Raw genomic sequence first — 551,021 nt, forward strand, 5'->3', positions numbered from 1 at the left:
AATAATATTTAGTTTATCGACTCCAGAAGTTTAAATGTTTATTTCTGCTTCATATAACCTGGTTCCCTGAGCTTGACTGATTAATTCGTTGCAATTCTATAGTTTATTTGTTTCTTACTGTTTTCTTTGAATAATTCTATTTTTTGATTTATTCTCATAAATAATTCTTCTTTTTCTTCTATTTTTTGTTTTTTTCTTTTTGTTTTGAGCAATTCTCTCTTCTTTTCTCCTATACTCTTCTAATTAGTTTCTGTTCTTATTGTATTTTTTTGCTGAGTTAACGTTTTTTCAACATGGTGTTTTGAGTTCTCCTTCAGTTCTTTGGAATAATATTTAGTCTATCAACTCCAGAAGTTTAAATGTTTATTTCTGCTTCATATAATCTTGTTCCTGCAGTTTGACTGAGTAATTCATTGCTTTTGCGTAGTTTATTTGTTTTTTACTTTTTCTTTGAATAATTCCTTCTTTCGATATATTTTCATAAATATTTCTTCTTTTTCTTCTCTTTTTATTTTTTCTGTTTAAGAAATTAACAGACTTAACTTCAGTAAGTTCTCTTTGTAATTATTTTTTGCAAATACGTGTTGATATTTTTTAGTTCTTTTGAGGGTTAGTTAGTCTAGGTTTGAATTCATTCTGTACTAATTTTTTCTTCTCTTGCAGCTTTGCCAGTGGGATGCTGGGGAGGGATTTACCAGTAGATTAGCTTTCGCCCTCGCTTGGATGATTTTTTTCCTTGGGAGGTAGGTGGATGGGAATGGGCTGTTTTTTAAAAATCTTTTTCCCTTTTACCAGCTGTTTGGTAATCCCTGCCTCATCTATTGCTTGGTCAAGTATTTTGAATTTTAAGGCTTGGAGGTTTGGTACATTCCAGTTGTTTATATGTTTACCCTCTGTTTTAAACTTAATCAAATGGTTTACAATATTAATTTTTTTAGTTTAAATGTGAAAGATTTAAACCACCCTGTGAAATGCAATAAGATCTTTACTTATATTAAGAAATTGAATGCCTCAATTATTTCTTTTTACAAGAGACACATGTTCGCAGATCTGACTGCGGGCGTTTGTTCAAATGTTGGAATGGTCTAGCTTTTCACTCTTCTTTTCAAGCCAAGGCCAGAGGTACTTCAATTTTGATTGACAATTCAGTTGCTTTTGTTGAACATGATGTAGTGTCCGACCCCAATGGGCGGTTTGTTATAGTTTCAGGGAAACTAGATAACAAAATAATGGTTTTTGCTAATCCCTATGCTCCGAATATAGACGGTCCTGGCTTTTCTGAATTTTTTTTTTCCCCTTTTTACCAGACTTACATTTGTACTCTTTAATTTTGGGAGGGGATTTTAACTGTTGTCTTGACCCTGTTTTTGACCATTCATCTTCGAAACCATTGAATATTAGTAGAGCTGCCTCCTATAACCAATCATTTCTAATGAAATGTGGCATTATTGATGTATGGCATTTTTTACACCCATCAAGTAGAGAATATTCCTTTTTTCTCATGTTCCTCATACCTAAGATCGATTACTTTTTCGTCGATAGTCACTTGATACCCTCTGTTCGATCCTGTGATTACAAAGAAATTGCTGTTTCAGATCATGCCCCCTTCTTTTTATCCTTAAATCTTCCGAGTGTTTCTCGATCAAACAGATTTTGGTGTTTTAATTCAATTTTACTATAGGATAAGGCTTTTTTTTTTACAATTTTTAGAGAATCAAATTACTTTTTTCTTTGAAAAGTTTACGCTAGATGGCACTTCTAACCTTATTACTTTGGGATGCTTTCAAGGCTTATATTAAAGGCCAAGTTATTTCCAATACAGCAAGTATTAAGAAAAAAAAACGAACAAGGAGAGAACTGATTTAGCCAATCAGCTGAATCATTTAGATCAAAAATATGCTTCTGATCCGGATCCCGTTTTGTATAAAAGACATGTGGAAGTTAAAACTAAATATGATCTGTTTTTAACTTGCCCTGTTGAAACTCAACTTTTAAAATATAAAAGTCAATTTTATATTCATGGTTATAAAGCAGGCAAACTTAATCAACTTTAACAATTAAATGTCAAATTAAGGAAATCTCCAAAGCGAATGGTGATAAAACTTCTGATCAATTAGAAATAGACGATACTTTTAGAGAATTTTACTCTAAACTGTATAGTTCAGATTCCCCTAAAAGCCAATTTTGCTATGAATAATTTTCTAGATCGTTTTAAACATTCCCTCACCTTCTGAGATTAATCAAAGATGGTTAGATCAATCTTTTTCTTCTGAGGAAATTACCCGGGTTGTCCACTCTCTGAGTTCGGGGAAGGCACCCGGCACTGAGGGATTATCTGGAGAGTTCTACAGGGCTTTTGCCCCTTTGCTTATTCCTCACTTACTTTCTGTTCTTTCTGACTCTTTTAAATTAGGTAGATTGCCACAATCTTTTTATGATGCCTCTATTTCACTTATTTGCAAAAAGAATTAAGATCCAACTGATTGTTCTTCATACTGACCTATTTCTTTACTTAACATTGAGGCTAATATTTTATCTAAATTTTTGGCTCATAGGATGGAAAACATCCTGCCTTTTATTATCTCTGATGACCAGACCGGATTTATAAAAATTGTTATTCTCATTTTAACATTTGTCGTTTACTGGATGTTATTTATTCTCCCTCTAAATAAAATTTTGAATGTGTGATTTCTTTGGATGCTGAGAAAGCCTTTGATCGGGTTGAATGGAATTCATTATTTAAAATATTAGAAAAATATAAATTTGGCTCCGATTTTATTCAATGGATTATATTACTTTATTCATCTCCCACTGCACAGGTTCTAACCAACTCTCAAAGTTCTAAACCATTTAATCTTCAACATGGAACCAGACAAGGATGTCCTTTGAGTCCTTTGCTTTTTGATCTGGCTTTAGAGCCATTAGCCATTGCGTTTCGTGAACCTGTTGACATCTCGGGTATTTTAAGGAAGGGTATCACTCATCAGGTGTCGCTTCATGCTGATGAGCTTTTGCTCTACATTTCTAATCTGGAGTGCGCTCTACCCTCAATACTCACTTTACTTTCTGAATTTAGTCAGTTCTCAAGATATAAACTTAATCTTCATAAGAGTGAACTTTATCAGTCAACTCTGACCTTCCTTTTAAAATTGTAAGAAATCAATTTACGTATTTGGGTATAACAATTACTAAGAATTATAAATTTCTTTTTAAAGAAAACTTTATCACTCTTTTGGAATATGTTAAGAAGGTACTATCAAATTGGTCTCCCCTTTCTTTATTGCTGATTGGATGTATTAATTCTATTAAAATGAACATTTTGCCTAAATGTTATATCTATTTCAAGCCCTACCTGTTTTTATTCCTAAATCCTTTCTCGACTCTTTAGACTCGGTTATATCTTCTTACTTATGGAAGAATAAAACCTCCTGATTAAACAAAGTTCAGCTTCAGAAAGCTAAAAAATGGGGGATTAGCCCTACCCAATTTTAGGTTTTACTACTGGGCAGTCAATATACGTTACCTTACGTTTTGTATATACTACATTAATCGTGAAAACTGTCCGGTTTGGGTTTCTTCAGAAGATAATTCTGTTAATAAATCTTCTATTATTTCTCTTTTTGGTTGTTCAATTCCTCTATCCTTAAGTAACTTAACTGATAATTTTGTAGTTAAACATTCTTTGAGGATTTGGTTACAATTTAGGAAATTCTTTGGGTTATTTGGTTTTTCACTCTCTAGTCCCATTTTTTCTAATTATTTTTTTAAACCTTCTTTGACTGATGTAGTTTTTAAAGAGTGGAATAGACTAGGTATTAAATGGTTTCAGGATATGTTTGTTGGAGAAAGTCTTTCTTCATTTGATCAACTATCTATTCATATAATCTTTATAAAGCTCACTTTTTTAGATATTTACAAACTAGAGACTTCTTGCATTCTCAACTTTATACATTTCCTAAATGCCCAGATAAGAATTTAATTGATAAAATTTTTACTTTGAAACCTTTTCATGATGGAACTATTTCTAATATCTATAATATGTTGTTGGCATTGAGAAATATTCTGTTAGCTAAAATTAAAACCCTCTGGGAACATGACTTGCAGATTTCAATTGATGAGGATACTTGGAATGAAATTTTTAAACTGGTTCACACCTCTTCGTTATGTGCGTGTCACTCTCTTTTACAATTTAAAGTCGTTCATAGAGCCTATATGACTAAAGATAAGCTGTCTCGTTTTTACTCAGATATTTCTCCATACTGTAATAGGTGTAATGTCGAAGAGGCCTCTCTAATTCATATGTTTTCGTCCTGCCCACGGCTTGATAAATTTTGGAAAGAAATATTTCAAACACTGTCGGAGCTTTTTAAAGTAAACCCAACCCTCTGACTGCCTTGTTTGGCATTGTTGGAGGAAATGATTTTACTCTTAAGCCGAATGATTGACATACTTTGGCTTTTATTTCTCTTTTAGCCGGAAGAGTTTTGTTGCTTAAATGGAATGATGCCACTCCACCTACTCATGCCCTTTGGTTAATTGATGTTATCTCATGTTTAAATCTAAAGAAGATTAGGTGTTCTATTTCTATACCTGGACAAGATTTTTTCACACTATGGGGACCTTTTTGGAATTTCTTTCACAATTTTCGATTTGGTCAGCAATGATGATGGCTATTATATGTTCAAATTTACGACTTCATGTCAGAGATGTTTTTTTCTTTTAACCAAACAGCTGTTTCTTTTTTCTCTTTTTTTCTGTTTGTTATGGAGTTTTGATTTTGATTTAGATTACAATAAAATATACTTTTTCAATATTATGGTTAATCTACTATATATCAATTTGGGGCAATTCAATCTTGTTTCTTGTTCCATAATATTATAATATATTTTGTATTAGTCTATGCAAATAATCAATAAAAAAACTGAAAAGAAAGAGAGATGAGCATTTGGAAACCCATGGCCATCCTAGGGAGAGCCAGCATGACTTTGTGCATGGCAGGTCATGCCTTACCAACTTGATTCAGTTTTTTGAAAAGGTGATGAGACAGATTGATGAGTGTAGGGAAGTGTATGTTGTCCACATGGATTTTAGTAAGACATTTGACAAAGTCCCTCATGGGAGGCTAATCCAGAAGATTAGGATGCATGGGGTCCACGGTGAATTGTGTGTTTCGTTTCAGAACTAGGTTGCACTGAGGAGGCTGAGGGTAGTGATCGAGGGGACTTATTTGATCTGGAGGTCTGTAACTTGTGGTGTTTCACAGGGATCTGTGCTGGTACTTCTGCTGTTTGTGATGTATATAACTGACCTGGATGAAACGTAGATGGGTGGGTTAGTAAATTTGCAGATGATACCAAGATTGGCGGAGTTGCGAATAGCGCAGAAGCCTGGCAAAGAATACAGCACGATGGACATCAGTTGCAGATATAGGCAGAGAAATTGCAGATGGAGTTTTACCCAGATAAATGTGAGCTGTTGCACCTGGTAGGACTAATGCAAGGCCCTTTACAATGTTGCTGAGCAGAGAGATCTTGGGGTCCACTTTCATAGTTCCTTGAAAGCAGTGACACAGGTCGACAGCGCAGTTAGGAAGGCTTATGGAATGCTTGCTTTTATTAGTTCAGGCATTGAGTTCAAAAGTCAAAGGGCTATGTTGCAATTTTATGAAAGTCTGGTTCGGCCAGATCTGGAGGATCAGATTCAGTTCTGGTAACCCCACTATAGGAAGGATGTTGAGGCTTTGAAGAGGGTCAGAAGAGGTTTAACAGGTTGCTGTCTGTTTTTGAGGGAATGTGCTATTATGAGAGGCTAAACAAACTTGGGTGGTTTTCTTTGGAGTGGCAGAGGCTGAGGGGAGGTCTGAAAGTGGTTTAAAAGATTATGAGAGGAATAGGTAGAGTCGATGGGGTATCTTTTACCCAGAGTGGAAATTTCAAATACCAGAGGGCATGTATTGAAGGTGAGGGGAGATAGGTTCAAAGGGGATGTGAGGGGTAAGGTTTTTCACTCAGAGAGTAGTGGATGCCTGGAATGTGCTGCCTGATATGGTGGTAGAGACAAATACATTAGGAACTTTTAATAGACATGTGGATAGGCACATGAATATGAGGAAAATGTTGCAAAGAATGGGGCGAACCCAAACGCAGGACACTGGCACGGAAATTGAGTTAGGATGCAGACGAAGGCGTGAGCGTGGCTGGAGTTGAACGGCAAACAGGAGGGTGAACAGGAAGGCAGGAGGCAGGTGGAACTTCTCTTGGCTCAGGGCATTGCAGGGGCTGAACGGCAAACAGGAGACAGGCAGCAGGCAAAATTCATCTTGACACGGAGCGTAGGAAGGCAAGCGGCAGACAATACTTTTCTTAACACGGACAGACGGAGTTACTGAAGTAAAACGTAGAATACTTATATTGACACGGAGGGACAGAGTTACACAGGTAAACCTCAGTACTGAAATAAAACTTCTAATGCCTATCTTAACATGGAGAGACAGAGTTTCACAGGTAAACCTTGATACTGAAGAAAACTTTAAATACTTATCTTGTTCAATATTTTTGTCAATTTCTACATAGAAGAATACAGAGTCCAAGAAAATACATATTATAAAACAAAAGTAAAAATATAATAGTACCAGATACATTATATTGAATCACATTAACGAACTCCTTACTCTATATTCATATAGATTAGATTAATTCGTATGTTAGAACATGAACAATTTTATATAAAAAATCTATACCCTCGACCAAAGTCGAAACTGTTTGGTAAAAGAAAAAAAGAAAAAAATAACTTTATCAGATAATGAAATATGCTATTAACCAGCTTCTGTACTTTAACGGGAAATCAAAGATTTTGAAAATAATTTAAAAACGGCCCCCACAGATTTTGAAAACCTTGGTTTAGATTCAGAAATTGAACAACGAATCATTTCTAAATTTAAGCATGTGTTATTGGGCTGTTAATCTGTGATATATGTCTTTTTGGTTATACTGGGTTGATAAGAGTGATTGGCCAATTTGAGTAGACCTGGAACTGAAAGTTGTAAATCAGTTTTATTTAACCTCGTTATTGGGAGCTCCTTTACCTATGCAATTAGGTAAAGTTGTTAATTTAAACCTATATCCTGTGATTAAGTATCCTTTGCAAATTTGGCTCCAGTTCCGCAATTTTTTTAATCTTAAAAAATTCAAACTTTGAAGTTTAATTTACCGAAATTACTTTTTTAAGCCTTCCTTGAATGATCCAATTTTTTTTTACTTTGGAAAAATAAAGGTATTAATTTTGTTTGGATTTATTTAAAGAAGATAGATTGATGTCTTTTGAACAATTAATTGATAAATATTCTCTTTCATACTCACACTTTCTGCAATACCTTCAAGTTAGATATTTTTTACAAAAATATTTATGTAATTTCCTTTGCATATTGGAGGCTGACCTCTTAGATACTATTATGAGTATGAATCCTTTGATTAAGGGTTCTATTGGAAGAATTTATAATTTATTATTACAATGGGATAAGCGTCCTTTATCTAAGAATAGGCAGGATTGGGAAAAGGAACTTAATTTGACTTTTATGACGGAGGATTGGATGCAGATATTGAAGTTGGTTAACTCTTCTTCAATTTGTGCTGCCATTCATCGATTCAATTTAAAATTGTACATCGTTATCATTTGACAAAGGAGAGACTTTCTAAAATCTTTCCTAATGTTGATAGTCATTGTGATAGATGTAAAACTGAGATAGCTATATTGACACATATGTTTCGGTCTTGTTCTATATTGGAACAGTTCTGGGAGTCGGTTTTCTCAACAATTTCTAAAGCACTTAAGATTAATTTACAACCTAATAAATTAACTATGCTCTTTGAAATAGTTCCTCAAACTATTCATGGTATTTCTGTTTCTGACCAACATGTTATTGCATTTGTTACATTGATAGTTAGGAGGGCCATTTTGTTGAAGTGGAAGGATACATCAGCTCCCACTTTGTCACAATGGTTCTCTCAAGTGATGCTATGTCTTAGTTTGGAGAAAATTAGAAGTCGAACCTTTGAACCTTTATTTGATTTTGAGAAAAGATGGGGCTCATTTGCTCGTTATTATCATTTGAGTTAATTGATATATTTTTTCCAAGATCTAATTGTAAATTTTTTAGTATATTTTCTTTTCTTGCTGGCGGTTTGATGTTTATTTTTAGAAGCTTTTTGTATGACGCATGACTCCGGGGTTGTACACCTAATGGGTTCATTTTTTTCTCACTTTTCTGCTAAGTAGGTTTTTTTGTTATCACAATTTTTTTTCAATCTTTAAGATAATGGTTTTTTTGTGGCATTGTAAATGTTGTTACTTCAATGTACTCATGTTATTTTTGCTGTGTATACAATAAAAAGATTTGAAAAGAAAGAAACTGTTTGGTAAAGAAAAAAAGAAAAAAAAACCTTATCAGAAAATGAAATATGCTATTAACCAGCTTCTGTACTTTAACGGGAAATCAAAGATTTTGAAAATAATTTAAAAACGGCCCCCACAGATTTTGAAAATCTTGATTTAGATGCAGAAATTGAACAACGAATCATTTCTAAGTTTAAACATGCCATAACATCTCGTAACCACCGAGTGTGGTTAGGCGGAACAGCATCCTTCCACTTAAACAAAAGCGCCCTTCTAGCCATAAGAGAGATAAAAGCCAGAATGTGCAAATCAGATGTCTTCAGAATGACATCTTTCCCTCCAACAATACCAAATAGGGTGGTCAAAGGATTATACTTTATACTTTATTGTCGCCAAACAATTGATACTAGAATGTACAATCAGCACAGTGATATTTGATTCTGCACTTCCCGCTCCCTGGATTACAAATCAACAGTAAATATTAAAAATTTAAATTATAAATCATAAATAGAAAATAGAATAATAGAAAGTAAGGTAGTGCAAAAATAGCCGAGAGGCAGGTCCGGATATTTGGAGGGAACGGCTCAGATCGGGGTCAGGATCCATTCAGCAGTCTTATCGCAGATGGAAAGAAGCTGTTCCAAAATCTGGCCGTATGAGTCTTCAAGTTCCTGAGCCTTCTCCCAAGAGAGATGAAAAGTGTGTTGGCTGGGTGGGTCGTGTCCTTGATTATCCTGGCAGCACTGCTTCGACAGCGTGCAGTGTAAAGTGAGTCCAAGGACGGAAGATTGGTTTGTGTGATGTGCTGCGCTGTGTTCACGATCTGCTGCAGCTTCTTTCGGTCTTGGACAGGACAACTTCCATACCAGGTTGTGATGCACCCTGGAAGAATGCTTTCGACGGTGCATCTATGAAAATAAGTGAGGGTTTTAGGGGACAGGCCAAATTTCTTTAGCTTTCTCAGGAAGTAAAGGCGCCGGTGGGCCTTCTTGGCAGTGGACCCTGCTTGGTTGGACCAAGTCAGGTCATTTGTGATATTGACCCCGAGGAACTTAAAGCTTTTGACCTGTCCCACTTGCACACCATCGATGTAAATGGGATTGTGTGGTCCACTACTCCTTCTGAAGTCAACACCCAATTCCTTTGTCTTGCTGATGTTGAGGGATAGGTTACTTTCTTCGCACCGTACCACCAGGTTCTTAATTTCCTCTCTGTACTCAAACTCATCATTACTCGAGATACGACCTACAATTGTTTTGTCATCAGCAAACTTGCATATTGAGTTCGATGGAAACTGGGCTGCACAATCATGGGTGTACAGTGAGTACAGCAGGGGGCTGAGTACACAGCCTTGTGGGGCACCGGTGCTCAGAGTGATTGTAAAGGAGAGCTTGTCCCCTATTTTTACAGCCTGGGTTCTGTCTGTGAGGAAGTTGAAGATCCATCTGCAGATCTGAGTGCTAAGGCCCAGGTTCCGGAGCTTAGGAAACAGTTAATTTGGAATGATGGTATTAAAGGCAGAGCTGTAGGCTTAAAATTTACTTTAAAGAGTGCAGAAAAAGCTTGAAATACTTCCTTCCAATATTTTTCAAGACTTGGGCATGTCCAAAACAGATGAATAAATGAGGCTTCTCCATTGTTACACCTATCACAGTAGGGAGATACATCCATATAAAAACGAGATAACTTATCCTTGGTTATATAAACCCTATGGACCACTTTAAATTGTAGGAGGGAATGACAGACACAGAATGATGAAGTACGAACCAATTTAAAAATTTCATTTCAAGTTTCTTCAGAAATTGAAGTCGTAAATCTTGTTCCCAAAGATTTTTGATTTTGTCTAAAGAATCATTTCTCATTCCCATCAACGCATCATAAATATTGGATATTGAACCATTATAAAAAGGTTTCATATTAAGAATTTCATCTAACAAGTTCTTATCTGGACTATTAGGAAATGTATATAATTGAGATCGCAGAAAGTCTCTAATTTGTAAGTAGCAAAAAAAGTGGGTTTTTGGTAAACTATATTTAGTTGACAGTTGTTCGAATGAAGAAAGACCTTCCCCACAAACAGATCCTGGAAACATGTAATATTGAAAAAGAATACTTATCCTGACACAGAGAGACAGAGTTTCACAGGTAAACCTCTGTACTGAAGGAAAAACTGAGAATACGCAATCCTAGACGGCTGGGAATGTTCATTTCTTTTCATTTTTAAACTTTTTATTAATATATAATCTTCTACAGCTATAAAATACAGAAATTCAACAAATTAGTATGTATATAATTAATAAAGCTGAAGAAAAAACTTGTATGCTAATAAAAAATATTATAAAAGGAATAGGCAAAAAGAGAACCCCAGCTAACTAAAAAAAAAGCCCACTAGCTACAAAACAAAAAAAGAGAAAAAAAACCATTAGGAACTAACTCCCAGAGAAATACGTATAAGAAGAAAAAGCAACAACCGCCAAATCATATTTATATAAAATAAAATTGAAAGGAAACCATGTAATTTGATTCAAATTAAATGATAATATTTAGCAAAAGAGCTCCACCTTCTCTCAAAATCAAATCGGGGATCAAAAGTTCTACTTCTGATTTTTCCAAACCAAGACATAACATTACTTGGGAAAACCATTGAGTTAGTGTAGGAGCAGAGATATCTTTCCACTTCAATAAGATAGCTCTTCTTGCCAACAATGTAACAAATGAAATTACATGTTGTTTTTGAGTTGCAAAACTGAAACCAAATCCGTAAGGACTGTTTAATAACAGGATAGAAATTCAAATTGGAAATTTTAGCAAGTTGTAAAGGTAATGGAGCTCCTAATAGTGAAGTTAAATAAAATTGATTAATAGCTTTAAATTCCAAATCAATCCAGGCTAGTTTTTGGTTCTATCAAGCCAATGTAACCAAAAACATAATTGTCAAATATTAACAGCCCAATAATATAATCTTAAATTAGGTAACGTGAGTCCACCATCTTTTTTAGATTTTTGTAAATGAAACTTGTTAACTCTTGTTTTTTTATTATTCCAAATAAAGGACGAAATAGCAGAATCAATTTGATCAAAAAAATTTTTGGTTAGAAAGATAGGTATATTTTGAAAAATATAAAAATCTAGGTAAAATCATCATTTTCACAGCATGAATACGACCTATTAAAGAAAGTGTAAGAGGATTCCATCTAGAAAATAATTGTTTCATAGAATCCAATAAAGGAACTACATTAATTTTTTTAAGATCCTTATATTTTTTGTAATAATACCCAAATATTTAAAAGAATTTACAATTCTACATGGAATATCCTTGTATATCAAAACAGGAAAATTTAAAGGGAACAATTCACTTTTATTTAAATTAAGTTTATATCCTGAAAATTTTCCAAAATCATTTAATAATTCCAAAAGATTAGGAATAGAATCTTCAGGATTCGAGATATAAACCAAAAGATCATCTGCATAAAGAGAAATCTTATGTGCAGTCCCATTTATAGAGATACTATGAATATTTTTAGATTTGCGGATTGTTATAGCCAAAGGCTCCAGTGCGAGATTAAATATTAAAGGACTTAATGGACACCCTTGTCGAGTACCACGTGAAAGTAAAAAAAGGGAGACTCAGGATTATTAGTAATAACGGTAATGGTAGGGTTCTTACAGAAATTTGAATCCACTTATTAAAATTATTACCAAAGCCAAATCGCTCCAATACTTTAAACAAATAAGTCCATTCAACACTATCAAATGCCTTTTCTGCATCCAGAGAAATAAAACGTTGAGGTGTTTTGGATAACGGCAAATATAAATATTCATTAATCTCCAAACATTAGAGAAAGAGCAACGGCCTTTAATTAAGCCTATTTGATCCATAGAGATAATTTTAGATAAAATGTTTTCCAAACGATGAGTCATTATCTTGGAAGGAATTTTAGCACCCACATTTAATAGCGAAATAGGTCTATAAGATGAGCATTCAGTAGGATCTTTATCTTTCTTAAGGATTAAAGAAACAGAAGCTTCATTAAAAAAAGGGTAAATTACCTTTCTCAAAAGATTCATGAAATATTTCCAAAAGGTATGGAGAAAGTAATTTTTCAAAAATATTAAATCCTTCCGAATAACCATCGAGTCCAGGAGCTTTACCTGATTGCATTGACCATATAGCTTTCTGAATTCCATGCTGAACAATTGGAGTATCGAGGATCTGTTGATCTTCAGCAGTAATTTGAGGAAATTTAATCTTATATAAAAAAGCTTTCATTTTAGAGAAATCTAACAAGGGATGTAAGCAAATATTAAAATCTCCACCATTAATAACATTCATTTAAATCAAGTAATAGAGCAAAAATATCTTTAAAAAAAGGAAGTATCATCAGCATTTGGTCCATATATATTAACCAAAACCATTTTCTTATTGTAAATTGTTCCTTTAACAATCAAAAATCTACCATTAGTATCAGATATAATATCCTCCTGATTAAAGGGAATATTGGAATCAATAAAAATGGAAACACCGCTAATTTTACTTTGAGAGTTTGCGTGAATCTGAGGGTCCTTCCAAAATTTAAAAAATCGATTGTTATCACATAACCTGACGTGTCTCTTGTACAAAGATTATATCAGATTGGAATTGATTATTAATTTTAAATGTTTTCATACACTTAATAGGATGATTCCAACCACGGACATTCCAACTTAAAGCATTTAACTGTTTAACTAACATCATGAAACTTTATATCTAAAGAAAACAATTAAACACATGTCAGGATAAAGAAATTTTAAATGGTGGTGATAAACAACAATGATAACAATTTGCGTAAGCTCCGGGATTCCATAATGGGAATAAAAAATAGAAATAAAAACGAAGAAACCTACCCAACCTACAAAGCCCAGAAATAAGTCGATATTAATCGACGCAAGCCCCAAGAAATGCATAGAAGCAATTCTGAACTCCACCTGCCTACGTAAAAGGTGCAAATAAAAAAAAGTAATCTGTCTCCCTCTCCCGGGTATACTACTCATTACAGTCGACATACAACCCATTACAATTAAATTAGAAAAAACAGTTAACAGAAACGGCCTTCAATTTAGAAAGTAACCTTCAGAACATTAGATAAGAAAAAAAAAATTCCAAAACAAGTTCTTGAAATATCTTCACAGAAAACATCGCCATCTTTAGAAATTTACCTCTATCTATAAAGCGTAAAAAAAACACCGAATAGTAGTTAAAAGTTCTTAACAAAACCATACAAAGCAAAAAGAAACAATTAATTCATTCAGAAAGAAATTCTAAATAGTTTAAAATTTCTACAGTCTTCCAAAGATCCCATAAAATATCTTCTAAAGTTAAAACCGTCCAAACCAGTCTATTTCAAAGATAAAGCTACTTTTTAACTGCAAGACTTTCTATACTTCTCAATTCTTCTGATCTCATCATTCCTTATATCGTAAAACGATCGAATAATTGTAAGTCTTTTAAACTGCAGGCTTCGGACTCATCCGAGAGAGAATTAATAAAACGCAGCGCATCGGCTGCATCCTCAAAAATACGAACCCCAGAGTCTTTAGTGAAAAGCCTTAATTTAGCTGGATAAAGAAGGGAGGGATAGATCTGTTTTTGAAAGGCCATTCGCATTGCAGTCGCGAATCCAGAACGTTGCTGAACAACTTCACATGGAAAATCTTGAAAGAAAGAGCCTTGAAATTTAAACAGTCTTTGCTTCCTTACCAGTTTAATATTACCGTCTTTGTCTCAAATACGGAGGAAACGCACAATAACATGTCTGTTTTTATCTTCTTTCGGAGTTCCAATCCTGTGGGCTGTTTTGATATCGGGCAATTGTGAAAATGCCTCAGGAAATAGAGATTGAAACATTTTAGCGAAATAGTCCAGTATATCGGCAGATTCTGATTGCTCTTGCAATCCAACAATTCTAATATTATAACGACGAGAACGAGTCTCCAAATCAACAATCCGACGTTGTGCTTTTTCCAAACGAGCGGGAATATCAACCGCATTACGAGTTACTTCTTTAAGATCCAAGCTCAAAGAATCAATTTTTCCCTCCAGGGGAAAAAGACTTTCTTTTAGTTGAGTTAATTCAGTGACGATAGAGGTCATTCGAGTCTCTAATCTATTAACCCAGGCTGGCTCTTCAGAAGTTTTGTCAATTTTTTTAGCTTTACCATTACCTGTATTGGCAATATTTTTAGTGCTTCTCAAGGTAGCCATGTTTATAATTATCACTTTAACAGATCCGACTGAATAAAGTTAAAATTTCAAAGTTTAAGTAGGGAAAGGGAGAAATTAAAGGTGGACAGAAAGACACCGTGTCTTACATGTCCAAAGGCGGAGTCGCTGGGAATGTTAATTACCACACTAGCTAAAACAACGATCTGGCAAGGAGTGGGTGCAAAGCTGGGGTTTTTATGTGTCGCCATCAAAGGGAATTAGTAGAAAATGGGGAATTAACTGTGGGGACTGTGACACAATCAAAGGGAAATAGGAGAAAATGGGGAATTAAGGGTCGGGACCGTGACAGAAAATGGATGGATATGGACATTGTGTAGGTATGAGGGATTCATTTTAAGGGATTTTTAATTTACTTTTAACCTGGTTCAGCACAATATTGTAAGCTGAAGGGTCTGTGCTTGTGCTGTACTGTTCTAAGTTTTTGATAAATCTGACTTTAGCTTCTCATTTTCAAATTGCGGGGTGAATTCTATCATAATTTGATAAATGGCTCCTAATGGTCCCTTTACCTTAAGGTTCCAAATCAAATCTGGTTCATTACACAACACCCGATCCAAAATAGTTTATCCCCCAGTAGACTCAAGCACAAACTGCTCTAAAAATCCAACTCACAAGCATTCCACAAATTCTCTCTCTTGGAATCCAAATCAGCAACAAATATGATTTTCCCAAACTACCTGCATTTTGAAATTTTCCATGACTATCATAACTTTGCTCTTTAGACTTGTGTTTTCTATCTTCCATTGTAATTTGTAGCCCACATCCTGGATGTTGTTTGGAGACCTGTATATAACTCCATTCAGGGTCTTTTTACCCTTGCAGTTCCTTAACTGTACCCACAAAGATTTTACATCTTGCAATCCTATGTCACCTATTTTTTTAAATAATTTTTTATTGAGTTTTCAAACTTGGTTACATGGAATAATAATATCTACCCTCCCCGCTCCCCTTAACCCTTCCCCCTGATACATACACCTGCCTAAAAGAAAAGAAAGAAAAATGAAAAAAGAAAGACTGCCTGGATATTGGAAGGTCTCCACATGCTCCATGAGATTCGAAATAAATTAAATATATTTATTTGTTTCTTACCCCAAAGGACCAACATCTTTATCATCGGAGCACCTATATATACCATCCTATCTTTTGTAAATAAGGGCACCAAATATTCAAAAATGTATCATATTTATCTCTTAAATTATAAGTATTTTTTTCAAGTGGAATACAGCTAAAAATTTCATTATTCCAATGATCCGTACTTAAATACGAATCCGATTTCCAAGTAACTGCAATAGCCTTCTTGGCTACTGCCAATGCAATCGTTATAAATTCTTTCTGGTATTTATTCAATTTAAGTTTCAGTTTTATCCCTTCAATGTCACCTAATAAAAATAATATAGAGTTATGTGGAAGTTGAGTTCCAGTAATTTGTTCCAATAAAACTCTTAAATTTATCCAAAAAGGTTGAATTTTGGAACAGGACCAAGTAGAATGTAAAAAAAGTACCAATTTCTTGATTACATCGACAACATTGATCAGATAAGTTTGAATTTAATCTATTTATTTTTTGCAGTGTAATATATCATTGGTGTAAAAATTATATTGTACTAATCTGAGTCAAACATTTATTGCATTTGTCATACTGTCAAGACATAGTCTTGATCAATTTGTTTCATCAATATTAATACTCAAATCCGTTTCCCATTTTTGTCTTGACTTGAGGATTCCTTGTTTGTGTCTGTTTTTGAATCAGATTATACATAAAAGAAATAATTTTTTTAATTTTTCCTTTTTGAATTAAAGTTTCAATTTAATTAGGTTTCAGCAAAAACATTGTTTGACCCAGTTTATCCCTTAAATAAGCCCTTAATTGAAGGTAACAAAAGAAAGTGTTATTTGATATTTTATATTTATTCTTTAATTGTTCAAATGACATCAATATACCTCCTTCATAACAGTCTCCTATACATCTAATCCCTTTTTGGTACCAATTATATAAAAGTTGATTATCCATTGTAAAAGGAATAAGTCTGTTTTGAATCAAAAGTCTCCCTGCTAATGAAGATTTCTTTACTTCATCATCAACGTTTATCTTATTCCATAGAACAATCAAAGGTTTTAATAGAGGAGATTCGTTCTTTTCCCATAGCCATTTAGATTCCCAATTATATATAAAATCTTCGGGTGTATTTTCTCCTATCTTATCTAATTCTATTCTAATCCATGCCGGTTTTCATTCGTCAAAAAAAGGTGCAATAAATCTAAGTTGATTTGCTTTATAATAATTCTTAAAATTTGGAAGTTATAACCCTCCTAACTCAAATTTCCATGTCAATATTTCCAACGATGTTCTTGACATCTTAGCTTTCCAAAGAAATTTCCTCACACATTTATTTAACTCTTGAAAAAATTTCTGTGGCAGTTGTATTGGTAGTGTTTGAAATAAATACTGTAATCTAGGAAATATATTCATTTTTACAGCATTGACTCTACTGACTAATGTTATTGGTAATATCATCCATTTGTCAAGATCTTCTTGAATTTTTTTCAATAGTGGTAATTAATTAAATTTACATAAATTCTTTATATCATTAACAAGTCTTATACCTAAATACTTTATACCATTTACCAGCCATCTAAATTGGGTTGCTAAACGACATTGACTATGGTCTCCTTTAGTAAGAGGTAAGATTTCACTTTTATCCCGATTTATTTTATACCCTGATACTTTCCCATATTCTTCCAATCTAGAAGATAGTTTACGTAACGATGCAGTGGGTTTGTTAAATAAATCAAAACATCATAACTCCAGGTCACTTTCACTTTCAGTGGCAGTCGGTTCCTGTAGTTTGACTTGTATCAACTTGCACATGCCTTCTTCTTTACGCATGCGTGGTTCCCGCTTCTTCTTCCCAGGGACCGCTGCCGCTGCCATTGCCCCGTTCCTCAACGCCAGAGATAAAATGTGTCTCCTCCGAAGGAGATCCAACATGAGCCCGAGGTTCCATCGTTGTAGTAGGCCTTTTTTTTTTCTTCCCATCTCGCGGTGTCATCAAAACGTCAGTCTTCTTCTGTTTCTGTTTACGAGGCGTATCGTAAAATAGTCTTGACTAGTTTATAAGTAGTTTTCAAAAAACTATTAACTTTTCTTTGTTTAAACGGTACTTTGCTGATTTTGTAAGGAGGAGCTGGATTTCCACGACTCAATCCTACGTCATCACGTGACGTCCCCCATGTCACCTATTTTTAAGGATTTAATTTCATTTTTATACCAACAGAGCCATGCCTCCCCCTCTGCCTACCTGCCTATCCTTTTGATACAATGTGTATCCTTGGATGTTAAGCTCCCAACTATGATCTTCTTTCATCCAGGTATCTGAAATCCTGCCCCCTGCACCAGTTTCTCACCCATATTTCATCTGCCAACTCATCCTATTTTTATCCTCACAGGCATGTGGCACAGGCATCAATCCAAAGATTGCTGCACTGGAGGTCCTGTTTTCAGCTTTCTACTTGAACTCCAAGGCCCCCCTGTTTCACATCACATTCGAGGACCCTATCATTCACTGTGGAAGCCCTATCTTGGTTTAACTTCAACCTTGATATTACACCTTGAACTTTCCTGAATAGAACTCCATTTGCCACTCTTCAGTCCACTTATTCAGCTGAACAAGATCTTACTGTAATTTTGATAACCTTCACTCTTGACTTTACCGCTTATTTTTCAGAGGGCTGCAATCAATATGAAAGATCGTTCATTGGTGATACAGTGCAAAAAGAACTTGGGTGTTTTCAGGACTTTTCAACGGTCCATAATCAGTAGAAGACGTTGTTCATTGGCGACACAGTACACAGTTTAAAAGGAGCTTGGATGGTTTTGGAACTTTTTGGTGGGCTGCAATCAGTGTGAAAGGTGATTTGAAGGTGACAGTGCAAGGTTTAAAAAGTGCTCAGGTTTTTTGGGACTGCAATCATAACAATCTATTAGGCACTTGGCAGAGATGAATGAAAGGAAGCAATGTGAAAGTGGAGTGGCCATTGTGTGAGTGAACAGTGTTAGAGTGGTCAGGCTTTGACTAAACAGGCTTCCTTGAAAACTGGCTTGGACAAACACAGTCAGATGTTGTGAGTAATTTTGTAGTAAGTTTATATTTCCTGTTAGTACATAGCTGTTGCTCTGACAATGGGTCCAGAGTTAGTGATATGTTTCTTCTGTGAGATGTGGGAACTTTGGGAGATATCCTGTCTTCCTGAGAACTACATCAGCACAAAGTGCACTGAGCTGCAGCTCGATGACCTTTGGTTCATATGGGAAAATGAGGAAGTGATAGTTAAGAGCCACTGGGACGAAGTCACCCCTAAGTTGCAGGAGGCAGGTACCTGGGTGACTGTCAGGAGAGGGAAAGGGAATAGGCAGCCATTTCAGAGTTCTTCTGTGGCCATTCACCTCAGTAATAAGTATATTGCTTTGGATATAGTTGGAGGGGATGACCTACCAAGGGGCAGCCACAATGACCTGTTCTCTGGCACTGAGTCTGTCCCAGTGTCTCAGAAGGGAAGGTGTGTTGTGGAAGAGGAGTGAAGCAGTGATAGGAGATTCCATAATCAGAGGAGTGGACAGCAGATTCTATGGATGTGAAAGAGATGCCCAGATGATGTGTTGCTTCACAGGTGCTAGGGTCAAGGATGTCTCAGATCATGTCGAGAGCATTCTAAAGAGGGAGGGTGAACAGCTGGAAGACGTGATACATAGTGGTACCAATGACATACGTAGGAAAAGGGAGGAGGTCCTGAAGAGAGACTAAAGGGAGTTAGATGGAAAGCTGAAGAACTGGACCTCTAGGGTAGCAATCACTAGATTTCTGCTTATGCCATGCACTGGTGAGGGTAAAAATTAGATGACCTGGCAGTTGATTGTGTGGCAGAAGAATTGGTGCAGGGGCAGTCTCAGATTTCTGGACCATTGTGATCTCTTCTGCAGAATGTATGACCTGTACAAAAGGGCAGTTTACACCTGAACCCGAGGGGGACCAATATGTTTGCAGGCAGATTTGTTAGAGCTGTTTCAGAGGGTTAAACTAATTTCTCAGGGGGATGGGAACCAGAGTGTTAGAGCTGAGAATGGGGCAGTTGGTATACAACAAGATGTGTTGTGTAGTGAGGCTGAGAGGAAAGGACAGGCAGCTGATAGGCAAAATTGAGGTCATGTGAATTAGTTAAAGTGTAACAGGGGGCCAAAATCAAAAAGAGTGATGAATACAGGACTGAAGGTTTTATATTGGAATGCACACAGTATATGGAATAAGGTCTTGTAGCACAGTTAGAGATTGGCAGGTATGACGTTGTGAGCATCACTGAGTCGTGGCTGAAAGAAGATCATAGCTGGGAGCTTAATATCCAAAGATGCACATAGTATTGAAAAGATAGGCAGGTAGGCAGAGGGGATGAGGTGGCTGTTTTGGTGAAAAATGAAATCAAGTCCTTAGAAAGAGGTGACATAGCATCGGAAGATGTAGTATCATTGTAGGCAGAGTTAAGAAACTGCAAGGGTCAAAACATCTTGGAAAAATATTGGAAAAGAAAACATCTTGATGGGAGTTATATACAAGACTCTGAACAATAGCCAGGATGAGGGCTAGAAATTACAATGGGAGACAGGAAGGGCATGTAAAAAGGGGAAAGTAACAATACTCATGGGGATTTCAATATGTAGATAGATTGGGAAGATAAAGTTGGTGCTGGATCCCAATAGAAGAAATTCCTAGAGTGCCTATGAGATTGTTGTTAGAGCAGCTTTTGGTTGAGTCCAAAAGTGGAACAGTAGTTCTGGATTGAGTGTAAGGTAAGGAACAAATTTGATTTAGGAGCTTAAGGTAAAGGAACCCTTATGAGAAGTGATCATAATATAACAAAATTCACCCTGCATTTTGAGAAGGAGAAGCTAAAATCAGATGTATCAGTACTACAGTGGAGTGACAGAATTACAGAACATGAGAGAGGAGCTAACTTCAGTTGATTAGAAGGGGGTCAGTAACAGGAATGATGGCAGAACTGAATGCTGGAGTTTCTGGGAGAAATTTGGAAGGCATGGGAAAGCTGCATCCCAAAGTTGAAGATGTATTCTAAAGGGAGGATGAAACAAGCATATCTATCAAAGGAATTCAAAGTAACACTTTCAATACGCTGGATGAGCTCAGCAGGTTGGGCAGCATCAGTCAGAAACGATGAGTCGACATTTCTGACTGATGCTGCCCGACCTGCTGAGTTCATCCAGCGTACTGAAAGTGTTGCTCTGATCTTTTACAGCATCTGCAGATTATTTTGCGTTTACAAAAGGAATTCAAAGACAGCACAAAGGACATAAAAGGGCATATAATATAGCAAAAACCAACAGAAGGCTTGCTATCTAGTATGTGCTATATGTAGCTTGTGCTCTGTGTGACTGTTGGTACAACGTTTTTCACCTTGGCCCTGGAGAAAAGCTGCTTTGTTTGTCTGTATTCATGGGCATTCATACCTGGTTGAACTTAAATTTGAAGACAACTAAAAAAGACATAAAGAGAGAAGAGATGAAATATGAAGGTAAGCTAGCCAATAAGATAAAAGAGGATACCCAAAGTTTTTTCAGATATATATCAAATAAATGAGAGACCAGAGTGGATATCAGACCACTGGAAAATTATGCTGGAGAGGTAGCAATGTGGGACAAAGAAATGGCAGGTGAATTTGGTAAATATTTTGTGTGTCAGTCTTCACTATGGAACACACCAGCAGAATGCCAGAAAAGTAAGAGTGTGTGGGAGGCAGAATTCAGTGTCATTTCTATTACTAAGGAACCTTCTGAAAAGTCTGAAGGCACTAAGGTCACCTGGACTCAATGGACGAAACTTCAGGGCTCTGAAAGAGGAAGCTGAAGAGACCATGGAGGCGTTAGTAATGAGTAATGATCTTTCAACAATCACTAGATTCTGAAATGGTTCCAGAGGACTGGAAAATTGCAAATGTCACTCCACATTTACAGAAGGGACAAAGGCGGAAGAAAAGAAATTATAGGCCAGGTGGTTAACAGTTAATGCAGACTCAGTGGTAAATAATGGTTAGTGCAGACTAACTGGTTAATGGTTTGTGCAGACTCAGTGGTTAATGGTTAGTGTAGACTCAGTGGTTAATGGTTAGTACAGGCTCAGTGGTTAATGGTTAGTGTAGACTCAGTGGTTAATGGTTAGTACAGGCTCAGTGGTTAATGGTTAGTGCAGACTCAGTGGGATGATGGGCCTGTTTCTGTGCTGTATCTCTCTGTCTGTACAGGAAACAGTGCAGACCGAGTACAGAAGCCCTTGTAAGTGTTCCCAGGACTAACCATCAAAAGAGGTAAGTGTGACCCCACTGCAGCCTGAAGGGGAATGCAGATCTGAATCATCAGTGATTAATGTTCTTTCCCAGACACTGCCAACCCCGCTGTTTTCCTATTTTTTATGCAGATGCACATTCTAATAGAAAATGTGACTTCCTTGGTTCTCAGCCCCCGTTCATCATCAAGAACTTTTGTGGCTCATTTGTGGACATGGTTGGTCTGCAATGCAAAATAATTGGACAATTTTACTCAAAAGAAAGCACTTGCATTTACAGCGTGGCTTTAATATAGGAAATCATCAGAAGGTGTTTCACAGGAGCATAAATCAGACATCAGGTCATAGAAGGAGAGGGAATGGCAGGTGAGGAAGTGACTGGTCGGAGGAGGAATCTGGAAACAATGCCTCAGTCCAACGGGATGATGTGCTGAAATGGTCTGCACCGCAATTTACTGACTCACTGAGACGTCAGACACAGAGTGATGGAAGAATGAAGGGAATGGGAATGACATCCATAAGATAGATTTAAATTAAAGAGGAAGAGAAAGACACAGTACTGCAGGTTTAAATTCATTAGAATGAATCTGTGGACTTTGTTGAGGAAGCTCCTCAGACAGAGTAATTGACAGTAGGACTGGACCCCCATATGGAGGAGGGTGAGAGGAAACTCAGGAATCATTTTAGAATGGATTCATACTAAAAAAAAATCAGTAAAGTACATGTAAATTATTTCATTCATTTATTTATTGGCATACAGCATGGAATAGGCCCTTCGAGCCACACTGCCCAGGAATCCCCCAATTTAATCCTAGTCTAATCACAGGACAATTTACAATGACCAGTTAAAGTACCAACCGGTATGTCTTTGGACTGTGAGAGGCAACCAGAGTACCGATGGAAACCCACACATTCTCGGGGAGAAATTACAAATTCCTTACAGGCAGCGACAGGAATTGAACTCTAGGTCGCCTGCACTGCAAAACATTCTGCTAACCACGACACTACCATGCCGCCCCAAATGCTGGGTTTGTTGATCAAAACTTAAACTTTTATTGGATCCTGATGGTTTTGCAACCTAAAGTTCTTCAGAAGTCAAGAAGGGGCATTAAAACCCATTGCTTATGACCACAGAATACTGGTAGCAGACATTCCATTCAAATTCCAGTGCTGAAATTAAACAATAAGATATTGACTTATTCCAGCAATGTGATACCCACCAGTGAAACTGGGAGTTTCCAGGAGATACATAGGCAATGGCAACCCACTGAACAGTTACATGTATACAGGTAATTAATTAAAAACACAAACACAAGAAAGTTAAACTACAATGAAAATAACAATTATATAGTCAATCCAACACCTGAAAGGGCAAAATTCCCAAAGTAATAAGGTAGTATCATCCCAGAAACTTCCTCAGGGCAGTTAATTTTCAGGTATTGTGAAATCTATCAATCTGTTCTTACCAGAATAGATTCAGAGCTTAATGACACAAATCCAGTTTAGGTGATGTTATTTTATTCAAGGTGAAAACAAAAATCAAACAGCAAGCTACTGGCCCAGGGCTCTTACAGGAGTAGAACTACACAATTTGCTGTCCGGATGCCAGAAAGAAAGGTTTAGTAGATATCTAAACTTGCAGACCACATCAGCTGACAACCTTTCAATGGCAGATTATTGATTCTCTCTGAATACACAAGTTTGTTATCCTTGATTTTCAGGGCCTGACAGCTTCCAGGCCAATGATAACCCCCAACACCCACAGTGATCCATAGTGATTGTTGTCTGTGTTGCTGTTTCAGTCTAAAGTTGATTCACCGGGCAGCCTTCATTCTCATCAACAAACGTGAGCTCCAGCATGTCACACCGGGACTCTGCCCATCGATGGAACATTGACAAGGCAGTCCGTGGCATCTTTTAGATTCTCCTTATTTTCCACTTTATTGCTGCCAATTCACAATCATCTGATCACCTGAACTACAGTCATCAGGATGGACTTCTGTGCTCAGTCTGAGCAAACACACTTTCAGTTGTTGTGGGGAGTCTCCCAACTGCTTCAGAACATAAAATGCAGGTGTACATACATTTGAACTGCTCATTCCTATAACATAATCAATAAATCAATCAGTAACAGTCAATCATCATTACAGTGAGTCCATTTCTGACATGTGGCAAATGCTCTGTAACAAAAAGAGGGTCTTGCTGTCTCTGTGTCTTTTGACCTTTGGTTTTGATTCATTTTGTCTCCTTCTTGTGGTAAAAGTGAACCTGTTGGTTGGTGCAAAACACAACATTAGAATTGTATTTCCATATGTAAAGTAGTGTGTTTATTCTTTTTAGTAACACAGCTCCACTGGGAGGGCCCCCTGCTCGAATTAAACCTGCCTGTGAAACCTGAGAGGAAGTGTAAGGACTGAGTGTTAATGTTATCGCAGAGTTTCAGACATCTGTCAGCTATTAATAACAAATAGTTACTGAGCTTCAAGTAAACCTACAACACAGAACAGTACAGCACAGGAACAGGCCCTTCAGCCCATGATGACTGTGACAACTACAACACCAAATTAATCTGAACCAAACTATCTGCACAGAATCCATATCCCTCCATATCCTGAATGGTCATGTGCTTTTTCAAATGTGTCTCAACTGTACTATCATGCTGATTCACCACCACTCCTGCCAGTGCATTCCAGGCAGCTGTCACTCTGTGTAAAAATACAACCCACAAATCTCCTTTGAATGTTATACACCTCATCTTAAATCTCTGTCCTTTTGGATATGATGTTTTACCCTGGGAAAATGACTCTTGACTGTCAACCTTATCGATGACTCTTACACTTTTATAAGCCTTGCTCAGGTTGCCTCTCAGCCTACGCTCCAGAGTAAACAGTCAACGATTGTTCAACCTCTCCTTACAGCTAATATTATCTAATCCAGGCAATGTGCTTGTGGACGTCTTTTTCACCCTCTCCAAAGCCTCCACATCCTTACAATAGAGCAACCAGAACTGAGGGGTTCAAGAAGTTTCACCCAGGTTAATGTAGGCATGAAAACCTATGCTTTAACTTGGACAAAAAGCAATCTGCACACTGCTCTTACCTGGTCCCATGAAATTCTCCCAGTAGAGACACTCACTGTCTCCTTGATGCTGGAATGTACTGGATTCAACTTTTGGGCTCTTTCCTGTGAAAACAGGGGGACATTTTGACCTCATTAGTAAGATGTGAAAGGTTTAGATGCTCAAATACACCCTGGAAAGGAGGGTCATGAGAAGGTTGAAGGGTAAAGTATATTTCCACCTTACAGATGATTAAAATACCTGATAGGGTGGAGGAGAAAGGTGGTTCATTCTTCAGGGGGATTAAAACTATTGTAAATAATCACTAATCATCCCACTCTCTTTATCTCTTCCTCTCTTTATCTCTCTTTCACTCTCCTGTTCTCCCCACACTCACTGCATATCCATATCATTTTTCTATCTCATTCCTCTTTCCCCTTTCTGTCATCCCTCTCATCACTTCCTCCCCATTTCATTCTTTCCCACTTCTTGTCTCTTATCCTCTTCCTCCTTCACTCTCTGTATGTTCCCCTTTCTTTATTTTCCCTTCACTTTTCTGTTCATCACCCAATCCCAAACTCTTTCTCAGGAATTGTTGTTTTCCAGCGGTAGCAGTTGGGCCCAGACCGGTCACCTGCTGTCAAGTATATCAGATCGTCACACTCAACTAGTTTCTGCCTTCACTCTCATCAGTATCAGAAGCACATTTAATATCACTGATGTATGTAGTGAAATTTGTTGTATTGTGGCAGCAGTACAGTGCAACACATAAAATCATCAATTACAATAAGATACATGTATATATAACTCATGCAAATCAAGAGCAAAAATATGAGTTAGTGTTCATAAGTTGATTCATTGCCTGTTCAGAAATCTGATGGCAGAGGGGAAGAAGCTGTTCCTGAAATTTTGAGTGTGTGTCTCCAGGCTCCTGTACCTCCTCTCTGATGGTAGTAATAAGAAGGCAGTATGTCTGGTATATTGTCGGTCTTTAATGATGGATGCCAGCTCTTTGAGGCATTGCCTTTTGAAGATGTCCTCAGTGCTGGGGAAGATGGTGCCCATGATGGAGCTGGCTGAGTTTGCAACTCTCTGCAGCTTTTTCTGATCCTGTGCAGTGGCCTGTCTGTACCAGATAGTGATGCAACCACACTGAATGCTCTCCATAGTACAACTGTAAAAATTTGCAAGAGTATTTGGTGACATACCAAGTCAACTCAAACTCCTAATGAATTTTAACCTCTAATGTTCTTTCTTTGTCACTTCATCAATAAGTTGGACCCAGGATAGATCTTTAGCGATGTTGACAGTCAGGAATTTGAAACTTCTCACCCTTTCCACTGCTGATCCCTCAATGATACCTGGTGTGTCTTCCCCCCATGTTCCCTTCACGAAGGCCACAATCGATTCATTATTCTTACTGACATTGAGTGAAGGTCACTGTTGTGACACCACTCAGCCAGCCGACCTATCTCACTTCTGTACCCCTCCTCGTCACCATCTGAGATTCTGCCAACAACAGACAAATGTGAAGATGGCATTTGAGCTGCGCTGAGCCACACAGTCATGGGTGTAGAGAGAGTAGAGTGGAGCATGTCCCATATCTCACTTCAGAATGGGACAGAGGCAGTGGGAGCTGGAATGGCATAGCCAGCTGTGAGATTTTTAACTTACAGCTGTAAGCCAGGAAAATTTTAAACAACCTGTAATAAATACAAGCCAATGGTAGGTCGAGGCAGGAACATATGAAAATACTCAGGGGTGGTGAGAAACATAAGGAGGTAAACTGCCCACTGTCACAGAGGTTATTTGGAGAGGTCTTGTTTCTGCTGTTCCAGCTGACTGACACAGATTCCATAAGGGAATAATCAATCCCAATGGACAGAGAGGGAATGTAGAAGGTTTACTTTGGATGAGAGACCACTGGCAGGTTTGGTTTCTAATTAATCCTGAGGCTAAAGGTCTAAATGTGCTGCAGTTAATGGGGAAAACAGGGATACAAGGGATGGATATTACGCTGCTATAGAGTGGAGATCTAATTAGACCACATCTGGAGCAGTGGCTGTGATTTTTGGCATCCCCCCTCAGGACAGATGTGTCTTCCTTGGAGAGGGGTTTGTGTGTATGAGGGCCAGTGAAGTGCTACTGGGACTGGGATAGAATATTCGGTGTGGTCTCTTGTTCCCTGAAGTGTGGAAAAATTGAAGGCCAGTGTAATTGGGGAGTTTAAATATATTCAAGAATGACACAGAAGAATAACACAAAGAATCTGTTACTTCAGGATATACAGGGCACTGGAAATCTAGAACTCTCCCTGGGAAGTGGTCAAGACCGGGGAGGTAGGGGTGGGAGGTGTCAGCTGAAACTTCAAAATTACTAGAATTTTATTTGAGTTCAATTATTAAAATATGTGGAGCCAAGGAGGATAAATGGAGCTCGGACACAGGTCAGCTTAAGAGGGAATAGACTGGAGGGCTGAACAACCTCCTTCTGACACTCTGTGCACAAGATAAGTTTGAACCGAATCTCTGTGTGCAGCTGTTGATTTACCAGAAACACATTTCATATTTTCATTCTTGACAGGCGGATGAAACTGGACAGTGATGTAGGGCATATTTGGAGATGTGACTTGACTTAATCTGAACAGGGGGCATTCCAGAGGAAATAGGCTTACTACAAACATTTGTAGAAAGAATAAGCTCGCTGCTCAAGGCATGGAAATACTTTTTTGATTCAGGGACCAATACAAATAAACAATTCTTGTATTACTGAAAAGAGGATTGACTAATGGGACTGAAAGTCTGAAGGGAGAAGGCATCCATGTAAGTATGGAGACATCTGTCCTCTGAGAAGTAACAATATAAAGCTGATTTGAACCAAATTTAAATATTGGGTCCGATGGAAAGAAAACAGAGATTGGCTCAGATTATTTAATCTGCAAGCAGGAAATTTGTGCTCTGGCCCAATGCCATTATAATGATGCTTTCAACTAAACTGCTTCAGTACAGATATAACACCGACATCTGCATAAGAATGGGAAAAATTGCCCAGTATGTCCATTCTCGAAATACAGGACAAACTTAATTAGACAGTAATGGCCCAATTCGTCTACACAATCTTCAGTAAAGTGATGGGAGCCATATTTGACAGTGTTGGAAAGTGGCACTTACTCACCGAATAACCTAATCACCAATGACTAGTTTAGGTGTTGCTGGTACCACTTGGTTCTTCAGTGATCAAACCTGTTGTCTTATCTGTTGCTATCAATTCCTCTGGCAACACATTCCAGGTATCAACTACAATTTTGCCTCATAAATCTCATTTATACATTCCCCCACCCCTCACCTGAAACCTCTGCCCTCTGGGCATTTAATGTTTCTACTCTAGAAAAAAGTCTGTGACCATCAATGCTCCTCATAAATTTACATGCTTCTATCAGTCCATCCCACTGTTTCCAAAGCTCCAGCAAAAACAGTCCAAGTTTATCTAACCTCTCCTGACAGCTGATATGTTCCGATCCAAACAACACTCAACTGAATCTACTCTTCACCCTTTCCAAAGAATCCACATCATTCCTGTAATGCAATGGCTAGAATGTTACCTGCTGTAAACGTGAAATTAGCAAACAAGCTCAAGATAAGCTGGACAATTTTGGAAGGGATCCTGTATGATCTGAGAATTCAGCAGAGGCTCTCCCCGTGGATGCTTTCAGAAGCCTTTTCAAAGTCCATGAAATGTATGTACAGTTGTCTCTGCCACTCTGTGCACTGCTCTGTGATGTTATGCAGCATGAAGATCCGGTTGACAGAGCCTCTATTTTTCCTGAAGCCAACTTCAATCACACATTGGATGTAATCCATTGGACAGTGACTTTGGTCGGACAAAAGTGTGATGCCACACCGGTTGTTGCAATCACTTAGTGCTCCTTTCTTGGGGATCCTAACTCCCTTTGTCCAGTCCATGGGCACTTGTCCCCGTTCCCAGATTATAGTGAACAGTGGTTGCAGGATGACTGCTGCAACTTTTGGTTCAGCTTTGAACAGTTCGGATTTCAAATTGTCATATTCTGGAGCTTTGCTGTTTCTTAATGATTTAATCACAGTAACAATCCCTTCTTTCTTGGGTGGATCTGCATTGATGTCAAGGTCCTCTGCATCTACTCAGTTATTCTCTGAAATATCCTGTCCATCGTGCTTCATGCTCTTGTCTAAAGCAGACCATTCTTACCTCTCACGGGGCTACTGGATCTGGCTTGGAACTTCTTGCATACAAATTTTGAAACCTTGTATATATTTTCCTGATCACGTTGACTGGCTGCTGCTGTGGCTGCCATGCAAGGCCTTCCATGTAGACTCTCTTATCCATTCTTCAAAACTCTTCGCTTTCTTGTTAGCTTCAGTGAATGCCAATTGAAGTTTCATCTTAATTCATGTTGACTTTGCATTGAAACATAGAAACATGGGAAACCTACAGCACAATACAGATCCTTCGGCCCACAAAGTTGTGCCGAACATGTCTCTACCTTAGAAATTACTAGGCTTACCCATAGCACTCTATTTTTCCAATCTCCATGTACGTATCTAAAAGTCTCTTAAAAGACCCTATCGTATCCACCTCCACCACCGTTGCTGGCAGCCCATTCCACGCAATCACCACTCCCTGCATAAAAAACTTACCCCTGACATCTCCTCTGTACCTACTCCCCAGCACTTTAAACCTGTGTCCTCTTGTGGCAACCATTTCAGCCCTGGGAAAAAGCCTCTGACTATCCACATGATCAATGACTCTCATCATCTTATACACATCTATCAGGTCACCTCTCATCCTCTGTCATTCCAAGGAGAAAAGATGGAGTTCACTCAACTTGTTTTCATAAGGCATGCTCCCCAATCCAGGCAACATCCTTGTAAATCTCCTCTGCACCCTTTCTATGGCTTCCACATCTGTCCTGTAGTGAGGCGAATAGAACTGAGCACAGTACTCCAAGTGGGGTCTGACCAAGGTCCTATACAGCTGCAACATTACCTCTTGGTTTCAAAATTTAATTCCCCGATTAATGAAGGCCAATGCACCGTATGCCTTCCTAACCACAGAGTCAACCTGCACAGCTGCTTTGAGCATCCTATGGACTCAGACCCCAAGAGCCCTCTGATCCTCCACACTGCCAAGAGTCTTACCATTAATACTATATTCTGCCATCATATTTGACCTCTCAAAATTAACCACTTCACACTTATCTGAGTTGAACTCCATCTGCCACTTCTCAGCCCAGTTTTGCATCCTATCAATGTCCCGCTGTAACCTCTGACAGCCCTCCATACTATCCACAACACACCCAACCTTTGTGTCATCAGCAAACTTACCCATCCCTCCACTTCCTCATTCAGGTCATTTATAAAAAGCACGAAGAGTAAGGGTCCCAGAACAAATCTCTGAGGCACACCACTGGTCACCGAACCCCAAGCAGAATATGACTCATCTACAACCACTCTCTGCCATCTGTGGGCAAGCCATTTCTGGATCCACAAAGCAATGTCTCCTTGCATACCCTGCCTCCTTACATTCTCAATAAGCCTGGCATGGGGTACCTTATCAAATGCCTTGCTGAAATCCATATACACTACATCTACTGCTCTTCCTTCATCAATGTGTTTACTCATATCCTCAAAAAAATCAATCAGTCTCGTAAGGCACGACCTACCCTTGACAAAGCCATACTGACTATTCCTAATCGTATTATACCTCTCCAAATGTTCATAAATCCTGCCATTCCAATACCTTTGAGTTAGTCAAGTTAAGATTCACACAAGTAGAGAGTTTGTTTTTACAATTTTGAACACTTTCTTCCTAATTTTCCATCTTTCCTCTAAGGCTGTCTGTGTTTCCAACTGTATCCATTCTTTGTTTTTCTTTCCAGCTCTGCAATATAGACAAGCCTCACTGATCTCCTTGAACATTGACGCCATCTGCTTCCACATTGTGTTGATCTTGTCGACTGACAGATATTCCCCTTAGAGACATGGACTCAGAAACACCAGTCTGTGGTCAGATGTCCCCTTTATAGAGAGGAACCTGGCACTAAAATTCATGTTGTCAAGTCCAAAAGAGAAAATTTCTGATCAGTCAGTGCATATTCCAACCATTTCCACCAGGGATTCCTGTTTAACATTGATTCTTGTGGATTGGGTGCAGTCAGAAGATTGTGTGGTAACTCTTTTTTGTTGCTTATTACGTTTTCTTGCACAGACCAGTCTCTCTAGACCGTCACTAAGGAGGATATTTGTCCGTTAACTGAGGGATATCTGTCCACTGACGGGTATCTCTCAGCCCCTGTCTCTCAGGGAGTTATCTCTCGTGTCTTTCTGCCCGCCTCTCTGGTGAATATCTGGATATATGTTGAAAGACTGGTATCTTTCAGTCCATCTCTCAGGGGGATATCTGTCCACTGACTGGTTTCTCTCAGTGAGATACCTTTCCACTAACTAATGTCTTGCCGTCTCTGTCTGTAAAGGGTATATCTGTCCACTGACCGGTGTCTCTCGATCGCTATCTACAGAGGGATACCTGTGAACTGGCTAGTGTTTCTCATTGTCCCTCGCTGGGATTCTGTGTGTTTCAGTTTACACAAACTGTTCATCGCTGAAATTGTTGAATCGAGCAGAGTGTGACAGATCTTTAATCCGGATCTGGTCACTGCCACTGACCTGCCACCTGTTTCAGAGACAAACATCTTTTGGGGAATTGAAAGCGCTGCTGTGGGTGGGGACAGGAAGCTGCGCCTCTGGTTTCAGTGTGTGAGAGCCTGTTCAAACCGCGGCTCCCTCTCTCACTCACAGCCCACGTCCCTATTTAAACAGAGCTCACTGCGGCTCCGGACAAAGCCGGCCTGAGCTGAAGTCGCCGATCTCAAAATTGTCCAAGTCTGGCTCAGTGTTCAGGGCGATGGGGGTCGTTCCTTATCTCTGTCTCCTCCTGTCTTGTCTGGCAGGTGGGTGTCCCGCGGCTTGTCGCCCTCCCGGGACCGGCTGTTTCTCGGAGGCTTTGTGAACCTCTGCCCGTGGAACATTTTATTAATTTCTGCTCTTTTTTATTGACAGGCGTGCGGTCCGACATCGTGCTGACACAGCCCGGGTCAGCGGTGGTAAAGCCCGGGCAGTCCCACAGACTGACCTGTGCGGTCAGTGGGTTCGACATCAGCAGCCGCTACATGTACTGGGTGAAACAGGTCCCCGGGAAAAAGATGGAGCGGTTGGTAACGTATTATAGTGAAAGTTACAAGGATTACGCGCCTGGAGTCCAGAGCCGCTTCACCGCTTCCAAGGGCGGCAGCAACTTTTATCTGCAAATGAACAACCTGAGACTGGACGACACGGCCACCTACTACTGTGTGAAAGGCTGCTATTACGACGAGTGGGGTACTATACAGAGTTACTATAGGTGGCACAGTGTGAGAGATGGCGGCTCCCTCCATATACAAACCTACCGCACAAAACTCTTTAAATTGGGCTCTTCGGGCCGCTCCACCGGCCTTTATCCGAAAGTCAGCCTGACGAAGGGTCTCGGCCTGAAACATCGACTGTACCTCTTCCTAGAGATGCTGCCTGGCCTGCTGCGTTCACCAGCCACTTTGATGTGTGTTGCTTGAATTTCCAGCATCTGCAGAATTCCTGTTGTTTGAGCTACTACATGAGCTGGGTGAAACAGGTCCCGGGAAAGGGCTGGAGTGGCTGGCGGCTATATCGGGTGGTGGTAGCAAGTATTACGCGCCTGGAGTCCAGAGCCGGTTCACCGCTCCTAAGGAGAGCAGCAACTTTTATCTGCAAGTGAACAACCTGCGAGTGTCTGAGAGGGGCGGAGGTTATCGTACGGCGGTGTATCACTGTGACTGTGCTATGGGATGGCACAGTGTGAAAGATGGCAGCTCCCTCCATACAAAAACCTACCGCACAAAACTCTTGGAATTGGGCTTTTCGGACGCTTCCACCGGCCTTTACTCCGAAAGCCGGCCTGAGCTGAAGCCGCTAATCTCAACAGCGTCCGAGTCCGGCTCAGTGCTCAGGGCGATGGGGGTCATTACTCACCTGTCTCCTCCTGTCTTGTCTGGCAGGTGGGTGTCCCGCGGCTTGTCGCCCTCCCGAGACCGGCTGTTTCTCGGAGGCTTTGTGAATCTCTGCCCGTGGAACATTTTATTAATTTCTGCTATTTTTTTTATTGATAGGCGTGCGGTCCGACATCGTGCTGACACAGCCCGAGTCAGCGGTAGCAAAGCCCGGAGACTCGCACAGACCGTCCTGTGCAGTCAGTGGGTTCGATATCAACAACTACTACATGAGCTGGGTGAAACAGGTCCCGGGAAAGGGCTGGGGTGGTTGGTTGCGTATAGAATAGAAACGTACATGTACTTCGCGCCTGGAGTCCAGAGCCGATTCACCGCTTCCAAGGAGAGCAGCAGCTTTTATCTGCAAATGAGCAACCTGAGAGGGTTGTGAGAGGGGCAGAGGTTATCGTACGGCGGTGTATCACTGTGACTATACTGGGTGGCACAGTGTGAGAGATGGCGGCTCCCTCCATACACAAACCTACCGCAACAAAACACCTTAAATCGGGCTCTTCGGTCGTTTCCACCGGCCTTTACCCCGGGATCCGTGGATATAAATCAGACCCCGAGTGGATAATCTGGGAGTGGGTACAAGTTCCACTGGAGATGTGTCCGGAAGGGAACGGGACCACCGAGGAGGAGCTGTCAGTGGAAGCCCAGTGAAAGGTCCCGCTGGGTTATATCACCTCCACTTCAGGACTGGGATGGCAGAGATTGAGACCCGCTGTGTGGGACACCCGGACACAGGGGGAGGTTTTAATAAATCCGCTGGCCGGTTCTGGGATCCACTGGATTTCAGGCTGGATTTGATGAAGACGGTTTGTGACGTGTGGTGAAGCACTGTGTCTGGCCTATCGAACTGTGACAATTATATGTACTGCGGCGGAGGAACCTCGCTGACAGTGACTTCAGGTAAGACCAATTTCTCAATTGTATCTTCACGCACTAGTATTTTATTTATTTACCGTTTGGGCGAATTCGGTGATTCGCCTGAAATCAGTGAGATATTTAGAGCAAGTACATGAATCTCCCCGAACCGGCGGGTTTCTCTAGAGCCCAGTAACAGTACAAGGGTACATACCCCACCCACCAGTGACCTGTCCACAGACCGGGAACAGGCTCAGGGGAATGGGGTCGGATCTGGTCACCAGACTGTGCCTTGACACCGGCCGATTGTGCTGAGTTCAAGTCTGGCTTGTGATCCTCAGCACCAACTGAAGCCACGTTCAGGGGCTGAGCTTTCAGTGCAGTTGAACTTGTTCCCTGTCAGTGACAACAATGGATTTGTTCAGTGTCAAATTATTGGGATCGGGTTTTACTGTCGGCTGCTTTCATGTTGAAGGTGATGGGATTAAGACATAATCTGAGGGAATGGTGTACACATGTATGATCTGGTTGATGGCTCAATATCCCCAGGGTACAGGTGGGTGTCAGTCCCATCATGTAATGTCCGGCGTGAGGTCCGTCCCGGGATACAGCAAAAGTATCGGCGATAACCCAGGATTAATTGATGGGATTAAAGTTTTAGTTTTATTCCCTGATGGGTGAGGAGGTGGGGTGCGGTGGGAAGAATTTTGGAGTTGGGAAGGCAGTGGGGAAGTGGTGTAGGAAAGGTAAGGCAGGGAATTGAAATCACAATTCCTTCACACATTCCGGGCAGCCTTGCATTTGTGGGTGGGGGAGTGGGGAGTGGTGCAGGTGGGGTGGGGAGGGAAGAGTTCAAGTCAATAATGTGTAATAGGGGAACATTTAAGAGAAGGTTTGTTGATGAACGTTTGTGATCTGGAACACACTGCCTGAATGATGGTGGTGGCCAATAGTGAGTGTAGAGAGGGAACAGGAGGAGATCCGCCTTTTGTCAGGATACAGGGAAGAGCAGAGAGACCAATGGGTTTATTGGGTTTGCTCAGCCAAGGGGAAGCACAGACACTATCGGATGAATGGCCTCAGTCTCTACTCTGTCATTCAATGGAATCAGTATTTATCTTGTAAATCTGAGAAATTCTTCCTCAAAGGGATTCCACCAAGTACCCCAGAGTACACAGAGCATGAGTTAAATGCAGATTACAGCTCCCATGTCCTGTCCTGGCTGCCACGGATTAGATACAAAGATCCTTCTGCACTGTCCCATCCCTCCCAGGGCAGGGGCAGCAGAGTTCAGACACAGAGTGAAGCTTCCCCCAACCTATCCCATCACACACTCACGGGACACGAGTTGAACTTTACTGTTCAAATGAACTGCTTATTCTCAGTTCACAGACGGAACAACTGCTCTAATTTCTTGCCCTCCATCCCCCGACTGGGTTTGTTTAACAAGTGCTTTACTACGTTAACCAGTGTTGCTGGTGATTCAGTAAAAGTGGTTGTGAGATAAAGTGCTGACATTTACAGAGCACCTTTCATGGTGCCCCCGAGCTCTTCACAGGCAATGAAGTAGTTTCAAAGTACAGCCCTGTTGTAGAGTCGGGAATGTGGAGTCACTCTGCACACAGCAGAATCCACAAACTGCAAGGTGAGAACGATCAGACAGTCTGTTCTGGTGATGTTATTGAAGGAGAAATATTGTCCAGGACACCGTGGACACAGTGATCCAATGGACAGGCACAAGGTTGGATTCGGAGTGATGGGAAACAGGGCAGTACATCAAAGCAGATGAGTAGTGCAGATGGATGGATGAACAGTCCACGGATACCACCACAACAAAACTGACAAATTTAAACTCAGTTCATAATAATCTGCAACAGATTTGGATCTGTGGTCAGATTTCCAACATCTTAATAATTGGTATTGTTTTTAAATCTAGTCATTAGTAATGATAACCCTTCAATTTTACTGATGTCCCTCAGGGAAGGAGATCTCTCATCCTTACCCTTCGAGCCTATTTATAACTCCTGACTCATCAATGTGTTTGTCTCCCAATGCCCTCTGAATGGCAGCTCAGATGTGTAATTCATTCAGACTTTCCTGGAAAAGCTCAGATCCCAAAGGATGAATAAACAAAATTGCCCACCTTTTGTTCATACTACCTGATGTTCCATCCACTTACTACAATACAGACTAAAATCCGACCGAGTCTCTCCCAATCTACTGATTCACCATCGATCATTTCGTGCAAATTCCCAAGTGTTATTTCATTGCAAATTTCTTCTGAGCTGATCCACCCAGATCCAGTTCCCCTCTTCACCCCAGCACCCTGTGACCCACCCAGATCCAGTTCCCCTCTTCACCCCAGCACCCTGTGACCCACCCAGATCCAGTTCCCCTCTTCACCCCAGCCCCCTGTGACCCACCCAGATCCAGTTCCCCTCTTCACCCCAGCCCCCTGTGACACACCCAGCTCCAGTTCCCATCTTCACCTCAGCACCCTGTGACCCACCCAGATCCAGTTCCTCTCTTCACCCCGGCACCCTGTGACCCACCCAGATCCAGTTCCCCTCTTCACCCCAGCACCCTGTGACCCACCCAGATCCAGTTCCCCTCTTCACCCCAGCACCCTGTGACCCACCCAGATCCAGTTCCCCTCTTCACTCCAGCACCCTGTGACCCACCCAGATCCAGTTCCCCTCTTCACCTCAGCACCCTGTGTCCCACCCAGATCCAGTTCCCCTCTTCACCCCAGCACCCTGTGACCCACCCAGATCCAGTTCCCCTCTTCACCCCAGCACCCTGTGACCCACCCAGATCCAGTTCCTCTCTTCACCCCAGCACCCTGCAGTCAGTTTGTTGGGTGCTTTTACAAAGACCCAGAGGAACACTGATCCAGACAGAACTGTACTGACCTCCTGCTGGTCTCGGGATGTAAAAGATCCTCAGCTGCAAATCTCACCGACTGAAATTATTGTGCCTCCTGCACTGCCAACACTGAGCAGCTCAGGGAACATCTGTGGGTGAGAAACAGAGTTAATGTTTCACATCAGTGACCTTTCACTAAACTCTGTCAGTCTGATTTCTGGCAACTACGCTGTTTCCAGTTTTATTTTACTGAATTTATTTTGATGAAAACAATTTGTTTTTCATTGACTTCTGCAACCTCAGAACATCCCAGAGCCTTTCCCAACTCAGCAAGTACTTCTGCAGTGTGTCACTTCATATGGGGGACTAAACCTCCAACTTGCCTGCATCTTGCTCCCACAAACTGAACTACAAAGTGACAATCTAGTCAGTCTGGGTGATGTTGGAAGGGAATGGTCATTTTCAGCCTACAATTCCTAAAGCTCCCCACCACTGGGAACTCCTCATCTGAATTCTGACTGTGCAGTAGATGAATAGACAGACACAAGTTGGTTGTAGGCAATCTAGATGGTCCCAGGTCTTTGGTCCAGCAACTTCTCTGTTGTCAGGGGTTGATATTGATAAGGAGCAGTGAGATTCCTCAGACATCAGCTGACCAGCCCATTCCTGAGCTGCTGTGTACCTGGGAAGCTGAGGTTACTGCGGGTGAAATAGTGCTGGTTGTGGCTGGCAGTCTGAAGGAGACAACTAGTGTTCAGCCACTTACACTGGAGTCAATCTCACAGTTCCACAGACCACTGTAACCCAGGATTTACTGAGTGACATATGCCTCCAGAGCTGTTACCACACTCTAACACATGACACCGGGTCCCACTGGAATTCCCAGGGTAACACTAGGAAATCCACCTCCACATTTTCCTCATTGGCCGGACCTGACAAAGGATCACATTTCCCATTCATCTGACTGGGGGTTCTGGGCCTTGGGTAGGGATTTATTCAGGAATGATTTCTATCTGATTATTATGTTTTAATGCATTTCAGATTTATTATTTTAAACAAAATATGCAAAGTTAATTGTTGCCACAGGAATTTACATTAACTTTAATGTTTCCAAGTCATTTTGAACCTGTTAAATTACATGACAGCATTAACACAAGACAAACCCCTCCCCACAACTTCCAAGCATCAGGGTGTTCTGGACCCAGAGTCCCAGCAGGGTGTTGCCTGAGGCTATTTAATGCTGAGGCCCTGATACACCTCAACACAAGCCGCCAGCATCTAGAAACCCAGTGAGGTCCCACCTTTCCCAGTGTAGGAGTGTGGGGAGAGTCCTAGCAGGTTTGAACCAGCACCATTCAGCCCGGTCTGTGTGGACGTGGTCCAGTTGGCACCATGCCCTGTGCTTTCTCTCCTGTGACACTTCACCCACAGCATAGGTCAGCTTGTCCCGCTGTTTCACAGAAGTTGTGTCCCCGATGGGGAGTCTGACATCAGCATTTTACTGGTTGTTTCAGGCTCAGTGTTGAAAGGTATGAGAAAGGGACCAGTTTACTGCTCTGCCTGTCCTGTTAACCTGAATCACCTGTATTTGCTCAGGAAGGCAAATGTTCTGAGCTCACAGTCCCCAGTGTCACTTGGAAATGGTTCCAAACAATGCAGATGTTGTTATTGACCAGTTAAATAACATTCATTCCTATTTACTTGTTATATTTATTTATTTACACCTATTCTATTTGAAGCCCAGATTTCAATATTTTTTGCCCTTTGTCCCAGAGTGATTACTGTGAAGTGAATATTTCATTATTTTGCCCCCAAATGAAATTGAGACCTTCCCACCACTCCACTTCCACTCCAAATGTTGAGTTTGCTGCACTTCCAATAGCAGAATCGATCTGAAGCCTGTGTGTGTGTCTGTTGACCATCTTACTGTTGGACAACAAAGCCCTCATCTACTGCAATTCACACTGTCTGACACATACTCTCCCACTAATCTCCTACTCCCAGAGTTCCTGCATGTTCTGCTGTGTCCACACAATCTTTTTGGCTGATTTAAACCTCATCCACCAGCAACAATCTGTCATCCACAGAGTCAATCATGAGGTAAATGATGTCACATAGGTAGGTCAAAGTAAACCCTGTCCACAACACTGCTCAAGGTACTTCTGACAACTGGTCAAACCACATTTCCTTAACATATACACTTGTCAAAGCTGTCAATTGGTCAATTAGCAAATTGATCTTCGCACCTTTAACTACCTTAGTAAGTCAACACTTCTCTTTTTTCTGTGAAATGAATTGAGAACCAGTGCTTTCAAGTGTATGTTGCACCTTAAGTGGTTGGGATTTGCTACAACCTGCATTTCCTCTCTGGGCTGGTCGTTCACTGAGAATATCAACTACATCTAACGGCAGTTTGAGATTTCTCCATCTGCCCAGGAGCCTCATCGTCACTGTCGGTTGTATTGGCCGACACTTCTCCACAGAGTCTGGGCTAATGTATTTCCACAGTTCCTCTGTCCTTTCTGATGCACGTTACCATTCCCTCCCGGTTAGCCAGTAGTTTCCACAGACTCAGTGGGGTTGGAATTCTTGCTCAGTCACACACGGTAAATATGTGAGGCAGTGTCAGCTGCATCATGTAGTCTGTTGAGTTGAATTTCAGAAGCAGAGTCCATTTCCCAACCTCCACTATACTGCACACATGGTGCTGGAGACTGGGTACCACTATATCCACACCAATCACTCCTCTCATCAACAGCAACACTGAACACATCAGAATTATTCCAATAAGTTACTTCTAAATCTGAATTTTTTTGTAAACTCTGCTGATTAGGTGCTACCAGACTTCTCAGAATCAGGAATTGTATTTGGAGGAGAGACAGATTGTCACTTTGGTATTTTGACTGAAATCTGACCCATTGGACATTGGGTCACTGCCTCAGTCCTGCACTGAAGTGTTGGCCTGGATTGTGAGTCCAAGTTGCCACTGTGGGATTGATCCACACCCTCCTACCTCAGCGACACAGACTCACAGCTGAGTGTTAAAGTGATATCGGCCTTAATGGGGTGAAACATTTTGAAAATTACTGCTTTACAAAACGTCTCCTTTCTCTGCCAGTAATGCATGTACTCGGAGAACCATTTGTGAATTTCTTTCCATTTCAGAGGTCAAGTCCTAGCCTTCAGTCTTCATCACTCCTTCCTGCAACATAGAATGTGACTAAGGCATCAGGCTCCTCTGTCTGGTCAAGGATGATCAGCCTGGGAGCATCAGTCAGACCTGGTCACTAACAGTAGGGACATCACCGCTGGACTTAGGAAATTCCAGGCCGGCTGGTGGCGCAGTGAGATTAGCACCGGACTCTGGAGCGAAGGTTCCCGAGTTCGAATCCTGGTTAGGCCACTCCCGAGCATGCTCTTCATCATTCCGGCTTGAGTGTTGAGATAGCCACTTGGCCTCGTAAGAAATATATAAGAGTCAAGTCAGGAACGTTCATAACGTGACCTGGTTAATTCTGACACCACGTGCCAGACAAGAATGGCTAAATGTCTGGTACGACATGCTGAAAAACTAAGAAATACCCGGCGGTGTTGGGGCAAAATTCAAAGTACACGATGAGCAGCTTGCTCGAAGTCTCTGCGGCCGACTGGAAGAATAAAGTCTGCTCCTGCAAGGCAGGGTACAAGCCAAACAAGATTGTGACAGTGGAGTGGCAGAAACATCAACCTCAACGTTAGTATCAGAAATAATTTATTTTGAAAGCTGCACTGATGTCAGAGCATAAATCTGGAGTAGGAAGCTTTGTCAGATAATGTAGCAGCATGGCAATGAATTCCTTTATTCTACTCTTACAACAACAGTGAGAAAATGTATAAAAGTCAATATGGGCAGTGAAACTCAGTATCAGGATCTGCCTCCATTGTATCCACTCCATTGTCTAACTTCAGGAGCCTCTCCACCACCGCCTCCCACTAAACCCTCCCTACAGATCAGCTCCTGTACACATACAGAGACCGCTGGCCCATCGTGCCCCTGCACACAGAACAACAATTTAAACTTTATCCCACTCCTCCTGCACTTTCCCTCCCACCCTGCAGCTGCCCCTCTTCTGGTAAAAGCGATCCCTTGTGAACGTGATGGAGGAATCCACTCCACTGCCCTTCTTTAACCATCTTCTCACAGATCTGAACAAGCCTTTGCAGTTACAACAAAATAATTTCCTTCTGTCCATCTGTTCTCCTTTCTCATTAAAAGTAAAATTGTGTTTCCCAAACTTGCCAATGGAAACAGTCCCACACCATGTACTCCTGCTCACAGGAGCTGGTATCAGTCATTCTCCAGTAAACAATTAGATCATGGCAGGTCTGCACCTCAACCCCATGACCCACTTCTCTGCATTATCATAGCACAGTGGGACACACTGCTGGGAGGCCCAAGTTATACACCCAGCCCTCCCACTCACTGGTGTGAGCCATCAGATGATCAGATCAGCTGTAAATTAACAACATTCTTGAGAGGGCTGGAATTGGGGAACTTGCCTGGGATGAGGGAGAATGAAGTCAAAAACATAGGCAAAGCAATCATGTACTGACAGATATTTATTGTGTTACAGCTCCGAAGCTCAGCTCCCCTGTTACAGCTCCAAAGCGCAACTCCCCTGTTACAGTTCCGAAGCTCAGCTCCCCTGTTACAGTTCCGAAGCTCAGCTCCTCTGTTACAGTTACGAAGCGCAACTCCCCTGTTACAGATCCGAAGCTCAGCTCCCTTGTTCCATCCTGGGAGGCAATCCACAGTCAAGGAAAGGCTGTCCTGGGCTGTGTGATATCTGGATTCTCTCCTGACAACATTAAAGTATCCTGGAAAAAAGCTGGATCTGCCCAAGAAGGCATCGTTCTCCCTTCCACTCAGAGATCTGATGGTACATTTGAAACAATCGCTTACCTGACAGTGCCTGTGCAGGAATGGACCAAGAAACAGAAATATACTTGTGAGGTGAATCACGCAGCTTCCGGTTTCAGTGGTCAGGTCAACATGACGTATCAAGGGGGTAAGTGATATCAGAAGAAAAATTAAGTGACTTAGAGTACTAAAATACTGAACTAATACTCCCACCTAATTCCTGTCCCTACTGTCGATCTAGTTGAGTGATGTACAGATGATCTTTGCACTTTGAATCAACTCATATCACCAGCAGCTTTAACCCCATCTACTGGGCAGGAAAGGGGTAAGATCAGGTCACCTGTCCATTCTGCCTCAATAATTTTAGTTGTCTCTGTAGTTATAATGAAAATAAGTTAGTGAGCAAAGCTCACGTCCATTGTTTTACCTTCTAGAGAAAATCTCCCTGTTCCCTTTTCACTGTCTTCTCAGTGTTAGTTCCTCAAAAAAAATCTCTGCAATTTTGTATTTGCTTCAGTCTCCAGAGTCTGTTTCCAGTGTTTCCTGAGAGACTCTTCTGTCGATTGTCCACTCACTGAAATGTAGGTGCCTGGATTATTTTTGAATTGATGCCCAATCCTCGAGTGAATGTTGTGACCTTGTGTCCTCAGCTTCTCAACCAGGTTCAGACAGCACATTCATTTATCATGGCTGACAAAACCTCATCCCGATAGGATGTGATATACAGAGGATAGAAAGTGGGAATAGATGGGGATCCCTTTTTTCCAAGCATGGGAAAAGAGGTGAAAATATCTAACACTTAAATCTTTGAATCTTCCGTTTCCAGGTGGAAAATGTCCCAGCTGTTTTTCGGAGCCTGTGGCAAAGTTCTTTTACCAGACTAATCTCAATGCAACATTCTCCGATGGTTCTACCCAACAGTATCATTGTTCAGCAGGAAAGTGTGAAATAAAGTGATTGGCTGTCTACAATTCATCATTGAATTTTATTACACTCCATTTACTGGATTCCAGACCTGCCTCTGGTATCCACTGGGACTGAAGTTAAAGGAGAGAGAAGAAAACACGATTCAAACAGACTACCTCTCCAATCACATTTCTATTATCCTTGTGGCCACCTATTTCAATCTGACTTTCCATTCCCATTCTGTCATGTCTGTCCATGGCCTCCTCTACTGCCATGGTGCAGCCAAAGTCAGGTTGGAGTAGCAACACCTCATATTCCATCCAGATACCTGCCAACCTGATTCCATGTATACTTATTCTTTAACTTCCAGTAATCATCCCCCACTCCTTTATTCTCCCTTTTGTTCTATTCCTCATACTAGATACACCCTCATCCCTCCATTTCTCCTCACCTGCCCATCATCTCCATTTGTTTCCCCTCCTGCTGCACTTTCCTCCATGGTCCACTGTCCTGTCAGATTCCTTCTGTTTCAGCCATTTATCTCTTCCACTTCTCGCCTACCCCATCCACACACATTCCCCCTCACTTGGTATCACCTCTCATCTGACAGAATGTATTCCTCTCTATTCCACCCACATTCTTATTCTGGCTTCTGCCCACTTCCTTTCCTGTACCAGTGAAATCTCTCGGCCCAAAATATCGGCTGTTTATTTCCATCCACAGATGCTGCCTGACTTGCCGAGTTCCTCCAGCACTTTGTGTGTGTTGTTCAAGATTTCCAGCATCTGTAGAATCTCTTGTGTTTCTGGTTGTCCATACACTCATTCATTTGTGTACATTGCTGCTTCACTGTGACTCAGATCCCAATTCCAGTTTCCTTGGCCAGATTCCCTCCTGTCTGAGTCAACAGCTGGAACCTGTTTTTCACCCAGTGGCTGTGAGGCACGAGGTGATGAAGGTGAATGGGGCTGAAATTCCAAATTGACTCAGTCAAAGGATGGATGACCCTTTGATAATCCAGCTCTTGGCTCCATCCCTCCCCCTCCTATCTTCTCCTATCATTTTGGATCTCCCCCTTCCCCTCCCACTTTCAAATCTCTTACTCACTCTTCCTTCAGTTAGTCCTGACGAAGGGTCTCGGCCTGAAACATCGACTGCACCTCTTCCTAGAGATGCTAACTGGCCTGCTGCATTCACCAGCAACTTTGATGTGTGTTGCTTGAATTTCCAGCATCTGCAGAATTCCTGTTGTTTGACCCTTTGATAATGTTGGGCACAAACAAATTGGTGAGACAAGACACAGGGGTCTAACCAGTCTCCTGTCCAATCTGTCATGCTTTGTGTGTAAATCCTGGTTCAGACAAATTGCTAAAGTTACATTGATCCACGTGTTGGACACTGAATTCAGTCCACGAGGGCAACTCAGTGATCCCAAGGAATGTTAGAAAGGAGGATGTTTTGTTAGAATTACCCAAGCATTGACAGAATTATATGCTTCTTGTAGAATAACACCAGCATTCACCAATAAGGGGAGCATTTCCGCGGGATGGCTGAACATCCAGACCAGACTGATATGGGACATAACTGAGAAACCTGCAGAAGACATGTTTAACAACATCACAGTGCTGATGCAGCTAAGATTCACAATTCAGTGACTCTTCAGTGCACACCTAGGTTTGCATATTTGTGATATTACATGACCAGAATGATCATCCAGACCATACAAACGGACTAGCTGCTTTAATAGAAAATTGCTCATAATCTCACTGACATGAGAAAGGTGAAGAAATACACATCACACCTTGTCGGATGATTCGACCCAGTCAGACTGGAACTGTGTGTGTTACGTCTGCTCTTTCTTCAGACAAAGACACTGACTCACAGTCTCATTGAAGGTCTCAGCCATGACACAAACACAATCCGCCTCCACACTAAATATCAAAGAGCAGAAACACCCCACGTGCCTGAAGGTGACCGAGTGTGTAAATGGTGAACACAAAGTGCAGAGAGCTGCAATGTAAGTGAACTGACGATCGTGCATTGGGAGACGACCTCAACAACTTCACTTGACCGCAATCACACAAAACTGACTCTAACCCAGAGGACAGGTGACCCAACACTTGATCAAAGAGCTGTTTTATTCATTTATCATTTCCCGTCAATCACTGATCTCTCTGGAACTGAGGGACTTGCTGCCTCATTCCTGATGGTGATTCAGCTCCAGCCGTGTTGCTGCAGGTCTGGAGTCACAAACCAGCCAGACCAGACAAGACTTCCCTCTGGAAGTTACCACAGAGAATAACACTACAAATACCTCCATAGTCTTCTTTTTATTCCAAAAAGCATTTCTAAATTGAATTTAAACTCCTTTCCACCGGGTTGGGATTTGAATCCACTTTGCCAGTTCATCAGTCCCTAACTTATGGATACACTCTGACCATGGCTGCTCATTTCAAGTGAGACAGAGGCTTCAGTGTTTGTCAGCAAGAATGCTAAAACCACAGGCACCAGCAGAAGTAGTGCAGGTGTATGAGTGAGCAGAGTTGAAAGGATACGATGTTGTCTGAAGTTTGTGTGGGTGGTGAAGGTTGCAGAGATGAGGAGAGGCACAGTCACTGAGAGATTGGAATGTCGGGATGTGAAGTTATTAAACTGAGTGAATCCCAGGCTCAGCTCAGATGGAGAAAGGGATTCTCATTGATTCAAAGTGCTCATTGTTACTAATCAATGGCACTGAGTCTCCAAGCAAAGAATATATAGATTCTCCAGGCCTGCGCAAGCAAGCTAGCTGGAGTGTTTGCTGACATCTTCAACTGCTCCTTGCTTCAGTCTAATATCCCCTCATGTTTTAAGAAGGTAACGATAATCCCAGTGCCGAAGAAGAGCAAGGTGGCATGCCTGAATGAATATCAACCTGTGGCTCTGATATCAATTGCTATGAAGTGCTTCGAGAGATTGATTATGGCACACATCAACCACAGCCTACTGGTCAACCTCGACGTTTTGCAATTCGCCTACCGGAGCAACAGGTCAATGGCAGATGCCATTTTTCTGGCCCTACATCCCTCCTTAGAACACCTGGAGAACAAAGACGCATACATAAGGCGCCTTTTCATTGACTACAGCTCTGCCTTTAATACCATCATTCCAAATAAACAGATTCCTAAACTCCGGAACCTGGGGCTTAGCACTCAGATCTGCAGGTGGATCTTCAACTTCTTCACAGACAGGACCCAGGCTGTAAAAATACAGGACACGCTCTCCTCTGCAATCACTCTGAGCACCGGTGCCCCACAAGGCAGTGTACTCAGCCCCCTGCTGTACTCACTGTACACCAATGATTGTGTAGCAAAGCTTCCATCAAACTCAATATATAAGTTTGCTGATGACACAACAATTGTAGGCCATATCTTGGGTAATGATGAGTTTGAGTACAGAGAGGAAATTAAGAACCTGGTGGCATGGTGCGAAGACAATAACCTATCCTTCAACGTCAGCAAGACGAAGGAATTGGTTGTTGACTTCAGAAGGAGTAGCGGACCGCACGATCCAATTTACATCGGTGGTGCGCAAATGGAACAGGTCAAAAGCTTTAAGTTCCTCGGGGTCAATATCACAAATGACCTGACTTGGTCTAGCCAAGCAGAGTTCACTGCCAAGAAGGCCCACCAGCACCTTTACTTCCTAAGAAAACTAAAGAAATTTGGCCTGTCCCTGAAAACCCTCACTAATTTTTATAGATGCACTGTAGAAAGCATTCCTCTAGGGTGCATCCCAAACTGGTATGGAAGTTGTCCTGTCCAAGACCGAAAGAAGCTGCAGAAGATCGTGAACACAGCGCAGCACATCACACAAACCAATCTTCTGTCCGTGGACTCACTTTACACCGCATGCTGTTGGAGCAGTACTGCCAGGATAATCAAGGACACAACCCACCCACCCAACATACTTTTCATCCCTCTTCCCTCCAGGAGAAGGCTCAGGAGCTTGAAGACTCGTATGGCCAGATTTGGGAACAGCTTCTTTCCAACTGTGATAGGACTGCTGAACGGATCCTGACCCGGATCTGGGCCGTACCATCCAAATATCCGGACCTGCCTCTCATTTCTTTTGCACTACCTTACTTTCCATTTTTCTATTTTCTATTTATGATTTATAATTTAAATTTTAATATTTACTGATTTTAACTATTTTTAATGTTTAATATTTGTAATCCAGGGAGTGGGAAGCACAGAATCAAATATCGCTGTGATGACTGTACATTCTAGTACCAACTGTTTGGTGACAATAAAGTATACAGTATAAGTATAAGGAAGGGTCTCAGTATTGAGCTGTGTCACTGCTGAGAAATCTGCATGCTTCTCTGTCTCACAGAGCTCCATCTCACGGTGAACCAATTGGTACAGTTATTAGAAAGGGATTCGAAACTTAGTTAGCACATCTTTTGTTCTGATTTTCTTTTCTTAATCAAAGCTAACAGGAATATGAGGCACATGACTCAGCCCTGGGTGTTTATGTTATTCTGTTTGCATTAAATGCAGCTGTCATGTACTGATGATCTGCCTGGACCTAACACAACCAATGGAAATATCTCCAGTAAGATTCTGAGCATTTCCATTTCTAACCCACAGAATTGTCTGTCTTTATTCAAAATCCCGACATTGAAGAGCTGTGGATCGACAAGTCTGCTACCGTGAAGTGCACAGTTATCTGTACAGATCCAGAAGATATCCACATCTCTTGGCACGTGGGCGGGAAGGAGAAAACTAAAGGAATTCACACCCACCAAGCAGAGAGGGACGGGTCCCAATACAGAGTGCTCAGCGAACTCCAGATCAGTGTGGAGGAGTGGTTCAGTGGGGTGGAGTACGAGTGCTCTGCTCAGGAATCTCCTTCATCTTCCCGAGTGTCAGCACGCACCAATAGTACCAAAGGTGGGCAAGAGACCAGTGATTAAATGGCCAGCATTAGTTACCTGAGTCAAAATGTTTGACACTTCCTTTGTTTTCTTTTCTATTCCAGTTGAGATAAGAAGTCCCAAGGTCAGACTGTTGCCTCCACCTCAGGAAGAGACCAAGAATTGGAAAACAGTCACAGTGGAGTGTCTGGTCTCTGGATTCTACCCAGATCAAATATATGTCATTTGGAAGAAAGGCAGCACCGTGATCACCTCCAACACCAGCGCGACACTGACCGCTCTGGAGCAGGGGTGGACTTTCAGTGCCAGACACTTCCTGACCGTGAGTTTACAGGAGTGGAAGTCAGAATCAGTCTTCAGCTGTACAGTCATTCATCCCCCCTCCAACAGCAGTATCAAGAAGCAAGTGAAGAACGTCCCAGGTAGGGTCCTGGGATGCAGCCCATTATTGAAATTGTTTACATTGTGCTATGAATTCAAGGTAAACACCTAATCATGGTGCAGACCCTGTTTAGTTATGTGAGTGAACTGATAAAGTTCAAAGTACAAAGTACATTGATTATCAAAGTATGTGCACCATATACAACCTTGAGATTCTCTTCTTGCAGACAGTCACAAAACAAAGAAACACAATAGAATTCAGAGTCAAACATCCAATGTGTGAAAAAAACAAATTGTGCAAACAATAAAAAAATTCAAACAATCCACAGAACCTGAACCGCAGAGCCCCCTGAAGTAAATCCACAGCCACGTTGCCAGTTCAGCACTGCAACCAGTCCAGGAGACCGATGGCTGCAGGCCACGGCCGTGGAGCCAGGCTCAGTGCTGAGGTGAGTGCCGATGGCTGCAGGCCGCAGCTGCAGAGTCAGTTCAGTGCTGAGGCGAGTGAAGCCTCATCGAGAAGTGAGCTGAATACCGGTTTGTCCATTGACTCAGCCTCAATGCCTTCATCTTTTTAATCTCTTTTAGCACTTAAATTGGCCAATCATCAATTTGTTTTCCACTCTCAACCAACATAATCCACAACTTTCACCATAGAAATAAGAGTATCCCAGAAAATACTTTCATAACTGGAGGAGAATCCAGACCATTTCACTCGACAGACTCTCTGGAACTCGCTGCTGCTCGTCTTCAAAATGCTCCCTCCCTCTACCTTTGAACCTAATCCCAGCCTCCGATCAGTGCCTCAGATGTGACTGAATTTCCAGCTGAGCAGCTCTCCCTCTGCTCCTGTGTGGGAATTGTCAGCCTGGACAATGTGTAGAAGCCTCTGGAGGGCGACTTGAACACACATTCTGACAAAGTAGCAGCAAATGTTAGTTACACCTCATAGAGAAAAACAGTGTATTTCAATATTTGTGACAAAAACTAAATATTTCTCATAAATTTTGAAATATGAAGTGTATTTTCTGGAATATTTTCACGTGAAACTTTGCTTTGTTTCCTGTTCGCCAACACACTCTGAAATACTGGGGATTTTCTGTATCTGTTTTAATAAGTTGCTGGTAACAGTTTAAGTGACCATGCAACTGCAAAAACAATGTAAGGGCCAATCTTGTTCATTTACATTCCCTCAGGGTGTTTACCCTGTCTGCTCAATAGGGGAGATTCCTTTCTTCACCAATGTAGATTGGTCTCATCTTATCTTGATGGGACTGGCAAATCGTTGACCGGAGATGAACAGAAATGCTGGTCTTGTCAGTGAGAAACTTGGGGAATGGTGAAATAATAATTGTGACGTTTCTCCCAGATGACTGTCCAGACACCCGCCCCTATGTCACTTTAAGCAAACCTTCCTTCGAAGAGATCTGGACAAAGAGGACAGCGACCATTCTGTGTGAGGTGGTTCACAGTGATTTACAGGGTTTCAGTGTACTCTGGCAGGTGGACAGAAGGAAGAGGGAAGATGGGGTGAGGACTCTGGGTCCAGACAGCAACGGAGGGGAAGACATGATCACCAGCAGACTGACAGTCCCTGCTGCAGAGTGGAACAGTGGGGCTGAGTACTCGTGTGTGATAGAGGACAAGAGTTTGCCAACACCAGTGAAGAAATCCATCAGGAAGGACAGAGGTACGTGTGGACAGAATTCATGTGAGTCTGATCTCAGCAATTTGACAGATTAATCACCTCACCATCCAGCACTGCTCAACCATTCAATCTGATCTCAGCTGATTATCCAAATTCAATCCGTTCCTGTTTTCTCCAGATATCCTTTGACCCATTCACCTGCAGTATATTCAACCCATTCTTGAATATATTAGATGGTAATTCTTCAAGAGCTTTCTGTGGGAGAGAGTTCCACAGGTTCTCACTCCTTCTCACACGTACACAGCTTAGACTGCCACCCCTGCTCCAGGGGAGATGGAACAAACAGCACAGGATGATGCAAGTCCAGGGGCTGAGTTCCACTTTCTGTCGAGTTGCTGTGTTCAGCGACTCCCATTGATTAAACTGAATAGACTAACCTCACTGGAAGCTGTAAAATGCAGCAGGTCCAAGATTTCCACTCCACAAATCCCAACGATGAGCAGAAAGGGAAAAGCCTTCAGTTTCAGATCAAGTGAAGCCCCTCAGATTTAGAAATTGTTCATGTTGGTGCAAGACCAGAATGTGTCGAGTAAGTAGGGAATTATTGGAAGATTCATTCTAACTGAGATTCTCTCTGTTCCAGGTGGTGCTGTGACTCGTCCCCATGTCTACCTCCTCCCTCCTTCATCGGATGAGGTAGACACCGATCAGACTGTGACCTTGATGTGTCTGATAACCAAGTTCTCTCCCGCAGACATCTATGTGGCCTGGATGGCCAATGACACCCTTCTGAAGACAGGGTTTGTGAACCAGCCAGTGACCAAGGACCCCAGAAAAGGCTGGAACACAATGACCAGTCAGCTGAAGGTTTCTCCTGAGGAGTGGAATAGCGGCACCACTTTCTCCTGTGTGGTGGGTCATGAGTCGCTCCCAACCAACCTGTTCCGAAGCATCAATAAATCTCACAGCAAACCCACCCTGGTCAATGTCTCACTCGTTCTGACTGATAGTTTTAAATCTTGTGTGTAATACTGTGTGATTCAATCCATGAAACCCTAGTTTTGTTAGTTTTATGATTATTAATTATCACAGAGGATTATTTAGCTGATTAAAACATGATCAAGATCAAGAACCAAATTAAACTACAAACATGATTCACCACAAATCTCTGAGTTTGTGTGTACATTCTTAGACCTTCTTCTGCCACATTTGAATGGATTTCAGCCCTGTGTGGGACAGCACAATGTATTAAATCCTTGTACGTGTCAATGTACCGATCCAAGTTCAATAAATATGACAAGAAAATGTCTTAATTGTGATTTTTGGTGATGAGAAAAAAGGAACTTTCAACATGAGGCGTGGCACGTGACACACAGTCAAGGAGAAATAGTAATCTTTGTTTCTCTGGTGTCTGAACCCTTCCTGCATCGGGTCTCCCACTGATCAGCTGTCAACTGATGGTCAGAGAGATTAGAATGTACGGCAATCTGAGAAAGAGTTGAGAGTTGAAACCAGTGACTAAACATCATAACGATGTCAAAGATGTTAGATCACTGTTTGAGGGCTCTTTGTCCCCACTAACATTGCTGCTCCTCATCTGGTGTCTGTGTGTCGCTAACTAAATGAAACATATCATTGTTGGGAACAGTTCTGTTGCAATGGTGCAGTTAAACATCTGTCTGTCAGGGCAGACCGTTTGCATCTGGACTGAAGGAGAACTAATATTCCAGTGAGAAGGTTTGCTTGTGCTGCCTGGTGGGGGTGGCGGGGGATGCCGGTTAAACTAGAGTTGCAGGGGATGGGAACCAGAGTGTCAGAACAGATTGTGGAGACGTTGTGGAGACAGATGTTGTTTAGACATTAGGCAAAGTCAGGAATCAAGAAGTTGAGCATGGTGTGAGTAATGTTCTGAGCTGTGTATATCTCTAAGCAAATATTATTGTAGGAAAGGCAGATGAACTCAGGGCAGAGATCAACACATGGAATTATGATATGGTGACCATTAGTGAGACTTGGTTGCAGGAGAGGCAGGACTGGTAGCTCAATATTCTGGGGTTGGAGAAATTGGAGAAAGGCCATTTTTGGTGGTATCAGAAAGGATCTGGTAAGCATGAATTGGGACAGGCTGTTTTCTGGCAAAGGTGTACTTGGTAAGTGAGAAGCCTTCAAAAGCAAAATTTTGAGAGCACATTGCTTGTATGTGCCTGTCAGAAGAAAAGGCAAGGATGACATTTGATACTGAGGCCCTGGTTAAGAAGTACAAGGAAGTGCACAGCAGGTATAGGCAGGTAGGGACAAATGAGGTACTTATGGAGTGTAAGAAATACAAGAAAACACCTAAGAAAGAAATAAGAAGGGCTAAAAGAATGGACAAGGTGCCCAAGCAGACAAAGTGAAGGGAAGTCCCAGGGGATTCTACAGATCTGTTAAGAGCACATCAATGCAAGGGACAAAATTGGTTCACTGGAAGATCACTTTGGAAATCTATTTGTGGTGCCAAAAGGGAAGGGGAGACTATCAATGGATTTTTTGTATCGGTATTTATTTGGGAGGTGGACAGATTGTCTGTAGAAATGAGGTAAAGCAGAAACGATGACATGGACCCTTCAGAGATTACAGAGGAGGAGGTGTTTACTGTCTTTAAGCAAATTAAAGATTGCAGGGGTAAGGGTTGCTGTCGGAGATATTTAAAACATCCTTAGCACCAGGCGAGATACTGGAGAACAGCAGGATAGCTGACGGTCCATAGTTTAAAAAAGGCTGTAAAATTAAATCAGGAAATTATAGGCCAGTGAGCCTGACATCTGTAGTGGGAAGGCTATTGGAAGTTATTCTAAGGGACCGGATATATGTGTATTTGGATAGACATGGACTGATGAAGGATAGTCAGCATAGCTTTGTATGTGTAGGGCACGTCTAACCAATCTGATGGAGGTTATTGAGGAGGTTACTAGGAAAGTTGATGAAGGCAAGGCAGTGGATATTATCTACATGGACCTTAGCGAGGCATTTGACAAGGCCCCAAATGGGAGGGTGGTCAGGAAGTTTCAGTCGCATGGCAGCAAATTGGATTGGACATTGGCTTTGTGGGAGAAGCCAGAGGGTGGTAGTAGATGGTTGCCTGTCTGACTCAAGGCCTGTGACAGGTGGAGTTTCACAGGGATCGGTGCTGGGTCCATTGTTGTATCAATGATCTGGATGATAACATGGTTAACTGGATCAGCAAATTTGCAATTGACACCAAAATTGTGGGTGTTGCGGACAGCAAGAAAGATAATCAGAGCTTGTAGTGGGATCTGGACCAATTGGTAAAATAGTCAGAAAAATGGCTGATGGAATTTAATGCAGACAATTGTGAGGTGCTGCACTTAGGTAGGACCAGCTAAGGTGAGTCTTACACAGTGAACGATAGGACACTGAGGAGTGCAGTAGAACAAAGAGATGTGGGAACACAGGTCCATAATTAATTGAAAATGGCGGCACAGGTAGATAGGATCATAATGAAATCTTTAGGCACACTGGCCTTCATAAATCAAAATACTGAGTACAGGAGATGGGGTATTATGTTAAAGTTGTATAAGACATTCCTCAGGCCTAACTTGAATTGAATTGAATTGACTTTATTACCTACATCCTTCATATACATGAGGAGGAAAAATCTTTACCTGTTCAGCTTTGGTCACTTATCTGCAGGAAAGGTGTAAATAAGCTTGAAAGAGTACAGAGAAAGTTTAAAAGGATGCAACCAGGACTGAGAAACTGAGGAAAAAGGAAAGATTACACAGGTTAGGACTTTATTCCTTGCAACGTAGAAGATTGAGGGGAGATTTGATGGAAGTATAGAAAATTATCAGGGGTATAGATAGGGTAAATGCAAGCAGGCTTTTTCCACAGAGGTTGGCTGGAACTACAACTAGAAATCATGGGTTAAGGGTGAAAGGTGAAATGTTTAAGGGAAACCTGAGGGGAAACTTCTTCACTCAGAGTTTTGTGAGAGTGTGGAATGAACTGCCAGAGCAAGTGGTGCTTGCAAGCTCGATTTCAATGTTTAAGACAAGTTTGGATGTTACATGGATGGGAGGGGTATGGAGGGTAATGGTCTGGGTGCAAGTCAATGGAACATAGCAGTTTAAATGGCTCGGCACAGACCGGATGGGCCAAAGGGCCTGTTTCTGTGTTGTACTTCTCTGTGACTCTGTGACTTTCAGACAATGACCAAGACCAGACAGTCTGTGTCTGCATTGCTTGCAGTTGAGAAGAATCCAGATTTCTGGACAAACATATCAGATGTAAAAGGGGCACGAGAGGGTAGATGTTGAGAGAATTTCACCTGTCATAGAGCAACGAACAAGGGGACAGAGTTACAAAGTAAGGAGCAGGACATTTGAAACTGTGGTGCAGAGAAATTTCTTCCCTCAGATGGAATGAATTCCCAGAAATCTCAGGCCAGAGGATGGAATCTGGTGGTCTACACTTCCTCCTGTTTTCCTCTTGTGAGTTCAGTGGAGACAGAGACAGAGAGGATTAGAAGAAGAGACAAAGGATGAGATCAGAACTATGCAAATAAAGAAATATGTGTGTTGGACCCAGGATTGATCTTCAAAGATTTTGACACCCAGGAACTTGAAACTGCTCAACCTTTCCAGTGCTGATCCTTCAATGAAGACTGATGTGTGTTCCCATGACTTCCCCTTCCTGAAGTCTGCAATCAATTGCTTCGACTTACCGACGTTGAAAGTAGGGTTGTTGTTGAAGCACCATGAACCCAACTGATCTATCCTGCTCTTGTACGCCTCCTCATCACCCTGAAACTCAGCCTACAATTGCTCAACAGTAAATTTATAAATGCCACTTGAGTTCTACCTAGCCACACAGTCGTGGGTGCAGAGAGAGTAGAGCAGTGGGTTATGCACACATCCTTGAGGTGCTCCAGTGTTGATTGTCAGTGAGGAGGAGATGCTCATTCAGATCCACACTGACTGTGGTCTCCCAGAGTGAGGATGTCAAGGATCCAGTTGTGGAGAGAGGTCTGGAGGCCCAGGTTTTGGAGTTCGTTGATTTGAACTGAGGTTATGATTGTGTTGAACACTGAGCTGTAATCAGTAAACAACATCCGGCCGTTCAGCAGGTATTGTTACTGTCCAGGTGATCCAAGGCCGAGTGGAGAGCCAGTCAGATTCTATCTGCTGTAGACCTATTGTGGCAACAGGTAAATTGCAGGGGTCCAGGTCCTTGCTTAAGCAGGAGTTGATTCTGGCCGTGACCAACCTCTCAAAGCATTTCCTCACAGTAGATGTGGGTGCAACTGAGCGATGGTCATTGAGACAGCTCACCCTGCTCTTCTTGGGCACTGGTATGATTCTCACTCTTTTGAAACAGATGGGAACCTCTGACTGCAGCAGTGAGATATTGAAGATGTTCCTGAACACTCCCACCAGTTGGTCGCACAAGTTTTCAATTCCGTACCACGCACAGCATCAGGGCCTGATTCAGTGTGAGGATTCACCCTCCTGAAAGCTGCTCTGACGTTGGCATCCGAGACAGAGATGACAGGGTCAACAGACACTGCAGGGATTCACCCACATGTAGTTTCATTCTCCCTTTCAAAGTGTGCTTAAATGGCGTTGAGCTCATCTGGGAATGAAGCATCACTGCCATTCGTGATGTTAGGTTTCACCTTGTAGGAAGTAATGGCCTGAAAAGTCTGCCAGAGCTGAAGGGGATCTGATTCCTTCTCTAAGTTCAATTGGAATTGTTCAAAGGTTCATTTATTATCAAAGCCTGTATCCACATACAACTTAAAATTTGTGTTCTTCAGATAGCCACAAAAACAAGAAAGAATATGAAAGTCGTTCAGAGAGAAACATCAAATCCACCCCTCACCACCACCCCCACCGACAAAAATGGCATCCCGATCATCAATCCCCCCCCAGTAACCCCCTCTCCCTTCAGAAAACGGAACAGGAACATCAACCCCCAAAAAACAAACCCTCCCTAACACAAAAAACTAACAGAACATCAAACCCCGAACACCCTCCCCTTGCACAACAAAACTGAAAAGGAACGGGCGATAAAAAACACAGAATATAAAAACGATAGGTCTGAAAATGTCCACAATCCATAAACACAACTGTCCAATCCATAAACACAGAAACACAATACCATCTCCAATATCACCAACATTCATTGAAAGAGAGGAGAGGAACACCACACGAGGCAGAGAGGCCGACCCGCCTGTCACAGCAAGACACACAGCAATAGGCCGCTCACAGAATCCATCTCCAGCAGTGATCAAAAGACAGGCATCGGTGCCAATACTCTCACTCACTTAATGGATGCTTGAAATGGCGAAATGGAGTCAATCATCGGCTCACACACTATCTTGAAGTTTCATTGCATCAAAGCCGTCTGAGTACATACTCGGAATCGTTTTGGAGATAGCAAAGCGCTGGATCACTGAAACAATCTCCAATCTAAGTCGCAGTCTTGAACTCTAACAGTCTGAGAAACATACTTAAGGAGAAAAACAGACACAAAGGACCAAAAAAGGATATTTTCGTGAGCCATCTGGAAGACGTTGACTGAGGGAGCATTGCACTCTGGCACCATCTTAACCAATAGCTTTCCACAGTTCATACCTGGGCTTCTTGTCTAATGTTGGGTCACCAGCCTAGACTGCCATAAATCGAGGCCTCAGCAGAGTACAAATCTCCAGGTCCATCCACAGCTTTTGGTTTGGGATATCTGGGATGTTCTCGAAGGGACACACTCATCCACACAGGTCTTGATGAAGTCGGTGACAACTGTGGCATATTCATTCAGATTTGAAGAAAGGTCTCTGAATATTGTCCAGTTCACCAGCTCAAACTCCTGTAAGCGCAGTTCTGACTTCCTTGTCCATATCTTCTTGGTCTTCACTACCAGCACTGTGGTCTTTAGTCTCTGCCTATATGCCGGGAGTTGAAGTACAGCCAGGTGATCGGCCCTACTAAAGTGTGGCCATGTGCTGGCACGGTAACCGTTGTTGATGGTGGTATCACAGTGGTCAAGTGTTGGCTCCTCTGGTTCCACAGGAGATATGTTAGTGGTCATTGTTCAGAGAGTTCTTCAAGACGTCGTGGTTCAAATCCAGGTGTGCTATTTCGTGTCTACTGATCACAGTGCTCAGCTCTTCCAGTGACTGTCCGATGCTGGCCTGAGGTGGCTGCCCCCACACCATGCCTGGATCTGCTGCAGACTAATGGACTGAAATTGATTGCAATCATTCATCAACAACTCCATTATCACTGTGTCATGTGACAGGGGACTGAACCCAGCAGGATTTAATCGTGAGCAGTGTTCTGCAATGATCTTTGTCGGCCCTGCAACTATTCACTGATATTACTAATGATGTGGATGATGGGACACAAAGCCATGTCTATGAGTGTCCAGCAAATGAAAAGCAGACTCCACAGGAAATAGAACGGCAGGGAGGTTTAAAGTGTAGAGATGGAAATAGATGAAGTGAACAGGACAACTGGAACAAAGCGAAATCATTGACTGGGGCAGGCAAGTTGCAGAGATGAAAAGAGAGATTTTTCATAGGAGATTCGAAAGTCAGTGTCAGAATTTTCAATCTAGAGGAATCCCAGGCTCAGTCTGAACAGATATGAGGCAGCTCATTGATTCAGTTCAATGTCACAAATGGATCTACAGACTCTCACGTGCACCGAGACAAGAAGATTGCAGGAAATGCTGTCTTTGATCAGAAACTGCACCTCTCATTGCAATTCACAGCTCTGATAGTGCATTTTATTGGCATTAGAGCAGCTAAATGTCATGTGGCTGGGCAACTGTCCTGCAGTCCCTGCTGTGAGCCAAATGGGTCCTGAGGAAATAAGCTCCTTGATGTTTGATTTTGTTTTCTCAGTCAGAGGTTGTAAGCAGAGATGAGCAACCCACTCTGTAAACAAACCTGATTTCATTCCGTTGTACAATTCTGTACAGGATAAGTCTGAGCTGAAGTTGTCAAGCCAGCTGACAGCAGATATTGTCCAGTTTGTAAATTTTCTATTTCTAATCTACAGAGTTGTCTGTCTTTATCCAAAATCCCTCCATTGAAGAGATGTGGATGAACCAGACCGCTACTCTGGTGTGTATGATTGTGGGTGCTGATCTGAGCCAGGTCCAAATCCACTGGCAGGTGAATGAGAGGGAGAAAATCAAAGCAAATGTGACCAAAAAACCGAGAGAGGGAGGAACCCAAGACACAGTGATCAGTCAACTCCAGACCAGTGTGGAGGAGTGGACCAGTGGGGTGGAGTACACTTGCTCTGCCCAACAACCTTCTGCAACCTCACCAGTATTAGCACGGACAAAAAGTACCAAAGGTGGGCAAGAGGTCAGCGATTAAAATGGACAACGTTGGTTACCTCAGTAAAAATGTTTGACATTTCCATTGTTTGCCCATCAGTTCCACTGGAGACAAAAAGTCCCAAAGTCAGACTGCTGCCACCGCCAGAGGGAGAGACCAAGAGTGGGAACACGGTCACCCTCGAGTGTGTTGCTTCTGGATTCTACCCGGACCAAATAACCATCACCTGGGAGAAAGGGGACTCTCTGATCTCTTCCAACACCAGTGTGAGACCAACTGCTCTGGAACAGGCAGGGACTTTCATTGCCAGCTACGACCTGACCGTGAGCACAGAGGAGTGGAAGGAAGGCTCAGTTTTCAGATGCACAGTGTCTCATCCCCCCTCCAACACCAGTGTCAGGCAGGATGTGAAAAACATTCAAGGTATGATTCTGAGATTCACTGTACTGTTGACATCCTCTGCCACAGTCACAACCCAGGGACAAGCAAGGTCAATAGGTAACGGCAAGTCTGGCATTGTTGTAGTTGTGTGAGTGGATTAATAATGCAGAGGCAGAGAGTGGGAAAGAAGCAGAGTTCATCCGATGCTTTCAAAACTTAACTCTCTTCTAAACTACCAACACAAGGTCTGTCTGTCCATCAGTAAATACCCATCTGGGCCCCTCTGTCGCATCTCAGACAGATATGTGAGAGTGCAGCAGTCCCTCAGTACTAGCACCAGGATCATTGACCTACAGTCTGTTCCCAAGCCTCAGGACAATGGCATGAACACATAACCAGAGGTGACTGTGAAAGATTGTAGCTTTAGATTACAAACTATTTCACTGATGTTCTTTGGTGAAGGACCCTGGCCTTCCTACCCTGTTTACCCGTATCCATCAGTCCCACATCAAATTCTTCATTGCTCTCTGACGGACCTGCTGGAGCAGAGTAAGGAATGCCGGCCTTGTCAGTGAGGGAATGATGAAATAATGACTGCAGGGTCAATGTTTGTACACCAACATCTCAGAGACATGAAGCAAGTCTATCTGTCAGCAGAACTGGAGGAACTGAGTTCCACTGGAGCAGGCATTGTGGAATGTAACTGGACATCAGACAGTTGTTGAGTTCCAGTAAACCAGAGAGATGCACAGTACTCAGCCAGGCACAGAACTAGTGCTGAAGCAATGGTACAGAGTACACGTGTGATGCTCTCTCAATGTTATCCCTTTCTCTGTTCACAAGTGTTCTCTAACCCACTGAACACTTTCCACAATTTCTCTTTCATTTCCAAAAGTAAAAAGCCTCCATATTTTAGATGCGGAGAGATCATTGGTGGTGTAAACATTGGCCTGGATGGTGTAAAAGCAGAATATTCCAGGTGAACATCATATGAAAAAAGAAATCCATTCCCAATAGGAACCCTCTAACGTTACCCTTCCCCACCAGATGAGATGGAAAGAAGTTGGGTCACTGGGTTCTCTGCAGCAGAGATTCCCATGGACATACTGGCCTACAACTCCAATTGTCAACCTTCAATTGATGGTTGATCCGACAACAGTGTGGTTTACATCACAGAAACATGCAAGGTTACCTGAAGTCCTTTCTCATTGGCTCAAAATGGACATATATATTTCATGACTAAGTACATCAAAATAAATTACCAACATTTCTGAGATCCTGTGGTTCTTGTTAAAACTTCCTTGTGTCAGGTCTGATCCTGTTGGAAACTTCTGTAGACTACTTGACAGGTTGAAAGTCAGCCTGTGTTTGTGTAATTAAAGTTCAATAACGAAGGTATGGAAAGCATTCGGCTGCCAGCGTTCCGTGCCGGTATGTTTTGGGATACAATTGTGTGACTTAAACCTGAGGGGCTGGAAGTGTTGCCTGGTTGGTTCTGTCCTTCATTGTATAGACAGACAGACATTCAAGTAGATTTTGGTAAATGTGTACTATAGTTTCCACTGCGCAAATGATAGAACATTCCAGATTGGTCCACAGTTTCTAAGGTTAATTGACAGGGAAAGGTATTTCATCAACTTTCTGAACATTTGGTGAACTCAATCAGAAAGTGGAGAGTTACAGAAAGAAGGGACAATATGTAGACAGTGATGCCCTGTGACCTGCAGCAATGTGTTCAGTGCTAACACTATTCACTAGATTTATTCATGGTTTAGATATTGGGCAGAAATATACATGACCAATTTTTGCCACTCACACAAGGCTGGCAGATCTGTCAGCATCTGGAAGGTTTTAACTACAGAGACAGTAATTGATGAAATGAATAGGCAGGAACCAACTCCAGGTCTTTGGACAAACTGTCTTGGAGGGACTGCTGAACATACCTGCACTCCCCAGAGTAAATTACAAGTTGGGATGATGTTTAATGAACACTAAGTGAAGATCTGGTCAATATTTTTAGCGGAGCGAACATAGCTGATTCAAAGAAACTAGTTCATTTAGTTCTGTCCAGGGGCTCCCAAGTTACAAATGACATGCTGTGAGGAAACATGACTCAAGTCATCAAATTTACTCAAGTTTATTGCCATGTTGATCTTCAAGAAATATGGACAAGTAACTAACCGTCTCACTTTCTCAATTGTTTCAGAAACCTGCACAGACTTGACAGGAGAGGAGGGGAAGGAAGAACAGGGACACGTGGATGGAGATGACAATGTGCTTACAGTTGCTGCCTTTGCCGTTCTGTTTATCATCAGTTTCCTCTACAGCACCTTCGTCACCATTGTCAAGGTAACTAATTGACTAACAGAGACATCCCATGAAACACAAACTTTCACCTTCCTTATCTCACATTGCATTCTCTGACACTGCAATGAAGGCCTTTCACAACCCCTGGGACTTTACACCTTTCCTCTTTACTCCGAGCCTCTGGGCCTTGATAAGTAGAAGTTATGACCTGTACAAAAGGGACAGGTTACACCTGAATCCACAGGGGACAAATATCCTTGCAGACAGGTTTGCTGGAGCTGTTCAGAAGAGATTAAACAAATCTGGCAGTGATAAGGTTGAGGATCAAATCGTTGGTTTAAAAACAGAGGCAGTGTGTAGTGAGACTGCTAGCAAGAAGAAGCTGATGACCAGGTAAAATTGCAGTTAATGGGATGAGTTGCAATGTAAAAGGGGACAAAATTTTAAAATGTGATGGATACAGGACTGAAGGTGTTATCGCAGGATATGGAATAATCTCGATGAACTTGAAGCACACTTACATACTGGCATTATGACTTTCTGGGCATCACCGAATTGTGGCTGAAAGATTATAGCTGTGAGCTTAATTTCAAAGGATACACATTGTATCGAAAGGACAGGGAGGTAGGCAGAAGGCGTGGTGTGGCTGTGTTGGTAAAAAATTAAATTAAATCATTAGAAAGAGGTGACATGGGATCGGAAGGTGTAGAATCGTTTTGGGTAGAGCTAAGAATCTGCAAGAATGAAAGACCCTGATGGGAGTTATATACAGACCTGCAAACAGTATAGCAAAGATGTGGTCTACAAATTACAACCGTGGACAGAAAATGCATGTCAAAAGTGTGATGTTAAGATAGTCATCGTGAATTTCAATATGCAGGTTGATTGAGACTGATTGCACCTGAACTGGAGGAGAACCAATATCTTGGTTTTGCTGATGCTGCTTGGGAGAGTTTAAGCTCGTTTTGCAGTGGCTGAGAACCAGAGCCCAGGTCAGTAGGGGAAGGACCGGACCAGATGTTAGGTGTCAGGGAAGGTATTGAAAGACAAATTTGAAGTAACAAGTATGATAGATCAGATAGTTTGGAGTGCGTATATTTTAATGCAGGGAGTATCTTGATAAGACCATAAGACCAGAAGATATAGGAGCAGAAGCAGGCTATTTGGCCCATCAAGTCTGCTCCGCCATTCAATCATGGCCAGATGCAATTCTTCCAGTCATCCCCACTCCCCTGCCTTCTCCCCATACCCTTTGATGTCCCAGCTAACCAAGAACCTATCTCTCTATATCTTAAATGCACCCAATGACTTGGCATCCACAGACACTCATGGCAACAAATTCCACAGATTTACCACCCTCTGATTAAAGTAATTTCTTCGTATTTCTGTTATAAATGGATATCCTTCAATCCTGAAGTCCTAGTCCGCCCCCTACCATGGGAAATGACTTTGCCATGTCTAATCTGTTCAAGCCTTTTAACATTCGGAATGTTTCTATGAGATCCCCTTCATTCTCCTGAACTCCAGGGAATACAGCCCAAGAGCTGCCAGGCGTTCCTTGTACGGTAACCCTTTCATTCCTGGAAACATTCTCGTGAATCTTCTCTGAGCCTTCTCCAATGTCAGTTTACCATTTCTAAAATAAGGAGCCCAAAACTGCACGCAATACTCCCAAGTGTGGTTTACGAGTGCCTTTTAGAGCTTCACATTCCTGCTCTTATATTCTATACCTCCAGAAATGAATGCCAACTTTGCATTCGCCTTCTTCACCACAGACTCAACCTGGAGGTTAACCTTTTGGGTATCCCGCACAAGGACTCTCAAGTCCCTTTGCATCTCTGCATTTTCAATTCTCTCCCTATCTAAATAATAGTTTGCCCATTTATTTCTTCCACCAAAGTGCATGACCATACACTTTCCAACATTATATTTCATTTGCCACTTCTTTGCCTATTCCCCTAAACTATCTAACTCTCTGCAGACTCTCCGTTTCCTCAACACTACACGCTCCTCCACCTATCTTTATATCTTTGGCAAATTTAGTCACAAATCCATTAATCCCATCGTCCAAATCACTGGCATACATCGTAAAAAGCAGTGGTCCCAATACCGACCCCTGTGGAACTCCACTGGTAACCGGCAGTCAGCCAGAATAGGATCCCTTTATTACCACTCTGTGTTCTCTGCCGATCAGCCAATGCTCCACCCATGCTGGTAACTTCCCTGTAATTCCATGGGCTCTTATCTTGCCAAGCAGCCTCATGTGTGGCACCTTGTCAAAGGCCTTCTGAAAATCCAAGTACACCACACCTACTGCACCTCATTTGTCTACCCTGCTTGTAATTTCCACAAAAAATTGCAGTAAAAATCAGGCAGGATTTTCCTTTCAGGAAACCATGTTGGCTTTGGCCTATCTTGACACGTGCCTCTAGGTACTCCGTAATCTCATCCCTAACAATCGATTACAACAACTTCCCAACCACTGATGTCAGGCTAACAGGTCTATAGTTTCCTTTCTGCTGCCTCCCACCCTTCTTAAATAGCGGAGTAACATTTGCAATTTTCCAGTCATCTGCTACAATGCCAGAATCTATTGATTCTTGAAAGGTCATTGTTAATGCCTCCGCAGTCTCTCCAGCTACTTCCTACAGAACCCAAGGGTGAATTCCATCAGGTCCAGGAGATTTAACCACCCTCAGACCATTCAGCTTCCTGAGCACCTTCTCAGTTGTAATTTTCACTGCACCTACTTCACTTCCCTGACACCCTTGAATTTCCAATATACAGGAACTGCAGATGTCCTCCACTGATAACTGATGCAAACTACACATTCAGTTCCTTTGCCATCTCTGCATCTCTCATTACAATATGTCCAACGTCATTTTCTATTGGGCCTATATCTACACTCAACTATCCTATACCGCTAATATACTTTAAAAAGCTTTTAGTATCTTGTTTGATATTAGTCGCCAGCTTCCTTTCATAATTCATCTTTTCCTTCCTAATGACCTTCTCAGTTTCCTTCTGCAAATGTTTAAAAACTTCCCAATCCTCTATCTTCCCGCTGGCTTTGGGCTTGTATGACTTCCCTTCTGCTGTTACTTTGGCTCTGACTTCACATGTCAGCCGTGACAGTGTCCTTCCATTCAAAATTTTTTTCTTATTTGGAACATGTCTGTCTTGCTCTTTGCTCATCTCTCACAGAAAATCCGGCCATTGCTGTGCTGTGTCCTTCCTGTTACTGTCCCATTCCAGTCAACTTTGGCCAGTTCCCCTATCATGCCATTGTAATTTCCTTTTTCCCATTGAAATACCAACTCATTATAATTTAGTTTCTCCTTCTCAAATTTCAAAGTGAACTCGATCATATTGTGATCACTGTTCTCTAAGGGTTCCTTAACCTTCAGCTCTCTAATCACCTCCAGATCATTGCACAACATCCAATCCAGCACAGCCGATCCCCTGGAGGGCTCAACAACAAGCTGTTCTAAAAAGCCATCCATTACACATTCTACAAACTCTCTCTTAAAGTCCAGTAATGGCCTGGTTTTCCCAGACGACTTTCATGTTAAAATCCCCAATGATTATCATGACTTTGCCCTTTTAAAAATGCCTTTTCTTTCTCTTGCTGTTATTTTTAATCCACATCCTGGCTGCTGCTTGGAGGCCTGTATACAACTTCCATTGGGGTCCTTTTACTCTTGCCATTCCTTAACTCAACCCATGGAGACTCTACACTTTCCGATTCTATGTCATCCCTTTCTAGTGATTTAATATTACCTCTCATAATCAGGGCCACACCATCCCCTCTGCCTGTTAACCTATCTTTCCAATACACCGTATATCCTTGACTGTTCAGTTCCCAATGGCAGCCATCCTTTAGCCAAGATGAAATTAGAGCATGGATCAGTTTGTGGAACTATAATCTTGCAGCCATTACAGAAAATTGGTGAGGGGCAGGAATGGGTGATTAATGTGCCAGGTTCTTGAAGGAGGGTGCAATCACACTAATAGGATTATACTGCAGACCCCCTAAAAGCCACCGGGACATTGAGGAATGGATATGCAATTAGGTGGAGGAAAAGTGTAAAAATAATATTGTTGTTGTCATGGGGGATTTCAACTTCCCTGATATAAACTGGGACTATCTTAGTGTAAGGGATTCCGATAGGGCTGAATTTGTTAAGTACATCCAGGAAGGTTTCTTCAATCAATAATCAGTGGGTGAACAGTAAGGGAACAGTGACAACTCATTAACTTTCAGGATAACTATCCACATTTTAAATTGGCATAGGGCAATTTACAAGGGCATTCGGCAGGAACTAAGAAGTGTTAATTGGTAATGCCTTTTCTCTGGCAGGTCCACATCAGACATGTGGAGGGTGTTTAAAGAGCAATTGCACATAGTGCAGGAAAGGTATGTTCCTGTCAGAAGGAAGGAAGGGGATGGAAATACAAGAGAACCTTGGATGTCCAGAGAGGTGATGAATTTCGTCAAAAAAAAAAGATCAAGTATGTAAATCTTCGGAAGGTTGAATCAAACAAAGCACAGGAGGGGTATAAAGAAGCCAGAAAGGAACTAAAGGGAATTAGGAAAGCCAGAAGAGGCCATGAAAAGTCCTTGATAAGTTGGATGAAGGTGAATCTCAAGGCATTTTATACATACAGGAAGACCAAGAGGATATCTTGGGAGAGGGTGGAACCACTCAATGATAAAGAGGGGAACATTTGCATGGATGCAGGGAATGTGAGTGAGGTACTAAATGAGTACATTGCTTCAGTATTTACAAAGGGAAAAGATGTGGAGGACCAGGAGATCAGTGCTGAGTGTATAAATAAACTAGGGCATTTAGAGGTGAAGGCGGAGGAAGTGTTGGGCCTCCAAAAAGGAATTAAGATGCATAAGTCTTCAGGAGTAATGTTACATAGAAACTTAGAAATCATACAGCACAATACAGGCCCTGTGGCTCACAATACTATGCCAAACATGTACTTACTTTAGAAATTACCCAGGGTTACCCATAGCCCTCTATTTTTCTAAGCTCCATGTACCCTGCAGGACACCGGTGTCTGGGTGACTGTCAGGAGATGGAGGGCAAATATACAAGAAGTGCAGAGAACACCTGTGGCTGTTCCCCTCAATAATAAATCTATAACTTTAGATACTATTGAAAGGGAGCCAGAGTGACCGGGTCTCTGGCACTGAGTCTGGTGATGTGGCTCAGAAGTGGAGAGAGGCGAAGAGGAATGCAGTGATGATAGGAGATTCCTTAGACAGAGGAACAGGACGAGGTTCTGTGGGTGCGATAGAGACACACAGATGGTATGCTGCATCCTTGATGTCAAGATCACGATGTCACAGAACGTGTCCACGGCATTCTCAATGGTGAGCATAAACAGCCAGAAGTCTTTGTTACCAGACACTCCCAACTGCACCAGCTTCCGGGAGCTCCTTTAAGGGATCATGATGGTCCTGTTAATTGATAATCATGTTTGGGTGCCAAGAACTGAGTATTTAAGGAACAGCTGAACAGAGGTTCGGTGTTCAATGGTAAGCTGACTTGTGCTATCATCCAACATTTGTTTTGTGCTCAGCTCTAATTTGATACCATGACTAGAACCTTGCTTCATTTACCTCGGTTCCTCTCAGAGTGAGGAAAAGTGGTCTTCATTATCTCTCCTGAACTGGAAAAGTCCTGGCCTCGGCCACTGCGCATTGGGAACATCGGTCTGAGATCTGCTCGGATTCAGAGGAATTCATGGCTGCCATGAGGAAGGTGTTTAATCACCTCACTGGAGCCAGCTGAGACTCAGACCCGCTGATGAAGATTCAACAGAGGGGATGGTCCACGGCCGACAACGCAATCGAATCTTGGACCTTGGCCCAGAAGAGTGGTTGGAATGGGGAGGCCGTGGCCATGTTCCAAAACCATGGATGAACTGAAGGATGGCTCGCCTTGGGAGAGCCAACTGAGATCTGAGAGGCTTTGAGTGACCAATCCATCTATCTCGATAATCGTCCGGCAGAGCAAAAGTGGGACCACTTCAAGAAATCAAAGTGAGCCAGTCTGAGCCCAGACCCTACACATCACAGTTCCACCCCACAACCTCGGACCATAACCAGCCCTTTGCCTGCTCAAGATCCAGTCGAACCCCTGCAGGTCGGTTGTGCTGGACTCTCTGCCGATGAAAGGTCCCGGCATCAGAGTCATTGTTGTGGTTTTACTGTGGGGAAGTATGTCACTGATGGGCCGAAAGTCCCAGGCTGCAACCGTCGAGACTGCTAAGACCGTCCAGATTCAGGAGGACTGTGACGGTTGCAGTCACTACTCCCAATACAACTGACTCTGGGTTCATGCTGAAGGCGGAGTTCACCCGGGGTAAAAACTTAAGGCAGGTGAGAGCTGCCTGGACTCTGGGGCAGTGGGTTATTTTCTGGATTTAAGAACCACCCATCGGTTCAACATACCTCTGTAAGAGTTGAGCCAACACATACCCGCAACTGTCTTGGATATTCACCCACTAGGTTCCGGGAAGATCCAGCAACAGACTGTGGATTTGCAGATGAGGATAGGGGATCATGCAGACATTAGTTTCTACATTATTGACTCTCCACTCATATCGCTGATCCTCCGGTACCCTGGGCTGTCCCAGTGTAACCCATCCATGGACTGCAGGAAGGGCAGAATCATTGCTTGGTCCAGTCCTGATAAGAGGGTTTGTTTGCACTATGGTATTCCGAGACCCAGACTCTCCTGTGACCAAGAACTAATAAGAGGGCAGCCTTCAGTGTTGAGGTAACCTGAGACCGTCTGGAGACCAAGTCCTGCCCTTAAGGACAAACAAAACCATTTTCAGTCAATAGGACTCTGCGAGTCCAAACACTTATCAAGTCGTGTCCTCTAGTTCAGGCGAGGACCAAGCAAATACCTGAACAGTCTGGGGAACTCGCAGCCAAGCTTATGGAATCCAGCTGCTAGGTCGAAAGGAAGGGTTAAGACTCCTTTACGCTGACCCTCGAAGTCTATTTTCAAGAGGGAAATAACCCTCTGTAATGCCTCGCCGCTGTTGCCTGAGGATTCAGATGGGGGTTTGAAGAGGAAGAAGTGTTCAAAAGGCAAGATGACACAACCATGGCGAACAAGGGAAGTCAAAGGCAACATAACAGCTAAAGAGAGGGCATATCATTGAGCTGGCATTTGTGGGAAGTTAGAGGATTGGGAAGCATTTAAAACCAACAGAAGGCAACCACAAAAGTCAGTAAGAAGAATAAGATGGAATGGTAAAGTAAGCTACTCAATAATATTAAAGAGAACACCAAAAGTTGCTTCAGATACATAAAGTGTAAAAGAGAGGCGAGAGTGGATATCAGACCACTGGAAATCAATGCTGGAAAGGTAGTAATGGGGACAAGGAAATGGTGGATGAACTGAATAAGTATTTCGCTTCAGTCTTCACTAAGGAAGGCACTAGCAGTCAGGTAGAAGATCCAGGCATCAGGGTCATGAAGTGTGTGAGGCTAACATTACTACCAAGAAGATTTTTGAGAAATTGAAAGGTCTGAGGGTAGATAAGTCACCTGGACCTGATGGTGTACACACAAGGGTTCAGAAAGAGGTAGCTCAAGAGATTGTAGAGGCATTAGTCATGATTTTTCAAGAATCACTAGATTCTGGAATGGTTCTAGAATTCTGGAAAATTACAAATGTCATTCCACTCTTCAAGAAGGGAGAGAGACAGAAGAATTAAAATTATAGGCCAGTTAGCCTGACCTACGTGCTTGGAGGGAACATGCAGACCGCCAACCAATAGAGACAGGCGGTCTGCATGTTTCTCGAAACAGATGAAAAATGGGTGGGAGGACCAGCAGATCTCTTAACCAATGGCGGCAGGGATAGAAACACGTAGGTGGGAGGTCTGGTTTACTGTGCCTACCTGACTTTTTCCCTGGTGTTTCCCTTCTCTGTCTTCCCTCGGCAAACAGCCTGTGGTGGGAATGGCCTGTGTATGATTACATCCCAACACTCCCGCAAACATCCTCTCCACATCAACCCCTTCGGGGCCTTTCAATTGTCCATCGGTTTCTGAGGTTTTTATGGCACTTGGCAAAAAGCCTTCAGGTGAATTACCAACACCTTCTGAAGTAGTGTGGGTCAGCAAATCATGACCCACATTTTTATATTTGACCCCATAATTTATTTGTATTAAATTTTATCAGACGTATGTTCTTAAGGAACTGCATTATATATTTAAAGCAATAATCCTGCGACCCTTTCTGCAAAATGCTATTAATGTTAAATTTAATTTTATTTTGTGATAACTCTAAAATCAACCATCCCCGCTCTTGATTATATCCTGTTGATTACAATATCCACACCTCCCATTATTGTGTTCCTTCTTTAAAAACAGTCCTTTAACCCTGTGCCCAAACCTCAATCTTGATGTTATCACCTCCTCCCCCTGCTCTCTCCTGCATTTCTCAACCATCTCACTGCTTTTTGGATATTATTTCAAGTCAAAATAAGGATTGTATTAGCTCACATACAACATCTGGTCTTTCTGCTGAATGTAAATATTTTAGACTCCTGATTCCTGTGCTTGAATCAGACAATATTACAACTCTCATCGGTCTCACTACCAATCCTATCCCTCATCTACTATTGCCATTTTGAAGCATGTGTGGACATTTGTAAATATCCACAATAATTATTATTTACATAAGATTCCACTACACCATTTAAGATCACTTCTCTATTTTTCTATCTCTTTCTGAATAATTCAGGATCCACTTCTGGTGCTTCACACAGTCATGGAGACAGCCCAGGAAAAGGCACTGTATCACTCACTGCCTTTTTACTAACTCCTATTCTTTCTGCTTTTCCCTCAATAATCCATGCAAAACTTCTGATTTCCTTCTTTCCATTTCCCAGCATGGATCTGGAAGCTGTTTACTTGGATGATTTTCTCCAGGCCCTTGTAGGTTCACCCAATATGTTACCACAAGCTGTGATCTTCTCAGTTCCAGAGTTGTCTCTCCCAACTCCACCTGCATTGCCACCACTGGTGTTGTCCTTTTGCCCCACTGATTAACCTTAATGCTTGACTTTGAATTATATCCAGTTTATTGATCACACAGTGTGATGCTGATCCATATACCATACTTCCATAGTCCAGAATTGATCTTATTAATCCTATATATATTGCTTTCAAGGATTTCCTATCAGCTTCCCTTTCCATTCCTGTTAAACACCTCATAACATTTAGCACTTTCTTACTTTTAATACGTGTTGACCATGTGAGGCTTTTATCTCACCAACTTCCCACACGTTCTAATTCTATACCAAAGGTTTAGTTTCAAGTGTTGTTCTGTCCTCCTCCTTTTGAAAAGCATTGTGTTGGATTTCTCTGCTGAAAATCTGAATTCCCATTTTCATGCCCAATCTTCCACCTTAGCGGCTTAGGCGGAAACCGGTGAGGCGAAGAGGGTTTGGTATTCATTTTTTGTTGTTATTTGAGGAGAGGGGCAGTATGAGTGTGAGGGCAGCTTGTTGTTCTCGGTGCCAGATGTGGGAGGCCCTGGAATCTCCAAGCCTCCCGGACGTCCACATCTGTGCCAGGTGCGCCGAGATGCAGCTCCTAAGGGACCGCATTAGGGAACTGGAGCTGCAGCTCGATGACCTTCGTCTGTTCAGGGAGAGTGAGGAGGTGATAGAGAGGAGTTACAGGCAGGTGGTCACACCAGGGCCACAGGAGGCAGACAAGTGGGTCACGGTTAGGAGGGGGAAGGGGAAGAGTCAGGTAATAGAGAGTACCCCGGTGGCTGTGCCCCTGACAATAGGTACTCCTGTTTGAGTACTGTTGGGGAGGACAGCTTACCCGGGGGAAGCGACAGTGGCCGTGCCTCCGGCACAGAGTCCGGCCCTGTAGCTCAGAAGGGTAGGGAAAGGAAGAGGAGGGCAGTTGTAATAGGGGACTCGATAGTAAGGGGATCAGATGGGCGATTCTGTGGACGCAGTCCAGAGACCCTGATGGTAGTTTGCCTCCCTGGTGCCAGGGTCCAGAATATTTCTGATCGCATCCAACATATCCTGAAGTGAGAGGGTGAGGAGCCAGGGGTTGTGGTACATATAGGTACCAATGACATAGGTAGGAAAAGGGAAGAGGTTCTGAAAGGAGAATAGGGAGTTAGGAAGGGAGTTGAGAAAAAGGACCGCAGAGGTAGTAATCTCGGGATTACTGCCTGTGCCACGCGACACTGAGAGTAGGAATGCAATGTGGTGGAGGATAAATGCGTGGCTGAGGGATTGGAGCAGGGGGCAGGGATTCAAGTTTTTGGATCATTGGGACCTCTTTTGGCGCAGGTGTGACCTGTACAAAAAGGACGGGTTACACTTGAATGCAAGGGGGACCAATATCCTGGCGGGGAGATTTGCGAGGGCTACTGAGGTGACGTTAAACTAGAATGGTTGGGGGGTGGGAATCAAATTAAAGAGACTAGGAGAGAGGAGGATAGTTCACAACAGGGGGATGAGAACAAGTGCAGAGAGTCAGAGGATTGTAAAATGAGGGTAGAAGTAAAAAGTAGTAAGGTGAAAAGTAAAAGTGGCAGGCCGGCAAATCCAGGGCAAAAATCAAAAAGGGCCACTTTTCAACATAATTGTATAAGGGCTAAGAGTGTTGTAAAAGCGAGCCTGAAGGCTTTGTGTATCAATGCAAGGAGCATTCGTAACAAGGTGGATGAATTGAATGTGCAGATAGTTATTAATGAATATGATATAGTTGGGATCACAGAGACATGGCTCCAGGGTGACCAAGGATGGGAGCTCAACATTCAGGGATATTCAATATTCAGGAGGGATAGACATGGAAGAAAAAGAGGTGGGGTGGCATTGCTGGTTAGAGAGGAGATTGATACAACAGAAAGGAAGGACATTAGCTGGGAGGATGTGGAATCAATATGGGTAGAGCTACATAACACTAAGGGGCAGAAAAGGCTAGTGGGAGTTGTGTACAGGCCACCTAACAGTCGTAGTGAGGTTTGGGATGGTATTAAACAGGAAATTAGAAATGCGTACAATAAAGGAACAGCAGTTATAATGGGTGACTTCAATCTACATATAGATTGGGTGAACCAAATTGGTAAGGATGATGAGGAAGAGGATTTCTTGGAATGTATGCGGGATGGTTTTTTGGACCAACATGTCGAGTAACCAACCAGAGAGCAGGCTATTCTAGACTGGGTATTGAGCAATGAGGAAGGGTTAATTAGCAATCTTGTGGTGAGAGACCCCTTGGGTAAGAGTGACCATAATATCGTGGAATTCTTTATTTAGATGGAGAGTGACATAGTTAATACAGAAACAAAGGTTCTGAACTTAAGTAGAGTAACTTTGAAGGTATGAGACGTGAATTAGCTAAGATAGACTGGCAAATGACACTTAAAGGGTTGACGGTGGATATGCAATGGCAAGCATTTAAAGATCGCATGGATGAACTACAACAATTGTTCATCCCAGTTTGGCAAAAGAATAAATCAGGGAAGGTAGTGCACCCGTGGCTGACAAGGAAAATTAGGGATAGTATCAATTCCAAAGAAGAAACACACAAATTAGCCAGAAAAAGTGGCTCACCTGAGGACTGGGAGAAATTCAGAGTCCAGCAGAGGTGGACAAAGGGTTTAATTAGGAAAGGGAAAAAAGATTATGAGAGAAAACTGGCAGGGAACATAAGAACTGATTGTAAAAGCTTTTATAGATATGTGAAAAGAAAAAGATTGGTTAAGACAAATGTAGGTCCCCTACAGCCAGAAACAGGTGAATTGATTATGGAGAACAAGGAAATGGCAGACCAACTGAATAAGGAGGACATAAATAATCTTCCGGAAATAGTAGGGGACAGAGGGTCCAGTGAGATGGAGGAACAAAGGGAAATACATGTTAGTAGGGAAGAGGTGTTAGGTAAATTGAAGGGATTAAAGGCAGATAAATTCCCTGGGCCAGATGGTATGCATCCCAGAGTGCTTAAGGAAGTAGCCCAAGAAATAGTGGATGCATTAGTGATAATTTTTCAAAACTCTTTAGATTCTGGACTAGTTCCTGAGGATTGGAGGGTGGCTAATGTAACCCCACTTTTTAAAAAAAGGAGGGAGAGAGAAACCAGGGAATTATAGACCGGTTAGCCTAACATCAGTGGTGGGGAAAATGCTGGAGTCAGTTATCAAAGATGTGATAACAGCACATTTGGAAAGCGGTGAAATCATCGGACAAAGTCAGCATGGATTTGTGAAAGGAAAATCATGTCTGAGTAATCTGATGGAATTTTTTGAGGATGTAACTTGTTGAGTGGATAGGGGAGAACCAGTGGATGTGGTATATTTGGACTTCCAAAAGGCTTTTGACAAGGTCCCACACAGGAGATTAGTGTGCAAACTTAAAGCACAGGATATTGGGGGTAGGGTATTGATGTGGATAGAGAATTGGATGGCAGACAGGAAGCAATGAGTGGGAATAAACAGGACCTTTTCAGAATGGCAGGCCGTGACTAGTGGGGTACCCCAAGGCTCAGTGCTGGGACCCCAGTTGTTTACAATATATATTAATAACTTGGATGAGGGAATGAAATGCAGCATCTCCAAGTTTGCAGATGACACGAAGCTGGGCGGCAGTGTTAGCTGTGAGGAGGATTCTAAGAGGATGCAGGGTGACTTGGATAGGTTAGGTGAGTGGGCAAATTCATGGCAGATGCAATTTAATGTGGATAAATGTGAGGTTATCCACTTTGGTGGCAAAAACAGGAAAACAGATTATTATTTGAATTTTGGCCGATTAGGAAAAGGGGAGGTGCAACGAGACCTGGGTGTCATTATACACCAGTTATTGAAAGTGGGCATGCAGGTACAGCAGGCGGTGAAAAAGGCGAATGGTAAGCTGGCATTCATAGCAAGAGGATTCGAGTACAGGAGCAGGGAGGTACTACTGCAGTTGTACAAGGCCTTGGTGAGACCACACCTGGAGTATTGTGTGCAGTTCTGGTCCCCTAATCTGAGGAAAGACATCCTTGCCATAGAGGGAGTACAAAGAAGGTTCACCAGATTGATTCCTGGGATGGCAGGACTTTCATATGATGAAAGACTGGATCGACTAGGCTTATATTTTTTGGAATTTAGAAGATTGAGGGGGGATCTTATTGAAACGTATAAAATCCTAAAGGGATTGGACAGGCTAGATGCAGGAAGATTGTTCCCCATGTTGGGGAAGTCCAGAACGAGGGGTCACAGTTTGAGGATAAAGGGGAAGCCTTTTAGGACAGAGATTAGGAAAAACTTCCTCACACAGAGAGTGGTGAATCTGTGGAATTCTCTGCCACAGGAAACAGTTGAGGCCAGTTCATTGGCTATATTTAAGAGGGAGTTAGATATGGCCCTTGTGACTAAAGGGATCAGGGGGTATGGAGGGAAGGCTGGTACAGGGTTCTGAGTTGGATGATCAGCCATGATCATACTGAATGGTGGTGCAGGTTCTTAGGGCCGAATGGTCTACTCCTGACCCTATTTTCTATGTTTCTATGTTAACCTTTGTCTCTTAAAGTTTCCGTGTTATAAATTTCACATTCCCACCCCTTTTCCACATAGCTCCATCGTCCACACAATGAAATTCCAATACAACTATTTATATTAGAAAATATACCATTAATTATGATAGTAAATAGTAATGGACTAACAACACTCCTCTGAGGAGTTCTCTTTTCCATAACTGGTTTACTTGACTGATTTCCCTGGTCGCACCATGACAGGTCTACCAATTTAAAAATCCTTTATCCGATTCAGCATTCAACCTCAAATTCCTAATTCATATAACTTAAAATTAAACCTTCCCCATAGATAATTCTGGGTATCCAATGTCCCTGGTGACACCATTCATTCTTTTTATCATCTTCCAATCACTGTCAATGGGTGTTTGTATTCCTCCGGAGTCACAAATCGTACTCCAATATTCCTCTTTCACCTTTCAAATTGTTTTTCTTTCTCTTGCTGCATATGTTTATTCTCAATTACTTTTGGAAAATTGTGTGTCCTCTTTTCCATTCTAAAGGCTCTATTACGATGCCTAATTGTTTCCCCACAATCTTTTCTCCACCACGGCACCATTTTCTTTTCAGCTCTATTCCATTTCCTTGGGATACTTATTGTTGTCACTGTCATTATCCCTTCTACAATCTTGCCACATAAAAGATCCACATCCTGATTGATTTCTATATTTGTTATTCCTGATCACTCATTTCTTCAGACATTCTGCAATCAGCCTTTTCAAACAGCTGACATTCCAGTATATTTTCAGATATATCAGAATCAGGTTTAATATCACCGACATATGCCATGAAATTTGTTGTCTTTGTGGCTACAGTACAATGCAATGCATAATAAGAGAGTAAAAACCTGTGAATTATTGTGCGTGTGTGTATATATATGTAGGTATGTAATTAAATGAGCAGTACAAAAGTAGAAATAAAACAGTAGTGAGGTAGTGATCATGGGTTCAATTTCCAATCAAAAATCAGATGGCAGAGGGAAAGAAGTCCCTGAATCGTTGAGTGTGAACTTTCTGGCTGCTGAACCTCCTTCCTGATGGTGGCAATGAGAACAAGGCATTACCTGAGTGATAGGGGTCCCGAATGATAGATGCTGCCTTTTTGAGGCATGACTCCTTGAAGATGTCCTGGGTACTACGGAGGCCAGTGCCCATGATGGAGCTGACTGAGTTTACAACTCTCTGCAGTTTATTTCTATCCCATGCAGTAGCCCCTCCCTCCTGCACCCCCATACCAGACCATGATGCAGCCAGTTAGAATGCTCTCCATGGTACATCTATCGAAATTTGTGATTGTTTCAGGTGACATACCAAATCTCCTCAAGCTCCTAATGGAATATAGCAGCTGTTGTGCCTTCTTTGAAGTTGCATCGATATGTTAGATCTTCTGGCTCTTCATAAGCAAAAGGTGGAAGAATATGAATGTGAATTTGGGGCAAAAATTGTGAACTTAAACAAGGAAATCAAGCAAGAGTTGTATTGAGAGAACAACAGGCTATTGGAAAAATAGGATGATTTGACAGATGAATGCATAGCTGAGGAACTGATGCAGGGGCAGGGGTTTAGATTTCTGCAACACTGGGATCCCTTCTGGGGAAGTTACAACTGATACAAAAGGGATGGGTTGCGTGTGAATCCAAAGGGGATAAATATCTTTGTGGGCAGGTTTGCTTGTGCTGTTCAGAAGGATTTGAACCAATTTGACAGGAGATGGGAAATTGACTGATAGGGCTGAGGATCTAGTTGTTAGTTTACAAACAGAGGCAGTGTGTAGTGAGACTGCTAGCAAGCAGAGGCTGATGGTAGGCCAAAATTGCAGTCAATGGGATGAGTTGAAATTTAAAAGGAGGACAAAATCAAAAAAGGGTGATGAACACAGGACTGAAGGTGTTATAATTGCATGCACACAGTATACAGAATAAGCTAGATGAACTTGAAACACAGCAACAGATTGACACGTATGACATTGTGGGCATCAGTGAATCATGGCTGACAGAAGATTATAGATGTGAGCTTAATGTCCAAGGATACACATTGTTTTGAAAGGACAGGCAGGTAGGCAGTGAGCATGGTGTGGCTCTCAGAAAGTGTCCAATCATTCTGGGTAGAGCTAATAATCTGCAAAGGTGAATGACCCTGCTGGGAGTTATATACAGACCTGTGAACAGAATAGCAAAGATTTGGTCTACAAATTACAATGGGAGATAGAAAATGCATGTCAAAAGTGCAATGTTAAAACTGTCTTCAGGAATTTCAATATGCAGGAAGATTGGGATGGGTTGCACCTGAACTGGCGGGGGGGCAATATCCTGGCTTCAGGGTTTGTTGATGCTACTTGGGAGAGTTTAAAGTGGTTTTTCAGGGGGCTGAGAACCAGAGCCCCAGGTCAGTAGGGGATGGATCTGACCAAAAGTTAGATGTCAGGCATAGTATTGAAAGGCAAAATTTAAATAACAGGTAGAATGGGTCAGATAGCTTGAAGTGTATATATTTTAATGCTGGGATTATTATGGGTAAGGATGATGAAATTCGAGCATGGATCAGTACATGGAACTACGATGTCGTAGACATTACTGAAACTTGGTTGAGAGAGCGGCAGGAATGAGTGATTAATGTGCCAGGTTTCTGGAGTTTTAGAAAAGATAGAGGAGTAGGTAAGGGGGTGGGCAGTTGCAGTCCTGATCAGGGACAATATCACAGCTGCATTCAGAGGAGACATAATGGAGGGGTCAGAAACTGAGTCGATTTGGGTGAAACTCAGGGTTAGACAGGGTGCAATCACACTGATGGGATTGTACTATAGACCCCCTAATAGCCACTGGGACATTGAGGAACAGATACGTAATCAGATTAAAGAAAAGTGTTAAAATAATAGGGTTGGTGTCTTGGGGGATTTCAACTTTCCGAATATAAACTGGGAAGGCTTCTTAATGTAAGGGGTTCAGATGGGTTTGAATTTGTTAAGTAGGTTTCTTAAATCAATATGTGCACGGTCCAATGAAAGGAGGGGCCATACTGTACGTGGTTTTGGGGAATGAGCCCGGCCAGGTGACTGACCTTTCAGTGGGTGAACAGTTCGGGAATCGTGACCACAACTCGTTAACTTTCAGGATAGCTATCGACAAGGATAGATATGGTCCTTGTGGAAGAGATTTAAATTGACATAGGGAAATTTACAAGGGCATTAGGTAGGAACTAAGAAGCGTTAATTGTGAACAAACATCAAAGTTGCTGGTGAACGCAGCAGGCCAGGCAGCATCTCTAGGAAGAGGTACAGTCGACGTTTCGGGCCAAGACCCTTCGTCAGGACTAACTGACAGAGGAGCTAATTGGCATTAATTGGGAACACCTTTTCTCTGGCAAGTCCACATTAGACAAAAGACCGTGAGACAGGAGCAGTATTAGGCCATTCAGCCCATCAAGGCTGCCCTGCCATTCCATCATGGCTCATCCTGGATTCCACTCAACCCCATACAGCTGCCTTCTCACCATATCCTCAGATGCCCTGACTGATCAGGAAAATATCAACTTCTGCTTTAAAAATACCTACAGAATTGGCCTCCACTGCAGTCTGTGGCAGAGCATTCCACAGATTCACTATTCTCAGGCTAAAAAAAATCCTCCTTACCTCTGTTCTAAAAGATCACCCATCAATTTTGAAACTGTGCCCTCTTGTTCTGCTTACTCCCTCCATAGGAAACATCCTCTCCACATCCACCCTATCTCATCCCATCAACCTTCGGTAGGTTTCAATGGGATCTGTCCGCATTCTTCTAAGTTCCAGCGAGTACAGGCCCAAAGCTGCCAAACGCTCCTCATATGTTAACCCTTTCATTTCTAGAATCATCCTTGTGACTCTCTCCAATGAAAACACACCAGGACTGTTGACAATACTCCAAGTGTGGCCAGATTAGTGCCTTATAAAGCCTCAGCATTATCTCCTTGCTTTTATATTCTATTCCGCTTGAAATAAATGCTAATATTGCATTTGCCTTCTCTACCACAGACTCAACCAGTGAATTAACCTTCTGGGAGCCTTACACGAGGACTCCTAAGTCCCTTTGCACCTCTGTTGTTTGAACTTTTTCCCCATTTAGATAATAGTTCGCACTATTGTTCCATTGTTCCATATCCGTTAAAGATGGTGCCTGTAACCGGCGACTTTGCGCGAGCTCTCCCGAGCAAACTGCCCTCGCCACTGTCCTGTAACTGAGAAACCCTTCTAAAACTCCAATTTAGAAAGATAAAATTCAACAACACTCTGGCGAAGCTACTGACCCAGCTGGAGACCACCGCGCCAGAACTGCTTCTTAAACTCCGGACCGCACCTGGACCCGACCACGTTCCCAGAGACCCGCGGTCTGCTACCGTGCCGGAGTGCTTGGAGACACGGCCCATTCCGACCAGCACCTCTCCAGAGCAGACGACCACACAGAAGTGACGGCGGGGACCTCAAGGCGCCCCAGACGCTTCTCCGGAGCGACCACCGTAAAGCCCCGTTGGTGGCCATCCACAGCTGCTGGAAGTGAGGCCTCCGCCGCCGACCTCGGAAATCGAGCCCGATGCTCGGTCGGAGTGGAGGCTCCGCAACCGTGACTCAGTTTACGGACTTGTTTCAGCCAGGAGCCCGGCCCTCTGGGATTAAGTGTTGGCTTCGGGGTCCGACCCAATCGACAGCCCGGGCCCCCGGCAGCTGGAAGTGGCGGCGAAGACTCCCCCACTCGGCCCGACCTGGAGTGTCCAACGACGCGACCAGCTGATCGATCCCCGCGGGATGCGTCCACCTATCTCAAAGAGCTGACAACAACACACTGCATCGACGGAAACCTGGAAAGATGCACTATTTACTGAGGAAGCGTGGGAAAAGAGCTGGGCTGCTGGTCAGATTGAAGCTGAGGGGCTTCACAGTCCCTGTGCCCACCATCCAGCTAGCTAATGTGCAAGCCAGAGAGAACAAGGTGGATGATCTTAAAGAGAGACTCACCTACTGCAGGGAGATGCAGAACTGCTGTGTATTCTGTTTCACTGAGACCTGGCTCTCCCCTGCCACCCCCGACTGTGCCATCTGACCGGAGGGATTTTCGGTCCATCGGATGGACCGCACGATGTCTTCGGGCAAGACGAGGGGAGATGGTGTCTGCCTACTGATCAACACTGGGTGGTGATCGGACACAGTGGCACTGACAAGCTCCTGCAGCCCGGACCTGGAACACCTGTCGGTGAAGTGTCGTCCCAACTATCTGCCACGGGAATTCACCTCGGTCATACTGACAGCGGTCTACATTGCCTCCCAGGTGTACGTGGAGTGTGCTCTGAACATACTGTATGCCAACATCAGTGAACTTGAGACCAGGTATCCGGAGGCTTTACTATTACGGCTGGGGACTTTAACCAGGCCAACCTCAGAAATGCGATGCCAAAGTTATACCAACATGTCTCCTGCCCCACTGGAGGCCCGAATATACTTGACCACTGTTACACAGTGAATTCCCGTGGCAGATAGTAGGGACGACACTTCACCGACAGGTGTTCCAGGTCCGGGCTGCAGGAGCTTGTCAGTGCCACAGTGTCCGATCACCACGACCTCACTTTGGAAAATCGGACCATCAGGCCGTACTCCTCCCGGCTTACAAACAGAAACTGAAGCGGGAGGTCACGGTGTCAAAAGTAGTGTCGCGTTGGACGGAGGAAACAGGTGAGGTCCTCCGTGACTGCTTTGAATCGGTGGACTGGTTAGTATTCATGGACTCGGCAGCTAACCTCGATGAGTATGCCTCAGCTGTCACGGACTTTATATGGAAATGCACGGAGGACTATGTGTCTCGTAAGACGATTCGGGTATTCCCTAACCAGAAACCTTGGATGAATTATGAGGTCAAGTCCGTTTTAAAGCCTAGAGCTGCGGCTTTTAGGTCTGGAGATACCAGTCGCTACACGGAGTCCAGGCGTGAACTCTGGAAAGCCATTAAGGGCGCCAAGAGGCAATATCGAGCCAAGTTGGAATTCCAGGCTAACCAAAGGGATGCCAGTAGACTATGGCAGGGTCTAAATGAGATCACTGGGCGCAAAGAAAAGGCTGGGAATATCAATAACTGTAGCGCTTCTCTTCCTGATGAACTTAATGTATTCTACGCAAGATTCGAACAGAAGAGGAGCGTCCCGCTCCCTCCGGATGAACCGGACCTGATGGCATCGATATTCATCATCACCGAGGAGGACGTTAGAAGGGCCTTCCTGAAGATAAATCCAAGGAAGGCGACGGGCCCAGATGGCGTCCCAGGATGGGTTCTCCGGGCCTGCGCAAGCGAGCGAGCTGGAATGTTTGCTGACATCTTCAACTGCTCCTTGCTTCAGTCTAAGATCCCTGCGTGTTTTCAGAAGACAACGATAATCCCAGTGCTGAAGAAGAGCAAGGTGGCATGCCTGAATGACTATCGACCCGTGGCTCTGACATCAATTGCTATGAAGTGCTTCGAGAGATTGGTTATGGCACACATCAACCACAGCCTACCGGTCAACCTCGACGCTTTCCAATTCACCTACCGGAGCAACAGGTCAACGGCAGATTCCATCTCTCTGGCCCTATGTTCCTCCTTAGAAAACCTGGAGAATAAAGACGCATATGTAAGGCTCCTTTTCAGTGACTACAGCTCTGCCTTTAATACCATCATTCCAAATAAACTGATTCCTAAACTCCGGAACCCGGGCCTTAGCACTCAGATCTGCAGCTGGATCTTCAACTTCCTCACAGGCAGGACCCAGGCTGTAAAAATACGGGACAAGCTCTCCTCTACAATCACTCTGAGCAACGGTGCCCAACAAGACTGTGTACTCAGCCCCCTGCTGTACTCACTGTACACCCCCATGATTGTGTAGCCAAGTTTCCATCAAGCTCAACATATAAGTTTGCTGATGACACAACAATCGTAGGCCGTATCTCAGGTAATGATGAGTTTGAGTACAGAGAGGAAATTAAGAATCTGGTGGCATGGTGCGAAGACAATAACTTATCCCTCAGCGTCAGCAAGACAAAGGAATTGGTTGTTGACTTCAGAAGGAGTAGCGGACCGCACGACCCAATTTACATCGGTGGTGCACAAGTGGAACAGGTCAAAAGCTTTAAGTTCCTCGAGGTCAATATCACAAATGACCTGACTTGGTCCAGCCAAGCAGAGTTCACTGCCAAGAAGGCCCAACAGCGCCTTTACTTCCTGAGAAAACAAAAGAAATTTGGCCTGTCCTCTAAAACCCTCACTAATTTTTATAGATGCACCGTAGAAAGCATTCTTCTCGGGTGCAGCACAACCTGGTATGGAAGTTGTCCTGTTCAAGACCGGAAGAAGCTGCAGAAGATCATGAACATGGCGCAGCACATCACAGAAACCAATCTTCCGTCCGTGGACTCACTTTACACCGCACGTTGTCGGAGCAGTGCTGCCAGGATAATCAAGGACACGATCCACCCAGCCAACATACTTTTCGTCCCTCTTCCCTCCGGGAGAAGGCTCAAGAGCTTAAAGACTCCTATGGCCAGATTTGGGAACAGCTTCTTTCCAACTGTGAAAAGACTGCTGAACGGATCCTGACCCGGATCTGGGCCGTACCCTCCAAATATCTGGACCTGCCTCTCAGTTTTTTTGCACTACCTTACTTTCCAATTTTCTATTTTCTATTTATGATTTATAATCTAAATTTTTAATATTTACTAATTTTTACTATTTGTAATATTTAATATTTGTAATCCAGGGAGTGGGAAGCGCAGAATCAAGTATCGCTGTGATGATTGTATGTTCTAGTACCAACTGTTTGGCGACAATAAAGTGTAAAGTACCATAAAGTATAAAGAATAAAGTATTTACCTAAATGCATTATCGTGTATTTCCCAAGATTGTAATCCATTTGCCACTTTTTGCCCATTCTTCCAATTTATCTAAGTTGTACTGCAATTGCATTGCTCCCTCAGCACCACCTACCCCTCCACCTATCTTTGTATCATCCACAAACTTTGCCACAAAGCCATTAATTCCATTATCTGAATCATAACCAAACAATGTGAAAAGTAGCGCTCAATACTGACCCCTGAGGAACACCACCAGTCAATGACAGCCAACCAGAGAAGGCCCTTTTTATTTCCACTTTCTGCCTCCTGTCAGCCATTCTTCTCTCCATGCCAATATCTCTGCTGTAACGCCATTCAAATTTATCTTGTAAAGCAGCCTCATGTGTTGCTCCTTATCAAATGACTTTTCAAAATCCAAGTAAATAACATTCACTGCCTCTCCTTTGTCCAGCCTGCTTGTTATTTCCTCAAAGAACTCTAACAGATTTGTCAGGCAAGATTTTCCATTGCAGAAACTATGCTGACTTTGACATATGTTATCATTCGTCTCCAAATACACCAAAACCTCATCCTAAAGAAAGAGACTTCAACACTTCCCAACCACTGAGTTTTGGCTAACTCACCTATAATTTCCTTTATTTTGCCTTCCTCCCTTCTTAAAGAATGGAGGGTGTTTAAAGAGCAATTGCACACAGTTCAGGAAAGGTATGTACCTGTTCGAAGGCAGGATGGGGATGGAAATATAAGAGAACCTTGGATATCCAGAGAGGTGATGAATTTAGTGAAAAAGGAAAAGAAGAAGTATGTAAAGTTTCAGATGTTCGGATCAAAGGAAGCACATGAGGAGTGTAAAGAAACGAGAAAGGAACTAATGGGAATGAGGAAAGCCAGGAAGGGCCATGAAAAGTCCTTGGCAAGTGGGATTAAGGTGAATCTCAGGGCATTTTAGACAGACACCAAGAGTAAGATGATAACTCAGGAGAGGGTGGGACCACTCAAGGATAAGTGGGGGGGGGGGGAGCAGTTGCTTGAATGCAGAGAATGTGAATGAGGTGCCAAGTGAGTACTTTGGTTCAGTATTTACCAAGGAAAAGGATATGGAGGACCAAGAGATCAGTGCTGAGTATATAATTACAATAGGGTATTTAGAGGTCAAGGAGAAGGAAGTGTTGGGCCTCCTAATCAGGATTAAGATGGATAAATCCTCAGGGCCAGATGGGATTTACTCCAGGTTTTTGAAGGATGCAAAAGGTGAGTTTGCTGGGCCTTTGACCAGAATCTTTGTGTCCTCTCTCATTAATTTAAGAAGGGAACATGGGAAAATTCTGGGAACTATGGACCAGAAAGTCTCACTTCAATTGAAGGGAAATTGCCCAATAAAAATCACAAGGATAGGATATCTGAGCATTTGGAAAACCATAACCTAATTTAGGGAGAGACAGCATGGCATTATGCGTGGCAGGTCAGCACTTACAACTTGATAGAGTTTTTTGACAAGGTGACAAGACAGATTGATGAGGGTAGGGCAGTAGTTGTTGTCTACATGGATTTTAGGAGGGCATTTGACAAAGTCCCCCGTGGGAGGCTAATCCAGAAGATTAAGATGCATGGGATCCGTGGCAAACTAGCTGTTTGGATTCAAAATGGTCGCGCATAGAAGACAGATGGTAATGATTTTGGGGACTTGTTCAAGCTGGAGGTCTGTAATTAGTGGAGTTCCGTAGGTATCTGTGCTGGGACTTCTGCTGTTTGTAATCGATATAGATGATCTGGATGAAACTGCGGATGGGTGAGTTAGAAAATTTGTGAATGATGCCAAGAATGGTGGAGTTGTTGGCAGTGTAGAAGACTGGCAAAGAATACAGCACAACATTGATCAGCTGCAGATGTGGACTGAGAAATGGCAGATGAAGTTTAATCCAGATAAATGCAAGGTGTCACATCCCGGGTGGGGCAAATGAAAAGAGACAGTACATTTTTAAGAGTAAGGTCTTTTATGATGTTGTTGAGCAGAGAAATCTTGGGGTCCAAGTTCATACTCCTTGAAAGTGGCTACACAGGTCAATAAGATGGTTAACAAGGTTTAAAGAATGCTTTTTTTTAATATTCGAGGCACTGAGTTCAAAGGTCAGGTTATGTTGCAGCTTTTATTAAACTCAGGTTAGATCAGACTGAAGTTCTGGTTGCCCCACTATTGGAAGGATGTTGAGGCTTTGGAGAGGGTGTAGAAGAGGTTTGCCAGGATGCTGCCTGGTTTTGAGGGAACATGCAATCAGGAGAGTCCACATAAAATTGGGTTGTTTTCTCTGGAGCGTTGGAGGCTGAAGTGGGGCGGTGCGTTCTGATAGAGGTTTGCAAGATTATGAGAGACAAAGATATGCTGGACAAAGAGTATCTCTGTTCCAGGGTTGAAATATGTATTACCAGAGGGAATGAATTTTAGGTGAGGCGGGTAGGTTCAAGGGGATATGAGGGGTGAGTTTTATAATCAGAGAGTGGAGGATGGCTGGAATGTGTTGCCTGGTGTGGTGGTAGAGGCAAATACATGATAGGTGTTTGGATAGGCAAGTGGATGTAGTGAAGAACGGGGGGATATTGACATGGAGTAGGTGGGAGGGATTGATGTTGGGTGTTTTTGATTTCCTTTATCGCTGTTTTGGCACAACAGTGTGGGCCAAATGGCCCGTGCTGTAGTAAATTATTTTGGTGCCGCATCCCAAAGGAAAGAATTTGTAGAATGCCTACGAGTTTTTTTTTAAAGAGTAGGTGGTGAATGAGCCCACTCGGCAATTAGATATTCTGAATTGGGTGTGGTGCAATGAACCAGAATAGAGTGGAGAGTTTAAGGTAAGGGAACGCTTGGGAGCCAGTGATCATGATATGATGTAATTCACCGTGCTATTAATTTGAAAAGGAGAATCTAAAGTCAGTATTACAGTGGAGTAAAGGGAATGACGGAGGCATGAGAGAGGAGCTAGCTGAAATTGATTGGAATGGGACACGAGCAGGGATGATGGCAGAGCAGAAATGGCTGGAGATCCTGGGAGCAATTTGAAAGACACAATGTAGATGCATCCCAAAGAAGAAATATTCAAAAGGCAGGATAACACCAGGCAGCATCTATGGAAAAGAGTAAACAAACGAAGATTCAGGCCAAGACCTTTCATCAGTCTGAAACTTTGACGGTTTACTCTTTTTCATAGTTGCTACCAGACCTCCTGAACTCCTCCAGCATTCTGTGTGTATTGCCAAACACCCCATGGTACTACAGGAGAGATACTAGCATGGATAGAACATTCTCTGATTGGTAGGAGGCACAGAGTAGGAATAAAGGGAGCATTTTCTGGTTAGCTGCTGTGTTGAAACCACATCTTTTCATGTAAAATGTCAATAACCATATAACAATTACAGCACGGAAGCAGGCCATCTCGGCCCTTCTAGTTCATGACGAACTCTTACTCTCAACTAATCCCTCCGACCTGCACTCAGCCCATGACCCTCCATTCCTTTCCTGTCCATATAGCTACCCAATTTAACTTTAAATGACAACGCCAAACCTGCCTCAACCACTTGTGTTGGAAGCTCGTTCTACACAGCTACAACACTCAGAGTAAAGAAGTTCCCCCTCATGTTACCCCGAAACTTTTGCCCTTTAACTCTCAACTCATGTCCTCTTGTTTGAATCTCCCCCACTCTCAATGGAAAAAGCCTATCCACGTCAACTTTATCTATCCCCCTCATAATTTTAAATACCTCTATCAAGTCCCCCCTCAATCTTCTATGCTTCAAAGAATAAAGACCCAACTTGTTCAACCTTTCTTTGTAACTTAGGAGAAGAAACCCAGGTAACATTCTACTAAATCTTCTCAGTACTCTCAATTTTGTTGACATCTTTCCTATAATTCGGTGACCAGAACTGTACACAATACTCCACATTTAGCCTTACCAATGCCTTGTACAATTTCAACATTACATCCCAACTCCTATACTCAGTGCTCTGATTTATAAAGGCCAGCATACCAAAAGCTTTCTTCACCACCCTATCCACATGAGATTTCACCTTCAGGGAACTATGCACCATTATTCCCAGATCCCTCTGTTCTACTACTTTCTTCAATGCCCTACCATTTACCATGTATGCCCTATTTTGATTAGTCCTTCCAAAATGCAGCACCTCACATTTATCAGCATTAAACTTCATCTGCCACCTTTCAGCCCACTCTTAAGTGGTCTAAATCTCTCTGCAAGCTTTGAAAACCTACTTCATTATCCACAACTCCACCGATCTGAGTATCATCTGCATACTTACCAATCCAATTTACCACCTCATCATCCGGATCATTAATATCTATGAGAAACAACATTGGACCCAGTACAGATCCCTGAGGCACACCACCAGTCACCAGCCTCCAATCTGACAAACAGTTATCCACCAGTACTCTCTGGCGTCTCCCATCCAAATCCATTTTACCACTTCAATACTAATACTGAACAATTGAACCTTCCTTACTAACTTTCCGTGTGGAACCTTGTCAAAGGCCTTACTGAAGTCCATACAGACAACATTCACCGCCTGACCCTCGTCAACTTTGATTTGGATTACAAAATTGATGGCTTTTAGGGCCAAGTTTGTGGATGATACTGAGAGAGGTGGAAGGGCAGACAGAGTTCAGAAAGCAGAGTGGCTACAGAAATACTTAGACAGATTTGGAGAATGGGCAAAGGAGTGGCAGATATGATAAAGTGTTGGGAAGTGAATGATCCTACACTTTGGGAGAAGAAATAAAAGCATAGACTACTTTCTAAATGGGGATAAAATTCAGAAATCTGAGGTGCAAAGGGCCTTGTGCAGGATTCCATTCAGGTTAATTTGCAAGTTGAGTCTGTGGAATTCATTTCTAAAGGACTGAAATATGAAAGCAAGGATGTAATGTTCAGTTTTTAGAAGGCACTGGTGAGGTCTCAATTGTAGTACGGTGAACAGTTCTGGGCACCTTATCTAAGAAAGGATATGCTGACATTGATGAGGGTTCAAAGGAGTTTAACAAAATGGTTCTGGGATTGAAAGGCTTATCACATGAGAAATGTTTGATGGCTCAGGTCTGTATTCACTGGAATTCACAAGAATGAGGGGGGTATCTCATTGAAATCCATCGAATGTTGAAATTCCTCGACAGAGTGGATGTGAAGAGAATGTTTCCTCAGGTGGGGGAGTCTAGGACCAGAGGACACAGCCTCAGACTAGAGGGTCGTCCATTTAGAACAGAGATGAGGAGGTAATTCTTTTGCCAGAGAGGGGTGAATCTGTGTAATTTGTTGCCACGGGCAACCGTGGTGCCCAAGTCACTGGGTATATTTAAGGAAGAGGATGGTAGATTCTTGATTAGTCAGGACATGAAGGGATACTGGGAAAAGGCAGGTGACTGGGGCTGAGAGGGAAATTGGATCAGTCATGATGAAATACTGGAGCCGACTCGAAGGTACAAATGGCTGAATTCTGCTCCTGTCTCTTATGGTTTTACTCAGGAACTAAAACATTCGCCCAACTGTGGATCACTCTAAAGTTCCCAACTGGTATTCAGATTCTTGTTTCCGGTTGATTTTGGAGAATACTGACAGACACCTCTTCATGGGGTTTCATCTCCTGGAATGAGATGTTATTTAGTTCACCTGTCCTCACAGGTTAATGTCTGTGCTGCACCTTGTCACACACAATATCATACTCTCCTGTCTATATTTCAGGTTCAGCAGTGACCAGCAGACACTCGCCCCACATTCAGTCAAGAGATCCCCGTGTGGCTGTGATGTTTGGAAATGGAGTCTCCATCTCACTCACTCGGCAATCCGAGGCTACTGCACGGCAACTGCTCATTTCAGAAAATAAACCTCTAAATGTACCGGGGATGCCAGATGAGAAATGGGGGCACAGAGCCGGTTCGGTGGGCGGAGGGACAGCGGTGGATGATACATTGGGAAAATGGCAGGATATGTGACACTGGAGGGGGTTTACAGGAGGGGAGAGGAAGGCAGGGTTAAGGCTTGGGAATGGAGAGCAGGGGAATGTGGGTGTGTTTAGTGATGGAGAAGAGGGAGTTGAGGAAGTGGTTATTATTGTTATGGAGCAAGAAGTTGACATGGGGAGGGGGAGTGTGGTGGAGGATGTTCTGTCAAATTTTGTAAATCAGATGTTGTACAAATCATTGCCTATAGCTTTTCTTCCAGTTTTCCACTGGAGTTTATGTCATGTCATGATTTGAAATTGTATTCATTAAAAACAAAGAAAAGGAGAACATGAAGTGACTGGAGTTGATAAAACTGAGGGAAGCCATTCAGCCCATCTTAGTTCCCTCATCACTGCAGAGATTCCATCTGCCTCCACGTATGAGTGGGTAATGTATCCCGGGACAAATATCGGAGAGATTCCCAGCCTGTAATATATGAGTGTAGCCCCACACGTACTGCTCATGTTCATAAGGGATTTCTCACAGTGGGAACACTGGGGTGCTGCACCTGAGAAAGATATTCAGGAAAGCACAGAGGCTCATTGGAAGAGTTTATCAGAACCTTGTTATACATCCCAGAGCCAGATATTGATGGAATGTTTCATAATGTGTCTCAATCCATATTTCAACACATTATCCTAATCTCCACACTCCATGTCCTATAAAACCGTAGGTACAGGAGCTTCTCCATTGCACACACAATCTCCCTTCAGTGTCTCAGCTGACAGGCAGCAGCTCTGTCCCTCTGTACGACAGTGAACAGCCAAGTCAGCCTGAATTTCTGTTCTCACATCACTGAAAAGTGACTCAACAGCATCAGTGCCCTGGAACAGAACTCACTGTGGGGACCAAAGGCTTTGGCCTGCTCGGTGTTTAGCTGAAGGAAACTTTGTGCATCCTGCAGCATCCCCCATCAGAGAGTGTGGAGCTGTTGGTACAAGTACAGGTGACTCAGAACTGGAGATCGACTATGTACATGTTTTAATGTGATGTCAGCAGGAGAGAGCATTCTGAAAAAATATGTCAATGCAGGAAAATACAACAGATACTGGGGTAAACACATTAGGAGTAGAAAACATTAAACAGTTACTAATCAATGCAAACCAAGAATAGAACAGAACAGCTATTTAGATGATGGGCACCAGCACCTGACTTGAGCAGAGTAAGTCCAAGAAACAGACATTGCAGGAAGGCACACAGGACCAGATATTGAAGGAATATACTCCAGGAATAGACATTGGGGAAAACTATGAAGGACCAGCCAACGGGAAAAATACCCCTCCACAGAACCAGAAATTGTGGTTAATTCTCAACTTTGTTCATGAGGGAATACGACAGAGATTGGGAATACACGATTGATCTTCAGGAAGGTTGTGATTCCCATGTATAAGAAACAATTTTAAAATCAGTGATTTGGAAGAATCTGGGAATCAGATTCCAAACCCCAGATCTCAGGGATGCACCATGTCAGTCATATGGGAAAATATATGCGGAGCAGATTTTAGAAACTGCACCCAAAGTCACAGGTTGTAGGAGTTTCCCTGTGCCCATAACCTGGAGTGCAGAGCAGGTCATGAGGGTGCATGGCACTGAATCAGATACTGAGGACGTTATTGCAGGAAAAGGAGATGACTTGGGACCACCTCCAAATTTAATTAAAATTAATTAAGAATTAAGTCACAGTTACATGTTTAATCAACTGACTTTAAACATCCCCGCGGCCGTGATGTGATCTGAACTCAGCTATCTACGTCACAAACGCAGCTTCTTGATTCCATATGTTTCGCTCAGCAACCAGTCTCCCTCCCAGTCTCATGCTCCAGCCAACTAGAAAGCCAGGATGTGCAACAACTGAGGACCTTACCTTGTCACTGGCTTCTGCTCCCCTCTGGGAATGTCGGCTCCCGACACTGACCTGCCCGCTCCTTCTTTCCCTCCCTGATTTCGTGCTGCCAGTCCTCCAGCATATCTTATACCCTTCACTGCTCATAGTAACAGCATTGCCTTCTGCTTCCTGTTTGTGTCTCTGCCTCTCTCTCTCTCAGCTAATGGCTCTGACAGTCTGTTTGTACAAAGTGCAGGCAGCTTGTCAGAGCCAGCATCTGACCCTGTGCTCTGTGGTGTGGGAGGGAGAAATGAGGCAGCAGATTGGAGGTTTGAGAAGTTTGAAATGAGCTGAGGGAAGGTGGAAGGAGAGAGAGAGAAGTAGGAAGGGCAAGGAGAGAGAGGTCACAGGGTTAGAGGGAGAGACTCTCCAAGGCCTGGATACCAGACTAATATCCAAATCTGTGCCATCTTCCTCACTTCCTGCTCTGCACCCTGTGTTCCAGACACTGGGAATCTCCCCGACTTTGTGAATGTGCGGCTCTCCAAAATCTGATCCAAGTATATTTTTGTACAATACTGCATTTGGGGGCATTCCCACAGAGATGGACTGAGAATTATTCCTTTCAATCTCATCCAAATGACTGCTGTTACCTGGATGAAGGAAGCCTCTCACTGATGGGAATCGATCCCATATTCCTGAGTATTAGATGACAGCTGACACTAAAACATATGGTATTGTAGGGAGTGAAGAAGGTTAGCAACAATTACAGTGGGATCTTGATCAGCTGGGTAGGTAAGATGAGGAATTACAAATAGAGTAGAATTCAGATGAGGATGTCTCAGAGCAATTGCAGAACATTCTCGGTGAGGAGGGTGAGCAAACAGAAGTGGTTGCACACATTGGCTCAAATGAGAATAGGAGGAAAAAATGGATGTACTGCTGTGCAGTGAATATAGAGAGAAAGAAAAGATGTTTAAATGTAAGACCCCAACAGTGATAATATCTGGATTACTCCCAGTACCATGTGCAGGTGAAGTTGAAAATTGAACATATAGATTAGTACATTGCTGAAACCTTGCACAGGGAGCAGGAATTCAGTTCAGTTCAGCAATTCAAAGGTTACAATTAAAAATAAAATGTTGGGAATTATAGATGAGTAAATCCAATATCTATGGTAGGAAGCTAATATAACAGAGCAAAAGTTGGTGAGAAATTAGAATGGGAAGATTTTAAAAACATCAGAAGGCAATTTACAAAAACAAAGAGGCAAAACATCGAATACAGAAGTAAGTTAGCCAATAATATTGAAGAGGATACCAAAAGATTCTACAGATACATAAAGTGTAAAAGAGAGGCGAGAATGGATATTAGACCACTGGAAAACATTGCTGGAGACATAGTAATCAGGGACAAAGAAATGATGGACAAACTGAACAAGTATTTTCCATCAGTCTTCACTGTGGAAGGCACGAGCAGTATGGTGGAACTTCGAGAGTGTTGGGGGCAGGAGTGGGTGATGCTCCTGCTACTTGGCTGAAGAGACTGTGGAGGCATTAGTAATGATCTTTCACGAATCAATAGATTCTGGAATAATTCTGGAAGAATGGAAATTTCCAAATGTCACTCCACTTTTCAAGAAGGAAAGAGGCAGAAGAAAGGAAATTGTAGGCCAGCTATTCTGACCTCAGAGGTTGGGAAGAAGTTGGAGTCGATTGCTAAGGTTGTGGTTTCCAGCTACTTGGAGGCACTTGATAAAATAGGCTGTAGTCAGCATGGTTTTCTCAAGGAACACCTTGCCATAGAAATTAGTTGGAATTCTTTGAAGAAATATCAAGTAGAATAGACAAAGAAGAATTGGTGGATATTGTGTACTTGGATTTTCAGAAGGCCTTTGACAAGTTGCTACACATGAGGCTGCTTAACAAGTTACGCAATCAAGATATTACAGCAAAGACACTGGCATGGATAAAGTGGCTGATTGACATGAGGTAAAGAATGGGAATAAAGGGAGCCTTTTCTGTTTGGCTGCCGATGACTGGTGGTGGGATTGCTCCCTTTAACATGAAATGTCAGAGTCTTGGACGACAGGATTGATGGCTTTGTTGCAATGTTTGCACATGATACAAGATGGGTGGAGGGGCAGGTAGTTTTGAGGAAGTAGAGAGGCTACAGAAGGACGAAGCCAGATTGGCAGAATGGGCAATGAACTGGCAGATGGAATACAATGTTCGGAATTGTACGCTCATGCACTTTGGTAGAAGAAATAAAAGGACAGACAAGTTTCTAAATGGACAGAAAATTCAAAAATCTGAGGTGCAAATGAACTTGGGAGTCATTGTGTGGGCTTCCCTAAAGGTTAATTTGCAGGTTGAGTGGGTGATGAGGAAGGCAAAAGTGATGTCAGCATTCATTTGAAGAGGACTACAAGATAAAAGCAAGGATGTAATGTTGAAGCTTTACAAAGCACTGGCGAGGCCTAACGGAGTACTGTGAGCAATTTTGGGCCCCTTATCTGAGAAAAAATGTGCTGACATAGTGGAGAGTTCAAAGGAGATTCTCAAAAATGATTCTGGGATTGAAAGGCTCGTCACATGATGAGCATTTCACGTGCTCACTGGAATTCAGAAGAATGAGGGGTGACCTTATTGAAACCGATCAAATGTTGAAAAGCCATGTTAAGAGTGGATGTGGAGAGGATGTTTCCCATGACCGGAGAGTCTAACACCAGATGACACAGCCTCAGAAAATAGGGGTTTATTTTAGAAGATGAATTCACTGCCACAGGCGGCTGCGGAGGCCAAGTCTCGGCATATTCAAGGTAGAGGTTGATAGATTCTTGATTAATCAGGGTATGAAGAGATATGGGTAGCAGACAGACAATTGGGGCTGAGAGAGAAAATGGATCAGCCATGATAAAATGGCAAAACAGACTCGATGGGCCAAATGGCCTTGGGGTAGATTAGGATTAGTGAGCAAGGCTCTGTGTGTGAGAGATTATGTCTCATGGATTTCCTCTGTTTAGTCCTGCTCCACCTTCCATAAGACCAAAAGGTTTCTCTCTTTCTGTTCCCATTAGTTCATTCCTCATCTATTAGGGCATAGTAGTTTAGTAGGAATGGCCCCAGGGGCACTCTGTGAGGGATGTGGGAAGTCTAGGAGACTCCAGCCTCCCAGGTGAACACATCTGCTCCAGGTGCACCGAGTTGCAGCAACTGAGAGAATGTATTGAGGAATTAGAGCTGCAGCTCGATGACCTTCAACTCATACAGGAGAATGAGGAGGTAATCGACAGGAGGTACAAGGAGGTAGTTACCCTTAGGTTGGGGAAGACAAATAACTGGGTGAATGGCAGGCAAAGAAGGGGAAATGGACAGCTTCTGCAGAGAACACCTGTGGCTGTTCCCCTCAATAATAAGTATTTAACTTCAGATAATATTGGGGGGCTGATCTGCCAGTGGGGAGCCAGAGGGACCGGGTCTCTGGCACTGATCTGGTGATGAGGCGCAGAAAAGCAGGGAGGTGAAGAGGAATGCAGTGATGATAGGAGATTCCTCAGACAGCGGGACAGAGACAAGGTTCTGTGGGCACGATTGAACGCCCCAGGCTGCAACTATCAGGACTGCTATCATCCAGTACCATCCAGTATCGGGAGGACTGTGATGGTAGCAGTCACTACTTCCGATCCCATTGATTCATCGGTCAGTTCAATATCCGGAATCAGAATTAGAATCAGGTTTATTATCACCGGCATGTGTCGTGAAATTTATTGACTTAGCAGCAGCAGCAATTCAATGCAATACATAATATAAAAGAAAAAATAAATACTTTATACTTTATTGTCACCAAACAATTGATACTAGAACACACAATCATCACAGTGATATTTGATTCTGCATTTTCCACTCCCTGGAGTACAAATTGATAGTAAATATTAAAAATTTAAATTATAAATCATAAATAGAAAATAGAAAATGGAAAGTAAGGTAGTGCAAAAAATCCGAGAGGCAGGACCGGATATTTGGAGGGTACGGCCCAGATCCGGGCCGTAATAAATAAATAAATTTCAGGGTATGTATATTGAATAGATTAAAAATTATGCAAAAACAGAAATAATATATATCAAACAAGTGAGGGAGTGTTCGAGGGTTCAATGTCCATTTAGGAATTGGATGGTAGAGGAGAAGAAGCTGTTCCTGAATCGCTGAGTGTGAGCCTTCAGGCTTCTGTACCTCCCACTGATGGTAAAAGTGAGAAAAGGGAATGCCCTGGGTGCTGGGTGTCCTTAATAATGGACGCCGTCTTTCTGAGACACCACACCTTGAAGATGTTCTGGGTACATTGTAGGCTCATACCCAAGTTGGAGGCAACTAAATTGACGACCCTTCTTTCAGTCCTGTGCAGTTTGTCGAAGATGGCGCCGGTAACTGGCAACTTTGCGTCAGCTCTCCCGAGCAAACTGCCCTCTCCACTGTCCTGTAACCGAGAAACTAAAACTCCAATTTATAAAGATAAAGCTCAACAGCACTCTGGCGAAGCTACTGACCCAGCTGGAGACCACCGCGCCATAACTGCTTCTTAAACTCCGGACTGCACCTGGACCCGACCAACGTTCCCGGAGACCCGCGGTCTGCTACCGTGCCGGAGCGCTTGGAGACACGGCCCATTCCGACCAGCACCTCTCCGGAGCAGACGACCACACAGAAGTGACGGCGGGGACCTCAAGGTGCTGCAGACGCTTCCCCAGAGCGACCACCGTAAAGCTCCATTGGTGGTCACCCACAGCTGCTGGAAGATGAGACCTCCACCGCCAACTTCAGAAGTTGAGCCCGAGGCTCGGCTGGAGTGGAGGCCTCCGCAACCGTGACTCAGTTTACAGACTTGCTTGAGCCAGGAGCCCGGCCATCCAGGATTAAGTGTCGGCTTCGGGGTCCGACCCAATCGACAGCCCTGGCCCCCGGCAGCTGGAAGTGGCAGCGAAGCCTCCCCAACTCAGCTCGACCCAGACTGTCCAACGACGCGACCAGCCAATCGATCCCCGCGGGATGCCTCCACCTAATCTCGGGATTACTGCCTGTGCCACGCGACAGTGAGAGTAGGAATGCGATGAGGTGGAGGATAAATGCGTGGCTGAGGGATTGGAGCAGGGGGCAGGGATTCAAGTTTTTGGATCATTGGGACCTCTTTTGGCGCAGGCGTGACCTGTACAAAAAGGACGGGTTGCACTTGAATCCTAGGGGGACCAATATCCTGGCAGGGAGATTAGCGGGGTCTACTGAGGTGACTTTAAACTAGAATGGTTGGGGGGTGGGAATCAAATTAAAGAGGCTAGGCGTGAGGAGGTTAGTTCAGTACAAGGGGATGGGAACCAGTGCAGAGAGGCAGAGGGGTGTAAAGTGAGGGTAGAAACAAAAAGTACTATGGAGAAAAGTAAAAGTGGCAGGCCGACAAATCCAGGGCAAGCATTAAAAAGGGCCACTTTTCAGCATAATTGTATAAGGGCTAAGAGAGTTGTAAAAGAGCGCCTGAAGGCTTTGTGTGTCAATGCAAGGAGCATTCGTAATAAGGTGGATGAATTGAAAGTGCAGATTGTTATTAATGATTATGATATAGTTGGGATCACAGAGACATGGTTCCAGGGTGACCAGGGATGGGAGCTCAACGTTCAGAGATATTCAATATTCAGGAGGGATAGAAATGAAGGAAGGGGAGGTGGGGTGGTGTTGCTAGTCAAAGAAGAGATTAACACAATAGAAAGGAAGGACATAAGCCGGGAAGATGTGGACTCGATATGGGTAGAGCTGCGTAACACTAAGGGGCGGAAGACGCTGGTGGGAGTTGTGTACAGGCCACCTAACAGTAGTAGTGAGGTCGGAGATGGTATTAAACAGGAAATTAGAAATGTGTGCAATAAAGGAACAGCAGTTATAATGGGTGACTTCAATCTACATGTAGATTGGGTGAACCAAATTGGTAAAGGTGCTGAGGAAGAGGATTTCTTGGAATGTATGCGGGATGGTTTTTTGAACCAACATGTCGAGGAACCGACTAGACAGCAGGCTATTCTGGACTGGGTTTTGAGCAATGAGGAAGGGTTAATTAGCAATCTTGTCGTGAGAGGCCCCTTGGGTAAGAGTGACCATAATATGGTGGAATTCTTCATTAAGATGGAGAGTGACATAGTTAATTCAGAAACAAAGGTTCTGAACTTAAAGAGGGGTAACTTTGAAGGTATGAGACGTGAATAAGATAGACTGGCAAATGACACTTCAAGGATTGATGGTGGATATGCAATGGCAAGCATTTAAAGGTTGCATGGATGAACTGCAACAAATGTTCATCCCAGTTTGGCAAAAGAATAAATCAAGGAAGGCAGTGCACCCGTGGCTGACAAGAGAAATTAGGGATAGTATCAATTCCAAAGAAGAAGCATACAAATTAGCCAGAGAAAGTGGCTCACCTGAGGACTGGGAGAAATTCAGATTTCAGCAGAGGAGGACAAAGGGCTTAATTAGGAAGGGGAAAAAAGATTATGAGAGAAAACTGGCAGGCAACATAAAAACGGACTGTAAAAGCTTTTATAGATATGTAAAAAGGAAAAGACTGGTAAAAACAAATGTAGGTCCCCTGCAGACAGAAACAGGTGAATTGATTATGGGAAGCAAGGACATGGCAGACCAATTGAATAATTACTTTGGTTCTGTCTTCACTAAGGAGGACATAAATAATCTTCCAGAAATAGTAGGGGACAGAGGGTCCAGTGAGATGGAGGAACTGAGCGAAATACATGTTAGTAGGGAAGCGGTGTTAGGTAAATTGAAGGGATTGAAGGCAGATAAATCCCCAGGGCCAGATGGTCTGCATCCCAGGGTGCTTAAGGAAGTAGCCCAAGAAATAGTGGATGCATTAGTGATAATTTTTCAAAACTCGTTAGATTCTGGACTAGTTCCTGAGGATTGGAGGGTGGCTAATGTAACTCCACTTTTTAAAAAAGGAGGGAGAGAGAAACCGGGGAATCATAGACCGGTTAGCCTAACGTCGGTGGTGGGGAAACTGCTGGAGTCAGTTATCAAGGATGTGATAACAGCACATTTGGAAAGCGGTGAAATGATCGGACAAAGTCAGCATGGATTTGTGAAAGGAAAATCATGTCTGACGAATCTCATAGAATTTTTTGAGGATGTAACTAGTAGAGTGGATATGGGAGAACCAGTGGATGTGGTATATTTGGATTTTCAGAAGGCTTTTGACAAGGTCCCCCACAGGAGATTAGTGTGCAAACTTAAAGCACACGGTATTGGGGGTAAGGTATTGGTGTGGGTGGAGAGTTGGTTAGCAGACAGGAAGCAAAGAGTGGGAATAAACGGGACCTTTTCAGAATGGCAGGCGGTGACTAGTGGGGTACCGCAAGGCTCAGTGCTGGGACCCCAGTTGTTTACAATATATATTAATGACTTAGATGAGGGAATTAAATGCAGCATCTCCAAGTTTGCGGATGACACAAAGCTGGGTGGCAGTGTTAGCTGTGAGGAGGATGCTAAGAGGATGCAGGGTGACTTGGATAGGTTGGGTGAGTGGACAAATTCATGGCAGATGCAATTTAATGTGGATAAATGTGAAGTTATCCACTTTGGTGGCAAAAATAGGAAAACAGATTATTATCTGAATGGTAGGCGATTAGGAAAAGGGGAGGTGCAACGAGACCTGGGTGTCATTATACACCAGTCATTGAAAGTGGGCATGCAGGTACAGCAGGCGGTGAAAAAGGCGAATGGTATGCTGGCACTTATAGCGAGAGGATTTGAGTACAGGAGCAGGGAGGTACTACTGCAGTTGTACAAGGCCTTGGTGAGACCACACCTGGAGTATTGCGTGCAGTTTTGGTCCCCTAATCTGAGGAAAGACATCCTTGCCATAGAGGGAGTACAAAGAAGGATCACCAGATTGATTCCTGGGATGGCAGGACTTTCATATGAGGAAAGACTGGATGAACTGGGCTTGTACTCGTTGGAATTTAGAAGATTGAGGGGGGATCTGATTGAAACGTATAAGATCCTAAAGGGATTGGACAGGCTAGATGCAGGAAGATTGTTCCCGATGTTGGGGAAGTCCAGAACGAGGGGTCACAGTTTGAGGATAGAGGGGAAGCCTTTTAGGACCGAGATTAGGAAAAACTTCTTCACACAGAGAGTGGTGAATCTGTGGAATTCTCTGCCACAGGAAACAGTTGAGGCCAGTTCATTGGCTATATTTAAGAGGGAGTTAGATATGGCCCTTGTGGCTACGGGGATCAGGGGGTATGGAGGGAAGGCTGGGGTGGGGTTCTGAGTTGGATGATCAGCCATGATCATAATAAATGGCGGTGCAGGCTCGAAGGACCGAATGGCCAACTCCTGCACCTATTTTCTATCTTTCGATATTTCTATCTCAAGCAGCTGACAACAACACACTGCATCGATGGAAACCTGGAAAGATGCACTATTTACCGAGGAAGTGTGGGAAAAGAGCTGGGCTGCTGGTCAGATTGAAGCTGAGGGGCTTCAGGGTCCCGATGCCCACCATCCTACTCGCTAATGTGCAAGCCATAGAGAACAAGATGGATGATCTTAAAGGGAGATTCACCTACTGCAGAGAGATGAGGAACTGCTGTGTATTCTGTTTCACTGAGACCTGCCTCTCCCCTGCCACTCCCGACTGTGCCATCTGACTGGAGGGATTTTCGGTCCATCGGATGGACTGCACGACGTCTTCGGGCAAGACAAGGGGAGGTGGTGTCTGCCTACTGATCAACACTGGGTGGTGATCGGACACAGTGGCACTGACAAGCTCCTGCAGCCCAGACCTGGAACACCTGTCGGTGAACTGTCGTCCCTACTATCTGCCACGGGAATTCACCTCGGTCATACTGACAGCAGTCTACATTCCCCACCAGGCGGGCGTGGAGTGTGCTCCGAACATACTGTATGCCAACATCAGTGAATTTGAGACCGGGTATCCGGAGGCTTTGCTCATTACAGCCGGACACTTTAACCAGGCCAACCTCAGAAAGGCGCTGCCAAAGTTATCCCAGCGTGTCTCCTGCCCCACTGGAGGCCCGAATATACTTGACTACTGCTACACAGCAGTGAAGGATGCCTACCGTTCCGTCCCAGGAACTCACTTCAGAAAATCGGACCATCAGGCCGTACTCCTCCCGGCTTACAAACAGAAACTGAAGCGGGAGGTCACGGTGTCAAAAGTAGTGTCGCGTTGGACGGAGGAAACGGATGAGGTCCTCTGTGACTGCTTTGAATCGGTGGACTCGTTAGTATTCAAGGACTCGGCAGCTAACCTCGATGAGTATGCCTCAGCTGTCACGGACTTTATTTGGAAATGCGCGGAGGACTGTGTGTCTCGCAAGACGATCCGGATATTCCTTAACCGGAAACCTTGGATGAATGAGGAGGGCAAGTCCCTTTTAAAGGCTAGAGCTGCGGCTTTTAGGTCCGGGGATACCAGTCGCTACACGGAATCCAGGCGTGAACTCCGGAAGGCCAATAAGGGTGCCAAGAGGCAATATCGAGCCAAGTTGGAAGCCCAGGCTAACCAATGGGATGCCAGTAGACTATGGCAGGGTCTAAATGAGATCACTGGGCGCAAAGAAAAGGCTGGGAATATTAATAACTGTGGCGCTTCTCTTCCTGACGAACTTAACGTATTCTACGCAAGATTCGAACAGAAGAGGAGCATCCCGCTCCCTCTGGATGAACCAGACCTGGTGGCATCGAGATTCATCGTCACCGAGGACGACGTTAGAAGGGCCTTCCTGAAGATAAATCCAAGGAAGGCGACGGGCCCAGATGGCGTCCCAGGACGGGTTCTCCGGGTCGGTGCAAGCTAGCTAGCTGGTGTGTTTGCTGACATCTTCAACTGCTCCTTGCTTCAGTCGAACATCCCTTCGTGTTTTAAGAAGGCAACGATAATCCCAGTGCCGAAGAAGAGCAAGGTGTCATGCCTGAATGACTATCGACCTGTGGCTCTGACATCAATTGCTATGAAGTGCTTCGAGAGATTGATCATGGCACACGTCAACCACAGCCTACCGGTCAACCTCGACGCTTTGCAATTCGCCTACCGGAGCAACAGGTCAACAGCAGATGCCATCTTTCTGGCCCTACATTCCTCCTTTGAACACCTGGAGAATAAAGATGCATACGTAAGGCTCCTTTTCATTGACTACAGCTCAGCCTTTAATACCATCATTCCAAATAAACTGATTCCTAAGCTCCGGAACCTGGGCCTTAGCACTCAGATCTGCAGCTGGATCTTCAACTTCTTCACAGACAGGACCCAGGCTGTAAAAATAGAGAACAAGCTCTCCTCTACAACCACTCTGAGCAACGGTGCCCCACAAGACTGTGTACTCAGCCCCCTGCTATACTCACTGTACATACATGATTGTATAGCCAACTTTCCATCAAACTCAATATATAAGTTTGCTGATGACACAACAATCGTAGGCCGTATCTCGGGTAATGATGAGTTTGAGTACAGAGAGGAAATTAAGAACCTGGTGGCATGGTGCGAAGACAATAACTTATCCCTCAATGTTAGCAAGACGAAGGAATTGGTTGTTGACTTCAGAAGGAGTAGCGGACCGCACGACCCAATTTACATCGGTGGTGTGCAAGTGGAACAGGTCAAAAGCTTTAAGTTCCTCGGGGTCAATATCACAAATGACCTGACTTGGTCCAACCAAGCAGAGTTCACTGCCAAGAAGGCCCACCAGTGCCTTTACTTCCTGAGAAAACTAAAGAAATTTGGCCTGTCCCCTAAAACCCTCACTAATTTTTATAGATGCACCGTAGAAAGCATTCTTCTAGGGTGCATCACAACCTGGTATGGAAGTTGTCCTGTCCAAGACCGGATGAAGCTGCAGAAGATCGTGAACACGGCGCAGCACATCACACAAACCAATTTTCTGTCCGTGGACTCACTTTACACCGCATGCTGTTGGAGCAGTGCTCCCAGGAGAATCAAGGAAACGACCCACCCACCCAACATACTTTTCATCCCTCTTCCCTCTGGGAGAAGGCTCAGGAGCTTGAAGACTCGTACGGCCAGATTTGGGAACAGCTTCTTTCCAACTGTGATAAGACTGCTGAACGGATCCGGACCCAGATCTGGGCCGTACCCTCCAAATAGCCGGACCTGCCTCTGGGTTTTCTTGCACTACCTTACTTCCCATTTTTCTATTTTCTATTTATGATTTATAATTTAAATTTTTAATATTTACTAATTTTAACTATTTTTAATATTTTTATATTTAATATTTGTAATCCAGGGAATGTGAAGTGCAGAATCAAATATCGCTGTGATGATTGTACGTTCTAGTACCAATTGTTTGGCGACAATGAAGTATAAAGTAAAGTACTCCCCCCAATACCAGACAGTGATGCAGTCTGTCAGACTGCTCTCCACAGTACAGCAATAGAAGTTTCTGAGCATTTTTCTTGACAGACCAAATCTCTTCAAACTCTTCAGCTAAATCTCTTCAAGTATATTCACTACCTTGCCTTCATTGTAACTGAATCGATATGTTGAGACCAGGTTAGATCCTCAGAGATCTTGACACCCAGGAACTTGAAACCGCTCACTCTCTCCACTTCTGCTCCCTCTATGCGGATTGGTATGTGTTCCTACGTCTTACCCTTCCTGAAGTCCACAATCAGCTTTTTAATCTTACTGATGTTGAGTGCAAGGTTGTTGCTGTGACACCACTCCCCTGGTTGGTGTATCTCGCTCCTGTATGCCCCCTCACCTCCATCTGAGATTCTACCTACAATGGTTGTATCATCAGAAAATTTATGGATGGTATTTGAGCAATGCTGAGCCACAGTCATGGGTATAGAGAGGGTAGAGCAGTGAGCTAAGCACACACCCCTGAGGTGCCCCAGTGTTGATCATCAGCGAGGAGGAGACATTATTGCCAATCCACACAGATTGGTTTTCCAGTTAAGAAGTTGAGCATCTAATTGCAGAGGGAGGTACAGAGGCCCAGGTTCTGTAACTTATCTCCCACTGCGAAAGTTGAGCCAACCCATGCCTGCGACTGTCTTGGACGGTTGCCCACTCAGTTCCGGGTGGAGCCAGCAACAGACTGTGGATTTGCAGATGAGGATATGGGATTATGTGGAAGAGAGGACCAAAGAGATTCCCGAACATTCTGGGGAACTTGCAGCTAAGCTTAAGAACACAGCCACCAGGTCTCAAGTAATGGAACAGACTCCATTATGCTGAGCCTTGAAGCCTATTTGCTGGAGGGAACGTACCCTCAGTAAAGTCTTGCTGCCGTTGCCTGAGGATTCCGATTGGGATTTGGACTCTGATTTGGCCTGTTTCCACAAATGAGCTTCGTGAGCCTAGGGAGCAGACTCTGAGGTTGGTTGAATCACCCTGCCACCTGAAAAACCAAAGGGGTCATCCTCAAAAGAAGATCCTGAGGGGTTAGCACACCCAAACCCGTTGAAAGTGCTTCCATCTACAAGCACCTGGAGGAGGTCTTCAGCAAGGGAAAGGCCTCAACTCTTCCACCACACCAACCCCACAACTGTGCGATAGACCTGCTGCCCGGAACCTGTCCCCCAAGGGGTTGATTGTATGTGCTCTTGGGCCCAGAGAGAAGTGTAATGGAAGATTATATCAAGGGGGCTCTTGCCACAGGCTTCATTCAGCCCTCCACCACACCTGCTGGCACAGGCTTCTTCTTTGCACAAAAGAACGATGGGAGCCTGCAACGATGCATTAATTATAGGGAATTCAACTGCAAGATGGCCAAAAATCACTATCCCCTACCACTCATGAAAATAGACTTCGAGATGCTCCAAGGAGCAAGAGTATTCAGAAATCTGGAACGGCAATCGGGTCCATATAAGTGAAGGTGATGAGTGGAAGACGGCATTCAATACAACGATGGGACACGACGAGTACCTGAGCAACCAATCCCCATTTTGCCACATAATCAGGGTGCTCGTGGCAATTTGTTGGGGAATCGACACTCTTGTTCACAAAGGCCCAAGTGCAGGGGGGATTTCTAAGAACTACACTCCGGGTCAGCTCTTTGTCCCAAGTTCAATCTGGTCACAGGTCCTCCAATGGGGTCATTCGTCAAGAATGACCACACTGCCAGGGATTGCCTCAGGTTTATCAAGAGGAGATACTGGTGGCCCGGAATGATGAAAGAGGTTCGGCACTACATGCAGGCATGTGAGGAGTGCGGCCAGAACAAGGAGCCTGGTACCCAACCTCAAGGGCTTCTCCACTCCAACCTGTTCCAGAAAGATGTTGGACACAGACCTCCATGGGCTTTATCACGGGTAATTGCCGAATGGTTTTCGAAAGTCTGTAAGATCATTGCCTTGGAGAAGCAACTATCTGCAGTTGAGACAGCCGAAATTGTCCTGGTCCTGGTCTTCAGGATCCACAGATTCCCGGTGGACGTTGTCTCACATTGTGGTCCACAATAAATATCACATTTTTGGAGAGCGTTCTGTAAACTGACAGGGGCAACAGTAAACGATTCCTCTGGGTTTCACCCGCAATCCAAAGTTCAGACGGAGTGAACCAAACAAGATTTAGATGCCTGGCCTCGAAAAGACCTGATAAGTGGTGTGACCATTTGATGTGGGTCACCCACAACACCATACAGCATTCAGCGCATGGGTTGTCACAGTTCAAGTGACAGTTTGGTTATCCTCTGCCTCTCTTTCCATACAAGGAGGCAGAGGTTGGGGTCCCTGAGGCCAAAGGTTTCATCCAACGCTGCAAGCAGAAATGAATTAGGACAAGAGAAACTTTGCAGCTCCCCAAAACTCCAAAGATCAATCCCACCTTCCAAATCTCTAAACTAAAACTTGTCTGCATCAACCCCTTAGCCCCACCACCATCAGCCCCGCTGCCCCGGTGAGAAGACTTTTGTACTTGCGTACTGCTCTGGGTATTTGACAATACCTCATGGACTGGGAAGTATTCGGACTCCAGGAGAGGTGCTGGGTGCCTGATAGAGATATCTGAGATCCTGCTCTCTTCCACAACTCTCATCACTGCCTCTCCAAGCAGCCAGGGTCGTCAGAAATCAGCGTACATGATGGGTCCTGTTACGAGACGCACCCAACAGCCCCAGCTTCCGGAAAATCGACTCTGACTCTTCGCAGTGCAGATAGCTGGTGCGGCCCCTTTCAGGATTCTGGATGGTCCTGCTAATTAGTAATGACATTTTGGGCACAAAGGTACCCCAGCAATTGGGTCCAGACCATCATCATCAAGGACTTTCATCACAGTCTTTGTACATATTGGCACAAATGACATAGGTAGATATGGTGAGGTGGTCCCAAAGAGAGATATTAGGAAGCAAGGTAGAAAGCTGAGGAACAGAACCTCCAGGGTAGTAATCATTGGATTGTTGCCTGAGCCACATGTCAATGAGGGTAAGAATAGGCTGATTTGCAGGTGAATGTCTGGCTCAGGAACTGGTGCAGGAGGCATGGGTTCAGATTTATGGATTATCAGGACCTCTTCTGGGGAAGATATAACATGTACAAAAGGGATAGGTTACACCTGAGCCCGAGAGGTCCCATATCCTTGCAGGCAGATTGACTATTCTGTATTGGGGATTGTACAATGAACTGGAATTGATTAGAGAGTTTAAGGTAAAAGAACCCTGAAGGGCTAATGATCATAAAATGACGACATTCACTGTGATATTTGAGAAGAAGCTAAAGTTAGATGTATCATTATTACAGTGGAGTAAAGGAAGTTATAGAGGCATGAGAGAGGAGTTGATTGCTATAATGGATTGGAAAAGAACACTGGCAGGGATGATGGTCGAACAACAATAGCTGGAATTTCTGGAAGCAATTCAGAGGGCAAAAGATCTATACATTCCAAAAAGGAAAAGATATTCTAAAGGCAAGATGACTCAGCCATGCCGAACAAGGAAAGTCAAGGCCAACATAAAGTCAAAGAGAGGGCACATAACTGAGCAGAAATTACTGAGAAGTTAGTGTTATAAGCTGGGCATGGATGGCGGACCCAAAAGCAAGACAGAGACTAGGTTTATCGAGATAGGAAGGTGAGTAAGGAAGAAACAACGCTAGACATTGCCACAGGCCCTGGATGAGACTAGGATTCAGGGCCTGGGCTAGGACTTGGACTAGAAACAGAGGACCTGGACGGGGAACTAGAAACGAGGAGCCTGGACTAGGAACACAGAACTCCGGAAACAGAAACTGAACAAGGACCCGGAACCTGGGTCTTGACTCGGAACTGGAACCCGGGTCTAGGCTGGAACTCGGGACTAGCATCTTGGCAAGGACATGACGTGGCTGCAGGACAGGATGGGATACCCCAGCACTGGGCAAGGAACCCCTGGGCTGGGCGAGGAACCGGAACTAGATGAGGACATGAAGCTCAGATTTGGACCAGGCTGGAACACAGAGCCTGGACTTGGTCTTGGAACACAGAGCCTTGGAATTGAACTGTACACTCAGAGCCTTGGACTTGAATTGGACGAGGTACTCCAGGACAGGATGTGTCTCTTCAACTCGGCTTGGTTAAGCTCTGGGACACAGGGCCAGGACCCTCTCTGCCGAGGACACTTGCCGAGGGAACTGCTGAAGTAAACTGCCAAGGGACTCCTGGACTGGACAAGAACAGGAAGCTGAGACTTGGACAGGACTGGAACACAGCACCTGGAACTTGGAACACAGAACACAGAGCCGGGACACCTCCTTGGGGACAGGACCTAGGGTAAGGACTCGTCTTTGACACAGTCACTAAACACGGGGACACAAAGAGATAGTTCCACACTCAACAATAAATAGTTCCTTATCTTGGCATGGCAAGACTCCGGTCTCACTCTGGCAGTTGAACTTGACGGGGATGCAGGCAGGGCTTCAGAAGGAAGGGGGAGGGAACAGTCCAGCAGGGAATCCTTGGTTTGAGAGGTATTTATGTGCCAGCCCAAAACAAGAATCAGGCGCGTCAGTTAAGGCACCCAATGGAACTGGGGAAAACAGGGAAAACCCAGAATACGGATTGATGGACCGGTCCGTAAACCGGAATGCTGACTTCACGGACAAGACCATGACAGTTGGAGGACTGGGAAGCTTTTGAGAACCAGCATAAGGTAACTAAAAAAGTCTATAAGAAGGTAAAGGTGGAATACGAAAGTAAGCTAGCCAATAATATTAATGAGGATCCCAACAGTCTCTTCAGATATATGAAGTGTAAAAGAGAGGTGAGAGGTCATATCAGACCACTGGAAAACGATGCTGGGAAGGTAGTAATGTGGGACAAGGAAATAGCTGAAGAACTGAATAAATACATTCCATCAGTCTTCACTGTGGAAGACACAAGCAGTGTGGTAGAAGTTCCAGGTGTCAGGGGTCATGAAGTGTGCTACCATTACCATGGAGAAGATTCTTGAGAAACTGAGGTAGGTGAGACACCTGGAGCAAATGGTGTACACCACAACATTCAGAAAGAGGTGGCTGAAGACAATATAGAGGCATTAGTAATGATCTTTCAAGAAGCACTGGATTTTGGAATGGAGGACTGGAAAATTGCAAATGTCACTCCACTCTTCAAGAAGGGAGGGAGACAGAAGAAAGGAAATTATTGGCGAGTTTGTCAAAGGGGGAGGGGCAGGTAGTTTTTAGGGAGGCTACAGAAAGACTTAAGCAGATTAACAGACTGGGCAAAGAAGTGACAGATGGAATACAGTGTCAGCAATTGTATGGTCATGCTCTTTTGTAGAAGAAATTAAAGCTTTAACTTTTGACCAGGTGGACAGAAAATACAAAATTCTGAGGCACAAAGGAATTGAGTGCCCTTGAGCGGGATTCTCTGAAGGTTAATTTGCAGGTTGAGTCTGTGGTGAGGAAGGCAAATAAGATGTTAGCATTTATTTCCAGAGGACTGGAATATAAAAACAAGGATGTAATGTTGAGACTTTATAAAGCACTGTCCAGGCCTCACTTCATCTTCCATCAGATTCCATTATCTTCAGCCTTTTGTCACTCCTACCCATCACCTACCAGGGGGCACAGTTTTCAGGACAGAGTTAAAAGATTTGATGGGAACAGAAGAAACAAGTCTTTCAACCAGAGGATGGTCTGCATATGGAATCAGCTGCCTGATGATGTGGGTGAGGCAGCTACAAGAACAACACTAAAAAAACACTTGGACAAGTACATGAATTGATAGGATTCAGAGCAGGGGTTCCTAACCTTCGGTACCTGGACCCCTTCCTTAACGGTATTATCAGAGTACATAGATGCCGCCATACACTACCCTGAGATTTATTTCAGACCATGAGACATAGGAGCAGAATTAGGCCATTTGGCCCATCTAGTCTGCTCCACTGTTCAATCATGGCTGATCCTTTTTTTATCTCCTCCTCAACCTCAGTTCCCAGCCTTCTCCCCACAACCTTTGATATCATGTCCAGTCAAGAACCTATCAATCTCTGCCTTAAATACACACAAAGTTCTGGCCTCCACAGCTGCATGTAGCAACAAATTCCACAGATTCATCACCCTCTGGCTGAAGAAATTTTTCCGCATCTCTATTTTGAATGGACGTTCTTCTATCCTGAAGCTGTGCCCTCTTGTCCTGGACTCTCCCATAATGGGAAACAGCCCTTCCACATCTACTCTGTCTAGGCCTTTCAATTTTCAAAAGGTTTAAATGAGATTCCCCCTCATCCTTCTGAATTCCAGCGAGTACAGACACAGAAGCATCAAATGCTCCTCATATTATGACACTTTCAGTCCTGGAATTATCTTTGTGAACCTCCTCTGGACCCTCTCCAATGCCAGCACATCTCTTCTAAGATGAGGAGCACTAAACTGTACACAATATTCAAGGTGAGGCCTCACCAGTGCCTTATAATGCCTCAGCATCACATTCCTGCTCTTGTATTCTGGACCTCTTGAAATGAATGTTAACATTGCATTTGCCTTCCTCACCACCGAATCATCTTGGCGGAGAAACTCACCTGGTCCCTCAACACCAGCTCCAGAGCAAAGAAAGCCCAGCAGCATCTCTACTTTCTGCGAAGGCTGAGAAAAGTCCATCTCCTGACCCCCATCCTCACCACATTCTACAGAGGTTGTATTGAGAGCATCCTGAGCAGCTGCATCACTACCTGGTTCGGAAGTTGCATCATCTCGAATCGCAAGACCCTGCAGCGGATAGTGAGGTCAGCTGAGAAGATCATCAGGGTCTCCCTTCCCACCATTACAGACATATACACAACGCGCTGCATCCGTAAAGCAAACACCATTATGAAGGACCACACGCACCCATCATACAAACTCTTCTCCCTTCTGCAATCTGGCAAAAGGCACCGAAGCGTTCAGGCTCTCACGACCAGACTATGTAACAGTTTCTTCCCACAAGCCATCAGACTCCTCAATACCCAGAGCCTGGACTGGCACCAACCTATTGCCCCCTACTGTGCCTATTGTCTTGTTTATTATTTATTGTAATGTCTGTACTGTTTTGTGCACTTTATGCTATCCTGGGTAGGTCTGTAGTCTAATGTAGTTTTTGTATTGTTTCATCTAGAACCATGGTCCAGAAAAACGTTGTCTTGTTTTAACTGTGTACTGTACCAGCAGTTATGGTCGAAATGACAATAAAAAGTGACTTGACTTGACTTGAAAGTTTACCTTTATATTTTGGAAGGACTAATCAAAATACGACATACATGGTAAATGGTACAGTACTGAAGAATCCAGTAGAACAGAGGGATCCAGGAATAATGGTGCATAGTTCCCTGAAGGTAGAATCTCATGTGGATAGGGTGGTGAAGAAAGCTTTTGGTATGCTGGCCTTTATAAATCAGAGCATTGAGTATAAGAGATGGGATGAAATGTTAAATTGTACAAGGCATTGGTAAGGTCAAATTTGGAGTCTTGTGTACAGTTCTGGTCCTCGAATCACAGAAAAGATGTCAACAAAATGGAGAGGGTCCAGAGAAGAGTTAGTAGAATGTTACCTGGGTTTCAGCACCTGAGTTACAGAGAAAGGTTGGACAAGTTAGGTCTTTATTCTTCGGAGCGTAGAAGGTTGAGGGGGGACTTGATAGAGGTATTTAAAATTATGAGTGGGACAGATAGATTTGACATGGATAAGCTTTTTCCATTGAGAGTAGGGGAGATTCAAACAAGGGGACATGAGTTGAGAGTTGGGGGCAAAAGTTTAGGGGTAACACGAAGGGGAACTTCTTTACTCAGAGAGTGGTGGCCGTGTGGAATGAGCTTCCAGTAGAAGTGGTAGGGGCAGGTTCGATATTGTCATTTAAAGAAAAATTGGATAGGTATATGGACAGGAAAGGAAAGGTTTATGGGCTGAGTGCAGGTCGGTGGGACTAGGTGAGAGTAAGCGTTCAGCACGGACTAGAAGGGCCGAGATGGCCTGTTTCCGTGCTGTAATTGTTATATGGTTATAGGGTCTTCTGCAAAAGGCCTCACAAGTCCCTTTCATCTCAGATTTTTGGATTTTGTCCCTGTTTAGAAAATACTCCACTCATTTATTTCTACTACCAAAGTGCATGATCATTCATTTTCCAACGTTATATTTCATTTGCCACTCTCTCGCCCATTCTCCAACTCCATCTGTCCTTCTGCATCATACCCATTCCCTCAACACTACCTGTTCTTCCACCAGTCTTTGTATCATCTGCAAACTTGGCAACAAAGCCATCTATTTCATCATCTAAATCATTTAGATACAGCATAAAAAATGTGGGTCCAACACTGACCCCTGCGGAACACCACTAGTCACTGGCAGCCAACCAGCCAAGGATCCTTTTGTTCCCACTTGCTGACTTCTTCCAATCAGCCAATGCTCTACCCATCCTAGTAACATTCCTGAAATACCATGGGCTCTTAACTTGTGAAGCAGCCTCACGCGTGGCACCTTGTCAAAGGCCTTCTGAAAGTCCAAATATACAACATCCACTACATCCCCTTTATCGATCCTACTTGTAATCTCCTCAAAGAATTCCAACAGGTTTGTCAGGCAGGATTTTCCCTGATGGAAACAGCGCTGACTTTGTCCTATCTTGTCCTGGGTCACCGAGTACTCCATCACCTCGTCCTTAACAATTGACTCGAACATCTTCCCAACCATTGAGGTCAGGCTAACGTGTCTATAATTTCCTTTCTGCTGCCTTACTCCTTTCTTAAGGAGTGGAGTGACATTTGCAATTTTCCAGTCCTCTGGCACCATGCCAGAGTCCAATGATTTTCGAAGGATCATTTCCACTGCTACCACAATCTCTAATGCTCCCTCTTTCAGAACGCTAGGGTGCAGTTTCTCTGGTCTGGGTGACTTATGATCTTTTAGGTCTTCAGCCTTCTCCCTTGTAATAGTAACAGCACCCACTTCTCTTCCTTCCCACACTACAACATCGGGCATACTGCTGGTGTCTTCCACAGTGAAGACTGATGCAAAATTTTCATTTAATTCATCTGCCATCTCCTTGTTCCCCATTATTATTTCTCCTGCCTCATTTTGTAGCGGTCCTATATCCACTCTCATTTCTCTTTTAATTTCTACATACTACAAAAAGCTTTTGCTATCCACTTTGATATTATTTTTAGCTTGCTTTTATATTTTATCTTTTCCCTTCTAATGATTCTTTTCGTTGTTCTCTGTAGGTTTTTAAAAACTTCTCAATCCTCTGTCTTCCCAATCATTTCGCTTTGTTGTATGCCCTCTCTTTTGTTTTTACATCAGCTTTGAATTCCCTCGTCAGCCACAGTTGTACTATTTTACCATTTGAGTATTTCTTCATATTTGGAATACACATGTCCTGCACCTTCCTCATTTTTCCCAGAGACACATGACATTGCTGCTCTGCTGACATCCCTGCTCGCAGATCCTTCCAATTTACTTTGGTGAACTCCTCATACCACTGTAATTTCCCTTACTCCACTGAAATATTGCTACGTCAGACTTTACTTTCTCCCTATCCAATTTCAAGTTGATCTCAATCACATTGTTATCACTAGTTCCTAAGGGTTCTTTACCTTAAACTCCCTGATCACCTCCGGTTCAGAATCAGAATCAGAATCGGGTTTGTTATCACCAGTATGTGACGTGAGACTTGTTATCTTCACAGCAGCAGTTCAATGCAATACATAATCTGGCAGAGAGAGAAAAAAATATAACAATAAATAAAATAAAACATAATAAACAAGTAAATCAATTACGTATATTGAATATAATATTTAAAAATGTGAAAAAACAAAAATACTGTACATGAAAAATGTGAGGTAGTGTCCAAAGCTTCAATGTCCATTTAGGAATCGGATGGCAGAGTGGAAGAAGCTGTTCCTGATCGCTGAGTGTGTGCCTTCAGGCTTCTGTATCTCCTACCTGATGATAGCTGCTCCGGCCGATGGTCATACCACACTTAGATCCCCTCCAGTTCGCCTACCAGCCCCGACTAGGAGTTGAGGATGCCATCGTCTACCTGCTGAGCCGTGTCTACACCCACCTGGACAAGCCAGCGAGCACTGTGAGGGTCATGTTTTTTGACTTTTCCAGTGCGTTCAACACCATCTGCCCTGCTCTGCAGGGGGAGAAGCCGACAGTGATGCAGGTGGATGCTCCCCTGGTATCATGGATTCTTGATTACCTGACTGGCAGACCACAGTACGTGTGCTTGCAACAACGTGTGTCCGACAGAGTGATCAGCAGCACTGGGGCTCCACAGGGGACTGTCTTGTCTCCCTTTCTCTTCACCATTTACACCTCGGACTTCAACTACTGCACAGAGTCTTGTCATCCTCAGAAGTTTTCGAATGACTCTGCCATAGTTGGATGCATCAGCAAGGGAGATGAGGTTGAGTACAGGTCTACAGTAGGAAACTTCGTCACATGGTGTGAGCAGAATTATCTGCAGCTTAATGTGAAAAAGACTAAGGAGCTGGTGGTAGAGCTAAGGTACCGGTGACCCCTGTTTCCATCCAGGGAGTCAGTGTGGACATGGTGGAGGATTACAAATACCTGGGGATACGAATTGACAATAAACTGGACCGGTCTAAGAACACTGAGGCTGTCTACAAGAAGGGTCAGAGCCGTCTCTATTTCCTGAGGAGATTGAGGTCCTTTAACATCTGCCGGACGATGCTGAGGATGTTCTACGAGTCTGTGGTGGCCAGTGCTGTCATGTTTGCTGTTGTGTGCTGGGGCAGCAGGCAGAGGGTAGCAGACACCAACAGAATCAACAAACTCATTCGTAAGGCCAGTGATGTTGTAGGGATGGAACTGGACTCTCTGACGATGGTGTCTGAAAAGAGGATGCTGTCTAAGTTGCGTGCCATCTTGGTCAATGTCTCCAATCCACTACATAATGTAGAGTACATTCAGCCAGAGACTCATTCCTCCGAGATGCAGCACAGAGCATCATAGGAAGTCATTCCTGCCTGTGGCCATCAAACTTTACAACTCCTCCCTTGGAGGGTTAGACACCCTGAGCCGATAGGCTGGTCCTGGATTTATTTCATAACTTACTGGCATAATTTACATATTACTATTTAACTATTTATGGTTCTATTACTATTTATTATTTATGGTGCATCTGTAACGAAAACCAATTTCCCCCGGGATCAGTAAAGTATGACTATGACTATGACTATGACTCTGATAACAGTGAGAAAAGTGCAAGCCCTGGGTGCTGCAGGTCTTTAATAATGGACGCTGCCTTCCTGAGACACCACGGAACAACTATAGAAACTTTTGCAAACACGAGGAAATCTGCAGATGCTGGAAATTCAAGCAACACACACAAAAAATGCTGGTGAACGCAGCAGACCAGGCAGCATCAATAGGAAGAGGTACAGTCGACGTTTCAGGCTGAGACCCTTCGTCAGGGCTAACTGAAAGAAGAGATAGTGAGAAATTTGAAAGTGGGAGGGGGAGGGGGAGATCCGAAATGTTAGGAGAAGACAGGAGGGGGAGGGATTGAGCTAAGAGCTGGAAAGTTGATTGACAAAAGGGATATGAGGCTGGAGAAGGGACAGGATCAGGATTAAGGAGAAAGAAAGGGGGAGGGGAGCCCAGAGGATGGGAAGGCTGTCCGCCAGAGAAAGCAGGATCTCCCAGTGGCCATACATTTTAATTCCACATCCCATTCTCATTCCGCTATGTCTATCCACGGCCTCTTCTACTGTCAAAATGAAGCCACACTCAGGTTGGAGGAACAACACCTTATATTCCAGCTGGGTAGCCTCCAACCTGATGGCATGAACATTGACTTCTCTAACTTCCGTTAATGCCCCACCTCCCATCCCTTATTTATTTATCTATCTATCTATCTATCTATCTATCTATTTATTTATTATTGTTATTGTTTTTTTTCTCTCTCTTTTTTGTCCCTCTCACTATAACTCCTCGCCCATCCTCTGGGCTCCCCTCCCCATTTGTTTCTCCATCGGCCTCTCATCCCATGATCCTCTCCCTTCTCCAGCCTCGTATCCCGTTTGCCAATCAACTTTCCAGCTCTTAGCTCCATCCCTCCCCCTCCTGTCTTCTTCTATCATTTCGAATCTCCACCTCCCCCTCTCACTTTCAAATCTCTTACTATCTCTTCTTTCAGTTAGTCCTGACGAAGGGTCTCAGCCCGACACGTCGACTGTACCACTTCCTATAGATGCTGCCTGGTCTGCTGTGTTCACCAGCATTTTTTGTGTGTGTTGTATAGAAGCTTTTGAGCGTATTTGTTGAAATGCCAAATCACTTCAAACTCCTAATAAAGTATAATCTGTCATGATCCGGTCCATGAAGTCTGCATTCCGGTTCACGGTCCGGTCCGTGGGCTCCAGACTCCGGGTCTTCTGGCTGTCCCTTGTTTCAGTTGGGCTTAATCAAAGGCACCTGATGCTTGTCTTGGGGGCTGGGAATATAAGTGGCCCTGGGATCGAGTGTGGGTGCTGGTTTTTCTTGTTAGTATCCCCTTAGAGCAACTTGCTGGTGGAAGGCTAGAGCAGCCATTCATGATCTCTGGGCCTTTTTGGAAGACCACTGCTTCATGGAACCTTGTCTGTAGTTGGAGCAGTCATCGTGGTATGGATTTGGCCATTTCCGGGGCCAGCTGAGTGGCCCTGCCACTCTAGCTAGAAATGCATTTGGCTGTTTCCGTAGCCAGCCAAGGTTGCTGGGCACCCTGAGATCATCGATTTTATCAATTTTATCGGTTTATTACAGAACACCCAATCCAGTATCGCTAATCTCCTGGTAGGCTCAATGACAAACTGTTCTAAAAGCCATCTCCCAGGCATTCAACAAACTCACTCTCTTGAGATCCATTACCAACCTGATTTTACCAATTGACCAGCCTGTTAAAATCTCTCATGACTATCATAACATTGCCCTTTTGACACACCTTTTCTATTTCCTGTTGTAATCTGTGGTCCACCTCCTAACCACTTTTGAGAGGCCTGTATATAACTGCCATCAGGGTCCTCTTACCCTTGCAATTTCTTAACTCAACCCACAAGGATTCAACATCTTCTGATCCTATGTCACATCTTTCTACTGATTTGATGCCATTCTTTACCAGTAGAGCCACACCACCCCCTCTGCCTACCTTCCTATCCCTCCGATACAATGTGTAACCTTGGACATTCAGCTCCCAACCACAACCATTCTTCAGCCATGATTCAGTGATGGCCACAACATCATACCTGGCAATCAGTAGCAGTGCAACAAGATCATCCACCTTATCTCTTATACTCTGCAGATTGAGATACAACACCCTGAATGCTATATTTGCTACCCTTTTTGATTTTGCATCCCTAACGTTTTGATACTCAGCCTGTTAGCTGTGACAATATCCCATCACCTGCCTGCCCTTCCTGACGGTGACTGCACACTATCTTCACTTTTTCACCATCCGTCCTATCCTGAGTCCTATCACAAGTCCTATCACTCCGGTTCCCACCCCGCAGCCAAATTAGTTTAAATCCTGCACAATAGCTCTAACAAACCTGCCCATGAGAACACTGGTCCCCTTCGCGTTCAGATGCAACCCGTCGCTTTTGAACAGGTCACACCTCCTCCAGAAGAGATCCCAACGATCCAAGAACCTGAAGCCCTGCCCCCTGCACCAGCTTCTCAGCCACGCATTTATCTGCCAAATGATCCTGTTTATACCCTCACTGACACGTGGCACAGGCAGTAATCCAGAAATTAATACCCTGGAGATCCTGTTTCTCAGCTTTCTGCCTAGCTCTCCAAAATCTCTTTTCTGGACCTCTTTGCTTTTCCTTCCAATGTCATTGGTCCCAAAATGTATCAAGACATCTGGCTCCTCTCCCTTCCCCTGCAAAATATTGTGGACACAATCTGAGACGTCCCTGACCCTGGCATCTGGGAGGCAACATACCATCCGGGTGTCCCATTCACGTCCACAGAATCTCCTGTTGGTTCCCCTCACTATTGAGTCCCCGATCACTACCACTCCCTTCTTCTCTCTCTTTCCCTTCTGCACCACAGACCCATGCTCAGTGCCTGTAACCCGCTTGCCGTGGCATCCCCCGGGAGGTCATCCCCACAAAAGTATCCAAAGTGGTATACGGATTTTCTGCAGGTAGTCACAGTAAATATTTAAAAATCAGAATAGATTCAACAAAAATCTGCAAACAACGAAGATGGATAATGCACCAATGTTCAAATGACAAGAAAATATGCAAATATGAAAAATAAATCAAAATAATAAATAAGTAATATTGTGAACATCAGTTGTAGAGTCCTTGACAGTGAGTCCACAGGTTGTGGAGCAGACTCGATGGGCCGAAAGGCCTTACTCTGCTCCAATATCTTAATGGTCTCATGGAATCAGTTTGGTGTTGGGGTGAGTGAAGTTACCCACTCTGGTTCAAGAGCATGATGGTTGAGTGGTAATAACTGTTCCTGAACCTGGTGGTCTGGGACACAAGGCTTCTGAACCATCTTCCTGATGGCAGCAGTGAGAAGAGAGCATGTCCTGGATGGTGGATGTGCTCGATGATGGATGCTGCTTTCCTGCAACAGCACCCCTTGGAGATGTGCTTAACCGTGTGGATGGCTGTGAGGACGTATTCTGGAGTGATGGTATGTAGTAAGTACTAATTTCAACAGTAACCAGTCTTCAAATTGAACATGGATTGTAGATTCAGTTTAAATTGCACCCAGAACAATGGTGTTCTTGGAGCTGCAGAATGGGGTTGATTGCAAACAAGGAAACTCCAAATTCGACCCCAGATACCTGCATGAGCATGAATGTGGCCCAGAGTCAGGGGAATTAACATTCATTTTGGGTGTCTGGAGTGTGGATGTGAAGAAGGAGGTATTTGAAAATTATATATGATTCAAAGGGAGCATTCTGGATGCATTGTAAATACAGAATTGTCCTGCTGTTACATTTCATATTTAGCATATAAAAATGTCATGTAATATTGGGTCAGGCAGGCCTCTTTTTCCAAGAGTGTCTGGAGTATGATGCCTGCTGCTTGTTTTGCTGAATAAAGACTTCTATCACCACCAGCTTCAGTGTCTCCCTGGTGACTTCGTTCACAGTCACAACAAGGGCTTTACCTGTAATGGAGTGGACTGTATCCATGCATTTTTGTGGGCTTTTCTATTTAAGGGTGTTTCCATACCAGTCCATGACACAACCCACACACTCATCCCACTGGTTCCCGTCCCCACTACTCCCCTCTGCCCTCCGCACCTCCCTCCCTTTAGTTCATGCTCCACCTTCCTCTCCCATCAGATTCCATTATCTTCAGCCTTTTGCCACAATTCCATTCCCCATCTGCCCGTCCACCCGCTCACCTGGCGGCCCCTATCACCTGACAGCACCTGCTCTACCCCTTCCCTCGCCTCTTTACCTCGGTCACCTCCCCTCTGTCTTTCAGTCCACATGAAAGATCTCAACCCTACTTCGTCTCCAGTTCCACTCGAGATAGAGCTTATTCTACGCGCAGAGGCGCTTGGGTACGTAGTGTCTCCATTTCATTATTTGGAAGAGAATCGCAACTGCCATTAAACATCGTTTTCTTTTTTAAAAACAACACAACATGTGACCAGCAAATGGCAAATTCGCTCCCAATGTTCCTCGAGGCTTCAGAAATACTGTGCGGAAATAATAATTCAACCTCCGCATGACTTAAAATAATTTGACCCGTGGCAGAGCAAGTCGTATGACGGCTCTGCGCGCAAAACAATGGGTGGGAAGGTGCCGCCTCCAAGCAACCAACAGCGGCAGGCGGTCTGCATGTGTCTCTCATTCTGTGTAAAACAGGTGGGAGGGCCGCAGCAACGCACATCAAAGTTGCTGGTGAACGCAGCAGGCTAGGCAGCATCTCAAGGAAGAGGTACAGTCGACGTTTCGGGCCGAGACCCTCTGTCAGGACCCGTAGGTCCTTTTAAACAATGGCGGTAAGGAACGGAACAGGAAGCTGGACGTCTGGTTCACCGTATCTGCCTGACGTTTACTCTGTTGATGCCTTATTCGCTCTTCTTTGGGCAAACGGCGAAAGGCGGGAATGGTCTGGGTATGTTTACATCCCGACACTCTCGCAAACATCCTCTGCACATCAACTCCATCGAGGCCTTTCAATAGTCGATAGGTTTCTGAGGCGTTTATGGCGGTTGGTAAAAAGCTTTAAGGTCCATTGCTGCCCCTTCTGAACTGGAGTGTGGGTCAACGAATTTTAACCCACATATTTATATTTGTATCAATTTTTACAAAAAAAAGACCTGTGCTCTGAAGTAACTGCACTACTATTTAAAGCAATAATCCTGTGATTCTTTCAGGAAAATGCTGTTAATTTTAAATCGTATTTTATTCTGTGATAACTTTTAATTGGTCTATTCGCTTTTCTGATTATGTCTTGTTGATTACAATATTCACACCTCCCATTTTTTGTATTATGAAAAACAATGTACTTTAACCCTCTGTGCCCAAACCTCAGTCTCGATATTATCACTTCCTCCCTCCTGCTCTTCCCTGCGTTCCTCAACCATCCCACTTCTCTCTGGATACTATTTCAAGTCGAAATAAGGTTTGTATTATCCCACATACAATGTCTGGTTTTGCCACTGAATGTAAATCTTTTAGACTCCTGATTGTTGTGCTTGAATCAGACAATATTACAAATCTCGTCAGACTCGCTTCCTCCACCCACTGCAAAGGGAATACTGTAGTCCAGCTGTCATTTCACCTGTATACACTGAGAAATCATCATTTATCCTCACCTGCTTTTTCATGTTAAAATCAGGCACTACCAGTCCTACCCCTAATCTACTATTACTGTTTTTGAAACATCTGTGTAATTTTGTAAATATCCATAATTATTATTGTTTACGTAACATTCAACTATATCTTGATTTAAGTTGACTTCTCTATTTTTCCATCTCTTTCTGAATAATTTAGGATCCACCTCTGATGCTTCACACAGTCATGGAGTCAGCTCAGGAAAAGGTACTGTATCACTCGCTGCCTTGTTACTAATTCCTGTCCTTTCTGCTTTCCCTTCAATAGTCCGTGCAAAATTTCTGAATTTCCTTCTTTCCTTTTCCCAGCATCGGTCTAAAAGCTGTTTACTTGTATGACGTTCTCCAGGCCCTTGTAGGTTTACCCAATATGTTAACACAAGCTGTGACCTTCTCAGTTCCAGAGGTGTCTCTCCCAACTCCACCTGCATTGCCACCACTGCTGTTGTCCTCATTGCCCCACTGATTAACCTTAATGCTTGAATTTGAATTATATCCAGTTTATTGAGCACACAGTGTGATGCTGGTCCATATACCATACTTCCTTAGTCCAGTATTGATCTTATTAATCCTATATATTGCTTTCAAGGGTTTCCTATCAGCTCCCCGTTCCTTTCCTGTTAAACACCTCATAACATTTTGCACTTTCTGACTTTTGGTTATTATTTCTTTAATATGTGTTGACCATTTGAGTATTTTATCAAACTAAATTCCTAAAAATTTAACGGTATCCGCAGTTTCTAATTCTAATAGATAATTAAATGGAGAGATAAGGCTGAGGGTCGAGTTGTTGGCTTACAAGCAAAGGCAGTGTTTGTGAGACTGCTAGCAAGCAGAGGCTGATGACAGGGCAAAACTGCAGTCAATGGGATGAGTTGCAATGCAAAAGGGGTACAAAAATCAAAAAAATGTGATGAATACAGGATTGAAAGAGTTATCTTTGAATTCAGACAGTATACAGAATGAGATAGATTAACTTGTAGCACAGCTACAGATTGGCACGTATGACATTGTGGGCATCACTGAATCATGGCTGAAAGAAGATTATAGCTGGGAGCTTGATATACAAGGATACACATTGTATCGAAAGGACAGGCAGGTAGGCCGAAGGCGTGGTGTGGCTATGTTGGCAAAAAATTAAATCGAATCATTAGAAAGAGGTGACATATGGGAAGGTGTAGAATCATTCTGGGTACAGCTCGGAGTATTATGGGGAAGGGTGATGAAATTAAAGCATCGATTAGAACATGAAACTACGATGTTATAGCCATTACTGAAATTTGGTTGAGAGAGGGGCAGGAATGGGTGATTAATGTACCAGGTTTTTGAAGTTTTAGAAAAGATAGAAGAGGAGATAAAGAGGGGGTGTGTTGCATTACCAGTCAGGGACAATATCACAGCTGCACTCAGAGGAGACATAATGGAGAGGTCAAAAACTGAGTCCATTTCAGTGAAACTCAGGAATAGGCAGGGTGCAATCACACTGATGGGATTGAAGGGATTGAATGAGGGGACATAGCCTCAAGATTTGGGGGAGTAGATTTAGGACGGAAATGAGGAGGAACTGCTTTTCCCTGGAGAGTGGTGAATCTGTGTGAATTCTCTGCCCAATGAGCAGTGGAGGCTACCTCTAGATATATTTAAGACAAGGTTGGATAGGCTTTTGCATAGTCGTGGAATTGAGGGTTATGGGGAAAAGGCAGGTAGGTGGAGATGAGTCCATGGCCAGATCAGCCATGATCTTATTGAATGGCAGAGCAGGCTCGACGGGCCAGATGGCCGACTCCTGCTCCTATGTGTTGTGCACTACAGACCCCCTAATAGCCACCAGGACATTGAGGAACAGATATGCAATCTGATTAAGGAAATGTGTAAAAATAATGGGGTTGTTGACATGGGAAATTTAAAATTCCTGAATATAAACTGAGACCTTCTTAGTGTTCTTCCCACCCGCTTACTTGTAAAAATGCAATCCCCTTCTCTCAATTCCTCTGTCTCCGCCGTATCTGCTCTCAGAATGAGGCTTTTCATTCCAGGATGAAGGAGATGTCTTCCTTTTTTAAAGAAAGGGGCTTCCCTTCCTCCACCATCAACTCTGCCCTCAAACGCATCTCTCCCATTTCATGCACATCTGCTCTCACCCCATCCTCCCGCCACCCCACTAGGAATAGAGTTCCCCTTGTCCTCACCTACCACCCCACCAGCCTCTGTGTCCAACACATAATTCTCTGTAACTTCTGCCATCTCCAACGGAATCCCACCACCAAGCACATCTTTCCCTCCCCCTCCCCACTTTCTACTTTCCGCAGGGATCGCTCCCTACGCAACTGCCTTGTCCATTCAACCCCCCCCCCCTCCCCGGGTCCCTTCCTGTCCCTTCCCGCCAATCTCCCTCCTGGCACTTATCCTTGTAAGCGGAACAAGTGCTACACCTGCCCTTACACTTCCTCCCTCACCACCATTCAGGGCCCCAGACAGTCCTTCCAGGTGAGGTGACACTGCTGGTGTGATATACTGTGTCTGGTGCTCCGAGTGTGGCCTTCCAGATATTGGTGAGACCCAACGCAGATTGGGAGACCATTTTGCTGAACACCTACGCTTTGTCCGCCAGAGAAAGCAGGTTCTCCCAGTGGCCACACAGTTTAATTCCACTTCCCATTTCCGTTCTGATATGTCTACCCACGGCCTCCTCTACTGTCAGGATGAAGCCACACTCAGGTTGGAGGAACAACACCTTATATTCGGTCTGGGTCGCCTCCAATTTGATGGCATGAACATTGACTCTCTAACTTCCGTTAATGCCCCACCTCCCCTTTGTACCCCATCCGATATTTGTTTGTTTATTATTATTAATTTTTTTTCTCTCTCTCCATTTTCTTCTTGTGTCCCTCTCACTGTACTCCTTGCCCATCCTCTGGGCTTCCCCCTCCCCCTTTCTTTCTCCCTAGGCCTCCCGTCCCATGATCCTCTGGTATCCCTTTTGCTAATCAACTTTCCGCAATGGCAGACCACATTGAGCAGCTGGAGCTGCGACTGGATTCATACGGGAGCATCCGCGATGCTGAGAAAGTCGTGAATATCGCGTTCAGTGAGTTGGCCACACCGCAGGTAAAGGCTACACAGGCAGAAAGGGAATGGGTGGCCACTGAACAGCACAGCAGTAGGCAGGTAGTGCAGGAGTCCCCTGAGGTCATCTCCCTCCTAAACAGATATACTGTTTTGGATACTGTTGGGGGAGATGTCTCATCAGGGGAAGGCAGCAGCAGCCGAGCTCATGGCACCATGGATGGCTCTGCGGCACAGGAGAGAAGGAAAAGGAGTGGGAGAGCTGTAGTGATAGGAGATTCGATTGTCAGGGGAATAGATAGGCGTTTCTGCGGCCGCAAATGAGGCTCCAGGAGGGTATGTTGCCTCCCTGGTGTAAAGGTCAAGGATGTCTCTGAGTGGCTGCAGGACATTCTGGAGTGGGAGGGTGCACATAGGTACCAACGATACAGGGAAAAAAATGGGATGAGGCCCGACAAGGTGAATTTAAGGAGTTAGGAGGTGAACTAAACAGTAGAACTACAATGGTAATAATCTCTGGATTACTACCAGTGCCACGTGCTAGTCAGAGTAGAAATAGGAGGATATTTCAGATGAATATGTGGCTTGAAATTTCAAATTTCTGGGGCAATGGGACCAGTTCTGGAGGAGGTGGGACCGTTACAAACAGGACGGTCTGCACCTGGGCTGGACTGGAACCAATGTCCGAGGGGGAGCGTTTGCTACTGTTGTGCAGGAGGATTTAAACTAATGTGGCAGGGGGATGGGAACAAGTGCAGAGAGACAGAGGGGTGTAAAATGAGGGTAGAAGCAAAAAGTAGTAAGGTGAAAAGTAAAGTGGCAGGCCGGCAAATCCAGGGCAAAAATCAAGAAGGGCCACTTTTCAACATAATTATATAAGGGCTAAGAGTGTTGTAAAAGCAAGCCTGAAGGCTTTGTGTGTCAATGCAAGGAGCATTCGTAACAAGGTGGATGAATTGAATGTGCAGATTTAATGAATATGATATAGTTGGGATCACAGAGACATGGCTCCAGGGTGACCAAGGATGGGAGCTCAACATTCAGGGATATTCAGTATTCAGGAGGGATAGACATGAAAGAAAAGGAGGTGGGGTGGCATTGCTGGTTAGAGAGGAGATTGACGCAATAGAAAGGAAGGACATTAGCCAGGAGGATGTGGAATCGATATGGGTAGAGCTGCATAACACTAAGGGGCAGAAAACGCAAGTGGGAGTTGTGTACAGGCCACCTAACAATAGTAGTGAGGTTGGGGATGGCATTAAACAGGAAATTAGAAATGCGTGCAATAAAAGAACAGCAGTTATAATGGGTGACTTCAATCTAAATATAGATTGGGTGAACCAAATTGGTGAGGGTGCTGAGGAAGAGGATTTCTTGGAATGTATGCGGGATAGTTTTCTGAACCAACATGTTGAGGAACCAACTAGAGAGCAGGCCATTCTAGACTGGGTACTGAGCAATGAGGAAGGGTTAGTTAGCAATCTTGGCGTGCGAGGCCCCTTGGGTAAGAGTGACCATGATATGGTGGAATTCTTCATTAAGATGGAGAGTGATATTGTTAATTCAGCAGCAAAGGTTCTAAACTTAAAGAAGGGTAACTTTGAAGGTACGAGATGTGAATTAGCTAAGATAGACTGGCAAATGATACCTAAAAGGTTGACGGTGGATATGCAATGGCAAGCATTTAAAGATCGCATGGATGAACTACAACAATTGTTCATCCCAGTTTGGCAAAAGAATAAACCAGGGAAGGTAGTGCACCCGTGACTGACAAGGGAAATTAGGGATAGTATCAATTCCAAAGAAGAAACATACAAATTAGCCAGAAAAAGTGGCATACCTGGGGACTGGGAGAAATTCAGAGTCCAGCAGAGGAGGACAAAGGGCTTAATTAGGAAAGGGATAAAAGATTGTGAGAGAAAGCTGGCAAGGAACATAAAAACTGACTGTAAAAGCTTTTATAGATATGTGAAGAGAAAAAGATTGGTTAAGGCATATGTAGGTCCCTTACAGACAGAAACAGGTGAATTGATCATGGAGAACAAGGACATGGCAGACCAATTGAACAAGTACTTTGGTTCTGTCTGCAGTAAGGAGGACATAAATAATCTTCTGGAAATAGTAGGGGACTGAGGGTCTAGTGAGATGGAGGAACAGAGGGTAATACATGTTGGTAGGGAAGTGGTGTTAGGTAAATTGAAGGGATTAAAGGCAGATAAATCCCCAGGGCCAGATGGTCTGCATCCCAGAGTGCTTAAGGAAGTAGCCCAAGAAATAGTGGATGCATTAGTGATAATTTTTCAAAACTTTTTAGATTCTGGTTTAGTTCCTGAGGATTGGAAGGTGGCTAATGTAACCTCGCTTTTTAAAAAAGTGGGGAGAGAGAAACCGGGGAATTATAGACCCGTAAGCCTGATGTTGGTGGTGGGGAAAATGCTAGAATCAGTTATCAAAGATGTGATAACAGCATATTTGGAAAGCGGTGAAATCATCGGACAAAGTCAGCATGGATTTGTGAAAGGAAAATCATGTCTGACAAATCTCATAGAATTTTTTGAGGATGTAACTAGTAGAGTGGAGAGGGGAGAACCAGTGGATGTGGTATATTTGGATTTTCAAAAGGCTTTTGACAAGGTCCCACACAGGAGATTAGTGTGCAAACTTAAAGCACACGGTATTGGGGGTATGGTATTGATGTGGATAGAGAATTGGTTGGCAGACAGAAAGCAATGAGTGGGAATAAACGGGACCTTTTCAGAATGGCAGGCAGTGACTAGTGGGGTACCGCAAGGCTCAGTGCTGGGACCCCAGTTGTTTCCAATATATAGAAATGACTTAGGCAAGGGAATTAAATGCAGCATATCCAAATTTGCGGATGACATGAAGCTGAGCGGCAGTGTTAGCTGTGAGGAGGATGCTACGAGGATGCAGGGTGACTTGGATAGGTTAGGTGAGTGGGCAAATTCATGGAAGATGCACTTTAATGTGGATAAATGTGAGGTTATCCACTTTGGTGGCAAGAACAGGAAAACAGATTATTATCTGAATGGTGGCTGATTAGGAAGAGGGGCGGTGCAACGAGACCTGGGTGTCATTGTACACCAGTCATTGAAAGTGTGCATGCAGGTACAGCAGGCGGTGAAAAAGGCGAATGGTATGCTGGCATTAATAGCGAGAGGATTCAAGTACAGGAGCAGGGAGGTACTACTGCAGTTGTAAAAGGCCTTGGTGAGACCGCACCTGGAGTATTGTGTGCAGTTTTGGTCCCCTAATCTGAGGAAAGACATCCTTGCCTTAGAGGGAGTACAGAGAAGGTTCACCAGATTGATTCCTGGGATGGCAGGACTTTCATATGAAGAAAGAATGGATGAACTGGGCTTGTACTCATTGGAATTTAGAGGATTGAGGGGGAATCTGATTGAAACGTATAAGATCCCAAAGGGATTGGACAGGCTAGATGCAGGAAGATTGTTCCCAATGTTGGGGAAGTCCAGAACGAGGGGTGGGAGCCCGTACCAGCTGTGCCAAGTCTACATGGGCCAGTTTGAGTCGGTCCACTGTGAAAACCTCCTCTCTCCCCCCAATGTCCAGCACGAACGTGGACCCGTTGTTCCTGATCATCTTAAACGGCCCCTCGTCGGGCCGCTGTAGCGGTGCCGTTGTCCGCTCCGTCATACAAAAAGAAACTTACAGTTCTGCAGATCTTTGGGTACGCAGGTCGGGCTCTGTCCGTGCTGTGAATTGGGTATGGGGTCCAGGTTACTGAGCCTGTCACGTAGTCTGGCCATGACTGTTGCGGGTTCTTCCTCTTTCTCCCTTGGGGCTGGTGTGAACTCTCCTGGGACTACCAGGGATGTGCCGTACACCAACTCGGCCGACGAGGTGTGTAGATCCTCCTTGGGTGCCGTGCGGATTCCGAGCAGGACCCAGGGAAGTTCGTCCACCCAGTTAGGCCCTCCCAAGTGGGCCATGAGAGCCGACTTCAGGTGACGGTGGAAACACTCCACTAGTCTGTTCGACTGTGGGTGGTAGGCAGTTGTGTGGTGTAGCTGTGTTCCTAAAAGTCTGGCCATAGCTGACCACAGGCTGGAGGTGAACTGGGCGCCTCTGTCGGAGGTAATGTGGGCTGGTACCCCGAAGTGTGCTACCCAGGTTGCGATCAGTGCTCGGGCGCAGGATTCAGAGGTGGTGTCGGTGAGCGGGACCGCCTCTGGCCATCTGGTGAACCGGTCTATCATAGTTAGGAGGTACCGCGCTCCTCGCGACACTGGCAAGGGCCCCACGTTATCCACATGAATGTGGTCGAACCTCCGGCGGGTGGGTTCGAACTGCTGTGTTGGGTCGGGGGAAGTGGCGGACTGCGTCTACCTTGGCGGGCAGAGAGGTTGCCCCGTCTTTAGCAATCCTGTGGCCCAGGAAGTCGATGGTGTCGAGTACGAATTGGCATTTGGCCGGGTTGATTGTAAGGCCGAATTCGCTCAGTCGGGCGTAGAGTTGACGGAGGTGGGACAGATGCTTCTGACGACTACTGCTGGCTATGAGGATGTCGTCCAAATAGATGAATGCAAAGTCCAGGTCGCGTCCCACTGCGTCCATTAGCCGCTGGAACGTCTTTGCGGCATTCTTTAGGCCGAGTGGCATTCGGGGGAATTTGAAAAGGCCGAACGGGGTGATGAGTGCTGTTTTGGGGATGTCGTCCGGATGTCCCGGGATTTGATGGTAGTCCCCGGATGAGGTCTACCTTGGAAAAGATTCTTGCGCCGTGTAGGTTTGCTGCAAAGTCTTGAATGTGTGGCACAGGGTAGCGGTCTGGAGTTGTAGCCTCGTTCAGCCTGCGGTAGTCGCCGCATGGTCTCCAGCCCCCGCAGCCTTTTTTTTTACAAAATTCTTTATTACAAATGTCGGTGCTATACAATATTTACAAACCCAGTGACTAACACATTTACTACACTACAAACAGACAATACATGTTAAACCAATATATTGCCATCCTCATCAATGGTGGCATTTACACCTCGCGGAGCCCAACGGTCCTGGAACATCTCGACGGTCGCCGTGGACTGTGCGTATTCCTTTTCAATATTCACCCGGGCACGAACATACCCCCTAAACATAGCCAGGCAGTCTGCCCGGGGAGAACCTCCTGCCACCCTTTTCCAGGAGCCACGGATGGCAATTTTCGCCAGCCCCAGGAGCAAGTTGACAAGGACATCCTCACCCCTCTGTACCCCCCTCCTTACTGGATGACCATATATGAATAGGGTGGGACTGAAATGCAACCAGAAGGCGAGAAGCAGCCCACGCAAAAACGCGAAAAGGGGCTGCAGCCTCACACACTCCACGTACATATGGTACACGGTCTCCTCCAGCCCGCAGAAGTGACACGCGGCTGGGAGATCTGTGTACAGACTAAAGAACTTCTTGCAGGGCACCGCTTTATGCAGCACCCTGCAGCCGAGATCCCCAAGGTGCATGGGAAGGACTCCCTTGTAAAGGGACTTCCACTGGGGACCCCCCTCACCTCCAGGTGGAAAGACCGACCGCCATGGCGTGTCGGGATGGTGGACAAATGCTAGGAAGTGGAGGGTGTGGAGCAGCAGCCCATAAAGGTACCTCCTGCCTGCATCCCTGAATGGGATTGTGGGTGTCGATGAAAGACGGCTCAAGTTGTGTGGATTCGTCTCTCGGGCAAGGCTGCGGGGCCTGGGCCCGACGAGCAGCTCAGCCCGAGTCGTTCCACACACCTGAGCCGCACTGACATCCGTTGAGACAGGACAAGGGTCGGCCAGGACCCCGCCCTCTGCCAGAGGAGGGGATTCCCGGCCTGAGGCAACCATGTTCCAGACTCTCAGTAGGTCCTGATAGAAGCCGGGCAGCCTCTGCAAAGCAGCACGGCTGACGCCCGCCGGTGGTAGCTGCATATCTTCGGCAAGACAGCAGCCCCTCCGGAGGAAGAAAGTCGCCAACACGTGCCACCTGGGAGGGTGCTCGGCGTACAGGAATCTCTGCAGAGTCCTGAGGCGGAGAGCCGCCAGTCGTGTGCGTACACACACCAGCGACTGTCCGCCCTCTCCTTCTGGGAGACTCCGAACCGCTGCAGAGACCCAGTGCTACCTGTTTCCCCAGAAAGAAGTCCACTAGCTTCCTCTGCATTCTTGCGACAAAAGGGTCGGGGGGGGGGGTCAAGGTGACCATCCGGTACCACAACATGGAGGCCACCAGCTGGTTTATGACCACCACCCTGCCTCGATAGGAAAGCACCCTGAGAAGGCCTGACCAGCGCCCTAGCCGGGCCATGACCTTTGTCTCCAGGTCCTGCCAGTTCGCCAGCCAGGTCTCCCCAGAAGGACTCAGGTAGACTCCCAGATAGAGAAGACGTCTGGTGCTCCACTCAAAAGCTCTCATCTCCTCCAGCAGGGAGTCCACCTGCCACTGGCCTACTAAGAGTCCGGAACATTTCGCCCAGTTGATCCTGGCGGAGGATGCCGCCGAGAAAACATCTTGGCACTCGCGCATCCTCCGCAGGTCACAGGGGTCTGTCATCTTGAGGAGTACGTCATCGGCGTAGGCCGAGAGGACGACCCCCATGTCCGGTTCGCGCAGAACCAGACCTGTCAGCCTTCGCCGAAGAAGGCTGAGGAATGGCTCGACACAGATCGCATACAGTTGACCGGACATGAGGCACCCTTGACGCACTCCTCTTCGGAAGTGGATAGGTCCTGTCAATGATCCGTTAATCTTAACTGGGCACTCTGCGGCAGAGTACAGGAGCTGAACTCGGGCCACAAAGTGTGGTCCGAGCCCAAAAGCCTGCAGGGTGCCCACCAGGAAACTGTGGTCCACCCGGTCAAAAGCCTTCTCCTGGTCAAGAGAAAGAAACGCTGCCGGGGTCCCAGTCTCCTGGAGTAGGTGGATCAGGTCCCGTACTAGGTGGACATTGTCCTGGATGGAGCGGCCCGGGACTGTGTAAGATTGGTCAGGATGGACCACCTGTCCAATTACCGAACCCAGACGGTTGGCCATTGCCCGGGCGAAGATCTTGTAGTCCGCGCACAAGAGGGAGACCGGCCGCCAGTTCTTTAGCAGGCGGAGGTCTCCCTTCTTGGGCAGTAGGACCACAACAGCTCTTCGCCATGAGAGGGGCATTTCTCCGGTGGCTAGGCTCTCCCCTAGGACAAGGCTGTAATCATCCCCCAGGACATCCCAAAAAGCCTGATAAAACTCAACACTCAGTCCATCCAAACCAGGGGACTTGCCCCTCCGGAGTTGCCGAAGGGCAGTGGACAGCTCCTCCCGAGTCAGGGGGGCATCCAGACGCACTGCGTCCTCTGGGCTGACCTTAGGCAAATCCTTCCAGACCTCATTACACGCCTCCGCATTTGACGGATCAGGCGAGAATAAGGACCGATAGAATGAACGGACCTCGTTGTTAATTCCATCAGGGTCCGTGATGGAGGAGCCATCGGCAGCCAGCAGCTCCACTAGCTGCTTTTGAACTCCCCGCCACCTTTCCAACGAGTAGAAGAAGGGTGAGCCACGGTCCAAATCCTGCAGCATTTGGATCCGTGACCTCACGTACGCACCTCGGGACTGCTGAAGCTGCAGGTTCCTTAGTGCGTCCTTCTTCTCCTGGTATTCTTGCCACAGCTGCTGGTCTCCAGCGGTCGGACCGAGGCGGGACTCCAGGTCGAGCAACGCTCTCTCAAGCCGCTCAACCTCAGAGCTCCGCCTCTTTGTCGACCCCCTAGTGTACTCCCGACATAAAAACCGGATGTGGGCTTTGCCCACATCCCACCATAGCCGTAGGGAGCAGAAGTCTCTCCGCCTCTCCTTCCAGGAGACCCAGAAAGCTCGGAACGAATCCCGGAATCGGCTGTCCTCCAGCAGCCGGTTGTTAAAATGCCAATACCCGGATCCCACCCGAGGGTGTAGTGGAATAAATTCCATCCACACAAGGTGATGATCCGAGCACGACACCGGCCGCATGGAGGACGCCGACACGCGGGAGACGTAGGCCCGAGAGATGTAAATGCGGTCTATCCTGGAACCACCTCCTCTAGACCTTCTCGAGAAGGCGCTAGAGTTGGGGTGAAGATTCCGCCAGCTGTCCACCAAGTCAAAGGAGCCGACTAGCTCCTTTAACTTTTTTGCCGATGCTGGGTTGCGTTGGAGGCCCGAACGGTCCTCCGTCTCGAGGGTACAATTGAAATCTCCCCCGAGGATGACGCAATCCCCACGATCGATGGAGCTCAGCAAGGTGGACAGCTGGCAGAATAGGCGCGTCTGCATCACACCGCGCCTGGGAGCATACACATTGATAAAATGCAATGGTACGCCATCCAGGCGCACAACCAGGTGGAGCAGACGGCCGGGTACAACGTCCTGGACTCTTTTAATTACTGGCTGGAAGGTCGGGGCCAACAGGATCGCCACCCCGCTAGAAATGGAGCTGAGGTGGCTCATGTGGACCCCGCCCCGCCACTCCAGGAGCCAAGCAGACTCGTCCCCAGGGATGGTATAGGTTTCCTGCAGGAAACTCACCGTATACCGCCCAGCCCTGAGGACTGAGAGATTGTTATGCCTGCGAAGAGGACCCTTGCTGCCGTTTACATTGAGACTAGCTATGGTAAGCTTCATGGCGGGAGCACACTAGGTCTCAGCAGCTGTGCCCATTTCGGTGAGAGCGGAGGCGTCCTCCACCACACTGTCCGGAAAGAAAACAAGGTTACTTTTTGCCTTCCGGGCTCGAGCGGTACCAGCGACACCCTGGAGCGAGGCTGCTTCTCCCTCTGATGTCCCTTACTAGGTCATCTAGGAAAGATTTTAGTTGCCGTCTGTCGTTCCCCGCCACCGCATTCCTCTTTCCCTTTCCCTTTCGTCCGAGGATGACTCGCAGGGACCTCACCAGCCTCGGCATGCTGGGCCAGCGAAGCGAGGCTAGTTGAGGCCGGTGCTTGGCACCCTCAGAGGTGAGAATAAAATGCTTAATTTTCTCTACAGGTATCAATGGGGACTTCTCAGGAGGGGTGAGGATGTCCATTATTTCACTATCGAAAGAGTCCCCCTCCAACCCGTCACTGCAGACAGAATCCCCATCGGCCTCCCCGCATGTTCCAAAAGATGGCTGCGCTTGTGACCCATACCGCGCAGCGGGCACCTCGCTCTTACCTGCCCGCTCTACCGTCGCATCAGCCTCATCCACATTTGCGACAGTGGAGGGACAATCCCCAGGGACTCCCTGCAAGTTATTAATTGCTGGGGTCGATGTGCACAGAATATCGGCCTCCCCAGGGGGCAGGCATAGAGGGAAACCCGGCACCTTTGGTCCAAGGGATTCACAAGCAGCCTGGTGCTGAGAATGAGAGAGCTTTGTCTCGTCTCCTCTTACATTATTCGGTACACTGGCCTCCAGAGAGGCGCTGACTTGTAGGTCCTGGGTGGAGGCCTCCAGGGCTGCCTCATTTGTGCAAACAGGGCTATCACAAGCTTTTTGCACAACCACACCATCTACCCCAGGACTGATGGCTACATCTGGGGACTCAGGTTTAGAACCAACCCCTACCCGGATTCCCACCCTTTCCTGGGACTCCCCCGCATCTACATCCCCTGCCCTCTTGCGGGAACGTTCCCTTCTCCTCTTCACGCCGGAGGAGCACACAGGTGCAGGCTTCACCGATGGGGCGGCGCTTTCTGTTTCCATCGCCCCGTCTGCTTGCGCACCTCCCCGAGTCCCACGCTCCACTTCAGGCGAAATGGGCGTGAGCTCTGCGGCCTCAAAGGCCCGCTTCTTACTGTGTTTGGATTTCCCCTTTGCCTTCTTACTCCGCACAGACTCCACCCCGTCCCCCACCTGAACCACAGGGAGAGGAGCAGGGACCGACCCAACCGTAGGAGTAGGGGTAGGGGCAGGGTGAGGGGCTGGGGCAGGATTACGGGCGGGGGCAGGGTCAGATGCAGGCGCAGACGCACGCGCAGGAGTAGGATCAGGAGCAGAGGTAGCTGGGGCACTGGTGCCCGAAAAGAGCTCCCTCGGGTTCCGGGCGGCAGGACAGTCCCTCCGAAAGTGCCCCACCTCCCTGCACGCATGGCACCGCGGGCGCTCGGAGCTCCAGTACACCTGATAATCCACTCCCTCGTGCCGAACAGTAAACCGGACCTCAACATCGTCCTCCCTTTCCAGCTGCATGAATACCTGACGCCGGAAAGAGATTACGGTGCGGAGGGTGCGTCTCTTAAATTTGTGTCGGATGGCAGTGATCTCCGACCTTACTTGCCCTAAACGGGCCAGTGGGGGAAGCAAGTCCTCATTTGGAATGAAAGGCTTAACACGCCCAAGCACGATACGTTGCGTGGGGGCCGTCACCAGCTCCATAGGTAAAAAGATGTTGTCTACCGTGACTCCCCTGCTTAGGGCCCGGTGCACTAGCTCTTCATTCGCCAGATAAAACACCGCCTTTCCGAACTCCTTCTCGGTGGCCAGAATACCACCTTTCCCAGCAAGGTCCTCCATTGCCTCCGTACACTTTTCTCGTGTCATTCCAGGGCGCAAAATACATTGCACCCCACGTTCCACCTTCACCGACCGAAACAGGGCGTTGTCCGAGGCCGGGGAGGCAGCCGCCCTTGCGTAACTCCCCGAAGGCCCGCGACTCCCTGGAGACCGGTCCGGCATGCTGGCGCTCTTTCCAGTCCGAGAATCCTACAGCGGTGCCGGTTAGAAGTCCTGGAACGAGTCGAATAACTGGCCGGGAAAGTTTGCAGTCGACAGTTCCTCGCTGGCTCGGCGCCAGGAAAGGCTCCGTCGGACTTGCAGAGACCCAGGCCGGGAGAGGCCGAAACGTCCTTCCAGATGCTGCGGCACCAACACCGGACGAAAATCAGGAAAACAATGGAGGAGGAACGTTGCCCCGTTGTCAATGGGGGGGGAACGACGGCGTTTGCCTCCGGTTTTGGAGCGAACCGGCTTCCTGGCGAGTTGCCAGCGGCCGCAGCTGGGAGCTACGCAGTTAGCAGCCGCCAACAAACCCAGCCCAAACCGGCAGTAAAACTCCACACCGAGTTGCCACACCAGCGCCGTCACTCACTCAGTTGTCCAAGAGACTTTTAGAGCCACCTCCAAAGTATTCCACGAACTTTATCCAGTTGTTTTGCCTCGATTTCTCCCAGCTCAGTCAGCACAGCTCCCCAAGAAGATGGGAGGGAGGCCCATCGGCTGTTGGAGCATTGTATGATCCCCAATTCCTCCATCTTCTTGAACTCCTCCTTCGCCAGTCGGAGCTTGTCCGGTGGGAGCCTTCGAGTACGGGCGTGGAGGGGTAGTCCCTGGGTCGGGATGTGGTGCTGTACTCTGTGTCTGGGCATGGCTGCCGTGAACTGCGGTGTCAGAACTGATGGGAAATCCACCAAGACCCTGGTGAATTCGTCGTTGGACAGCGTGATGAAGTCCAGGCGTGGGCCTGGCAACTTGGCTTCACTCAGGGAGAATGTTTGAAAAGTCTTGGCGTGGACTAGTTGCTTCCGTTGCAGGTCGACCAGCAGGCTGTGAGCTCGCAGAAAATCTGCCCCCAGGAGTGGTTGGGCCACGGCTGCCAGTGTGACGTCCCACGTGAACCGGCTGGAGCTGAACTGTAGCCGCACCGTGCGGGTGCCGTCGGTCCGTATTGTGCTGCCATTTGAGGCCGTCAGGGTGGGTCCCAGTTCTCTGTTGCGGGTGTCGTAACTGGGAGGTAAAACGCTGATCTTCGCTCTGGTGTCGACCAAAAGGCGGCGTCCTGACTGCTTGTCCCAGACATACAGGAGGCTGTCCTGATGGCCAGCCGCCGTGGCGATCAGCGGCGGCTGCCCTGCGTTTCCCGGGAATTTGCAGGGTGGTCTACAGCGGCGGGCCTCTGTGTCCCACCACTGGTGGTAGAAGCAGCATTGGTCGTTGGGCTCCTCACTCCCATCGCCGGGATTTGTAGGCTCTGCTGCCGGGCCTGGTCTGGTCAGCCGTTGGACACGCGGCTTGGTGATCTGTGCAGACGCCCCTCTCTCCTTCCTGGCATTCCACAGCACATCTGCCCAGGCCGCCACCTCCCGGGGGTCACTGAAATCTGCGTCGGACAGCAGCAGGCAAATGTCCTCGGACAGTTGCTCTAGGAACACCTGCTCAAACATGGGGCAGGGTTTGTGTCCTTCAGCCAGGGCCAGCATTTCGTTCATTAATGCCGACGGCAGCCTGTCGCCCAGACCATCCAGGTGCAGTAAGCGGGCAGCTCGCTCGCGCCGTGAGAGTCCAAAAGTCCTTATGAGCAGGGCTTTGAATGCTGTGTATTTGCCGTCCTCCGGGGACAACTGTATAAACTCCTCAACTTGTGCAGCTGTCTCCTGGTCGAGCGAGCTCACCACGTAGTAGTAATGAGCGGAATCGGAGGTTATCGGCCGAATGTGGAATTGGGCTTCTGCTTGTTTGAAGCATAAGCGGGGTCGCAGCGTCCAGAAGCTTGGCAGTTTTAACGAAACTGCATGAACAGATGCGGCGTTGGTCATCTCTGGTCCAAATATCGTTTGGGCCGTCAGGGTCACCAATTGTAGCGGTGTGCTACACACAGCGCTAGAATAACGACACGAAGTCGGTGAGTTGGAGTTGCGATAAAAAAGATTTATTCAAACTTCGCGGCCTCCTTTAAAGCCTTCCCCTTCCCGCCCTCCCCGGGCCGGACTGCTGTGGGGAATGCATATTCCCAGACCGTTTTGCGCACGGGATTTTCCCGCACTGGTGAAGATGACCTGGCGCTGTTTTTGGGGGCCGGCCTCTCTGCCGGCGCGCGTCGTTTTGTGAGCCGATTCGTGTGTGCTGGAAAGTGGGTCCCCACAATATTGTGGGGAGTGAAAAAGGTTAGCAACAATTACAGTGGGATGTTGATCAGCTGAGTAGGTGGGCTGAGGAATTACAAATAGAGTATAATTCAGATGAGGATGTCTCTGAGCGATGGCAGAACATTCTCAGTGAGGAAGGTGAGCAGATAGAAATGGTTGAACACATTGGCTGAAATGACAATAGGCAGAAAAGTGGATGTGCTGCTGTGGGGTGAATATGGGGAGTTGGAAAACAGGTTAAGATGTAAGACTCCAGTGATAATCTCTGGATAATTCCCAGTGCCGTGTGCTGGTGAGGTTAAAAATTTGACATATCGTAGATGAGTACATTGCAGAGACCTTGCACAGGGAGCAGGAATTCAGTTCTCCGGACCTTTTAGATGTATTCTGGGACAGACGTAATGTGTACGGATAATTTTGCACCTTAACTTAATAAGGGCTGCAAATAAAAATAAAATGCTGGGAACTATGGACGAGTGAACCCAATATCTGTGGAATGAAGTTAATGTAATAGAGCAAAAATCAGTGGGAAGTTAGTTTGGGAAGATTTAAAAACCACCAGAAGTCAACAATAAAAGTCTTAAAGAAGCTAAAGATGGAATATGAAAATAAGCTAGCCAATAATATTAAAGAGGATACCAAAAGTGTCTTCAGATACATAAAGTGTAAAGAGAGGTGAGAGTGGGTATCAGACCACTGGAAAATAATGCTGGAGAGGTAGTAATGGGGATAAGGAAATGGTGGACAAACTGTACAAGTATTTTGCATCAGTCATCACTGTGGAAGACACCAGCAGTATTGTGTAAGTTCGAGAGGGTCGGGGGCAGAAGGGAGTGAAGCTGCCATTACTAGGGAGAAAGTTCTTGACAAACCGAAATGTCTGAAGTTAAATAATTCACCTGGACCGATGGTGCACACCCCAGGGATCTGAAAGAAGTGGCTGAAGGGATTGTGGAGATATTAGTGATGATCTTTCAGGAATCACTAGATTCTGAAATGGTTCCAAAAGCATAGAAGATTGCAAATGTCACTCCACTCTTCAAGAAGGGAGAGAGGCAGAAGAAAGGAAATTATAGGCCAGTTGGTCTGACCTCAGTGGTTGGGAAGATGTTGGAGTTGATTCGTTTTGGAGTACTTGGAGGCACAAATAGGCACAGTCATCAAGGTTTCCTCAATTGAAAATCCTGACTGATGAAACTTGGAATTCTTCAAAGAAATACAAAGCAGAAAAAACACAGGAGAATTAATGGATGCTGTGCATTTGAAATTTCAGAAGGCCTTTGACAAGGTGCCACACATGAGGCCGCTTAACAAGTTACGAGCCCATGGTATTTCAAAAAAGATATTAGAATGGATAAAGTGGCTGATTGGCAGGAGGCACAGAGTGAGAAGAGGAGCCTTTCTGGTTGGCTGTGGGTGACTGGTGGTGTTCCACAGGGTTTTGTGTTGGGACTGTTTCATTGAACATGTAATGTGTAACGTAACCGGCAACAATGAATATCAATCGAGACAGGTTATATAAAAACAACCAAACATTTATTAAACACGGATAAACGATAAGGGAAAAAATAAACAAAATCTTTAACTGGAAGTTAACAGATATGCAGCCATTCACCAGCTCGCCACTCGGCTCTGGTTCTTAAAGCGTTAAATGCGAAAACAGTTCTTAAAGTGATACAGTCAGATGCAGTTCTTAAAGCGATAACTTCGAAAGTCCAACAGTTTTACACGTTCAATTGGGAGAGACTTCTCTGGAGAAGGATTTCTTCACACACGCAACTTTCCTGCTGGTTCTGTCCACAGGATTCACGATGTCGAAAATGAATAGTTTATATCAACTGACCTTAAGTTCCTTTAGAGAGAGAGAGCACCTTTTTGCATGAACTCCTTTCTCTTTTTGGCAAGAGTTATCTCGATGCAGGTCGTACTTCTCCAACGGAGACTCAGTAAGGTCGATCCTTAAACTGCCAAACGATGCCGACTTCTCTCGATCCTTCGATTCTGTACTTTGATAAATTCTTCACCCTCCCTTCTACTGTTGGAATTGGGTAAATCAACACATCTAGCAAAAATTTCCAGTCCAACAATATGGTATTTTTCTAGAGAACGCAGTACTCCGTTTTAAACATGAAACTGTGTCACAAAAACAAACGCGCAACAAACGGAGACACAACACGTTCTACGTGGAAATCTACAAACTAAAAAACCCTACTGCATCACCTGGGTCGACCCTTATATAGTCATGGGTCACATCATCACGTGACCTCACATCGGTGGGAAAATCACATCAGGTGACCTCCAAAAGACCATTACATCATTCTCACAGAAAAGAAACACATCTCCTTGAGTATGTAACAAATGTCGATGACTGGGACGATGGAATTGATGGCTTTGTTGTGAAGTTTGCAGATGATACGAAGATAACTGAAGGGGCAGGTAGTTTTGAGGAATTACAGAGGCTACAGAAGGATTTAGCCAGATTAGGAGAATGGGCAATGAAATTGCAGATGGAATATAGTGGAATTCAGTGTCTGGAAGGGTTTGGTTATGCACTCTGGCAGATGAAATAAGAGGATAGACTATTTTCTAAATGGAGAGAAAATTCAAAAATCTGATGTGCAAATGGACTTGGGAGTCCTTGTGCAGGATTCCTTAAAGGTTAACTTGTATGTGGCATCATTGGTGAGGAAGGCAAATGTGATGTCAGCATTCATTTCAGGAGGTCTAGAAGGTAAAAGCAATGATGTAATGTTGAGACTTCAGAAAGCACTGGTGAGGCCAACTTGGAGTATTGTGAGCAATTTTGGGCCCCTTATCAAAGAAAGGATTCAAAGCAAATTCATGAAAATGATTCCGGGATTGAAAGGCTTGTCATATGAAGACCGTTTGATGGCTTTGGGCCTGTGCTGAGTGGATTTCAGAAGAATCAGGGGTGATCTCATTGAAACAGATCGAATGTTGAAAAGCCTCAATGGAGCGGCTGTGGAGAGGATGTTTCCAATGGTGGAAGAGTCTTAAGACCAGAGGACACAGCCTCAGAATAGAGGGGTGTCCTGCCAGAACAGAGGTGAGGACAAAATTCTTTCAGAGAAGTGGTGAATCTGTGGAGTTCTCTGCCACAGACGGCTGTAGGGGCAAAGTGTTTTGAGGCAGATGTTGATAGATTCTTGACTAGTTAGGGCAAGAAGGGATACGGGAAGAAGACAGGAGATTAGGGATGAGGGAAAATCGATCAGCCATGATGAAGTGGCAAAGCAGATTCGATGGGCCAAATGGTCTAATTCTACTGTTATATCTTAAGCTTTTAACGTAGGAGTTCTGAGAGTTAAGAGCTATTTCAGAAAACTGGGGTAGATTAGGATTAGTGAGTAAGGCTCTTCGTGTGGGAGATTATGTTTCATGAGTTTCCTCTGTTTAGTCCCTGCTTCACCTTCCGTAAGACCATAAGGTTTCTCTCTTTCTGCTCTCATTTCTTCATTACTGATCTATTTGGACTAGTAGTCTAGTGGGGATGGCTCCAGGGGCAGTGTTTTGCATTCTGTGTGGCATGTGGGGTGTCTGGGAGACTCCAGTCTCCCAGGTGAACACATCTGTACCAGGTGCGCCCAGTTGCAGCAACTGAGAGAATGTATTAAGGAACTGGAGCTGCAACTCGATGACCTTCGACTCGTACGGAAGAATGAGGAGGTGAAAGACAGGAGCTACAGGGAGGTAATAACCCCAAGGTTGCAGGAGACTGTCAGGAGGTTGGGGCTGAGAGAGAAAATGGATCAACCATGATGAAATGTCGAAGCAGACGCGATGGGTCAAAATGGCCTAATTCTGCTATATCTTATGATTTTAATGGAGGAGTTCTGAAGCTTGAGAGCTATTTCAAAAAACTGGGGTAGATTAGGATTAGTAAACAAGGTTGTGTGTGTGGGAGATGATGTCTCATGAATATGAACATTTGATCTGTTTCAATGAGGTCATTTTTCTGAAATCCACTGAACACAGGCCCAAAGCCATCAAACGGTCTTCATATGACAAGCCTTTCAATCCAGGAATCATTTTTGTGAATCTCATTTGAACCTTTTCCAATGTCACCACATCCTTTCTTTGATATGGGGCCAAAATTCTCACAATAATCCAAGTTGGCCTCACCAGTGCTTTCTGAAGTCTCAACAACTGGGTGACTGTCAGGAGAAGGAGGGGAAATGCACAACCAGTGCAGAGAGCACCTGTGGCTGTTCCCCTCAATAATAAGTGTTTAACTTTTCGTACTACTGAGGGGTCGACCTTCCAGTGGGGAGCCAGAATGACCGGGTCTCTGGCACTGAGTCTGGTGATGTGGCTCAGAAGAGCAGAGATATCAAGAGGTCTGCAGTGTTGATAGGAGATTCCTCGGTCAGAGAAACAGAGATGAGGTTCTGTGGGCGCAGTAGAGACATGCAGATGGTAGGTTGTATCACTACTGCCAGGCTTAGGGATGTCTCAAATTGTGCCCATGGTAATCTCAAGGGTGAGGGTGAGCAGCCAGAAGTCTTTGCTATGAGACACTCCCAACTGCACCAACTTCCGGGATTTAGGTACACGAACACTCGGGAGTACGGATAGCTGGCACGGCCCCTTTTAGGATTCAGGATGATCCCGCTAATTGGTAGTCCTGGTTTTGGTGCTAAGAATTGACTATATAATGAATGACTGAACAGATATTTGATGCCACGTGGAATATCATCAAGCAACGCACAGAAAATCCTGGAGGAACTCAGCAGGCCAAGCAGCATCTATGGAAAAGAGTATAGTTGACGTTTCAGGCTGGGACCCTTCATCACGATGAGGGGTCCGCTGAGTTCCTCCAGAATTTTGTGTGTGTTTCTTGGATTTCCAGCATCTGCAGATTTTCTCTTGTTTGTAAGGAACAGCTGATTAGTTTTGGTGCTCAATTGTAAGGTGACTAGTGATATCATCTCGTGTTTGCTTTGTGTCCAAATCTAGTTTGATACAGCGTATAAAATCTTGCTTCGCATACCCCAGCAATTGGTCCAAACCATCCTCATCAAGGACTCTCATCTCAGTACGATTGAGCCACATGGACCCAGTGGGATATCAAAATCTTTCCTGCACTGTGGCCAGCTGCAGTGAAATGATTTCCAGACAAGGTCTGGAGATCCAGAACCTCCAGGTAACCGTACATCAACTTGCATAAAGAGGAAGCCAAGTTCACTCAGGAGAGCCAGTCAGTTCTTCTGTGGAGCCAGCACTTCTTCCATCCTTGGAAAGATTCGATGGTACCCAGGTTCTTGCCACAGCTTCCTCACACAATACTCATTAGTGTTTAAACTACAGCCATCCCAGTTCCTTTCAGAGCACGGAAAAGTGGCCTTCATTACCTCTCTCGTGTCTGGAAGACCCTGACCTGGGCTACTATGCACTGGGGACTCAGTCAGAGATCTGCTCGGATTCAGAGGAATTCATGGCCGCCATGAGGAAGGTATTTCATCACCCCAGAGGAGCCTGCGAGCCTCGGGCCGCCTGATGAAGATTCAGCACGGGGTATAGTCCACGGCCGACTACACAGTCGAATTTTGGATCTTGGCCCAGGAGAGTGGTTGGAACAGGGAGATCTTGGCCGTCACACCGCCATGAATTCCAAGATGAACTGAAGTATTCCCTCGCCTCAACAGAGCCAGCAGAGAACTCAAAAGTTCTGATTGACCAGTCCATCCATCTCAATAATTATCTGTCAGAGCGAAAGTGGGACCACTTCAGGAAATCAAAGGGAGCCACTCCAAGGCCGGTTCCTACACATCGTAGTTCCACTCCCCAGCCTTAGACCATAACCAGCCTGTCACCTGCTCAAGGTCCAGTCAAACCCATGCAGCTCAGTTGCATGAGACTCTCTGCCGATGAGAGATCCCGGGATCGGAATCGAGATCGCTGGTTTACCTGCAGGGAAGTATGTCACCAGCGGGCCGTATGTCCCAGGCTGCAACTGTTGGGACGGCTAAGACGTCCAGTATCGGGAGGACAGTGATGCTGGTAGTCACTACTCCCTTCCCACTGATTCTGGGTTCGTGCTGAAGGCAGAGTTTTCCAGGGTAACAACTTAAGGCAGGTGGGGACTTCAGTGTACTAGGGCAGCGGGTAATTTTTTGGATTTAAGAACAGCCCATTGGTTCAACATACTGCAGCGAGAGTTGAGTCAACCCATGTCTGCAAATGTCTTGGACGGTCGTCCTCCAGGTTCTGGACAGATCCAGCTGTGGACAGACTGTGGATTTGCAGATGAGGACAGATAGAGAGATGGATACTTTATTGATCCCAAAGGAAATTACAGTGTCACAGTAGCATTACAAGTGCACAGATATAAATATTAAAAGCAGAAAGAATAAAAAATAAGTTACCTCAAACTGTCTATCAGGAGGGAGCCATCACTTCCCTGGCTATAGGTTGACTCATTATAGAGCCCAATGGCCGAGGGTATGAATGACCTCATGTAGCTCTGTTTGCAGCAGCACACTAGTCTTAGTCTACCACTAAAAGTGCTCCTCTGTTCAGCCAAGGTGGCATGCGGAGGGTGAGAAACATTGTCCAGAATTGCCAGGGTTCTCCGATGGGTCCTTTGTTCCACCACAGCCTCCAGTATATCCAGTTGGACTCCGATAACACAGCCAGCCTTTCTCATCAGTGTACTGAGCCTGTTAGTATCACCCGTGTTGATGTCATTGCCCCAGGACACCACCCCATAGAAGACTGTACTAGCAACAACAGACTGGTAGAACATGTGAAGGAAAGGCCTGCATACTCCAAAGGATCTCACTCTCCTCAGGAAGTAGAAGTAACTCTGGCCCTCTTTGTGGAAGACATTAGTTTCTACATTATTGACTCTCCACTCATACCCCTGATCCTTGGGTCCCCTTGGCTGTCCCAGAATAACCCATCCAATAAATGGAGGGAGGGGAGAATCATTGCTTGGTCCAGTCATTGTAAGACAGTTTGTTTGTGGCATGGTGTTCCAAGTCCCGGACTCTCCTGTGACCAACAACCAGTAATGGGGCAGCCTTAGAGCTTCTGGACACCTAGTCCTGCCCTCAAGGATGGACAAGCCGGTTCCAGCAAATGGGACTGTGTGGGTCCTGACACTCTCGAGTCGGGATCCCACAGGAACCGGAGAGAGGGAAACTCTAGTTCAGGAGAGGACCAAAGAGATGCCCAAACAAAGAGTCCACCTTGAGATTGCCACTGGAGATGACGAACCTCGAGAATGAAACAGTCATCACGTGAAACTCGGAGTTCTCCAACTTGACATAAAGTTCATGCTCTGGAAATCTCTTTAAAATGTCCCTTCATAAACAACGTTCTCCTTCATGAGTTTTGGGAAGATAAAGATGTTGTCCAAGTCAACTAAGGCATACTTATGGAGAGGATCCTGGAGCATGTCATTTGTAAATGGCTGCAGCATTCACAAGGCTGAAGGGCATAACCAGGTACTCGTCGTGCCCCATCAGTGTACTGAATGCAGTTTTACACTTATCGCCTTCCCTTATATGGACCAGATTGTATTCACTCCGTAGGTCTCGTTTTGTGAACACGCTCGCTCCTTGGAGCATCTCGAATGCCGTTTTCATGAATGGTAGTGGGTTGTGATTTTTGGCTGTCATGCGGTTTAATCCCTTATAAGCAATGCACGGCCGCTGGGTCCCACCCTTGTTTTGTACGAAGAAGAAGCCTGCGCAGGCAGGTGAGGTGGAGGGCTGAATGAAGCCCATGGCAAGACCCTCCTTCATATGGTCTTCCATTACACTTCTCTCTGGGCCCAAGAGCAGGTACAATCAATTCTGCGGGGTAAAGAAATGAGCAGCAGGTCAATCGCACAGTCGTAGGGTCAGTGCGGGGGAAGACGTGAGGCCTGTCTCTTGTCAAAGACCTCCTGAAACTCCTTGTGGAATGAAAGGATTTCGACCCTTTTGGGTGTTGCTCCCTCCTTCAGACCTTCCTGTGAGAATGACTCCTGAGCCTTGGGCTGCATGAGTGATTCAATCGACCTCAGAGACCCCTCCCTATGCTCAAAGATCATTCATGGAAACGGGCCAAATCGGAGTCCAAATCCCCGTCTAAATCCTCAGGCAATGGCAGCGAGGCATTACAGAGGGTTCCTTCCCTCCTGGAAATTGGTTTCATGGTTCAGTGTAAAGCAGTCTTTTCCCTTCCTTGAGACCTGGCACCTGGATTCCTTAAACTTGTCTGCAAGTTCCCCAGACTGTTTGGGCATCTCTTTGGTCCTCTCCTGAACTAGAGATTCCCTCTCTCTAGTTCCTGTGGGATCCCGACTCAAGAGTGTTCAGGACTCTCACAGTCCCATTGGCTGGAATCAGCTTGTCCATCCTTGAGGGCAGGACTAGGTGTCCAGAAGGTCTGAGGCTGCCCCATTACTGGTCGTTGGTCACAGGAGAGTCTGGGACTTGGAATACCATGCCACAAACAAACTGTCTTACAATGACTGGACCAAGCAATGATTCTCCTCTCCCTCCAGTTCATGGATGGGTTATGCTGGGACAGTCAAGGGTAACCGAGGATCAGGGGTATGAGTGGAGAGTCAATAATGTAGAAACGAATGTCTTCCACAGGAAGGGCCAGAGTTACTTCTACTTCCTGAGGAGAGTGAGATCCTTTGGAGGATGCAGGCCTTTCCTTCACATGTTCTACCAGTCTGTTGTTGCTAGTACAGTCTTCTATGGGGTGGTGTCCTGGGGCAATGAGATCAATATGGGTGATGCTAACAGGCTCAATAAACTGATTAGAAAGGCTGGCTCTGTTATAGGAGGGAGTCAAAGTGGATATACTGGAGGCTGTGGTAGAGCAAAGGGCCCATCGGAGAATCCTGGCAATTCTGGACAATGTTTCTCACTCTCCACATGCCACCTTGGCGAAACAGAGGAGCACTTTTAATAATAGACTAAGACAAGTGTGCTGCTGCAAACAGAGCTACATGAGGTCATTCATACCCTTGGCCATTGGGCTCTATAATGAGTCAATCGATAGCCAGGGAAGTGATGCCCCCTCCTGGTAGACAGTTTGAGGTAACTTATTTTCTATTCGTTCATTCTTTTTCCAATATTTTTATTAAATTTCATATACATAAATACAGAATTCATAAGGATACTTATTATAAATCAGTATAAGGTAGCACATAATGCACTATATATAAATCACACTGATACCATCCTGGTTTCCCATATTCATGATCAATCAAATTAAATAAATTGAATTATGAAATACAATAATATAGTTAATTATGTTATAAAAAGATCTACAACCCCTACCAAGACAAAGCTGGGTGGTTAAAAAAAAACAAACAAATAGAGTACGATATAGTGTTTCATAATAGTAGACCAGATCTATATTTTAATAACAATAACAATTCAAAGATTTTCAAAATAGTTCAGAAAGGGTCCCCATAACGTTTGAAAATCTTGATTAGAATCAGAAATCAAACAACGAATCTTCTGTAAATTTAAACATGACATAATATCGCATAACCATTGAGCATGTGTGGGGGGGAGCAACCTCCTTCCATTTAAGCAAGATCGCCCTCCTAACCATATGAGAAATAAAAGCCAGTACCTTCAAATGAGAAGGCTCCAAAATTATAGTCTTTCTTCAACGATACCAAATAAGGCAGTCAAAGGATTGGGTTTAAAATTAACTTTAAAAAGTACAGAAAAAGTTTGGAATACATCTTTCCAACATTTTTCAAGGCTTGAATATGACAAAAACATCTGAATTAATAAAGCCTCTCCATTATTACATCTGTCACGTAAAGGAGATATATCTGCAAAAAAATGAGAGAGCTTGTCTTTAGACATATGAGCCCTCAGTACCACTTTAAATTGTGGGAGGGAATGATGAGCACGTAATGATGAAGAGTTAACTATTTTGAAAACAGCCCTCCAGATCTCATCAGATAATGAAGTCTGTAAATCCTTTTTCCAATCTTTCTTTAATTTTGTCTAAAGGAGCCATTCTCAGTCCCAACAACAGACCATAAATATAAGATATTGAGCCAGTATCAAAAGGTTTCAAGTTAAAAATTACGTCTATTATGTTCTTTTCCGGGCTGGTGGGAAATGTATGTAGTTTAGATCTTAAAAAATCTCTAATCTGTAGATATTGAAAAAAGTGGGTATTTGATGTTATATTTCACTGAGAGCTGCTCAAAAGAAGAAAAATACTCTCCAACAAACAGATCCTGAAATCGTTTAATGCCTAATCTATCCCATTCTCTAAAATACAGATCGGTTGTAGATGGTTAAAAAAAATTAGAAAAAAATAGGACTAGAAAGATAAAATCTCAATAAACTTAAATGTTTTTTAAACTGTAGCCAGATCCTCAAAGTGTGTTTAACCACCAAACTGTTAGTTAATTTATTTAAAGATAAAGGAAGAGAGTATCGAAGAAGAGAGATAATAGAAAATTTTGCAACAGAGCTGGCTTCCAAAAAAGACCCATATTGGACAATCCTCACAATCAATATAATATAACCAGAACGTGAGCTTTCGTATGTTAATTGCCCAATAATATAACCTAAAATTGGGCAGAGCAAGGCCTCCTTTCTTTTTAATTTTTTGAAGGTGCGCTTTATTTAATGGAGGTTTTCTGTTCTTCCATATATAAGAAGAAAGAATCGAATCTAAAGAATCAAAAAAAGATTTAGGAATAAAAACAGGTGCAACTAGAAAAAGGTATATAAATTTAGGTAAAATATTCATTTTAATAGAATTAATTTGACCAATCAATGATAAAGAGAGAGGCAACCAATTAGAAAGTGTCTTTTTCACATAAATCATTGAGGTTAGAAAATTTTCTTTGAACAGATCTTTATAATTCTTTGGAATTGTTACACCCAAATATGTAAATTGTTTTCTTACAATTTTAAAAGGAAGGTTAATATTGAATGTTCATTCTCCTAATCTGACTAAATCCTTATGTAGCCTCTCTACTTCCTCAAAAATACCTGCCCCTTCACCTATCTTCATATCATCTGCTAACTTTGCAACAAAGCCATCAATTCCGTCATCCAAGTCATCAACATTATATGTTCAATGAAACAGTCCCAACACAGAACCCTGCAGAACACCACTAGTCACCGACAGCCAACCAGAAAAGGCTCCTCTTCCCACTCTTTGCCTCCTGCCAATCAGCCACTTTATCCATGCTAATATCTTTCCTGAAATACCATGGGCTCGTAACGTTTTAAGCAGCCTCACATGTGGAACCTTGTCAAAGGCCTTCTGAAAATCCAAGTGCACTTCATCCACTAATTCTCCTCTGTCTTTTCCGCTTTGTATTTCTTTGAAATTCTAGCAGATTTGTTAGGCAAGATTTTCACTTGAGGAAACCATGCTGACTGTGCCTATTTTATCATGTGCCTCCATGTACTCCAAAACGAATCAACTCCAACATCTTCCCAACCACTGAGGTCAGACCAACTGGCCTATAATTTCCTTTCTTCTGCCTCTCTCCCTTCTTGAAGAGTGGAGTGACATTTACCATTTTCCATGCTTTCGGAATCATTTCAGAATCTAGTGATTCCTGAAAGATCATCACTGATATCTCCACAATCCCTTCAGCCACCTCTTTCAGAACCCGGGGGTGTACACCATCGGTCCAGTTGAATTATTTACATTCAGACCTTTCAGATTCTCAAGAACCTTCTCCCTAGTAATGGCAGCTTCACTCACTTCTGCTCCCGACACTCTCGAACTTCCACAATACTGCTTGTCTCTTCCATAGTGACGACTGATGCAAAATACTTGTCCAGTTTGTCCACCATTTCCTTGTCCCCATTACTACCTCTCCAGCATTGTTTTCCAGTGGTCTGATATCCACTCTCACCTCTCTTTTACACTCTATGTATCTGAAGACACTTTTGGTATCCTCTTTAATATTATTGGCTAGCTTATTTTCATATTCCATCTTTTGCTTCATTAAGATCTTTTTCGTTTACTTCTCCTGGTTTTTAAAATCTTCCCAATCTAACTTTCCACTGAATTTTGCTTAATTATATTAACTTCCTACCATTGATATTGGGTTCACGGTCCATAGTTCCTCGCATTTTTTTTTGCAACCCTTCTTAAATTAAGGCCCAAAATTATCCGAACAGACCCCAGAAAACATCTGAAAGGGCGGAGAACTGAATTCCTGCTCCCTGTGCAAGGTCTCAGCAATGTATTAATGTACAATGTGTTAAATTTTTAACCTCCCCAGCACACGGCATTGGGAATTATCCAGAGATTATCACTGATGGAGTCTTACATCTTAACCTGTTCTCCAACTCCCTATTTTCACTCCACAGCAGCACATCCATTTTTCTGCCTATTGTCATTTGAACCAATGTGTGCAACCACTTCTATCAGCTCACCCTCCCCACTGCGAATGTTCTGCCATCACTCAGAGACATCCTCATCTGAATTGTACTCTATTTGTAATTCCTCAGTCCACCTACTCAGCTGATCAAGATCCCGCTGTAATTGTTGCTAACCTTTTTCACTGCCCACAATACCGTCTATTTCAGTGTCACCTGTCATCTAATATTCAGGAATATGGGATCAATTCCTATCAGTGAGATGACTTCTTCATCCAGGTATCAGCAGTCATTTGGACCAGGATAAGATTCAAAGGAACAATTCTCAGTCCATCTCCAGGGAAATGCCCCCTAATTCAGTGTTGTGTGAAAATATAATTGGATACGGTTTTGGACACACACACACACATTCAGATAGTGGGGGAGATTCCCAGTGCTAAAACACAGGTTGCAGAGCAGGAAGTAAGGAACGTGGCTTGGATTTGTATATTAGTCCAGTACATTGGCCGTGGAGGGTCTCTCCCTTTTACTCTGTGATCTCTCCCTTCATTCCCTTCCTTGCATTTTTCTCTCAAACTGACCTTTCTCTCTCTCTTTCCACCTTCTCAAAGCTCATTTAAGACTTTTCAAACCTCCTATTTTTTGCTGCATTCCTCCCTCCCGCCCCATAGCACACGGGGACAGAAGCTGGCTCTGACAAGCAGCCTGTACTTTGTACAAACAGACTGTCAGAGCCATTAGCTGGGAGAGAGAGAGAAGCAGAGACACAAACAGGAAGCAGAAGACTAAGCTGTTGCTGTGAGCAGTGAAGAGTGTAAAATATACTGGAGGACTGGCAGCACGTATTCACAGAGGGAAAGAAGGAGAGGCAGGCCAGGGTCGGGAGCCGACATTCCCAGAGGGGAGCAGAGGCCAGTGGCAAGGTAAGGTCCTCAGTTGTTGCACTTCCTGGCTTTGCAGATGGCTGAAACGTGAGAGTGGGAGAGAGTCTGGCTGCAGAGCAACAGATATGGTACCATGCGAGTGAGAGTTACTGAGAATTTAATCAATAGGCCGAGTTGGTGATGAAAATACGTAAAGTCAGATCGCATCATGGCAGCTGGAATGTTAAAGTCAGTTTTTTAAACATGTAACTTTGGCTTTGAGAAATGAATTGGTGTCTAAATGCATGACTGATGTGTTTCAGGGAATGGAATCTGCTGACTTACCTGGTCTGGCCTGTATATGTCTCCAGGCTCTCAGTAATGTAATTCACCTTTAACTGCACTGTGAAATGGCCCAGTGATCCACCCAGTTCAAGAGCAGTTGGGATGGGAAAGAAATGTTGTTCTACTCACATCCCATGAATGAATAACGAAAAGTCATCCACGGTTATGTTGTATCATGATGGATCCATCACTGTATTGTTTTCAGATAGATCCCACAAGATTGGGATTGATTTTTAAATTTAGTGTTAATAATATTTCATGACTTTATTACTGTTTATTATTTTATGTAGTTACATCGCAATATTGAATTGTTTCTATGGAAATTCCATTGTTAAGTTGTTTCTGTTCTGACATCAGATTAAAACATGTACATGGTCGATATCCAGTTCTGAGTCACCTGTATTTGTACCAACAGCTCCACACTCTCTGATGGGGGATGCTGCAGGATGCACAGAGTTTCCTTCAGATAAACACTGCGAAGGCCAGAAGCTTTGGTTCCCACAGTGAGTTCTGTTCCAGGGCACTGATGCTGTTGTCCCTTTTCACTGACCTGAGATCAAAAAACACAGGCTGACTTGGCTGTTCACTGTAGTACAGAGGGACAGAGGTACTGCTTTCAGCTGAGACATTAAAGGGAGATTGTGCATGGAATGGAGAAGCTCCTGTACCCACAGTTTGATTGGACATGGGGTGCGGAGAATTAGGATAATGAAGCACCTTCAATAACTCCAAAAGACTTAAGTAGGGTAAATACTGAAAGGCTTTTATTCGCAGTAAAATACAACTTCCATGCTGAGTGTCTGCCCCTGGACTGAGGGGGAGGAGCAAGGTGAAATCACCTTTATTCAGGGGTCTGCGGGAGGAGCCACAGGGGCAGTCAGCAGAGGGGCGTGTCGAGACTGTTAACCCAGTTACAACATATATATGTTTTACCACATTCACCCCTCCTTTTTATTTTAAAAAAGAGTCCTGTGGGGTGAAGTGACTGACAATATTTTAAAAAAGCATATTTACAGGTCAAGTCTGTCAGGCGGTCGAGTCCGTCGCTGTGATCTACGTAGCACCGGTGGTGATTGCACTGGCGACGGCGGTTGTGCTGGCTCCGGCCTGACTTGAGGTGTCAGCACGTTAGGTGTTGGTAATCCCTCGTGCGTGTGCGTTGCGCCCGGTATGGGAGTGTCGTGTGGTATCTGTGTGGGGCTTGGAGTGCGCGGTGTCCGGTGGGTACAGATATCGGTTGATACGGGGTTAATAGTCACCACGGAGTGTTCAGGGTCGGGGCCCGGTGCTCCTGCGGGCACCAGGTCGCAGATGGAGACCGTGTCCTCCCGCCCATCAGGTAAAACCACATCGCATACTGGGGGTTCGCATGAAGTAAGTGAGCCCTCTCGACCATCGGGGAGTATTTATTGCTCCTCGCATGTATCCGGAGCAGCACTGGCCCCGGGGCCATCAGCCAAGTTGGTATGGTGGTCCCAGTGGTCGACTTTCTGTGAAGAGAAAAGAGCCGCTCATGAGGGGTGGCGTTGGTGGACGTGCATAACAGGGAGCGGATGGAGTGGAGTGCCTCGGGAAGGACCTCCTGCCAGTGAGAGACCGGCGGTCCCTTTGACCTGAGGGCTAAGAATGTGGCTTTCCACACCATGGCATTCATCTTCTCCACCCGTCCATTCCCCCGGGGTTACAGCTCGTGGTCCTACTGGTTGCAATTCCCCTAGCCAGCAGGTATTGGCGCAGCTTGTCACTCATAAACGAAGACCCCCTGTCACTGTGGATACAGCACGGGTATCCGAACAGAGTGAAGAGCTCTGGGCTTTTACAGCTGACGTGATAGTGGTGTCGGGGCAGGGGATGGTGAAGGGGAACCGCGAGTGCTCGTTGATAACGTTAAGAAAGTACACATTGCGGTCGGTGGAGGGAAGGGGGCCCTTGAAGTCAATATTCAGTCACTCAAAGGGCGGGTGGCCTTGATTAGATGTGCCTTTTCGGGTCGGTAGAAGTGCGGTTTGCACTCTGTGCAGACTTGGCAGTCCCTGGTCATCGTCCTGATCTCCTCAAGGGAGTAAGGTAGGTTCCGGGCTTTCACGAAGTGGAAAAGCCGGGTGACCCCCGGATGGCAAAGATCTAATTGCAGGGCGTATAGCCAATCGATCTGCGCGCTGGCGCACGCTCTCTGGGATAGGGCATTGGAGGGCTCATTGAGCTTCCCAGGCCTGTACATGATGTCATAGTTGAAGGTGGAGAGTTCGATTCTCCACCTCAGAATTTTATCATTTTTGATTTTGCCCCGCTGTTGGTTATTAAACATGAATGCGATTGAGTTCTGGTCAGTCAGCAGGGTGAACTTCTTGCCGGCGAGATAGTGCCTCCAGTGCCTAATAGCTTCCACTATGGCCTGGGCCTCTTTCTCCACCATGGAGTGCCAAATTTCAGGGCCTTGAAGGGTACGGGAGAAGAATGCCACCAGTTTTCCCGCCTGGTTGAGGGTAGCAGCCAGTGCGAAGTCGGAGGCGTCACTCTCTACTTGGAAGGGAATGGCCTCATCCACCGCATGCATTGCTGCTTTGACAATGTCCCCTTTTATGCGGCTGAAGGCTGCACGGGCCTCGGCTGAGAGGGGGAATGTGGTGGACTTGACCGGGGGCAGGCCTTGTCTGCGTAGTTAGACACCCATTGGGCATAATATGAAAAGAAGCCCAGGCACCTTTTGAGGTGGGAAGAGGGAGCTCCAACAGGGGGCGCATACGGTCGGGGTCGGGGCCAATGACTCCATTCTCCACGACACACTCAAGGATAGCAAGTCGGGTGGTCCCGAACACACACTTGTCCTTGTTGTAGGTGAGATTGAAAGCTTTGGCTGCTTGGAGAAATTTTTGGAGGTTGTTGTCGTGATCCTGCCGGTCGTGACCGCAGATGGTGATGTTATCCAGATATGGGAATGTGGCCTTCAGCTGGCACTGGTCGATCATCCGGTCCATTTCCCTCTGGAAGGCAGATACACCATTCATGACACCGAAAGGGATGCGCAGGAAGTGATAAAGCCTGCCGTCCGCCTCGAAGGCGGTGTAAGGGCGGTCCTCCCGGTGGATGGGGAGCTGGTGGTAAGCGGATTTTAGGTCTATGGTCGAGTACACCTTGTACTGTGCTATCTGATTGACCATATCCGCGATGCGGGGTAGAGGGTACGCGTCGAGCTGCGTGAACCTATTGATGGTCTGGCTATAGTCCTCGACCATCCTATTTTTCTCCCTGTTCTGAACAACGACCACCTGCACCCTCCAAGGACTTGTGCTTGCATCAATGACCCCCTCCCTGAGCAGCCGCTGCACCTCCGACTTAATGAAGGCTCTGTCCCCCGCGCTGTACCTCCTGCTTTTAGTTGCCACAGGTTTACAGTCGGGGGTCAGGTTGGCGAACAGCGGTGGGGGAGGGATGTTGAGGGTGGAGAGGCCGCAAGTGGTGTCGGTAGTGCGGCAGTTGGCATGGTGTTGGGTGGGATGTGCGGGTCGGTGTGTCGGGGTGGTCAGTAGCGGGGGATGTGACGTATCCCTACAAAACTGAGGATTTACCACAGTGATTGGTGAGAGGGGCCCATCATACTCCATTGTCACGCTTTTCAGGTGGCTCTGGAAGTCGAGCCCCAATAGCACAGGGGCACACAGTTGAGGCATAACCAGTAACATAAAGTCTTGATATTCTGTGCCCTGCACCACTAGCGTCGCTACACAACCCGCCCCCCCCCGGATGTCTGTTTTTGCGACCTGGAAGCCATGGCGACTCTTTGACTAACCGGCCGTATCATGAGTCCACAATGCTGCACCGTGTCCGGGTGGATAAAACTCTCCGTGCTGCCCGTGTCAAACAGGACTGCGCCCCTCCACCAGGATGTCCATTATTGACCTTGCGAGCTGGTGGGGAGCGCTTTGGTCGAGGGTCACGGAGGCCAGGGTTGAGTCACTGTCTTGGTCCGGCGTGGTGGGGTACCCCGTGAGCACCCGTTGGTCATAGGTGGTGGGGGGTTGCGCTGACCAAGATGGCCGCCCCCATGTCTCACACATGGCGGCGGCGTGCAGGGAAGATGGCAGCAGGAAAGATGGCGACCCCCACGTCTCGCACGCGGCGCTGCTCGATCCCGCCTGCGGTTTGGACTTACAGACCTTGACTAAGTGGCCCTTCTTTCCACAGCTGGAACAGGTAGCTTGTCGGGCTGGGCAGCGTTTCCGGGGGTGCTTCTCGAGTCTGCAGAAGTAGCACTTCACGGACTCGCGACTGGCAGCAGCCGATGTCGATTCACCGGTGGGTTGTGGGGTCTGCGGCGCCCACGAGGCCATCAGGGGATCGCGTGCCTGGAGAGTCTCAGAGTTGTGCAGAGTGGCCTCCAGCGTATCGGCCAGCTTGATCGCCAAATGTAAGGTAAGATCAGCTTTTTCCAATAGCCGCTGGCGCACATACACTGACCTGGTCCCCGTGATGAAGGCGTCTCTGACTAGGAGCTCTGCATGCTGTCCTGCTGTCAGTCCCTGGCAATCGCAGGCCTGCACGGGCGTCTGTAGTGCCTGGACAAACTCAGCACTTGATTTCTCGGGCTGCTGGTGCCAAGTCGCTAAGTGATGCTGCGTGCAAACGGTGTTTACCAGCCGCAGGTATTGTCCTTTGAGTGCGCTCATCGCGCCGTCGTAGCTCGGCTGGTCTCTGGTCATCGTATAGACCTGTGGACTGACCCTGGAGAGTGGAACTCTGCGATTTGCTGTGGAGTCGGTTGCTTTAATCGCCTCCAGATGTGATTCAAAGCAAGCCAGCCAGAGTTCGAAAGCGTTTCCAGCTTCAGGTGTTTGTGGGTTGAGGTCTAACTTGTCAGGTCTCAGGTATGGTTCATGCTTTAAAATTACTGCGAGTAAAGTTGATGCACCTTCAATTACTCCAAAAGACTGGAAGTAGGGTAAATACTAAAAGGCTTTCATTCGCAGTAAAATGTGTCCTCCATGCTGAGTGTCTGCCCCTGGACTGAGGAGGAGGAGCAATGGTGAAATCACCTTTATTCAGGGTCTGTGGGAGGAGCCACAGGGACAGTCAGCAGAGGGGCGTGTCCAGACAGGTAACCCTGTTACAACATATATGTATGGTTTACTACAAGAATGCCTTGGGACTCACCTTAATCCTACTTGACAAGGACATTTTGTGGCCTCTGCTGGCTTTCTTCATTCTCTTTAGTTCCTTTCTGTCTTCTTTATACTCCTCATGTGCTGACTTCTGAAGCTCTACATACATTTTCTTTCTCTTCATGACTAAATTCATCACTTCCCGAGACATCCAATGTTTTCTTGTATTTCCATCCTCATCCTTCCTTCTGACAGGAACGTACCTTTCCTGCACTCTGTGCAATTGCTCTTTAAACACCCTCCACATGTCTGATGTGGTCAGCCAGAGAAAAGATGTTCCCAATTAACACTTATTAGTTCCTGCCAAATGCCCTTGTAAATAGGCTGACCTCAATTTAAAACTCTTCCACAAGGACCATACCTATCTTTGTCTGCAAATAGAAGCACAATCAGAATCAGAATCGGGTTTATTATCACCAACATGTGTCGTGAAGTTTGTTAACTTAGCAGCAACAGTTCAAAGCAATACATAATATAAAAGAAGAAGAAAAAAATCAATCAATTACAGTATATGTGTGTTGAAGAGATTAAAAATCGTGCAAAAACAGAAATAATATATATTAAAAGAGTGATGTAGTGTTCATGGGTTCAATGTCCATTTAGGAATCGGATGGCAGAGGGGAAGAAGCTGTTCCTGAATCGCTGAGTGTGTACCTTCAGGCTTCTGATGGTAACAGTGAGAAAAGGGCATGCCCTGGGTGCTCGGGGTCCTTAGTAATGGACACTGTCTTTCTGAGACACCGCTCCTTGAAGAAGTCCTGGGTACTTTGTAGGCTAGTATGCAAGCTGGAGTTGACTAGATTAACGACCCATTGCAGCTTCTTTCAGTCCAGTGCAGTAGCTCCCCATACCAGACAGTGACGCAGTCTGTCAGAATGCTCTCCACCGTACACCTGTCCAGGTTTTTGAATGTTTTTGTTGACAAACCAAATCACTTCAAACTGCTAATGAAGTACAGTTACTGTCTTGCCTTCTGTATAACTGCATCGATATGTTGGGATCAGCTTAGGTTCTCAGCGATCTTGACACCCAGAACCTTGAAACCACTCACTCTCCCACTTCTGATCCCTCTATGAGGATTGGGATGTGTTGCTTCGTCTTACCCTTCCTGAAGTCCACAATCAGCTCTTTTGTCGTACTGACGCTGAGTGCAAGGTTGTTACTGCGACACCACTCCAGTAGTTGGCATATCTCACTCCAGTCCACTCTCTTGTCTCCACCTGATATTCCACCAACAAAGGTCGTGTCACTGGCAAATTTATAGATGCTGTTTTCGCTATGACGAGCCACACAGTCATGGGTATTGAGAAGGTAGAGCAGTGGGCAAAGCACACACCCCTGAACTGCACCAGTGCTGATCGTCAGCGAAGGTGAAATATTCTTTCATTATTTATTAATCTTTTTATTGATTTAAAAAGAGCCAAAATGTAAACAAGAGGAGATTTCTCTAAAATATATATATCAATAACAATACAAACAGAAAGTGAAATAGACATTATCAAAATCATGCATAGTATTAAGCAAATATGTAATATATAATTAAAAAAAGACAACTAATTCTCCTTTTATCATTCATAGAGGGGAAAAAAACTTTAGATTTTCAAAATGAAGAAAAAAAACATTAAACTATAAGAAGAAAGGGGGAAAGAAGGGTCCTGGCAGTCCATTCTGAGGATATGACCAAAAAAGAAAGAAAGACTTTCTGATCAAATCTGAAACTTCAAAAAAAAATTGGGAGAGTAAGAAATCAAATCAAATGAAAATATTGAATAAAAGGTCGCCAGATTTGCTCAAATTTAAGCATGTATCAAATGTCCGACTACTTATTTTCTCTAAACTAAAACAGGACATAATGGAGGAAGGCCAAAAAAGACGGTACGTGGATTAGAATCCTTCCACTTCAATAAAATGGTTCTCCTAGCCAATAAAGTTGAAAAGTCTATCATACGTTGAGCGGAAACAGGAATAGTTCCTGCTTCCGATGGGATGATCCCAAAGATCGCCGTAAGTAAATTAGGTTGTAGGTCCAGATCCAAGACTTTTTATAGTGTTTTAAAATCATCTCTCCAAAAGTTATCTAGCTTTATACAAGACCAAAACATATGACTTAAAGGGGCCACAGGTGAGATATTATCACCAATTGTGGTCTTCTGGTTAGGAAGTCAAGGATCCAATTGCAGAGGGAGGTACAGAGGGCCAGGTGCTGGAACATATCAGTCAGGATTGTGGGAATGATGGTGTTAAATGCTGAGCTACAGTCGATGAACAGCATCCTGAAATAGGTGTTTGTATTGTCCGGGTGGTCCAAGACCATGTGAAGAGCCATTGAGATTGCGTCTGCCGTTGATCTATTGTGGCAATAGGCAAACTGTGGAGGATCCAGGTCCTTGCTGAGGCAGGAGTTCAATCTCGTCATGACTGACCTCTTAAAGCATTTCATCACTGTAGATGTGAGTGCAACTGGGCGATAGTCATAAAGGCAGCTCACATTATTCTTCTTAGGCACTGGTATAATTGTTGCCTTTTTGAAGCAAGTGGGAACTTCTCCCATAGCAGTGAGAGGTTGAAAATGTCCTTGAATATTCTCACCAGTTGGATGGCACAAGTTTTCAGAGCCTTACCTGGTAGATCCTCAGGGCCTTACGCCTTGAGAGGGTTCACCCTCTTTAAAAACAGTTTAACATCGGCCTCTGAGACAGAGATCTCGGGGATCTTTGCAGCTGTAGTTATATTCTCCCTTTCAAAGTGGGCATAGAAGACATTAAGTTCATCTGGTAGTGAAGCATTGCTGCCATTCATGCATTTGGGTTTTGCTTTGTAGAAAGTAATGTCTTGCAAGCCCTGCCAGAGTTGTTGTACATCCGATGTTGCCACCAACCTCGCTCAAAATTGTCTCTTTGCCCTTGAAATAGCCTCCATAAGTCACAACAGGTTTTCTGCTTCAGATCCGGGTCGCCAGCCTTGAATGCCACAGATCCAGCCTTCAGCAGACAACGTACCTCCTGGTTCATCCATGGCTTCATGTTTGGCAATAAACAGCAATTCTTTCTTTTCAAATCTTATTATTATTATTATCCAAAACTAACAAGAGTACATCGAAGTAGGCAACACTTACAATGTCTTAAGAAAAAGAAAACATTGTTTTAAAGATTGAAAAAATTTTGGTGACAAAGAAAGAGGAAAAAATCCGCTAAGCAAGGAAAAGTGAGGAAAGAAACCCACCTGCTGTCCAACCCCGGAGCCACGCGTCAGACAGAAAGCTTCTGAACATAAACATCAACCTGCCAGCAAGAAAAAAAATCTACCAAAAATTTACAATTCGACCGTGGAGAAAATCAATCAATTAATTCAAATTATAGTAGCGAGCAAATAAACCCCATCTTTTCTCAAAATCAAACATAGGTTCAAAGGTTCGACTTCTAATTTTCTCTAAACTAAGGCACAGCATCACTTCAGAGAACCATTGTGACAAAATGGGAGCCAATGTCTCCTTCCACTTCAACAAAATGGCCCTCCTAACTATTAATGTAACAAATGCAGTTACATGTTGGTCAGACAAAGAGATACTGTGGATATTTTGAGGGATTATTCCAAAAAGCACAGTTAATTTGTTAGGTTATAAATTAATTTTAAGTGCTTTAGAAATTGTAGAAAAAAACTGACTTCCAGAACTATTCCAGTATAGAACAGGAACAAAATGTGTATCAGTGTAGCTGTCTCAAATATTAATTTGTTAGGTTATAAATTAATTTTAAGTGCTTTAGAAATTGTAGAAAAAAACTGACTTCCAGAACTATTCCAGTATAGAACAGGAACAAAATGTGTATCAGTGTAGCTGTCTCAGTTTTACATCTATCGCACTAACTATCAACATTAGGAGACTCTTTAAACAACCTCTCCTATGTCAAATAGTAACGATGTATAATTTTAAATTGAATCAGTGAATGACTAGCACAGGTCGAAGAAGAGTTAACCAATTTCAGAATCCGCGTCCAATCCTCCGTCATAGGAGTCAAATTAAGTTCCTTTTCCCAATCTTGTTTAATCTTAAATAAAGGATGCTTATCCCATTGTAATAATAAATTATAAATTCTTCCAATGGAACCCTTCATCAAAGGGTTCATACTCGTAATAGTATCCAACAGGTCGGCGTCCAATATGTAAGGAAAATTACTGAAATATTTTTGTAAGAAATGTCTAACTTGAAGGTATTGTAAAAACTGTGAGTATCAAAGAGAATATTTATCAACTATTTGTTCAAAAGACATCTGTCTATCTTCTTTAAATAAATCCAGAAAAAGAATTAATACCTTTATTTTTCCAAAGTAAAAAAATTGGATCACTCAAAGAAAGCTTAAAAAATTAATTTCGATAAATTAAACTACAAAGTTTAAATTTTTTAAGATTAAAAAAATTGCAGAACTGGAGCCAAGTTTGTAAAGAATGCTTAATCACAGGGTATGAATTTAAATTAGCAACTTTAGCTAATTGTATAGGTAAAGCAGCTCCCAATAACGAGGTTAAATAAAACTGTTTCACAGCTTTCAATTCCAAGTCTACCCAAATTGCCCGATCGTTCTTATCAACCCAGTGTAACCAAAAGGACATATATCGCACATTAACGGCCCAGTAATACATTGTTATATTAGGCAAAGCGAGAGCTCCATCCTTTTTCAACTTTTGTAAGTGACATTTACTAATTCTTGGTCTTTTATTATTCCAAATAAAAGATAAAATAATAAAATCAATCCGATCAAAAAACTTCTTAGTCAGAAAAACAGCGATATTCTGAAATAAATATAAACATTTTGGTAAAATCATCACTTTGACTATATGGATGCGACCAACTAGTGAAAAGGTAAGTGGGTTCCATCCACTAAATAAATACTTCATAGAATCCACCAAGGGAACAAAATTAGCTTTATAATGATCCTTATATTTTTTAATGATTATAACACCTAAATATCTAAAGGAATCTGTGGCTTTGAAAGCAGTATTATCATATATAGAAACAGTTTCATTTAAAGGAAACAGTTCACTTTTACTAAATTTTATTTTATATCTTGAAAAATCTCCAAATTCATTTAATAATTTTAGCAAGGCAGGAATAGATTTTTGGGGATTGGATATATAAACCAGTAAATCGTCAGCATAAGGAGAAATCTTATGAATGTTCTCATTCACAAAAATCCCAAAAATATCTTTAGCTTCACGAAGAGCAATAGCAAGGGGTTCCAGTATTAAATTCAATAACAAAGGACTTAATAGACAACCTTGTCTTGTCCCCCGTGAAAGGTGAAAAAAGGGGATCTACAGTTATTAGTAATAACAGTAGCAATAGTTTTATATATCATTCTAATCCAATTATTAAAATTAATACCAAAGCCAAATTTCTCTGAAACGTTAAATAAATATTTCCATTCGACTCACTCAAATGCTTTTACAGCATCCAAAGAGACTACACATTGTGGAGTTTTAAAAGAGGACAAATATATGATGTTAAATAATCTCCAAACATTCGAAAAAGAATAAAGACCCTTTATAAAGCCTGTTTGATCTTTAAAAATAATTTTACATAAAATATTCTCCAACCGATTGGCCATTATCTGTGACAGAATCTTAGCATTGACATTCAATAATGAAATAGGTCTATATGAGGCACAATCAGTAGGATCTTTATCCCTTTTAACAATTAAAGAAATAGAAGCCTCATAAAAAGTAGAGGGTAAATCACCTTTCACAAATGAATCCTTAAACAATTCCAACATATATGGAGAATGCAATTTTCCAAATTTTTTATAAAATTCTACAGGATAGCCATCACGTCCAGGGGCCTTACCAGATTGCATTGAGAAAATAGCTTTATAAATTTCGGCTTCAGTAATTTGGACATCAAGAGTTTTTTGATCCTCAACAGAAATTTTAGGAAAAACAATCTTTTGTAAGAAAGCATTCACTTTGGAAGAATCTACTGGACAAAAAGATTTATAAAGTTCAGTATGAAAATCTTGAAAAATCCACACAGTTTTGAATGAGGTCCCTAACAACTGAAGCATACTAGTCCAGATTCAAATATGAATCCTTGAATACGGTCCAGACAACCGATTCGAAGCAGTCCTGTACTTCCCTGGTCCATACCTTCTTGGTCCTCACTACTGGTGCTGCAGTCTTCAGTCTCTGCCTATATTCAGGGAGTAGAAGTATAACCAGATGATCTGACTTCCCAAACTGAGGGCATGAAATAGCACAGTAGTCTGAAACTTCCTGAAAGATTAGGAGTTGTGGTCACTCTTCATCCACTGAAAGATCAGTTCCCTGGTCAGGCTCATTACCCAACACCAGGTACAGTATGGCCCCTACTTTCATTGGACCATGCACATACTGATTTAAGAAACCTTCCTGGATGCACCGAATAAATTCAGCCCCATCTGAAACCCTTAACCTAGAAAGGTCCTAGTTTATATGTGGAAATTTTAAAATGCCCATGACAACAACCCTATTATTTTTACACATTTCCTTAATCGGATTACATACCTGTTCCTCAATGTCCTGGTGGCTATTAGGGGGTCTGTCGTACATAACACATAGGAGCAGGAGTCGGCCATCTTTCTTTTTCAATCTTTTTATTGGTTTCATAATGATAAACATACCATAGTATTGATACAAAGTTATTGGGATTACATTGTTATAATTAACATAGTTAAATATAAATCCAGTTGACACATGGGTATTAAACTTCCCAATCATACAAAATACAAATATAATATACAAAAATATAGAAATAAAATCATGAAGAAGGAAAAAAATATAAAAATATACCCCAAAAGAAAAACTAACCCAAAACAGTGTTAATCAACTAAACTAAGAAAAAAAAGACATGGGCTGTTATGTAACATCAAAAAAAGGAACCATTAGTGTCGGCGACTCCGACAGCCTTAGCAATCGACTCCAACTTCTTCCCAACCCCTGAGGTCAGAATAACTGGCCTACAATTTCCTTTCTTCTGCCTCTTTGCTTCTTGAAAAGTGGAGTGACTTTTGGAAATGTCCAGTCTTCCTAGACAAGGAGACCTAATGCCCCACCTCCCCCTCGTATCCCATCTGTTATTTATTTTTATACACACATTCTTTCTCTCACTCTCCTTTTTCTCCCTCTGTCCCTCTGAATATACCCCTTGCCCATCCTCTGAGTTCCCCCCGCCGACCTGTCTTTCTTCCCTGACCTCCTGTCCCATGATCCTCTCGTATCCCTTTGCCAATCACCAGTCCAACTCCTGGTTCCATCCCTCCCCCTCCTGTCTTCTCCTATCATTTTGGATCTCCCCCACCCCCTCCCACTTTCAAATCTCTTACTCACTTTTCCTTCAGATAGTCCTGACGAAGGGTCTCGGCCTGAAACGTCAACTGCACCTCTTCCTAGAGATACTGCCTGGCCTGCTGTGTTCACCAGCAACTTTGATGTGTGTTGCAAGTATTTTCCATCAGTCTTCACTGTGGAAGGCACGAGCAGTATGGTGGAACTTCGAGAGTGTCGGGAGCAGGAGTGGGTGATGCTCCCGTTACTTGGCTGAAGAAACTTTGTAGGCATTAGTAATGATCTTTCACGAATCAATAGATTCCGGAATAATTCTGGAAGACTGGAAATTTCCAAAAGTCACTCCACTTTTCAAGAAGCAAAGAGGCAGAAGAAAGGAAATTGTACGCCAGTTATTCTGACCTCAGGGGTTGGGAAGAAGTTGGAGTCGATTGCTAAGGTTGTGGTTTCCAGATACTTGGAGGCACTTGATAAAATAGGCTGTAGTCAGCATGGTTTTCTCAAGCAACACCTTGCCTTAGAAATTTGTTGGAATTCTTTGAAGAAATATGAAGTAGAATAGACAAAGAAGAATTGGTGGATATTGTGTACTTGAATTTTCAGAGGCCTCTGACAAGTTGCTACACATGAGGCTGCTTAACAAGTTAAGCGATCAAGATATTACAGCAAAGACACTGGCATGGATAAAGTGGCTGATTGACATGAGGCAAAGAATGGGAATAAAGGGAGCCTTTTCTGTTTGGCTGCCGATGACTAGTGGTGGGACTGCTCCCTTTAACATGAAATGTCAGAGTCTTGGATGACAGGATTGGTGGCTTTGTTGCAATGTCTGCACATGATACAAGATGGGTGGAGGGGCAGGTAGTTTTGAGGAAGTACAGAGGCTACAGAAGGACGAAGCCAGATTGGTAGAATGGGTAATGAACTGGCAGATGGAATACAATGTTCGGAATTGTACGGTCATGCACTTTGCTAGAAGAAATAAAAGGACAGACAATTTTCTAAATGGACAGAAAATTCAAAAATCTGAGGTGCAAATGAACTTGGGAGTCATTGTGTGGGCTTCCCTAAAGGTTAATTTGCAGGTTGAGTGGGTGGTGAGGAAGGCAAAAGTGATGTCAGCATTCATTTGAAGAGGACTACAAGATAAAAGCAAGGATGTAATGTTGAGGCTTTACAAAGCACTGGTGAGGCCTAACGGAGTACTGTGAGCAATTTTGGGCCCCTTATCTGAGAAAAAATGTGCTGACATAGTGGAGAGTTCAAAGGAGATTCTCAAAAATGATTCTGGGATTGAAAGGCTCGTCACATGATGAGCATTTCACGTGCTCACTGGAATTCAGAAGAATGAAGCGTGACCTATTGAAACCGATCAAATGTTGAAAAGCCATGTTAAGAGTGGATGTGGAGAGGATGTTTCCCATGACTGGAGAGTCTAAGACCAGATGATACAGCCTCAGAAAATAGGGGTTTATTTTAGAAGATGAATTCACTGCCACAGGCGGCTGTGGAGGCCAAGTCTCGGCATATTCAAGGTAGAGGTTGATAGATTCTTGATTAATCAGGGTATGAAGAGATATGGGTAGCAGACAGACAATTGGGGCTGAGAGGGAAAATGGATCAGCCATGATAAAATGGCGAAACAGACTCGATGGGCCAAATGGCCTTGGGGTAGATTAGGATTAGTGAGCAAGGCTCTGTGTGTGAGAGATTATGTCTCATGGTTTTCCTTTGTTTAGTCCTGCTCCACCTTCCATAAGACCATAAGGTTTCTCTCTTTCTGTTTCCATTAGTTCATTCCTCATCTATTAGGGCATAGTAGTTTAGTAGGAATGGCTCCAGGGGCAGTGTTTTGCACTCTGTGTGGGATGTGGGAAGTCTGGGAGACTCCAGTCTCCCAGGTGAACACATCTGCTCCAGGTGCACCGAGTTGCAGCAACTGAGAGAATGTATTAAGGAATTAGAGCTGCAGCTCAATGATCTTCAACTCATACGGGAGAATGAGGAGGTGATCGACAGGAGGTACAAGGAGGTAGTTACCCTTAGTATGGGGAAGACAAATAACTGGGTGAATGTCAGGCGAAGAAGGGGAAATGGACAGCTTCTGCAGAGAACACCCGTGGCTGTTCCCCTCAATAATAAGAATTTAACTTCAGATAATATTGCGGGGCTGACCTGCCAGCGGGGAGCCAGAGGGACCGGGTCTCTGGCACTGATCTGGTGATGGGGCGCAGAAAAGCAGAGAGGTGAAGAGGAATGCAGTGATGATAGGAGATTCCTCAGACAGCGGGACAGAGACGAGGTTCTGTGGGCACGATTGAATGTCCCAGGCTGCAACTATCAGGACTACTAAGACCGTACAGTATCGGGAGGACTGTGACGGTATCAGTCACTACTCCCAATCCCATTGATTCATCGGTCAGTTCAACATCCAGAATCAGAATTAGAATCAGGTTTATTATCACCGGCATGTGTCGTGAAATTTATTGACTTAGCAGCAGCAGTTCAATGCAATACATAATATAAAAGAAAAAATAAATACTTTATACTTTATTGTCACCAAATAATTAATACTAGAACACACAATCATCACAGCGATATTTGATTCTGCACTTCCCACTCCCTGGAGGACAAATTGACAGTAAATATTAAAAATTTAAATTATAAATCATAAATAGAAAATGGAAAGTAAGGTAGTGCAAAAAATCCGAGAGGCAGGACCGGATATTTGGAGGGTACGGCCCAGATCCGGGTCGTAATGAATAAATAAATTTCAGTGTATGTATATTGAATAGATTAAAAATCATGCAAAAACAGAAATAATATATATTAAACAAGTGAGGGAGTGTTCGAGGGTTCAATGTCCATTTAGGAATTGAATGGTAGAGGAGAAGAAGCTGTTCCTGAATCGCTGAGTGTGAGCCTTCAGGCTTCTGTACGTCCCACTGATGGTAAAAGTGAGAAAAGGGAATGCCCTGGGTGCTGGGTGTCCTTAATAATGGACGCCGTCTTTCTGAGACACCACACCTTGAAGATGGCCTGGGTATGTTGTAGGCTCATACCCAAGTTGGAGCCAACTAAATTTACGACCCTTGTTTCGGTCCTGTGCAGTTTGTCGAAGATGGCGCCGGTAACTGGCGACTTTGCGTCAGCTCTCCTGAGCAAACTGCCCTCTCCACTGTCCTATAACCGAGAAACCCTTCTAAAACTCCAATTTATAAAGATAAAGATCAACAGCACTCTGGCGAAGATACTGACCCAGATGGAGACCACCGTGCCAGACCTGCTTCTTAAACTCCGTACCTCACCTGGACCTGACCAACGAGGCGCACCACGTTACCGGAAACCCGCGGTCTGCTACCGAGCCAGAGCGCTTGGAGACACGGCCCATTCCGACCAGCACCTCTTCGGAGCAGACGACCACACAGAAGTGTCAGCGGAGACCTCAAGGTGCCCCAGACGCTTCCCCGGAGCGACCACCGTAAAGCTCCATTGGTGGCCATCCACAGCTGCTGGAAGATGAGACCTCCACCGCCAAACTCGGAAGTCGAGCCCGAGGCTCGGCTGGAGTGGAGGCCTCCGCAACTGTGACTCGGTTTACAGACTTGTTTTAGCCAGGAGCCCAGCCATCCGGGATTAAGTGTTGGCTTCGGGGTCCGACCCAATCGACAGCCCTGGCTCCTGGCAGCTGGAAGTGGCAGCGAAGACTCCCCCACTCGGCCTGACCTGGAGTGTCCAACGACGCGACCAGCCGATCGATCCCCACGGGATGCGTCCACATATCTCAAAGAGCTGACAACAACACACTGCATTGATGGAAACCTGGAAAGATGCACTATTTACTGAGGAAGCATGGGAAAAGAGCTGGGCTGCTGGTCAGATTGAAGCTGAGGGGCTTCTGGGTCCTTGTGCCCACAATCCTGCTAGCTAATGTGCAAGCCATAGAGAACAAGGTGGATGATCTTAAAGGGAGATTCACCTACTGCAGGGAGATGAGGAACTGCGGTGTATTCTGTTTCACTGAGACCTGGCTCTCTCCTGCCAGGCCCGACTGTGCCATCTGACCGACTGAGAATGTTCTGCAATCGCTCTGAGACATCCTCATCTGAATCATACTCTATTTGTAATTCCTCATCTCACCTACCCAGCTGATCAAGATCCCACTGTAATTGTTGCTAACCTTCTTCACTCCCTACAATACCATCTATTTTAGTGTCACCTGTCACCTAATACTCAGGAATATGGGATCGATTCCCATCAATGAGAGGCTTCCTTCATCCAGGTAAGAGCAGTCATTTGGATGAGATTGAAAGGAATAATTCTCAGTCCGTCTCTGTGGGAATGCCCCCAAATGCAGTATTGTGCTAAAATATACTTGGATCAGATTTTGGAGAGCCACACATTCACAAAGTCGGGGAGATTCCCAGTGTCTGGAACACCGGGTGCAGAGGAGGCAGTGAGGAAGATGGCACAGATTTGGATATTAGTCTGGCGTCCTGGCCTTGGAGAGTCTCTCCCTCGTACACTGTGATCTCTCTGTCCTTGTCCTTCCTGCTTCTCTCTCTCTCCTTCCACCTTCCCTCAGCTCATTTCAAACTTTTCAAACCTCCAATCTGCTGCCTCATTTCTCCCTCCCACCCCACAGTACACAGGGTCAGATGCTGGCTCTGACAAGCTGCCTGCACTGTGTACAAACAGACTGTCAGAGCCATTAGCTGAGAGAGAGAGAGAGAGGCAGAGACACAAACAGGAAGCAGAAGGCAATGCTGTTACTGTGAGCAGTGAAGGGTGTAAGATATGCTGGAGGACTGGCAGCACGAAATCAGGGAGGGAAAGAAGGAGTGGGCAGGTCAGTGTCAGGAGCCGACATTCCCAGAGGGGAGCAGAGGCCAGTGACAAGGTAAGGTCCTCAGTTGTTGCACTTCCTGGCTTTCTAGTTGGCTGGAGCGTGATACTGGGAGGGAGACTGGTTGCTGAGCAAAACACATGGAATCAAGAAGCTGAGTTTGTGACGTAGACAGCTGAGTTCAGATCACACCACGGCCGCGGGGATGTTTAAAGTCAGTTGATTAAACATGTAACTGTGACTTAATTCTTAATTAATTTTCAATTAAATTTGGAGCTGGTCCCAAGTCTTCTCCTTTTCCTGCAGTAACGTCCCCAGTATCTGATTCAGTGCCATGCACCCTCATGACCTGCTCTGCACTCCAGGTTATGGGCACAGGGAAACTCCTACAACCTGTGATTTTGGGTGCAGTTTCTAAAATCTGCTCCGCATATATTTTCCCATATGACTGACATGGTGCATCCCTGAGATCTGGGGTTTGGAATCTGATTCCCAGATTCTTCCAAATAACTGATTTTAAAATTGTTTCTCATACATTGGAATCACAACCTTCCTGAAGATCCATCGTGTATTCCCAATCTCTGTCGTATTCCCTCATGAACAAAGTTGAGAATTAACCACAATTTCTGGTTCTGTGGAGGGGTATTTTTCCCATTGTCTGGTCCTTCATAGTTTTCCCCAATGTCTATTCTTGGAGTGTATTCCTTCAATATCTGGTCCTGTGTGCCTTCCTGCAATGCCTGTTTCTTGGACTTACTCTGCTCAAATCAGGTGCTGGTGCCCATCATCTGAATAGCTGTTCTGTTCTATTCTTGGTTTGCATTGATTAGTAACTGCTTAATGTTTTCTACTCCTAATGTGTTCACCCCAGTATCTGTTGTATTTTCCTGTATTGACATACTTTTTCAGAAGGAGATGCTGCAGGATGCACAAAGTTTCCTTCAGCTAAACACCGAGCAGGCCAAAGGCTTTGGTCCCCACAGTGAGTTCTGTTACAGGGCACTGATGCTGTTAAGTCACTTTTTAGTGATGTGAGAACAGAAATTCAGGCTGACTTGGCTGTTCACTGTAGTACAGAGGGACAGAGGTACTGCTTTCAGCTGAGAGATTAAAGGGAGATTGTGCATGGAATGGAGAAGCTCCTGTACCCACAGTTTGATTGGACATGGGGTGCGGAGAATTAGGATAATGAAGCACCTTCAATAACTCCAAAAGAGTGAAGTAGGGTAAATACTGAAAGGCTTTTATTCGCAGTAAAATACGACTTCCATGGTGAGTGTCTGCCCCTGGACTGAGGGGGAGGAGCAAGGTGAAATCACCTTTATTCAGGGGTCTGCGGGAGGAGCCACAGGGGCAGTCAGCAGAGGGGCGTTTCCAGACTGTTAACCCAGTTACAACATATATATGTTTTACCACATTCACCCCTCCTTTTTATTTTAAAAAGAGTTCCACGGGGTGAAGTGACTGACAATATTTTAAAAAAGCATATTTACAGGTCAAGTCTGTCAGGTGGTCGAGTCCGTCGCTGTGATCTACGTAGCACCGGTGGTGATTGCACTGGCGACGGCGGTTGTGCTGGCTCCGGCCTGACTTGAGGTGTCAGCACGTTAGGTGTTGGTAATCCCTCGTGCGTGTGCGTTGCGCCCGGTATGGGAGTGTTGTGTGGTGTCTGTGTGGGGCTTGGAGTGCGCGGTGTCCGGTGGGTACAGATATCGGTGGATACGGGGTTAATAGTCACCACGGAGTGTTCAGGGTCGGGGCCCAGTGCTCCTGCGGGCACCAGGTCGCAGATGGAGACCGTGTCCTCCCGCCCATCAGGTAAAACCACATCGCATACTGGGGGTTCGCATGAAGTAAGTGAGCCCTCTCGACCATCGGGGAGTATTTATTGCTCCTCGCATGTTTCCGGAGTAGCACTGGCCCTGGGGACGTCACCCAAGTTGGTAGGGTGGTCCCAGTGGTCGACTTTCTGGGAAAAGAAAAGAGCCGCTCATGAGGGGTGGCATTGGTGGACGTGCATAACATGGAGCGGATGGAGTGGAGTGTCTCGGGAAGGACCTCCTGCCAGTGGGAGACCGGCAGTCCCTTTGACCTGAGGGCTAAGAATGTGGCTTTCCACACCATGGCATTCATCTTCTCCACCCGTCCATTCCCCCGGGGATTACAGCTCGTGGTCCTACTAGTTGCCATTCCCCTAGCCAGCAGGTATTGGCGCAGCTCGTCACTCATAAACGAGGACCCCCTGTCACTGTGGATATAGCACGGGTATCCGAACAGAGTGAAGAGCTTGCACAGGGATTTTATAACTGACTTGGTAGTGGTGTCGGGCCAGGGGATGGTGAAGGGGAACCGTGAGTGCTCGTTGATAACGTTAAGAAAGTACCACATTGCGGTCGGTGGAGGAAAAGCGGCCCTTAAAGTCAATGCTCAATCACTCAAGGGGGTGTGTGGCCTTGATTAGATGTGCCTTTTCGGTTCGGTAGAAGTGCGGTTTGCACTCTGCACAGACTTGGCGGTCCCTGGTCATCGTCCTGATCTCCCCAAGGAAGTAAGGCAGGTTCTGGGCTTTCACAAAGTGGAAAAGCCGGGTGACCCCGTGTGGCAATGATCTATATGCAGGGCGTATAGCCGTCGATAAGCGCGCTGGCGCACGCTCTCTGGGATAGAGCATGGGAGGGTTCGTTGAGCTTCCCAGGCCTGTACATGATGTCATAGTTGAAGGTGGAGAGTTCGATTCTCCACCTCAGAATTTTATCATTTTTGATTTTGCCCGGCTGTTGGTTATTAAACATGAATGCGACTGAGCGTGCTCAGTCAGCAGGGTGAACTTCTTGCCGGCGAGATAGTGCCTCCAGTGCCTAATAGTTTCCACTATGGCCTGGGCCTCTTTCTCCACCGCGGAGTGCCAAATTTCAGGGCCTTGAAGGGTACAGGAGAAGAATGCCACCAGTCTTCCCGCCTGGTTCAGGGTAGCAGCCAGTGCAAGGTCGGAGGCGTCACTATCGACTTGGAAGGGAATGGCCTCATCCACCACATGCATTGCTGCTTTGGCGATGTCCCCTTTTATGCGGCTGAAGGCCGCGGGGGCCTTGGCTGAGAGGGGAAATGTGGTGGACTTGACCAGGGGTCGGGCCTTGTCTGCGTAGTTAGACACCCATTGGGCATAATATGAAAAGAAGCCCAGCCACCTTTTGAGGGCTCTGAGGGTGTTGGGAAGAGGGAGCTCCAACAGGAGGCGCATACGGCCGGGGTCAGGGCCAATGACTCCGTTCTCCACGACACACCCAAGGATAGCAAGTCGGGTGATCCCGAACACACACTTGTCCTTGTTATAGGTGAGATTGAAAGCTTTGGCTGCTTGGAGAAACTTTTGGAGGTTGTTGTCGTGATCCTGCCGGTCGTGACCGCAGATGGTGATGTTATCCAGATATGGGAATGTGGCCTTCAGTTGGCATTGGTCCACCTTCCGCTCTATTGCCCTCTGGAAGACAGATACACCATTTGTGGCACTGAAGGGGACGCGCAGGAAGTGATAAAGCCTGCCGTCCACCTCGAAGGCAGTGTAAGGGCGGATCTCCCGGCGGATGGGGAGCTGGTGGTAAGTGGATTTTAGGTCTATGGTTGAGTACACCTTGTACTGTGCTATCTGATTGCCCATATCCGCGATGCGGGGTAGAGGGTACGCGTCGAGCTGCGTGAACCTATTGATGGTCTGGCTATAGTCCTCGACCATCCTATTTTACTCCCTGTTCTGAACAACGACCACCTGCGCCCTCCAAGGACTTGTGCTTGCATCAATGACCCCCTCCCTGAGCAGCCGCTGCACCTCCAAGTTAATGAAGGCTCTGTCCCCTGCGCTGTACCTCCTGCTTTTAGTTGCCACAGGTTTACAGTCGGGGGTCAGGTTGGCGAACAGTGGTGGGGGAGGGATCTTGAGGGTGGAGAGGCCGCAAGTGGTGTCGGTAGTGCGGCAGTTGGCATGGTGTTGGGTGGGATGTGCGGGTCGGTGTGTGGGGGTGGTCAGTAGCGGGGTATGTGACGTATCCCTACAAAACTGAGGATTTACCACAGTGATTGGTGAGAGGAGCCCATCATACTCCATTGTCACGCTTTTCAGGTGGCTCTGGAAGTCGAGCCCCAATAGCACAGGGGCACACAGTTGAGGCATGACCAGTAACGTAAAGTCTCGATATTCTGTGCCCTGCACCACTAGCGTCGCTACACAACCCCCCCGGATGTCTGTTATATGCGACCTGGAAGCCATGGTGATCCTCTGACTTACGGGCCGTATCACAAGTCCGCAATGCTGCACCGTGTCCAGGTGAATAATACTCTACGTGCTGCCCGTGTCAAACAGGCAGCTTGTCCTGCACCCCTCCACCAGGATGTCCATCATTGACCTTGCAAGCTGGTGGGGAGCGCTTTGATCAAGGGTCGCGGAGGCCAGAATTGAGTCGCTGTCTTGGTCCAGCGTGGTGGGGTACCCCGTGTGCACCCGTTGGTCATAGGCGGTGGGGGGGTTGCGCTGACCAAGATGGCCGCCCCCATGTCTCACACATGGTGGCGGCGTGCAGGGAAGATAGCGGCAGGCAAGATGGCGACCCCCATGTCTCGCATGTGGTGGCGGCGTGCATGGAAGATGGCAGCAGGTAAGATGGCGACCACTATGTCTCACACGTGGTGGCGGCGTGCAGGTAAGACCCATGTCTCACACGCGGTGCTGCTCGATCCCGCTCGCGGTTTGGACTTACAGACCTTGGCTAAGTGGCCCTTCTTTCCGCAGCTGGAGCTTCTTGGGCCGGGCAGCATTTCCGGGGGTGCTTCTGGAGTCTGCAGAAGTAGTACTTCACGGACTCGCGACTGGCAGCAGCCGATGTCGATTCGCCGGCGGGTTGTGGGGTCTGCAGCGCCCATGAGGCCATCAGGGAATCGCGTGCCTGGAGAGCCTCAGAGTTGTGCAGAGCGGCCTCCAGCGTATCGGCCAGCTTGATCGCCAAACGTAAGGTAAGATCAGCTTTTTCCAATAGCCGCTGGCGCACATACACTGACCTGGTCCCCGTGATGAAGGCGTCTCTGACTAGGAGCTCTGCATGCTGTCCTGCCGTCAGTCCCTGGCAATCGCAGGCCTGCACGGGCGTCTGTAGTGCCTGGACAAACTCAGCACTTGATTCCCCGGGCTGCTGGTGCCGAGTCGCTAAGTGATGCCGCGCGTAGACGGTGTTTACAGGTATTGTCCTTTGAGTGCGCTTGTCGAGCTGTCGTAGCTCAGCTGGTCTCTGGTCATCGTATAGACCTGTGGACTGACCCTGGAGAGTGGAACTCTGCGATTTGCTGTGGAGTCGGTTGCTTTAATCGCCTCTAGGTGTGATTCGAAGCAAGCCAGCCAGAGTTCGAAAGCGTTTCCAGCTTCAGGTGTTTGTGGTTCGAGGTCTAACTTGTCAAGGCTCAGGTATGTTTCATGCTTTAAAATTACTGTGAGTAAAGTTGATGCACCTTCAATTACTCCAAAAGACTGGAAGTAGGGTAAATACTGAAAGGCGTTTATTCGCAGTAAAATGTGACCTCCACGCTGAGTGTCTGCCCCTGGACTGAGGAGGAGGAGCAATGGCGAAATCGCCTTTATTCAGGGTCTGTGGGAGGAGCCACAGGGACAGTCAGCAGCGGGGTGTGTCCAGACAGGTAACCCTGTTACAACATATATGTATGGTTTACTACAAGAATGCCTTGGGACTCACCTTAATCCTACTTGACAAGGACATTTTGTGGCCTCTCCTGGCTTTCTTCATTCTCTTTAGTTCCTTTCTGGCTTCTTTATACTCCTCATGTGCTGATTTCTGAAGCTCTACATACATTTTCTTTTTCTGCTTGACTAAATTCATCACCTCCCAAGACATCCAAGGTTCTCTTGTCTTTCCATCCCCATCCTTCCTTCTGACAGGAACATACCTTTCCTGCACTCTGTGCAATTGCTCTTTAAACACCCTCCACATGTCTGATGTGGTCAGCCAGAGAAAAGATGTTCCCAATTAACACTTATTAGTTCCTGCCAAATGCCCTTGTAAATAGCCTGACCTCAATTTAAAACTCTTCCACAAGGACCATACCTATCTTTGTCTGCAAATAGAAGCACAATCAGAATCAGAATCGGGTTTATTATCACCAACATGTGTCGTGAAGTTTGTTAACTTAGCAGCAGCAGTTCAAAGCAATACATAATATAAAAGAAGAAGAAAAAAAATCAATCAATTGCAGTATATGTGTATTGAAGAGATTAAAAATCGTGCAAAACCAGAAATAATATATATTAAAATAGTTCATGGGTTCAATGTCCATTTAGGAATCGGATGGCAGAGGGGAAGAAGTTGTTCCTGAATCGCTGAGTGTGTACCTTCAGGCTTCTGATGGTAACAGTGAGAAAAGGGCTGGGGGTCCTTAGTAATGGATGCTGTCTTTCTGAGACACTGCTCCTTGAAGAAGTGTTGGGTACCTTGTGGGCTGGTATGCAAGCTGGAGATTTACGACCCACTGCAGCTTCTTTCAGTGCAGTGCAGTAGCTCCCCATACCAGACAGTGACGCAGCCTGTCAGAATGCTCTCCACCGTACATCTATCAAGGTTTTTGAATGTTTTTGTTGACAAACCAAATCACTTCAAACTGCTAATGAAGTACAGTTACTGTCTTGCCTTCTGTATAACTGCATCGATATGTTGGGACCAGGTTAGGTTCTCAGAGATCTTGACACCCAGAACCTTGGAACCACTCACTCTCCCACTTCTGATCCCTCTATGAGGATTGGGATGTGTTGCTTCGTCTTACCCTTCCTGAAGTCCACAATCAGCTCTTTCGTCGTACTGACGTTGAGTGCAAGGTTGTTACTGCAACAGCACTCCAGTAGTTGGCATATCTCACTCCAGTCCACTCTCTTGTCTCCACCTGATATTCCACCAACAAAGGTCGTGTCACTGGCAAATTTATAGATGCTGCTTTAGCTATGCCCAGCCATACAGTCATGGGTATCGAGAAGGTAGAGCAGTGGGCAAAGCACACACCCCTGAACTGCACCAGTGCTGATCGTCAGCGAAGGTGAGATACTCTTTCATTATTTATTAATCTTTTTATTGATTTAAAAAGAGCCTACATATAAACAAGAGGAGATTTATTTGAAATATATATATATAAATAACAATACAAACAGAAAGTGAAATAGACATTATCAAAATCATACATAGTATTAAGCAAATATGTAATATATAATTAAAAAAAGACAACTAATTCTCCTCTTATCAATTCATAGAGAGGAAAAAACTTTAAATTTTCAAAATGAAGAAAAAAACCCACTAAACCATAAGAAAAAAAGGGGGAAAAAGGGACTAGGCAGCCCATTCTGAGGATATGACCAAAAAAAAAGGAAAGGCTTTCTGATCAAATATAAAACTTCAAAAAAAAATAATTGGGAGAGTAAGAAATCAAACTAAATGAAACTATTGAATAAAAGGTCGCCAGATTTGTTCAAATTTAAAGCACGTATCAAATGTCCGACTACTTATTTTCTCTAAACTAAAACAGGACATAATGGAGGAAGGCCAAAAAAAGACAGTAGGTGGATTAGAATCCTTCCACTTCATTAAAATGGCTCTCCAAGCCAATAAAGTTGAAAAGGCTATCATACATTGAGCGGAAGCATGAATAGTTCCTGCTTCCGATGCGATAATCCCAAAGATTGCCGTCAGTAAGTTAGGTTGTAGGTCCAGATCCAAGACTTTTGATAGCGTTTAAAAAACATCTCTCCAAAAGTTATCTAGCTTTATACAAGACCAAAACATCTGACTTAGAGGGGCCACAGGTGAGATATTATCACCAATTGTGGTCTTCTGGTTAGGAAGTCAAGGATCCGATTGCAGAGGGAGGTACAGAGGGCCAGGTGCTGTAACTTATCAGTCAGGATTGTGGGAATGATGGTGTTAAATGCTGAGCTACAGTCGATGAACAGCATTCTGAAATAGGTGTTTGTATTGGCCAGGTGGTCCAAGACCGTGTGAAGAGCCATTGAGATTGCGTCTGCCGTTGATCTATTGTGGCAATAGGCAAACTGCAGTGGATTCAGGTCCTTCCTGAGGCAGGAGTTCAATCTTGTCATGACTGACCTCTCAAAGCATTTCATCACTGTAGATATGAGTGTAACTGGGCGATAGTCATAAAGGCAGCTCACATTATTCTTCTTAGGCACTGGTGTAATTCTTGCCTTTTTGAAGCAAATGGGAACTTCTCCCATAGCAGTGAGAGGTTGAAAATGTCCTTGAATACTCTCACCAGTTGGATGGCACAAGTTTTCAGAGCCTTACCTGGTACATCATCAGGGCCTTACGCCTTGAGAGGGTTCACCCTCTTTAAAAACAGTTTAACATCGGCCTCTGAGACAGAGATCTCGGGGATCTTTGCAGCTGCAGTTATATTCTCCCTTTCAAAGTGGGCATAGAAGACATTAAGTTCATCTGGTAGTGAAGCATCGCTGCCATTCATGCATTTGGGTTTTGCTTTGTGGAAAGTAATGTCTTGCAAACCCTGCCAGCGTTGTTGTACATCTGATGTTGCCACCAACCTCGCTCAAAATTGTCTCTTTGCCCTTGAAGTAGCCTCCATAAGTCATAACGGGTTTTCTGCTACAGATCTGGGTCGGCAGCCTTGAATGCCACAGATCCAGCCTTCAGCAGACAACATACCTCCTGGTTCATCCATGGCTTTATGTTTGGGAATGAACAGCAATTCTTTCTTTTCAAAACTTTTTATTATTATTATCCAAAACTAACAAGAGTACATCGAAGTAGGCAACACTTACAATGTTTTAAGAAAAAAAACATTGTTTTAAAGATTGAAAAAATTTTGGTGACAAAAAAGGAGAAAAAAAACCCCTAAGCAAGGAAAAATGAGGGGAAAAAAAAATTAGGTGTTCAACCCCGGAGCCACGTGTCAGACAAAACGCTTCTAAAGATAAACATCAAACTGCCAACAAGAAAAAAAATGTACCAAAAATTTACAATTAGATCGTGGAGAAAATCTATCAATTAACTCAAATGATAGTAGCGAGCAAATAAACCCCATCTTTTCTCAAAATCAAACATAGGTTCAAAGGTTTGACTTCTAACTTTCTCCAAACTAAGACATAGCATCACTTCAGAGAACCATTGTGACAAAATGTGAGCCGATGTATCCTTCCACTTCAACTAAATGGCCCTCCGAACTATTAATGTAACAAGTGCAATAACATGTTGGTCAGACAAAGAGATACCGTGGATATTTTGTGGAATTATTCCAAAAAGCACAGTTAATTTGTTACGTTGTAAATTAATTTTAAGTGCTTTAGAAATTGTAGAAAACACTGACTTCCAGAACTGATCCAGTATAGAACAGGAACAAAACGTGTGTCAGTGTAGCTGTCTCAGTTTTACATCTATCGCAATAACTATCAACATTAGAAAACATTTTAGACAATCTCTCCTACGTCACATAGTAACGATGTACAATTTTAAATTGAATCAGTGAATGACTAGCACAGGTCGAAGAAGAATTAACCAATTTCAGAATCCGCTTCCAATCCTCCGTCATAAAAGTCAAATTAAGTTCCTTTTCCCAATCTTGTTTAATCTTAAATAAAGGACGCTTATCCCATTGTAATAGTAAATTATAAATTCTTCTAATGGAACCCTTCATCAAAGGGTTCATACTCGTAATAGTATCCAACAGGTCAGCGTCCAATATGTAAGGAAAATTACTGAAATATTTTTGTAAGAAATGTATGACTTGAAGGTATTGTAAAAAGTGTGAGTATGAAAGAGAATATTTATCAACTAATTGTTCAAAAGACATCAGTCTATCTTCTTTAAATAAATCCAAAAAACAATTAATACCTTTATTTTTCCAAAGTAAAAAAATTGGATCACTCAAAGAAAGCTTAAAAAATTAATTTCGATAAATTAAACTACAAAGGTTAAATTTTTGAAGATTAAAAAAATTGCAGAACTGGAGCCAAGTTTGTAAAGAATGCTTAATCACAGAGTATAAATCTAAATTAGCAACTTTAGCTAATTGTATAGGTAAAGCAGCTCCCAATAACGAGGTTAAATAAAACTGTTTCACAGCTTTCAATTCCAAGTCTACCCAAATTACCCGATCGTTCTTATTAACCCAGTGTAACCAAAAGGACATATATCGCACATTAACGGCCCAGTGATACATTGTTATATTAGGCAAAGCGAGAGCTCCATCCTTTTTCAACTTTTGTAAGTGACATTCACTAATTCTTGGTCTTTTATTGTTCCAAATAAAAGATAAAATAATAAAACCAATCCAATCAAAAAAACTTCTTCGTCAGAAAAACAGCGATATTCTGAAATAAATATAAAAATTTTGGTAAAATCACCATTTTGACTATATGGATGCGACCAACAAGTGAAAAGGTAAGTGGATTCCATCTACTAAATAAATACTTCATAGAATCCACCAAGGGAACAAAATTAGCTTTATAAAGATCCTGATATTTTTTAATGATTATAACACCTAAATATCTAAAGGAACCCGTGACTTTGAAAGGGGTACTATCATATATAGAAACAGTTTCATTTAAAGGAAACAGTTCACTTTTACTAACATTTATTTTATATCCTGAAAATCTCCAAATTTGTTAAATAATTTTAGTAAGGCAGGAATAGAATCCTCAGGATTAGATATATAAACCAGTAAATCGTCAGCGTAAAGAGAAATCTTATGAAGGGTCTCATTCACAAAAATCCCAAAAATATCTTTAGCTTCACGAAGAACAATAGCAAGGGGTTCTAGTATTAAATTAAATAAGAAAGGACTTAATGGACCTTGTCTTGTCCCCTGTGAAAGCTGAAAAAAGGGGATCTACAGTTATTAGTAATAACAGTAGCAATTGTTTTATATATCATTCTAATCTAATTATTAAAATTAATACCAAAGCCAAATTTGTCTGAAACATTAAATAAATATTTCCATTCGACTCAATTGAATGCTTTTTCAGCATCCAAAGAGACGACGCATTGTGGAGTTTTAAAAGAGGACAAATATATGATGTTAAATAATCTCCAAACATTCGAAAAAGAATAACAACCCTTTATAAAGCTTGTTTGATCTTTGAAAATAATCTTACCCAAAATATTCTCCAACCGATTGGCCATTATCTTTGACAGAATCTTAGCATTGACATTCAATAATGAAATAGGCCTATACGAGGCACAATCAGTAGGATCTTTATCCCTTTAAAGAATTAAAGAAATAGAAGCCTCATGAAAAGTAGAGGGTAAATCACCTTTCACAAATGAATCCTTAAACAATTCCAACATTTTCGGAGAAGGCAATTTTCCAAATTTTTTATGAAATTCTGCACAATAGCCATCACGTCCAGGGGCCTTACCAGATTGCATTGAAAAAATAGCTTTATAAATTTTGGCTTCAGTAATTTGGGCATCAATAGTTTTTTGATCTTCAACAGAAATTTTAGGAAAAGCAATCTTTTGTAAGAAAGCATTCATTTTAGAACAATCTACTGGACATAGAGATTTATAAAGTTCAGTATAAAAATCTTGAAAAATCCACACAGGTTTGAATGAGGTCCCTAACAACTGAAGCATACTAGTCCAGATTCAAATATGAATCCCTGAATACGGTCCAGACCACCGATTCAAAGCAGTCCTGTAAGCACTCCTGTACTTCCCTGGTCCATACCTTCTTGGTCCTCACTACTGGTGCTGCAGTCTTCAGTCTCTGCCTATATTAAGGGAGTAGAAGTACAACCAGATGATCTGACTTCCCAAAGTGAGGGCATGGAATCGCACAGTAGTCTGAAACTTCCTGCAAGATTAGGAGTTGTGGTCACTCTTCATCCACTGAAAGATCAGTTCCCTGGTCAGGCTCATTACCCAACACCAGGTAAAGTATGGCCCCTACTTTCATTGGACCATGCACATATTGATTTGAGAAACCTTCCTGGATGCACCGAATAAATTCAGCCCCATCTGAAACCCTTACACTAATAAGGTCCCAGTTTATATGCGGAAATGTTAAAATGCCCATGACAACAACCCTATTATTTTTACAAATTTCCTTAATCAGATTACATATCTGTTCCTCAATGTCCTGGTGGCTATTAGGGGATCTGTAGTACATAACACATAGGAGCAGGAGTAGGCCATCTTTCTTTTTCAATTTTTTTATTGGTTTCATAATGATAAACATACCATAGTATTGATACAAAGTTATTGGGATTACATTGTTATAATTAACATAGTTAAATATAAACCCAGTTGACACATGGGTATTAAACCTCCCAATCATACAGGATACAAATATAATATACAAAAAAAATATAGAAATAAAATCATGAAAAAGGAAAAAACTATATAAAAAAATACCCCAAAAGAAAAACTAACCTAAACAGTGTTAATCAACTAAACTAAGAAAAAAAAGACATGGGCTGTTACGTAAAATCAAAAAAAGGAACCATTAGTGTCGGCGACTCCGCTCCTCTCGACATATATTAAAAAGAAATGGAATAAATTTGGAAAAGGTCAAATTACAGCATAGGGAAATGTTGAATAAATGGCCTCCAAGTCTTTTCGAATTTAGTAGAGGGATCATAAATAACACTTTTAATTTTTTCTAAGTTTAAACGCAACATAGTTTGAGAGAACCAATGAAACGTGGTGGGAGAATCAATCTCTTCCCAATTCAGCAAAATGGATCTTCCAGCCATCAATGTTAGAAATGCAATCATCCGACGAGCTGAAGAGGTTAAATGACTTGATTCTATGATTGGTAACCCAAAAATTGCAGTAATAGGGAGAGGTTGTAAATCAATATTCAGAACAGTTTATTGTGGGATTTTTTTCACAAATTTTCTGTTTTTTTCCCATTACGGAGTTCCGGAGCATGCGCGTTTTCTATTTGGTTCGATTCATCCCCGCCATCTTTGATTAGCCCGCGATGGTCTGGGTGTGTTGTGTTTAAGAATAATATCCAATGGTACTTAAACAGATAAACATTATTAGTTGGAATGTACGTGGCTGGAATCACCCTATTAAGCGAAAGAAGACATTTAAAGTTTTTAATCGATTCCAGCCCGATATAATTTTTGCACAAGAAATGCATATTATAACGGGTGATCAAAATAGATTTTTTAAAACATGGAAGGGCCTTCAATACCATGCTGCCTGTCAAAATAAAACAAAGGGAGTATCTATTTTTATTAAATCTAATATTTTATTTATTCAAGAAGACATTGTCTCAGATAATAATGGTAGATTTTTCATTATTAAAGGAACACTTTGTAATAGAAAAATTGTCCTGGTTAATCTATACGGACCTAATGTAGATGATCCTTTTTTTAAAAATGTATTTGGTTTATTACCAGACTTAAGTGAATATATGCTGCTGATGGGAGGTGACTTCAACTGTTGTTTAAGCCCTTTGATTGACAAGAGTTCAACCAATCAGCAGCTTCCGAGTCGTTCGGCAACACTTATTAATTCATTTTTAATTGATTATGATTTGATAGAAATCTGGAGAAATTTATATCCTAATGACAGAGATTATTCTTTTTATTCGCATGTTCATAATAAATATTCGAGAATTGATTATTTTATAGCTGATTTCCGATTTTTGTCCAAAGTCCAGAAATGTGAATATGATGCTATTGCAGTCTCGGATCATGCGCCTTTAAGCTTAACTTTTGAGTTAAATGATGTTAGTTATGTAAACTTGCCTTGCCGCTTTCCAGAAAATTTATTACAAAGTTCGGACTTTGTTAAATTTATAGAGATTCAGATAAAAGATATCTTCCTTTTTAATAATACGGGAGATGTCTCAAAATTGATTATATGGGATACACTCAAAGCATATTTGCAAGTTCTTGTTTGGCTAAACTCAAGAAACAGACAAAAATAGAGTTAGATAGAATTTCCAAACTAATTAAAGATCTGGATAATTCTTATGCAGTTTCTCCTAATGCTGATTTAACGTAGAACATAGAATAGTACAGCACAGAACAGGCCCTTTGGCCCACAATGTTGTGCTGACCCTCAAACCCTGCCTCCCATATAAGGCCCCACCTTAAATTCCTCCATATACCTGTCCAGTAGTCTCTTAAACTTCACTAGTGAATCTGCCTCCACCACTGACGCAGGCAGTACATTCCATGCACCAACCACTCTGAGTAAAAAACCTTCCTCTAATATCCCCCTTGAACTTCCCACCCCTTACCTTAAAGCCTTGTCCTCTTGTATTGAGCAGTGGTGCCCTGGGGAAGAGGCGCTGGCTATCCACTCTATCTATTCCTCTTATTATCTTGTACACCTCTATCATGTCTCCTCTCATCCTCCTCCTCTCCAAAGAGTAAAGCCCGAGCTCCCTTAATCTCTGATCATAATGTATTCTCTCTAAACCAGGCAGCATCCTGGTAAATCTCCTCTGTACCTTTTCCAATGCTTCCACATCCTTCCTATAGTGAGGTGACCAGAACTGGACACAATACTCCAGGTATGGCCTAACCAGAGTTTTATAGAGCTGCATCATTACATCGCGACTCTTAAACTCTATCCCTCGACTTATGAAAGCTAACACCCCATAAGCTTTCTTAACTACCCTATCCACCTGTGAGGCAACTTTCAGGGATCTGTGGACATGTACCCCGAGATCCCTCTGCTCCTCCACACTACCAAGTATCCTGCCATTTACTTTGTACTCTGCCTTGGAGTTTGTCCTTCCAAAGTGTACCACCTCACACTTCTCCGGGTTGAACTCCACCTGCCACTTCTCAGCCCACTTCTGCATCCTATCAATTTCTCTCTGCAATCTTTGACAATCCTCTACACTATCTACAACACCACCAACCTTTGTGTTGTTTGCAATTTTCCAACCCACCCCTCTACTCCCACATCCAGGTCGTTAATAATAATCACGAAAAGTAGAGGTCCTAGAACAGATCCTTGTGGGACACCACTAGTCACAATCCTCCAATCTGAATGTACTCCCTCCACCACGACTCTCTGCCTTCTGCAGGCAAGCCAATTCTGAATCCACCTGGCCAAACTTGCCTGGATCCCATGCCTTCTGACTTTCTGAATAAGCCTACCGTGTGGAACCTTGTCAAATGCCTTATTAAAATCCATGTAGATCACATCCACTGCACGACCTTCATCTGTATGCCTGGTCGCCTGGTCACCTCCTCAAAGAACGCTGTCCGGCTTGTTGGACACGATCTGCCCTTCACAAAGTCATGCTGACTGTCCCTGATCAGACCATGATTCTCTAAATGCCCAGAGATCCTATCTCTAAGAATCTTTTCCAACAGCTGTCCCACCACAGATGTAAGGCTCGCTGGTCTATAATTACCTGGACTATCCCTACTACCTTTTTTGAACAAGAGGCAACATTTGCCTTCCTCCAATCCTCCGGTACCATTCCCGTGAACAACGAGAACATAAACAAAGAGTTGAACTTCAATCACAATATAATTTACTATTAACTTATCCTGTTGAAAGAAATTTACTGAAATTAAAAAGTCAATTTTATATGTTTGGAGATAAAAGTAACAAGCTATTAGAATCTGAACTTAAAGCAGTTCGAGCTAAAAGACAAATTTTGAAAATTCATAAGGGAGATGGTAGTTTAGCTTGTAATTATGAAGATATCAATAAAATTTTTAAGACTATTACAGTGAACTATCAATCTCAGTTTCAAGCTGACCCTTCTAATATGTATGCCTTTTTACAAAAGATTGATTTTCCTAGAATATCTGTTGAAGATCAGCAAATTCTTGATGCTCCTTTTACTGAAAGAGAAATTCAGAAAGCTATTCTTTCAATGCAATCTGGTAAAGCTCCTGGATTGGATGGTTTTACTGCAGGATTTTATAAAAAAAATTTGAACATTTGCTTACTCCTTATATGTTGGAAATGCTTTTTTGTGAGGAGAGTTACCTTCCACATTTTATGAAGCTTCTATTTCTTTAATTCTTAAGAAAGATGAAGACCCTACTGATTGTGCTTCATATAGACCTATTTCATTATGAAATGTGGATGCCAAAATTCTTTCAAAAATACTGGCGAATCCGGATGGAGAATATACTAGCTAAAATTATTTCTCAGGATCAGTGTAGTTTTATACAAGGCCATTATTCTTTTTCTAACACTCGGAGATTGTTAAATATTATATACTCATCCCTCTCTAAGACTCCCAGTGTGTTGTTTCTCCAGATGCTGAAAAGGCATTTGATAGAGTTGAATGGAAATATCTATTTCATGTTTTAGAGAAATTTAGCTTTGGTACTAATTTTAATAAATGGATTAGATTGATATATAAAAACCCTATTGCCACTGTTATTACTGATAACTGTAGATCCCACTTTTTCTAACTTTCCCGGGAGACGAAGCAAGGATTTCCGTTAAGTCCTCTGTTATTTAATTTGATGTTGGAACCTTTGGCTATTGCACTTCGTGAAGCTAAAAATACTTAAGGAATTTCTATAAATGGGACTGTTCATAAGATCTCCCTTTATGCGGATGATCTTTTGGTTTATGTTTCGAATCCCGAAGAATCTATTCCCAGCTTATTGAAATTATTATATGAATTTGGATTGTTTTCAGAATATAAATTAAACCTGCATAAAAGTGAATTATTTCCTTTAAATGATTCTGCTTCTATATATGATGACATTTCTCTAAAAGTTACTTATTCTTTTAAATATTTAGGTATTATCATCACTAAAAATGATGGAGACCTTTATAGAGCTAATTTAGTTCCCTCAGTGGATTTTATGAAGCAATTTTTTTCTAGATGGAATCCACTTACACTTTCGTTAGCAGGTCGAATTCATGCAGTTAAAATGATGATTTTACCAAAATTTTTGTATGTATTTCAAAATATTCCTATTTTTTTAACTAAGAAGTTTTTTGATCAGGTTGACTATTATTTCATCTTTTGTTTGGAATAATAAAAGACCAAGAATTGGAAAATGTCACTTACAAAAATTAAAAAAGGATGGAGGTCTTACTTTGCCTAATTTAAGAAGGTATTATTGGGCGGTTAATATACGTTATGCGTGTTCTTGGTTATATTGGACGGATAAAAAGGAACGACCATCTTGGGTTGACTTGGAATTGAAAATTTTGAAACAATTTTATTTAACTTTGTAATTAGGAGCTCCTTTACCTGTACAATTAGCCAAAATTTCTATTCTAAATATAAATCCTATGATTAATCAATCATTATGAATCTGGTACCAGTTTTGTAAGTTTTTTAATCTTAAAAAAATTAACCTTCTTAGTTTAATTTATCAAAACTATTAATTTAAACCTTCACTTAGTGATTTTACCTTTTCTTTTTGGAGGAATAAAGGAATTTTTTCCTTTATGGACTTGTTTCAAAAAGGTCGATTGATGTCCTTTGAGAAATTAGTAACTAAATACTCTCTCTCATATTCACATTTTTTGCAATATCTTCAGGTCAGACATTTCTTACCAGAATATTTAAGTAATTTTCCATATATACAAGACTCTGACCTGTTAGACAGTATTTTAAAAATGAACCCTTTAGTGAAAGTTTTGATAGGGAAAATTTATAATTTACTATTACAACAGGATAATTATCCTTTACTTAAGATTAAGCAAGATTGGGAAAGAGAGCTTAATATGACCTTAATAACAGAGGATTGGTTGCGAATTTTGAAGCTGGTTAACTCTTCTTCGATTTGTGCCAGTCATTCTCTAATTCAATTTAAAATTGTACATCGTTATTATTTGACAAAGGAGATGATAGATGCAAAACTGAGATAGCTACATTGACACATATGTTTTGGTCGTGTTCTGTATTGAAACAATTTTGGAAATCTATTTTTTCTACAATTTCTAAAGCTTTGAAAATCAATTTACAACCTAATAAATTGACAGTTTTCTTTGGTATAATTTCTCAACATATTCACAGTATTTCTATATCTGACCATTACGTAATTGCATTTATCACATTATTGGCTGGAAGGGCTATTTTATTAAAATGGAAAGATGCCTCTGCTCCCACTTTGAGACAATGGTTCTCTCAGGTGATGTTATGTCTTAGTTTGGAAAAAATTATAAGTCAAACTTTTGATCCTAGATTGGACTTTGAGAAAAGGTGGGGTGATTTTACCCATTATTATCATTTGACTTGAGTTAATAAAGATGGTCCTTTTCTGATGCTTGGGTATATGGATTTGGTTGGCGGTTTGATGTCTTTTTTTTATGGGAGCTTGTACGGCGTATAACTCCGGATCTGTGCTCCAAATGGGTATTTTTTTTAGTTATTAGGGATTTTTCTCTGTTTTAGTTAGTAGGGGTTCTTTTTTTCTTTTTCTTTTTTCCATAAAAAAAAGCTTTAACGCTTTGTTTTTCATTATTATTGATAAAAAAAGAGCAGTTGAAACAGTATCAAAATATCTTTCCAATATTTTTTCAAAAAGGGACATGACCAAAACATATGAATTAAAGAAGCTACCTCAAAGTGATATCTATCACATACAGCATTTTTATGAGAATAATAACGCTAATTTATCCTGAGACATATGAGCGCTATGCACTACTTTAAACTGTATCAAAGCATGTTTAGCACATATAGAGGATGAGTTAACCAATGGAAGAATTTTTTCCCATTTTTTAATCTTAAGTTCCCTTTCCCAAACAGTCTTAACTTTATTAGATACATCTGGACATGTTTGCTTAATTATATTATAAATAATTGCTATTACACCTTTCTGAAAAGGATTTAAATCTAAAATTTTTAACAAAATATCCGTTGAATATAAATTCCGGAAGTTAGGAGAAACAGTATTTAAAAAGCTTCTAATCTGTAAATATCTAAAAAAAAAAATGGGATCTAGGCAATTGATATTTATTAGATAATTGTTCAAAGGACATGAAACAATTATCCAAAGGTAGATCACAAAATCATACTATACCTTTAGTTTTCCAAGCCAGATATGCTTGATCCACAATAGAGGGCTGAAAGAAGAAATTAGAGATAATAGGACTTGCTAAAATAAATTGATTGAACCCAAAAAATATTTGAAATTGAAACCATATACGTCAAGTATGTTTTACTCAACCAACACTCATCAAAGTTGCTGGTGAACGCAGCAGGCCAGGCAGCATCTCCAGGAAGAGGTACAGTCGACGTTTCAGGCCGAGACCCTTCGTCAGGGCTAACTGAAGGAAGAGTTAGTAAGAGATTTGAAAGTGGGAGGGGGAGGGGGAGATCCAAAATGATAGGAGAAGACAGGAGGGGGAGTGATGGAGCCAAGAGCTGGACAGGTGATTGGCAAAGGGAATGTGAGAGGATCATGGGACAGGAGGTCCCGGGAGAAAGGCAAGTGAGGGGGTGGGAACCAGAGAATGGGCAAGGGGTATAGTCAGAGGGACAGAGGGAGAAAAAGGAGAGTGAGAGAAAGAATGTGTGTATAAAAATAAATAACGGATGGGGTACGAGGGGGAGGTGGGGCATTAGCGGAAGTTAGAGAAGTCGATGTTCATGCCATCAGGTTGGAGGCTACCCAGACGGGATATAAGGTGTTGTTCGTCTAACCTGAGTGTGGCTTCATTTTTGTTTTACTATTGGGTTATTCATTTGTTAATACAATTTAAAAAGAGTAAAGGGAAACAAAGTCCCTAAAATAGAACCCAGTGAAACCCTTGTAAAGAATTACGTTCAAGATTTACCCAACGTGGACTTGAAGTTACGTCCAAGTCCGCTAACCAAAATGTTAAATATCGAATATTAATTGCCCAATAGTAAAATGTAAAATTTGGCAAAGCTAAACCCTCCTCCTTTTTAGATTTCTGTAAATGTCTTTTACCTAGCCTAGGATTTTTGTTCTGCCATATATATGAAGAAATTTTGGAATCAACATTATCAAAAAAGGATTTCGGAATAAAAAGTGGCACCGCCTGAAATAAATATAAAAATTTAGGCAAAATAATCATCTTGATAGCATTGATCCGACCGATCAATGACAGAGACATTGGTGACCATTTAGTAAACAAAAGTTTAATCTGATCAATTAAAGGTAAAAGATTCGCCTTAAATAAATCCTTATACTTTTTTCGTAATTTTAACCCCTAAATATGTAAAAAAAAAAAGTCGGTCACCAATTTAAATGGTAAACATCCATAAATAGGAACCTGCATATTTAGGGGAAATAATTCACTCTTATTAGGGTTCAATTTATAACCAGAAAAATTTCAAAACTGAGCCAACAAAGATAAAATAGCGGGAATGGATTTCCCAGGATTAGAAATATATGGGAGTAGGCCATCTGGCCCTTTGAGCCTGCTCTGCCATTCAATAAGATCATGGCTGATCTGGCCATGGACTCATCTCCACCTATCTGCCTTTTCCCCATGACCCTTAATTCCACTACTATGCAAAAATCTATCCAACCTTGTCTTAAATATATCTACTGAGGTAGCCTCCACTGCTTTATTAGGCATTGAATTCACAGAGATTCACCACTCTCTGGGATAAACAGTTCCTCCTCATTTCCATCCTAAATCTACTCCCCCAAATCTTGAGGCTGTGTCCCCTAGTTCAATCCCATCACTGTGATTGCACCCTGCCTGTTCCTGAATTTCACTCAAATGGACTCAGTTTCTCACCTCAAACAACAGGAATTCTGCAGATGCTGGAAATTCAGGCAACACACATCAAAGTTGCTGATGAACGCAGCAGGCCAGGCAGCATCTCTAGGAAGAGGTGCAGTCGACGTTTCAGGCTGAGACCCTTTGTCAGGACGAACTGAAGGAAGTGTGAGTAAGGGATTTGAAAGTTGGAGGGGGAGGGGGAGATCCAAAATGATAGGAGAAGACAGGAGGGGGAGGGATGGAGCCAAGAGCTGGACAGGTGATAGTCAAGAAGGATACGAGAGGATCATGGGACAGGAGGTCCGGGAAGAAAGACAAGGAGGTGGGGGGATCCAGAGGATGGGCAAGGGGTATATTCAGAGGGACAGAGGGAGAAAAAGGAGAGTGAGAGAAAGAATGTGTGTATAAAAATAAGTTACAGATGGGGTACGAGGGGGAGGTGGGGCATTAGCGGAAGTTAGAGAACGTGTCTGAACCTCCTTGTCTTTCTTCCCGGACCTCCTGTCCCATGATCCTCTCGTATCCCTTTTGCCTATCACCTGTCCAGCCCTTGGCTCCATCCCTCCCCCTCCTGTCTTCTCCTATCATTTTGGATCTCCCCCTCCCATCCAACTTTGAAATCCCTTACTAGTGCTTCTTTCAGTTAGCCCTGACGAAGAGTCTCAGCCTGAAACGTCGACTGCACATCTTCCTAGAGATGCTGCCTGGCCTGCTGCGTTCACCAGCAACTTTTATGTGTGTTGCTTCAGTTTCTCACCTCTCCATTATGTCTCCTCTGAGTGCAGCTGTGATATTGTCCCTGATTGGTAATGCAACGCACCCCCTCTTTATCTCCTCCTCTATCTTTTCTAAAACTTCAAAAACCTGGTACATTAATCACCCATTCCTGCCCCTCTCTCAACCAAATTTCAGTAATGGCTACAACATTGTAGTTCCATGTATTGATCCATGCTCTCATTTCATCACCCTTAACCATAATACTCCTTGGTATACCCTGAATTATTCTACACCTTCCCATCCTATGTCACCTCTTTCTAATGATTTCATTTAATTTTTTGCCAACAGAGCTATATCACGCCTTCTGCCAACCTGCCTGTCCTTTCGATACAGTGTGTATCCCTGGATATCAAGCTCCCAACTATAATCTTCTTTCAGCCATAATTCAGTGATGCCCACACTGTCATACATGCCAATCTGTAGCTGTGCTACAAGTTAATCTATCTCATTCTGTATACTATCTGAATTCAAAGATAGCACTTTCAATCCAGTATTCATCACCTGTTTTTGATTTTTGTCCCCCTTTTGCATTGCAACTCATCGCATTGACTGCAGTTTTGCCCTGTCATCAGCCTCTGCTTGCTAGCAGTCTCACAAACACTGCCTTTGCTTGTAAACCAACAACTCGATCCTCAGCCTTATCTCTCCATTTAACTGATTATCGATTAAAATTAGAAACTGCAGATAGATCCTTTTAAATTTTTAGGAATTTGGTTTGATAAAAAACTCACATGGTCAATATTTATTAAGGAAATAATAACCAAAAGAAAGAAAGTAAGGTTAATCTGTGGAGCAATGAGGACAACACCAGTGGTGGCAATGCAGGTGGAGTTGGGAGAGACACCTCTGCAACTGAGAAGATCACAGCTTGTGTTGACATATTGGGTGAACATACAAGGGACTGGAGAACATCATCCAAGTAAACAGCTTTTAGATCGATGCTGGGAAAAGGAAAGAAGGAAATTCAGAAATTTTGCACGGCCGATTGAAGGAAAAGCAAAAAGGACAGGAATTAGTAACAAGGCCCCAAGTGATACAGTGCCTTTTCCTGGGCTGTCTCCATGACTGTGTGAAGCACCAGAGATGGATCCTAAATTATTCAGAAAGAGATGGAAAAGTAGAGAAGTCAACTTAAATCAAGATATAGTTGAATGTTATGTAAATAATATTAATTATGGATATTTACAAATTTACACAGATGTTTCAAAAAAGGTAATACTGTGGTAGATTAGGGGTAGGATTGGTAGTGCCTGATTTTAACATGAGAAGCAGGAGAGGATAAACAATGATTTCTCAGTGTATACAGGTGAAGTGACAGCTGGACTATTGGCTTTGCAGTGGGTGGAGAAAGTGAGACCATGCGAGTTGTAATATTGTCTGATTCAAGCATAACAATCCGGAGTCTAAAAGATGTACATTCAGTGGGAAAACTAGAGGTTGTATGTGGTATAATACAAACCTTATTTCAACTTAAAATCGTATCCAGAGAGAAGTGGGGTAGTTTAGGAATGCAGGAAAGAGTAGGAGGGAGGAGTGATAATATCGAGAATGAGGTTTGGGCACACAGGGTTAAAGTACATTGTTTTTCATAAAGAAACACAACAATGGGAGGTGTGAATATTGTAATCAACAAGACATAATCAAGAGGGGATGGACGATTTAAAAGTTATCTCAATACGATTTAACATTAACAGCATTTTGCAGAAAGGATCAGAGGATTATTGCTCAAAATAATAGTTCTGTTACTTCAGTGCACAGATCTTTTTATATAAAATGATATATAGATATGTGGTCAAATATAAATATGTGGGTCATGACACGTTGACCCATAGTCCAGTTCAGAAGGGGCGGTAATGCACCTTAAAAAGGATGTTTGCGAGAGTGTCGGGATGTAAACATACACAGGCCATTCCCACCATAGGCTGTTTGCCGAAAGAAGAATTATGAGAAGGGAATAACCAAAGTAAATATCAGGAAGATTTAGTGAACCAGACGTCCCACCTTCCGGTTTCTATCCTTGCCGCCGTTGGTTAAAAGGACCGACGGTCTTCCCAACCCATCTTTCACGGGATTAGAGAAACATGCAGACCGCCTGTCACTATTGGTTGCTTGGAGGTCCGCACGTTCCCACCCATTGGTTTGCGCGAAGTGCCGTCATACCACTTGCTCTACCATTGGTCGAATTTTTTTTAAACGCGCAGCGATCGAATCGCATAAAAAATTTCGTAAAGGTCTATTTAGTTCACAAAATTAAAGTAGATGGATCATCAAAGCAGTAAAATTTTGGAGGTTATAAATTTTATGATTAAACACTGAAAACTTTTGGAACAAAAGCATAGCAGTTTTACGCCTGCGCTGAATTGTGATGTTTACCGGTCATTGCCGTATAAATTATTATTTCCGTACGGTATCTCTGAAGCCTCGGTGAACATTGGGAGCGAACTTCCCATTTGATGGTCACACGTTGTGATGTTTTGAAAAAAGAAAACGATGTTTCATGGCAGTTGCGATCGTCTTCCAAATAATGAAATGGAGGATTTAGATACCCAAACGCCCTTGCGCGTAGAATAAGCTCTATCTCGAGTGGAACTGGAGACGAAGTAGGGTTGAGATCTTTCATGTGGACTGAAAGACAGAGGGGAGGTGACCGGGGTAAAGAGGCGAGGGAAGGGGTAGAGCAGGTGCTGTCAGGTGATAGGGGCCGCCAGGTGAGCGGGTGGACAGGCAGATGGGGAATGGAATTGTGGCAAAAGGCTGAAGATAATGGAATCTGATGGGAGAGGAAGGTGGAGCATGAACTAAAGGGAGGGAGGTGCGGAGGGCAGAGGGGAGTAGTGGGGACGGGAACCAGTGGGATGAGTGTGTGGGTTGTGTCACGGACTGGTATAGGAAACACCCTTGAATAGAAAAGCCTACAAAAATGCATGGATACAGACTAGATCATCACAGGTAAAGCCCTTGTTGTTACTGTGAACGAAGTCACCAGAGAGACAGTGAAGTTGGTGGTGATAGAAGTCTTTATTCAGCAAAACAAGCAGCGGAGATCATACTCCAGACACTCTTGGAAGAAGAGGCCTGCCTGATCCAATATTACATGACATTTTTATATGCTAAATATGAAACGTAACAGCAGGACAATGCTGTAGATACAATGTTATTTAGAATGCTCCCTTTGAATGACATATAATTTTCAAATACCTCCATCTTCATATCCACACTCCATGCACATAAAATAAATGTTAATTCCCAGTGACTCTGGACTACATTCATGCACAAGCAAGTATCTGAGGTCGAATTTATCTGAGGGCAAGCAGTTATAGTGAGAGGGACAGAGGGAGAAAAAAGAGAGAGGAAAAAAATAAGTAATAAATAAACAAGCAAACAAATAAGGGATGGAGGTAGGGCATTAACGGAAGTTAGAGAAGTCAATGTTCATGCCATCAGGTTGGAAGCTACCCAGATGGAATATAAGGTGTTATTCCTCCAACCTGAGTGTGGCTTCATCTTGATAGTAAAGGAGGCCGTGGATAGACATATCAGAATGAGAATGGGACGTGGAATTAAAATGTGTGGCCACTGGGAGATCCTGCTTTCTCTGGTGGACAGCCTTGCCCATCCTCTGGGCTCCCCTCCCCTTTCTTTCTCCCTAGGCCTCCCGTCCCCTGATCCTCTCCCTTCTCCAGCCTCGTATCCCTTTTGCCAATCAACTTTCCAGCTCTTAGCTCAATCCCTCCCCCTCCTGTCTTCTCCTATTATTTCGGATCTCCCCCTCCTCCCACTTTCAAATCTCTCACTATCTCTTCTTTCAGTTAGCCCTGACGAAGGGTCTCAGCCCAAAACGTCGACTGTACCTCTTCCTATTGATGCTGCCTGGTCTGCTGCGTTCACCAGCATTTTTTGTGTGTGTTGCTTGAATTTCCAGCATCTGCAGATTTCCTCGTGTTTGCAAAAGTTTCTATAGTTGTTCCGTGGTGTCTCAGGAAGGCAGCGTCCATTATTAAAGACCTGCAGCACCCAGGGCTTGCACTTTTCTCACTGTGATCAGAGTCATAGTCATTGTCATTGTCAGAGTCATACTTTATTGATCCCGGGGGAAATTGGTTTTCATTACAGATGCACCATAAATAATAAATAGTAATAGAACCATAAATAGTTAAATAGTAATATGTAAATTATGCCAGTAAATTATTAAATGTCCAGGACCAGCCTATCGGCTCACGGTGTCTAACCCTCCAAGGGAGGAGTTGTAAAGTTTGATGGCCACAGGCATGAATGACTTCCTGTGATGCCCTGTGCTGCATCTCGGAGGAATGAGTCTCTGGCTGAATGTACTCTACATTATGTAGTGGATTGGAGACATTGACCAAGATGGCGCGCAACTTAGACAGCATCCTCTTTTCAGATACCACTGTGAGAGAGTCCAGTTCCATCCCCACAACATCACTGGCCTTACGAAAGAGTTTGTTGATTCTGTTGGTGTCTGCTACCCTCAGCCTGCTGCCCCAGCACACAACAGCAAACATGATAGCACTGGCCACCACAGACTCGTAGAACATCCTCAGCATCGTCCGGCAGATATTAAAGGACCTCAGTCTCCTCAGGAAATAGAGACGGCACTGACCCTTCTTGTAGACAGCCTCAGTGTTCTTAGACCGGTCCAGTTTATTGTCAATTCGTATCCCCAGGTATTTGTAATCCCCCACCATGTTCACTCTGACCCCCTGGATGGAAACAGGGGTCACCGGTACCTTATCTCTCCTCAGGTCTGCCACCAGCTTCTTAGTCTTTTTCACATTAAGCTGCAGATAATTCTGCTCACACCATGTGACGAAGTTTCCTACCGTAGACCTGTACTCAACCTCATCTCCCTTGCTGATGCATCCAACTATGGCAGAGTCATCCGAAAACTTCTGTGGATGACAAGACTCTGTGCAGTAGTTGAAGTCCGAGGTATAAATGCTGAAGAGAAAGGGAGACAAGACAGTCCCCTGTGGAGCCCCAGTGCTGCTGATCACCCTGTTGGACACACATTGTTGCAAGCACACGTACTGTGGTCTGCCAGTCAGCTAATCAAGAATCCATGATACCAGGGAAGCATCCACCTGCATCGCTGTCAGCTTCTCCCCCAGTAGAGCAGGGCAGATGGTGTTGAACGCACTGGAGAAGTCAAAAAACATGACCCTCACAGTGCTCGCTGGCTTGTCCAGGTGGGCGTAGACACGGTTCAGCAGGTCGACGATGGCATCCTCAACTCCGAGAAAGGGCTGGTAGGCAAACTGGAGGGGATCTAAGTGTGGCCTGACCATAGGCCGGAGCAGCTATCATCAGGTAGGAGAAACAGAAGCCTGAAGGCGCACACTCAGTGATCAGGAACAGCTTCTTCCACTCTGCCATCCGATTCCTAAATGGACGTTGAAGCTTTGGACACTACCTCACGTTTTTCATACACAGTATTTTTGTTTTTGCACATTTTTTAATAATCTATTCAATATACATAATTGATTTACTTGTTTGTTTATTATGTTTTATTTTATTTATTATTATATTTTTCTCTCTGCTAGATTATGTATTGCATTGAACTGCTGCTGTGAGGATAACAAGTTTCACGTCACATGCTGGTGATAACAAACCCGATTCTGATTCTGATTCTGAACCGGAGGAGATCAGGGAGTTTAAGGTAAAGAACCCTTAGGAACTAGTGATAACAATGTGATTGAAATCAACTTGAAATTGGATAGGGAGAAAGTAAAGTCTGACATAGCAATATTTCAGTGGAGTAGGGGAAATTACAGTGGTTTGAGGAGTTCACCAAAGTAAATTGGAAGGATCTGCGAGCAGGGATGTCAGCAGAGCAGCAATGTCATGTGTTTCTGGGAAAAATGAGGAAGGTGCAGGACGTGTGTATTCCAAATATGAAGAAATACTCAAATGGTAAAATAGTACAACTGTGGCTGACGAGGGAATTCAAAGCTGATGTAAAAACAAAAGAGAGGGCATACAACAAAGCGAAATGATTGGGAAGACAGAGGATTGAGAAGTTTTTAAAAACCTACAGAGAACAACGAAAAGAATCATTAGAAGGGAAAAGATAAAATATAAAAGCAAGCTAACAGTAATATCAAAGTGGATAGCAAAAGCTTTTTGTAGTATGTAGAAATTAAAAGAGAAATGAGAGTGGATATAGGACCGCTACCAAATGAGGCAGGAGAAATAATAAATGGGGAACAAGGAGATGGCAGATGAATTAAATGAATATTTTGCATCAGTCTTCACTGTGGAAGACACTAGCAGCATGCCTGATGTTATAGTGTGGGAAGGAAGAGAAGTGGGTGCTGTTAACTATTACAAGAGAGAAGGCTGAAGACCTAAAAGATCATAAGTCACCCAGACCAGAGAAACTGCACCCTGGCGTTCTGAAAGAGAGAACAGTAGAGATTGTGGTGACAGTGGAAATGATCCTTTGAAAATCATTGGACTCTGGCATGGTGCCAGAGGACTGGAAAATTGCAAATGTCATTCCACTCTTTAAGAAAGGAGGAAGGCAGCAGAAAGGAAATTATAGACAAGTTAGACTGACCTCAATGATTGGGAAGATGTTCGAGTCAATTGTTAGGACGAGGTGACGGAGTACTCGGTGACCCAGGACAAGATAGGACAAAGTCAGCGTGGTTTCCATCAGGGAAAACCCTGCCTGACGAACCTGTCGGAATTATTTGAGGAGATTACAAGTAGGATCGATAAAGGGGATGTAGTGGATGTTGTATATTTGGACTTTCAGAAGGCCTTTGACAAGGTGCCACACATAAGGCTGCTTAGCAAGTTAAGAGCCCATGGTATTTCAGGAACGTTACTGGGATGGGTGGAGGATTGGCTGATTGGAAGAAGTCAGCGAGTGGAAATAGAAGGATCCTTGGCTGGTTGGCTGCCAGTGACTATTGGTATTCCGCAGGGGCAGCGTTGGACCCACATTTTTTATGCTGTACATAAATGATTTAGATAATGAAACAGATGGCTTTGTTGCCAAGTTTGCAGATGATACAAAGACTGGTGGAGGAACAGGTAGTGTTGAGGAAATGGGTATGATGCAGAAGGACAGATGGATTTGGAGAATGGGCGAGAAAGTGGCAAATGAAATATAATGTTGCAAAATGAATGATCATGCACTTTGGTAGTAGAAATAAATGAGTGGAGTATTTTCTAAGCAGGGACAAAATCCAAAAATCTGAGATGAAAGAGACTTGCGAGGCCTTTTGCAGAAGACCCTATAACCATATAACAATTACAGCACTGAAACAGGCCATCTCGGCCCTTCTACCCCGTGCTGAATGCTTACTCTCACCTCGTCCCACCGACCTGCGCTCAGCCCATAAACCTTTCCTTTTGCTGTCCATATACCTATCCAATTTTTCTTTAAATGACAATATCGAACCTGCCTCTACCACTTCTACTGGAAGCTCATTCCACACAGCCACCACTCTCTGAGTAAAGAAATTCCCCTTCGTGTTACCCCTAAACTTTTGCCCCCAACTCTCAACTCATGTCCTCTTGTTTGAATCTCTCCTACTCTCAATGGAAAAAGCTTATCCACGTCAACTCTATCTGTCCCACTCATAATTTTAAATACCTCTATCAAGTCCCCCCTCAACCTTCTACGCTCCAAAGAATAAACACCTAACTTGTCCAGCCTTTCTCTGTAACTCAGGTGCTGAAACCCAGGTAACATTCTACTAACTCTTCTCTGGACCCTCTCCATTTTGTTGACATCCTTTCTGTGATTCGGGGACCAGAACTGTACACAGGACTCCAAATTTGGTCTTACCAATGCCTTGTACAATTTAACATTTCATCCCATCACCTATACTCAATGCTCTGATTTATAAAGGCCAGCATACCAAAAGCTTTATTCACCACCCTATCCACATGAGATTCTACCTTCAGGGAACTATGCACCATTATTCCTGGATCACTCTGTTCTACTGGATTCTTCAGTACCGTACCATTTACCATGTATGTCCTATTTTGATTAGTCCTTCCAAAATATATAGGTAAACTTTCAAGTCAAATCGTCACTTTTTATTGTCATTTCAACCATAACTGCTGGTACAGTACACAGTTAAAACGAGACGACGTTTTTCAGGACCATGGTGCTACACCAAACAATACAAAAACTGCAGTGAACTACGTAAAACAATGCAAAAACTACATTAGACTACAGACCTACCCAGGACTGCATAAAGTGCACAAAACAGTGCAGGCATTACAATAAATAATAAACAAGACAATAGGCACAGTAGAGGGCAGTAGGTTGGTGCCAGTCCAGGCTCTGGGTATTGAGGAGTCTGATGGCTTGGGGGAAGAAACTGTTACATAGTCTGGTCGTGAGAGCCTGAACGCTTCGGTGCCTTTTGCCAGATTACAGAAGGGAGAAGAGTTTGTATGAGGGGTGCATGTGGTCCTTCATAATGGTGTTTGCTTTACGGATGCAGCGCGTGGTGTAAATGTCTGTAATGGTGGGAAGGGAGACCCTGATGATCTTCTCAGCTGACCTCACTATCCGCTGCAGGGTCTTGCGATCCGAGATGATGCAATTTCTGAACCAGGTAGTGATGCAGCTGCTCAGGATGCTCTCAATACAACCTCTGTAGAATGTGGTGAGGATGGGGGTTGGGAGATGGACTTTTCTCAGCCTTCGCAGAAAGTAGAGACGCTGCTGGGCTTTCTTTGCTGTGGAGCTGGTGTTGAGGGACCAGGTGAGTTTCTCCGCCAGGATGATTCAGTGGTGAGGAAGGCAAATGCAATGTTAACATTCATTTCGAGAGGTCCAGAATACAAGAGCAGGGATGTGATGCTGAGGCATTATAAGGCACTGGTGAGGCCTCACCTTGAATATTGTGTACAGTTTTGGGCTCCTCATCTTAGAAGAGATGTGCTGGCATTGAAGAGGGTCTAGAGGAGGTTCACAAGGATGATTCCAGGAATGAAAGTGTCATAATATGAGGAGCATTTGATGCTTCTGTGTCTGTACTCGCTGGAATTCAGAAGGATGAGGGGGAATCTCATTGGAACCAGTTGAAAATTGAAAGGCCTAGACTGAGTAGATGTGGAAGGGTTGTTTCCCATGGTGGGAGAGTCTAGGACAAGAGAGCACAGCTTCAGGATAGAAGAGCGTCCATTCAAAATAGAGATGCGGAAAAATTTCTTCAGCCAGAGGGTGACGAATCTGTGGAATTTGTTCCCACATGCAGCTGTGGAGGCCAGAACTTTGTGTGTATTTAAGGCAGAGATTGATAGTTTCTTGACTGGACATGATATCAAAGGTTGTGGGGAGAAGGCTGGGAACTGAGGTTGAGGAGGAGATAAAAAAAGGATCAGCCATAATTGAACGGTGGAGCAGACGAGATGGGCCAAATGGCCTAATTCTGCTCCTATGTCTTATGGTCTAAAATAAATCTCAGGGTAGTATATGGCGGCATCTATGTACTCTGATTATAAATTTACTTTGAACTTTGGACTTTCAGAAGGCCTTTGACAAGGTGCCACACATGAGGCTGCTTACCAACTTAAGAGCCCATGGTATTACCAGAACGATACAGAGAGTGGAGGATGAGAAAGAGACGGTGTTGTGGGTCAGGGAGATTAGGAGGCGGGAGGTAAGGGACAGAGGGGGGAGCAGTTATTGGATGCTGAAGAAATCAATTTTAATGCTGTCAAGGTGTTGGCTCCCCTGGAGAATATCAGCACCCCCAGGACCCGGCTGTCTACTGTGAAAAACTTTGCCTGGTTTGACTTCACAAACTGGAACATCTCATGCAGAGTCATAGAGCATGGAAATAGGACTCTTGGCCCAACTGGTCAATCTGGACCAAGTTTCGCATCAAAGTTGCCCATTTACCAGTGTGTACCCCAGATCCCTGTAAAACAAGTGTTCCCAACCCTTTTATGCCATTGACCAATACCATTAAGCAAGGGGTCCATGTACCGAAGGTTAGGAACCCCTGCTCTGAATCCTATCAATTCATGTACTTGTCCAAGTGTTTTTTTAGTGTTGTTCTTGTAGCTGCCTCACCCACTTCATCAGACAGCTGATTCCATATGCAGACCGTCCTCTGGTTGAAAAACTTGTTCCTTCTGTTCCCATCAAATCTTTTAACTCTGTCCTGAAAACTGTGCCCCCTGAGTAGGTGATGGGTGGGAGTGACAAAAGGCTGAAGATAATGGAATCTGATGGAAGATGAAGTGAGGCCTCAACAGTGTTTTATAACATCTCAACATAACATCCTTGTTTTAATATTCCAATTCTCTGGAAATAAATACTAACATCTCATTTACCTTCCTCACCACAGACTCAACTTGCAAATTAAACTTCAGAGAATCCCGCTCAAGGGCTCTCAATTCCTTTGTGCCTCAGAGTTTTGTGTTTTCTGTCCACCTGGTCAATAGTTAAAGCTTTAATTTCTTCTACAAAAGAGAATGACCATACAATTGCTAACACTGTATTCCATCTGTCAGTTCTTTGCCCAGTCTGCTAATCTGCTTCAGTCTTTCTGTAGCCTCCCTAAAAACTACCTGCCCCTGTCCCATGACAAACTCGCCAATACCTTCCTTTCTTCTGTCTCTCTCCCTTCTTGAAGAGTGGAGTGACATTTGCAATTTTCCAGTCCTCCATTCCAGAATCCAGTGCTTCTTGAAAGATCATTACTAATGCCTCTATATTGTCTTCAGCCACCTCTTTCTGAATGTTGTGGTGTACACCATCTGCTCCAGGTGACTCATCTACCTCAGTTTCTCAAGAATCTTCTCCATGGTAATGGTAGCACACTTCATGACCCCTGACACCTGGAACTTCTACCATGCTGATTGTGTCTTCCACAGTGAAGACTGATGAAATGTATTTATTCAGTTCTTCGGCCATTTCCTTGTCCCTCATTACCACCCTCCCAGCATCGTTTTCCAGTGGGCCGATATGACCTCTCACCTCTCTTTTACACTTCATATATCTGAAGAGACTGTTGGTATCCTCATTAATATTATTGGCTATCTAACTTTCGTATTCCACCTTTACCTTCTTACAGACTTTTTCAGTTATCTTATGCTGGTTCTCAAAAGCTTCCCATTCCTCCAGCTGTCATGGCCTTTGTCCGTGAAGTCTGCATTCCAGTTCACGGTCTGGTCAATCGATCCATATTCCGGGTTTTCCCTGTTTTCCCCAGTTCTATTGGGTGCCTTAACTGAGGCACCTGATTCTCCTTTTGAGCTGGCACATAAATACCTCTCAAACCAAGAATTCCCTGCTGGACTGTTCCCTTCCCCTTCCTTCTGAAGCCCTGCCTGCATCCCCGTCAAGTTCAACTGCCGGAGTGAGACCGGAGCCTTGCCATGCCAAGATAAGGAACTATTTATTGTTGAGTGTGGAACTATCTCTTTGTGTCCCCGTGTGTAGTGTCTGTGTCAAAGAAGAGTTCCAGCCCTAGGTACTGTTCCCAAGGAGGGGTCCCGGGTCTGTGTTCTGTGTTCCAAGTTCCAGGCGCTGTTTTCCAGTCCTGTCCAAGTCTAGGCTTCGTGTTCTCGTCCAGTCCAGGAGTCCCTTGGCAGTTTACCTTGGCAAGTATCCTCAGCAGAAAGGGTCCCAGCCCCGCATCCCAGAAAGGGTCCCGGCCCCGCTTCCCAGAGCCTAACAAAGCCGAGTCCAAGAGCCGAGCCAGACCTAGTCCAAGAGCCACGTCCTGCCCTGGAGTACCCCAAGTCCAAGGCTCTGAGTGTCCAGTTGAAGTCCAAGGTTCTGTGTTCCAAGACCAAGCCTGGTCCAAATCTGAGCTTTGTGTCCTCAACTAGTTCTGGTTCCTCAGCCTGCCCAGGGGTTCCTCACCCACCGGTGGGGTACCTTGTCCTGACCTGTAGCCACGTCCTGTCCTTACCAAGATCCTAGTCCCGAGTCCTAGCCCAGACCCGGGTTCCAGTTCTGAGTCCAAGTCCAAACCAAGACCCAGGATCCGGGTCCTTGTCCAGGTTCTGGTTCCGGAGTTCCGTGTTTCTAGTCCAGGCTCCTTGTTCCTAGTTCCCTGTCCGGGTCCTGTGTTTCTAGTCCAAGTCGCAGCCCTGGCCCTGAACCCTAGACTCATCCAGTGCCTGTGTCAATTTCAAGCATTGTCTCTTCCTTACTCACCTTCCTAACTCGATAAACCTGGTCTCTGTCTTGATTTTGGGTCCGCCATCCATGCCCAGCTTATAACACTAACTTCCCAATAACTTCTGCTCAGTTATATGCCCTCTCTTTAGTTTTATGTTGGCCTTGACTTTCCTTGTTCAGCATGGCTGAGTCACCTTGCCTTCAGAATACTTTTCAAAGTTGCTGGTGAACGCAGCAGGCCAGGCAGCATCTCTAGGAAGAGGTGCAGTCGACGTTTCAGGCCGAGACCCTTCGTCAGGACGAACTGAAGGAAGAGTGAGTAAGAGATTTGAAAGTGGGAGGGGGAGATCCAAAATGATAGGAGGGGGAGGGATGGAGCCAGGAGCTGGACGGGTGATTGGCAAAAGGGATACGAGAGGATCATGCGACAGGAGGTTCGGGAAGAAAGAAGGCGGGGGGAACCCAGAGCATGGGCAAGGGGTATATTCAGAGGGACAGAGGGAGAAAAAGGAGTGTGAGAGAAAGAATGTGTGTATAAAAATAAGTAACAGATGGGGTACGAGGGGGAGGTGGGGCATTAGCAGAAGTTAGAGAAGTCGATGTTCATGCCATCAGGTTGGAGGCTACCCAGACGGAATATAAGGTGTTGTTCCTCCAACCTGAGTGTGGCTTCATCGTTACAGTAGAGGAGGCCGTGGATAGACATGTCAGAATGGGAATGGGATGTGGAATTAAAATGTGTGGCCACTGGGAGATCCCGCTTTCTCTGGCGGACGGAGCGTAGGTGTTCAGCAAAGCGGTCTCCCAGTGTGCGTCGGGTCTCGCCAATATATAAGAGGCCACATCGGGAGCATCGGACGCAGCAACTTTGATGTGTGTTGCTTAAATTTACAGCATCTGCAGAATTCCTGTTGTTACCAGCAACTTTGATGTGTGTTGCTTAAATTTACAGCACCTGCAGAATTCCTGTTGTTACCAGCAGCTTTGATGTGTGTTGCTCAAATTTACAGCATCTGCAGAATTCCTGTTGTTCTGATGGCATGAACATCGACTTCTCTAACTTCCGCTAATGCCCCACCTCCCCCTCGTACCCCATCTGTTACTTATTTTTATACACACATTCTTTCTCTCACTCTCCTTTTTCTCCCTCTGTCCCTCTGAACATACCCCTTGCCCATCCTCTGGGTCCCCCCCCGACCTGTCTTTCTTCCCTGACCTCCTGTCCCATGACCCTCTCGTATCCCTTTTGCCAATCACCTGTCCAGCTCCTGGCTCCATCCCTCCCCCTCCTGTCTTCTCCTATCATTTTGGGTCTCCCCCTCTCCCTCCCACTTTCAAATTTCTTACTCACTCTTCCTTCAGTTAGTCCTGACGAAGGGTCTCGGCCTGAAACGTCGACTGCACCTCTTCCTAGAGATACTGCCTGGCCTGCTGCGTTCAGCAGCATCTTTGATGTGTGTTGCAAATATTTTCCATCAGTCTTCACTGTGGAAGGCACGAGCAGTATGGTGGAACTTCGAGAGTGTCGGGAGCAGGAGTGGGTGATGCTCCCGTTACTTGGCTGAAGAGACTGTGGAGGCATGAGTAACGATCTTTCACGAATCAATAGATTCTGGAATAATTCTGGAAGACTGGAAATTTCCAAAAGTCACTCCACTTTTCAAGAAGCAAAGAGGCAGAAGAAAGGAAATTGTAGGCCAGTTATTCTGACCTCAGGGCTTGGGAAGAAGTTGGAGTCGATTGCTAAGGTTGTGGTTTCCAGATACTTGGAGGCACTTGACAAAATAGGCTGTAGTCAGCATGGTTTTCTCAAGGAACACCTTGCCTTAGAAATTTGTTGGAATTCTTTGAAGAAATATCAAGTAGAACAGACAAAGAAGAATTGGTGGATATTGTGTACTTGGATTTTCAGAGGCCTCTGACAAGTTGCTGCACATGAGGCTGCTTAACAAGTTAAGCGATCAAGATATTACAGCAAAGACACTGGCATGGATAAAGTGGCTGATTGATATGAGGCAAAGAATGGGAATAAAGGGAGCCTTTTCTGTTTGGCTGCCGATGACTAGTGGTGGGACTGCTCCCTTTAACATAAAATGTTCGAGTCTTGGGTGACAGGATTGATGGCTTTGTTGCAATGTCTGCACGTGATACAAGATGGGTGGAGGGGCAGGTAGTTTTGAGGAAGTACAGAGGCTACAGAAGGACGAAGCCAGATTGGTAGAATGGGCAATGAACTGGCAGATGGAATACAACGTTCGGTATTGAACGGTCATGCACTTTGCTAGAAGAAATAAAAGGACAGACAAGTTTCTAAATGGACAGAAAATTCAAAAATCTGAGATGCAAGTGAACTTGGGAGTCATTGTGTGGGCTTCCCTAAAGGTTAATTTGCAGGTTGAGTGGGTGGTGAGGAAGGCAAAAGTGATGTCAGCATTCATTTGAAGAGGACTACAAGATAAAAGCAAGGATGTAATGTTGAGGCTTTACAAAGCACTGGCGAGGCCTAACGGAGTACTGTGAGCAATTTTGGGCCCCTTATCTGAGAAAAAATGTGCTGACATAGTGGAGGGTTCACAGGAGATTCTCAAAAATGATTCTGGGATTGAAAGGCTCGTCACATGATGAGCATTTCACGTGCTCACTGGAATTCAGAAGAATGAGGGGTGACCTATTGAAACCGATCAAATGTTGAAAAGCCGTTTTAAGAGTGGATGTGGAGAGGATGTTTCCCATGACCGGAGCGTCTAGGACTAGATGATACAGCCTCAGAAAATAGGGGTTTATTTTAGAAGATGAATTCACTGCCACAGGCGGCTGCGGAGGCCAAGTCTCGGCATATTCAAGGTAGAGGTTGATAGATTCTTGATTAATCAGGGTATGAAGAGATATGGGTAGCAGACAGACAATTGGGGCTGAGAGGGAAAATGGATCAGCCAGGATAAAATGGCGAAACAGACTCAATGGGCCAAATGGCCTTGGGGTAGATTAGGATTAGTGAGCAAGGCTCTGTGTGTGAGAGATTTCATCTCATGGATTTCCTCTGTTTAGTCCTGCTCCACCTTCCATAAGACCATAAGTTTCTCTCTTTCTGTTCTCATTAGTTCATTCCTCATCTATTAGGGCATAGTAGGTTAGTAGGAATGGCTCCAGGGGCAGTGTTTTGCACTCTGTGTGGGATGTGGGAAGTCTGGGAGACTCCAGTCTCCCAGGTGAACACATCTGCTCCAGGTGCACCGAGTTGCAGCAACTGAGAGAATGTATTAAGGAATTAGAGCTGCAGCTCAATGATCTTCAACTCATACGGGAGAATGCGGAGGTGATCGACAGGAGGTACAAGGAGGTAGTTACCCTTAGTATGAGGAAGACAAATAACTGGGTGAATGTCAGGCGAAGAAGGGGAAATGGACAGCTTCTGCAGAGAACACCCGTGGCTGTTCCCCTCAATAATAAGTATTTAACTTCAGATAATATTGCGGGGCTGACCTGCCAGTGGGGAGCCAGAGTGATCGGGTCTCTGGCACTGATCTGGTGATGGGGCGCAGAAAAGCAGAGAGGTGAAGAGGAATGCAGTGATGATAGGAGATTCCTCAGACAGCGGGACAGAGACGAGGTTCTGTGGGCACGATTGAATGTCCTAGGCTGCAACTATCAGGACTGCTAAGACCGTCCAGTATCCGGAGGACTGTGACGGTATCAGTCACTACTCCCAATCCATTGATTCATCGGTCAGTTCAATATCCAGAATCAGAATTAGAATCAGGTTTATTATCACCGGCATGTGTCGTGAAATTTATTGACTTAGCAGCAGCAGTTCAATGCAATACATCATATAAAAGAAAAAAAAAATACTTTATACTTCATTGTCACCAAATAATTGATACCAGAACACACAATCATCACAGCGATATTTGATTCTGCACTTCCCACTCCCTGGAGTACAAATTGAGAGTAAATATTAAAAATTTAAATTATAAATCATAAATAGAAAATAGAAAATGGAAAGTAAGGTAGTGCAAAAAATCCGAGAGGCAGGACCGGATATTTGGAGGGTACGGCCCAGATCCGGGCCGTAATAAATAAATAAATTTCAGTGTATGTATATTGAATAGATTAAAAATCATGCAAAAACAGAAATAATATATATTAAACAAGTGAGGGAGTGTTCGAGGGTTCAATGTCCATTTAGGAATTGGATGGTAGAGGAGAAGAAGCTGTTCCTGAATCGCTGAGTGTGAGCCTTCAGGCTTCTGTACCTCCCACTGATGGTAAAAGTGAGAAAAGGGAATGCCCTGGGTGCTGGGTGTCCTTAACAATGGACGCTGTCTTTCTGAGACACCACACCTTGAAGATGTCCTGGGTACGTTGTAGGCTCATACCCAAGTTGGAGCCAACTAAATTTACGACCCTTCTTTCGGTCCTGTGCAGTTTGTCGAAGATGGCGCCGGTAACCGGCGACTTTGCGTCAGCTCTCCGGAGCAAACTGCCCTCTCCACTGTCCTGTAACCGAGAAACCCTTCTAAAGCTCCAGTTTATAAAGATAAAGATCAACAGCACTCTGGCGAAGCTACTGACCCAGATGGAGACCACCGCGCCAGAACTGCTTCTTAAACTCCGGACCTCACCTGGACCCGACCACATTCCCGGAGACCCGCGGTCTGCTACCGTGCCGGAGCGATTGGAGACACGGCCCATTCCGACCAGCACCTCTCCGGAGCAGACGACCACACAGAAGTGTCGGCGGAGACCTCAAAGTGCCCCAGACGCTTCCCCGGAGCGACCACCGTAAAGCCCCGTTGGTGGCCATCCACAGCTGCTGGAAGATGAGACCTCCACCGCCAACCTCGGAAATCGAGCCCGAGGCTCGGCTGGAGTGGAGGCCTCCGCAACTGTGACTCGGTTTACAGACTTGTTTGAGCCAGGAGCCCGGCCATCCGGGATTAAGTGTCGGCTTCTGGGTCCGACCCAATCGACAGCCCAGGCCCCCGGCAGCTGGAAGTGACAGCGAAGACTCCCCCACTCGGCCCGACCTGGAGTGTCCAACGACGCGACCAGCTGATCGATCCCCGCGGGATGTGTCCACCTATCTCAAAGAGCTGACAACAACACACTGCATCGACGGAAACCTGGAAAGATGCTCTATTTACCGAGGAAGCGTGGGAAAAGAGCTGGGCTGCTGGTCAGATTGAAGCTGAGGGGCTTCTGGGTCCCAAAACCCACCAACCTGCTAGCTAATGTGCAAGCCATAGAGAACAAGGTGGATGATCTTAAAGGGAGATTCACCTACTGCAGGGAGATGAGGAACTGCTGTGTATTCTGTTTCACTGAGACCTGCCTCTCCCCTGCCACGCCCGACTGTGCCATCTGACTGGAGGGATTTTTTGGTCCATCGGATGGACCGCACGGCGTCTTTGGGCAAGATGAGGGGAGGTGGTGTCTGCCTACTGATCAACACTGGGTGGTGATCGGACACAGTGGCACTGACAAGCTCCTGCAGCCCGGACCTGGAACACCTGTCGGTGAACTGTCGTCCCTACTATCTGCCACGGGAATTCACCTCGGTCACACTGACAGCAGTCTACATTTCCCCCCAGGCGGGCGTGGAGTGTGCTCTGAACATACTGTATGCCAACATCAGTGAACTTGAGACCAGGTATCCGGAGGCTTTGCTCATTACAGCCGGGGACTTTAACCAGGCCAACCTCAGAAAGGCGCTGCCAAAGTTATCCCAGCATGTCTCCTGCCCCACTAGAGGCCCGAATATACTTGACCACTGCTACACAGCGGTCAAGGATGCCTACCGTTCCGTCCCAGGACCTCACTTCAGAAAATCGGACCATCAGGCCATACTCCTCCTCCCGCCTTACAAAGAGAAACTGAAGCGGGAGGTCACGGTGTCAAAAGTAGTGTCGCGTTGGACGGAGGAAATGGATGAGGTCCTCTGTGACTTCACCTGTGAGTCGACTGGGGTGATATACTGCGTCCGGTGCTCCCGATGTGGCCTTTTATATATTGGCGAGACCCAACGCAGACTGGGAGACTGCTTTGCTGAACACCTACGTTCTGTCCGCAAGAGAAAGCAGGATCTCCCAGTGGCCACACATTTTAATTCCACATCCCATTCCCTTTCTGACATGTCTATCCACGGCCTCCTCTACTCTAAAGATGAAGCCACACTCAGGTTTGAGGAACAACACCTTATATTCCGTCTGGGTAGCCTCCAACCTGATAGCATGAACATTGACTTCTCTAACTTACGCTAATGCCCCAGCTCCCCCTTGTACCCCATCTGTTACTTATTTTTATACACACATTCTTTCTCTCACTCTCCTTTTTCTCCCTCTGTCCCTCTGAACATACCCCTTGCCCATCCTCTGGGTTCCCCCTGCCCTTGTCTTTCTTCTGGGACCTCCTGTCCCATGATCCTCTCGTATCCCTTTTGCCAATCACCTGTCCAGCTCTTGGCTCCATCCCTCCCCCTCCTGTCTTCTCCTATCATTTTGGATCTCCCCCTCCCCCTCCAACTTTCAAATCGCTTACTCACTCTTCCTTCAGTTAGTCCTGACGAAGGGTCTCGGCCTGAAACGTCAACTGCACCTCTTCCTAGAGATGCTGCCTGGCCTGCTGCGTTCACCAGCAACTTTGATGTGTGTTGCTTGAATTTCCAGCATCTGCAGAATTCCTGTTGTTTGTTTGGAAAATACTTGTTCAGTTTGTCCATCATTTCCTTGTCCCCGATTACTACCTCTCCACCCTCGTTTTCCAGTGGTCTGATATCCATTCTCGCCTCTCTTTTACACTTTATGTATCTGCAGAATCTTTTGGTAACCTCTTCAATATTATTGGCTAACTTACTTTTGTATTCGATGTTTTGCCTCCTTGTTTTTGTAAATTGCCTTCTTATGTTCTTAAAATCTTCCCATTCTAATTTCTCACCAGTTTTTGCTCTGTAATATTAGCTTCCTACCACAGATATTGGATTTACTCATCTGTAGTTCCCAACATTTTATTTTTTAATTGTAACCCTTCTTGAATTGCTGAACTGAACTGAATTCCTGCTCCCTGTGCAAGGTTTCAGCAATGTACTAATCTATGATAAGTTCAATTTTTAACCTCACCTGCACATGGTACTGGGAATAATCCAGAGATGACCACTGTTGGGGTCTTCCATTTTAACACATTTTCTTTCTCCCTATATTCACTGCACAGCAGTACATCCATTTTTTCTTCCAATTGTCATTTGATCCAATGTGTGCAATCACTTCTGTTTGCTCACCCTCCTCACCGAGAATGTTCTGCAATCGCTCGGAGACATCCTCATCTGAATAATACTCTATTTGTAATTCCTCATCTCACCTACCCAGCTGATCAAGATCCCACTGTAATTGTTGCTAACCTTCTTCTCTCCCCACAATACCATCTGTTTTAGTGTCAGCTGTCATCTAATACTCAGGAATATGGGATCGATTCCCATCAATAAGAGGCTTTCTTCATCCAGGTAACAGCAGTCATTTGGATGAGATTGAAAGGAATAATTCTCAGTCCGTCTCTGTGGGAATGCCCCCAAATGCAGTATTGTGCTAAAGTATACTTGGATCAGATTTTGGAGAGCCACACATTCACAAAGTCGGGGAGATTCCCAGTGTCTGGAACACCGGGTGCAGAGGAGGCAGTGAGGAAGATGGCACAGATTTGGATATTAGTCTGGCGTCCTGGCCTTGGAGAGTCTCTCCCTCTTACACTGTGACCTCTCTGTCCTTGTCCTTCCTGCTTCTCTCTCTCTCCTTCCATCTTCCCTCAGCTCATTTCAAACTTTTCAAACCTCCAATCTGCTGCCTCATTTCTCCCTCCCACCCCACAGTGCACAGGGTCAGATGCTGGCTCTGACAAGCTGCCTGCACTGTGTACAAACAGACTGTCAGAGCCATTAGCTGAGAGAGAGAGAGAGGCAGAGACACAAACAGGAAGCAGAAGGCAGTGCTGTTACTGTGAGCAGTGAAGGGTGTAAGATATGCTGGAGGACTGGCAGCACGAAATCAGGGAGGGAAAGAAGGAGTGGGCAGGTCAGTGTCGGGAGCTGACATTCCCAGAGGGGAGCAGAGGCCAGTGACAAGGTAAGGTCCTCAGTTGTTGCACATCCTGGCTTTCTAGTTGGATGGACCGTGAGACTGGGAGGGAGACTGGTTGCTGAGCAAAACATATGGAATCAAGAAGCTGAGTTTGTGACGTAGATAGCTGAATTCAGATCACATCACGGCCGCGGGGATGTTTAAATTCAGTTGATTAAACATGAAACTGTGACTTAATTTTTAATTAAATTTGGAGCTGGTCCCAAGTCATCTCCTTTTCCTGCAATAACATCCCCAGTATCTGATTCAGTGCCATGCACCCTCATGACCTGCTCTGCACTCCAGGTTATGGGCACAGGGAAACTCCTACAACCTGTGATTTTGGGTGCAGTTTCTAAAATCTGCTCCGCATATATTTTCCCATATGACTGACATGGTGCATCCCTGAGATGTGGGGTTTGGAATCTGATTCCCAGATTCTTCCAAATAACTGATTTTAAAATTGTTTCTCATACATTGGAATCACAACCTTCCTGAAGATCCATCGTGTATTCCCAATCTCTGTCATATTCCCTCATGAACAAAGTTGAGAATTAACCACAATTTCTGGTTCTGTGAAGGGGTATTTTTCCCATTGTCTGGTCCTTCATAGTTTTCCCCAATGTCTATTCCTGGAGTGTATTCCTTCAATATCTGGTCCTGTGTGCCTTCCTGCAATGCCTGTTTCTTGGACTTACTCTGCTCAAATCAGGTGCTGGTGCCCATCATCTAAATAGCTGTTCTGTTCTATTCTTGGTTTGCATTGATTAGTAACTGTTTAATGTTTTCTACTCCTAATGTGTTCACCCCAGTATCTGTTGTATTTTCCTGTATTGACATACTTTTTCAGAATGCTCTCTCCTGCTGACATCACATTAAAACATGTACATGGTCGATCTCCAGTTCTGAGTCACCTGTACTTGTACCAACAGCTCCACACTCTCTGATGGGGGATGCTGCAGGATGCACAGAGTTTCCTTCAGCTAAACACCGAGCAGGCCAAAGCCTTTGGTCCCCACAGTGAGTTCTGTTCCAGGGCACTGATGCTGTTAAGTCACCTTTTAGTGATGTGAGAACAGAAATTCAGGCTGACTTGGCTGTTCACTGTAGTACAGAGGGACAGAGGTACTGCTTTCAGCTGAGAGATTAAAGGGAGATTGTGCATGGAATGGAGAAGCTCCTGTCCCCACAGTTTGATTGGACATGGGGTGCGGAGAATTAGGATAATGAAGCACCTTCAATAACTCCAAAAGAGTGAAGTAGGGTAAATACTGAAAGGCTTTTATTCGCAGTAAAATACGACTTCCATGGTGAGTGTCTGCCCCTGGACTGAGGGGGAGGAGCAAGGTGAAATCACCTTTATTCAGGGGTCTGCGGGAGGAGCCACAGGGGCAGTCAGCAGAGGGGCGTTTCCAGACTGTTAACCCAGTTACAACATATATATGTTTTACCACATTCACCCCTCCTTTTTATTTTAAAAAAGAGTTCCACGGGGTGAAGTGACTGACAATATTTTAAAAAAGCATATTTACAGGTCAAGTCTGTCAGGCGGTCGAGTCCGTCGCTGTGATCTACGTAGCACCGGTGGTGATTGCACTGGCGACGGCGGTTGTGCTGGCTCCGGCCTGACTTGAGGTGTCAGCACGTTAGGTGTTGGTAATCCCTCGTGCGTGTGCGTTGCGCCCGGTATGGGAGTGTTGTGTGGTATCTGTGTGGGGCTTGGAGTGCGCGGTGTCCGGTGGGTACATATATCGGTGTATACGGGGTTAATAGTCACCACGGAGTGTTCAGGGTCGGGGCCCGGTGCTCCTGCGGGCACCAGGTCGCAGATGGAGACCGTGTCCTCCCGCCCATCAGGTAAAACCACATCACATATTGGGGGTTCGCATGAAGTAAGTGAGCCCTCTCGACCATCTGGGAGTATTTATTGCTCCTCGCATGTTTCCGGAGTAGCACTGGCCCCGGGGACGTCACCCAAGTTGGTAGGGTGGTCCCAGTGGTCGACTTTCTGGGAAAAGAAAAGAGCCGCTCATGAGGGGTGGCATTGGTGGACGTGCATAACAGGGAGCGGATGGAGTGGAGTGTCTCGGGAAGGACCTCCTGCCAGTGGGAGACCGGCAGTCCCTTTGACCTGAGGGCTAAGAATGTGGCTTTCCACACCATGGCATTCATCTTCTCCACCCGTCCATTCCCCCGGGGATTACAGCTCGTGGTCCTACTAGTTGCAATTCCCCTAGCCGCAGGTATTGGCGCAGCTCGTCACTCATAAACGAGGACCCCCTGTCACTGTGGATATAGCACGGGTATCCGAACAGAGTGAAGAGCTTGCACAGGGATTTTATAACTGACTTGGTAGTGGTGTCGGGCCAGGGGATGGTGAAGGGGAACCGTGAGTGCTCGTTGATAACGTTAAGAAAGTACCACATTGCGGTCGGTGGAGGAAAAGCGGCCCTTAAAGTCAATGCTCAATCACTCAAAGGGGTGTGTGGCCTTGATTAGATGTGCCTTTTCGGTTCGGTAGAAGTGCGGTTTGCACTCTGCACAGACTTGGCGGTCCCTGGTCATCGTCCTGATCTCCCCAAGGAAGTAAGGCAGGTTCTGGGCTTTCACAAAGTGGAAAAGCCGGGTGACCCCGTGTGGCAATGATCTATATGCAGGGCGTATAGCCGTCGATAAGCGCGCTGGCGCACGCTCTCTGGGATAGGGCATGGGAGGGTTCGTTGAGCTTCCCAGGCCTGTACATGATGTCATAGTTGAAGGTGGAGAGTTCGATTCTCCACCTCAGAATTTTATCATTTTTGATTTTGCCCGGCTGTTGGTTATTAAACATGAATGCGACTGAGCGTGGTCAGTCAGCAGGGTGAACTTCTTGCCGGCGAGATAGTGCCTCCAGTGCCTAATAGTTTCCACTATGGCCTGGGCCTCTTTCTCCACCGCGGAGTGCCAAATTTCAGGGCCTTGAAGGGTACAGGAGAAGAATGCCACCAGTCTTCCCGCCTGGTTCAGGGTAGCAGCCAGTGCAAGGTCGGAGGCGTCACTATCGACTTGGAAGGGAATGGCCTCATCCACCACATGCATTGCTGCTTTGGCGATGTCCCCTTTTATGCGGCTGAAGGCCGCGGGGGCCTCGGCTGAGAGGGGAAATGTGGTGGACTTGACCAGGGGTCGGGCCTTGTCTGCATAGTTAGACACCCATTGGGCATAATATGAAAAGAAGCCCAGCCACCTTTTGAGGGCTCTGAGGGTGTTGGGAAGAGGGAGCTCCAACAGGAGGCGCATACGGTCGGGGTCAGGGCCAATGACTCCGTTCTCCACGACACACCCAAGGATAGCAAGTCGGGTGATCCCGAACACACACTTGTCCTTGTTATAGGTGAGATTGAAAGCTTTGGCTGCTTGGAGAAACTTTTGGAGGTTGTTGTCGTGATCCTGCCGGTCGTGACCGCAGATGGTGATGTTATCCAGATATGGGAATGTGGCCTTCAGTTGGCATTGGTCCACCTTCCGGTCTATTGCCCTCTGGAAGACAGATACACCATTTGTGGCACTGAAGGGGACGCGCAGGAAGTGATAAAGCCTGCCGTCCACTTCGAAGGCAGTGTAAGGGCGGATCTCCCGGCGGATGGGGAGCTGGTGGTAAGTGGATTTTAGGTCTATGGTTGAGTACACCTTGTACTGTGCTATCTGATTGACCATATCCGCGATGTGGGGTAGAGGGTACGCGTCGAGCTGCGTGAACCTATTGATGGTCTGGCTATAGTCCTCGACCATCCTATTTTACTCCCTGTTCTGAACAACGACCACCTGCGCCCTCCAAGGACTTGTGCTTGCATCAATGACCCCCTCCCTGAGCAGCCGCTGCACCTCCAAGTTAATGAAGGCTCTGTCCCCTGCACTGTACCTCCTGCTTTTAGTTGCCACAGGTTTACAGTCGGGGGTCAGGTTGGCGAACAGTGGTGGGGGAGGGATCTTGAGGGTGGAGAGGCCGCAAGTGGTGTCGGTAGTGCGGCAGTTGGCATGGTGTTGGGTGGGATGTGCGGGTCAGTGTGTGGGGGTGGTCAGTAGCGGGGGATGTGACGTATCCCTACAAAACTGAGGATTTACCACAGTGATTGGTGAGAGGGGCCCATCATACTCCATTATCACGCTTTTCAGGTGGCTCTGGAAGTCGAGCCCCAATAGCACAGGGGCACACAGTTGAGGCATGACCAGTAACGTAAAGTCTCCATATTCTGTGCCCTGCACCACTAGCGTCGCTACACAACCCCCCCGGATGTCTGTTATATGCGACCTGGAAGCCATGGTGATCCTCTGACTTACGGGCCGTATCACAAGTCCGCAATGCTGCACCGTGTCCAGGTGAATAATACTCTACGTGCTGCCCGTGTCAAACAGGCAGCTTGTCCTGCACCCCTCCACCAGGATGTCCATCATTGACCTTGCAAGCTGGTGGGGAGCGCTTTGATCAAGGGTCGCGGAGGCCAGAATTGAGTCGCTGTCTTGGTCCAGCGTGGTGGGGTACCCCGTGTGCACCCGTTGGTCATAGGCGGTGGGGGGGTTGCGCTGACCAAGATGGCCGCCCCCATGTCTCACACATGGTGGCGGCGTGCAGGGAAGATAGCGGCAGGCAAGATGGCGACCCCCATGTCTCGCATGTGGTGGCGGCGTGCATGGAAGATGGCAGCAGGTAAGATGGCGACCCCTATGTCTCACACGTGGTGGCGGCGTGCAGGTAAGATGGCAATACCCATGTCTCACACGCGGTGCTGCTCGATCCCGCTCGCGGTTTGGACTTACTGACCTTGGCTAAGTGGCCCTTCTTTCCGCAGCTGGAGCTTCTTGGGCCGGGCAGCATTTCCGGGGGTGCTTCTGGAGTCTGCAGAAGTAGTACTTCACGGACTCGCGACTGGCAGCAGCCGATGTCGATTCGCCGGCGGGTTGTGGGGTCTGCAGCGCCCATGAGGCCATCAGGGAATCGCGTGCCTGGAGAGCCTCAGAGTTGTGCAGAGCGGCCTCCAGCGTATCGGCCAGCTTGATCGCCAAACGTAAGGTAAGATCAGCTTTTTCCAATAGCCGCTGGCGCACATACACTGACCTGGTCCCCGTGATGAAGGCGTCTCTGACTAGGAGCTCTGCATGCTGTCCTGCCGTCAGTCCCTGGCAATCGCAGGCCTGCACGGGCGTCTGTAGTGCCTGGACAAACTCAGCACTTGATTCCCCGGGCTGCTGGTGCCGAGTCGCTAAGTGATGCCGCGCGTAGACGGTGTTTACAGGTATTGTCCTTTGAGTGCGCTTGTCGAGCTGTCGTAGCTCAGCTGGTCTCTGGTCATCGTATAGACCTGTGGACTGACCCTGGAGAGTGGAACTCTGCGATTTGCTGTGGAGTCGGTTGCTTTAATCGCCTCTAGGTGTGATTCGAAGCAAGCCAGCCAGAGTTCGAAAGCGTTTCCAGCTTCAGGTGTTTGTGGTTCGAGGTCTAACTTGTCAAGGCTCAGGTATGTTTCATGCTTTAAAATTACTGTGAGTAAAGTTGATGCACCTTCAATTACTCCAAAAGACTGGAAGTAGGGTAAATACTGAAAGGCGTTTATTCGCAGTAAAATGTGACCTCCACGCTGAGTGTCTGCCCCTGGACTGAGGAGGAGGAGCAATGGCGAAATCGCCTTTATTCAGGGTCTGTGGGAGGAGCCACAGGGACAGTCAGCAGCGGGGTGTGTCCAGACAGGTAACCCTGTTACAACATATATGTATGGTTTACTACAAGAATGCCTTGGGACTCACCTTAATCCTACTTGACAAGGACATTTTGTGGCCTCTCCTGGCTTTCTTCATTCTCTTTAGTTCCTTTCTGGCTTCTTTATACTCCTCATGTGCTGATTTCTGAAGCTCTACATACATTTTCTTTTTCTGCTTGACTAAATTCATCACCTCCCAAGACATCCAAGGTTCTCTTGTCTTTCCATCCCCATCCTTCCTTCTGACAGGAACATACCTTTCCTGCACTCTGTGCAATTGCTCTTTAAACACCCTCCACATGTCTGATGTGGTCAGCCAGAGAAAAGATGTTCCCAATTAACACTTATTAGTTCCTGCCAAATGCCCTTGTAAATAGCCTGACCTCAATTTAAAACTCTTCCACAAGGACCATACCTATCTTTGTCTGCAAATAGAAGCACAATCAGAATCAGAATCGGGTTTATGATCACCAACATGTGTCGTGAAGTTTGTTAACTTAGCAGCAGCAGTTCAAAGCAATACATAATATAAAAGAAGAAGAAAAAAAATCAATCAATTACAGTATATGTGTATTGAAGAGATTAAAAATCGTGCAAAACCAGAAATAATATATATTAAAATAGTTCATGGGTTCAATGTCCATTTAGGAATCGGATGGCAGAGGGGAAGAAGTTGTTCCTGAATCGCTGAGTGTGTACCTTCAGGCTTCTGATGGTAACAGTGAGAAAAGGGCTGGGGGTCCTTAGTAATGGATGCTGTCTTTCTGAGACACTGCTCCTTGAAGAAGTGCTGGGTACCTTGTGGGCTAGTATGCAAGCTGGAGATTTACGACCCACTGCAGCTTCTTTCAGTGCAGTGCAGTAGCTCCCCATACCAGACAGTGACGCAGCCTGTCAGAATGCTCTCCACCGTACATCTATCAAGGTTTTTGAATGTTTTTGTTGACAAACCAAATCACTTCAAACTGCTAATGAAGTACAGTTACTGTCTTGCCTTCTGTATAACTGCATCGATATGTTGGGACCAGGTTAGGTTCTCAGAGATCTTGACACCCAGAACCTTGGAACCACTCACTCTCCCACTTCTGATCCCTCTATGAGGATTGGGATGTGTTGCTTCGTCTTACCCTTCCTGAAGTCCACAATCAGCTCTTTCGTCGTACTGACGTTGAGTGCAAGGTTGTTACTGCAACAGCACTCCAGTAGTTGGCATATCTCACTCCAGTCCACTCTCTTGTCTCCACCTGATATTCCACCAACAAAGGTCGTGTCACTGGCAAATTTATAGATGCTGCTTTAGCTATGCCCAGCCATACAGTCATGGGTATCGAGAAGGTAGAGCAGTGGGCAAAGCACACACCCCTGAACTGCACCAGTGCTGATCGTCAGCGAAGGTGAGATACTCTTTCATTATTTATTAATCTTTTTATTGATTTAAAAAGAGCCTATATATAAACAAGAGGAGATTTATTTGAAATATATATATATAAATAACAATACAAACAGAAAGTGAAATAGACATTATCAAAATCATACATAGTATTAAGCAAATATGTAATATATAATTAAAAAAAGACAACTAATTCTCCTCTTATCAATTCATAGAGAGGAAAAAACTTTAAATTTTCAAAATGAAGAAAAAAACCCACTAAACCATAAGAAAAAAAGGGGGAAAAAGGGACTAGGCAGCCCATTCTGAGGATATGACCAAAAAAAAAGGAAAGGCTTTCTGATCAAATATAAAACTTCAAAAAAAAATAATTGGGAGAGTAAGAAATCAAACTAAATGAAAATATTGAATAAAAGGTCGCCAGATTTGTTCAAATTTAAAGCACGTATCAAATGTCCGACTACTTATTTTCTCTAAACTAAAACAGGACATAATGGAGGAAGGCCAAAAAAAGACAGTAGGTGGATTAGAATCCTTCCACTTCATTAAAATGGCTCTCCAAGCCAATAAAGTTGAAAAGGCTATCATACATTGAGCGGAAGCATGAATAGTTCCTGCTTCCGATGCGATAATCCCAAAGATTGCCGTCAGTAAGTTAGGTTGTAGGTCCAGATCCAAGACTTTTGATAGCGTTTAAAAAACATCTCTCCAAAAGTTATCTAGCTTTATACAAGACCAAAACATCTGACTTAGAGGGGCCACAGGTGAGATATTATCACCAATTGTGGTCTTCTGGTTAGGAAGTCAAGGATCCGATTGCAGAGGGAGGTACAGAGGGCCAGGTGCTGTAACTTATCAGTCAGGATTGTGGGAATGATGGTGTTAAATGCTGAGCTACAGTCGATGAACAGCATTCTGAAATAGGTGTTTGTATTGGCCAGGTGGTCCAAGACCGTGTGAAGAGCCATTGAGATTGCGTCTGCCGTTGATCTATTGTGGCAATAGGCAAACTGCAGTGGATTCAGGTCCTTGCTGAGGCAGGAGTTCAATCTCGTCATGACTGACCTCTCAAAGCATTTCATCACTGTAGATATGAGTGTAACTGGGCGATAGTCATAAAGGCAGCTCACATTATTCTTCTTAGGCACTGGTGTAATTCTTGCCTTTTTGAAGCAAATGGGAACTTCTCCCATAGCAGTGAGAGGTTGAAAATGTCCTTGAATATTCTCACCAGTTGGATGGCACAAGTTTTCAGAGCCTTACCTGGTACATCATCAGGGCCTTACGCCTTGAGAGGGTTCACCCTCTTTAAAAACAGTTTAACATTGGCCTCTGAGACAGAGATCTCAGGGATCTTTGCAGCTGCAGTTATATTCTCCCTTTCAAAGTGGGCATAGAAGACATTAAGTTCATCTGGTAGTGAAGCATCGCTGCCATTCATGCATTTGGGTTTTGCTTTGTGGAAAGTAATGTCTTGCAAACCCTGCCAGCGTTGTTGTACATCTGATGTTGCCACCAACCTCGCTCAAAATTGTCTCTTTGCCCTTGAAGTAGCCTCCATAAGTCATAACGGGTTTTCTGCTACAGATCTGGGTCGGCAGCCTTGAATGCCACAGATCCAGCCTTCAGCAGACAACATACCTCCTGGTTCATCCATGGCTTCATGTTTGGGAATGAACAGCAATTCTTTCTTTTCAAAACTTTTTATTATTATTATCCAAAACTAACAAGAGTACATCGAAGTAGGCAACACTTACAATGTTTTAAGAAAAAAAACATTGTTTTAAAGATTGAAAAAATTTTGGTGACAAAAAAGGAGAAAAAAACCCCTAAGCAAGGAAAAGTGAGGAAAAAAAAAATTAGGTGTTCAACCCCGGAGCCATGTGTCATACAAAACGCTTCTAAAGATAAACATCAAACTGCCAACAAGAAAAAAAATGTACCAAAAATTTACAATTAGATCGTGGAGAAAATCTATCAATTAACTCAAATGATAGTAGCGAGCAAATAAACCCCATCTTTTCTCAAAATCAAACATAGGTTCAAAGGTTTGACTTCTAATTTTCTCCAAACTAAGACATAGCATCACTTCAGAGAACCATTGTGACAAAATGGGAGCCGATGTATCCTTCCACTTCGACTAAATGGCCCTCCGAACTATTAATGTAACAAGTGCAATAACATGTTGGTCAGACAAAGAGATACCGTGGATATTTTGTGGAATTATTCCAAAAAGCACAGTTAATTTGTTACATTGTAAATTAATTTTAAGTGCTTTAGAAATTGTAGAAAACACTGACTTCCAGAACTGATCCAGTATAGAACAGGACCAAAACGTGTGTCAGTGTAGCTGTCTCAGTTTTACATCTATCGCAATAACTATCAACATTAGAAAACATTTTAGACAATCTCTCCTACGTCACATAGTAACGATGTACAATTTTAAATTGAATCAGTGAATGACTAGCACAGGTCGAAGAAGAGTTAACCAATTTCAGAATCCGCTTCCAATCCTCCGTCATAAAAGTCAAATTAAGTTCCTTTTCCCAATCTTGTTTAATCTTAAATAAAGGACGCTTATCCCATTGTAATAGTAAATTATAAATTCTTCCAATGGAACCCTTCATCAAAGGGTTCATACTCGTAATAGTATCCAACAGGTCGGCGTCCAATATGTAAGGAAAATTACTGAAATATTTTTGTAAGAAATGTATGACTTGAAGGTATTGTAAAAAGTGTGAGTATGAAAGAGAATATTTATCAACTAATTGTTCAAAAGACATCAGTCTAGCTTCTTTAAATAAATCCAAAAAACAATTAATACCTTTATTTTTCCAAAGTAAAAAAATTGGATCACTCAAAGAAAGCTTAAAAAATTAATTTCGATAAATTAAACTACAAAGGTTAAATTTTTGAAGATTAAAAAAATTGCAGAACTGGAGCCAAGTTTGTAAAGAATGCTTAATCACAGGGTATAAATCTAAATTAGCAACTTTAGCTAATTGTATAGGTAAAGCAGCTCCCAATAACGAGGTTAAATAAAACTGTTTCACAGCTTTCAATTCCAAGTCTACCCAAATTACCCGATCGTTCTTATCAACCCAGTGTAACCAAAAGGACATATATCGCACATTAACGGCCCAGTAATACATGCTTAAATTAGGCGAAGCGAGAGCTCCATCCTTTTTCAACTTTTGTAAGTGACATTCACTAATTCTTGGTCTTTTATTATTCCAAATAAAAGATAAAATAACAAAACCAATCCAATCAAAAAAACTTCTTTGTCAGAAAAACAGCGATATTCTGAAATAAATATAAAAATTTTGGTAAAATCACCATTTTGACTATATGGATGCGACCAACAAGTGAAAAGGTAAGTGGATTCCATCTACTAAATAAATACTTCATAGAATCCACCAAGGGAACAAAATTAGCTTTCTAAAGATCCTGATATTTTTTAATGATTATAACACCTAAATATCTAAAGGAATCCGTGACTTTGAAAGGGGTATTATCATATATAGAAACAGTTTCATTTAAAGGAAACAGTTCACTTTTACTAACATTTATTTTATATCCTGAAAATCTCCAAATTTGTTAAATAATTTTAGTAAGGCAGGAATAGAATCCTCAGGATTAGATATATAAACCATTAAATCGTCAGCGTAAAGAGAAATCTTATGAATGGTCTCATTCACAAAAATCCCAAAAATATCTTTAGCTTCACGAAGAACAATAGCAAGGGGTTCTAGTATTAAATTAAATAAGAAAGGACTTAATGGACCTTGTCTTGTCCCCTGTGAAAGCTGAAAAAAGGGGATCTACAGTTATTAGTAATAACAGTAGCAATAGTTTTATATATCATTCTAATCTAATTATTAAAATTAATACTAAAGCCAAATTTGTCTGAAACATTAAATAAATATTTCCATTCGACTCAATTGAATGCTTTTTCAGCATCCAAAGAGACGACACATTGTGGAGTTTAAAAAGAGGACAAATATATGATGTTAAATAATCTCCAAACATTCGAAAAAGAATAACGACGCTTTATAAAGCTTGTTTGATCTTTGAAAATAATCTTACCCAAAATATTCTCCAACCGATTGGCCATTATCTTTGACAGAATCTTAGCATTGACATTCAATAATGAAATAGGCCTATACGAGGCACAATCAGTAGGATCTTTATCCCTTTAAAGAATTAAAGAAATAGAAGCCTCATGAAAAGTAGAGGGTAAATCACCTTTCACAAATGAATCCTTAAACAATTCCAACATATACGGAGAAGGCAATTTTCCAAATTTTTTATGAAATTCTGCACAATAGCCATCACGTCCAGGGGCCTTACCAGATTGCATTGAAAAAATAGCTTTATAAATTTTGGCTTCAGTAATTTGGGCATCAATAGTTTTTTGATCCTCAACAGAAATTTTAGGAAAAGCAATCTTTTGTAAGAAAGCATTCATTTTAGAACAATCTACTGGACATAGAGATTTATAAAGTTCAGTATAAAAATCTTGAAAAATCCACACAGGTTTGAATGAGGTCCCTAACAACTGAAGCATACTAGTCCAGATTCAAATATGAATCCCTGAATACGGTCCAGACCACCGATTCAAAGCAGTCCTGTAAGCACTCCTGTACTTCCCTGGTCCATACCTTCTTGGTCCTCACTACTGGTGCTGCAGTCTTCAGTCTCTGCCTATATTAAGGGAGTAGAAGTACAACCAGATGATCTGACTTCCCAAAGTGAGGGCATGGAATAGCACAGTAGTCTGAAACTTCCTGCAAGATTAGGAGTTGTGGTCACTCTTCATCCACTGAAAGATCAGTTCCCTGGTCAGGCTCATTACCCAACACCAGGTACAGTATGGCCCCTACTTTCATTGGACCATGCACATATTGATTTGAGAAACCTTCCTGGATGCACCGAATAAATTCAGCCCCATCTGAAACCCTTAACCTAGGAAGGTCCTAGTTTATATGTGGAAATTTTAAAATGCCCATGACAACAACCCTATTATTTTTACACATTTCCTTAATCGGATTACATACCTGTTCCTCAATGTCCTGGTGGCTATTAGGGGATCTGTAGTGCATAACACATAGGAGCAGGAGTAGGCCATCTTTCTTTTTCAATTTTTTTATTGGTTTCATAATGATAAACATACCATAGTATTGATACAAAGTTATTGGGATTACATTGTTATAATTAACATAGTTGAATATAAACCCAGTTGACACATGGGTATTGAACCTCCCAATCATACAGGATACAAATATAATATACAAAAAAAATATAGAAATAAAATCATGAAAAAGGAAAAAACTATATAAAAAAAATACCCCAAAAGAAAAACTAACCTAAACAGTGTTAATCCACTAAACTAAGAAAAAAAAGACATGGGCTGTTACGTAAAATCAAAAAAAGGAACCATTAGTGTCGGCGACTCCGCTCCTCTCGACATATATTAAAAAGAAATGGAATAAATTTGGAAAAGGTCAAATTACAACATAGGGAAATGTTGAATAAATGGCCTCCAAGTCTTTTCGAATTTAGTAGAGGGATCATAAATAACACTTTTAATTTTTTCTAAGTTTAAACGCAACATAGTTTGAGAGAACCAATGAAATGTGGTGGGAGAATCAATCTCTTCCCAATTCAGCAAAATGGATCTTCCAGCCATCAATGTTAGAAATGCAATCATCCGACGAGCTGAAGAGGTTAAATGACTTGATTCTATGATTGGTAACCCAAAAATTGCAGTAATAGGGTGAGGTTGTAAATCAATATTCAGAACAGTTTATTGTGGGATTTTTTTCACACATTTTCTGTATTTTTTCCCATTACGGAGTTCCGGAGCATGCGCGTTTTCTATTTGGTTCTATTCATCCCCGCCATCTTTGATTAGCCCGCGGTGGTCTGCGTGTATTGTGTTTAAGAGTAATATCCAATGGTACTTAAACAGATAAACATTATTAGTTGGAATGTACGTGGCTGGAATCACCCTATTAAGCGAAAGAAGACATTTAAAGTTTTTAATCGATTCCAGCCCGATATAATTTTTGCACAAGAAATGCATATTATAACGGGTGATCAAAATAGATTTTTTAAAACATGGAAGGGCCTTCAATACCATGATGCCTGTCAAAATAAAACAAAGGGAGTATCTATTTTTATTAAATCTAATATTTTATTTATTCAAGAAGACATTGTCTCAGATAATAATGGTAGATTTTTCATTATTAAAGAAACAATTTGTAATAGAAAAATTGTCCTGGTTAATCTATACGGACCTAATGTAGATGATCCTTTTTTTAAAAATGTATTTGGTTTATTACCAGACTTAAATGAATATATGCTGCTGATGGGAGGTGACTTCAACTGTTGTTTAAACCCTTTGATTGACAAGAGTTCAACCAATCAGCAGCTTCCGAGTCGTTCGGCAACACTTATTAATTCATTTTTAATTGATTCTGGTTTGATAGAAATCTGGAGAAATTTATATCCTAAGGACAGAGATTATTCTTTTTATTCGCATGTTCATAATAAATATTCGAGAATTGATTATTTTATAGGTGATTTCCGATTTTTGTCCAAAGTCCAGATATGTGAATATGATGCTATTGCAGTCTCGGATCATGCGCCTTTAAGCTTAACTTTTGAGTTAAATGATGTTAGTTATGTAAACTTGCCTTGCCGCTTTCCAGAAAATTTATTACAAAGTTCGGACTTTGTTAAATTTATAGAGATTCAGATAAAAGATATCTTCCTTTTTAATAATACGGGAGATGTCTCAAAATTGATTATATGGGATACACTCAAAGCATATTTGCAAGGTCTTATTTGGCTAAACTCAAGAAACAGACAAAAATAGAGTTAGATAGAATATCCAAACTAATTAAAGATCTGGATAATTCTTATGCAGTTTCTCCTAATGCTGATTTAACATAGAACATAGAATAGTACAGCACAGAACAGGCCCTTTGGCCCACAATGTTGTGCTGACCCTCAAACCCTGCCTCCCATATAAGGCCCCACCTTAAATTCCTCCATATACCTGTCCAGTAGTCTCTTAAACTTCACTAGTGAATCTGCCTCCACCACTGACGCAGGCAGTGCATTCCATGCACCAACCACTCTGAGTAAAAAACCTTCCTCTAATATCCCCCTTGAACTTCCCACCCCTTACCTTAAAGCCTTGTCCTCTTGTATTGAGCAGTGGTGCCCTGGGGAAGAGGCGCTGGCTATCCACTCTATCTATTCCTCTTATTATCTTGTACACCGCTATCATGTCTCCTCTCATCCTCCTCCTCTCCAAAGAGTAAAGCGCTAGCTCCCTTAATCTCTGATCATAATGTATTCTCTCCAAACCAGGCAGCATCCTGGTAAATCTCCTCTGTACCTTTTCCAATGCTTCCACATCCTTCCTATAGTGAGGTGACCAGAACTGGACACAATACTCCAGGTATGGCCTAACCAGAGTTTTATAGAGCTGCATCATTACATCGCGACTCTTAAACTCTATCCCTCGACTTATGAAAGCTAACACCCCATAAGCTTTCTTAACTACCCTATCCACCTGTGAGGCAACTTTCAGGGATCTGTGGACATGTACCCCGAGATCCCTCTGCTCCTCCACACTACCAAGTATCCTGCCATTTACTTTGTACTCTGCCTTGGAGTTTGTCCTTCCAAAGTGTACCACCTCACACTTGTCCGGGTTGAACTCCACCTGCCACTTCTCAGCCCACTTCTGCATCCTATCAATTTCTCTCTGCAATCTTTGATAATCCTCTACACTATCTACAACACCACCAACCTTTGTGTTGTTTGCAATTTTCCAACCCACCCCTCTACTCCCACATCCAGGTCGTTAATAATAATCACGAAAAGTAGAGGTCCTAGAACAGATCCTTGTGGGACACCACTAGTCACAATCCTCCAATCTGAATGTACCCCCTCCACCACGACTCTCTGCCTTCTGCAGGCAAGCCAATTCTGAATCCACCTGGCCAAACTTCCCTGGATCCCATGCCTTCTGACTTTCTGAATAAGCCTACCATGTGGAACCTTGTCAAATGCCTTATTAAAATCCATGTAGATCACATCCACTGCACGACCTTCATCTATATGCCTGGTCACCTCCTCAAAGAACGCTGTCCGGCTTGTTGGACACGATCTGCCCTTCACAAAGTCATGCTGACTGTCCCTGATCAGACCATGATTCTCTAAATGCCTATGGATCCTATCTCTAAGAATCTTTTCCAACAGCTTTCCCACCACAGATGTAAGGCTCACTGGTCTATAATTACCTGGACTATCCCTACTACCTTTTTTGAACAAGGGGACAACATTTGCTTCCCTCCAATCCTCCGGTACCATTCCCGTGAACAACGAGAACATAAACAAAGGGTTGAACTTCAATCACAATATAATTTACTATTAACTTATCCTGTTGAAAGAAATTTACTGAAATTAAAAAGTCAATTTTATATGTTTGGAGATAAAAGTAACAAGCTATTAGAATCTGAACTTAAAGCAGTTCGAGCTAAAAGACAAATTTTGAAAATTCATAAGGGAGATGGTAGTTTAGCTTGTAATTATGAAGATATCAATAAAATTTTTAAGACTATTACAGTGAACTATCAATCTCAGTTTCAAGCTGACCCTTCTAATATGTATGCCTTTTTACAAAAGATTGATTTTCCTAGAATATCTGTTGAAGATCAGCAAATTCTTGATGCTCCTTTTACTGAAAGAGAAATTCAGAAAGCTATTCTTTCAATGCAATCTGGTAAAGCTCCTGGATTGGATGGTTTTATTGCAGGGTTTTATAAAAAAAATTTGAACATTTGCTTACTCCTTATATGTTGGAAATGCTTTTCTGTGAGGAGAGTTACCTTCCACATTTTATGAAGCTTCTATTTCTTTAATTCTTAAGAAAGATGAAGACCCTACTGATTGTGCTTCATATAGACCTATTTCATTATGAAATGTGGATGCCAAAATTCTTTCAAAAATACTGGCTAATCGGATGGAGAATATACTAGCTAAAATTATTTCTCAGGATCAATGTAGTTTTATACAAGGCCGTTATTCTTTTACTAACACTCGGAGATTGTTAAATATTATATACTCATCCCTCTCTAAGACTCCCAATGTGTTGTTTCTCCAGATGCTGAAAAGGCATTTGATAGAGTTGAATGGAAATATCTATTTAACGTTTTAGAGAAATTTAGCTTTGGTACTAATTTTAATAAATGGATTAGATTGATATATAAAAACCCTATTGCCACTGTTATTACTGATAACTGTAGATCCCACTTTTTCTAACTTTCCCGGGAGACGAAGCAAGGATTTCCGTTAAGTCCTCTGTTATTTAATTTGATGTTGGAACCTTTGGCTATTGCACTTCGTGAAGCTAAAAATACTGAAGGAATTTCTATAAATGGGACTGTTCATAAGATCTCCCTTTATGCGGATGATCTTTTGGTTTATGTTTCGAATCCCGAAGAATCTATTCCCAGCTTATTGAAATTATTATATGAATTTGGATTGTTTTCAGAATATAAATTAAACCTGCATAAAAGTGAATTATTTCCTGTAAATGATTCTGCTTCTATATATGATGACATTTCTCTAAAATTTACTTATTCTTTTAAATATTTAGGTATTATCATCACTAAAAATGATGGAGACCTTTATAGAGCTAATTTAGTTCCCTGAGTGGATTTTATGAAGCAATTTTTTTCTGGATGGAATCCACTTACACTTTCATTAGCAGGTCGAATTCATGCAGTTAAAATGATGATTTTACCAAAATTTTTGTATGTATTTCAAAATATTCCTATTTTTTTAACTAAGAAGTTTTTTGATCAGGTTGACTATTATTTCATCTTTTGTTTGGAATAATAAAAGACCAAGAATTGGAAAATGTCATTTACAAAAATTAAAAAAGGATGGAGGTCTTACTTTGCCTAATTTAAGAAGGTATTATTGGGCGGTTAATATACGTTATGCGTGTTCTTGGTTATATTGGATGGATAAAAAGGAACGACCATCTTGGGTTGACTTGGAATTGAAAATTTTGAAACAATTTTATTTAACTTTGTAATTAGGAGCTCCTTTACCTGTACAATTAGCCAAAATTTCTATTCTAAATATAAATCCTATGATTAATCAATCATTATGAATCTGGTACCAGTTTTGTAAGTTTTTTAATCTTAAAAAATTAACCTTCTAAGTTTAATTTATCAAAACTATTAATTTAAACCTTCACTTAGTGATCTTACCTTTTCTTTTTGGAGGAATAAAGGAATTTTTTCCTTTATGGACTTGTTTCAAAAAGGTCGATTGATGTCCTTTGAGAAATTAGTAACTAAATACTCTCTCTCATATTCACATTTTTTGCAATATCTTCAGGTCAGACATTTCTTACCAGAATATTTAAGTAATTTTCCATATATACAAGACTCTGACCTGTTAGACAGTATTTTAAAAATGAACCCTTTAGTGAAAGTTTTGATAGGGAAAATTTATAATTTACTATTACAACAGGATAATTATCCTTTACTTAAGATTAAGCAAGATTGGGAAAGAGAGCTTAATATGACCTTAATAACAGAGGATTGGTTGCGAATTTTGAAGCTGGTTAACTCTTCTTCGATTTGTGCCAGTCATTCTCTAATTCAATTTAAAATTGTACATCGTTATTATTTGACAAAGGAGATGATAGATGCAAAACTGAGATAGCTACATTGACACATATGTTTTGGTCGTGTTCTGTATTGAAACAATTTTGGAAATCTATTTTTTCTACAATTTCTAAAGCTTTGAAAATCAATTTACAACCTAATAAATTGACAGTTTTGTTTGATATAATTTCTCAACATATTCACAGTATTTCTATATCTGACCATTACGTAATTGCATTTATCACATTATTGGCTGGAAGGGCTATTTTATTAAAATGGAAAGATGCCTCTGCTCCCACTTTGAGACAATGGTTCTCTCAGGTGATGTTATGTCTTAGTTTGGAAAAAATTATAAGTCAAACTTTTGATCCTAGATTGGACTTTGAGAAAAGGTGGGGTATTTTGCCCATTATTATCATTTGACTTGAGTTAATAAAGATGGTCCTTTTCTGATGCTTGGGGATATGGATTTGGTTGGCGGTTTGATGTCTTTTTTTTATGGGAGCTTGTACGGCGTATAACTCCGGATCTGTGCTCCAAATGGGTATTTTTTTTAGTTATTAGGGATTTTTCTCTGTTTTAGTTAGTAGGGGTTCTTTTTTTCTTTTTCTTTTTTCCATAAAAAAAAGCTTTAACACTTTGTTTTTGATTATTATTGATAAAAAAAGAGCAGTTGAAACAGTATCAAAATATCTTTCCAATATTTTTTCAAAAAAGGACATGACCAAAACATATGAATTAAAGAAGCTACCTCAAAGTGATATCTATCACATACAGCATTTTTATGAGAATAATAACGAGCTAATTTATCCTAAGACATATGAGTGCTATGCACTACTTTAAACTGTATCAAAGCATGTTTAGCACATATAGAGGATGAGTTAACTAATGGAAGAATTTTTTCCCATTTTTTAATCTTAAGTTCCCTTTCCCAAACAGTCTTAACTTTATTAGATACATCTGGACATGTTTGCTTAATTATATTATAAATAATTGCTATTACACCTTTCTGAAAAGGATTTTAATCTAAAATTTTTAACAAAATATCCGTTGAATATAAATTCGGGAAGTTAGGAGAAACAGTATTTAAAAAGCTTCTAATCTGTAAATATCTAAAAAAAATGGGATCTAGGCAATTGATATTTATTAGATAATTGTTCAAAGGACATGAAACAATTATCCAAAGGTAGATCACAAAATCATACTATACCTTTAGTTTTCCAAGCCAGATATGCTTGATCCACAATAGAGGGCTGAAAGAAGAAATTAGAGATAATAGGACTAGCTAAAATAAATTGATTGAACCCAAAAAATATTTGAAATTGAAACCATATACGTCAAGTATGTTTTACTCAACCAACACTCATCAAAGTTGCTGGTGAACGCAGCAGGCCAGGCAGCATCTGTAGGAAGAGGTGCAGTCGACGTTTCAGGCCGAGACCCTTCGTCAGGGCTAAATGAAGGAAGAGTTAGTAAGAGATGTGGGAGTGGGAGGGGGAGGGGGAGATCCAAAATGATAGGAGAAGACAGGAGGGGGAGTGATGGAGCCAAGAGCTGGACAGGTGATTGGCAAAGGGAATGTGAGAGGATCATGGGACAGGAGGTCCCGGGAGAAAGGCAAGTGAGGGGGTGGGAACCAGAGAATGGGCAAGGGGTATAGTCAGAGGGACAGAGGGAGAAAAAGGAGAGTGAGAGAAAGAATGTGTGTATAAAAATAAATAACGGATGGGGTACGAGGGGGAGGTGGGGCACTAGCGGGAGTTAGAGAAGTCGATGTTCATGCCTTCAGGTTGGAGGCTACCCAGACGGAATATAAGGTGTTGTTCGTCTAACCTAAGTGTGGCTTCATTTTTGTTTTACTATTGGGTTATTCATTTGTTAATACAATTTAAAAAGAGTAAAGGGAAGCAAAGTCCCTAAAATAGAACCCAGTGAAACCCTTGTAAAGAATTACGTTCAAGATTTACCCAACGTGGACTTGAAGTTACGTCCAAGTCCGCTAACCAAAATGTTAAATATCGAATATTAATTGCCCAATAGTAAAATGTAAAATTTGGCAAAGCTAAACCCTCCTCCTTTTTAGATTTCTGTAAATGTCTTTTACCTAGCCTAGGATTTTTGTTCTGCCATATATATGAAGAAATTTTGGAATCAACATTAACAAAAAAGGATTTCGGAATAAAAAGTGGCACCGCCTGAAATAAATATAAAAATTTAGGCAAAATAATCATCTTGATAGCATTGATCCGACCGATCAATGACAGAGACATTGGTGACCATTTAGTAAACAAAAGTTTAATCTGATCAATTAAAGGTAAAAGATTAGCCTTAAATAAATCCTTATACTTTTTTCGTAATTTTAACCCCTAAATATGTAAAAAAAAAGTCGGTCACCAATTTAAATGGTAAACATCCATAAATAGGAACCTGCATATTTAGGGGAAATAATTCACTCTTATTAGGGTTCAATTTATAACCAGAAAAATTTCAAAACTGAGCCAACAAAGATAAAATAGCGGGAATGGATTTCCCAGGATTAGAAATATATGGGAGTAGGTCATCTGGCCCTTTGAGCCTGCTCTGCCATTCAATAAGATCATGGCTGGTCTGGCCATGGACTCATCTCCACCTATCTGCCTTTTCCCCATGACCCTTAATTCCACTACTATGCAAAAATCTATCCAACCTTGTCTTAAATATATCTACTGAGGTAGCCTCCACTGCTTCATTAGGCATTGAATTCACAGAGATTCACCACTCTCTGGGATAAACAGTTCCTCCTCATTTCCATCCTAAATCTACTCCCCCAAATCTTGAGGCTGTGTCCCCTAGTTCAATCCCATCACTGTGATTGCACCCTGCCTTTTCCTGAATTTCACTCAAATGGACTCAGTTTCTCACCTCGAACAACAGGAATTCTGCAGATGCTGGAAATTCAGGCAACACACATCAAAGTTGCTGATGAACGCAGCAGGCCAGGCAGCATCTCTAGGAAGAGGTGCAGTCGACGTTTCAGGCCGAGACCCTTCGTCAGGACTAACTGAAGGAAGTGTGAGTAAGGGATTTGAAAGTTGGAGGGGGAGGGGGAGATCCAAAATGATAGGAGAAGACAGGAGGGGGAGGGATGGAGCCAAGAGCTGGACAGGTGATAGTCAAGAAGGATACGAGAGGATCATGGGACAGGAGGTCCGGGAAGAAAGACAAGGAGGTGGGGGGATCCAGAGGATGGGCAAGGGGTATATTCAGAGGGACAGAGGGAGAAAAAGGAGAGTGAGAGAAAGAATGTGTGTATAAAAATAAGTTACAGATGGGGTACGAGAGGGAGGTGGGGCATTAGCGGAAGTTAGAGAACGTGTCTGAACCTCCTTGTCTTTCTTCCCGGACCTCCTGTCCCATGATCCTCTCGTATCCCTTTTGCCTATCACCTGTCCAGCTCTTGGCTCCATCCCTCCCCCTCCTGTCTTCTCCTATCATTTTGGATCTCCCCCTCCCCCTCCAACTTTCAAATCCCTTACTAGCGCTTCTTTCAGTTAGTCCTGACGAAGAGTCTCAGCCTGAAACATCGACTGCACATCTTCCTAGAGATGCTGCCTGGCCTGCTGCGTTCACCAGCAACTTTTATGTGTGTTGCTTCAGTTTCTCAACTCTCCATTATGTCTCCTCTGAGTGCAGCTGTGATATTGTCCCTGACTGGTAATGCAACACACACCCTCTTTATCTCCTCCTCTATCTCTTCTAAAACTTCAAAAACCTGGTACATTAATCACCCATTCCTGCCCCTCTCTCAACCAAATTTCAGTAATGGCTACAACATTGTAGTTCCATGTATTGATCCATGCACTCATTTCATCACCCTTAACCATAATACTCCTTGGTATACCCTGAATTATTCTACACCTTCCCATCCTATGTCACCTCTTTCTAATGATTTCATTTAATTTTTTGCCAACAGAGCCATATCACGCCTTCTGCCAACCTGCCTGTCCTTTCGATACAGTGTGTATCCCTGGATATCAAGCTCCCAACTATAATCTTCTTTCAGCCATAATTCAGTGATGCCCACACTGTCATACATGCCAATCTGTAGCTGTGCTACAAGTTAATCTATTTCATTCTGTATACTGTCTGAATTCAAAGATAACACTTTCAATCCAGTATTCATCACCTGTTTTTGATTTTTGTCCCCCTTTTGCATTGCAACTCATCCCATTGACTGCAGTTTTGCCCTGTCATCAGCCTCTGCTTGCTAGCAGTCTCACAAACACTGCCTTTGCTTGTAAACCAACAACTCGATCCTCAGCCTTATCTCTCCATTTAACTGATTATCGATTAAAATTAGAAACTGCAGATAGATCCTTTTAAATTTTTAGGAATTTGGTTTGATAAAAAACTCACATGGTCAATATTTATTAAGGAAATAATAACCAAAAGAAAGAAAGTAAGGTTAATCTGTGGAGCAATGAGGACAACACCAGTGGTGGCAATGCAGGTGGAGTTGGGAGAGACACCTCTGCAACTGAGAAGATCACAGCTTGTGTTGACATATTGGGTAAACATACAAGGGACTGGAGAACATCATCCAAGTAAACAGCTTTTAGATCGATGCTGGGAAAAGGAAAGAAGGAAATTCAGAAATTTTGCACGGACGATTGAAGGAAAAGTAAAAAGGACAGGAATTAGTAACAAGGCCCCAAGTGATACAGTGCCTTTTCCTGGGCTGACTCCATGACTGTGTGAAGCACCAGAGATGGATCCTAAATTATTCAGAAAGAGATGGAAAAGTAGAGAAGTCAACTTAAATCAAGATATAGTTGAATGTTATGTAAATAATATTAATTATGGATATTTACAAATTTACACAGATGTTTCAAAAAAGGTAATACTGTGGTAGATTAGGGGTAGGATTGGTAGTGCCTGATTTTAACATGAGAAGCAGGAGAGGATAAACAATGATTTCTCAGTGTATACAGGTGAAATGACAGCTGGACTATTGGCTTTGCAGTGGGTGGAGAAAGTGAGACCATGCGAGTTGTAATATTATCTGATTCAAGCATAACAATCCGGAGTCTAAAAGATGTACATTCAGTGGGAAAACTGGAGGTTGTATGTGGGATAATACAAACCTTATTTCAACTTAAAATAGTATCCAGAGAGAAGTGGGGTAGTTTAGGAATGCAGGAAAGAGTAGGAGGGAGGAGGTGATAATATCGAGAATGAGGTTTGGGCACACAGTGTTAAAGTACATTGTTTTTCATAAAGAAACACAACAATGGGAGGTATGCATATTGTAATCAACAAGACATAATCAAGAGGGGATGGACGATTTAAAAGTTATCTCAATACGATTTAACATTAACAGCATTTTGCAGAAAGGATCAGAGGATTATTGCTCAAAATAATAGTTCTGTTACTTCAGTGCACAGATCTTTTTATATAAAATGATATATAGATATGGGGTCAAATATAAATATGTGGGTCATGACACGTTGACCCACAGTCCAGTTCAGAAGGGGCGGTAATGCACCTTAAAAAGGATGTTTGCGAGAGTGTCGGGATGTAAACATACACAGGCCATTCCCACCATAGGCTGTTTGCCGAAAGAAGAATTATGAGAAGGGAATAACCAAAGTAAATATCAGGAAGATTTGGTGAACCAGACGTCCCACCTTCCGGTTTCTATCCTTGCCGCCGTTGGTTAAAAGGACCGACGGTCTTCCCACCCATCTTTCACGGGATTAGAGAAACATGCAGACCGCCTGTCGCTATTGGTTGCTTGGGGGTCCGCATGTTCCCACCCATTGGTTTGCGCGCATGGCCGTCATACCACTTGCTCTACCATTGGTCAAATTTTTTTTAAACGTGCAGCGATCGAATCGCATAAAAAATTTCGTAAAGGTCTATTTAGTTCACAAAATTAAAGTAGATGGATCATCAAAGCAGTAAAATTTTGGAGGTTATAAATGTTATGATTAAACACTGAAAACTTTTGGAACAAAAGCGTAGCAGCTTTACGCCTGCGCTGAATGGTGATGTTTACCGGTCATTGCCGTATAAATTATTATTTCCGTACGGTGTCTCTGAAGCCTCGGTGAACATTGGAAGCGAACTTCCCATTTGATGGTCACACGTTGTGATGTTTTGAAAAAAGAAAACGATGTTTCATGGCAGTTGCGATCATCTTCCAAATAATGAAATGGAGGATTTAGATACCCAAACGCCCTTGCGCGTAGAATAAGCTCTATCTCGAGTGGAACTGGAGACGAAGTAGGGTTGAGACATTTCATGTGGACTGAAAGACAGAGGGGAGGTGACCGGTGTGAAAGACAGAGGGGAGGTGACCGGTGTGCAGAGGCGAGGGAAGGGGTAGAGCAGGTGCTGTCAGGTGATAGGGTCCGCCAGGTGAGCGGGTGGGCAGGCGGATGGGGAATGGAATTGTGGCAAAAGGCTGAAGATAATGGAATCTGATGGGAGAGGAAGGTGGAGCATGAACTAAAGGGAGGGAGGTGCGGAGGGCAGAGGGGAGTAGTGGGGACGGAAACCAGTGGGATGAGTGTGTGGGTTGTGTCACGGACTGGTATAGGAAACACCCTTGAATAGAAAAGCCTACAAAAATGCATGGATACAGACTAGATCATCACAGGTAAAGCCCTTGTTGTTACTGTGAACGAAGTCACCAGAGAGACAGTGAAGCTGGTGGTGATAGAAGTCTTTATTCAGCAAAGCAAGCAGCAGAGATCATACTCCAGACACTCTTGGAAGAAGAGGCCTGCCTGATCCAATATTACATGACATTTTTATATGCTAAATATGAAACGTAACAGCAGGACAATGCTGTAGATACAATGTTATTTAGAATGCTCCCTTTGAATGACATATAATTTTCAAATACCTCCATCTTCACATCCACACTCCATGCACACAAAACAAATGTTAATTCCCACTGACTGTGGACCACATTCATGCACAAGCAGGTATCTGAGGTCGAATTTATCTGAGGGCAAGACAGAGGGAGAAAAAAGAGAGAGGAAAAAAATAAGTAATAAGTAAACAAACAAACAAATAAGGGATGGAGGTGGGGCATTAACGGAAGTTAGAGAAGTCAATGTTCATGCCATCAGGTTGGAAGCTACCCAGATGGAATATAAGGTGTTATTCCTCCAACCTGAGTGTGGCTTCATCTTGATAGTAAAGGAGGCCGTGGACAGACATATCAGAATGAGAATGGGACGTGGAATTAAAATGTGTGGCCACTGGGAGATCCTGCTTTCTCTGGTGGACAGCCTTGCCCATCCTCTGGGCTCCCCTCCCCCTTTCTTTCTCCCTAGGCCTCCCGTCCCCTGATCCTCTCCCTTCTCCAGCCTCGTATCCCTTTTGCCAATCAACTTTCCAGCTCTTAGCTCAATCCCTCCCCCTCCTGTCTTCTCCTATCATTTCGGATCTCCCCCTCCTCCCACCTTCAAATCTCTCACTATCTCTTCTTTCAGTTAGCCCTGACGAAGGGTCTCAGCCCGAAACGTCGACTGTACCTTTTCCTATTGATGCTGCCTGGTCTGCTGCGTTCACCAGCATTTTTTGGGTGTGTTGCTTGATTTTCCAGCATCTGCAGATTTCCTCGTGTTTGCAAGAGTTTCTATAGTTGTTCCGTGGTGTCTCAGGAAGGCAGCGTCCATTATTAAAGACCTGCAGCACCCAGGGCTTGCACTTTTCTCACTGTCACCAGAGTCATAGTCATTGTCATTGTCATAGTCATAGTCATACTTTATTGATCCCGGGGGAACTTGGTTTTCATTACAGATGCACCATAAATAATAAATAGTAATAGAACCATAAATAGTTAAATAGTAATATGTAAATTATGCCAGTAAATTATTAAATGTCCAGGACCAGCCTATCGGCTCAGGGTGTCTAACCCTCCAAGGGAGGAGTTGTAAAGTTTGATGGCCACAGGCAGGAATGACTTCCTGTGATGCTCTGTGCTGCATCTCGGAGGAATGAGTCTCTGGCTGAATGTACTCTACATTATGTAGTGGATTGGAGACATTGACCAAGATGGCGCGCAACTTAGACAGCATCCTCTTTTCAGACACCACTGTGAGAGAGTCCAGTTCCATCTCCACAACATCACTGGCCTTACGAAAGAGTTTGTTGATTCTGTTGGTATCTGCTCCCCTCAGCCTGCTGCCCCAGCACACAACAGCAAACATGATAGCACTGGCCACCACAGATTCGTAGAACATCCTCAGCATCGTCCGGCAGATGTTAAAGGACCTCAGTCTCCTCAGGAAACAGAGACGGCTCTGACCCTTCTTGTAGACAGCCTCAGTGTTCTTAGACCGGTCCAGTTTATTGTCAATTCGTATCCCCAGGTATTTGTAATCCCCCACCATGTTCACTCTGACCCCCTGGATGGAAACAGGGGTCACCGGTACCTTAGCTCTCCTCAGGTCTGCCACCAGCTCCTTAGTCTTTTTCACATTAAGCTGCAGATAATTCTGCTCACACCATGTGACGAAGTTTCCTACCGTAGACCTGTACTCAACCTCATCTCCCTTGCTGATGCATCCAACTATGGCAGAGTCATCCGAAAACTTCTGAGGATGACAAGACTCTGTGCAGTAGTTGAAGTCCGAGGTATAAATGGTGAAGAGAAAGGGAGACAAGACAGTCCCCTGTGGAGTCCCAGTGCTGCTGATCACTCTGTCGGACACACGTTGTTGCAAGCACACGTACTGTGGTCTGCCAGTCAGGTAATCAAGAATCCATGATACCAGGGAAGCATCCACCTGCATCGCTGTCAGCTTCTCCCCCAGCAGAGCAGGGCAGATGGTGTTGAACGCACTGGAGAAGTCAAAAAACATGACCCTCACAGTACTCGCTGGCTTGTCCAGGTGGGCGTAGACACGGTTCAGCAGGTCGACGATGGCATCCTCAACTCCTAGTAAGGGCTGGTAGGCGAACTGGAGGGGATCTAAGTGTGGCCTGACCATAGGCCGGAGCAGCTATCATCAGGTAGGTGATACAGAAGCCTGAAGGCACACACTCAGCGATCAGGAACAGCTTCTTCCACTCTGCCATCCGATTCCTAAATGGACATTGAAGCTTTGGACACTACCTCATGTTTTTCATATGCAGTATTTTTGTTTTTGCGCATTTTTTAATAATCTATTCAATATACGTAATTGATTTACTTGTTTGTTTATTATGTTTTATTTTATTTATTATTATATTTTTTTCTCTCTCTGCTAGATTATGTATTGCACTGAACTGCTGCTGCGAAGATAACAAGTTTCACGTCACATGCTGGTGATAACAAACCCGATTCTGATTCTGATTCTGAACCGGAGGAGATCAGGAAGTTTAAGGTAAAGAACCCGTAGGAACTAGTGATAACAATGTGATTGAGATCAACTTGAAATTGGATAGGGAGAAAGTAAAGTTTGACATAGCAATATTTCAGTGGAGTAAGCGAAATTACAGTGGTTTGAGGAGTTCACCAAAGTAAATTGGAAGGATCTGCGAGCAGGGATGTCAGCAGAGCAGCAATGCCATGTGTTTCTGGGAAAAGTGAGGAAGGTGCAGGACATGTGTATTCCAAATATGAAGAAATACTGAAATGGTAAAATAGTACAACTGTGGCTGACGAGGGAATTCAAAGCTGATGTAAAAACAAAAGAGAGGGCATACAACAAAGCGAAATGATTGGGAAGACAGAGGATTGAGAAGTTTTTAAAAACCCACAGAGAACAACGAAAAGAATCATTAGAAGGGAAAAGATAAAATATAAAAGCAAGCTAACAGTAATATCAAAGTGGATAGCGAAAGCTTTTTGTAGTATGTAGAAATTAAAAGAGAAATGAGAGTGGATATAGGACCACTACCAAATGAGGCAGGAGAAATAATAAATGGGGAACAAGGAGATGGCAGATGAATTAAATGAATATTTTGCATCAATCTTCACTGTGGAAGACACTAGCAGCATGCCTGATGTTGTAGTGTGGGAAGGAAGAGAAGTGGGTGCTGTTAACTATTACAAGGGAGAAGGCTGAAGACCTAAAAGATCATAAGTCACCCAGACCAGAGAAACAGCACCCTAGCGTTCTGAAAGAGAGAGCATTAGAGATTGTGGTGACAGTGGAAATGATCCTTTGAAAATCATTGGACTCTGGCATGGTGCCAGAGGACTGGAAAATTGCAAATATCATTCCACTCTTTAAGAAAGGAGGAAGGCAGCTGAAAGGAAATTGGAGACAAGTTAGACTGACCTCAATAATTGGGAAGATGTTCGAGTCAATTGCTAAGGACGAGGTGACGGAGTACTCGGTGACCCAGGACAAGATAGGACAAAGTCAGCGTGGTTTCCATCAGGGAAAACCCTGCCTGATGAACCTGTCGGAATTCTTTGAGGAGATTACAAGTAGGATCGATAAAGGGGATGTAGTGAATGTTGTATATTTGGACTTTCAGAAGGCCTTTGACAAGGTGCCACACATAAGGCTGCTTAGCAAGTTAAGAGCCCATGGTATTTCAGGAACATTACTGGGATGGGTGGAGGCTTGGCTGATTGGAAGAAGTCAGCGAGTGGGAACAAAAGGATCCTTGGCTGGTTGGCTGCCAGTAACTATTGGTGTTCCGCAGGGGCAGTGTTGGACCCACATTTTTTATGCTGTACATAAATGATTTAGATAATGAAACAGATGGCTTTGTTGCCAAGTTTGCAGATGATACAAAGACTGGTGGAGGAACAGGTAGTGTTGAGGAAATGGGTATGATGCAGAAGGACAGATGGATTTGGAGAATGGGGGAGAAAGTGGCAAATGAAATATAATGTTGGAAAATGAATGATCATGCACTTTGGTAGTAGAAATAAATGAGTGGAGTATTTTCTAAGCAGGGACAAAATCCAAAAATCTGAGATGAAAGAGACTTGCGAGGCCTTTTGCAGAAGACCCTATAACCATATAACAATTACAGCACTGAAACAGGCCATCTCGGCCCCTCTACCCCATGCTGAACGCTTACTCTCACCTAGTCCCACCGACCTGTGCTCAGCCCATAACCCTCCATTCCTTTCCTGTCCATATACCTATCCAATTTTGCTTTAAATGACAATATCGAACCTGCCTCTACCACTTCTACTGGAAGCTCATTCCACACAGCCACCACTCTCTGAGTGAAGAAATTCCCCTTCGTGTTACCCCTAAACTTTTGCCCCCAACTCTCAACTCATGTCCTCTTGTTTGAATCTCCCCTACTCTCAATGGAAAAAGCTTATCCACGTCAACTCTATCTGTCCCACTCATAATTTTAAATACCTCTATCAAGTCCCCCCTCAACCTTCTACGCTCCAAAGAATAAACACCTAACTTGTCCAGCCTTTCTCTGTAACTCAGATGCTGAAACCCAGGTAACATTCTACTAACTCTTCTCTGGACCCTCTCCATTTTGTTGACATCTTTTCTGTGATTCGGGGACCAGAACTGTACACAAGACTCCAAATTTGGCCTTACCAATGCCTTGTACAATTTAACATTTCATCCCATCTCCTATACTCAATGCTCTGATTTATAAAGGCCAGCATACCAAAAGCTTTCTTCACCACCCTATCCACATGAGATTCCACCTTCAGGGAACTATGCACCATTATTCCTGGATCACTCTGTTCTACTGGATTCTTCAGTGCCGTACCATTTACCATGTATGTCCTATTTTGATTAGTCCTTCCAAAATATAAAGGTAAACTTTCAAGTCAAATCGTCACTTTTTATTGTCATTTTGACCATAACTGCTGGTACAGTACACAGTGAAAACAAGACAACGTTTTTCAGGACCATGGTGCTACATGAAACAATAGAAAAACTACACTGAACTACGTAAAACAACACAAAAACTACGCTAGACTACAGACCTACCCAGGACTGCATAAAGTGCAGAAAACAGTGCAGGCATTACAATAAATAATAAAGAAGACAATAGGCACAGTAGAGGGCAGTAGCTTGGTGCCAGTCCAGGCTCTGGGTATTGAGGAGTCTGATGGCTTGGGGGAAGAAACTGTTACATAGTCTGGTCGTGAGAGCCTGAACGCTTCGGTGCCTTTTGTCAGATTACAGAAGGGAGAAGAGTTTGTATGAGGGGTGCATGTGGTCCTTCATAATGGTGTTTGCTTCACTGATGCAGCGCGTGGTGTAAATGTCTGTAATGGTGGGAAGGGAGACCCTGATGATCTTCTCAGCTGACCTCACTATCCGCTGCAGGGTCTTGCGATCTGAGATGATGCAATTTCTGAACCAGGTAGTGATGCAGCTGCTCAGGATGCTCTCAATACAACCTCTGTAGAATGTGGTGAGGATGGGGGTTGGGAGATGGACTTTTCTCAGCCTTCGCGGAAAGTAGAGACGCTGCTGGGCTTTCTTTGCTATGGAGCTGGTGTTGAGGGACCAGGTGAGTTTCTCCGCCAGGATGATTCAGTGGTGAGGAAGGCAAATGCAATGTTAACATTCATTTCAAGAGGTCCAGAATACAAGAGCAGGGATGTGATGCTGAGGCATTATAAGGCACTGGTGAGGCCTCACCTTGAATATTGTGTACAGTTTAGGGCTCCTCATCTTAGAAGATATGTGCTGGCATTGAAGAGGGTCCAGAGGAGGTTCACAAGGATGATTCCAGGAATGAAAGTGTCATAATATGAGGAGCATTTGATGCTTCTGTGTCTGTACTCGCTGGAATTCAGAAGGATGAGGGGGAATCTCATTGGAACCAGTTGAAAATTGAAAGGCCCAGACTGAGTAGATGTGGAAGGGTTGTTTCCCATGGTGGGAGAGTCTAGGACAAGAGAGCACAGCTTCAGGATAGAAGAGCGTCCATTCAAAATAGAGATGCGGAAAAATTTCTTCAGCCAGAGGGTGACGAATCTGTGGAATTTATTCCCACATGCAGCTGTGGAGGCCAGAACTTTGTGTGTATTTAAGGCAGAGATTGATAGGTTCTTGACCGGACATGATATCAAAGGTTGTGGGGAGAAGGCTGGGAACTGAGGTTGAGGAGGAGATAAAAAAAGGATCAGCCATAATTGAACGGTGGAGCAGACTAGATGGGCCAAATGGCCTAATTTTGCTCCTATGTCTTATGGTCTAAAATAAATCTCAGGGTAGTATATAGCGGCATCTATGTACTCTGATAATAAATTTACTTTGAATTTTGGACTTTCAGAAGGCCTTTGACAAGGTGCCACACATGAGGCTGCTTACCAACTTAAGAGCCCATGGTATGACCAGAACGATACAGAGAGTGGAGGATGAGAAAGAGACGGTGTTGTGGGTCAGGGAGATTAGGAGGTGGGAGGTAAGGGACAGAGGAGGGGAGCAGTTATTGGATGCTGAAGAAATCAATTTTAATGCTGTCAAGGTGTTGGCTCCCCTGGAGAATATCGGCACCCCCAGGACCCGACTGTTTACTGTGAAAAACTTTGCCTGGTTTGACTTCACAAACTGGAACATCTCATGCAGAGTCATCGAGCATGGAAATAGGACTCTTGGCCCAACTGGTCAATCTGGACCAAGTTTTGCATCAAAGTTGCCCATTTACCAGTGTGTACCCCACATCCCTGTAAAACAAGTGTTCCCAACCCTTTTATGCCATTAACCAATACCATTAAGCAAGGGGTCCATGTACCGAAGGTTAGGAACCCCTGCTCTGAATCCTATCAATTCATGTACTTGTCCAAGTGTTTTTTTAGTGTTGTTCTTGTATCTGCCTCACCCACTTCATCAGGCAGCTGATTCCATATGCAGACCGTCCTCTGGTTGAAAAACTTGTTCCTTCTGTTCCCATCAAATCTTTTAACTCTGTCCTGAAAACTGTGCCCCCTGGTAGGTGACGGGTGGGAGTGACAAAAGGCTGAAGATAATGGAATCTGATGGAAGATGAAGTGAGGCCTCAACAGTGTTTTATAACGTCTCAACATAACATCCTTGTTTTAATATTCCAATTCTCTGGAAATAAATACTAACATCTCATTTACCTTCCTCACCACAGACTCAACTTGCAAATTAACCTTCAGAGAATCCCGCTCAAGGGCTCTCAATTCCTTTGTGCCTCAGAGTTTTGTGTTTTCTGTCCACCTGGTCAATAGTTAAAGCTTTAATTTCTTCTACAAAAGACCATGACCATACAATTGCTGACACTGTATTCCATCTGTCAGTTCTTTGCCCAGTCTGCTAATCTGCTTCAGTCTTTCTGTAGCCTCCCTAAAAACTACCTGCCCCTCCCCCCATGACAAACTCGCCAATAATTTCCTTTCTTCTGTCTCTCTCCCTTCTTGAAGAGTGGAGTGACATTTGCAATTTTCCAGTCCTCCATTCCAGAATCCAGTGCTTCTTGAAAGATCATTACTAATGCCTCTATATTGTCTTCAGCCACCTCTTTCTGAATGTTGTGGTGTACACCATCTGCTCCAGGTGACTCATCTACCTCAGTTTCTCAAGAATCTTCTCCATGGTAATGGTAGCACACTTCATGACCCCTGACACCTGGAACTTCTACCATACTGCTTGGTCTTCCACAGTGAAGACTGATGAAATGTATTTATTCAGTTCTTCGGCCATTTCCTTGTCCCTCATTACCACCCTCCCAGCATCGTTTTCCAGTGGGCCGATATGACCTCTCACCTCTCTTTTACACTTCATATATCTGAAGAGACTGTTGGTATCCTCATTAATATTATTGGCTATCTAACTTTCGTATTCCACCTTTACCTTCTTACAGACTTTTTCAGTTATCTTATGCTGGTTCTCAAAAGCTTCCCATTCCTCCAGCTGTCATGGCCTTTGTCCGTGAAGTCTGCATTCCAGTTCACGGTCTGGTCAATCGATCCATATTCCGGGTTTTCCCTGTTTTCCCCAGTTCTATTGGGTGCCTTAACTGAGGCACCTGATTCTCCTTTTGAGGTGGCACATAAATACCTCTCAAACCAAGAATTCCCTGCTGGACTGTTCCCTCCCCCTTCCTTCTGAAGCCCTGCCTGCATCCCCGTCGAGTTCAACTGCCGGAGTGAGACCGGAGCCTTGCCATGCCAAGATAAGGAACTATTTATTGTTGAGTTTGGAACTATCTCTTTGTGTCCCCGTGTTTAGTGTCTGTGTCAAAGAAGAGTTCCGGCCCTAGGTACTGCTCCCAAAGAGGGGTCCCGGCTCTCTGTTCTGTGTTCCAAGTTCCAGGCGCTGTTTTCCAATCCTGTCCAAGTCTAGGCTTCGTGTTCTCGTCCAGTCCAGGAGTCCCTTGGCAGTTTACCTCGGCAGTTCCCTTGGCAAGTATCCTCAGCAGAAAGGGTCCCAGCCCCGCATCCCAGAAAGGGTCCCGGCCCCGCTTCCCAGAGCCTAACAAAGCCGAGTCCAAGAGCCGAGCCAGACCTAGCCCAAAAGCCACGTCCTGCCCTGGAGTACCCCAAGTCCAAGGCTCTGAGTGTCCAGTTGAAGTCCAAGGTTCTGTGTTCCAAGACCAAGCCTGGTCCAAATCTGAGCTTTGTGTCCTCAACTAGTTCTGGTTCCTCAGCCAGCCCAGGGGTTCCTCACCCACCGGTGGGGTACCTTGTCCTGACCTGTAGCCACGTCCTGTTCTTACCAAGATCCTAGTCCCGAGTCCTAGCCCAGACCCGGGTTTCAGTTCTGAGTCCAAGTTCAAACCAAGACCCAGGATCCAGGTCCTTGTCCAGGTTCTGGTTCCGGAGTTCCGTGTTTCTAGTCCAGGCTCCTTGTTCCTAGTTCCCTGTCCGGGTCCTGTGTTTCTAGTCCAAGTCGCAGCCCTGGCCCGGAACCTGAGACTCATCCAGTGCCTGTGTCAATTTCAAGCATTGTCTCTTCCTTACTCACCTTCCTAACTCGATAAACCTGGTCTCTGTCTTGATTTTGGGTCCGCCATCCATGCCCAGCTTATAACACTAACTTCCCAATAACTTCTGCTCAGTTATATGCCCTCTCTTTAGTTTTATGTTGGCCTTGACTTTCCTTGTTCAGCATGGCTGAGTCACCTTGCCTTTAGAATACTTTTCAAAGTTGCTGGTGAACGCAGCAGGCCAGGCAGCATCTCTAGGAAGAGGTGTAGTCGACGTTTCAGGCCGAGACCCTTCGTCAGGACTAACTGAAGGAAGAGTGAGTAAGAGATTTGAAAGTGGGAGGGGGAGATCCAAAATGATAGGAGGGGGAGGGATGGAGCCAGGATCTGGACAGGTGATTGGCAAAAGGGATATGAGAGGATCATGCGACAGGAGGTTCGGGAAGAAAGAGAAGGCGAGGGGAACCCAGAGCATGGGCAAGGGGTATATTCCGAGGGACAGAGGGAGAAAAAGGAGAGTGAGAGAAAGAATGTGTGTATAAAAATAAGTAACAGATGGGGTACGAGGGGGAGGTGGGGCATTAGCGGAAGTTAGAGAAGTCGATGTTCATGCCATCAGGTTGGAGGCTACCCAGACGGAATATAAAGTGTTGTTCCTCCAACCTGAGTGTGGCTTCATCGTTACAGTAGAGGAGGCCGTGGATAGACATGTCAGAATGGGAATGGGATGTGGAATTAAAATGTGTGGCCACTGGGAGATCCCGCTTTCTCTGGCGGACAGTAGGTGTTCAGCAAAGCGGTCTCCCAGTCTGCGTCGGGTCTCACCAATATATAAGAGGCCACATCGGGAGCATCGGACGCAGCAACTTTGATGTGTATTGCTTAAATTTACAGCATCTGCAGAATTCCTGTTGTTACCAGCAACTTTGATGTGTGTTGCTTAAATTTACAGCACCTGCAGAATTCCTGTTGTTACCAGCAACTTTGATGTGTGTTGCTTAAATTTACAGCATCTGCAGAATTCCTGTTGTTCTGATGGCATGAACATCGACTTCTCTAACTTCCGCTAATGCCCCACCTCCCCCTCGTACCCCATCTGTTACTTATTTTTATACACACATTCTTTCTCTCACTCTCCTTTTTCTCCCTCTGTCCCTCTGAATATACCCCTTGCCCATCCTCTGGGTTCCCCCCCCGACCTGTCTTTCTTCCCTGACCTCCTGTCCCATGACCCTCTCGTATTCCTTTTGCCAATCACCTGTCCAGCTCCTGGCTCCATCCCTCCCCCTTCTGTCTTCTCCTATCATTTTGGGTCTCCCCCTCTCCCTCCCACTTCCAAATTTCTTACTCGCTCCTCCTTCAGTTAGTCCTGACGAAGGGTCTCGGCCTGAAACGTCGACTGCACCTCTTCCTAGAGATACTGCCTGGCCTGCTGCGTTCACCAGCATCTTTGATGTGTGTTGCAAATATTTTCCATCAGTCTTCACTGTGGAAGGCATGAGCAGTATGAAAGAACTTCGAGAGTGTCGGGAGCAGGAGTGGGTGATGCTCCCGTTACTTGGCTGAAGAGACTGTGGAGGCATTAGTAACGATCTTTCACGAATCAATAGATTCTGGAATAATTCTGGAAGACTGGAAATTTCCAAAAGTCACTCCACTTTTCGAGAAGCAAAGAGGCAGAAGAAAGGAAATTGTAGGCCAGTTATTCTGACCTCAGGGGTTGGGAAGAAGTTGGAGTCGATTGCTAAGGTTGTGGTTTCCAGATACTTGGAGGCACTTGATAAAATAGGCTGTAGTCAGCATGGTTTTCTCAAGGAACACCTTGCCTTAGAAATCTGTTGGAATTCTTTGAAGAAATATCAAGTAGAATAGACAAAGAAGAATTGGTGGATATTGTGTACTTGGATTTTCAGAAGGCCTCTGACAAGTTGCTGCACATGAGGCTGCTTAACAAGTTAAGCGATCAAGATATTACAGCAAAGACACTGGCATGGATGAAGTGGCTGATTGATATGAGGCAAAGAATGGGAATAAAGGGAGCCTTTTCTGTTTGGCTGCCGATGACTAGTGGTGGGACTGCTCCCTTTAACATAAAATGTCAGAGTCTTGGGTGACAGGATTGGTGGCTTTGTTGCAATGTCTGCACATGATACAAGATGGGTGGAGGGGCAGGTAGTTTTGAGGAAGTAGAGAGGCTACAAAAGGACGAAGCCAGATTGCTGGAATGGGCAATGAACTGGCAGATGGAATACAACGTTCGGTATTGAACGGTCATGCACCTTGCTAGAAGAAATAAAAGGACAGACAATTTTCTAAATGGACAGAAAATTCAAAAATCTGAGGTGCAAATGAACTTGGGAGTCATTGTGTGGGCTTCCCTAAAGGTTAATTTGCAGGTTGAGTGGGTGGTGAGGAAGGCAAAAGTGATGTCAGCATTCATTTGAAGAGGACTACAAGATAAAAGCAAGGATGTAATGTTGAGGCTTTACAAAGCACTGGTGAGGCCTAACGGAGTACTGTGAGCAATTTTGGGCCCCTTATCTGAGAAAAAATGTGCTGACATAGTGGAGAGTTCAAAGGAGATTCTCAAAAATGATTCTGGGATTGAAAGGCTCGTCACATGATGAGCATTTCACGTGCTCACTGGAATTCAGAAGAATGAGGGGTGACCTTATTGAAACCGATCAAATGTTGAAAAGCCATGTTAAGAGTGGATGTGGAGAGGATGTTTCCCATGACTGGAGAGTCTAAGACCAGATGACACAGCCTCAGAAAATAGGGGTTTATTTTAGAAGATGAATTCACTGCCACAGGCGGCTGCGGAGGCCAAGTCTCGGCATATTCAATGTGGAGGTTGATAGATTCTTGATTAATCAGGGTATGAAGAGATATGGGTAGCAGACAGACAATTGGGGCTGAGAGGGAAAATGGATCAGCCAGGATAAAATGGCGAAACAGACTCAATGGGCCAAATGGCCTTGGGGTAGATTAGGATTAGTGAGCAAGGCTCTGTGTGTGAGAGATTATGTCTCATGGATTTCCTCTGTTTAGTCCTGCTCCACCTTCCATAAGACCATAAGGTTTCTCTCTTTCTGTTCCCATTAGTTCATTCCTCATCTATTAGGGCATAGTAGTTTAGTAGGAATGGCTCCAGGGGCAGTGTTTTGCACTCTGTGTGGGATGTGGGAAGTCTGGGAGACTCCAGTCTCCCAGGTGAACACATCTGCTCCAGGTGCACTGAGTTGCAGAAACTGAGAGAATGTATTAAGGAATTAGAGCTGCAGCTCAATGATCTTCAACTCATACGGGAGAATGAGGAGGTGATCGACAGGAGGTACAAGGAGGTAGTTACCCTTAGTATGGGGAAGACAAATAACTGGGCGAACGTCAGGCGAAGAAGGGGAAATGGACAGCTTCTGCAGAGAACACCCGTGGCTGTTCCCCTCAATAATAAGTACTTAACTTCAGATAATATTGCGGGGCTGACCTGCCAGTGGGGAGCCAGAGTGATCGGGTCTCTGGCACTGATCTGGTGATGGGGTGCAGAAAAGCAGAGAGGTGAAGAGGAATGCAGTGATGATAGGAGATTCCTCAGACAGCGGGACAGAGACGAGGTTCTGTGGGCACGATTGAATGTCCCAGGCTGCAACTATCAGGACTGCTAAGACCGTCCAGTATCGGGAGGACTGTGATGGTATCAGTCACTACTCCCAATCCCATTGATTCATCGGTCAGTTCAACATCCAGAATCAGAATTAGAATCAGGTTTATTATCACCGGCATGTGTCGTGAAATTTATTGACTTAGCAGCAGCAGTTCAATGCAATACATAATATAAAAGAAAAAATAAATACTTTATACTTTATTGTCACCAAATAATTGATACTAGAACACACAATCATCACAGCGATATTTGATTCTGCACTTCCCACTCCCTGGAGTACAAATTGAGAGTAAATATTAAAAATTTAAATTATAAATCATAAATAGAAAATAGAAAATGGAAAGTAAGGTAGTGCAAAAAATCCGAGAGGCAGGACCGGATATTTGGAGGGTACGGCCCAGATCCGGGTCGTAATGAATAAATAAATTTCAGTGTATGTATATTGAATAGATTAAAAATCATGCAAAAACAGAAATAATATATATTAAACAAGTGAGGGAGTGTTCGAGGGTTCAATGTCCATTTAGGAATTGGATGGTAGAGGAGAAGAAGCTGTTCCTGAATCGCTGAGTGTGAGCCTTCAGGCTTCTGTACGTCCCACTGATGGTAAAAGTGAGAAAAGGGAATGCCCTGGGTGCTGGATGTCCTTAATAATGAACGCTGTCTTTCTGAGACACCACACCTTGAAGATGGCCTGGGTACGTTGTAGGCTCATACCCAAGTTGGAGCCAACTAAATTTACGACCCTTCTTTCGGTCCTGTGCAGTTTGTCGAAGATGGCGCCGGTAACCGGCGACTTTGTGTCAGCTCTCCTGAGCAAACTGCCCTCTGTACTGTCCTGTAACCGAGAAACCCTTCTAAAACGCCAATTTATAAAGATAAAGATCAACAGCACTCTGGCGAAGCTACTGACCCAGATGGAGACCACCGCGCCAGACCTGCTTCTTAAACTCCGGACCACACCTGGACCCGACCAACGAGGCGCACCACGTTCCCGGAGACCCACGGTCTGCTACCGTGCCGGAGCGATTGGAGACACGGCCCATTCCGACCAGCACCTCTCCGGAGCAGGCGACCACACAGAAGTGTCGGCGGAGACCTCAAAGTGCCCCAGACGCTTCCCCGGAGCGACCACCGTAAAGCCCCATTGGTGGCCATCCACAGCTGCTGGAAGATGAGACCTCCACCGCCAACCTCGGAAATCGAGCCCGAGGCTCGGCTGGAGTGGAGGCCTCCGCAACCGTGACTCGGTTTACAGACTTGTTTGAGCCAGGAGCCCGGCCATCCGGGATTAAGTGTCGGCTTCTGGGTCCGACCCAATCGACAGCCCAGGCCCCCGGCAGCTGGAAGTGACAGCGAAGACTCCCCCACTCGGCCCGACCTGGAGTGTCCAACGACGTGACCAGCTGATCGATCCCCGCGGGATGTGTCCACCTATCTCAAAGAGCTGACAACAATACACTGCATCGATGGAAACCTGAAAAGATGCACTATTTACTGAGGAAGCGTGGGAAAAGAGCTGGGCTGCTGGTCAGATTGAAGCTGAGGGGCTTCTGGGTCCCTATGCCCACCATCCTGCTAGCTAACGTGCAAGCCATAGAGAACAAGGTGGATGATCTTAAAGGGAGATTCACCCACTGCAGGGAGATGAGGAACTGCTGTGTATTCTGTTTCACTGAGACCTGGCTCTCTCCTGCCAGGCCCGACTGTGCCATCTGACCGGAGGAATTTTCGGTCCATCGGATGGACCGCACGGCGTCTTCGGGCAAGACGAGGGGAGGTGGTGTCTGCCTACTGATCAACACTGGGTGGTGATCGGACACAGTGGAACTGACAAGCTCCTGCAGCCCGGACCTGGAACACCTGTCGATGAACTGTCGTCCCTACTATCTGCCATGGGAATTCACCTCGGTCATACTGACAGCAGTCTACATTCCCCCCACAGGCGGGCGTGGAGTGTGCTCTGAACATACTGTATGCCAACATCAGTGAACTTGAGACCGGGTATCCGGAGGCTTTGCTCATTACAGCCGGGGACTTTAACCAGGCCAACCTCAGAAAGGCGCTGCCAAAGTTATCCCAGCATGTCTCCTGCCCCACTGGAGGCCCGAATATACTTGACCACTGCTACACAGCAGTGAAGGATGCCTACCGTTCCGTCCCAGGACCTCACTTCAGAAAATTGGACCATCAGGCCGTACTCCTCCCGGCTTACAAACAGAAACTGAAGCGGGAGGTCACGGTGTCAAAAGTAGTGTCGCGTTGGACGGAGGAAACGGATGAGGTCCTCTGTGACTTCACCTGTGAGTCGAATGGGGTGATATACTGCGTCCGGTGCTCCCGATGTGGCCTTTTATATATTGGCGAGACCCAACGCAGACTGGGAGACCGCTTTGCTGAACACCTACGCTCTGTCCGCCAGAGAAAGCAGGATCTCCCAGTGGCCACACATTTGAATTCCACATCCCATTCCCATTCTGACATGCCTATCCACGGCCACCTCTACTCTAAAGATGAAGCCACACTCAAATTGGAGGAACAACACCTTATATTCCGTCTGGGTAGCCTCCAACCTGATAGCATGAACATTGACTTCTCTAACTTCCGCTAATGCCCCACCTCCCCCTCGTACCCCATCTGTTACTTATTTTTATACACACATTCTTTCTCTCACTCTCCTTTTTCTCCCTCTGTCCTTCTGAATATACCCCTTGCCCATCCTCTGGGTTCCCCCGCCCTTGTCTTTCTTCCGGGACCTCCTGTCCCATGATCCTGTCGTATCCCTTTTGCCTATCACCTGTCCAGCTCTTGGCTCCATCCCTCTCCCTCCTGTCTTCTCCTATCATTTTGGATCTCCCCCTCCCCCTCCAACTTTCAAATCGCTTACTCACTCTTCCTTCAGTTAGTCCTGACGAAGGGTCTCGGCCTGAAACGTCGACTGCACCTCTTCCTAGAGATGCTGCCTGGCCTGCTGCGTTCACCAGCAACTTTGATGTGTGTTGCTTGAATTTCCAGCATCTGCAGAATTCCTGTTGTTTGTTTGGAAAATACTTGTTCAGTTTGTCCATCATTTCCTTGTCCCCGATTACTACCTCTCCACCCTCGTTTTCCAGTGGTCTGATATCCATTCTCGCCTCTCTTTTACACTTTATGTATCTGCAGAATCTTTTGGTAACCTCTTCAATATTATTGGCTAACTTACTTTTGTATTCGATGTTTTGCCTCCTTGTTTTTGTAAATTGCCTTCTTATGTTTTTAAAATCTTCCCATTCTAATTTCTCACCAGTTTTTGCTCTGTTATATTAGCTTCCTACCACAGATATTGGATTTACTCATCTGTAGTTCCCAACATTTTATTTTTTAATTGTAACCCTTCTTGAATTGCTGAACTGAACTGAATTCCTGCTCCCTGTGCAAGGTTTCAGCAATGTACTAATCAATGATAAATTCAATTTTTAACCTCACCTGCACATGGTACTGGGAATAATCCAGAGATGACCACTGTTGGGGTCTTCCATTTTAACATACTTTCTTTCTCCCTATATTCACTGCACAGCAGTACATCCATTTTTTCTTCCAATTGTCATTTGATCCAATGTGTGAAATAACTTCTGTTTGCTCACCCTCCTCACTGAGAATGTTCTGCAATCGCTCTGAGACATCCTCATCTGAATAATACTCTATTTGTAATTCCTCATCTCACCTACCCAGCTGATCAAGATCCCACTGTAATTGTTGCTAACCTTCTTCACCCCCTACAATACCATCTATTTTAGTGTCAGCTGTCATCTAATACTCAGGAATATGGGATCGATTCCCATCAATGAGAGGCTTCCTTCATCCAGGTAAGAGCAGTCATTTGGATGAGATTGAAAGGAATAATTCTCAGTCCGTCTCTGTGGGAATGCCCCCAAATGCAGTATTGTGCTAAAGTATACTTGGATCAGATTTTGGAGAGCCACACATTCACAAAGTCGGGGAGATTCCCAGTGTCTGGAACACCGGGTGCAGAGGAGGCAGTGAGGAAGATGGCACAGATTTGGATATTAGTCTGGCGTCCTGGCCTTGGAGAGTCTCTCCCTCTTACACTGTGACCTCTCTGTCCTTGTCCTTCCTGCTTCTCTCTCTCTCCTTCCATCTTCCCTCAGCTCATTTCAAACTTTTCAAACCTCCAATCTGCTGCCTCATTTCTCCCTCCCACCCCACAGTGCACAGAGTCAGATGCTGGCTCTGACAAGCTGCCTGCACTGTGTACAAACAGACTGTCAGAGCCATTAGCTGAGAGAGAGAGAGAGGCAGAGACACAAACAGGAAGCAGAAGGCAATGCTGTTACTGTGAGCAGTGAAGGGTGTAAGATATGCTGGAGGACTGGCAGCACGAAATCAGGGAGGGAAAGAAGGAGTGGGCAGGTCAGTGTCGGGAGTCGACATTCCCAGAGGGGAGCAGAGGCCAGTGACAAGGTAAGGTCCTCAGTTGTTGCACATCCTGGCTTTCTAGTTGGCTGGACCGTGAGACTGGGAGGGAGACTGGTTGCTGAGCAAAACATATGGAATCAAGAAGCTGAGTTTGTGACGTAGATAGCTGAGTTCAGATCACATCACGGCCGCGGGGATGTTTAAATTCAGTTGATTAAACATGAAACTGTGACTTAATTTTTAATTAAATTTGGAGCTGGTCCCAAGTCATCTCCTTTTCCTGCAATAACGTCCCCAGTATCTGATTCAGTGCCATGCACCCTCATGACCTGCTCTGCACTCCAGGTTATGGGCACAGGGAAACTCCTACAACCTGTGACTTTGGGTGCAGTTTCTAAAATCTGCTCCGCACATATTTTCCCATATGACTGACATGGTGCATCCCTGAGATCTGGGGTTTGGAATCTGATTCCCAGATTCTTCCAAATAACTGATTTTAAAATTGTTTCTCATACATGGGAATCACAACCTTCCTGAAGATCCATCGTGTATTCCCAATCTCTGTCGTATTCCCTCATGAACAAAGTTGAGAATTAACCACAATTTCTGGTTCTATGGAGGGGTATTTTTCCCATTGTCTGGTCCTTCATAGTTTTCCCCAATGTCTATTCCTGGAGTGTATTCCTTCAATATCTGGTCCTGTGTGCCTTCCTGCGATGCCTGTTTCTTGGACTTACTCTGCTCAAATCAGGTGCTGGTGCCCATCATCTAAATAGCTGTTCTGTTCTATTCTTGGTTTGCATTGATTAGTAACTGTTTAATGTTTTCTACTCCGAATGTGTTCACCCCAGTATCTGTGGTAGTTTCCTGCACTGGCATATTTTTTCAGAATGCTCTCTCCTGCTGACATCAGATTAAAACATGTACATGGTCGATCTCCAGTTCTGAGTCACCTGTACTTGTACCAACAGCTCCACACTCTCTGACGGGGGATGCTGCAGGATGCACAGAGTTTCCTTCAGCTAAACACCGAGCAGGCCAAAGCCTTTGGTCCCCACAGTGAGTTCTGTTCCAGGGCACTGATGCTGTTGAGTCACTTTTCAGTGATGTGAGAACAGAAATTCAGGCTGACTTGGCTGTTCACTGTCGTACAGAGGGACAGAGCTGCTGCCTTTCAGCTGAGACATTGAAGGAAGATTGTGTGTGCAATGGAGAAGCTGCTGTACCTACGGTTTTATAGGACATGGAGTGGGGAGAATTAGGATAATGTGTTGAAATATGGATTGAGACACTCATTATGAAACATTCCCCTAATATCTGGATCTGGGATGTACAACAGGGTTCTGAGAAACTCTTCCAATGAGCCTCTGTGTTTTCCTGAACATCTTTCTCAGGTGCAGCACCCCAGTGTTCCCACTGTGAGAAATCCCTCATGAACATGAGCAGTTCGTGTGGGGCTACACTCGTATATTACAGGCTGGAAATCTCTCCGATATTTGTCCCGGGATGCATTACCCACTTGTTGTACTTGGACGCAGGTGAAGTCACTGCAGTGATGAGGGAACTAAGATGGGCTGAATGGCTTCCCTCAGTTTTATCAACTCCAGTCACTTCATGTTCTCCTTTTCTTTGTTTTTAATGAATAAAATTTCAAATCATGACATGACATAAACTCCAGTGGAAAACTGGAAGAAAAGCTATAGGCAATGATTTGTACAACATCTGATTTACAAAATTTAACAGCCTTCACCACACTCCCCCTCCCCATGTCAACTTCTTGCTCCATAACCACTTCCTCAACTCCCTCTTCTCCATCACTAAACACACCCCCATTCCCCTGCTCCCCATTCCCAAGCCTTAACCCTGCCTTCCTCTCCCCTCCTGTAAACCCCCTCCAGTGTCACATATCCTGCCATTTTCCCAATGTATCATCCACTGCTGTCCCTCCGCCCACCGAACCGGCTCTGTGCCCCCATTTCCCATCTGGCATCCCCGGTACATTTAGAGGTTTATTTCCTGAAATGAGCAGTTGCAGTGCAGTAGCCTCGGATTGCCGAGTGAGTGAGATGGAGACTCCATTTCCAAACATCGCAGCCACACAGGATCTCTTGACTGAATAGTGAATATGCAGATAAGACAACTAGAGGAGATGCTGTACTTGATCTGGTATTTGGAAATGAACCTGGTCACATATCAGATCTCTTGGAGGGAGAGCATTTTGGAGGTAGTGATCACAACTCTATCTCCTTTACCATAGTGCTGGAGAGGGATAGGAGCAGACAACTTGGGAAAACATTTAATTGGGGTAGGGGGAAGTATGATGCTATTAGGCAGGAACTTAAGGGCATAATAGGGGCAGATGTTCTCAGGGAAATACATGGCAAAACTGTGGAAAATGTTTGGGGAAAATTTGCATGCTGTTCTGTTTTGGAATGTTCCATTGAGGCAGGGAAAGGATGTTCGGGTAAAAGAAGCAAAGGATGTGGAAAATGTAGTAAAGAAGAAAAGAAAAGCTTATGAAAGATTCAAGAAACTTGGTACCGATAGAGTTTGAGAAAATTGCAAAGTTGCCAGGAAGGAGCTTCAGAATGAAATTAAGAGAGCTAGAAGAGCCCATGAGAAGGCCTCGGTGAGCAGGATGAAGGAAATCCCAAGGTATTTGACAAATGTGTGAGGAACAAGAGGATGAGCCATGTGAGAATAGGGCCAATCAGGTGCAATCATCATTGGAGGAGGTAGCGGAGGTAGTTAATGAATACTCTGGTTGAGTATTCACCATGGAAATGGAACTTGGTAATTGTAGGGATGACTTACATCGGACTGAAATGCTTGCGCATATAGACATTAAGAAAGAGGATGTGCTGGAGCTTTTGAAAAGCATTAAGTTAGATAAGTCACTGGCACCAGATGAAATATACCCATAGCGACTGTGGGAAGCGAGGGAGATGATTGCTGAGTCTCTGGTGACAAACTTTGCATCATCAATATGGACAGGAGAAGTAGAAACATAGAAACATAGAAAATAGGTGCAGGAGTAGGCCATTCGGCCCTTCGAGCCTGCACCGCCATTTATTATGATCATGGCTGATCATCCAACTCAGAAAATCGCCCCAGCCTTCCCTCCATACCCCCTGACCCCCGTAGCCACAAGGGCCATATCTAACTCCCTCTTAAATATAGCCAATGAACTGGCCTCAATTGTTTCCTGTGGCAGAGAATTCCACAGATTCACCACTCTCTGTGTGAAGAAGTTTTTCCTAATCTCGGTCCTAAAAGGCTTCCCCTTTATCCTCAAACTGTGACCCCTTGTTCTGGACCTCCCCAACATCGGGAACAATCTTCCTGCATCTAGCCTGTCCAATCCCTTTAGGATCTTGTACATTTCAATCAGATCCCCCCTCAATCTTCTAAATTCCAACGAGTACAAGCCCAGTTCATCCAGTCTTTCTTCATATGAAAGTCCTGCCATCCCAGGAATCAATCTGGTGAACCTTCTCTGTACTCCCTCTATGGCAAGGATGTCTTTCCTCAGATTAGGGGACCAAAACTGCACACAATACTCCAGGTGTGGTCTCACCAAGGCCTTGTACAACTGCAGTAGTACCTCCCTGCTCCTGTACTCAAATCCTCTCGCTATAAATGCCAGCATACCATTCGCCTTTTTCACCGCCTGCTGTACCTGCATGCCCACTTTCAATGACTGGTGTATAATGACACCCGGGTCTCGTTGCACCTCCCCTTTTCCTAATCGGCCACCATTCAGATAATAATCTGTTTTTCTATTTTTGCCACCAAAGTGGATAACTTCACATTTATCCACATTAAATTGCATCTGCCATGAATTTGCCCACTCACCCAACCTATCCAAGTCACCCTGCATCCTCTTAGCATCCTCCTCACAGCTAACACTGCCACCCAGCTTCGTGTCATCCGCAAACTTGGAGATGCTGCATTTAATTCCCTCATCCAAGTCATTAATATATATTGTAAACAACTGGGGTCCCAGCACTGAGCCTTGCGGTACCCCACTAGTCACCGCCTGCCATTCTGAAAAGGTCCCGTTTATTCCCACTCTTTGCTTCCTGTCTGCTAACCAACTCTCCACCCACACCAATACCTTACCCCCAATACCGTGTGCTTTAAGTTTGCACACTAATCTCCTGTGTGGGACCTTGTCAAAAGCCTTCTGAAAATCCAAATATACCACATCCACTGGTTCTCCCCTATCCACTCTACTAGTTACATCCTCAAAAAATTCTATGAGATTCGTCAGACATGATTTTCCTTTCACAAATCCATGCTGACTTTGTCCGATCATTTCACCGCTTTCCAAATGTGCTGTTATCACATCCTTGATAACTGACTCCAGCAGTTTCCCCACCACCGACGTTAGGCTAACCGGTCTATAATTCCCCCAGTTTCTCTCTCCCTCCTTTTTTAAAAAGTGGAGTTACATTAGCCACCCTCCAATCCTCAGGAACTAGTCCAGAATCTAACGAGTTTTGAAAAATTATCACTAATGCATCCAATATTTCTTGGGCTACTTCCTAAAGCACCCTGGGATGCAGACCATCTGGCCCTGGGGATTTATCTGCCTTCAATCCCTTCAATTTACCTAACACCACTTCCCTACTAACATGTATTTCGCTCAGTTCCTCCATCTCACTGGACCCTCTGTCCCCTACTATTTCTGGAAGATTATTTATGTCCTCCTAAGTGAAGACAGAACCAAAGTAATTATTCAATTGGTCTGCCATGTCCTTGCTCCCCATAACCAATTCACCTGTTTCTGTCTGCAGGGGACCTACATTTGTCTTTACCAGTGTTTTCCTTTTTACATATCTATAAAAGTTTTTACAGTCCATTTTTATGTTGCCTGCCAGTTTTCTCTCATAATCTTTTTTCCCCTTCCTAACTAAGCCCTTTGTCCTCCTCTGCTGAACTCTGAATTTCTCCCAGTCCTCAGGTGAGCCACTTTCTCTGGCTAATTTGTATGCTTCTTCTTTGGAATTGATACTATCCCTAATTTCTCTTGTCAGCCACGGGTGCACTACCTTCCTTGATTTATTCTTTTGCCAAACTGGGATGAACATTTGTTGCAGTTCATCCATGCAACCTTTAAATGCTTGCCATTGCATATCCACCGTCAATCCTTTAAGTGTCATTTGCCAGTCTATCTTAGCTAATTCATGTCTCATACCTTCAAAGTTACCCCTCTTTAAGTTCAGAACCTTTGTTTCTGAATTAACTATGTCACTCTCCATCTTAATGAAGAATTCCACCATATTATGGTCACTCTTACCCAAGGGGCCTCTCACGACAAGATTGCTAATTAACCCTTCCTCATTGCTCAAAACCCAGTCCAGAATAGCCTGCTCTCTAGTCGGTTCCTCGACATGTTGGTTCAAAAAACCATCCCGCATACATTCCAAGAAATCCTCTTCCTCAGCACCTTTACCAATTTGGTTCACCCAATCTACATGTAGATTGAAGTCACCCATTATAACTGCTGTTCCTTTATTGCACACATTTCTAATTTCCTGTTTAATACCATCTCCGACCTCACTACTACTGTTAGGTGGCCTGTACACAACTCCCACCAGCGTCTTCTGCCCCTTAGTGTTACGCAGCTCTACCCATATCGATTCCACATCTTCCCGGCTTATGTCCTTCCTTTCTATTGTGTTAATCTCTTCTTTAACCAGCAACGCCACCCCACCTCCCCTTCCTTCATGTCTATTCCTCCTGAATATTGAATATCCCTGAAAGTTGACCTCCCATCCCTGGTCACCCTGGAGCCATGTCTCTGTGATCCCAACTATATCATAATCATTAATAACAATCTGCACTTTCAATTCATCCACCTTATTACGAATGCTCCTTGCATTGACACACAAAGCCTTCAGGCGCTCTTTCACAACTCTCTTAGCCCTTATACAATTATGCTGAAAAATGGCCCTTTTTAATGCTTGCCCTGGATTTGTCGGCCTGCCACTTTTACTTTTCTCCATAGTACTTTTTGTTTCTACCCTCACTTTACACCCCTCTGCCTCTCTGCACTGGTTCCCATCCCCTTGTACTGAACTAACCTCCTCACGCCTAGCCTCTTTAATTTGATTCCCACCCCCCAACCATTCTAGTTTAAAGTCACCTCAGTAGCCCCCGCTAATCTCCCTGCCAGGATATTGGTCCCCCTAGGATTCAAGTGCAACCCGTCCCTTTTGTACAGGTCACGCCTGCGCCAAAAGAGGTCCCAATGATCCAAAAACTTGAATCCCTGCCCCCTGCTCCAATCCCTCAGCCACGCATTTATCCTCCACCTCATCGCATTCCTACTCTCACTGTCACGTGGCACAAGCAGTAATCCCGAGATTACTACCTTTGCGGTCCGTTTTCTCAACTCCCTTCCTAGCTTCCTATATTCTCCTTTCAGGACCTCATCCTTTTTCCTACCTATGTCATTGGTACCTATATGTACCACGACCTCTGGCTCCTCACCCTCTCACTTCAGGATATCTTGGACACGATCAGAAATATCCCGGACCCTGGCACCAGGGAGGCAAACTACCATCCGGGTCTCTGGACTGCGTCCACAGAATCACCTCTCTGACCCCCTTACTATCGAGTCCCCTATCACAACTGCCCTCCTCTTCCTTGCCCTACCCTTCTGAGCTACAGGGCCAGACTCTGTGCCAGAGGCACGGCCACTGTCGCTTCCCCCGGGTAAGCTGTCCCCCCCAACAGTACTCAAACAGGAGTACCTGTTGTTAAGGGGCACAGCCACCAGGGTACTCTCTATTACCTGACTCTTCCCCTTCCCCCTCCTAACCGTGACCCACTTGTCTGCCTCCCGTGGCCCCGGCGTGACCACCTGCCTGCAACTCCTCTCTATCACCTCCTCACTCTCCCTGACCAGACGAAGGTCATCGAGCTGCAGCTCCAGTTCCGTAATGCGGTCCCTTAGGAGCTGCATCTCGATGCACTTGGCGCAGATGTAGACGTCCGGGAGGCTTGTAGACTCCAGGGCCTCCCACATCCGACACCGAGAACAGCAAACTGCCCTCACACTCATACTGCCCCTCTCCTCAAATAACAACAGAAAATGAATGCCAAACCTCCCTCGCCTCGCCTGTTTCCGCCTTAGTACTGGAGGTTTGGAGGATTATGAATGTTGTTTCCGTGTTCAAGAAATGGAGTAGAAATAATCCAGGAAATCATAGACCAGTGGGTCTTTCTACAGTGTTGGGTAAGTTGTTGGAGAACATCCTGACAGGCAGCATTTATGAGCATTTGGAGAGACATAATCTGAGTAGGGATAGTCAGCATGGCTTGTCAAGCGGGTAGTCATGCCTTATGAGCCTGATTGTGTTCTTTGAGGATATAACAAAACACAGAGATGAAGGTAGAGCAGTGGATGTAGTTTTTATGGATTTCAGTAAGGCATTTGATAAGTTTTCCCCATGCGAGCCTCCTTCAGAAAGTAGAGACATGGGATCCTTGCTTTGTGGATCCAGAACTGGCTTGCCCACAGAAGGGTGGTTATCAATGGTTGATATTCTGCATGGAGGATGGTGACCAGTGGTGTTCTGCAGGGATCTGTTCTGGGAACCCTCCCCTTTGTGATTTTTATAAATGAAGGGTAGGTTAGTAAGTTTGCTGATGACAAATGGTTGGAGGTGTTGTCGATCGTCTGGAGGGTTGTCAGAGGTTACAGCATGACAACAATAGGATGCAGAGCTGGGCTGAGAAGTGATAGATGGAGTTCAACCCAGATCAGTGTAAAGTGGTTCACTTTGGTAGGTCAAATCTGAAGACAGAATATAGTATTAATGGTAAGACTCTTGGCAGTGTGGAGGATCAGAGAGATCATTGGGTCCGTGTCCACCACACTCAAAGATGCGGCTCAGGTTGACAGTTAAGAAGTCAAATGGTGTTTTGGCATTCATCAACTGTGGGATTGAGTTCAAGAGCCGTGAGGAAATGTCACAACTGTGCAAGGCCTTGGTCAGACCCCACTTGGATTGCAGTGTTCAATTCTGGTCACCTTACTATAGGAAGGATGTGGAAACTATAGAAACAGTGCAGAGGAGATTTAAAAGGATTGCCTGGACTGGACAGCGTGCCTTATAAGAATAGGTTGAGTGAACTTGGCCTTTTCTCCTTGGAGCAACGGAGGATGAGAGGTGACCTGATAGAGGTGTATAAGATGATGACAGGCATTACTTGTGTGGATAGCCAGAGGCTTTTTCCCAGTGCTGAAATGGCTAACATGAGGAGGCAGAGTTTTAAGGTGCTTGGAAGTAGGTGCAGAGGGGATGTCAGAGGTAAGTTTTTCACACAGAGAGTGGTGAGTGCGCGGAATACACTGCCGGTGATGGTGGCTGAGGCGGATACAATAGGGTCTTTTCAGAGACTTTTCGATAGGTACATAGAGCTTAGAAAAATGGAGGGCTATGCGGTCAGGAAACTTTAGGCAGGTTCGAGAGTAGGTTAAATGGTCAACACAACATTGTGGGCTGAAGGGCCTGTAACGTGCTGTAGATTTCTATGTTCTCTGTTCAATGTATCTGCTGGTCACTGTTGAACTTGAAATATAGACAAGACAGTATGATATTCTGTGTGACAAGTTGAAACACCGACCTTAACTTGAAAGGACAGGAGAATTAAATAACAGATGATCTGTCCTCATTCTTGGAGATGGAACCCCATTCAGAGGTGTCTGTCAGTATTCTCCAAGGTCACCCCAAAACAAGAATCCGAATACCAGTTCAGACCTTTCAGGTGATCTATAGTTAGGCGAATGTTTTAGGTCCTGTGTAAGACCATAAGTTAAGATATAGGAACAGAAGCAGACTATTTGGCCCATCGAGTCTATTCCAGCATTTCATCATGGATGATCCATTTCCCCTGAGTCCCAATCACCTGTCTTCTCCCAGTATCCCATCATGCTCGGACCCTCTCCCAGTATCCCATCATGCTCTGAGTAATTAAGAGTCTATGATTCTCTTCCTTAAATAAAGCCAATAACTTGGCTGCCACAGCTGTCTGTGGCAATGAATTCCACAGATTCACCACTCTCTGGTGAAAGAGATTCCTGCACATATCTGTTCTAAATGGATGTTCCTCTATTCTGAGGCTGTGACCTCTGTTCTTAGGCTCCCCCACCATAAGAAATATAGACTCCTGCGGGCGCCAGGTCATGGATGGAGACCGTGTCTTCCCACCCATCAGGTAGAACCACATAGACATACTGGGGGTTCGCATGAAGTAAGTGAGCCCTCTCAACGATCGGGGAGTATTTATTCCTCCTCGCATGTTTCCAGAGCAGCACTGGTCCCAGGGACGTCAGCCAAGTTGGTATGGTGGTTCCAGTGGTCGACTTTCTGGGAAAAGAAAAGAGCCGCTCATGAGGGGTGGCATTGGTGGACGTGCATAACAGGGAGCGGATGGAGTGGAGTGCCTCCGGAAGGACCTCCTGCCAGCGGGAGACCGGCATTCCCTTTGACCTGAGGGCTAAGAGTGTGGCTTTCCACACTGTGCCATTCTCCTTCTCTACCTGTCCATTCCCCCGGGGATTATAGCTCGTGGTCCAACTAGTTGCAATTCCCCTAGCCAGTAGATATTGGCGCAGCTCGTCACTCATAAACGAGGACTCCCTGTCACTGTGGATATAGCATGGGTATCCGTACAGAGTGAAGAGCTTGCGCAGGGCTTTTATGACTGACATGGTTGTGGTGTTGGGGCAGGGGATGGCGAAGGGGAACCGCAAGTACTCGTCGATTATGTTAAGAAAGTACACATTGCGGTCAGTGGAGGGAAGGGGGCCCTTAAAGTCAACACTCAGTCACTCAAAGGGTGGGTGACCTTGATGAGTGGTGCCTTTTCGGGTTGGTAGAAGTGTGCTTTGCACTCTGTGCAGACTTGGCAGTCCCCGGTCATCATCCTGATCTCCTCAAGGGAGTAAGGCAGGTTCCGGGCTTTCATGAAGTGGAAAAGCCGGGAGACCCCCGGGTGGCAAACATCTACATGTAGGGCGTATAGCCGGTCGATCTGCGCGCTGGTGGACGTTCCCCAGGATAGGGCATCGGAGGGCTCGTTGAGCTTCCCAGGCCTGTACATGATGTCATAGTTGAAGGTGGAGAGTTCGATTCTCCACCTCAGAATTTTATCATTTTTGATTTTGCCCGGCTGTTGGTTATTAAACATGAATGTGACTGAGCGCGGTCAGTTAGCAGGGTGAACATTTTGCCGGCGAGATAGTGCCTCCAGTGCCTAATAGCTTCCACTATGGCCTGGGCCTCTTTCTCCACCGCGGAGTGCCAAATTTCATGGCCTTGAAGGGTACAGGAGAAGAATGCCACCAGTCTTCCCGCCTGGTTCAGGGTAGCAGCCAGTGCGAAGTCGGAGGCGTCACTCTCTACTTGGAAGGGAATGGCCTCATCCACCGCATGCATTGCTGCTTTGACAATGTCCCCTTTTATGCGGCTGAAGGCCACGGGGGCCTCAGCTGAGAGGGGGAATGTGGTGGACTTGACCAGGGGGCGGGCCTTGTCTGCGTCGTTAGAGACCCATTGGGCGTAATATGAAAAGAAGCCCAGGCACCTTTTGAGGGCTCTGAGGGTGTTGGGAAGAGAGAGTTCCAACAGGGGGCACATACGGTCGGGGTCAGGGCCAATGACTCCGTTCTCCACGACACACCCAAGGATAGCAAGTCGGGTGGTCCCAAACACACACTTGTCCTTGTTATAGGTGAGATTGAAAGCTTTGGCTGCTTGGAGAAATTTTCAGAGATTGTTGTCGTAATCCTGCTGGTCGTGACCGCAGATGGTGATGTTATCCAGATATGGGAACGTGGTCTTCAGTTGGCACTGGTTCACCATTTGGTCCATTTCCCTCTGGAAGACAGATACACCATTTGTGACACCGAAGGGGATGCGCAGGAAGTGATAAAGCCTGCCGTCCGCCTCGAAGGCGGTGTAAGGGTATCCCCCGGTGGATGGGGAGCTGGTGGTAAGCGGATTTTAGGTCTATGGTTGAGTACACCTTGTACTGTGCTATCTGATTGACCATATCCATGATGCGGGGTAGAGGGTACGCGTCGAGCTGCGTGAACCTATTGATGGTCTGGCTATAGTCCACGACCATCCTATTTTTCTCCCCGTTCTGAACAACAACCACCTGCGCCCTCCAATGATTTGTGCTTGCATCAATGACCCCCTCCCTGAGCAGCCGATGCACCTCCGACTTAATGAAGGCTCTGTCCCCCGCGCTGTACCTCCTGCTTTTAGTTGCCACAGGTTTACAGTCAGGGGTCAGGTTGACGAACAGCGGTGGGGGAGGGATCTTGAGGGTGGAGAGGCCGCAAGTGGTGTCGGTAGTGCGGCAGTTGGCATGGTGTTGGGTGGGATGTGCGGGTCAGTGTGTTGGGGTGGTCAGTAGCGGGGTATGTGACGTATCCCTACAAAATTGGGGATTTACGACAGTGATTGGTGAGAGGGGCCCATCATACTCCATTGTCATGCTTTTCAGGTGGCTCTGGAAGTCGATCCCCAATAGCACAGGGGCACACAGTTGAGGCATGACCAGTAACGTAAAGTCTCCATATTCTGTGCCCTGCACCACTAGCGTCACTACACAACGCCCCCCGGATGTCTGTTATATGCAACCCGGAAGCCATGGCGATCCTCTGACTTACCGGCCGTATAAAACTCTCCGTGCTGCCCGTGTCAAACAGGCAGCTTGTCCTGCGCCCCTCCACCAGGATGTACATCATTGACCTTGCGAGCTGGTGGGGAGCGCTTTGATCGAGGGTCACGGAGGCCAGGGTTGAGTCACTGTCTTGGTCCGGTGCGGTGGGGTGCCCCGTGAGCACCCGCTGGTCGTAGGCGGTGGGGGGTGGCGCTGACCAAGATGACCGCCCCCATGTCTCACACGTGGTGGCGGCGTGCAGGGAAGATAGCGGCAGGCAAGATGGCGACCCCCATGTCTCGCATGTGGTGGTGGCGTGCAGGTAAGATGGCAGCCCCCATGTCTCGCACGCGGCACTGCTCGATCCCGCTCGTGGTTTGGACTTACAGACCTTGGCGAAGTGGCCCTTCTTTCCGCAGCTGGAGCTTCTCGGGCCGGGCAGCGTTTCCGGGGGTGCTTCTCGAGTTTGCAGAAGTAGCACTTCACGGACTCGCGACTGACAGCAGCCGAGGTCGATTCGCCGGCGGGTTGTGGAGTCTGCAGCGCCCACGAGGCCATCAGGGATCGCGTGCCTGGAGAGCCTCAGAGTTGTGCAGAGCGGCCTCCAGCGTATCGGCCAACTTGATCGCCGAACATAAGGTAAGATCAGCTTTTTCCAATGGCCGCTGGCGCACATACACTGACCTGGTCCCCATGACGAAGGCATCTCTCACTAGGAGCTCTGCATGCTGCTGTCCTGCCGTCAGTCCCTGGCAATCACTGGCCTGCACGGGCGTCTGTAGAGCCCGGACAAACTCAGCACTTGATTCCCTGGGCCGCTGGTGGCTAGTCGCTAAGCGATGCCACGCGTAGACGTTGTTTGCCTGCTGCAGGTTTTGTCGAGCCGTCGCAGCTCGGCTGGTCTCTCATCATCGAGTCGACCCATGGACTGACCCTGGAGAGTGGAAGTCTGTGATTCGCTGTGGAATCGGTTGCTTTAATCGCCTCTAGGTGTGATTCGAAGCAAGCCAGACAGAGTTCGAAAGCGTTTCCAGCTTCAGGTGTTTGGGGGTCGAGATCTAATTTGTCAGGTCTCAGAGTATGTTCCATGCTTTAAAATTACTGCGAGTAAAATTGATGCACCTTCAATTACTCCAAAAGACTGGAAGTAGTGTAAATACTGAAAGGCTTTTATTCATGGTAAAATGTGACCTCCATGCTGAGTGTCTGCCCCTGGACTGAGGAGGAGGAGCAATGGCGAAATCGCCTTTATTCAGGGTCTGTGGGAGGAGCCACATGGACAGTCAGCAGAGGGGTGTTCCAGACAGGTAACCCAGTTACAACATATATATATATATATATATATATATATATATATATATATATATATATATATATATATATATATGTATATATGGTTTACCACGAGAATGCCTTGGGACTCACCTTAATTCTACTTGACAAGGACATTTTGTGGCCTCTCCTGGCTTTCTTCATTCTCTTTAGTTCCTTTCTGGCTTCTTTATACTCCTCATGTGCTGATTGCTGAAGCTCTACATACATTTTCTTTTTCTTCTTGACTAAATTCATCACTTCCCGAGACATCCAATGTTTTCTTGTCTTTCCATCCTCATCCTTCCTTCTGACAGGAACGTACCTTTTCCTGCACTCTGTGCAATTGCTCTTTAAACACCCTCCACATGTCTGATGTGGTCAGCCAGAGAAAAGATGTTCCCAATTAACACTTATTAGTTCCTGCCAAATGCCCTTGTAAATAGCTTGACCTCAATTTAAAACTCTTCCACAAGGACCACACCTATCCTTATCTGCAAATAGAATCACAATCAGAATCAGAATCCGGTTTATTATCACCAGCATGTGTCGTGAAATTTGTCAACTTAGCAGCAGCAGTTCAAAGCAATACATAATATAAAAGAAGAAGAAAAAAAATCAATCAATTACAGTATATGTGTGTTGAAGAGATTAAAAATCGTGCAAAAACAGAAATAATATATATTAAAAGAGTGATGTAGTGTTCAAGGGTTCAATGTCCATTTAGGAATCGGATGGCAGAGGGGAAGAAGCTGTTCCTGAATCGCTGAGTGTGTACCTTCAGGCTTCTGATGGTAACAGTGAGAAAAGGGCTTGCCCTGGGTGCTGGGGGTCCTTAGTAATGGACACTGTCTTTCTGAGACACCGCTGCTTGAAGTCCTGGGTACTTTGTAGGCTAGTATGCAAGCTGGAGATTTACGACCCACTGCAGCTTCTTTCAGTCCAGTGCAGTAGCTCCCCATACCAGACAGTGATGCAGCCTGTCAGAATGCTCTCCACCGTACATCTGTCGAGGTTTTTGAATGTTTTTGTTGACAAACCAAATCACTTCAAACTGCTAATGAAGTACAGTCACTGTCTTGCCTTCCGTATAACTGCATCGATATGTTGGGACCAACTTAGGTTCTCAGCGATCTTGACACCCAGGGACTTGAAACCACTCACTCTCCCACTTCTAATCCCTCTATGAGGATTGGGATGTGTTGCTTCGTCTTACCCTTCCTGAAGTCCACAATCAGCTCTTTCGTCGTACTGACGTTGAGTGCAAGGTTGTTACTGCAACAGCACTCCAGTAGTTGGCATATCTCACTCCAGTCCACTCTCTTGTCTCCACCTGATATTCCACCAACAAAGGTCGTGTCACTGGCAAATTTATAGATGCTGTTTTAGCTATGCCCAGCCACACAGTCATGGGTATCGAGAAGGTAGAGCAGTGGGCAAAGCACACACCCCTGAACTACACCAGTGCTGATCGTCAGCGAAGGTGAGATATTCTTTCATTATTTATTAATCTTTTTATTGATTTAAAAAGAGCCTATATACAAACAAGAGGAGATTTATCTGATATATATATATATATATATCAATACAAACAGAAAATGAAATAGACATTATCAAAATCAACATAGTAATAAGCAAATATGTAATATATATAATTAAAAAAAGACAACTAATTCTCCTCTTATCAATTCATAGAGAGGAAAAAAAACTTTAAATTTTCAAAATGAAGAAAAAAACCCACTAAACTATAAGAAAAAAAGGTGGGAAAAGGGACTGGGCAGCCCATTCTGAGGATATGACTAAAAAAAGGAAAGACTTTCTGATCAAATCTAAAACTTAAAAAGAAAATTGGGCGAGTAAGAAATCAAATCAAATGAAAATATTGAATAAAAGGTCGCCAGATATGCTCAAATTTAAAGGATGTATCAAATGTCTGACTACTTATTTTCTCTAAACTAAAACAGGACATAATGGAGGAAGGCCAAAAAAAGACAGTAGGTGGATTAGAATCCCTCCACTTCAATAAAATGGCTCTCCTGGCCAATAAAGTTGAAAAGGCTATCGTACGTTGAGCGGAAACATGAATAGTTCCTGCTTCCAGTGGGATAATCCCAAAGATTGCCGTAAGTAAATTAGGTTGTAGGTCCAGATCCAAGACTTTTGGTAGCGTTTTAAAAACATCTCTCCAAAACTTATCCAGCTTTATACAAGACCAAAACATCTGACTTAGAGGGGCCACAGGTGAGACATCATCACCAATTGTGGTCTTCTGGTTAGGAAGTCAAGGATCCAATTGCAGAGGGAGGGACAGAGGGCCAGGTGCTGGAACATATCAGTCAGGATTGTGGGAATGATGGTGTTAAATGCTGAGCTACAGTCGATGAACAGCATCCTGAAATAGGTGTTTGTATTATCCAGGTGGTCCAAGACCATGTGAAGAGCCATTGAGATTGCGTCTGCCGTTGACCTATTGTGGCAGTAGGCAAACTGTGGAGGATCCAGGTCCTTGCTGAGGCAGGAGTTCAATCTCGTCATGACTGACCTCTTAAAGCATTTCATCACTGCAGATATGAGTGTAACTGGGCGATAGTCATAACAGCAGCTCACATTATTCTTCTTAGGCACTGGTATAATTGTTGCCTTTTTGAAGCAAGTGGGAACTTCTGCCCATAGCAGTGAGAGGTTGAAAATGTCCTTGAATACTCTCACCAGTTGGATGGCACAAGTTTTCAGAGCCTTACCTGGTACATCATCAGGGTCTTACGCCTTGAGAGGGTTCACCCTCTTTAAAAACAGTTTAACATCGGCCTCTGAGACAGAGATCTCGGGGATCTTTGCAGCTGTAGTTATATTCTCCCTTTCAAAGTGGGCATAGAAGACGTTAAGTTCATCTGGTAGTGAAGCATCGCTGCCATTCATGCTTTTGGGTTTTGCTTTGTGGAAAGTAATGTCTTGCAAACCCTGCCAGCGTTGTTGTACATCCGATGTTGCCACCAACCTCGCTCAAAATTGTCTCTTTGCCCTTGAAATAGCCTCCATAAGTCATAACGGGTTTTCTGCTACAGATCTGGGTCGCCAGCCTTGAATGACACAGATCCAGCCTTCAGCAGACAACATACCTCCTGGTTCATCCATGGCTTTATGTTTGGCAATAAACAGCAATTCTTTCTTTTCAAATCTTATTATTATCCAAAATTAACAAGAGTACATCGAAGTAGGCAACACTTACAATGTCTTAAAAAAAAATTGTTTTAAAGATTGAAAAAATTTTGGTGATGAGAAAAGAGAATAAAACCCCTAAGCAAGGAAAAGTGAGGAAAAACCATTAGGTGTTCAACCCTGGAGCCGTGTGTCATACAGAAAGCTTCTAAAGATAAACATCAAACTGCCAGCAAGAAAAAAATGTACCAAAAATTTACAATCAGATCGTGGAGAAAATCTGTCAATTAACTCAAATGACAGCAGTGTGCAAATGAACCCCATCTTTTCTGAAAATCAAACATAGGTTCAAAGGTTCGACTTCTAATTTTCTCCAAACTAAGACATAGCATCACTTGAGAGAACCATTGTGACAAAATGGGAGCCGATGTATCCTTCCACTTCGACATAATGGCCCTCCTAGCTATTAATGTAACAAATGCAGTACCATGTTGGTCAGACAAAAAGATACCGTGGATATTTTGAGGGATTATTCCAAAAAGCACAGTTAATTTGTTAGGTTGTAAATTAATTTTAAGTGCTTTAGAAATTGTAGAAAAAAACTTCCAGAACTATTCCAGTATCGAACAGGACCAAAACATGTGTGTCAGTGTAGCTGTCTCAGTTTTACATCTATCGCAATAACTATCAACATTAGGAAACTCTTTAGACAATCTCTCCTACGTCAAATAGTAACGATGCACAATTTTAAATTGAATCAGTGAATGACCAGCACAGGTCGAAGAAGAGTTAACCAATTTCAGAATCCGCGTCCAATCCTCCGTCATAGGAGTCAAATTAAGTTCCTTTTCCCAATCTTGTTTAATCTTAAATAAAGAATGCTTATCCCATTGTAATAGTAAATTATAAATTCTTCCAATGAAACCCTTCATCAAAGGGTTCATACTCGTAATAGTATCCAACAGGTCGGCATCCAATATGTAAGGAAAATTACTGAAATATTTTTGTAAGAAATGTCTAACTTGAAGGTATTGTAAAAAGTGTGAGCATGAAAGAGAATATTTATCAATTAATTGTTCAAAAGACAACAGTCTCTCTTCTTTAAATAAATCCAAAAAACAATTAATACCTTTATTTGTCCAAAGTAAAAAAATTGAATCACTCAAAGAAAGCTTCAAAAATTAATTTCGATAAATTAAATGACAATGTTTAAATTTTTTGAGATTTAAAAAATTGCAGAACTGGAGCCAAGTTTGTAAGGAATGCTTAATCACAGGGTATAAATCTAAATTAGCAACTTTAGCTAATTGTATAGGTAAAGCAGCTCCCAACCATAAGGTCAAATAAAAATGCTTCACAGCTTTCAATTCCAAGTCTACCCAAATTGCTCGATCGTTCTTATCAACCCAGTGTAACCAAAAGGAGATATATCGCACATTAACAGCCCAGTAATACATTCTTAAATTAGGCAAAGCGAGACCTCCATCCTTTTTCAACATTAGTAAGTGACATTTACTAATTCTTGGTCTTTTATTATTCCAAATAAAAGATAAAATAATAAAATCAATCCAATCTAAAAACTTTTTAGTCAGAAAAACAGCGATATTCCGAAATAAATATAAAATTTTTGGTGAAATTATCATTTTGACTATATGGATGCGACCAACAAGTGAAAAGGTAAGTGGGTTCCATCTACTAAATAAATACTTCATAGAATCCACCAAGGGAACAAAATTAGCTTTATAAAGATCCTGATATTTTTTAATGATTATAACACCTAAATATCTAAAGGAATCCGTGACTGTGAAAGGAGTATTATCATATATAGAAATAGTTTCATTTAAAGAATACAGTTCACTTTTGCTAAAATTTATCTTATATCCTGAAAAATCTCCAAATTTGTTAAATAATTTTAGCAAGGCAGGAATAGATTTCTCGGGATTGGATATATAAACCAGTAAATCGTCAGCGTAAAGAGAAATCTTATGAATGGTCTCATTCACAAAAATCCCAAAAATATCTTTAGCTTTACGAAGAGCAATAGCAAGGGATTCTAGTATTAAATTAAATAAGAAAGGACTTAATGGACAACCTTGTCTTGTCCCCCGTGAAAGGTAAAAAAAGGGGATCTACAGTTATTAGTATTAACAGTAGCAATAGTTTTATATATCATTCTAATCCAATAACTAAAATTAATACCAAAGCCAAATTTCTCTAAAACTTTAAATAAATATGTCTATTCGACTCGATCGAACGCTCTTTCAGCATCCAAAGAGACGACGCATTGTGGAGTTTTAAAAGAGGACAAATATATAACGTTCAATAATCTCCAAACATTTGAAAAAGAATAACGACCCTTTATAAAGCCTGTCTGATCTTTAAAAATAATTTTACATAAAATATTCTCCAACCGATTGGCCATTATCTTTGACAGAATCTTAGCATTGGCATTCAATAATTAAATAGGTCCACATGAGGCATAATCAGTAGGATCTTTTCCCCTTTTAATAATTAAAGAAATAGAAGCCTCATAAAAAGTAGAGGGTAAATCACCTTTCACAAATGAATCCTTAAATAATTCCAACATATACGGAGAATGCAATTTTCCAAATTTTTTATAAAATTCTACACAATAGCCATCACGTCCAGGGGCCTTACCAGACTGCATTGAGAAAATAGCTTTACAAATTTCGGCTTCAGTAATTTGGGCATCAAGAGTTTTTTGATCCTGAACAGAAATTTTAGGAAAAGCAATCTTTCGTAAGAAAGCATTCACTTTAGAAGAATCTACTGGACATAGAGATCTATAAAGTTCAGTATAAAAATCTTGAAAAATTCCCACAGGTTTGAATGAGGTCCGTAACAACTGTGGTCACTCTTCATCCACTGAAAGATCAGTTTCCTGGTCAGGCTCATTACCCAACACCAGGTACAGTATGGCCCCTACTTTCATTGGACCATGCACATACTGATTTAAGAAACCTTCCTGGATGCACCGAATAAATTCAGCCCCATCTGAAACCCTTACACTAAGAAGGTCCCAGTTTATATGCGGAAATTTTAAAATGCCCATGACAACAACCCTATTATTTTTACACATTTCCTTAATCAGATTACATACCTGTTTCTCAATGTTCTGGTGGCTATTAGGGGGTCTGTCGTACATAACACATAGGGGCAGGAGGAGGCCATCTTTCTTTTTCAATCTTTTTATTGGTTTCATAATGATAAACATACCATAGTATTGATACAAAGTTATTGGGATTACATTGTTATAATTAACATAGTTAAATATAAACCCAGTTGACACATGGGTATTAAACCTCCCAATCATACAGGATACAAACATAATTTTCAAAAGAAATATAGAAATAAAATCATGGAAAAGGAAAAGAAATATGTAAAAATATACCGCAAAAGAAAAACTTACCTAAACAGTGTTAATCAACTAAACTAAGGAAGAAAAGACATGGGCTGTTATGTAACATCAAAAAAAGGAACCATTAGTGTTGTCGACTCCACTCCTCTCGACATATATTAAAAAGAAATGGAATAAGTTTGGAAAAGGTCAAATTACAACATATGGAAATGTTGAATAAATGGCCTCCAAGTCTTTTCGAATTTAGTAGAGGGATCATAAATAACCCTATTAATTTTTTCTAAGTTTAAACACAACATAGTTTGAGAGAACCAATGAAACGTGGTGGGAGAATTAATCTCTTTCCAATTCAGCAAAATGGATCTTCTAGCCATCAATGTTAGAAATGCAATCATCCGACGAGCTGAAGAGGTTAAATGACTTGATTCTATGATTGGTAACCCAAAAAATTGCACTAATAGGGTGAGGTTGTAAATCAATATTCAGAACAGTTTATTGTGGGATTTTTTTCACACACTTTCTGTATTTTTTCCCATTACGGAGTTCCGGAGCATGCGCGTTTTCTATTTGGTTATATTCATCACCGCCATCTTTGATTAGCCCGCGGTGGTCTGCGTGTATTGTGTTTAAGAATAATATCCAATGGTACTTAAACAGATAAACGTTGTTAGTTGGAACGTACAAGGCTGGAATCACCCTATTAAGCGAAAGAGGACATTTAAACGTTTTAATCGATTCCAGCCCGATATAATTTTTGCTCAAGAAATGCATATCAGAATGGGCGATCAAAATAGATTTTTTAAAACATGGAAGGGCCTTCAATATCATGCTGCCTGTCAAAATAAGACAAAGGGAGTGTGGTAAACCATGTATATATGTTGTAACTCGGTTACCTGTCTGGACACACCCCTCTGCTGACTGCCCCTGTGGCTCCTCCCACAGAGTCCTGTATAAAGGTGTTCACCTTGCCCCTCCCCCTCAGTCCGGGGGCAGACACTCACTGTGGAGGTCGTATTGTACAGCGAATAAAGCCTTTCAGTATTTTACCAAACCTCAGTCTTTTGGAGTAATTGAAGGTGCTTCAATTTTACTCGCTGTACGTTTTAAAAAATTGAACAGTCCCTAAGACCAGAAAAATTAGACCTCAATCCGCAAACACCTGAAGCTGGAAACGCTTTCGAAGTCTGGCTGGCCTGCTTCAAGCGTATCTGGAGGAGATTAAAGCGACCGACCCCGTAGCGAAGCGCAGAGTTCTACTCTCCAGGGCCAGTCCACGGGTCTATTCGCTGATCAGAGACCAGCCGAACTACGACGGCGCGATGAACGCACTCAAAAGACAATACCTGCGGCCGATAAACAGCGTCTATGCTCGGCATCGCTTAGCGACACGGCAACAACGGTCCGGGGAATCGAGTGCTGAGTTTGTCCGGGCCCTACAGACACTTGTGCGGGCCTGCAATTGCCAGGAGCTGACGGTGGCGCAGCATGCAGAGCTCCGAGTGAGAGACGCCTTCGTTACGGGGACCAGGTCAGTGTAGTGCGCCAGCGACTGCTGGAAAAAGCCGATCTGACCCTAAGTTCGGCGATGGAGCTGGCCGATACGTTGGAGGCCGCTCTGCATAACTCCGAGGCTCTCCAGGCACGCGATCCCCCGATGGCCTCGTGGGTGCCGCAGACCCCGCAACCCGCCGGCGAATCGACCTCGGCTGCAGCCAGTCGTGAGTCCGCGAAGTGCTACTTCTGCGGACTGGAGAAGCCCGGCCCGACAAGCTACCTGTTCCAGCTGCGGAAAGAAGGGCCACTTCGCCAAGGTCTGCAAGTCAAAACCGCGAGTGGGATCGAGCAGCGCCGTGTGCGAGACGTGGGGGTTGCCATCTTCCCTGCACACTGCCACCACGTGCGAGACATGGGGGCCGCCATCTTCCCTGCACGCCGCCACCACGTGTGAGACATGGGGGTCGCCATCTTGCCTGCCGCCATCTTCCCTGCGCCATCACCATGTGTGAGACATCGGGGTGGCCATCTTCCCTGCACACTGCCACCACGTGCGAGACATGGGGGTCGCCATCTTCCCTGCACGCCGCCACCACGTGTGAGACATGGGGGTCGCCATCTTCCCTGCACGCCGCCACCACGTGTGAGACATGGGGGTCGCCATCTTCCCTGCGCCATCACCATGTGTGAGACATGGGGGTGGCCATCTTCCCTGCACGCCGCCACTACGTGTGAGACATGGGGGTCGCCATCTTGCCTGCCGCTATCTTCCCTGCGCCATCACCATGTGTGAGACATGGGAGCGGCCATCTTGGTCGGCGCCACCTCCCACCACCTACGACCAACGGGTGCTCACGGGGCACCCCACCGCGCCGGACCAAGACAGCGACCCCACCCTGGCTTCCGTGACCCTCGACCAAAGCGCTCCCCACCAGCTCGCAAGGTCAATGATGGACATCCTGGTGGAGGGGCGCAGGACAATCTGCCTGTTTGACACGGGCAGCACGTAGAGTTTTATCCACCCGGCCACGGTGCAGCATTGTGGACTCATGATACGGCCGGTAAGTCGGAGGGTCACCATGGCCTCCAGGTCGCATACAACAGACATCCGGTGGGGTTGTGTAGCAACACTAGTGGTGCAGGGCACAGAATATCGGGACTTTACGTTACTGGTCTTGCCTCAACTATGTGCCCCTGTGCTGTTGGGGTTGGACTTCCAGAGCCACCTGAAAAGCGTGACAATAAAGTATGATGGGCCCCTCCTGCCAATTACTGTCATAAATCCCCTGCTTTGTAGAGATATGTCACATACCCCGCTACTGACCACACACACACACCGACCCGCACATCCCACCCAACATCATGCCAACTGCCACACTACCGACACCACTTGCGGCCTCTCCACCCTCAGGATCCCTCCCCCACCGCTGTTCGCCAACCTGACCCCCGACTGGAAACCTGTGGCAACTAAAAGCAGGAGGTACAGCGCGGGGGACAGAGCCTTCATTAAGTCGGAGGTACAGCGGCAGCTCAGGGAGGGGGTCATTGAGGCAAGCACAAGTCCTTGGAGGGTGCAGGTGGTGGTTGTTCGGAACGGGGAGAAGAATAGGATGGTCGTGGACCATAGCCAGACCATCAATTGGTTCACGCAGCTCGACGCGTACCCTCTGCCCCGCATCGCGGATACGGTCAATCAGATAGCACAGTACAAGGTGTACTCGACCATAGACCTAAAATCCGCTTACCATCAGCTCCCCATCCGCCGGGAGGACCGCCCTTACACTGCCTTCGAGGCGGACGGCAGGCTTTATCAATTCCTGCGCATCCCCTTTGGTGTCACGAATGGTGTATCTGTCTTCCAGAGGCGAATGGACCGGATGGTGGACCAGTGCCAACTGAAGGCCACGTTCCCATATCTGCATAACATCACCATCTGCGGTCACGACCAGCAGGATCACGACAACAACCTCCAAAAATTTCTCCAAGCGGCCAAATCTTTCAACCTCACCTTTAGCAAGGACAAGTGTATATTTGGGACCACCCGACTTGCTATCCTTGGGTGTGTCGTGGAGAATGGAGTCATTGGCCCTGACCCCGACCGTATGTGCCCCTTGCTGGAACTCCCTCTTCCCAATACCCTCAGAGCCCTCAAAAGGTGCCTGGGCTTCTTTTCATATTACGCCCAATGGGTCTCTAACTACGCAGAGAAGGCCCGCCGCCTGGTCAAGTCCACCACATTCCCCCTCTCTGCCGAGGCCCACGCGGCCTTCAGCCGCATAAAAGGGGACATTGCCAAAGCAGCAATGCATGTGGTGGATGAGGCCATTCCCTTCCAAGTAGAGAGTGACACCTCCGACTTTGCGCTGGCTGCTACCCTCAACCAGGCAGGAAGACCTGCGATGTTCTTCTCCCGTACCCTTCAAGGCCCTGAAATTCAGCACTCTGCGCTAGAGAAAGAGGCCCAGGCCATAGTGGTAGCTATAAGGCACTGGAGGCACTATCTTGCTGGCAAAAGGTTCACCCTGCTAACTGACCAGCGCTCAGTCGCATTCATGTTTAATAATCAGCAGCGGAGCAAAATCAAAAATGATAAAATTCTGAGGTGGAGAATCGAACTCTCCACCTACAACTATGACATCATGTACAGGCCTGGGAAGCTCAATGAGCCCTCCGATGCCCTATCCCAGAGAGCGTGCGCCAGCGCGCAGATCAACCGGCTATACGCCCTACGTGTAGACCTTTGCCACCCGGGAGTCATCCGGCTTTTCCACTTCGTGAAAGCCCGGAACCTGCCTTACTCCCTTGAGGAGATCAGGATGATGACCAGGGACTGCCAAGTCTGCGCAGAGTGAAAACCGCACTTCTACCGACCCGAAAAGGCACCACTCATCAAGGCCACCCGCCCCTTTGAGCGACTGAGTGTTGACTTTAAGGGCCCCCTTCCCTCCACCGACCGCAATGTGTACTTTCTTAACATAATTGACGAGTACTCGCGGTTCCCCTTCGCCATCCCCTGCCCCGACACCACTACCACGTCAGTTATAAAAGCCCTGCGCAAGCTCTTCACTCTGTTCGGATACCCGTGCTATATCCACAGTGACAGAGGGTCCTCGTTTATGAGTGACGAGCTGCACCAATATCTTCTGGCTAGGGGAATTGCAACCAGTAGGACCACGAGCTATAATCCCGGGGGAATGGACAGGTAGAGAAGGAGAATGGCACAGTGTGGAAAGCCACACTCTTAGCCCTCAGGTCAAAGGGACTGCCGGTCTCCCACTGGCAGGAGGTCCTTCCCGAGGCACTCCACTCCATCCGCTCCCTGTTATGCACGTCCACCAATGCCACCCCTCATGAGCGGCTCTTTTCTTTTCCCAGAAAATCGACCACTGGAACCACCCTATTATCTTGGCTGAAGTCCCCGGGGCCAGTGCTGCTCCGGAAACGTGCAAGGAGCAATAAATACTCCCCGATAGTCGAGAGGGTTCACTTACTTCATGCGAACCTCCAGTATGCCTACGTGGTTTTACCTGATGGGCGGGAGGACATGGTCTCCATCCGCGACCTGGCGCCCGCAGGAGCTCCGGGCCCCTACCCTGAACACTCCGTGGTGACTATTGACCCCGTACCCACCAATGTATGTACCTACGAGACACCGTGCACCCCAAACCCTATACAGACATCACACGACACTCCCATACCGGGCGCGACGCACACGCACGAGGGATTACCGACGCCTAACGTGCTGGCACCTGAAGTCAGGCCGGAGCCAGCACAACTGCCGTCACCAGTGCAATCACCACCGGTGCTGCGTAGATCAGAGCGACAGACTCGACCGCCTGATAGACTTGACCTGTAAATATACTTCTTGCGGATATTTTCAAGTCACTTCACCCCACGGGACTCTTTTTAAAAAAAGGAGGGGTGAATGTGGTAAACCATGTATATATGTTGTAACTCGGTTACCTGTCTGGACACACACCTCTGCTGACTGCCCCTATGGCTCCTCCCACAGAGTCCTGTATAAAGGTGTTCGCCTTGCCCCTCCCCCTCAGTCCGGGGGCAGACACTCACTGTGGAGGTCGTTTTGTACAGCGAATAAAAGCCTTTCAGTATTTTACCAAACCTCAGTGTTTTGGAGGAATTGAAGGTGCTTCAGGGAGTATCTATTTTTTTTAAATTTAATATTTTATTTATCCAAGAAGATATCGTCTCTGATATCAATGGTAGATTTTTAATTATTAAAGAAACAATTTGTAATAGAAAAATTGTTCTGGTCAATCTATACGGACCTAATGTAGATGATCCTTTTTTTAAAAATGTATTTGGTTTATTACCAGACTTAAATGAATATATGCTGCTGATGGGAGGTGACTTCAACTGTTGTTTAAACCCTTTGATTGACAAGAGTTCAACCAATCAGCAGCTTCCGAGTCGTTCGGCAACGCTTATTAATTCCTTTTTAATTGATTATGGTTTGATAGAAATCTGGAGAAATTTACATGCTAATGACAGATTTTTCTTTTTATTCGCATGTTCATAATAAATATTCGAGAATTGATTATTTTATAGCTGATTTCCGATTTTTGTCCAAAGTCCAGAAATGTGAAGACGATGCTATTGCAGTCTCGGATCATGCGCCTTTAAGCTTCACTTTTGAGTTAAATGATGTTAGTAATGTAAACTTGCCTTGCCGCTTTCCAGAAAATTTAGTATAAAGTTCGGACTTTGTTAAATTTATAGAGATTCAGATAAAAGCTTTGTTCCTTTTTAATATTACGGGAGATGTCTCAAAATTGATTTTATGGGATACACTCAAAGCACATTTGCGAAGGTCGGATAATATCTTATTTGGCTAAACTCAAGAAACAGACAAAAATAGATTTAGATAGAATTTCCAAACTAATTAAGGATCTGGATAATTCTTATGCAGTTTCTCCTAATGTTGATTTAACATAGAACATAGAATAGTACAACACAGTACAGGCCCTTCGGCCCACAATGTTGTGCCGACCCTCAAACCCTGCCTCCCATATAAGCCCCCAGCTTAAATTCCTCCATATACCTGTCCAGTAGTCTCTTAAACTTCACTAGTGAATCTGCCTCCGCCACTGACTCAGGCAGTGCATTCCATGCACCAACCACTCTGAGTAAAAAAACCTTCCTCTAATATCCCCCTTGAACTTCCCACCGTTTACCTTAAAGCCATGTCCTCTTGTATTGAACAGTGGTGCCCTGGGGAAGAGGCGCTGGCAGTTACTCTGTCTATTCCTCTTATTATCTTGTACACCTCTATCATGTCTCCTCTCATCCTCCTCCTGCCCTAGCTCCCTTAAACTCTGATCATAATGCATACTCTCTAAACCAGGCAGCATCCTGGTAAATCTCCTCTCTACCCTTTCCAATGCTTCCACATCCTTCCTATAGTGAGGCGACCAGAACTGGACACAGTACTCCAAGTGTGGCCTAACCAGAGTTTTATAGAGCTGCATCATTACATCGCGACTCTTAAACTCTATCCCTCGACTTATGAAAGCTAACACACCATAAGCTTTCTTAACTACCCTATCCACCTGTGAGGCAACCTTCAGGGATCTGTGGACATGTACCTCCAAATCCCTCTGCTCCTCCACACTTACCAATTATCCAACCATTTACTTTGTACTCTGCCTTGGAGTTTGTCCTTCCAAAGTGTAGCACCTCACACTTCTCCGGGTTGAATTCCATCTGCCACTTCTCAGCCCACTTCTGCATCCTATAAATTTCTCTCTGCAATCTTTGACAATCCTCTACACGATCTACAACACCACCAACCTTTGTGTCATCTGCAAACTTGCCAACCCACCCTTCTACCCCCACATCCAGGTCGTTAATAAAAATCACAAAAAATAGAGGTCCCAGAACAGATCCTTGTGGGACACCACTAGTCACAATCCTCCAATCTGAATGTACTCCCTCCACCACGACTCTCTGCCTTCTGCAGGCAAATCAATTCTGAATCCACCTGGCCAAACTTCCCTGGATCCCATGCCTTCTGACTTTCTGAATAAGCCTACCGTGTGGAACATTGTCAAATGCCTTATTAATATCCATGTAGATCACATCCACTGCACTACCCTCATCTATATGCCTGGTCACCTCCTCAAAGAACGCTATCAGGTACCATTCCCGTGAACAACGAGGACATAAACAAAGAGTTGAACTTCAATCACTATAATTTACTATTAACTTATCCTGTTGAAAGAAATTTGCTTAAATTAGAAAGTTAATTTTATATGTTTGGAGGTAGAAGTAACAAGCTATTAGAATCTGAACTTAAAGCAGTTAGAGCAAAAAGACAAATTTTAAAAATTCGTAAGGGAGATGGTAGTTTAGCTTGTAATTATGAAGGTATTAATAAAATTTTTTAGACTATTACAGTGAGCTCTATAACTCTCAGTTTCAAGTTGACCCTTCTAATATGTATGCCTTTTTACAAAAGATTGATTTTCCTAGAATATCTGTTGAAGATCAGCAAATTCTTGATGCTCCTTTTACTGAAAGAGAAATTCAGAAAGCTATTCTTTCAATGCAATCTGGTAAAGCTCCTGAATTGGATGGTTTTACTGCAGGATTTTATTAAAGAAATTGACATTTGCTTACTCCTTATATGTTGGAAATGCTTAAAGATTCTTTTCTGTTAGGAGAGTTACCTTCCCCATTTTATGAAGCTTCTATTTCTTGAACTCTTAAGAAAGATGAAGACCCTACTGATTGTGCTTCATATAGACCTATTTCACTATTAAATGTGGATGCCAAAATTCTTTCAAAAATACTGGCTAATCGGATGGAGAATATACTAGCTAAAATTATTTCTCAGGATCAAAGTAGTTCTATACAAGGCCGTTATTCTTTTTCTAACACTCGGAGATTGTTAAATATTATATACTCATCCCTCTCTAAGACTCCCAATGTGTTCTTTCTCTACATGCTGTAAAGGCATTTGATAGAGTTGAATGGAAATATCTATTTCAAGTTTTAGAGATATTTAGCTTTGGTACTAATTTTAATAAATGAATTAGATTGATATATAAAAGCCCTATTGCCACCGTTATTACTAATAACTGTAAATCCCCCTTTTTCCAACTTTCCCAGGGGACGAGACAAGGATTTCCGTTAAGTCCTCTGTTATTTAATTTGATGTTGGAACCTTCGGCTACTGCACTTCGTGAAGCTAAAAATATTGAAGGAATTTCTATAAATGGGACTGTTCATAAGATCTCCCTTTATGCGGATGATCTTTGGTTTATGTTTCGAATCCCGAAGAATCTATTCCCAGCTTATTGAAATTATTATATGTATTTGGATTGTTTAGAGGATATAAATTAAACATGCATAAAAGTGAATTATTTCCTTTAAATGATTCTGCTTCTATATATGATGACATTTCTCTAAAAGTTACGGATTCTTTTAAATATTTAGGTATTATCATCACTAAAAATGATGGAGACCTTTATAGGGCTAATTTAGTTCCCTCAGTGGATTTTATGAAACAATTTTTTTCTAGATGGAATCCACTTACACTTTCGTTAGCAGGTCGAATTCATGCAGTTAAAATGATGATTTTACCAACATTTTTGTATGTATTTCAAAATATTCCTTTTTTTTAACTAAGAAGTTTTTTGATCAGGTTGACTCTATTATTTCATCTTTTGTTTGGAATAATAAAAGACCAAGAATTGGAAAATGTCATTTACAAAAATTAAAAAAGGATGGAGGTCTTACTTTGCCTAATTTAAGAAGGTATTATTGGGTGGTTAATATACGTTATGAGTGTTCTTGGTTATATTGGACGGATAAAAAGGAACGACCATGTTGGGTGACTTGGAATTGAAAATTTTGAAACAATTTTATTTAACTTTGTTATTAGGAGCTCCTTTACCTGTACAATTAGCCAAAATTTCTATTCTAAATATAAATCCTATGATTAATCAATCATTACGAATTTGGTACCAGTTTTGTAAGTTTTTTTAATCTTAAAAAAATCAACCTTCTTAGTTTAATTTATCAAAACTATTTATTTAAACCTTCACTTAGTGATCCAACCTTTTCTTTTTGGAGGAATAAAGGAAGTTTTTCCTTTATGGACTTGTTTCAAAAAGGTCGATTGATGTCCTTTGAGGAATTAGTAACTAAATACTCTCTCTCATATTCACATTTTTTGCAATATCTTCAGGTCAGACATTTCTTACAAGAATATTTAAGTAATTTTCCATATATACAAGACTCTGACCTGTTAGACAGTATTTTAAAAATGAACCCTTTAGTGAAAGGTTTTATAGGGAAAATTTATAATTTACTATTACAACAGGATAATTATCCTTTACTTAAGATTAAGCAAGATTGGTAAAGAGCGCTTAATATGACCTTAATAACAGAGGATTGGTTGCGAATTTTGAAGCTGGTTAACTCTTCTTCGATTTGTGCCAGTCATTCTCTAATTCAATTTAAAATTGTACATCGTTATTATTTGACAAAGGAGATGATAGATGTAAAACTGAGATAGCTACATTGACACATATGTTTTGGTCGTGTTCTGTATTGAAACAATTTTGGAAATCTATTTTTTCTACAATTTCTAAAGCTTTGAAAATCAATTTACAACCTAATAAATTGACAGTTTTGTTTGGTATAATTCCTCAACATATTCACAGTATTTCTATATCTGACCAATACGTAATTGCATTTGTCACATTATTGGCTGGAAGGGCTATTTTATTAAAATGGAAAGATGCCTCTGCTCCCACTTTGAGACAATGGTTCTCTCAGGTGATGTTATGTCCTCGTTTGTAAAAAATTAGAAGTCGAACTTTTGATCCTAGATTGGACTTCGAGAAAAGGTGGGGTATTTTGCCCATTATTATCATTTGACTTGAGTTAATAAAGATGGTCCTTTTCTGATGCTTGGGTATATGGATTTGGTTGGCGGTTTGATGTCTTTTTTATGGGAGCTTGTACGGCGTATAACTCCGGATCTGTGCTCCAAATGGGTATTTTTTTTAGTTATTAGCGGTTTTTCTCTGCTTTAGTTAGTAGGGGTTCTTTTTTTCTTTTTCTTTTTTCCATAAAAAAAAGCTTTAACACTTTGTTTTTGATTATTATTGATAAAAAAAGAGCAGTTAAAACAGTATCAAAATATCTTTCCAATATTTTTTCAAGAAAGGACATGACCAAAACATATGAATTAAAGAAGCTACCTCAAAGTGATATCTATCACATACAGCATTTTTATGAGAATAATAACGCTAATTTATCCTGAGACATATGAGTGCGATGCACTACTTTAAACTGTATCAAAGCATGTTTAGCACATATAGAGGATGAGTTAACTAATGGAAGAATTTTTTCCCATTTTTTAATCTTAAGTTCCCTTTCCCAAACAGTCTCAACTTTATTAGATACATCTGGACATGTTTTCTTAATTATATTATAAATAATTGCTATTACACCTTTCTGAAAAGGATTTAAATCTAAAATTTTTTCCAAAATATCCGTTGAATATAAATTTGGGAAGTTAGGAGAAGCAGTATTTATAAAACTTCTAATCTGTAAATATCTTAAAAAAAAAAGGGATCTAGGCAATTTATATTTATTAGATAATTGTTCAAAGGACATGAAACAATTATCCAAAGGTAGATCACAAAATCATACTATACCTTTAGTTTTCCATGCCAGATATGCTTGATCCACAATAGAGGGTTGAAAGAAGAAATTAGAGATAATAGGACTTGCTAAAATAAATTGATTGAACCCAAAAAATATTTGAAATTGAAACCATATACGTCAAGTATGTTTTACTCAAGCAACACTCCTCAAAGTTGCTGGTGAACACAGCAGGCCAGGCAGCATCTCTAGGAAGAGGTACAGTCGACGTTTCAGTCCGAGACCCTTCGTCAGGACTAACTGAAGGAAGAGTTAGTAAGAGATTTGAAAGGGGGAGGGGGGGGATCCAAAATGATAGGAGAAGACAGGAGGGGGAGGGATGGAGCCAACAGCTGGACAGGTGATTGGCAAAGGGAATGTGAGAGGATCATGGGACAGGAGGTCCCGGGAGAAAGGCAAGTGAGGGGGTGGGAACCAGAGGATGGGCAAGGGGTATAGTCAGAGGGACAGAGGGAGAAAAAGGAGAGTGAGAGAAAGAATGTGTGTATAAAAATAAATAACGGATGGGGTACGAGGGGGAGGTGGGGCATTAGCGGTAGTTAGAGCAGTCGATGTTCATGCCATCAGGTTGGAGGCTACCCAGACGGAATATAAGGTGTTGTTCCTCCAACCTGAGTGTGGCTTCATTTTTGTTTTACTATTGGGTTATTCATTTGTTAATACAATTTAAAAAGAGTAAAGGGAAGCAAAGTCCCTAAAATAGAACCCAGTGAAACCCTTGTAAAGAATTACGTTCAAGATTTACCCAACGTGGACTTGAAGTTACGTCCAAGTCCGCTAACCAAAATTTTAAATATCGAATATTAATTGCCCAACAGTAAAATCTAAAATTTGGCAAAGCTAAACCCCGCTCCTTTTTAGATTTCTGTAAATGTCTTTTACCAAGCCTAGGATTTTTGTTCTGCCATATATATGAAGAAATTTTGGAATCAACATTATCAAAAAAGAATTTCCGAATAAAGATTGGCACCACTTGAAATAAATATTAAAATTTAGGCAAAATAATCATCTTTATAGCATTGATCCGACCGATCAATGACAGAGACATTGGTGACCATTTAGTAAACAAAAGCTTAATCTGATCAATTAAAGGTAAAAAAATTAGCCTTAAATAAATCCTTATACTTTTTTCATAATTTTAATGCCTGAATATGTAAAAAAAAAAGTCGGTCACCAATTTAAATGGTAAACATCCATAAATAGGAACCTGCATATTTAGGGGAAATAATTCACTCTTATTAAGGTTCAATTTATAACCAGCAAAATTTCTAAACTGAGCCAACAAAGATAAAATAGCGGGAATGGATTTCCCAGGATTAGAAATATATGGGAGTAGGCCATCTGGCCCTTCGAGCCTGCTCTGCCATTCAATAAGATCATGGCTGGTCTGGCCATGGACTCATCTCCACCTACCTGCCTTTTCCCCATGACCCTTAATTCCACAACTATGCAAAAATCTATCCAACCTTGTCTTAAATATATCGACTGAGGTAGCCTCCACTGCTTCATTGGGCATTGAATTCACAGAGATTCATCACTCTCTGGGATAAACAGTTCCTCCTCATTTCCATCCTAAATCTACTCCCCCAAATCTTGAGGCTGTGTCCCCTAGTTCAATCCCATCACTGTGATTGCACCCTGCCTGTTCCTGAGTTTCACTCAAATGGACTCAGTTTCTCACCTCTCCATTATGTCTCCTCTGAGTGCAGCTGTGATATTGTCCCTGACTATTAATGCAACACACCCCCTCTTTATCTCCTCCTCTATCTTTTCTAAAACTTCAAAAACCTGGTACATTAATCACCCATTCCCGCCCCTCTCTCAACCAAATTTCAGTAATGGCTATAACATCATAGTTCCATGTACGGATCCGTACTCTCATTTCATCACCCTTAACTATAATACTCCTAGGTATACCCAGAATTATTCTACACCTTCCCATCCTATGTCACCTCTTTCTAATGATTTCATTTAATTTTTTGCCAACACAGCCATATCACGCCTTCTGCCAACCGACCTGTCCTTTCGATACAATGTGTATCCCTGGATATCAAGCTCCCAACTATAATCTTCTTTCAGCCACAATTCAGTGATGCCCACACTGTCATACATGCCAATCTGTAGCTGTGCTACAAGTTAATCTATCTCATTCTGTATACTGTCTGAATTTAAAGATAACACTTTCAGTCCAGTATTCATCACCTGTTTTTGATTTTTGTCCCCCTTTTGCATTGCAACTCATCCCATTGACTGCAGTTTTGCCCTGTCATCAGCCTCTGCTTGCTAGCAGTCTCACAAACACTGCCTTTGCTTGTAAGCCAACAACTCAACCCTCAGCCTTATCTCTCTATTTAACTGATTATCGATTAAAATTAGAAACTGCAGATAGATACTTCTAAATTTTTAGGAATTTGGTTTGATAAAAAACTCACATGGTCAATATTTATTAAAGAAATAATAACCAAAAGTAAGAAAGTAAGGTTAATCAGTGGGGCAATGAGGACAACACCAGTGGTGGCAATGGAGGTGGAGTTGGGAGAGACACCTCTGGAACTGAGAAGATCACAGCTTGTGTTAACATATTAGGTAAACGTACAAGGGCCTGGAGAAAATCATCCAAGTAAACAGCTTTTAGATCGATGCTGGGAAAAGGAAAGAAGGAAATTCAGAAATTTTGCACGGACTATTGAAGGGAAAGCAAAAAGGCCAGGAATTAGTAACAAGGCCCCAAGTGATACACTGCCTTTTCCTGGGCTGTCTCCATGACTGTGTGAAGCACCAGAGGTGGATCCTAAATTATTCAGAAAGAGATGGAAAAGTAGAGAAGTCAACATAAATCAAGATATAGTTGAATGTTATGTAAATAATATTAATTATGGATATTTACGAATTTACACAGATGTTTCAAAAAAGGTAATACTGTGGTAGATTAGGGGTAGGATTGGTAGTGCCTGATTTTAACATGAAAAAGCAGGTGAGGATAAACGATGATTTCTCAGTGGATGCAGGTGAAATGACAGCTGGACTATTGGCTTTGCAGTGGGTGGAGAAAGTGAGAGCATGCGAGTTGTAATATTGTCTGATTCAAGCACAACAATCCGGAGTCTAAAAGATTTACATTAAGTGGGAAAACCAGAGGTTGTATGTGGGATAATACAAACCTTATTTCAACTTAAAATCGTATCCAGAGAGAAGTGGGGTAGTTTAGGAATGCACGAAAGAGTAGGAGGGAGGAGTGATAATATCGAGACTGAGGTTTGGGCACACAGGGTTAAAGTACATTGTTTTTCATAAAGAAACGTAACAATGGGAGGTGTGAATATTGTAATCAACAAGACATAATCAAGAAGGGATGGACGATTTAAAAGTTATCTCAATACGATTTAACATTAACAGCATTTTGCAGAAAGGATCAGAGGATTATTGCTTAAAATTATAGTTCTGTTACTTCAGAGCACAGATCTTTTTATATAAAATGATATATAAATATGGGGTCAAATATAAATATGTGGGTCATGACACGTTGACCCATAGTCCAGTTCAGAAGGGGCGGCAATGCACCTTAAAAAGGATGTTTGCGAGAGTGTCGGGATGTAAACATACACAGGCCATTCCCACCATAGGCTGTTTGCCGAAAGAAGAATTATGAGAAGGGAATAAACAAAGTAAATATCAGGAAGATTTAGTGAACCAGACGTCCCACCTTCCGGTTTCTATCCTTGCCGCCATTGGTTAAAAGGACCGACGGTCTTCCCACCCATCTTTCACGGGATTAGAGAAACATGCAGACCGCCTGTCGCTATTGGTTGCTTGGAGGTCCGCATGTTCCCACCCATTGGTTTGCGCGCATGGCCGTCATACCACTTGCTCTACCATTGGTCAAGTTTTTTTTAAAACTTGCGAAGATCGAATCGTATGAAAAAATTTCGGAAAGATCCATTTGGTTCACAAAATTAAAGTAGATGGATCACCAAAGCAGGAAAATTTTGGAGGTTATAAATTTTATGATTAACCACCTAAAACTTTTGGAACAAAAGCGTAGCAGCTTTACGCCTGCGCTGAATGGTGATGTTTACCGGTCATTGCCGTATAAATTATTATTTCCGTACGGTATCTCTGAAGCCTCGGTGAACATTGGGAGCGAACTTCCCATTTGATGGTCACATGTTGTGATGTTTTGAAAAAAGAAAACGATGTTTCATGGCAGTTGCGATCGTCTTCCAAATACTGAAATGGAGACTTTAGATACCCAAACGCCCTTGCGCGTAGAATAAGCTCTATCTCGAGTGGAACTGGAGACGAAGTAGGATTGAGACCTTTCATGTGGACTGAAAGACAGAGGGGAGGTGACCGGGGTAAAGAGGCGAGGGAAGGGGTAGAGCAGGTGCTGTCAGGTGATAGGGGCCGCCAGGTGAGCGGGTGTACAGGCGGATGGGGAATGGAATAGTGGCAAAAGGCTGAAGATAATGGAATCTGATGGGAGAGGAAGGTGGAGCATGAACTAAAGGGAGGGAGGTGTGGAGGGCAGAGGGGAGTAGTGGGGACGGGAACCAGTGGGATGAGTGTGTGGGTTGTGTCACGGACTGGTATGGAAACACCCTTGAATAGAAAAGCCTACAAAAATGCATGGATACAGACTAGATCATCACAGGTAAAGCCCTTGTTGTTACTGTGAACGAAGTCACCAGAGAGACAGTGAAGCTGGTGGTGATAGAAGTCTTTATTCAGCAAAACAAGCAGCGGAGATCATACTCCAGACACTCTTGGAAGAAGAGGCCTGCCTGACCCAATATTACATGACATTTTTATATGCTAAATATGAAACGTAACAGCAGGACAATGCTGTAGTTACAATGTTATTTAGAATGCTCCCTTTGAATGACATATAATTTTCAAATACCTCCATCTTCACATCCACACTCCATGCACACAAAACAAATGTTAATTCCCAGTGACTCTGGACCACATTCATGCACAAGCAGGTATCTGAGGTTGAATTTATCTGAGGGCAAGGAGTTATAGTGAGAGGGACAGAGGGAGAAAAAAGAGAGAGGAAAAAAATAAGTAATAAATAAACAAACAAACAAATAAGGGATGGAGGTGGGGCATTAACGGAAGTTAGAGAAGTCAATGTTCATGCCATCAGGTTGGAAGCTACCCAGATGGAATATAAGGTGTTATTCCTCCAACCTGAGTGTGGCTTCATCTTGACAGTAAAGGAGGCCGTGGATAGACATATCAGAATGAGAATGGGATGTGGAATTAAAATGTGTGGCCACTGGGAGATCCTGCTTTCTCTGGTGGACAGCCTTGCCCATCCTCTGGGCTCCCCTCCCCCTTTCTTTCTCCCTAGGCCTCCCGTCCCCTGATCCTCTCCCTTCTCCAGCCTCGTATCCCTTTTGCCAATCAACGTTCCAGCTCTTAGCTCAATCCCTCCCCCTCCTGTCTTCTCCTATCATTTCGGATCTGCCCCTCCCCCTCCCACTTTCAAATCTCTCACTGTCTCTTCTTTCAGTTAGTCCTGATGAAGGGTCTCAGCCCGAAACGTCGACTGTACCTTTTCCTATTGATGCTGCCTGGTCTGCTGCGTTCACCAGCATTTTTTGTGTGTGTTGCTTGAATTTCCAGCATCTGCAGATTTCCTCGTGTTTGCAAAAACTTCTGTAGTTCTTTCGTGGTGTCTCAGGAAGGCAGCGTCCATTATTAAAGACCTCCAGCACCCAGGGCTTGCACTTTTCTCACTGTGATCAGAGTCATAGTCATTGTCATAGTCACAGTCATACTTTACTGATCCCGGGGGAAACTGGTTTTCATTACAGATGCACCATAAATAATAAATAGTAATAGAACCATAAATAGTTAAATAGTAATATGTAAATTATGCCAGTAAATTATTAAATGTCCAGGACCAGCCTATCGGCTCAGGGTGTCTAACCCTCCAAGGGAGGAGTAGTAAAGTTTGATGGCCACAGGCAGGAATGACTTCCTGTGATGCTCTGTGCTGCATCTCGGAGGAATGAGTCTCTGGCTGAATGTACTCCTGTGCCCACCCAGAACATTATGCAGTGGATGGGAGACATTGACCAAGATAGCATGCAACTTAGACAGCATCCTCTTTTCAGACACCACTGTGAGAGAGTCCAGTTCCATCCCCACAACATCACTGGCCTTACGAAAGAGTTTGTTGATTCTGTTGGTGTCTGCTACCCTCAGCCTGCTGCCCCAGCACACAACAGCAAACATGATAGCACTGGCCACCACAGACTCGTAGAACATCCTCAGCAAAGTCCGGCAGATGTTAAAGGACCTCAGTCTCCTCAGGAAATAGAGACGGCTCTGACCCTTCTTGTAGACAGCCTCAGTGTTCTTAGACCGGTCCAGTTTATTGTCAATTCATATCCCCAGGTATTTGTAATCCTCCACCATGTTCACTCTGACCCCCTGGATGGAAACAGGGGTCACCAGTACCTTAGCTCACCTCAGGTCTGCCACCAGCTCCTTAGTCTTTTTCACATTAAGCTGCAGATAATTCTGCTCACTCCTTGTGACAAAGTTTCCTACCGTAGACCTGTACTCAACCTCATCTCCCTTGCGGATGCATCCAACTATGGCAGAGTCATCTGAAAACTTCTGAAGATGACAAGACTCTGTGCGGTAGTTGAAGTCCGAGGTATAAATGGTGAAGAGAAAGGGAGACAAGACAGTCCCCTGTGGAGCCCCAGTGCTGCTGATCACTCTGTCGGACACACGTTGTTGCAAGCACACGTACTGTGGTCTGCCAGTCAGCTAATCAAGAATCCATGATACCAGGGAAGCATCCACCTGCATCGCTGTCAGCTTCTCCCCCAGCAGAGCAGGGCAGATGGTGTTGAACGCACTGGAGAAGTCAAAAAACATGACCCTCACAGTGCTCGCTGGCTTGTCCAGGTGGGCGTAGACACGGTTCAGCAGGTAGACGATGGCATCCTCAACTCCTAGTCAGGGCTGGTAGGCGAACTGCAGGGGATCTAAGTGTGGCCTGACCATAGGCCGGAGCAGCTGTCATCAGGTAGGAGATACAGAAGCCTGAAGGCACACACTCAGCGATCAGGAACAGCTTCTTCCACTCTGCCATCCGATTCCTAAATGGACGTTGAAGCTTTGGACACTACCTCACGTTTTTCATATACAGTATTTTTGTTTTTGCACATTTTTTAATAATCTATTCAATATACGTAATTGATTTACTTGTTTGTTTATTATGTTTTATTTTATTTATTATTATATTTTTTTCTCTCTCTGCTAGATTATGTATTGCATTGAACTGCTGCTGTGAAGATAACAAGTTTCACGTCACATACTGGTGATAACAAACCCGATTCTGATTCTGATTCTGAACCGGAGGTGATCAGGGAGTTTAAGGTAAAGAACCCTTAGGAACTAGTGATAACAATGTGATTGAGATCAACTTGAAATTGGATAGGGAGAAAGTAATGTTTGACATAGCAATATTTCAGTGGAGTAAGCGAAATTACAGTGGTATGAGGAGTTCACCAAAGTAAATTGGAAGGAGCTGCGAGCAGGGATGTCAGCAGAGCAGCAATGCCATGTGTCTCTGGGGAAAAATGAGGAAGGTGCAGGACATGTGTATTCCAAATATGAAGAAATACTCAAATGGTAAAATAGTACAACTGTGGCTGACGAGGGAATTCAAAGCTGATGTAAAAACAAAAGAGAGGGCATACAACAAAGCGAAATGATTGGGAAGACAGAGGATTGAGAAGTTTTTAAAAACCTACAGAGAACAACGAAAAGAATCATTAGAAGGGAAAAGATAAAATATAAAAGCAAGCTAACAGTAATATCAAAGTGGATAGCGAAAGCTTTTTGTAGTATGTAGAAATTAAAAGAGAAATGAGAGTGGATATAGGACCGCTACGAAATGAGGCAGGAGAAATAATAAATGGGGAACAAGGAGATGGCAGATGAATTAAATGAATATTTTGCATCAGTCTTCACTGTGGAAGGCACTAGCAGCATGCCTGATGTTGTAGTGTGGGAAGGAAGAGAAGTGGGTGCTGTTACTATTAGAAGGGAGAAGGCTGAAGACCTAAAAGATCATAAGTCACCCAGACCAGAGAAACAGCACCCTAGCGTTCTGAAAGAGGGAGCATTAGAGATTGTGGTGACAGTGGAAATGATCCTTTCAAAATCATTGGACTCTGGCATGGTACCAGAGGACTGGAAAATTGCAAATGTCACTCCACTCTTTAAGAAAGGAGGAAGGCAGCTGAAAGGAAATTATAGAGAAGTTAGACTGACCTCAATGGTTGGGAAGATGTTCGAGTCAATTGTTAAGGACGAGGTGACGGAGTACTCGGTGACCCAGGACAAGACAGGATAAAGTCAGCGCTGTTTCCATCAGGTAAAACCCTGCCTGATGAACCTGTTGGAATTCTTTGAGGAGATTACAAGTAGGATCGATAAAGGGGATGTAGTGGATGTTGTATATTTGGACTTTCAGAAGGCCTTTGACAAGGTGCCACACATAAGGCTGCTTAGCAAGTTAAGAGCCCATGGTATTTCAGGAACGTTACTAGGATGGGTGGAGCATTGGCTGATTGGAAGAAGTCAGCGAGTGGGAATAGAAGGATCCTTGGCTGGTTGGCTGCCAGTGACTAGTGGTGTTCCGCAGGGGCAGTGTTGGGCCCACATTTTTTATGCTGTGTATAAATGATTTAGATAATGAAACAGATGGCTTTGTTGCCAAGTTTGCAGATGATACAAAGACTGGTGGAGGAACAGGTAGTGTTGAGGAAACTGGTATGATGCAGAAGGACAGACGGATTTGGAGAATGGGCAAGAAAGTGGCCAATGAAATATAATGGAGGAAAATGAATGATCATGCACTTTGGTAGGAGAAATAAATGTGTGGAGTATTTTCTAAACAGGGAGAAAATCCAAAAATCTGAGATGAAAGGGACTTGTGAGGCCTTTTGCAGAAGACCCTATAACCATATAACAATTACAGCACTGAAACAGGCTATCTCGGCCCTTCTCGTCCATGCCGAACGCTTGCTCTCATCTAGTCCCACCGACCTGCACTCAGCCCATAAACCTTTCCTTTCCTGTCCATATACCTATCCAATTTTTCTTTAAATGACAATATCGAACCTGCCCCTACCACTTCTACTGGAAGCTCATTCCACACGGCCACCACTCTCTGAGTGAAGAAGTTCCCCTTCGTGTTACCCCTAAACTTTTGCCCCCAACTCTCAACTCATGTCTTCTTGTTTGAATCTCCCCTACTCTCAATGGAAAAAGCTTATCCACGTCAACTCTATCTGTCCCACTCATAATTTTAAATACCTCTATCAAGTCCCCCCTCAACCTTCTACGCTCCAAAGAATAAAGACCTAACTTGTCCAACCTTTCTCTGTAACTCAGGTGCGGAAACCCAGGTAACATTCTACTAACTCTTCTCTGGACCCTCTCCATTTTGTTGACATCTTTTCTGTGATTTGGGGACCAGAACTGTACACAAGACTCCAAATTTGGCCTTACCAATGCCTTGTACAATTTAACATTTCATCCCATCTCCTACACTCAATGCTCTGATTTATAAAGGCCAGCATACCAAAAGCTTTCTTCACCACCCTATCCACATGAGATTCTAGCTTCAGGGAACTATGCACCATTATTCCTGGATCACTCTGTTCTACTGGATTCTTCAGTACCGTACCATTTACCATGTATGTCCTATTTTGATTAGTCCTTCCAAAATATAAAGGTAAACTTTCAAGTCAAATCGTCACTTTTTATTGTCATTTCGACCATAACTGCTGGTACAGTACACAGTGAAAACAAGACAACGTTTTTCAGGACCATGGTGCTACATGAAACAATACAAAAACTACACTGAACTACGTGAAACAACACAAAAACTACACTAGACTACAGACCTACCCAGGACTGCATAAAGTGCACAAAACAGTGCAGGCATTACAATAAATAATAAACAAGACAATAGGCACAGTAGAGGGCAGTAGGTTGGTGCCAGTCCAGGCTCTGGGTATTGAGGAGTCTGATGGCTTGGGGGAAGAAACTGTTACATAGTCTGGTCGTGAGAGCCTGAACGCTTCGGTGCCTTTTGTCAGATTACAGAAGGGAGAAGAGTTTGTATGAGGGCTGCGTGTAGTCCTTCATAATGGTGTTTGCTTTACGGATGCAGCGCGTGGTATAAATGTCTGTAATGGTGGGAAGAGAGACCCTGATGATCTTCTCAGCTGACCTCACTATCCGCTGCAGGGTCTTGCGATCCGAGATGATGCAATTTCCGAACCAGGCAGTGATGCAGCTGCTCAGGATGCTCTCAATACAACCTCTAGAATGTGGTGAGGATGGAGGTTGGGAGATGGACTTTTCTCAGCCTTTGCAGAAAGTAGAGATGCTGCTGGGATTTCTTTGCCATGGAGCTGGTGTTGAGGGACCAGGTGAGTTTCTCCGCCAGGATGATTTGGTGGTGAGGAAGGCAAATGCAATGTTAACATTCATTTCAAGAGGTCCAGAAAACAAGAGCAGGGATGTGATGCTGAGGCATTATAAGGCACTGGTGAGGCCTCACCTTGAATATTGTGTGCAGTTTTGTGCTCCTCATCTTAGAAGAGATGTGCTGGCATTGGAGAGGGTCCAGAGGAGGTTCACAAGGATGATTCCAGGAATGAAAGTGTCATAATATGAGGAGCATTTGATGCTTCTGTGTCTGTACTCGCTGGAATTCAGAAGGATGAGGGGGAATCTCATTGAAACCTGTTGAAAATTGAAAGGCCTGGACAGAGTAGATGTGGAAGGGCTGTTTCCCATGGTGGGAGAGTCTAGGACAAGAGGGCACAGCTTCAGGATAGAAGAGCGTCCATTCAAAATAGAGATGCAGAAAAATTTCTTCAACCAGAGGGTGACGAATCTGTGGAATTTATTCCCACATGCAGCTGTGGAGGCCAGAACTTTGTGTGTATTTAAGGCAGAGATTGATAGGTTCTTGACTGGACATGATATCAAAGGTTGTGGGGAGAAGGCTGGGAACTGAGGTTGAGGAGGAGATAAAAAAAGGATCAGCCATAATTGAACAGTGGAGCAGACTAGATGGGCCAAATGGCCTAATTCTGCTCCTATGTCTTATGGTCTAAAATAAATCTCAGGGTAGTATATGGCGGCATCTATGTACTCTGATTATAAATTTACTTTGAACTTTGGACTTTCAGAAGGCCTTTGACAAGGTGCCACACATGAGGCTGCTTACCAGCTTAAGAGCCCATGGTATTACCAGAATGATACAGAGGGTGGAGGATGAGAAAGAGACGGTGTTGTGGGTCAGGGAGATCAGGAGGCGGGAGGTAAGGGACAGAGGAGGGCAGCAGTTATTGGATGCTGAAGAAATCAATTTTAATGCTGTCAAGGTGTTGGCTCCCCTGGAGAATATCAGCACCCCCAGGACCCAACTGTTTACTGTGAAAGACTTTGCCTGGTTTGACTTCACAAACTGGAACATCTCATGCAGAGTCATAGAGCATGGAAATAGGACTCTTGGCCCAACTGGTCAATCTGGACCAAGTTTTGCATCAAAGTTGCCCATTTACCAGTGTGTACCCCACATCCCTGTAAAACAAGTGTTCCCAACCCTTTTATGCCATTGACCAATACCATTAAGCAAGGGGTCCAGGTACCGAAGGTTAGGAACCCCTGCTCTGAATCCTATCAATTCATGTACTTGTCCAAGTGTTTTTTTAGTGTTGTTCTTGTATCTGCCTCACCCACATCATCAGGCAGCTGATTCCATATGCAGACCGTCCTCTGGTTGAAAAACTCGTTCCTTCTGTTCCCATCAAATCTTTTAACTCTGTCCTGAAAACTGTGCCCCCTGGTAGGTGATGGGTGGGAGTGACAAAAGGCTGAAGATAATGGAATCTGATGGAAGATGAAGTGAGGCCTCAACAGTGTTTTATAAAGTCTCAACATTACATCCTGGTTTTAATATTCCAATTCTCTGGAAATGAATGCTAACATCTCATTTACCTTCCTCACCACGGACTCAACTTGCAAATTAACCTTCAGAGAATCCCGCTCAAGGGCTCTCAATTCCTTTGTGCCTCAGAGTTTTGTACTTTCTGTCCACTCAGTCAATAGTTAAAGCTTTAATTTCTTCTACCAAAGAGCATGACCATACAATTGCTGACACTGTATTCCATCTGTCACTTCTTTGCCCAGTCTGCTAATCTGCTTCAGTCTTTCTGTAGCCTCTCTAAAAACTACCTGCCCCTCCCCCATGACAAACTCGCCAATAATTTCCTTTCTTCTGTCTCTCTCCCTTCTTGAAGAGTGGAGTGACATTTGCAATTTTCCAGTCCTCCATTCCAGAATCCAGTGCTTCTTGAAAGATCATTACTAATGCCTCTATATTGTCTTCAGCCACCTCTTTCTGAATGTTGTGGTGTACACCATCTACTCCAGGTGACTCATCTCCCTCAGTTTCTCAAGAATCTTCTCCATGGTAATGGTAGCACACTTCATGACCCCTGACACCTGGAACTTCTACCATGCTGATTGTGTCTTCCACAGTGAAGACTGATGAAATGTATTTATTCAGTTCTTCGGCCATTTCCTTGTCCCTCATTACCACCCTCCCAGCATCGTTTTCCAGTGGGCCGATATGACCTCTCACCTCTCTTTTACACTTCATATATCTGAAGAGACTGTTGGTATCCTCATTAATATTATTGGCTATCTAACTTTCGTATTCCACCTTTACCTTCTTACAGACTTTTTCAGTTACCTTATGCTGGTTCTCAAAAGCTTCCCATTCCTCCAGCTGTCATGGTCTTGTCCGTGACGTCTGCATTCCAGTTCACGGTCTGTTCAATCGATCCATATTCCGGGTTTTCCCTGTTTTCCCCAGTTCTATTGGGTGCCTTAACTGAGGCACCTGATTCTCGTTTTGGGCTGGCACATAAATACCTCTCAAACCAAGAATTCCCTGCTGGACTGTTCCCTTCCCCTGCCATCTGAAGCCCTGCCTGCATCCCCGTCAAGTTCAACTGCCAGAGTGAGACCGGAGCCTTGCCATGCCAAGATAAGGAACTATTTATTGTTGAGTTTGGAACTATCTCTTTGTGTCCCCGTGTTTAGTGTCTGTGTCAAAGAAGAGTCCCGGCCCTAGGTACTGTTCCCAAGGAGGGGTCCCGGCTCTGTGTTCTGTGTTCCAAGTTCCAGGCGCTGTTTTCCAGTCCTGTCCAAGTCTAGGCTTCGTGTTCTCATCCAGTCCAGGAGTCCCTTGGCAGTTTACCTCGGCAGTTCCCTTGGCAAGTATCCTCAGCAGAAAGGGTCCCGCCCCCGCGTCCCAGAGCCTAACAAAGCCGAGTCCAAGAGCCGAGCCAGAACTAGTCCAAGAGCCACGTCCTGCCCTGGAGTACCTCACGTCCAAGGCTCCGAGTGTCCAGTTGAAGTCCAAGGCTCTGTGTTCCAAGACCAAGCCTGGTCCAAGTCTGAGCTTTGTGTCCTCAACTAGTTCTGGTTCCTCAGCCAGCCCAGGGGTTCCTCACCCACCATTGGGGTACCTCGTCCTGACCTGTAGCCACGTCCTGTCCTTGCCAAGATCCTAGTCCCGAGTCCTAGCCCAGACCCGGGTTCCAGTTCTGAGTCCAAGTCCAAACCAAGACCCAGGTTCCGGGTCCTTGTCCAGGTTCTGGTTCCGGAGTTCCGTGTTCCTAGTCCAGGCTCCTCATTCCTAGTTCCCTGTCCGGGTCCTGTGTTTCTAGTCCAAGTCCCAGCCCTGGCCCTGAACCCTAGACTCATCCAGGGACTGTGTCAATTTCAAGCATTGTCTCTTCCTTACTCACCTTCCTATCTCAATAAACCTAGTCTCTGTCTTGCTTTTGGGTCCGCCATCCATGCCCAGCTTATAACACTAACTTCCCAATAATTTCTGCTCAGTTATATGCCCTCTCTTTGGTTTTATGTTGGCTTTGACTTTCCTTGTTCGGCATGGCTGAGTCACCTTGCCTTTAGAATACTTTTCAAAGTTGCTGGTCAACGCAGCAGGCCAGGCAGCATCTCTAGGAAGAGGTGTAGTCGACGTTTCAGGCCGAGACCCTTCGTCATCACTGAATTGTGGCTGAAAGAAGATTATAGTTGGGAGCTTGATATCCAGGGATACACATTGTATCAAAAGGACAGGCAGGTTGGCAGAAGGCGAGGTGTGCCTGTGTTGGCAAAAAAAATTGTGGTGTGCCTGTATTGGCAAAAAATTAAATGAAATCATTTGAAAGAGGTGACATAGGATGGGAAGGTGTAGAATAATTCAGGGTATACCAAGGAGTATTATGGTTAAGGGTGATGAAATGAGAGCATGGATCAGTACATGGAACTACAATGTTGTAGGCATTACTGAAATTTGGTTGACAGAGGGGCAGGAATGGGTGATTAATGTACCAGGTTTTTGAAGTTTTAGAAAAGATAGAGGAGGAGATAAAGTGGGGGTATTGCATTAACAGTCAGGGACAATATCACAGCTGCACGCAGAGGAGACATAATGGCGAGGTAAGAAACTGAGTCCATTTGATTGAAACTCAAGAACAGGCAGGGTACAATCACACTGATGGGATTGAACTTGGGGACGCAGCCTCAAGATTTGGGGGAGTAGATTTAGGATGGAAATGAGGAGAAACTGTTTATCCCAGAGAGTGGTGAATCTCTGTGAATTCAATGCCTAATGAAGCAGTGGAAGCTACCTCAGTAGATATATTTATGACAAGGTTGGATAGATTTTTGCATAGTAGTGGAATTAAGGATCATGGGGAAAAGGCAGGTAGGTGGAGATGAAAATCAAACGTAGGTTCAAAGGTTCGACTTCTAATTTTCTCCGAACTAAGACATAGCATCACTTGAGAGAGCCATTGTGACAAAATGGGAGCCGATGTCTCCTTCCACTTCGACAAAATGGCCCTCCTAGCTATTAATGTAACAAGTGCAGTTACATGTTGGTCAGACAAAGAGATACCGTGGATATTTTGAGGAATTATTCCAAAAAGCACAGTTAATTTGTTAGGTTGTAAATTAGTTTTAAGTGCTTTAGAAATTGTAGAAAAAATTGACTTCCAGAACTATTCCAGTATAGAACAGGAACAAAACATGTGTGTCAGTGTAGCTGTCTCAGTTTTACATCTATTACAATAACTATCAACATTAGGAAACTCTTTAGACAATCTCTCCTACGTCAAATAGTAACGACGTACAATTTTAAATTGAATCAGTGAATGACTAGCACAGGTCGAAGAACAGTTAACCAATTTCAGAATCCGCGTCCAATCCTCCGTCATAGGAGTCAAATTAAGTTCCTTTTCCCAATCTTGTTTAATCTTAAATAAAGGACGCTTATCCCTTTGTGTGTCAATGCAAGGAGCATTCGTAATAAGGTGGATGAATTGAAAGTGCAGCTTGTTATTAATGATTATGATATAGTTGGGATCACAGAGACATGGCTCCAGGGTGACCAGGGATGGGAGCTCAACGTTCAGGGATATTCAATATTTAGGAGGGATAGACATGAAGGAAGGGGAGGTGGGGTGGTGTTGCTGGTTAAAGAAGAGATTAACACAATAGAAAGGAAGGACATAAGCCGGGAAGATGTGGAATCGATATGGGTAGAGCTGCGTAACACTAAGGGGCAGAAGACACTGGTGGGAGTTGTGTACAGGCCACCTAACAGTAGTAGTGAGGTCGGAGGTGGTATTAAACAGGAAATTAGAAATGTGTGCAATAAAGGAACAGCAGTTATAATGGGTGACTTCAATCTACATGTAGATTGGATGAACCAAATTGGTAAAGGTGCTGAGGAAGAGGATTTCTTGGAATGTATGCGGGATGGTTTTTTGAACCAACATGTCGAGGAACCAACTAGAGAGCAGGCTATTCTGGACTGGGTTTTGAGCAATGAGGAAGGGTTAATTAGCGATCTTGTCGTGAGAGGCCCCTTGGGTAAGAGTGACCATAATATGGTGGAATTCTTCATTAAGATGGAGAGTGACATAGTTAATTCAGAAACAAAGGTTCTGAACTTAAAGAGGGGTAACTTTGAAGGTATGAGACGTGAATTAGCTAAGATAGACTGGCAAATGACACTTAAAGGATTGACGGTGGATATGCAATGGCAAGCATTTAAAGGTTGCATGGATGAACTACAACAATTGTTCATCCCAGTTTGGCAAAAGAATAAATCAAAGAAGGTAGTGCACCCGTGGCTGACAAGAGAAATTAGGGATAGTATCAATTCCAAAGAAGAAGCATACAAATTAGCCAGAGAAAGTGGCTCACCTGAGGACTGGGAGAAATTCAGAGTTCAGCAGAGGAGGACAAAGGGCTTAATTAGGAAGGGGAAAAAAGATTATGAGAGAAAACTGGCAGGGAACATAAAAACGGACTGTAAAAGCTTTTATAGATATGTAAAAAGGACAAGACTGGTAAAGACAAATGTAGGTCCCCTGCAGACAGATACAGGTGAATTGATTATGGGGAGCAAGGACATGGCAGACCAATTGAATAATTACTTTGGTTCTGTCTTCACTAGGGAGGACATAAATAATCTTCCAGAAATAGTAGGGGACAGAGGGTCCAGTGAGATGGAGGAACTGAGCGAAATACATGTTAGTAGGGAAGTGGTGTTAGGTAAATTGAAGGGATTGAAGGCAGATAAATCCCCAGGGCCAGATGGTCAGCATCCCAGAGTGCTTAAGGAAGTAGCCCAAGAAATAGTGGATGCATTAGTGATAATTTTTCAAAACTCGTTAGATTCTGGACTAGTTCCTGAGGATTGGAGGGTGGCTAATGTAACTCCACTTTTTAAAAAAGGAGGGAGAGAGAAACCGGGGAATTATAGACCGGTTAGCCTAACGTCGGTGGTGGGGAAACTGCTGGAGTCAGTTATCAAGGATGTGATAACAGCACATTTGGAAAGCGGTGAAATGATCGGACAAAGTCAGCATGGATTTGTGAAAGGAAAATCATGTCTGACGAATCTCATAGAATTTTTTGAGGATGTAACTAGTAGAGTGGATAGGGGAGAACCAGTGGATGTGGTATATTTGGATTTTCAGAAGGCTTTTGACAAGGTCCCACACAGGAGATTAGTGTGCAAACTTAAAGCACACGGTATTGGGGGTAAGGTATTGGTGTGGGTGGAGAGTTGGTTAGCAGACAGGAAGCAAAGAGTGGGAATAAACGGGACCTTTTCAGAATGGCAGGCGGTGACTAGTGGGGTACCGCAAGGCTCAGTGCTGGGACCCCAGTTGTTTACAATATATATTAATGACTTGGATGAGGGAATTAAATGCAGCATCTCCAAGTTTGCGGATGACACGAAGCTGGGTGGCAGTGTTAGCTGTGAGGAGGATGCTAAGAGGATGCAGGGTGACTTGGATAGGTTGGGTGAGTGGGCAAATTCATGGCAGATGCAATTTAATGTGGATAAATGTGAAGTTATCCACCTTGGTGGCAATAATAGGAAAACAGATTATTATCTGAATGGTGGCCGATTAGGAAAAGGGGAGGTGCAACGAGATCTGAGTGTCATTATACACCAGTCATTGAAAGTGGGCATGCAGGTACAGCAGGCGGTGAAAAAGGCGAATGGTATGCTGGCATTTATAGCGAGAGGATTCGAGTACAGGAGCAGGGAGGTACTACTGCAGTTGTACAAGGCCTTGGTGAGACCACACCTGGAGTATTGTGTGCAGTTTTGGTCCCCTAATCTGTGGAAAGACATCCTTGCCATAGAGGGAGTACAAAGAAGGTTCACCAGATTGATTCCTGGGATGGCAGGATTTTCATATGATGAAAGACTGGATGAACTGGGCTTGTACTCGTTGGAATTTAGAAGATTGAGGGGGGATCTGATTGAAACGTATAAGATCCTAAAGGGATTGGACAGGCTAGATGCAGGAAGATTGTTCCCGTTGTTGGGGAAGTCCAGAACAAGGGGCCACAGTTTGAGGATAGAGGGGAAGCCTTTTAGGACCGAGATTAGGAAAAACTACTTCACACAGAGAGTGGTGAATCTGTGGAATTCTCTGCCACAGGAAACAGTTGAGGCCAGTTCATTGGCTATATTTAAGAGGGAGTTAGATATGGCCCTTGTGGCTATGGGGGTCAGGGGGTATGGAGGGAAGGCTGGGGCGGGGTTCTGAGTTGGATGATCAGCCATGATCATAATAAATGGCGGTGCAGGCTCGAAGGGCCGAATGGCCTACTCCAGCACCTATTTTCTATGTTTCTATGTAATAATAAATTATAAATTCTTCCAATGCAACCCTTCATCAAAGGGTTCATACTCGTAATAGTATCCAACAGGTCGGCATCCAATATGTAAGGAAAATTACTTAAATATTTTTGTAAGAAATGTCTAACTTGAAGATATTGTAAAAACTGAGTATGAAAGAAAATATTTATCAACTAATTGTTCAAAAGACATCAGTCTATATTCTTTAAATAAATCCAGAAAAAGAATTAATACCTTTATTTTTCCAAAGTAAAAAAAGTTGGATCACTCAAAGAAAGCTTAAAAAACAAATTTTGATAAATTAAACTACAAAGTTTAAATTTTTTAAGATTAAAAAAATTGCAGAACTGGAGCCAAATTTGTAAAGAATGCTAAATCACAGGGTATAAATTTAAATTAGCAACTTTAGCTAATTGTATAGGTAAAGCAGCTCCCAATAACGAGGTTAAATAAAACTGTTTCACAGCTTTCAATTCCAAGTCTACCCAAATTGCCCGATCGTTCTTATCAACCCAGTGTAACCAGAAGGACATATATCGCACATTAACAGCCCAGTAATACATGCTTAAATTAGGCAAAGCGAGACCGCCATCCTTTTTCAACTTTTGTAAGTGACATTTACTAATTCTTGGTCTTTTATTATTCCAAATAAAAGATAAAATAATAAAATCAATCCGATCAAAAAACTTCTTAGTCAGAAAAACAGCGATATTCTGAAATAAATATAAACATTTTGGTAAAATCATGATTTTGACTATATGGATGCGACCAACAAGTGAAAAGGTAAGTGGGTTCCATCTACTAAATAAATACTTCATAGAATCCACCAAGGGAACAAAATTAGCTTTATAATGATCCTGATATTTTTTAATGATTATAACACCTAAATATCTAAAGGAATCTGTGACTTTGAAAGTATTATCATATATAGAAACAGTTTCATTTAAAGGAAACAGTTCACTTTTACTAAATTTTATTTTATATCTTGAAAAATCTCCAAATTCATTAAATAATTTTAGCAAGGCAGGAATAGATTCCTCAGGATTGGATATTTAAACCATTAAATCATCAGCGTAAAGAGAAATCTCATGAATGGTCTCATTCACAAAATTCCCAAAAATATCTTTAGCTTCACGAAGAGCAATAGCAAGGGGTTCTAGTATTAAATTAAATAACAAAGGACTTAATAGACAACCTTGTCTTGTCCCCCGTGAAAGCTGAAAAAAGGGGATCTACAGTTATGAGTAATAACAGTAGCAATAGTTTTATATATCATTCTAATCCAATTATTAAAATTAATACCAAAGACAAATTTCTCTAAAACATTAAATAAATATTTCTATTCGACTTGATCGAACGCTTTTTCAGCATCCAAAGAGACAATGCATTGTGGAGTTTTAAAAGAGGACAAATATATGATGTTAAATAATCTCCAAACATTCGAAAAAGAATAACGACCCTTTATAAAGCCTGTTTGATCTTTAAAAATAATGGCCATTAACTTTGACAGAATCTTAGCATTGACATTCAATAATGAAATAGGTCTATATGAGGCACAATCAGTAGGATCTTTATCCCTTTTAAGAACTAAAGAAATAGAAGCCTCATAAAAAGTAGAGGGTAAATCAGCTTTCACCAATGAATCCTTAAACAATTCCAACATATATGGAGAATGCAATTTTCCAAATTTTTTATAGAATTCTACAGGATAGCCATCACGCCCAGGGGCCTTACCAGATTGCATTAAAAAAATAGCTTTATAAATTTTGGCTTCAGTAATTTGGGCATCAAGAGATTTTTGATCCTCAACAGAAATTTGAGGAAAAGCAATCTTTTGTAAGAAAGCATTAATTTTAGAAGAATCTACTGGACAGAGTTATAAAGTTCAGTATAAAAATCTTGAAAAATCCACACAGGTTTGAATGAGGTCCATAACAACTGCGGCATACTAGTTCAGATTCAAATATGAATCCCTGAATACGGTCCAGACCACCGATTCAAAGCAGTCCTGTAAGCACTCCTGTACTTCCCTGGTCCATACCTTCTTGGTCCTCACTACTGGTGCTGCAGTCTTCAGTCTCTGTCTATATTCAGGGAGTAGAAGTATAACCAGATGATCTGACTTCCCAAAGTGAGGGCATGGAATAGCACAGTAGTCTGAAACTTCCTGAAAGATTAGGAGTTGTGGTCACTCTTCATCCACTGAAAGATCAGTTCCCTGGTCAGGCTCATTACCCGACACCAGGTACAGTATGGCCCCTACTTTCATTGGACCATGCACATACTGATTTGAGAAACCTTCCTGGATGCACCGAATAAATTCAGCCCCATCTGAAACCCTTACACTAAGCAGGTCCCAGTTTATATGCGGAAATTTTAAAATGCCCATGACAACAACCCTATTATTTTTACACATTTCCTTAATCAGATTACATACCTGTTCCTCAGTGTCCTGGTGGCTATTAGGGGGTCTGTAGCACATAACACATAGGAGCAGGAGGAGGCCATCTTTCTTTTTCAATCTTTTTATTGGTTTCATAATGATAAACATACCATAGTATTGATACAGTTATTGGGATTACATTGTTATAATTAACATAGTTGAATATAAACCCAGTTGACACATGGGTATTAAACCTCCCAATCATAGAGGATACAAATATAATGTACAAAAAAAATAGAAATAAAATCATGAAAAAGCAAAAAAAAATAAAAATATACCCCAATAGAAAAACTAACCTAAACAGTGTTAATCAACCAAACTAAGAAAAAAAAGACATGGGCTGTTATGTAACATCAAAAAAAGGAACCATTAGTGTCGGCGACTCCGCTCCTCTCGACATATATTAAAAAGAATTTGAATACATTTGGAAAAGGTCAAATTACAACATATGGAAATGTTGAATAAATGGCCTCCAAGTCTTTTCGAATTTAGTAGAGGGATCATAAATAACACTGCTAATTTTTTCTAAGTTTAAACACAACATAGTTTGAGAGAACCAATGAAACGTAGTGGGAGAATCAATCTCTTTCCAATTCAGCAAAATGGATCTTCTAGCCATCAATGTAAGAAATGCAATCATCCGACGAGCTGAAGAGGTTAAATGACTTGATTCTGTCAATGATAACCCAAAAAATTGCAGTAGTAGGGTGAGGTTGTAAATCAATATTCAGAACAGTTTATTGTGGGATTTTTTTCACACATTTTCTGTATTTTTTCCCCATTACGGAGTTCCGGAGCATGCGCGTTTTCTATTTGGTTCTATTTATCCCCGCCATCTTTGATTAGCCCGCGGTGGTCTGCGTGTATTGTGTTTAAGAATAATATCCAATGGTACTTAAACAGATAAACGTTGTTAGTTGGAATGTACGTGGCTGGAATCACCCTGTTGAGCGAAAGAAGACATTTACAGTTTTTAATCGATTCCAGCCCGATATAATTTTTGCTCAAGAAACGCATATCAGAACGGGCGATCAAAATAGATTTTTTAAAACATGGAAGGGTCTGCAATAACATGCTACCTGTCAAAATAAAACAAAGGGAGTATCTATTTTTATTGAATCTAATATTTTATTTATTCAAGAAGACATTTTCTCAGATAATAATGGTAGATTTTTAATTATTAAAGAAACAATTTGTAATAGAAAAATTATCCTGGTCAATCTATACGGACCTAATGTAGATGATCCTTTTTTAAAAAATGTATTTGGTTTATTACCAGACTTAAATGAATATATGCTGCTGATGGGAGGTGACTTCAACTGTTGTTTAAACTCTTTGATTGACAAGAGTTCAACCAATCAGCAGCTTCCGAGTCGTTCGGCAACACTTATTAATTCTTTTTTAATTGATTATGTTCTGATAGAAATCTGGAGAAATTTACATCCTAATGACAGAGATTATTCTTTTTATTCATATGTTCATAATAAATATTCGAGAATTGAGTATTTTATAGCTGATTTCCGATTTTTGTCCAAAGTCCAGAAATGTGAATATGATGCTATTGCAGTCTCGGATCATGCGCCTTTAAGCTTAACTTTTGAGTTAAATGATGTTAGTAATGTAAACTTGCCTTGCCGCTTTCCAGAAAATTTATTACAAAGTTCGGACTTTGTTAAATTTATAGAGATTCAGATAAAAGATTTCTTCCTTCTTAATAATACGGGGGATGTCTCGAAATTGATTATATGGGATACACTCAAAGCATATTTGCGAGGTCAGATACTATCTTATTTGGCTAAACTCAAGAAACAGACAAAAATAGAGCTAGATAGAATTTCCAAACTAATTGAAGGTCTGGATAATTCTTATGCAGTTTCTCCTAATGTTGATTTATTTAAACATAGGGTTGAACTTAAATCACAATATAATTTACTATTAACTTATCCTATTGAAAAAAATTTGCTTAAATTAAAAAATCAATTTTATATGTTTGGAGATAAAAGTAACAAGCTATTAGCATCTCAACTTAAAGCAGTTAGAGCTAAAACAAATTTTTAAAATTCGTAAGGGAGATGGTAGTTTAGCTTGTAATTATGAAGATATTAATAAAAATTTTCAAGACTATTATAGTTAACTCTATAACTCTCAGTTTCCAGCTGACCCTTCTAATATGTTTGCCTTTTTACAAAAGATTGATTTTCCTGGAATATCTGTTGAAAATTAGCAAATTCTTGCTGCTCCTTTTACTGAAAGAGAAATTCAGAAAGCTATTCTTTCAATGCAATCTGGTAAAGCTCCTGGATTGGATGGTTTTACTGCAGGATTTTATAAAAAATTTGAACATTTGCTTACTTCTTATATGTTGGAAATGCTTAAAGATTCTCTCCTGTTAGGAGAGTTACCTTCCACATTTTATGAAGCTGCTATTTCTTTAATTCTTAAGAAAGATAAAGACCCTACTGATTGTACTTCATGTAGACCTACTTCATTATTAAATGTGGATGCCAAAATTCTTTCAAAAATAATGGCTAATCGGATGGAGAATATACTAGCTAAAATTATTTCTCAGGATCAAATGGGTTTTACAAAAGGCTGTTATTCTTTTTCTAACACTTGGAGATTGTTAAATATTATATACTCATCCCTATCTAAGATTCCCAATGTGTTGTTTCTCTAGATGCTGAAAAGGCATTTGATAGAGTTGAATGGAGAATATTTAAAGTTTTGAAGAAATTTAGCTTTGGTACTAATTTTAATAAATGGATTACATTGATATATAAAAGCCCCATTGCCACTGTTATTACTAATAACTGTAGATCCCCCTTTTTCCAACTTTCCCGGGGTATGAAAAAAGGATGTCCGTTAAGTCCTCTGTTATTTAATTTGATGTTGGAACCTTTGGCTATTGCACTTCTTGAAGCTAAAAATATTCAAGGAATTTCTATAAATGGGACCATTCATAAGATCTCCCTTTATGCGGATGATCTTTTGGTTTATGTTTCGAATCCCGAAGAATCTATTCCTAACTTACTGAAATTATTAAATGAATATGAATTGTTTTCAGGATATAAATTAAACCTGCATAAAAGTGAATTATTTCCTTTAAATGATTCTGCTTCTATATATGATGACATTTCTCTAAAAGTTACGTATTCTTTTAAATATTTAGGTATTATCATAACTAAAAATTATGGAGACCTTTATAGGGCTAATTTAGTTCCCTTAGTGGATTTTATGAAGCAATTTTTTCTAGGTGGAATCCACTTACACTTCGTTAGCAGGTCGAATTCATGCAGTGAAAATGATGATTTTACCAAAATTTTTATATGTATTTCAAAATATTCCTATTTTTTTAACTAAGAAGTTTTTTGATCAGGTTGACTCTATTATTTCATCTTTTGTTTGGAATAATAAAAGACCAAGAATTGGAAAATGTCATTTACAAAAATTAAAAAAGGATGGAGGTCTTACTTTGCCTAATTTAAGAAGGTATTATTGGGCGGTTAATATACGTTATGCGTGTTCTTGGTTATATTGGATGGATAAAAAGGAACGACCATCTTGGGTTGATTTGGAATTGAAAATTTTGAAACAATTTCATTTAACTTCGTTATTAGGAGCTCCTTTACCTGTACAATTAGCCAAAATTTCTATTCTAAATATAAATCCTATGATTAACCAATGATTATGAATCTGGTACCAATTTTGAAAGTTTTTTAATCTTAAAAAATTTAACCACCTTAGTTTAATTTATTGAAACTATTTATTTAAACCTTCACTTAGTGATCCAACCTTTTCTCTTTGGTGGAATAAAGGAATTTTTTCCTTGGTGGACTTGTTTCAAGAAGGACGATTGATGTCCTTTGAGAAATTAGTAACTAAATACTCTCTCTCATATTCACATTTTTTGCAATATCTTCAGGTCAGACATTTCTTACAAGAATATTTAAGTAATTTTCCATATACACAAGACTCTGACCTGTTAGACATTATTTTAAATATGAACCCTTTAGTGAAAGGTTTTATAGGGAAAATTTATAATTTACTATTACAACAGGATAATTATCCTTTACTTAAGATTAAGCAAGATTGGGAAAGAGAGCTTAATATGACCTTAATAACAGAGGATTGGTTGCAAATTTTGAAGCTGGTTAACTCTTCTTCGATTTGTGCCAATCATTCTCTAATTCAATTTAAAATTGTACATCGTTATTATTTGACAAAGGAGAGATTGTCTAAAATATTTCCTAATGTAAATAGTCTGTGTGATAGATGCAAAACTGAGATAGCCATATTGACGCATATGTTTTGGTCGTGTTCTGTATTGAAACAATTTTAGAAATCTACTTTTTCCACAATTTCTAAAGCTTTGAAAATCAATTTACAACCTAAAAAATTGACAGTTTTGTTTGGTATAATTCCTCAACATATTCACGGTATTTCTATATCTGACCAATACGTAATTGCATTGGTCACATTATTGGCTAGAAGGGCTATTTTATTAAAATGATAAGATGCCTCTGTTCCCACTCTGATACAATGGTTCTCTCAGGTGAGGTTATGTCTTAGTATGGGAAAAAATTAGAAGTCAAGCTTTTGATCCTAGATTTGACTTCGAGAAAAGGTGGGGTTCTTTTGCCCTTTATTATCATTTGACATGAGTTAATAAAGATGGTCCTTTTCTGATGGTTGGTGGTTTGGTGTCTTTTTTTAAAGGAAGCGTGTACGGTGTATAGCTCCGGGTTTGTGCTCCAAATGGGTATTTTTTTTTCCTTTTTTTTCGTTATTAGGGTTTTTCTCTGTTTTAGTTAGTAGGGGTTCTTTTTTTCTTTCTTTCTTTTTTCCATAAAAAAAGCTTTAACACTTTGTTTTTTGATTATTATTGATAAAAAAATCAGTTGAAATAGTATCAAAAATATCTTTCCAATATTTTTTCAAAAAAGGACATGACCAAAAAATATGAATTAAAGAAGCTACCTCAAAGTGATATCTATCGCATTAAGGATTTATATGAGAATAATAACGAGCTAATTTATCCTGAGACATATGAGCCCTATCCACTACTTTAAACTGTATCAACGCATGTTTAGCACGTATAGAGGATGAGTTAACTAATTGAAGAATTTTTTTCCCATTTTTCAATCAGTAATCTGAAGTTCCCTTTCCTTATCAGTCTTAACTTTATTAGATACATCTGGACATATTTTCATAATTATATTATAAATAATTGCTATTACACCTTTCTGAAAAGGATTTAAATCTAAATTTTTTTCCAAAATATCCATTGAATATAAATTCAGGAATGTAGGAGAAACAGTATTTAAAAAGTTTCTAATCGGTAAATATCTAAAAAAAAATGGGATCGAGGCAAGTTATATTTATTAGATAATTGTTCAAAGGATATGAAACAATTATCCAAAGGTAGATCACAAAATCATACTATTCCTTTAATTTTCCAAGCCGGATATGCTTGATCCATAATAGAGGGTTGAAAGAAGAAATTAGAGATAATAGGACTTGCCAAAATAAATTGATTCAACACAAAAAATTTTCAAAATTGAAACCATATACAATAGACAACAGACAATAGGTGCAGAAGTGGACCATTTGGCCCTTCGAGCCTGCACCGCCATTCTGAGATCATGGCTGATCATCTACTATCAATACCCGGTTCCTGCCTTGTCCCCATAATCCATGATTCCCCTATCCATAAGGTACCTATCTAGCTCCTTTTTGAAAGCATCCAGAGAATTGGTCTCCACTGCCTTCTGAGGCAGCGCGTTCCACACCTATACATCAAGTATGTTTTACTATTCGGTTATCCATTTGTTTATACAATTTAAAATGAGTAAAGGGAAGCAAAGTCCCTAAAATAGAACCCAGTGAAAACCCTTGTAAAGAACTACGTTCAAGATTTACCCAATGTGGACTTGAAGTTACGTCCGTCCGCTAACCAAAATTTTAAATATCGAATATTAATTGCCCAATAGTAAAATCTAAAATTTGGCAAAGCTAAACCCCCCTCCTTTTTAGATTTCTGTATATGTCTTTTACCTAACCTAGGATTTTTGTTCTGCCATATAGATGAAGAAATTTTGGAATCAACATTATCAAAAAAGGCTTTCGGAATGAAAATCGGCAACCCTTGAAATAAATATAAAAATTTAGGCAAAATAATCATCTTGATAGCATTGATCCGACCGATCAATGACAGAGACGTTGGTGACCATTTAGTAAACAAAAGTTTAACCTGATCAATTAAAGGTAAAAAATTTGCCTTAAATAAATCCTTATACTTTTTCGTACTATTAACCCCCAAACATGTAAAAAAGTTGGTGACCAATTTAAATGGTAAACATCCATAAATAGGAACTTATAACCAGAAAAATTTCTAAACTGAGCCAACAAAGATAAAATAGCGGGAATGGATTTCCCAGGATTAGAAATATATGGGAGTAGGCCATCTGGCTCGTTGAGCCTGCTCTGCCATTCAATAAGATCATGGCTGATCTGGCCATGGACTCATCTCCACATACCTGCCTTTTCCCCATGATCCTTAATTCCACTACTATGCAAAAATCTAGCCAACCTTGTCATAAATATATCTACTGAGGTAGCTTCCACTGCTTCATTAGGCATTGAATTCACAGAGATTCACCACTCTCTGGGATAAACAGTTCCTCCTCATTTCCATCCTAAATCTACTCCCCCAAATCTTGAGGCTGCGTCCCCAAGTTCAATCCCATCTGTGTGATTGTACCCTGCCTGTTCTTGAGTTTCACTCAAATGGATTCAGTTTCTTACCTCGCCATTATGTCTCCTCTGCGTGCAGCTGTGATATTGTCCCTGACTGTTAATGCAATACCCCCACTTTATCTCCTCCTCTATCTTTTCTAAAACTTCAAAAACCTGGTACATTAATCACCCATTCCTGCCCCTCACTCAACCAAATTTCAGTAATGGCTACAACATTGTAGTTCCATGTACTGATCCATGCTCTCATTTCATCACCCTTAACCATAATACTCCTTGGTATACCCTGAATTATTCTACACCTTCCCATCCTATGTCACCTCTTTTGAATGATTTCATTTAATTTTTTGCCAACACAGGCACACTACAATTTTTTTGCCAACACAGGCACACCTTGCCTTCTGCCAACCTGCCTGTCCTTTCGATACAATGTGTATCCCTGGATATCAAGCTCCCAACTATAATCTTCTTTCAGCCACAATTCAGTGATGCCCACACTGTCATACATGCCAATCTGTAGCTGTGCTACAAGTTAATCTATCTTATTCTGTATACTGTCTGAATTCAAAGATAACACTTTCAATCCAGTCTTCATCACCTTTTTTTGATTTTTGCCCCCCTTTTGCATCCCATTGACTGCAGTTTTGCCCTGTCATCAGCCTCTACTTGCCAGCAGTCTCACTAAAGACTGCCTTTGTTTGAAAATCAACAACTCGATCCTCAGCCTTATCTCTACATTTAATTGATTATCGATTAAAATTAGAAACTGCAGACCCTTTTAAATTTTTAGGAATTTGGTTTGATAAAAAACTCACATGGTCAACATGTATTAAAGAAATAAAAACCCAAAGTAAGAAAGTAAGGTTAATCAGTGGGGCAATGAGGACAACACCAGTGGTGGCAATGCAGGTGGAGTTGGGAGAGACACCTCTGGAACTGAGAAGATCACAGCTTGTGTTAACATATTGGGTAAACGTACAAGGGCCTGGAGAAAATCATCCAAGTTAACAGATTTTAGATCGATGCTGGGAAAAGGAAAGAAGGAAATTCAGAGATTTTGCACGGACTATTGAAGGGAAAGCAGAAATGACAGGAATTAGTAATAAGGCCCCAAGTGATACAGTGTCTTTTCCTGGGCTGACTCCATGACTGTGTGAAGCACCAGAGGTGGATCCTAAATTATTCAGAAAGAGATGGAAAAATAGAGAAGTCTACTTAAATCAAGATATAGTTGAATGTTATGTAAATAATAATAATTAGGGATATTTACAAATTTACACAGATGTTTCAAAAACGGTAACACTGTTGTAGATTAGGGGTAGGATTGGTAGTGCCTGATTTTAACATGAAAATGCAGGAGAGGATAAATGATGATTTCTCAGTGTATACAGGTGAAATGACAGCTGGACTATTGGCTTTGCAGTGGGTGGAGAAAATGAGACCATGCGAGTTGTAATATTGTCTGATTCAAGCACAACAATCCAGAGTCTAAAAGATTTGCATTCAGTGGGAAAACCAGAGGTTGTATGTGGGATAATACAAACCTTATTTCAATTTAAAATGGTATCCAGAGAGAAGTGGGGTAGTTTAGGAATGCAGGAAAGAGTAGGAAGGAGGAGGTGATAATATCGAGACTGAGGTTTGGGCACGCAGGGTTAAAGTACCATACATCAAAGTTGCTGATGAACGCAGCAGGCCAGGCAGCATCTCTCGGAGGAGGTACAGTCGACGTTTCGGGCCGAGACCCTTCGTCAGGACATTGTACGGGGTTAAAGTACATTGTTTTTCATAAAGAAACACAACAATGGGAGGTGTGAATATTGTAATCAACAAGACATAATCAAGAGGGGATGGACGATTTAAAAGTTATCTCAATACGATTTAACATTAACAGCATTTTGCAGGAAGGATCAGAGGATTATTGCTTTAAATAATAGTTCTATTACTTCAGAGCACAGATCTTTTTATATAAAAATGATATATAAATGATAGTGGGTGAGCATCTGGGGGACAGTGACCACCGCTCCCTGGCCTTTATAATTATCATGGAAAAGGATAGAATCAAACGGACAGGAAAATTTTTAATTGGGGAAAGGCAAATTATGAGGCTATAAGGCTAGAACTTGCAGGTGTGAATTGGGATGACGTTTTTGCAGGGAAATGTACGATGGACATGTGGTCGATGTTTAGAGATCTCTTGCGGGATGTAAGGGATAAATTTGTCCCGGTGAGGAAGATAAAGAATGGGAGGGTGAAGGAACCATGGGTGACAAGTGAGGTGGAAAATCTAGTCAGGAGGAAGAAGGCAGCATACATGAGGTTTAGGAAGCAAGGATCAGATGGGTCTATTGAGGAATATAGAGAAGCAAGAAAGGAGCTTAAGAAGGGGCTGAGAAGAGCAAGAAGGGGGCATGAGAAGGCCTTGGCGAGTAGGGTAAAGGAAAACCCCAAGGCGTTCTTCAATTATGTGAAGAAAAAAAGGATGACAGGAGTGAAGGTAGGACTGATTAGAGATAAAGGTGGGAAGATGTGGCTGGAGGCTGTGGAAGTGAGCGAGGTCTTCAATGAATACTTCTGTTCGGTATTCACCAATGAGAGGGAACTTGATGATGGTGAGGACAATATGAGTGAGGTTGATGTTCTGGATCATGCTGATATTAAGGGAGAGGAGGTGTTGGAGTTATTAAAATACATTAGGACAGACAAGTCCCCGGGGCCTGACGGAATATTCCCCAGGCTGCTCCACGAGGTGAGAGAAGAGACTACTGAGCCTCTGGCTAGGATCTTTATGTCCTCGTTGTCCACGGGAATGGTACCGGAGGATTGGAGGGAGGTGAATGTTGTTCCCTTGTTCAGAAAAGGTAGTAGGGATAGTCCGGGTAATTATAGACCAGTGAGCCTTCCGTCTGTGGTGGGAAAGCTGTTGGAAAAGATTCTTAGAGATAGGATCCGTAGGCATTTAGAGAATCATGGTCTGATCAGGGACAGTCAGCTTGGCTTTGTGAAGGGCAGATCGTGTCTAACAAGCCTGATAGAGTTCTTTGAGGAGGTGACCAGGCATATAGATGAGGGTAGTGCAGTGGATGTGATCTATATGGATTTTAGTAAGGCATTTGACAAGGTTCCACACGGTAGGCTTATTCAGAAAGTTAGCAGGCATGGGATCCAGGGAAGTTTGGCCAGGTGGATTCAGAATTGACTTGCCTGCAGAAGGCAGAGGGTGTTGGTGGAGGGAGTACATTCAGATTGGAGGATTGTGACTAGTGGTGTCCCACAAGGATCTGTTCTGGGACCTCTACTTTTCGTGATTTTTATTAACGACCTGGATGTCGGGGTAGAAGGGTGGGTTGGCAAGTTTGCAGACGACACAAAGGTTGGTGGTGTTGTAGATAGTGTAGAGGATTGTCGAAGATTGCAGAGAGACATTGATAGGATGCAGAAGTGGGCTGAGAAGTGGCAGATGGAATTCAACCCGGAGAAGTGTGAGGTGGTACACTTTGGAAGGACAAACTCCAAGGCAGAGTACAAAGTAAATGGCAGGATACTTGGTAGTGTGGAGGAGCAGAGGGATCTCGGGGTACATGTCCACAGATCCCTGAAAGTTGCCTCACAGGTGGGTAGGGTAGTTAAGAAAGCTTATGGGGTGTTAGCTTTCATAAGTCGAGGGATAGAATTTAAGAGTCGCAATGTAATGACGCAGTTCTATAAAACTCTGGTTAGGCCACACTTGGAGTACTGTGTCCAGTTCTGGTCACCTCACTATAGGAAGGATGTGGAAGCATTGGAAACGGTACAGAGGAGATTTACCAGGATGCTGCCTGGTTTAGAAAGTATGCATTATGATCAGAGATTAAGGGAGCTCGGGCTTTACTCTTTGGAGAGAAGGAGGATGAGAGGAGACATGATAGAGGTGTACAAGATAATAAGAGGAATAGATAGAGTGGATAGCCAGCACCTCTTCCCCAGGGCACCACTGCTCAATACAAGAGGACATGGCTTTAAGGTAAGGGGTGGGAAGTTCAAGGGGGATATTAGAGGAAGGTTTTTTACTCAGAGAGTGGTTGGTGCATGGAATGCACTGCCTGAGTCAGTGGTGGAGGCAGATACACTAGTGAAGTTTGAGAGACTACTAGTCAGGTATATGGAGGAATCTAAGGTGGGGGCTTATATGGGAGGCAGGGTTTGAGGGTCGGCAGAACATTGTGGGCCGAAGGGCCTATACTGTGCTGTACTATTCTATGTTCTATGTTCTGTGTTCTAAATGATAATGATATATATACATATATACACACACACACACACACATATATATATACACACACACACACACACACACACACACACACACACACACACACACACACACACACACACACACACACACACACACACACACACACACACACACACACACACACACACACACACACATACATATTTAGTGAACCAGACGTCCCACCTTCCGGTTTCTATCCTTGCCGCCGTTGGTTAAAAGGACCGACGGTCCTCCCACCCATCTTTCACGGGATTAGAGAAACATGCAGACCGCCTGTCGCTATTGGTTGATTGGTGGTCCGCACGTTGCCACCCATTGGTTTGCGCGCCTGCCGTCATACGACGTGCTCTACCATTGGTCAATTTTTTTTAAAAAAACGTGCTGAGATTGAATCGCATGAAAACATTTCGGAAAGGTCCATTTGGTTCACAAAATTAAAGTGGATGGTTCATCAAAGCTGTAAAAATTTGGAGGTTATAAATTTTATGATTGAACACAGAAAACTTTGGGAACAAAAGCGTAGCAGCCTTACGCCTGCACCGAATGGTGATGTTTACCGGTCATTGCCGTATAAATTATTATTTCCGTACGGTATCTCTGAAGACTCGGGGAACATTGGGAACGAATTTGCTATTTCACGGTCACATGCTTTGATGTTTTGAAAAAAGAAAACTATGCTTAATGGCAGTTGCGATTGTCTTCCAAATACTGAAATGGAGACTTTAGATACCCAAACGCCCTTGCGCTTAGAATAAGCTCTATCTCGAGCGGAACTGGAGACGAAGTAGGGTTGAGATCTTTCATGTGGACTGAAAGACAGAGGGGAGGTGACCGGTGTGAAGAGGCGAGGGAAGGGGTAGAGCAGGTGGTGTCAGGTGATAGGGGCCGCCAGGTGAGCGGGTGTACAGGCGGATGGGGAATGGAATAGTGGCAAAAGGCTGAAGATAATGGAATCTGATGGGAGAGGACGGTGGAGCATGAACTAAAGGGAGGGAGGTGCGGAGGGCAGAGGGGAGGAGTGGGGACGGGAACCAGTGGGATGAGTGTGTGGGTTGTGTCACGGACTGGTATGGAAACACCCTTGAATAGAAAAGCCTACAAAAATGCATGGATACAGACTAGATCATCACAGGTAAAGCCCTTGTTGTTACTGTGAACGAAGTCACCAGAGAGACAGTGAAGCTGGTGGTGATAGAAGTCTTTATTCAGCAAAACAAGCAGCAGAGATCATACTCAGACAGTCTTGGAAGAAGAGGCCTGCCTGACCCAATATTACATGACATTTTTATATGCTAAATATGAAACGTAACAGCAGGACAATTCTGTAGTTACAATGTTACTTAGAATACTCCCTTTGAATTACATATAGTTTTCAAATACCTCCATCTTCACATCCACACTCCATGCACATAAAATGAATGTTAATTCCCACTGACTGTGGACCACATTCATGCACAAGCAGGTATCTGAGGTCGAATTTATCTGAGGGCAAGGAGTTATAGTGAGAGGGACAGAGGGAGAAAAAAAAAGAGAGGAAAAAAATAAGTAAGTAAGAAATAAACAAACAAACAAATAAGGGATGGGAGGTGGGGCATTAACGGAAGTTAGAGAAGTCAATGTTCATGCAGGTTGGAGGCTACCCAGATGGAACATAAGGTGCTGTTCCTCCAACCTGAGTGTGGCTTCATCTTGATAGTAAAGGAGGCCGTGGATAGACATATCAGAATGAGAATGGGACGTTGAATTAAAATGTGTGGCCACTGGGAGATCCTGCTTTCTCTGGTGGACAGCCTTGCTTATCCTCTGGGCTCCCCTCCCCCTTTCTTTCTCCCTAGGCCTCATGTCCCCTGATCCTCTCCCTTCTTCGGCCTCGTATCCCTTTTGCCAATCAACTTTCCAGCTCTTAGCTCAATCCCTCCTCCTCCTGACTTCTCCTATCATTTCGGATCTCCCCCTCCCCCTCCCACTTTCAAATCTCTCACTATCTCTTCTTTCAGTTAGCCTTGACGAAGGGTCTCAGCCCGAAATGTCAACTGTACCTCTTCCTATAGATGCTGCCTGGTCTGCTGCGTTCACCAGCACTTTTTGTGTGTGTTGCTTGAATTTCCAGCATCTGCAGGTTTCCTCGTCTTTCCGTGGTGTCTCAGGAAGGCAGCGTCCATTATTAAAGACCTTCAGCACCCAGGGCTTGCACTTTTCTCACTGTTATCATCAGGTAGGAGATACAGAAGCCTGAAGGCACACACTCAGCGATTCAGGAACAGCTTCTTCCACTCTGCCATCCGATTCCTAAATGGACATTGAAGCTTTGGACGCTACCTCACTTTTTCATATACAGTATTTCTGTTTTTGCGCATTTTTTAATAATCTATTCAATATACGTAATTGATTTACTTGTTTGTTTATTATGTTTTATTTTATTTATTATTATATTTTTCTCTCTCTGCTAGATTATGTATTGCACTGAACTGCTGCTGTGAAGATAACAAGTTTCACGTCACATGCTGGTGATAACAAACCCGATTCTGATTCTGATTCTGAACCGGAGGTGATCAGGGAGTTTAAGGTAAAGAACCCTTAGGAACAAGTGATCACAATGTGATTGAGTTCATCTTGAAATTGGATAGGGAGAAAGTAAAGTCTGACATAGCAATATTTCAGTGGAGTAAGGGAAATTACAGTGGTATGAGGAGTTCACCAAAGTAAATTGGAAGGTTCTGCGAGCAGGGATGTCAGCAGAGCAGCAATGCCATGTGTTTCTGGGAAAAATGAGGAAGGTGCAGGACATGTGTATTCCAAATATGAAGAAATACTGAAATGGTAAAATAGTACAACTGTGGCTGATGAGGGAATTCAAAGCTGATGTAAAAACAAAAGAGAGGGCATACAACAAAGCGAAATGATTGGGAAGACAGAGGATTGAGAAGTTTTTAAAAACCTACAGAGAACAATGAAAAGAATCATTAGAAGGGAAAAGATAAAATATAAAAGCAAGCTAGCAGTAATATCAAAGTGGATAGCAAAAGCTTTTTCTAGTATGTAGAAATTAAAAGAGAAATGAGAGTGGATATAGGACCGCTACCAAATGAGGCAGGAGAAATAATAATGGGGAACAAGTAGATGGCAGGTGAATTAAATGAAAATTTTGCATCAGTCTTCACTGTGGAAGACACCAGCAGTATGCCCGATGTTGTAGTGTGGGAAGGAAGAGAAGTGGGTGCTGTTTCTATTACAAGAGAGAAGGCTGAAGACCTAAAAGATCATAAGTCACCCAGACCAGAGAAACTGTACCCTGGCGTTCTGAAAGAGGGAGCATTAGAGATTGTGGTGGCAGTGGAAATGATCCTTCAAAAATCATTGGACTCTGGCATGGTGCCAGAGGACTGGAAAATTGCAAATGTCACTCCACTCTTTAAGAAAGGAGGAAGACAGCAGAAAGGAAATTATAGACAAGTTAGCCTGACCTCAATGGTTGGGAAGATGTTCGAGTCAATTGTCAAGGATGAGGTGACGGAATACTCAGTGACCAAGGACAACATAGGACTAAGTCAGCGCGGTTTCCATCAGGGAAAACCCTGCCTGACGAACTTGTCGGAATTTTTTGAGGAGATTACAAGTAGGATGGATAAACGGGATGTAGTGGATTTCGTATATTTGGACTTTCAGAAGGCTTTTTACAAGGTGCCACACATGAGGCTGCTTAGCAAGTTAAGAGCCCATGGTATTTCAGGAATATTACTAGGATGGTTGGAGCATTGGCTGATTGGAAGAAGTCAGCGAGTGGGAATAAAAGTGGCCTGGGCTGGTTGGCTGCCAGTGACTAGTGGTGTTCCGCAGGGGTCAGTGTTGGGCCCACATTTTTTATGCTGTATATAAATGATTTAGATAATGAAATAGATGGCTTTGTTGCCAAGTTTGCAGATGACACAAAGACTGGTGGAGGAACAGGTAGTGTTGAGGAAACGGGTATGATGCAGAAGGACAGACGGTTTTGGAGAATGGGCGAGAAATGTCAAATGAAATATAGTACTGGAAAATGAATGATCATGCACTTTGGTAGTAGAAATAAATGTGTGGAGTATTTTCTAAACGGAGAAAATCCAAAAATCTGAGATAAAAGGAACTTGAAAGGCCTTTTGCAGAACACCCTATAACCATATAACAATTACAGCACGGAAACAGGCCATCTCGGTCCTTCTGGTCCATGCCGAATGCTTACTCTCACCTAGTCCCACCGACCTGCACTCAGCCCATAACCCTCCATTCCTTTCCTGTCCATATACCTATCCAATTTTGCTTTAAATGACAATATCGAACCTGCCTCTACCACTTCTACTGGAAGCTCATTCCACACAGCCACCACTCTCTGAGTAAAGAAGTTCCCCATCGTGTTACCCCTAAACTTTTGCCCCCTAACTCTCAACTCATGTCCTCTTGTTTGAATCTCTCCTACTCTCAATGGAAAAAGCTTATCCACGTTAACTCTATCTGTCCCACTCATAATCTTAAATACCTCTATCAAGTCCCCACTCAACCTTCTACGCTCCAAAGAATAAAGACCTAACTTGTTCAACCTTTCTTTGTAAATCAGGTGCTGAAACCCAGGTAACATTCTAGTAACTCTTCTCTGTACTCTACTCAGTGCTCTGATTTATGAAGGCCAGCATACCAAAAGCTTTCTTCACCACCCTATCCACATGAGATTCTACCTTCAGGGAACTATGCACCATTATTCCTGGATCACTCTGTTCTACTGCATTCTTCAATGCTGTACCATTTACCATGTATGCCCCATTTTGATTACTCCTATCAAAATATAAAGGTTAACTTTCAAGCAAGTCAAGTCAAATCGTCACTTTTTATTGTCATTTCGACCATAACTGCTGGTACAGTACACAGTGAAAACAAGACAACGTTTTTCAGGACCATGGTGCTACATGAAACAATACAAAAACCACACTGAACCTACATAAAACAACACAAAAACTACACTAGACTACAGATCTACCCAGGACTGCATAAAATGCAGAAAACAGTGCAGGCATTACAATAAATAATAAACAAGACAATAGGCACAGTAGAGGGCAGTAGGTTGGTGTCAGTCCAGGCTCTGGGTATTGAGGAGTCTGATGGTTTGGGGGAAGAAACTGTTACATAGTCTGGTCGTGAGAGCCTGAACGCTTCGTTGCCTTTTGCCAGATTGCAGAAGGGAGAAGAGTTTGTATGAGGGGTGCGTGTGGTCCTTCATAATGCTGTTTGCTTTACGGATGCAGCGTGTGGTGTAAATGTCTGTATTGGCGGGAAGAGAGACCCCGATGTCCTGAAAACTGTGCCCCCTGGTAGGTGATGGGTGGAAGTGACAAAAGGCTGAATATAATAGAATCTGATGGAAGATGAAGTGAGGCCTCAACAGTGTTTTATAAAGTCTCAACATTATATCCTTGTTTTAATATTCCAGTCCTCTGGAAATGAATGCTAACATCACATTTGCCTTCCTCACCACAGACTCAACCTGCAAATTAACCTTTAGAGAATCCTGCTCAAGGGCTCTCTAATTCCTTTGTGCCTCAGAGTTTTGTATTTTCTGTCCACCTGGTCAAGAGTTAAAGCTTTAATTTCTTCTACCAAAGAGCATGACCATGTATTTGCTGACATTGTATTCCATCTGTCAGTTCTTTGCCCAGTCTGCATCTGCTGAAGTCTTTCTGTAGCCTCCCTAAAAAAAAACTACCTGCCCCTCCCCGATGACAAACTCGCCAATAATTTCCTTTCTCTCTCTCTCTCTCTCCCTTCTTGAAGAGTGGAGTGACATTTGCAATTTTCCGGTCCTCCATTCCAGAATCCAGTGCTTCTTGAAAGATCATTACTAATGCCTCTATATTGTCTTCAGCCACCTCTTTCTGAATGTTGTGGTGTACACCATCTGCTCCAGGTGACTCATCTCCCTCAGTTTCTCAAGAATCTTCTCCATGGTAATGGTAGCACACTTCATGACCCCTGACACCTGGAACTTCTACCATGCTGATTGTGTCTTCCACAGTGAAGACTGATGAAATGTATTTATTCAGTTCTTCGGCCATTTCCTTGTCCCTCATTACCACCCTCCCAGCATCGTTTTCCAGTGGGCCAATATGACCTCTCACCTCTCTTTTACACTTCATATATCTGAAGAGACTGTTGGTATCCTCATTAATATTATTGGCTAGCTTACTTTCGTATTCCACCTTTAACTTCTTACAGACTTTTTCAGTTAACTTATGCTGGTTCTCAAAAGCTTCCCAGTCCTCCAACTGTCATGGTCTTGTCCGTGAAGTCCACATTCCGGTTCATTGTCCGGTCCTTCGATCCATATTCCGGGTTTTCCCTGTTTTCCCAGGTTCTATTGGGTGCCTTAATTGAGGCATCTGATTCTCGTTTTTGGCTGGCACATAAATACCTCTCAAACCAAGAATTCTCTGCTGGGCTGTTCCCTTCCCCTTCCTTCTGAAGCCCTGCCTGCATCCCCGTCAAGTTCAACTGCCAGAGTGAGACCGGAGCCTTGCCATGCCAAGATAAGGAACTATTTATTGTTGAGTTTGGAACTATCTCTTTGTGTCCCTGTGTTTAGTGTCTGTGTCAAAGAAGAGTCCTGGCCCTAGCTCCTGTTCCCAAGGAGGGGTCCTGACTCTGTGTAAAGTCCCGGCCCTAAGTCCTGTTCCCAAGGAGGTGTCCTGGCTCTGTGTTCTGTGTTCCAGGCGCTGTGTTCCAGTCCTGTCCAAGTCAAGGCTTTGTGTTCTCATCCAGTCCAGGAGTCCCTTGGCAGTTTACCTCGGCAGTTCCCTCGGCAAGTGTCCTCAGCAGAAAGGGTCCTGGCCCCGCGTCCCAGAAAGGGTCCCGGCCCCGCGTCCCAGAGCCTAACAAAGCCGAGTCCAAGAGCCGAGCCAGACCTAGTCCAAGAGCCACGTCCTGCCCTGGAGTATCTCAAGTCCAAGGCTCTGAGCGTCCAGTTCAAGTCCAAGGCTCTGTGTTCCAAGACCAAGCCTCGTCCAAATCTGAGCTTCGTGCCCTCATCTAGTCCTGGTTCCTCGGCTAGCCCAGGGGTTCCTCGTCCTGTCCTGTAGCCATGTCCTGTCCTTGCCAAGATCTTAATCCCGAGTCCTAGCCCAGACCCGGGTTCCGGTTCTGAGTCCGAGTCCAAACCAAGACCCAGGTTCCGGGTCCTTGTCCAGGTTCTGGTTCCAGAGTTCCATGTTCCTAGTCCAGGCTGCTCGTGCCTAGTTCCCTGTCCGGGTCCTGTGTTTCTAGTCCAAGTCCTAGCCTAGGCCCTGAATCCTAGTCTCATCCAGGGCCTGTGTCAATGTCCAGTGTTGTTTCTTCCTTACTTACCTTCCTATCTCGATAAACCTAGTCTCTGTCTTGCTTTTGGGTCCACCATCCATGCCCAGCTTATAACACTAACTTCTCAATAATTTCTGCTCAGTTATATGCCCTCTCTTTGGCTTTATGTTGGCCTTGACTTTCCTTCTTCGGCATGGCTGAGTCATCTTGCCTTTAGAATACTTTTTCCTTTTTGGAATGTATAGATCTTTTGCCCTCTGAATTGCTTCCAGAAATTCCAGCTATTGTTGCTCGACCATCATCCCTGCCAGTGTTCTTTTCCAATCCATTATAGCAATCAACTCCTCTCTCATGCCTCTATAACTTCCTTTGCTCCACTGTAATAATGATACATCTAACTTTAGCTTCTTCTTCTCAGATTTCACTAATCAATTCCAGTTCATTGTAGAATACCCAATACAGAATAGTCAATCTGCCTGCAAGGATATGGGACCTCTCAGGCTCAGGCGTAACCTATCTCTTTTGTACGTGTTATATCTTCCCCAGAAGAGGTCCTGATAATCCATAAATCTGAACCCATGCCTCCTGCACCAGTTCCTGAGCCAGACATTCACCTGCAAATCAGCCTATTCTTACCCTCATTGACATGTGGCTCAGGCAGCAATCCAATGAGTACTACCCTGGAGGTTCTGTTCCTCAGCTTTGTACCTTGCTTCCTAATATCTCTCTTTGGGACCACCTCACCTTATCTACCTATGTCATTTGTGCCAATATGTACAAAGACTGTGACGAGAGTCCTTGATGTGGATGGTTTGGACTCAATTGCTGGGGTATCTTTGTGCCCAAAACATCGTTACCAATTAGCAGGACCATCCAGAGTCCTTAAAGGGGCTGCACCAGCTATCTGCACTGCGAAGAGTCAGAGTCGAAATTACGGAAGCAGGGACTGTTGGGGGTGCCTCGTAACAGGACCTATTATGTACACTGATTCCTGCCGACCCTGGCTACTTGGAGAGGCAGTGATGAGAGTTGTGGAAGAGAGCAGGATCTCAGATATCTCTATCAGGCACCCAGCACCTCTCCTGGAGTCCGAATAATTCCCAGTCCATGAGGTATTGTCAAATACCCAGAGCAGTACGCAAGTACAAAAGTCTTCTCACCGGGGCAGCGGGGCTCATGGTGGTGGGGCTAAGGGGCTGATGCAGACAGGTTTTAATTTAGAGATTTGGAAGGTGGGATTGATCTTTGGAGTTTTGGGGAGCTGCAAAGTTTCTCTTGTCCTAATCCATTTCTGCTTGCAGCGTTGGATGAAATCTTCAGCCTCAGGGACCCCGACCTCTGCCTCCTTGTATGTAAAGAGAGGCAGAGGATAACCAAACTCACTTGAACGGTGACAACCCATGCGCTGAATGCTGTAAGGTGTTGTAACGGCCCACATCAATGGTCTATATTCATGAGTGGTAGGGGATAGTGATTTCTGACCATCATGCAGTTGAATTCCCTATAATTAATGCATCGTTGCAGGCTCCCATCGTTCTTTTGTGCAAAGAAGAAGCCTGTGCCAGCAGGTGTGGTGGAGGGCTGAATGAAGCCTGTGGCAAGAGCCCCCTTGATATACTCTTCCATTACACTTCTCTCTGGGCCCAAGAGCACATACAATCAACCCCTTGGGGGACAGGTACCGGGCAGCAGGTCTATCGCACAGTTGTGGGGTTGGTGTGGTGGAAGAGTTGATGCCTTTCCCTTGCTGAAGACCTCCTCCAGGTCCTTGTAGATGGAAGCACTTTCGACAGGTTTGGGTGTGCTAACCCCTCGGGACCTTCTTTCGAGGATGACCCCTTTGTTTTTTTAGGTGACAGGGTGACTCAACCAACCTCAGAGTCTGCTCCCTGGGCTCATGAAGCTCATTTGTGGAAACAGGCCAAATTAGAGTCTAAATCCCAATCGAAATCCTCAGGCGACGGCAGCAAGACTTTACTGAGGGTACGTTCCCTCCAGCAAATAGGCTTCAAAGCTCGGCATAATGGAGTCTGTTCCATTACTTGAGACCTGGTGGCTGTGTTCTTAAGCTTAGCTGCAAGTTCCCCAGAATGTTGGGGCGTCTCTTTGGTCCTCTCTTCCACATGATCCCATATCCTCATCTTCAAATCCACAGTGTGTTGCTGGATCCGCCTGGAACCGAGTGGGCAACCGTACAAGACAGTTACAGGCATGGGTTGGCTCGACTTTTGCAGCGGGAGATAAGTTACAGAACCTGGGCTTGTGTACCTCCCTCTGCAATTAGATGCTCAACTTCTTAACTGGAAGACCAATCTGTGCAGATTGACAATAATGTCTCCTCCTCGCTGATGATCAACACTGGGGCACCTCAGGGGTGTGTGCTTAGCTCACTGCTCTACCCTCTCTATACCCATGACTGTGGCTCAGCATTGCTCAAATACCATCCATAAATTTGCTGATGATACAACCATTGTATTGTTGGTAGAATCTCAGATGGAGGTGAGGGGGCGTACAGGAGCGAGATACACCAACCAGGGGAGTGGTGTCACAGCAACAACCTTGCACTCAACATCAGTAAGATGAAAAAGCTGATTGTGGACTTCAGGAAGGGTAAGACGTAGGAACACATACCAATCCGCATAGAGGGAGCAGAAGTGGAGAGACTGAGCAGTTTCAAGTTCCTGACTGTCAAGATCTCTGAGGATCTAACCTGGTCCCAACATATTGGTGCAGTTACAATGAAGGCAATACAGTGAATATACTTGAAGAGATTTTGTCTGAAGAGATTTACTTGAAGAGTTTGAAGAGATTTGGTCTGTCAACAAGAACACTCAGAAACTTCTATTGATGTACTGTGGAGAGCAGTCTGACAGACTGTATCACTGTCTGGTATTGGGGGGAGTACTGCACCGGACCGAAAGAAGGGTTGTAAATTTAGTCAGCTCCAACTTGGGTACGAGCCTACAAAGCACCCAGGACATCTTCAATGAGCGGTGTCTCAGAAAGACAGCATCCATTATTAAGGACATTCAGCACCCAGGGCATTCCTTTTTCTCACTTTTACCATCAGGTGGGAGGTGCAGAAGCCTGAAGGCTCACACTCAGCGATTCAGGAACAGCTTCTTCTCCTCTACCATCCAATTCCTAAATGGCCATTGAACCCTCGAACACTCCCTCACTTGGTTAATATATATTATTTCTGTTTTTGCATGATTTTTAATCTATTCAATGTACACATACTGAAATTTATTTATTTATTATGACCCGGATCTGGGCCGTACCCTCCAAATATCCGGTCCTGCCTCTCGTTTTTTTTGCACTACCTTACTTTCCATTTTCTATTTTCTATTCATGATTTATAATTTCAATTTTTAAAATTTACTATCAATTTGTACTCCAGGGAGCGGAAGCGCAGAATCAAATATCACTGTGATGATTGTGTGTTCTAGTATCAATTGTTTGGTGACAATAAAGTATAAAGTAATTATTTTTTCTTTTATATTATGTATTGCATTGAACTGCTGCTGCTAAGTCAACAAATTTCACAACACATGCCGGTGATAATAAACCTGATTCTATTTCTGATTCTGGATGTCGAACTGACCGATGAATCAATGGGACTGGGAGTAGAGACTGATACCGTCACAGTCCTCCCGATACTGGACGGTCCTAGTAGTCCTGATAGTTACAGCCTGGGACATTCAATCATGCCCACAGAACCTTGTCTCTGTCCTGCTGTCTGAGGAATCTCCTATCATCACTGCATTCCAGTTCCTGAATACATTCTCTCAGTTGCTGCAACTCGGTGCACCTGGAGCGGATGTGTTCACCTGGGAGACTGGAGTCTCCCAGACTTCCCACATCCCACACAGAGTGCAAAACACTGCCCCTGGAGCCATTCCTACTAAACTACTATGCCCTAATAGATGAGGAATGAACTAATGGGAACAGAAAGAGAGAAACCTTATGGTCTTATGGAAGGTGGAGCAGGACTAAACAGAGGAAATCCATGAGACATAATCTCTCACACACAGAGCCTTGCTCACTAATCCTAATCTACCCCAAGGCCATTTGGCCCATCGAGTCATTTTATCATGGCTGATCCATTTTCCCTCTCAGCCCCAATTGTCTGTCTGCTACCCATATCTCTTCATACCCTGATTAATCAAGAATCTATCAACCTCTACCTTGAATATGCCAAGACTTGGCCTCCGCAGCCACCTGTGGCAGTGAATTCATCTTCTAAAATAAACCCCTCTATTCCAAGGCTGTGCCATCTGGTCTTAGACTCTCCAGTCATGGGAAACATCCTCTCCACATCCACTCTTAACATGGCTATTCAACATTTGATCGGTTTCAATAAGGTCACCCTTCATTCTTCTGAATTCCAGTGAGCACGTGAAATGCTCTCCACATGACGAGCCTTTCAATCCCAGAATCATTTTTGAGAATCTCCTTTGAACTCCCCACAATGTCAGCACATTTTTTCTCAGATAAGGGGCCCAAAATTGCTCACAGTACTCCGTTAGGCCTCACCAGTGCTTTGTAAAGCCTCAACATTACATCCTTGCTTTTATCTTGTAGTCCTCTTCAAATGAATGCTGACATCACTTTTGCCTTCCTCACCACCCACTCAACCTGCAAATTAACCTTTAGGGAAGCCCACACAATGACTCCCAAGTTCATTTGCACCTCAGATTTTTGAATTTTCTGTCCATTTAGAAAATTGTCTTTCCTTTTTATTTCTTCTACCAAAGTGCATGACCGTACAATTCCGAACATTGTATTCCATCTGCCAGTTCATTGCCCATTCTACCAATCTGGCTTCGTCCTTCTGTAGCCTCTCTACCTCCTCAAAACTACCTGCCCCTCCACCCATCTTGTATCATGTGCAAACATTGCAACAAAGCCACCAATCCTGTCATCCAAGACTTTGACATTTTATGTTAAAGGGAGCAGTCCCACCACTGGTCACCAGCAGCCAAACAGAAAAGGCTCCCTTTATTCCCATTCTTTTCCTCTTGCCACTTCATCCCTGCTACTGTCTTTCATGTAATACCATGAGCTGTTAACTTGTTAAGCAGCCTCATGTACTGCACATTGTCAAAGGCCTTCTGAAGATCCAAGTACACAATATCCACCAATTCTCCTTTGTCTGTTCTACTTGATATTTCTTCAAAGAATTCCAACAGATTTCTATGGCAAGGTGTTCCTTGAGAAAACCATGCTGACTACAGCCGATTTTATCGTGTGCCTCCAAGTATCCGGAAACCACAACCTTAGCAATCGACTCCAACTTCTTCCCAACCCCTGAGGTCAGAATAACTAGCCTACAATTTCCTTTCTTCTGCCTCTTTCCTTCTTGAAAAGCGACGTGACATTTGGAATTTTCCAGTCTTCCAGAACCATTCCAGAATCTAGTGTTTTGTGAAAGATCATTACTAATGCCTCCACAGTCTCTTCAGCCTAGTAATGGATGCATTACCCACTCCTGCCCCCGACACTCTCGAAGTTCTACCATACTGCTCGTGCCTTCCACAGTGAAGACTGATGGAAAATACTTGTTCAGTTTGTCCATCATTTCCTTGTCCCCTATGACTACCTCTCCATCATCGTTTTCCAGTGGTCTGATATCCATTCTCGCCTCTCTTTTACACTTTATGTATCTGCAGAATCTTTTGGTAACCTCTTCAATATTATTGGCTAACTTACTTTTGTATTCGATGTTTTGCCTCTTTGTTTTTGTAAATTGCCTTCTGATGTTTTTAAAATCTTCCCATTCTAATTTCTCACCAACTTTTGCTCTGTTATATCAACTTCCGACCATAGATATTGGGTTTGCTCATCTATAGTTCCCAACATTTTATTTTTAATTGTAACCCTTCTTGAATTGCTGAACTGAACTGAATTCCTGCTCCCTGTGCAAGGTTTCAGCAATGTTCTAATCTATGATAAGTTCAATTTTTAACCTCACCTGCACATGGTACTGAGAATAATCCAGAGATTACCACTGTTGGGGTCTTCCATTTTAACACATTTTCTTTCTCCCTATATTCACTGCACAGCAGTACATCCATTTTTTCTTCCAATTGTCATTTGATCCAATGTGTGCAACCACTTCTGTTTGCTCACCCTCCTCACTGAGAATGTTCTGCAATCGCTCTGAGACATCCTCATCTGAATAATACTCTATTTGTAATTCCTCATCTCACCTACCCAGCTGATCAAGATCCCACTGTAATTGTTGCTAACCTTCTTCACTCCCTACAATACCATCTGTTTCAGTGTCAGCTGTCATCTAATACTCAGGAATATGGGATCGATTCCCATCAATGAGAGGCTTCCTTCATCCAGGTAACAGCAATCATTTGGATGAGATTGAAAGGAATAATTCTCAGTCCGTCTCTGTGGGAATGCCCCCAAATGCAGTATTGTGCAAAAATATACTTGGATTAGATTTTGGAGAGCCACAAAGTCGTGGAGATTCCCAGTGTCTGGAACACAGGGTGCAGAGCAGGAAGTGAGGAACATGGCACAGATTTGGATATTAGTCTGGTAGCCAGGCCTTGGAGAGTCTCTCCCTCTTACACTGTGATCTCTCTGTCCTTGTCCTTCCTGCTTCTCTCTCTCTCCTTCCACCTTCCCTTAGCTCATTTCAAACTTTTCAAACCTCCAATCTGCTGCCTCATTTCTCCCTCCCACTCCACAGAGCACAGGGTCAGATGCTGGCTCTGACAAGCTGCCTGCACTTTGTACAAACAGACTGTCGGAGCCATTAGCTGAGAGAGAGAGATGCAGAGACACAAACAGGAAGCAGAAGGCAATGCTGTTACAGTGAGCAGTGAAGGGTGTAAGATATGCTGGAGGACTGGCAGCACGAAATCAGGGAGGGAAAGAAGGAGTGGGCAGGTCAGTGTTGGGAACTGACATTCCCAGAGGGGAGCAGAGGCCAGTGACAAGGTAAGGTCCTCAGTTGTTGCACATCCTGGCTTTCTAGTTGGCTGGAGCGTGAGACTGGGAGGGAGACTGGTTGCTGAGCAAAACATATGGAATCAAGAAGCTGAGTTTGTGACGTAGATAGCTGAGTTCAGGTCACATCACGGCCGCGGGGATGTTTAAAGTCAGTTGATTAAACATGTAACTGTGACTTAATTCTTAATTAAATTTGGAGCTGGTCCCAAGTCATCTCCTTTTCCTGCAATAACGTCCCCAGTATCTGATTCAGTGCCATGCACCCTCATGACCTGCTCTGCACTCCAGGTTATGGGCACAGGGAAACTCCTACAACCCGTGATCTTGGGTGCAGTTTCTAAAATCTGCTCCGTATATTTCCCCATATGACTGAACATGGTGCATCCCTGAGATGTGGGGTTTGGAATCTGAGTCTCGGATTCTTCCAAATAACTGATTTTAAGTTATTTCTCACACGTGGGAATCACAACCTTCCCTAAAGTCAATCGTGCATTCCCAATCTCTGTCGTATTCCCTCATGAACTAAGTTGAGAATTAAGCACAATTTCTGGTTCTGTGGAGGGGTATTTTCCCCAATGTCTTGTTGTTCATAGTTTTACAGAAACATAGAAACATGCAGCACGATACAGGCCCTTCGGCCCACAAAGCTCTACTGAGCATGTCCCTACCTAAGAACTACCTAGGCTTACCCATAGTCCTCTATTTTTATAAGCTCCATTTAGCCATCCAAGAGTCTCTTAAAAGACCCGATCATTTCCACCTCCACCACTGCCGCCGGCAGCCCATTCCACACACTCATCACTCTCTGCGTAAAAAACTTACCCCTAACATCTCTCTATACCTGTTTCCAAGCACCTTACAACTGTCCCCTCTCATGCTTGCCATTTCAGCCCTGGGGAAAAGCCTCTGACCATCCACACGATCAATGCCTCTCAGTATCTTGTACACCTCTATCAAGTCACCTCTCATCCACCATCATTCCAAGGAGAAGAGGCCGAGTTCACTCAAGCTATTCTCAAAAGGCATGCACCCTAATCCAGACAACATACTTGTAAATCTCCTCTGCACCCTTTCTATGGTTTCCACGTCCTTCCTGTAGTGAGGCGACCAGAATTGAGCACAGTTCTCCAAGTGCAGTCTGACCAGGGTCGTATATAGCTGCAACATTACCTGTCGGCTCTTAAACTCAGTCCCACGATTGATAAAGGCCAATGCACTGTATGCCTTCTTATCCACAGAGTCAACCTGCATAAGCTTTGAGTGTCCTCTGGACTCGGACCCCAAGAGCCCTCTGATCCTCCACACTGCCAAGAGTCTTACAATTAATACTATATTCTGCCATGATATTTGACCTACCAAAATGAACCACCTCACACTTATCTGGGTTGAACTCCATCTGCTACTTCTCTGCCCAGTTTTGCATCCTATCAATGTCCCGTTGTAAACTCTGACAGACCTCCACACTAACCAGAACACCCCAAACTTTGTGTCATCAGCAAACTTCATAACCCATCCCTCCATTCCTCATCCAGGTCATTTTTAAAAATCACGGAGTAAGGGTCCCAGAACAGATCCCTGAAGCATACCACTGGTCACCGACCTCCATGCAGAATGTGACCTGTCTCTAACCACTCTTTGCCTTCTGTGGGCAAGCCAGTTCTGGATCCACAAAGCAATGCCCCCTTGGATCCCATGCCTCCTTACTTTCTCAATAAGCCTTGCATGAAGTACCTTATCAAATGCCTTGCTGAAATCCATATACACTACATCTACTGCTCTTCCTACATCAATGTGTTTAGTCACATCCTCAAAAAATTCAATTAGGCTTGTAAGGCACGACCTGCCCTTGACAAAGCCATGCTGACTATTCCTAATCATATTATACCTCTCCAAATGTTCATAGATCCTGCCTGTCAGGATCTTCTCCATCAACTTACCAACCACTGAAGTAAGACTCACTGGTCTATAATTTCCTGGGCTATCTCTACTCCCTTTCTTGAATAAGGGAACAACAACTGCCACCCTCCAGTCCTCCGGAACCTCTCTCGTCCTCATTGATGATGCAAAGATCATTGCAGAGGCTCAGCAATCTCCTTCCTCGCCTCCCAAAGTAGTCTGGGGTACATCTCATCCGGTCCCAGCGACTTATCCAACTTGATGCTTCCCAAAAGCTCCAGCATATCCTCTTTCTTAATATCCACATTCTCAAGCTTTTCAGTCCACTGCAAGTCATCCCTACAATCACCAAGATCCTTTTCCGTAGTGAATACTGACTAGTGAACCCAAGCCTGTAGACCCCAGCCTCCATGTCTGAAGACCAAGACCCCAGCCTGCAGTCCCAAGCCTCTAGACCCCAGCCACATCCTGCCTGTAGTCATGTCATGTTCTTGCCTGGTTCTGGAGCCCGAGCCCGAGGCAAGACCCAGGTTCTAGCTCCTTGTCCAGTCTCTAGATCGGGGCCCAAGCCCAAGTCTGCGTTCTTGTCCCTGCTCCTTGTCTGTACCCTGTCACATTCCTAATCTAGTCAAGTCCTGTTCCTTGCCTGTGTCTTGCATTTGGGTCCATTCCCAACGCCCCCATTGAGACAACCACTGAGAGACCTGACACCTGACCAGGTTCATTTCCCAATACCAGATCAAGTACAGCCTCTCCTCTTGTAGGCTTGTCTACATATTGTGTCAAGAAACCTTCCTGAACACACCTAACAAACTCCACCCCGTCTAAACCCCTCACTCGAGGGAGATGCCAATCAATATTTGGGAAATTATAATCTCCCGCCACAACAATCCTGTTATTGTTACTCCTTTCCAGAATCTGTCTCCCTATCTGTTCCTTGATGTCCCTGTTACTATTGGGTGGTCTATAAAAACACCCAGTTGAGTTATTGACCCCTTCCTATTACTAATTTCCACCCACAGAGACTCCGTAGACAAACCCTCCATGACTTCCTCCTTTTCTGCAGCCATGACTCTATCTCTGATCAGCAGTGCCACGCCCCCACCTCTTTTGCCACCCTCCCTATCCTTTCTGAAACATCTAAAGCCTGGCACTTGAAGTAGTCATTCCTGCTCTTGCATCATCCAAGTCTCTGTAATGGCCACAACATCTTAACTTCAACTGCTGATCCATGCTTTAAGCTCTTCCACTTTATTCATAATACTCCTCACATTAAAATAGACACATCTCAAACCATCGGAGTGAGTGCATCCCTTCTCTATCACCAGCCTATTCTCTCTTTCTCACTGTCTCCAAACTTTCTCTTTTTGTGACCCAACCTCTCTTTCCCCCGTCACTTCAGTTCGGTTCCCACCCCCCAGCAATTCTAGTTTAAGTTCTCCCCAATAGCCTCAGCAAACCTTCCCACCAGAATATTGGTCCCCCTTGGATTCAAGTGTAACCCGTTCCGTTTGTACAGATCACACCTGCCCCAGAAGAGGTCCCAATGATCCAGAAATCTGAATACCTGCCCATTGTCTATTCCTGGAGTACATTCCTTCAATATCTGTGCCTTCCTCCAATGTCTGTCCCTTGGACTTACTCTGCTCAAATAAATGCTGGTGTTCATCACTGAGACAGCTGTTGTATTCTCTTCTATTCTTGGTTTGCATTAAATAGTAACTGTTTATGTTTTCTGCTTCGACTGTGTTTACCCCAGTATCTGTTGTATTTTCCTGCATTGACATACTTTTTCAGAAAGCTCTGTGCTGCTGACATCACATTAAAACATGTACATGGTCGATCTCCAGTTCTGAGTCACCTGTACTTGTACCAACAGCTCCACACTCTCTGATGGGGGATGCTGCAGGATGCACAAAGTTTCCTTCAGCTAAACACCGAGCAGGCCAAAGCCTTTGGTCCCCACAGTGAGTTCTGTTCCAGGGCACTGATGCTGTTGAGTCACTTTTCAGTGATGTGAGAACAGAAATTCAGGCTGACTTGGCTGTTCACTGTAGTACAGAGGGACAGAGCTGCTGCCTTTCAGCTGAGACATTGAAGGGAGATTGTGTGTGCAATGGAGAAGCTCCTGTACCCACATTTTTCTATGATATGGAGTGGGGAGAATTCGGATAATGTGTTGAAATATGGATTGAGACACTCATTATGAAACATTCCATCAACATCTTGCTCTGGGATGTATAACAAGGTTCTGAGAAACTCTTCCAATGAGCCTCTGTGTTTTCCTGAATATCTTTCTCAGGGTGCAGCACCCCAGTGTTCCCACTGTGAGAAATTCCTTATGAACATGAGCAGTACATGTGGGGCTACACTCATATATTACTGGCTGGAAATCTCTCCGATATTTGTCCCGGGATGCATTACCCACTCGTACGTGGAGGCAGATGGAGTCTCTGCAGTGATGAGGGAACTAAGATGGGCTGAATGGCTTCCCTCCGTTTTATCAACTCCAGTCACTTCATGTTCTCCTTTTCTTTGTTTTTAATGAATACAATTTCAAATCATGACATGACATAAACTCCAGTGGAAAACTGGAAGAAAAGCTATAGGCAATGACTTCCACAACATTTGATTTACAGAATTTGACAGAACATCCTCCACCACACTCCCCCTCCCCATGTCAACTTCTTGCTCCATAACAATAATAACCACTTCCTCAACTCCCTCTTCTCCATCACTAAACACACCCCCATTCCCCTGCTCCCCATTCCCAAGCCTTAACCCTGCCTTTCTCTCCCCTCCTGTAAACCCCCTCCAGTGTCACATATCCTGCCATTTTCCCAATGTATCATCCACCGCTGTCCCTCCGCCCACCGAACCGGCTCTGTGCCCCCATTTCCCATCTGGCATCCCCGGTACATTTAGAGGTTTATTTCCTGAAATGAGCAGTTGCAGTGCAGTAGCCTCAGATTGCCGAGTGAATGAGATGGAGACTCCATTTCCAAACATCGCAGCCACACGGGGATCTCTTGACTGAATGTGGGGCGTGTGTCTGCTGGTCACTGCTGAACCTGAAATATAGACAGGAGAGTATGATATTGTGTGACAAGGTGCAGCACAGACATTAACCTGTGAGGACCACATTGATGATGTACAGGTCATTGCAGAGGCTCAGCAATCTCCTCTCTCGCCTCCCACAGTAGTCTGGGGTACATCTCATCCGGTCCCGGCGACTTATCCAACTTGATGCTTTCCAAAAGCTCCAGCACATCCTCTTTCTTAATATCTACATTCTCAAGCTTTTCAGTCCACTGCAAGTCATCCCTACAATCATCTGCTCTCAGGATGAGGCTTTTCATTCTAGGACAAGGGAGATGTCCTCCTTTTTTAAAGAAAGGGGCTTCCCTTCCTCCACTATCAACTCTGCTCTTAAACGCATCTCCCCCATTTCACGTACATCTGCTCTCACTCCATCCTCCTGCCACCCCACTAGGAATAGGGTTCCCCTGGTCCTCACCTACCACCCCACCAGCCTCCAGGTCCAACATATTATTCTCCGTAACTTCCGCCACCTCTAATGGGATCCCACCACTAAGCACGTCTTTCTCTCCCCACCCTCTGTGCTTTCCGCAGGGATCACGCCCTATGCGACTCCCTTGTCCATTCGTCCCCCCCATCCCTCCCCACTGATCTCCCTCCTGGCACTTATCCGTGTAAGCGGAACAAGTGTTACACATGCCCTTACACTTCCTCCCTTACCACCATTCAGGGCCCCAAACAGTCCTTCCAGGTGAGGCGACACTTCACCTGTGAGTCGGCTGGGGTGATATACTGCGTCCGGTGCCCCCAATGTGGCCTTTTATGCATTGGCGAGACCCGACGCAGACTGGGAGACCGCTTTGCTGAACACCTACGCTCTGTCCGCCAGAGAAAGCAGGATCTCCCAGTGGCCACACATTTTAATTCCACATCCCATTCCCATTCTGACATGTCTATCCACGGCCTCTTCTACTGTAAAGATGAAGCCACACTCAGGTTGGAGGAACAACACCTTATATTCCGTCTTGGTAGCCTCCAACCTGATGGCATGAACATCGACTTCTCTAACTTCCGCTAATGCCCCACCTCCCCCTCGTACCCCATCTGTTACTTATTTTTATACACACATTCTTTCTCTCACTCTCCTTTTTCTCCCTCTGTCCCTCTGAATATACCCCTTGCCTATGCTCTGGGTTCCCCCCCTCTCATTGTCCCTGTCCCATGATCCTCTTGTATCCCTTTTGCCAATCACCTATGCAGCTCTTGGCTCCATCCCTCCCCCTCCTGTCTTCTCCTATCATTTTGGATCTCCCCCTCCCCCTCCAACTTTCAAATCTCTTACTCACTCTTTCTTCAGTTAGTCCTGACGAAGGGTCTCGGCCTGAAACTTTGACTGCACCTCTTCCTAGAGATGCTGCCTGGCCTGCTGCGTTCACCAGCGACTTTGGTGTGTGTTGCTTGAATTTCCAGCATCGTCAGAATTCCTGTTGTTTGCGCCTATAATCACCAAGATCCTTTTCCGTAGTGAATACTGAAGCTAAGTATTCATTAAGTACATGTGCTATTTCCTCCGGTTCCACACACACTTTCCCACTGTCACACTTGATAGGTCCTATTCATTCACGTCTTATCCTCTTGCTCTTCACATACTTGTAGAATGCCTTGGGATTTTCCTTAATCCTGCCCGCCAAGGCCTTCTCATAGCCCCTTCTGGCTCTCCTAATTTCCTTCTTAAGCTCTTTCCTGTTAGCCTTATAATCTTCTAGATCTCTAACATTACCTAGCTCTCTGAACCTTTCATAAGCTTTTCTTTTCTTCTTGACTAGATTTACTGCAGCCTTTGTACACCACGGTTCCTGTACCCTACCATAACTTCCCTGTCCCATTGGAATGTACCTATGCAGAACTCTACACAAATATCCCCTGAACATTTGCCACATTTCTTCCATACCTTTCCCGAGAACATCTGTTCCCAATTTAAGCTTCCAAGTTCCTGCCTGATAACCTCCTAATTCTCCTTACTCCAATTAAACACTTTTCTAACTTGCAACACACATAAAAGTTGCTGGTGAACGCAGCAGGCCAGGCATCATCTTCTCGGAAGAGGTGCAGTCGACGTTTCAGGCTGAGACCCGTCGTCAGGACTTTTCTAACTTTTTCCTTTTTCTCGCCAATACTATTGTAAATGAGATAGAATAATGATCACTATCTCCAAAATGCTCTCCCACTGAGAGATCTGACACCTGACCAGGTTCATTTCCCAATACCAAATCAAGTAGTCTCTCCCCTTGTAGGCTCATCTACATATTGTGTCTAGAAACCCTTCTGAACACACCTAACAAACTACACCCCATTTAAACCCTTTGCTCTGGGGAGATGCCAATCGATATTTGGGAAATTAAAATCAACCACCACGACAACTATGTTATGATTACACCTTTCCACGATCTGTTTCCCTACCTGCTCCTCGATATCCCTGTTATTATTGGGTGACCGAAAAAAACACCCAGTAGAGTTATTGACCCCTTCCTGTTCCTAACTTCCACCCACAGAGACTCCGTAGACAATCCCTCCATGACATCCACCTTTTTTGCAACCGTGACACTATCTCTGATCAACAGTGCCACGCCCTCACCTCTTTTGCCTCCCTCCCTGTCCTTTCTGAAACATCCAAAACCCGGCACTTGAAGTAACCATTCCTGTCCCTGAACCATCCAAGTCTCTGTAATGGCCAACATATCATAGCTCGAAGTACTGATCCACGCTCTAAGCTCATCCGCTTTGTTCACAATACTCCTTTCATTAAAATAGACACATCTCAAACTGTCGGTCTGAGCGTGTCCCTTCTCTATCACCTGCCTAACCTCCCTCACACACTGTCTCCAAGCTTTCTCTATTTGTGAGCCAATCGCCTCTTCCCCAGTCTCTTCAGTTCGGTTCCCACCCCCGAAAAATTCTAGTTTAAACTCTCCCCAGTAGCCTTAGCAAACCTCCCCGCCAGGGTATTAGTCCCCTGGGATTCAAGTGCAACCCGTCATTTTTGTACAGGTCACACCTGCCCCAAAAGAGGTCCCAATGATCCGGAAATCTGAATTCCTGCCCCCGCTCCAATCCCTCAGCCACGCATTTTTCCTCCACCTCATTCTATCCCTATACTCACTGTCACATGGCACAGGCAGTAATCCTGAGATTACATAGAACATAGAATAGTACAGCACATTACAGGCCCTTCGGCCCACAATGTTGTGCCGACCCTCAAACCCTGCCTCCCATATAATCCCCTACCTTACATTCCTCCATATACCTGTCCAGTAGTCTCTTAAACTTCACGAGTGTACCTGCCTCCACCACTGACTCAGGCAGTGCATTCCACACACCAACCACTCTGTGAGTAAAAACCCTTCCTCTAATATCCCCCTTGAACTTCCCACCCCTTACCTTAAAGCCATGTCCTCTTGTAATCAGCAGTGGTGCCCTGGGGAAGGGGTGCTGGCTATCCACTCTATCTATTCCTCTTAATATCTTGTACACCTCTATCATGTCTCCTCTCATCCTCCTTCTCTCCAAAGAGTAAAGCCCTAGCTCCCTTAAACTCTAATCATAATCCGTACTTTCTAAACCAGGGAGCATCCTGGTAAATCTCCTCTGTACCCTTTCCAATGCTTCCACATCCTTCCTATAGTGAGGTGACCAGAACTGGACACAGTACTCCATGTGTGGCCTAACCAGAGTTTTATAGAGCTGCATCATTACATCGCGACTCTTAAACTCTATCCCTTGACTTATGAAAGCGAACACCCCATAAGCTTTCTTTATTACCCTGTCTACCTGTGAGGCAACTTTCAGGGATCTGTGGCCATGTGCCCCCAGATCCCTCTGCTCCTCCACACTACCAAGTATCCTGCCATTTACTTTGTACTCTGCCTTGGAGTTTGGCCTTCCAAAGTGTACCCCCTCTAACTTTACGGTCCTGCTTCTCAACTTCCTTCCTAACTCCCTGTAATTTGTTTTCAGGACAATATGTACCACGACCTCTGGCTGTTCTCCCTCCCACTGCAGGATATCGTGGACGCGATCTGAAACATCCCGGACCTTGGCACCTAGGAGGCAAACTACCATCCGAGTTTCTTTCCTGCGTCCACAGAATCGCCTGTCTGAACCCCTAACTATAGAGTCCCCTATCACTACTGCCTTTCTCTTCCTTTCCCTACCCTTCTGATCCACAGGGCCAGACTCTGTGCCCGAGGCATGGCTGCTTCCCCCAGGTAGGCTGTCCCCCCCACCCCCAACAGTAATCAAACAGGAGTACTTATTGTTCAGGGGGACAGCCACAGGGGTACTCTCGAGTACCTGGCTCTTCCCCTTCCCTCTCCTGACTGTGACCCACTTGCCTGGCTCCTGTGGCCTTGGTGTGATCACCGGCCTATAACTATTTTCTATCACCTCCTTGCTCTCCCTGACCAGACGAAGGTCATCAAGCTGCAACTCCAGTTCCCTAACGCGGTCCCTTAGGAGCTGCAGCTCGACACACCGGGTGCAGATATGGCCGTCCGGGAGGCTGGCAGACTCCAGGACCTCCCACATCTGACACCGAGCACAGAACACCGGCTTCACACACATACCTCCTTTCTACAATTAGCACAGGTAAACCTACCTCACCTCATCCCATTACTGCCTAAACCCGTTGAGCTTAAGCCCTCTCACTCCGCTGCCCGCTGGATATGGCAGTCTTTAAACATTTCCTGCTCTACCGGCAGACATCACGCGCCTGCGCAGTCTTGCCTCTCTTTACCCTGAGTAGTAAAACGCCTTCGCTCCAGAAATCCTCAGCCGTTCCACTCGCAGCCTTCTTGCTTAGAAAGTAGTCTACACTTTATCATATCTGCCACTTCTTTGCCCATTTTTAAAATCTGTCTAAGTATTTCTGTAGCCTCTCTGCTTTCTCAACTCTATCTGCCTTTCCACCTCTCTCAGTATCATCCACAAACTTGGCCATAAAAGCCATCAATTTTGTAATCCAATTCACTGACATTTTACATGAAAAGATGCAGTCCCAACACAGACCCTTGTGGAACATCACGAGTCACCAGCAGCTAACCAGAAAAGGCTCCCTTTATTCCTACTTTTTGCCTCCTACCAATCAGAGAATGTTCTATCCAGGTTCGTATCTCTCCTGTAGAACCATGGGTCATTTGGCAACACACACACTATGCTGGAAGAGTTCAGCAGGCCTGGTAGCACCTACAATAAAGAGTAAACCATCAAAGTTTCAGACTGATGAAGGGTCTTGGTCTGAATCATTGTTTGTTAACTCTTTTCCATAGATGTTGCCTGGCATGATCCTGCTTTTAGAATATTTCTTCTTTGGGATCCATCTGTATTGTGCCTTTCAAATTGCTCCCAGATTCTCCAGCCATTTCTGCTGTGCCGTCATCCCTTCTAGTGTCCCCTTCCAATCAATTTTGGCCCACTCCTCCCTCATACCTCTGTAATTCCCTTCAGTCCACTGTAATACTGACTTTAGATTCTCCTTTTCAAATTAATTGCAGGGTGAATTACATCATATTATGATCACTGGCTCCCAAGTGTTCCCTTACCTAAAACTGCCCACTCTATTCTGGTTCATTGCACAACGCCCAATCCAGAGTAATTGCCAAGTGGGCTCATTCACCCCTAATCTAAAAAAAAACTCGTAGGAATTCGACAAATTCTTTCCCTTGGGATGCGGCACCAAAATAACTTACTACAGCTTGGGCCATTTTGGCTGCACTGGTGAGCCGAACCAGCTACAAAGTAAATCAAAAACACCCAAGCACCAATCCCTACCACCTACACCATGTCCATATCCCCCCTTCTTCCCTATATCCACTTGCCTCTCCAAACATCTCTAATGTACTTGCGTCTACCACCACACTAGGCAGCGCATTCCAGACATCCTCCACTCTCTGCATATAAAACTCACCCCTCATATCCCCTTCGACCTACACCCCTTTACCTAAGATTCATTCCCTCCGGTATTACATGTTTCAACCCAGGGAAAGAGATACTCTCTGTCCACACAACACACACAAAATGCTGGTGCAACGCAGCAGGCCAGGCAGCATCTAAAGGAAGAAGTACAGTCAACGTTTCAGGTCGAGACTCTTCATCAGGACAGGAGGGGGAGGGATGAAGTCAAGAGCTGGGAAGTTGATTGGAAAAAGGGATACAAGGCTGGGGAAGGGGGAGTATCATGGGACAGAAGGCCTTGGAAGAAAGAAGAGGGGAGGGGAGCACCAGAGCAAGATGGAGAACAGGCAAGGAGTTGTTGTGAGAGGGAAAGAGAGAAAAAAATTATAATAATGATAATAAATAATAAGAGATGGAGTAAGAAGGGGAGGAGGGGTATTAACAGAAGTTAGAGAAATCAATGTTCATGCCATCAGGTTGGAGGCTACCCAGACGGAATATAATGTGTTGTTCCTCCAACCTAAGTGTGGCTTCATCTCGAGAGTAGAAGAGGCCATAGATTGACATATCGGAATGGGAATGGGACGTAGGATTAAAATGTGTGGCCACAGGGAGATCCTGCTTCCTCTGGCGGACAGCGTGTAGGTGTTCAGTGAAGCAGTCTCCCAATCTGCGTCGGGTCTCACCAATATATAGAAGGCCACACTGGGAGCACCGAATACAGTATATCACACCAGCAGACTCACAGGTGAAGAGTCATCTCACCTGGAAGGACTGTCTGGGGCCCTGAATGGTGGTGAGGGAGGAAGTGTAAGGGCAGGTGTAGAACTTGTTCCGCTTACCAAGGTAAGTGCCAGGAGGGAGATCAGTGGGAAGGGATAGGGGGGATGAATGGACAAAGGAGTCGTGTAGGGAGCGATCCCTGTGGAAAGCAGAAAGTGGGGGGGGTAGGGAAAAATGTGCTTGATGCTGGGGTCTCATTGTAGGTGGCGGAAGTTATGGAGAATTATATGTTGGACACGGAGGCTGGTGGGGTGGTAGATGAGGACAAGAGGAACCCTATCCCTAGTGGGGTGGTGGGAGGATGGGGTGAGAGCAGGTGTGCGTGAAATGAGAGAGATGCATTTGAGGGTTGAGTCGATGGTGGAGAAAGGGAAGCCCCTTTCTTTAAAAAAGGAAGACACCTCCTTCGTCCTGGAATGGAAAGCCTCATTCTGAGAGCAGATGCGGTGGAGACGGAGAAATTGAGAGAAGGGGATGACACTTTTACAAGTAACAGTGTGGGAACAGGAATACTCCAGGTAGCTTTGAGAGACGTGGGCTTATAGTAGACATCAGTAGACCCAAACTCTCTGTCCACTTTATCGTTGTCTCTCATAATCTTGCAAACCTCTATCAGATTCTGCCACCCCTCAGCCTCCAATGCTCCAGAGAAAACAACCCAAGTTTATGTGGCCTCTCCTGCTTGCATGTTCCCTCGAAACCAGGCAGCATCCTGGCAAACTTCTTCTACACCCTCTCCAAAGCCTCAACTTCCTTCCAACGGTGGGGCAACCAGAACTGTATGCAGTACTTCAGTGTGGTCTAACCTGACTTTTATAAAAGTTGCAACATAACCTCCTGACTTTCGAACTCAATGCCTCGAATATTAAAAGCAAGCATTCCTTAAACCTTGTTAACTATCTTATTGACCTGTGTAGCCACTTTCAAGGAGTATGAACTTGGAACGCAAGATTTCTCTGCTCAACAACACTGTAAAAGACCTTGCTGTTAAAGGTGTACTGTCTCTTTTCATTTGCCCTCCCGGGGTGCAACACCTCACATTTATCTGGATTAGACTCCATTCTGCCATTTCTCAGTCCACATCTGCAGCTGATCAATGTTGTGCTGTATTCTTTGCCAGTCTTCTACACTGCCAGCAACTGCACCATTCTTGGTATCATTCACAAATTTACAAACCCACCTGTCCACATTTTCATCCAGATCATTTATATACATTACAGACAGCAGAAGTACCAGCACAGATACCTACGGAACTCCACTAATTACAGACCTCCAGCTTGAACAAGTCCCCTAAACCATTACCCTCTGTCTTCTATTCACAAGCCAGTTCTGAATCCAACAGCAAATTTGCTACGGATCCCATGTATGTTAATCTTCTGGATTAGCCTCCCACGGGGGACTTTGTCAAATGCCCTCCTAAAATCCATGTAGACAACAACCACTGCCCCACCCTCATCAATCTGTCTTGTCACCTTGTCAAAAAACTCTATCAAGTTGGTAAGGCACAACCTACCACGCTTAAAGCCATGCTGTCTCACCCCAATTAGGCCATGGGTTTCCAAATGCTCAGATATCCTATCCTTATGATTTTTATTGGGCAATTTCCCTTCAGTTGAAGTGAGATTTACTGGTCCATAGTTCCCACAATTTTCCCTTTTTCCCTTCTTAAATCGAGGTACAATATTAGCCACTCGCCAGTCTTCAGGGACCTCACCTGTGGCGAGAGAGGACACAAAGATGCTGGTCAAGGGCCCAGCAAGCTCACCTCTTGCATCCTTCAATAACCTGGAGTAAATTACATCTGGCCCTGAGGACTTATCCATCTTAATCCTGATGAGGAGGTCCAACACTTCTTTCTCCTTGACCTCTAAATGCCTGAATGTATTTATATACTCAGCACTGATCTCCTGGTCCTCCATATCCTTTTCCTTGGTAAGTACTGAACCAAAGTACTCACTTGGCACCTCACTCACATTCTCTGCATTCAAGCAAATGTCCCCTCTCCCCATTCTTGAGTGGTCCCACCCTCTTCTAAGTTATCATCTTCCTCTCGGTGTCTGTATAAAATGCCTTGAGATTCACCTTAATCCCACTTGCCAAGGACTTTTCATGGCCCTTGCTGGCTTTCCTCATTCCCTTTACTTCCTTTCTCGTTTCTTTACACTCCTTATGTGCTTCCTTTGATCCAAACATCTGAAACTTTACATACTTCTTTTCCTTCTTGACTGAATTCATCACCTCTCTGGATATCCAAGGTTCTCTTATATTTCCATCCCCATCCTTCCTTCTAACAGGTACATACCTTTCCTGTACTGTGTGCAATTGCTCTTTAAACACCTTCCATTCTTTAAGAAGGGAGGAAGGCAAAATAAAGGAAATTATAGGCGAGTTATCCAAAACTCAGTGGTTGGGAAGTGTTGAAGTCTCTTTCTTTAGGATGAGGTTTGGGGTATTTGGAGACGAATGATAACATTTGTCAAAGTCAGCGTCGTTTCTGCAATGGGAAATCTGGCCTGACAAATCTGTTAGAGTTCTTCGAGGAACTAACAAGCAGGCTGGACAAAGGAGAGGCAGTGAATGGTATTTACTTGGATTTTGAAAAGTTGTTTGATAAGGAGCAAAACATGAGGCTGCTTTACAAGATAAAATTGAATGGCGTTACAGGAGAGATATTGGCATGGACAGAGGAATGACTGACAGGTAGGAGGCAGCAAGTGGGAATAAAAAGGCCCTTCTCTGGTTGGTTGCCATTGACTAGTGATGTTCCTCAGTATTGAGACTGCTACTTTTCACATTGTTTGGTTATGATTCAGATAATGGAATTAATGGCTCTGTAGCAAAGTTTGTGGATGATACAAAGATAGGTGGAGGGGTAGGTAGCCCTGAGGAAGCAATGCAATTGCAGTAGGACTTAGATAAATTGGAAGAATGGGCAAAAAGTGGCAGATGGAATACAATCTTTGGAAATACATGGTAATGCATTTTGGTAAATGAAACTATAGTGCAGACTACAATCTAAATGGGGAGAAGGTTCAAACAACAGAGGTGCAAGGGGACTTAGGAGTCCTCGTGTAAGACTCTCAGAAGTTTAATTTACAGGTTGAGTCTGTGGTGAAGAAGGCAAATGCAATATTAGCATTTATTTCATGGGAATAAAATATAAAGGCAAGGAGATATTGCTGAAGCTTTAAAAGACACTAATCAGGCCGCACTTGGAGTATTGTCAACAGTTTTGGGCCCCTTATCTCAGAAAGGGTGTGTTTTCATTGGAGAGAGTCACGAGGATAATTCCAGAAATGAAGGGGTTAACATATGAGGAGAGTTTGGCAGTGTTGGGCCTGTACTCGCTGGAACTTAGCAGAATGCAGACAGATCTCATTGAAACCTAGTGAATGTTGGAAGGACGAGATAGGGTGGATGTAGAGAGGATGATTCCTATGGTGGGAGTATGCAGAACAAGAGTGCACAGTCTCAAAATTGAGGGGGATCTTTCAGAACAGAGGTAAGGAGGATTTTTTTTTAGCCTGAGAGTAGTGAATTTGTGTGTTGGCGTGTGGCCAAATGGTGAAGGCATCTGTCTAGTGATCTGAAGATCACTGGTTCGAGCCTCAGCTAAGGCAGTGTGTTGTGTCCTTGAGCAAGGCACTTAACCACACATTGCTCTGCGACGACACTGGTGCCAATCTGTATTGGCCCGAGTCCCTTCCTTTGGACAACATCAGTGGCGTGGAGAGGGGAGACTTGCAGCATGGGCAACTGCCGGTCTTCCATACAACCTTGCCCAGGCCAAATCCATGGTTTCACGAGACTACAGATGCCTAAAGTGAATCTGTGGAATGGTCTGTCACAGACTGCAGTGGAGGCCAATTCTGTGGGCATATTTAAGGCACATTGATATTTTCCTGATCAGTCAGGGCATCTAAGGATATGGTGAGAAGGCAGGTTTATGGGGTTGAGTGGAATCCAGGATCAGCCATGATGGAATGGCAGTACAGCCTTGATGGGCAGAATGGCCTAATACTGCTCCTGTCTCACGGTCTTATGTCTGATGTGGACTTGCCAGAGAAAAGGTGTTCCCAATTAACGCTTCTTCGTTCTTGCCTAATGCCCTTGTAAATTGCCCTGTGTCAATTTAAATCTCTTCCACAAGGACCATACCTATTCTTGTCGATAACTATCCTGAAAGTTAACAAGTTGTGGTCATGATTCCCGAACTGTTCACCCACTGAAAGGTTAATCACCTGGCCAGGGTCATTCCCCAAAACCAGGAACAGTATGGCCAACCGCCATAAAAAACTCAGAAACCTATTGACCATTGAAAGGCCCAGATGGGGCTGATGCAGAGAGGATGTCTGCGGGAGTGTCGGGATGTAAGTATACACAGGCCATTTCCACCGGAGGCTGTTTGCGGAGGGAAGACAGAGAAGGGAAACGTCAGAGAAAATGTCAGGTAGACACAGTGAACCAGACCTCCCACCTACCTGTTTCTATCCCTGCAGCCATTGATTAAAAGGTCTGCTGGTCCTCCCACCTGTCTTTTATCTGGTTAGAGAAACATGCCGACCGCCTGTCTCTATTGGTTGGAGGTCTGCATGTTGCCACCCTCGCTTTTTATCTCCATCGGTTTGCCTGCAGATCCGACACACAGCTTGCCTCACCATTGGTGACGTTTGTTTAAAATCGTGGCAGGGGCTGAATGGCACGAAAATTTTTCAGAAAGGTCCATTTGGTTCGTAAAATTAAAGTGGAAGTTTCAGCAAAGCTGTAAAATTGTGAAAAGGACAAGACTTGTGATTGAACACAGAAAACTTTGGGAACAAAAGCGCAGCAGCTTTACGCCTGCGCTGAACGGCGATGTTTACCGTTCGTTGCCGTTTAAATTATCAACATTACATCCTTGATTTTATATTCTAGTTCTCTACATCACATTTGCCTTCCTCACCACCGACTGCAAATTAACCTTTCGGGTATCCTGCACGAGGACTCGCAAAACACTTTGCGTCTCAGTGTTTCATATCTTCTGTCTATTTTGAAAATAGTCAACCCTTTCATTTCTTCTGCCAAAGAGCATGACCATACACTTCCCGAATTGTATTCCGTCTGCCTCTTCTTTGCCCATTCTTCTAATCTGCCTATCTTTCTGTAGCCTCTCTACTTCCTCAAAATGCCCTGCCTCTCGACCTGTCTTCATATCGTCTGCAAACTTTGCAACAAAGCCATCAAGTCCAACATCCAAATCGTTGACATATAATGTAAAAAGAATCATTCCGAACAAAGACCTCTGTGGAACACCACTAGTCACCTGCAGCCAACCATAAAAGTCTCCCTTTATTCCCACTCTTTGCCTCCAACCAATCAGTCACTCCTTTAAACATCCTGGAAATTTTCCTGTCGTACCATGGGCTCGTAGCTTGTTAAGCAGCCTCATGTGTGGCAGCTTGTTGAAGGCTTTCTGAAAATCCAAGCACACAACATCAACTGATTCTCCTTTGTCTATCTTGCTTTTTATTTCTACAATGAATTCCAACATATTTGTCATGAAAGATTTTCCTTTGAGAAAACCATGCTGACTTCTGCCTATCTTATCATGTGCCTTCAAGTACCCCAAAACCACAACTTAACAATCAATTCCAACATCTTCTCAACCACTTAAGTCAGACTAACTGGCCTATACGTTCCTTCCTTCTGTCTCCCTCCCTTCTTGAAGAGCAGAATGGCATTTGTAATTTCCCAGAATTCCGGAACTATTCCAGAATCTAGGGATTCTTGAAAAATCACAGTTAATGCCTCCACAATCTCCAAAGCTACCTCCTTCTGAACCCTCGTGTGTACACCATCAGGTCCAGGTGATTTATCTACCTTCAGACCTTTCTATTTCTCAAAAATCTTCTCCGTAGTAATGGCAGCTTCACACACGTCATGACCCCGATGCCCGGATGTTCTATCAGACTGCTCATGTCTTCCTCAGCGAAGACTGATGCAAAATATTTATTCAGTTCCTCCTGCATTTCCTTGTCCCCTATTACTACCTTTCCAGCATTGATTTCCACTCTTGCCTCTCTTCTACACTTTATGTATCTGAAGCGACTTTTGGTGTTTCTTTAATATTATTGAGTAGCTTACTTTAGCATTCCATCTGATTCTCCTTATTGACTTTTTTAGTTGCCTTCTGTTGATTTTAAATGCTTACCAATCCTCCAAATTCCCACCAATTCCAGCTCAATTATATGCCCTCTCTTTGGCTGTTATGTTGCCTTTGAGTTCCCTTGATACCATAATTGTGTCATCTTGCCTTTTGAACACTTCTTCCTCTTCAAATCCCCGTCTGAATCCTCAGGCAACAGCAATAAGGCATTACTGAGGGTTATTTCCCTCTTGGAAAAAGACTTCAAGGGTCAGCGTAAAGGAGTCTTATCCCTTCCTTTGGAACTGGCGGCTGGATTCCATAAGCTTGGCTGCAAGTTCCCCAGACTGTTCAGGTATTTGCTTTGTCCTGTCCTGATCGAGAGGACATGACTAGATAGTGTTTGGACTCACAGAGTCCTATTGACTGGAAATGGCTTGTTTGTCCTTGAGGGCAGGACTTGGTCTCTTGGAGGTCTCAGGTTACCTCACACTGAAGGCTGCCCTCTAATTAGTTCTTGGTCACAGGAGTGTTTGCGTCTCGGAATACCATGGTGCAAATAAAACCTCTTACGATGAATGGACCAAGCAATGATTCTGCCCTTTCTCCAGTCCACGGATGGGTTATACTGGGACAGCCCAGGGTACCTGAGGATCAGTGATATGAGTGAAGAGTCAATAATGTGGAAGCTAGTGTCTTCCACATGACCCCTATCCTCATCTGCAAATCCACAGTCTGTTGCTGGATCTGCCCAGAACCTAGTGGGCGACCGTCCAAGACAGTTGCGGGCATGTGTTGGCTCAACTCTCACAGCGATATGTGGAACCGATGGGTGGTTCTTAAATCCAGAAAATAACCCACTGTCCCAGAGTCCAGGCAGCTCTCACCTGCCTTAAGTTTTTACCCCGGGTGAACTCTGCCTTCAGCATGAACCCAGAGTCAGTTGTACTGGGAGTAGTGACTGCCACCGTCACAGTCCTCCTGATACTGGATGATCTTAGCAGTCTCGACGGTTGCAGCCTGGGACACTCGGCTCACCAGTGACATACTCCCCCACAGTAAAAGCAGCGACTCTGACGCCGGGACCTTTCATCAGCGGAGAGCCCAGCACAACCGACCTGCATGAGTTCGACTGGATCTTGAGCAGGTGACGGGCTGGTTATGGTCCGACGTTGTGGGGTGGAACTGTGTTGCATGGGGACTGGGCTCAAACTGGCTCACTTTGATTTCCTGAAGTGGTCCCACTTTCGCTCTGCCAGACGATTGTTGAGACGGATGGACTGGTCACTCAAAGCCTCGAAGATCTCAGCTGGCTCTCCCAAGACGAGGCATCCTTTAGTTCTTCTGTGGTGGTAGAGCATGGCTGCACCCTCTCCATTCCAACCACTCTTCTGGGACAAGGTCCAAAATGCGATTGCGTTGTCGGCCGTGGACCATCCCCCCTGTCGAATCTTCATCAGCCGGTCTGAGTCTCAGCTGGCTCCAGTGAGGTGATTAAACACCTTCCTCATGGCAGCCATGAATTCCTCTGAATCTGAGCAGATCTCAGACCGATGTTCCCAATGCGCAGTGGCCAAGGCCAGGACTTTTCCAGTCCTGGAGAGAAAATGAAGGCCACCTTTCCTCGCTCTGAAAGGAACTGGGACAGCTGTAGTTCAAACACGAGTGAGCATTGGCTGAGGAAGCCACGGTAAGAACCCGAGTCACTGTCGAATCTCTGCAGGGTTGGGAGACCTGCTGGCTCCACAGAAGCACCAACTGGCTCTCCCAAGTGACCTTGGCTTCCTCCCTGAGAAAGTTGATGAACAGGTACCAGGAGTCGTTAATCTCCAGGCCTTGTCTGGAAATCTTTTCACTGTGGCTCACCACAGTGGACGAAAGACTTTGATATTGCACTGGGTCCATGTTGGCTCAATCGTACTGAGACAAGAGTCCTTGATAAGGATGGTTTGGACCTAATTGCCGGGGTAAATGAAGCAAGGTTCTAGTCAGGGTATCAAATTAGAGCTGAGCACAATACTAATGCTGGATGATAGCACAAAGCAGCTTACGATTGAGCGCTGAACTTCTGTTCAGTTGTTCCTTCAATACTCAATTCTTGGCACACAAACATGATTATCAATTAGCAGGACCGTCCTGATCCCTTCAAGGGGCCGTGCCAGCTATCCATACTCCCGGAATCTGGTGCAGTTGGGAGTGTCTCATAACAAAGACTTCTGGCTGTTCATGCTCGCCATTGAGAATGCCATGGACACAATCTGTGATATCCCTGATCCTGACAGCAGGGATGCAGCATACCATCTGTGTGTCAGTATCGCACCCACAGAACCTCATCCTGATCCTCTGTCTGAGGAATCTCCTATCATCACTGCATTCCTCTTCGCCTCTCTCCTCTTCTGAGCCACATCACCAGACTCAGTGCCAGAGACCCAGTCACTCTGACTCCCCTTCAATAGTATATAAAGTTATAGATTTATTATTGAGGGGAACAGCCACAGGTGTTCTCTGCACTTCTTGTACATTTGCCCTCCTTCTCCTGACAGTCACCCAGACACCTGTCTCCTGCAACCTTGGGGTGATCTCATCCCTGTAGCCCCTGTCTATCACCTCCTCATATCTGCCACTTCTTCGACCATTCTTCTGATATTTCTTAGTATTTCTGTAGCCTCTCTGCTTCCTCAACTCTGCCTTCCCCTCCACCTCTCTTTGTATCATCTGCAAACATGGACATAAAAGCCATCAATTCCGTTATCCAAATTATTGACAATTGACATGAAAAGAAGCAGTTGCAACACAGACCCTTGTGGAGCACCACTATTCACTGGCAGCTAACCAGAAAAGACCCTCTTTTCTTTGCCTCCTGCCAATCAGCCAGTGTTCCATCCATGCCAGTGTCTTTCCTGGAATACCATGGCTTCTAACACACATAAAATGCTGAAGGAGCTCAGCAGGCCTGGCAGCATCTGTGAAAAAGAGTCAATCATCAATGTTTCAGTCTGATGAAGGCTCTTGGCCCAAAACATTGTTCGTTTACTCTTTTCCATAGTTACCGCCTGGCGTCATCCCACCTTTAGAATATTTCTTCTTTGGGATGCATCTATCTTGCGCCTTCTGATTTGCACTCAGAATCACCAGCCATTGCAGCCCTGCCATCATCCCTGCTAGTGTCCCCTTCCAATCAATTTTGGCCTGCTCCTCTCAGTGTCTTCTGCCCTATCCACAACTCCACCAGCCTTGGAATCATGCACAAATTTACCAACCAACCCATCTACACTTTCATCCAGATCATTTATATACATTACAAACAACGATAGTCCCAGTACAGACACCTGTGGAACTCCACTAATCACAGCCCTCCAGGTTGAACATGTCCCTTCAACCACTAGCCACTCTCTTTTATGTGTAAGCCAGTTCTGAATCCAAAAAGATGATTAGACAATAGACAACAGGTGCAGGAGTAGGCCATTCAGCCCTTCGAGCCAGCATCACCATTCACTGTGATCATGGCTGATCATCCACAATCAGTACCCTTTTCCTGCCTTCTCCCCATATCCCTTCACTCCACTATCTTTAAGAGCTCTATCTAACTCTTTTTTGAAAGAATCCAGAGAATTGGCCTCCACTGTCTTCTGAGGCAGAGCATTCCACAGAACCACAGCCCTCTGTGTGAAGAAGTTTTTCCTCAACATTCTAAATTGTCTACCCCTTATTCTTAAACTGTGGCCTCTGGCTCTGGACTCCCCCAACATGGGGAACATGTTTCCTGCCTCTAGCGTGTCCAATCCCTTAATAATCTTACATGTTTCAATCAGATCCCCCCTCATCCTTCTAAATTCCAGTGTATACAACCCCAGTCGCTCCAGTCTTTCAACATATGACAGTACTGCCAACCCAGGAATTAACCTCGTGAACCTACGCTGCACTCCCTCAATAGCTAGAATGTCCTTCCTCAAATTTGGAGAGGAAAACTGCACACAGTACTCCAGGTGTGGTCTCACCAGGGCCCTGTACAACTGCAGAAGGACCTCCTTGCTCCTATACTCAATTCCCCTTGTTATGAAGGCCAGCATGCCGTTAGCTTTCTTCACTGCCTGCTGTGCCTGCACGCTTACTTTCAGTGACTGATGAACAAGGACTTCCCCTTTTCCTAACTTGACACCATTCAGATAGTAATCTGCCTTCCTGTTCTTGCCACCAAAGTGGATAACCTCACATTTGTCCACATTAAACTGCACCTGCCATGCATCTGCCCACTCACCCAAGCTGTCCAAGTCACCCTGCATTCTCATAACACCCTCCTCACATTTCACACTGCCAGCCAGCTTTGTGTCATCTGCAAATTTGCTAATGTTACTTTTAATCCCTTCATCTAAATCATTAATGTATATTGTAAATAGCTGCGGTCCCAGCACCGAGCCTTGCGGTACCCCACTTGTCACTGCCTGACATTCTGAAAAAGACCTATTAATCTCTGCTCTTTGTTTCCTGTCTGCCAACCAATTTTCTATCCATGTCAGTACCCTATCCCCAATACCATTTGCTCTAATTTTGCACACTAACCTCCTATGTGGGACCTTATCAAAGGCTTTCTGAAAGTCCAGGTACACTTCATCCACTGGCTTTCCCATATCCATTTTCATAGTCACGTTCTCAAGCATGATTTCCTCTTCATAAATCTATGCTGGCTCGGACCTATCCTGCCACTGCTATCCAAATATATCACTATTACATCTTTTATAATTGATTCCAGTATCTTCCCCACCACTGATGTCAGACTAACTGGTCTACAATTGCTTGTTTTCTCTCTCTCTCCTTTTTTAAAAGGTGGGATAACATTAGCTACCCTCCAATTTGTAAGAACTGATCCTGAATCTATAGAACATTGGAAAATAATTACCAATGCGTCCACGATTTCGAGAGCCACCTCCTTAAGTACCCTGGGATGCAGACCATCAGGCCCTGGGGATTTATCAACCTTCAGTCCGATCAGTTTACTCAACACCATTTTGTGCCTGATATGAATTTCCCTCGGTTCCTCTGTTACCCTAGGTCCTCTGGCCACTATTACATCTGGGAGATTGTTCGTAACTTCCCTAGTGAAGACAGATCCAAACCACCTGTTCAGCTCGTCTGCCATTTCCTTGTTCCTCATAATAATTTCCCCGTTTCTGCCTTCAAGGGCTCAACTTTGGTCTTAACTATTTTTTCCCTCTTCACATACCTAAAGAAGCTATGACTATCCTCCTTTATATTTTTGGCTAGCTTACCTTCGTATCTCATCTTTTCCCCCCATATTGCCTTTTTAGTTATCTTCTGTTGCTCCTTAAAAGTCTCCCAATCCTCTGGCTTCCCACTCATCCTTGCTATGTTATACTTCCTCTCTTTTATTTTTATAATTTGCCACGTATCCCATGGATCTTAATCTTCTGGATTAGCCTCCCATGGGGGACTTCGTCAAATGCCTTGTTAAAATCCATGTGGACGGTATCCACTGCCTTGCCTTCATCAATCTGGCTTGGCCCCTTGTCAAAAAACCCAATTAAGTTGGTAAGGCACAACTTGTGCCACAGAAAGTCGTGCTAGCTCTCCCTTCTTAGGCCTTGGGTTTCCAAATACTCAGATAATCTATCTCCAAGATTTTTCTTTAGCAATTTCCCTTCAACTTACGTGAGACTCACCAGTCTATAGTTCACAGGATTTTGCCTTGTTCCCTTCTTAAGCAGAGGTACAACATTAGACTCAATGGATTTCAGCGAGGCATTTGATAAAGTACCCCACGCAAGGCTTATTGAGAAAGTAAGGTGGCATGGGATCCAAGGGGACCTTGCTTTGTGGATCTAGAACTGGCTTGCCCACAGAAGGCAGAGAATTGTTTAGACAGGTCATATTCTGTATGGAGGTTGGTGACCAGTGGTGTGCCTCATCTGGGACCTCATCTCTTCGTGATTTTTATAAATGACTTGGATGAGGGATGGGTTAGTAAATTTGCTGATGACACAAAGGTTGGGCGTGTTGTGGATAGTGTGGAGGGCTGTCAGAGTTTACAGCAGGACATCAATAGGATGTAAAACTGGGCTGAGAAGTGGCAGTTGGAGTTAAACCCCGGTAAGTGTGAGCTGGTTTATTTTGGTAGGTCAAGTATCATGGCAGAATATAGTATTAATAGTAAGACTCTTGGCAGTGTGGAGGATCAGAGGGATCTTGGGCTCCATGTCCACAGGACACTCAAAGCTGCGACACAGGTTGACAGTGTGGTTAAGAAGGCATATGGTACGTTGGCCTTCATCATCTGTGGGATTGAGTTCAAGAGCTGAGAGATAATGTTGCAGCTGTATAGGACCGTGCTCAGACCCCACAGAGTACTGTGCTCAGTTCTGGTCACCTCACTAGAGGAAGGATGTGGAAAATATAGAAAGGGTGCAGAGGTAATTTACAAGGATGTTGCCTGGATTGGGGAGCACGCCTTACGAGAATAGGTTGAGCAAATTTAGCCTTTTCTGCTTGGAGTGACGAAGGATGAGAGGTGACCTGATAGAGGTGTACAAGATGATGACAGGCATTAATTGTGTGGATAGTGAGAGGCTTTTCCCCAGAACTGAAATGGTTAACAAGAGAGGGCACAGTTTTAAGGTCAGAGGAGATGTCAGGGGTAAGTTTTTACACAGAGAGTGGTGAGTGTGTGGAATAGGCTGCCGACGATGGAGGTGAAGGCGGATATAATAAGGTCTTTTAAGAGGCTGCTGGATAGGTCCATGGATCTTAGAAAAATAGAGGGCTCTGGGTAACCTACGTAATTTCTAAAGTAAGAACATGTTCGGCACAGTATTGTGGGCCACAGGGCCTGTATTGTGCTGTAAGTTTTCTAAGTTTCTATGTAACATTAGTCCTGAGGACTTATCCATCTTAATCCTTTTTTGGAGACCCAACACTTCCTCTGCCTTTACCTCTAAATTCCCTAATTTATTTATACACTCAGCACTGTTCTTCTGATCCTCCACATCTTTTCCCTTTGTAAATACTGAAGCAAAGAACTTAGTAAGTTCCTCACTCACATTCTCTGCATCCAAGCAAATGTTCCCCCCTTTATCATTGAGTTGTCCCACCATCTCCCGAGTTATCCTCTTGGTCTTGATGTATGTATAAAACGCCTTGGGATTCTCCTTAATCCAATTTATCAAGGACTTTTCATGGCCTCTCCTGGCTTTCCTAATTTGCTAATTCCCTTTAGTTCCTTTCTGGCTTCTTTATACCCCTCATGTGCTTTGTTTGATTCAACCTTCTGAAGCCTTACAAACTTTATCTTTTTTTCTTGACTAAATTCATCACTTCTCTGGACATGCAGGGTTCCCTTATCTTTCCATGCCCATCCTTCCCTCTGACAGGAACATACCTTTCCTGCATTCTGCGCAATTGCTCTTTAAACACACTCCACATGTCTGATGTGGACTTGCCAGAGAAAAGGTGTTTCCAATTAACTCTTCTTAGTTCCTGCTGAATGCCCTTGTTCCCTTACTGTTCACCCACTGAAAGGTCAGTCACCTGGCCAGGCTCATTCCCCAACACCTGTAACAGAATGGCCCCCTCCTTTCATTGGACTGTGCACATACTGATTTAAGAAACCTTCCTGGACGCACATACACTAAGATAGTCCCAGTTGATATTAGGGAAGTTGAAACCCTCCATGACGACAACAAAAAAATTATTTTTATACTTTTGGTGAACCTAATTACATATCCATTCCTCAATGTCCTGGTGGCTTTTAAGGGGTCTGTAGTACAATCCCATTAGTGTGATTGCACCCTCCTTAAAGAACCTGGTACATTAATCACCCATTCCTGCCCCTCTCTTGACCAGGTTTCTGAAATGTCTATAAGATTGTAGTTCCGCAAACTGATCCATGCTCTAATTTCATCTTGGCTAAAGGATGGCTGCCATTGGGAGCTGAACGTCCAAGGATATATGGTGTATCGGAAAGATAGGTTAGTAGGCAGAAAGGATGGTGTGGCCCTGTTCATAAGAAATAATATTAAGTCATTAGAAAGGGGTGACATAGAATCGGAAGGTGTAGAGTCTCTACGGGTCGAGTTAAGGAATGGCAAGGGTAAAAGGAACCCAGTGGCAGTTGTAGACAGGCCTCCAAACAGCAGCCAGGATGTGGATTAAAAATTACAGCAGGAGAAAGAAAAGACATATGCAGTATATTGGACAAGTAGGTGCAGTGAAAATTACGACTGAGAAGGTGCTCAGGAAGCTGAATGGTCTGAGGTTGGATAAATCTCCTGGACCTGATGGAATGTACCCTCGGGTTCTGAAGGAAGTAGCCTTTCAATACCTTTCCTGACATCTAACTTCTGGTCAGGTCCTTCCCCTACTGACCTGGGGCTCTGGCTCTCAGCCCCTGCAAGACGAGCTTAAACTCTCCCAAGTAGCATCAGCAAAGCCAGGATATTGGTTCCACTCCAGTTCAATCAACGTGCATATTGAAATTCACGATGACTATCTTAACATTGCACTTTTGACATGCACTTTCTGTCCGCGGTTGTAATTTGCAGACCACATCTTTGCTATACTGTTTGCAGGTCTGTATATAACTCCCATCAGGGTCTCTCACTCTTCCAGATTCTGAGCTCTACCCAGAACGATTCTACACCTTCCGATCCTGTGTCACCTCTTTCTAATGATTTAATTTAATTTTTTACCAATACTGCCACACCACGCCTTCTGCCTACTTCCCTGTCCTTTCGATACAATGTGTATCCTTTGAAATTAAGCTCACAGCTATAATCTTTCAGCCACAATTCAGTGATGCCCAGAAAGTCAATATGTAGCTGGGCTTCAAGTTCATCGAGTTTATTCCATACCCTGCGTGCATTCAAATATAACACCTTCAGTCCTGTATTCATCACATTTTAAATTTGCGTCCTCTTTTACATTGCAACTCATCCTGTTAACTGTAATTTTACCTGGTCATCAGCTTCTTCTTAGTAGCAGTCTCACTACACACTGCTCCTGTTTGTAAACATAACGATTTGATCCTCATCCCTATCACTTCATTTCCCATCCCCCTGCCAGATTTGTTTAATCTCTTCTGAACAGCTCCAGCAAACCTGTCTGCAAGGATATTTGTCCCCTGTGGATTCAGGTGTAACCTGTCCCTTTTGTACAGGTCATAACTTCTGCTTATCAAGGCCCAGAGGCTCGGAGTAAAGAGGAAAGGTGTAAAGTCCCAGGGGTTGTGAAGGCCTCAGACTGCATTGTCTGTTGATTGTGCTGTCGTTGGGATTGCAGTGTCAGAGAATGCAATGTGAGATAAGGAAGCTGAAAGTTTGTGTTTCATGGGATGTCTCTGTTAGTCAATTAGTTACCTTGACAACGGTGACTAAGGTGCTGTAGAGGAAACTGATGATGAACAGAATGACAAAGGCAACAACTGTAAGCACATTGTCATCTCCGTCCACGTGTCCCTGTTCTTCCTTCCCCTCCTCTCCTGTCATGTCTGTGCAGGTTTCTGAAAGAATAGAGAAAGTGAGGTTAGTTTCTTGTCGTTGTTTCTTGAAGATCAACATGGCAATAAAGTTGAGTAAACTTGATGACTTGTTTCTTCACAGCATGTCATTTGTAACCTGTGAGCCCCTGGACAGAACTAAATGAACTAGTTTCTCTGAATCAACTATGTTCGCTCTGCTAAAAATATTGACCAGATCTTCACTTAGTGTTCATTAACCATCATCCCAACTTGTAATTTGCTCTGGGGTGTGCATGTATGTTCAGCAGTCCCTCCAAGACAGTTTGTCCAAAGACCTGGAGTTGGTTCCTGCCTATTCATTTCATCAATTATTATCTCTGTAGTTAAAGCTTTCCAGATGTTGACAGGTCTGCCAGCCTTGTGTGAGTGGCAAAAATTAGTCATCTGTGTTTCTACCCAATATCTAAACCATGAATAAATCTAGTGAATAGTGTCATCACTGAACACATTGCTGCAGGTCAGAGGACATCACTGGCTACATATTGTCCCTTCTTTCTGTAACTCTCCACTTTCTGAATGAGTTCACCAATTGTCTTCACACAGTTGATGAAATACTTTTCCCTGTCTATTAAACTTTGAAATTGTGGACCAATCCAAAATTTTCTATCATTTGCACAGTGGAAACTATAGTACACATTTACCAAAATCTACTTGAATGTCTGTCTGTCTGTCTGTACAATTAAGGACAGAACCAACCAGGCAGCACTTCCAGCCCCTCAGGTTTAAGTCACACAATTGTATCCCAAGACATACCGGCACGGAACACTGGCAGCCAAATGCTTTCCATACCTTCTTATTGAACTTTGATTACACAAACACAGGCTGACTTTTAACCTGTCAAGTAGTCTACAGAAGTTTCCAACAGGATCAGACCTGACACAAGGAAGTTTTAACAAAATCCGCAGGATCTCAGAAATGTTGGTAATTTATTTTGATGTACTTAGTCATGGAATATATATTTCCATTTTGAGCCAATGAGAAAGGACTTGCAGGTAACCTTGCTTGTTTCAGTGACGTAAACCACACTGTTGGAGGATCAACCATCAATTGAAGGTTGACAATTGGAGTTGTTGGCCACTCTGTCCATGGGAATCTCTGCTGCAGAGAACCCAGTGACCCAACTTCTTTCCATCTCATCTGGTGGGGAAGGATAACTTCAGAGGGTTCCTATTGGGAATGGACTTTTTCATTTGCATGATGTTTTCCTGGAATATTCTGTTCTTACACCATCGAGGCCAATGTTTACACCACTAGTGATCTCTCCACATCTAAAATGTAAAAGTTTTTACTTTTGGAAATGAAAGATAAATTGTGGAAAGTGTTCAGTGGGTTAGAAAACACTTGTGAACAGAGAAAGGGATAACATTGAGATAGCATCACACGTGTACTCTGTACCATTGCTTCAGCACTAGTTCTGTGCCTGGCTGAGTACTGTGCATCTCTCTGGTTTACTGGAGCTCAACAACTGTCTGATGTCCAGTTACATTCCACAATGTTTGCTCCAGTGGAACTGAGTTCCTCCAGTCCTGCTGACAGATAGACTTGCTTCATGTCTCCGAGATGTTGGTGTGGAAACATTGACCCTGCAGTCATTATTTCATCATTCCTTCACTGACAATGCCGGCATTCCTTGCTCTGCTCCAGCAGGTCCGTCAGAGAGCAATGAAGAGTTTGATGTGGGACTGATGGATACGGGTAAACAGGGTAGGAAGGCCAGGGTCCTTCACCAAAGAACATCAGTGAAATAGTTTGTAATCTAAAGCTACAATCTTTCACAGTCACCTCTGGTTATGTGTTCACGCCATTGTCCTGATGCTTGGGAACAGACTGTAGGTCAGTGATCCTGGTGCTAGTACTGAGGGAATGCTGCACTCTCGCACATCTGTCTGAGATGCGACAGAGGGGCCCAGATGGGTATTTACTGATGGACAGACAGACCTTGTGTTGGTAGTTTAGAAGAGAGTTAAGTTTTGAAAGCATCGGATGAACTCTGATTCTTTCCCACTCTCTGCCTCTGCATTATTAATCCACTCACACAACTACAACAATGCCAGACTTGCCGTTACCTATTGACCTTGCTTGTCCCTGGGTTGTGACTGTGGCAGAGGATGTCAACGGTGGAGTGAATCTCAGAATCATACCTTGAATGTTTTTCACATCCTGCCTGACACTGGTGTTGGAGGGGGGATGAGACACTGTGCATCTGAAAACTGAGCCTTCCTTCCACTCCTCTGTGCTCACAGTCAGGACGTAGCTGGCAGTGAAAGTCCCTGCCTGTTCCAGAGCAGTTGGTCTCACACTGATGTTGGAAGAGATCAGAGCGTCCCCTTTCTCCCAGGTGATGGTTATTTGGTCTGGGTAGAATCCAGAAGCAACACACTCGAGGGTGACCGTGTTCCCACTCTTGGTCTCTCCCTCTGGCGGTGGCAGCAGTCTGACTTTGGGACCTTTTGTCTCCAGTGGAACTGATGGGCAAACAATGGAAATGTCAAACATTTTTACTGAGGTAACCAACGTTGTCCATTTTAATCGCTGACCTCTTGCCCACCTTTGGTACTTTTTGTCCGTGCTGATACTGGTGAGGTTGCAGAAGGTTGTTGGGCAGAGCAAGTGTACTCCACCCCACTGGTCCACTTCTCCACACTGGTCTGGAGTTGGCTGATCACTGTGTCTTGGGTTCCTTCCTCTCTCAGTTTTTTGGTCACATTTGCTTTGATTTTCTCCCTCTCGTTCACCTGCCAGTGGATTTGGACCTGGCTCAGATCAACACCCACAATCATACACACCAGAGTAGTGGTCTGGTTGATCCACATCTCTTCAATGGAGGGATTTTGGATAAAGACAGACAACTCTGTAGATTAGAAATAGAAAATTTACCAACTGGACAATATCTGTTGTCAGCTGGCTTGACAACTTCAGCTCAGACTTATCCTGTACAGAATTGTACAACGGAATGAAATCAGGTTTGTTTACAGAGTGGGTTGCTCATCTCTGCTTACAACCTCTGACTGAGAAAACAAAATCAAACATCAAGGAGCTTATTTCCTCGGGACCCAGTTGGGTCACAGCTTGAACTGTGGGGCATTTGCCCAGCTACATGACATTTAGCTGCTAGAATGCCAATAAAATGTGCTATCGGAGCTGTGAATTGCAATGAGAAATGCAGTTTCTGATCAAAGACAGCATTTCCTGCAATCTTCTTGTCTCAGTGCAGGTGAGAGTCTGTAGATCCATTTGTGACATTGACCTGAATCAATGAGCTGCCTCATATCTGTTCAGACTGATCCTGGGATTCCTCCAGATTGAAAATTCTGATACTGACTTTCGAATCCCTCATGAAAAATCTTTCTTTTCATCTCTGTAACTTGCCTGCCCCAGTCAATGATCTCACTTTGTTCCATAGACATGGCTTTGTGTCCCATCATCCACATCATTAGTAATATCAGTGAATAGTTGCAGGGCCGACAAAGATCATTGCAGGACACTGCTCACGATTAAATCCTGCTGGGTTCAGTCCCCTGTCACATGACACAGTGATAATGGAGTTGTTGTTGAATGATTGCAAACAATTTCAGTCCAGTAGTCTGCAGCAGATCCAGGCATGGTGTGGGGGCAGCCACTTCAGGCCAACATCAGACAGTCACTGGAAGATCTGAGCACCATGATCACTGAACACGAAACAGCACATCCCGATTTGAACCAGGACATCTTGAGGAAGTTTCTGAACAATGACCACTAACATATCTCCTGTGGAACCAGAGGAGCCAACACTTGACCACTGTGATACCACCATCAACAACGGTTACCGTGCCAGCACATGGCCACACTTTAGTAAGGCCGATCACCTGGCTGTACTTCAACTCCCGGCATATATTCAGAGACTAAAGACCACAGTGCTGGTAGTGAGGACCAAGAAGATATGGTCAAGGAAGGCAGAAGTGTGCTTACAGGAATTTGAGCTGGTGAACTAGACAATATTCAGAGACCTTTCTTCAAATCTGAATGAATATGCCACAGTTGTCACCGACTTCATCAAGATCTGTGCGGATGAGTGTGTCCCTTCGAGAACATCCCCGACATACCCACACCAAAAGCTGTAGATGAACCAGGAGATTCGGAGACTACTGAGGGCTCGATCTATGGCAGTCAAGGCTGGTGACCCAGCATTAGACAAGAAGCCCAGGTACGACCTGCGGAAGGCTATTTTAAGAGTAAATAGACATGTCCTGGTCAAGGTGGTGGCAGAGTGCAATGCTCCCTCGGTCAACCTCTTCCAGATAGCTCACAAAAATATCCTTTTTGGTCCTTTAAATCCGTTTTTCTCCTTAAATATGTTTCTGGGACTGTTAGAGATAGAGACTGCAATTTAGATTGGAGATTGTTTCAGTGATCCAGCACTTTGCTGTGTCTGAGAAGATTTCGAGCATGTACTCAGATCGCCTCGATGCAAGGCGCGAGCCGACGATTGACTCCATTTCGCCATTTAAAGCGTCCATTAAGTGAGCGACAGTTTTGGCGCTGACTGCTTGTCTTTTGATTGCTGCTGAAGATGGATTCTGTGAGCAGCCTGTTGCTGTGTGTCTCGCTGTGACAGGCGGGTCGGCCTCTCTGCCTCGTGTGGTGTCCCTCTCCTCTCTTTCAATGAATTTTTGTGTTATCGGAGATGGTATTGTGGATCTGTGTTTATGGATTGGACAGTTGTGTTTATGGATTGTGGACATTTTCAGACCTATCATTTTGATATTCTGTGTTTTTATCACCCGTTCCTTTTCCATTTGTTCTACGAGGGGAGAGTGCTTGGGGTTCGGTGTTCTGTTAGTTTTCTGTGCAGGGGAGGGGTTGTTTTTTTGGTGGTTGATGTTCCTATTCTATCTTGTGAGGGGACGGTGGGGTATTGGGGGGTGGGGATTGATGATCGGGATGCCGTTTTTGTCGGTGGGGGTGGTGGTGAAGGGTGGGTTTGATGTTTCTCTCTGAACGACTTTCATATTCTTTCTTGTTTTCGTGACTATCTGAACAAGACAAATTTCAACTTGTATGTGGATACAGGCTTTGATAATAAATGAACCTTTGAACAATTCCAATTGAACTTAGAGAAGGAATCAGATCCGCTTCAGCTCTGGCAGACTTTTCAGACCATTACTTCCTACAAGGCAAAACCTAACAACACGAATGGCAGTGATGCTTCATTCCCAGATGAGCTCAACGCCATTTAAGCACACTTTGAAAGGGAGAATGAAACTACATGTGGGTAAATCCCTGCAGTGTCTGGTGACCCTGTCATCTCTGTCTCGGATGCCAACGTCAGAGCAGCTTTCAAGAGGGTGAATCCTCACACTGAATCAGGCCCTGATGGTGTGCCTGGTACGGAATTGAAAACCTGTGCCAACCAACTGGTGGGAGTGTTCAGGAACATCTTCAATATCTCACTGCTGCAGTCAGAGGTTTCCATCTGTTTCAAAAGAGTGAGAATCATACCAGTGCCCAAGAAGAGCAGGGTGAGCTGTCTCAATGACTATCGCTCAGTTGCACCCACATCTACTGTGAGGAAATGCTTTGAGAGGTTGGTCACGGCCAGAATCAACTCCTGCTTAAGCAAGGACCTGGACCCCTGCAATTTACCTGTTGCCACAATAGGTCTACAGCAGATAGTATCTCAACGCTCTCCCCTCGGTCTTGGATCACCTGGACAATAACAATACCTGCTGAACGTCAGGATGTTGTTTACTGATTACAGCTCAGTGTTCAACACAATCATAACCTCAGTTCAAATCAACAAGCTCCAAACCTGGGACTCTCGACCTCCCTCCACAACTGAATCCTTGACATCTTCACTGGGAGACCACAGTCAGTGTGGATCTGAATGAGCATCTCGTCCTCACTGACAATCAACACTGGAGCACCTCAAGGATGTGTGCTTGAGGAGATGTCACATGGTGACATGGGATTGAGATGTGTAAACCCAGCTCTCCCGTAAAAAATCAGCAAAGTACCTTTTAAACAACGCAAAGTTCATAAATACTTTCGGAAAACTACTTATAAACTTCTCAAGACTATTTCACAATATGCCTCGTAAACTGCAAAAGAAGAAGCCTGTTGTTGTGAAGTGGCCGCGAGATGGGAAGAGAAAAGGGCCTACTGCAGCGATGAAACCTCGGACTCAGGTTGGATCTCCTTCGGAGGAGACACATTTTATTTCTGGCGTAGAAGAACAGGAAGCAATAGCGGCGGTAGCGGTCCCTGGGAAGAAGATGCCAGAATTGAACATGCGCAAATCGATACAACTCAAACTACAAGAACCGACGGCCACTGCAAGTGAAAGTGACTCAGAGTCAGAATTGGATTCCGCAGACAACGCAGATGAAGAAGAGGAGGAAGACCTGGAAGAGACTGAAAGTAAAGGACGCGATGGAGACATAAGAGAGGCTTTATTGCAAGTAATGATTGAATTAAAAGGATTAAAAATAGAGCTTAGAGACATGAAGATGAGGTATGATAAAGCTATGAAAAGACAGGAGAAAACCGATAAGAAACTTCAAAAGTTGGAAAGAACAATGGAACATATTAACGACAGAGTGGAAAAAACAGAAAATGATATGCTTGCCTGGAAAATGGAAAGAAATCGACTGTTTGAAAAAGTGGACAAGTTGGAAAATTTTAGTAGAGGAAATAATATCAAGATTGTTGGTCTTAAAGAAGGTACAGAGGGAGACAATCCAATCAATTTTTTTCAAAGATGGATCTCAGAAACTTTGCAAATAAAAGAGGGAGACCAATCAATTGAAATTGAGCGGGCACATAGAGCAAGACCAAAACCCCAAGATGACCAATATCCACGATCAATTTTAATAAAATGTTTAAGATTTCAAGACAAAGAAAGGATTCTACAGGCGGCTGCTCAAGCTGCCAAGTACAGAAAAGGGCCATTGATGATAGAAGGGAACAATTTTTTTTTCTACCCTGACATAAGTTATGAAATTTTGAAGAGAAGGAAGAAATTTAATCCAGTGAAAAAAGTCCTATGGGATCACGGTTATCAATTTATATTGCGTTATCCTGCAACTTTGAAGATTTTTTTGGCTAACGGAGAAAGAAGATTTTTTGACCATTACCGGAAAGCGGAGGAGTTTTTGCAAGATTTTTTGAAGATACAAGAACAAACCCAGGGGAGCGAGATGGATTAAGGATGAAGATTGGGTCAAGGTCAAGAGTTAGTAAGAGATTTGAAACTAACTCTTCCTTCAGTTAGTCCTGACAAAGGGTCTCGGCCTGAAATGTCGACTGTACCTCTTCCTAGAGATGCTGCCTGGCCTGCTGCGTTCACCAGCAACTTTGACGTGTGTTGCTTGAATTTCCAGCATCTGCAGAATTCCTGTTGTTTGGGGGTAGTGTTGTTTTTTTTCATTCACAACATTAGTAGGGGGGTATTTTGTTATTTTTCTCTTTGTATCATATCCATCTTTTAGTTCTTTCTTTTTGCCTGGATGATTGGGAGGGAAACACATGGCAACATGGTGAAGTTTAAAGAGATGCCCCAAGGAACTATGAGAGTTGGGATGTGAAGTAATGTTTTAGGTTGGAGTAACTTTGTTAAGAATAATGACTAATTTATTGAACTTTTTGAGTTTTAATGTTAATGGGCTTAATGGACCGGTGAAAAGAAAAAGAATCTTAACACATATTAAGAAAATGAAGGTAGATTTAGCCTTCTTACAGGAAACACATTTAATAGAAACAGAACATCAGAAATTAAAGAGAGATTGGGTGGCTAGTGTTGTTCCAGCTTCATTTAATTCAAAAGCGAGGGGAGTAGCAACTTTGATTAATAAAAGTTTACCAATTAGAATACAAAATGTAATAACCGATTCTGCGGGGAGATATGTGATTTTTCACTGTCAACTTTTTTCTGAATTATGGACTCTCATGAATATTTATGCACCAAATGAAAATGATGCAAAATTCGTACAAGAAGCTTTTTTGAATTTGGCTGATGCACATGAAAAGATATTAATAGGAGGAGATTTTAATTTTTGCTTAGAGCCAGACTTAGATAGATCAACTAAGGCTGTCACAAAATCGAAGGTAGTAAAACTAAGTTTATCATTGATGAAAGATTTAAATTTGATTGATATATGGAGGAGAATTAATCCTAAAGAAAGAGACTATTTGTTTTATTCTAATAGACACAAAACTTACTCAAAGATAGATTTTTTCCTATTATCAATGAATATTCAACACAGAGTGAAAAATATGGAATATAAAGCAAAAATATTGTCAGATCATTCTCCTTGATAAATGACAATAATAATGACTGATAAGGAAGAAGTGACTTATAGATGGAGATTTAATTCAACATTATTAAAACATCAAGAGTTTTGTGATTTTATGAAAAAAAAACAGATCCAATTTTTTTTGGATACAAACTCTCATTCAGTGGATGATAAATTTATACTATGGGATGCGATGAAATCATATTTGAGGGGTCAGATAATAAGTTATGCGACTAAAATTAAGAAAGAATATATGGCAGAACTAGATCAATTGGAAAAAGAGATTACAAAATTAGAAAAAGAATCTCAAAGACATATGACAGAAGAAAGACGAAGACAACTTGTCAGTAAGAAGTTACAATATAATACGCTTCAGACATATAGAATGGAAAAAGTAATCATGAGAACTAAGCAAAGGTATTATGAGTTAGGTGAGAGAGCACCCAAAATTCTTGCTTGGCAGTTGAAAACAGAACAAGCTTCCAAAACGATAAATGCAATTAGAACAAGTGCAAATAAAATTACTTATAAACCTTTAGAAATTAATGAAACCTTCGAAAGTTACTATTCTGAATTATATCAATCAGAATCACAAAATGATGTTAATGAGATAGAAAGGTTCTTATCACAAGTAACTCTTCCAAAATTGAATTTGGAAGAACAGAAGGGATTAGATATGCCTTTTACATTAAAAGAGGTTGAAGAAGCTTTAGGATCACTCCAAAGTAATAAATCTCCAGGAGAGGATGGGTTTCCACCTGAATTTTATAAAAAGTTTAAAGATTTATTATTTCCTCCTTTTATGGAGTTAATATGCCAGGCGGAAAAAAATACATAAACTACCAGGATCTTTTTCAACAGCGATTGTAATAGTATTGCCAAAAAAAGATAGAGATCCTTTAAAACCAGCATCATATAGGCCTATTTCTTTGTTGAACATGGATTATAAAATAATAGCAAAAATTTTATCGAATAGATTATCTAAATATTTAGCAAAATTAATACATATGGATCAAACAGGATTTATTAAAAATAGACAATTGGCAGATAATGCAACTCGGCTACTCAGTATAATTCATTTGGCACAAAAAAGGGAGGAGGTGAGTATAGTAGTAGCCTTGGATGCAGAAAAAGCATTTGATAGATTGGAATGGGATTTATTGGAATAGTAACTTTCGAAGGTTTCATTAAAGTATTAGAAAAATATGGGTTAGGAACACCTTTTATAAACTGGATTAAAATTTTAAATACTAACCCTAATGCTAAAGTAGTGACAAATAGTCAAATTTCAACACCATTCCAGTTAAAAAGGTCAACTGGACAAGGTTGTCCATTATCACCTGCTTTATTTGTACTGGCGATAGAGCCATTAGCAAAACTAATTAGAATTGATCCAGATATTAAGGGTTTTAGAGTTAATCAGGAGGAATATAAAATTAACCTATTTGCTGATGATGTTCTGATTTACTTAACAAACCCACAGCATTTGTTAGATAAATTATCTTCTAGATTAGATGAATATGGGAAAGTATCAGGGTATAAAATAAATTGGGATAAAAGTGAAATTTTACCTCTTACTAAAGGAGACTTTCGCCAGTGTTGATTAGCAACCCAATTTAGATGGCCGGTAAATGGTATAAAGTATTTAGGTATAAGACTTGATAATGATGTAAAGAATTTATATAAATTTAATTATTTACCACTATTGAAAAATATTCAAGAAGATCTTGACAAATGGATGATACTACCATTAACATTAGTGGGTAGAGTTAATATTGTAAAAATGAATATATTTCCTAGATTACAGTATTTGTTTCAAACATTACCAATACAATTGCCACAGAAATTTTTTCAAGAGTTAAATAAATGTGTGAGGAAATTTCTTTGGAAAGGTAAGATGTCAAGAATATCATTGGAAAAATTGACATGGAAATTTGAGTTAGGAGGGTTACAACTTCCAAACTTTAAGAATTATTATAAAGCAAATCAACTTAGATTTATTGGATCTTTCTTTGATGAACGAAAACCAGCATGGATTAGAATAGAATTACATAAAATAGAAGAAAATACACCCGAAGATTTTATATATAAATGGGAATCTAAATGGATACGGGAAAAGAAAGAATCTCCTATATTAAAACATTTGATTGATCTGTGGAATAAGATAAATGTTGGTAATGAAATAAAGAAATCTTTATTAGCAAGCAGACCTCTGTTCCAAAACAGACCTTATTTCTTTTACAATGGATAATCAACTTTTATATAATTGGTACCAAAAAGGGATTAGATCCATAGGAGACTGTTATGAACGAGGTATATTGATGTCATTTGAACAACTAAAGAATAAATATAAAATATCAAATAACACTTTCTTTTGTTACCTTCAATTAAGGGCTTACTTAAAAGGCAAACTGGGTCAAACAATGTTTTTGCCAAAACCCAATGAAATTGAAATTTTAATTCAAAAAGGAAAAATTAAAAAAATTATTTCTTGTATGTATAATTTGATTCAAAAACAGACAATTAAGGAATCCACAAGTCAAAACAAAAATGGGAAACATATCTGAATATTAATATTGATGAAACAAATTGGTCAAGACTGTGTCTTGACAGTATGACAAATACAATAAACTTTCGACTTAGATTAGTACAATATAATTTTTTGCACCAATTATATTTACACTGCAAAAAATAAATGGATTAAATTCAAACTTATCTGATCAATGTTTTCGGTGTAATCAAGAAATTGGTACTTCCTTACATTCTACTTGGTCTTGTTCTAAAATTCAACCTTTTTGGATAAATGTAAGAGTCTTATTGGAACAAATTACTGGAACTCAACTCCCACGCAACCCTGTATTATTTCTATTAGGTGATATTGAAGGGATAAAACCGAAACTTAAACTGAATAAATATCAGAAAGAATTCATAAAAATTGCATTGGCAGTAGCCAAGAAGGCTATAGCAGTTACTTGGAAATCAGATTCGTATTTAAGTATGAGTCGTTGGAACAATGAAATGTCTAGTTGTATTCCACTTGAAAAAATTACTTATAATTTAAGAGATAAATATGATACATTTTTGAATATTTGGCACCCTTATTTACAAAAGATAGGATAGCATATTTAGTTGCTCCGATGATAAAGATATTGGTCCCTTGGGGAAAGTAACGAACAAGTATACTAAATTTATTTTGAATCCCATGGAGCATGTGGAAACCTTCCAATATCCAGGCAGTTCTTCTTTCTTTTTCTTTTTTTTTCTTTTTTTCAGCTAGGGGCATATATCGGGGGGAAGGGTTAAGGGGAGGGGGGGAGGGTAGACATAATCTTTCCATGTAATCACTTCAAAAAAGCAATAAAAATTGTATTTAAAAAAAAGGATGTGTGCTTAAACCACTGCTCTACTCTCTCTGCACCCACGACTGTGTGGCTAGGTGCACCTCAAGTGGCATTTATAAACTTGCTGATGAACTATTGTGGGCAGAATTTCAGGGTGATGAGGAGGCATACAAGAGCAGGATAGATCAGCTGGGTAAATGGTGTCAGAACAACAGCCTTACATTCACCGTCAGTAAGATGAAGCAATTGATTGCAGACTTCAGGAAGGGGGAGTCATGGGAACACACATCAGTCTTCATTGAAGGATCAGCAGTGGAAAGGTTGAGCAGTTTCAAGTTCCTGGGTGTCAAAATCTTTGAAGATCAATCCTGGGTCCAACACACCTATTTCTTTATTTGCATAGTTCTGATCTCATCCTTTGTCTCTTCTTCTAATCCTCTCTGTCTCTGTTTCCACTGAACTCACAAGAAGAAAACAGGAGGAAGTGCAGACCACCAGATTCCATCCTCTGGGCTGAGATTTCTGGGAATTCATTCCATCTGAGGGAAGAGATTTCTCTGCACTGCAGTCTCAAATGTTCTGCTCCTTACTTTGGAACTCTGTCCCCTTGTTCATTGCTCTGTGACAGGTGAACTTCCCTTAACATCTACCCTCTCATGCTCCTTATACATCTGATATGTTTGTCCGGAAATCTGGATTCTTCTCAACTGCAAGCAATGCAGACACAGACTGTCTGGTCATTGTCTGACAGTCACAGAGTCACAGGAAAGTACAGCACAGAAGCAGGCCCTTTGGCCCATCTGGTCTGCCAAGTTCCATTGACTTGCACCCAGACCATTGCCCTCCATACCCCTCTCATCCATGTAACCATCCAGACTTCTCTTAAATATTGAAATCGAGCTTGCAAGCACCACTTCCTCTGGCAGATCATTCCACACTCTCACAAATCTCTGAGTGAAGGAGTTTCCCCTCAGGTTTCCCTTAAACATTTCACCTTCCAACCGTAACCCATGATCTCTATTTCTAGTCCCACCCAACCTCAGTGGAAAAAGCCTGCTTGCATTTACCCTATCTATACCCCTGATAATTTTGTATACCACCATCAAATCTCCCCTCAGTCTTCAACGTTCCAAGGAATAAAATCCTAACCTATGTAATCTTTCCTTATAACTCAGCTTCTCCATTCCTGGTAGCATCCTTTTAAACTTTCTCTGTAATCTTTCAAGCTTTTTTATGTAATAATGATGTGACTCGGATAGCGCTGTAGATTGAACAACCACGTTTATTCACCAGAATTCCATTTTTCACTTACCTACGTCCTGACGTCATACGCACTCTGACGCTGCGAAAACTCTCACAATACATTACATCCCCCTTCTCAAGATTTTTTTTTCTTTTTACAACACTGTGAATTACCAAAACAATGCCTCTAGGTATGCCCTGCTTACAGTGCAACAACCATGACATAAACTAAAAAAAATCTTCACTTCTTGTACTGTATTCTGCATTGTATCTTACAATACTAACAGCAGTGTATTTTATTTTCCTCACATAGAATAATAAACCTTTTATTTCACACCTTGGAACTTATAACGTGTGACTTTGCCTCAAACTGTGTGAGACTGTATGTCTGTCTAGTCTCTGTATCTGGCTGGAAGTTTGACTTGTCTCCCAGACCGTGTCTGATACAACTGTGACTGTGCTTGTCCTTCATCAGTGTCGGTCTCTCGAGTGACCTCTGGCTTTGCGGTCTGCACCATTCTTGATGTTGTTTGTTTCCAAGTCTGTATCTGTGGAAATGTCCTGTGCATCTGTACGTGGAAACTCCCTCTCGCCTGTCTTCAGCAGATGCTTCCTGTTCCTCCTGTAGACTCTTCCATCCGGCGTGTGAACTATGAAGGATCTTGGTTGCTGATGTCTGTTCACAACCACAGCTGGTTGCCAAGTGTCTCCTCTCTGTATTCTGACATTTTCACCTGTATGCAGACCTGGCAACTGTCTTGTATGCCTGTCATAGTAGCTCTTTTGCTTTATTTGCTTGTACTTTTGCTTGTCATGTACTTGAACATTACCTTCAGGAGTCAGTAGAGTTGTGGATGTTGGCAGTTTGGACTTCAGACGACGTCCCGTCAACAGCTGTGCAGGAAAGAACCCCATGCCCTCAATCGGTGTGTTGCGGTATTCAAGCAGAGCAATGTAAGGGTCACCGTTGCTGCTTTGTGCCTTCTTGAGCATGTTCTTGACAGTTTGTACAGTTCTCTCTGCTTGTCCATTAGACTGAGCGTGCCCTGGACTGGAAGCAACATGTTGAAATTCCCAGCTTTCTGGCAACCCTCTGAACTCACCACTGGCATATTGTGGACCATTGTCACTAATGACAATATCTGGAATACCATGTCTTGCGAATGTCGACTTCATTGCGGTAATGACACCTCGACTGGACGTGTCACTTAACTTGGTGATCTCCGGATATTTTGAATAGTAGTCCACACAAAGCAGTTCTGCACCATTGTAGTGAAAGAGATCTGTGCCAATCTTCTCCCATGGTCTTCCTGGTAGTGGGTGGGGAAGCAGAGTCTCTCTTGGATTGCTGTTTTTGTTTTCATTACAGACAGCACACTGTTCTCTATCTGAGTTGACATGCCTGGCCAATAGAGAATGTCCCTTGCTCTTTCTTTACATTTCACTATCCCCAGGTGTGACTCATGATTTCTGTTGAGCATTTCCTGTCTCATTTGGTTTGGTATGATGAGTTTTGCCGTTTTGAACATTAGTCCTGATGCATAGCTGATTTCCTCTTAAATGTCCAGTATTTCTGCATTTCCTTTGGAATATCTTTTCTTTCTGTTGGCCATCCATTCATTGTATTTGCATCTCTTAGCATTTGCATTTCAGGATCATCTGCAGTCGCTTTCCTGAACATGTTCAACTTCTCCTCAGAGGTGGGTAGCTGAGGTGTAACCCAGTTGACCTCCAGCTCTCTTCCTAGCAACTCTTCCTTTCGCTCTTTGAGGTAAGCACAGCTCAAAGCATCAGCGATGTACAGTTCTTTTCCTGGCTTATAGGAGACTGTGAGAGTGTACCTCTGTAGCCTGAGAAGCATCCTTTGCAGCCTCATAGGAGCTTGGTGGAGTGGCTTTTTGAAGATGCTCTCAAATGGTTTGTGATCACTCTCAACCTGGATTTCTTTGCCATATACATATTGGTGGAACTTCTCACACCCATAAACTATGGTGAGTAATTCTTTCTCGATTTGAGCATATCGGTGTTGACAGTCTGTAAGTGCTCGTGATCCATACGCCACAGGCCTCCCATCCAGCAGTATAACAGCTCCTATTCCCTCCGAACTGGCATCCACAGACATCGTTACCGGTTTATTGACATCGTAGAACTTGAATGCTGGTGCATTGGTAACCAACTGCTTCAATGTGTCAAAACTTTTCTTTTGTTCGTCTTCCCAATGTCATTCAGTGTTGCTCTCTAGTAGCTTTTGGAGTGGAGTGCTGACCTCTGATAAGTTGGGAATGAATTTGGCAAGATACTGTATCATGCCCATGAACCTCAATAGTTCTTGCTTGTCTTTGGGTGGTGGTAGCTGTACCACAGCTCTGACCTTTTCATCATCTAGTTTTAGCCCATCAGCACTGAGTACATGACCAAGGTATTTGATCTCTGTAGTTCTGATCTTACATTTACTTTTGTTCAGTTTTAGGCTGTACTCATGTGCTCTCTCCAGGAGCTTCCTCAGTCTCTGATCATGTTCCTCAATTGTGTCACCCCATATCAGCAAATCACCAATGATGTTGACCACCCCGTCCAGGCCTTCAATCATTTGCGCCACGGATCTCTGGAATACCTCTGATGCAGAAGAAATCCAAAAGGGTAGACGCAGGAAATGATATCTCCCTATGGGCGTGTTGAAAGTACATAACTTGGAACTTTCTTCATCCAGCTTGATCTACCAGAAACCTTTATTTGCGTCTAATACTGAAAAGTATTTCGCATTAGGCATGCAGGAGAGAACCTCTTCAACCGTGGGCAGCGGATAGTGCTCTCTTTTGATGGCTTGGTTGAGTTCTTGTGGATCCATGCAAATCCTCCTCTTTTTTTCTGTGAGCACTGTCGCCATACTATTCACCCAGTCGGACGGTTCTATTTGTCTTGTTATGACTCCCATCTGTTCCATTCTATGTAGCTCCTCCACTACTTGATCCCTGAGAGTGACTGGAATCTTTCTTAGGGCATGCACGACTGGTGAAATAGTTGGATCAATCTGGATATGGTGTTTCCCCGGTAAACATCCTAATCCAGAAAACAAGTCATCAAGGTCTTTGAGAATGTCATTTTCTTTTTCAACACCATAGATTTGCTTCACCGGTCCTAGCTTTGTGCATGTTGCTTTGCCCAATATTGCTGGAACATGTTGCTGTACTATTTCAAACTCGATCTTGTGTTTTTGTCCTTTGTGCACACAGGTGAATGCTTTTTTGCCCAATGGCGCCGCCTTGTGGCCAAAGTATGCAACAAGCTTGCAGGTGGATTTTCTCAGTCTTCCTCTGACGTCCAGTGAGTTGAATGTTTCTGCTGACATTACATTGCACTTTGCCCCAGTGTCAAGCTTAAATGTCACATTCCTCCTGTTCATTATCAGATCTTGAGTCCAATCATCTTCATTCTCCATCTCTGCATTGTCAGTATTCTTGATGCATACCTCCTGTTCCACTTCAACTGTGCCAATGAACCTGTCACTGTTGCCCTCACTCTGTTCCACAGCATGCATTTTTCTTGCACGCTCCTTCGATTTGCACATCTTTGCAAAGTGATTTCTCTTCTGGCATAACTTGCATGTCTGACCAAAGGCTGGACATTTTCTGTATCCATGTTTATAACCACATCTGTTGCAGTTAACTTCCTTTTGATCATCCTGTGGAGCTGATTTTGTCCTACTCTTGTCAATTTTCACGGTTTTTATTTTGTGCACTTCAATCTCTTCACTGAGCACTTTAACCTGACTTGACGTGCTCTCGCTGGCACGGCAAACATCAATTGCCTTTTCTAATGTAAGATCCCTCTCTCTCAATAGCCTGCCTCTCACTTGATCATCTAGTATGCCGCATACAATCCTGTCACGTATTAAAGAGTCATGCAGTTTTCCAAACTCACAGTCTTTTGCCTTGTTCTTCAAATCTGTTACATAGGCCTCTATGGTCACTATTGGTCCTTGAGCCCTCGTGAAAAACATGTGTCGGATGTATGGTAGGTTTTTTCTCGGTTCGCAGTAATCTTGAAAGTTTTTCTTCAACACTTAAATTTTATTCTGCTCATCATCTTGGAAGGCAAACGTGTTGCAAACCTTCATTGCCTCTTCCCCCGCCACATGCAGAAACGTAGCACATTGCACTTTCTCCGTCTTTTCAGCTACGCCACTAGTGGTGCAAAACAGCTCAAACTTATCCAAATTTTCCAGTTCTCAGCAAGATGACCTTGTAGGCTTAAACCTGACGGTGGCTGTAACTGTGACATCTTTTATGTGTCTTCTCTTCTTTTTTTCGCGATTTCTTCTGACACCATGTAATATTGATGTTACTCAGACACTGCTGTAGATTGAACAACCACGTTTATTCAACAGTCTTCCATTTTTTACTTCTCTACGTCCTGATGTCATACACACTCTGACGCTACAAATACTCACACAATACATTACAATTTACATCTTTCTTGCAGGTAAGAGACTAAAACTGAACAGGTAAAGATTTTTACTCCTCATGTATATAAAGGATGTAAGTAATAAAGTCAATTCAGTTCAATTCACATTAGGCCTGATAAATGTCTTGTTCAACTTTAACATAACATCCCATCTCCTGTACTCAGTACTTTGATTTATGAAGGCCAATGTGCCAAAAGATTTCTTTATGATCCTATCTACCTGTGCATCTATTTTAAATTAATTATGGACCTCTATTCCCAGATCCCTTTGTTCTGCTGCACTCCTCAGTGTCCTATCGTTCATTTTGTAAGACCCATCTTAGCTGGTTCTACCAAAGTGCAACACCTCGCACTTGTCTGCATTAGATTCCATCAGCCATTTTTCAGACTAGTTTACCAACTGATCCAGATCCCTCTAGAAGCTCTGATAGTCTTTCTTGCTGTCCACAACACCCACAACTTTGATGTCAATTGCAAATTTGCTGATCCAGTTAACTAAGTTATCATCCAGATCATTGATACAGATGACAATGGACCCAGCACTGATTCATGCGAAACTCCACTCATCACAGGCCTGGAGTCAGAGAGGCAACCATCTACTACCACCCTCTGGCTTCTCCCACAAAGCCAATGTCCAATCCAATTTGCTGCCTCATCTTAAATGCCATGCTGCTGAAACTTCCTGATGACCCTCCCATTTGGGACTTTGTCAAATGCCTTGCTAAGGTCCATGTAGATAACATCCACTGCCTTGCCTTCATCAACTTTCCTCATACCTGCCTCAATAACCTCCATAAGATTGGTTAGACGTGCTCCACACACACAAAGCTATGCTGACCATCCTTCATCAGTCCATGTCTATCCAAATACACATATATCTGGTCCCTTAGAATATCTTCCAATAGCCTTCCCACTACAGACGTCAGGCTCACTGGCCTATAATTTCCTGGTTTATTTTTACAGCCTTTTTAAAACTATGGAACGTCAGCTATCCTGCGATTCTCCAGTATCTCACCTGGCGCTAAAGATGTTTTAAATATTTCTGCTACCCCCCCGCCCCCCCGCATAATCCTTAATTTGCTTAAAGACAATAAACAACTCCTCCTCTGTAATCTGTAAAGAGTCTATGTTCTTAATTCTGCTTTGCCTAATTTCTGTAGACTATCTGTCCATCTCCCAAATAAATACAGATACAAAAATCTATTGATGATCTCGCCATCCCTCTTGGCACCACACACAGATTTCCAAGCTGATCTTCCAGAGAACCAATTTTGTTCCTAGCAATCATTGTGCTCTTAACATATCTGTAGAGTCCCTTGGGATTCTCCTTCACCTTGTCTGCTTGTCCATTCTTTTAGCCCTTCTTATTTCTTTCTAAGGTGTTTTCTTGCATTTCTTATACTCCATCAGTACCTCATTTGTCCCAACCTGCCCATACCTGCTGTGCACTTCCTTGTACTTCTTAACCAGGGCCTCAATATCTCAAGAAGACCAAGGTTCCCTAAACCTGTCATCCTTGCCATTTATTCTGACAGGCACATACAAGCAAAGTGCTCTCAAAATTTGACTTTTGAAGGCAGTCTGTCCCAATTCACGCTTACCAGATCCTTTCTGATACCATCATATTGGCCTTTCTCCAATTTAGAATCTGAACCTTGGAACCAGACCTATGTTTTTCCAAATTTATTTTGAAACTAATTGCATTATGATCAGTAGATGCAAAATGTTCCCATAAACAATCTTCTGTCACCTGCCCTGTCTCATTCCTGAAAAAAGAAATCAAGAATTGCACACACTCTGTTGGGATTTCTATGTACTGATTAAGGAAACTTTCTTGAATATTTGACAAACTCCATCCCTTTTGTAGTATGGGAGTCCAAGTCAATTTGCAGAAAGTTGAAATCACCTACTATCACAACCTTATGTTTCTTGCAATAGTCTGTGATCTCCCGACAATTTGTACCTCTAAATCCTGCAGGGTGGTCTATAATATAGCCCCATTAACATGGCCATAGCTTTCTCATTCCTCACTTCCACCTGTAAAGCCTCACAAGAGGAGTTCTCCGGTCTCTCTTGACTGAACACTGCCATGACACTTTCACTGATGTGTAACGCCACACCTTCCCCTTCAATCCCTCCCGCTCTGTTGTGTCTAAAACAACAAAACCCCAGAGCATTGAGCGGCCAGTCCTGCATCTCCTGCAACCAAGTCTCACAAACAGCTACAATATCATAATTCCATGTGTTTAACTCTGCCCCAAGCTCATCTACCTTTCCAACAATAATACTTGCTTTGAAATATACACAGCTCAGAACATTACTCACACCATGCTCAACTTTTTGATTCTTGACTTTGTCTAATGTCTTAACATCTGTCTCCACAACGTCTCCACGGTGTGTTCTGACACTCTGGTTCCCATTCCCTGCAACTCCAGTTTAACCGGCATCCCCCGCCACCCCCACCATGCAGCACAAGCAAACCTTCCCACTAGGATATTAGTTCCCCTCCAGGACTAATGCAAACCACCTGCCCTGACAGACAGGTGTTTAACTGCGCCATTGCAACAGAACAGTTCCCAACAATGAGACTTTTCATTTAGTTAGTGACACACAGGCACCAGATGAGGAGCAGCAATGTTAGTGGGGACAAGGAGCCCTCAAACAGTGATCCGACATCTTTGACACTGACATGATGTTTGGTCGGTGGTTTCAACACTTGACCCTTTGTCAGATGGCCGTGGGTCCTAATTTCTCTGACCGTTAGTTGACAGCTGATCAGTAGGACACCCAATGCAGGAAGGGTTTAGACACCAGAGATACAAAGACACCTATTTCTCCCTGAGTGTGTCACCTACCACGCCTCATGTTGAAAGTTCCTTATTTCCCATCTCCAAAAATCACAACCAAGACATTTTCATCTCATATTTATTGAACTTGGATCGGTACATTGACAGATACAAAGATTTTATACATTGTGCAGTTCCACACAGGGTTGAAATCCATTCAAACATGGCAGAAGGTGGTCTGAGAAAGCACACACAAACTCAAAGAGATTTGTGATGAATCATGTTTGTAGTTTAATTTGGTTCTTAATCTTAATTTCATTCTTAATTATTTTAAAAGGTCCAGATTTTAATCATGTTTCAATCAGCTAAATAATCCTCTGTGATAATTAATAACCATATAACTAACAAAACTAGGGTTTCATGGATTGAATCACACAGTATTACACACAAGATTTAAAACTATCAGTCAGAACGAGTGAGACATTGACCAGAGTGGGTTTGCTGTGAGATTTATTGATGCTTCGGAACAGGTTGGTTGGGAGCGACTCATGACCCACCACACAGGAGAAAGTGGTGCCGCTATTCCACTCCTCAGGAGAAATCTTCAGCTGACTGGTCATTGTGTTCCAGCCTTTTCTGGGGTCCTTGGTCACTGGCTGGTTCACAAACCCTGTCTTCAGAAGGGTGTCATTGGCCATCCAGGCCACATAGATCTCTGCGGGAGAGAACTTGGTGATCAGACACGTCAAGGTCACAGTCTGATCGGTGTCTACCTCATCCAATGAAGGGGGGAGGAGGTAGACATGAGGTTGAGTCACAACAGTATCTGGAACAGAGAGAATCTCAGTTAGAATGAATCTTCCAGTAATTCCCTACTTACCCGACACATTCTGGTCTTGCACCAACATGAACAATTTCTAAATTTGAGAGGCTTCACTTGATCTGAAACTGAAGGCTTTTCCCTTTCTGCTCATCGTTGGGATTTGTGGAGTGGAAATCTTGGACCTGCTGCATTTTACAGCTTCCAGTGAGGTTAGTCTATTCAGTTTAATCAATGGGAGTTGCTGAACACAGCAACTGAACAGAAAGTGGAATTCAGCCCCTGGACTTGCATCATCCCGTGCTGTTTGTTCCATCTCCCCTGGAGCAGGGGTGGTAGTCTAAGCTGTGTACGTGTGAGAGGGAGTGAGAACCTGTGGAACTCTCTCCCACAGAAAGCAGTTGAGACATTATCTAATATATTCAATAATGGGTTGTATATACTTCTTCGGGTGAAAGGGTCAAAGGACATCTGGAGAAAACAGGAGCAGAGATTGAATTTGGATGATTAAAAGAATGAGGTGGATGATAAATGTGTGGCTGAGGGATTGGAGGAATGAGCAGGGATTCAGATTTCTGGATTATTGGGACCTCTTTTGGGACAGGTGTGACCTGTACAAAAAGGACAGGTTGCATTTGAATCCAAGGTGGACCAATATCCTGGCAGGGAGGTTTGCTTCTGCTGCAGTATTGGGGAGAGTTTAAACTAGAATTGCTGGTGGGTGGGAACTGAACTGAAGAAATGGAGGAAGAGGCGGTTGGCTCACAAATAGAGAAAGTTTGTAGACAGTGCGAGATGGAAGGATAGGCAGGTGATAGAGAAGGGACACACTCAGACTGATGGTTTGAGATGTGTCTATTTTAATGCAAGAAGCAGCATGAACAAAGAGGATGAGCTTAGAGCGTGGATCTGTACTTGGAGCCATGACCTTACAGAGACTTGGATGGCTCAGGGGCAGGAATGGTTACTTTGAGTGCCAGGCTATAGATGTTTCATAAAGGCCCGGGAGGGAGGAAAAAGGGTGGGGGTATGGCACTGCTGATCAGAGATAGTGTCATGGCTGCAGAAAAGGAGGAAGTTATGGAGAGATTGTTTGCGGAGTCTCTGTGGGTGGAAGTTAGGAACAGGAATGGGTCAATAACTCCACTGGGTGTTTTTTTATGGACCAGCCAATGGTAACAGGGACATCGAGGAGCAGATAGGGAGACAGTTTCTGGAAAAGTGTAATAATAACAGAGTTGTCGTGGTGGGAGATTTTAACTTCCCAAATATTGATTGGCATCTGTCTTGAGCAAGGGGTTTAGATGGTGTGGAGTTTGTTCGGTGTGCTCAGGAAGGTTTCTTGACACAATATGTAGATAAGCCTACAATTGGCGAGGCTGTACGATCTAGTATTGGGAAATTAACCTGGTCAAATGTCAGATCTATCAGTGGGAGAGCATTTTGGAGATAGTGATCACAGTTCTATCTCTTTTACCACAGCATTGGAGAGGGATAGGAACAGACAAGTCGGAAAGTGTTTAGTTGGAGTAAGGGGAAATATGATGCTATCAGGCAGAACTTGGAAGCATAAATTGGGAACAGATGTTCTCAGGGAAATGTACAGCAGAAATCCAGCATATGTTCAGGGGATACTTGTGTGCAGTTCTGCATAGGGTACGTTCCAATGAGACAGGGAATGGATGGTAGTTATCAGAACCATGGTGTGTAAAGGCTGTTGTCAGTCTAGTCAAGAAGAAAAGAAAAGCTTATGAAAGGTTTAAAAAACCATGTAATGATAGGGCTGGCGGGAAGGAGCTTAAGAATGAAATTAGGAGAGCCAGAGCCAGAAGGGGCAATGAGAAGCCCTTGGCAGATAGGATTGATGAAAACCCCAAGGCATTTGACAAGTATGTGAAGAGCAAGAGGATAAGACTTGAGAGAATAGGACCAATCAACTGTGACAGGTGAAAAGTGTGTATGGAAACGGAGGAGATGGCAGAGGTACTTAATGAGTGGTTTGCTTCAGTGTTCACTATGGAAAAGGATCTTGGCAATTCTGGGGATGATTTACAGTGGACTGAGAAAATTGAGCATATAGATATTAAGGAAGAGGATGTGCTGGAGCTTTTGGAATGCATCAAGTTGGATAAGTCACCGGGACCAGACGAGATGTACCCTAGTCAACTGTGGGAGGCGGAGGAGGGGATTGCTGAGCCTCTGGCGATGATCTTTGCATCATCAATGGGGACAGGGAGGTTCCGGAGGATTGGAGGGTTGCGGATGTTGTTCCCTTATTCAAGAAAGGGGGTAGAGATAGCCCAGGATAGTATAAACCAGTGAGTCTTTCTTCAGTGGTTGGTAAGTTGATGGAAAAGGTCCTGAGAGGCAGGATCTATGAACACTTGGTGAGGCAGAACATGATTAGAAATAGTCAGTACGGCTTTGTCAAAGGCAGATCAGGCCTTACGAGCCTGATTGAATTTTTTGAGGATGTGACAAAACACATTGATGAGGGTAGAGTAGTAGATGTAGTGTATGTGGATTTCAGCAAGGCATTTGATAAGGTACCCCATGCAAGGCTTATTGAGAAAGAATCATGGGATCCAAGGGCACATTGCCTTGTGGATCCAGATTTGGCTTGCTCAGAGAAGGCAAAGAGTGGTTGAAGATTGGCCATATTCTGCATGGAGGTCAGTGACCAGTGGTGTGCCTCAGGCATCTGTCCTGGGACCCTTACTCTTTGTGGTTTTAGAAATGACCTGGATGAGGAAGTGGAGGGATGGGTTAGTAAATTTGCTGATGACACAAAGGTTGGGGGTGTTGTGGATACTGTGGAGGGCTGTCAGAGATTACAGTGGGATATCGATAGGATGTAAAACTAGGCTGAAAAGTGGCAGATGAAGTTCAACCCCGATAAGTGTGAGGTGGTTCATTTTGGTAGGTCAAGTATGATGACAGAATATATTATTAATGGTAAGACTCTTGGCAGTGTGGAGGATCAGAGGGATCTTGGGGTCCGAGTCCACAGGACACTCTAAGCTGCTAGGCAGGTTGACTCTGTGGTTAAGAAGGCATATAGTGCATTGGCCTTCATCAATCATGTGATTGAGCTTAGAATCCGAGAGTTAATGTTACAGCTCTATAGGACCCTAGTCAGACCCCAATTCTGTCAGTTCTGGTCGCCTCATGACAGGAAGAATGTGGAAACTACAGAAAGGGTGCAGAGCATTTACAAGGATGTTGCCTGGATTGGGGAGCATGCCTTATAAGAATAGGTTGAGTGAACTGGGCCTTTTCACCTGGAGCGGCGGAGGATGACAGCTGTTCTGATAGAGGTGTATAATATAATGAGAGGCATTGATCATATAGATAGTCAGAGGTTTTTTCCCAGGGCTGAAATGGCTAATACAAGACGGCACAGTTTTAAGGTGCTTGAAGTAGGTACAGAGGAGATGTCAGGGGTAAGTTTTTTTTACGCAGAGCGTGCTGAGTGCGTGGAATGAGCTGCTGGCGACGGTGGTGGAGGCTGAAACGATAGGGTCATTTAAGAAACTCCTGGACAGGTAGATGGAGCTCAGAAAAATAGAGAGCTATGGGTAACCCTAGGTAATTTCTATAGTAAGGACATGTTTGGCACAGCTTTGTGGGCAGAAGGGCCTGTATTGTGCTGTAGGCTTTCTATGTTTCTATGATCAGCCAAAACCAGACTGAATGGTTGAGCAGATCAAGAGACCCAGTGACCTGCTCCTGTTCTCATTTTCTATAGTCTATCACAGTGCTGGATAGTGATAAATCTGTCCAATTTCTAAGATCAGACTCACACTGAATTCTGTCCACACATACCTGTGTCCTTCCTGATGGATTTCTTCACTGGTGTTGGCAAACTCTTGTCCTCTATCACACACGAGTACTCAACCCCACTGTTCCACTCTGCAGCAGGGACTGTCAGACTGCTGTTGATCATGAATTCACCTCCGTTGCTGTCTGGACCCAGAGTCCTCACCCCATCTTCCCTCTTCCTTCCGTCCACTTGCCAGGTTACACTGAACCCCTGTAAATCACTGTGAACCACCTCACACAGAATGGTCGCTGTCCTCTTTGTCCAGATCTCTTCAAAGGAAGGTTTCCTTAAAGTGACTGAGGGATTGGTATCTGGACAGTCGTCTGGGAGAAATGTCACAATTATTATTTCACCATTCCCTTATGAACGAATTTCTCACTGACAAGACCAACATTTCCTGTTCATCACTGGTCAATGATTTGCCAGTCCCATCAAAATGAGATAAGACCAACCACCTTTGATGAAGAAAAGAATCTCCCCTATTGAGTAGACAGTGTAAACACCCTGAGAGAACATAAGTGAACAAGATTGGCCATTACATTGTTTTTGCAGTTTCATGGACACTTAAACTGTTACCAGCCACTTATTAAAGCAATACAGAAAATCCCCAGTATTTCAGAGTGTGTCTGTGGAACAGGAAACAGAGCAAAGTTTCACGTGAAATATTTCAGAAAATACACTTCATATTTCAAAATGTAAGTAGCAGAAACATTTAGTTTTTTATCATAAATGCTTAAAAGTACCTTTATTCTCTATTGGGTGTAACTAGACTTGGCTGCAGCTTTGTCAAAATGTTGTGTGTTCAATCCACACTCCGGAGGGCTGTACACATTGTCCAGGCTGACTATTCCCACACAACAGCAGAGGGAGAGCTGCTCTGCTGGAAATACAGTCACAACTGAGGCACTAATCAGAGGCTAGGATTATGTTCAAAGGGAGAGGGAAGGAGCATTTTGAAGACAAGTATCAGGGATTTCCAGAGTGCCTCCTCAAGTTATGAAAGCATTTTCTGAGATACAATTATTTATATGGTGAAACTTCGGGATTATGTCGGTTGAGAACAGAGAACAAACCGATGATTAGTTGGGCAAGATTCCAAAGATTAAGACGTTGAGGCTGAGTCAATGGACAAACCGGTATTCAGCTCACTTCTCGATGAGGCTTCACTCGCCTCAGCACTGAACTGACTCTGCAGCTGCGGCCTGCAGCCATCGGCACTCACCTCAGCACTGAGCCTGGCTCCATGGCCGTGGCCTGCAGCCATCGGTCTCCTGGACCGGTTGCAGTGCTGAACTGGCAACGTGGCTGTGGATTTACTTCAGGGGGCTCTGCGGTTCAGTTTCTGTGGATTGTTTGAATTTTTTTATTGTTTGCACAACTTTTTCTTTCTTTTTCACACATTGGATGTTTGACTCTGAACTCTATTGTGTTTCTTTGTTTTGTGGCTGCCTGCAAGAAGAGAATCTCAAGGTTGTATATTGTGCACATCCTTTGATAATAAATGTACTTTGTACTTTGAACTTTATCAGTTCACTCACATAACTAAACCAAGACTGCACCATGATTCAGTGTTGACCTTGAATTCATAGCACAATGTAAACAATTTCAGTAATGGGGTGAGTCTCAGGACCCTACCTGGGACGTTCTTCACTTGCTTCTTGATACGGGTGTTGGAGGGGGGATGAGTCACTGTACAGCTGAAGACTGATTCTGTCTTCCACTCCTGTAAACTCACGGTCAGGAAGTGTCTGGCACTGAAAGTCCACCCCTGCTCCAGAGCGGTCGGTGTCGCGCTGGTGTTGGAGGTGATTATGGTGCTGCCTTTCTCCCAGGTGACATTTATTTGGTCCGGGTAGAATCCAGAGACCACACACTCCAGTGTGGCTGTTTTCCTATTCTTGGTCTCTTCCTGAGGCGGAGGCAGCAGTCTGACCTTGGGACTTCTTATCTCAACTGGAATAGAAAAGGAAACAAAGGAAATGTCAAACATTTTGACTCAGGTAACTAATGCTGGCCATTTAATCACTGGTCTCTTGCCCACCTTTGGTACTATTGGTCCGTGCTGACACTCGGGAAGATGAAGGAGATTCCTGAGCAGAGCACTCATACTCCACCCCACTGAACCACTCCTCCACACTGATCTGGAGTTCGCTGAGCACTCTGTATTGGGCCCCGTCCCTCTCTGCTTGATGGGTGTGAATTCCTTTAGTTTTCTCCTTCCCGCCCACGTACCAAGAGATGTGGATATCTTCGGGATCTGTACTGATAACTGTGCACTTCACGGCAGCAGTCTTGTCGATCCACATCTCTTCAATGTCAGGATCTTGAATGAAGACAAACAATTCTGTGGATTAGAAATACAAAATTTTAGAATCTCCATGGAAACTTTTCTCTTGGTTGTTTTAAGACAGACAGATCATCAGTACATTAGGGTTATATTTACTGCAGAGTAGAAGAAACACACCAGGTTGATCAGTGTGGTACACACTGCTGCAGTTTTAACAGAGGAAATAAGATAAAAACAATGTGCCATTTGATTTAAATCCTGTTTCAATGACTGTGGCCGGTGCGGCTGAGCATTGTTTAGTTATGTGTAAAGTGACGGAAAGATGCATGCAGATTTCTCAGCAGAGACACAACTCAGAATATTCTTTGCTTGGAGACTCAGTGCCATTGATTAGTATTAATGAGCACTGTGAGTCAACGAGAATCTGTTTCTCTCATCTGGGCTGAGCCGGGGATTCTCTCAGTTTGAAAACTTCACATCCCGATATTCCAGTCTTACTGTGACTGTGTCTCTACCCATCACAGCAACCTTCGCAAACGTCAGGAAATGTTGCATTTGCCCAAGTCCAGTCACACGTACACCTCACTCCTTCTGTGGGTGGCTGTGTGTTTAGTTGTCTTGCCTGCAAACACAGAATCTCACTCAGTAACCCTCCGTGGTTGATTCCAGTCACTCCTATTTGAAATGAGCAGCTATGGTTGGAGAGTACCATCGGTTGCTGGACTGATGATGTGGAGACATGAGCTCAAATTTCAAACTGGCAGTGGGAATTTAAATTTAGTAAATAAATGCATTCTGAATTGAAAACAAGCATTACTGGTGGGGACTGTGGAAGGATTTGCACTGTCATAAATCCCATCCAGTTCACCGTTGTTCTTCAGGGAGAGAAATCCGTCGTCCATATCTGCTCTGGCTGACATGTGACTCCAGACCTGCAGCAGTGCAGATGAACCTTCATCACCATCAGAAATGGCTCCACATGTCCCTCAGTTCTTGAGCAATCAGCGATGGACATGAAATGCTGCCCTTGCCACAGCCCTCAACACTTCTGACTGGGTTAGTGTCAGTTGTTTGTGATTGTGCTCCAGTGAAGTTGTTGAGATGTTTGAATATTTCAAAGGAACAGCCTAAAAGGAAGTGATGATGAATCCCTGTGAAGAAAGGAAGTATTTGGAACAGTAACAAAATCCATGATGTCACAGAAATCTCCCACTTGCTACTGACTAGGTATTATTTCCAGACCGCGTCCGTTCACCCATTTCAAAACCGAATCACTGGACGGGGAATGGAATGGAATGAAATTTGTTTCATGTTCCTACGCTGCCGCTTTTCTCCCAAAGCAGCGTCGTCAAATCAGTTACACAGATGACTACATGCTATCTGTGGCATTGAGAGGACTGGCTACATTGTTCTTGATTGATTTCACTCTCGTGGGTCTATGCAGAAACAGTGAATCTACTTGTGCTGGGTGCTCAGTACCTGTGGCCGCTGTTGGAGCTCACGTTTCACACACACTGACTGTATGATGGAGTCATCTTGTTTGGTGATGTATACTAATATCTATTTCTCAACCTCCTTCCAGGTCCAACAGTGACCCCATAAATACAAGAGATTCTGCAGATGCTGTAAATCCAGAGTAACACACACTATAGCCTGGAAAAACTCAGCCCGTCAGGCAGCACCTATGGAGAGGAATAAACAGTCGACGTTTTGAGCCGAGTCACGTTGAAGGGTCTTGACCTGAAATGTTGACTGTTTATTCCTCTCCATAGATGCTGCCTGACCTGTTGAGTTCCTCCAGTATTGTGTGTGTGTGTGTGTGTGTGTGTGTGTGTGTTACTAACAGAGACTCTGGTGTTTGATAATGTCAGATGTTTTCCATTCAGTAGCCCTCCTCTGTGTAACAAACAAAAAATGGTGAACACCTTCCTTCCTAAAATACCAGTGGGTTGTTCTCAATCTCAACATGGACCCTAATGTTGCATGATCAGGGACTTGTAAAGAGTGGTGGATAGACACTGCGGATAACCTGTGAACTTAGGTTTAATCCATGTCATGATGATGTCAAAGACCTATTTATTAAGATGTTCACCCGTAACCTGTATCAGAGAAATGGCCTTGATGTGCTGCTGTCCCAGACACATTTTGATAGTTGTTTCAAAGTTTGTTGAATCTTGGTGGCCAGAGGTAGTATTCCCTTCTTGTTTAATAGTTAATTGGCAGCCCTGGGATTCGAAACATTCTCCTCAGGATCCCAAAATGCTAATATTATTCTTCTTGTATTTTATATATGAACAGTGGGACTTTCTTTGTGATTACTGAATTCTTCTTTTTGACGGATATACGTTTCTGGGAGATGGGACAAGGGAGCTATCCAGGATTTTCATCCACAACTGCTGAGACTGAACAGGACACGAAATGGATCCTGTGTCCTTTCTCTCCATTTTGCCCCAGGATTAATATTAATGGGTTCATCCAACATTTTACTGCATCAGTGAGATATTTAACTCCCATCCTCCTCCTCCTTCCCTTCCTGCCCCACTGAAAAAAAAAGTTTCAGTTCTTGCCATCTGGAGTCAGATTCCTGAACAGAACTAGTCAAGCAGTGGGACTGGAGCCTGAGTCACAGTGAACCAGCAATGTCCATAAGAGAAATGGACGAGTTGGGGCAAGAGTCTGAATTGGTTGTTATCACCACCTACTATTACACTTTGATCCCAATGGGTAACATGCATTTGAGGTAACTCCACTAGAGAGGTTGTAATAAAATGCAATCACATATTTAATACACGCCAATCACTTTATTTCACACATTCCCTTGTTGCATTGATACTGGCGTTGAGTCCCATCACCGAATAACGCATTCATACTAGTCTGGTAGGTGAACATCGGCACATACTTCGGATCTTCATCTGGAAATGGAAGATTCACAGATTGAGCATTAGACTGGCAAAGTTCCATATTTTCCCAATACCTCTCCTGTGTTTTAGGAAACTATAGGGATGAGGATACACAAAGCACATTAAGCTGCTTCACCTTGCCCCACACTATACAACATGAGGAAGTAAACCAAATTTCAGGAGTTTGGGTAATTTCAAAAAAAGCCCGGGTCCGACATTCCAGTAAGTTCACAGTTTATTGAGCAGCCACTAGAAGCAAAAGCAGAGTTTGGAGACTTGGGAAAATAATGATTGGGATGTCTATTTTCCTCGATGCCTCATTCTCTTAACCAGTTGCACAGTGGAAACTAAAACTGTGAGAGTAAAAGGGGGATGTTTTTCACCCTGATGTTAGGTTAAAATTAGGGGCAAATTCAGAGTCAGAAAACCTACCACTGAACATCTTTTCTCTCCCACTGATGTTGACATTTTGGACATGAGCTCAGTACAAGGCTGAGTTGTAGATGGTAAATAGGTTTCCCCACAGATACCACTCACCATTTTCATATGTCATGTTGATGCTTTTCTGGGTATTGGAAGGTGTGTGGGTCACTTCACAAGTATACTCGTCTCCTCTGATCCACTGGTCCATCGGCACCCTCAGGTAATTGATGGTTTCAAAGGTTGTGCAGTTTCTCATTGTAGAGGGGAAAGTGGTACCTATTTGAATGGATCCAGCTTTTCTCCAGGAAACCTGTATCTGGCTGGGATAAAATCCAGTTATCAAACAGCCCAGGATAGCTTGTTTTTGAATGTGGACATCCTTCACGGTTGGAACAAGGGACCTGATCTCCGGAGGCTGAGCTGTAAAACATTATTATACCTTCAATTAAGATCAGCTCCATCACCCCCAACATCAGGGGCAAAATCCCCAACAGTAACCCTCTCCACAATGCTGCTGGTTTACCCTGACCCATTGACATGGTGAGTCCACAGTGAGACGCTGTGATTGGGAGGGCTGTCAGTATAACTGAGGTCTCCCAAACAGAGTGTGCCTCGATACAGTGATGAAGGAGAAGGGTGGGTAAATGAGGTTGAGGTTCATCGAGTTGTTTGGTGGAGTGGGCACAGGTAGCAGGAATCCAACACCTGTTACTGTGGAGAAGATGAGGTGGAACTACTTTCACTGGCAGGAGGTTTGGGAACAGACTTTGGTTCAAGAGGCCAGACAGATACCAGGACGTTTTCACAAATTCAGCCAGTGTTCAACTCCGGATGTGGGTGATGTAAATAGATTATTTGGGAATTTTCCTGAGGGAATTGGATATGTATTCCAATGGGAAATATTTCCAAGGCCAAGTGGAAATATTAGGGGTAATGAGGCTAACTTCATATCCCACATAATTCTAGCATAGACATGATGGGCCAAAGGGCATTCAACTGCCCTGGTGATTCTATGAAACATGAAGTGAGACTGGACACTGATGAAGACTCAACAGTCTCTGCCTGCTGTGATTCAATCCACCCAATATTCAGTCTTCTTGACATTAAAACTGCAGAACGAATCACTCAGAGTGGTTCATTTCAGGCTGAAAATGCAACAACTTCGCCGTCTTCCAATTTCATACCAAGACTCGTGACTTTCCATTTCATTAGCAACACCACTGGGAGAGCAAATATACACAAGAATTCATGACCCTCGCACTAGTCAGCAAAGGTTTCTGCCCAACTCCTGACATCAGTGAAGTTTTGAATACTAACTTTTGATTTGACGTCTCTGCACTTCAGCTTGCTTTATTTTGTCTGGCTTGTACCCTGCCTTGCAGAAGTAGACTTTGTTGCTGTTCCAATCCGCTGCAGGAACTCGGAGCAAGCTGCTCATCATGTACTTCTTATTTTGCCCCAGGACTACTGGGCTCTGCTTGATTCCAGTTGTGATCTCTCCAGTGTCGGTGGACCATGTTGAAGTGATGCTGGTGGACTCAAAGTCCTTGACCAAGCAGAGGAGGCTGACATCTTCTAGAGTTTCTGTGCTGGTGGATGAGGTGATGTAGACTGATGGCAAGGATTTGACATCTGAAAAGTAAAGAAATTCATGCAGATTTTGCTGTAAATAAATGCATTGCAGACAGATAAAGCTGGAGAGATGTTGTTGTGTTTAAAACCAGCATATTTCAAAATCCATGTCGGACTGCACTTACTGATTTAAACTGGAGTGTTTGTGAGGTGAAAGGACGTGGGATAGAACTCACACCGCTGACCTGAGCTGACACTCCTGTGCAGCACCACACCAGTGATGCTTTGACACTTCAGTTAAACCCAAAGCCAATCATTCTTCTCCATAACAACATTTGCTGTAGCTCAAAGGAGTTTTCATGAAACAAAGTATTGTGTACTGAGGTATTTGAAAAATCAAGCTGTTTTTGAGGTGCTGTTGAATGGAAGATTTAAATATTTGGGCTCTGTCTCCAGCACTAAATGTGAGATTGACTTGGGCTACCAATGTATTAAACTCTGCTTTGGAGATTTAATTCACCTCACCAGAGCAGCACCTGATGTCACAGGTCATGATAAACACATGCAACCCCACAGATTCGACATGAATAACTGACCCACCTGTTGGTAATGATGACATGGAGGAGAAACATAATGGGTGTGTGGAAAGACACTGGCCTGATGACTCCAGCAATAATGACAGTGATTTGGAAATCCTTAGCCAATGCTTGAAATGCTGTTCGATTTTGATGTATTTCCCTCAACGCACACTGGATGAGGTGTGTCCAGTGAGACAACATGAGGTTGTGGTAATTCCTCACGAATTATCATCAAAACCCCACTTGAAACAACTCGGCCTTTATCTACTTCCCTGGAAATGACTAATTGTTGATTTAATGAAGTAATTCACTGACTCCAATTAAGTTATTTCAGATATTCCTGAGTGCTTTATTTAACTAGTGAAATGTGTTAACATTTTCTAAAATGTTCTTAATGTTTGAATATTTTCCAATCTAGTTTGAAAGTTCAGTGCTCCAATGGCTTTGACAGGAGAATAAGTGATGGGATGTGTTTGACCAGTTGTCAGAATTATCTTCAGTGGAGTTGTGGACAGGGCTTGTTCTGACCCACCTGCTTTTCTCTGCTATTGACAGCTAAAGTTGCTGAACAAGAGTGGGTTGAGGGTCCCCAGGAGCGGGAAAGACAAACAAACACATGGATTTGGGGCTGCAGGAGGTCAGTCAGCCCCTCAAACCCCCTCTGCCATTTAATAAGGTAATGGCTGATCAGAAGGTAACATCGAAGGCAAACAGAGTAACCTCTTGCTTATCAAATATCTTCTATCACTGACATGAAAGTATTCAGACACCTGCTTCCACTGCCGCTTGATAAAGACTCACAACATTCAGTGAGGAAAGTGTTCAACTTGTCTCTGTTTTAATCACACCATCTCTTATTTTGAAATAATGATCCCCAGTTCTTGATTCTCCCACAAGAGGAAACATCTTCTCCACATCTAGTCTGTCAAGAACCTTATAATCTCAACTGTTTCAATGAAGAATTTCTCACACAGAGTGCCACAGAAATTCTGAGATCACAAAAAACGAATTTATGTTGGTGCAGTCAGGATTTTTTTTTGGCGGGGGGGGAGATTTATGTTCAGTCTTAAAATAGGAGGCTGATTCCTTTTAGCTAAATGGGTGTAAAGGGACACAAGAAAAGCAATTGGGTCATAAATCAATCTCAGTGGTGGAACAGGTAGAAGAGGATCCATGCATCCTCCCATTGTCACGTGGCTCAGTGCCTTGCTAAACAATGTTGTGATGTCAGTGTAAAGGCTCCACCCTTTCTTTGTAAGAATGTGTATATTTCTTCTTTAAGACTATGTCCTACTCACAGCATTCCCAATATTTTGGCCGTGGTGAAGCAATGTTTATTCTGCACTGTTGGAAAGTGAGTTTGTTTTGTCAACAATACATATCAAGGATTTACTGGTTCTAATTAACAGTCAGGATGTAAACCCACCTTCTCTGGAACCAGTCTAGTGAATCTTTCCTGCACTCACCTTGTGGTTTGTTCGTTCGTTCATGATGTGCCGTGTCATATGACGTGGGTGACCATGGACTTTTCCATGACCGTGATTGTTCAGGCAGATTTTTCTACAGAAGTGGTTTGCCATTGACTTCTGGGCAGTGTCTTTCCAAGATGGGTGACCCCAGTCATTATCAATACTCTTCAGAGATTGTCTGCCTGATATCAGTGGTCACATAACCAGGACTTCTGATATTTACCAACTGCTCATGCAACCATTCACCAGCTGCTCCCATGACTTCATGTGACCCTGATGGGGGTGGAGGTGGGTGGGGTGGGGGCTAAGCAGGTGCTACACCTTGCCCAAGGGTGACCTGCAGGCTAAAAGAGGGAAGGAACGCCATACACCCCCTTTGGTAGAAACGTATTTCCACTCCGTCACCCCACACCCTATGGTAAGGAGCTCAAAACTAAACAATACCCCAGTGGCCATTTCACAAACTGCTCTATGACCACAATAATACTTACTTCTCTTGTGGTCACACCCTCTTTAGTAACATGCCACTGGTGTTCCTATCAGTTGTTGCACCTATATCCTAGCCTTTACTGCCTTCTACACAAGCACATCTCAGTTCCTTTGAACAGTAACATCACCAAGTGAGGAAAATACCCTCAATTTCCTCACTTACAGACCCCTGGTAGTTTGGATTGGCAACACCATTTCCTGCACAATCTCCATCAGCACAGGTGCACCACAAGGCTGTGAGCTTCGCCCCTGGTCTTTTGCACATTGGTTGTTTGTCCGTCCTGTTGGGAACAGTCTTTCATTTATTCCATTCTGTTTCTTGTATTTACTGTGAATGCCCACAAGAAAATGAATCTCAGGATTGTATATGGTGACATATATGTACTTTGATAGTAAATTTACATTGAACTTTGAACCCAGTCTCTTACCATTTAACAACTATAGTCCTTTTCGAAGCTGTGCACCTGAACGGACGACCTGGCATTTTTCCAGATTATATTCTTCATGTCAGATTCTCAGCTCCTCATTCATCTTGTCCATATTCCCTTTTACATCCTCCCAGGACCTATCCCAGCTCATATAACATCCTCAGCAGTCTTGCTAAAATGATATATTGTACGCTCATACAACTTGTTGATGCAGCTTTGATTAGCTGTGGCCTAAATACCCATCGCTGTGATACCCCACTCGTCAAAGCCTGCCATCCAGAGAAGAATCCATTAGTCCAGCTCTCTGATTTCTGTCCAGTGATCAATTTCCAGTACATCTCAGTGCATACCCCCAAATCCATAGGGCCTAATCCAGCCAATATCCCATACAAGGCTTTATCAAAAGCCTTCTGGAAACACAAATACAGCACATCCACTCATTTCTCCTTGTCCACTCTACTTCTCATATCCATAAAGGACTCCTGCAGATCAATCACACATGACTTTGTCTTCATCAATATAAGCCAACTCTGCTCTATTCTATCATTCTTTTCAAGGTGTTTTAGTACATCCTTTATTATGGAATCCAGCACTGTTCTGTCACTGACATTTGGCAAACAGATTGGTAGTTCTTGACATTTTCTCTTGCTAATTTCTGTGTAATAGTGATGTTACATTTATTGCCCTTCAATCCACTGGAAAAATTCCTGAACCTGCAGACCTTGGAAATAATAGCTGGAACATTCACAATCTCTGAAGCCATTTCTTGCAGAACTCTAGGATGTCCTTATAGTGTAATAACCATCAAGTTCACCCCCACCTACAGTGCTAGTTTTAGACTAATCCATCAAACGGGTTTGACTGCAGTGGACAAGGACACTGTGGTGTGACTGTGACGTGGCCAATGGATGAGACTGGACAAAATCAAAGTTTGAACAAAAACAGTGGGAAAGTCAAGATTCAGTCAAAGCCAAAACAAACTGATGTAAATCTTCAAACTCATAAAAGTTTGCTTAAGAGGAAGGAGACAAAGTTCTGAAACTTTGTTTTCCAATACTAGACATAAAACAGATAGAGGACAATGAGTATCAGTTAACACGATGGTCAAGAGTTATAAGAACTGAATTTTGATAGAGGTTGTACACTCCGTCAGCTTAGGTGATGCATGTTGACCAAAAGATGGGCAGAGCAGAGAAATGGTCCCTTTCTCATTCCTTTCAGACTGAGCCTGAAACAACCAGTGAAATGCTGATGTCAGACTCCCCATCGTGGACACAACTTCTGTGAAACAGTGAGACAGGCTGACCTGTGCTGTGGGTGAAGTGTCACAGGAGAGAAAGCAAAGGGCACGGTGCCAACTGGACCATGTCCACACAGGTACTGGTTCTGGTGCTGGCTCTAACCTGCTGGGACTCTCCCCGCACTGCCACACAGGGAAAAGTGAGACTTTGCTGGGTTTCTGGATGCTGGGGGCTTGTGGTGAGGAGTATCAGAGCATCAGCATTAAATATCCTCAAGCATCACCCTGCTGGGACTTTTGGTCCAGAACACCCAGATGCTTTGTAATTGGGACGGGGGGTGGGGATTGTCTAGTGTCAATGCTGTCATGTAAATTAACAGGTTCAATATGTCTGGGAAACATTAAAGTTGATGTAAATTCCAGTGGCAATGGATAATTTAGTGTATTTTGTTTAAAATAATAAATCTGAAATGCATTAAAAATAATAATCAGCCAGAAATCATTCCTGACTAAGTATCTTCTCAAGGCTCAGAATCCCCAGTCAGATGAATGGGAAATGTGATCCTGTGTCAGGTCCAGCCTGTGAGAGAAATATGGAGCTGGATTTCCACGTGTTACCTTGGGAATTCCAGCAGGACCTGATAAAACGTTTTAGAGTGTGATGACAGCTTTGGTGGCATCTGTCACTCAGTAAATCCTGGGAAACAGTGGTCTGTGGACCTGTGAGACTGACTCCAGTGTAAGTGGCTGAACACTGGTTGTCCCCTTCAGACTGCCAGCTACAAAGTGCACCATTCAAACCACAGTATCCTCAACTTCCCCGGTACAGAGCAGCTCAGGAATGGGCTGGACAGCTGTGGTATGAGGAACCTCACTGCTCTTTATCAATGTCTATCCTGACAACAGGGGAGTTGTTGGACTTAAGATCTGGGACCATCTGGATGGCCTACATCCAACTAGTGTCTGTCTATTCATCTACTGCACAGTCAGGATTCAGATGAGGAGTTCCCAGTGGTGGGGAGCTTTAGGAATTGTAGGCTTCCAACATCACCCAGACTAGATTGTCATGTCGTAGTTCAGTTTGTGGGAACAAGAGGTAGACAAATTGGATGTTTCATCTCCCATATGAAATGACACACAGCAGAAGTACTTGCTGGGTTGGGAAAGGCTCTGAGGTGTTCTGGGGTTGGAGAAGTCAATGAAAAACAAATTATCTTCATCCAAATAAATTCAGTAAAATAAAACTGGAAACAGCATAGTTGCCAGAAATCAGACTGACGGAGTCTGGTGAAAGGTCACTGATGTGAAACATTCACTCTGTTTCTCACCCACAGATGTTCCCTGAGCTGCTCAGTGTCGGCAGTGCAGGAGGCACAATAATGTCAGTCGGTGAGATTTGCAGCTGAGGATCTTTTACATCCCGAGACCAGCAGGTGGTAAGTACAGTTCTGTCTGGATCAGTGTTCCTCTGGGTCTTCATAATAACATCCATCAAACTGACAGCAGGGTGCTGGGGTGAAGAAGGGAACTGGATCTGGGTGGGTCATAGGTTGCTGGGGTGAAGAGGGTGGATCAGTTCGGAAGAAATTTGCAGTGAAATGACACTTGAGTATTTGTACAAAATGATTGATGTTGATTCAGTAGATTGGGGAAAACTCCGTCTGATTTTAGTCGGTATTGTAGTAAGTGGATGGAACATCGGGTAGTATAAACAACTGGTGGACAATTTTATTTATTCAACTTTTGGGATCTGGGCCTTGCTGGTAAAGTCTGAATAAATTACACATCTGAGCTGCCATTCAGAGGGCATTTGGAGACAAACACATTGATGGGTCAGGAGTCATAAATAGGGTCGAAGGGTAAGGATGAGAGATCTCCTTCCCTGACGGACATCAGTAAAACTGAAGAATCAACGTTACTAATGACTAGATTTAAAAACAATACCAATTATTAAGATGTTGGAAATCTGACCACAGATCCAAATCTGTTGCAGATTATTATGAACTGAGTTAAAATTTGTCAGTTTTGTTGTGGTGGTATCCGTGGACTGTTCATCCATCCCTCTGCACTACTCATCTGCTTTGATGTACTGCCCTGTTTCCCATCACTCCGAATCCAGCCTTGTGCCTGTCCATTGGATCACTGTGTCCACGGTGTCCTGGACAATATTTCTCCTTCAATAACATCACCAGAGCAGACTGTCTGATCATTCTCACCTTGCAGTTTGTGGATTCTGCTGTGTGCAGAGTGGCTCCACATTCCTGACTCTACAACAGGGCTGTACTTTGAAACTACCTCATTGCCTGTGAAGAGCTCGGGGACACCATGAAAGGTGCTCAGTAAATGTCAGCACTTCATCTCACAACCACTTTTACTGAATCACCAGCAACACTGGTTAATGTAGGAAAGCACTTGTTAAACAAACCCAGTCGGGGGATGGAGGAGGACAAGAAATTAGAGCAGTTGATCTGTCTGTGAACTGAGAATAAGCAGTTCATTTGAACAGTAAAGTTCAACTCGTGTCCCGTGAGTGTGTGATGGGACAGGTTGGGGGAAGCTTCTCTCTGTGTCTAACCTCTGCTGCCCCTGCCCAGGGAAGGATGGGACAGTGCAGAAAGAGCTTTGTATCTAATCCGTGGCTACCTGGAATAGGTTGAGTGAATTTGGCGTTTTCTCCTCAGAGCGTCGTAGGATGAGAGGTGACTTGATAGAGGTATATAAGATGATGAGAGGCATTGATCATGTGGATATCGAGAGGCTTTTTCCCAGGGCTGAAATGGTTAACATGAGAGGGCACAGTTTTAACGTGCTTGGAAGTAGGTACAGAGGAGATGTCAGGGTTAAGCTTTTTTCGCAGAGAGTGGTGGGTGCATGGAATGGACTGCTGGCAATGGTGGTGGAGGTAGATATGATAGGGTCTTTTAAGAGACTCCTGGATAGGTACATGGAGCTTAGAAAAACAGAGGGTAACCCTAGGTATTTTCTAAATTACGTACATGTTTGATACATCATTGTGTGCTGTAGGTTTTTCTAGGACATGGGAGCTGTAATCTGCATTTAATTCATGCTCTGTGTACCCTGAGGTGATTGATGGAATCCCTTTGAGGAAGAATTTCTCAGATTTACAAGATAAATACTGATTCCATTGAATGACAGAGCAGAGAGTGAGGCCATTCATCCGATAGTGTCTGTGCTTCCCTTTAGCTGAGCAAACCCAATAAACCCATTGGTCTCTCTGCTCTTCCCTGTATCCCTACAAAAGGTGGACCTCCTCCTTTTCCCTCTCTACACTCACTATTGACCACCACCATCATTCAGGCAGTGTGTTCTAGATCACAAACCTTCATCAACAAACCTTCCCTTAAATACTCGCCTATTCCACATTATTGACTTGAACGCTTCCCTCCCCACCCCACCTGCACCACTCCCCACTCCCCCACCCACCAATGCAAGGCTGCCCGGAATGTGTGAAGGAATTGTGATTTCAATTCCCGGCCATACCTTTCCTGCACGACGTCCCCACTGCCTTCCCAACTCCAAAATTCTTCCCACCGCACCCCACCTCCTCACCCATCAGGGAATAAAACTAAAACATTAATCCCATCAATTAATCCTGGGATATCGCCGATACTTTTGCTGTATCGCAGGACGGACTTCACGCCGGACATTACATGATGGGACTGACACCCACCTGTACCCTGGAGATATTGAGCCATCAACCAGATCATACATGTGTACACCATTCCCTCAGATTATGTCTGAATCCCATTACCTTCAACATGAAAGCAGCCGACAGTAAAACCCGATCCCAATAACTGGACACTGAACAGATCCATTGTTGTCACTGACAGGGAACAAGTTCAACTGCACTGCAACGCTCAGCCCCTGACCGTGGCTTCAGTCGGTGCTGAGGATCAGAAGCCAGACTTGAACCAAACACTGAGCTCACTCAGCACAATCGGCCGGTGTCAAGGCACAGTCTGGTGACAAGATCCGACCCCGTTCCCCTGAGCCTGTTCCCGGGTCTGTGCACAGTTCACTGGTGGGTGGGGTATGTACCCTTGTACTGTCACTGGGCTCTAGAGAAACCCGCCGGTTCGGGGAGATTCATGTACTTGCTCTAAGTATCTCACTGATTTCAGGCGAATCACCAAATTCGCCAAAACCGTAAATAAATAAAATACTAGAGCGTGAAGATACAATTGAGAAGTTGGTCTTACCTGAAGTCACTGTCAGCGAGGTTCCTCCGCCCCAGCCCTCGCACAGTAATAGGTGGCCGTGTCGTCCAGTCTCAGGTTGTTCATTTGCAGATAGACGGTGCTGCTGTCCTCGGAAACTGTGAACCGGCTCTGGACTCCCGGCGCGTAGTACTTGTTACCACTATAAGCTATCCCTGCCAGCCACTCCAGCCCTTTCCCGGAGACCTGTTTCACCCAGCTCATGCCATTGCTGCTGAGGTCAGTCTGTGGGACTGCCCGGGCTTTACCACCGCTGACTCGGGCTGTGTCAGCACGATGTCGGACCGCACGCCTGTCAATAAAAAAAAGAGCAGAAATTAATAAAATGTTCCACGGGCAGAGGTTCACAAAGCCTCCGAGAAACAGCTGGTCCCGGGAGGGGGACAAGCCGCGGGACACCCACCTGCCAGGCAAGACAGGAGGAGACAGAGATAAGGAACGACCCCCATCGCCCTGAACACTGAGCCGGACTTGGACACTTTTGAGATCGGCGACTGCAGCTCAGGCCGGGTTTGTCCGGAGCCGCAGTGAGCGCTGTTTAAATAGGGACATGGGCTGTGAGTGAGAGAGGGAGCCGCGGTTTGAACAGGCTCTCACACACTGAAACCAGAGGCGCAGCTTCCTGCCCCCACCCACAGCAGCGATTTCAATTCCCCAAAAGATGTTTGTCTCTGCAACCGGCGGCAGGTCAGCGGCAGTGACCAGATCCGGATTAAAGATCTGTCACACTCTGCTCGATCCATCAATTTCAGCGATGAACAGTTTGTGTAAACTGAGACACACAGAATCTCAGCGAGAGAGAATGAGACACAATTTGTCAGTGGGCAGATATGACCGAGAGACACCAGTCAATGGACAGGTATCCCCCAGAGAGACAGGGACTGAGAGACACCAGTCAGTGCACAGATACCACCCCCCCACCCCCCCAGAGACAGGGACTGAGAAACACTGGTCAGTGGACAGGGACGGAGAGACACCAGTCAGTGGACAGTTATTCTCCTTAGGGACACAGACTGAGACTGTCTTTGCAGGAAAATGTATTTAGCAACAAAAAGAGTTACCACACAATCTTCTTACTGCACCCACTCCACTAGAATCAATGTTAAACGGAGATTCCTGGTGGAAATGGGTGGAATTTACACTTTTAAGATATTTTCTCTGTCAGGGACCAGGCACCATGAACTGCCAAGTCCTCAGCAGTTCTCCCCACAAAATCTCTTTGACCTGTTTCAGCCGGTGAGAGAAACAGGGTGTTTGATGCAGGGAACTCGGGAGCTGAAGCCACACAACAGAAGTCATTGTTGCTGGTAACAGAATGCTCCCCAGTAGATTGGCAGACAAGTGCGGCTGAACGGTCCGTATTGAAAGGAGACTGATGGGGGTGTGGTGGTGGGGAGGGCATACAGGATGCAGATCAGCAAGGTGGGTAATTTTGATCACCCACCCTGGAGATGGGAATAATGTGTGTCCCAAATTTTGCATCCTGGGTAAAGTATGAAGCGGGCTGATTGAATGACTCAGTAAGCCACAGCACCCCTCTCTCGAGGTGAATTGTCATCACTCAGCAGCTTTCATGACGCCATGGCAAACCAGAGCGGGTTCTGCAAACAATGAAGTACCTTTTGAAGTGGAGTCTCTGTTGTGACGGAGGGAAGGTGGGACCCAAGTTACACAGAGCAACCTCTCTGAAACAGCAATGAAGTACCAACAGATCAGATATTCTGTGATGCTGACTGAGGCATCAATGTTGGGACAGATAGTGGAGAACTTTCCAAACCTTTTATGTCCACCTGACACAACAACCTCACCATGGCACCAATCAAAATGGTGAATCTTTTTTTTTTTCTCCAAGAGGACCACAGCCTTGCTCTCGGGTTTGGAGGCTTGAAAGCCTCAGTGATCCCGAGATCTATGTTGGCTTGAGTCAGGGCCTTGTGCTTTAGCTCCAGATAGGGTCACCCATGCCAAACAGGTCAAAAGGTAGAAGCCAGACTAAAAGAGATCCAGGTTCGGAGTTTCAGGTCAGGGTTAGTGAACCTGACTAGTCAAAATAAAAAATTGTGATTGTTACGAGATTCTCCCAACCACGCCAGCTTCCGGGATTCAGACTGTCTAACTCTCTGGAGTACAGATAGCTAGTTGCAGTCCCTTTACGGGTTCAGGATGATCCCACTAATTGGAAATCATAACTTGGGTCCCAAGAATTGTATATTTAAAGAATACCTGAACTGATGTTGGGTGCTCAATCATAAGCCCTACTCATGATATCGTTTAGCATTTGTTTTGTGCTCAGTTTTCGATCCAGTTTGATACAGTGTCTTGATCTTTACTTCAGATATTCCAGCAAACCAACCTTGTCAAGGACTGTCTTCACAGTTACGGAAACGGCAATGAAGAATCCTTCTACATCTGAATGTGATGGTATTCACTAGTCACCACCCGGGACTTGCATGGCTGACAGGAGTGAAAACTGAGAGGAAGCTACAGGCATGGTGAAGGGAGCCATGAACTTTGCCAATATCATGACCAAAAATGTTTTTTGCAATTGTCAAACCATGTACAACACTGGCAAGTTCACACAAACAACCACAGTAATGTGTCATTACAGGCAACATACACTGGCATCAGTGAAAGTAGTTCGACAGAGTTTGGCAGATGAAAAGCAGCAACTGGTGAAACTATTTTCTATGCAGGAAGACAAGATGGTCAGCATCATGATGGTGTAGCTGTCATTTTGAAGAAAGGCATTGATAAGTCCCCACTGGAGTGAAAACCATTGAACAGTCGGCTGGTGAGAGTCAGGCTGAGAGTGAAGCAAGTGAACATGACTGTGATCCAGTGCTGTGCTCCAAATAACAAGAGTGATATTGAAGAAAAGGGCATCTTCTACAAACAGCAGAGATAGAGTTAACATCACGCCATGACATAATCATCATCATGGGAGATCTAAATGGCAAAGTGGAAAATACAACTCACACTTCACTAGGGTTATGGGTACATAGGGATGTAGAACGATCAATAACAATGGTGAAAGACTGGTGGAATTCTGTGCCATGAACTATCTGGTCACAGGAGGAACCCTCTTTCCGGACCACGAAATCCACAAACTGACATGGTGCTCACCCAGTGGACATGACAAGATCCAGATTGACCATTTGATGATCAATGGTACATGGAGACGATGCTTGCAGGACGTAAAGGTGAAGAGAGGAGCAGATACAGGGAGTAATCACCACCACCATCTGTAATCCATTGGACAATGACTTTGGTGAGACAAATGAGTGGTGCCACATCAATTGTTGCAATCACTTAGTGCTCCTTTCTTGGGGATCCTAACTCCCTTTGTCTAGTCCTTGGACACTTGTCCCCATTCACAGATTGTTGTAAACAAAGGTTGCAGGAACCCAGTCACAGACCAAGTACTGTGCACACTGTGATATTTACTGAGTAGCAAATCCAGAGGGGCAACAAGGTCGGCATCAAAGTTCAGGCAGAGATCAAAAATTCCAGAGAAATCCAAAAACCAGAATCGGGACTGGAGCACATGGGGCATGAAAACAAACAAGAGCACATGGCAATACAAAAGCACAGACTGATGGCGAGGGGGAAAACACACAAAAAGACAAAGTTCAATTGGAGGTACTGACAGACTGCTGCAACTTTTTGTTCAGCTTTGAACAGTTTGGCTTTCAAATTGTCATGTTCTGGAGCTTTGCCGTTTCTTAACGATTTAATCACAGTAACAATTGTTACGTACCCCGTAACTGGGTTGCCAAACCAGCAGAAATGGATCACTCAGTTGGAGTCTGGATTACTAGGACTAAGAAAGTTTTATTAAAGAAACAAGCAACACAGTACTCTAATCAAAAGGATAATAAATGCAACAGTTCAGCAATGATAAACACAGCTGTGCACAGAATTAAGATAACAGGATCAATCAAGCTCTATCGTTGTCTAGGGGTAAATGACCAGTTTCAAAGTGACACAAAGTCCAGTTCAATTTAGTTCAGTTTGCAGTAACCTTTGCCATGGCGATGGACAGTGGTGGGGGGGGGGCGGGGAGAGAGAGCAAAATGAATGAATATTCAACACAGCTTCCACACAGACCTTCACAGTCAGCTTTCGGGCGAGTCCTTTGTGATGTCTCTCTCTCTCTCCTGAAGACAGGTAGCAGACCAACTGCTGATCACACAGGACAGCGAACATCTTAATCTATGTGTATTCTTGTCACACTTCCCCCCTTTAAGGATTTTTACCGGGGGGGGGGTAAAAATTACAAACATGAATACATTATTTGATACACACACAAATATACATCTTTATCAGCTATTTGGCTAATACAGTGAGTTTGAAGTTGTCAACACCTGACAGACAGTCAGCCATCACATTTTCTGTTCCTTTTATACGTGTTATTAATAATCCCTTAGACCAGGCTCCAACTTAGCAAACTTCATAGTGGCCAAAAACACTGATGAATTGTGATCAATGTAACCTCTCATTTGGTTTTGTCCCGGACCACAATAACAAGGGTCGTCCCATTCCGACTTAGTCTTCTCTCGCAAGGGCTTAGTGGGAGGGGGAGGGGTAGTGACCACAGAGTTATTGCAAAACTTCCTACAGTACCCCACCATCTCCAAGAGCCTTCTGAGGGCCCTCTTGTCTGTCGGGGTTTGGAGGTTAGCGATAGCCTGCACTGTAGCTTGTATCGCTGCCAGCTGCCCCTGTGTCACCACAATTCCCAGGTAAGTGACCTTCGTGTGGCTGAACTCATTTTTTTCACGGTTCACTCTCAAACTGGCTTCAGACAGCGGTATTAAATTGCCAATACACACCTCTGTGTTCGTCAGCCCTTTAGTCACTGAATTACTCATTCTATATGGTTGTTGCTTGCTAGGCTGACCTAACAGACACCACCCAACGTCCCAGTTCTTTGCATCACCTCGGGACAATCAAACACACGGGTGCGAGTCGTTTAATTACTTCTCCTAAAGAGTCGCTTTGTTCGGGGATTAAGGGAGAGAAGCAGACCTGGCCAAAACAATAGCCTTCTTCCATCTGGTGGATACCATACTCATCTTTTCAAAATGGTTTTTTTCTCTTATCGGGGGGACCCTAGCTTCATTGATTTCCGCGCTAACCTGGACTAGGTTTGTTAGCATATCAAAAGCCTGTGACCGTCTCAGTTCGCGTCGGTCATAATCAATAACATCCTTCCCCCTGGGCAGTCGGTAAACCTCTTTCATGATTCCACCAACTGTTCCCTCCAGTACCGCAAAATGTCCACCGGGGGGTACCTTGTGGGCCAGGTTAAAAACCTCATCCCCATAACTCTTTTGCACCCCCCCTCATTCCGCATCTGCAGGTACGGTACTTGGTCTCCCTTTCTTCCTTAGCGTTCCTCCTCCACCAAAACCATCAGCCCCTTGTCTCGCTCCTGCGTCTGCACAAATTCTTTCCTGGCTAATGTTACGTCCGTCCCAGCTCCCTCACTACCTCTTGCCTCACTACACTCCTTCTTTTCACTTTCTACCCCCTTCTCGTACAAGGCTGGCAGAAACGTCTCAGCTAAATTCACTACCGCGGTCCCGTGATGAACCTGTGAGTCCATGGGCGGGGCCTCAGTGCTGGCAGGCTGACCTGTCAATCTCACGACTGGGAACACGATTCCCCCGGCGACATCATTACCAAGCAAGACTTCCACGCCTTTCATCGGTAATTCGGACCTCACCCCGATCGTGACTAGTCCAGAGACCAGGTTGCTTTGTAAGTGTACCTGGTGCAAAGGGACTGACTCTGTCCCTTCCCCAACACCTTGGACCTTTACCTCCCCAGTCTGGGTCTCTGAGCTAAGCTCTAATACACTCTTCAGTATTAGTGGCTGACACGCTCCCGTGTCTCTCCAGATCCGCACTGGAACTGGTTTTAACCCCTCCTTTGCCGACACCAATCCGGCCGAGATAAACCTCTCGCGCCCTTCCTGAACGTTGGCAGACCTGTCCTTCCTTAGCGGTTCATTTACCAGCTCGGTACAGCCAGTCAAAATTGCTGTTTTTGCTTTTCCCATCTCCTTCTTTGGGGCAAAGCACCTGGTCACAAAGTGTCCGGCTTTCCCGCAATTATAACAGACGACCCCAGGAGACTTCCTGCCAGACTGCTCCCGGTCGGGTGAGTCCTCTGTGATGTCATCTGAGGTCACCAACTGTGACCCTTCCGTTTCCAGATACGATCGTTTCCCTGCGTTGAACCTGGCACCCAGGCAAGGGTGGACACACACCAGGATCCCGCCAATCGTGCCTTTCCACCCTGAGCGTCTAAGGCTTGATCCCGCGATCAGCCATCCAAAAGCTTCCCACCGACTTCTGAGAGGTGCACCACTTCCAGGGTCTCGTTACCTCGGGTGTCGTGTGTGTCCTGCCTTAGCGAACCTGTCCCTTTTTATCCCCCTGCTGGGGTATCGTCTGTCCATCACTTCAAACAGTTCAGGGTTCAAAGGGGGAGCCGCTCTTGACAGCTCTCCTTCCCCTTCATTACACATCTCCAAATGCTGCTCCATTGTTTTCCTTATCTCTCTCTCTCCTGAAGACAGGTGGCAGACCAACTGCTGATCACACAGGACAGCGAACATCTTAATCTACGTGGATTCTTGTCACACAATCTCTTCCTTCTTGAGTGGATCTGCGTTGATATCAAGGTCCTCTGCGTCTATTCAGTAAATCTCTGAAATGCCCTGTCCATCATTCTTCGTGCATTTGTCAAAAGTAGACAGTTCTTAACTCTCATGGGGCTACTAGGTCTGGCTTGGAACTTTCCACATACCAATTTTGAAATCGTGTATATATTTTCCTGATCACGTCAATTGGCTGCTGCTGTGGCCAGCATGCAAGGTCTTCCATGTAGACTCTTTTATCCATTCTTAAAAGCTCTTCACATTCTTGCTAGCTTCAGTGAATGCCAGTTGAAGTTTCACCTTAATTTGTGTTGACTTTGCATCGAACACTTTCATCCTGATTTTTTATCTTTCTTCTAAGGCTGTCCCATGTTTCCTGCTGTATGCATTCTTTGTTTTTCTTTCCAGCTCTGTAATGTAGACAAGCCTCGCTGATCTCCTTGAACACTGACACAATCTGTTTCCACATCGTGTTGATCTTGTACACTGACACATCCTCGCCAAGGCCTGAAATCTGTTCTTTAAGTTGAATGATGACAGCAGGTCTCACACTGGTGTCCTTGAACTTCTCAACATCAAGACATCTTTGTACATGTGCTCTGGTCCCAGTGGTTCTCAGCATGAGTGCTTGAAGAAGGAGCAAGTTGGCTTCAGGAAGAATAGAGGCTCCGTCAACCAGATCTTCATGCTATGCAACATCACAGAGCAGTGCACAGAGTGGCAGAGACAATGATACATCAATTTCATGGACTTTGAAAAGGCTTCTGATAGCATCCACAGGGAGAGCCTCTGCTGAATTCTCAGATCATATAGGATCCCTTCCAAAATTGTCCAGCATATCTTGAGTTTTCATTTCACGTTTGGATCAGGTAAAGTTCTAGTCATTGCATAACAGGAACGATGTGGATGCTTTGGAGAGGGTGAAGAATGGATTCAGTTCAGTGTTGTTTGGATTGGAGCATATTAGCTGCAAGGAGAGGTTGGATAACCTTGGTCTGTTTTTGCTGGAGCTTTGGAGACTGTGGGATGGACTGACAGAAGTATGCAAATTTATGAGGAGCATAGACAGTCACAGCCTTTTTCTAGAGTAGAAACCTCAAATGCCAGCAGTTTCAGGTGAGGGGGAAATGTATAAATGAGATTTATGAAGCAAAATTTTGGTCGATATCTGGAGTGTGTTGCCAGAGGAATTGATAGCAGCATATAAGACAACAAGATTGATCAATGAAGAACCAAGTGGTCCCATAAAATCCTAAAGTGGTCACTGGTGATGAGGTTATTTGGTGAGTAAGTGCCACTTTCCAACACTGTCAACTATGGCTCCCATCACTTTTCTGAAGATTGAGCAGATGAATTGGGCTATTATTGTCTAATTAGATTTGTCCTGTATTTTGAGAATGGACATACTGGGCAATTTTTCCCATTCTTATGCAGATATCAATGTTGTATCTGTACTGGAGCAGTTTCGTTGGAACTATCAGTATAATGGCATTGGGCCAGAGCACAAATTTCCTACTTGCAGTGTAAATAAGCACTGCCATCAATCTGAGCCCATCTGTTTTCTTCCCATAGAAGACAATATTTAAGTTTGGTTCAAGTCAGCATTATATTGTTAATTCCCAGAAGATAGATGTCTCCATGCTTGCAGGGACTCCTTCTCCCTTCAGAGTTTCAGTCACATTCGTCAATCCGCTTTTCAGTACTACAAGAATTGTTTATTGATATTGGTCCCTGAATCAGAAAAATATTCCCATGCCTTGAGCAGCGAAGTTATTCTCTTTAGTAAGCCTATTTCCTCTGGAAGGCCCCCTGTTCAGATTAAGTCAAGCCACATCTCCTACAGGAAACTGAGAAGGAAATATCCCCTATATCGCTGCCCAGTTTCACCCACCTGTCAAGAATGAGAATATGAAATGTGTTTCTGGTAAATCAACAGCTGCACACAGAGATTCTGTTCAAATTTACCCTGTGCACTGAGTGTCAGAAGGAGGTTGTTCAGCCCTCCAGTCTATTCCCTCTTAAGCTGACCTGTGTCCGAGCTCCATCTACCCTCCTTGGCTCCACATATTTTAATAATTGAACTCAAACAAAATTCTATTAATTTTGAAGTTTCAACTGACACCTCCTACCCCACCTCCCCAGTCTTGCACACTTCTCAGGGAGAGTTCCAGATTTCCAGTGCCCTGGATATCCTGAAGTAACAGATTCTTTGTGTTATCTGCACCATCTTGAATGTTTTTTAACCTCCCGAATTACACTGGCCTTCAATTTTCCACACTTCAGGGAACAAGAGACCAGACTGAATATTCTATCCCAGTCCCAGTAGCACTTCACTGTGCCTCGTCCACACAACCCATCTCCAAGGAAAACACATCCTTCCTGAGGGGTGATGCTAAGAATCACAGCCGGTGCACCAGATGTGGTCTCATTAGATCTCTACTCCATAGCAGTGTAATATCTACCCCTCTGTATCCCTGTTTTCCCCATTAACTGCACTACATTGAGACTTTTAACTTAAATATGTCCTCAGGATTAATTAGAACCCAAACCTGCCAGTGGTCTCTCATCCAAAGTGAACGTATCACATTCCCTCTCTGTCCGCTGGGATTAGTTAATCCTTTATGGAATCTGTGTCAGTCAGCTGACACAGCGGAAACAAGATCTCTCTTGAAACACAAACTCACTAAACAACAACCTCTATGACTGTGGGCAGTTTGCCTCCTTATGTTTCTCGCCACACCTGAGTATTTTCATATGTACCTGACTCAACCTATTGGCTTGTATTCATTACAGATTGTTTAAAACTTCCTAGTCTTACAGCTGTTAGATAAAAATCTCACTCACAGCTGGCTATCCCATTCCAGCTCCCACTGCCTCTGTCCCATTCTGAACTGAGATACGGGACATGCTCCACTCTACTCTCTCTCTACACCCATGACTGTGTGGCTCAGCACAGCTCAAATGCCATCTTCACATTTGTCTGTTGTTGGCAGAATCTCAGATGGTGATGAGGAGGGGTACAGAAGTGAGCCAGATTGGCTGGTTGAGTGGTGAGACAATGATGACCTGAACTCAATGCCAGTCAGAGTAATGAATTGATTGTAGCTTTCAGGAAGGGAACATGGCGGGGGGCCGGGGGTGACATACACCAGGTATCATTGAGGGATCAGCAGTGGAAAGGGTGAGCAGCTTCAGATTCCTGGCTGTCAACATCGCTAAAGATCTATCCTGGGACCAACTTATTGATGAAATGACAAAGAAAGAGGTTACATTTCATTAGGAGTTTGAGATGATTTGGTGTTTCACCAAATACTCCAGCAAATTTCTACAGATGTACTATGGAGCATTGGATGTGGTTGCCTCACCGTCTGGTACAGACAGGCCACTGCACAGGGTCAGAAAAAGCTGCAGAGAGTTGCAAACTCGGCCAGCTCCATCACGGGCACCATCTTCCCCAGCACTGAGGACATCTTCAAAAGGCAATGCCTCAAAAAGCCACATCCATCATTAAAGACCCACATCATACCGGACATGTTCTCCTCTTATTACTACCATCAGAGAGGAGGTACAGGAGCCTGGAGACACACACTCAACATTTCAGGAACAGCTTCTTCCCCTCTGCCATCAGATTTCTGAACAGGGAATGAACCAACTTATGAACACTACCTCCTATTTTTGCTCTCGATTTGCATGTGTTATATATACATGTATCTCATTGTAATTTATGGTTTTTATCTGTTGCACTGTACTGCTGCCACAACACAACAAATTTCACAGCATATGTCAGTGATATTAAACCTGCTTCTGATACTGATGGGAGTGAAGGCAGAAACTAGTTGAGTCTGATGATCTGATATACCTGACCGTAGGTGACCGGTCTGGGCCCAACTGCTACCGCTGGGAAACAACAGTTCCTGAGAAAGAGTTTGGGGTCGGGTGATGGACAGAAAAGTGAAGGGAAAATAAAGAGAGAGGAACATACAGAGAGAGTGAAGGAGGAAGAGGATAAGAGACATGCAGTGAGAAAGAATGAAATGGGGAGGAAGTGATGAGAGGGTGACAGAAAGGGGAAAGAGGAAATGAGAGAGAAACGATGTGGATATGCAGTGAGTGTGCAGGAACAGGAGAGTGAAAGTCCCAGGAAGACATAAAGAGAGTGGGAGAGGAACATGGTGAAGGAAAGGAAACACAACAGATTTTGTTTCTCTCCCGTGACTCTGGTATGACACAGACTTAAATGAAATGTACAGCACAGGAGCAGATTCAGACCAATTATTTCATGTCATTGTTTATTTTCCACACAAACTTCCAGTCACTCCACCTTTGTGCAACTGGGTTAATTTCTCCTTCTGTTCCCTTTCCCCACATTCACTTCTGTGAGAGAGATCCATATTCTCCCAAACCTCTGGATAAATAATCCAAATTGGATGATTAGTGATTATTTACAACAGTTTTACTCCCCTGAAGACTGAACAACCTTTCTCTTCCACCCTATCAGGTATTTTTTATATTCTGTGACGTGGACATGTGCTTTACCCTTCAACCTTCTCATGACCCTTTTTTCCAGGATGTATTTGAGCAGCTAAAATATTCACCTATTACTAATGAGGTACAAAATGTCCCCGTTTTCACAGGAAAGAGCCCAAGAGTCAAATCCAGCACATTCCAGCATCAATGAGACAGTGTCCCTGCTGGGAGAATTTCATGGGACTGGGTAAGAGGAGAGTACAAATTGGTTTTTGTCCAAGTTGAAGCATAGGTTTCATGCCTGCATTAACCTGGGTGAAACTTCATGAACCCTCAGTTCTGGTTGCGCCGTTGTAAGGATGTGGAGGCTTTGCAGAGGGTGTAAAAGATGTTCATGAGCATGTTGCCTGGATTAGAGAATATTAGCTGTAAGGTGTGGTTGAACAATCTTTGTTTACTCTGGAGTGTCGGCTGAGAGGCAACCTGATAGAGGTTTATGAAAGCATAAGAGTCATCGACAGGGCCGAGAGTTAGAGTCATTTTCCCAGGGTAAAATGTCATTTCCAAAAGGACAAAGATTTAAGCTGAGGGGTATACCATTTAAAGGAGATTTGTGGGTTGTAGTTATTACACACAGAGTGATAGGTGCCTGGAATGCACTGGCAGGAGTGGGGTGAATCAGCATGATAGTACAGTTGAGATACATTTGAAAAAGCACATGACCATTCAGGATACGGAGGGATGTGGATTCTGTGCTGATAGTTCGGTTTAGATTAATTTGGTGGTGTGGTTGTCACAGTCATCATGGGCTGAAGGGCCTGTTCCTGTGCTGTACTGTTCTGTGTTGTAGGTTTACTTGAAGCTCAGTAACTATTTGTTATTAATAGCTGACAGATGTCTGAAACTCTGTGATAACATTAACACTCAGTCCTTACACTTCCTGTCAGGTTTAATTTGAGCAGGGGGCCCTCCCAGTGGAGCTGTGTTACTAAAAAGAATAAACACACTACTTTACATATGTAAATACAAATCTAACATTGTGCTTTGCACCAACCAACAGGTTCACATTTACCACACAGAATGAGACAAAATGAATCAAAACCAAAGGACAAAAGACACAGAGACAGCAAGACCCTCTCCTCGTTACAGAGCATTTGCCTCATGTCAGAAACAGGCTCACTGTAATGATGATTGACTGTTACTGATTGATTTATTGATTATGCTATGGAATGAGCAGTTCACATGTATGTACACTTGCGTTTTATGTTCTGTAGCAGTTGGGAGACTCCCACTGACAACTGAAAGTGTGTTTGCTCAGACTGAGCACAGAAGTCCATCCTGATGACTGTAGTTCAGGTGATCAGATGATTGTGAATTGGCAGCAATCAAGTGGAAAATAAGGGGAAACTAAGAGATGTCACAGACTGCCTTGTCAATATTCCATCAATGGGCAGAATCCCGGTGTGACATGCTGGAGCTGATGTTTATTGAAGAGAATGAAGGCTGCCTGGTGATTCTAGTTTAGACTGAAGCAGCCACACAGATCACAATCGCTATGAATCACTAAGCTGGGGGTTATCATTGGCCTGGAAGCTCTCAGGCCCTGAAGATCAGGTTTAACAAACTTGCATATTCAGAGAGATTCAATGATCTGTCATCCAATTGTCACTGCAAGGTTGTCAGCTGATGAGGTCCACAAGTTCAGATATCTACTAAACCTTTCTTTCTGACATCTGGACAGTAAAATGTATAGTTTTACTCCTGTAAGAGCCTTAGGCCAGTAGCTTGCTGTTTGATTTTTGTATTCACCTTAAATAAAATAGCATCTCTGAATCGGATTCGTGTCTTTAAACTCTGAATCTATTCTGGTAAGAACAGATCGATAGATCTCACAATACCTGAAAATAACTGTCCTGAAGAAGGTACTGGATGGTACTGCCGTACCATTTTGGGAATTTTGTGCTTTCAGATGTCAGATTGGACTACACCCTATTTTCATTGTGGTTTAACTTTATTATGTTTGTTTGTTTTTAAAATAATTATCAATAAACATGTAATTGTTCAGTGGGTTGCCATTGTCTGTGTATCTACTGGAAACTCTCAGTTTCAGTGGTGAGTATCATATTGCTCAAATAGGGACTATCTCATTGGTTAATTTCAGCATGGGAATTTGAATGGAATTTCTGCTCCCAGTATTCTGCAGTCATAAGCAATGGGTTTTAATGCCCCTTCTGACATCTGAAGAACATTAGGTCGCAAAGACATCCGGACCCAACACAAGTTTAAGTTTTGATCAAATAATCCATCAGACAGGCTGGGGAACCCAGCATTTGGGTGGCATGGTAGTGTAGTGGTTAGCAGAATGCTTTCCAGTGCAGGTGACCTGGGATTCAATTCCTGCCACTGGCTGTAAGGAATTTGTAATTTCTCCCCGAGAATGTGTGGGTTTCCACCGGGTCTCCGGTTTCCTCTCACAGTCCAAAGACATACCATTTGGTGCTTTAATTGGTCATTGTAAATTGTCCTGTGATTAGACTGGGATTAAATCGGGGGATTCCTGAGCAGTGTGGTTCGAAGGGCCAGAAGGGCCTATTCCATGCTGTATGCCAATAAATAAATAAATTAAATAATTTTCATGGACTTTACTGATTTTTGCTATGAGTTCATTCTAAAATGATTCTGAAGTTTCCTCTCATCCTCCTCCATATGGGAGTCCAGTCAATTACTCTGTCTGAGGAGCTTTCTCAACAAAGTTCACATATTCATTCTAATGAATTTAAACCTGCAGTACTGCCTTTCTCTTCCTCTTTAATTTAAATCCATCTTATGGATGTCATTTCCATTCCCTTCACTCTTCTATCACTCTGTGTCTGACGTCTCAGTGAGTCAGTAAATTGTGGTGTAAACCATTTCAGCACATCATCCCGTCGGACTGAGGCATTGCTTCCAGATTCCTCCTCTGACCAGATACTTCCTCACCTGCCACTCCCTCTCCTTCTATGACCTGACATCTGATTTATGCTCCTGTGAAACACCTTCTGATAATTTCCTATATTAAATCCACATTGTAAATGCAAGTGGTTGCTTTTGGGTAAAATTGTCCAATTATTTTGCATTGCAGACCAACCATGTCCACAAATGAGCCACAAAAGTTCTTGATGATGAATGGGGGCTGAGTCCCAAGGAAGTCACATTTTCTATTAGAATGTGCAAGAGCATAGAAAATAAAATCAGAAAACTGTGAGGTAGGCAGTGTCTGGGAAAGAACATCAATCACTGGTGATTCTGGTCTGCATTCCCCTTCAGATTGCAGTGAGGTCACACTCACCTCTTTTGATGTTTAACCCCGGGAACACTTACAATACTTCTGTACTAACCATTAACCACTGAGTCTGTACTAAACTTTAACCAGACTGAGTCTGCACTAACCATTATTAACCACTGAGTCTGCACTAACTATTAACCACCTGGCCTATAATCTCTTTTCTTCTGCCTTTGTCTCTTCTTAAAGAATAGAGTGACATTTGCAATTTCCCAGTCCTCTGGAACCATTTCAGAATCTAGTGATTGTTGAAAGATCATTACTAATGCCTCCACAGTCTCTTCAGCTACCTCTTTCAGAGCCCTGAAGTGACATCCATCAAGTCCAGGTGATTTAAGCGCCTTCAGACTTTTCAACTTCCCAAGCACCTTCTCCTTCGTAATAGAAATGACACTCATTTCTGCCCCCTGACACTCTTGCATTTCTGGCATTCTGCTGGTGTGTTCCACAGTGAAGACTAACATAAAATATTTTCTAAGTTCTCCTGTCATTTCTTTACTCACATTTCTACTTTTCCAGCGTAATATTCCAGTGGTCCGATGTCCATTCTGGTCTCTCATTTACTTGATATATATCTGAAAAAAATTTCGGTATCCTCTTTTATATTATTGGCTAGGTTACCTTTATATTTCATCCCTTCTCTCTTTAAGTCCTTTTTTAGTTGCCTTTAAGTTTAGGTTAATTTATTGTCATTCATCCAGGTGTGAATGCCCATCAATATGGACAAACAAAGCAGCGATTCTCCAGGGCCAAGGTGCAAAACATAGTACAAAGTCATACACAGCACAAACTACAATAGCACATATTAGATAGCAAGCCTTCTGTTGGTTTTGCTATATTATATGCCCTTTCATTTCCTTTGTGCTGATTTTGACTTCCTTTGATAGTTATGGTTGTTTCATCCTCCCTTTAGAATACTTCTTCATCTTTGGGATGCATCTTTCCTGTGCCTTCCAAATTTCTCCCAGAAACTCGAGCCTTTTCAATTCTGCCATCATCCCTGTTACTGACCCCTTCCAATCTGTGGCTAGTTCCTCTCTCATGTGTCTGTAATTTCCTTTACTGCACTATAATACTGATACATCTGATTTTAACTTCTTCTCAAACTGCAGGGTGAATTTTATTATATTATGATCATTTTTCCTCAGGGTTCTTTACCTTAAGCTCTCAAATCAAATGCGGTTCATTATCCTACACCCAATCCAGAATTACTGTTCCACTTTTGGACTCAACCACAAGATGTTCTAAAAACAATCTCATAGGCATTCTACGAATTTCTTCTCTTGGGATCCAGCAACAACCTCATTTTCCCAATCTACCTACATATTGAAATCCCCATGATTCTTGTAACTTTCCCCTTTTTACATGCCCTTCCTCTCTCCCATTGTAATTTGTAGCCCTCATCCTGGCTACTGTTCAGAGGCCTGTATATAACTCCCATCAGGATCCTTTTCCCCTTGCAATTTCTTAACTCTGCCTACAACGATACTACATCTCTGATACTACGTCACCTCTTTCTAAGGATTTGATTTCATTTTTTACCGACAGAGCTACCTCATTCCCTCTGCCTACCTGCCTATACTTTTGATATTATGTGTATCTTTGAATGCTGTGATCTTCTTTCAGCCACGACTCAGTGATGCTCACAACATCATACCTGCCAATCTCTAACTGCGCTACAACACCTTATTCCATATACTGTATGCATTCCAATATAACACCTTCAGTCCTGTATTCATCACTCTTTTTGATTTTGGCCCCCTGTTACACTTTAACTCATTCACATGACTTCAATTTTGCCTATCATCTGCCTGTCCTTTCCTCTCAGCCTCACTATACACCACATCTAGTTGTATACCAACTTCCCCACCCTCAGCCCTATCACTCTGGTTCTCATCCCCCTGCCAAATTAGTCTTAATCCTCCCGAATAGCTCTTGCAAACCTGCCTGCAAAGATATTTGTCCCCCTCGGGTTCAGGTTGTAACCTGTCCTTTTTGTACAGGTCATACATTCCTCAGAAGAGATCAGAATGGTCCAGAAATCTGAAACACTCCCCCTGCACCAAATCTTTTGCCACACAATCTGCAGCCAAGTCATCTTACTGTTACCCTCAGTGGTGCATGGCAGCAATCTAGTGATTACTACCCTGGAGGTCCAGTTCTTCAGCTTTCTATCTAACTCCCTATATTCTCTCTTCAGGACCTCCTCCTTTTCCTACCTATATCGTTGTTACTAATATATACCACGTCTTGCAGCTGTTTACTCTCCCCCTTTAGAATGCTCTTGACCTGATCTGAGACATCCCTGACCCTGGCACCTGTGAAGCAACACCATCAGGGTGTCTCTTTCACATCCATAGAATCTGCTGCCTGCTCCTCTGATTATGGAATCCACTATCACTGCTGCACTCCTCTTCCACACCCCCACCTTCCCACCTGAGCCATTGGGACAGACTCAGTGCCAGAGAACAGGTCACTGTGTCTGCCCCCTGGTAGGTCATCACCTCCATCTATATCCAACGCAGTATACTTATTATTATAACTCTGCACCTATTGTCAGAGCATTTGGAGTGTACTAACAGAAAAAATAAATTTACTCAGAACATCCGACTGTGTTTGCCCAAGCCAGTTTTCAGGGAAGCCTGTTTCGTCAAAGCCTGACCACTCTAACACTGTTCACTCACACAGTGGCTACTCCACTTTCACCTTGCTTCTTTTTATTCATCCCTGCGAAGTGCCTAATAGATTGTTATGATTGCAGTCCCAAAAAAACTTGAGCACTTTTTAAGCCTTTTGCTGTGTCACCTTTGAATGTCTTTTCGCCTGATTGTAGCCCACCAAAAAAGTTCCAAAAGCATCTGAGCTCTTTTTAAACTTTGCACTGCGTCACCAATGAATGACATCTTGTGCTGGTTACAAACCATTGAAACGTCCTGAAAACACCCACGCTCTTTTTAAACCTTGCGCTCTGTTATCAATGAATGACCTCTAACAATGGTTGCAACCCACTGAAAAGTAAGCAGTAAAGTCAAGAGCGAAGGTTATGAAAATTACAGTGGAATCCTGTTCAGATGAATAAGTGGACTGAAGGGTGGTAAATGGAGTTCTATTCAGGGAAGTCCAAGGTGTAATACTTTGGAAATTTAAACCAGGTAGGACGTCCGCAGTGAACGATAGGGTCCTGGAGGGTGTTGTGGAACAAACAGACCTTGGAGTTCAAATAGAAAGCTGAAAACAGGACTTCCAGTGCAGTAATCTTTGGATTTCTGCCTGTGCCACATGCCTTTGAGGATAAAAATAGAATGAGTTGGCAAATGAAAGTATGGTTGAGAAACTGGTACAGGGGGCAGGATTTCAGATTTCTGGATAAAAGATTATAGTTGGGAGCTTAACATCCAAGGATACACAGTGTATCAAAAGGATAGGTAAGTAGGCAGAGGGGGTGGCATGGGAGATGGAGAAACATTGTGGGTAGTGTTAAGGAACTGCAAAGGTAGAAAGATCCTGAAGGGAGTTATATACAGATTTCCAAACAGCAGCCAGGATGTGGGCGACAAATTAAAATGTGAGATATAAAACACAAGTCAAAAGAGCAAAGTGGCAATAGTCATAGATTGGGAAAATCAGGTTTGTTGCTGAATTTGGATTCCAAGAGAGAGAATTTGTGGATTGCCTATGAGATGGATTTTTATAGCAGCTTGTGCTTGAACCCACCAGGGGATCAAATATTCTGGATTGTGTGTCATGTGATGAACCAGGTTTGATTTGGGAGCTCAAGGTAAAGGAACCCTCAGGAGCCAGTTATCAAATTATGATAGAATTCACGCCGCAATTTGAAAGGGAGAAGCTAAGGTCAGATTTATCAGAACGTAGAAGAGCACAGCACAGGAACAGACTCTTCAGCCCACAATATTGTGCCGAACCAGCTAAAAAGTAAATCAAAATTCCCCTAAAACTAATCTCTCCTAGTTACACAATGTCTATATCCATCCATTTTCCTCATATTCATGTGCCTATCCATAAGTCTCGGAAAAGTCTCTAATGTATTTGCCCCAACACTATACATCTCTCATAATCTTGTAAACCTCAGCCTCCGCCACTCCAAAGAAAACAACCTAAGTTTGTTGAGCCTCTCATGATAGCACATCCCCTCAAAACCAGACAGCAATCTGTTAAACCTCTTCTGCACCCTCTCCAAAGCCTCAATATCCTTCCTATAGTGGGGTGACCAGAAATGTGTCCAATCCTCCAGATGTGACCTAACCAGAATTTCATAAAATTGCAACATGACCCCTTGACTTTTGAACTCAATGCCTTGACTAATAAAAGCAAGCATTCAATAAGCCTTCTTAACCACCCTATCCACCAGTGTCGCCGCTTTCAAGGAGCTATGAACTTGGACCCTAAAATCTCTCTGCTCAGCAACACTATTAAGGGTCTTACCCTGAACAGTGTACTGTCTCCTTGCATTTACCTTACCAAGGTGCATCACCTCACCTTTATCTGGGTTAGGCTCAATCTGTAATTTCTCTGCCCATATCTATATCATGTTCTATTCTTTGCCAGCCTTCTACACTGTCCACAACTCCACGAGTTTTGGTATCACCTGCAAACTTACTAACCCCCCCATCTACATTTTCATCCAGGTCATTTATATACAGTACGTCACAAACAACGGAAGTATCAGCACAGGTCCCTGCGGAACACCACCAATTACAGACCTCCAGCTCAAATAAGTCCCTTTGACCAATACCCTCAGTCTTCTCTGCTCAAGCTACTTCTGAATTGAAACATCCAATTCGCCGTGGACCCCTTGCATCCTAATCTTCTGGATTAACCTCCCAGGAGAGACTTTATCAAACGCCTTACTAAAACCCATGTGGACAACATCCACTGCTCTACCTTGATCTGTCAGTCTTGTCACCTTGTCAAAAAACTCAATCAAGTTGGGAAGGCATGATCTGCCCTGCACAAAGTCATGCTGGCTCTCCGTAGTTAGGCTATGGGTTTCCAAATGCTCATATATCCTATCCCTAAAATTTTTCTCCAGCAATTTCCCTACAACTGATGTTAGACTCCCTGTTCTATAGTTGCCAGGATTTTCCTTTGTTCCCTCCTTAAATAGAGGTACAACATTAGCTAATTGCCAGTCATCAGGAACCTTGCCTGTGCCTAGAGAGGGACCAAAGATACTGGTTAAGGGCCGAGCAATCTTCCTCAATTACCTGGGGTAAATCCCATCAGGCCCTGGGGACTTATCCACTTTAATACTCATTAGTATATACAACACTGCCTTCTCCTTAAACTCTAAATGCCATAACACTCAGCTCTGATCTCCTGCTCCTCCATGAAATATTGAAGCAAAGTATTCATTAAGTACTTCATTCACCTTCTCCACATCCAAGCAAATGTTCCCCTCTTTATCCATGTGTAGCCCTACCTTCTCCCTAGTTATCTTCTTGTTCTTGATGTATGTGTGGAATACCTTAGGATTCAGCTTAATCCTACTTCCCAAGGACTTTTCATCGTCCCTCCTAGCTTTCCTAATTCCTTTCTTTAGTTCATTTCTGGTTTCTTTATACTCCTCAGGCGCTTCGTTTGATTCAAACTTCTGAACCTTTACATGCTTTTCCCTTTTCTTCTTGACAAAATTCATCACCTCTCATGACATCCAAAGTTCTCTTATCTTTCCATCTCTGCCTTTCCTTCTAACAGGAACATACATTTACTGTACTCTGTGCAATTGGTCTTTAAACACCCTCCACATGTCTGATGTGGACTTGCCAGAAAAAAAGAATTTCTCAAATAACACTTCTTAGTTCCTGCCTAATGCTCTCATAATTTGCCCTTATCCAATTTAACAATCTCCTGCAATGACCATACCTGTCCTTATCTATAGCTATCCTGAAAGTTAAGGAGTTGTGGTCACTGTTCCCTAACTGCTCGTTCACAGAGTGGTTGATCACCTGGCCAGGTTCATCACCCAACACCAGGACCAGTACAGACCCTCCTCTTGTTCCACCGTCTTGTGATTGCACCTCTCCTGTTCTTGAGTTCCATCCAAATGGACACAGTGTCTGAACCCTCTATTATGTTTCCCCTCAGTGCAGCTGTGAGATTGTCCCTTAGTGGCGTACATCCCCCACCCCCCATTTTACCTCCTTCCCTATCTTTTCTAAAACATTGAAAACCTGGTACATTAATACCAATTCCTGCCCCTCTCTCAACCAAGTCTCTGTAATGGCCACATCATAGCTCCATGTCCCGATCCATGCTCTAGGTTCATCCACTTTACCCATAATACTCCTTGCATTAAAACACAGACACTTCAAACTGTGCATCTCATCATACCAGGGTTATTTTGATTTTGCATATTAATACTTCAGTTACTGAACTGATGCTTGGTTTCCAGACACTGTAAACTCTCCCCATTAGCATTAGCAAACGTCTTGGCCAGGATATTCACTCCCCTTCAGTCCAGGTGGAACCCATCTCTCTTATCCAGGTCAGGCCTTCCCCAGAAAAGGTCCCAATGATCCAAGAATTTTAAACCCTGCCCCCTGCACCACCTCCTCAGCCACTCATTCATCTGTGCTATCATCCCATTCCTACCAGCACTAGTCCATACATCGGGAGTAATCCGGAGATTACTATCTTGGAGGTCCTTCTCTTCAGCCTCTTCCCGAACCCGACATACTGACATTTGCCAATGTTTTTGGTGCCAATATGGATCAGAACCTCTGGCTGTTCACCCTCCCTTGTGGGAATATCTTGTCATCTCTCTGATACATCCTGGACCCTAGCATTCAGAAGGGAACACACCCCTCTGGTGTCTCTTTTGCGGCCACAGAATCACCTGTCTGTCCCCTTAACTGTCAAATCCCTCACCACTTCTGCACTGCCTGGATTTACCCTTCCCTGCTGAGCATCAGAGCTGGCCACAGTGCCACTAGCCTGGCTGCTGCTGCTGTGCCCTGATGGGTCATCCCCCACAGCAGTGTCCAAAGAGGTATACTTGTTGCTGAGGCCAATGGCCATAGGGGAACCTTGCAATTACTGCTGAATCCCCTTAACTCTCCTGGTGATCACCCATCTACTGTGTGAAGCCCATACTCTGGGTGTGACCACCTCTTCAATAGTCCCATCTATAATGTCTTCTGCCTCCCGGATGATCCTGAGTACATCCAACTCCAGCTCCAGTGGAGAGTTACACTGGGGTAAAAGGAATTACAGAGTCATGAGAGAGGAGCATACCAACATTGAATGGAAGGGGACACTAACAGAGAAGATGGCAGAGGAGCAAAGGCAAGTATTCTGGAGGCAGGATGACATTCCTATGGCTGACAAGGCAAGTCAAAGCCAACTTGAAAGCAAAAGAAAGGGCATAAAATAGAGCAACAACTAGTGGCGAGTTAGAGGATTGGGATGCTTTAAAAAACCAACAGAAGGCAACTAAAAAAGCCGTAGGAAGAGAAAAGATGAAATATGAAGGTAAACTCACCAATAATATCAAAGAGGGTACCAAAAGATTTTTCAGATATCGAAAGTGTGAAAGTGAGGCAAGAGTAGATAGCAGAACACTGGAAAATAACACTGGAGACATAGTAATGGGAGATAAGGAAATGGTGGATGAACTGAATGAATATTTTCCATCAGTCTTCACTGTAGAACACACTAGCAGTTTGCCAGAGGTTTGAGAGTGTCATGGGGCATAAGGGAAAAGGTGCCTGAGAAGCTGAAAGGTCTGAAGGTAAATAAACGACCTGGGACAGATGGACTACACCCTGGATTTCAGAAAGAGGCAGGTGAAGAGATTGTGAAAACATTAGTGGTGATTTTTCAAGAATCACTAGATTCTGGCATGGTTCTAGAGGACTGGAAAGTTGCAAATATCACTCCACTCTTCAAGAAAGGCTAGAGGCAAAAGAAAGCATATTATAGGTCAGTTAGCCTGGCCTGAGTGGCTGGGAAGATATTGGGAGTCGATTGTTGAGAATGAAGTTTCAGGGTCCTTGGAGGCATGTAATAAAATGGCCAAGTCAGCATGGTTTCCTTAAGAGGAAATCTTGTCTGACAAATCCACTGGAATTCTTTGAGGAAATAACAAACAGGATAGACAAAGGAGAGCTGGTGGATATTGTGTTCTTGAATTTTAAAAAGGCCTTTGACAAGGTGCCACACATGAGGCTGCTTAGCAAGAGAAGATCCATGTTATTACAGGAAAGATGCTAGCATGGATAGAGCATTGGCTGACTGGCAGGAGGCAGAGAGTGGGAATAAAGGGAACCATTTCTGATTGGCTGCCAGTGACTAATGATGTTCCGTAGGGGTCAGTATTGGGACCGCTTCTTTTTACATTGTGTGAATGACTTGGATGACAGAATTGATGGCTTTTTGGTCAAGTTTGCGGACAATACGAAGGTACATAGGTGGAGGGGCAGGTAGTGTTGAGGAAGCAGGTAGGCTGCAGGAAGGATATAGATTAGGAGAATGGACAAAGAAATGGCAGATGGAATATACTGTAGGGAAGTGTATAATCATGCACCTTGGTAGAAGGAATAAAAGTGTAAACTATTTTCTAAACGGGGAGAATACTCAAAAATCCAGGATGCAAAGGGGCTTCAAAGGGACTTAGGAGTTCTCATGCAGATATCCCTGAAGTTTAAATTGTAGGTCAGTGGTGAGGAAAGCAAATGCAATGTTACCATTCATTTCAGACAACTAGAACATAAAAACTAGGATGTAATTCTGAGGATTTATAAGGCATTGGTGTAGCTTCACTTGGAGTATTGAGAGCAGTTTTGGGCCCTTATCTAAGTAAGGATGTGTTGACATTGGGCAGAGTTCAAAGGAGGTTCATGAAAATGACTTCTGGATTGAAAGGCTAATCATATGAGGAGCATTTGATAGCTCTGGGCCTGTACTCGCTAGAATTCAGAAGAATTGGGGGAGGATCTGATTGATATCTATCGAATGCTGAAAGGCCTGGATAAGAATGCATGTGCAGAGGATGTTCCCCATGGTGGGGGAGTTTAGGACAAAAGGGTACAACTTCGGAATGGAAGGACGTCCATTTAAAAAGAGATGAGGAACAATTTCTTTAGCAGTTATGGAGGCCAGGTCACTGAGTGTGTTTAAAATGGAGATTGATAAATTCTCGATAAATCAGGGCATGATAGATTATGGGGAGAAGGTAAGAGAATGGGATTGAGAGGGAAATGGATCAGCCATGATCAAATGGCGGATCAGAGCCAATCAGCTGAATGGCCTAATTCTGCTCCAATATCTTATGGTCTATATGGTCACTGAAAGTGGAGTCACATGTGGACAGGGTGGTGTAGAAGACTGGTGGTATTCTGTGTAAAAATTGGGAGCACTTGGTGGCATTGTACAAGGTGCTGGTGAGGTTGTATTTGGAGTATTTTGTTCGTTTTTTATCCATCCTGCTGGTGAAAAATGTTATTAATCTGGAAAGAGTGCAGAAAAGATTTACAAGGATGTTGCCATGACTGAGTTAAAGGGAGAGGTTGTCCAGACTAGGACTTTCATTGGAGTGAATATACAAATTGCAGAACATATAATTTATTCACAGTCGCTGTGAGGAGTCAAAATAACAGTGAGATGGATGTCTTTCTGCTACTGTACTTGGTTATTAAATCTCTAGCAATCTCCAGCTTAGATCTGGTGAAAAACTCTGGCTTGCAGGAGATTGTGTGGAGATTTTGTAGAGATGCAAACAATCAAGAGGGAAATGGATAGGAAAAGTTCCCACAAAATGCTGTCATTGCGACGAGCTTGGATGGGCCTCTTGGTCAGCATGGACGAGGTGGGCCGAAGGGCCTGTTTCCATATTCCTTGACTCTCTGACGCTCCAAATGCAAGTGCAATTTACCGTGGGCAATTAACCCACCAACAATCATGCATTTGGGATTTGGAAGAAAGACATATTTCAATGTGACATATTCATCTGAAGAGCTCTTTCAGACTCAGGAACTGTGACCCACATCTACCACCCTCTCTGTCTGACGGGTACACTGACACCCAGTGGCTGTTGGTTGGTATTACAACAATCAGTTTGACTGAAGCCTGAAGATTTGGAGGTGTTCCTCTGACCCCCAGTGGTTGCAGTTTATCACTGCAAGGTGACAAAGGCTTCCAGTCAAATTGTCTTCAATCCAGACACAAGAGTCTGTAAATGCTGGGATCTAGAGCTGCACATAATTTACTGGAGAAACTCAGCGGGTTGAACAACATCGATGGAAAGAAGCTGTTGAAACCCTGAATGAGGACAGTCCAGGAGCATCTGGGTTTACACAGACAGAATGAAATTACCGAAGTAAAGAAAACCTGCTGATGTTGCAAATCAGAAGTGAAAAAATCTTGCCAGCACCGGACAGGCAAAATACATTGTACATCAGCAGTGGAGGGAACGAAATGGAGTGTCGGTGAGTAGATCATATACATCTTTAAATGTGCCCACTCATGGATGTCAATGATCAAGTCAACACAATTGTAAAATAGCAAAAAATTAAGTCCAATGAACAAGAGCTCTGATCAAAGCCCTCTTGAAGACATCCTATAAATGCAAATTATTTCAAGGTAATGATGCATTGACAGAAAAAGACAGTGAGAGAAAGCAGGAATTATATAAAGTGTCCTGCCAGTGAGATACTAACTGATGAACGAAAACCCTCTCTTTTCCCTGTCTGTCACTTTCAATGTGCCAAATTCATCTGAAGAGCTCCTGTAGTCTCAGGGCCTTCTGGCGCAGTGGAATCCTCCTGTGCACTGCTTCACCCACACCATTCAGCAGTGTCTCTGTGCCTGACTGTTACACTGACACCCAGAGACTGTCATTTACTATTACAGCAGCCAGTTTACCTGAATCCTGAATATCTGGAGGTGTTCCTCTTGACTCCTTGTGGCTGCAGTTATTATTGCAGGGAAACAAATTGTTTAAATTAAATCGGCCTCAGACAAAATTAGCATCTGAACTCCAGCAGGAAGAATGAAATCATCACTGAAAGACAACTAACTACACATGTTGCAAATAGGAGATAAAAACTACTGAAATTACAGGACAGGCAGTATCTGTGCAGAGAAACAAACTAATATCACAAGCCTTTCACCAGAGCTGTTGAAATTAGACATTTTAAGGTTGAAAACTAAGTGCAGTATCAGAAAAAAATCCACTTCACTCTAACGTCCGCTCTCCACGATGACCAAGAGACCATGGGACGCTGCTTGATCTCCCTTAAAATTTGCTTGTCAGAAATAAACAATTCCCCTGGGGTCACGTAGGGGATGGGGAGTTTGGAAAGAACGATGTGCATGAGAGGATCTGTGTAGATCAGGATGAGAGAGAAAAGGGGACAGAGGAGGAGAAGTTGACCTGAAATTGGAGAATTCAACATTGGGAAATCGGACTGTAGGTTACTCAAGTGGAATATGAGATTCTATTCCTCTGGCTTGCTTTAGCCTCACTGTTGCACTGAATGATGCCAAGACCAGATGGCTTGGTGTGGCAATGGGGAGAGGAATTAAAATGGCTGCAAGTGGGAGCTGTCGATGGCCATTGTGTCTGGAGTGCAGGTGTTTGTTAAAGTGGTTCCCTAGTGGGCCCTTGGGTCACCTTGAGAGCACTGAATGCGATAGTCAACAATGGATGGGGTGCCTGGAAATCTGAGCCTCACTGGAAAGACTGTTTAAGTCATTGAATGGTGGTGAGGAGGGGTAGGGACAGGTGTTACACTATCACCAATTGCAGGGGAAATGTCTGGTGAGGGTGAGTTATCAACAAACCATTGAATCACAGAGAGGGTGGTTGAGGCAAGTTCAATGTTGTTGTTTAAAGTTAAATTGGATAGATATGTGGACAGAAAAGGAATGGAGGGTTATGGGCTGAGTGCAGGTTGGTGGGACTAGGTGAGAGTAAGAGATCGGCATGGACTTGAAGGGCCAAGATGGCCTGTTTCCATGCTGTAATTGTTATAGTAGTGATTGTTATATGGTTATATAGGGTGGTCCCCGTGGAGTGTAAGTAGGTGGGGAGGGGAAAGATATGACTAATGGTGGGATCACATTGCAACTGCTGGAAATGTGTAGAATGAATTGCTGGAGGTGAAGCCTGGTGGGATGAAATGTGAGGAAACTCTCTCCCTGTTCTGTCTGAGGGAGATGGATTCAGTGCAGAACTGCTGGAAATGGAGGAGATGTGGGTCAGGTCTCTATCAACCACAGCATGAGAGTGAGCTGAAAGCTGCTGCTCTTTCTGAAAAGGCGACATTTCAGATGTCCTGAAGAACAGATACTGCAGAGATAGTAAAACTGAGAGAAAGGAATGGCATCCATACATGAAAGAAATTGATCAGAAGTGTCGTACTGGTGGTTATGGGATTTAATCATTTTGTAGTAATTGTAAATGGACCAAGAAAGGGGAAGTTGGTGTCGGAAATAGTCCAAGTGAATCTGAGGTTTTTGAGGGAAATGGGTAATCTACATCTTGGATGAAGGCTTTTCACCCGAACTGAGAGTGGAACAGAGATCACCAGTATAAAGAGGTGAGAGAGAGGGCTGGGACCAGAGCTAGTTATCTTTGGATCTCCTTTAGTGAAGAGAGATCCCAGATGTCTGCAAAATTGCTAATGTTTTTCTTTGTACAAGGGCAATCTGTTTCTCTGGATCACTTACCCATACTCTCTATCACCATTGCAAAGTCAGTGCTACAGTGCCTCAAAAAATTTATTCACAGCAATTTCAAGCTAACTGGAAAAACATCCAACAGTGAACTGTTAACTTCAGCCTAATGAACACAGAGACACTGTGTTCAAAGCCACCCACTGGTGAGGGGTTAACGTACACACATTGAAGGATTGGTCCAGGTACGTTGTGAAAGTCTGCAGTACCCCAGCAAGTTGCACAGAATCCCCTCACTTCACCTGATGGAGAGTGTCCTGAGGAGGAAGTCAAGAACTCCAAAGCTCTCAGGGAATGGAGGAATATAACCGGTTTGCAATCCTGAAAAATCAATAAGCAATACACACAAAATGTTGGATAAACTCAGCAGGTCAGGTCCATTGATGCTGCCAGGTACTCACTACTCTCGGTGTTAAGCTAACTCTCAGATCTCTTTTTAACCTCTGCCCTCTTATCTTCTATTAGTACCCTCCCGTGTTGGACTCCCAACCCTGAGGAAAAGCCTAGGACCATCCACCATTCCATACCCCTCATGATTTTACAAACTTCTGAGGTTGTTCCACATTTTCCTCTGCTCCAGATAATAAAGAACCAGCATGGCTTACCTCGCCCTATAACTCAGGCCCTGTAGTCCAGGCAGCATCCTTGTACATCTCTTCTGTACCATTTCCAGCTTGTCAATGTCTTTCCTATATCAGAGTGACCAAAACTGTACACAATACTCTGAGTGTGGCCTCATCAACAATTTACATAACTGCCGCATAATCTCCCTGACTGATGAAGGCCAGCATGGTAAATGCCTTCTTCACCACCTTGTCATCTCCTCACACACTCCATCAGCACAGTTACACCACAAGATTGTGTGCTTAGCCCCCTGCTCCACTCGCTTTATACTCAGCATAACTTCAATGCCATATTTATGTTTACTGATGACACCTCTGTCGTAGGCTGAATCAAAAGTGGTGACAAATCAACAGATAGGAGAGAGATTGAAAATCTGTCTGAGTGGTGCAACAACAACCTATCACTCCATGTCAACAAGATCAAGGAGAGGATTTGACTTCAGGAGGAGGAAACCAGACGTCCAAGAGTCCTCATCAGTGGATCAGAGGTGGAGAGGTTCAGCAACTTTAAATTCCTCAGTGTAAGTGTCATTATGAAGAAGGCACGATAGTGCCTCTACTTTCTCACCAGTTTGCAAAGATATGGCATGACATCGAAGACATTGACAAATTTCTATAGTTGTGTGGTGGAGAGTATATCGACTGGTTGCATTATGGCCTGGTATGGAAACACCAATCCCGTTGAATGGAAAAGCCCAGTCCATTATGGGTAAAGCCCTCCCTACCATTGAGCACATACACAAAGAGTGCTGTCACAGGAAAGCAGCCTCCATCATTGAGGACCCACACCATCCAGACAATGTTCTCTTCTCAGAAAAAAGGAGCAGGAGCCTCAGGATCTGCATCACCAGGTTCAGGAATAGTTATTAACACTCAACCATAGACTCTTGAATCAGAGGGGTATCTTCACTTAACTTCTCCAGTCCTATCACTGAACGGTTCCCTAAACTTTGGACTGACTTTCAAGGACTCTTATGTTCTCAATATTTATTCTTTATTTATTATTACATTTTTTATTTATTATTTCTTTTTTTTCTCCTTTCGGTATTTGCACACTTGTTGTCTTTTGCACATTGGTTGTTCATCTGTCCTGTTGGATTCAGTCTTTCATGGATTATGTTTTGTTTCTTGTATTTACAGTGATTGTCTGCAAGAAAATAAATCTTTGGATGTTAATTGTGACATGTATGTATGTACTTTGATGATACATTTACTTTGAAATTTGAACTTGTGTGGCTGATTTCAGTGAACTGTGTACTAGGACTTTCAGGTCCCTCTGTTCTACAATACTCATCAGTGCCCTGCCATTTACTGTACAAGACCTTCCCTGTTTGACTGTCAAAAAATGCATCACCTCACATTGATATAAATTGCTATTCCTTAGCCCTTGTCTCAAACAGATCAAGATCTTTTTGCAAAGTAACCTGCTTCACTATCAACAAGACCCCCTCATTTAGTATCATCAGCAAACTTGAATTGTGCCTTGTACATTGGCATTCCAAATAATTTGCACAAATCATAAATATCAGAGGTACCAACATTGACCCCTTGTAACCACGAATCACAGTCCACCAGTCAAAGAATCGATCTTCAACCACCACCCCTCTGCTTTATATCATCATTAAACACACAGGCGAGCGTGATGGTCTTTCAAAAGATGCAGTCTCTCTATAGTCAACCTTTTACTGTTAAGGTAGCTGATGAACCTTGGTATCAACCTTGCCTGCCAGATTCATCTCATAGCCTCTTTTTGCCCTCATGTTTTCCCTCTTAAGCCTGGTCTTAAACTTTTTACATTCATCAAGGGATTCATTCACCCACAGCTGCCTAAACACATTGTACACTTCCTTTTTTATCTTTACTGGAGCATTGATATCTTTTGTCAGCCAGGGTTTCCTGAATTGGGTACGTCTACCATTCACACTAACAGGAACATGTTGCCATCTGGACTCTTGATATCACCCTTTTAAAATCTCCCACTTGCCAACTATTCCTTTGTCTTCATTTAAATGGAGTCAGCCTTACTTGACCCACCTTTTGCCTAAGAGGAGGTTCAGTAGGACTCCTTCCCAATAGGTTCTTGGACACCTCACACAAATTGGACCCCATCCAGGCCCTTTGCACTCCGGATGACCCAGGTGACACCAGGATATTTGACATTTCCTTTGAGCACCACCCTACTATTTTCACAATTATGTGTAATTTCTCCACACGTCTCTGCTCCTTGGGTTTCCACTGACTGCTGGGGGATTTCTGATTAGCAAGACCAAGGTGACCATCCACTTCTTATTTCTAAGTTCTACCCAAATTCCCTCGTTAAATTATCCCTCAAGAATGTTCATTCTAAGCACTGCTGTTATGTCATCTGTTATCAAAGGACAACACCCTCTCCAGTCTTATCTGTTTCTTCGTCATGTCAAAAGCATCAGTATCCCTGAACACTGGGGCTGCCCTTCTCTCAACCACGTCTCTGCTCTGACCACAATATTCCAGTCACTAGGAACAACTCACAATCCTCTCCTTTCATCCATCCTACCTGTTAAGATAACTGTATGGAATGAGATATAATGTAAGTCAGTGGTCTGATCTGAAACTTCACTGTAAACATGGCTATCCTGATTGCTGTGTGAACACTCTTTGGATGCTGAATATACCCCTGTCTACTCACTGACCTCACTCTCTTGTGTCCCGCATCCCTGCCAATCTAGTTTAAACCCTCCCTTGTTGTTACCATATACTACCCTGAGATTCATTTTCTTGAGGCGTCAGGGTAAGTGCAAAGAAACACAATCAAATCAATGAAAAACCACACACATGCCAGTCAAGCAACTGATAAAAAAAGACAACAAGCTGCAAAAATTAAATGAAAAAAGAAACAAACAAAATAATAATAATAAACAAATAAGCAATAAATATCAAGATCATGAGATGAAGAGTCCTTGAAACTGAGAGCACAGGTTGCAGGAACAGTTCAGTGTTGGGCTGAGTGAAGTTAACTCATTGGTTCAATGGCCTGATGGTTGAGGGATAATAACTGTTCCTGAACCTAGTGGTGTGGGTCCTGAGGCTCCTGTACCTCCTTCCAAAGAAGAGAACGTGGCCGGGATGGAGTAAGTCCTTGATGATGGAGCTGTTTTCCCATGACAGCACTCCTTGTAGACATGCTCAATGGTGGGGAGGGCTTTACCCACAATGGACCTGGTTGTATCCATTAATTTTTGCAGACTTTCACGTTCAAGGGTATCGGTGTTCCCAAACTAGGCCATAATGGAACCAGTCAGTACTGCCTCCACAGAGCAACTATAGAAGTCTGACAATGTTTTTGCAATATTCTGGTTCATATCTTTTACTGTTATGCTGTATGTATTTCACTTTGTGTAGCTCTATAAGAGCTGTTTGTTTTGTTTTCAGCCTGTTTGGGTTATTGTTGAAGATAAGCAATGATGTGGAATGTATGCCATCCAATTAGCAAGAGGTTTTTCTTGGTGAGGGACAATAAGGTTGGTCTTAGGCTTTTGTTCGAGAGGAGATGAAGAGAGAAGATGCTGAGGAGAACTGTTGGTTCAAGATGGATTGTGACTGACGTTTGGAAGGTGGTGTGTGCTTTCACGTTGACCGAGGACCCAGCACATGAGTGACAGAGAAGTTCAAGATGAACTCCAACTTATGCACATTTGACTGTAAAATTAGAATGGGTCCTTTTCTTTTTGTTATTCTTTGAGAAGACTTCAATCAAGATTCATAAACATAATTCCTTTAATTGTACACAGTGTCCTGTCTGTTATTTTGTGGCATTAATTTGTAACAGGGTAGCAAATGACACAGCATTCATACAAACCGGGGTTTGGGGTGGGATCCAATGCGACTCAATCTCTACAGTTCCTGTAGAGACATGTTCCTGTATTCATCTGTAGATTTTATCCTTACCTTCCTAAATCATCGCGTGTTATGTGCACTACTGTGATTTATACCCTGGTTCGGAGAAATGTTGTCCCATTTCAATATACATTATATGGTTATATACACGTTATACACAATAACAATGATAATAAATGACAATAAATTTGACGCGACTTGATGAAGTGAGGTTGAGTCGCTGGAATGTGAGAACCTGTGGAATATTCAAAGCGAAAGATATGTGTGTCCCAATGTTGTTTTAGTCTCGAACATAGATGTTGATGTTACAACCGGCGTGAGGGGTTCAGGAGAAAGTCAGCTGAAGGAACAAGGTAACAGGTACACGTTATGGAAGGGCCATCTGGAAGGAAAACCTCTTCTATGTGGGGTTGGATTAGCTGTGAAAAATGAGATATTTGTCCCAGTGGGCGGTGTTAACAGCGATGTCAATCATGTTGAATGTTAGCCAATAAAGAAACAGCAGCACCTCGGGAACTCCAAGGAACTGCAAAGTGATAATGACTCAACAGAGACCTCTAGTGGCTTAAGTGATGATGGCAGTAATGAGATATTTGGTCCGGCAGCCATGACAGGACTTGCCTCAGTAAAAATTCAGAGAGTGAAAACATACAAGACTGATGATAGAAAGGAAATAGGAGGTTTTTCATCAACCACTAGATCCCCAAAAAATGATGAATGAGCGAAGAAAGCTGTTGGGCTGAACTTCAATGAATTAAGAATATATCCAGATTGCATCCAGATGTGGGCATTCAAATATTAGTTACTATGCTATTAACTCAGCAAATAAACCAAACTCTATAAATAGTTTAGAGATGTAGAGCATGCCAGAAAACAAACCCCAGATTAACAAAGAAGCTAACTCCACTAAGTACTCTTGCCCCTTCCAGTCCATTTTTACATCTACTGGTGGACTACATTACTTTACCGAAGTGCAAAGAGATTTGAAATGTGTCAGTAATAATGGGCACATTTTCAAGATGGGTGAAGCCATCCCAACAAGAAAAGCTCCTGCCACACACACAGCCAAAACTCTGACTAAGGACTATAATCCTAGATGGGGAATGTCATGCCACATTGACTCTGACCAAGGAACACATTTCACTGGAAACGTTTGTCAAGAACGGCATCATCAAACAACGGCTGACTAAGTATGAGGAGGAAGTCGTACCTGGGCCGACAGCTATTCCTTTGCTTTTATGCAGCATCAGGGCAACTCTAAATAAGAACACAAAACTGAGTCCAAATAACGGGGTGCCCTATGTCACTGCTGGGTGCACTCGATCTGAGAGAGGCTAATATACATTTTTTTGTCAGATAGTTTAGTTGACTGCTGTTCAAAACCAACACAAGCCATACGGTCTGCTTCTCAACAGCTTTCTGTTGGTTGTAGCGGTGCATCCGAATGAGGTCACACTTTGATTCCTGCCGAGTGGGTCCTGGTCAAAGAACCTTATAAGGAACCCCTGGCAGCGTGATTAGAAGGTCCTTACCAAGTAATGTTAATTACTAATTCAGCAGCTAACGTAGAAGTCAAATGTAAGTGGATGCACGCCAACCACTGCAAATGAGTTGAAGTATCTCCAGATTAAAACCAATACTGTGGGAAGACTTCAAGCGCAAATACAACTATTGGACATTATGACTATGAATCTATATTTTTTGCGTTTGTTTAAAAGCGATTACTCTGAATTTTCAGACGTGATTCTGCCAGAGTCAAAAGGGGGGACTGCAGGAAACCAGTATTTTTATAACATTTTTTATAAAGTTTGTACTCTTAAATGAAGTCATGCATTTGTCACAGTGCGTGGTGGTTCATCCCCACTCACTGGCACAAAGCGGTATAGCAGTTACAGTAACGGTTTATCACCTTTCTCATTTTTCATTGGCTATTAGCACATTACCCACGTGATGTGTTTTTTTCATAATCTAGTTCATGAGCTGGTTTATTCTGTATTTAAGGAATTTGTTTATCTTGTGCATAAAAGTGAGTGTTTATTTTCAGAATCGCAATCTTGGCTTCTTCGATACAACTCTTCGCATCGTTTCACAGCTCGTTATCTAATTTGCTTCCAATCTGTATGTTGTTTATATTCTAAAATAAACTGAACTATTGGGATTAAGACTGCTCGTCTTTTTTGACTCCCAGATGAACCCTAAATTTCAGAAAATAAACAGAGATGCAATACTCTCTACCACAGACTGTTCGGTAATAAACAATTGTCTCACGACCCTATGGCTGGAAAAGGGAACCTGCTTGTTCCTAACACCACAATCAGTGCGCTGAAATCTGTAGGTGGTGTGGCGGCCCGGACACGCGGGACTCGAACCGCCATCGGGAGCCGCGGGCAGAGACGCGGCAGCGCGTTTGGAACTACCCGCTCGGGGCGGACCTTCCGGGGACAGTCTGACGTCACGTCCGCCCCGCAGGTCACAGGGGCCCAAGGGAGGGGAGATTTAAGCGCGCGATTTTGAATCAGTAAAGGCATTCTGAGTTCAGCTCTCTCTGCCTCCGTGTGTTTCCTTAGCAGCGCGTTTGCGCCCGACTGCAGTGGTGTCCCCGACGCTGGCCAGTGTAGGGGGCATTGGTTAATGCCTCAGGATACTTCAATCCTGGTCCTTGGCAAACTTTTGCAAATGTCTTTTTAAGTATCCCGTTCATGTGTTATACCAATCCGGATGACTGGGGTTGATACAGAATATGCATTTGTCAATTGAACACCAACGCCTGGCTAAGCGCATAGTGATTTGAGCTGTGAAGTGAGTTTCCCTGTCACTATTGATATTAGTGGGGACTCCAGCCCTTCGGATTGTGTCTCCCATGAGACACTTTACCACAGTGCGAGCGTCATCCCTCTTAGCAACAAACGCTTCGATCCACTTCGAAAACATATCCACAACCACCAGCACATGCTTGTGTCTGTTTTGTGCAGACGTATGCACATAATGAATTTCTAAACCAGTGAAGGGTCTCTCAGGTGTTGGTAAATGATCAAACTTTGCCGGTGCGCCACCGTAGCGAGGGCACGCAGGAATCCCTCAGGACATACAACACGTCCATCTGGGTGAGACAACAAGCCAGACTCTGTCTGTGTGCAGCCATGGGAAATCCACGGGCGGATGCTTGTGCTGCACAAGCGGAAGGTTGAGTGAATACTGATGCTGCGGGTCATAACTAACCACAGAGGCCTGGGATATTGCAGCTTGTTTAGCAGCAGCGTCGGCCGCGGCATCACCGCTGGAGAGTTCATCTTTTCCCTTCACACTTGGCAATTGCCAGTTGTAAAGGCAATAGAATAGCTTGGAGTAAATTAATAATTAATTGAAAATATTCAACAGGTTTATCTGAAGATATGATAAATCACTTTGTTGTCAAAATCACGTGTCACTCCAAAAATATAGAGAATCAGCATCCCTGTTGCACGGGTTGGGGCGAACAATACAGCTGCCTGTGTTGAAGTACCAGACGGGAATGCATAATCCTCTCGTCTCTCAAAAGAAGAAACAATAGCATCTCCAGAAAGCATCTGTGTATCCGATGGGCGAATAGAAGATCCATCAGTAAACAGAATTAGGTCTGGATTATCAAGAGGAGTTCTGAGCAGGACAGGACGAGGAGATGTGGTGGTTTCCACCATCGCTACACAATCATGTAAAGGTGTGTTATCCTCAAACTCGTGTAATGGAAGAAGAGAAACGAGGTTTAGTGCAGGGTCACTGTGGCAAGAAAGGTTGAGTTTAGGGAGCAACGTGACCGCATAACTTGTACACCTTACTGCTGTAAAATGCTTCGGGGCTGCTGAATTTAAAAGACGCAAAATGCACGGGGAGCCAAAACTGTACAAAGGTTATCCAATACTATCGCATTGGGCTTTTCTTCCATAACTGCAGTGGCGGCGACAGACCTTAAACGACCAGGCAAGCCCCTTACAACTAGCGGTAATTGTACAGAACAATATGCAAAGGGTCATCCAGGTTGCTGCGTTAAAATGCCGCCCGCAAACCCTTGGTGTTCATGAACAAATAATTGGACAAGAGCTGAAGAGTCAGTTATGCCCAAGGCTGGGGCAGTTGATAAAGCTGCTTTAAGAGCATTAAAGGCTGCGTACATTTCCTGAGTCCATTGTATTTCGGCAGGCAAGTCAGGTCAGGAGGTTGGCGAACAGGAGCATCCATTATTCGATATTCGGGAATCCAATGTCTACAATAAGACTAGATGGGATAGAGTTTTTCAAAGGTGTTCAAGAAAGTTTTCTTCATCTGTACTTAGAAGTCCCAACAAGAGAGTGTGCGATACTGGATCTGCTATTAGGGAATGAGACAGGGCAGGTGACAGAAGTTTGTGTAGGGGAACACTTTGCATCCAATGACCACAATGCCATTAGTTTCAACGTAGATATGCAAAAATATACGTCTTGTCCGTGGATTGAGAGTCTAAATTGGAGAAGGGTCAATTTTAATGGTATCAGAAATGATCTGGCAATTGTGGGTTCGGACAGGCTCTTTTCTTGCAAAGATGTACTTGGTAAGTGGGAGGCTTCCAAAAGCGAAATATTGAGAGTACAAAGCTTGTATGTGCTTATCATAATAAAACGTAACGATAACAACTGCAGGGAACCTTGGTTTTCAAGAGATATTGAGGCCCTCGTTAAGAGAAAAAAGGAGGTGAATCGCAGGTAGAGGCAGATAGGAACAAATGGGGTGCTTATGGAGTATAAGAAATACAAGGGAACACTTAAGAGATAAATCAGGAGTGCTAAAAGAAGGCATGAAGTTGTTCTACCAGACAAAGTCAAGGAGAGTTTCAAGGGCTTCAATAGGTATGTTAAGAGCTAAAGAATTACAAAGGACAAACTTGGTTCTCTGGAAGATCAGAATTGTAATCCATGTGTGGAGCCAGAAATAATAGGGGAGATATTATTATTATTATTTTATTATTTGCATTTGTATTTACTCAGGAGATGGACACAGAATCTACACAAGTGAGGCAAAGTGGCATCATGAACCCTGTACAGTTTAAAGAGGAGGAGGTGTTGGCAACCCTGAGGGAAATCAGGGTGGATAGATCCCCAGGGTTTGATAAGGTGTCTCCTCGGATCTTACAAGTGCAGAAATTGCTGGGGCTCTAGAACAGATATTTAAATTATCCTAGCGACAGGAGAGGTACCAGAGAATTGGAGGATAGCTAATGTTGTTCTGCTATTTAAAAATGATCTAAACACAAACTAGGAAATTATAGTCCGGTGAGTCTGATCTCAGTCATGGGAAAGTTATTGGAAAGTTTTTCTCCTGTCCTGATGAAGGGTCTCGGCCCGAAATGTCGACTGTTTACTCTTTCCTATAGATGCTGCCTGGCCTGCTGAGTTCCTCTAACATTGTGTGTTGAGTATTGGGGATGGTATGTTATGTTGGTGTTGTATATTATAAGACATAATGAGAGGAGATTTGATAGAGATATATAAAATTGTGAGGAGTATAGATAGGGTTAATGCAAGCAAGCTTTTCCCACCGAGGGGTTGGGGTGGGACTACAACCAAAGATCACGGCTTAAGTGTGAAAGATGAAACGTTCAAATGGAACATGAGGGAAAACTTCTTTACTCAGGGGGTCGTGAGAGTGTGGAATGAATTGTCAACACAAGTGGTGCATGCGAGCTCTTCTGCAACGTTTTCGAGAATTAAATGGATGGTAGGGGTATGGAGGACTATGGTCCTGGCGCAGGTCGATGGGAGTCGTCAGTTTAAATTGTTTCAGCATTGACTAGATGGGTCGAAGGGCCTGATTCTGTGCTGTAATTCTGTATGACTCTAATAATTGACCCTTCCCAAAAAGGAAAACATTTCATTTCAGGTAGGGGGAGGTGCTACATTAATAATAGGTAAAATTCGTTCTTCGGAAAGTTTTAGATTATGAAGACACACAGACCTCTTTTATTGTCATTTAATAATGCATGCATTAACAAATGATACAATATTTCCTCCGGTGTGATATCACAAAACACAGGAGAGACCAAGGCTGAAAAAACTGAGAAAACCACATAATTATAACATATAGTTACAATAGTGCAACAATACTATAACTCGATGAAGAAGTCCATGAGCACAGTAAAAATTTCAAAGTCTCTCAAATGTCCCACACCTCACGCAGACGGGAGAAGGAAGAAATCTCTCCCTGGCATGCCCGACCACAATCCGTCTCTGAGTCATCCGAAAACTTCGAGCCTCCGATTCAGCTCTCCAACACCGAGTACTGAGCGCCATCTCTGTCCGAACGATTCGACCTGCATCTCGGTCGCCAACAGCAGGCAAAACCGGGGAATTTGAGGCCTTCCCTCCGGAAGATTCCCGACCGCGCAGTAACGACAGCAGCGAACGAGCGTTTCAGAAATGTCTCCAGATGTTCCTCTGTGTTTTCACGTCCGTCTCCGTCAAATCAGAATTGTCCACGGCCCCTATTTCACGGCTACGATATCATTTTTCACCGGAGGGCTGCGCACGCGCGGCGCGCTGCTCTCTCTCCTCCCGCCGGACTCGTTGCCGGGTTCCCTGATAATGTAGGTGTCCCAAATATTGTACGGTGGGATGAAAAAGCTGCAGTTTATTTTGGGATACCTGATGCCCCTTTTCAGCCAGGTGTATGAACAAGGCAACAGTGTCTCTTTCATTATCGACTCGGGTGGGAGAGTCAGTCAGCTGATCATCGGCATATTGTAAAATTCTACTTTCTCCTGGCAGCCCGAGGACGATTAAATCTTGTCTGACGGCAGCGGCAGATATCGCGGGGCTCCCGGTATACCCTTAAGCAACTAGGCCCAAGTATACTGTCTACCACTGGCTGTAAGCGAAAGCAATTACTGACTTTCCTTATGTGATGGGATGGAGAAAAACAGATCAGAACAGAGGTCTTTAACAGAATGACATTCAGATGCGGCAGGAATCCTGAAGAGGATAACGTTAGTATCGGTACTACGGGAGAAAGAGGTACAGCTACCTTGTTAATAGCACTTAGGTCTTGTATAGAACGCCGCTCAGTATCACAACCTGCTTTCGGAATTGGTAAGATAGGAGAGAAGAGCATTGGTCTTCAAACGTACTTTGCATGGCGGGGCAGAATGTACAAGTTCCTCGTGATTTTACACTCGTGGTTGATCAAGACATGAAGGGATGCGGGGTAAGACAGGAGACTGGGGCTGAGAGGAAAACTGCATCAGCCATGATGAAATGGTGGAGAGACTCGATGGGCCAAATAGCCTAATTCTACACCTATACCTGATGGTTTTATAATTCTTGTGTATCAGCCACAGGGAGGAAGGAACCTGCGAAAGTAACAAGGGTGCGGAATGCTCAGGAAGAGAAGGGGGAGCAAGCAATTCAAACTTTGTTGTAACGAGGAAAGGGGCAAAGATTATACATCCAGCTTGCGCGGAATAAAGCTGCAAAGGAGCATTAGTATTAGACAGAGCTATACACAGTGTGGCGTTTAACTCCTGTAAACTCGTAAGCATTGGTCTGGGTAGTTTAGGAGTCTCAGGGGGTTTGATGGCAATAGTGACATGAGGTGTTGAACTTGGCATTTTAAATCATTCTTTCTGTTCCTCACTTATTGACAACGCCGCCGCTATCCCTGCTGGACCGTAATAGATGCGTCAGATGAAAGAAAGATTTTCTGCTCAATTAAGTACGGAAAGGACCTTTAGATAATAATTCGGCCAAAATATTTCAGTGCATTGGGAGGTGCAATATAAATGCATCAAAGGTTTTCATGTCAGAAGAAGATGTCATAGGCAGTTTAAGAGTGTCTGTACTGCTAGACAGAGCTGTCCTGCAAGTCTATACCAACAGAAAACTCACGCGTGTCACGGAAACAGGAAATAAATTTATATTTTCTCCCGGTGTTTATTTTGCGTACAAACAGTAACCTCTCCAAAATCACCATGCTTACGGGTTGCGTCATCAATGGCAAATTTACACTGTCCCCTTAAGCATGTTTCCCTGGTAACGTTATCGACGTCACCATCGTTTCATACCTAATCTCCCCCTGTTCCTTTGGGGATTTCTAAAGTACTTTGTTCTGCCTGCTAAATCGTTCCGTACACCACTTTCAATACTAGAGAGGGAGTACACAGGTTGGAGAACCTTGAAAGCCTTCTTTGATTCCCAGGTTTTCTGGAGGGAAGCCACCAAGGAGAACATCAAGAGGTTCTTCATCCGCAAGGGTATCCAGAAAGCAAGGCAGGAGCAGAGGGAACTGCGTAAACTCCAGACAGAGTTGCAGCAACTCCTCCTTCTGCAGTCGAAGGGGGTAGATGTCAGGGAGGAATTACGACAGGTCAAGGGCCGGCAAGCCCAGCACCTCGCCGCCGAATCCTCCAAGATCATCTTCCGATCAAGGGTCCAAACCGTTGAGCAGGACGAGACGTGCTCACGCTTCTTCTTCCAAAAGGTGCACGAGGGGGAGCTCTGTGATCCACAACCTTAAGGAGGAGGACGGCTCAGTCATGTCCTCGCAGACCGACATACTGAGGATCTCCAAGTCCTTTTATGCCGTTCTGTACGACGAAAATGCTACAGACTCCACACCCTCCCGCAACTTCCTGTCATCTATCATGCAGGTCTTAGACGACGGCAAGTGGGAGAGTCTGGATCAGCCACTGACCCTGGACGAGTTGACAGGCTCCGTCCATTCCTTTGGGTCGAATAGGACTCCCGGAGGCGACGGCCTACAGGTTGAGTTGTATTCGGCTCTGTGGAACTGGATGGGCCCTGACCTGCTGGAAGTGTACAACGCTATGCTTCTGGCCGGCAGCATGTTAGAATCCGTGAGGAAAGGCATCATCACCCTCATCTACAAGCAGAAGGGGGAAAGGGAGGACATTAGGAATTGGAGACCCATCTCTCACCTGAATGTGGACTACAAGATCCTGTCCAAGATCATCGCCAACAGGGTCAAGTCTGCTGTGGGACAGGTGATCCACCCGGACCAAACCTGTGCTGCACCGGACTGGAAGATCTCGGACAGCCTTGCACGTACTGTCCTGCAGGCACTGCAGGAGAAGGAAGAGATGGACTCAGTGGGGTGGTTGCCTGAGCAAACTGTCTAGTACATCTGGCAAATTGCCTCATGGCCAGACCTCACCAACATGCACAAAGACCTCGCCTGGCTGGCGGTCAGAGGGGCCCTCCCAGTCAGATCCCTCCTGTACGCCCGGAATGTCGTCTCCACACCCCGCTGCCCACGGGAGGACTGCAACGGGGTGGAGTCAGTGACTCAACTCTTTGCACACTGTGGGTTCGCGAAGAAGGTGTGGAGGAGAATGGAAGGGACGGTGTCAAATTCATGCCCAGCAACTGCGTAACCGAGGACTCCGTGATCTACGGGCTGTTCCCGGGGACGCACACGGAGACAAACATCCGGTGCTGTAGTCAGATCATCAATTCGGTGAAAGACGCGCTTTGGTCTGCCCGAAACTTGGTGGTCTGCCGGCACATGGAGATGTCCGTGACTGAATGCTGCCGACTGGCTCACTCTCGCCTGCAGGAGTACGTGCTGAGGGATGCACTCAAGCTTGGGGCGGCCACCGCGAAGGCCCGGTGGGGAAGGACCACAGTTTAAGGTTCATCACCCGTGGGAGTGTGAGGGGTTGGGTGGGGAGGAGACTAACCCTCATCAGCGTGTGGACAGATGAATCAACATGGTGCCCCAGGAGTGGGTGGAATTGTCAATTTGGAAAAGGAATTAGAGCCAACGCCTGCCTTTATTGTTGATAATTTTATTGTTAATAAGTCTTAACTCTTGACCAAGGGTTGAGAGTAAATGAACGATTTATTGTAAACATCTTTCATTTGTATATGAACAGAGAGTCAACGCATAATTTTATTGTAAATAACTTTATTTATTAAATAAGGACTCAGAGTCAACGAATGTTTTTTTCTTATATGTATATAACTTTATTTTGTAATAATTCTGAATAAAGTATTCTTGGAGGGAAAAAAACATCTGAATATCTCCAGGCAGGGGCTTATCAATTTCTCAAATTTGTCCCAACCAATTATGGACGGCGCGAGGTTTCTTGATGGGAGTATGAGCAGCCTGTATCATAGCCTGAACTTCGGACGGGGTCCACGGCCGGATTACCGCGGTGATGCCAATCATAATTTTTGGATATTGCGTAACAGCATTTAGTTCTGACCGCTTCTCTTTGCTCCCTCCCTCACTTTCCCTGTTCTACTGCGCAAATTCTTGGCAGGTCCCACTTTTTCAATCCGCTCCACTGGTGCAGAATGACCCCTAAAAATGGACTAATCTTTTCTAGATAATTCTTTGGCTTGGGGCTGGTTTCCCTCCTGCTCCTCGGTTTCGATTGCTTGACCATTATCAGGCGGGGGTCGGGCACTCGATTCTGTAGTATAACTTCTGCTAACATTAAAATTTCGTCCAGACTGCATTCGGGCTGGCTCGGGCTGTCTTATACTATCCAGGCAGGGATATAAACCTTCAGACGCATCCCCTTTCTTTTGTTTGGAAATCGTTTGGTCAGTCTCAGTCTTTTTATTTTGGTTCGGAGGTTGACGTCGTTTAGTTAGCTCCAGCCACTTAGCCAAGCAAGTCTAGTCCACCGACAATCAACTGCACGCATACACAGCGCCAAACGAGACAACGCCTCCCCGAACCAGGGCGCAAATCACAGCAACACACAAAACACCCAACAGCTGAGAGTGTAAGGATAAAACCTACAGATGAATTACTCGCAAATAAACAAAGTAACGTGCATTAATTAAAAACGTCATCACATAGTCACAATCCCACGTAGGATCTGTCTCTGTTACCAGTTTCTTGTTTAAAATATCCAATTTTCCTTAAATCAACCCCCCCCCCCCACCATAAGGGCGCTGGCGATGTGTCCAGCCATACAAGTCACTAGTAAAAGGAATCACATACCTGCTATCTCCAGTTTCCCACCATACCGTATCAGCAGGGGAGCCTGGCGGCACCAGCGGCTCTGCCAGGTACTTCTTCACTCGTTCAGCCTTCTGGTGCTTCTTTCTCGTCCTTTTCTTTATCTTTACAGGGAACTGTCTCTCTCCGCATTCCTCATGAATTTTACTATTACTACTTCCCATCCTCCTTCAATCTCCTTACCCAGTCCAGCAAAACAAAAAGTCAGGCGCAAGCCCAAGTGCGAAAGAAGTCTTATTTATATAATTATTTAAATTTACGAGATGCTGCGGTTTTCCTATATGGTCTTGCCGATCGCATCTTTCCTACCCGATCACGGGCCAGAATCAGGGGTTCTCAAAGTGGATCACGCAACGGGGTGGGGTGGGGGGCTAACTCGAAGGTATCTTTGTGACGCTCAGTTACTCTATCGTTCGATCCCGTTTTGTAGGGATCCTGCTAGACTACGCCAATTTGTCAGAGAAGTTTTAAAATGAAGCTCGATACCAACATTCATGAGGCGATTTTTTTACTTTAGCATGATACCACGAAGTGTCCACGTGGAACTCTGAGTTACGAGGAATCGTAACTCGTAACGCTTGTGTTTATATCTAGTAGCGAAACAAGTGAGCGAAACCAACCTTCCCCGCCCCCCATAGCAAGACAAAAAGTTGATTAGTGCCTCATCCATCAGCTGTTATCTTGTGCAGCTCTCTCTCTAATGAGGGGTTTCGGCCTGAATGATCATATTAGTTATGCAGACTTGGAACTTAATCGGGAAACACGGGATGTCCACAAGGTCACAAAGCTTTAGCAACTTACAGTTATTTGAACCCTATATTCGAAATTTTCTTCCACATGGGATCACAAAGGCTTTCTTCTGAAACTTGAGCAAATCCCGGCTTGAATTCAAATAGGAAACATTTATTTTAATGAGAAAGAGAAAGGAAAAAAAAACCTTCGGAAATGTGCGATGGACATGTAAGAAGTAAAGCCAAATTGAGTGGAATCATATGGGACAAGAACCCAGTGTCTGTCCAGATGCAGAGTGTCCACTTGAAATGTTTTCCCTTCCTTTCCTTGCACAGTTGTTGTCTAACCTGCTGAGTTCATCTTGCAGTCTGAGTTTTCCATCAGATTCTAGTGTCTGCAGTCTCCTCTGTCTTCAAGAGAATTCTCTTCCTGATGAAATGCATAGAACATGGACTCCTCATCACCAACAAACTGCACTGTGAGAGACAAGTGAAAGACTTCATTGAAACATATTTGATCCAAGTCCGGGCACCTGATAGATATCATCGTCTTTGGGACAAGAAGCATTGAGGTTGTTGGAAATATAGGAGGTGACAGCAGCTGGACAGACTGTTTAATCACTGAGAATCACTGATTGAATACAGTGGAAGAAAGTCAATTTGCCTATTAAAGTGTCTGGTGGCTGCATTCATGAGCAAACCAGCAGATCTCCCTGTCTTGTCTCTCACTTATTTTGCAGTTTGTCTTCCTTACAAAATTCCATTTCCCTTTTGAATATCACAGTTGGATCAGCACCCTCTATAAGCCACAGCAGTGATTTCTAGACACATGCCTCTCACTGTATAGATCATTCCTTCCTGATGTGACTCTGATTCTTTTGTCAACCCTACTCATTCTGCAACCTCTACATTCACCGATATCCGGGACGCTGGAGGTCTCCCGGACTTCTCACATTGGGATTCGATTCGATTGGGCCACTGGAAAAAGCTGAAAGCTTGCTAACACTCCACTGACCACTGGAAAAAGCCCAAAGCCCACAAATGCTACTTTTGAGCACTCTTGCCATGGCCTGTGTGTAGACTCTTCTCTTGATTCAAGTGGGCAACGGGATAGACTTCAGTAGACCTAGCAGCACTCATATCCCCCTTTACATTGGCAACACATTGACAAGCAGTTTCAAACTCCAGGGAATGCACATCACACACAAACTCTAATGGTCCCAAAACACAATCTACACAACCAGGGAAGCTCACTTTTGCCTTTGCTTTCCGAGAAAGCTGAAGAGAGCTGGAAATCCACATCACTTCATTGTATAGATGTGTGGTAGAGAACATCTTAACAAGCTGAAACTTGGCTAATGGATGGCTGCTATTGGGAGCTGAACGTCCAAGGATATACAGTTTATTGGAAAGATAGGTTAGTTGGCAGAGGGGTGGTGTGGCTCTGTGTATAATAAATAATATTACTGTAAATCACTGGAACGAGATTACGTAGGATTCAAGGTGTAGAGTCTCTATGGGTTGAGTCAAGTAATGGCAAGGGCAAAAGGACCCTAACGGCAGTTGTATACAGGCCTCTAAACAGCAGTCGGGATGTGGATTACAAATTACAGCAGGTTATCGAAAAGGCATATCAGAAAGGCAATGTCATGATAATCGTTGGGGATTTTAACAGGAAAGTGGATTGGGAAAACCAGGCCAGTACTGGACCTCAAGAGAGAGTTTGTAGAATGTCCAAGGGATGGCTTTTAAAAACAGCTTGTTGTTGAGCCCACTAGGGAATCGGCCGTGCTGGATTGGGTGTTGGGCAATGATATGGAGGTGATAAGAGAGTTTAAGGTTAAGGAACCCTTCGGGAACAGTGATCACAATATGATCGAGTTCACTTTGAAATTTGAGAGGAAAAAAAGCAAAATCTAATGTGTCGGTATTTCAGTGGAATAAAGCAAATTACGTTGGCATGAGAGGGGAACTGGCTGAAGCTGACTAGAAAGGGACATTTGCAGGAACGACAGCAGAGCAGCAATGGCTGGAGCTTCTGTGAACAGTGAGGGAAGTGCAAGACAGATATGTTCCAAATAAGAAGAAATTTTCAAAGGGAAGAAGGAAACTACCGTGGCTGACAAGTGAAGTCAGAGCCAAAGTAAAACAAAAGAGAGGGCACACAAGGAAGCCAGGGGTAGTGGGAAGATAGAGGAATGGGGAGCTTTTAAAAACTTGCAGAAGGAAACTAAGAAGTACATTAGGAAGGAAAAGATGAATTATGAAAGGAAGCTGGCGACTTATATCAAAGAAGACACTGAAATCTTTTTCAAGCATATAAAGTGTAAAAGAGAGTCGAGGGTAGATATAGGACCAATACAGAATGACACTGGAGAATTTGTAATGTGAGATGCAGAGATGGCAGAGGAACTGAATGCATCTTTTGCATCAGTCTTCACAGTGGAAGACATCTGCAGTATAACAAACATACAAGAGTGTCAGGGAAGTGAGGATTGTGCAGAGAAAATTACGACTGAGAAGGTGCTCAGGAAGATGAATGGTCTGAGGGTGGATAAGTCTCCTGGACCTGATGGAATGCACCCTGGGGTTCTGAAGGAAGTAGCTGGAGAGATTGAGGAGGCGTTAACGATGATCTTTCACAAATCGATAGATTCTGGCATTGTACCGGATTACTGGAAAATTGCAAATGTTACTCCGCTATTTAAGAAGGGTGGGAGGTGGCAGAAAGGAAATTATAGACCTGTAGCCTGAGTCAGTGGTTGGGAAGTTGTTGGAATCAATTGTTAGGGATGAGGTTATGCCGTACCTGGAGGCACATGACAGGATAGACCAAAGCCAGCATGGTTTCCTGAAAGGAAAATCCCGCCTGATTAACCGACTGCAATTTTTTGAGGAAATTACAAGCAGGGTAAACAAAGGAGGTGTAGTAGATGTGGTGTACTTGGATTTTCAGAAGGCCTTTGACAAGGTGCCGCACACAAAGCTGCTCAGCAAGATAAGCGCCAATGGAATTACAGAGAAGTTACCAGCATGGGTGGAGCATTGGCTGATCGGCAGAGAACAGAGAGTGGGAATAAAGGGATCCTACTCTGGCTAGCTGCTGGTTTCCAGTGGAGTTCCACAGGGGTCAGTGTTGGGACCGCTACTTTTTACGATGTATATCAATGATTTGGACTATGGGATTAATGGATTTGTGGCTAAATTTGCTGATAATACAAAGATAGGTGGAGGAGCGGGTAGTGTTGAGGAAACTGAAAAACTGCAGAGAGACTTAGATAGTTTAGGGGAATGGGCAAAGAAGTGGCAAATGAAATACATCGTCGGTCATGCACTTTGGCCGAAGAAATAAATGGGCAGACTATTATTTAGATGGGGAGAGAATTCAAAATGCAGAGATGCAAAGAGTCTTGGAAGTTCTTGTGCAGGATGCTCTAAACGTTAACCTCCAAGTTGAGTCCACTGTGAAGAAGGTGAATGCAATGTTGACATTCATTTCTAAAGGTACAGAATATAAGAGCCGGGATGTGATGTTGAGGCCCTAAAAGGCACTCATGAGACCATACTTGGAGTATTGTGTGCACTTTTGGGCTTCTTATTTTAGAAAATATATACTGACATTGAAGAGGGTTCAGAGAAGATTCACGAGAATGATTCCAGGAAGGAGAGAGTTACCGTATGAGGATGTTTTGGCAGCTCTTGGGCTGTATTCCCTGGAGTTAAGGAGAATGATGGGGTATCTCATAGAAACATTCCAAATGTTGAAAGGACTGAACAGATTAGATATAGATAAGTTATTTCCCATGGCAGGGGATTCTAGGACAAGAGGGCACAACTTCAGGATTGAAGGACATCCTTTTAGAATCGGAGAAGTTACTTTAGTCAAAGGGTGGTAAATCTGTGGAATTTGTTGCCATGAGTGGCTCTGGAGGCCAAGTCATTGGGTACATTTAAAGCAGAGATAGATGGGCTTTTGATTAGCCAGGGAATCAAAGGGTATGGGGAGAAAGCAGGGGAGTGGGGTTGACTGGATGAAGTGGATCAGCCCATGATTGAATGGCAGAACAGACTCGATGGGCTGAATGGCCTACTTCTGCTCCTGTATTTTATGGTCATATGCCTCACTGCTTGGTGATGCAAAATATATTTCATGACATCTGCCAGTGACATTAAACCTGATTCTGGTTCTGATTCTTCTGGTACAGAAACTATACTGTGGCAGACGGGAGGGCTGTACAATGGAGTATACTACCAGCAGTCTAGTGGGTAGTCCAGACAGCCCACTACATAGGCCGACCCTCCATCAAGGACTAATATACAGAGAAGTTTTGGAAAAGGGCCAGTGACATCATGAACTATCTCACCCACAATGGCTCATGGATTCTTTGTCCCACTCCTATCAGGGAGGATGCTATGCAGTATCCATGCCAGAACCACCCGACTCAAAAACAGTTACTTTCCCCAAGCAGTAAAGCTGATCAACACCCCCACTCACTAACTCCACCACTACTTTGTTATTTCCTCTCAATCACCTATGTACAGCCTCACATCACTTTATGGAATACAAACAAAATCTACCTATGATATAAGTTAATTTTATGTATTTTATGTAAAGTAAGTTATTTTATGTATTTATATTTATGATCTTTTTATTATTGTTGTGTTCTCTATCTTATTGTGGGTTTTGTGTGCATCAGATCTGGAGTAACAATTATTTTGCTGTCCTTTACATCTGTGTACAGGAAATCACATGAAACAATCTGAAATCTTGAGTCCTGGAGCCTTTGTGATTGGAAATACCTTCACAGACGTTCTCTCCACTTCCTCCTTTCCAAACAAAATAATTCTGGCTGCTCCATTGTCTAAACAAAGTCCTTTATTCCTGGAATCATCCTAATATTCTGTCAGGGTGGCTCTTCTCTCCTCTGATACTGTTCTGAATTATGGATAATACAAACCTAGGGATAATGTAAATATATAAAACTGATTCTCCTTTTGCCAGAATCAGTTTTCTATATGAATAGACATCATTGTTTTCTTCCCTATTACATCCTAATTATTTGGACCGTAAAGGGATTACTAACAAATGAAATGATGTCATTAGCGGGTTTCCTGCACATTTTGGCTGTTCCTGCCGTGGAGATGGTGTGAATACTATATACTGTGTCACGAGTATAATTCTCACATCCCTGTTACTGTCAGTGATATAGAAATAATGTTAATACTCCAGATTGTTGTCAGTGATATGATACTTGCACACCCAGACTGTTAGTTGGTTAAGGATGAGGATCACATCACTGTTGGTGTCTATGAGGTGGGTGAAATGATGATGTAGGAGCAGACATCTGTTTCCAAGTGCAAACGGTGCCTGTCATACAGACAGTAGCATTCCCAATGTCCTGAGTACAGTTGTCCTCCATTGTGCCAGAGATTGCAGTGTGGGAATTGCTGTCACAGAATCTTCACTGAAGTGCTGTGGTACATTTTGTAGATAGTATACATGCATTCATGGTATATCAGTGGTGGGGGAATGAACTGAGGTGTGGGTTGACAAACCATATACATCACCAAATGTACCAACACATCAGGTGCCAACAATCATGTCTACACATCTGTAAAATCACAAAAGAGGCAACGAATGGCCAAAGTACAGTCCCATCAAGAAGATGGTGGATCATTAAAAGCGAATGAAATGAGTCGACTCCAAAAGAAGCAACTTACAGGAGGGTGGAGCCCAGCACATGAGAGTTAAAGACGAGGCACGAATGCTTTATGATGAACTTCCCTCAGAAATGGTATGAAAGAGTTCAGATTAGATTAGGTTGGTTTATGCCATGTACACCAGGGTGCAATCAAATTCCTTCTTCGCATGAAGCTGATAGAGCTGCCAATATACACGATGATAGGAAATACATTTATAAGCTGAGAAACAGCACAAGGATTGTTGTGCAGTGTGAGGGAATGCCACAAAACAACACACTACATGGACAGAAACAGAATAAAGAAGAGAACGGTATGAGAACGTGGCAACACCACCAGGAAGAAGATGTGAAAGAATTGATCAGCTCAGTAGAGTGATATCAAGGGGAAAAGATTTTCATCAGTCCGGACATTTGGGTTTTCCAGCTTCTTGACATTCTCCAAAAGGTAGAAGACTGAAAAGGGAATGTTCAGCATGGTATGCAACCTTGAAAATACCACGAGTCTTCCTGAGATAATGCACGATGAAGACGGACTGGATGAGAGGAATGAACAAGCCTCTGATGGACTGGGCTGTGTTTCACACTCTCTTCAGGTTCAGACGGTCAAGAGCCGAGCAGCTGCCGTACAGGAGTGTGATGCAACCTGTCCAAGTGCTTTCTACACAAATCTGTAGAAACTTGAGAGATTCTCGGCAGACATACTAAATCTCAGATATGTAACAAAAGGAATATGCTAATGAATTTTCTTGATCACAACAACAGTGTGAAGGGACTTGGTGAGGTTGCTGGTGATAAGGGTGCCAAGGAAGCTGAAGCTGTGGAATATTTCTACAGCAGCTCCATCGATGAGTTGGTGCTGTATCTGGCCACAGAGTTATGTTGTTACAGGGAGCAGATCCATGACGAATGGTGTACCTCAGGGGTCAGTGCTGGGTCACTTGCTGTTTGTCATCCACATCAAAGATTTGGATAAGAATGTACAAGGCATCGTTAGTAAGTTTGTAGATGACGTTGAAGTAAGTAGTAAAGTGAACTGTGAATTACACAATCAAAACTTACAGGAGTATGTTGATTAGCTGAGCAAATGGGCAGAGCAGTAGCAGTTGGTTTTTAATTCAGATCAGTGTGAGGTGTTGTATTTTGGAAAGTCAAACCAATATAGGACATTCAGGGTAACTGGCGGGTTGCGGGGTAGTGTTGAGGAACAGAGGGACCTTGGAGTTCAAGCTCATGGTTCACTGAGTGTGCTATCAGGGTTAGATAGGATGGTGAGGAATGGTTTTGGAATGCTGATCTTATTTATATAGAGCATAGATTCTGAATTTTGGGTGGTCATGGAGCAGTTGTATAAGGCACTGGTGAGGCCGCACTTGCAGTATTATGTTCATTTTATTCACCAAGCTGCAAGAAATATATCATTATACCGGAAAGAATGCAGAAAAGATTTACAAGGATGCTGCCAGGACTCTAGGGACTGAGTTATAGGGAGAGGTTGGACAGGCAAAGCTTTATTCCTTGGAGTGTAGGAGAATGAGGGGAGATTTGATAAAATCACGAGGACACAGCTGTGATGAATCCACTCAGTCTTTTACTGAAGATTGGGGAATCAAGAACTAGATGGCTTAGGTTTCAGCTGAGAGTGGCTTAATAGAAATGTGAAGCAATTTTTAAACAAATGTTCGAAACTATGTGGAATATGCTACTGGAGGAAGTGATTGAGTTATGTTAATAACAACTTTTAAAAAGCAGTTGGACAGGTTCATGGACAGGAACATTTTGGAAGGTTATGGGCCAAACACTGAGAAATGAGACCCACCCGGATCGGCATCTTGGTCAGCATTTGAGACTTATGCTAAAGGCCTGTTTCCATGCTATAGGACTCCATCAATCTACACTAAGGGCAATTTATGGTAACCAATTAACCTACCAACAAAGCATGTCTTTGGGCTGTGGGAAAAAAATACTTTGCAGTGTGACATATTCATCTGAAGAGCTCCTGTAGCCTCAGGGCCTCCTGGCACAATGGACTCCTCCTGTGCACTGTTTCACCCGAACTTTCCAGCAACCGCTGTCTGTCTGTAACACTGACACCCAGTGGCTCGCGGTGCTATTACAGCAGCCAGTTTGACTGAAACCTCGATGCCTGATTTCATAGAAACATAGAAACATAGAAAATAGGTGCAAGAGTAGGCCATTCGGCCCGTCGAGCCTGCGCCGCCATTTATTATGATCATGGCTGATCATCCAACTCAGAACCCTGCACCAGCCTTCCCTCCATACCCACTGATCCCCCTAGCCACAAGGGCCATATCTAACTTCCTCTTAAATATAGCCAATGAACTGGCCTCAACTGTTTCCTGTGGCAGAGAATTCCACAGATTCACCACTCTCTGTGTGAAGAAGTTTTTCCTAATCTCAGTCCTAAAAGGCTTCCCCCTTATCCTCAAAGTGTGACCCCTCGTTCTGGACTTCCCCAACATCGGGAACAATCTTCCTGCATCTAGCCTGTCCAATCCCTTTAGTGTTTTATACATTTCAATCAGATCCTCCCTCAATCTTCTAAATTCCAACAAGTACAAGCCTAGTTCATCCAGTCTTTCTTCATATGAAAGTCCTGCCATCCCAGGAATCAATCTGGTGAACCTTCTTTGTACTCCCTCTATGGCAAGGATGTCTTTCCTCAGATTAGGGGACCAAAACTGCACACAGTACTCCACGTGTGGTCTCACCAAGGCCTTGTACAACTGCAGTAGTACCTCCCTGCTCCTGTACTCAAATCCTCTTGCTATAAATGCCAGCATACCATTCGCCTTTTTCACCGCCTGCTGTACCTGCATGCCCACTTTCAATGACTGGTGTATAATGACACCCAGGTCTCGTTGCACCTCCCCTTTTCCTAATTGGCCACCATTCAGATAATAATCTGTTTTCCTGTTTTTCCCACCAAAGTGGATAACCTCACATTTATCTAAATTAAATTGCATCTGCCATGAACTTGCCCACTCACCTAACCTATCCAAGTCACCCTGCATCCTCTTAGCATCCTCCTCACAGTTAACACTGCCGCCCAGCTTCGTGTCATCCGCAAACTTGGAGATGCTGCATTTAATTCCCTCATCCAAGTCATTAATATATATTGTAAACAACTGGGGTCCCAGCACTGAGCCTTGCGGTACCCCACTAGTCACTGCCTGCCATTCGGAAAAGGTCCCGTTTATTCCCACTCTTTGCTTCCTGTCTGCTAACCAATTCTCTATCCACATCAATACCTTACCCCCAATACCATGTGCTTTAAGTTTGCACACTAATCTCCTGTGTGGGACCTTGTCAAAAGCCTTTTGAAAATCCAAATATACCACATCCACTGGTTCTCCCCTATCCACTCTACTAGTTACATCCTCAAAAAATTCTATGAGATTCGTCAGACATGATTTTCCTTTCACAAATCCATGCTGACTTTGTCCGATGATTTCACCGCTTTCCAAATGTGCTGTTATTACATCTTTGATAACTGACTCCAGCAGTTTCCCCGCCACCGACGTTAGGCTAACTGGTCTATAATTCCCTGGTTTCTCTCTCCCTCCTTTTTTAAAAAGTGGGGTTACATTAGCCACCCTCCAATCCTCAGGAACTAGTCCAGAATCTAACGAGTTTTGAAAAATTATTGCTAATGCATCCACTATTTCTTGGGCTACTTCCTTAAGCACTCTGGGATGCAGACCATCTGGCCCTGGGGATTTATCTGCCTTTAATCCCTTCAATTTACCTAACACCACTTCCCTACTAACATGTATTTCGCTCAGTTCCTCCATCTCACTGGACCCTCTGTCCCCTAATATTTCTGGAAGATTATTTATGTCCTCCTTAGTGAAGACAGAACCAAAGTAATTATTCAATTGGTCTGCCATGTCCTTGCTCCCCATAATCAATTCACCTGTTTCTGTCTGTAGGGGACTTACATTTGTCTTTACCAGTCTTTTCCTCTTTACATATCTATAAAAGCTTTTACAGTCAGTTTTTATGTTCCCTGCCAGTTTTCTCTCATAATCTTTTTTTTCCCTTCCTAATTAAGCCCTTTGTCCTCCTCTGCTGAACTCTGAATTTCTCCCAGCCCTCAGGTGAGCCACTTTTTCTGGCTAATTTGTATGCTTCTTCTTTGGAATTGATAATATTCCTAATTTCTCTTGTCAGCCACGGGTGCACTACCTTCCTTGATTTATTCTTTTGCCAAACTGGGATGAACAATTGTTGTAGTTCATCCATGCAATCTTTAAATGCTTGCCATTGCATATCCACTGTCAATCCTTTAAGTGTCATTTCAGAGGTGTTCCTCTGACCCCTCGTGTTTCAGGTTGTCACTGCAAGGAACCAAATGCTTTCCATCAAGTGAACTTCAATCCAGACACAAGAGACTGCAGATGCTGGAATCCAGGCAAACACACAATCTGCTGGAGAAACACAGCGATTTCAGCAGCATTGATGGCTGGAAAGAAACTGTTGACTCCCTGTATCAGGTCAGTTCAAATTAGCATCAGGGTTACCACAGACAGAATGTAATCATCACTGAAGCAAAATAAAACCTGCTCAGGTTGCATTGCAGAGAAAAAATACTCTTGAAAACACCAGACAGACAATATCCACAGTGCATCAGTGGTGCAGGGAATGAAATGGAATGTAGCTGGGCAGACCTTATACATCACCAAGTGTGCCAACTCATGAGATGCCAATGATCATGTTGACACAGCTGTAAATAGCAAAAACAGCCCAAAAAATAAGCTGAAGATGAGTCTGCTGAAGAACAGTTCAGATCAAATCCATACTGAAGCTGCTGTCCAAAAGCACGGGGTTCCTGCTGGCTGAATTCATGCAATTGTTTATCATTGAGGTCTATCCATGGACACAAATGAGCCACTGTAATCCTTAATGAAAAACAGGGGCCAATTCAAAAGATGGTCTGTTTCAGATTGGAAAGTGGGAGAGCAGAAACAGTGAGACAGGCAGTGTTGTGTGAAGAACAGAAATCACGGACAAATTGAATGAGATAAAATGATGTCACTGGCAGATTTTCAAACCTTGACAGCTTTATACAGGGGAGGCTGCAAAGAGGGAGGAGGAATGAGAGAGAGTCAGACTGGGAATGGAGAGAAAGAGTGATGGGGAGAGAAAAGAATGGACAAGATAGAGAGAGAATGGATCAGATATAGTGAACCTGAAAGAGAGAAGACAAAGGAAAAGAGAGACTGATGGAAAGACAGAATAAAAACAAATCAAGAAAGAGATTGACCAAGAGAATAATGGAAATGGAATGGAAAGAGATAAGGAGAACGAGTGGGGAAGGGAATGATGTCCGATGGAAAAAGACACCAGGAGAAAACATGGATTGTATAGAATGCCATTGTAGAGCCCTGCACTGTCTGTGAGATACCAACTGGTGAATGAATCTCTTGTCCTTTCTCTGTCTGAATTTGCAACATGACATATTCATTTGAAGATCTCCTGCAGTGAGTCAGGACTTCCTGGCACAGTGGAATCCTCCTGTGCACTGTTTCATCCATACTGTCCATCAATCCCTCAGTGCCTGACTATTACACTGAGACCCGGAGACTGTCAGTTATTATGAGCAGCCAGGTTGACTGAAGTGTCAATAATTGGAGGTGCTCCTCTGACACCGAATGGTTGCAGGTTATCACTGCAAGCTACCAAATTGTTTTCACACAATGAGCCTCCAGAAGATCATTTGTATTTTCTGGGCAAGAAAGATCTCCAACTACGTCCTGCTCCTTCAGTGTCATCAAGAAGACATGGCCACAATCACCATAATGAATCTTTGGAGATGGCTTGGGAACGTGATGAGGCCAACTCCATCAAGTCTTTTTTGGATCCCTGAAGACTGGAGAAAACACAAGAGACCAAAGACAACTTGGCACCATATCACAGAGACAGAAGTGAGGACCCTGAACTACACCTGGGTACAATGGAGAATCTGGGCAAGGACAGACAAAGATGGAAGGCCTTCATTGCTGCCCCAAATGCAAACGGCATAACGGGCAGTAAGTAAATGGAGCAGGGAATCAGAACTAAAATGGAACTGGAATGTAAATTGTTCTTCAAACAGCACAGTGGAATTTCCCAGAGTGCAGCAATGTCAAACATACAAGGCCAATCCCACCACAGGGTTTTTGCCGAAGGAAGAGGGAAATAACCAGAAAAAAGGACAGGCAGACACAGTGAGCCAGCCTGTGCCTGACCCGACCCTGTTCCTGCCACCATTGGTTAAAAGGCTTGACAGTCCTCCAACGGGACATGAACCTTCTCAAATTCAGCACTTCTCTCTCCTCCTCAAACTTTACCCCCTCTGAACGCACTGACCTCCACTCTCTCTGTACCAATCTCAACCGTACCATCAGTGCAGAGGAGGTTCATCAGGTTGATTCCAGAGATGAAGGGGTTAACCTATGAGGAGAGATTGAGTTGCCTGGGGCTGTACTCTCTGGAAATCAGAAGAATGAGAGGGGATCTTACAGAAACATACACAATTTTGGAAGGGATAGATAAGATAGAAATAAGAAAGTTGCTTCCATCAGTAGGTGAGACTAGAACGAGGGGACATTGCCTCAAGATTCAGGGGAGAAGATTTAGGATGGAGATGAGGATAAACTGTTTTTCCCAGAGAGGGTGAATCTGTGGAATTCTCTGCCCAGGGAAGCAGTTGAGGCTTCTTCACTAAATATATTCAAGGATGATAGATTTTTGCAAAGTAGGGGAAATAAGGGTTATGGGGAAAAGGCAGGTAGATGGAGCTGAGTTTACGGACAGATCAGCCATGATCTTATTGAATGGTGGGGCAGGCTCGATGGGCCGGATGGCCTACTCCTGCTCCTATTTCTTATGTTCTTACGTAAAACCACAGACAAAGGTGGTGCTGTTGTAGTGTGGCAGACTGACCTCTCCCTTAATGAAGCCAAGCAGCAATTCTCAGACACCTCCTCATATCTACCCCTTGAAGAGGAACCCACTCCGGACCATCAGAAAACTGTCTCCAACACCATCACTGACCTCCTCAATTCTGGAGAACTCTTATCGACTGCCTCCAAACTCATCGTTCCTGTACCCCACACTGCTTGCTTCCACCTTCTACCCAAGATCCACAAACATAACTCTCTGGCAGGCCTATTGTCTCTGCCTGCTCCTGCCCCACTGAACTAGTGTCCTCATACCTTGACTCCATTCTATCCGCCTTGTTTCAATCCCTTCCCACCTCCATCAGCTGCACTTCTCATGCTCTCAATCTCCTCAGAAACTGTCAATTCTCTGGCCCTGACTTCCTCATTTTCACCATACATCTCCAGGTCCTAAATCTCCTTACATGAAGGCCTTAAATCTCTCTGCTTCTTTCTCAATAAAAGGGCCAACCGATTCCCCACCAGAACCCTCTTCCATCTGGTAGAACTGGTCCTCATCCTCATCAAATTTTCCTTCAGCTCCTCCCAGTTTCTCTATACTTTAGGGGTATTCATGGGCACCCTCATGGGCTCCAGCTATGCCGACATCTTCACTGGCTGCGTAGAATAGTCCATGTTCCAAGCATTCCCAGGTAACGCTCCCCATCTTCCTCTGCTACATTGACAACTGCATTGGTGCTGCTTCATGCACCCATGCTGAGTTCAGCAATTTCATCAAGGTTACCTCTAACTTCCGCCCTGTCCTTAACATCTCTTGGTCTATTTCCGACAACTCCCTTCGCTTTCGTGATCTCTCTGTCTCCATCTCTGGAGACAAACTGTCAATGAGCTTCTTTTATAAACCTCTCAATTCCCACAGTTCTCTTGACTAAACCTCTTCCCACACTGTCTCCTGTATAAACACCATTCCCTTTTCTCATTTCCATCATCTCCACCTCATCTGTTCCCAGGATGTGCCTTTTCCTTCCCAGGACATCAGAAATGTGTCCTTCTTCGAAGAATGGGATTTCCCTTCCTCCACCATTGACGCTGCCATCACCCGTATCTCTTCCCGTTCCCAAACATCCAGGCTCACCCCATCATCCCACTGCCTTATCAGTGATAGAGTTCCTTTTGTCATTACCTACCAACCCATGAGCTTCCGCATCTGACTCATCATCCTCCACAACTTCCACCATCTCTAAAGTTATCCAGTCCCCAAACATTTTACCTCTCTCCCTCCACTTTCCGCAGCAATCTCTCTCTCTCTCTTTCTCTCTGTCTGATTCCCTTGTCCATTCGTTCTTCCCAACTAATCTCCCTCCCTGTACTTATCCCTGCAAGCAGCCAAAGTGCTGCACCTGCCCATTCACCTTCTAACTCACTTCCATTGAAACCCCAAATAGTCCTTCCAGGTGAGGCAACTCTTTACCTGCAAATCTACTGGGGTCATTTATTGTGTGCAGGGCTCCTGATAGGGCCTCCATCGTCAATTAGGAAGCCACTTCATCCACCACCTCCATTCCATCTGACAAATGAGGCAACCCTGAAGGTGGAGGAGCAACACCTTACATTCCATCTGGGTGGCCTCCAACCTGATGACATGATATCCATTTTTGCTCCCGGTAAAGAAAAAATTATCCTCCCCTCTCCTCTTCCTCTGTTCCTCACTCTGGCCTTTTACCTCTTCTCATCTGCCTATCACATCGCCTGGGTACCTCACTCCTTCCCTTTCTCCTGCGGTACATTCTCCTCTCCTATCAGATTCCTTCTTTTCCAGCCCTATACTTACCCCACGCACATGGCTTCCCCTATCACCTACCAGCAAATCTCCTTCCTTTACCTCTTCCTTTTTATACTGGCATCTTCCCCCCTTCCTTTTCAGTCCTGAAGAAGGGACTTGGCCTGAAACGTTGACTGTTTATTCATTTCTATAGATGCTGCCATTTCCCAACAATGGTACATTTCATTTAGTTAGTGTCACACATGCACCAGATGAGCAGCAGCAAACTTAATGGAGACAAGGAGCCCTCAAACAGTGATCCAACTTCTTTGACACGGATATCACGTCTGATCAGTGGTTAGCACTGTCACGTCTTTGTCAAAAAGCCAATTATGCTAATTTCTTGAATCATTAGCTGACAGCTGATCATTGGAGCTAATGCAGGAAGGGTTCAGACACCAGAGATACAAAGACACCCATTTCTTCCCGAGTGTGCATCACCTTAAAAAACCTCATGTCGATAGTTCTTTATTTCCCATCTCCAAACATCTGTCTGGACCAGGAATCCACACCCCATCTTCCCTCTTGCTTCCATCCACCCGCCAGGTTACACTGAATCCCTGTAAATCACTGTGAACCACCTCACACAGAATGGTCGCTGTCCTCTTTGTCCAGATCTCTTCGAAGGGAGGTTTGCTTAAAGTGACTGAGGGGCGGGTATCTGAACAGTCATCTGGGAGAAACGTCACAATTATTACTTTACCATTCCAAAATGGATGAGTTTGTCACTGACAAGACCAACACTTCCTGTTTGTCTCTACTCAATGATTTGCCAGTTCCATCAAGATGAGAAGAGACCTATCTACAATGATGAGGAAAGGAATCTCCTCTATTGAGCCGACAGGGTGAACACCCTGAGGGAACGTAAGTGAACAAGATTGCTCCTTACATTGTTTTTGCAGCTTCATGGTCACTTTAACTGTTACCAGCCACTTATTAAAGCAAATACAAAAAACACCCAGCATTTTAGAGTCTCTGTGGTTAGTAAAACAGAGAGAACATTTCACATGAATATATTCCAGCAAATATGTTATGTATTTTAAAACCTAACATCACAACTATAACTTTGACACCAATATTTGGCTGGCACATTTTGGCTTTTATTTCTCTTGTGGCCAGAAGGACGATCTTGCTTAATTGGAAAGATGCGGCACCTCTCATTCACGCTCAATGCTTACGTGATGTGATGTGATGTTTAAATTTAGAGACGTTTTGATGTTCAATCTCTGAATCTAGCCAAGACTTTCAAACATTGTGGGACACTTTTGAATTATTTTCAAAACCTTTGATTTGCTGTTAAAGCACAAATGATGACTAATAATTGTACCCCTTTTTTTCTTTACTAATCAGCTTCGGTCTTGGTAGTGGTTTAGATTTTTTAATATAATAAATTACTATATTTCAATATTATGAATTAATTAATCTGTATGAATATAGGGTAAGGAGTCTTTATATGTGATTTAGTATAATGCATTGATATATATTTTTTCCTTGCACTCTGTACTTTTATATGTAAAATTAATAGTAAAAATATTGGAAAAGACACAAATATTTCAATGCATCTTTTTCTCAGTAAAGTGTAACAAAACTGCTGCTTTGTGAGAATGTAGTGTGTTCAGGCCGCCCTCCAGAGGCTTCTACACATTGTCCAGGCTGACTATTCCCACACAGGAGCAGAGGTAGAGCTGCTCTGCTGGAAATTCAGTCACATCTGAGGCACTGATCAGAGGCTGGAATTAGGTTCAAAGGTAGAGGGAGGGAACATTTTGAAGACGAGTATCAGCGAGTTCCAGAGAGTCTGTCGAGTGAAATGGTCTGGATTCTCCTCCAGTCATGAAAGTATTTTCTGGGATACTCTTATTTCTATGGTGAAAGTGTGGATTATGTGGGTTGAGAGCAGAAAACAAACTGATGATTGACTGGTTTAAGTGCCAAGAGAGATCAAAATGTTGAAGGCATTGAAGCTGAGTTAATGGACAAACCAGTATTCGGCTCACTTCTTGATGCGACTTTACCCACCTCAGCACTGAACTGACTCTGCAGCTGCGGCCTGCAGCCATCGGCACTCACCTCAGCACTGAGCCTGGCTCCACGGCCGTGGCCTGCAGCCATCGGTCTCCTGGACCGGTTGCAGTGCTGAACTGGCAACGTGGCTGTGGATTTACTTCAGGGGGCTCTGCGGTTCAGTTTCTGTGGATTATTTGTTTGAATTTTTTTATTGTTTGCACAATCTTTTTTCACACATTGGATGTTTGACTCTGAATTCTATTGTATTTCTTTGTTTTGTGACTGTCTGGAAGAAGAGAATCTCAAGATTGTATATGGTGCACATTCTTTGGTAATAACTGTAGTTTGTACTTTAAACTTTATCAGTTCACTCACATAACTAAACCAGGGCTGCACCATGATTAGGTGTTTACCTTGAATTCATAGCATAATATAAACAATTTAAATAATGGAGTGCATCCCAGGAACCTACCTTGGAAGTTCTTCACTTGCTTCTTGATACTGCTGTTGGAGGGGGGATGAGTCACTGTACAGCTGAAGACTGATTGTGACTTCCACTCCTGTAAACTCACGGTCAGGAAGTGTCTGGCACTGAAAGTCCACCCCTGCTCCAGAGCGGTCGGTGTCGCGCTGGTGTTGGAGGTGATCACGGTGCTGCCTTTCTTCCAAATGACATTTATTTGGTCCGGGTAGAATCCAGAGACCACACACTCCAGTGTGGCCGTTTTCCAATTCCTGGTCTCTTCCTGAGGTGGAGGCAGCAGTCTGACCTTGGGACTTCTTAACTCAACTGGAATAGAAAAGCAAACAAAGGAAATGTCAAACATTTTGACCCAGGTAACTAATGCTGGCCATTTAATCACTGGTCTCTTGCCCACCTTTGGTACTATTGGTCCGTACTGACACTCGGGAAGATGAAGGAGATTCCTGAGCAGAGCACTCGTACTCCACCCCACTGAATCACTCCTCCACACTGATCTGGAGTTCACTGAGCACTCTGTATCGGGACCCGTCCCTCTCCGCTGGGTGGGTGTGAATTCCTTTAGTTTTCTCCTTCCCGCCCACATGCCAAGAGATGTGGATGTCTTCGGGATCTGTACAGATAACTGTGCACTTCACGGTAGCAGACTTGTGGATCCACATCTCTTCAATGTCGGGATTTTGAATAAAGACAGACAATTCTGTGGGTTAGAAATGGAAATGCTTAGAATCTTACTGGAGATATTTCCATTGGTTGTGTTAGGTCCAGGCAGATCATCAGTACTTGACAGCTGCATTTAATGCAAACAGAATAACTGAAACACCCAGGGCTGAGTCACGTGCCTCATATTCCTGTTAGTTTTGATTGAGAAAAGAAATTCAGAACAAAGGATGTGCTAACGAGGTTTTGAATCCCTTTCTAATAACTGTACCAATCGGTTCACTGTGAGACGGAGCTCTGTGAGACAGAGAAGCATGCAGATTTCTCAGCAGAGACACAGCTCAGTATATTCTTTGCTTGGAGACTCAGTGCCATTGATTAGTATCAATGAACACTGTGAATCAATGAGAATCCCTTTCTCCATCTGGGCTGAGCCTGGGATTCACTCAGTTTAATCACTTCACATCCTGACATTCCACTCTCACTGTGGCTGTGCCTCTCCTCATCTCTGCAACCTTCACCACCCACACGAACTTCAGACAACATTGTATCCTTTCAACTCTGCTCACTCATACACCTGCACTACTTCTGCTGGTGCCTGTGGTTTTAGCATTCTTGCTGACAAACACTGAAGCCTCTGTCTCACTTGAAATGAGCAGCCATGGTCAGAGTGTATCCATAAGTTAGCGACTGATGAGCTGGCAAAGTGGGTTCAAATCCCAACCTGGTGGATGGGAGTTTAAATTCAATTCAGAAATGTTTTTTTGAAATAAAAAGAAGACTATGGAGGTATTTGTAGTGTTATTTTCTGTGGTAACTTCCAGAGAGAATTCTCGTCTGGTCTGGCTGGTTTGCGACTCCAGACCTGCAGCAACACGGCTGGAGCTGAATCACCATCAGGAATGAGGCAGCAAGTTCCTCAGTTCCAGAGAGATCAGTGATTGATGGGAAATGATAAATGAATAAAACAGGTCTTTGATCAAGTGTTGGGTCACCTGTCCTCTGGGTTAGAGTCAGTTTTGTGTGATTGCACTCAAGTGAAGTTGTTGAGGTCATCTCCCAATGCACGATCGTCAGTTCACTTACATTGCAGCTCCCTGCACTTTGTGTTCACCATTTACACACTCGGTCACCTTCAGGCACGTGGGGTGTTTTTGCTCTTTGACATTTAGTGTGGAGGCTGATTGTGTTTGTGTCATGGCTGAGACCTTCAATGAGACTGTGAGTCAGTGTCTTTGTCTGAAGAAAGAGCAGATGCAACACACACACACAGTTCCAGCCTAACTGGGCCAGATCATCCGACAAGGTATGATGTGTATTTCTTCACCTTTCTCATGTCAGTAAGATTATGAGCAATTTTCTTTTAAAACAGGAAGTCCGTGGGTGTTGTCTAGATGATCATTGTTGTCATGTAATATCACAAATATGCAAAGCTAGGTGTACACTGAACGTTCACTGAATTGTGAATCTTAGTTTAATCAGCATTGTGATGTTGTTAAAAATGTTTTCTGCAGGTTTCTCAGTTATGTCCCATATCAGTCTGATCTGGATGTTCAGCCATCCCTGGGAAATGCTCCCCTTATTGCTGAATCCTGGTGTTATTCTACAAGAAGCATATAATTATGTCAATGCTTGGGCAATTCTATCAAAACATTTTCCTTCCTGATATTCCTTGGGATCACTGAGTTTCCCTTTTGGCATGTGGATCAATGTAATTTCAGCAATTTGTCTGATCCAGGATTTACACACAAAGCATGTCAGATTGGACAGGAGACTGGTTCGACCCCTGAGTCTTGACTCACCAGTTTGTCTTGTGCCCAACATTATCAAAGGGTCATCCATCCTTTGACTGAATCAATTTGGAAATTCAGCCCCATTCACCTTCATCCCAGCCTTTGGGTGAAAAACAGGGTCCAGTTTTGCTGACTGGAGTCAGACAGGAGGGAATCTGGCCAAGGAAACTGGAATTGGGATCTGAGTCACACTGAAGCAACAATGTACACAAATGAATGAGTGTATGGACAACCAGAAACACAAGAGATTCTACAGATGCTGAAAATCTTGAACAACACACACAAAGTGCTGGAGGAACTCGGCAAATCAGGCAGCATCTATGGATGGAAATAAACAGTTGATATTTTGGGCCAAGAGATTTCACTGGTACTGGAAAGGAAGTGGGCAGAATTCAGAATAAGGTGGGTGGAGTAGAGAGGAATACATTCTGTCAGATGAGAGGTGAGACCAGGTGAGGGGGAAAGTGTGTGGATGGGGGAGAGGTATGAAATAAGAAGCTGGTAGGGGATAAATGTGAGAGATAAATGGCAGAAACAAAAGGAATCTGAGAGGACAGTGGACATGGAGGAAAGTGCAGGAGGAGGGGAACCAAATGGAGATGATGGGCAGGTGAGGAGAAGTGAATGGATGAGGATGTATCTAATATAGGGAATAGAAGAAAAGGGAGAAGCCCCACATATTCCCACTCTCTATCCTCTGTATATCACATCCCATCGGGATGAGGTTATGTCAGCCATGATAAATGAATGTGCTCTCTGAACCTGGTCGAGGATCTGAGGACACAAAGTCACAACACTCACTGGAGGATTGGGCATCAATTCAAAAATAATCCAGGCACCTACATTTCAGTGAGTGGACAATCGACAGAAGAGTCTCTCAGGAAACATTGGAAACAGACTCTGGAGACTGAAGCAAATACAAAATTGCAGAGATATTTTTTGAGGAACTAACACTGAGAAGACAGTGAAAAGGGAACAGGGAGATCTTCTCCAGATGGCAAAGCATGGGACATGAGCTTTGCTCACTAACTTATTTTCATTATAACTACAGAGACAACTAAAATTATTGAGACAGAATGGACAGGTGACCTAATCTTACACCTTTCCTGCCCAGTAGATGGGGTTAAAGCTGCTGGTGATATGAGTTGATTCAAAGTGCAAAGATCATCTGTACATCACTCAACAAGATTGACAATAGGGACAAGAATTGTGTGGGAATATCAGTTAAGAAGTTTAGAACTGTAAGTTAATTAATTTTTCTTCAGACATCACTCACCCTCTTGATACGTCATGTTGACCTGACCACTGAAATGGGAAGGTGCGTGATTCACTTCACAAGTATATTTCTGTTTCTTGGTCCATTCCTGCACAGGCACTGTCAGGTAAGAGATTGTTTCAAATCCACCATCAGATCTCGGAGTGGAAGGGAGAACGATGCCTTCTTGGGCAGATCCAGCTTTTTTCCAGGATACTTTAACGTTGTCAGGAGAGAATCCAGATATCACACAGCCCAGGACAGCATTTGCTTGACTGTGGATTGCCTCCCGGGATGGAACAAGGGAGCTGAGCTTCGGAGCTGTAACACAATAAATATCTGTCAGTACATGATTGCTTTGCCCATGTTTTGGACTTCATTCCCCCTCATCCAGGGCAAGTTCCCCAATTCCAGCCCTCTCAAGAATGTTGTTAATTTACAGCTGATCTGATGATCTGATGGTTCATACCAGTGAGTGGGAGGGCTGGGTGTATAACTTGGGCCTCCCAGCAGTGCTATGATAATACAGAGAGGTGGGTCATGGGGTTGAGGTGCAGACCTGCCATGATCTAATTGTTTAATGGAGAATGACTGATACCAGCTCCAGTGAGCAGGAGTACATGGTGTGGGACTGTTTCCACTGGCAAGTTTGGGAAACACAATTTTGCTTTCAATGAGAAATAACAGGAGGACATTATTTTATTGTAACTGCAAAGGCTTGTTCAGATCTGTGAGAAGATGGTTAAAGAAGGGCAGTGGAGTGGATTCCTTCATCACATTCACAAGGGATTGCTTTTACCAGAAGAGGGGCAGCTGCAGGGTGGGAGGGGAAAGTGCAGGAGGAGTGGGGTAAAGTTTAAATTGTTGTTCTGTGTGCAGGGGCACGATGGGCCAGCGGTCTCTGTATGTGTACAGGAGCTGATCTGTAGGGAGGGTTTAGTGGGAGCGGGTGGTGGAGAGTCTCCCGAAAGGAGTGGATTCAATGGAGACAGATCAACACAAGTCGTGTCCTCCACCCTCCACTGATACTGAGTTTCAGTGAGTTCAGGAGGACATTTCGCCCATTTCAATTCCTTGTCTATTCTTGCTGTCATTTTGGTGAGGGGTAGTACTGCTGTTGTAAGAGTAGATTAAAGGAGCTAATTGCCGTGCCCAGCATTATCTGACAAAGGTTCCTACTCCAGATTTATGCTCTGAGATCAATGCAGCTTTTAAGAGAAGATTACGTCTCATACTAACATTGAGGTTTCTGGAATTCCGCTGTCACACTCCCTGCCTTGCAGGAGTAGAGTTTATTCTTCTTCCAGTCCGCCGCAGAGACTTCGAGCAAGCTGCTCATCGTGAACTTTGAATTTTGCCCCAACACCGCCGGGTATTTCTTGATTCCGCTGGTGATGTCCCCACTGTTAGTGGACCATGTCTGACTGATGCTCTCAGGCTGATAGTCCTTGACCAGACAGAGGAGGCTGATCTTTTGGTCAGATTCTGTGTTGCAGGAAGGAGTGATGTAGACTGATGGCGAGGACGTGAGCTCTGAAATGGAAAGAAATTCACAGAAGTTTCTGTAAATAAATGCATTACTGGCAGACAAAGAAGGAGACATGTTATCCACTACAATTACTACAGTACTCTGCTGAAGTCTTAGCCGCATAGCTGGACTACACCCCACACAGTAGTAACTTTATGTATTGCACTGTACCTCTGCCACTACAGAAAAACAAATTTCATGACAAATGGGAGTGAGGAGAAACCTGATTCTGACGTGGGTCTCTCTTGTGGACTGAGAGTGGGAAAGGGGAGCAAGTGGGAAGCACCAGAGAGACATTCTGGAAAGATCAATAAACCAATAGTTTGGGATCAAATGATCTTGCCTGTTGTCTCAGTGTTGGGAGTGTCTGCACCCATGCCGACCCCTGCCCCTGCCACTCCTTCTCTGTCACCTGTCCTTCTCAGTGTTGGGAGTGTCTGCCCTTCCCGCGGTGCTCCACCCTCACCATTCCCAACATCCTTTACTCTCGCCAGATTTACAAACTCACTCTCCACTCCACATTGATAAATATGTTATTATGAAAAAGTTTTAGGTACACTAGCAATATAGATGTGCCCAAGACTTTTGCACAGTACTGTTTACAAACTAGTAATTTCCAAAATTATTCACCCCATTAAACAAAACTCTCACCGTTTCAACACCCAGCTGTGAATCTATGTCACTGACCTCACAGTGGAGACTTGAGCACACAGTCACAGGTGTGCCCCAACACCCCACCCACAGCCATACTGAAACAGTCATCCAATGTCCTATGTGTTGGATTTCAGACAAAATATCAAAGTTTTACCTTGTCTTTCCCCCAAATATAATTTCTGATTCTTAGAAGTCTACTCGCATCAGATTGGTGGAGTTTACAGAAAAAGTAAACATTTAGCAGTAGTTTATTTGAATAATTACGATCTGTTCAGTATTGATGTTGAGTCTGAAGTAACCCTTGTGTGGATATCTGTACCTTGTCTCCAACACCATCTGTGTGATATAGTGATGAGTGTCTAATGGTCTCTGCTTCTGAAATTCAACTGAACAGACGACCATCAGACCATAAGACTGTAAGACATAGGAGCAGAATTAGGCCATTCAGCCCATCGAGCCTGCTCCGACATTCCATCATGGCTGATTGGATCCCACTGAACTCCGTACACCTGCCTTCTCGCCGTATCCTGGGATACCCTGACCGAGCAGGAAACAATCAAATTCCACCTTAAATACACGCATAGACCTGGCTTCCATCACAGCCTGTGGCAGAGCATTCCACAGACTGCGCTGACCTAAAAAGTTCCTCGTTACTTCCATTCTTAGGGGTCACCCCTCAATTTTGAGGCTGTGCTCTCCAGTTGTGGATGCCCCCGTCGTAAGAAACATCCTCTCCACATCCACCTGATTCAGTCCTTTCAACATTTGGGAGATTTTAATGAGATTCCCCTACATTCTTCTAAATTCCAGTGAGTACAGGCTCAAAGCTGCCAAACGCTCCACATATATTAACCCCTTCATTCCTGGAATGATTGTCATGAACTCCTCTGGACTCCCTCCAATAACAGCACATCCTTTCTGAGATATGGGGCCCAAAACACTTGACAATTCTCTAAGTGTGGTCGACTAGTGTCTTATAAAGGCTCAGCATTATTTCCTTGCTTTTATATTCTATTCCCCTTGAGATAGATCCCAACATTGCATTTGCCATCTTTACCACAGACTCAACCTGTAAATTAACCTCTGGGAGTTTTGCATGAGGACTCCAAAGTCCCTCTGCACCTCTGATGTACCCTTTGCACTACAGAATGCATCTGACACCACCTCAAAATTAAACCCATGAAACTGAGGAAGAATTTCAACCACACTGAGCCTGTGGAAATTACAAGCCAAACACCTTCCTAACACATCAGGCCGAGAATCACACTGAGATGAATGGGGACAGTGATCCTTTGACAAGTCTAGTCTGTGAGGGAATCACTGAGGTGGAATACACAGTTTAATCCTGGGAACTCCAGCAAGGCCACGTGTCATGTGGTGGAGTGTGGTGACAGTTCTGGTGGCATCTGTCACTCAGTAAATCCTGGGGTACAGTGGTCTGTGGAACTGTGAGACCGACTCCAGTGTAAGTGGCTGAACACTGGTAAATGGTTTAATTTGGAAATGCCAGCGACAGCCAGCACCATTCAAACCACAGAATCGTCAGCTTCCCTCGTACTCAGCAGCTGGGGAAAGGGATGGTCAGCTGTGGTCTGAGGAACCTCGCTGCTGTTTATCAGCATCAACCCCTGACAACAAGGGAGCTACGGGACCAAAGACCTGGGACCATCAGGATGATCATCAGTAATCTGTGTCTATCTATTCATCTACTGCACAGTCAGTAACTTTAAATACCTGGGTGTCACTATCTCAGAGGACCTGTCCTGGACCCAGTTTATAAATGTAATTGCAGAGGAAACAGGACAGTGCCTCTACTTCCTCAGGAGTCTGCGGAGATTCAGCATGATGTCAAAAACCTTGATAAACTTCTATAGATGTGTAGTGGAAAGTGTATTGACTGGCTGCATTATGGCCTGGTATGGGAACACCAATGCCTTTGATTGGAAAATTCTACAAGAGATCATGGATTCAGCTCAGTACATAATGGGTAAAGCCCTCCCAACCACTGAGCACATCTACATGAAATGCTGTCATAAGAAAACAGCATCTACCATCAAAGATCCTCACCACCCAGGCCAGGCTCTTTTCTCACTGCTGCCATCAGGGCAGAAGGAACAAGAGCCTCAGGACTCACACCACCAGGTTCAAGAACAGTTACTACCCCTCAACCATCAGGCTCCTGAACAAAAGAGGATATTTACACTCATCAATTGAGACATTCCCATAAACAATAATCTCACTTTAAAGACTCTTTATCTTGTTATTTCATGCTCTCATTATTTATTGCTGTTTATTTAGTGTTGCATTTCAACAGTTTATTGTCTTCTATGCTCTTGCTATTTCATTGATCCTGTTTACAGTTACGATTCTATAGATTTGCTGAGTATGCCCACAAGAAAATGAATCTCAGGGTTGTATGTGATGACATGTATGTATTCCAATAATAAGTTTTACTTTGAACTTTGAGACATCAAATGAGGATTTCCCAGTGGAGGGGGGCTTTAAGAATTCTACACTAAAAGAGACCATTCCCTTCCAAAATCACCCAAACAGACTAGATTGTCATGTTGTAGTTCAGTTTGTGGGAACAAGATGCAGACAAGTTGGATGTTTCATCCCCCATATGAAGTGACACACTGCAGAAGTACTTGCTGGGTTGGGAAAGGCTCTGGGATGTTCTGGGGTTGCAGAAGTCAATGAAAAACAAATTGTTTTCATCCAAATAAATTCAGTAAAATAAAACCAGAAACAGTGTAGTTGCCAGAAATCAGACTGACAGAGTCTGGTGAAAGGTCATTGATGTGAAACATTAACTCTGTTTCTCACCCACAGATGTTCCCTGAGCTGCTCCGTGTTGGCAGTGCATGAGGCACAATAATGTCAGTCGGTGAGATTTGCAGCTGAGGATCTTTTACATCCCAGGACCAGCAGGTGGTAAGTACAGTTCTTTCTGGATCAGTGTTCCTCTGGGTCTTGATAAAAACACTCATCAAACTGACAGCAGGGTGCTGGGGTAAAGAGGGCAACTGGATCTGGGTGGGTCACATGGTGCTGGGGTGAAGAGGGGAACTGGATCTGGGTGAGTCACAGGGTGCTGGGGTGAAGAGGGGAACTGGGTCTGGGTGGGTCACAGGGTGCTGGGGAGAAGAGGGGAACTGGATCTGGGTGGGTCACAGGGTGCTGGGGTGAAAAGGCGGACTGGATCTGGGTGGGTCACAGGGTGCTGGGGTGAAGAGGGGAACTGGATCTGGGTGGGTCACAGGGTGCTGGGGTGAAGAGGGGAACTGGATCTGGGTGGGTCACAGGGTGCTGGGATGAAGAGGGGAACTGGATCTGGGTGTGTCACAGGGTGCTGGGGTGAAGAGGGAATCTGGATCTGGGTGGGTCACAGGGTGCTGGGATGAAGAGGGGAACTGGATCTGGCTGAATCAGCTCAGAAGAAATTTGCAATGAAATGACACTTGGGTATTTGTACAAATGATTGATGTTGAATCAGTAGATCGGGGGAGACAGTCTGATTTATTGTATTAAGTGGATACAACATTGGAAAGTATGAACAACAGATGGGGCAATTTTATTTTTTCATCTTTTCAGATCTGGGCTTTGCCGGTAAAGCCTGAATGAATTATGCATCTGAGCTGCCATTCAGAGGGCATTTGGAGACAAACACATTGATGGGTCAGGAGTCGTAAATAGGCTCAAAGTGTAAGGAAGAGAGATCTCCTTCCCTGAGGGACATCAGTAAAATTGAAGGGTCATCATTACTCATGACTAGATTTAAAAACAATACCAATTATGAAAATTTTGGAAATCTGACCACAGATCCAAATCTGTTGCAGATTATTATGAACTGAGTTTAAATTTGTCAGTTTTGCTGTGGTGGTATCCGTGGACTGTTCATCCATCCCTCTGCACTACTCATCTGCTTTGATGTACTGCCCTGTTTCCCATCACTCCGAATCCAACCTTGTGCCTGTCCATTGGATCACTGTGTCCACGGTGTACTGGACAATATTTCTCCTTCAATAACATCACCAGAACAGTCTGTCTGATGGTTCTCACCTTGCAGTTTGTGGATTCTGCTGTGTGCAGAGTGGCTTCACATTCCCGACTCTACAACAGGGCTGAACTTTGAAACTACTTCATTGCCTGTGAAGAGCTCGGGGACACCATGAAAGCTGCTCTGTAAATGTCAGCACTTTATCTCACAACCACTTTTACTGAATCACCAGCAACACTGGTTAATGTAGGAAAGCACTTGTTAAACAAACCCAGTTGGGGGATGGAGGAGGGCAAGAAATTAGAGCAGTTGCTCTGTCTGTGAACTGAGAATAAGCAGTTCATTTGAACAGTACATTTCAACTCGTGTCCCGTGAGTGTGTGATGGGACAGGTTGGGGGAAGCTTCACTCTGTGTCTAACCTCTGCTGCCCCTGCCCTGGGAGGGATGAGACATGCAGAAGGATCTTTGTATCTAATCCATGGCTGCCAGGACAGGACATGGGAGCTGTAATCTGCATTTAACTCATGCTCTGTGTACTCTGGGGTGCTTGTTGAAATCCCTTTGAGGAAGAATTTCCCAGATTTACAAGATAAATATTGATTCCATTGAATGACAGAGCAGAGAGTGAGGCCATTCATCCGATATTGTCTGTGCTTCCCTTTAGCTGAGCAAACCCAACAAACCCATTGGTCTCTCTGCTCTTCCCTGTATCCCTACAAAAGGCGGATCTCCTCCTTTTCCCTCTCTACACTCACTATTGGCCACCACCATCATTCAGGCAGTGTGTTCCAGATCACAAACGTTCATCAACAAACCTTCCCTTAAATGCTCCCCTATTACACATTATTGACTTGACCTCTTCCCTCCCCACCCCACCTGCACCACTCCCCACTCCCCCACCTACCAATGCACCTTAATCCCATCAATTAATCCTGGGATATCGCCGATGCTTTTGCTGTATCCCGGGACGGACCTCACGCCGGACATTACATGATGGGACTGACACCCACCTGTACCCTGGGGATATTGAGCCATCAACCAGATCATACATGTGTCCACCATTCCCTCAGATTATGTCTGAATCCCATTACCTTCAACATGAAAGCAGCCGACAGTAAAACCCGATCCCAATAACTTGACACCGAACAGATCCATTGTCACTGACAGGGAACAAGTTCAACTGCACTGAAACGCTCAGCCCCTGAACTTGGCTTCAGTCGGTGCTGAGGATCAGAAGCCAGACTTGAACCAAACACTGAGCTCACTCAGCACAATCGGCCGGTGTCAAGGCACAGTCTGGTGACAAGATCCGATCCCATTCCCCTGAGCCCGTTCCCGGTCTGTGCACAGTTCACTGGTGGGTGGGGTATGTACCCTTGTACTGTTACTGGGCTCCAGAGAAACCCGCCGGTTCGGGGAGATTCATGTACTTGCTCTGAATATCTCACTGATTTCAGGTGAATCACCAAATTCGCCAAAACCGTAAATAAATAAAATACTAGTGCGTGAAGATACAATTGAGAAGTTGGTCTTACCTGAAGTCACTGTCAGCGAGGTTCCTCCGCCCCAGTCGTCACAGTGCTCCGTCTCCCCATTCACCCAGTGCAGTAACTTCACTTGCCCGTCACATCCAATAATCTCAGCAAAATGTCAACATGATCCCTGCCCGGACCGGGAGCCACCTCTTCCTGAATTTCCATTCCAAACTCCGTCCTTGTCTCTTCCTGGTGTGTGAATAAAAGAGGCATTTCCACAGTTTTCCTGTCTGTGGACAACGGCTCCCGCCATCTCTCGGAATCAGAGTCGAATCATTTTTGGCATTTAATTGTCCAGAAATTGACATTTGCGCCCAGCAGTCCGAGTTAGGATTCAGGGCTTTGACTCTGGGAAGCAGCAACGCGGAATCCGTGGAGACAGACTGCGTCGCAGACGCTCCTTTGTCGGGACCAGTTTCTGTTCAGTTCCCCATCACCGTGCTCCAAATCGCACAGTAATAGGTGGCCGTGTCGTCCAGTCTCAGGTTGTTCATTTGCAGATAAAAGTTGCTTTTGTCCTTCGAAGCGGTGAACCGGCTCTGGACTCCAGGAGCGTAATACTTAGTGGAACTTTCACTACCGTACGCTACCAGCCACTCCAGCCCTTTCCCGGGGACCTGCTTCACCCAGTGCATCCAGTTATTGTAGATATCGAACCCACTGACTGCGCAGGTCAGTCTATAGCACTCTCCGAGCTTTCCCGCCGCTGAGTCGGGCTGCGTCAGCACGATGTCGGACCGCACTCCTGTCAATAAAAAAGAGCATAAATTAATAAAATGTTCCACGGGCAGAGGTTCACAAAGCCTCCGAGAAACAGCCGGTCCCGGGTGGGCGACAAGCCGCGGGACACCCACCTGCCAGACAAGACAGGAGGAGACAGAGATAAGGAACGACCCCCATCGCCCTGAACACTGAGCCGGATTTGGACACTTGAGATCGGCAGCTTCAGCTCAGGCCGGCTTTGTCCGGAGCCGCAGCGAGCGCTGTTTAAATAGGGACGTGGGCTGTGAGTGAGAGAGGGAGCCGCGGTTTGAAGAGGCTCTCACACACTGAAACCAGAGGCGCAGCTTCCTGTCCCCACCCACAGCAGCGATTTCAATTCCCCAAAAGATGTTTATCTCTGCAACAGGCGGCAGGTCAGCGGCAGTGACCAGAACCGGATTAAAGATCTGTCACACTCTGCTCGATTCATCAATCAGCGATGAACAATTTGTGTAAACTGAAACACACAGAATCCCAGTGAGAGAGAATAAGAGTCACCGGTCAGTGGACAGATATCCTCCTGTGAGACAGACTCTGAGAGACACCAGTCAATGGACAGATATCCCCCTGAGAGACACAGTCTGTGACTAGCTTTGCAGGAAAATGTATTAAGCAATAAAATGAGTTAAAGCACAATCTTCTGACTGTACCCATACAACGAGAATCAATGTTAAACAGATTCCTGGTGGAAATGGGTGGAATTTACACTTATAAGTTACAGTATTTTCTCTTTCAGCGACCTGGCACCATGAATTTCACTGCTAAGCCTTCAGCAGTTCTCCCCACAAAATCTCTTTGATCTATTTTAGCCGGTGAGAGGAACAGGATATTTGATGAGGGAACTCGGGAACTGAAGCCACACAACAGACGTTGGTGCTGCTGGTAACAGGATGCTCACAGTAGGTTGGCGGACAAGCGTTGCTGAACGGTCCATATTGAAAGGAAACGGACGAGGGGGAGGGCATACAAGGTGCAGATCAGCAAGGTGGGTAATTTTGATCACCTACCCTGGTGACAGGAGCACTGTGTATCCCAAATCTTGCGTTCTCAGTACAGTATAAACTGTGCTGATTGTATTACTAATCAAAATAAAGCTCCCCCCTCTCAGCAGCTTTCATGACTCCACGGCAAACCAGAGTGATATCTGCAGACAATGAAGTACCTTTTGTTGTAGAGTCTCTGTTGTCACAGAGGGAAGGTGGGACCCAAATTACACAGAGCAACCTCTCTGAAACAGCAATGAGGTATAAAGAGATCTGACATTCTGTGACGCTGGTTGAGGGATCAATGTTGGGACAAATAGTGGAGAACTTTCCAAACCTTTAATGTGCACCTGACACAACAAACCCACAATGGCACGGATCAAATTGGTGAATCATTTTTTTTTCCTCCAAGAGGACCACAACCTTGCTGTAGGGTTTGGAGGCTTGAGTGCCTCAGTGACCCAGAGGTCTATGTCGGCTTGAGTCAAAGCCTTGTGCTTTAACTCTTGGTAGGTTCAACCATGCCAAACAGGTCAAAGGGTAGAGGCCAGACTAAGAGTGGTCCATCGTTCCTCCAGCTTCGGAGTTTCAGGTCAGGGTTAACGAACCTGACTCATCAAAAAGAAAAATTGTTATTGTCTCGAGATGCTCCCAATTGCACCAGCTTCCAGGATTTAGACTCTCTAACTCTCTGGAGTTGCTGGTTGCAGCCCCTTTAAGGTTCAGGATAATCCCGTTAAATAACGATCATGTTTTGGGCCCCAAGAATTGAGTACAAACCCCATTTCCGGAAAAGTTGGGATATTTTCCAAAATGCAATAAAAACAAAAATCTGTGGTATGTTAAATCACATGAACCCTTATTTAACTGACAAAAGTACAAAGTAAAGATTTTCAATAGTTTTACTGACCAATTTAATTGTATTTTGTAAACATACACAAATTTAGAATTTGATGGCTGCAACACACTCAAAAAAAGTTGGGACAGAGTTAAAATAAGATTGAAAAGTGCACAGAATATTCAAGTAACACGGATTGGAAGACTCCATATTAAGCAGGATAATTGGTAGCAGGTGAGGTATCATGACTGGGTATAAAAGTAGCGTCCATCAAAGGCTCAGTCTTTGCAAGCAAGGATGGGTTGCGGCTCACCCCTTTGTGCCAAAATTCATGAGAGAATTGTTAGTCAGTTCAAAAGGAACATTTCTCAACGCAACATTGCAGAGAATTTAGGTCTTTCAACATCTACAGTACATAATATTGTGAAAAGATTCAGAGAATTCAGAGACATCTCAGTGCGTAAAGGGCAAGGTCGGAAACCACTGTTGAATGCGCGTGATCTTCGAGCCCTCAGGCGGCACTGCCTAAGAAACCGTCATGCTACTGTGACAATTATAGCTACCTGGGCTCGGGAGTATTTCGCAAAACCATTGTCACTCAACACAGTCCGTCGCTGCATCCACAAATGCAACTTGAAACTGTATTACGCAAGGAGGAAGCCATACATCAACCTATGCAGAAACACCGGCGAGTTCTCTGGCCCCGAGCTCATCTCAGATGGACCGAAAGGCTGTGGAACCATGTGCTGTGGTCAGACGGGTCCACATTTCAGCTATTTTTTCAGAAAAAAATGGGCGTTGAGTTCTCTGTGCCAAAGATGAAAACAACCATCCAGATTATTATCAGCGAAAGGTGCAAAAGCCAGCATCTGTGATGGTATGGGGGTGCATCAGTGCCCACGGCATGGGCGAGTTGCATGTATGTGAAGGTACCATTGACTCTGAGGCATATATTAGGATTTTAGAGAGACATATGTTGCCATCAAAACAACGTCTTCCCGGGACGTCCATGCTTATTTCAGCAGGACAATGCCAGACCACATTCTGCATGGGCTACAACAGCATGGCTTTGTAGACACAGAGTACGTGTGCTTGACTGGCCTGCTGCCAGTCCAGATCTATCTCCTATTGAAAATGTATGGCGCATCATGAAGAGGAGAATCAGACAACGGAGACCACGGACTGTTGAGCAGCTGAAGTCTCATATCAATGAAGAATGAACAAAATTTCCATTTGCAAATCTACTACAATTAGTATCCTCAGTTTCAAAAAGATTAAAAAGTGTTATTAAAAGGAAAGCTGATATAATACAATGGTAAACATGCCTCTGTCCCAACTTTTGTTGAGTGTTACAGCCATCAAATTCTAAATTTGTGTATGTTCATAAAATACCATTAAGTTGGTCAGTAAAACTATTAAATTTTTTTTCTTTGTACTTTTGTCAGTTAAATAAAGGTTCACATGAATTAACATATCACAGATTTTAGTTTTTATAGCATTTTGGAAAATATCCCAACTTTTCTGGAAATGGGGTTTGTATTTAAAGAACAGTTGAACTGATGATAGAAACACAGAAACATAGAAAATAGGTGCAGGAGTAGGCCACTCGGCCCTTCGAACCTGCACCGCCATTCAGTATGATCGTGGCTGATCATCCAACTCAGAACCCTGCACCAGCCTTTCCTCCATACCCACTGATCCCTTTCACCACAAGGGCCATATCTAACTCCCTCTTAAATATAGCCAATGAAATGATCTCAACTGTTTTCTGTGGCAGAGAATTCCACAGATTCACCACTCTCTGTGTGAAGAAGTTTTTCCTAATCTGGGTCCTAAAAGGCTTCCCCTTTATACTCAAACTGTGACCCCTCGTTCTGGACTTCCCCAACATCGGGAACAATCTTCCTGCATCTAGCCTGTCCAATCCCTTTAGGATTTTATATGTTTCAATAAGATTCCCCCTCAATCTTCTAAATTCCAACGAGTATAAGCCTAGTTGATCCAGCCTTTCATCATATGAAAGTCCTGCCATCCCAGGAATCAATTTAGTGAACCTTCTTTGTACTCCCTCTATGGCAAGGCTGTCTTTCCTCAGATTAGGGGACCAAAACTGCACACAGTACTCCAGGTGTGGTCTCACCAAGGCCTTGTACAACTGCAGTAGTACCTCCCTGCTCCTGTACTCAAATCCTCTTGCTATGAATGCCAGCATACCATTCGCCTTTTTCACTGCCTGCTGTACCTGCATGCCCACTTTCAATGACTGGTGTATAATGACACCCAGGTCTCCTAATCGGCCACCATTCAGATAATAATCTGTTTTCCTGTTTTTGCCTCCAAAGTGGATAACCTCACATTTATCCACATTAAATTGCACCTGCCATGAATTTGCCCACTCACTGAACCTTTCCAAGTCACCCTGCATCCTCTTAGCATCCTCCTCACAGCTAACACTGCCGCCCAGCTTCGTGTCATCTGCAAACTTGGAGATGCTGCATTTAATTCCCTCATCTAAGTCATTAATATATATTGTAAACAACTGGGGTCCCAGCACTGAGCCTTGCAGTACCCCACTAGTCACTGCCTGCCATTCTGAAAGGATCCTGTTTATTCCCACTCTTTGCTTCCTGTCTGCCAACCAATTCTCTATCCACATCAATACCTTACCCCCAATACCATGTGCTTTAAGTTTGCACACTAATCTCCTGTGTGGGACCTTGTCAAAAGCCTTTGGAAAATCCAAATATACCACATCCACTGGTTCTCCCTTATCCACTCTACTAGTTACATCCTCAAAAAATTCTATGAGATTCGTCAGACATGATTTTCCTTTCACAAATCTATGCTGACTTTGTCCGATGATTTCACCACTTTCCAAATATGCTGTTATCACATCTTTGGTGCTCAATTGTAAGCACTACGAGTGATATCATTTCGTGGCTGTTTTGTGCTCAGTTCTCGATCCAGTTTGATTCCGTGTCTCAACCTTTGCTTCGGATACTCCAGCATTTGGGTCCAAACCATCCTCGTCAAGGAACCTCTTCACAATTACGGAAACAGCAGTGAATAATTCTTCTACATCTGAGTACAGTGGTGTTTCCTAGTCACCACCTGAGGCTTGCATGGCTGACAGTAGTGAAAACTGAGAAGACCCTACAGGCATGGTGAAGTAAGCAATGAACTTCACCAAGACCAAGACCAAAAATGTTTTTTTTTTGGAATGTACGAACCATGTACAACATTGGCAAGCTCACACAAATAACCACTGTAATATGTCATTACAGCCAACATACACTGGGGTCAGTGAAAGCAGATGGACAGGGTCTGGCACACTAAAGGCACTAACTGGTGAAACAGTTTTATATTCAGGAAGGGAAGATGGTCCGCATCATGATGGTGTAGCTGTCATTTTGAAGAAAGGCATTGAGAAGTGCCGGCTGGAGTGAAAACCAATGAACAATCAGCTAGTCATAGTCATACTTTATTGATCCCAGGGGAAATTGGTTTTTGTTACAGTTGCATCATAAATAATAAATAGTAATAGAACCATAAATAGTTAAATAGTAATATGTAAATTATGCCAGTAAATTATGAAATAAGTCCAGGACCGGCCTATTGGCTCAGGGTGTCTGACCCTCCAAGGGAGGAGTTGTAAAGTTTGATGGCCACAGGCAGGAATGACTTCCTATGACGCTCTGTGTTGCATCTTGGTGGAATGAGTCTCTGGCTGAATGTACTCCTGTGCCCACCCAGTACATTACATAGTGGATGGGAGACATTGACCAAGATGGCATGCCTCACCATATCTCACCCAGATAGTGAGAGTCAGACTGAGAGTGAAGCAAGTGAACACGACTGTGATCCAGTGCTATGCTCCAAATAATAATAGTGACATTGAGGAAAAGGACATCTTCTACAAACAGCAGAGGTAGAGTTAACACCACGCCATGACATAATCATTGTCATAGGAGATCTAAATAGCAAAGTGGGAAATAACAACTCACACTTTACTCGGGTCATGGGTACATAAGGATGTCAAATGATCAATAACAATAGTGAAAGACTGGTGGAATTCTGTGCCTTAAACAATCTGTTCCTAGGAGGGACCCTCTCTTCACACCATGAAATCCAAAAACTAACATGGTGTTCAACCAATAGAAGTGACAAGATTGACCGACCATTTGATCAATGACCAATTGTACATGGAGACGATCCTTGCAGGGTATAAAGGTGAAAAGAGGAGTAGATACGGGAAGTAATCCCCACCTTGCTGTAGCAGTGATGAAACTCATGCTCCCAGCACTGGGACCAGAGCACATGTACCAAGATATTTTGATGTTGAGCTCAAGGACACCAGTGTGAGATCTGCTGTGACTATTCAACTTAAGAACAGGTTTCAGACCTAGGAAGACCTTGACGAGGATGTGTCAGGAGACAAGATCAACACAATGTGGAAACAGATTGTGTCAGTGTTCAAGGAGATCAGAGAAGGCTTGTCTACATTACAGAGTTGGAAAGGAAAACAAAGAATGGTACAGCAGGAAACCTGGACAGGCTTAGAAGAAAGATGAAAAATTAAGAAGAAAGTGTTCAATGCAAAGACAACATGAATTAAGGTGAAACTTCCACTGGCATTCACTGAAGCTAACAAGAAAGTGAAGAGCTTCTAAGAATGGATAATAGAGTCTACATGAAAGTCTACAGCAGCAGCCTGTTGAGGTGATCAGGAAAATATATACAAGATTTCAAAATTGGTATGCCGAAAGTTCCAAGCCAGATCCAGTAGCCCCATGAGAGGTAAGAATGGTCTACTTTTGACAAGAGCGTGAAGCATGATGGACAGGGTATTTCAGAGATTTACTAAGTAGACGCAGAGGACTTTGACATCAACTCAGATGCACCCATGAAAGAAGAAATTGTTACTGTGATTAAATCATTAAGAAATAGCAAAGCTCCAGAACATGACAATTTGAAAGCCGAAATATTCAAAGTTGAACCAAAAGTTGCAGCAGTCATCCTGCAACTACTGTTCACTATAATCTGGGAATGGGGACAAGTGTCCACGGACTTGACAAAGGGAGTTAGGATCCCCAAGAAAGGAGCACTAAGTGATTGCAACAACTGGTTGTTATGGGCCCACAGTTTCAATTCCTGTAGATGTCAACTGATACTAGTTTAATTTACTAAGTGTGATGTATCTATAGTCTTGTTTTACAGGAAGCTTGTAGTTTCGATTCCAGCGGGTGCCACGTGGGTTACTGGGAATCCATGACTTTGTTTCTGTGAGAGTCGCGTGATGGCATATTCCCGACGGTATAAAAGAGTCGCAGTCATTTAGTGGGCATTGGCTCATTACAGAGTCGCTCGGTAAGGAGTCGTTAAGAAATCGACGGGAAGAGAGAGTGAGAGTGAAGATTGCAGGCTTTGAACAAACCCAAAGGATTGGGTTAGCCGGCAGCACTCTGTCCATTTTGAATGTGACTGACATTTCGTATAATCCATACGTGGATTGTGGCACACACTTTTGGTTAACCCCTACATGGTCTCAGGTGTTGTGTGGTGATCATTTTGGTGAAAGGGACATTCCCTGTCAGTTACTCTGTGAAATCTCACTTTCCTTGGACTCTTCGAAAAAGGTACTCTGCGGCTGCAAGCTCCGGTGACAGTTTCTGCAAGTTCGCCTCTCCACTGTATTGTGAATCTCCAAGATCGTCTCTTCATTGCATTGTGAATATACAAGTCTCTCCTCTCCCTTATTCCAGGAATCACCTGGACTTCCCAAACTGCCACTCTAAGACTGTGCTTGAGTACGGCTTTGTTAAGAACTGTTTCTAAGTTCGACTGTTTGGGAACTATAGACGCATAACACCATTAACTTCTGTTTAAGTTAGTCGTTTGTTTAATTTTATATATTTCTGCATAACTGTTCATAAATTTAGTTCTTTTGCAATAATTCCCCAACTCCATTCTACATCTATTCTTGCTGGTCCATAACGTGATGCAGCATCACACTTTGGTCTCACCAAAGTCATTGTCCAATGGATTACAGATGCTGTAGGTGTTTGCTTGAAGAAGGAACAAATTGACTTCAGGAAGAATAGAGGCTCTGTCAACTGGATGTACATGCTGTGTAACATCATAGAGCAGTGCACAGAGTGGCAGAGACAACTGTACATCAATTTCATGGTCTTTGAAAGGCTTTTGATAGCATCCACAGAGAGAGCCTCTGCCAAATTCTCAGATCATATGGGATCCCTTCTAAAATTGTACAGCTTATCTTGAGTTCCTATGCTAAATTCACGTTTAGACATAGACATAGACATAGAAAATAGGTGCAGGAGTAGGCCATTTGGCCCGTCGAGCCTGCACCACCATTTATTATGATCATGGCTGATCATCCAACTCAGAACCCTGCACCAGCCTTCCCTCCATACCCTCTGATCCCCCTAGCAACAAGGGCCATATCTAACTCCCTCTTAAATATAGCCAATGAACTGGCCTCAACTGTTTCCTGTGGCACAGAATTCCACAGATTCACCACTCTCTGTGTGAAGTTTTTCCTAATCTCAGTCCTAAAAGGCTTCGCCTTTATCCTCAAACCATGACCCTTCGTTCTGGACTTCCCCAACATCGGGAACAATCTTCCTGCATCTAGCCTGTCCAATCCCTTTAGGATTTGAAACGTTTCAATCAGAACCCCCCTCAATCTTCTAAATTCCAACGAGTACATGCCTAGTTCATCCAGTCTTTCTTCATATGACAGTCCTGCCATCCCAGAAATCAATCTGGTGATCCTTCTTTGTACTCCCTCTATGGCAAGGATGTCTTTCCTCAGATTAGGGGACCAAAACTGCACACAATACTCCAGGTGTGGTCTCACCAAGGCCTTGTACAACTGCAGTAGTACCTCCCTGCTCCTGTACTCGAATCCCCTTGCTATAAATGCCAGCATACCATTCGCCTTTTTCACAGCCCGCTGTACCTGCATGCCCACTTTCAATGACTGGTGTATAATGACACCTAGGTCTCGTTGCACCTCCCCTTTTCCTAATCGGCCACCATTCAGATAATAATCTGTTTTCCTATTTTTGCCACCCAAGTGGATAACTTCACATTTATCCACATTAAATTGCATCTGCCATGAATTTGCCCACTCACCCAACCTATCCAAGTCACCCTGCATCCTCTTAGCACCCTCCTCACAGCTAACACTGCCACCCAGCTTCGTGTCATCTGCAAACTTGGAGATGCTGCATTTAATTCCCTCATCTAAGTCATTAATATATATTGTAAACAACTGGGGTCCCAGCACTGAGCCTTGCGGTACCCCACTAGTCACTGCCTGCCATTCTGAAAAGGTCCCGTTTATTCCCACTCTTTGCTTCCTGTCTGCTAACCAATTCTCTATCCACATCAATACCTTACCCCTAATACCGTGTGCTTTAAGTTTGCACACTAGTCTCCTGTGTGGGACCTTGTCAAAAGCCTTTGGAAAATCCAAATATACCACATCCACTGGTTCTCCCCTGTCCACTCTACTAGTTACATCCTCAAAAAATTCTATGAGATTCGTCAGACATGATTTTCCTTTCACAAATCCATGCTGACTTTGTCCGATGATTTCACCGCTTTCCAAATGTGCTGTTATCACATCTTTGATAACTGACTCCAGCAGTTTCCCCACCACCGACGTTAGGCTAACCGGTCTATAATTCCCCGGTTTCTCTCTCCCTCCTTTTTTAAAAAGTGGGGTTACATTAGCCACCCTCCAATCCTCAGGAACTAGTCCAGAATCTAAAGAGTTTTGAAAAATTATTGCTAATGCATCCACTATTTCTTGGGCTACTTGCTTAAGCACTCTGGGATGCAGACCATCTGGCCCTGGGGATTTATCTGCCTTTAATCCCTTCAATTTATCTAACACCACTTCCCTACTAACATGTATTTCGCTCAGTTCCTCCATCTCACTGGACCCTCTGTCCCCTACTATTTCTGGAAGATTATTTATGTCCTCCTTAGTGAAGACAGAACCAAAGTAATTATTCAATTGGTCTGCCATGTCCTTGCTCCCCATAATCAATTCATCTGTTTCTGTCTGTAGGGGACCTACATTTGTCTTTACCAGTCTTTTCCTTTTTACATATCTATAAAAGCTTTTACAGTCAGTTTTTATGTTCCCTGCCAGTTTTCTCTCATAATCTTTTTTCCCCTTCCTAATTAAGCCCTTTGTCCTCCTCTGCTGAACTTTGAATTTCTCCCAGTCCTCAGGTGAGCCACTTTTTCTGGCTAATTTGTATGCTTCTTTTTTGGAATTGATACTATCCCTAATTTCTCTTGTCAGCCACGGATGCACTACCTTCCTTGATTTATTCTTTTGCCAAACTGGGATGAACAATTGTTGTAGTTCATCCATGCAATCTTTAAATGCTTGCCATTGCATATCCACCGTCAATCCTTTAAGTGTCATTTGCCAGGCTATCTTAGTTAATTCATGTCTTATACCTTCAAAGTTACCCCTCTTTAAGTTCAGAAACTTTGTTTCTGAATTAACTATGTCACTCTCCATCTTAATGAAGAATTCCACCATATTATGGTCACTCTTACCCAAGGGGCCTCTCACGACAAGATTGCTAATTAACCCTTCCTCATTGCTCAAAACCCAGTCTAGAATAGCCTGCTGTCTAGTTGGTTCCTCGACATGTTGGTTCAAAAAACCATCCCACATACATTCCAGGAAATCCTCTTCCTCAGCACATTTACCAATTTGGTTCACCCAATCTACATGTAGATTGAAGTCACCCATTATTTGGAGTAGATAAAGTTCTAGTCATTGCATTACAGGAATGATGTGGATGCTTTGGAGAGGATGAAGAGTGGATTCAGTCAAGTGCTGTTTGGATTGGAGCATATTAGCTGTTCGGAGAGGTTGGATAAACTTGGACTATTTTTGCTGGAACGTTGGAGACTGTGGGATGGACTGAGAGAAGTATGTAAATTATGAGGAGCATAGATAGTCTCAGACCTTTTTCCAGAGTAGAAATGTCAAAGGCCAGAGCGCAGAGGTTTTAGATGAGAGGGGAAAAGTATAAATGAGATTTATGTGGCAAAATTGTGGTCGGTACATGGAATGTGTTGCCAGAGGATATGATAGCAACAGATAAGACAACAAGATTCACCAATGAAGAAACAAGTGGTCCCAGCAAAACCTGAACTGGTCACAGGTGATTAGGTGATTTGGTGAGTAAGTGACACTTTCCAACACCGACGACTATGCCTCCCATCATCTTACTGAAGATTGAGTAGACCAGTTGGGCCATTATTGTCTAATTAGATTTGTCCTATTTTTCGAGTATGGACATACTGTGCCATTTTTCCCATTCTTATGCAGATGTCAGTGTTGTATTTGTACTAGAGCAGTTTAGTTGGAACCAACAGTATAATGCCATTGGGCCAGAGCACAAATTTCCTGCTTGCAGCGTAAATAAGCACCACCTTCAATCTGAGCCAATCTCTGTTTTCTTTCCATAGAACCCAATATTTAAGTTTGCTTCAAGTCAGCTTTATATTGTTACTTCCCAGAGGACAGATGTCTCCATACTTGCATGGACCCCTTCTCCCTTCACTGTGTACATACATCTATTGATGCTTCTGGACACATCTTCAGTGATGTTCCTGGAATCATCGGGTGTTTCGGGTCTTTCAACATCATACAACCTCCTCCAGGTGACCCAGCCGGGGCTGATCTGACCCCAGCTTGTGTCCAGATGGCTAGCTACTTATGACTCCATGGCTCCCACCTTTTGAGCCACAGCCATCTGGGGGCCCTCTCTGCCGCATCGGTGGTACTGCGGATGGCTCTCCTCTTCCTCTCTCCCTCGATGCCCAAAATGCTGAAGGCTGTAACTAAAGAATGGGCTACGAATCCCCTACAACCAGCCTCCACTGGGAGACACCCCGCTCTCCATCCAGCCTGCTGACAGTTGCTGACCAGTCCTGCGTACTTGGAGAGCTTCCTTTCAAAGGCCTCCTCCAAGCTATCTTCCCATGGGACTGTCAGCTCCAGCAGCACCACTTGCTTAGTAGACTCAGACACTAGGACAATGTCTGGTCACAGGGTGGTGGCTGCGATATGGTTGGGGAACTTCAGCTGCCCTTCGAGGTCCACCAACAGCTGCCAGTCCCTTGCAGAGGTCAGAATGCCTGCAGATGTTCTTTTGGCGGGTATTGGCTGCTCCCCAGCTCTGACAAAGGCAATGGTCTGCTTGGAGGGTCGGGACCGCTTTGCCCACTCAACTCCTGTGCTGACGGCTTCAGTGATGGTCTTCAGGACCTGATCATGCCTCCACCTGTACCGTCCCTCACCAAGTGCCCTTGCACAGCCGCTGAAGATGTGCTCCAGAGTTCCTCGCTTGGAGCACAGTGGGCACGCAGATGACTCTCCCTTGCCCTATGTGTGCAGGTTTGATGGGCTTGGAAGCACATCGTACACTGCCTGGATGAGAAATTGGATGCGGTGTGGTTCGGCTTTTCAAAGATTAGCCCAGGTCACTTTCCTCTCAACCGCATTCTCCCATCTTGTCCAAGCTCCCTGTTGCTTCATTCCCACAGCCTTGCAGGCTCTCATTTCCTCCACTACTGCTCTCACCTCCTCTTGAACTAGACGATGCCTTTCCTTCCCTCTGGTGTCCATTTGGGGAGTTGGAAAGGATCCTAGCCCAGCTCGGCCTCGCGTGACCACTCCCACCAGCCTTGCCTCTGCCTCCTGAACAGTTTCCTCTGCCCTCCACTTCCTGCCAGTACTTACTTGGATCCCTGGTCTAGCCACCTTCGGGTCACTTGAGTCCCTATACTGTAGCACTTCTCTGGCTCTTGTTACCTTGAATTCTTCCTCCAAGGCTTTGAACGGCAGTTGCAGTTTGTTGTGGTGTCCATAGAGTGCGATGCTGCTCAGGCTCTTTGGCAGCCCCAGCCATCTCCTGAGGTGGTTGCTAACCCTCCTCTATAAGGTTTCGACTGTCGAGATCAGAACTGCATAGACGAGGAGCGGACACAGGATTCTGGGAAGATTGCCATGCTGATACACCCAGGCTTTAAACTTCCCAGGTAGGCCAGACTTGTCCACAGATTTCAGCCAGCCATCCAACTCAGTGCAGGTTGCCTGAATGGATGTTGTGTCCCTTAAAGAGCTGTCAAAAACTTTGCCTAAGCTCTTGACTGGCTTTTCTGTGATGGTTGGGATGACTGTGCCTGCGATGCTGAACCGGAACTTGTTCTCCACCTTCCCCTTTCCTCAGCACCATCGATCTTGATTTGGCGGGTTTGAAATGCATCCAGGCCCACTCCACCAGCTTTTCCAGCCCTTGCAGAATCCTCTGGCAGCCTGGGACTGATTTTGTGGTGACTGTGAGGTCATCCATGAATGCCCTGTGTTACATGCTCAAGGAGATCTGGGTTTTTTTGTGAGAATGCTGTAATGGTCTTTTGGAGGTCACTTGATGTGATTTTTCCGCCAATGTGAGGACACGTGATGACATGTGCTCCGTGTCTATATAAGGGTCGACTCAGGTGACGCAGTGGGATTTTGAGTTTGTAGATTTCCAGTTAGAACGTGTTGTATCTCCGTTTCTGTTGCGTTTGTTTTTGTGACGCAGTTTCATTTTTAAAACGGTTATACGTTCTGTTGAAAGATTCCATATTACTTGGACTGGGAATTTGTGGCTGGAAGTGCCAATTTACTCAATTCAGACAGTTTTGAAGGGAGAGTGAAGAATTCGTCAAAGTGAAGGATCGAGAGAAGTCGGCATCGTTTGGCAGTTTAATAAAGAATCGATCTTATTGAGTCTTCGTTGAAGAGAAGCCGCATTTAGATAACTCTTGCAATAGAGCAATGAGTTCATGCAAAAAGGCTCTCTCTCTAAAAGGAATTTGAGGTCAGTCGATTTAAACTGTTTATTTTCGGCATCGGGAATCCTGTGGACAGAACCGGCAGTAAAGGTGCGTCAGTGAAGAAATCGTTCTCCAGAGAAGTCTCTCCCAATTAAATGCGTAAAACTGTTGGACTTTTGAAGTTATCGCTTTAAGATCTGTATCTGACTGTATCGCTTTAAGAACTGTTTTCGCAGTTAACGCTTTAAGAACCAGAGCCGAGTGGAGTTGATGAACGGCGGCGTACCTGTTTAACCTCCGGTCAAAGTTTTCCTTTGTTTCTTCTCCTTATTGTTTATACGTGTTTAATAAATGTTCGGTTGTTTTTATAAAACCTGTCTCGATTAATATTCATTGTTGCTGGTTACGTAACACCTCATAGGTGGTTGCCGTTGAGCGGAATTCATTCTGGGCCCTCTGCACTCTGGTTCAGCAGACTTAGTGAGCATGTTCGTGGTTCGGGAGAACAGTGTCACTGAGATAGTTCACCCTGTGATGATGCCGATCTCCACCTTGTGCCAGGTTGATGTAATTGCTCCTGAAGTGACCCTCATCCTGAAGTTGCTGTAATAATCAGCGATAATGTCTCTGATTCTGCTGGGGACGTGATATTTGGTCAGTGTGAGCTGCACCAGCTTGTGCGGAATGGAGCCATATGCATTTGCCAGGTCAAGCCACAACACTGACAAGTTGCCATTGTTTTCTCTGGCTTCCCCGATGAGCTGTGTCACCACACCGATATGCTCCAGACAGCCCGGCATCCCTGAAATGCCACCCTTCTGGACTGATGTATCAGTATAGGTGTTCTTTGCCAGGTAGGTGCACAGCCGGTTAGAAACTGCACTGAAGAAGATCTTCGCCTCGACACACAGCAGGGAGATGATGCGAAACTGATCTATCTGGGTGGCATTTTCCTCCTTCGGGATCCACACCCCTTCAGCCACTCTCCACTGTTCTGGGATTACCCCCTTCTCCAAAAGGTTCTCAGGATTTTCCACAGACGCAACAAGGAGCAAAATGTACAAGAATTGGGGCAATTCTTGTACACTTTGTACGAGGTGTTGCTTGGTCCTGGAGCTGAGCTTGTCCTTGCTTTGCGGACAACCTCTCTGACTTCCTTTAGCTGCAGCTCTGACATGTCAAACTGCACATCCGGTTCAGGTGGGTCTATTAGAATGTCGCACTCTCCCAACTCCTGCTCTCTTTCAGGATCATTATATATCTTCTTCAGATGTTGGTCTATGTCTTCCTGTGAACAGGCCAGTTTCCCACTGCGCTTCTCCCCCAGCACATACTTGGTGAACTTGAAGGGGTTGGCGATAAAGGCAGCACATTTTCGGACCCTTTCATGATGCCACCTCCGATGCCACTCTGCCCGGCGGAGGACCCTGATCTTCTTTCGTAGTATGCACATCAGCTGGGCCAAGCCCATGCGCTCCTCTTCTCCTGCCTCCTTGTATTGGGGCTTCAGCGTTTTCATCTCCTGCCTGATGTTGTGGATCTTCAATGCTCTTTGGTTCTTCGAGTAAGATGTTTTGGAGCCTTCCTTCTCCTCTTCTCCGAACCGTTCAGCTGTGAATCATTGTCATGGCTTGCAGCTTCCTATCAACCCCTCCCTTTGCCGTTGCCTCCAGAATTTGGTTAACATCTTCATCAAACTGCTTCCACAGTGAAGTCATGTTAGCTGCAGGCCATTTGATCCGCCTCCTGTTAGACTTCATGTTAGAGGGATTAGTTTGCAACACTTAGAGGTTCCGGGCACTATGGGGTGACTCCAGGCCTGGCCCCTCCTTCGTCTCACCAGGTTGGACACCTGCGCGTTGTGCTGCTCCTGCTCCCACCAAACACTTCATCCTCACTTGGTGGATCTTCAAGCCGCGATCGTTCTTGCAGATCTTGCCACATGCACACTGCTTCCTCATCGTCATTTGTTCATTGCCTGGGTCTGAGGTCGTTGTGTCCATCCAACTGGGGTGCTCATCCTCCCCCTCCCCACCCTCGGGCACCCCACTTTAAATCCCATTACTCTTTTCAGTAATACGAGAATTGTTTATTGGTATTGGTTCTTGAATCGAAAAAGTATTTCCATGCCTTGAGCAGCGAGCTTGTTCTTTTTGATAAGCCTATTTCCTCTGGAAGGGTCGCTGTTCAGATTAAATCAAGCCACATTCCTGACAGGAAGCTGAGAAGGGAATATCTCCTATATCGCTGCCTAGTTTCATCCACCCGTCAAGAATGAAAATATGAAATGTGTTTCTGGTAAACCAACAGCTGCACACAGAGATTCTGTTCAAATTTATCCCGTGCACTGAGAGTCAGAAGGAGGTTGCTCAGCCCTGCAGTCTATTTCCTGTTAAACTGACTTCTCCATTTACCCACCTTGGCTCCACATATTTTAATAATTGAACTCAAACAAAATTGTGTTAACCTTGAAGTTTCAACTGACGACACCCACCCCTACCTCCCCACTCTTGACCACTTCCCAGGGAGATTTCCAGATTTCCAGTGCCCTGTATATCCTGAAGTAACAGATTCTTTGTGTTATTCTTCTGCACCATTCTTGAATGCTCTTAAACTCCCCAATTACACTGGCCTTCAATTTTCCACACTTCAGGGAACAGGAGACCAGACTGAATATTCTATCCCAGTCCCAGTAGCACTTCACTGTGCCTCGTCCACACAACCCGTCTCCAAGGAAGACACATCCTTCCTGAGGGGTGATGCCAGGAATCACAGCCAGTGCTCCAGATGTGGTCTAATTAGACCTCTACTCCATAGCAGTGTAATATCCACCCCTCTGTATCCCTGTTTTCCCCATTAACTGCAGCACATTGAGACTTTTAGCTTAAATATGTCCTTAGGATTTATTAGAACCCAAACCTGCCAGGGGTCTCTCATCCAAAGTGAACGTTCCACATTCCCTCTCTGTCCACTGGGATTGGTTGTTCCCCTATGGAATCTGCCTCACTCAGCTGACACAGCAGAAACAAGACCTCTCTTGAAACACGAGCTCAGCAAACAACAACCTCTGTGACTGTGGGCAGTTTACCTCCTTATGTTTCTCACCACACCTGAGTATTTTCATATGTACCTGCCTCGACCTACCATTGGCTTGTATTTATTACAGATTGTTTAAAACCTTCTAGGCTTACAGCTATAAGTTAAAAATCTCACAGTTGGCTATGCCGTACCATTCCAGATCCTACTGCCTCTTTGTCCCATTCTGAAGTGAGATATGGGACATGATCCACTCTACTCTCTCTACGCCCATGACTGTGTGGCTCGGCACAGCTTAAATGCCATCTTCACATTTGTCTGTTATTGGCAGAATCTCAGATGGTGACGAGGAGGGGTACAGAAGTGAGATAGGTCGGCTGGCTGAGTGGTGTCACAACAGTGACCTTCACTCAATGTCAGTCAGAATAATGAATTGATTGTGTCCTTTGGAAAGGGAACGTGGGGGGACACACACCAGGTATCATTGAGGGATCAGCAGTGGAAAGGGTGAGCAGTTTCAAATTCCTGGCTGTCAACATCACTAAAGATTTATCCTGTGTCCAACTTATTGATGAAATGACAAAGAAAGAACATTAGAGGTTAAATTTCATTTGGGAATTTGAGATGACTTAGTGTTTCACCAACTACTCTTGCAAATTTCTACAGATGTACCATGGAGAGCATTGGATGTGGTTGCATTACCGTCTGGTACAGACAGACCACTGCATAGGATCAGAAAAAGCTGCAGAGAGTTGCAAACTCGGCCAGCTCCATCACGGGCACCATCTTCCCCAGCACTGAGGACATCTTCAAAAGGCAATGTCTCAGAAAGCCAGCATCCATCATTAAAGACCCTAATGAGTGTGGTGGGATCAGGAGAGTGAAAGTCCCAGGAAGAGATAAAGAGAGTGGGAGAGGAACATGGTGAAGGAAAGGAAACTCAATAGATTTTGTTTCTCTCCCGTGACTCTGGTACGACACAGAGTTAAATGAAACGTACAGCACAGGAGCAGATTCTGACCAAGTATTTCATCCCATTGCTTATTTTCTGCATGAACTTCCAGTCACCCATCTTTGTACAACTGGGTTAACTTCTCCTTCTGTTCTCTTTCCCCACATTCACTTCTGTGGGAGAGATCCACATTCTTCCCTCTCTCTGGATATCTAATCCAAATTGGATGATTAGTGATTATTTACAGTAGATTTAATCCCCCTGAAATCTGAACCACCTTTCTCCTCCACCCTACCAGGTATTTTTATCATCTGTGATGGGTTTTCATGCCTATATTAACCTGGGTGAAACTTTATGAAATAGTTGAAATAAATCTCAGTTCTGGTTGCTCCATTGTAAGAAGGATGTTGAAGCTTTGGAGAGGGTGTAAAAGACGTTCATGAGTACGTTGCCTGGATTAGAGAATATTAGCTGTAAGGAGAGGTTGAACTGTTTGACAGTTTACTCGGGAGTGTAGGCTGATCTGCAACCTGATAGAGGCTTATAAAAGTACAAGAGTCATCGATAGGGTTGTTACAAGAATCACCCCTTGTAATCATGATCAGAGAGGGACAGGGAATCTGTATTTACCAACAAGTAACTTTTATTGTCTCAACTAAAAAGCACGTGGGTTGACAAACTAATTACCTGTGTGCACCCGACTAGGATCCCTGACCCTCCATTAGCAGTCAATGAAGAGAAAAGGTATTACCCGGGAAAGTAGTCTACACTGGCCAGGCCTTCCTCGTGGTCCCAATCTCCACGTCTCTGTGAGGTCCTTCTTGTCCACGATGGCTGGTCTCTGGTTGCTGGAGAGTTATTGTCCCTGCGTATTTGAAACTCCTGGTTCTTACAGTGTTCCTCATCAATTGAACTGGTGGACCTCCATCCCATTGGCTCAAGGTCACCTCACCTACCTGGGTCACCTTCTAACTGGTCATTGTACAGGGCTACAACCAACATTGCTTCATAGTTCTGCCCGTCCCAGCCTTGTGTATTTGAGTCTTTCAATTCTGACCGTTCCAAACCAGTTAAATGAGGTGACCCAAACAGAGTCAAACAATATAACAGATGGCTTCTTTGGTTGGTCTGGCATTTTGCATAGTAAGTAGCTACTCATCCAAGAATGGTCTGAGATTTAGCAGGTCATTACCTGAAGTTCCTTGCATCCACACTCAATTTTGCACTGATTAAATCATCCCAGAGCAACAATCAGTTCAGAGTCCACAAAATGTGAGGAAACAAAGTCACTTGGTTTGTCTGCTTCTCCTGTTCTCGATGAGACTGTCGTTTCTTCAGGAAGATAAGGTAAACAGTCAAAGTGATTTTTCCAGGGTAAAATATCATATCTAAAAGTTAAGAAATTGAAGGTGAGGGGTGTAACATTCAAAGGAGATTTGTGGGTTGTATTTTTACACACAGAGTGATAGGTGCCTGGAATGCACTGGCAGGAGTGGTGGTGAATCAGCATGATAGGACAGTTGAGATACATTTGAAAAAGCACATGACCATTCAGGATATGGAGGGATATGGATTCTGTGCAGATAGTTCGGTTTAGATTAATTTGGTGTTGTGGTTGTCACAGTCATCATGGGCTGAAGGGCCTGTTGCTGTGCTGTACTGTTCTGTGTTGTAGGTTTACTTGAAGCTCAGTAACTATTTGTTATTAATAGCTGAACAGATGTCTGAAACTCTGCGATAACATTAGCACTCAGTCCTTACACTTCCTCTCAGGTTTCACAGGCAGGTTTAATTTGAGGAGGGGGCCCTCCCAGTGGAGCAGTGTTACTAAAAAGAATAAACACACTGCTTTACATATGGAAATACAATTATAATGTTGTGCTTTGCACTAACCAACAGGTTCACGTTGACCACACAGAATGAGACAAAATGAATCAAAACCAAAGGGCAAAAGACGCAGAGACAGCAAGACCCTCTCCTCGTTACAGAGCATTTTCCACGTGTCAGAAATGGATTCACTATAATGATGATTGACTGTTACTGATTGATTTATTGATTATGTTATGGGAAATGTATGTACACCTGCATTTTAAGTTCTGTGGAGATTAATGCCCCAACTACGTTTTTTTGGTTTTCTCAGAGGATACTATGTTTAAATTTGGAAAAAATCAGAAGTAATCTCTATGATACGTCAGTTAAATTTGAACAGACCTGGAGATCTTTTATATTCAACATTTTCATTTAATGAAACTTTTTTTTTCTCTTTGCCCATATTTACATTCCCTGCTTGCTTTTTAACTGTTTTTAATGGAGGTCGGGTCTGAAGATGTGATTGTTTTAAGTTGTTTAAGTCTACTTGATACCTAGTTAGCCCAGTGCTTTGCTTTGCTTTCTAGATTAGTTGCACAGTGGGTTTTTTTGGGGGGGGGTCTTTTTTTGGGTTTTTTCTTCTCTTTATTGATATATATGGAAAATTAGTATATTATTATATTACCTCATTATTTTATAACTAAACTGCACTGTTTGTACTACTTTTTTTGTGTATTAATATCTCTTGTAAATTTATATCGCAACAGTGTATTAGTTTCTACATGGTTTACCTTTTGTGTATTAATTCAATAAAAAGATTTTTTTAAAAAGTTCTGAAGCAGTTGGGAGACTCCCACCAACAACTGAAAGTGTGCTTGCTCAGACTGAGCACAGAAGTCCATCCTGATGACTCTGGTTCAGGTGATCAGATAATTGTGAATTGACAGCAGTAAAGTGGAAAATAAGGAGAAACTAAAAGATGCCATGGACTGCTTGTCAACATTACTTTGATTGGCAGAATCTCTGTGTGGCATGCTGGAGCTGATGTTTGTTCATGAGAACGAAGGCTGCCCGGTGAATCAAGTTTCAGCTGAAACAGCAACAGAGACCATGGATCACTGTGGGAGCTAACAGTTATCCTTGGCCTGGAAGCTGTCAAGACCTGAAGATCAAGGATAACAAACAGCATATTCAGAGAGAACCAATAATCTGTCATCCAATTGTCATATAATTGTTATGGTTAATTTAAGCAGTGGGATTTGAATAGAATGTCTGCTACCAGTATTCAGCAGTCATAAGCAATGGGTTTTAATGTCCCTTCTTGACTGCTGAAGAACTTTGAGTTGCAAAAACATCAGGACCCAACACAAGTTTAAGTTTTGATCAACGAATCCATCAAACAGGCTGGGGAACCCAGCATTTGGGGGGGGGGGGCATGGTAGCACAGTGGTTAGCAGAATGAATTTACACCTGCAGTACTGTGTCTTTCTCTTCCTCTTTAATTTAAATCCATCTTATGGATGTCATTTCCATTCTCTTCACTCTTCCATCACTCTGTGTCTGACGTCTCACTGAGTCAGTAAATTGTGGTGCAAACCATTTCAGCACATCATCCTGTTGGACGAGGTATTGCTTCCAGATTCCTCCTCTGACCAGACACTTCCTCACCTGCCATTCCCTCTCCTTCTTTGACCTGACAGCTGATTTATGCTCCTGTGAAACACCTTCTGATGATTTCCTATATTAAAGCCACACTGTAAATGCAAGTAGTTGCTTTTGGGTAAAATTGTCCAATTATTTTGCATTGCAGACCAACCATGTCCACAAATGAGCCACAAACATTCTTGATGATGAACGGGGTTGAGTCCCAAGGAAGTCCCATTTTCTATTAGAATGCACAAGAGCATAGAAAATAAAATCAGAAAACAGTGGGGTAGGCAGTGTCTTGGAAAGAACACTAATTACTTCAGATTGCAATGAGGTCACACTTACCCCTTTTGATGGTTAGTCCTGGGAACACTTACAAGGGCTTCCATACTCGATCTGTGTTGTTTCCTGAACAGATAGAGAGATACAGCACAGAAACAGGCCCATCATCCCACTGAGTCTGTACTAACCATTAACCACTGAGTCTTCACTAACCATTAACCACTGAATCTGCACTATTAACCACTGAATCTGCACTAACTATTAACCATCTGTCCTGTAATTTCCTTTCTTCTGCCTCTGCCCCTTTTTAAAAAGTGGAGTGACATGTGCAATTTTTCAGTTCTCTGAAAGCATTTCATAATCTAGTGATTGTTGAAAGATCATAACTAATGCCTCCATGGTCTCTTCAGCTACCTTTTTCAGAGCCCTGAGTTGTCATCCATTGTGTCCAGGTGACTTTAGTGTCTTCAGACTTTTCAGCATCCCAAGCACCTTCTCCTTAGTAATAGAAGTGACACTCACATCTGCCTCCTGACTCGCCTGCATTTCTAGCATTCTGTTGGTGTGTTCTACAGTGAAGACTGACACAAAATATTTAGTAAGTTCACCTGCCATTTCTTTGTCCCATATTGCTACCTCTCCAGTGTAATTTTCCAGTGGTCTGATATCCACTCTGGTCTCTCACTTACTTGATATAGAAATGAAAAAAAACTTTTGGTATCCTCTTTTATATTATTGGCTAGCTTACCTTCATATTTCATCCCTTCTCTCTTTATGTCTCTTTCAGTTGCTTTCAAGTTGAAGTTCAAGTTTATTATCATTCAAGCAGGCGTGAATGCCCATCAGTGCAGACAAAGCAGTGTTTCTTCAGGGCCAATGTACAGAACACCGTGCCAAGTCATACACAGCACAAACTACATATAGCACATACTGGATAGCAAGCCTTCTGTTGTTTTTTGCTATATTATATGCTTTTCTTCCAAATTTCTCCCAGAAACTCCAGCCTTTTCAGTTTTACCATCATCCCTGTTACTGACCTCCCCAATCAACCATGGCCAACTCTTCTCTCATGCATCTGTAATTCCCTTTACTCCACTGTAGTACCGATACACTTGATTTTAGCTTCTCCTTCTCAAACTGCAGTGTGAATTTTATTTTATCATGATCACTCCCTCCTAAGGTTTCCTTTACCTTAAGCTCGTAAGTCAAATCTGGTTTATCAGTACAAATCTGGTTGCGTGCTGGAGCAGAAGGCTGAGGGTAGCAGACAACGACAGAATCAACAACTCATTCATAAGGCCAATGATGTTGTGGGGATGGAACTGGACTCTCTGACGGTGGTATCTGAAAGAAGGATGCTGTCCAAGTTGCATGCCATCTTGGACAATGTCTCCCATCCACTACATAATGTATTGGGTGGGCACAGGAGTACATTCAGCCAGAGACTCATTCCACCGAGATGCAACACAGAGCGTCATAGGAAGTCATTCCTGCCTGTGGCTATCAAACTTTACAACTCCTCCCTTGGAGGGTCAGACACTCTGAGCCAATAGGCTGGTCCTGGACTTATTTCCATCTGGCATAATTTACTATTATTATTATTTAATTATTTATGGTTTTATATTGCTATGTTTATACTCTATTCTTGGTTGGTGCAACTGTAACGAAACCCAATTTCCCTCGGGATCAATAAAGTACATCTATCTATCTTACTCTACACCCAATCCAGAATTGCTGTTTCACTTTTGGACTCAACCACAAGCTGCTCTAAAAATAATCTCATAGGCATTCTACAAATTTCTTCTCTGGGGATCCAGCACCAACCTCATTTTCCCAATCTATCTACATATTGAAATCCCTGTGACTATTGTAACTTTGCCCTTTTTACATGCCCTTCCTGTCTCCCATTGTAATTTGTAGCTTACATCCTAGCTACTGTCAGATGCCTGTATATAACTCCCATCAGGATCTTTTTACTCTTGCAGTTTCTTAACTCTGCCCACAATGATACTACATCTTCTGATACTATGTTACCTATTTCTAAGGATTTGATTTCACTTTTTACCAACAGAGCCACCTCATCCCCTCAGCCTACTTGTTTATTCCCACCGGCTGTTTTCTGTCAAAGAGCAAATGCTTCACCTACACTACTAACTGCCCTGTAATTCCATGGGCTCTTATCTTGCTAAGCAGCCTCATGTGTGGCACCTTGTCAAAGGCCTTCTCAAAATCCAAGTACACCATGTCTACTGCATCTCCTTTGTCTACCCTGCTTGTAATTTCCTCAAAGAATTGCAGTAGGTTTGTCAGGCAGGGCTGTCTTTTCAGGAAACCATGCTGGCTTTGGCCTATCTTGCCATGTGCCTCCAGGTACTCCATAATCTCATCCCTAACAATCGATTCCAACAATTTTCCAAACTCTGATGTCAGGCTAACAGGTCTATAGTTTCCTTTCTGCTGCTTCCCCCATTCTTAAATAGCAGAGTAACATTTGCAATTTTCCAGGTATCCGGTACAATGCCAGAATCTATTGATTCTTGAAAGATCATTGTTAATGCCTCCGCAATCTCTCCAGCTACTTCCTTCAGAACCCGAGGGTGCATTCCATCAGGTCCAGGAGATTTATCCACCCTCAGACCATTAAGCTTCCTGAGCACCTTCTCAGTCGTAATTTTCACTGTACAAACTTCACTTCCCTGACACTCTTGAATGTCCAGTATACTACAGATGTCTTCAACTGTGAAGACTGATGTAAACTATGCATTCAGTTCCCCTGCCATCTCTGCATCTCTCATTACAATATCTCCAGCGTCATTTTGTATTGGTCCCATATCTACCCCCGACTCTCTTTTACCCTTTACATACTTAAAAAAGATTTTAGTATCTTTTTTGATATTAATCACCAGCTTCCTCTCATAATTCATCTTTTCCTTCTGAATAACCTTCCTAGTTTCCTTCTGCAAGTTTTTAAAAGCTCCCCAAACCTCCATCTTCCCACTAGCTCTGGCTTCCTTGTATGTCCTCTGTTTTGCTTTTACTTTGGCTCTGACTTCACTTATCAGCCATGGTAGTGTCCTTCTTCCCTATGAGTTTTTTTTTCTTATTTGGAACATATCTGTCTTGCTCTTTCTTCATGTTTTGCATAAACTCCAGCCATTGCTGCTCTGCCGTCTTTCCTGCAAATGTCCCCTTCCAGTCAACTTCGGCCAGTTCCCCTCTCAGGCCGTGGTAAATTCCTTTATTCCACTGAAATGCTGACACATTGGATTGTATTTTTTCCTTTTCAAATTTCAATGTGAACTCAATCATATTGTGATCACTGTACCCAAAGTGTTCCTTAACCTTAAGATCTCTTATCAGCTCGGATCATTGCACAACACCCAATCTAGCACAGCCGATCCCTTAGTAGGCTCAACAACAAGCTGCTCTAAAAACATAATGGAGGCTCCTCTTTCTCCCTTATTAGGAAGAGAGAGAGAGAGAGCCTGAGGTATGTCAAAAACAGTGTGAACAAGTAGCCTTTGGGGTACTGCAAGTCTGTGTCTTTGCTGTTGCTTTGCTGCACGTTTGAGTGCTCTTTGGTGGGTGCCAAATAATTTTTTATTGGTGGGAGGAGGGGGATCGTCACTTTGCTGCCGCTTATGCGTGGGAGGGGGAGCCGGGGGTGGGGGTAGTCATTAGATTTCTATCATTTAACTGTCATTCATTCTTTGGGGGCATTGCTTTGCTTTTGTGGATGGTTGCAAAGAAAAAGCATTTCAGGATGTATATTGCATACATTTCTCTGATATTAAGTGTACCTTTGAAACCTTTGTGACATTCGTTATAACGTAGCCTTTAGAATTACAATGTGAAAACTAACAATGTGCGTGCAATATGGCTTACAACAAAAATGAATGGCAAATTAATTAAAATGGAATTGGACACTGGGTTGGCTGTTTTGGTCATTCAATAAAATGAATTTGAATGACATTTTAGACACTAAACTGAAGCCTGTAGATATCCAATTGAGAAATTATACTGGAGAAACAATAACTCCCATGGGAATGACATTCTTAACACAGAAATATAACAACCAACAAACCACATTGAGCTTGTATGTGGTAAAAATGGAAGGACCAGCACTATAGAGACATGAGTGGCTGAGACAACTACAACTTGACTGGAGATCCATCCACAATCTGCATAACACTTCCCCTGCAATGATGCCATCTAAAAGAGGATTGAGAAAGATACTGGATGATGCCACAACTATCTCGATGCTGAACACAATGAACCAGTGCCCAGCAGAGAAGACACAGTTGTTGATGCCTGTCTCCGTGCCCCTAGTTGGAAGGACCATGCTGCTTAGAGGAATCATAAAAGTGACTACAACAGTGTTCATAGACAATGTATCTGAGAAAGCTTCTGATATGTTAGTCAGGGAGTTACTTGTGAAATGTGGTATATTTTTAAGTTAGAAGATTGTTCATGGAGCTTCAGAAAGTTACAAGCATTTAGCTTTTGTGAGTAAAAGAGCCAGAATCTGTTCTGCGTGTATTAAGGTCATTGCATGAACTTCAAGTGACAGACAAAAAGTTGTTTGTTAAAGTAGATGCAAAGTCCAAAGCACAGCTGGATGAATGGAAGGCCAAAAGGAAAGGAATCAAAGAAGAAATGAATACAGAGGATTCATCAGATGATGTTGTGGATGAGGAAACCAAATAGAAAGATCAGGTTGTAAAGGGAGCAATAGAAAGGTTAATAAGAAAATAGTCAAACACACGTTTCCAAGATGAAGATGCATATCCAGAAAAAGAAAAAATGGAAAGAAAGAGGAGGGTGACATGGAGGAGTGTCAGAACCTGAGATTGTTTCACAGCCACAAATCTCACCTGCCAAGCAGAGTGACCTCCCTTGTCACAAAAGATGTTATCTCACAAGAGTAAGAAATTCTCCACAGTGATTAAATCTTCAGGCCTGAATTTGAAAACTTAAAATTGTCTACATTGTGAATGTCTGTATATAGTGTTGTAATATATGGTATACTCTGTATATAGTTGAGATGCATTCCCTGTTGAGTTGGAGTTTATAGCTAAGCAGGGTAGGGTGCAGTGCATTTAATACTTCAGTAATATTGAATAATCTTGTATACATATTGTTTGATTAAGCATTCTTGTTTGTTTAAATAGGTCATTATGGGTTATACATTTAAATATATGAATTATGTACGTCATCACATTACCACAATGTATGTGGGCGCCTGGCATAAAGTGAAAAATGATCTAAGAGTCACATTTTGGACTCAAGTGTCTTTCTTTGAATTAGTTTAATGTTTTGAACTTACAAAACATAGCACCTGTGTCACAGAGTCACGGGCAGTCATCCAGAAATGGCGCCTTTATTCCCACTCTTTGCCTCCTGCCAGTCAGCTGACCATCTATCCCTGCCAGTATCTTTCCTGTAACCCCATGGGCTCTTATCTTGTTAAGCAGCCTCATGTGTGGCACCTTGTCAAAGGCCTTCTGAAAATCCAAGTACACAACAGTCTTTGTCTGTCCTGCCTGTTAACTCCACAAAAAATTCTGAAAGAGTTGTCAGGTAAGATTTCCCCTTAAGGAAACGATACTGACTTTGGCCTATTTTACCACGTGCCTCCAAGTACCCTGAAGCCTCATACTTTGTAATAGAGTCCAACATCTTTTCCACCACTGACATCAGCTAACTGGACTATACTATAATTTCCTTTTTTCTGTCTCTGTCCCTTCTTAAAGAGTGGGGTGACATTTGCAATTTTCCAGTCCTTGAGAACTATTTCAGAATCTGATGATTTTGTATAAATTGTTTCTAATTCCTGCATAATCTCTTCAGCCACCTCATTCAGAATCCTGGAGTGTCATCCCTCTGGTCCAGGTGACTTATCTACCATCAGACCTTTCAAATTCCCAAACGCCTTCTCCTGTGAGACCAACTACACTCAATTGTGCCCTTTGGCACTCACATTTCTGGCATGCTGCTACTGTCTTTCACAGTGAAGACGGCCACAAAATGCTTTTTATGTTCATCTGCCATTTTTTGTCCCTTATTACCTCCTCTCCATCTTCATTTTCCAGTGATCTGATATCCACTCTTGTCTCTCATTTTCTCTTTCCAAATCTGAAAAAAAAAACATTTTGTATCCGCTTTATATTATTGTCTGGCTTAGCTTCATACTTCTTTCTTCATGGATTTCTTAGTTGCCTTTCTTGTTTTTTAAAAGCTTCCCAATACTCCAGATCGTTGACTTCCCTTGTCAGCCATGGTGTCTCATCATCTCTTTAGAATATTCTTCATCTTTGGGATGTATCCTTCCTGTGCCTTTCAAATTGCTCCCACAAATTCCAGTCATCATTCCAGCTAATGTCCTTTTCTAATCAAGTTTGGCCAGCTCCTCTCTCTTGCCTCTGTTATTCCCTTTATTCCACTTTAATACTGATATGTACGATTTTAGCTTCTCCTTCTCAAATGAAAGGGTGAACTCTATCAATTTATAATCACTGTTTCCTAAGGGTTCCTTTACCTTATACTCCTTCATCAAATCTGGGTCATTCCATAACACCCAATCTAGCATTGCCTTTCCCCTAGTGGGTTCATCCATAAGATGCCCTAAAAAACAACCTCTTAGGTTTTCTACAAATTCCCTCTCTTGGAATCCAGCACCAACCTGATTTTCTCAATCTACCGGCATATTGAAATACTCCATGATGATCACAACATTGCTCTTTTTACATGACATTTCTATCTCTCACTATAATTTGTAGCATGCAGCCTGGTTACTGTTTGGAGGCCTGTATATAACTCCCATAAGGGTCTGATTACCCTTGCAGTTCCTTAACTCTACTCACAAGGATTGTACATCTTTGGTCCTATGCCACGTCCTTTGAAGGATTTGATTTCATTTTTTACTAACAGAACCAACCGATTTCCTCTTCCTACCTGCCTATCTGATCAATACTAAGTCTACCTTTGGGTGTTAAGCTCGCAAGTATGATCATTTTTCAGCCGCTACTCAGCAATGCCCACAACGTTACACTTGCCAATCTCGAACTACACCTCAAGATGATCTGATTTATTTTGTATACTGTACACGGAAATAGTCCTTCAGCCCTGTATCCATCACCCTGTTGCATTTTGGCCCTCTGTTGCACTCTAACTTATCCCACTGATTGTAATTTTGCCTGATCATCTGCTTGCCCTTCCACATACTCTCACTACACACTGCATCTAGTTGTATAACAACTGCCCTGTCCTCAGCCCTATCACTCTGGTTCCCATCCACCTGCCAAATTAGTTTAAACCATCCCCCAACAGCTCTTGCAAACCCACCAGCAAGGATCCTGGCCCTATCACAAAGAAGAGAAAATCTGCAGATGCTGGAAGTCCAAGCAACATACACAAAAATCTGGAAGTACTCAGCAGGTCAGACAGGATCTACAGAAAAGGCTGAGACCATTGATCAGAACACTGCCCCCCATGGTTTCAGGTGTAACCCATGCTTTTTGTACAGGTCTTACCTTCCCCAGAAGAGATACCAATGATCCAGAAATCTTAAACCCTGCTCCCTGCACCAATTCTTCAGCCACACATTCACCTGACAGATCATCCGATTCCTACTCTCACTGGTCCGTGGCACAGTCAGCAACAGAGATGACTATCCTGATGGGTCTGCTTTTTAGCTTTTACCTAACTCCTTATATTCTGTCTTCAGGACCTCCTGCCTTTTCCTACCTATGTTGTTGGTAGCAATATGTATCACATATCTTCTAGCTGGTCACCTTCCCCCTTTAGAGTGCCATTGACCTGATTCACGATTTTCCTAACAATTCATGCCCACTCCTCTAATTATGGAATCCCCTATCACTACTGCACTCTTCTTTGCCTGTATTTCCATCTGGACTACAGAGACAGACTTAGTGCCAGAGATCAGGTCAATGTGGCTGCCCCCTCATAGGCTATCCCCCAACAGTATCCCAAGCTGTACACTTATTATTGTGGGGAACAGCCACAGGGGTACTCTGCACTGGCTGCCAATTTTGTTTCCATCTCCTGAGAGTCAGCCAGGTACCTGCCTCCTGCATTTCAGGAGCGACTACCTCCCAGTAACTCCTTTCGATCAGCTCCTCAGTTTCCTGTATGGTCCTTCATCTGCAGCTCCAGTTCCTTAACACAGTCTCTAAGGAGCTACAGCTCAATGCATTTTGTACAAATGTAGTGTTGGCACATGGTCAAGTAGTTAAGGAGTTGGTCTAGAGATCTGAAGGTCGCTAGTTCGAGCCTCAGCTGAGGTAGCGTGTTGTGTCCTTGAGCAAGGCACTTAACCACACATTGCTCTGTGACGACACCGGTGCCAAGCTGTATCGGCCCTAGTGCCCTTCCCTTGGGCAACATTGGTAGCATGGAGAGGGGACACTTGTAGCATGGACAACTGCTGGTCTTCCATACAACCTTGCCCAGGCCTGTGCCCTGGAAACCTTCCAAGGTGCAAATCCATGGTCTCACGAGACTAACAGATGCCTATAAGTTATCAGGGAGACTGGATGTCTCTGAAATTTCCCACATCTGGAACAAGGGGCAGGGATTCAGATTTCTGGATGATTGGGACCTCTTCTGGGGCAAGTGTGGCCTGTACAAAAAGGATGGGTTTCCCCTGAATTCAAGGGGATCAATATCCTGGCGGGATGGTTTGCTAAGGCTATTGGGGAGAGTTTAAACTAGGACTGCTGGGGGTGGGAACTAAACTGAAGAGATCGAGGAAGAGGCGGCTGGCTCACAAGTAGAGAACCATAGAAAATAGGTGCAGGAGTAGGCCATTCAGCCCTTTGAGCCTGCACCGCCATTCAGTATGATCATGGCTGATCATCCAACTCAGAACCCTGTACCAGCCTCCCCCCCATACCCCCTGATCCCTTTAGCCACAAGGGCCATATCTAACTCCCTCTTAAATATAGCCAATGAACTGGCCTCAACTGTTTCCTGTGACAGAGAATTCCACAGATTCACCACTGTCCGTGTGAAGAAGTTTTTCCTAATCTCGGTACTAAAAGGCTTCCCCTTTATCCTCAAACTGTGACCCCTCATTCTGGACTTCCCCAACATTGGGAACAATCTTCCTGCATCTAGCCGGTCCAATCCCTTTAGGATTTTATATGTTTCAATAAGATCCCCCCTCAATCTTCTAAATTCCAACGAGTATAAGCCTAGTCGATCCAGTCTTTCATCATATGAAAGTCCTGCCATCCCAGGAATCAATCTGGAGAACCTTCTTTGTACTCCCTCTATGGCAAGGATGTCTTTCCTCAGATTAGGGGACCAAAACTGCACACAATACTCCAGGTGTGGTCTCACCAAGGCTTTGTACAACTGCAGTAGTACCTCCCTGCTCCTGTACTCGAATCTTCTTGCTATAAATGCCAGCATACCATTCGCCTTTTTCACCGCCTGCTGTACCTGCATGCCCACTTTCAATGACTGGTGTATAATGACACCCAGGTCTCGTTGCACCTCCCCTTTTCCTAATCAGCCACAATGCAGATAATAATCTGTGTTTCTGTTTTTCTGTTTTTGCCACCAAAGTGGATAACCTCACATTTATCCACATTAAATTGCATCTGCCATGAATTTGCCCACTCACCTAACCTACCCAAGTCACCCTGCATCCTCTTAGCATCCTCCTCACAGCTAACACTGCCGCCCAGCGTTGTGTCATCCGCAAACTTGGAGATGCTGCATTTAATTCCCTCATCTAAGTCATTAATATATATTGTAAACAACTGGGGTCCCAGCACTGAGCCTTGCGGTACTGGGACCCCAGTTGTTTACAATATATATTAAAGCTTGAAGGCAGTGCAAGAGGGAGGATAGGCAGGTGATAGAAAAGGGATGCACTCAGACCAATGGTTTGAGATGTGTCTATTTAATGTAAGGAGTATTATGAACAAAGCGAATGAGCTTAGAGCATTGATCAGTACTTGGAGCTATGATGCTGTGGCCATTACAGAGTCTTGGATGGCGCTGGGGCAGGAATGGTTACTTCGAGTGCCAGGCTTTAGATGTTTGAGAAAGGACAGGGAGGGAGGCAAAAGAGGTGGGGTCATGACACTGTTGATCAGAGATAGTGTTACAGCTGCAGAAATGGAGGAAGACATGGAGGGATTCTCTGTGGGTGGAAGTTAGGAAAAGGAAGGGGTCAATAACTCTACTGGCTGTTTTTATAGACCACCCACTAATAACAGGGACCGAGGAGTGGATAGGGAGACAGATTCTGGAAAGGTGTAAAAATAACAGGGTTGTCGTGGTGGGAGATTTTAATTTCCCAAATATCGATTGGCATCTCTGTAGAGTAAGAGTTTTAGATGGAGTGGAGTTTGTTAGGTGTGTTCAAGAAGGCTTCTTGACACAATATGTAGATATGCCTACAAGAGGAGAGGCTGTACTTGATCTGGTATTGGGAAATGAGCCTGGTCAGGTTTCAGATCTCAGTGAGAGAGCATTTTGGAGATACTGATCACAATTCTATCTCCTTTACCATAGCATTGGAGAGCGATAGGAAGAGACAAGTTTGGAAAGAGTTTAATTGAAGTAAGGGGAGATATGAGGCTATCAGGCAGGAGCTTGTAAGCATAAATTGGGGAAACGTACAGAAGAAATGTGGCAAATGTTCAGGGGATATTTGCATGGGGTTCTGCATAGGTATGTTCCAATCAGACAGGGAAAGGATGGTAGGGTACAGGAACCGTGGTGTACAAAGGCTACTGAAGATCTAGTGAAGAAGAAAAAAAGAGCTTATGAGAGGTTCAAAAAACTAGGCAATGATAGAGATCTAGAAGATTATAAGGCTAGCATGAAGGAGCTTAAGAAAGAAATTAGGAGAGCCAGAAGTGTTCATTAGAGGCCTTGGCGGACAGTATTAAGGAAAACCCCAAGGCATAGTACAAGTATGTGAAGAGCAAGAGGATAAGACGTGAGAGAATAGGGTCAATCAAGTGTGGAAGTGAAAAAGTGTGTATGGAACTGGAAAAGATAAAAGAAGTACTTAATGAGTATTTTACTTCAGTATTCACTACGGAAAAAGGATCTGGGTGATTGTAAGGATGACTTACAGTGGACTGAATAGCTTGAGCATGCAGATATTAAGAAAGAGGATGTGCTGGAGATTTTGGAAAACATCAAGTTGGATAAGTCAGCGGGACCAGACGAGATGTATCACAGGCTACTGTGGGAGGCGAGGGAGGAGATTCCTGAGACTCTGGCACTGATTTTTGCATCGTCAATGGGGATGGGAGAGGTTCCAGAGGATTGGAAGATTGCGGATGTTGTTCCATTATTCAAGAAAGTGAGTAGAGATAGCCCAAGAAATTATAGACCAGTGAGTCTTACTTCAGTGGTTGGTAAGTTAATGGAGAAGATCCTAAGAGGCACAATTTATGAACATTTGGAGAGGCATAATATTGTTAGGAATAGTCAACATGGCTTTGTGAATGGCAGGTCGTGCCTTACAAGCCTGATTAAATTTTTTGAGGGTGTGACTAAACACATTGATGAAGGTAGAGCAGTAGATGTAGAGAATATGGATTTCAGCAAGGCATTTGACAAGGTACCCCATGCAAGGCTTATTGAGAAAGTAAGGAGGTATGGGATCCAAGGGTACATTGCCTCATGGATCCAGAAGTGGCTTGCCCACAGAAGGCAAAGAGTGGTTGTAGTCGGGTCATATTCTGCATGGAGGTCGGTCACCAGTGGTGTGCCTCAGGGATCTGTTCTGGGACCCCTACTCTTCGTGATTTTTATAAATGATCTGGATGAAAAAGTGGAGGAATAGGTTCATAAATTTGCTGATGACATAAAGGTTGGAGGAATTGTGGATAATGTGAAGGGCTGCCAGAGGTTACAGCGGGATATTGATAGGATACAAAACTGGGCTGAGAAGTGGCAGATGGAGTTTAACCCAGATAAATGTGAGATGGTTCATTTTGGTAGGTCAAATATGATGACAGAATATAGTACTAATGGTAAGACTCTTGACAGTGTGGACGATCAGAGATATCTTGGGGTCCAAGTCCGTGGGACACTCAAAGCTGCTGCGCAGGTCGACTCTGTGGTTAAGAAAGCAGGCGGTGCATTGGCCTTCATCAATCATGGTATTGAGTTTAGGAACCGAGAGGTAATACTGCAGCTATATAGGACCCTGATCATGCCCTACTTGGAGTATTTTGCTCAGTTCTGGTCGCTTCACTCTTGGAAGGATGTGGAAACCGTAGAAAGTGTGCAGAGGAGATTTACAAGAATGTTACCTTGATTAGGGAACATGCCTTATGAGAATAGGTTTAGTGAACTCGGCCTGTTTTCCTTGGAGCGACAGAGGATGAGAGGTGACCTGATAGAGGTGTATAAGATGATGAGAGGCATTGATCATGTGGATGGTCAGAGGCATTTTCCAAGGGCTGAAATGGCTAGCACGAGAGGGCACAGTTTTAAGGTGCTTGGAAGTAGGTACAGAGGAGACGTCAGGGGTAAGTTTTTTATGCAGAGAGTGGTGAGTATGTGGAATGGACAGCGGGCGACGGTGGTGGAAGTGGATACGATAGGGTCTTTTATGAGACTCCAAGATAGAAAAAATGGAGCTTAGAAAATTAGAAGGCAATGGGTAACCCTTGGTAATTTCTTAGGTAAGGACATGTTTGGCAAAGCTTTGTGGGTCGAAGGGCCTGTATTGTGCTGTAGGTTTTCTATGTTTCTATTTTTCTAACTACCATCAAACGTTGCAGTATTAAAATGTAAAGGTTACTCTAAAATGACCATAATGGAAAGCCATGGAAATGCATTTGCAAATGAAACTGCAAAAAGGGCAGCAAAAGAAGGAATAAAGAAAATTGAATCCATGGAAGAACACCTGATAACTGAAACAACAGGAATTCTGCAGATGCTGGAAATTCAAGCAACACACATCAAAGTTGCTGGTGAACGCAGCAGGCCAGTCCTGACGAAGGGTCTCGGCCTGAAACGTCGACTGCAAGTCCTGACGAAGGGTCTCGGCCTGAAACGTCGACTGCACCTCTTCCTACAGATGCTGCCTGGCCTGCCGCGTTCACCAGCAACTTTGATGTGTGTTACCTGATAACTGAAACTAAGTTAAACACTATGTTGCAAACAAACATGGAAGATATTCGGGAAATGCAACATCGGTGCTCAATTAAAGAAAAGACGTACAGGATGGAAAATGGAGACGATGGAGTATGGAGAAATGGCACTAGTCTTAGACTGGTAGCCCCATCTGAGCTGCTTCCTTACCTGACCCAGCAGATTCACTCCTTGGGGCACAGTGGTGTGTAAAAGATGGTCGATAGATTTTCCCTATGATGGTGGAACCCAAAGTTCAGGATTAGATTAGATTAGATAAGAGGACACGCAGTCCTCTTTTATTGTCATTTAGTAATGCATGCATTAAGAAATGATACAATGTTCCTCCAGAATGATATCACAGAAACACAAGACAAACCAAGACTAAAAAAAACTGACAAAAACCACATAATTATAACATATAGTTACAACAGTGCAAAACAATATCGTAATTTGATAAAGAACAGACCACGGGCACAGTAAAAAAAGTCTCAAAGTCTCTCGAAAGTCCCATCATCTCACGCAGATGGTAGAAGGAGGAGAAACTCTCTTCCTGCCATGAACCTCCAGCGCCGCAAACTTGCCGATGCAGCACCCTGGAAGCACCAGACCTCATAGCCAACTCTTGAGTCCATCCGAAAACATCGAGCCTCTGACCAGCCCTCCGACACCGAGCACCGAGCACCATCTCTGCCGAGTGCTTCGACCCCAGCCCCGGCAACAGGCAACAGGCAAAGCCGTGGATTTGGAGCCTTCCCCTCCGGAGATTCTTGATCGCACAGTAGCAACTGCAGCGAAGCAGGATTTCAGCAGTTTCTCCAGATGTTCCTCCGTGGTTCTCACATCTGTCTCCATCAAATCAGGATTGTGCACAGTAACTACTTAACAAATACAATAAAATTTCCGAGCGGGCACGCACGCTGCGTCGCACCGCCATCTTCTCCTCTCCATCAGGACAAGCTTGGCAGATAGTTTAGAGATGTATGACATGCCAGAAAACAAACCCCAGATCAGTTATCTCAACTAAATACTCCTGCTCCACCTGGTCCATTTTTACAACTGCAAGTGGACTACATTACTTTACTGAAGTGCAAAGGATAGTGAGATGTGTTAGTATTAATGGACAAATTTTTAAGATGGGTAGAAGTCATCCCAGCAGGAAAAGTTGCTGCCACACACACAGCTTAAACCATGATTAAAGACTATATTCCTCGATGAGGATTGACATTCCACACTGACTCTGTCCAAGGAGCACATATCACTGGAAATGTTTGTCAAGAATGGCATCATCAAACAACGACTGACTAAGTATCACGATGAAGATGTACATGGTCGACAGCTATTCCTCTGCTTTTATGCAGCATCAGGGCAACCCCAAACAAGAACACAAAACTGAGTCCATATGATGTGGTGGTGGGGTGACCTATGTCGCTACTGGATGCTCTCGATCTGAGAGAGGCTAATTTACAATTTATGTCAGGTAGTTCAGTTGATTATTGTGCAAAACCAACACAAGCTGTTTCGTCTGCTTCTCAGCAGGTTTCTGTTGGTTGTAGTGCTGCATCAGGATGAGGACACATCTTGATTCCTGGCAAGTGGGTCCTGGTCAAGGAACAGTATAAGGAACCTTTGGCAGCTCGATGGGAAGGTCCTTACCAAGTATTGTTAATTACCAACTCAGTAGTTAACATAGAAGGTCAAGACAAGTCAGCCACTGCAAACGAACTGAAATGACTCCAAGTTAAGACTGTAGGAAGACTTCAAACACAAATATAATTATTGGACATTTTCATTGGACATTATGACCATAATCTACATTTTTTGTGTTTGTTCAAAAGTGATTGCTTTGAATTCTCAGATGCGATTCTGCCAGCGTACTTACAGAATCAAAAGTGGGAACTGTTGGAACCCATTTTTTAAATGATACTTTTCATAAGATTTGTACTTTTTAACAAAGTCATGTATTTTTCACAGTATTTGGTGGTTCATCCCCACTCACTGGCAGAAAGCGGTTTAGCAGATTAACTAATGGTTCATCACCTTTCTCATTTTTCTTTGTCTAAGTATCAGCACATTACCCACGTGATGTAATTGTCTTAATTATGTAATCTATTAGCAAGCTTTTTCTCTGTCTAAGAAATTTCTTTATCATGTTTATGAAAGTGAGTGATTTTTCAGAAGCGCCATCCTGGCTTCTTTATTCTTTTGTCTATACACGTCTTGGCATCGTTTCTCAGCTCTTTCCCTAGTTTGCTTTGTACTTGTATGTTTGTTTGTATTCCAAAGTAAACTGAAATCTTAGAATTAAGATGGTTTGCCAGTTTTGGCTCCTGGAAGAACACAATGGATCAGAAAATAAACAGAGATCCCACAGTCTCTGCCACAGACTATTGGTAATTAATGAGAGTCGCAAAACCCTGTGGCTGGAAAATAGATCTTGCACGCTCCTGGCACCATGGTCAATGCTCTGTTATATGTTGGAGGAGTCAGAGAGGATTTCTTCTGAAACTGGAGGAAACCTCGGCCTGAATTCAAATAGGTGATTTTTTTTACATTTTGGTATGAGAAATAGAAAGGACAAAAGCCTTTAGAAATGTGCAATGGACATGTGAGGAGAAGTAAAACCAACCCGAGTAGATTCATGTGGGACAAGAATCCTCTGTCTATCCAGATACTGTACAGAGCATCCACCTGAAATGTTGTCCCTTCCTTTCTGTCCACTGATGTTGCCGGACCTGTTGAGTTCATCTGGCAGTTTGAGTTTTCCTCTAGATTCCAGCATCTGCACTCTCTCCTGTCTTCAAGAGAATTCTCTTCCTGATGACATGCAAAGAACATGGAAGAGACAAGGGAAAAACTTCATGAAAATATATTTGATCCAAGTGCTGGCACCTGATAGATATACGTAATTGTCTTTGGAGCAAGGAACATTAAGGGTGTTGGAATGATAGGAGTTGATAGCAGATGGACAGTCTGCTTAATCACAGAGTACCACTGATAGAATAATGTGGAAGAAAGTCAATTTGCCTATGAAGTCTCTGGTGGAAGTATACAAGAAAAAAACAGCATGTCTCCCTATCTTGTCTCTTCACTTATTCTGTAATTTGTCTTCCTTTCAATATTCCATTTCTCTTTTGAATGTTACAATTGGATCAGTTTCCTCTACCAGGCACACCAGAGATTTCTAGACACAAGCCTCTCACTGCGCAATTCATTCCTTCCTGATGTGACTCTGATCCTTTTGTCAACCTGACTCATTCTACATCCTCTACATTCACCAATATCCGGGAGGTTGCAGGTTCCCCAGAATTCTCACATTGGGATTCGATTGGGCCACTGGAAAGAGCCAAAAGTGTGTGAATGTTCCTTTTTAAATCTCTTGCCCCGAACAATCTGTTGCCTCCTCTCTTGAATCGATGGGCCACCGGAAAAACTTCAGTAGAACTCACACCACTCACATCCCTCTTTACACTGGCAACACAGCAGTGGAAACAGCAAGTAATTTCCAACTCCTGGGAGTGTACATCACGCACAACCTCTCATGGTCCATAAAACTCTTGCTACATGGTAGAGATAGCTCACCAATGCTAATTTCTGATGAGGCTGAAGGGAGCTGGACTTTGCAAATCCACACCAATATCATTGTTCAGATGTGCAATAGACAGCATCCTAACAAGTTGTGTCACTACTTGGTGTTGCAAAGCAACTTTCACAACATCTGCCAGTGACATTAAACCTGATTCTTCTGGTACAGAAGCTGAACTGCAGAGGACAGGAAGTCTCTGCAATGGGTAGTTAACACTGCTCAATACATCAGCCTACCTGCCATCAAGTACATATACACAGAAATGTTCTGGAAAAGGGCCAGTAACATTATGAAGTATCCCACCCACCCACCATGCTCATGGACTGTTTGTTCCACTCCTGTCAGGGAGGGGGCTACACAACATCCATGCAGGACGACCAGACTCAAAAACAGTTACTTTCCCCAAGCAGTAAGACTGATCAACATCCCCAGCCACTAACTCCACCACTACCTTATTATTTCCTCTTAGTCTCCTTATGTAGAGCTTCACATCACTTTATGGAATACAATCAATCTACTGATGAATATAATCTATTTTATGTATTTATATTGATTGTGTTTTTTAATTATTATGGTGTTCTTTATGTTATTCTGGTTATTTTGTGCTGCATCAGATCCAGAGCAACAATTAATACATTCTCGTTTACACTTGTGTGCAGGAAATCACATTAAACAATCTTGAATCTTGAGTCTTAGAGCCTTTGTGATTAGAAATACCTTCACAGATGTTTTCTCCACTTCCTCCTTTCCAAACAAAATAATTCCAGCTGCTCCATTGTCTAAACGATGTCCATTATTCCTGGAATCATCCTAATATTCTGTCAGGGTGACTCATCACTCTTCTGATACTGTGTTCTGAATTATCGATAATAAATACAAAGGGATAATATGAACAGATATAAAACTGATTCCCCTTTTGACAGAATCAGTTTTCTATATGTATAGACATCATTGTTTCCTTCCCTCTTACATCCTGATTATTTGGGCTGCAAAAGGATTACTAACAAATGAGATGATGTCGTCAGCAGGTTCCCTGTACAGTTTGGCTCTTCTTGCTGTGGAGATGGTGTGAATACTATATACTCTGTCACGAGTGTAATTCTCACATCTCTGTCACTATCAGTGATACAGAAATAATCTTAATACTCCAGATTGTTGTCAGTGATATGATACTTGCACACCCAGACTGTTAGCTGGTTCGGGGTGGGGCTCACATCACTGTTGGTGTCTATGAGGTGGGTGAAATGACAATGTAGGAGCAGACATCTGTTTCCAATTGCAGATGGTGCATGTCATACAGACAGGAGCATTCCCAATGTCCTGAGTACAGTTGTCCTCCATTGTGCCAGAGACTGCAGTGTGGGAGTTGCTGTCACAGAATCTTCACTGCAGTGTGTGGTACATTTTGTAGAGAGTATACACTGCATTCACGGTATATCAGTGGTGGGGGAAATGAACTGGGTTGTGGTTGGACAGACCATATACATCACCAAATGTGCCAACTCATGAGGTGCCAATGATGAAGTCTACACATCAGTAAGATAGCGACGGAGGCAGGGAATGGCCAAAGTACAGTCCCATCAGGAAGAGATCAGATCAAGCCTCTGCAGTCCTGCTACATGCAGCTGTGAGTGATGCTGCATCATTAAAAGCGAATGAAATGAGTCGACTCCAATAGAACCAACTTCCAGGAGGGTGGAGCCCAGCACATGAGAGCTGAAGACGAGGCATGAATGCTTTGTGATGAACTTCCCTCAGAAACGGTATGAAACAGTTCAGATTAGATTAGGTTGATTTATGGCCATGTACACCAGGGTGAAATCAAACTCCTTCTTCACATGAAGCTGGTAGAGCTGCCAATATACATGATGATAGGAAATACATTTATAAGCAGAGAAACAGCACAATGGTACAAGGATTGTTGTGCAGTGTGAGGTAATGCCACAAAACAGCACACTACAATGACAGAAACAGAATAAAGAAGAAAATGGTATGTGAACGTGGCAACACCACCAGGAAGGAGATGTGAAAGAATTGATCAGCTCAGGAGACTGATATCAAAGGGAAAAGATTTTCTTCAGTCCAGACATTCGGGTTTTCCAGCTTCTTGACATTCTTCAGAAGGTAGAAGACTGAAAAGGGAATGGTCAGCATGGTATGCATCCTTGACAATACCACGAGTCTTCCTGAGACATTGCACCATGAAGACTGACTGGATGAGAGGAATGAACAAGCCTCTGATGGATTGGGCTGCGTTTACCATTCCTCTTTCGGGTTCAGACGGTCAAGAGCCGAGGAGTTGCTGTACACGAGAAATTTGAGAGATTCCTGGCAGACATACTAAATCTACATGTATCAAAAGGAATATGCTAATGAGCTTTCTTGATCACACCATCAGTGTGAAGGGACCTGGTGAGGTTGCTGGTGATATGGGTGCTGAGGAACTTGAAGCTATTGAATATTTCTACAGCAGCTCCGTCGATGAGTTGATGCTCTACCTGATCACACAGTTATGGGTCTACAGGGAGTAGATCCAGACAAGCGGTGGACCTCAGGGGTTAGTGCTGGGCTATTTGCTGTTTGTCATCCACATCAAAGATTTGGATAAGAATGTACAAGGCATCGTTACTAAGTTTGTAGGTGACCTTATTGTAAGTAGTAAAGTGAACTGTGAAGAAGATGATCAAAACTTACAGGAGTATGGTGATTAGCTGAGCAAATGGACCAAGCAGAAGCATCTGAGCTTTAATTCGGATAAGTATGAGGTGTTGCATTTTGGAAAGTCAAAGTAGGACTTTCAAAGTAAATGGAGGTGCCCTGGTAGGTGTTGTGGAACAGAGGGACCTTGGAGCTCAAGCACTTGGTTCACTGAGAGTGTTATCAGAGTTAGATAGGATGGCGAAGAATGGTTCTGGCCTGCTGGTCTTAATTAGACAGAACATTGATTCTGAATGTTGAGTGTTCATGAAACAGTTGTACAAGGCACTGGTGAGGCTGCACTTGCAGTATTGTGTACATTTTATTCAGCAAGCTACAAGAAATATATCATTATACTGGAAAAAGTGCAGAAAAGGTTTACAAGGATGCTCCCAGAACTCTAGGGACTGAGTTACAGGGAGAGGTTGGACAAGCTAAGGATTTATTCCTTGGAATGTAGGAGAATGAGGGGAGATTTGATAAAATCACAAGGACACAGCTATAATGAATTCACTCAGTCTTTTACCTAAGATTGGGGAATTACCTAAGATTGGGGAATAGAGAAACAGAGGGCTAAGACTTTAGCTGAGAGGGGCAAGATTTAATGGAAATGTCAAGGATTTTTTAAACAGAAATGGTGGAAAATTTGTGGAATATGCTACCAGAGGAAGTGGCTGAGTTAAGTTAGTAACAACTTTTCAAATGCATTTGGACAGGTACATCGAGAGGAATATTTTGGAAGGTTATGGGTCAAAAACTGGGAAGTGGGACTGGCTTGGATTGTTACCTTGGTCGGTATGGACCACTTGTGCTAAAAGCCTGTTTCCATGCTGTAGGACTCTTTCAATCTACACTAAGTTCAATTTACAGTAATCAAATAACCTACCTACAAGCATGTCTTTGGGTTGTGGGATGAGAACACATTGCAATATGACATATTCACCTGAAGAGCTACTGTAGTCTCAGGACCTGCTGGCATAACGGACTCCTTCTGTGCACTGTTTAACCCGAACCCACCAACAGCCCCTCTATCTGGTTGTAACACTGTCACCCAGTGGCTTGAGGTTGCTATTACAGCAGCCAGTTGGAACGGAAGCCTCAATACTGTACCTTATTTCAGAGGTGCTTTTCTGACCCCCAGTGGTCGCAGGTTGTCACAGCGAGGTACCAAATGCTTTCTGTCAAGTCAACTTCAATCCAGACACGAGAGATTGCAGATGCTGGAATTCAGAGCGACGCACAATCTGCTGCGGAAGCGCAGCGATTTCAGCAACATTATTAGCTGGAAAGAAACTGTTGACTCCCTTAATCAGGCCAGTCCAATTTAGCATTTGCGCCATCGCCGGCACAATGTAATTACAGTATCACAAAATAAAACTTGCTCATGTTACATTGCAAAGAAAATAAAAACTCTTGTGAACACCAGACAGAATATCCACGGTGCATCAGTGGTGGAGGGAATGTAATGGAGTGTACCTGGGCAGGCAACTTACTTCACCAAATGTGCCAACTCATAAGATGTCAATGATGTTTCCATACGCACCCAACCGCTCCAGCTTCCGGCGTTCATACACTCTAAATCCACAGAATACGGATAGCTGGCACTGTCATGGTCCAATCTGTGAAGTCCATATTCTGTTTCAAGGTCCGGTCCATCGATCCGTATTCCAGGTTTTCTGGTTATCCCTTGTCCTGTTGTGCGCCTTAATTGAGGCACATGATTCTCATTTTGGGCTGGCTACATAAATAGCTCCTGGGGTCAGCTTCATTTACTGGACTATTCTCTTCCCCTCTGTAGCCTTTCGCCTGAAGCCTCGCATGCTACCTTATGCCTGAAGCCTTGCCTGAAGCCTCACCTGCATCCCTGCCTATTCTTGCCATCAAGTTCTACCACCGGAGCAAGACCAGAGCCTTTCTGTGTCTAGATAAGGAACTGACTTTCGTTATTTGGAAATTACTCTGTGTCCACGCCTTCGCTAGGTAGGTCCGGCTGTTTGCTGCTACCTTGTGTTGAGAACTGTCCCTGTGTCCACGCCTTTGCTAGGTAAGTCCGGCCGTTTGCCGCTACCGTGTTCAGCATTCTGTGTATGAGTCCGAGCCCTACGTCCTTTTCCCAAGGAGGGGTCCCGGCTCTGTGTTCTGCATTCCTGTCTCCCAAGACCAAGGCTCTGTGTTCTGCGTTCCTGTTTCCCAAGACCAAGGCTGAGCTTTGCGTCCTCATCCATTTCTGCACCCGTGTCCTGCCCAGGAGACCTGTGTCCTGTTGCCTTGCCACGTCTTGTCCTTGCCTGGATCCAGAGTCGGAGCCCGAGTCAAGACTGAGGCTCTGGGTCGCTGTCCAGTCTCTGGCTCGAAGTCCTTGTCCAGCTTCCAAGTTGCTAGTTCCTTGTCCAGGTTCGAAGTTCCTTGCTCCTCGTCCAGGTTCTGCTTTCCTAGTCTCATCCTAGCCCAGGCCCTGTATCCTACTCTCATCCAGGGCCTGTGTTTTATCCAGCATCGTTTCTTCCCCACTTCCCTTGCTTTCTTGACACACCTAGTCCTGTTCCTAATACTTCAGTGTCTCTGTCTTGCATTTGGGTCCGCTCCCAGCATCCCCTACTATGACAGGCGTGGCCGTTTAAAGACTCTGGACCATCCTGCTAATTAGCAAACAAAAGCAATTCTGGCGAAGCAACACACGTGGAGGAACTCAGCAGGCTAGGCAGCATCTATAGGAAAACGTACAGTCGACGTTTCGGGCCGAGACCCTATGGCAGGAGCCATGTTTGATGCCAGAATTTCAATATTTAAGGAGCACCTGGACGGAGGTTCAGTGTTCAATCGTCTGCCCCACTAGGATTATTGTATCGTTTAGTGTTCTGTTCTTGTTTCATTCTCGCATCATGTCTCATTTCCAATCTCGGATATTCCAGCACTTGGGTCCTAAACATCCTTGCCTAGCTTTCTTGTCACAGCGAGTTATCGGAATCTCTCGTCTGTTGTGGCCAGTCACAGCGATAGGATTTCTGGACAAATCCCGGAAATTCAGAACCTCCAGGTCGCCGTGTATTAACTTTCGCAAGGGGGAAGCCAGCGTTGCTCAGGTGAGGATATCGGTCGTTCTGCGGAGCCAGTGCATCTTCCGACCCCGGAGATCCCGGATGGTGATCCGGATTCTTGTTGCGGCTTCCTTACTGAATACTCATTGGTATTCGAACTCCAGCCGGCGCGGAGTGCGGAAAGGTGGCCTTCATTATCTCTCTCCCGACTGGGAGAGCCCCGGCCTGGGCCACTGTGCATTGGGAACGAAGGTCGGAGATTGGATCGGATTTGGAGGAATTCATGGCCACCATGAGGAAGGTGTAACATCATCCGGCAAGCAAGCCAAGGCTCGGACCCTCTGATGAAGGTGTGTCAGGGCAGGTCGGCGACTGACTAAGCTATCTAGTTACGGACTTTGGCCCGGGTGTACTGGAACAGGGACTCCTCGGCCATTCTGTACCATTACGGATACCAAGACGAACTAAAGCATGTCCTTGCCTTGGGAGAGCCAGCAGAGGACTTACTGGTTCTGATCGACCAGTCTCGATGATCCAGTTTTGACCATCCGCCTCGGTCATCGTATGGCGGAGCGAAAGTGGGGCTGCTAGAAGAGGTTGAAGGGGGCTAGTCCGAGCCCGTCCTCAACTCAACCCAGTTCCGCTGCTCGATATCGGACATTGACCAGCCTGACTTTGCTCAGGCTCCCGTTGAGCCCATGGAAGTCGTCTGTACAAGACCCTCCGCCAGCGTCAGAGTCTAGGTGGCTGCTACTACTGCAGGGAATCAGGTCACTTGCGGGCCGAATGTCCAGATTTGCAGCCGCCAGGAGAACTGCAAAGACCATCCAGTGTCAGGAGGACTGTGATGGTCGTACCACTACTCCCAACCCTACGGATTCTGGTGCCATGCTGAAGGCAGAGATCTCCTGCGGTAAGAATCAAAGAGAGGTGAATGCTTTTCTGGACTCTGGGGCAGCTGGTAATTTCCTGGACTGGGGAACTGCGCGTTGGCTCAACTACCACTGCAGTCTATGTTCGCACCTGTCCTGGACGGCAGTCCGCTAGGATCTGGGAAGATCCAGCAGCAGGCATTGGTTTAGCGGATGAGGATTGAAGATCATGTGGAGGACATTAGTTTCCATATAAATAGACCGGGAAACTTGCACCTTGCAGCTCCCAAAGAACTCAAAATCAATCCCACTTTCCACATTTGCAAATTAAAACTTGGCGACATTTGCCCTTTAGCCCCACCACCACCCAGGTGTGTCGATGGGGAACAGGTCTTTACCTGAGAAGGATTTTGGATTCACAAACTGTTCTTGATTCATTCTCGAATTTCTCTCGATTCTAGCCTCGGATACACCAGCACTTGTGTCCTGACCATCCTCTCCGCTGGAGTTAGATCAAATCCATATTAAAGCCACTGTCTAAATGCATGGAGTTGCTTTGGGGTCACATTGTCCAATTAATAGAGAGTGATAGAGATCGTTGTAGTGACCCATGGCCACTGGCTCTCCATGTAATTCCTCTGAATTCAGGAGTTTGCTGCTGCAGTGGAACTGATCCCCAGGACAACAGGGTAATTCCTCAACCTGCAACCCACAGACCCAATGTCACTCCGACCTCAGCCAGTGAGCTACTGAACTCAGACTATGTTTCTGTAAATGATGTTCAGAGGCCCCACTCCAAGTCAGCATCACTGAAATATCTGAATTGTCTTGCAACCATTCCCAAAACACAGGTCCTCTCTCCACGTGCCCTACTAAACCATTGCAGCAAGTAGCAATGAAGGTCCACAATGAAACTCTGAAAACACGGACCACTCTCCCAGATCTCAGGAACCTTCTCAGAGAATTGACGATAAAGTCCAAGTCAGATTTTGAAGATTTAGACCTTGAATCTGTCTCAAACCTCATTTTCTACCAGTCAGTGGTGATCTTCCCCTTCTGTACATCCCCAAGGCACCGAATACACACAGCAGCATCGTATTGGAGAGGTACCACTAATGCTGTCTCTGAAAAATCCTTGAAATTCACAGACACGGTGAGTGAACCAACCTCAGCATGATCTCCCCAGGCCCTGTCATGGTCCAGTCCATGAAATCTGCATTCCGGTTCACGGTCCGGTTCATCAATCCTTATTCCGGATTTTCCTGTTTTCCCTTGTTCCATTGGATGCCTTAATTGAGGCACCTGATTCTCGTTTTGGGCTGGCTACATAAACAGCTTCAGGATTCAGCTTCGTTTGCTGGACTGTTCCCTTCCCCTTCCCTTCCGAATCCCCAACAGTTTACCTCGGCAGTTTACCTCTGCAAGTATCCTTGGCAGTCATCTCGGCCCTGCGTCCAAGAAAGCATCCCGGCCCTGCATCCTAGAAGGGGTCTCAGCATTCTAGAGGCCGGAAAGCATAATGGCCCTCTGTCCAAGAAAGGATCCCGGCCCTGCGTCCTAGAAAGCGCCTCAGCATCCTAGAGGGGTCCCGGCCCTGTGCTCCAAGAAGAAGTCCCGGCTCCATACCCAAGGGCCTAAACAAGCCAAGTCCAAAAGCTGAGCCTAGCCTATTCCAAGGGCCAAGTCCTGCCTGGAGTACCTCGCCCAGCTCAGGAGTACCCCGCCCAGCCCTGGAGTACCCGCCCAGCCCAGGAGTACTTCATCCAGCCCAAGAGTACCCTCGCCCTGTCCAGGAGTTCCCTTACCCTTCCCAGGAGTTCCCTCGCCCTGTCCAGGCCACGTCCAAGTACCTCATCTAGTCCAGGCCACGTCCAAGTACCTCGTCTTGTCCAGGCCTAGTCCACGAACCTCGTCCTGTCCAAGTCAAGGCTTTGTGTTCTCGTCCTGTGCCAGAGTTCCACGTCCAGTCCTGTAGCCACATCTTGTCCTCGCCTAAATCCGGGGTCCGAGCCCGAGTCAAGACCCAGGCTCCGGGTCCTTGTCCAGTCTCTGGATCGGAGTACTAGCCCAGGCTCCTTGTTCCAAGTTCCTTGTCCTGGTCCCGCTTTCCTAGTCTTAGACCTAGCCCAGGCCCGGTGTCCTTGTCTCATCCAGGACCTGTGTCCATGCCCAACGTCGTTTCTTCCTGACCCTCCTTGCTTTCTTGATAAACCTTGTCCTGTTCCTGGTACTTCAGTGTCTGTGACTTGCATTTGAGTCTGCTCCCAACGCCCCCTTATGACAGGCCCATGGTCAAATTTAATAAGAGCAATGAGGTTCTGATTACACTCAAAGGGCTGCAGTAGCCGACCATTCACTTAGCTTACACCAGACTCGCTGTGAGGCAGCACAGAGTGAGTATTTGCAAGTGGTTATAAGCAGTATAGAGGAAGTGGTTTAAGAACATTTACAAAGTCCTAAACTGTATACCATCCCTCCAGCATGGGAATCATTGTCCTTGGCCACTCACTGAAGAGCAGCAGCATTTGGGAGGCAAAAGAAACATGGAAAAGCCCAGTGTAAGTGGTGATCCTGTCAAAGTCCAGAAGGAATGACACAGGAAGAACAGGGAACGGTATCATGAATTGTTAATGTGATGGTCGTGGATGTCGGGCAAGGAACAGCCAGAGGATGTAAAGTTGTTACTGTATTGCATCCTCAATCAAATCACTTTGAAATTATATCACAGATCAGATTCAAGAGGCATCGAGAGGTAAAATGGCAGGGGAGGCATCAGGGAATATGGAGCTAATGGCCTGGGCTTGGTTAGGAAATCACAATGAGGTTAAATGGTCGGGGTCTGATGCAAGAAAGGGTGAAATGATTTGAAAAGTGTGAGGGTACGATGTGGTTAAATGGTCAGGGATCAGTGAATGAGAAAGGCAGAAATCACATTACACTAACCCCCTCCCTCTATCAACATTTCAGCATATTTTATCATGAACAAAATTATAAAAGATGCTAAATGTTGTGGGTGGGGCAGGGTAGTTAAGATAATAAGATTAGTTGAGGGTGCTAGACTGGGTTGTGAATCTACTCCTGGACTAGAAATCCAGAGGACTGAACCAGTGATCCAGAGCAGACAAGCATGCACTTCATGGTAGCAGACTTGTCGATCCACAGCTCTTCAATGTCGGGATTTTGAATAAAGGCAGACAATTCTGTGGATTAGGAATTGGAAATGCTCAGAATCTTACTGGAGATATTTCCATTGGTTGTGTTAGGTCCAGGCAGATCATCAGTACTTGACAGCTGCATTTAATGCAAACAGAATAACAGAAACACCCAGGGCTGAGTCACGTGCCTCATATTCCTATAAATTTGATTGAGAAAAGAAATTCAGAACAAAGGATGTGCTAACGAGGTTTTGAATCCCTTTCTAATAACTGTACCAATTGGTTCACTGTGAGACGGAGCTCTGTGAGACAGAGAAGCGTGCAGATTTCTCAGCAGAGACACAGCTCAGTATATTCTTTGCTTGGAGAATCAGTGCCATTGATTATTGTCTGAAGTACAGAAATGTGAATATGACTCTATCGTTGTTTCGGATCATGTGCCTTTAAGCTTAGTTTTTGAATTGAATGATGTCTGTATTGCGTTTTCCAGAAAATTTATTACGAAGTTCGGACTTTGTCAAATTTATTGAGACTCAGATAAAAGACTTTTTCTTCTTTGCAACAGTACGGGAGATGTGTCAAAATTGATTAATATGGGATACATTTAAAGCATATTTGCGAGCTCAGATAATCTCCTAGTTAGCCGACAAAAATAGTGTTAGATCAGATTTCAAAACAAATTAAAGATTTGGATTATATTTATGCAATCTCTCCTAAAATTGATTTATTTAAACAAAGGGTTGAACTTCAATCACAATATAATTTACTATTAACTTATCTTATTAAAGAAATTTGCTTAAATTGAAAAGTCAATTTTATTGTTTGGAGATAAAAAATAATAAGCTATTAGCATCCCAATTAAAGGCAGCTGGAGCTAAAAGACAATTTTTTTTTAATTCGTAAGGAGACGGCAGTTTAGCTTGCAATTACGAAGACATTTAAAAAATTCAAGACTTTTACATTGAACTCTATAAATCTCAGTTTCCAGCTGATCCTTCTAAAATGAATGCCTTTTTACAAAAGATTGATTTTCCTAGAATATCTGTTGAAGATCAACAAACTCTTGATACTCCTATTACTGAAAAAGAAATTCAGAAAGCTATTCTTTCAACGCAGTCTGGTAAAGCTCCTGGATTGGATGGCTTTTCTGAGGGATTTTATAAAAAAAAATTGAAAATTGCTTTCTCCATATATGTTGGAAATGCTTAAGGATTCTTTTTTGTTAGAAGAGTTACCTCCCACATTTTATGAAGCTTCTATTTCTTTAATTCTTAAGAAAGATAAAGGCCCTACTGACTGCGCTTCCTATAGACCTATTTCATTATTAAATGTGGATGCTAAAATTCTTTCAAAAACAATGGGTAATCGACTGGAGAATATTCTAGCTACAATTATCTCTCAAGATCAAACAGGTTTTGCGAAGGGCCGTTATTCCTTTTCTAATACTTGGAGACTTTTAAATGTTTTGCAGTATACTCATCCTTTTCTAAGACTTCCCAATGTGTTGTTTCTCTTGATGCTAAAAAGGCATTTGATAGAGTTGAATGGAACTAGTTATTTAACGTTTTAGAGAAACTCAACTTTGGTATTAATTTTAATAAATGGATTAGAATAATATATAAAAGCCCTGTTGCTTCTGTTATTACTAATAATTGTACAAACGTTTGTAGATCTCCTTTTTTTGACTTTCACGGGGTACAAGACAAGGATGTCTGTTTAGTTCCCCGTTATTTAATTTGGTGTTGGGACCTTTGGCCATTGCACTCCGTGAAGCTAAAGATATTCAAGGAATTTTCATAAATGGAACTATTCATCCCTTTATGCCGATGATCTCTTAGTTTATGTTTCGAATCCTGAAGAATCCATTCCTAGTTTATTGAAATTATTAAATGAATTTGGAAGGTTTTCAGGATATAAACTAAACCTTCATAAAAGTGAATTATTTCGTCTAAATGATTCTGCTTCTATATATGATGACATTCCTTTTAATGATACGGACTCTTTTAAATATTTAGGTATTATTATCACTAAAAATTACAGAGAGATTTATAGAGCTAATTTGGTTCCTTTAGTGGATTTTATGAAGCAATTATTTTGCAGATGGAATCCACTTACCCTTTCGTTAGCTGGCCGAATTCATGCAGTTAAAATGATGATTTTACCAACATTTTATATATATTTCAAAATAGTCCTATTTTTTAACTAAGGAAGTTTTTGATCAGATTGATTCTATTATTTCATCTTTTGTTTGGAATAATAAAAGACAAAGAATTGGAAAATATCATTCACAAAAATTAAAAAAGAATGGAGGTCTTGCTCCGCCTAATTTAAGAATGCACTATTGGGCTGTTAATGTACGTTATATGTGTTCTTGGTTATATTGGGCTGATAAAAATGAACGACCATCTTGGGTTGATTTGGAAGTGAAAGCCGTGAAACAATCTTACTTAACTTTGTTATTAGGAGCTTCTTTACCTGTACAACTGTCCAAAATTTCTCATTTAAATTTATGTCCTATGATGTCCTAAGCAGTCATTAAGAATTTGGTACCAGTTTCATAATTTTTTTAAACTCAAAAAATTTAACCTTCTTAGGTTAGTTTATCGAAACCTTATTCATCTAAACCTTCACTAAGTGATCCTATCTTTTTCTTTGGCGAAATAAAGGAGTCTCTTCCTTCATGGATTTGTTCCAAGAAGGCCGATTGATAACTTTTGAGAAATTCGTAACTAAATATTCTCTCTCATACTCACATTTCTTGCAATATCTTCAGGTGAGACATTTCTTACAAGAATGTTTAAGTAATTTTCCATACATACAGGATTCTGACCTGCTAGACATTATTTTAAAAATGAATCCATCAGTGAAAGGTTTTTTTGGGAAAATTTATAATTTGCTATTACAACAGTACAGTTATCCTTCACTTAAGATTAAGCAAGATTGGGAAAGGGAGCTTAACGTGACCATGATAACAGAGGATTGGTTGCAAATTTTGAAGTTGGTTAACTCTTCTTCGATTTGTGCCAGTCATTCTCTAATTCAATTTAAAATTGTACATCGTTATTATTTGACAAAGAGAGACTATCTGAAATATTTCCTAATGTTGATAGTCAGTGTGATAGATGTAAAACAGGGACAGCTATATTGACACAAATGTTTTGGTCGTGTTCTGTATCGAAACAGTTTTGGAAATCTATTTTCTCTACAATTTCTAAAGCTTTAAAAATTAATTTACAACCTAATAAATTGACAGTTTTGTTCGGTATAATCCCTCAATATATTCGCAGTATTTCTATATCAGACCAACATGTAATTGCATTTGTCACATTATTGGCCAGAAGGGCTATTTTATTGAAATGGAAAGATGCCACTGCTCCCACTTTGATACAATGGTTCTCTCAGGTGATTCTATGTCTTAGTTTGGAGAAAATCAGAAGTCGAACTTTTGCTCCTCGATTTGACTTTGAGAAAAGGTGGGGTTCTTTTGCCTGCTACTATCATCTGATTTGAGTTAATTAAGATGTTCTCCTTCTGATACTTGTTTAAATGGATTTGAGTTGGCGGATTGATGTTTTTTCTTTTATGGAAGCTTGTACGGTATATAGCTCCGTGTTGTGCTCCCAATGGGTTTTTTTTTTCTCAGTTTTTTTTTGTTAGCAGGGTTTTTTCTTGTTTTAGTTAATAGGGGTTAAAAAAAAATTAGAAAAAAAATTAATGCAAACAGAATAACAGAAAGACCCAGGGCTGAATCACGTGTCTCATATTCCTGTATATTCCTACTTAGCATTCTTGCTTACAAACACTGAAGCCTCTGTCTATCTTGCAATGAGCAGCTATGGTCAGAGTGTATCCTTAAGTTATTGGACTGATGATCTGCTTTCATGTGTTTCAATCCCAACCTAGCAGATGGTAGCTTAAATTCCAAATATAAATGTTTTCGGGAATGAAAAAGAGACCATGGAAGAATTTGTGTTGCTATAAAACCCATGCAGTTCGCTGTTCTTCCTCAGGGGAAGAAATCAATCATCCATAACTGATCTGGCTGGTTTGTGACTCCAGACCTGCAGCAACACGGCTGAACCTGAATCACCATCAGGAATAAGCTAGCAAATCCCTCAGTTCACTAGTAATCAATGATTGATAGGAAATGATAAATGAGTAAAACATCACTTTGATCAGGTTTTGGGTCACCTGTCCTCTGGCAAGTTGTGAGAGGACCTTCATTTTGGGAATGATTGTTGCAAGACCATTCATACATTTCTGTGATGCTAAACCTAAAAATACAGAAGCATAGTCTGTGTTCAGTAGCTCGCTGGCTGAGGTTGGAGTCACATTGGTAATGGATTGAGGAATTTCTGTGTCGTCTCGGGGATCAGCTTCACGACAGCAAAATTAGATAGATAGATAGTTAGACATACTTTATTGATCCCGAAGGAAATGGGGGAAATTGGGAGAATTCAGAGTAATTACATGTGGCCATGACTTACTACCAGGATATAATGAATTTTAAATGACATATCCTGCACCAGATATTGCCATCACTACCAAGATAAGCAATTCCTTTATCTATCTCTAATTGACCCTGAGCACAGCATGGAGACACTGCAGTTCATAGGGTGTATAGACTAAAGGAATAGACCCAAGGGTTTTTAACACAGTATGGTACTACTGCTACATAGAAATGGTGTCAAGGGCTGGCTTTTCTGATGGGTTATCAGCTTGGTCCTCAAAACAAGAAGATGTTGTCTCTGTGATTGCTCCTGATTTCCCAGTGTGCTCTGGGTTTCTTCAATGTCCCAAAGTTGTGCTTGTTGGTCAGTGAACTGACCGGTGCAAATCACCCTCGGCGTACAGGTGAAGTGTTCTGCAAGTAGCAAGGTGGGGGGAGGGGTTGGTGATCCAGGGGTGTAAATTGATGAGAATGCGAGGAGAATTTAAATAATGTGATTAATATCAGATTAATGTAACCGTGTGGTTGATGGTTGGTGTGGACTCTGGGCTGAAGAGACTTTTTCCATTGCTGTATTGTTCTATGTCTCTATCTCTACAGGGACAGGGAAGAAAATCAATCGCTAAGTGTTGCTTCGGATAACAATCAAAGGAGGTGACTCTGTCCCGATTAGTTGAAGGACTGAGGAGAGGCATCAGAAGGGACTGGTGTGGAAAAGCATTTCCAAGTTCATTGTTTACTCAAGGATAGATCAGCAACTTTATCACAAAAACACAGAATGTAATCAGTGTCTCTGGAGAATTGTTTATTTCTCCTAAGCAAATTTTATTAGGGAATTGGAGCATCAGTATCTGTATGAATTTAATCATATTGTCTTTTCTTCTCCATGGACAGTGGAGATCAGATTGAGATGGATTTTTATTCTGCTACTGTTTTTAGTTTTCAACTAATAAATCCACACAGACTGGCTGCATCACAGCCTGGTATGGAAACACCAATGTCATTGAATAGAAAATCCTGCAAGAAGTAATGGATACGGCCCAATCTATTACAGGTGAATTCCTCCCCACAACTGAACACATCTACATGAAATGTTGTTGCAGGAAAGCACCATCCATAATTTGGGACCCCACCACCCAGGACATGCTCTCTTCTCACTGAATCCATCAGGAGGAATGTACAGGAGACTCAGGATTCACATTACCAGGTTCAGGAACAGTTATTACCCCTCAGCCATCAGGTTCTTGAACCAAAAGGGATAAATTCACCCAACCTCACTTGCCCCATCATTGAATGTTCCCACAACCTATGGACTCACTTTCAAGGACTCTTCATCTCATGTTCTCGATATTTATTGTTTATTTATTATTGTTACTTCTTTCTCTTTGTATTTGCACAATGTGTGGTCTTTTGCACACTGGTTGACCACCCAAGTGGGTAAGGTCTTTCTATTATGGCTGTTATTCCATTATAGATTTATTGAGTATGTCGCAAGAAAATGAATCTCAGGAATGTATAAAAGTACACTGGACTCCAAGAACTATGGGTGCAGCAGGCTTATCACATCTGTGAGCTGCTCGATGTTCAGAGTAGCCGGCCGGGGTATCATAGGAACTGACCTGTGGTTTGGAGAAGGAGAATCCGGTCAACAGGTCGGAGAAGGAGCAGGCCAGCGGATTGGAGGAGCCGGATTTGGTTCAGTGGAGCTGATCTGGAGGAAGACTGTGCTGCTGCCGGCTCCTCGAAGGCACTGGGGCACGAAGGCAGCGCGCAGTGAAACCAGGAGTGACAGCCTTGGACGTTTCTCTAGCGGTCGCAAGAGCCTGTTAAACATCGGTCGCTACAAGCCTGTATCTCTTGTTTGGTGGTGTGACAGATGGGAAAGCAGCAGCTTTAGTGAGGACTAGGACTCAAGCTGCGGACCTGCCTGCTGTTGGAGTCCAGGTGAGGAGAAGCTACAGGTGGTGTAGCGTGGCATCTGTGCTCGGCTGGCCTCTGCTGTCGGTGTTGCCCTCTAGTGTTCAATCAGTGGAATGACATGTCAGGTGAACAAGAATGATCAATTTGCAGGAATTTTTGCTTAGAGTCTTGGACTAAAAATATGTTTGCTTGCATGACTCATTATTTTTTTTTCTTTCTTGCTATTTTGAATATGCTTATGTTTTGCGCCTTGGCACCCAGAGGAATGCTGTCTCATTCAGCTCTATCCATGTATGATTGAATGATAATTAAACTTGATTTGACTTAATTTAATATGGTGACATATACATACTTCAATAATAAATTTACTTTGAACTTTGAACTTTATTAACTCTCAAACTTCCTCAGATCTGGGGAAATGTTTTGATTTGAGATATTGCTTTGTTTCTCGCTCCACAGGTACTGCCTGTCATCTATTTTCATGAGTTTTGTCTATGATTTGCAACATATGCGGTTAGTTTTCCTCGGTGGCAATTTCATTCTGCCTGTTGTAACTCAGATGACAATTTGGACTGGTTCATTTGCTTACTGCCTGTTATGCTGCTGACATTTAGAGCAGCAATGATGGTTGTCAACCTCTGTCTCTACTTGGCCATCTTCTCCATTGTGCCCCAGGTGTGGTTCAGGGTTCTCATTTCTGCCTCTGTGATACGGTGCCAAGTTGTCTTTGGTCTCCTGTGTTTCTCTTGCCCTTCAGGGATCCAATGAAGTCTTGATAATGGAGTGGGCCTCATTACATTTTGAATCCACCTCCAAAGTTTCCTCATAGTGATTGTCACCATGTCCTCATAACATTTGTTCTTCACACAACACTGCCTGTCTCTCTGTTTCCTGCTCTCCCACTTTCCAATCTGAAACATACTGTCTTTTGACCTTTGACAAGACTGTACATTTATCACAGCTGTGCCCCTTGTGATTTTATGCATCTTTATCAAAGTGCCGCTGAGTGTCCTGCACTCCAAGCAATACAGCCTTAGCCTGTCGAAACTCTCCCCATAACGCAGTCCCTAGAAACACCTTATAAATCTTTTCTGCACTCATTCAGTTTAATCGCATCTTTCCTGCCGCTTTCTGACTGAAAATGAACACAATTCTCTGCAGCCTCACAGATGCCTTGTACAACCACACTGTGGCCTCCCAATATTCACACTCAGTGTTCTGTCCAATGAAGACCAGCATGTTAAAAGCCTTTTCCACCATCCTAACTACTCCTGATTCAACTTTCAGTGAACCATGTCCTTTTAATCAAGGTCCCTCTGTTTCACAACACTGTTCTAAGGCCCTGCTGTTTATCGTGAAAGTCCTACCCTTCCTTTCACCTTCCAAAATGCAATACTTCTCTGAAATAAAAAATCCAGTTGCCACTCCTCTGCTTATTTACTCAGCTAATCAACATACACCTGTAAAGTTTGATAATCGTCTTCACAGTTCACTTTACCACTTCTTTCAGCATCATCTGTGAGCATACTGACCATGTTTTGTATATTCGTGTCCAAATCTTTGATGCAGATGACAAAAAAGAAATGGCCAAGCACTGACGTCTGAAGTACACCTACTTGTCACGAACTTACTCTCTGTACACCCATAACTGTGTGGCCAGGTACAGTGCCAACTCATTAATGGAATTGTACCTGGCCGCACAGTTATAGGTCTACAGGGAGTATGTCTCTGTCACAGCAACTCCCACACCATGCCAGGGTGCTGGAGCAGGGATCCAAGGGCAGACCCAGTACTGTGCACACAGTGATATTGATTGAGTAACAAATGCCAAGGAACAAACAAAGTCAGTATTAAAGTTCAGGCAGAGATCAAAACATCCAGAGAAATCCAAAAACCAGAATCGGCAAACAGGCAGAGACGAAATTTGGACGGACAGAGTTCAGATACGAATGCTGGAAAGGCTCAGGAAACCTCAGTGGCACAATCTGGCAACACACAGGTGAAAACACAGGACTCAAACCCCTTTCAATTATTTTTATTAATATTATATAAATTGCATGAATACAAATACAAAATTCATAAGGATACAAGTAAGCAATACAAATTACATTACATTTAAATCACAGTAATATGATCACAGTATCCCATATTCCATCTCAATCATGTAGAAAAAAGATGCAATTATGAAATGAAATAAAATAAAATAATTTTTATTCAAAAAAAATCTACTCCCACTACCAAAATGAGCTGGTTGGTTAAAAAAAAGAAAAAAATACCTTACCATATAATATTATTATAATAATGGCTCAGATCCATACTTTAATAACAGTTCAAAGATTATGAAAATAACTCAGAAAGTGTCCCCATAACATTAGAAAGTCATGTTTAGAATCAGAAATGGAACAACGAATCTTCTCTAGATCTAGGCATAACATAACATCAGATAGCCATTGAGCATGAGTGGGCGGGGCGGTCTCCTTCCACCTAAACAAGATCGCCCTCCTGGCCATAAGAGACATCAAGGCCAATATCCGCAAATTAGATGGCTTCAGTACTGTCGCACTATACTCAACAATACCTAACATGGCAGTCAAGGGATTGGGCTTAAAACTAATACTGAAATGTACAGAAAAAGTTTGAAATACATCTTTCCAAAATTTTTCAAGTCTTGGACATGTCCAGGATGAAAATACACTGAATGATAAAAAGAGAGGCAGATGATCAGTTATAATGAGAAACAGGTGAGAGACAGTAATACAGGGGCCGGAGTAGAGCAGGAGCTGGGGACATGGCACATGTGGCATGAAAACAAACAAGAGCACATGGCAATACAAAACCACGGACTGACGGCTTGGGGGGAAACACACAAAAAGACAAACTTCAGCTGGAGGTACTGACACACTGCAATCTCTGGCACAATGGAGGACAACTGTTCTCAGGGTATTGGGAATGCTCCTGTCTGTATGACATGCACCATCTGCACTTGGAAACAGGTGTCTGATCCTACATTGTCATTTCACCCACCTCATAGACACCAACGTTGTTGTGAGACTCCCCCTTAACCAACTAACAGTCCCGGTGTGCAAGTAGCATATCACTGACAACAATCTGGACTATTAACATTATTTCTGTATCACTTACTGCCACAGGGATGTGGGGCCCCTCACCTCTGCCCCCCAACACAGGTGCTCTTCAGGGCTGTGTCCTAAGTCCCCTCCTTTACTCTCTGTATACCCAGGCTTTGTCGCCACCCACAATGAAGTCTATTCATATATAAAACTGATTCTAGTAAAAGGAGAATCAGTTTTATATTGGCATGCAGCAGGACAGCAGAACATTGATCTGATCTCTTCTTGATGGGACTGTACTTTAGACATTCTTTGCCTCTTTTGCTATATTACAGATGTGCAGACTTGATCGTTGTCACCTCACGTTTTGGTACATTTGATGATGTATAGTGTCTGTCCACTCACACCCCAGTTTATTCCCTCCACAACTGACATACCATGAAGGCAGTGTATTCTATCTACAAAATGTACCACAGCACTTCAGTGAAGAGTCTGTGACAGCATCTCCCGCACTGCAATCTCTGGCACAATGGAGGACAATTGTACTCAAGATTTTGGGAATGTTATTGTCTGAATTATGGATAATATATCCATTGGGATAAGATAAACAAATATAAAACTGATTCCACTTTCGGCAGAATCAGTTTTGTATATGAATAGACATCATTGTTTCCTTCCCTCTTACGTCCTGATTATTTGGGCTGTAAAGGGATTACTAACAAATGAGATGACGTCATCAGCAGGTTGTCTGTACATTTTCGCTGTTCTTGCTGTGGTGATGGTGTGAATACTATATACTGTGTCACCAGTATAATTCTCACATCCCTGTGGCTGTCAGTGATACAGGAATAATGCTAATACTCCAGATTGTTGTCAGTGATAATGTACTTGCACACCCAGACTGTTAGTTAGTCAAGGTTGGGGATCACATCACTGTTGGTGTCTGTGAGGTGGGTGAAATGACAATGTAGGAGCAGACATCTGTTTCCAAGTGCAAACGGTGCACGTATCAGAGGAGCGATGAGTCACTCTGAGAGAACATTAGGATGATTCCAGGAATAAAGGACATTGGTTAGACAGTGAAACAGCTGGAATTATTCTGTTTGGAAAGGAGGAAGTGGAGAGAACATCTGTGAAGGTATTTCTAATCACAAAGTTCCAGAACCACAAGATTCAAGATTGTTTAATGTGATTTCATATACACGGGTGTAAAGGAGAACAAAATAATTGTTACTCCAGATCTGATGCACACAAAAATACACAATAAGATAAAGGACACAATAATAATTAAAAAAACACAATTAATATAAATACATAAATAACTTATATTCATAGGTAGATTGATTGAATGTCCATTGTCACAAAAAAACTGTGGGTCAATTGTTTAAGAAAAATAACCAGATGGCTTGAGTCGCAATAATAAATTGAAGTGCTTTTATTTACCTCAAGACAAGACAAAAACTGAAAAAAAACATATACATACATATATATATATATAGCCACCCTGAGACTAAACAGAAAAGAAAACTAACCCCAAAGCCTGTCTGTCTGTATCTTGTTTTACGGCGGTCGGCATCCAGCTTAATGGTGCATTACCGCCACCCTCTGCTCCAGAATGTGCACTAGACATACATTCTAAATCCCTTCACCCAATTGCGCGCACTCACGCACACACACACACATTAACCTACACTTCACCCTCCCATCTTTGACCATCCTAGTATCCTATTCCTGTTTATTCGTCATATTCTATAAAAAACCCCTGTCCCCCTTAAAAACGCTAAAAATACCTGGACTTGTGCTCTCTCACCCATGCCCAGCAACCCTTTTAATGTGAATTCCTGCATCCCCAACTCCCTTAATTTATTTCTCATCATCTCTCTCTGTATCCCATACTTCCTGCAACTCAGAACTACATGTTCTACTGACTCCTCTTCCTGACATTCCTCACACAATCCTGTCTGGTGTTTCCCTACCATTTTCAATGTTTTGTTTAATGCACAATGCCCCAGCCTTAACCTAGTCCACACAATTTCCTCTCTTCTGTTTCCATTACCTACCCTAGTAACTGCAACACTCTTTTGTATTTGATATAAATGCCTCCCTTTCCCCTCCCTGTCCCATCTTTCTTGCCACATTCAGTTGACTTTTTCCCAGATTACACACTTAACCTCTGCTTTACTGTACTAATGTGCATTTCCACATTTTCTTTCTTTAACACTCTCTTTGCCAACTCATCCACCCTCTCATTCCCCTTCACCCCTACATGTGCTGGAACCCATAGAAATTTTACCTGACCTGCCTGATTTGCAATTCTTGTAACTAACTGAAGGACTTCATAAAGTACATCTTGCCAACTGTTTGTGTGAAAAGACCTTAAACTTGCTAGAACTGAGGATGAATCTGAACATATCAATGCTTTGGCTTGTCTGGCTTTCTGCACCCATTGCAACACAACCAACACTGCCAGCATCTCCACTGTAAACACCCCTAACTTATTAGATGTTCTTCTGCTGATTCCAATTTCTTTTGCTGGTATTACCACCCCAAACCCTGTCACTCCTGATTCAGGTTCCTTCGCACCATCCGTATAAATGTGAGTATAATCACTATACTTTTCCATCACATGACAGTTAAATGCATGTACCAAATCTGTTTTATATCTTTCTTTCCTTTTTACCTCTAATAAATGTCAGTCTATGTCAGGCCATACAAGCTTCCATGGAGTTACAACCGGATAAACTACTGAAGGACTTATCCTCAGATCAAATACTCCACATTCTTTCGCGATATCATTCCCTACCCGACTAAAGGTATCCCTCTGAAACCTCCCATTTTCCCAGCACTCCTGCAACACTCCTTTAGTAGGGTGAGAATCATTGTGCCCCTGCAAGTTAGCCCAGTAGTTTGCCACCAGTTGCATCCTTCTTAGTTCCAAAGGCATTATTCCCATTTCTACCTGTAGTGCTGACACTGGTGACATTTTAAAAGCCCCACTGCACACTCTCAAGGCCTGAGCCTGAATCACATCCAGTTTCCTTATAAGAGACCTAGCTGCTGATCCATATACTATATTTCCATAATCCAATACAGATCTTACTAAAGCCACATACATTCTCTTCAAAGCTGAACAACTTGCTCCCCATTCCCTACCAGTCAAACATCTCATCACATTTATTACTTTTTTACATTTCTCCTCAACTTTCCCGATATGGTCTGCCCATGTTAATCGTGAATCAAATATAACTCCCAGAAATTTAAATGATGCAACCTTTTCTAATTCAACCCCATACATCCTTAACTTCTTCCCTACCCAACCCTTTTCCTGGTAAAAAATACAGTTTGAGTTTTATCTACTGAAAATCTACATCCCCAATCATAACCCCACTCCACCACTTCATCAATTGCTTCTTGTAGTTTCCTGATTATATGGTCCATGTTCCTGCCTCTTTTCCACAAGGCCCCATCATCCGCAAACAGTGACCTACCTATATCCACTGGTACCTTTGTGAAGACATCATTGATCATAATGATGAAAAGTAACAGGCTAATCACACTACCTTGAATTAACCCCAAAGCCTTGGTAACCTGAGGCTTATAACTGCTAAGCCCCTCCCCCTAGACCACCCAAAAGCTAATTAACTCAATTATCCAATTAAAGATGGTATCCTCCACCATCAGCACACCTGTGCAGGTTGCTGCTGCCTCTATATGAGACAGCTCCATGCAGCAGCTCTGTTTCAGACCCAGTCACTATTACTGCTAGGGACGAGTGTTTTACCGAGTGCGCCATGTGCTGTCCGTAGTTAGTGATGGGCCTTCGTAAAGTGATGCGAGGTTGTACATGAGGTGAATGAGAAGAAATAATAAAGTTGTGGTGGAGTTAGTGGGTGGGGGCGTTGATCAGCCTTATTGCTTGGTGAAAGTAACTGTTTTTGTGTCTGGTGGTCCCGGCATGGATGCTGATGGGAGTGGGACGAACAGTCCATGAGCATGGCGAATGAGATAGTTCATGTTGTTACTGGCCTTTTTCCAAAACTTTTATGTATATATGTCCTTGATGGAGGGTCAGCTTATATATTGGACAATCTTCACGGCCCGTTGTAGAGCCCTCCTGTCTGCCACCGTGCGGTTTCCATACCAGAAAAATCAGAACCAGAATATCACTGGCAGATGTTGTGAAATTTGTTTTACATCACCGAGTAGTGATGCAGCTTGTTACGATGCTCTCTACTGCGCATCTCTACAACGATGCGGGTGTGGATCTGCAAAGTCCAGCTCTCTTCAGCCTCCTCAGAAAGTAGAGGCATTGGTGAGCTTTCCTGACTGTGTCGAATGTGTTCTGGGACCGTGAGAGTTTGAGTGTGATGTGCACTCCCAGGAGTTTGAAACTGCTTGTCAAAGCGTCGCCAGTATAAAGGGGATAGAAGTGGTGCCGGCTCTACTGGAGTTTATCTGGTTATGCAATTGATCAAGAGAAGAGTCCACACACAGGCCATGTCAAGAGATGTAAAAAGTAGCATTTGTGGGGTTTGGACTTTTTCCAGTGGCCCAGTGGAGCGTTAGGAAGCTTTCAGCTTCTTCCAGTGGCCCAATCGAATCCCAATGTGAGAATTCTGGGAGACCTTCATTCTCCCGGATATTGGTGAACTTGGAGGCTTTAGAATGAGTGGGGTTGACAAAAGAATCAGAGTCACATCAGGCAGGAATGATTTATGCAGGAGAAGCTTGTGTCTACAAATCACTGATGTGTCTGGTAGAGGAAGCTGATCCAATTCTGACATTGAAAAGGGCAATGAAATATTGAAAGGAAGACAAACTTTTTACAAGGAGTGACTGGGGGTGAACCCCAGTGCAGGACACCGACACGAAGATAGGGTTGAGGGGTGTTTGCACAGTTGCGAACTTGGAACAGATAACCAGGGGAGTCTTGATCCAGAGACAAGGTTTTTGTAGAATATCTACACACTGGAGTTGAACTTAGAACTAACGGTCCTAAGTGATCGGGAAACGAGGTTAACACATGGGAATTGACCAACGAACTGGCGACCTGTGGTAGTGACGCCAGAGTTCTTATCCTGCAGTCTTTGGTGGGAACCAGATGTGCTCTAATTAAGTGAACTAGCAGCAATTGGGTATCTAACGACTGGAATTAAGGCATAATCAAGGAGATAAGAGCAGGATGGGGGACAGCCAGATGGGACCATGACAAAGCTGCAGAATAAGTGGAGAGACAAGACAGGGAGATATGCTAGTTTGCTCTTGAATACAGCTACCATAGACTTCATAGGCAAATTGACTTTCTTCCACACTACTCTATCAGAGATTCTTTGTGGTTAAGCAGTCTGTCCAGATGATATCACCTTCTGTCATTCCAACATTCTCGATGGTTCTTATCCCAAAGACAGTGATATCTATCAGGTGCCAACACTTGGATCGAATATGTTGTCATGAGGTCCGTCACTTGTCTCTCCCAGTGCAGTTTGTTGGTGATAAGGAGTTCATGTTCTATGCATTTAATCAGGAAGATAATTCTGTTGAAGACAGGTGAGACTGCAGACCCTCAAATCTGGAGGAAAACTCAAACTGTCAGGCAACAATTGTGGAAGGAGAGGAGGGAACAGCATTTCAAGTGGATGCTCTGTATCTGGACAGACACAGGGTTCTTGTCCCACATAATTCTACTCAAGTTGGCTTTATTTCTTACATGTTCATTGCACATTTCCAAAGGATTTTGTTAATCCTACTTCTCATATTAAAATAAAAATAAATCATTTGTTTCCTATCTGAATGCAAGTCGGGATTTGCTCAAATTTCAGAAGAAATCCTCTCTGACCCTATGTGGAAGAACGTTTGGAATATAGGGTTAGTAGAGCTGCACGTGGTCAAGCTTTGTGACCTTTTGGACATCCCGCGTTTTCCAATGAAGTTCCAAGTCTGCATAACTAGGATTATCATGCTGGCTGAAACCCCTTATTAGAGGGATAGCTGCACAAGATAAGGGTTGATAGACGAGGCACAAATCAATTCTTTGTCTTGTTAATGGTGGCGGGGGTGGGGGGGTTGGTTTCACTCACTTGTCTTTTACTAGATATAAACACAAGCTGATTCTTCGTAACTGAAAGTTCCACACATGGACTTTCAAAGATAAGCTGCTAAAAAAAAGATTCACCACCTGAAGTCTGGTCTATAGATTTATTTTTAAAATTTTCTGCCAAATTGGTGTAGTCTCGCAGGATTCCGACACGATGGGATCGAACAATGGAGTACCTGAGTGACTCAAAGTTACCTTAGAGTTAACAACTCCGCCCCCACCCCCGCAACCACTTTGAACCCCCCTCCCCCCTCCGATCCTAGCCGCGATCGGGTGGGGAAGATTGGGATCGGCAAGACTGAGTAGGAGAGACCGTAGCATCTTGTAAATTTAAAGAATTGTATAAATAAGACTTCAAAGGGCGAACGGGACGAAATTCCATTCGTACTTGGGCTTGCGAATTTTTTTCTTTGCAGGATTGGGAAAGTAGATTGAAGGAGGATTTGGAGTGGTAATAGTAAAATTGATGACGTACACGGAGATAAAGAAGAAAACGGGAAAGAAGCACCAGAAGGCTGAACGAGTGAAGAAATCCCTGGCAGAGCCGCTGGTGCCGCCAGGCTCCCCTGTTGATACGATATGGTGGGAAACTGGAGATAGCAGGTATGTGATTCCTTTTACTAGTGACTTGTGTGGTTGGAATATCGCCAGCGCCCTTATGGGGGTTTTTGATTTACAGAAATTTGGATATTTTAAACAAGAAACTGGTAACAGAGACAGATCCTACGTGGGATTATGATTATGTGATGACGTTTTTAATTTATGCACGTTACTTTGTTTATTTGTGTGTAATTCACCTGTAGGTTTTACCCTTACACTCTCAGCTGTTGGGTGTTGTGTGTGTTGCTGTGCTTTGCGCCCAGGTTCGGGGAGGCGTTGTCTCGTTTGGCTGTGTGCACTCGTGTAGCTGAATGTCAGAGGGCTAGACTTGGCTTGACTAAGTGGCTGGAGGTAACTAAGCGACGTCATCTCCGGAAACGAAATAAAAAGACTGAGACTGACCAAACGATTTCCAAACGGAAGAAGGGGATGCGTCTCAAGGCTTATACTCTCACCTGAAGCCCCGCCCGAACGCAGGTCTGGACGAAATTTTAATGTTAGCAGAAGCCATACGATAGGATCGAGTGCCCGACCGCCGCTTTATAATGCTCAAGCAATCGAAACCGAGGAGCAGGAGGGAGACCAGCCCCGAGCCAAAGAATTATCCAGGAAAGATTAGTCCATTTTTCAGGGTCCCTTCTGCACCAGTTGAGGGGATTGAAAAAGTGGGACAAGCCTAGAACTTGCGCAGTAGGACAGGAAAAGTGGGGGAGGGGACAAAAAGAAGCGGTCAGAACTAAATCCTGTTACGCAATATCCAAAAAATATGATTGGTACCTCCGCGGTAAATCCGGCCGTGGACCCCGTCCGAAGTTCAGGCTATGATACAGGTTGGCCCTAATCCCATCAAGGAACCTCGCGCTGTCCATGATTGGTTGGGACAAATTTGAGAAATTTATAACCCCTTGCCTGGAGATATTCAGATGTTATTGAAAGTGGTGTACGGAACGACTTCTCAGGCAGGACAAAGTACTTTTGATATCCCCAGAGGGACAGAGGAAGATTAGGTATGAAATGATAGTGACGTCGATAACGTTACCTGGGAAACATGGTTAAGGGGATAGTGTAAAGCTGCTATTGTTGGGGCAACCCGTCAGCATAGTGATTTTGGAGAAGTCACCGTGTGTATGCAAAGTCAAAACCGGGAGAAAATATAACGTTATTTCCGTTTCCGTGACACAAGGGAGTCTTCTGTTGGAATAGACGTGCAGGACAGCTCTGCTTTAGCAGTACAGACTCTCTTAAACTGCCTATGACACCTTGTTCTGACATGAAAACCTCCGATGCATTTACATTGTATCTCCCAATACACTGAAACATCTCGGCTGAATTATTATCGAAAGGTCCTTTTCGTACTTAATAGAGCAGAAAATGTTTCTTTCATCTGACGCATCTATTACGGTCCAGCAGGGATAGCGGCGGCGTTGTCAATGAGTGAGGAACAGAAAGAATGATTTAAAATGCCAAGTTCAACACCTCATGTCAATATTGCCGTCAAACCTCCTGCGACTCCTAAACTACCCAGACCAATGCTTACGAGTTTACAGGAGTTAAACGCCGCACTGTGTATAGCTCTGTCTAATACTAATGCTCCTTAGCAGCTTTATTTCGCGCAAGCTGGATGTATAATCCTCGTCCTTTTCCTCGTTACAACAAAGTTTGAATTGCTTGCTCCCGCTTCTCTTCCCGAGCATTCAGCACTCTTGTTGCTTTCGCAGGTTCCTTCCCCCCTGTGACTGATACACAAGAATCAAAAGACCATAAGATATAGGTGTAGAATTAGGCCATTTGGCCCATCGCGTCTCTCCACCATTTCATCGCGGCTGATGCAATTTTCCTCTCAGCCCCAGTCTCCTGCCTTCCCCCGCATCCCTTCATGTCCTGATCAACCAAGAGTCTAAAGTCACGAGGAACTTGTACATTCTGCCCCGCCGCGCGAAGTACGTTGAAGGCAATTGCTGTTCTCTTCCTATTTTATCAATTCCGAAACCAGGTCGTGATACTGAGCGGCGTTCTGTACAAGACCTAAGGGCTATTAACAAGGTAGTTGTACCTCTTTCTCCCGTAATACCGATACTAACGTTATCCTCTTCAGGATTCCTGCTGCATCTGAATGTCATTCTGTTAAAGACCACTGTTCTGATCTGTTTTTCTCCATCCTATTACATAAGGAAAGTCAGTATTTGCTTGCGTTTACAGCCAGTGGTAGACAGTTTCCTTGGACCAAGTTGCTTCAAGGGTATTCCGGGAGCCCCTCGATATACGCTGCAGCACCCAGACAGGATTTAAGCGTCCTCCGGCTGCCGGGGAAAAAAAGAATTTTATAATATGCTGATGATCTGCTTATTGCCTTCGCACCTGAGTCGATTGTGAAAGACACACTGTTGCTTTGGTCGTACACCTGGCTGAAAAGGGACATAAGGTATTCCAAAATAAACCGCAGCTTTTTCAGCCCACCGTACAATATTTGGGACACACACTTTATCATGGAACTCGGCAACTTGCCGAAGAACGAATTGCATCTATTATTAATGTACCCCCCTCCCACCTGAAATGAAATAATTTCTTTTTTGGGAAGGGTCAATTATTAGAGTCACAGAGAATTACAGCACAGAATCAGGGCCTACGACACATCCAGTCATTGCTGAAACGATTTAAACTGCCTACTCCCATCGACCTGCGCCGGGACCATACCCCGACCATCCATATACTTATCCAAACTTCTCTTAAACGTTGAAAAAAGAGCTCGCAAGCACCGCCCGTGCTGACAATTCATTCCACACTGTTACGACCCTCTGAGTGAAGAAGTTTCCCCTCATGTTCCCTTTAAACATTTCACCTTTCACACTTAACCATATAACCATATAACAATTATAGCACGGAAAACAGGTCAACTCGGCGCTTCAACTCCGTGCCGAACTCTTACTCTCACCTAGTTCCACCGACCTGCACTCAGCCTATAACCCTCCACTCCTTTCCTGTCCACATATCTATCCAATTTAACTTTAAATGGCAACATCGAACCTGCCTCAACTAGTTCTGCTGGAAGCTCGTTCAACACAGCTACCACTCTCTGAGTAAAGAAGTTCCCCCTCATGTTACCCCTAAACTTTTGCCCTTTAACTCTCAACTCATGTCCTCTTGTTTGAATCTCCCCCACTCTCAATGGAAAAAGCCTATCCACGTCAACTCTAACTATCCCCCTCATAATTTAAAATACCTCGATCGAGTCCCCTCTCAACCTTCTACGCTCCAAAGAATAAAGGCCCAACTTATTCAACCTTTCTCTGTAATTTAGGAGATGAAATCCAGGCAACATTTTAGTAAATCTCTTCTGTACTCTCTCAATTTTATTGACATCTTTCCTATAATTTGGTGACCAGAACTGTGCACAATACTCCAAATTTGGCTTCACCAATGCCTTATACAATTTCAGCATTACTTCCCAACTCCTATACTTAACCCATGATCGGTGGTTGTAGTCTCACCCAACCTTAATGGAAACAGCCTGCCTGCATTTCCCCTGTCTATACTCATCATAATTTTATATACTTCTATCAAATCTACTCTCACAAAGTCTTATAATATACAACTTCAACATAACATCCCATCTCCTATACTCAATACAAAATGTTAGAGGAACTCAGCAGGCCAGGCAGTATCTATGGAAAAGAGTAAACAGTCGACGTTTCGGGCCGAGACCCTTCATCAGGAGAAAAGAAAGATGAGAAGTCATCTCTTAGAATGCCTTCCAATAACTTTCCTATGACTGAGTTCAGACTCACCGGACTATAATTTCCAAGCTTAAGTTCAGATCAGTTTTAAACAGCGGAACGAGATAAGCTATCCTCCAATTCTCTGGTACATCTCTTGTCGCTCGGATAATTTAAATATCTCTTCAAGGGCCCCAGCAATTTCTGCACTTGCCTCCCGTAGGATGCGTGGGGACACCTTATCAGGCCCTGGGGATCTATCCACCCCGATCTGCCAACACTTCCTCCACTTTAAACTGTACAGGGTCCATGAAGTTGATGCAACCTTGCCTCACTTCTATAGACTCTGTGCCCATCTCCTGAGTAAATACAAATGCAAAAAAAAAAAAGTTCTGTCCCATCAGTTCTGGCTCCATACATTGATTACAATCCTGATCATCCAGAGAACCAATTTTATCCCCTGCAATTGTTTTGCTCTTCACATATCTGCAGAATCCCTTGGAATTCTCCTTGACCTTGTTTGCTAGAACAACTTCTTGCCTTCTTTTAGCCCTCCTGATTTCTCTCTTAAGATTCTCTTGCATGTCTTATATTTCATAATCACCCCATTTGTTCCTATCTGCCTATACCTGCGATGCACCTCCTTTTTTCTGGTAACCAGGGTCTCAATATCCAACCAAGGTTCCCTGCAGTTGTTAGCTTTACTTTTTATTATGATAGGCACATAGCTTTGTATCCTCAAAATTTCGTTTTTGGAGGCCTCCCACTTGCCAAGTACACCTTTGTCAGAAAACAGCCTGTCCCAATCTAAAAATGTCATATCATTTCTGACGCCATCAAAATTGGCCCATCTCCAATTTAGAATCTCAATCCACGACAAGACCTATATTTTTGCATATTTATGTTGAAACGAATGGCATTGTGGTCACTGGATACAAAGTGTTCCCTACACAAACTTCTGTCACCTGCCCTGTCTCATTCCCTAATAGCAGATCCAGTATCGCACACTCTCTCGTTGGGACTTCTACGTACAGATGAAGGAACCTTTCCTGAACACCTTTGAAAAACTCTATCCCATCTAGTCTTATTGTAGACATTGGATTCCAGAATATCGAATAATGGATGCTCCTCTTCGCCAACCTCCTGACCTGACATGCCTGCCGAAATACAATGGACTCAGGGAATGAACGCAGCTTTTAATGCTCTTAAAACAGCTTTGTCAACTGCCCCAGCCTTGGGCATCCTGACTCTTCAGCTCTTGTCCAATTATTTGGAATGACGCCAAGGGTTTCCGAGCAGCATTTTAACGCAACAACGTGGAGGCCTCAGACGACCTATTGCATATTATTATGTGCAATTACCACCAGTTGATAAGAGGCATACCTGGTTGTTTGGGGTCTGTCACCGACACTGTAGTTATGGAAAGGTGACACACTGGCAAGGTCACGTAGGAAAAGGAGGGATCTTTCTTGCGATCACATAACAGTGGTTTGCCCCGGGAATATCAGCAACCGCTCAGAGAGTGTGCGGAACCTGCATGATCTGTTTACAAAACAACATACATAAAACACCAGCAAAGTTTGATCATTTACCGACACCTGAGACCCTTCACTAGTTTACAAATTCATTATGTGCATATGTCTGCACAAAACAGATACAAGTATGAGCTGGTGGTGTCATAGATGGGGCACTGTTAGTAGACCCAAATGCAAGACATAGACACTGAAGTACTAGGAACTGGACTGGACTAGGCTTAGGGACAGGACAGGACACGGACTATGAGCTGGGATAGGAACACAGACTTGGGCTAGGACTTTGGCTAGGAAAGTGGGACCAGGAGAAGGAACTGGGAACTAGGAGCCTTGGCTTGGACTCCGAGACAGAGACTGGACAAGGACTCAGGACCTACGTCTTGACTCAGGCTCGGACCCCGGAACTAGGCAAAGACATGACGTGGCTACAGGGCTGGATGAGGCTTGGATTCTTCGAGGCTTTTCTGGGCAGGACAAGTTAATCCAGGGCTGGGCGAGGCACAAGGATAGGACGAGACCCCAAAGTCTTGAAATGGTCTTGGGAGAACAGGAACACAAAGTTTGGTCTTGGCAGAACAGGAACACAGAGTCTTAGTCTTGGCAGAACAGGAACACAGAGACTTGGTCTTGGCAGAACAGGAACACAGAGCCGTAGTCTTGGCAGAACAGGAACACAGAGCCTTGGTCTTGGCAGAACAGGAACACAGATCCTTGGTATTGAGAGAGACAGGAACACAGGGACATGGAACATAGAGCCAAGAACCCACCTTGGGAACAGGATTTAGGGCTGGGACTCGGATACAGAACACAGGGCCAGAGCCCCTCCTTGGGAACAGGACGTAGGGCCGGGACTAGAACACAGAACGCAGACAGACAGTTTCGAAAACAAGGTAGCAGCAAACGGCTGGACCTACCTAGCAAAGGCGTGGACACAGAGACCGTTCCCAGCACAAGGTAGCGTCAAACAGCCGGACCTACCTAGCGAAGACTTGGACACAGAGACGGTTCCAAACAACGATAGACAGTTCCTTATCTAGACACAGCAAGGCTCTGGTCTTGCTCTGGCAGTAGAACTTGACAGCAATACAGGTGAGGACGCAGGCGAGGTTGCAGGCCAAGGCTTCTGAAGGAAAGGGAAGGGAAGGGAACAGTCCAGCTCAGGGTAACGGCAAAGACGGCCTGGCTTACCCAACGGAGGCAAGGACAGGAAGGGACAGATCTAACCGCAGGGTAACGGCAAAGACGGCCTGACTTACCCCACAGAGGCCAGGACGGGATACTGACGAGATGAACCAGCAACCACACTCCAACCCAGGGCCATTTATATTCCCAGCTCCAAGACGAGCATCAGGATGATTAAGCCCAAATGAATCAAGGGACAGCCGGAAGACCCGGAGTCCGGAGTCCATGGACCAGACTGCGAACCAGAATGTGGACTTCACGGACTGGACCATGACAGGTGGTTGTAGATATGTTTTCTAAATGGATCGAGGATGTGGCTGCAAAGAAGGATGATGCTCACATTGTAGTAAAGTGTCTCATGAGAGACATAATCCCAAGGGATGGAGTCTCCACTAATATCAATAATGACAGGGAAACTTGCTTCACAGCTCAAATCACTAAGGCACTTAGCCAGGCGGTGGTGTTCAATTGACAAATGAATATTCCGTATCAACGCCAGTCATCCGGATTAGTAGATGCATGAATGGGAAACTTAAAAACACATTTGCAAAGGTTTGCCAAGGACTAGGATTAAAGGGTCCTGAGGCATTAACCAATGACCCCTACGTAGGCCAGCCTTCTCTGGATGGATAAAAATACTCTACAATCTGCTCAAACTGCCAGCCAAACCATGCAAAGGTTGTACAGGCATGGCTCAGGCCAGGGAAAACCAATGCACATCCCTTTAAACCAGATTACATGCTTATTAAATCACTGGATAAAATTCTCTTTCTAGATGGAAAGGCCCATATGAAGTTCTGCTGATGACTGGAATGGCGTTGGAAGTGGCAGGGAAACCTGAGTGGATTCACGGATGACGGTGCAAACTGCAATCGCCTTCTGCAACACCGGGTGTGCCTGAGAAAGGCGCAACTATTAAAAGGAAGAAAAGAGGGTCAAGAAGCACTGACAGTGAATAACAAATAAACAATTCAAAACGATGCAGCAAAGTCGTTGAAGTTCTTTGTCCATCGGCCTGTTGCGCTGCCCTATATTTGAGCACATTGACAGAATGTGAACATGCCGTTTTGTCTCGCCAACGAAGGAACCTTGGACATGTGGATTATGTAATTTTAGAATTAGAAAGTCTAACTAATGTAACGATAAAAGGATTCTTGCAAACACGAGGAAATCTGCAGATGCTGGAGCTTCAAACAACACACATAAAAGTTGCTGGTGAATGCAGCAGGCCAGGCAGCATCTATAGGAAGAGGTACAGTCAAAGTTTCGGGCCGAGACCCTTCGTCAGGACTAACTGAAAGAAGAGCTAGTAAGAGATTTGAAAGTGGGAGGGGGAGAGGGAGATCCAAAATGAGAGGATAATGGGACGGGAGGCCAAGGGAGAAAGAAAGGGGGAGGGGCCAAGCCCCAAGGATGGGCCAGGAGTATAGTGAGAGGGACAGAGGGAGAACAAGGATATATATACCCCACCTCCCCCCATACGAGGCGGAGGTGGGGCATTAGGCATTAACGGAGGTTAGAGAAGTCAGTGTTCATGCCATCAGGTTGGAGGCTACCCAGACGGAATATAAGGTGTTGTCCCTCCAACCTGAGTGTGACTTCATCTTTACAGTAGAGGATTCTCGATTATGAATCAGAAAATATAAAATCTCAGTAGTCGCTTTATGAAACAGGATGGCCCTGGAACATGTCTTGGCAAAAGAAGGTGGAGGTTGTGCTGTATTTGGGAAAGAATGTTGCACCTATAGGCCAGAAGCTTCAAAAATATGACTCAACAATGAGTTGAAATACAAAAGCTAATTTCTCAGGCTTCTCCTAAGGGTTGGGGTTTCTTTAGCTGGATTAAATCACTAATTGGGTAAGGGGTGTTTGTCTGGTACGGCCCCACTTTAATGGACTTTTTGCACAGAGTTGCTTTGCATTAGTTATTCACTGCATCTTGCAACTGTTTACTCATCTGACATATAAAACTTCCCAGTCAAAGACAAAAATGACTGTGCCTTACTTTATGTGAGGTCCCCTAATATGGAAAACAGTGGGGAAGAGGATAGTTTATGATGAACAATAGTGTTTGAAAATGCGACCACTACCCTCAGGGTATGATCCCTTTTGCACATACCGATCTGTAGAGTTGATCTTACGATCAAAAAGGAGGGAATTGTGGGAGAATATTTTGAATATAGGGCTAAAAGTGCTGTTTGTTGCTAAAACTTTGTGACCTTGTGGACATCCTGTATTTTCCAAATAAGTTCCAAGCCTGTATAACTAAAATTACTGTACTGGCCAAAACCCCTCATTATAGCAATAACACAGCACAAGATAAGGGTAGATGGACGAGCCACAAATCTTTCTAATAGGGAGGGGGTTTGTTTCGCTCACTTGTCTGTTGCTAGATATAAACACAAGATGATTCCATGTAACTCAGAGTTCCACACATAAGGATTCTCTATGATATCATGCTAAAATGAAAGTTTCACCACTTGAAGTCTGGTGTCGAGCTTTATTTTAAAAATTCTCTAACACCCCACCTACAAATTTCAGCGCACTGATTTTGGTGTCAGGATCATGCAGGTTCCATTTTCCAACCACAGGGTAGTGAGACTCTCATTTATTACCGAACAGTCTGTGGTAGACTGTTTATTTTCTGAACCCTAGGGTTCATCTGGGAGTCAAAAAAGGTGAGCAGTCTTAGTCCCAATAGTTCAGTTTATTTTAGAATATAAGCACATACAGATTCGAAGCAAACTAAATAAAGAGTTGTGAAACAATGCTAAGAGGTGTATAGGCAAAGGAATAAAGAAGAAGGCCCTTGTGGCTACGGGGGTCAGAGGGTATGGAGGGAAGGCTGGGGCGGGGTTCTGAGTTGGATGATCAGCCATGATCATAATAAATGGCGGTGCAGGCTCGAAGGGCCGAATAGCCTACTCCTGCACCTATTTTCTATGTTTCTATGTTTCTAAGAAGCCAAGAATGCGATTCTGAAAAATTACTCACATTTATTGGCAAGATAAACTAATTCCTTAAATAGAGAATAAGCGAGCTCATAAACTAGATTATGAAAAGAATCACATCACCTGGGTATTGTGCTAATAGCCAATGAAAGATGAGAAAGGTGGAAAATCTTTTTTTTAACTGCTATACGGCATGTGCCAGTGAGTGGGGATGAATCACCACACACTGCGAAAAATATATGACTTTGTAAAAGGGTGCAAACCATATAAAAAGTATTATTACAAAAAAAAAACAGTGGTTTCCTACAGGCCCCCCTTTCGATTCTATAAGGACTCTGGGAGAATCACATTTGAAAGTTCAGAGTAATTGTTTTTAAACAACAAAAAAATGTAGATTTATGGTCATAATGCTCAACGAAATGTCTAGTAATTATATTTGTGCTTGAAGTTTTTGTTTTAATCTGGAGTCACTTCTGCTCATGTTATGGTCCAGTCCGTGAAGTCCGTGTTCTGGTTCATGTTCCGGTCCGTGGACTCCGGGTCTTCTGGTTGTGCCTTGTTTCAGTTGGGCTTAATCATAGGCACCTAATGCTCGTCTTGGGGCTCAGAATATAAGTGGCCCTGGGTTCAAATGTGGTTGCTGGTTTGTCTCGTCAGTATCCTGTCCTCGCCTCCGTTGGGTAAGCCGGGCTGTCTTTGCTGTTACACTGAGGCTGGACTGTTCCCTTCCCTTCACCTTCCTCCTGCAGCCTTTGTCTGAAGCCTTGCCTGAAACCTTTGCCTGAAGGCTTGCCTGCAAACTCGCCTGCGTCCTCGTCTGTATCGCTGTCGAGATCTACTGCCGGAGCAAGACTGGTGCCTTGCTGTGTCTAGATAAGGAACTGTCCTTCGTTGTTTGGAACTGTCTCTTTGTGTCCTCGCCTTCGCTAAGTAGGTCCGGCCATTTGCCGCTAACTAGTGTTGAGAACCATCTCGTCATGTTCAGCATTCTGCGTAGAGCCCCGGCCCCAAGTCCTGTCCCCAAGGAGGGGTCCCGGCTCTGTGTTCCATGTCCCTGTGTTCCTGTCTCTCAAGTCCAAAGCTCTGTGTTCTTGTGCTCTAGACCAAGGTTTGTGTTCCTGTCCTCCACAAGACCAAGGCTCTGTGTTCTGTGTTCCTGTCGTCCCACGTCCAAGGTTCCGAGGTTCCTGCCGTCCCAAGTCCAAGGCTCGGCTGTTCCTGAGTACTAAGTCAAGGCTTCCTGTTCTCATCCTATCCATGTGCCTCGTCCTGTGTTAGAGTTCCCTCGTCTTGCCCAGGAGTCTTTTGTTCTGTCCTGTAGTCTCGCCTAGTCCTGTCTCCCAAGACCACGTCATGTCTTCACCTAGTTCCGGAGGCCGAGCACGAGTCAAAACCTAGGTTCTGGGTCCTTGTCTAGTCTCTGGATTGGAGTCTGACCCAAGCCTCGTCATGTCCTCGCCTCGAAGAACCCAAGCCTCGTCATGTCCTCGCCTCGAAGTACCGAAGCCATGTCCAGTCCTGTAGCCACGTCATGCCTTCGCCTAGTTCCAGAGTCCGAGCCCAAGACAAGACCCAAGGTCCTTGTCCAGTCTCCGGCTCGGAGTCCGAGCCCAGGCTCCTAGTTCCCAGTTCCTTATCCTGGTCCTGCTTGCCTATCCAATGTCCCAGCTCAAATCTGTGTTCTTGTCGCAGCTCTCTAGTCAAGTCCTGTTCCTAGTACTTTGGTGTCTGTGTCTTGCATTTGGGTCCTCTCAACGACGCCCTGTTATGACAGCTCACTTGCTGAAGCTGGTGTGTATCCACTTTCTTTTACCTTCTACATTAACTGCTGAATTAATGATTAACAATACTTGGTAAAGACCTTCTAACCACACTGCCAAGGGTTCTTTGACCAGGACCCACTCGCCAGGAATCAAGGTGTGACCTCATTCGGATGCACCACCACAAGCAATAGAGACCTGCTGAGAACCAGACTGAACAGCTTGTGTTGGTTTTGCACAATAATCAACTAAACTATCTGACATAACAGCCTCTCTGAGATCGAGATCTCCCAGTAGTGACATAGGTCACCTTATCACCACTTCAAATGGACTCAGTTTTGTGTTCTTGGTTGGGGTTTCCCTGATGCTGCATAAAAGTAAAGGAATCGCTTTAGGCCTTGGTACACCTTCATCATGATACTTATTCAGCCGTTGTTTGATGATAACATTCCTGACAATCATTTCCAGTGAAATGTGTTTCTTGGTCAGAGTTAATGTAGAATGTCAATCCCCATCTAGGTTTATATTCCTTAATCACAGTTTTGGTTGTGTGTGTGGCAGTACCTTCTCTTGCTGGGATCGCTTCCACCCATCTAGAAAATTCGTCCATTATTATTGACACATCTCAAAACCCTTTGTACTTTGGTAAAGTAATGTAGTCCACCATTCGATGTAAAAAAGGACAGGGAGGGGCAGGAGTACTTAGTTGAGGTAGCTTCTTTGTTGATCTGGGGTTTGTTTTCTGGCATGACATACATCTCTAAATTATTTGTCGAGCTTGCATCCCGAACTTTGGATTCCACCACCACGGGATAATCCATCAATCATAGTTTGCCCACCAATGTGTTCTAAGAAGTATATCTGCTGGGTCAAGTGAGGAAACAGCTCAGATGAGACTACCAGTCTAAGACTAGTGCTGTTTCTCCATATTCCATCGTCTCCATTTTCCATCCTGTACCTCTTTCCTTCATTTGAGCACTGATCTTGCATTTCTTAAATATCTTGCATTTGTTTCTGTGACACATTGTTTAACTTGGTTTCAGTTATCAGGCTTTCTTCCATGGCTTTGATTTTCTTTATTCCTTCTTTTGCTACCCTTTTTGTAGTTTTGTCTGCAAATGCATTTCCACTGCTTTGCATTGTGGTCATTTTAGAGTGACTTTTATATTTTAATACAGCAACTTCTGATGGTAGCTGCATGACTTCCATGAGTTATTGTTCTAATTCATCATTCTTGATTGGAGTTCGCAAGGCTGTAAAAAAATCATTTTTGGCTCCATAAATTTCCAAGGCCATTAACGACTCAGAAAGCATATTGAGAATCCGTGTAGATATTAGTTGAACTTCCTTCTGCTTGCTTACAGACTTCAAATAAAACTTTCAGTTCAGCCTGTTGTGCAGACGTACCAGAAGCCATGTTTCCTGAGGCTATCACTTCATTTTCTGTGACAACAGCCCAACCAACCATTCAAATTCCTCCCTCAGTGATTGAGGAGTTATTAGTGTAGAGAACCAGATCTGGGTTCAACAAAGGCACTTCTTTGCGTAATTAGCATCTTCTTGGCATGTTATTGTTCTTAACAGCCATGGTCCTTGTAGTCTTGTAGTCGGGCGCAAACGCGCTGCTAAGGAAACACACGGAGGCAGAGAGCTGAACTCAGAATGTCTTTACTGATTCAAAATCACGCGCTTAAATCTCACCTCCCTTGGGCCCCTGCGACCCGCGGGGCGGACGTGACGTCAGACTGTCCCCGGAAGGTCCGCCCCGAGCGGGTAGTTCCCGATGGCGGTTCGAGTTCCGCGTGTGCGGGCCGCCGCAGTCTTCTATGTCCACTGACAGCAATGTAGCTAAGTTATCTGATTTTTGCTCTGCCACTGCAGATGACGGCTGTTGGGCAGGGTCTAATCATTTTTGCAACTTTGACAACGTCTCCATTACATCTGCAATTGTAGCCTGAAGCTGTGCCATCCAATCAACGTTTTCCCTCCCTTGTGCAGTCAGGGTTGAGCTTGCTGTCCAGGTTGATGTTGTCTTCGTGGTGAAGTTGATGCCTTATGGCAACAGGATCTCGTCCAATGATCTCTTCTGCCACATAATTTGCATATCGGACTGTTGATCCATCTATATCAATCCTATTTGGATGTTGATATCTTGCTCCACTTGTTTATCAGTTTGTACTAGTTCACCATTGGAAACAACAGTTTCACCCCAATTTGTTTTTATTAGCTTCACCATTTTTGGTAACATCTGTTTTCAAACGTCCTTGAAAATCGACTTGAGAGGCCTTCAATATTATCTTCATTTGTTCCTGGGACTCCTGAGTAAGTGAGACAAATTGTCCTATGGCGGTCCTCACATTCAGAAACATCCTCTGAAGGCTTTTGTTCACAACTAACCACTTCCTCTGAGAGGGTTCAGAAGAGATTCCCGAGAATGATACCAGGAATGAAAGGGTTACCGTATGAGCCACATCTGGCAGCTCTTGGGCTGTATTCCCTGGAGTTCAGGAGAATGGTGGCGGGGGGGGGGGGGGGAAATCTCATCGAAACATTCCGAATGTTAAAAGGCCTGAACACGATTAGATATGGCAAAGTTATTTCCCATAGCAGGGGAGTCCAGGACAAGTGGGCACGACTTCAGGATTGAAGGACATCCATTTAGAACAGAGTTGTGGAGAAATTACTTTAGTCAGAGGGTGGTAATCTGTGGAGTTTGTTGCCACGAGTGACTGTGGAGGCCAAGTCATTGGGTACATTTAAGGCAGAGATAGATAAGTTCTTGATTAGCCAGGGGAGAAGGCAGGAGAGTCAGTGTGACTGGAAGAATTGGAACAACCCATGATTGAATGGCGGAGCAGACTTAATGGGCCAAATGGCCTACTTCAACTCCTATATCTTATGGTCTTCCAATCAATCTGGTTTGGGGCTTGTCCCTCCAACCACGCCTTAATTGCTTCCCAACTGGCTAGTAAATTCTGTTTATCCTCTCCCATACGATGTCAAATGGTTTATTTCCTAAATTATTAGCATAGTAACTAAAATTTAAATGCCCACAGATGGATGCAATTTGTATATATTCATAATGGGAGGAGAACATGGCGGCGTGACGCAGCTCGCAGTGGCCACTCCGGTGGTGATGTCTGTTACTTGTCAAGTAGGGTGCCGTGCACAATCCTGATTTGATGGAGACGGACGTGAGACACGAAGGAATATCTGGAGAAACTGCTGAAATGCCTGCTTCGCATCTGCTGCTCCTGTGTGGTCTAGAGTCTCCGGAGGAGAAGCCCTGAGTCCTCGGCTTTGCTTGTTTCTCGGCGGTCGGGGCGGGGTCGAAGCGCTCGGCAGAGATGGTGCTCGGTGTCGGAGGGCTGGTCGGAAGCTCGAAGTTTTCGGGCGGACTCAGAGTCGCCTGCGGTCGGGTGCTTCCAATGCATCGGCAAGCTGTCGGCGCTTGGAGGTTCGTGGCAGGGAGAGTTTCTCTTTTCTCCTTTCTGCCGCCTGTGTTAGATGATGAGTCGATTGGGGACTTTGAGACTTTTTTTTACCGTGCCCATGGTCTGCTCTTTTTCAAATTATGGTATTGCTTTAAACTGTTGTAACTATATGTTATAATTATGTGGTTTTGTCAGTTTCAGACTTGGTTTGTCCTTTTTTTTTGTGATATCATTCTGGAGGAACATTGTATCATTTTTAATGCATGCATTTCTAAATGACAATAAACGAGGACTCAGTGTCCTCATAATCTACAAACGTAATTCACTGAAGTTTAACGCAAGAACCTCCCTGGATCATTCATCATTTTTTTTCTGTATCTGCTGGTTAATGACAGACCTCCTGTTTCTTTTCATATTCTCCATCATCAGTCTTGTGTGCTTTCACTCTCTTCGTTTTTGCTGGGGCAAGACCTGGCATGGCTGCCGGGCTAATTACTTCATTACTGTCATCATCTCTTAAGCCACTAGAGGTCTCTGTTGAGTCAGTATCACTTTGCAGTTTCTTGGAGTTCCCAAGGTGCTGCTGTTTCAGTATTGGCTGCCTTTCAGCAAGACTGACTTGCTCAGAGGGAAACTGACCGGCTTTGCCGATTTCACACAGCCTTTCATAGTGGATACTGATGCAAGCAGTCACAGACTAAGAGCTGTTTTATACCAGCAACACGGAGAGACAAAGAGGGTTATTGCATATGCAAGCTGACGATTGAGAAATGTTGAAAAGAATGATAGGAAATATAGCAGCATGAAATTAGAACGGCTTGCACTTAAGTAGGCCATAGTAGAGAAGTTTTGGGGTTACTTATTGGGTCGCAAAACCACCGTAATAACTGATAATAATCCGTTGTCCTACTTGAAAACCGCCAAGTTGGGAGCATTTGAGCAGAGATGGATCTCACAGCTGTCAGTACTTGACTTTGATGTTCAGTACCGTCCAGGTCAGAGCAATACCTGGTTGATGCCCTCTCTAGGCAGCCATTTGCAGGGGAGCCTGACCCTATCTCAGCGGATGCTGACTTTGACGTATCTGTGGTGATCTGTAGTCTGATCAATCGCGGCACTGCCCTAAACCCGTCACTGGTTCCAGCTGGTCTTAAAAGCTGTAAGGTTAAGCAAGTTTGAACTCTTGAAGCCGGTACTAGTGATGTAAGTGATCTGATGCAACAAAACACCCCAACCTTTACTAAATTCACCCAAGCATTTCCACTCGGGATCAAAAGGCAGATACCACAGCAAAGGTACTCTTGAGGGAATGGTTTATGAAGTATGGGATTCCTGAGAGGTGACATTCTGACCAGGACCATAACTTCAAAAGTGAGGTCATAAATGAGCTTTGCAAACTGTACGGGGTAAAGAAAAGTCGTACTGTACCCCATCACCTTACTGGCAACATTCAGTGTGAGCGTTTCAACAGGACGATGCATGATTTGTTGTGTACATTGCCTCCAGAAAAGAAATGAAGGTGCCCAGAGCATTTACCCGAGTTGGTGTATGCGAACAATGTGATGCCTCACGCAACCACCGGATATTCCCCTTGTTATCTACTGTTTGGTGTTGATCCCCACTTGCCAGTGGATGCTTTGCTGGGGCGAGAACTGTCTGTGAACAGGAGGTATGACTGGTCAGCTGTTCACCAGAAATGACTGAGTGTTTCTCATGCCAGAGCAAAAGAATACTCTGAACAGAAGGCAGCAGAACGCATTGCCTGACAGGAGGATAAAATTCATTGTCCCCAGGTTGACATAAATGCAATAGTTTACTTCCAGAACAGACCATTAGGCTGGAGTGAGATCCAGGATGCTTGGAAATCAACTGTCTACAAGTTGGTAGAGGTGCTAGACAACACATACAGTGTGGATCCTTTGGAGGGAGGGTCTATCAAAAGGGTGAACAGGGTAGACATCAGGCCCTGTGAGAGCGTTTCCACCCCAGTTCCTCAGAGGAGACTGCAAACTCCTGTAATTCAGGGTAGTCCTTCCCCGGGACATGAATCAGATTCTGAGGATTCAGAGAATGGTGTGATATTGGGAAAAGATGTGTCAGAACAGGGTGTACTGAATCTCGATCTTAGTCTTGACAGTAAAACTTCTGGAACTGAGACCATTGTCCTGTGACAGCCGATCCAGTGTCAGATGTTGGTAGTCTTCCTGTTGCAGCACCCTACAGGAGTAAAAGAGTAAATGCTGGACAGAACTCTAACCCACATCACAAACCAAGGTCAGTTCCAGATGTGGCCTCCACAAGTCGTGCAGCAATGTCACAGATACTGGCCAGTCTAAGTTCAGTCCTATTCAGAGAAGCAGTTAAAGAGTTAAAGGTACTTTTGCAGTGAATGAGTAATCGAGGATGCTTACTGGTATGCAGGGGACAATGTAACCAAGTGATGGTTGAATATCCCTATTTTTATTGTTAAGGTGCACTTATATTTTCAGCTTGGTAATGCTAAAATAGCTGCCCGTGCCTTTAAGATAAAACAGTGATGTCATTTTGCATAGGTGGAGTAGAACGAAGAGTTGCCATGTTCCAGAAAGGACAATGTTCAAATGCTTTTCCCAGGTTAGGTGAGGGAAGATTTTTCCAAGTAAATTGATCAGTGCTGGATAGTGTGATTGCGAAGTTCCTCAATTAGCCTACAAGGTTTGTTTTTTTTTAGTAATTCAATTATAAGGCAATATATAGTAAAATTATATTTGTTTTTCTTTATTGTTTCATGAACGAATATGAATGTAACAGAGTATTGTGAATATGTTAATCTCTGTTCACATAGCATGAGCGAGGAAAATTCATTTCAAGGTCTAGCCTATATGTGTTTGGAAGTTAAGCACGTGTGTCCCAAATGTAAGTATATCTCAGTTGAGATGAGATGTATTTATACATATTTTTGATGTTGTGTACAAGGTACAGGCTTGGTGTATTGTTTTTTTAGATTTGCCACTACTGTATTGGTTCAGGATATTTTGTTTTAGTTATTTTCATACTGACATCCTGGTACAAGAGGGAAAGCAGCCAGAAGTCGTGATACATGTTGGGACCAACGACATAGGCAGGAAGAGGGATGAGGTCCTGAAGTGTGAGTTTCGGGAATTAGGCAGAAGGCTGAAGAACAGGACCTCAAGGGTGACGTTCTCAGGATTGCTGCCAGTGCTACGTGACAGTGATGGTAAGAATTGGAGGAGATGGCAGTTGAGTGCATGGCTGAGGAGTTGGTGCAGGGAGCAGGGTTTTAGATTTTTAGATCATTGGGATCTCTTCTGGGGAAGGTGGGACCTGTACAGATTGGATGGGTTGCACCTGAACTCGAGGGGGAGTAATATCTTTGCAGGTAGGTTTGGTAGCATGGTTCGGGAGGGTTTAAACTAATTTGCAAGGGGGATGGGACCCAGAGCGATAGAGCAGTGAAAGAAGTGCATGGAGTAAACCCAGATCTAACATACAGAGAGGCTTTGAGGAAAGAGAAGCAGAATAAACGGTGTAAAAACAGTAAGGTAGAAGGGCTGAAATGTGTGTACCTCAATGCAAGAAGCATCAGGGACAAAGGTGATGAACTGAGAGCTTGGATACATACATGGAATTATGATGTAGTGGCCATTACAGAGACCTGGCTGGCACCAGGGCAGGAATGGATTCTCAATATTCCTGGATTTCAGTGCTTTAAAAGGGATAGAGAGGGCAGAAAAAGGGGAGGAGGGGTGGCATTACTGGTCAGGGATACTATTACAGCTACAGAAAGGGTGGGTAATGTAGCAGGATCCTCTTTTGAGTCAATAAGGGGGGAAGTCAGGAACAGGAAGGGAGCAGTTACTCTACTGGGGGTATTCTATAGCCCCCCTGGTAGCAGCAGAAATACAGAGGAGCAGATTGGGAGGCAGATTTTGGAAAGGTGCAAAAATAACAGGGTTGTTATCATGGGTGACTTTAACTTCCCTAATATTGATTGGCACCTGATTAGTTCCAAGGGTTTAGATGGGGCAGAGTTTAAGTGTGTCCAGGATGGATTCCTGTCACAGTATGTGGACAGGCCAACCGGGGGAATGCCATACTAGATCTAGTACTAGGTAATGAACCGGGTCAGGTCACAGATCTCTCAGTGGGTAAGCATCTGGGGGACAGTGACCACTGCTCCCTGGCCTTTATAATTATCATGGAAAAGGATAGAATCAAAGAGGACAGGAAAATTTTTAATTGGGGAAAGGCAAATTATGAGGCTATAAGGCTAGAACTTGTAGGTGTGAATTGGGATGATATTTTTGCAGTGAAATGTACTATGGACATGTGGTCGATATTTAGAGATCTCTTGCAGGATGTAAGGGATAAATTTGTCCTGGTGAGGAAGATAAAGAATAGTAGAGTGAAGGGACCATGGGTGACAAGTGAGGTGGAAAATCTAGTCAGGTGGAAGAAGGCAGCATACATGAGGTTTAGGAAGCAAGGATCAGATGGGTCTATTGAGGAATATAGGGAAGCAAGAAAGGAGCTTAAGAAGGGGCTGAGAAGAGCAAGAAGGGGGCATGAGAAGGCCTTGGCGAGTAGGGTAAGGGAAAGCCCCAAGGCATTCTTCAATTATGTGAAGGAAAAAAGGATGACAGGAGTGAAGGTAGGACCGATTAGAGATAAAGGTGGGAAGATGTGCCTGGAGGCTTTGGAAGTGAGCTAGGTCCTCAATGAATACTTCTCTTCGGTATTCACCAATGAGAGGGAACTTGATGATGGTGAGGACAATATGAGTGAAGTTGATGTTCTGGAGCATGTTGATATTAAGGGAGAGGAGGTGTTGGAGTTGTTAAAATACATTAGGACTGATAAGTCCCCGGGGCCTGACGGAATGTTCCCCAGGCCGCTCCACGAGGTGAGAGAAGAGATTGCTGAGCCTCTGGCTAGGATCTTTATGTCCTCGTTGTCCACGGGAATGGTACCGGAGGATTGGAGGGAGGCAAATGTTGTCCCATTGTTCAAAAAAAGGTAGTAGGGATAGTGCGGGTAATTATACACCAGTGAGCCTTACGTCTGTGGTGGGAAAGCTGTTGGAAAAGATTCTTAGAGATAGGATCTATAGGCGTTTAGAGAATCATGGTCTGATCAGGGACAGTCAGCATGGCTTTGTGAAGGGCAGATCGTGTCTAACAAGCCTGATAGAGTTCTTTGAGGAGGTGACCAGGCATATAGATGAGGGTAGTGCAGTGGATGTGATCTATATGGATTTTAGTAAGGCATTTAACAAGGTTTCACACGGTAGGCTTATTCAGAAAGTTAGAAGGCATGGGATCCAGGGAAGTTTGGCCAGGTGGATTCAGAATTGGCTTGCCTGCAGAAGGCAGAGGGTGGTGGTGGAGGGAGTACATTCAGATTGGAGGATTGTGACTAGTGGTGTCCCACAAGGATCTGCTCTGGGACCTCCACTTTTCATGATTTTTATTAACGACCTGGATGTGGGGGTAGAAGGGTGGGTTGGCAAGTTTGCAGACGACACAAAGGTTGGTGGTGTTGTAGATAGTATAGAGGATTGTCAAAGATTGCAGAGAGGCACTGATAGGATGCAGAAGTGGGTTGAGAAGTGGCAGATGGAGTTCAACCCGGAGAAGTGTGAGGTGGTACACTTTGGAAGGACAAACTCCAATGCAGAGTACAAAGTAAATGGTAGGATACTTGGTAGTGTGGAGGAGCAGAGGGATCTCGGGGTACATGTCCACAGATCCCTGAAAGTTGCCTCACAGGTGGATAGGGTAGTTAAGAAAGCTTATGGGGTGTTAGCTTTCATAAGTCGAGGGCTAGAGTTTAAGAGTCACGATGTAATGATGCAGCTCTTTCAAACTCTGGTTGGGCCACACTTGGAGTACTGTGTCCAGTTCTGGTCACCTCACTATAGGAAGGATGTGGAAGCATTGGAAAGGGTACAAAGGAGATTTACCAGGATGCTGCCTGGTTTAGAAAGTATGCATTATGATCAGAGATTAAGGGAGCTAGGGCTTTGTTCTTTGGAGTGAAGGAGGATGAGAGGAGACATGATAGAGGTGTACAAGATAATAAGAGGAATAGATAGAGTGGATAGCCAGCGCCTCTTCCCCAGGGCACCACTGCTCAATACGAGAGGACATGGCTTTAAGGTAAGGGGTGGGAAGTTCAAGGGGGATATTAGAGGAAGGTTTTTTACTCAGAGAGTGGTTGGTGCGTGGAATTCACTGCCTGAGTCAGTGGTGGAGGCAGATTCACTAGTGAAGTTTAAGAGACTACTAGACAGGTATATGGAGGAATCTGAGGTGGGGGCTTATATGGGAGGCAGGGTTTGAGGGTCGGCACAACATTGTGGGCCGAAGGGCCTATACTGTGCTGTACTATTCTATGTTCTATGTTCATATGTTACAAGGGTGTGGTCTGAAGTTAAACTGAGATTGTAATAGCAGAAACTGTTTCAATTTATTTTGTCATTTTTATTTTGATACCCTCTTTCTGAAATAAAACATCTAAAACAGATAAAGGAATTTAAGACCCGGAAAAGTATTTGTTGTCCTGCGTGTGTATTTTTCCCTGACCACAAAATATACAACATATAACCTGAAATTCTTACTCTCTGCAGACATCCTCGAAACAGAAGAAACCCCCGAAGCATGAATGACAGAAAAAAAACATGAGAACCTCAAAGTTCCTTGCCTCTCCCATGCACAAGCAGCATCAACCCTCTTGCCCTGCCCCACTTATTCCAGCATGAAGCTTCAGCATTCTCACCACCCACCATACAAACAAAAGCAAAGCCCCCAAAGAGAGATCATGGTCTACACTACAGTCCATCAACAACAAACTGTTCACTCGAACACAGACTATAAGAAACAAGGAATCAACATAAGAGTGAACAGGGAACACCGGAGACTGCAGATGCTGGAATCTGGGGCAAGAAGCAATCTGCTGGATAATCTCAGTGGATTGAG

At 43.8% G+C, this 551,021-nt stretch overlaps 4 long non-coding RNA genes and 4 gene segments (V, D, J or C); 5 read left to right on the forward strand and 3 right to left on the reverse strand.

Moving 5' to 3' along the window:
• The window catches only part of LOC140204454 (uncharacterized), a 16,581-nt gene extending 15,857 nt beyond the window's left edge, over positions 1-724 (forward strand). The window contains exon 3 of the long non-coding RNA XR_011887620.1: positions 664-724. This is a non-coding gene — a long non-coding RNA (uncharacterized lncRNA). The remainder of the gene's footprint in view (positions 1-663) is intronic.
• A 31,165-nt stretch (positions 725-31,889) lies between these two features.
• LOC140203892 (Ig heavy chain V region-like) lies at positions 31,890-32,711 on the forward strand. The segment is given in 2 exon segments: positions 31,890-32,045; positions 32,155-32,711. Coding segments are annotated over 2 exon segments (594 nt in total).
• A 4,004-nt stretch (positions 32,712-36,715) lies between these two features.
• Positions 36,716-50,945, forward strand: LOC140203890 (Ig heavy chain C region-like). The segment is given in 6 exon segments: positions 36,716-40,620; positions 41,501-41,935; positions 47,325-47,627; positions 47,716-48,033; positions 49,362-49,682; positions 50,284-50,945. Coding segments are annotated over 6 exon segments (1,881 nt in total).
• Positions 50,946-211,039: 160,094 nt separating this feature from the next.
• LOC140203902 (uncharacterized) lies at positions 211,040-276,804 on the forward strand. The gene is made up of 3 exons (XR_011887415.1): positions 211,040-211,783; positions 233,805-233,920; positions 276,626-276,804. It is a non-coding gene; the product is annotated as an uncharacterized lncRNA (long non-coding RNA).
• A 9,678-nt stretch (positions 276,805-286,482) lies between these two features.
• LOC140203903 (uncharacterized) lies at positions 286,483-396,899 on the forward strand. Of its 2 annotated transcripts, none has more exons than XR_011887417.1 (4): positions 286,483-286,594; positions 313,420-313,535; positions 390,042-390,143; positions 395,281-396,899. It is a non-coding gene; the product is annotated as an uncharacterized lncRNA (long non-coding RNA). The 2 variants fall into 2 exon arrangements; XR_011887416.1 differs by lacking the exon at positions 286,483-286,594 and adding an exon at positions 289,520-289,665.
• Positions 329,684-464,731, reverse strand: LOC140203894 (immunoglobulin heavy constant gamma 4-like). The segment is given in 9 exon segments: positions 329,684-330,225; positions 352,415-352,557; positions 354,717-355,040; positions 355,124-355,426; positions 378,957-379,274; positions 379,363-379,665; positions 383,046-383,351; positions 384,249-384,563; positions 464,664-464,731. Coding segments are annotated over 8 exon segments (1,833 nt in total).
• On the reverse strand, positions 393,100-393,786 carry LOC140203900 (uncharacterized). The gene is made up of 2 exons (XR_011887413.1): positions 393,349-393,786; positions 393,100-393,237 (listed from the first exon to the last, which is right to left on the reverse strand). It is a non-coding gene; the product is annotated as an uncharacterized lncRNA (long non-coding RNA).
• LOC140204390 (Ig heavy chain C region-like) lies at positions 436,593-464,283 on the reverse strand. The segment is given in 6 exon segments: positions 436,593-436,799; positions 453,228-453,545; positions 453,634-453,936; positions 456,966-457,265; positions 458,184-458,477; positions 464,220-464,283. Coding segments are annotated over 4 exon segments (879 nt in total).
• Positions 464,732-551,021: the final 86,290 nt, after the last annotated feature.

This window comes from Mobula birostris, chromosome 10 (genome assembly GCF_030028105.1).
Source record: "Mobula birostris isolate sMobBir1 chromosome 10, sMobBir1.hap1, whole genome shotgun sequence".
NCBI lineage: Eukaryota > Metazoa > Chordata > Chondrichthyes > Myliobatiformes > Myliobatidae > Mobula > Mobula birostris.